Source organism: Lissotriton vulgaris, chromosome 1_1 (genome assembly GCF_964263255.1).
Source record: "Lissotriton vulgaris chromosome 1_1, aLisVul1.2, whole genome shotgun sequence".
NCBI lineage: Eukaryota > Metazoa > Chordata > Amphibia > Caudata > Salamandridae > Lissotriton > Lissotriton vulgaris.
In genome coordinates, this window is record NC_141685.1 from 1349158149 (window position 1) to 1349734864 (window position 576716).

Consider the following 576716-nt stretch of genomic DNA (forward strand, 5'->3'; position numbering starts at 1 on the left):
GACGAGGAGGAAAGGTCCCCACACAAGGTGCACATGATCGGCTCAGCTACCCGACGCACAATGACCCTACCGCAGTGCGCAATACAAGTGGCGGATCAGGACATCATGGCGACGGTGGACACGGGCGCCTCAATAAACCTGATGAGTGCGTCCCTCTATGGAGACATGGCTACTCCACCCAGCCTCCGCCCCACTCCGATCACCGTTTTCGCCTATGGCCAGGATGTGCCCCTCCGCATTCGAGGAAAGTTCAAAGCAGCAGTCCGGCACGGAGATAAGATCACGCGTGCCAACATCTTTGTGTCGGAGGAAGGCCAAGGCATGCTCCTGAGTTGCCGGACAGCCGAAGACCTGGGAGTGGTCTCTTTTGCGTTTGGGGTGCACGAGGAGTCAGTGCAGCAACTGATAGCAGACTTTTCAGACCTGTTCGAGGGGATTGGCCGATTCAAGGGTCGGGAAATACACCTGCATGTGGACCCCACTGTCCAACCGGTGGCCCTGCGACACAGGCGGGTCGCGTTTCATCTGAGGCCCCTGGTTGAAGAAGAGCTACAGAAATTGGAGGCAGCGGGCATCATTGAGAAGGTGTCCGGACCCACTCCCTGGGTATCACCCATCGTGGTCACTCGGAAACCCAAGCAGCCGGGAGCGGTCCGGATATGCGTGGATATGCGCCTCCCCAATGCGGCTATCAAAAGGGAAAGACACATCACCCCCACGATCGATGACCTGATCGGAGAGATGGCCGGGGCCCGGTGGTTCTCCAAGTTGGACCTCAGAGCGGGGTACCATCAGCTCGTGCTGGATAAAGAGTCCCGGAACATCACGACGTTCTCCACTCACATCGGACTGCGCAGGTACACGAGACTGAGTTTCGGGATCTCCAGTGCCGCCGAGGTATTCCAGAATGTCATCCAAGAGCTCATTGCTGGCATACCGGGGGTGATCAATGTCAGTGATGATATCATGGTGCACGCAAGGACAATCCCTGAGCACAACCAACGCTTGGCACAGGTGTTCCGCAGGCTCCGCAGCGCTGGGCTTACCCTGCACCGAGACAAATGCGAATTCCTTCAGACCAAACTGGGGTTCTTCGGCTACGTATTCTCGGCCGATGGCGTTAATCCTGATCCGGACAAGGTCAAAGATATCAAAGATGCACCTCCGCCCACGACTGTCACGGAAGTCCGAAGCTTCCTCGGGATGGTGAACTACTGTGGTCGCTTCATAAGGGACCTAGCCAATCTGACCCTCCCTCTGCGGGAGTTAACCAAAGATTCCACACCATGGAATTGGGGACAGGAGCAGGAAAGAGCATTCCAAACCATCAAGAGTGCGCTGTCCAGCAATACCACACTGGCGTTTTTTGACCCCAGACATTTTACTCTTATTGCAGTAGATGCTGGACCGGCGGGATTGGGGGCCGTCCTGATGCAGAGAGCCCGAGACGAAATAGACTGGGCCCCCGTCGCTTTTGCCAGCCGGTCCCTCACGGACACCGAACAAAGGTACTCCCAAATTGAAAAGGAAGCCATTGCGATTCATTGGGGATGCCGGCACTTCCACCTGTATGTATATGGCAAACCCTTCACCGTAGTAACCGACCACAAGCCACTGCTGTCGCTGTTCTCAGGCACCTCATCCAAACCACCCCCCAGAATCGAAAAGTGGATTCTGCAGTTACAGGAGTACAACTGTGCCATTGAGTACCAGCCAGGAGCAAAGAATCCGGCGGACTATCTGTCACGACACCCCCGGGCGGCCACCCCCGAGGAAATGGAGGAAGCTGAAGAGACGGAGGCCTACGTGCGATGGGTCGTGGCCAGATCATGCCCGCGCCCCATATCCCTGGAAGAGGTGGTGAGCGCCACGGCTCAGGACGCCTGCATACAGCGGGCCAAAGATCTGCTCCGGACAGCCAACTGGCAGAAGGCGAGGGAGAGCTGGAAGGTGCTCACCCCTGAGGCCCAGAAAATCATGGACGGTCTGTACCACGTGAGGGCTGAACTGAACGAAGACGAGGCAGGGTGCCTCCTGCGAGGGCATCGTCTGGTGATCCCGACGGCGTTGACGAGCCGAGTAGTTCAGCTGGCACATGTAGGGCACCAGGGAATGGTTAAAACAAAGGCCCGGCTGCGGACAAAGGTGTGGTTCCCGCTAATGGACGACATGGTGGAGACTACGGTGCGCACGTGCACGGCCTGCCAAACCACAGGTGACAGCCCCCGCGAGGCACCCATAATCGTGGAACCCAGGCCCCGAGGCCCTTGGGAAAGGGTCAGCATGGATTTTGGCAGCCTTCCGGATGGACGGCACACACTAGTGATGATCGATGATCACTCCAAGTACCCGGAAGTTGAAATTATCACCAGCACCAGTGCCGACTGTGTAATTCCCAAGATGGAGAAAATCATTGCCACGCACGGAGCCATGAAAGAACTCAGAACGGACAATGGCCCGCCATTTCAGGGCCAAGACTTTGCAGACTATCTCTCATCCCAAGGAATTCGCCACAGGCGCATCACCCCAAGGTGGCCTCAGGCCAATGGAGAGGCTGAGCGGTTCATGAGAACTTTAAACAAAGTAATCCGCATTGCACATGACAAAGGACAGTCAGTAGAGATGGCCATATTCACTTTTCTCCGGAGCTACCGCCAGACCCCTCACTCCACAACGGGGGTAGCTCCTGCACACCTTCTCCTAGGAAGAGTAATAACGGACTCCATTCCTCATCATCCCCAGTGGGCCCCTGAACTGATAAAGGAACAGACTGTGGAAATGAGGAGGCGGGCCGCCTATGATCAGATCAGCAAGAGACGGAGAGCGGTGGCCCCTCATATCAAAAGAGGTGACCTGGTGCTCATAAAGAATCGGGCCACTGGGGGAAAATTCAAACTCAGCTATGAAAGACGACCATGGCGAGTCAGTGGTGTGAAGGGCACCCGCATCACAGCTACTCGAGGACGAGACAAGGTGACTCGCAACGTGTCTCATTTCAAACTCTACCATCCGGCGAGCAGCGAGCCAAGGCGCCAGCGAGGCGACAGAGAAACCGAAACTGCAACTATGGTGCCACCTGGTGAATCAACAGCTCAGCACGAGGTCCGGCCACGTGCCGAGCAGCCGATCCCTGGCGAGGATGTGGGCGGAGACCTTGAGGCCCTGGATGAGGCCCCAGATCCGGAGGGGGCCGACAACGAGGCGCCAAGCCAAGAGGTGGAGACTGGAACAGAGCCGATGACTCAGCGAGGGTCCCAGCGCCAGCTACGTGCTAACCCCACCCCCTCCAGCTGGCTGAGAGACTACTTCACGTAAGACTGTTCTAATTTATACGTGTGCCCGCAATGGTGTTTTTGGACTGAATGCGCTAGCATTTGTGAGAGACGATTAAGGTGCCAGGCCCGATGCTCATGAGACAATGGGTTCGATCAGCCTATATTTGCAGTGTTATAGTGTGTTGTTGGTTTTGTTGTTTTTCTTGTTTTAGGAGGAATGTTGTGTCCCCGAGGGTCCGCCCCCGAGGTCCGGAGGGATGGACGAGTTGGTCATGTGACCGCCCTATAATAAAAAGAGGTCGAGCACGTGAGAGGGCGTTCAGAGACGCGCGCCGACCGACCAAGCAACTTTATTCCCAGTGTCTGGCTGAGTTTATTCTAGGACCACGTGCAAGGCCCAGTCAGGGTTAGATGTCCCTTGTTGAGCGTAGATCACCCGACACAACAGTGGCCTCGCCCTAAGGACCTGTGCCTGTGTGCACGAGACGCCTGATGGACAGGTGCGACCAGGGGCGGGAGCAGCGTCTACGATGGCAAATCATAGCGCTCTAAAGGGAAGACTGAAACGTTCGTCATTGACATTCCCCTCCTCCTCTCCACACACACACATAACAAACATCCAAATGCTGCAAAACAGTGCACCTGTGTATAGCAATACCTTTGACACAGTTCTTTGTGAAAGCACGATAGCAAACGTGTGGGTTTGTGTAGTTCCGGCGCAAAACATCTTTTAAGCGAGCATATTAACTAGACTGTGCATTTCTATAGCATTTTTGGCAAGGTATGCCCTGTCTTCGAAGCCTATTATTTTCAAAGGTGATGGTTAGGTAGGAGCTAAGGACTGCACAACCTCAAACCAGTACAAAGGTGCGTTTGAAAGTCACCCGAGCTTCGGAGGTCTGTCAAAACAGTAAGCAATTCAACGAAAGACTGAAAATGAAGCACGATTCATTAACTGTAACTAATGCAGATGGGATTTATGTGGATACTTTTCACAGCTACTTCTTAGAAGAAACATTGGAAAAGCCAATAGGTCGATCCTATGCAAGAGCTATTGGCTTTGTCATTCTCTTTAAGTCATGCTATACAGCAGAGCGGCTGCTGTGTATCAAGGCTGAACATTAGGGGGGGGGGGGGGGAGGGGGGGCTTCGAAGCGCTATAACGTGGTAAGTGCTGACCGCAAGGGGCAGTGATCCGTTTTCTTAGAATAGGATTATTATCTGCCGGCACATAAAAATATCGTTTTATGGAACAACTTCCAATAACACCTCATCAGCAAACATAAACCAAAAAGAAATTAAAATACACAGGACCAGGAAATATGAGCCAATGACTGAGTGTGGTGGGCAAAACAAATTAAGTACCGATAGCAAAAATATGTGATAACCCGTCATCCCTAAATGGGTGTGAGGGATGCAATCTAATTAAAGCGGTTTGAAAATGTCAAAAGCAAAGTGGATCATGGCACGACTGGGATGTCTGAAACTAGCGAAAACATAAATGGTAATCAAGGAAAAATCTCAGTAGCTTAATTTTCTTACCTCCGAGTTGAAGTACGCCATGTTACCCCCTTTTGAACACAGCCCTAAAAAGGCAATTTAGAGCAGGGAGTGTAGTTGCATCTTTGCAGCTTCTTAAATGCTGCTGGTGTAACTTTTGGGTGCTTTATTTTCTGGATACGGCAAGCAACAAAAGGGGATGGGGTGGTAGGCGGACGGGGCAACCAACAATAAGGAAGGGGTGGGGGTGGACCGACCACAGTTTTAGACTGGCTTGTTGGGCAATCACCCAGTACCAGAACAGCTGGTCTGACAGGTTAGTATCTGGATGTTTTTTTTTAGATGTCTGTCTCTGAGTCTGTTTTAAGGTCGGGGGCCAGGTTTTATTGTTGATTTTCCAATTATATACATATATATATATATATATATATATATATATATATATATATATATATATATATATATATATATATATATATATATATACACACACACACACACACACACACACACACACACACACACACACACACACGTTTATGCTTGCATTTTATCTACGTTTAGGATACTCTTATAAGGTATATATTTTGTTACTTAGGACACACGCTGCCACCTTGTACGTTGTGTTGTAGTCAAACTACAGGGACAAAAGGGGGTATCAGGAGATAAGTGCAAAGGTCCGGAATGTGTTAATTTGATTGCATGCCTATCAATTGATCATTCTTGTATTTTAACTTTTCTTAGATGGCTTTGTGTCTTTCTATTCTTAGGATATATCTTTTAAGCTGCGTTATTCGAAATAACTTTTATCTATGATATTTGTTTCGTATTTTAATCGTCATGTGTTCTATTATTTTATGGTTCATTAAGATGTGATAACTTTTGCGGCATGTATGCCGAAATAAAGTTATTTATGATGATGATAAATAATAGAGCACACTATTATTCTCGCCTCTCCACAGCTTCGGTCATAGACTCTGCCATTCAAAATACTCTTTCAATTTATCCAGAGCAAGACTTCTCTCAGGAGCATTATTGCAGATATGTAGTACAAATGAGACTTAAGAGGCAGTGAACTAATGGAAAGAGATTTCCTTATAAATAATTCCACAGCTAGAAGAGTTGTACATCTGCGTGAGAATGTGCCTATGTCTGAGGCACACCAGCACCGTCCTTGTGTTCTAGTGGTCCAAGCAGATTGGCTTTCAATGCAAGAACTTCTGACTTAAATATCTACTCATGTGACCAAGGCTTTGAGATAATGCACTAACCTCATCTGCCTGGGCTGAAAACATGGGGCTGGTGCTGAACTAAAAAAGATGCGCGTTGACGCTGTACCTACCCTTTAGCTTTGACTACTTTTATACTTGTTTTTAGATTTTACTGAGCCTCTCTATTCCAATGCTGTCCTAAAAGCTGGTTGTTGGATGCTCTTATATGAGCGGCAGGGCTGTGTTGATGGCTCTTTTTGTTTTGAGAAAAAACGTTAATAAAAAGGTTTCTAGCAAAAAAATAAATACAAAAATAGGGCTCTCACCCTACTTTGGACTTCATTACAAGTGCCTCTGACTTACCAATACAATAATTTGGCACCCTGATAACTGGAACCATCCCTAATTACGAGATGCACAAATGTTGTGCAATTATGAGCTGAACCCGAACAAATAGGTAAATAACCGGGGCTACTGGTGGTGTAGCAGGGGACCAACTCTTTTAAGGATGTTCTCCATTTCTGCCCATTTGGCACCCCAACATTTTTGCTGCTTTTTGTAGATGTAGGGGCCTATTCTCAAAAGTAATTTTGACTGTAAACATAAGTTTATAATCACATTTTTCTCAATCATACCTGCCAGGATCTCATAAAGGGATTCCTGGCAGGCCTAAGTAATTGTACTTGTATGGAGCTCTGCAGATATAAATTCTACTCAAGAAGTGGGACAAATGTCAGGCCTGGTCACTCCAGGACCTGGTTAGCCTTGGAAGTTTGAGAATGCCTACAAACAAGTACATTAGTGGGCATTCACAAACTACTAACATTCCTGTTTCCAGCCAGGAATGTTGGTTTACTATCTTCAGTCAAGCGCTTATGTAGGTTGGGAAGGAAAATGAATCACCCCCAAATTTGGCTGGGTTGTAGGAGAAGGGTTTTCTCTACAAAGACAAATATTTTGCCCATGGAGAATAAAAAATCATAACAAAATGTGCATTTTCACAGGGAATTGTTTTTCTCTCGGTGGGGGTTTCCTCCAGAAAGATTTCTACAGAGAGGCAATGCATTCCCAACAAGGAAATCACACGATTTCTTAAGAAATCCACATCAAAAACGGCTCCAGGCGCGACTACGGTCATCCTGGTTCCAAAGAATCCAAGTAATAACACCTTAGGTTCTGTAAAATGAAATAACAAAGTTTTGCAGTGTTTCTAAAGGAACAGGTAATTGTCAAATTTGTGAATCTTGACAGGTGGAGAGCTCTAGTATTTGGCAGTAAGAAAAAGAAGGATCGTTCTCCATGATGCACCCGTCTAAAGCGAGGAAGAATGAGGAAGACAGAAGGAATGACTGGAACGGTATGGCTCCAACCTCCCCCTAAGATACTTGGGTCTAGTATTATGAGTGCCTTGATGGCACTTGTTCGCTTGGATCCTCAGGTGGGAGGGTCCCAGCCTCCCCATACTTTATCTAAAGTCCCTTCAAGGCTGGGACTTTACACACAAGAAGACATAGTGGATATCCTTCCGTCTCTTTTGGAGCAAGTGTATCGTAATTCGCATCCACCTGAACTGGAGCGCATTGATGTTTTTCTGCCCTCCTTGTGGCTTTTGAGGCTGGAGGTGGGCTGCTGTTCAAGATCTGGATGCAGATCTCATCCTTGAAGAGATCCAGATGACACCTGGACAAGGGGAATGCGTTGGGCAGTGATAGTGTCCCCGACAACTTTTATCAGGCTTTTACCCCTATTCTTCCTCGACAGTTGCCGGAGGTGTACTCAGAGGCCAGGGACTACGGGGTGCTCTCTCCGTCCATGTAGGAAGGCGGCATCTCTATGATGCTGAAGCCTGGATCGGATGCATCAGACCCATTTGCCTATCAACCACTTACAATGATCAATAGGGATACCAAAGTGCTCCGCAAGGCACTGCCCTTCGGCTGTGTCCCACGATTTCACAGTTAATCAATGAAGACCAATGTAGTTTCATACCCGGTCGCAGTACTACTATGAACGTATGGTGGCTAATGCACCTACTGCATGAGTTCGAGGTTAGAGAGGAGGAACTGGCTGTTGTCGCCATTGACATTGTAGAAGCCTTGGACACGGTCGACTGGCACTAACTTATGCAGGTGTTGGAGGTGATGAGATTTGGTGTGCACTTTTGCGCCTGGGTTTGAATCTTGTATACAGGTCCCACAGCTAGGGTGCAGGTGAGTAAGTTATGCTCGGATCGATGGGTAGTGGGCAGGGGCACTCCTCAGGACTGCCTACTGTCACCCCTCCGTTTTGCTATAGCCCTGGAGCCCCTGGCTAGTCAGGTCCAACAGGTCATGCCTGGAAGGGGGATTTTTTTAGGGTAAGGAACATTAATCCCTTTGATGTCCTTCTATGATGACAACATACTTTTCCACGTCTCAGCCCCTAGGTGATCCCTTCCAATTCTGCTGAGCCATCTGGATGCTTTTGGGGAGCTATTGGGTCTTTGGATTAATCACAGGAAATCGCTGGTGTTTCCTCCGAAGACCCTGTCACCCGTGATTTGACACCTTGCTTGACTCGCTTCTCCATTGGGAGACTGATACGTTCTGGTACCTAGTGGTGATATTAGCCCATATGACGCATAAACGCATGTCAATACAATATTGGGAGGGTTAAGAAGGTCCTCCAGTTCTCCAATCAGTTTTTGAACTCCCTCCCTCATTTCCTCATGGGGCAGGTGGCCGTTTCCAAGATGGTGTTTTTGCCACAATGTCTATACTCTATGCAGTATTCAATTGGTACTCTACCGCGCACGGTGTTCCGGAGGTTGCATTTCCTCCTTACCTCGCTGACATGGGCACGGGGACAAAGCAGAGTGGCGGAGTACTTTCTGTTCCAGCAGCTGGAGGAGGGGGATGGGGGGAGGGGCTAGGGGTACCCAACTTGGAATAATATTATTTGGCCCCCTAGATCCAACAAGCTGCACTTTGACTGCTGGAGAGGGGTAACTGGGAGAAATCTCTATTACAGGATGTGACAATGGGCTTGTCTCTTCCCCAGCTTCTGATGGCAGAAGTTTGGGGTGTGATCCTGGTACCACACCTTGCTGGACATACAGCCTCCTTGTGGGAACGGACTGTTTCTTTTGCCAGGGAATTCGTTTTTTAGGACTGGCCAGCTTTCCGCGAGCTGATGGAGTCTGTGGCTGTGACTACCTGGCGGGAGGGTGGTTAGGGGACGCTAGGAGACTTGTTCCCCAATGAAGAGTTGATCAAATTTTGAGGCACCACAGGAGTTTTTGTATAGGGCTGGGTCAGTTCTTGCAACATGCTAGTCTCAGGGTAATTATCAGGGATATATGGCTCCCTTTCCTCAAGGCCTCAAGCACTCCACTCACTTTTCACGGCCTATTAAAGTTGGAAAGGGGCCACCACCTGGTCTCTCTTCTACATAAACCCATGACAGCGGTTCACTAGCGCGCCTCATTTACTGCCCGAGGGGCATGGAATAATGATCTGGGGATATATCTGGAGGATTGTGTGTATTGGTTAAGTCTATACCGAACAAGGCCAGATTTAAACATGTAGGGGCAGATTTACAAGCCCCTTGCACCACCATATTTACAAGGACATGAAAAGCCACTCTGCATGACTTTTTCTGTCCTTGTAAATATGGCCCCTTTGCACACAGCACTTTGCGTGAAAGGGATGTTCCATGGAACCAGACACATTTCCAGATTTACGATGAATCAGAAGTCTGGAAATGCGTGTGAATGCTACACCTCCCTAAGTGAGGCGTAGGGAGGCGCAACAAGGAGAAATGTATTCATTTCTCCTCGTTTTCGTTTCCTCCTTACTTGGTCTGTGTTGGTTGAGAGCATCCTTACTTCGGGTTAAGTGGTCTTGTGTCGTGTCCTACAGCCTGCATTATTCTGGACGCAGACACGATCCTCCTGTTGTGCACATAGCGCTTAATACTGTAGCTTGTTTCTGAGCAGTCCCCATGTGGCCGATAAGGCAATCAAGTACTGGAAGGTAAAGTGGTTTGCCCAAGATCACAGTGGCTGTCCAAGTTTGTTTTCTACACTTTTACTGGCGAATTTTAGAAGATGTAATTACGGCCTTGCTTAGAACAAAACTTCTAGTGGTGTGTGGGTGTTTTTTGTATGTGCGCATGATTAGAAAGATTTTTCCCTACCTCCCGCTGGATGCCCGCAGAACCATTATTCATGCCCTGATCACCTCACACCTCGACTACGCCAACAGTCTCTATGCCGGTGCCCCCTTGTACCTAACTGGACGCATGCAGATTGTACAAAATGCGGCGGCGAGATTGATTGGCAATATTCCATATCGCCACTCGGTCGTATCCTATCGTAGGAAGTTACATTGGCTTCCCATTGCCCGTCGCATTCAGTTCAAGGTTCTGACTCTTGCTTTTCGGGCCCTTAATGGGTCGGGCCCGGGATACCTCAGAAAGAGACTAAAATTGTCCCAGTCGGTCAGATCTTTGAGGTCGAACAACCTGCGCCTCCTGGTTGTCCCTCGCTTTCGCCGTTCCAGAGCGTTTGGCGTAATGACCGCTAAGCTCTGGAACAGCCTTCCTTTGGACCTTAGGTTTATCTCCTCTGAATCACTGTTCCGGAGCAAATTGAAAACTTGGCTGTTCACTATCCCTTAGGAGTCATTTTTCCTTTCTAAGTCTGCAGTCTACAGCGCCGGGACACCCCCGTCGGGGGTAGCCGTGCGCTTTACAAGCTTCAAAAATAATAATAATAATAAAGGTGGGGAGTGGGGGAGGAGGGGTAAAGAGAGAAAGAGTGCTGTAATGTCAGAATTCCTTTTCTGGGGGCAGACCATCACCACTCGTGTGAATTAGCTCAAAGTGTTCAGCGCCTGCTGCATCAACGTAAGGATCGTCACACTGTACATAAAGTGCTTCCCATGTCATACACTTCCTAGCATGCGGATACCCCCTAGTTTAGCACCCGCCCCTTTACCCTTCTTTCCTTACCGTGCTTCCCACACCCCTAAGAGTTAGTCCATATTCACATACCTGGCGAGATAGACATGGCTGAATTGTTACTTTCTTCCATGTATTGTACAGGCATTTAACATTTTATATGGTGCCTTGATTATTTTGACTGTTCTTTACCCTGCATCGGGGTGTAGAAGCTGTGTTCGCTCACACTGGTGTGTCCCTCTGTATGTCACGCATGAATGCAAGCATGCAGTCCAATTGTGTGAAAATCGCTTCACGTTGTAGCAGTCTTCTGCATGAGATGGCCTCACGGGTCAGGCTAATAGGAAATGTGTGACCAAAGTGAGAAAAATGGCCACAACTCTGTACAAGAGTAAACAGAGAGAGATAATGTTCTTAACGTATTGTGCTGGTTCTGGGAAAGAAAAGAAGCCCTTCGTAAATTAAACATCCCAAGCTCTCCAGTTTAAACAGATTTCACATTTACAACAAAAAAATAAAAATGTTACATTTGTAATTCTACAGGAGCCCTGCGATTTTTAGAATCCAGTTTAAAAAAAAACTGATGTAGATGGAACTTGTTTTCAGTGGGGACATATGCACTACAAATCTGAGACTCTGAAATCTTTGTATACATATTTAATTTAGAGTATTTCCACTCAACATTTATATATGTAGGCACTGGTTTGAACACAACTAGTTAGAGAGCAGCAGAGTTCTAATCAATGAACGATTTATAGGCTAATAATAACAATTAGCAACTTTCTGAGTAACTTTACTCAAGGGGATTGCAACCCCCTCCCCCCCGCAGGGGCGGCTCTAGGCTCATGGCGGCCATGGGCAGGGAGTGTAGGTAGGGGGCCCCAGAAGAGGGTGTCCGGGCGGGGTTGAGAGCGAAGGCCAGTGAAGAAGGGGGGATTCAGGGTGTTTGGAAGTGGAACAGAGCCGGAGGCCGCCAAATCCCGGCCAGGGGCCACCACACAAATATGAATCCATCCTCAGAGGATTATTATATTAAGGATATATATTGGCGTGGTGGCCCCTGGGGTTTGGTGCCCTGTGCAGGTGCACAGCTTGCACATGCCTAAGGCCGCCCCTGCCCCCCGAAATCTATTCATGTCCCACGTGATAGAATAAAAAAACATTGTAATAGAAATGTCCAACATTTATTTATCATCCCATCACCAATACATTTCAGGCAGTTTGTAATAAAAACTGATCACAGATTTGAGGGTGTGTACGACATGCCTAACACCTTGTGTGCTCATGACGTCTCCTGGCCTTCAGGAGTCACGGTAGTCATGTGCTCCTGAGGGCCGGGAGCCATCCGAACGTTGCTGCTCCGCCCACGCGCGGTTAATTCCCCGCCTGTGCGGGTGAATTAATCAGTGGGCGGAGTACGGACGGCTCCCGGCCATCATGAGCACACGCCTACTGTGACTCATGACGGCCGGGAGCCTTCCTCAGTATGGCAGCGCCACGCCCAGCCCCGCCCCCTCTCGCACCGCGGGGGAATTTGCCCCGCAGCGAAGGGATTAATGACAACACTTTGATAACCTGGGGCATCATAACTGAGCAATCATTTTATGTGTTTTACTTTTCAACCAGGCCTTCATGTGATAAGGTCACTGATTGTTCAGGGAAACTTGCCTATTTCTTCTTTCTTCTTAGACTGTTCCCAGACTTCTATGCCGTAGGTGTTTTGAATCTTTAAGTAATAATGTAACTTCATTTGGTTGCTTGTTTCTTTTTCTATGTTGATGGTTAACTGGTGTGAGGGTTCTGTGTGGTCAGGTTTCTTCTCCATATGCCTCTTACCCAGACATAAGATAGAGGCAAAAATATTCAGTGGATTATTCACTGTGCAATCTCTACATAGATAAGCAGTAATGTAGCTATGTTCTTTCATCATTTCAGTCCGACCCTGAGAGAAAGTGAAATTGGCCCATGCTGGCCAAACAGGAGCCAGCAAATAAATGAAGCCAACGAATGGTAAGCAATGGGCGGGCTCAGAACCCCATTTTATTCTACAAAATGTCTTGGAAGTGACAGTGCATGAATATTCTCAAACGAGACCTAAAACAAAATTAAATACATCAAATGGTCTCATGGTACTGCTTTATTTATTTATAAACACAGTTTTGTACACTTTTGGAGCACTTTAGAGCAGTGGTACAATAAAGTAACTATTTTAAACATATAGGCATATAAATTAAAGGCACTGTAGTGAGCATATTTTTAGGGAAAACTAGATGAAATGTAGTACCCAAATACAGACAGATTTGCACAGTACGGGCACTAAACACCCACAATGAGTTTCATATTGTTATAGCATCTCAATCATAACCAAAGAACAAGCATTTGCAATGCAATATGTCTCGCATGTACACGAGTTTGAGCTATTGACATTGCAGATAGCAATGCCTTTTATTTTTTTAATGATTTTTAAAACATAAATAAAAGGCATTGTCATTTACAATGCCAATAGCTTAAACTCGCGTAAATGTGAAACCTATTGCATTGCAAATGCTTGTTACATTTAGCATGGACTTGCCCTGTGGTACATACGTTCTGGTTGAGTGTGCTGGCTTGGGAGAGGGCAGTTGTGCAGATACCTGTTGCTGCAGACACTGTTATTTACCTGTTAGGTGACATCCGTCAACAAAAGGACCAGAAAATGGTGTTTAGGTTTTGCATTTGGTACTGTTACTGGCTAGACGGCGGGTGGCAATCACCTGGATGGGTCAGGTAGGTCCCAGAGTGGTGCGATGGGAGATGGATGTGGCTGATTGGGCAGTGGCTGAGGCGGCACGGCTGAAGCAGTGCAGACATGAAGGTAAGATTGGGGACGACCTGGGAATGTGGGCAGAACTCCTGGCTGGCTTCATGGTCCCTGGGGGCTCTCGCTTGCACTCCTCAATGGATGACAAGGATTTTGTTTCTGTGGGGTGTGGTGTTACCTTGTTGAAGGTAGAGGGGCGGCTTTAGTTTTTCATCCTATGTTCATGAAACTGATTTTTTGGGGTATAATAATACTACGCTTTTGATTTGCATATGCTGTACACAACGACCCTCTCTGTGACAGGGTTGAAGATGGCTGTTGTTTCTGTAACTGATGTTTTTCTTTCAAATAAAATCAATATAAAAAAAGTCTTTCAAATAGGTTTTAAATGCCTTGATGGCAGAGACAGAGAGATTTCAAAATAGACCATTTGACTATTGGCAGCCAATGGTGGAGGTTGAGATTTATTTATAAAGTTTTATATAGTGCAAACTTGATCATTGTTGGAGACTGAGGAGTTGTAAAGTTAAGAAGGGTGTCAGGTTCTCAAGAATCTTAAGACCATGGCAAGTGGATGAGAAGCCCAAGACAGAGCAAGATCCCATAATCCAGAAAGGTCAAAATAAGAACTTAACCAACACTTTCCTAGAGGTAACTGGGAGAAGAAGAATGATTTCCCAAGCATAGACATATAGTAGACACAGGAGCAAGCTACACAGCCACCTTAATCGGGCAATCAAAGAGATGGCAACAATTATTGGCTGAGGTAGGAGGGACCTGTGTGGGGCCAAGCTCTGGAGGTGATCATAGGGCCGGTCAGATAGAACCGTGATTGGGCCCAAAATTAGAACCTGCGTTATCACCATTCAGATTAAGAGCATTGGTGCAAATGGAGGCAACTTCAGCTCTACAGCTGACTGCAGATGAGATTATCACTGACAGAAATGATGATTCCTGTGTCATCAGCATAAGACATAAGATTGAAACGGAAGGATTGGATCAGAGAGGCAAGAGGAGTAATGTAAAGGTTCAAAAATGCGAGTCTTAGGGACCCCCTGCAGGTATTGGGAACGAGGAGGAATGAAAGGTGGACAACCTGGGGTCTGCCGAAGAGAGAAAAGCATAGCTAGGTGAGGGCAGGGCCGGTCCTAGGCATGGGCGGTATGGGCAGCTGCCCAGGGCCTCGCGCTCAGGGGGCCCACTGCCGGCCCCGCAGAGTAGCAGTAAGGCACTTAGAGGGGCCTCACATCTTCCCTTTCGCCCGGGGCCTCAGAAGGTCTCAGAAAGCCTAGGACCGGCTCTGGGTGAGGGCAGGGTTGTGAATGCCGATGGAGAAGAGCGGTGGGGTAAGAATCTCATGCAAGACCATATCAAAGGCCACAGAGAGGTCCAAATGGATCAGGGCAGCAGAAACGTCCTGATCCTTCATGGTTTCTGATGTTGCCACATACGACCAAAAGAGCAGTCTCAGGATGGGAGCCTTACGGCTCTCCATCGGGCAGGGCATGCCTCTCAATGAAGGAGGTGATTTGGCTACTAATTTCCTTTTCTACTTTAGCTGGAAAAGGGAGAAGTGATACAGAACAATAGTTACTAAGAAAGGGAAAATTAGCTGAGGATTTTTTTCCAGCAATGCAATGATCAGAATTGGTTTTTAAATACTTCTGGGAACATGTCAGCAACAAGTAAAAAGTTGCAGGGTTCAATACTGTCAGAACTGATTGTATATGAGACCATAAATAAAGTGTAGGATGGGGCAGGAGGATGGGGGTCCAAGGAGAGAAGAGAAAGTAAGAGAGGAGAAATAACTGTAGTACCAGTAGAAAAGGAGATAGAGGACACCCTGGTAGTACAAGTTTGGGTGGGGGTGAACGAGAGGTAAATGAAATGAAAAATTAGATGAAATGAAAAATTATATTTGTATAGCGCGTAGACTACCCGGAGGCCTCGCAGCGCTTTAACTGAAATCCATGGCAGTAGGCTGGGGTGATTAACAGGCTCTTCCGAACAAGTGAGTTTTTAAAGACCTCCTGAATGCCATCCGGTTGTTGTTCTCTCTAAGGTCAAGCGGGAGGGAATTCCATATTCTCGCAGCATTGTGTGAGAATGAGCGGCCGCCCCAGCGGGCTTTGCTTATCTTAGTCGTAGTGGCCAGATGCAACGAACTGGAGCGGAGAGCTCTGAGGGGGAGGTAGGGAGTGGCTAGAGGGTACAATATGGCTGGACCTGTTCTGTGAATGGCTTTTTGAACAAGGCACATAGCTTTGAATTGTACCCTAGCTGCCACAGGAAGCCAATGTAGCTTCTTTAAGGCATGTTTGGCCGACTGCCAGCGTGGAATATGGAAGAGCAGTCGGGCCACGCAGTTTTGTGTGACCTGGAGTTTGTTGATCGCTGCCACCGGGGCTCCTAGATAGAGAGCATTACCGTAGTCCAGGCGGGAGAGTATCAGGGCCTGGACCATGACTCTCCTCGCCTGGAACGGGAGCAAAGGGAGCACTTTCCGGAGCATTCTCATCAACCCAAAACAGGTGGATGCAGTTTTAGTGGCCTGGAAAGTAAAGTCCAGTGATTTATCAAGCCAAACTCCCAGGCTCTTTATCTGAGGTTTGGGGGGGGGGGGGGGGGGGAGACCCAGACACGTGGGCCAGATGGAAGCCAGAGTGGTAGGTGAGGGGTTGCCCAGTAGCATGATTTCCGTATTATCCCCATTTAGTCTGAGGCAGGAGGATTCCATCCATTTAGCCACTGCCTCTAAACATGGGCCCAGTGTGCTAGACGACCCCTCAGTGTGGTCCAGTGAGACCACCAACTGAGTGTTGTCTGCGTAGGTGACAATACGAACGCCAAATGGATGGACTATCTCCGCTAGTGGCCTCATGTAAGCATTAAAAAGTGTGGGGCTATGGGCAGAGCCCTGAGGAACCCCACAACTGAGTGGCTGCTTGGTGGATACTACCTCCCCTTCAAACACCTGGAAGAAGCGCTCGTCCAGGAAGGAAGTTAGCCATGCCAGGGCCGCGCCCGACACTCCCATGCCCTTCAATCGATGTAATAGGGTGGCATGGTTAACCGTGTCGAACGCGGCACTGAGATCTACTAATATGATGGCTGCTTTCCCTCCATGGTCTAGCACAGTTCTTGTTTCTTCGGTCACTGCTAGCAAGGCTGTTTCAGTCCCGTGTTGGGGCGGAATCCCGTCTGGGAGGTACACAGCAGATTATTAGATTCTAAGTAATCTACTAGGATATTATTAATGTGCTTTTCTAGCAGTTTACTCATCCAGGGTAATAGGGAGATGGGACGGAAGTTAGCTAGGTTACTTTGGTCTAGAGTGGGTTTTTTTAGAAGGGCTTTGACCATTGCACATTTCCACGAGGTCGGGACTGTGCTCGAGGTGATAGAGGAGTTGAGAACGTCAAGGATGACTGGACGGATAGCATCAATGACCACGGTAAGGAACTGAGGGGGTGCTGGGTCACTAGGGGATCCTGAGATGACTTTAGGAATTATTTTATCCAATGAGGCAGAATCTAAAAGAGTGAATTTGTCCAGCATACAGGGGGCTAAAGTATTGGGGCCTACTATGGTGGCAACATCATAGTCAATTCTATCAGCGGCAAAAGAAGAATAGATGGTCTGGATCTTCTGAAAGAAGAAAGTTGCTAGATTGTTGCAACGAGCTGGTGCCCCATCTGGTGACATACGTTCGGGGGGAGGAGAGATCAATGATTTACCTATTTTAAAGATTTCCTTAGGAGCGTTAGCAGCCAGATTAATTTTTGATTCGTAAAATTGGGCTTGAGCTGACTTAATTTCCTTTTTACATAGCCTGATTGCGGCTCTATAGCCTGCTTTCTTAGGCTGTGAGCGGTCCTGTCTCCAGGCTCTTTCCAATTTACGGCACGATTGTTTCATGTCCCTTAAAGTGGGAGTGTACCAGGGGGCTACTTTTTGCCTTTTTATAGAATGCAAGGGTTCCTTCGGGAGGACTAGGTTAAGGGAGTTGATAATCCAGTTATCAAAGTTAGTACTAGCTATATTGGGATTTGTAGCTTTCGAAGGTTTAAGTTCGGCAAGCACCGATTCCCATTTGGAGGAGAAAAGTGTGGCCCATTTCCTGCCCCAATGTTTTTTAGGATCTTGTGTAAGAGGGGAATTTCTAGTAATCCATGTGAAGGGTATTAAGTAAGGTCGGTCCAGGGCAGTGGCACAGGCGACTCAGTGTTTAGACTGTCATGGTTGACCTTTAGTGTGTGTAGGGAGGAAACCTTTTTGGGTCAGGTCAATTGCTTGAAAGTTCAGTCGAAAACTGTTGGCTGCTGGATCAAGCGGGACATCTAAATGCAAATTTAAGTCACCTAACACAGTAAAATTTGCCGAGGTGAGCACTAGGTTGGCGACTAGGTCAGTCATGTTCGCGACAAACTGACCTGGTGTTCCGGGCGGCCGATAGACCAAAAGGCCTGTAAAGGTGTTGGTAGGGGATAGTTCTAATGTAAAGAGTAGGCTCTTACAAACTGGCGTAGTAGAGGGGATGATGCAGCATTTATACTGTTCTCTATAAATGATAGCTAGCCCTCCTCCTCTACCCGTGTTGCGATCAGATCTCTTTATGGTGTAACCTTGTGGGGTAGCCCATACTGTAGTAGGATCGGCTTCCAGCTGGAGCCAAGTCTCTGTTAGAAAGAGAACATCAGGCTTATTCTCTTCTATTAGCAGGGCCAGCTCGGTGTGATGTTTAGGCATCGATCTGCAATGGAGAAGAAGCATCTTCCAACAGCGATCGGTGGAATGTCTCCCTATAGGTTTAGGAGGTAGTTTCCAATTGCAAAAATTGCAAGTGGCCTTGCTGCCTACAGGGCGTACCGAGTGCAGACATTTAGGGTTGATGGTTGGTCTTAATTCATGCAAGGATAAGGAGTCATAGGTGATTAAATTACCCACCATAATGCCAGGGGTCTAGGAATCAGGGAGTGGATGGACGCGGACTGGCGCAGACTGGCTTCTCTTAGGCGCCTCTTCGGCGCGTCTACGGCGCTTCCGCTGCGCGGTAAATACAAGAGGTTCAAGTAGATTGGGGTCGTGAAGTCACCACCAGGAAGTGAAAGCGCTCTGTTCTCCCTCCACAACAAACAGCATAAATCGCTGCGGTGGAACGGGGAGTCAGTGCACGAATTGACAGTGACCAATAACAATTTTAAAAAGAGGACGTGGTTTTAAAAACACTTGCAGCAATAGTTACACTGTTTTCACAGTGTTTTAAATGTGTTCCTAATTTCCCCATGGAAGAATACAGTTAAAACAGAAAATAACTCGTAGGAAGGGTGGAAGCAGTGCAAGCAGTGGGTTCACAATGTTCCTTAACAATGGAGAAAATTGAGGTAGAGTGGTTACTCGCAGAATCAATTCTGGAGGAGTATACACTGAATTGACCTATTGAGCTAATTTGTACATTTCGATGGCTAGCGTGTAGGCGGTTTTAGCTTCATGGCAGTAGGCTTTTCTCCAGATATGTTCGAGAGATTTTCAGTGCCCTTTGTGAATCTTAAGATCCTGAGAGAGTCAACTGGCTGAGGGAGATTTACAATGAGAGTGCAATGACTTGAGGGGAGGAACAGAACTGAGGGCAGAGATAACCCAAGAATAATTGTCAGAGGTGTTTGTAGTCACATTAGTGCTTAGGATGAGCGATGCGGTTATTTTAATTGATTTTCACCCAAGATCTGGAAAGAACTGTGCGGTCGTAGTAAGGGTTTTAGGAGTGCCCATAATCAGGTTGACGGGGAAGGTCATTATTGCATTGTCAGATCACATAAAGGTGCAAGGGAGGGGCCTCGACCAGGAAGGCCCAATTGGTCAAGACAGGGTCAAGGATGGCCTGCAAGAAGGGTGAGGCTGGAGTCAATTGATGGAGTCCGCGCAGCAAGCAAACGTTGATGAGGGCATCGTGTCTGGACGAAAGGCTGCATCAAGGTTGACAATAAGGTCGCCAAATATGGAAAAGTTAGCTGAGGCAATATCAGGGCTGGTGGTGGTGGTGGAGGGGGGAACAGTTAGCTGAGTTAAGAATTTTTGGGGCATTAAAGTCACCTTAGCTGCGACCAAAATTAGAGGACTGACCTGGTGAGTGATATATCAGAGCCCTGGAAAAGGAATAAGTGGAGGTTAAGATGAAGTCTGAATAAGAATATTTTGTTATGACCAAAGGAATGGTCTCAATAACATGAAGTAAAAGGTCAGGGTGATAAAAGTAAAGGGGGTCAAGATGAGTTATGGGTTAAAGGGTTGGGGCGGCTATTGCAATATCAGGATCTGAAGAGTTCCAGAGCCAAGTTTTAGTAAGAAATCAAGGGTCAATACTTAGAGGGCTAATGAGTTCCGTAATTTTGATCAAGTGGCAAGAAAGGGATTTAAATTTGAGTGAAATTCAAGTCAGCCTGATAAAGGCAGTGAGAGGAGGATGATCCCAAAGTGATGGTGGGCTGAGGCAGAATAGAGAAGGCAAGGAACAAAGGAGGGATAAGTCACAACTTTATGGTTGTCTGAAAGGAAGTTAGACTTCAAGTCTTTAGGAGCGGGGGCAACAGTGATTTAAGCAGGGCAAGACTATAGATTCTTACACCTGGCTGTGAAACAGGTCTCTACAAGTCTCACTATTTATGCTCTTAACTTTATTGGCAAAAACATTGATTGATTTCTCAACAACGAGTGTAAAAATCATTTAAATTATTCTATATCACTGATGCAATCCATGTTCACATTTCACGTTTTACTTGTATCTGTAGCATTTATAAAGCACATTAGACCAGTCAGGCATCAAAGTGCTATGGTTGAGGGAGAACTAGAGAGAAGAAAACAACTCAGCAACTGTAGAAAAAAAGCCCACCCTCCCAAAAGATGGATCAATCCACCCAAAGGCAAGTTTTCACCTGCTTGGGAAACCACAGGTGCGAACTAAGGCACCTGCTATTTGCCAGTAGGGCATTCCAGAGACTGGCAGCTGCCACAGTAAAGGCTCGTTCCCTTTACATAACTTTCTTATACTGATGAACAGTTATCATATACTGATCAGCTGAACGCAGTGGTCTCTTCGGATTATATCAATTCAGGGTTGCTTTGAGATAACTCGAACCCAGAGAGTGGAGGGCTTTATGAGTCAAGCAGAGTGCTTTAAAGCGCACCCACTTCTTTACTGGCAGCCAATGAAGAGACCTCAGTCCTTCCCAAACTGAGGAGAACTTCGGGGCATATTATCAAGGACCGGTGTTAAAATTACCGCCATTTTATCGGCAGGAAACTGCCGATAAAACGGCGATAATGGGCTTGATAATACGCCCTTGTTAATTCCCATAGAAGCCCATGTTCTGATGTTAACATGGGCTTCTATGGGAATTAACAAAGGCGTATTATCAAGCCTATTATCGCCGTTTTATCGGCAGTTTCCTGCCGATAAAACGGCGATAATTTTAACACGGGTCCTTGATAATATGCCCCTTCATCTTATATAGACCATGGGGATTTGTATTTTTAAAGATCACGTTTTTCTGTAGTTTTATCATGCAACATATGACTCTTGTATACTTCATAATGAGTCGTCTTTAGGTGTCTTGGAGGATTCATATTGTGTGTGGGTGTTTATGATGGCAAACAATTGAGAGCTCAGACACTGAGGCTGAACAGGGAGCAAGTTTCTCACAGTGTCTGTCAGTGGGTCATAAAGGAGTGCAGACTACATGCACATTCAATTGTTGGCTTCTCTGCAGAGCGCACCAAGCAACGGTCGCATATGTGCCAATTCCATTTGAGGAAAGTGTCAGATATGCAGATGGAGGATTTCCCAATGATGTTGGGAGAAAAGGGTATATGTTTTAAGAGAGTGAAAGAAGAAAGTGGTGTGAAAGAGAGAATGGGCGTGATTGAAAAACTCAGAAGGTCACTTCACCTTCTACAGACCTTAGTAATGTTTATTTCTCAATCACATATTTTCTGAATTAAAATGTTTTGGATTCTAATTATTCACAACAAAATTAATTGTGTCATTCATGTATCTGATACAGTTAAAATGGCTGACTGGTTTATATTATGTATATGTCAGTTGTCGTGTGACATGTCTGGATGCAATACCAGAAAACTCACCAAGAAGCATTCAAATACTGGTCAGGTGTGAAATAAACGAGACCTCTCACTTTTTTCATTCAGTTTAAAGCACTGGGTGACAGGGTTTATCAGAGGAGGGGGGCCATTACCAGGACCAGGGGGCATGGTGCTAGGCACCTCCAGAGTTTAGATGGGCACAGACAGGTTTGCATCTGGTGAGCTGCCGGCATGCTTGCTGCTCAGAAATGCAACCTTACCTAACCCACCAGGGACGAGGGCAATGGATCGAGGAAGCATGATGTAGCAGGCTAAGCTGCAGCGCGCTCAACAGTGCAATAAAAGAAAGACTGGGCCAAGGAAAGCATAGCAAGCTTTCACAAAGCCAATAGACTTCGCCTTCATAATGAGAGTGCCACGCAAGTGGCTCTCCCAATCCTTATATTTAAACCACTGTTTAAAAAACGAAAAAACAAATAATCTAATTATTGAGGGAAAGGAAGCACATATCTTAAGGTATCTCAAAACAGTACACTGAATTCAATAGTTTCAATCTTTATAAATGGCACCGTTTTTTCAAACACGTCTCCCTTTTCACTAAGGTAACTCTGAACATAATTTAAAACAATCATTGGCCACGCCAATTGGTCTTACCTGTGATCAATAATGTTTTAGCAATGCTCTACAGGTCGGGATTTTTTCAAATAATATGCAGCATTGTCAAATAAATAAAAAGGTGCAATGCTGTGACTACTGCCAGCAGTAGTTCCTTTAAACTGGTGCACAGATCCGTGATGTATGCTCTCCAGTGAAATGATGTTGGCACCAGTTGTTAAAATGTATCGATTGTGAGAAATTGCTCTTTTTTGCATGCTCACTCCGATCTTTACTGCGTTTTAAAACTGTTTTTTTAGACTCTGAACACTAGGGCACTGCGGTCTAGAGCCAAGTGTGTGTGCTCTAATCTCTAAAACATGTAAACATTGACTGACCCAAGTTGGCACATTTTACTCTCCCGGAAAGCCATAGTATAAGGTGTAGAAATTACACCCATACCATGGAAAGGCAAATGTCACAAATGGACTGCAACACTTATTGTGCCATCCACTAGTGTGCCAAGGAAAACATGGCTTCAGACCTTCCAATGTATCCTGACGGCTGCAGTTTAAACTAGTCAAAATAATCCCTTTGACTGGAAAAAATCTCCCTTACAATTATTAATAAGTCACCCCTATTTAGGCCTTGAAGCTCACATGGAAGGGTGCATGGTATTTAAGAGTGGGACAAGTAGAAATCACATGACTTCCCTGCTTTATTAAAGGCCCTAAAAGCTATTTTCACTGTGGAAGACTTTGGCTGTGCTATGAGGAAAAACGCATTACAGTACAGATTAAAATATGAATTCTGCTACCTCTGGTTCAGGACAAGCTAAAATACAGATTGACCACAATGTTCATATTTATAAAAAATCAAATTCAATGGTGAAGCTAGTTTTTTAATACATATTTAGAAAAAGTAACTTTCGAAAAGTTCGCTTTTCCATACCTGAAGGTCATGGAAGCTAATTTGCATTAGACTTCTAGAAGCTGCTATTGATGCTTTACCTGAATGAGGTGTGAAAACTGATCTCTGACCAGTTAAATTGGATTAGGTGTTGGGAGGTGTTTTCTGTCCCCCTGCAGGAAAATTTGCTAATTGGACCCAGGAATGTTTGTGACCAGTAAAGGGACTGCCCTTTCACAAGCAAAGATAAGGTGAAAATGGGGAAGGCAAAAATGTGTTTGCATAGCCAAGCTGGCTCTAAACCAGTGGGAGGGAAGACATCCCCAGAACCAGTTTTGAGTGACCACAGGGGAGGGGGCTTACTTATTTCCCTGGGCACTCTTCTTGGCGGTCATAGAGGCTTTGCTCAAGGTAGAAAAGCTTTCTCAATCTTGGATTTTAGGATAAAGTGCACTGTGGATTGTTTGCAGTAGGGCAAACAGGAAGTGTTGAAAAAGAGGGCAGGGTTTTCCCTGGAAACCTTTACACCATTGGTTAGGTAGGATCCATACTTTCAAATGCTTTACACATTTTCACTGAGTTAAGCCTGTCTGCTCTGTGTCATACCTACTAGGAAATGAGCTCAGCTTTACTCAATTTTCTGAAATATCTGTGTGGCCCTAATATGTTAGTGGCTTTATTACTTGTGGTGGACTAGAATCCACTTCAATTAAGAATTCAGTGTCATACACTGACCCAGATAGTTGACATGACACTGTGATGCACTTGAAACTGTAAGCAACACATGGAGTGGGGGAGAAGCACACAATGTCAAGAACAATATGGAGTGCGGGCTAATAAAATTACACAAGAGAGAAACTTGGAGCAGAAGAGATAGGCATTTGGTGGGAGGACATGGAAGAGAAGGAAACGGGAAAACGTGGCACAAAAAGAAAAAAAATCACTAAAAGGAAGGATAGAAGTCAGCCAATAAGAGGGTGGTAAAGAGGATATGCTTCAGGGACGTGACAAACACGAGATGAATGGGCTAGGTCCTAGGACAAGGAAAGCCACTAAACAAGAAGTAAGTCTATGAGAATGGAAATAAAGTCAACCAATAGTAAGCAGCGGGCAGGCTGTAATTCCCTGTACGTTCTTGGTAAGCCTACAATAGACTTTTGCAACTTGACAACTTTTGTTGTCTGGTAGGCTCGACCTAAAGGATAAGTACTTTTAAGTTCCACAAGCCTCAGAACTGAAACATGTGCCAGCCATTTTGCTATTCAATGACGCAGGGAGCAGACATAGGGGCATCCAGAAGAAGGATATCTCCTCTTCAGTCATGGTATTTACACCATTTGCCTCATACCTCAGCTAAGTGAGGGCACCAGCCTGCCCCTCCATTGTGCCATAAAAGCCTTTGTGAGCTTTTGTGCATTATATGGAAAGCAGAGATAAAACAAAGTCAACCCTTAAAGTCTGCTCTTTAATTATACCTTTTGAAAACATGTACTCCTGTTGTGGTTTTACAGATGAGCTGGAAGGGACTGGTGGCAACACAGAGCATGCTGTGTTAATGTGAGTGTGGAAGCTTCAAATGAGGAAGAGAGCAAGAAAACACATGCTCCCTCATGTAGTGCTGAGTGAAAAAGTAAAAAAGTAGGGGCATATTTACAAGGGGATCACGCCACCAGAACATAATTTCTTTTTACCTTCCGGTGGCGCAATGCCATGCACCATATTTACAAAGTGCTGTTAAGCCACTTTTTGTGGGCTTAACGCTGCTTTGTAAATATGGTACCCTTCTATCCAGGTATCTGCGTGAAAGGGCCATGCAATGGGTTTTGCTGTGGGTGTTCCACCGCAACACCTATTACTTTTTGACGCTGCCCCAGATTTAAAAAAAAGAGATGTAAATCTGAGGCAGCGCCAAAAACGAATGACATGCAATAGCATGCGTTAGAATGGGCTCAATGGGGAGACTTCCCCTCAGTTTTGCTTTTTCTGTGTGCTGCATTTTGCAGCACACACAGAAAGAGCAAAATGCCATTAATGAATGTTTATATGCAGGACGAATTCCCTTCCTGCACATAAACAATCATTAATCCCTTCGCTGCGGCGGCAATTCCGACGCAGCGCTAGGGGGGGGCCGAGCGGCGCTCACATGCTTGTGACGGAACCGCTCCGTCACGAGCCTCGGTTGAGCTGTGCTCATGACGGAGCGGTTCCGTCATGGCCCCGCCCGCTCAATAGAATGCGCCACGCAGGCGCGAAATCAGCGCCGCGTAGACGCGCCGAGCGGGCCATGACAGAACCGCTCCGTCATGAGCACAGCTCAACCGAGGCTCGTGACGGAGCGGTTCCGTCACGAGCATGGAAGCGGTTAAAGAATTACGATTTTCTACTTCTATGTGTGCTGCATTCTACAGCACACATAGAAATAACAAATAGCCATTATCATTTCTTTATGTGCAGGAAGGGACACCTTCCTGCAAATAAGCAATCTTTCCCTGCAATGCAGGCACCCTTGCACTAGGGCGCCAGGTGTCTGTGTTGGTGCTAGGCAGCTATTTTGAGCAGCAGCGTTAGGGAAAACACAGGGGTGCTCCGTATTGTTGTGAATACAGCGCGTCCCAGTGTTTTGAAAATGGCAGAACTTTGCAGCAGCTCTACACTCCGTCATTTCCTTATAAATATGCCCCAGATATCTCACAATTTGAGAAGTAGAAGGGGACAAGTCATCCAGTCAAAAGGATGGTAACGAGGTACATTCATTAAATAAGAAGGACACAAATGTGAGCGACAATAAAGTCAACCAATGAGCAAGCACTATCCCCACTGTAAGATTTTGGTATGGTCCACAGGAGCCTTTTACTTACAGACATCTAAAAGCTGTTGGGTAAGTGAAGCCTAAAAACTGGAGTCTAGATATCCCTGGATGTAACCTGAAGCCTTCAATTTCCTACTGGGACACAAAAGTAGGCTAAAACAGCAGTGTGAAATAAAACAGAGAAAGTAAAAGCAATACAAATAAAAATGAAAAACACTTGGCCAGAAATAAAATAAAGAGGGAATGGAGCCAGGCATCTCTGAACCTACAAGGACAAGAAATTGATAAAAATGCTATATGTCAACAATAAAAAGGGCGTAGAGGGGCGAGGTTACCAACTTAGGGCTAAAGCCTCATCTACACATAACACAACTATTAACCAGATTTCAAGCCCAAATATGAGTATGCTCACATTTTATTCTTAAGACGTACTGCTCTTTGGTGTGACGCATACTTGACGAACATGAGTCAAGTGGATAAGGTGTTATAAGTGAAATTAAGATGCCAATATTATTCTCATGAGTTGAAAACGTTTTGATGTTATCTTGCAATGTGTGGTACGGTCATGCTACAACAATCAGCTGACACAATCAGAACATCTGTGGTCATTGCCATGACCACTGAAGGTAAGCAAAATACATTTAAAGGATTAGCACATGGTTTAGAAAAGGCTTAATCCTGTGAAGTATCAAGCCCACTTACATTCTGTAGTCCTAGCCTGAGGCTCCAATACTGAAGACTAGAAGGAACTGCTTATGTTCAGAATTGTTCTTACACACAATGATCCCATCTACCTAGTGCAGAAAATGAGGGGGATCCCACTGGATTCCGCTTCTGGCAGCTGTTTCTAAGCCAGATCTGGGAAATATGCTGAATTTATCCTGGTGTTATTTTCTTACACATGGACACTGTTGATCGCTCTGCTCCGGCGTTCATCAATTCTTTGATCTCCACCCACACCCCTGCCCGCACCCTCCGCTCATCTACCTCTGCCCTCCTCACTGTTCCCCGCTTTCGTAAATCCCGCACTGGTGGAACCAGATTCTCTGTCCTTGCCCCCCGGTTCTGGAACTCCCTCCCTCTTTCCATGCGTTCTATTCCCATTTTTTCACACTTCCGCAAAGCGCTCAAAACATTCTTGTTTGCCCAGGCCTACCCCTGTTAACTTCCTCGGCCCTGTCTGTTCTGTTTAGTAGAGCTCTCAGCGCCAGGAAGCCGTTTGGCCACCGTGCGCTCTATAAATACCTTATTTCATTTCATTTCATTTCATTTTCATTTCATTTCAATTCAGCAGCGCCTGCTCATTGTCTGCTTTCTGTTCGGATGAGCAACCTGGAGGCAGTGAGGTGGCTTTCCTATTCTCATTATTTCTAACTGTGCCCAAAACAAAGGCCTGATTAAAAAAGACCATCTGCCCTTTTGTTGTTGAAGTATCATCCTGTCTGGAAGCAATCTGCAGCCTAACACCTATGTGCCAATGTAGTGGATGGAAACAAAGGAACTCAGCTTATCACTTCACAAGAACTTTAGTGACACTGTGATTTGGAAGTAGGTCTTTCACTTTGTTTAACACCTCTATCTGAGACATGTGATTGCACTGTAAAAAGACTGGGCGTTCCTGTGAGTATATGTAATTACACTTATTGTGATGAAAATGACACTTATTAAATTATTTTATAAAGCCACTCGTCCAATTGTAGAGTGTCACAATGCCTTACATTACACAGAGAGACCATAAATCATACAAGTATGAAAATCAATCTACAGGAAATGTTATGTAAGACAGTGGGAGAGTGGTAAAAGAAGTAAGAGTCAGATATCGTTCATAAGGGGCCTATTTACAAGCCGCGTGCGCTGTCGGTGCTTCACTTTTTATGTGGGAAAAAGTGACGCACTGGCAACGCAAGGGGTTTGTAAACACGCCCCTAAATGCTAAGTGTGCATGGTTAGGAAAAACATATAGTCAGGATTACAATATAATGCAGTGACTGAGGCTGTCAGTACTAAAACAATTGTATTACTACCCAAAGGAACTTTTCTTTGCAAACTTGGAATAAAAGCAGATTGAGAAAAAAACAATACAGATCTAAACCCATGAATTGCACTTTTAATGCGGTCCCTTGATGGCAGTTCATAGCTAAATGTGCTATATCGAAAGGATTGCAACTTATGAACGGGAAATAAAAAAAATATTCTCTGTGTGAAAAGCAGTAACCCACTTACCTGTCTACATAGAAAATACAAACCTGTAATCTGCATGTTACAAAATGTGCCTTGAAGCAAGAACATTAACACTCTATTTACTGTCAAATTTGTCCTTGTTGCCAAATTCTTTGAGGAAGATATTTAAAAAATAAGGGCCTGATTTACTAACATGTTTTGCCATGGTTGCGCCATTTTGTGGTGCATCCATGATGCAAAATGTTTGTAGATAGTTAGAAAGCCACGCAAGGGGGACTTGCGCTGCCTTAGAGTGGCCTTGTAAAAAAAATGTAATGCAATGCAGCAGCTTGCGCTGCACTGGGTTACATTTCATTCTGGGAGGAGTTCCATGGATGGAACATGGGCGCTCCCATATATCCACCTATGGATTTCACGCAACCCCAGGTTCACAAAGGTTTGTAAACCTGGGATTGCGTGAAATCGCGACGCCTCCCAGAGGATAGCGTAACAAGGAGAAAAATCTTTTTTTCTCCTTGTTATTTCCTCTTTCTTTGTGTATTGTAATCTACATCACAAATAGAAAGAAGAGTATGCCTTTGGAGATTGTTGTTGTGCGGGAAGGTATCCCATCACGCACAAAAAGATTTCTCCTTGTAATGCATGCACCCTTCCACCATGGTGGGAGGGTACATGCAATTAATCTAGGCTGCCTGAAGTGCGCTAGTGCAATGACAGAGTAGAAGTGCGCCAGTGCTATGAGATCGCAGAAGTGCGCCAGTGCTATGAGATCGCAGAAGTGTGCCAGTGCTATGAGATCACAGAAGTGCGCCAGTGCTCTGAGATCGCAGAAGTGAACCAGTGCTATGAGATCGCAGAAGTGTGCCAGTGCTATGAGATCACAGAAGTGCGCCAGTGCTATGAGATTGCAGAAGTGCGCCAGAGCTATGAGATCACAGAAGTGCGCCAGTGCTATGAGATCGCAGAAGTGCGCCAGTGCTATGAGATCACAGAAGTGCACCAGTCCTATGAGATCACAGAAGTGCGCCAGTGTTATGAGATCACAGAAGTGCGCCAGTGCTATGAGAATGCAGAAGTGCCCCAGTGCTATGAGATCGCAGAAGTGCGCCAGTGCTAGGAGAATGCAGAAGTGCGCCAGTGCTATGAGATCGCAGAAGTGCGCCAGTGCTATGAGATCACAGAAGTGCACCAGTCCTATGAGATCACAGAAGTGCGCCAGTGCTATGAGATCACAGAAGTGCACCAGTCCTATGAGATCACAGAAGTGCGCCATATCTTAATAGATATGACGCATGTATGCTCTCTCCCTTTCAAACAACGCATTACGTACTCCACAGTGCCCTTTTTCGCTGTTCCACGCTATGTATTCCCTGTCATAAAAACGAGGCGGTGCCCCGTTCCTGCTAAATTAGTGTATTGCCACATGCAGGATTGCAGGAAACTGAGCATGCGCTAGGACGCAACACATTTCGTAAACCGGAGGCACGCCCATATTTACTTTGCGCATGCCCCGGTTTTCGATCGCATCGCAACTAGATGTGACTCACCGGCGCGCATGCTCAGTGATGAGAACTCGCGCGCCACATTACCGGCGGCAGTAGAGCAGCTGTTCGTCATTAACGCCACCTCCACCAATCAGGTTAGGTATATAACGCGCGCTTCACCTCTCCTCGTTGCCTCCCCTTCGGCTTTGTTTCAGCCGAGAGGTACCGACGGAGAGGTGAGTGGTGACGACGCGTTGTGCTTTAACTAAGCCTTGTTATTATCTCTCTGATGCACATTGAGGGACAGTGAAGCCATTTTTCTTGACAAAGCAGTAACTCTAAAATCGGCTTCAAGGGTCAACATCTGATCTTTGCTTTACTGTTTCAGTGAAGCTCCAGTGAAGCTTTAGGCGTTTTGATGTTGTTTTTCTTTATTAGTCAAGCCAGAGGCTGTACTCTCACTCAGCTATACCACCCTTTCAATTCTATTTTTAAGCGCTACAGTACATTTCCAACTGGCAGCTGTATGTGTGCTTAGGGTATTTACAAAGTTAATCAGCATTAAGGGTAAATAGTGGTAATTGCACATGATTTGCCCTGGCAGTCAGTATCTCTACTAGTTCCAACTAGCACCTATGCCTTCCCCTTTCTTCTGTTCTCCATGGGACCGTGATCACTGTGGGCAATCAAAAAGCAGTTGTTTATATGCGCAAACTCTTGAAACATAGTACTAACTTAGGATACTTTCCAGACCTTTATAGTCGCTCCGGTTTACATGTTTACATTTATTTGTTTGTGCTTAGAGCGGGGCCTCAATCTCCGAGCCGTTGCCGGGTGAGGTGAGGCTTGACTCCCACATACTGCTGGGTAAGTCTTTTTTACTGCTTTCAATATTTGTATTCAGAAATTTCTGTGGTTTATTCTAAATGCAACCTGCAATAAATCGAGTGGCCGTTCTAATGGGGACTGGCCTTGCTGAGTCTTATACTGGTCCTCATGACATAATAACATAACCCGTTTTTCTTGGGGTTAACTGCTCCTGTAAGCTTGTTATGTTCGAAGAACACAAAGTAGTTTTTGTCTTTCTGTGTTTTGTTTACAGGACTGCATCCTCTATCAACAAACGGTTCAAGAGGATACAGTAGGATGGTCCTAGTGACCACTCCATTAGTCTGACAGTCTTATACTATTGGTCTGTATTCTTCACTTTTTATACTATTAGTAGAGTGTACCTTTGCAGTAGCAACATCTCATATAAGTGGCCCTGAAGAATGCCGGTGTAGTTTCACCTATTGGCAGAAACATGTTGGCCTATTTAACAACACAGCAAAGTAGACAGTGATTTTGTCACACTGTCCTGCATCTCTTTTTAATCTGACGTCCAGGTGAATATTAATAAAAAGTTTTTCTTTTGCCTTGACCGTCATTTTAACATCACTTATTCACTTTTTCTTTTTGCACTGCACTTTACCAGCACCGCCCAGTGGCATGGACACTTCCACTGTATGAACCATAATTGTGTGCTGTCTAGCCAATTCATCTAGGCTTGGACACACCATCCTGGTTCTAGACGTCCTACATGACGAGGCTCCGCCAAGTGGGTGGGCTGATAGGATATCTATCATACACCTAGTGTCTTGTGACCACTTTGGTCTGGTTCAGTGCAATCCAAAAGTGTAGCTTTTCAACGAGGACCCTGTAGACTCGGCTTTTTGGTCCAACACTCCCATGCTCCACCCATGGAACGCCTCCATGGGGCAGAGTAACGCAACGCACCGATTTGCACTGCATTGCGTAGCTCTGGATTTATCAAGCCATGCAGGGCGTCATTAGATAAATTCGACTTAGTTTTTGCGTTGCCCTTGCCCCCCCTTGCGTGGCGCAAGGGCAACACAAAACCTTCATAAATATGCCACTGGCTTTCTTACATTATTCACACATTTTCTATATGTCAGCCTCCCTTTAACATTATAAATATTCATAAAAAAATGTATGTTACAGGAAGTTAGGGATAAGGCAAGAACCATTGAAATCGGACAGTTATCTTCATAAACAGGGAGATTCGAGCCAGAGCTGAGCCAAGGTGCTGCCTCTAAGACCAGCACGCGAGTGGACCACTGTAAAAATTGGAAAGCAAATTATCCAGCAAATATCATGTAAAAAGACGACAAAGTCTATTCAAAATGTAAAAAAATATATTACAATAAGGTTTCTTCAAAATTAAAAAAAATTGTTTCTTTAACATACGAAGCATTTTACCTTAGTACATCAGATTAAATCACTGCATTGAGAGGTATTTATTAGAAGTGATAGTTTTTAAACCCTGTCTTGAAAATGCCATTAGTAAACTAAGGGGCAAGTCACCTGCCATGTGTACCCTATACCTTATGTAGATTTTTATTACAAACAGGAGCAACATTATAGCTCATCAAAAAACACACACAAGAGATTTCTGTATAGTGCACATCCTGAACACACATAGGTAGTTGAATGCTCCCAAATAAGAAATAATTAAGTAAAAAGAGTTTCAGTAAAATGAAATATTTGCTTCAATCACACAGTTTAGTTTAGCCTTGCAGTGAATCCAAGAATTCTTGTTTCACACTGCGTGATTAAGCCACTAGACGGGTAAGTAAGTAAGTAAATGTTATTGTTTAGTTAGTTAAAACCATAAAATGTCTACATAGATCAATTGTGATTAAAACGAAGATTTAAAATCATTCTAACAATGTTAGGGTAAAATTAGCATGCAGTGTTTTAAAAACATCAGAGGTAAATTAATTCATGTCGTAAGAAGATTCCATAGTGCACTTCTAGTTTGCATAAAACGTTACTCTGACTTCCTCGGTTTAGTTAATCCTGTACATTTAAAAATACAATTAAAACGCATGCTGAATATATATATTAGTGGGCTATACAGTCTCCATCTTCTTACAGTGATGATCTTACAAGTAGAGGTAGTATTGACGTTTCTCTCCAAATGAGATAACCTCTTTAAATGGCCTTAGCTTGATCATGTATTCGGAAGAACTTTACAATTTACAATTCATTTGGGGGGTCAGATGGATCTAGCCCTTCCATAACAGCAGACTTGCGGGTTCGTATTCCTCTGTCCATGAAGGCTCTCCTTAATAAAGTGACTTGTGCTAACTGTAGTTTCTGACAATTACATATCAGATGTCAACCGTAGACCAGATATTCACATTACAGCTACTCTTCTGGAAAACGGTGACCATAGAGGGTGACAGCCTCTATTTAATATTTGTTGAGCTGAAGTCGGCCTTCGACCTTGTACCCAGGGAGAAACTCTGGAAAGTCCTCAGTGATCTTGGGAATCCACCCTATCTCCTCAATGTGATAGTAAGGCTCCAAACAGAAGACTATGCACAAGTTAGGTGTGCCAAACACGGGAACCTTTTCTCATGTTTCCCCGTCAAAAAGGGGGTATGCCAGGGATGCGTTCTTGCCCCTAATCTATTCTGTCTTTTCATGAATGGTCTTTTTGACCACCTTAAAAAGATCCAGGATAAGGATGTCCCCAAGTCAGTCTCGGGGAAGGTACCCGCATTGATGTTCGTGGATGATACCCTCTTACTGTCAAAATCGCCAACGGGTATTCAGCGCATCCTTGATGGTTTCGCAAACTTTTGTAACATGAGGGGTTTGGAGATCAATTTATCAAATACCTAATACATGGTCTTCAAACCCCCCCATCCCCCAGGACGACCTGCCCAAATCCATCCCTAAATGGTACAATCTTGGAATGGGTGAGGATTTTTGATTTTTTTGGGGTGTTACGGTATCTGAGCACTTTGAGTGGGGGTCTCAGTTGGCTAAAGCAAGACTCAAGTTAACCCAGGCCGTGGGTGGGATTATGAAATTGCACAGAACTTCAGCATTCAAGCCAGCAGCCCCTGCTGCGGAAATTTATCAAGCCCAAGCAAAGGGGGCCAGATTATATGAGGCAGAAATGGGGGGGCATTGCTCCACCTCCAATCTTATGAAGGTTGAGAACAACTTCAGGAGGCAGCTAGTAGGCCTTCCTCATTGCACCCCCCAGTACCTCTTCGCATGGACCTGGGCATGAGGCCCATTGACGAAGAGATCGCCCTTAGACGTTTACATTCTGGCGCCGGGTATGGGTGACCCCAGAGTTGTCCTTCTACAAAGCCGAGCTTAAGGAGATTTTGACAATTTCTGTTTCCAGGAAAATACCGAGGCTATGCCACATAAGGGATCTCTCCTTAAGGTTATGCAGGCTGAACCTCTGGAAAACCCCTGCGTCTTCATGGCCAACGATATCTATGTTGGAATTAGTGCAACTCTACAGGCATGTGAATATTCTGGCCATACAGGGAAGTCCCACTTGCGGCCGGATGACAACAGAGTTCCTCTAAGTAAAAGATGTATATAGCAAGGAACCCTTCCTGGATGTGATCCATCCCCCATTGGCCAGGAAACTGTATGTGCAGTTTAGACTAGGGAATCTTCGATTATTTGCACACACAAGCAAATGGGCCAAAGAAAATACGGCTGAGTGTCCTGCCTGTAACTACAAGTTTTAGTCTGAAGCACATGTACTGTTTTTCTGCCCTGCATATCAATTGCCTCGCAAACGCTGGGTGATCCAAATTTGCAGAAATGTAGGCTTTGTGCGCCATAGAGAGGCGTACAGAGTGCTAAAATATGACACGCACCCCCAATTGTGTTTGCTGTGTCACGTTTTTTAAACTATATGTGGCACATACTGCGGGGGTTGATTAAGAACCACCCTGGGGGGATTTACGTGTGGAAACTGAAAAGGTCCCCCTCAGCGCAAACACAACTAGGGTTCTGTCTCATGTCATAGTCTGTAAATATTTTAACTTGTGTTTTTACCAAATGAGTGCTTTTATTGGATTCTAAAAGTGTATGAGCACACTTGCGTTTTAATTGCCACAGCTTTGTAGAAGCTGGAGAATTCTGTACCAAGCAGGCAATTTTGATACATGGAATATTTATTTGCACGTGCTTACTCTTTTTATGTATTTTATTGCTGCTGTGATTTTTAATTATGCACTTTTACGGCCCTAGTGGCCGAAATAAAGTTATTATTGAATTGAATATCAGACGAATGAGATTTTCTTTTTGATTGCCGCAAATGTGACACACTTTTGAGTCAATATTTTTCCAACGTGGAGCGTCTGCAAGTGAGGGATACCTTCCGAAGCAGTACCATTAATTGTTTTTTTAAATGGACAGAAATGTATGATCTAGGTAAACTGCGGGTTTAAGAACTTTATAGTTATTGATCACCATCCATAAATTGGGATATTTGGCTCCAAATGCCTTTAACCAATATTAACGAGTGAAATTTTGCAGCTTTGTTTATTGCTAGCTTAAATGTTCGAAAAGGCATATTTTTAATCCAAAGATCAAAAGTGCAAGTCGATTTAAGTGTGTTGCGCAAGAATTGATTTAAACAGCGATTTTTTAAATCTTTTTCAATCTCCGATCACTATGCCTCATTAAGGCTAGAGTTCTCTGTTTTGTTTTATACAATACCAAACCTTCATAGAGGTATAAAGTCTTCCCAATGATTCGTTCATAAACCCAATTTCTAGATGCATTTGCCCTGGCGAAGCAGTCCGGGTAAGTTGCAAAACCCTTTGAAAGATGCTGGTTATTGGGTTATTAAGGAGGACAGAATTTTTCCTGTATAAGGCAGCTCTAGCATAAGTAAAAGTTAGAAGAGTTTTGGCAGCAATTACCAAGAGCAACGGGTATCTATTTCTCTCACCGATTTAGATCAAAGTTCCCTGCTTTGTTTCTATTTCTTGCTGAATGACCTTAGAGAGCTGTGAGGCAGAAGCCACATGAAAGCTCAACTCATTTGAAGGGCCTAGAGGACCTGGAGCTGAGCCTGAGCAAGGCACCTGGCTCGAGCCTGCCTCTAGCTTGCTTATGGGTGCATTATGGATTCCGTGTTGCCAATAATCATAACTGCTTTGTTTCTAGAGGTGTGCAAAATTCAGATAATCTGCTTTCCTGTAAATATGGCAAATTTCTAAAGACATAGCAAAAGAACCCGCAAATACGTAAAATGCAAATTTGGCATTTACACCCACATGCATCATTGTAAGAATTTGCGATTCTTTATTTGCGAAAAATAGCAAATCGCAAATAAAGAATCTCAAAATGCAATGCCACATTTTTTCGCAATTTTGTTGCGATTCGGTAAAAATCGCAATTTTTACCGAATCGCAAGAAAAATGTGATTTCTTAAGTGCGAATTCGTAATTTGCGATTTCGCAATTTGCGAATTCGCAATTTCATGCATATCAATGAGGACACTCCCAGGAAGCCAGGAGACTGATTACACACACCTAAAGCCTAGTTCAAACTGCAGGAGTGGCTTTTGGCAGTTGGAGCTCTGCTTGCAGCAAGAGGTGGTGTGTTTTTGGTGTGCTCTTGAAGGAGAAATGGCTACTGAAAGTGCTGTAGAAGACCTGCATGCCAGAAAAAGGAAAATAAAGTTTAGTGACCAGGAGCTGGAGATTTTAATAGAAGAGGTCACTTTGAGGCATGATCAGCTTTTTGGCAAAGATTCCTTTAAGGTCCCTGAAGGAGTGAAGAGAAGACTGTGGCTGGCTATACAATCAAAAGTTAATGCTGTGGGGGTTGCCCACTGAGACATCACCAATCTCCAAAAACGCTGGTATGATTTATGCAGCCGTGCTAAAGAAAAAATTGCTTGCAGGATTAAAAGTGCCAAAAAAACTGGTGGTGGCACCCCAAAGGATAGACCAAATACCCCACTGGAGGACATGGTTGAGGGGACCCTGGTCACTGAAGAAGTCATTGGAGTGTTAGACATAGACACCTCTGAGCATGCTGGCACATCGCAAGGTAAGTGTGTAATATTAATCATTTTTTCTAGTAAATATGTGTCAGAGTGTAGCTGCCTTTTTAATCTTCAAAGAAGGATTTAAACAATCCCCAGCATGTTAACTTAAGTACATATAAATAGGGTGGTCAAATTGTCATTATATGGCAATGAAGCAATGCATTATGGGAGATGTAGTTTTTCCACCATATGAATAGGTACATTCTGAGAAATATGATTTTCAAAAGCAAAATTAAATATCACAATTGTCAGTGTATGTTTGCAAGCATAATGGATGTTTATTTGAAATCAAATGTATATTTTCATAATAGAGCCAAATTTCCCAAATATATGAAAGTAAACATTACAGACATTTTTTTATTAATAGAAAAAGAAAATGAGGGTGAAACAATTGATCTGGACAACACTATCAATACTGAATTGGAGAACACAACAGCACAAAATGATATGACTTCATCACCCCCTGTCCCAAAAAAAAACAAGGAAAAGAGTGCAGCAACTGCAAGACTCAGACACTGAAGAAGAGCACAATGCACATAAGCAGCAAACTGTTGAAATCACTGCAAATCAAAAGACACAGATAAGTCATCGTTCTAGAATACAACAATTTTATAGAAGAAGGGCACGTTCAGCAAACCAGAGATCATCCTCACAAGATGAGTGCCATGCCAGTGTAGTAGAAACGAAGCTCCTCAAAGTCCAAAGGTTGCAAGGGAAAGATATAAGGGTAATGAAGGGCAAACTCAATCATATTAGTCAAGACATCAGTACCATGAGTAACAGTCTAAGTAATTTGACAAATGTAATTGAAAGTGCTTATATGGCGTCAAGTAATAAACTGGAACGCATGGCAACAGCCATGGAAACCATGTGTGAAGCAATACAGGCACAGAACATTGCCAATTGCAATAGGCAGTTGAGATTAATGTCTAGCATGCACACTTACACCAGAGCAATAAACCGTTTGTGCAATAGCAATGCTAAAATAATTAAGCATACAGTGTGCATGCAGAAGGAATTAAGTAAATGTTGTAGTAAGCTTTCTGAAGGGATGATGTCCCTCAAAAGTACTGAGGATGTCATGCAACCAGACCTAAGTGTGCTTCAGTCAGTACAAGGGAGCAATAGTGATGAGAGTGCTAAACACAGTTGTAACACAAAACCTACTCCAGTAGTTGAACGCCGCAGCTTAAGACATCTTGAACAAAAAACAAACACATCTATGGGTGTGAGCAATGTAAAAAGCAAAGCTTTAGGTGTGAGATGAAGAAAATAAAGTTTGTGTAAATAAATGGACTGCCTTCTGAAGGATTGACAAAATGAAAATACTGCTCAGAGACTGGAGAAAGTCAAAGCAACATATTTCAATCATTTAAACTTGACATGCATCAATGTGTCCTGTGTTTCTCATTACTTCATTTTCTGTTTCAAAATAAATTGAAACTACATTTGCTGAAAATTAACATGCTTCTTACCTCATTTAAAAGTAATGTTCAGTGATTTCTGCCCTTCTTCTCCTTCCTTCTGCTGCATCTGGTCCAAAGAGTCTTGCATGTGGTTGTTGTGGCTGGTTGTCAATGTTTGGTAGTATATCCTCAGAATCCAGTTCTGAGCCCCTCCTAGTGGCTATGTTGTGCAGAATGGCACATGTTGCGACTATTTTACAGCACACCTCAGGTCGATATTGCAGTGCTCCACCAGTTTTGTGCAATATGCGGAACCTAGACTTCATGACACCGAAGGTCCTCTCTATCACATTGCGGGTGGATATATGGGCATTGTTGTAGCGCTGTTGTTTGCGGGTTGCTGAAGTAAGATATGGTGTGAGTATATATGACCTCACAGCATATGCACTATCACCTATGGGGAGAGAAAATGGTAGACATGCAGTTAACATATCATGCCACTGCATGGTACAAAATGAATATTATGCAAAAATGACAGTATTTACCAAGCAAATATCCATCTCCAAATTCTCCTGAAAGCAGTCGAGCATGGATGGCACTATGTTTGAAAATGTAGGAGTCATGGGCACTCCCAGGGTAACTTGCAACTAAATCTGTGATGAGTGATTTTGAATTACAAATTACTTGGATGTTTAAAGAATGATAACTTTTTCTGTTGCGAAATATGTACTCATTCACAGATGGGGGACAAATGGGTACATGTGTGCCATCTACACAGCCTATGACATGCGGAAAATTAGCCATGTTATAGAAGTCTAACTTTGTTTCCAGCAATTCCTGCTGTGTTTTAGGGAAAAAAATGTGATGCCGTATCCTTTGCAGCATTGCATTTAGGAAATCATTAAAAAATCTAGATAGTGCACTCTGTGAAACCCACCAGCAACAGCTATGACTCCCTGGAAGGACCCCGAGGCTAGAAGGTGTAGGGAACATAACACCTGCACATGGGTGGGTATGGCTAGGGTCCTACGTGTTTCTCTATGCAAAATAGGGTCTAATTCGGCAATGAGATCCAAAATGGAGTCAGCATTAAGCCTATACTTATCATATATTTTAGCCTGTGTCTGATCAAACAAAGTGATGCGCAATCTGAATATTCTTTCATTAAGCATCCTTCTCCTCCTTCCTGCTGCTCTCAACCTCCACCTACGTGCCAGGACAATGACTGCTGCCATCCTCAAAGAGTTCTTGTTCAACTGAGGAACCCCTTAAGTACCCTCCAAATTGGTTTCACATGTTTGAAAAAAAAAAATTACCACCTACTCTCAGTACTTCTAAATTTAAGAATTCTTAATTGCGATTTCTTAGAGAATCGCAATTTGCGATTTTTGATACATGCACTTTTTTGGATGAAATATAGCAATTCCTTAAATTTGCGAATTTTTAAGGAATCACAAATCCAATTGCGATTTCTAAATTTGCGAAAAATTTATTTTGACATGATGCATCTCAAAAAACGAAATTGCATTCGCAAACGGCCGAATTTTACGATTTGCACCGTTTGCGAATGCAATTCTGTTTGATGCATGTGGGTATTTGAGCTCTATTTTCTTAACATGAAAAGCATCCTTGAATCTATTTTGGATGCAAGACCTCATTTTGCAGTAAAAAGTTGTGCCAAGAACACAAGTAGTGCTAACAACAGCTGCTCGTATTCTGGTCGTTCATTTTGTTCCAGCACTCCCACGCTATTGTTTTGCATTGAACGCAGCATAATTACACAACCTTTTACAAAAAGGGGGTGGTGATGAACAGAGTGTCTGAGTTAAACAGACCACTCTTACCCAGTCCAAAGATCAGGGCTTGATCCATCACCGTTATTTATCTCACTGCCCCATCCCAGCTCAGAACCTGGCTATATGCAAATCAGTCTGTCCCTGGCCCAGTGCATCATGGGAACAGGGCAGACTAAACTACCAAGCCAATTCTTCACCAGAAAGGAGACAAGCTACCGGGGACCGGTTTCTGGCATTTCAGCCTTCTTCGGCCCGGCTTGCTTGAATCCTGATGGAGCAGTGAGAAAGGGACTCATGTCTGAGTATACCCTGCCACACCTATAGTGGCCAAAAACGATTTACAAAAAGGGGGTGGTGATGAACAGAGTGTCTGAGTTAAACAGACCACTCTTACCCAGTCCAAAGATCAGGGCTTGATCCATCACCGTTATTTATCTCACTGCCCCATCCCAGCTCAGAACCTGGCTATATGCAAATCAGTCTGTCCCTGGCCCAGTGCATCATGGGAACTGGGCAGACTAAACTACCAAGCCAATTCTTCACCAGAAAGGAGACAATCTACCGGTTTCTGGCATTTCAGCCTTCTTCGGCCCGGCTTGCTTGAATCCTGATGGAGCAGTGAGAAAGGGACTCATGTCTGAGTATACCCTGCCACACCTATAATGGCCAAAAACGATTTACAAAAAGGGGGTGGTGATGAACAGAGTGTCTGAGTTAAACAGACCACTCTTACCCAGTCCAAAGATCAGGGCTTGATCCATCACCGTTATTTATCTCACTGCCCCATCCCAGCTCAGAACCTGGCTATATGCAAATCAGTCTGTCCCTGGCCGAGTGCATCATGGGAACAGGGCAGACTAAACTACCAAGCCAATTCTTCACCAGAAAGGAGACAAGCTACCGGGGACCGGTTTCTGGCATTTCAGCCTTCTTCGGCCCGGCTTGCTTGAATCCTGATGGAGCAGTGAGAAAGGGACTCATGTCTGAGTATACCCTGCCACACCTATAGTGGCCAAAAACGATTTACAAAAAGGGGGTGGTGATGAACAGAGTGTCTGAGTTAAACAGACCACTCTTACTCAGTCCAAAGATCAGGGCTTGATCCATCACCGTTATTTATCTCACTGCCCCATCCCAGCTCAGAACCTGGCTATATGCAAATCAGTCTGTCCCTGGCCCAGTGCATCATGGGAACAGGGCAGACTAAACTACCAAGCCAATTCTTCACCAGAAAGGAGACAAGCTACCGGGGACCGGTTTCTGGCATTTCAGCCTTCTTCGGCCTGGCTTGCTTGAATCCTGATGGAGCAGTGAGAAAGGGACTCATGTCTGAGTATACCCTGCCACACCTATAGTGGCCAAAAACGATTTACAAAAAGGGGGTGGTGATGAACAGAGTGTCTGAGTTAAACAGACCACTCTTACCCAGTCCAAAGATCAGGGCTTGATCCATCACCGTTATTTATCTCACTGCCCCATCCCAGCTCAGAACCTGGCTATATGCAAATCAGTCTGTCCCTGGCCCAGTGCATCATGGGAACAGGGCAGACTAAACTACCAAGCCAATTCTTCACCAGAAAGGAGACAAGCTACCGGGGACCGGTTTCTGGCATTTCAGCCTTCTTCGGCCCGGCTTGCTTGAATCCTGATGGAGCAGTGAGAAAGGGACTCATGTCTGAGTATACCCTGCCACACCTATAGTGGCCAATGTAAGAATTGGCTTTTGTAGTTTGGTTTGCCCTGTTCCCATCATGCACTGGGACAGGAACAGACTAATTTGCATACAGCCAGGTTCTGAAACTGGGATGGTGCAGTGAGCTAAAAAACGGTGTTGGATCTAGCCCTGATCTCTTGACTGGGTGAGAGCTTTCTGCTTAATTCAGAGACTCTGTCCCTCACCACCCCTTGTTGTAAATAATTACACAACCTGGCATAATTTTGAGAATTTTACTTAGCAGACGAAATACAAAAATTCCCGAAATTACGTGTATTATGCAACTCTTGCCTACTAATTTGAATGTTTTTTAATCTTTTATATCTCAACAACAACACTGGTTAATACATCTCTTTCTAGAGAATGCTTTGTAGTTTATTTTGTTTTAAGTACACAAACTCTTCATGAACCACTCATGAACCAATAGTTATTGCAATCACAGTTATGGTGTATAAGAGCCACCAACCAGGTTTTCCAGTTATTTTATTTATTTATTTAAAATGTTTTATATAGCGCTTGCTGGACCCGGGGGTATCAGAGCGCTTTACATGAGTTTTCATAGCAGTATAGAAAATTTACAATGAGGTAGTATCCAGAACCCAATACGGAATGGTAGAAAGCAGTTTAAATAATACACAATTTAAACAAACAAATTGTTAAAAAGGGTTAGAAATAATCAGGAGAGATTAGGCTAGAGAGAGAGGGAGGGGATATAAAAGAGGGGGTATGGGAATGGAGAGAGGCAGGGAAGTGGTAAAGTTAAGGCGATAGTAGACAGCTATACATAGATAAATAAATTGTATGAGACAGGATTACAATGAGGTAGTATTCAGAGTAGTTCAAGTTTAATACCGTCACAGTCAGTGAGTGGCAAAGGGTAGCCACAAGTCCAGAGAGAATTAGCCTAGCGTAGGAGGGAAAGCATTGAGAAGAGGGGGGAAGGATAAGTGAATATGGGGAGGCTGAGGGGGAGGGAGGATTGGGTAATACTTGTAGGGACGGGCAGGTCCTGTAGGCAAAGGCTGGAGGGGGGAGTTGGAGGATGGAGGAAGACGAAGGAGGGGGAGGAGAGCAATAGGATGTAGGGGTGTAAAGAGTGTCCAGTGGAAGATTTAAGGACCCCAGTATTTGTTCAGCAGGAGGAGTTTTAGGTCTTTTTTTAAGCTAGTGTAAGAGGAGTTGCAATGACGATCTTTGGGGAGGGAGTTCCAGATGTTAGGTGCATTCCCGGAAAAGGAGCGAGATTGTGTGGATTTTTTGTTAAGTAGAGGAGGGACAAGGGCGAGGGTGTCGGAGCTCCTCAGTGATCTAGAACAGCCGTCTTTGTGAAGTTTATCTGCGAGGTACTGTGGAGTGCATTGATGCAGGGCTTTGAGCGTAACGCACGCTGTCTTGAAAGAGGCAGGTCCTTCAACGGGCAACCATTTGAGGGTTTTAAGGGCCGGGGAGATATGGTCAAACCTTTTAAGGTCGCTAATGAGCATAGCAGCAACGTTCAGAACCGATTTGATTGGGGCGAGGTGGTCTTTAGGAGTTCCAGAGAGGATGGCATTCCCGTAATTGATTTTTGACAGGACCAGCGACTGGACTACTAATTTGAAGTCGTCTGCTGAAATGAAAGGTTTGATTTTCTTTAGATGATGGAGTGTGAAGAGAGCGCTTTTGGCCGAATTTTTTATATGGGGATGAGAGTAAGGTTCTGGTCAATGTTAAAGCCGAGGGATTTAACTGAGTTGGATATAGTAAGAGAGCAGTTGAGAGCTGTAAGGTCAGAGATCCAGGTTAGAATGGGGAGCAAGTTGTTGTTAGGGAAGTAGAGAATGATTTTGGTCTTTTTTGGGATGAGCTTGAGGTGGTTGCAGTGGAACCAGGATTGAATCTTACTCAGGGCATCATTGAGGTGAAGGATATCTGAGCGGGATTGAATCTTATAGTAAAGTTGGGTGTCATAGGAGTAAAGGTGGTAGTTAATTCCCGATTGTTTAAGGATGAGGGTGAGGGGTTCCATGAAGAGATTAAATGGAGAGGGGGAGAGGATAGAGCCCAGTGGGACCCCAAGGGAGACGGGCAGAGGTTTGGAAAGGCAGTCATAGATTTCAACTTGTTGGGTTCTCTGTTGGAGAAAGGAGGCGAACCATTTGCGGACTGATCCGTTAAGGCCAAAACGATCTTTAAGTGTGATAAGTAGCGTAAAGTGATTAACAGTGTCGAAAGCAGCGGAGCGATCAAGGAGAATGAGTAGGGAGGATTCGCCTTTGTCAAGGGCGTGTTGGATGTCATCAATTATGTTTAGCATTGCTGTTTCAGTACTTCAGCCCTTTCTGAAGCCTGATTCGAAGGAGTCTACAAGATTGAATGAATCAATGTGCCTATCTAGTTGGAGCTGGGTGCATTTTTCCAGGGCTTTTGAGAAAAGTGGAAGACTAGAGATAGGACGAAGGTTATTTAGGTCGTTAGGGTCGCCAGCAGGATTTTTGAGGATGGGAGTGATTAGTCCCAGTTGGAGGGAAGCTGGGAGACAACCACAGTTAAAGGATGAGTAGAAGATGGAGGTCCAGTAGGGGGTAATGATGTGTTTTAGGTCTTGGAGAAGGTTATGGGGGAGAGGATCTTTAGTGTGAGATGATGGTTTCAGTCTGGAAATTACGTTAAGGACATCAAGTTCAGTGACTGGGCGGAAGTCGTGCCATGAAGCATTGTTTTTTAGTTCAAGTAAGATGGGGCCGTGTTAGAGACTAGGGACGATAGGAGGGAGTGATAAGGGGTCCTGAGGGAGCAAGGAGAGTGCAGGAGAGTTTGAGGAAGTGTCAGGTGTAGGTAGTGGCTTTGGAGGGAGGGGGGTTAGGATGAAGGGTTGATCAATTTTGGAGATTTTTTCTAGGAAGTAGTTGGTAATTTTCTCGCATCTTTCAGTGGTGGCAATCACTTTGGGGGGTGCGGAGGAAGTTTGGTTTTTCACAATGCTGAAGAGTTCTCTAGGTCAGTTTTTTGCCCGGTCTAGTTGGGAGCGGAAGAATGAAGCTTTGGCATTGAGGATGTGTTTTTTATAGTTGGATCTAGCGGAGGTGAGGAGAGAGAGGTTATAGGGGGAAGGGTTTTGCCTCCATAAGCGTTCAGTTGATCTAAGAGTGCGTCGCTCATTGTTGAGATCTGGGTTGAACCAGGAATTGGAGGAGTTTTTCTGTCGTTTTAGTTTGGCTGGGGCAATTTGGTCAAGGACTTTAACGCTGGAGTTGTTAAAGTGTTCGGGGAGGTCATTGGCATTTTGTGAGGGAGGAGAGAGTTGAAGATGACCTTTGATTTTGTCCTCGAGTTCGCCTGGGAGGATAAGGTGAAGATTCCTGGTCAATTTCATCTGTTTGATGGTTTTGGGTAGAGGGGGTAGAACAGTGTTAGAGATCGTGAAAAGGACGAGGTGGTGGTCAGAGCAGTCGATGGGGACTATGGAGGAAAGGGAGGCCAATTCTTTGTTAGTAATGATAGCGTCAAGAGTGGCTCCTTTGGAGTGAGTGGGAGAGTGGTATAGTGTTTTAGGTTATTGATGTTGAGTACATCAGTGAGGAGGTTAACCGTAGGATCCTCTTTTTTGTTCCAGTGGAGGTTAAAATCTCAGATGAATAGGTTTTTAGAGTTGGAAAGTGAGGATTGGGAGAGAAGGTCAGACAATTCTTCTACAAAAGGGAGAGGGTCGCCGGGAGGGTGGTAGATGTTGTGTAATCTAATTGAAGGGGAGCCCTGAACTTTAAGTTCAGCTCCGAGGTATTCAATCAATCAATCAATCAGGACATTTATAGAGCGCGCTACTCACCCGCAAGGGTCTCAAGGCTGTGGGGGGGGGGGGGGGGTGCTGTGCTGCTGCTGCTACTGCTACTGCTCGAAGAGCCAGGTCTTGAGTTGCTTCCTGAAGGAGAGATGGTTTTGGGTCAGTCGTAGGTGGGTGGGGAGGGAGTTCCACGTCTTGGCGGCCAGGTAGGAGAAGGATCTTTCTCCGGTGGTGGTTCTGCGAATCCGTAGGATGGTGGCGATGGCGAGGCTGGCGGAGTGGAGTTGTCGGGTGTGTGTGTAGAATGTGAGGCGGTTGTTGAGGTATTCGTGGCCAGTGTCGTGGAGAGCTTTGTGAGCGTGGGTGAGGAGCCTGAACGTGATCCTTTTGCTGACGGGGAGCCAGTGCAGGTCTCTCAGGTGGGCAGAGATGTGGCTGTGTTGGGGTATGTCCAGGATGAGTCGTGCAGAAGCGTTCTGTATGCATTGGAGTCTTTTCTGTAGTTTGGCTGTGATTCCGGCGTATAGGGCATTCCCATAGTCCAGTCGGCTGGTGACGAGGGCCTGGGTGACCGTCTTTCTGGTGTTGGTGGGGATCCACCGGAAGATCTTTCGGAGCATGCGCAGGGTGTTGAAACATGATGATGAGACGGCGTTGACTTGCTTGGTCATCGTGAGGGAGGAGTCCAGGATGAAGCCTAGGTTGCTTGCATGGTTCGTGGGCTTGGGGGCGGTGCCCAGTGCAGGGGGCCACCAAGAGTCGTCCCAGGCAGAGGGGGATGGTCCCAGGATGAGGACTTCCGTCTTGTCTGAGTTCAGTTTCAGCCGGCTGAGCTTCATCCATTCCGAGACGTCTTTCATTCCTTCCTGGAGGCTGGCTTTGGCTGTGGCGGGATCGTTGGTGAGGGAGAGGATCAGCTGGGTGTCGTCAGCATAGGAGGTGATGTTTAGGTTGTGTTGGCGTGCGATGGCTGCGAGGGGGGTCATGTAGATGTTGAAGAGGGTGAGGCTGAGCGAGGAGCCTTGAGGTACGCCGCAGATGATCTTGGTGGCCGCTGAGCGGAAGGGAGGGAGGCGGACTCGCTGAGTTCTGTCGGAGAGGAAGGAGGTGATCCATTCCAGGGCCATTCCTTGGATCCCGGCGTGGTGGAGGCGGTTTGTTAGGGTGCGTGGCAGACTGTGTCGAATGCGGCCGATAAGGCGAGGAGGATGAGGGCAGCAGTTTCTCCGTTGTCGAGCAGGGCCCTGATGTCGTCGGTGGCTGCGATGAGGGCGGTCTCGGTACTTTGGTTTGATAGGATTCCGGACTGTAAAGGGTTGCGGGATCCGTTAGTCTCGAGGAAGGAGGTTAGCTGTTTGTTGACGGTCTTCTCAATGACTTTGGTGGGGAACGGGAGGAGCGAGATGGGGCGGAAGTTCTTGAGGTACGTGGGTTCTGCGGTGGGTTTCTTCAGGAGGGCGCTGGTCTCCGCGTGTTTCCAGCTCTCCGGAAAGGTGGCGGATGCAAAGGAGTTGTTAATGATGTTCCGGAGTTAGGGTGCGATGATGGTGTCGGCTTTGTTGAAGATGTGGTGTGGACAGGGGCCAGCAAGGGAGACAGAGTGAATGGTGTTCATCACGAGGGTGGTGTCTTCAGTGCTGACAGGGGTCCAGGTGTAGAGGATGTGGGGGGCGTTGGTTCGGTGGTAGGGTGCGTGGTCTGGGCGCTGAAGCTGTTGTGTATGTTGGCGATCTTGTGGTGGAAGAACGAGGCGAGTGTGTCGCAGAGGTCTTGCTAGGGCTTGATGTCGTTGTTGCTGGTGCTGGGGTTGGAGAGCTCTTTAACGATGTTGAAGAGTTCCTTGCTGTTGTGGGTGTTGTTGTCCAGTCGTTCTCTGAACGCAGTCCTTTTGGTGGTGCGGATCAGCTGGTGGTGTTTGCGGATGGCGTTCTTGAGGGCTGTCATGTTTTCTGTTGACTTGCCGTGGCGCCAGGCTTTCTCGAGGGTATGGCAGCATTTTTTGGAGTCTTTGAGGTTGTTGGTGAACCATGAGGTTTTCTTGCTGCCGGTTCTGCTGGGAGGATTCAAAAGTAGAAGGATCGTGGCTAAGCACAGGGGAGAGTTGAAGAACATTTTTATAGATTATTGCTAGACCGCCTCCAGTTTTGCCAGGTCTATCTTTTCTGAGGTGGAGTAGCCAGGGGGGGGAGAGTATATCAAGAATGGAAGAGGAGTGATCTTTAAGCCAAGTTTCAGTAAGCAAGGCAATATCAATGGTTTCACTAAGGATAGTTTCCGAAATTTCAATTGCATGTCAGACTGCCGAGCGACAGTTTACTAGCATCCAAGATAGGGGTATAGGGTTAGTTGTAGAAGGGGGGGCAGGGCCAGATTGTGGTAAATAGCGGGGGAAGTCTAGGTGAGGTTGGAGAAGTTGGAATTCTGTTTGTCCCAAGGATCACAGGGATAGGAAATAGTGGGATCAAAGGGTCGGTCGAAGGAGAGCAAGGGGGGTAAGGAATACAGGGGTCATGGAGGTCAGAGGCGGGCAGGAGGTTAGGGGCGCGTAAGGTTCTAAGTGTGTCGATGCAGAGGGGGGTATTATCATGTTGCTGGGTGACTTTAGAGTAGTTTTGTTCAGTGTATACAGGGGTGCGTAAGGTTCTAAGTGTGTCGTTGCATAGGGGGGTATTATGTTTCTGGGTGACTGTAGAGTAGTTTTGTTCAGTGTACACATGACTAGAGAGATTGGGGCGGTTTAGTGTTGGGAGGAAATGTACATCTTTTTTGAGAGAGGTGAGCTCAAACTATAGGTTAGCGAGATGGAGCTCTATATTAAGAAGCGTCTCAGGAATGAGGGAGAAGTGTATTGGAGGTGTGAGTTCCGGAGGGTTAGGAGAGAGTGCTGAGATAGTCACGGCAAGAGGTCTAGGGAGAGGGGGGAGGGAGTCCGAGAGGGGGGAGTAAAGAGGAGTTCCACTTTGTGGCTGAAGGAAGGAGAGAGGAGAGGGGTGAGGCAGTCATTGGGTACATGGGAGAGTCAGTGGAATGAAAGGGAGCTCGGTGAGAGTGGGGGGGTTGATCTGGTTAAGGAGGGTAAGGTCAGTTAGGGGGGAAGAAGTTGAAGCAGGTGGTTGAGTCGGAGGGAGGTCGAATTTAGGGGGTTGGAAGGAAGAAGATGGAAGTGGGGAGCTGCTCAGAGATGTTGGAGCTTCAAGAGGAGGAGAGAGAGTAAGGGTAGTTGTCTAGGGAGTTGGAGGGAAAGTTGTTAAGGCAGGGGAGGGACTGAGAAACTGTGTTTGGTTGACTTCCATGGTGTTTTTTGAAAATGTATAAGGGGGGATTGGAGGAGTGAATTGGGGAGGTGTAGGGTCAGATTGTGAAAGGGGGATGTTGGTGGGGGGGGGGGTACTGCAGAGATATGATGGTGCCTCAAGCGGAGGAGAGAGAATAGTACGGGGCATGTGGGGGCAGTGGGAGAGTCATTAGGTGGGGCCGTTGTTAAGGTAGGGGAGAGATAGAGATCCTGAGTTTGGTAGAATTCTGTGGTGTTTTCAAAGCTTATAGGAGGGAGAGAAAGAGAAGGTCACAGAGGAGGTGTAGGGTCAGGTTGAGATTGAGAGGATGATGGGTCAGAGGATGGTATCAAGAGTAGGCAGGATAAGTTTCTGAAATGGTGTTCAAAGATGGTGAGATGTTTTTCGGGGGCTTGAATGAGGATGTTTCTAGATTTAAAATTGGAGATGTCAACTGCGCCAAGAAAAGTAGGGGAAGTGGACGTAGATAGTTTTAAGCCACATGGGATTTTACATGACTTTGTGATAGGGAGGTGGGGGAGGAAGGTGCTTTTCCATGTAGACGGTCGCTTGGAGTAGAAAATTTAGTTGGTTTTAACAATAGAGTTGAGGCTGCGATAGTTATCTACAAATAGTAAACAAATCCTGTGCACACGTTAAGTTTGGTGTCTGTACAACTCATTCATAGTAACAAAGTATCATCATATGAAACCAAGTGGACACATCAGAGTAGTTTCTTTCAAGTGAAAATATATTGGACATCAAGGAATGCAACCAGCCGACATGTGTTTCGTCATGCGGGTGTTTAACCCGTGACAACGGCACCTACTGAACTTGTTCCAATTCAGGCCGGGGTTTCAGTTCCCTTATAAGATAAGGGTCCTTCAACATGTAATTCCGACGACTTAATAGAGTTGGAGACTCACCCGGTCTCCACTAGGGAATCTGGTGAATTCACTGATTGCTTAATCCCTCTTTGTGCTGCCTATATGAATTAACTGATGTAAGAGAAGAACACACACATCGCTCCTAACCCCACCCCAATAACAATTTTCTTCAAAAGAGGCTGGGTCTATCCTCAACTGTAACGGGCATCTTTGGTCTACCTTATCCCTCATACTAGAGGATTATGACCTCCTTTAATTGACTAGGACACTCGTGCTTTACTCACTAGAAGCCCTTAATCACATTTGATACTTAGATCCGTTATTTATCTCCTGCCACCATTTCACTCTCTCGGAATTTATTCTATTCTAGTCACCTACTCCCCCCCGCCCCTCACAAATCAACAATGCCCACCCTCACTTACCCAACCCCCTTTCCGCTAGATGCACCTATCGCTAGACAAGGCCCAAACTCTTGGACCATCCTCTATCCCCCCAACTTCTCCAAAAACGCTAGGAAAAGCTTTAAACATAAACTACTTATTCTTCACCAAGAAACACTATTTGTAGATAAAGGTTATATGTGGGATGATGATGTGGCTTAGGATGCAACTGCAGTTTGCTTGGCCCACTCCCCAACTCAGTGCTGCAAAATACAAGTGCAGTGGCTTAGAAGCACTGCTGTTATTATTTTACATAACTATATATTGAATTGATAAACTGATGTGCTGGGCTGAAAATAGGCAGGCGGCACCACCATCTGGAGGATTGTCATCGGTAGGTGCCGGGGTTAAGGATTATGTGCCGGTGACGACGACTACAGGAAAACACCGGCAAAAAGTAAGCACTGGAAGCCATATGCCTCATGTGCTGGGAAGCTTTTAAATAGAGCCCCATTGTGCAAACAAACCATTCACACATTAGCCGGAAACCTTTTCTATGAAAGGGTTTCCAGCTCACCGTGTGAGGGGGCTTCTTCACCGGGCTGCCGTGTGATGAGGAGTGAAACCGTGTGAGCCGGCTGGCCTGAAAGTTGAAGCAGAATCTGATCGGGTGTGTTGGGGCGTCAACTTCGCTTCTCTGGTGCGGGGGGTTGAAGCTCCCGTTCACTGACAGGGAAACCCCCTTTCTCCTCTCCCTCTGCCTAAGTTTAATTAATTTGATTAACATCAATAAACTGTGGGTTTTATCTTGCGGGTTTTTTAATCGGGGTTGCTCAGGTGCACGGTATTTTAACATCAATAAATCATTCTTGTTTGTTTGCAAGCTATGAGGATCGTGCCCGACCAGGAAACGTTTAATGTATGTATTTTAGTAAATTACTTGGTCTACTTTCCAAAGAAAACCACTCTCTCCGTACATACCTACATTTCAGCTCTAGATGGCGCAACGCAACCACTTAGGACTTTTTTTTATTTGGGTCCCTTCTTTACGCCTGGCAGTACCTGAACACTGATTGGAAGGTTTATTCAAACGCGTTTTGCCTCCTCTGCCTCCTTAGTTTAACCCTAATTAATTTTTGTCTCGATCTCTCATGCCGACCATCCCCAATACAATATTCAACCCGTTGCGGTTTGACGATAGAATGTTTTTTTTTTTTTATTGTATCGCGGTGTTTTCTATTTCTGATGTTTTGCACAGTAATGTAAGGTGCTATGACGCCCATATGGACTCTGAGGTGTGACAGACTCTACCCCAGCCCAAATGACCTTGCTGAGACCCTGCCTTTCAGCATAATCTACGTATTCCTATAGACCAGCCTCCTCTAAAATGTATAAATATTCATACAAAATGTACCAGTTATTGTTACAGACGCCACCTCAGCAAAAAAGCACTGCCATTCTGTTTTGCCCATGGGTGAATTAATGAGTCACTCTTGCTAAAATCATAATTTACAAATTTCTAAGAGTATGTGAAATTAGCATTGTTTGTGTTCGTGTAATTACGCAAAGTTGCTGGAGGATTACACAAAAATAAGTCTAATTAAGAAAACTGCAAATCCTGCATTTGGTATTAGATATTAGCATGAAATGCATCCTTGCATCGATTTGGACACAAAGATGCATTTTCTGGTAAAAAAAAAAAAAAAATTGTGGCAAAACCACAGGTAGCAGCAACAGCAGCATCTCATGTTTTGGTGGTTCATATTTTTTCCTGCGCTTCCATTCTATAATATTGCCATGAATGCAGTGTAATTAGGTGAGGTGGTGTAATGGCATGATTTAGGAAGTTTTGTATATTAAAAGCAACGCAAAAAAAGACAAAATTACGTGAATTACACCGGCGTATCTTACATTTCACCCTGGCTTACTCAGTGATTTTCAGTTGTTTTATCTCAAACACAATGTTGGTTAATACACCATTTTGTAATATTTTTTTTAATTCTGTTTTCTTCTTGTTAATGTTCGCAAATTCTTGGTGAACCATAAATGAAGCAATAGTTAGTGCAATCACCTTATGGTGAAGGAAGTCCACGAACCAGGTTTTCTGGTTCACAGAATGTAACTCTATGTGTGTTTGAGCAGTGGCGGCTACTCGGCTATGGTGAGGCGTCGCCCCACTGCTTTTCAGCAGTGCAAAGTACAAAACATAAAATGATAATAACTGAGTTGGGGCAGGGGAGGAGTGGTTTGCCCACTCCTAAGTACGCAATGACTGTATGGTCAGCCCTCTATGGCTACCCAAACCATTCATGCACACTTTCCCTGTTCTTCATGTAGGCTGCATTACAGCCTGCATGAAGAACATGCGCACCCCTCCAGCCCCTGGCTGAGACCAATCACGACGGTGCATTGCAGCATTGTGATTGGTTAGGGAAGCCTGGGTGCTTACAGCATTGTGATTGGTCAGTGGGGTCTGGAGGTCTTTCCTCTTCCAAGAGGAGGAGTGCAGAAGCAGAGATGCAGGACCTGGCGGCAAGGTATGTTTTAAAAAAAAATGTTTTATTGCGCACCCCAACCCCTCCCGCGTGACTCCCCTGCGTGACTCCACCCCGCGACATCCCCAGAATCCGCTACCCTCAAGCCATGTCGTCTGCCACTTCTTTTAAGCAGTGTAAAGTACGAAACATAAAATGATAATAACTTTGAGTTATTAGCATTTTATACTTCAGGCTGCTTTGTGGGGTGGGTGGGCGGGGCTGCTCTGCTCTTGGAGCAGGGCAGGAGAGGAGGGATTTGCCCTCTCCTTCCCCTGTTCTCCATGCAGGCTGTAATGGAGAACATGCCCACCCCTCCAGCCCCTGGCTGAGCGCCGTGTCATGGTGCTCAGACCAATCACAACGCTTCATTGCAGCTTTGTGATTGGTCAGGGGAGCCTGGGTGCTAACCAATCACAATGCTGCATTGCAGTATTGTGATTGGTCAGTGGGGCCTGGCTGTGCTTCCTGTTCCAAGACGAGGAGAGCGGGAGCAGAGACGCGGGACCCGGCGGCAAGGTACGTTTTTTTTAATTGTGCACTCCAACATCCTCCCGAGCAACTCCACCCCCCTGCAACCAATGCTCCATGCCGGCCGCCACTGTGTTTTAGGACCACAGACCTTTAGTGATTGCAATATTTATTTTTCAGGGGTGGTGTCAGCATATTCCGCTCTTTTGAAGTGTTTTATATTTCCCTTGAATTCTTAGGTATAATGGTGGGCCTCAGAGTGCTCCAGCCAATTTTTATGGACAGAGATGTTTGCAAACCTTGAGTTGATAGGTTCAGCAGTGCACCAGCCAATCGGTTTATAATTGGTTTGAAGACCTAGAAAATGGGTTTCCCATTCGGTAAGCATGCTATCCAATCAGTTTTGTTAAAAATGTTAAATCATAATTTATTAACTACTTGTGTAATCATATTTGCACCGATATACAAAATATTAATCTTCACAAGCATGGTTGTCAATATATTTAATGGCCTTTAGCTCAAAAAGCAATGAACAGATTTCCAGCAAACAAAATAAGGAATATATTCTGGAACATGAGTTGTCTTCATGCCAAGTAAATTGATACTGGGGTTTCAATCCCTCCTACATCAATTTTCCCAGTACCATGTGTCCCTTTTTAGTAGAATAAAGAACGAGATGTAGATGCTGTTACTCATTGCCAGTTCAACATCTCAAACATAACAGCACATTTTAACCGCACATATATAGACTGGGTTATAGTTTGGACCACGTTTCCACAGGAAATAGATTTTTAGTTCACTAATTACTTTGGAGCTGTTTAATGAATCTTCACAAAACTTTCCAAAAATGTCTCATGCACCCCCCAACTCCTTTCTGGAAAGTTTCTGATAAGTCCATGAAGGTGGGCCGAGAAAATGGAGGGTCATAAAACGCATTTTGACCATGCAATTTCTATATGGATTGCACCAAATTTTGGCAGAAAAGTAGATCTTTACCCAGAAAGCATGCTTTTTGTGATTTTATGTAAATTCATTCAGTAATTTTGAGAAATTACGGTATCAAATGAGTGTATATTTCAGGCCGCGGAGGATTCACAGACCCAATAGATCACAAGATTAGATCTGATTGGCTGCAGTCAACATCATAAAAAATGTTGCAGCAGCCGTTTTGGACTCGGTGACTCAGTCCCCATGGTCTTCACAAATCTTTTCAGAACATATATGGGGCATGGGTAGGTATACCCTGACCCCGTGTGCCTGCTAGCAGGGGGTCCCAGAGGGCTCAAATGTATTTCTTAACAGTTATTCAGAATGACCATAGTACAGTGGTTCTGCAGTAAAATGAAGGCTGCAGATGAATATAAACAGTGGTGGGGCGGGTGGAGGAGGCACGGGGGAGGAATGCTGGAGGGGCTAATAAAAAAGAAATAAAACATAACTGATGCTGCCTCTGCCACCTCGTGCCTCGGTGCTCCTCTGCTTCCTGGTCCCAGCAGCCCCTGGGACAGCATCAGAGACTCCCTGTGCAATCCCTGTGCTGCTATCATGTAGCATGAGAGCAGCACAGGGATTGGCCTGAGCTGGCTGGTTCAACACTCGCTCAGGCACAGGGAGTCTGTGCTGTTTCTCCAGCTGGTTCGGAAAAACCTAACTGCGCATGTCTGTTTGGTCGGCCTAAGACAGCTGGCCAAAGAGACATGCGCAGTTAGTAGTGTGCATCGCTCCGCCCCATCTGCAATTGCCTGGCCCACCCCTTCCCACACACTGCCCCAGCCAGCAGCTGAAAAATAAAATGATAATAAAATATTGTTTTATTTTTCAGCTGCTGGCTCTGACCCAGTGGGGCGACTCTCCTCCGCCATTCTGGTGAAGCCGCTGCTGGTAAAATGATTTTAAAAAGCACGTGCTCCTGCCCTTTTCTTTTCTACTCTCCTCCTCAAGCCATTAAATGGCCCTGGAGACCCTATCCCCTGGGGTCAAAGTGAAATAAAACATTTTTAAAGGGAGGGAGGTAAGCAGTTCCCCTCCCTGTCCATTTAAGTGGTTCCAGGGACCCCATACCCTGGGCCCAAATCACGCCAGTGTCCTGTGGACCCCAAAACCTGGGACACTATTGCTCAGTGCCCGGGCAGGAAACAGAACTGTAATACCATGCCCAGGCACTCCTGGGCAGTTAACATAGGTCTGCTCCTACCCAGCTGGGATCAGGAACAAAAACTACACTTGCTGGGCGGGAGCAAATGAATGGAGGCAGCTCCCACAGGCACAGAGAGTAGGTGCTGGCAGGGGAGCAGGCAGGATCGTGGGGCCAAGGGCCTCCCACCACCTGCCCCCAACAGCTTTCAGAACTTTGGGTGTCCCAGGTTACAACTTGGGTACCCACAAAAACAAGAAAGCATTGCTGGCTCCTGCTGGTACTCAGGATGGGTGCTCCCTAGGTGGCTGGCAGGGCTGCGGGGGCCATGGGCCTCTCCACAGCCTCCAGAGATTTCATGTTGTTGGGTGCCCTGGGTGAGGCTGGGGCACCATTAGAAAATAATATGTTGGCTCCTTCTTGCTGCAGGGGCTTTGATCCTCCCCGCAACCTCTAACTTAGGAATCTGTTCTTGGTTACACCAGGTGGGATCGGGGCATTCAAAATATAAATAAGATAAACTAACACAGGCATTAATATGAAATTTAATGGAACAGCCACTGATTTCATATTCAGTGCTTCTGCCAGGGAACGTTCGATATTGACCAGTGAGGGCTATTTGCATATATCTGTACATCCTTGTGTTGCCTCTCGAAGGGACAGGGGCACCACGAAGCATTTTACATGACTCAAAACATGTTATGTGACTTAATTGATAACTAACATCAATGAATACATTGGAAATGACATCATTTATGAACACACTGTATATGGCGGGGGGAATGTTACTTTTTTCAGTTAACTTTAACTGGTGACTTTTAGTGTTTTTTTAGTGTAAAATGTAACATTTATGTTTTAACTGACATTTTCCACTAACAATAATTTAACTTTAAACTTTGTTTTTTTCATTGAATATCTCTCTCTCTCTCTCTCTCTCTCTCTCTCTAGAGAGAGAGAGAGAGAGAGAGAGAGAGAGAGAGAGAGAGAGAGAGAGGGAGAGAGAGAGAGAGCCTTCTCTCTATACCCACTCTCATATACTATATATATATATATATATATATATATATATATATATATATATATATATATATATATATATATATATATATATATATATATATATATATATATATACACATATGACCAAGATTTCAGCCGAGACGGAAACGTGTCTTCTGCTGTTTGCCAAATAAACCTGCAACATTCTTTGCATCGACAGCCTGGTGTGGCTCGTTTTTTCCTGCATGATCGGCAGGAATCCTTGCTGTGTGTGTGTATATATATATATATATATATATATATATATATATATAAAAATATATATATATATATATATATATATATATATATATATATATATATATATATATATTTATATGACGTTGTCCGGGTAATAATTGCTTCCGGCCGGTAGTATATTGTTTTGTAGGATTTCGTTTTGATAGCATTTCTTATCTGTGACAGGCCTGTGAAACGCTCCGATTCACAGTGCACTGCTGATGCACTTAAGAGTGCGCGTTCAGTAGTGTGTGAACTCGAGTTTCCCTACTTTATTTTTTCTTGCAATATTATATAGCGTGAACTCGACAACGTGGCATGGGCACAATTTTTATTACAGAAGAACACATTCATTTGTGGTAGGCAAAGGGAGACAAGCGATTTGCCTGGAATCACAGGATGTTGAGCTGATGCTGAGATTCGAACGCAGCTCCCCAGCTCTAAAGTTTGCAATTCTAGAACTTGTGGCAGGAGGTGTGTCTAAAAGTGTATGTCGGTGCTGGCCATCAATGAGAGAAACCTGTGCATTTTTCAAATGGGTGGTGAAAAAATATTAGTATGTTGCTGGAGATGTGGGCCGCCGTGCCACCAATGTACTTACCGGGGGAGGGTAAACACCCATTATTCCGCAACTGTCTTTCCGCATACGATCACTCCGCATACTTTCATTACGAAAGTACCATGACTCCGCAATCCCATTATAACGCATTGCATTACATTTTATATGCTTTTACCACGTATACATTTACAACAAAATTCGTTGTAAATGCATGAATGGTAAAAGCATGTTTTTTAAAAATGTTTGGATAAGGTAAGTATGGGTATAGGGGTATATCTTTTGGGGTACTGAGGTATATGTTTTGGAGTGTTTGGGTATTTTAAGGGTTCAGATATAGTTTGGGGTTATGGGGTACAGGGGTAGTTTTAGGGTTTAGGGATAGGTATGGGTTTTGGGGTACAGGGGTATTCTTAGGGTTCAGGGCTAGGTTTGGGTTTTGGGGTATAGGGGTATTTTTAGGGTTCAGGGGTAGGTTTGGGTTTTTGGGTACAGGGGTATTTTAAGGGTTCAGGGCTAGGTTTGGGTTTTGGGGTGCAGGGGTATTTTTAGGGTTCAGGGCTAGGTTTGGGTTTTGGGGTAAAGGGGTATTTTAGGGTTCATGGGTAGGTTTGGGTTTTTGGGTACAGGGGTATTTTAAGGGTTCATGGCTAGGTTTGGGTTTTGGGGTGCAGGGGTATTTTTAGGGTTCAGGGCTAGGTTTGGGTTTTGGGGTAAAGGGGTATTTTAGGGTTCATGGGTAGGTTTGGGTTTTGGGGTACAGGGGTATTTTTAGGCTTTAGGGATAGGTTTGGGTTTTGGGGTACAGGGTATATTTATAGGGTTAAGATGGGTTAGTGTTTAAGGGTGTTGGGGTATTTTAAGGAGTAAGGGCGGGTTATGATTATGGGGTGCAGGGGTATTTAAATGGAGCAGGGTGGGATTAGCACACGATATGAGACATGGCATGAAGGGTGGAACGTACCACACGCCCCCAGCGCTTGTCACGCCCCCAGCACACGCCCACAGCACAACGCAGACACGCCCACAAGGGACTACTTTGCTGGCACGGTTCTTTTACCTTTTAAATGTATATGGTGGGCGTCTGCATAGCCTATGTCCTTCTGCTGCAACTGCCCTTTCCAACGCTGTTTTGGGTGTTGTGATTGGTGTTGTGGGTCCTGAGATTACCCACCTCAAAGGTCTGGGCTCTCTCTTTATTATATTAGTATGGATATATATATATATATATATATATACCAATCCTGCGCGGCCGCAGCGTCTTCAATCACGCGGTAGTCAGCAGAACAGGACACGGACCCAATTCTCGTGCTTAATTAAATTTTATTCGCCCAAGTTGTCAGTCTTTTATTTTATTTGGACTGTATGACCTTTTGAAACGCCCACTGGGGCGGAACTGGTTTACTTAGCAAGGCGGGTGCTCATCACACGTTGTGGCATTGTGGCAACATGATATAATATTTTACATGAATATGATCATTTAACTGGTGCCTTGCTACTTGGTTTTGTATTTACGACCGCTTACATTGATTTGGTTGATATGTCAAAATGGCCGACACGTTTATTGACATTCTATGGTGACCTGCAAAGTAGTCCTTTGTTTATGTCTATATTTGTATGTGGATTTAAATGGCACCTTTACGACGAGATGGTTAGCGTGATCAAGGCTTAATCCCCGAAACGCATTGTTGTTGCCAATAAACCTATATTTAACTGCACAAGAGAGGTGTCCGAGCAGTCTGTCTGTATCTAGATGACTTTGAAGTACACACATATATATATATATATATATATATATATATATATATATATATATATATATATATATATATATATATATAAAATACATGAGATTCTGTAATCCCCGTATAAATGGCAGTCTCTAGTTTCTTTATAATCCGCAACTTGTGATGCACTCAGTCGCCAATTATAAAGAAAAAACGTCAGAACTTGACTATTATAAGTTATGTTATGTTATGTTATGTTATGTTATGTTAACTGTGCTTGTATAGCGCTCGCCTGCCCCAGCAAAGGGACGTTCCGGTGCTTTCACTCACAGAGACCAATCCTGAAAGCCACAGCAAAGGGACTCCAATAAGGCACCGACGGCGGAAACTATTGTGATGGAAAGAGATAAGTTTTAATAGCTCTCCTGAAGTCCGACAGGCCCTCCAAGCCACGAATATGAAGTGGCAGAGAGTTCCATAGTTTGGCCGCTAAACAACGAAAGAGCGTCCTCCTGCTCGACAGCGCTTCACACGGGGAACCATGACCAGGTGCTGCCCGAAGGAGTGCAACGCTTGAGATGGAACATATGGAGTCAGCAGATTGCAAAGCAGGCTGGGCGAAGCAATTTTCAGTATCTTAAATGAAAGACACTGAGTTTTAAACTTGATACGCTCCACCATAGGAAGCCAATGGAGTTTCCGAATAATGTTGGGAATAGGACAGAAACGAGGAAGCCCTAACAATGTTCTAGCCACCTTGTTTTGAATGCGTTGCAATCAAGCAATCTCAGCTTGATTGCCCCCCAAAAGCAGGGACCTAGCGTAGTCCAGTCGAGATAAAATAGTTGACTGGACAATCAGCTGACGCGTTGAGGGTTAAAAAAACTTTAGAAGAGGTTTAAGACAGCGTAATAAACCAAAACATGTACTGGCAACTTTTTTAGTATGGATCCAAAAACTGAGGGTGGAATCCATCCACACCCCCAGATTCTTAACCTCCTCCTTAGGCTCAGGAGACTTGCCTAACGCCGTCGGCCACCAATGTTCACCCCACAGGCTAGCATTCTAACCAACTAACAGCACCTTAGTTTTGCTTGCATTTAACTGTAGGTAGTTGGAAGTCATCCATTCTGCCACGGCCGTCAGGCCGTCTCTAAATCTAAAGGCGTTCAGGGTGGAGCCTTCAGTCAATCCCACCACCAGCTGCGTGTCGTCCGAGTATGAGACGATGGAAAGATCCCACTGCCTGGCGACCGCAGCTAATGGCTCGACATACAGGTTGAATAAAGTGGGACTCAGGGCAGATCCCTGAGGCACCCGTTGTTCAATGGAGTGCGCCTGAGATAGAAAAGGGGGAGCAGTGACTCGAAAAGGTCTTCCAGACAGAAAGGATCTGAACCAATCCAGAGCCAGACCCCTGATACCTGCCTCCTCTAGTCGTTGTATCAATATGCCATGTGAGACCGTGTCAAAGGTGGTACTAAGATCCAATAGGACCAGTGCCGCCGTCTGACCTGCATCAAGAATGGTCGCCAGATGATCAGTCATGGCAAGGAGAGCAGTCTCGGTGCTATGGCCGGAACGGAAACCATTTTGCGACATGTCCAGAATGTCATTGGAATGCAAAAAGTTAGTTAGTATGGTGTTAACATGTGATTTCGCCACTTTCGCCACCCAAGGAAGGAGAGATATGGGCCTAAAGTTTTCAGGCTTGGCCGGATCCAATCCTGGTTTCTTAAGGATGGGGGACACCCATGCCTGTTTCCACTGTGTTGGCACCATGGCAGAGGAAAAAGAAGAGTTAATAATCTGGCAGAGAGGGGCTAAGAACAACAAAAGAGACTCTTTTAAAAGAGCAGGCTTTAAAGGGTCAGCTGGGGAGCCTGATTTAATTTTCGTACTTAACCTAATCAGCTCCTCTTGAGAAATCTCAGGAATAACCATGAGACTGGAGTTCAAGCCTAAACTTAAGGGAATCGGTCTAACGAAAGAGGTCGTAGGAGTAAAGGACCTATATATAGCATGCACCTTTTCCACAAAGAAGGAGGTCACTTATACACACTGCAATTCCGAAGTAATTGCAGGCACCACGTTTTTCCTGACTCTGAGATCTTTTAAAATCTTAAAAATCAATTTTGCAGCGTTAGAGCTGAGCTTAATCTCTTTGGTGTAATAGGCCGCCCGAGCATTACAAACAACTCTATGATATGATTTAAGTTCGGCCAGGTACTGTGCTTTTATTCTGGGGTCATACTCTTTCCTCCATGCACGTTCTGTTTTCTTGCAAGCCTTCCTCAACATGGACAGGGCGTCGATATACCATGGACTAGAGTCATGGGTGCGACCCTTAAACCAGCACGCCGGGATCAGAGAATCCAACGCCTGGGTCGTCCAGTCACAAAACATATCATAGCCTGACTCAGCATTATTAAAAGGACCATGAGGGTCAGCAATAGGGAGTGCATGAAAATCTTCTAGTCTCAATTTCCGCCACAGGCGTTTAAAAGCAGGTCGTGGAGCGGCATTGCCAAATTGCTCTAATATAGGGAAGGACATTTCTACCAACAGATGGTCTGACCAGCCCACGGGAATAGGGATCACCACTGTAGCAGACTCGATGTTAGAAAAAATAGGGTCTAACAGATGCCCACCCACATGCATGGGACTGGGGACCAGTTGGATTAATTGAAATACGATAAGGTCTGCCAATAAACTTCCGATGGTGTTGTCTTGCGTAAGCTCAAAGTGCAAGTTCAAATCACCAAAAATACTAAAATTAGCAGTCCCCACCGCAAGCAAACCCACCCGTTCCAGAAAAGAATTAATAAAACCAATGGCCGACCATGGTGGCCTGTACACCAGAATCCCTGAAAGAGTCAGGTGAGAGCTCACACTAATACTAAAGTGAGCACATTCACAGCTCTCCACCCATCCTTAATGAAGAGGCAGGAGTGACAAGATTTAACAATCATCGCGATACCGCCCCCCCCTCGTTTCCCTATTTAGCATACAGATTAAATATTCCGCTGGCAAGGCTGTTAGGTTCAGTCATTGTTTCCCCATTAAGCTATGTCTCCGTTAGAAAAAATATATCCGGAGTTTCGTCAGTAATGAGGTCAAGGATTTCAGCATGATGTTTAATTTCAGTTACAGTTGAGTTCTGATGTCACAATACCTGCTGCCAGAGTCAGGAGCCGAAACATTCTTTTTCTTGCTGTATTTTTTAGCTTACAATGACAAGCAGAAAGAACATGTTTATTTTTTGCACTCATTTGATAGTTAGAGAAAAGCTAGACTCTTTCTCCATATCCTTACACATTCCGAGCTAGTGCAGCTTTTTTCTATTCTACTGTTTGCAGCAAATAACTAACATATTTTGATGTATTTAATTTTGCACTAGCGGTTTTAATTTTATTCTTAATGTTTGCAGACATGCTTGCACTTTCATATGAAAGAGCTACATACCAAGGTGTTAAGGGATGTGTGGGAAATGCGATGGCGTGTCCATGTATTATATGGGATAAAGTACCCCCTGGTGTACAAGATAAGGACATTGCAAGTCACCTCAGAGTTTCATAACCTTATAAAGGAAATTGTGACTTGCAATATCCTTACAATGTCCAGCAGAGGGCACTTTAGCCCATATATTTATACATATACACATTCAGTAAAAAACCCTAAAAAGGTTACAAGGATTTAATAGTTAGAAAATAGAATTAAAAGAAAACCTTAGAAATTCACTAAAAAAATGAAGGTTACAGGGACCTTATAATTAGGCTCAGATTTCACAATTGCAAAACCAGTGAAATTTGGCAGTTATAGTTATCTGAGCTAAATAAGCCGCCATGCACTGCTTAAAACCCCACATAATACATCACTCATGACATGGTCAGTGACATCACTGATGACATCACTAATGACATCTCAAATTACATCGTAAGAAGTTGTATGGAAGTGTGAGAGGGTGTATGAGTGGTTCTGTGGATGATGTCATTAGTGATGTCATTTGAGATATCATCAGTGATGTCACTGACCATGTCATGAGTGATGTAATATGTGAGGTCATTAACAGTGCATTGCGGTGTCGTACTTATAGTGAGCTCAGATAACTATAACTGTCAAATATCACTGGTTTTGCAATTGTGAAACCGAGGTATGCTGCTTACTTCTAATGTCTCGTCTGCTTTAAAGAACATTCTAGAAATGAACTTGTGTGAATTCAGCAATTATGACCCACAGTCTGATGGTGCGACAGAAAGAGTAAGCTAAGCAATGGAAATACGTAGTAACGTAGTGCCAAGTTGATTGGAATAGGTTAATTCTAATTAGCACTTTTTTGCACAATTCACTACATAGTTCTATTAACTCATCACCGTTTTACTGCTCTTATGGACTTCTACCTTCGATGATGCCCACTCATAAACCATTGAGTATAGTACAATCAGTGAAAACCTTACTTCATCAATTTGTAAAGTACAAAAGAACGTTGCATAAAATCTGATTGAAGCCAAGAGAATTTATAAATATTGTGCTTACCATCATCTCCTACCTGCCCTATTTATAAAGTCGGGATTAATTTGGGCTCTCCACCCCTCATTTACATCTTCAATGATACCATGTGATGTTCAAACCTCGATTCCAGGTCCATTTCCAGTTTCCGAGATAAGCAAACCAGTGGCGGTGCATCTTTCCATACCAATTCACTGGCACTTACATCAAATTTTTTTCAAGTCTCTTTACTGAAACGTTGTCCTTCCTTTCCATTTTAATGAAATCCGCCAGATGCCCTAAGAGCTGCTCAAAAGCCCGTGGCTGGCAATATTAAATGTTAGAACATTGAAGGCCAAGGCTGCAAAGTCCTGCATCTATCTCAGGCCTCTTTAATCCAATACCAGACACTCCCTCCCCCTTATCACATTCTTGCAGGTTCTTGCTTTGTCCCTTAGTGACTGTACTTCCTTCTTTCCCCTTTGTGTGTTTTCCCTCTCCTGCTCTCTGTAAATATCTGATGCAGAAAAATAAGCACACGTCCACAAAAATAAGTGCCGGAGGCCCCCACCTGCAACAATCAGCTCAATTTAAGCACTGCCCAGTAGTTGACAATAAGGAATTTGAAAATGAAGGTCATTCAGTCCTCAATTTTCATCGGGTTCATGGACAGCAACAGTAATTCATAGACTGGGAGGGATATTATCGGCTAGCTGATCCATCCTTGATGTTTGCTTCATTTGCTAATGCCACTTGACTGGTCAAGGCCTATCATTGACAGTTCCCCACCAAACCTTGAGGAGTTACTAAGAGTGGGGGTGCTGTAAGGACTCATCAGAAGACAGGTTTCAAATTTGGTGGTGGTAATGGTAATTGTAATGGCGGTTGTGGTAGAAATGCTGGTGGTGGTAGAAATGCTGCTGGTATTAATGTATTTGGTGATAATGTTGGTGCTGGTAATGGTGCTGGTCTCTCCCAATGTTACCAACACCAGGAGAGGTTTACAAAATGTTCCAGGATGGAAGGGTTAGTTATACAACAGATACTTCCACCCCTGCCTTGCTGCACAGATGGTGAGATAATGTTTTAACTACTCACACATTGCCCAAGGATGTTGCTAGTGTTTGCCTCAAAGTCTCATGCTACCCTATCCAAGGATGAGGGGGGACTAAATACATTTAAAAAAACGCGGCACATTGTCTTCCCTTGGCCTTCATAATGTTGCTGGCAATAGAGACGAAATGAATGATTTATCGTCGACCCCGGCTTCCTGTTTCCAAGAACAACATAATGTTTCTGAAGGTTATTTCTTAAAATCGGATGTATGACATTATAACGGATGCTTTTACAACGCATGCTGTTACAACGCAGGTTTTACTACGCATACCTTTGCAATGCATTACACTTTGGGGTGCTGGATAGTGAATAGTTTAATTTACTATTCCAACTCCAGTCCCCGTGGACACTAGGGAAGGTGTTGGATAGTAAATTAAACTTATTTCCAATCCTAGAGCGCCCCTCAGTGTAATGCGTTGTAAATGTATGCGTAGTAAAACCTGCGTTGTAATAGCTTTGCGTCGTAAAAGTTTCGTTGTAAAGGATGTTTCCCCTTAAAATCTCTGAACAAGTTCTAAATATTCCAAAAATGGTAACGTCTATACCAGATCTGTCATTTGAGATTTTTTTCTGGAATGCTTGGCTTTGTGAGCAATGGGGAGTCTCAGGCTTGAGATCAGACAAGCAACTAGGTAGACTAGACGGGCTGATGGTAATTCTCTGCCACTCAAAAGTATATTTGTATATTTAGATCTAATGTAAACCTAGTACACAAAATAGCTGGAGACATTGACGTCAATTAAACAAAAAGCCAGAGTTGGAGAAGGCGACATCGCACACTCTGTTTTTCTCCTATTAACTCACCAGGTGGATCCCTTGTCCCAGCTCTCAACCCCATAAGATCCTCCTATTTGCTAATAAGAATACAAGGCAAGGCAGGGTGTGGAAACTGCAGACAGTACTCACAGATCTTGCACCCTTTTCGACTTCTATTCCTGCCCCTGGCTTCAAGACTATGGATACCACAGAGCAAGCCTTCCTAGTGTTCAAGCAAAGGCATGTTTATTTATCTATGTATTTATGCATTTTTATATAGCGCAAACTTTACCCAGAGGCATCAGAGCGCTTTACAATAGAGTGAAGTAAATTACATAAGGAATGACAATAGCAAGGAAGTAGGTAAAACTACTTCTAGGTACTCATGGTGAAAGTTACAGATTAACAAATTACAGATACATTCAAGATTACATAATACGAAAAGATGGTGCGATTTGGGTTACAAAAGTACATAATGCATATTTACAAAATTGCGCACTTGTGAGTGTCATGTGGCAATCAGAGTCATGACGTAGGATGAGGCGAATTATTCAATTGAAGTATCTTTGGAAGAGAAGAGTTTTAAGACCAGTTTCCAAAATCTGGAAAGAGGCGGTGGTCCAAAGGTTTAGAGGTAGCGAGTTCCAAATTCTATTTGCATTGCATGAGAAGGATTGCGCCATAAGTCTTTCCCTTTTGAAAGATGGAGGCTCGAGCAGTACATTTTTTTTTGTTGAATTTATTTTATTGAATTGAAAATCAGGGCGAATAGTACATTTAGAAACACAATCATGATTGGCTGCAAACAGTGCTTTAGATAGTACAACGCTTATCTTATCCATTTCCTCATACACAATACATGCTACTTTCGACTCATATCTTGAACCCCTTGGGAAAACAATCGTATCAAGGGGACACATCATCCGTTTCAACTTCAGGTGGTTCACAAATATAACCGCAGAACTTATTCCGTGCTCCCCACAGCTTTACCCATTTACGTGGACAGCCACGGTGCGTAAAGACCGTCTTCTCAGTTATCATCGCCTCATCCATGTCCGTACACCAGTTCCGGAGTGTAGGTGCATCGCCAGACCCCCATAACCTAGCAATATTGCGTTTAGCAAAGGCCATACCAAGCATGGCCCAATCCTGTTCCTGATGATTGAGGTCGTTGGACTCCCACACATTTAACAGACATCTTCTGGGTTCAGGCATCAGGGAGACCTCTACAGCTTGGGAGATAGTGCGCATAACCGTGACCCAGTATGCAGCCACAAGAGGACACTCCCACATCGTATGTAAAAATGTACCTTCCTCCCCACAATTCCGTAAACAGTTTTTGTGTTGGGCCTTCCCTATGGCATGGAGTGTCGTCCTGGTGTAGTAGGTGCGGTGTAACACTTTGAGTTGGACCAGTCTGAGCCTCGCAGGTATGGTCGTCTCCCGCGGGGATGACAGCGCCTCCTGCCATTCCGAATCATCAAACTCACCTACATCTTGGGACCATTCTTGTCGGAGCTTATGCGTCGGATCTGGCAGGTTATTAATTAATTTACGATATGTAAATGACGTTGCCCTCTCCACCATATGTTCAGTGAGGAGTCTGTCCTCTAATGGGTTGGCCTCTGGTACCTCTGTGCCCGGTGCGAGGATCGCCTGAAGTGCGTGTCTAATTTGCATGTACCTGAACTTTTCCGTCTGCGCCATGTCGTAGTGTCTCCAGATGGGAGGAGTCCACTACAGAACCCTTTCTACAAAGATCCCCAACCGTGGTAATTCCAATGTTGTGCCAATTGGTGAATCCCTTGCTATTACGTAGGCGCCCCAGTCTGTGGGAGTCTCAGAGTGGTGTCATCTGCGTGATGTTTCCCAAACAGTGCAAGCGCGCCTGTGCCCGGTACCATATGTGGATCGTGTATGCAGTAGGGCCGATTAAGGAGGGGGGCCTACGCTTGCTGTATAATGCTGTCATTAAGCCATTCTCCCCAAGCTTGTGTCTATCCGCCCTGTATACCGGTTCATCCTGTGGGGTGTGTAGCCAATAGTTGATTAATTTAAGGTGGGCCGCCCAGTAATACATCTGCACATTCGGGAGAGCTATCCCTCCGTCGTACCAGTCATGCACCAGCTTGTCTTGGGCGATGTGTGCTGGTTTGTTTCCCCATATCAAGCCCGATGCCTCAGCTGCTATTGCCTTAAAGTAGGTCTGTGGGACTGGGAATGGGGTGTTCTGAAGGACATAGAGAAATCGGGGGAGCGTCATCATTTCGTAAATTGCAGTGTGAGGGGGAGGCTACGCCAAACCAGGGCATCACGTTTGAAACATTTTAGTGGGGGGGTCTCAAATTCTTCAAATAGAAGTCCTTGGGGTCAGGTGTAGCATAGATACCAAGGTATTTGAAGGCTTCATCCGTAATACGCAGCGGACAGTCAGAGGGTAGGAGCGGTGGCGGGCCTCTCAACACGTATAGCACAGATTTAGTCCAATTAATAGTGTATCCAGGCACCCGGCCGAATTTATCACATATGATCAGAAGTTCTTGGATCGATTTTTTAGGGGAGGTAAAGTATAATAGCACGTCATCTGCATAGAGTGATATGCGATCCTCCCACGTATCAGTCCAGCGCAGCCCACGGATGGAGGGTTCCCACCTTATCTATGCCGCAAATGGTTCCAAGGCCAGCTCAAATATTAAGAGGGATAATGGACATCCTTGCCGCGTCCCACGGGACAGAGGAAAATCTCATGAAATGTGGCCATTGGCCACCACATGAGCCATAGGTTTGGTATAAAGCAGACGGACCCAGGAACAACATTTTGGTCCGAAGCCCAAATGGCGCAGAGCAGCGAATAAATATGGCCATTCTATCACGTCAAACGCCATACTGGCGTCTAATGAGAGGATCACCGCGGGTTCTTGAATAGAAGATCTTCGGGCCATGACTGCCTGCAACCGTCGGAGGTTGAAGGCCGTGCTCCTGTGTGGCATGAACCCAGACTGATAAGGGTGTATCAGAGACGACAGATGGGGGGTTATTCGCAATGCCAAAATTTTGGCAAGAATTGTAGCTTCGCCGTTAATCAATGAGATCGGGCGGTAGGAACTACAATGTTCAGGGGGTTTCCCGGGCTTAAGGATCGCTATTATGGTGGCCAACCGTTGATCGTGTGGTAACACGCCAGTCTCGAGACTGTCCTGAAACATATTCAGAAGATAGAGGGCCGTCAAATCTATAGTTTTTTTTATAAAATTCGACGGGGAACCCATTGAGCAGTACATTTTCAACATTGTGTGAAGGTCTGGAGCCACCTTATATTTTTAGTTTGTTCACCATATAGCGAGGGGTGGAAGTATGTATGGGTTTATGGGTGAAGCAGGCAGTCTTGTAAATTGACCTAGCTTCATTGGTAAGCCAATGAAGGGAAATCAGTATGGGTGTAATATGTTCATTTCTTTTGACCCCATTGACAAATCATGCAGCTGAATGGAAGATGGAATTTAGAGGTAACAGGTGGGTTTTGGGAAGGCCAGCAAGGAGAGAATTGTAGTAGTCCAGTCTAGAGAATACCAAAGATTAGCCTAGAGTTTTCAGGTCTTGCTCAGGAATTAAACTCTGAATACCCCAGAGAAGGCGTAGTTAACAGAGTGTGTTTTTGGCCATGGTGTTGATTTGGGAATGTAGGTGGAATATTTTGCCCAGGATGACACCTAGGGATTTGGTACTGTCAATCATGGTAGGTTTGTTGTTAAAAATGTTCAGATTATCTATCCATGATTGAAGAGGAGGTGGAGAGTTTTCGGTTGAGAGAAGAAGGATTTCAGATTTAGAGGTATTCAGAATTAGACGTTGAAATATCATCCAATCTTGGATGGAGTTGAGGACTGAAATGTTTTGGAACAAAAGGATTCTTTTAGGGTTTGAAGGAGTTGGGCCACCGTATATCAGCAGGAATTAAGTTTCCCTCCGAACCTGCAGTTCCCTGCCACATTTACAGATGAGGTAACCACAATATTTCTGAAAGCAGAGATTCTACTGGCTCTGTTGTCAGGAGCCCTTAATCCAACGGCCTGTTCACCAGCGGGCCTTGGTGTCATATTGAAGGATGCCCTCTCAATTTAGTGCAGGGCATCTGACACAGGTATTTCCTACTGGGAAGCACCATGTGGGGCTTGGTGTCGACATGGCTACCCTCTTGGCATTCATCTGGACTGAAAATACATCTGCTGCATAGAATGCCTATTTGGCAGAGAGGTGCCACTTGACAGGTAGGGATCTCTAAATGGGGCTGACAGCTCTCCTCCAAGGGGTGGAGACAAGGCCTCTGCTGGCATGCTGCCTTTCAGGCTCGAAATGAGGCCTTGAGTAAGGTTATGGATTTACCTAAGGCACTAGTAGAGAGGCAATGTGGTCCTTACCAGCTATAAGCACCTGACTTACGCCTGAGAACACTCTCGCATTTTATTATTCCAGCTTAAAGTTACAACCTGATTCCTTTTTTATTAATTGTTATATATAAATCCTGATTCCTGTCTCAACGGGATTTATCAGCAGAAATCGTGAAGAAGCCCTTCGACACCTTGTCAGGAGTAGTAAGCGCTGTATAAATACAATTACAATACATTTACAATACAATACTGGCAAGTCGTGTGCCCCCCACTCTCCCCCCAACAGATTTAGACAGCAGTGACGTAACACAGATTGACATGGCCCCTGAGAGTCCATTACCTCACAGATATTCATAACCCTTAAGCAGACGGGTGGGGGGCACTGCTGCAGGGCCTGTGTAACAGCTCTTTTCAGCATTACCCTTGCCGTAATTTATAGGGGGGTATGTGTTGTGCATAAAAAATGCAGAATGTGGTTGGTTAAACACCAAATCCCCATGTTGCATTTAATTTTACTCTACAAATCTGGGCCTAGGAGATATTTATTACACTTTGTAAATACATTACCCCAGGGCAATGGTATTTACTGGGTGCAGTAAACACCACCCCCCTATTCTGGAGTGCTCATAGTCGAGGCCCGAAGCCCTTACTGCAATGGACCTGGAAAGGGAGTTATTTACTGCTTCCTGTAAACACCAACACCAGACGGCGCTGTATTTACTAGGTGCGGTAAAAAAAAGACTTGTTTATAAGTTTTCATCTGGAAAAAGAGAAATGACACACAGTCATTGTTTCTTGTGCACCGAATTCGTCATATGTGTACGTTTACATCGTTTTTCCCCGGTAAATTTCAGCAGGTTTGACCTGCCAGAATTCATCATGGGAAACTGTGGGTCTTGTACATTTGCAATTTGTCTGTTTGTATCTTTTATGTAACTCATGTAATCCTAAATCCTTATGTATCGCAACTGGTTCTTTTGTAAAGCGCTCTGACACCCTTGGGTAATGTTCGCGCTATATAAAATCGCATTAAATAAATACAAATTTTAAAAAATAGTGTCACATCTCGAAGTTTACACCGTGCCCCACGCCCCCACCGCCATCCGCAATCCACGCCTCACTGCATGAATGAGGACTCGGGATTGTCTTCAGAAGACCAGCCGGCCTTCACGTTCGAAGATGTGCACGTGGGACCAGTGAGGAAGAGGGCGTTCTTTTCACTTCTCTCTTCTGTTTTCACAGCTTGCTGCCATCATGTGGCCCACGGGCAGAGTTCCTGAGGGCTGAAAGCCTCCCTCCTGAAGTTATGGGCCCTCCTAGGACCGCAGAGCCAGGAACTAAATTTAGAAATCAGTGGGTTCCACAAAAGGCCTAACTAGGCAAAATGGATCCGTTAAATATGTCTGTCTGTCTCCCTGCCTGGCAGAGGTCAATTCTTCCTTTTAACTAGGCAAGAAAAAGTGGAGACAGACAGGAGAAACGCCTGGGAGTGTGATGCAGAGGGAGGGAGGGAGAAATTGACTGGAGAAGTAGGTGTGCGTGTGATGGCCAAGTGAAACACCGGCCAGACCAAGGTGAGTGACAAAAGTGATGATTGTGTGATAGGAACAAAAAAACAAAGGAGGGAGATAGAGGAAAGAGGAGAAGACTCGTCCTCCAAACTTGTATCAAATAACCAAAAGGAGTCACTCCTGTGTGATAGGAAGGCAAGAAGAAGATGAAAAAGAGAAGACGGAGAGGGAAGAAAGGAAGGCGTGATGTGTGAGCATGCAATGAGGATGGACAGAGAGAGAGACATGGTGAGGAAATTAAGTCCTGATGAGTATTGTGAGAAAAGATGATTTGAGGCTTCTATGACATAATATAGCTAATATAAATATCGCAATAATAAATATTGAGGACACAGATTTCGGCTTTATATGCTTTCTATATAAAGTACAAAGATATCAACTACAAAAATATAGTGGATCAAAATATCTTTTTTATAATTGTAAGTATATCAAATTTTAAATATTTAACGTTATATTAAGTTTAAAAAATGCATTATTTTTAAAAATAATATTACATTTAAAAGTATATCAATAACATATAGAAAATATGTACAATTTATTTTATATCATTTTATCAAATATATACTTTAAAATAAATGTAAAAAATAACAAAATCCCAAAATAATTAGAAATATTATATAAACATGAGTAATAAATTAGGAAAATATTAATAATAATATTTAAGAATAATTTGAAAACCTACATGTTAAAAGGTATAATAAAATAAACACATAGAATAAAAATATTGAAATTGTTTTACAAAAATTAGAAAAAAATATTACACCAAAAAATAAAAACATACAATAAAAATGAAAACTAAATAATTTTCAAAATTAATGGAAAAATGTCTGTTAAAAAATAAAAAAATTACAATTCAAAAATAAGTACACTTTGGAGTACTTAATTTCACTTTTCACACTCCAAACTCAGCAACAGTAAGGAAGGTGCTGGACTTTTGGAGGGGTTTGGTCTACTATTCCCACTCCAACCTCAGTAACAGTAGAGTAGGGAAAGTGCTGGACTTTGGAGGAGTCATATTTACTAATCCCACGCCAACATAAGTAACAGTAGGGGAAGTGTGGTACTTTGGCAGGGTCAGATTTACAATTCTCGTTCCAACCTCATATTCGCTTGACACTTAAAAAGGAAAGTGTTGGACTTTAGAGGGGTCAGATTTACTATTCTCACTCCCACCTGAGCAACAGTTGGGAAAGTGTTGGACTTTGGGGGGGAAAGGCAGGGGGTCAAATATATTATTCCGATTCTAACCAGAGCAACAGTACGGAAAGTGCTTGGCTTTGCAGAGGCAATGTTTACTATTCCCAGTCAAAACTGAGCATCCCAATAGGACCTCAGCACTGGGAAACCCCATGCCATATGGAAAAAGGCAGCTGCTGGCTGTGCGCACAGCGCGTATGCGGTCGAGGTGCCTGGGGCAAGGTGCTGCAGGCGTCAGAGGGAGAGGTACGTGGCATGCAGATAGTTGAATTGAACCATTCGCAGATTGGCTGAGTTTGCCAGCTCCGGAGAAGCCAAGCAAGCCTCCCTCCATTCATCCTCTTTATTATCCCCAACCCATGCCTCCCATCGCTGCTTAGCACTTTTAAGACCATCTGGAGTATAAATAACCAGCGAGCAATAGATCCTGGAGATAGCTCCTTTACCCAAACGCCCAAAGAAAATCTTAGCCTCTAGTGGGCTATATTCAGGGAGTGCCTCGTGCAGGAGAACATGTGCATGTAGAGCACGGCATAATTGGAAATATCGAAAGAACTCAGTGTTAGAAAGGGAATATCGGGACCTAAAATTCTGGTACGTCTCGAGGCGACCCCCTTCTAAAGACGTCTCCCAGGTATGAAACCGCAATCCGGGGCCAAGCCCTCCAGTTCAGAAAGCTGGCCCAGCTGCATGCCCCTCCAAAACAGAGTCAGCTCAGTGAGTCGACGGTCCCAGCCAATAAGTCTAAGGGCCGTCCTCCAGCAGGTCAGGGACACTCACGTACATACAGGTACTGTTACGGGTAGGTGTGCCCCATACAGGAGATCCATCAGACCACCCAAAGTCGGAATAAATCTCCAGTTGGTAAGCTAGGTCGTCCAATTCCCTTGTGAACCACTCCTTTATTGGTATAAGGTGGGCTGTAAGATAATAAAGACAGTTGCGCAACACAGACCCCGCAGCCCCCTCATGCGGGTGGCCACCAAGCTCCGAGAGGGCTCCCTCAGCACAGTACTCTGGCCAGAGATCTCATGATTGAGTCTGGAGGGGGCCCCTCCACGTACCTTGCAAGGATGGAGCCCTCAAGTTTCATTATGCCAGTAAATAAAGATAGATATCCGATAGGCCAAGGCTTCCATTGAAAGGAGAATAGCGCAGTGTGTTGAATACCACTCTGTGCTTGCCCCCCGCCCACACGAAATCAGTAATTTTGGCATTCAGTGAGTCAAACTATTTGCGTTGAAGGGAGATAATTATCTAGGGCATATAAGTAGCGTGGTAGGCACACCATCCTAAATGGGGTGGTGTGCCCCATTGGCCAAGGTCACGGTCCACAGGTTAGGTCATCCCCTGGAAATTAAGGTTCCATGCAGGTATGGGAAGGGGGCATGTGAATCCCCAGATATTTAAAGTAATTGAATCAGATAGGGATGTTGGAGCACAAAACACGCCCCTGAGCACCTCCCCTCACCTCCACCAAGCAGGACTTGCCCTCGTTAATCTGAAGGCCGGATGTCTCACCATACAACCGAAGGAGGGTCAGGCAATGGCGCCCAGAGTATAAGAAGCTGGCTCTGTATATACTATACCAACGTAAGGTATGGTGTGCACAGAGCTTAGTGAGTCGCCAGAGGTATAGCGGAGGCAAAATTAGTTAAGTACTAACTGCTCTCTTTATGGTAGTCTGGGCCAGCAGTTAGGCTTATCCAGAATGTGCGTTAAGCATTTATTGTATTCACTCAATCATGACTGAAGGCACACACTCAGAGACTGAATACAGACCAATTGGGTAAGTATAAAAAAAGTATACTTAAGTTTTATTTCCTAGAATCAAGTAGGTCGTGATACAGGTAGGTAAGATATACTTTCAATCATAGAACATTCCAAGGAGTGCAATTGGGAATAGATTTGCAATCATTACAGATTTGTATTGGTTCAAAATGCAGTTTAAATTACACAATAATTAGTTTGGATTACTTTCTCCTTACTTCTGGATTACATCGACTACCCGGGGTGATATGTCTAGATATCACACCCTAGGTAAGTACGACAATTATCCATTTAAAGCATTTTTACTTTTTTCCAATACAAAGCAGCAGTTCAACACTTAAAACGTTTTTGGAACAAAAACTCGTAACAATGGTTTTTATGAGAGAAAAATGGTAATCGGTTTCACAGGTAAGTAAACGTCTTACGAGTGGAGGTTTTAGGGGTTATGACCAAAGTCCCCCAAGGTCTAGGTAGGCACTCAAATTGCACCACCAGTGGTACTGGGGAGGCAGGGTGTAGAGCACAGGGGCCCAACATTAGCCAATTGGACTAAGGGGTCCTTTGGTCAGGGACTGCTTATGAGCAGGCCACTCGGGTAAAGCTCCTGGGCGTAGGGTCAGCACTGCAGTGGCCAACAATCAGCACAGGAGCTGCACTACCAGCGGCGCAAGGGCAGCCGGGTGCAGTGTGCCAAGGGGACGTTGGGGACCTGTATATTGCAATGGGGACCTTTGGTTAGGAGAAGATGCTGCAGGCTCGGGCAGGGAGACTTCCCTGGAGGCGACCACCATTTGGAGAGGTAAGTTGGGTTCTTGGGGGATGCCTGGACACTGTTGGTTGGGCCACCCATGGCTGCGGGACGTCGAGTGCAAGGGTGTCTTTAGGTGTCGGTCCCTTTACCAGCTCTGGTCGGGGGGACCATTCAGGTTGAGGCTGCAGGCATCAGCTTGAGGTTTGGATGTCAGGGATTACCAGATCCCTTGTCAGGATTGCTAGGGAGACCTCCTCGTGGTGTTGGGACACTCAAACTCGGGTTCATGGGCATTGGGAGAAGAGTGGTGTAGGATCGTAGAGCTGCCTGGATCCAGATTCTGTGGGTGAATTTATGATTGAGCAAATCCGGTGCTCATGTGTGACAGAGTCTTAAAAATGGTCCCAGGGCAGATCCTTCGGGCTCTGGGGGGATGCTGAGCTCACCGGGGTTCTTGCTGTAGGCAGGTTCAAGTCGGAACAGGCCGGCAGGTCTGGGGCCAAAGTAGTAGGTGTCCTCTTCTACCTGGGTCAGCAAAGCTCTTCGGTCCCTCTTTTTCTTCCTCGAATCTTAGGAGGCAAGGTTCCGAGTTGCCCCATAATAATAAATTTAGGGGCATTAAACGGAGTGTGCAGGTCGGGACCAATGGGTCCTGTGGTACACAAACAAGGATGCGTAGTCCAGGTGTAGTGGAAGGTCCCTCTTTATTGACAGGTAGTTAGGTGGCAGGTTACAGGATAGTAGTTACAGGGAGAAAACCCCACCAGGAGAGAGCTACCAGCTCCTCAGCCTCAGATGACCAACTGACAATCTTTACACAGAGAGGCACACTAACATTCCATGATGTCACAGGACATTCTCATAAAGTGGTAGAGAGGGAAAATACATAGAAGCATTTACCACACATCCTCTTCCGTTAACAAACAACAGCAAGAAAGAAGTTAAGACAGAGCAGAAGGATTCAGAGGAGACTGTAGACACCAAAAGCTAATCAAAGGGACATATTGAAAAGCAGGAAACTCAAGCAAGAAAGCAGAAACAAAGGACAATAAAAAGAGGCATGTAGAAAGATAAACATAAGATGCACAGATAAACTAAATGCAAATTATCTAACATGCCCATCCACCCTCCTTAATAAAACAAGGTAGCGATCCTGGCAAATCAAGCAGGGTGTAACAACATAATCACAAAATCAGTGCAGATGGAAATAAGCACAAAAAGATGAACATAGCAACCTACAGAAAAGGGAATGCCTTGCAAAAGAGACTAGTGCATGACGTGCACTAACAACCTCCCCATAAAGGGTACACATAGAAAGGCAACCTTAAAACCGTGGAACAAAACAACTCCCCAGGAAAGGGTACACCAGAGGAACATAACACCCCTGGAACAAAATAGACAGTAGCCACGCAAAAGTGGCACAACTACACCAAGAGGTAGCGCTGACAACGCACCCCGACAACCCACATAGAGTGATGCAACTCCTCCCCAAACAAAAGGGTACACCATTGACCAATGTAGAAATTGTTCAAGATAACATCACTAAATGGCGGCGCTGACAACGCACATCACTTTCCCCATAAAAAGGGTACACAAAGAAAACTAATCTTTGAAACTTTGGAGAAAAATATCTAGATGCAGACAACCTCCCCTAATAAAAGGGTACACCACGTTAAAAAAAAATGACTTCTCCAAAGAGTAACGACAAGACCCTAGAAAACCACAAGTAGGCACTGACTGGCACCACAACCCCACAACTTCCCCTAAGTAAGGGTACACCAAAACTACTAACCCTAAGTAGATGGATGGAGTAAAAATTAAACACAAACACCCTAGCTGCACAAGCAGGGTGAAACACAGGATACCCACCCTGTGAGACCAAAACTGAAACATCCCCTATAAGCACATACAGGGTACACCATAAGGTACAACATCACCCTAGTCTCAAAATAAGGCACTGTAGGGTTAAGATGTTGCCTTAGGAAACGTACAGCTCAAAACATACACCCACCCACAACATGAACAGAGATGCTAAAAAGTTCACCACAATGACATAGTACAACCCCCAAAAGTAAATGAAACAATCCATTACGCCCAACACACACATCAAGCTTCAACATACACCAAAATACAAATAAGGTAAAACATAGGCAAATAAGTTTTTAGCTCCGGTGAGCGATTTCTCACCCGAGGTCTTCATGGCCAGGATTGTCCATAGACTCCGAAGCGTGACTGCAGGCAAGTCCAGAAAGGTAGTCCACAATACCCTCCACTCAAGGAAACTAAACATCCAACTAAGGGAAGCGAACTGCAGAAGAAGAACATCCAAGGTTTAGGTATCGACTGCCCCTGTGCCAGCATTTGAGAGGAGGAGAGGCTGAGTGAAATGTGGGAACTGCACAGTGACTCCGACAGACCAAAAGAGGAGTTCGTCAAAAGTTAAAACACCCACAGACTCTGCACAGGCTCTGCAAAGGACAGTTGAACGACAGAGAAGGCAGAGCAATAAACGTCCACGAGGGAAAGCTTGAAGGTTGTAGTTTCATGGAACAAAAGTACTCGAAGCTGCGGCAGACTGACATCATGACGCTCCACCTGGCGCTCACCGAGTGGCTCAAGGCACGCTGCTGCACCAAAACTCATCAAGGCAGCAGAAGCAGAGCACACGAAGACAGACGTCATAGAGTCAAGACGGGTGCTGCCAGAGGAGAGGTGAGAAGCGCGCGCCTTGGGAAGACTTTCAAAATGAAATATCAGTTGAACGGTGACGAAGGGGCAGCCACAGAAAGTGTTAGTAAAAGGCATTGCAAAACGCTTGAAAAATGTTCTCCACTCACCACAAAAAAAAAGAAATAGGCTTACAGGCTTCCACACGCTGTTTCCACACGCTAAATGAGTCAAAGTTGTGAAGAACACACTAACGAGCCCAACAAACAGATGGTGGGTGGCTGTTCCCCACTCACTGCAAAAATTCCAGGTTTGCAGACGCTGCAGGGAGTACTGGCAGCGCTGAAAACTTCACATGCCTGAAATAACACTCAACAAAATTGGAATTAGTGAAGGGTAGTGCCAGCACTGGGCAAACGTAATAAAACACTCACTGATGTTGGCAGTAATGAAAGAAACTGCCAGCAATGGGCGAACTGTCAAGGTGCAAAAGCCATAGAGAAACAATAGGGTGATCAGGCCAGATGAATCCCACACGCTTTTGTGGCTGGAGATATTCAATTTCCAGATGACAGTAAGGTCGCAGTGAGCTCCTTCACTTATCAAACGCCCAGGGTGGAGGCTGTCCAGGGTGAAAAGGACACTGGTGGGGTTTGCTGGGCGTTTCTCCAATTACAAAAGGAAATAGACGTACTTCTTTTGAATTTTGACCGGGTCCCAAACAGTCCTTGGTTTCCTTAGTGCTCAGTTACAGTCCTCTTCATGTGCTGCATAGGTTAGTCCAAGAAACGTCGCCAAACTGTGGTACACAAACAAGGATTACAGGATAGTAAGTTGTAGGGAGAAACCCCACCAGGAGAGAGCTACCAGCTCCTCAGCCTCAGATGACCAACTGACAATCTTTACACCAAGAGAGGCACACTAACATTCCATGATGTCACAGGACATTCTCATAAAGTGGTAGAGAGGGAAAATACATAGAAGCATTTACCACAGGTCCCTTCCTTGGGGTAGGTTGGAGGGGGGCATGAGACTCTACCTAATTGGCTGGGTTTCCTCATCTTTAAGATGGAGGGGACTGAGATGTGTGCTTCACCTCACACCCCCCATCTGAGGGGTGGGGTTGGCAAAGGTGGGCACAACTCTCTTCCTAGCTTGGTTTTCCCGCCAATTCTCCAGCCCAAAGTGGGGGGCAGAACCAGTGGGAGACAGTTGCTGAGGGCAGCAAATGGCAGGGACAGCTTACAAAGGCGGCAGGTCTTTGAAGCTTCCCCCTCATGGACCCAGCCCATGTTGGGGGAGGAGGCATGACACCTCGGCCCGGGATGGGCTTTGTTTCTGGACCCAGAGAGTAGAGGCTCTCTACCCAGGGGTCTAGAAACCTGTCTGGTGGTGGCAAATTGTCCAACAGGGCTGGTCCTTGTTCAGGGGGTATCTCTAAGATGTCCTCTGAGTGCATTTTTTATTAAAACCCACATTGGCATCAGTGTGGTTTAATGTGCTGAGAAGTTTGATATCAAACTTCCTAGGTTTTAGTAAAGACATTATGGAGCTGTGGGGTTCATAATGACCAACCCCCAAACCATATACTCTTTACGATGCTTTACGATACTTACAATGTCTAAGAAGTAACTTAGACACTGTAGGGGGACAGGGCTCATGGCACTCTACCTTCACCTGAGAGCTAGTGCACCCTGCTAGAGGGGTGACCTACCTAGGCCTCAGTCACTGGGTTGTAGGCATGGCACACAGGGATGTGTGCCATGTCGACTCTTCACTTTTCCCAGCACCAAAACACACAGCCTGCAATGGCAGCGTGTGGGTGTTTAAGGTACAAGGTCTCTAAGGATGGCACAATAAGTGCTGCAGCCCTTAGCAGCCTTCCCTACTCACTGTGCCCTTGGTACCTTTAGGAGACAGGCTTAGTATATGGAGCACACTTATTTAAGTGAAGCACCTTGCACTAATTCGGATAACCTTTATGGTGATTTTAGGGGACTTAAAAAACCATAGAAAGCTCTCTAAGTGGTAGCTGTGGAGAACAGCCTTCAGGCTTAGTCCAGAAGGAGTGTTAAGCACCTTGTTGTACCAGAAATAGTAATATAGTGTAGGGTAAATGAAAAAGAACCGCACAGTTTAGTTATAAAAATAGTTATTTTTATTGTACACACTCACTAATACATTGGTATATCTCCTACACAGAGATATCAACACAATATGCACAATACGTTAAATGTAAACAGGTAAATAAGCACAAATTCATAGTGGTCTCCAGGTAAAGACTAAACCATATACTAAAGAAGAGGCATGCAACTTGGGCCAGAAGACTCAGAAGAGCTGGAGACACAAGGAACCACCCAAGGTAAGTACCCAGGAACCGCACGGAGTCTGTGTGCAGAGTGGAAACACAGCTGCGTACTCAATGCAAGTAAAGAGACGGAAGGTTGGAGAGTCACTCCACCCGTGGATACCCCAAAAATCAAGATACTTACACCAGAGAATCGGGGTGCAGAGGTGCGAAGTGATGCTGGAAACCGTCATAGACCACAATGGAGGACTTCAGAAAAGATGCAGCTGGCGAAGAAGGTGAAAGAGTTCAGTGGAATCTAAGGATGGATGGCTGACGAGAAGTACCTGCAAGCAGAAGGGACAGAGTCTATGCCACTTGGAAGTGACCAGGAGGCACGGAAGACCAATGACCACCCATGACTGAAGATGTAGGATAGATGACGGTGACCTTGTCGCTGCAGCTGTGAGGTCCAGGCGACGCTGTGGAAGACCAGGAGACATTCACGACCTGTCCCACGCCGGGAATCAAGAACCAGGGGGTCAGTGTCCGGCGGGTGCACCAACAAGCCTTGGCAGCAGCAAAAAACGTGGTAAACGAAGAAGGTGCAGTGTCGGGAGCAGAAAGGTCCAAGGGACTTACCAAATGAAGGAGAGTCAGAGCAGGCCCGAGCAAGCAGGGAAGTACACTGAAGCCTAAGTAGACTCTCAAGAGGACCCACAGGTCAAAGACACAGGAGTCGCAAGAGGACATCGAGCAGCTTACCAAAGATGCAGGCCCACAGTGCAGAGGATACGATGAGGAAAAAGATCTTATTAGGAAGAGATGCTTGAGGCTGGAGCTTCTTGTAACCGGAAGATCTCTGGAAGACCGAGTCAACAAGCCTTGGCAACTTTACTTTACTTTAAACTCATTTGTATGGCGCACAAATCATCCCCGAGGGGATCTCTCGGCACCCGAAAAAGAGGTCAAGTGGAACATACTAGATTAGAATAGCCAGGCCTTGAGCATTTTATTAAATTGTGGAAGGTTGGGGCAGGCACAAATTTGTTCAGGAAGCTCATTCCAGAGTTTGGGGGCCAGATAGGAAAAGGCGCTGCCACCCATTTTGGCTTTCCTGATCCTCTGGCTGTGGAGCAGGCAACGGTTACTGGATCTCAGACACCGTCCAGGTTGGTAGCGTTTAGTTTTGTTAGTCAGGTAGACCGGACCCAATCCATGCAGGGATTTGAAAACCATGCACAGCAGCTTGAAGGGGGCTCGTTCCCTAACAGGAAGCCAGTGGAGTTGACGTAGGAGAGGTAAGGAAGGGGTTTGAGCTGGCTTGTTAAGGGCAGGGCGAGCTGTAGTGTTCTGTACTACCTGCAATCTAGATAGAAGGTCTTCCCTAATTCCTACCAACAAAGTGTTTCCATAGTCAAGGCGACTAATTAGGAGCGACTGGATAAGGGCCTTTCTAGAGTTTAGCGGGATCCAGGGGAAGTTCTTTCTCAACATCCGCATGGTCCCAAAGCAGGTGCCTGCAAGAGTTTTCACCTGCTCTTCCATAGAAAGCTTATTGTCAATTCTTACGCCTAGGTTCTTAGTCCATCCATTCGGGGAGGGTGCTTCTTCTAACTCTGATGGCCACCAATCCGAGGTCCACCGTTTTTCTACCTTGCCAAACAGCAATATCTCAGTTTTGGCAGAATTAAGTTGCAGGAAGTTCTTCCTCATCCAACTTGCTATGCCAGTCATACAGTTTAAAAACCTAGCTTTTGTCACTGCAGGGTCGTTTTCGATGTGTATGATCAGCCGTGTTTCGGCAGCATAGGATATGGTTTCAAATCCAAAGTTTCTGACGATTGAGGCCATGGGGGCTACATATAGATTGAATAATGTAGGACTCAATACAGAGCCTTATGGAACCCCCTTATCAACTGCAGCCGTATGTGACACAAAAGAGTGCAACTGGGCACTTTGTGTTCTGTCGGACAGATAATTCTGAATCCATTGAAAAGCCAGACCTCTGACACCAATCTCTTGGAGCTTGTTCAGCAGGGTACGATGAAAGATGGTGTCAAAAGCTACCGACAGATCTAGCAGCACCAGCATAGCTGGAATGTCCCCATCAAGTGACATTCTTGGCGTATCGGCAACCTCTAGTAAGGCAGCCTCAGTACTATGGGATGCACAGAAGCTGGACTGGGATGGGTCCAAGATCGTATTCTGTTCTAGATAGCAGGACAAATGTCGATTAATTAGAGTCTCCATAATCTTGGACCAGCAAGGAAGAAGAGAGATTGGCCTGTAATTCTGTAGGTCAGAGGGGTCTGCCAGGGCCTTCTTAAGCAGCGGCTTAATATGCGCAATCTTCCATTTACGTGGGAATGTGGCCATTGCTAGAGAAATATTACAAATGTCAGCGAGTGTATCCGCTAAAACTGGGGTTAGCTCAGACATAACCGCTGGTGGTACTGGGTCAAGGTTAATACCAGATTTTGCCTGCGATAATAGAGCACCCACCTTCTCACCGGTAATGGTGAGGAAGCACTCAAGACTTGTGGAGCAGGGAATTTCCAGGAAATGTGCTCTATCATCAACGACCTCCTCAGACCCGAAGGAGCTATATAATATGTCAATCTTGCTTGTGAAGTGGGTCGCTAGGCGATCACATAATTCCTGTGTAGGTGGTGGGAGTGGATTATTCGCCCGCAGATTATTGAACTCCTTCAAGATGGCAAAACGCTCTTGTGAGGAGTCCTTGGCCTCCAGTATGCGAGCACCTAAATCAGTTCTCCTGGCAGCATTGCAGCTATTTAGGTAAGCTCTATGGGCCTCTCGATAGCCCTGTTCATCTTGGTCGGATTTGGATATTCTCCATTTCCTTTCTTTTCCCCTACAAAGGGCTTTTTCCTTTCTGAGTGTGTCTGACTACCATGGGTCGGGGAATGCCATGCCCTGGTCTGAATTTTTACCAGCTTCAATGGTGCGATCGAATCAAGAACATCTATTATAGAGGCCTCAAAGGCATCTAATGCCATGTCACAGTCTAGGTGATTCATACATTCAGGGGGAGTATAGACACTACTAAAAGCAGAGGTTGTCACCTTTTTCAAGGCTCTGCGAAGTTCTTTCCGCTGTTGCGCAGAGCCTTGCAGGATTGAGGGGGCCCAAGAGAAACTTAGTGCCAAGAGCACTCCATCCAGCATACCTTCAATGGGGGTTCTACTGTTAGTTCTACCATGTTGGACAAGATAGTATCCAATACATGCCCTGCCAAATGAGTTGGGCTAGCTACTCTAGAAGAGAGATCAAGGGACTCCATCACTGCAAGCAGAGAGGTTGTATCCAAATTGACAAGAGCCTCCAGATGGCGACTGAAGTCCCCTACGGGTAGGAACTTGTCAGCTTGCAGCGTAAATGGGGCCAACCTTTCTAATAAAGCTGTGCAAAAGTCTCTCTTATTTCCTCCCGGGGATGGTACACTAGAGCTCCTGACCATTCGATTGTATGCAACGGCAAGTCAACGCAGTGCACAGGGGTTCTGTTCCAACAGTTTCAATGAAGGATACTGGGCTCAAACTTACTGAGAAGACAGTACAGGCCAAAGTGCCTACCATTGTCAAATTGAGGGAGGAAGCACAGTGACTGGGGTCCTGATTAGCAGCAGTCGGACCTGCTTTGGACATTTGGGGATTGAAAGAACTCGGGACTGCGAGGACCAGCAGCCCGGTTTATTCACAGCTGTGTCCTCTTCCCGTTTTGCTCCCGCCCTCTGCCTGCAGGCTAAATACTGCTCGTGGCTCCCGCTCCGTGGGAGCCGCTCGCAGCAGTTGGACCTGCTTTGGACATTTGGGGATTGAAAGAATTCGGGACTGCGAGGACCAGCAGCCTGGTTTATTCACAGCTGTGTCCTCTTTCCGTTTTGCTCCCGCCCTCTGCCTGCAGGTATTTATCCGACTACACCTTCCGCTTCGCGGAACGCGCGCGGGCACACGCTGTGCGAAGCCCGGGCAAAGGGCGGGCCCGTTTTAGCCCGTTCTAGACCGAGAGAGACCGGACCGGGCCATCCTTCTTTCGTCGGTTGTACAACACATATTCATCTCCTGGATTTGCTGTAAGTACTATCGTGGGCGAAGATTTTTAGCAGTAGTATGGATGCATGCGAAATGAGGAACAAAAATCTGGTTGCTAGAAGTAATCTACCAGGAACTTTGGACAATTTCATTACTAAAGCTAACTCAGTCATTGACCAGGGGACAACTCTAATGGAGCGCCGGGTGTCGCAAGACCTTGCCATGGCTAAACGTTCTTCTATGGGCCATTTTGCAAATGCTCGTACACCTGAGCACGACAGCCGTGCCAAAATGACTCTCGTCCCAGTAACTTTACATACCTCACCTACTTCCCAGGAGGATGAGCATACCTCACCAATTGCCCGTTTACATACATCGGAGGCCACAGTGATTATTGATGCTCCAATCCCGGATAGTTCTCCTGAGAAATCTATCACCCAACACCTCCGGGAGAGACATGAGGGCACAAAACCCAAGAGAAAGCGGGCCGCCGCGACTGCTGCTGGTGGCAGGAAGTCTAAACTCGCAAAAGGCTTGGGTGATACTGATGTAACATCAAAAAATATGGGGTCTACTGCTTTGAATGATTTGACTAGCTGTGGGCCACTGCCACCGCCTGTATTGAGTCCAGGGTCAACTCTCGCAGATGTGGCTCAGATTACTAGCGGCATAATGGTGGCAGAGGATCCCTTGCTTACAAAACTGGGTGCTCTATTGAGATCCTCACTTGGACCGTTAGAAGAGAGACTCGGGCGCATCGAGCAACAGCTCTCTGAGCTCGAACTAGTTACACGGGGTATTGTGGACAATACAAAGCTAAATGGTTCTTGTCTGGGTAATGCACCAATAAATACTGTGTCCGATGGGTCTGTAATACAAAATCCCCCTTTTCCTGCAGTGCCATCTATTTCAGATGTTACCAAAGTATCAATCCCAAAATCTGCTGATGCCTTGCTCGTATGCACTAATACCCCGAGAAGGAGTATTACAGTAACTACAGCAAAACCAAAAGAGAGCGGACAGATTCCTTATGCTGCACTATCTCAGGGCGCCCCTAGAATTGATTTACCGCCTGAAACTAGTCCATATCTGGTAGTATTGACAGGGATTCCTGAAATAAGTGACCCCGGCCAGGAATCGTTCAAATCCCTAAAAAATAAAGTGACCCACTGGCTTAATAATAATAGACCACTACCCGCTCATATTACTAGTGAAATATTGATGGTGCGTAGGCTCTCCTGGGTGGGTCATAGCTCTAAAACTATCACAGGTGACTGTGTGTTGGTAAATTTTAAGGATCCCCGTACTGTGGAGCATATTTGCAACTGGAACTGCAACAGTACTGGGACAACTATTCAATCCCACCCTTTATCATATTTTTATCCTTCAATAGAATTTTTAGACCGTGGAGGTGATTGGTCCCTGGTAATGCACCTTCGTGGGGGAAAGGTGGAAAGGGGATGGCAGGGGCGACCAACTGCACAGAGTTATTTACCTATCCATAATAGGTTCAGCAGCTTGGAAATGGTGGACTGACTACATCATAGCAAGGTGGAAACTTTGTGCATTACCCAAACTAGGAACATTGTTTAATCTGATGGAGTTGTGGAGTCGTTTAGCAGGCGACCATCTAGTCCTGCTATAGATCTTCATAATTACATCCAGGGGTCTAACACGATAACTGGCGATGATGGATTGGGGAGTACAGTGCTGCCTAACCTAGCGCTGTCCCCTCATGTAGCCATAGGTGAAGGAGCGCCACCGGGCAGTGATACCATCGCAAGTAATGCTATTAAATTGAAGTCTATGACAATATTATCATGGAATGTGGCAGGCCTAACGCATACATTAAATTGTACAGAGTGGGGATCCCTGGTGGATCAAAGCGATATTTGTCTCTTCCAAGAGACTTGGGCCAGGGACGAACATTTTAGAGTGGGATTTGCTTCATTCCATGTACCTGCCAGGTGGGGAGGGAAAGGACGACCGTCAGGTGGCCTTGCCATCTGGGTCGGTCTTCACTTGGGCTGTATGGCTGAGAACTTGGTCACATATTCTAAAGACGTCCAATGCATAGTTCTGAAATGGCAAAATTCTTTTAAACCAGCCATCGTGAATGTTTATTCACGTCCAGTTAGCTTGGCTTCCGAATCGATCCCCTTTGATGAGTTATCTCATTTTTTTAGTACATTGTCCAGTGATTGTCATCTCTTGGTGGCTGGGGATGTGAACTGCCATTATGAGCTCCTCTTGGGGATGAGTGAAGGTGCCCTTATGGGCGAGGATGATTATTGGGCCATTCCATCATGCTAATCCCCACGTCCCAAGTCATGGTCTCCCCTAGCGATCCAGATCACTGCCCTTACCTTAAACAATTCTTTAAGGGCCTGTAACGGGCGCACACCGTCCGATACTCCATCGATGTGCACTTTCAACAAGAGGGGTCAAGAATTTCGTCTCGACTACATCATGGTCGAAACAAGGATGTGGTCTAAGGTCATTGATTTCAGGGTAATCCCTAGGGCCGATAGTGATCATAATGCATTATACCTGGAGATGGTTTTTCCAGGGCCAATGGAAATTCCAACTCCAGATATGGTTGATCTAGGTGATGGGATGACACTTTCAAACAATAGACGGCGGGTAAAGTGGGGCAAAATAGCAAAATCCAAAGAGGAATTAGCTAAATTATATAACATAATCCTCCCTCGATTTTTGGAGGTTGATACTCTAATCACCCAAGCCCCACTCTCAGATTTTAACAGAACATTATGGTCCCTCCACTCGGATTTAGTCTCTAGTCTAGCAGAGGTTTTCAATCCCCAGGTCCCCATGAGGAGGAAAAAAGCACCCGTTTCATCCTGGTACAACTCAGCTTGCAGGAAGGCTAAGTCCGAGTTGGTTATGGCGGTTAAGTCTGGGAGTAATAAACCCAAAATTCGTGAATTGAGACTGTGCTACAAAGAGGTAATGGGTCACGCAAAGAAAGAGTGGGACTTGGAAAGGTGGTCTAACTTAACCACTGCTTTGGACTCAAGGGATGCACGCAGATTTTGGTCATTAGTTAGTACAGGTTCGGGGGAACCAAAATCTGCCATAGAACCTAACATTGACACTTTAGTGTGGGAATCTCATTTTAAAGCTCTATATTCAGACAAATCAGCTACGGATAGTATGCCGGTACCCGTAGTTTTAAATGGCCAGCACGAGGTCCTAGAGTTCACTTTGGAGGAGGTGTCTCACGTGATAGGGAAACTTGCAGTGGGAAAGGCACCGGGACTTGACAAACTCCCGGGAGACCTTTTTAGGCATCAACCAAGGATTTGAGGCCCTTACCTGCTCATTGTCTTAAATGCAATCCTGAGAGGCATGAAGGTTCCCTGTACTTAGCTGGGAGCAGAGATAGTCCCGATTTACAAGAATAGTTCTCCTCTGCTCCCAGTCAACTACAGGCCCATCAGCTTCATTGACGTCCCGCAAAAAATCTTTGCGCAGCTCGTACTGGATTACCTGTTGGCTTGGATGGAGGAACATGAAGTCCTAAGTCCTCTTCAGGCGGGGTTCAGGAGGAACACCTCCACCATGGACCAAATCTTTCGCCTAATGCTACTGTATTGGAAAACGGCAAAGATTGAGGGTGGGAGCCTCTACATGGTGTTTGTGGACCTCCGGTCCGCATTTGACTTAGTGCCACAGGGAAAATTGTGGGGGGTTCTCCTGGAATTGGGCGTCCCGTCCCAAATTTTGAATGTGTTGATGAGATTACACGAGGGGAACTTCGCGCAGGTTAGATGTGGGAGGAATGGGGTTTCCAGTCGGCAGAGGGGTGAGGCAGGGCTGTGTTCTGGCTCCGACTCTGTTTTGCCTCTATGTAAATGGTGTAATTTCACATCTGGACAATGTCCCCAATAACGACGCGCCAAGGTTGGCAGGCAGGAGGGTTCCGGCGATTATGTTCGCCGATGATACCCTCCTGCTTTCCAAGTCCGCTATGGGGATTCAACGCATATTTAATGGCTTTGGGAACTTCTGTCGATGCCGTGGTCTTGAGATAAATGCCGTCAAAACAAAATTTATGATGTTTAATTCTCCGGCATCCACTCGTCCGAATCCGACCCTGGGCAGTGTGAGGTTGGAAAGGGTTAGGACTTTCCAATATCTTGTTGTTACACTGCATGAAAATCTGTCTTGGGGACCCCAACAAGTTACATCTCAAAAGAAACTGTCACAGTTAGCGGGTGGTATTCTCAAAGTCTCCAACACATCAACATTTAAGCCAGTGAGCCCAGCCCTGGAGATTTATAAGACCCAAGCAAGGGCTGCAGCTCTTTATGGCGGGGAGCTGTGGGGGCATTCCTGTGGGTCTGCAATCGCTAAAATAAAAACAAAATTTATTAGGCAGTTACTGACACTCCCTCAAAGTACCCCGCTCCTCCCCTTAAGGTTAGACTTGCGACTGGGACCTATAGAAGACGAGCTAGTATTAAAGCCCCTCAGGTTTTGGTGTAGGCTATAGACAATGCCAGCTCTGCTAAATTATAGATAAGAGCTGAAGCAGATACTAAGTTATAAAAGTGTAGGAAAAATCCCCTGGCTGGCGTTCATAAAACATGAATTTTTAAGATTAGGTCTTCCTGCTATGTGGGACAATCCGGAAATGGGCTGTCCCGAGGTTTCGCGTAAGTCCCTTACCAGGATTTTTAAAGATACAAAATTTAATTCTGCTGTCTGCGCCCCCAATGCTGGTACCCTGACTAATTCCTTTTTAGCCTTTAAAAATTCGTATTTCTTTGAGGATTTTATGGATGTTGTTTTCCCGATTTTAGCTAGGAAACTTTTTATACAATGGAGATACGCCACTTTACCCCAAAAAGCTTTTACAAGTAAATGGTCAGCCTCTACTAACAAGTCGTGCCTAGGATGTAGCTGTGACGTAGAGGATGAACTTCATGTGCTCTTCTTCTGTCCAGCTTACAGTAAATCCAGGAAGTATTGGCTGGTACCTCTTTGTAAAAATGTGGGGTTTAAACACTGTTTACCTGCCTTTGGAATTTTAAAAACTGACACATCAAGTTCTATTGTATTTGCACTTTCTAAGTATTTGTTAGCCATGTGGGCCAAGCGGCGCCAATTTATTGATATCGAAAGTTAAGGACTTGATTTATGTGTGATGCAGGCCATCTTTAGTTGTATTCTTGCTTCGTAAGCCAACCGTTTGAGCGCCTTCAGGTGTGGCGTGATGTCGTCAAATTTTCTGGTTCCTGTTAAGCGTCTTGCGGCTGCATTGAGACAGGCTTTAAAATAGACAGTTGACATCTTGGGAAGACCAGATAGAATTGTACATCCATATTCCAAACTCGAAATGACTAATGCCCGGACTGCAGTTTTATGGTCTGGATTTTCGATGAACGGTTTCATTTTTCTGAGATAGCTGAGATGAAATCGGTCATTTTATAGTCATCATGTTGATGTGCATGTGCATATATAGGTTCTTATCCAGCGTAATTCCAAGCGATTTGTTGGAGTCCACTAGGATCGGGGTACAATTTAGTGCAGTGATCAGCTTGGTCCAATCCTTTATCACCAAAGAGATTTTTGGGAGGAGATTAGAAGGAATTCAGTTTTTTGTGAGGTTAGCTTAAGGTAATTGATAGTTAGCCATTGGATGGTCTTTTCTAAAGCTTGGTTCATCATCTTGATCTCTTCTGGGGATGTGATCTTGATATACAACTGTGTGTCATCTGCGTACATGTGGTAGGAGATATTCGCCTGCTGTAGTAATTCAGTTAGGGGTTCGATATAGAGGTTAAATAGCACAGGGGATAAAGTAGAGTCTTGTGGTAGTCCTAATGGATATGGGGATGGAGGAGATAGATTTTGATTCACTATAAACCTTTGCATTCTGTTTTCTAAGAAGGATTTGAACCATTGAAGGACTGTGCCGGAGAGACCCATCCTGTTTTCTAGTCTCTCTGGAATTTTGCCGTTATTAACAGTATTGAAAACGGACCAGAGTTCGAGTAGCACTAGAAGACAAGTTTCATTATGGTCAAGAGCGAGTAGGGCATCATCAATTATATGTAGAATTGCTGTTTCGGTGCTGTGCCCAGGTATGAATCCTGGTTGACAGTCGTCCAGTAGCTTGAAATCCGTGTTGTGTTGGCTTAATTGTTGTTGAACACATTTTTCCAAAACCTTGGTTAGCATGTGAATGTTGGTTATTGGTCAGAAGTTATTAGGGTCCGAGGGGTTTTCTATACTTTTTTTTAGTCTGGGGGTGACTTGACCAATTTTTAGGCACCCAGAATGGAACCTTGCAAAAGCGATGCATTGATGATTTAGGTCCAGAGAGGAGTGATGATATGGTAGGTAGGAGACAGGCATTTTGAAGGGGAGGGTCATTGAAGTGGTTGTTAGGTTTGATAGTCGATAAGGTTTTTGTAATATCTCTGTAATCGTAAAGTTTGAAGCTTGACCATTGAGCTTTATTTTTGGGCATTGGCAGACCAGGTTAGATTATTGAATCAGCTAGAGAGTTCTTTAGGGTTACTGAATTGTTTGGGGCCGTCATGAACTCATTCTGTAAGGAGTTGGCTTTATCTGTGAAGAAGGAAGAACATTCTTCACTACTTAGATGCGATTTTGAAGTCAAGAGCTCGGTTTTGGCCAATTTGTTTGATTGCTGCTTTAACATTTCGAAAAGATTTTCTTCGGTCTGTTTTTGGCATTGTCAAGTTCTGATCTAAAGTAATCTTTTGCGATTTCAGAATACTTTTGTTATAGGAGTTTCTAGACTTTCTTAGCAGTTTGAGTTAAAGGGAAGAGGGATGTTGTCTCCATTTCGGTTCAGTTAGTCGCAGTTTATATCTTTCTTCATTAAGGGCTCCGTTGAACCACAGGTTTTTGTCTTTGTTCGGTATTCTTTGAGTTTTGTTGGAGCTAAGTGGTCAATTAATTTGGTCATCATGGAGTTGTAGTGATCCGTGAGTTCATTGACGTCCGACATGTTATCAAGAGGAAGAAGTTCTTTCTCGCAATAGGTCATTAGAATGTTCCAGTTAAGGTTTTTCTTGTCTCTTACCCAATGCCTGTGTTTGATTTATTGCTAGGAAGGTTTCCTTTTAGTGGTGGGTATTTGGAAAGTAATATTATGGTGGTCTGACCAAATGCATGGGACAATCAAGTTAGATTCAACCACATTTTCTTTGGAGATGATCCAGTCAAGTTTAGCACCTTTGGAGTGAGTTGGTCGTAAGTAGGCTTGGATCAAGGATTGGTCTGCTAGGAAGATTTTGATAACACTGACCTGCTTATCTAAAGGGTCTTCCCAGTGAAGATTGAAGTCCCCATGGAATATGACATTGGAGTGAGGGGTCGAGTTTATTGTACTGATTTCCATTAGCTGGTCTATGAATAAGGCGTTTTTATCTGGGGGATGGCAAAATATATGTAGTCTGCGGGATGATCATCTGATGATTTTATGGAGAGTCAAGTATTCACAAGATTCAAAGGGGTCGGAGTGAAACTTCAAGATAGGTATGTTGGATCGATGTAAACAAGCGATGCCTTTGCCCGTTTTGCGTGGTCTGTCTAGTCTCATAATGTTGTAGTTAGGTGGGACAAGAAGGTCTAGGCATGGGAAAGATGATTCAAAGACCCATGATTCAGTTAAGATGGTAATGTATGTCCACATTTGGGTACAGGGTGAGGTCAGCGATGTCAGAGGTGTGTTTCATTACTGAGCAGCAGTTGAGTAGGAGGCAGGAGATCTGATTCAATGCATTTTCCAGAGTAAGGTCATGATTTTTGGCGGTTAAGGTTACTCTTTGTAGGTTATTAGGGTTTATCTTTCTGTTATTCGGCTGTGAAGTTCTATTTGAATTGATGGGCACTGGACGAATTGTGAATTCATTCTTATTGGTGAGGAGACATGGAGCTGACTGGCAAGATAGTAGTAAGGCTTGGATTTCAGAGTCAGTTAAGTAGTTATGGTGTTTACGTGCACTGTATTGCCGGATTTAAGAAAGGCTACAGAATAGTATTTAGCTTGCTGTTGGCTGAGCCTAATGATTTTTGAAAATGGTTGATTTTTGAGAGAGAATTTTCTGAGAGGTGTTTTCTTGATTTGTGAGATAAACATTTTCAGGCTCCAGTATGTCATATCCATTTGGGTTCTAAGTGTATCTAGTTCAATTCAGTACGAGGGAAGTTTAGGATTGCTAGGAGGTTCAGCAGCTGTGTCCGAAGTACGAAAGGTTTGTGTGGCAGGGATATTGGTGGTCCGGGACGAGTGGAGTTGAGCAGGGTGAATGGCTTTTATACGATTTGCTATTAGGACCTCATTGTTGTGCTCTCCATGGGAGGTCAAAGAAGGGTTAAGGGTGGGGAGCCGGTTCTGGAGATGGGGATAGGAGCAATGTAAGGATTTTAAGAGGGTCGCAAGTTGTGTTGTAAGGGTGGTGAGTTGCTGTTGCTTCATTCTGGGGTTCTCGTCAAGGGTCTGGAGAGATAGTGGAATCTGTCTGAACCAAGTGGTCAATGGGTTGTGTGTGGGTGTGTGAAATATCCCCAATATGGTGTGTATGAAGGGAGTAGTTGCAGACGTGAGCTTTTAGTGTGGTAAAAGAATTGTCTACTTGTTCTGAATCCTTATTGGCTGCTTGGATAAGAACAGTGCCATTTTTGTAGGAAGTTATGTTCAGATTTGCTTTAACGTTTTATGAGGGTGCTGTCAGAATCTTGCTACCATATGGAATGTTTTTCTTATCCTGGATGATTAGTAGCTTAGAAAATGTAGTGCGCCATTTAGCCAATTTTCTAGTGAAAAATATTAGGTCATTAATAATTACGCCTTTATTTATGTTGAAGGAGGGGTCAAGGAGCAGAGTATCAGGGTTTTTTCCGAAGAAGGTTGAGTTTGAAGGTTTTGGTAGCATTTCTAGAGAGGTTGGAGGAATATAGGACAGAGTAGGAGTTATTTCCTGTTAGTTTCATAGTTACTTCCTCCATGATTGAAGAGAAGACTCTGTAACTACTCTGACTTTAAGTACCTAAGTAGATGGACATCGGAAGGCAAAGCATTAAATGTGTAGGTTAGATTACAAAGGTAGACGGGATAACAGAAAGCTGCTTAGTAAAAACCTTATGGGGAGAGTCCAAAAATAATCAGTTGGGCCAATTACATTGGTCGTTAGAATGTCATTCCAACCTGACTGCTACTTTGTAGGAAGCGTACCATGGGCGAACTTTTAGTTGACCTTTTCTTGCGTGAAAGTCCTTATGCAGAGCTACTAAAATTAATCAGTTAAATAGTTACATCAGTAGGTTGGATGTCATTCCAAACAGGCTGTCACTTTGTAGGCACAAGCAGTGGGCGCCCAACTAGTTTTCCTTGATCTGGGTGAGACAACGTCTTTACAAAACCTACAGAAGAATTGATAGATTTTTAAGATGGATCTAAAGGAATGCTTCACTTAATAGTCATTTGTTACAAGTACAGAAGTAGGCTGGGTGTCGTTACAAGATGGCTGCCACTTTGTACGCAGCAGCAGAGTGTGACTTGTTGGCTTTTCAATATCTAGGTGAGTAGTCCTCTTTTACTTTTTAAGGTCTCAGCCATTTTGTACTCCGGGTGGCTCGATGTGGAGTAGGCTGGGGTAAAATGGCCCTCATGAATCACCTTTCCCCTAATACGTACCAAAACTGTGATCCCCTTTTGTCAGGTGGCCCCAGCAGCCCTGCCACACCTGCACAGTGTGTTTCTAGCATGAGGGAGCTTTCTTCTTTAGCACGCGATTAGAAATACCAGAATCCAAGGGAGGAGCTCACTCAACGAGTAAATGGACAAGTTACTTTGGTAACGCCTTATCTGGTAGAGACAGAATCTAGCCAAAGATTCCTTATCTTTGAATTTCCCAGTCATCAGACTGGATCCAGAAGATTTTTCTTTGCGTAATACCCTTGTGCGCCGGTAGGTGGTGTCGTCAGCGCCGCGTGACACTGTCAGCGTTGTCTTATTCATTGTGACATGTGCGTCACCTATTGTCAGGGGACACAGTGGCTCCGCTCGCACAGGCATGCGATGAGGCTTCGGGAGGGCTATAATTCCCGGCAGTCTCGTTTGGACGTCTGATGTCAGACGCTCCATCCCATGTGATGTGGAAGACTCAGGATAAGGCGAGGCTGGGGCTACAGATGCTGCAGATTATTCAAGTTGTCAGAGGGTTTAAGCGGGCCTTTTCTTCGGTGATCCTGGTCGGGTAAGGGTGCTTTTGCACCGCTGGATCCTTGTTCCTGATTGGAGTTTCCTGAACGCCTTACTTTTCCTTTGGGGGCACTACTGGCATGAGTGTTCAATATCCACTTTCCCTAGGTTGGTGAGCTCTCCTCTGGTCATATTCTAGAGCTTTTGCGAGGGAAAATAGTTATATGGTTTCGCATTTCCTTGCTACTGTGAGAAAGTGCTATCTTTCTTGCATGGTATGCCCCGCTTTTTGCTGAATTGCTGATGTGCTTTGACTGAGTGTTCCCTGGGCTCCTGCCAATCAAGTGCCCAGGGCCTGTGTTCCTTCCCTAAAACTGTGTTAAAACTAAAACCCAATTGGCATCTCTGGCCACATGTCAGCCCCTGGTAAATGGTACCCAGGGCAGTGTTACCAGAGAAGACCCCTAAGGGCTGCAGCAGTTATTGTGCCACATTTAGGGGCCCTGTACCCTGACCCACAAACACTGCCTTTACAGGCTGAGTGTCCTGGTACAGAACTAAACAAAAAGTCGACATGGCACACATCTCTGTGTACCATGCCCACAAACCGACTGCCTATGCATACATCAGTCACCCCTCTAGCCGGGTGCCCTATGCCAGTGGTGTGGGCATAGGTGCATGAGCCCTGTGCCCCTACAGTACCCAGGGCCATTCCTGGGCACCGTAAGTGCAGTGATGCCATTACGAGTATATGGTGCTGGGAGGTTGTCATTACGAACTCCAGAGCACCATAATGGCTACACTGAAGACTGACAAGTTTGATATCAAACTTCTCAGCACATTATACACACACTGATGCCAGTGTGGGATTTAATGTAAATACAGGGGGCATCTTAGAGATGCCACCTGAAACCTAACCTACAATCCACGTCTTGTCTGAGAGGCTGCCTTGGCTGCCACACAGCAGACATGTTGCTGGACCCCTGGGTGGAGAGCCCCCCGCTCTCCTGGGCCTGCAACAATGCACATCCTGGGCGAGGTGCTAGGTCTCCTCCCCCAGGATGGGTAGGGGGAAGATTCAAAGGCATGCCGCCTTTGTGAACTTCTCCAGGCCACTTGCTGTACTCAGCAACTGGCCCCCACCGGTTCCGACCCCCACTCTGGTGGGAAGACTGAAGGGGAACCCTACATGAGAGAAGGGGGTGTGCCAGCCTGTCCCAACTCCACCTCTCAGGTGGGAGAGGCGAGATGAAGCACAACTCCGGGCTCCGGCCATCTTATGGATGGGGAACCCTGCCCAATCAGAGATAGGCTCCTGCCCCCCTCTCACAGGAGAGGAGCAGGATAGGGGGTGTACTCACCCCAGGACAGGGTTCTATTGGTCCCTGTCCTTCCCCTACCTGTAACACCCCTAAATTTAGTATTTAGGGGCACCCTAAACCTTACTTCCTCAGATCCCGATTTCGAAACAAGAAAGAAGACCAAGAAGAAGAAGACTTGCCGTGCAGCTGCTAACAAGAGGACAACACCAACTGACTTGGCCCCAGCCCTACAGGCCTGTTTATCCTTGAACCTGCTCCTGCTAAATCCCGGCATCTCCTGCAGACAGCAACCTCGAGAACCCCAGAGGACCTGCCTGCCTTGACCCTCTTAGAGACTGGGACTCCCATGAGCAGTGGTTCTGCTCAAACAGCAATACCCCTAGTGCCAGCCAGGAACCGCGAATCCAGCACACTTTGCACCTGCCGAGCCTGGCCTGTGCCTGAGTGTACTAAGACCCTGAGGACGTCCACCTGGCAATTCTGACCTGGAAGCGAGTGACCAAGGACCCTCCTCGATGACCCCGACGGCGCCTGCAGCCTCAGAACAAGGGACCCCTCCAACCGGTACCAGCAGGGTAAGATTTCCCGACGTCAAAAGACACCCATGTACCCAGCGTCCTCCGGCCACCTGTGCCCAACTCCAGGGTGCCTACCTATCCTCCAAGATCTCAACAACCCCTCGAAGTGTTGGTCGCTCCTGAAGATCCTCCGTCCCCGAGCCTGCAGCCTTGTCCACTTTCCAAGATCTCCTTTGAATAACATTGAGCGCCCAACGGCTCAAAAGCACCCTGCACCCAGCCGCCCAAGTGCCCCTGGCAGTGCAACCTTTGTCCTTATCTATTTCCCCATTTGCCCTGAGCAAGTGACCAGGAGCCCAGCTCCCACAGCCGCGTGGCCTGCTTGCCAACAGCCACCAATTGAAGGCCCCTGCCTCTCGTTGGATAACATTGGGCCTAACTATCTCTGCATCCAGCTGCCCCTGCGCCGCTGAGGGTGTACTAACTGTACCTACCTGACCCTGGGAGACCCCTGAGTCTATGCCTAGAACCTTAACTCTGCCAGTCGAGTACTTACCCAAAAGCAGATAACTCACTTTCCTTCTATAGGATAACATTGACTGGTTTCACTTGAAAATTCTTCTAAGTGTGAAGTCCTGGAACTTTAAAATATTCATCTAAAATCAGCCAGACAACAAATTCTGATTTACTCACCTGTTCTCAGGAGAGAACCCAATTCTGCATCTTTTAGCCCAGCACTGACCCTGAAAAGTAATTTTAACCGTACTTACCAGTAACTTGGATTTCCTTCCATAGGAACCCATTGTCTGGTTTTCATCAGAAAAGTTTGTCGATTTTCAGAAACTACAAATATTCTTAAAAATCACCTGTTTTACTTAACCTCATAGATGCTATTAAACATTCCTCCCCAGTGCTGCGCTGTCCATTGGAACTAGTGCTGAATGGACGTCCAATGGTCGTGCGCAGCACTGGGGAGGTAGTGCTGCCGTCGGCCAATGCACCGAGGCAGCACTTAAGGGGTTAAACGCATTCTTTCAACTGTTTACAGGAGATGCACCAGTGCTGGATCCAGGATTCAACACTGGGTAAGAAAAAGTAACCAGAACACTACTTACCTACTAAGTGAATTTCCTCCCAAAGGATAACATTGTTGATTCTATGCGAAAAAGTTTCAATGTGACAACTTTTAGAATACAATAATATTCCTTAAAAATCACTACTGTAACCAAAACTGTTTACAGGACATGTCCCAGGACTGAATCTAGGATTCAGTCCTAGAAAAGTAATCTACAAAGTAACTCATTTCATTTAATTAGAAATTCCCATTGAGCTCAATGTTGCATTGTGTTTGAAATTGTGTTGCCTATTGCAACAAACTGTAACTATTGTAATCAAAAAGTCTATTGCCTATTTGAAAAGTATTTAACTAAAGTAACTCATGCTGAGAAAGTATATTTCGATACCATGTTGGTTCTAAAATAAAACAACTATATCTTTTGATACAAAACAATTGGCCTAGAGTTCAGTTCTTGAGTGTGTGAGACCAATTGCTGACTGCGTGTGTACAACAAATGCGTTACACTGTACTCTGATACTGCCTTACTGCTAGACCAATCTAGCACTTTAGAGAGTATGGTTATATATAACTTTAGCCTCTGCCAAACCTCTGGGGACTGTGGACTCTGTGCACACTGTACCTTACTTTGGTTCAGTATATACAGAGCCACTTTCTTACAACTACCTTGTGGGGTGTACTATATGTGTTTTCCCTAAGTTGGCAAACTCTCCCCTGTACTTGTGCCCCCAGAGTTCATGCGAGGGAAATAGAAGTGTCATTGACATTTGCATTATGGTGTTACCGTAATGTGATTATATATTGACAATAGGTTCTTGCTTCTGGTGAGAGTGCCGTGAATTCTCCATTTTGGTTCCTTTATATCCGGAAGTTCCTGGATACCGTGTAAAGACGGAATTAAGTTTCCACTCAAATGTTCATTCATGTTCATGCTGCTGTGAATACTAGTTTTATTTATTTGTGACTGATAACGCTCATCATCATTTGCACACTCTATTATTTTTCCTCTTGCTTTACCATCCCATATGAGAATCCACCCAGTGTTCCATGTCTCTTTGCTAAAACCGGCGTGTGGTCCAGCACGTGCAAAACCAGCTCCTGTGTGGATTGATCAGTAGTAGGAATATGAGGGAGCTAGAATCCTTGACTCCAAGATCAGTCGCAATAACCTTTGGTTTCTAATAGCCCGGAAGCGGTACGGTGCTGAGGAGAACTTTTGGGAGACTCAGCCTTCTGTGCATGCTCCCAGGTTGGCTGCTGCGTTTTACAAACCACACCCTGACAAGCCATGCATCTGCCTGTGCTCTCCGGAAGGGGGATGTACAGTCAGGGGACACAGTGGCTCCGCTCGCACAGGCATGTGGTGAGGCTTTGGGAGGACTACAATTCCCAGCAGCCTCGGTTGGACGTCTGACGCTCTATCCCACATGATGCGGAAGACTCAGGATAAGGTGAGGCTGCGGCTACAGATGCCGCCGATTGTTGAAGTTGTCAGAGGGTTTAAGCTGGCCTTGTCTTCGGTGATCCTGGTCGGCTAAGGGTGCCTTTGACACCGCTGGTTCCTTGTGTCTTATTGGAGTTTCCTGAATGCCTTACATTTCCTTTGGGGGCACTACTGGCGTGAGTGTTCAATATCCACTTTCCCTACGTTGGTGACCTCTCCTCTGGTCATATTCTAGAGCTCTTGCTAGGGAAAATAGTGATATGGTTTCGTTGTTACTTGCTACCTTGTGGATGTGAATCAAGTGGGTGTACTATACGTGATTTCCCTACGTTGGCGAACTCTCCCCTGTACTTGTGCCCACAGAGTTCATCCAAAGGAAATAGAAGTGTCATTGACATTTGCTTTATGGTGTTAGAGTAATGTGATTATATATTGGCAAGAGGTCCTTGCTTCTGGTGAGAGTGACGTGAACTCTCCATTTTGGTTCCTTTATATCCCGGAAGTTCCTGGATACCGTTTAAAGACGGAATTTAGTTTCCACTCAAACTTTCATTCATGTTCATGCTGCTGTGAATACGAGTTTTATTTATTTGTGACTGATAAAGCTCATCATCATTTGCACGCTCTATTATTTTTCCTCCACAGGGGGATCGGGAATTACTCGAATTAAAACAAGAAAATAAAGACTTGATAGGATATCTGAATGCATTCAGAAGGTTGGTAGCTGTAACGCAGTGGCCCGAAAGCAAGCAATAAGCTATCTTTTATCAAGGCCTTCGGGAGGACTTAAAAGATGTGATCATACAAGTGGATCCCCAACCTAATACGTGCTCCGCTTTGATCGAGTTAAAAATGCGTCTGGACCATAGATTAAGGGAGCGAAGAGGGGAAGGTAAGAAAAAAGAGAGATACCCCCTCGTTTCGAAAGACCAAGATCCCTGGATCATGGGTTGACCTCCTCCGAACCGATGGAAATTGGAACAGTGAGGGCATCTCGATTGTGGACGAGAGAGATCATGGGAGAAAAAACGGGTTATGTTTGTATTGTGGGAAGAAGGGACATTATCTGAGAGAGTGTCCAGTAAAACCCAAGTTCAGCCATTCACGCCTGGGATTATCTTTTTTTTATATTTCTTTTTTTTAGAAAAAACAAGCAAGGCAGCAACAAATTACATGAAGTGCATAGACTGTGCAAAGGCGGTACATCATTATATCAACAATGGAATAATCGGCACATTGACGGGGTGGGAGGAGAGGAGGGGGCATCAAAAACCTTAAAGCAATCAAGAAGTAATGCGGGGTCAGAGGGAAAGCGGGACATCAAGGAAAGGCGTCGCTGGTGGTACACATATGTCACCTCTATATCGGTTCCAAGGACCCTACATTTTGTGCCACTTCTGGGGTCGACCCTGAGCCAGGTATACAGTTTTTTCCCTAAACATGCACCAATCCATGTTTTCCATCCACACCTCGAGGGTAGGGGGCCTCTGGGATCCCCATAACTGTGCGATATTACGTTTGGCGATCATAGCCCCTAGGGTCACCCATTGAGTTTGAGCAACGTTATGGTCGGTGGGCTCCGAGACATTTAGCAAGCAGCGCCTGGCTTCTGGCAAGAGAGCCACCCCGTGACTTCCTGAATAACCTTGTGAACCTTCCTCCAATAAACAGCAACTTCCCTGCATTCCCAGATAAAGTGGAGAAACATACCCAGCTGCCCGCAACCCCGTTGGCACAGACCCTCTTCAGAAAAGCCCATGCGAACCAGACGGGGACCCGTGACCTATACTCTGTGTAATATTTTGAGTTGAACTAATCTGAGTCGTGCCGGAATTGCGACATCCTTGGGGGAGGAGATCGCCGACTGCCAGTTCTCATCATCAAGCTCAAGGCCATCACGGGTCCACTGATCTCGCAATTTCAACAGTAGGTCTGCCCTGTGATTTATCAAGTTTTTATATACCAGGGAGATGTTACTGTCCGGTATATGACCATCCAACACTCGGTCCTCCAGTGGGGTAGATTCCGGTATCTCCTCCCCAACCGGGAAGACCGAAGTCAATACATGACGAACCTGAGCATAACGGAAATACTCAGACCCACCCAATTCAAACTCAACCTGCAGGGCCGCAAACGACTTTACCTGTCCCTTGACCCAGAGGTCTCCCACCTTGTTAATGCCAATACGATCCCACTTGTCGAACCCCCTAGTGTTCCACAATTTGCCAAACCTATCAGATCCAAAAAGCGGGGTCGCCAATGTCAAGCGATCTTTCCATCCTAACGCACTAGTGGCATCCTGCCAGACCCGAAAGGCTGCCCTCGTCGGACCCAACAAAGACCTCACCACCGATTTAGAATCTAGCGCCCTGTAATAGTTGCCCCCGGGAAGTAACCACCGATCCATGGCGAAACCAGGATTTAACTCGGGGCCATACATACCATGGTTGATGACCCCTAACTGTGATGCCCAATAGTACCTTTTGATGTCGGGAAGAGCAATACCTCCGTCGTACCACAGGAGTGTCAATTTGGCAATCGCGATACGGGGCCTGCCATCCCACAACAGTTTCCTCTGTAAACCCTCAACTATCCGAAAGTAACTAGCAGGAACTATGTCAAGCGTGTTCTGAAGGACATACTAAAAACGAGGAAGAGACATCATCTTAAAAAGGGCCGCTCGCCCAAGCAAGGAAAGCGGAAGCTTCCGCCAGTTCGCAACATCTCGCTTCAACTGATTCAGGGGAGGGAGAAGGTTTTGCTCATATCGAACCCGGGGGTCCAACGAAACATAAATACCAAGATATTTAGACCCCTCTTGCGCTATCTGAATGGGACAGTTACGCGGCAAAACTGGAGTATCACCACAGAGGACGTAAAGATAGGATTTAGCCCAGTTGATAATCAGGCCCGAGTTTTTACCGAAGGAAGTCAAAACGTCACACAAAACTATCAAAGACTTCCTAGGGGAAGTCAAGTAAAGCAGGATGTCATCTGCATATAGGGAGATGCGATCTTCGTACTCCGGCGACCAGTAAATACCCCTCATGGAGGGCTCCCAACGGATCCAGGCAGCGAGGGGCTCCAGGGCCAGTGCGAACAAAAGGGGGGAGAGTGGGCAACCCTGACGGGTACCCCGACCGAGACAAAACGGAGCCGAAACACGACCATTAACCACAATCTGTGCGAGGGGGTCCGCATAAAGAAGCCGAACCCAACCAACAAAATCCGATCCAAACCCGAATTTAGCCAGCACCGCCCACAAATACGGCCATTCCACAGTATGGAATGCCATAGTGGCGTCCAAAGATGCCAAAATGGCCGGCTCACGCAACGTCGCGGCCCTCGCGAGAACTCCGTGCAGACGCCGAAGGTTCAAAGCAGTGTTTCTATGCGGGATAAAACAAGACTGATCCGGATGGATTAGAGCACTAATGGTTTTGATCAATCTATTAGCCAGTAGCTTGGCAAGAATTTTAGGCTTGGCATTTAACAGAGAAATCGGTCTGTATGAGGCACACCTATTCCTCGGTTTCCCTTCCTTGTGTATTACAACTATCGTCGCTAACCTCTGGTCGCGGGGGAGAAAACCACGGTCCCGGGACTCTAGGAACATGTCCCTTAAATATGGAGCAATCTTGTCAGGCCGGAGCTTGTACAATTCTATCGGCAGACCATTGGGACCCATCGCTTTACCGGAACGTAGGGAACGCATAGCTAACGCCACCTCATCGGCAGTAATTGTACCATCCATAAGTTCCCTGTCTTCCACAGAGAGACACTAGAGCAATATCTCGTAACAATAAGCACGAGCCCTCCTCCGGCCTATCAGACACGAAAGAGTACACAGTATGAAAATGATCAGCAAAACACGCCACTATCTCTTGTGGTTCTGTCACAATAGTTCCACTCACTGTCACAATCTCCGGTACCACACGACTCGCTCTATCCTTTCTATCTAACCATGCTATCAACTTGCCTGCCTTGTCTCCAACATCATAAAGACGCCCCTGTTGTTCCCAACTAAGAGCTTTTGCAGCCTCCGTCACCAACATCTTATATTCCAGCTGCTTCAATTGCAGAACATGCAATACAGAACGGGTCACCTCCCGTTCTAGCGCTAGTTCCAAGTCAGCGATCTCAGTCTCTATCTTTACCACTTCTTCCTCTTTCTGCTTCTTGACTCCAGCAATCAATGATAGAGCTTGACCCCTAATAACAGCCTTGAACGCTTCCCATAGGGGACCGCGAAGGAAACCGAACCTTCATTCTCCCGAAAATAGTGATCCAAAGCCTTTACAAGTACACTACGGGTCTTGGGATTGCGAAGATACCAAGGGTTAATCGGGGCTACCCGTCCCTCCGCACCCGATGTTAATTCCAACCGAAGCCACAGCGGGGAGTGATCGGAAATACCCCGGGCCATATGCATGATCTCTTTAATACAAAATGCCTGTGCAGCCGGCACCAACACATAATCAATCCTAGAGAGGCTACAATGGGCGCCTGAGTTAAACGTATACTGCCGCTGATCAGAGTGAAGCAATCTCCAGCAGTCCACCAGGCCCAGAGTGTGCATGAAGTCAGGTAGCCATCCAAGCGCCCCCCGTAGATCCCTAGGGGGGTGTCTATCGAGCAAACCGGAAACCACAGCATTGAAATCCCCACCAAGTATCAGAGACCCCCCGGGGAGATTGAGCAAAACCCGTCCCAAATCAGCAAAGGTAGTGGATTGTAGGCCAGGAGGAACATAAACAGAGACCAGGGAAAGCGTGCGGCCCTCCCACCGTCCCGAAATAGCAGCATAGCGTCCCCTATCATCAAGAACCGTGGAGTCTATTTAAAGTGGGAAAGCGTTCTTAATAAGAATTCCAACACCCCTGGATCCAGAGGAGAACCCGGCATGGGCAACTAGACGATACCCCTTCCTGTTCATGGCATGACATGTATTCCCTACCAAGTGGGTCACCTGCAGTAGAACAATATCAGGGGAGTGACGTTTCAGGAGCTGCAGTACTACCCCACGCTTAATCTTATCCCCCAGCCCGTTAACATTCCAACTCATCAACCTCAACCCCCTACCCCCATCATGAAAGAGAAAGAAGATCCAGCCCCAAGCAGAGTCAAGCACATCAATAAGAAAGTCCAGTAATAGAGCGCCTTGCAAAAACAGTAACCTGAAAACAAACACCCCCCCACCCCCACTAAAACAACCCATTACAACACCCCCCACCCTGCACCCCTGCATACGACTAAAGAGCCACCCCAACTCGCAGTGTGCCTGTCGCCCCCACATCTAAACTAAACTACGAGAAGTAAAGCTGAGGAGGAGAAAGACCCACCGGTATTCCCGCAACCCCCCGTTCAAACCACAATCAGATGCATATCATTAATTGGATCCATCACAGTAGCAAAAACACAAATGTCCCCAGAAACTGGACAAATGGCACTCATTCCTGCATCCCAAGTCCTCCCTCTGCACCACCAGGCGGACTCTCTGGTTCCTGTTGGGCCGGCAGAGTGTCTAACCAGTCGGCTACCACCTCAGGCTTATCAAAGAAGTGAACCCGTTAGTTGTATTCGATCCTCAGTTTGGCCGGGAAAAGCATGGCATATTTGAGTCCCATATCTCGTAGTCTTCTTTTTACTCCCAGAAAACTGAGCCTCTGTTTCTGAACCGCCTGCGTGAAGTCCGGGTCGAAGCTGATAGAAGAGTTCTCAAACTTCAAGGGTCCACCCGCCCTCGAAGCCTGTAGGATAGCATCTCTGTCCCGAAAATTGAATATCCGTGCTATCATAGGCCTCGGCGGGGCTCCCACCTTCGGTCTGCAACCCAGGATCCTATGGGCCCGTTCCACAGTAAAAAACTTGCTCAGTCCCTTGGGGGCTAGATGTTTGGTGATAAGGTCCTCAACAAAAAGGTCAGCAGCTTGTTCCTCCGCCTGTTCCGGAACACCAATTATGCGGACATTGTTCCACCGAGCCCTCCCTTCAAATTCCTCTAGACGACACATAGCAAAGTCATTGGAGGATTTCAGGTTACGGACCTCGGTCTGCAGGTCGACGACATCAGCGGTTAAGCTCGATGTTTTTATGTCCAAAGATTTGACCTTTTCGTTGGTTTTTGTAAGGTCCGTACGGATCAAATTAACGTTGATCGCCACTGTATCCAACTTATGGGCAAGGGTCTCCATTTGCTTTCCGAGGGAAGACTTGATACCATCAATGGCGGCCATCACATCCTGCAAAGTTGGTTCCGTTGCCGGAGTCGATGAACCCCCCGCTTCCTCCAGCGATCGGCTAGGTCCGCTGGGCGACCCCTTAACCTGAGCGTTGTGATCCATCACGTTGGTTTGGGTATAGCCTCCCCGTCTGGTGGTTTTAAACCTCTGTTTGTCCCCCTCCGATTTATTCGCCATTTCGTGATAGTCCCAGGTATTATCCAAAATGCCTGGGATTATCAGTTGTGAACAGTACTAAGCCCTTGTCGGAAAACTGAAGAGCTCGAGACGTGAAGAAGGGGAGTCTTCGAGCGTGGTGTGTATCCCTTCCCTAAAGAAAGAACCTGTTGCATTTCTCCATACCAGTGGTGGTGTGTATCAACCAAGAACCTTATTCCACACAAGTCATGGTGGATTCTGGGGCCACTGGTTTTTTTATGGATACCAAAGAAGCCCATAGATTAGGGGTGCAGCTTGTCTCGAAACCAATACCTGAGGTGGTGTTTGCGATGGATGGCAAACAACTTGAGTCTGGTCCCATACGTCAGGCCACCGAGTCGTATGTAGTGGAATGTGATCAAGGAAATCAAGAACTTCTATCCTTTAACATCATCCAAGCACCATTATACGGGATTATATTAGGATTATTTTGGCTTTCCACAAATAACCCCACTATCGACTGGAATCAGAAAACCCTGGATTCTGAATATTGCAAAAAACATTGTTTGCAGACCTTCGAGTTACCTACTCAAGCTTTGGAGAATCGTCATCACTTGCTACTGCCGCAGAGAAGGCGACAGATCTGCCTTCCTGCTATCAGCAATTTGAAGACGTTTTTGATGATTAGATCGCTGAAGTGCTGCCCCCCCACAGACACTACAATTGTAGGATTGATCTGAAGCCTGGGTCGGTGGTTCCTTGTGGTAGGGTTTATGCATTAACTGAACCTGAAAACAAACATCTACGCCAGTATTTGGATAAGTACTTGGCTTTGGGATTTATACGTCCATCCAGTTCACCAGCGGCCTCCCCGTTATTCTTTATACCCAAGGTGAACGGAGAGTTAAGGACTTGCATTGACTTTCGTGCCTTGAATGCCATCACCATACGTAACCAATACCTGCTTCCATTAATATCGGTATTATTGGAGCAGGTGAAAGGAGTGGTGATATTTACGAAACTGGAACTCCGTGGAGCCTACCATTTGGAGAGGATGCACCATGGGGATGAAGGAAGACGGCCTTCTAAACTCGGTATCGGTTATAATAGTACCTAGTCATGCCATTCGGCTTATGCAATGCACCTGTATCATTCCAGTTTTTCCTCAATTATGTTTTACAGGAATATCTTGACCGGATAGCCATAGTGTACATCGATGACATCCTGATTTATTCTACACAGGAAGAAGACCACATAAGACATGTGAGTTTGATTTTACAAGCCTTGAGGGAGCACCATCTCTTTGGCAAGATCAGCAAATGTGAATTTTATGTTTCTACTGTTGAATTCTTAGGAGTCATGCTCACCCCCTCAGGACAGGAAATGGCACAAAGGAAAGTCAGAGCCATTACCGAATGGCCTTGTCCTGAGAATGTGAAAGACATACAGTGGTTTATGGGGTTTGCAAATTTTAATAGGTGTTTTATATCCTAATTCACAAACAATGCAGCCCCCCTTACTCGCCTGACGAAGAAAGACACACCTTTCCGTTGGACTCAGGAAGCACAGATGGCATTCGACACTCTGAAGGAAGCATTCGTTACTGCTCCCATTTTAACGCATGCCAATCCGACCTTGCCATTTATCCTGGAGGCTGATGCCTCAGACGTTGCGATCGGAGCAGTACTATCCCAAAGAACTACTACCACAGGACAGATGCATCCGGTTGCTTTCATTTCAAAGAAGTTAAACAGAGCTGAACATGACTATACTATATAAGAAAAAGAATCGCTAGTGATCAAAGAAGCGTTTGGGGAATGGAGACACTGGTTGTTAGGAGCACAACATACAGTCACAGTGTATACAGATCATCGCAATCTCCAGTTTTTAAAGACCGCACAACAACTCACTCCTCCGTTACTACGATGGATGACATATTTTGAAGAGTACAACTTCATAGTAACTTTCCGCCCTGGAAGCATAAACAAAAAAGCGGATGCCGTATCTAGGCAAGAATCCACGGCGGTACCATTAATCAACTCCGAAAGAGCCATCCTGGATCCCCAGAAAGTTATTGGAGTGGTACAAAGTGACAACTTTCTACCAGACGTTGTGAAAGGACTCCAGACCTTTCGATGGAAGGACTGGTTGAAACATCATCCGGAATGGAAAAATAAACAAGGCGTTTTCATGAAAGGGACTCAATTACTCCTTCCCACTCTCAAACTGAGACAGACTGTTTTTCAGTGGTGTCACATAAATCCCAGTGCAGCTCACCATGGCAACGAAAAGACATGTGAAAAGATCGTGCGGCAGTTCTGGTGGCCTTCTCTCCGAAAAGACAATCCTGTATGGATAAACACTTGCATTGTGTGCGCTCAAACCAAAACTCTTAAAGGCAAACCCCAAGGGTTATTACAACCTCTATCAACTCCAAACATTCCATGGGAAAGGTGTTCGTTGGATTTCATAGTGGGGTTCCCAAAAGACAAAGAACGTACAGTTATTCTAGTAATCATTGATTACTTAACGAAATTGGGGCATTTTGTAGCATGCAAGACAATCCCTACAGCAGGACAACTAGCGAAACTATTGATGTTACATGTGGTGAGATTGCATGGCCTCCCTCAGGTGATTGTGTCGGACCGTGATGCCCAGTTCACAGCCAAATTCTGGAAAGTATGTTGTTCGGCATTGCAAATCTCTTCTGCCTTGTCTTCCAGTTTCCACTCATAGACAGACGGGCAGACAGAAAGACTGAATCAAAGACTGAAACAGTACTTACGGAGCTATCTTGAGAACAACACAGACGCCTGGGTTGAGTGGTTATGGAGGGCAGAAATAGCATACAACAATGCTCAACACAGTTCCACTAATCACTCTCCCTCCTAGAGTACTTACGGGTTTCACCCCGATTTATACCGTTTGTTACACCAGGTAGGAGTGAGCGTATTCCAGAAGTACATGAAAGAATAGCACAAATACAGAAGATCCTGCACCACACTAAAAACACTTAGTTCACTCTAAGGACTTATACAAAAGACAGGCTGACAAACACCGCATACCAGGGCCCATCTACTAGAAAGGGGATGTAGTGTGGCTATCGACACGCAACATCCGATTCAAAAGGTATAGCGTGTTTAATCCACGGTCCATAGGCCCCTACAGAGTAGTGAGACTTATTAACCCGGTGGCAGTGAGACTTGCTTTACTATCCCATATGAGAATCCACCCAGTGTTCCATTTATCTTTGCTAATATCGGTGTGTGGTCCAGCACCCGCAAAACCAGCTCCTGTGTGGATTGATCAGTACGAGGAATATGAGGGAGCTAGAATCCTTGACTCCAAGATCAGTCGCAATAACCTCTGGTTTCTAATAGCCCGGAAGGGGTACGGTGCTGAGGAGAACTCTTGGGAGCATGGGTCTTCGGTGCATGTTCCCAGGTTGGCGGCTGCATTTCACAAACAACACCCTGACAAGCCATGCGTCACCCTCGGCTCTCCGGGAGGGGGAATGTACTGTCAGGGGACACAGTGGCTCTGCTCGCACAGGCACGTGATGAGGCTTTGGGAGGACTACAATTCCCGGCAGCCTCGTTGGACGTCTGACATCAGACGCTCTATCCCACGTGATGCGGAAGACTGGGGATAAGGCGAGGCTGCGGTTACAGACGCTGCCGATTATTGAAGTTGTCAGAGGGTTTAAGCTGGCCTTTTCTTCAGTGATCCTGGTCGGGTAAGGGTGTCTTTGGCACCGCTGGTTCCTTGTTCCTTATTGGAGTTTCCTGAACGCCTTTGGGGCACTACTGGCGTGAGTGTTCAATATCCACATTCCCTACGTTGGTGAGCTCTTCTCTGGTCATATTCTAGAGCTCTTGTGAGGGAAAATAGTGATATAGTTTCGTTGTTACTTGCTACCTTGTGGATGTGAATTAAGTGGGTGTACTATACGTGATTTCCCTACGTTGGCGAACTCTCCCCTGTACTCGTGCCCACAGAGTTCATCCGAAGTAAATAGAAGTGTCATTGACATTTGCTTTATGGTGTTACCACAATGTGATTATATATTGGCAAGAGGTTCTTGCTTCTGGTGAGAGTGACGTCAACTCTCCATTTTGGTTCCTTTATATCTCAGAAGTTCCTGGATACCGTGTAAAGACGGAATTAAGTTTCCACTCAAACTTTCATGCATGTTCATGCTGCTGTGAATATGAGTTGTATTTATTTGTGACTGATCATTTGCACGCTCTATTATTTTTCCTCCACAGGGGTGTCATAGCAGAGGGTCTTCTGAGCTACTGCCTTAACCCTATAATACCAGGTATTTAACATATGGATACTAGACACTTGTATTATACACAGGTCGAGTAGTTCTTAGTCTTATAAATCCTTTTATGTTTTCCAATTAATGGTATGGAGATTAGATGTTACAAGGTCAGCACCCCTGATAGCCGGCCATCTTTTTCTTTCTTTACAGGTTAGTGGAAGTATGGGTACAAATAAGAACTAAAGGAGTAGGGAAGGTTGTAAAGGCTGAGGTAGTAATTTCTTCTTTTGTGTTTTACAGGTCCCCCTCCCCGCTGTCCCCATCCTTCCCTTCCACTGCTTAATCACCCTTTAGTCTGTGTGAATTCATATCCAGACTTGGGGCTGTTGAGAGGTGGACCCCTCGGCGCGCTAATGTCAGTTACTTTTCATGACTTTCCACGCCAGGAGGGAGGAGCCATCAAGTGCACTGACACTTCTTCTGCTTCTTGGGAAGAGTGTAGAAAATGTTGATGCAGAGGACAACCCATTGTGAGATAGTCCTCCTCTGCACGGCACGACCTTTCTTTGATCTAAAGTACCCAGCGAAGAGTTGGGTGTCCACCCAGAACTCTTTAGTGCTGTCAATGTAGAACGGCAAAACTCTTTTTGGGTCCAGACAGTGGAGTCGCTCCTCTTCTTTAGAGGTGTGCAGAGGAGCATAGAAAGTGTGCAAGGTGACAGATTACTCCAAGTGGAATAGTGTTACCACTTTCGGTAAGAAAGATGCCCTAGTGTGAAGCACCAACTTATCAGGGAAGATCATCAGGTAAGGAGGCATGGTCCCACTGAGGCATGATGAAAGTGGCTGGTGGAAATATATGTACAAGCCCCATAAGAAATATATTTACAATAGGGAATTTAATAAAGGGGTTTGGTCTGTGTAGGAAAGTAGGAACTGCTTTTGTGGTTACCCCCACTTTTTGCTGTAGTCACTGTACTTCCTGCCTAAATTTGACAATGGTAAGTCAACCCCCCAGAATGCCAAGAACAATGCGTCTTGGGGCACCTTTACCGAATTTAGTGAACAAGACATCAAAAAGATCCTCCTGAATGCACAAGTTACTACTTGTGTAACGATATATCTGTAAGAGACATTAGTTAGTGATAGATTCCTTACCTTAGAATATCCCCAGGCGTCAGACTGGATCCGGAAACTTTTGCGTAGCAATACCCCTGCGCGCTGGTAGGCGTCGTCTGCGGCTCCGCGTCCGTCGTTGGCGTCGTGAGCGCCGGGATGACGTCGTCGGAGTACTTAGACGGCGCCCATGCGCGCTGACGTCAGTTCTGATAACACAGCTTTTCCGCGCCAGATACGCAGAGCCATGATAGAACTAACACTGGTGCCATGAAACTAGGGCCCTGAAAGGGGATGACCTTAACCCTAGATATCGGTTCGCAGAACGGGGAGGATGGGTGGGTCGGTAAGGAATCTATCACTAACTAATGTCTCTTACAGATATATCGTTACACAAGTAGTAACTTGTGCATCTGAAAGAGACACGTTAGTGATAGATTCCTTACCTTAGAATAGATACCCCAGCAATACCAACCCCGGTGGTGGGTCTGCGAACCAATATCACACCAGAAAGTCCTGGAGGACGGAACGGCCAAAGAAGCCATCCCTCCGGACTTGACTGTCCAGGCAGTAGTGTCTTGCGAACGTGTGCAGCGAGGCCCACGTAGCTGCCTGGCAAATGTCCTGCAGGGGGACACCGCGGCCCAGGGCAGTAGTCGTTGCCGTGGCCCGAGTGGAGTGAGCCCGCAATCCAGCTGGGGGCTCCTTCCTCGCCATGGAGTAACATGCTTGGATACACAAGATGATCCACCTAGAGATGGTCCTCTTGTGCACAGCCTTTCCCTTCTTCGCGCCCACGTACCCAACGAAGAGTTGGTCATCCACCCGGAATTGGCGTGTGCGATCTAGGTAGTAGGAGAGCGCACGTTTTGGATCCAGACGGTGGAGCCTCGCCTCCTCTTTCGAGGGATGCGGAGGCGGAAAGAAGGTGGGCAAAGTGATGGACTGCCCGATGTGGAAGGCCGTGACAACCTTGGGCAGAAAGGAAGGTCGTGTACGTAACACCACCTTATCAGGATGAACAGACAGGAAAGGTGGAGAAGAAGAAAGAGCCTGGAGCTCACTCACCCTCCTGGCAGAGGTGATGGCAACCAGGAAGGACGTCTTTAGAGTAAGGAGACGAAGAGGGCAGTTATGAAGCGGCTCAAAGGGAGCACACATCAGATAGGTGAGAACCAGATTCAAGTCCCACTGGGGCATCACGAAGGGAACAGGAGGGAACATGTGCGTGATGCCCTTCAGAAATCTACTCACAATAGGGGACTTGAATAAAGAAGGCTGATCTGGTAGCCTCAAGAAGGCTGATAGAGCAGAAAGGTACCCTTTAAGAGTGCCCAGAGCAGAGCCCTGCTGGGCAAGGGAAAGAAGAAAGAGCAGCACTTCCGAAAGGGGTGCAGAGAGAGGATCCACAGCCTTTGCTGTGCACCATGCCACAAATCTGTTCCACCGGCAGGCGTATACCGACTTTGTGGAGGGACGCCTGGCTGCCAGAATGATATCACAGACTTCGGGAGGCAAGTCAAATGGCCTCAACTGCCGCCGCTCAATCTCCAAGCTTGTAGGTGGAGACTGGACAGGTTCGGGTGCAGGACCGTCCCCTGCTGCTGCGACAGAAGGTCCTCCCGAAGAGGCAGACGAATCGGGGGATCGACTGACATGCTGAGTAGCTCGGGATACCAGTATCTTCGTGCCCAGTCCGGAGCCACAAGGACGACCTTGGCCCGGTCGCGCCTGATCTTCTTCAGCACTCTGGGCAGAAGTGGTATAGGCGGAAAGGCGTACAACAGACCGCAGCTCCACTCGCGACGAAAAGCGTCTCCGAGCGTGTGCCGCCTTGGAAATTCCAACGCGCAGAACTGCTGACATTGCGCGTTCTCTTCTGTGGCGAATAGATCTAACCAAGGCTCTCCCCACTGTCGAAAGAGACCTTGCGCCACGTCCGAGTTCAGACGCCATTCGTGATCCATCATGCACCGGCGGCTGAGTTCGTCCGCCCTGGCATTCAGAGAGCCTGCCAGGTGTTGAACCACCAGGGACACGCCCTGATGTTCCAGCCACTGCCAGAGGCGCAGAGCCTCCTGGCTGAGGGTCCACGACCCCACACCGCCCTGTTTGTTGCAGTACCACATGGCGGTGGTGTTGTCGGTGAACACTTGCACTACGCTCCCCCTGACAGAGGGGAGGAATGCCTTCAGTGCAAGACGAATCGCCCTCAGCTCCAGAAGGTTGATGTGGAGCCGGGACTCCGCCGGAGACCAGAGGCCTCTGATCTCCGCCTCTCCCATGTGGCCTCCCCAGCCCTGGAGGGACGCGTCCGTCACAACTACGTGCTCCGGCTGGGGTAGGGAGAGGGGTCTGCCACTGACCCAGTCGCGGTCCGTGAGCCACCACTGCAGTTGCTTCGCAGTGCCCTCTAAGATCAGGACATGATCGGACAGGTTGCCCTGATGCTGGGCCCACTGAAACTTCAGGTCCCACTGCAGAGCCCGCATCCGCCACCTGGCGTGACGCACCAGAAGGATGCAGGAGGCCATCAGCCCCAGAAGCCGCAGCGTCAACCTGACCGAGACCCGGGATAACGGCCTGAAGACAGGAATCAGAGCCTGAATATCCCGAACCCGCTGTTCGGGTGGGTAAACCCGAAACTGCGCCGAGTCGAGAACCGCTCCGATGAAGAGGAGCTTTTGAGAGGGACACAGGTGTGACTTCGGCACATTGATGGAGAACCCCAGCAAGTGCAGGAGGTCGGCCGTAGTCTGGAGGTGGCTGACGACTGTCTGGGGCGAGCCCGCCTTCAACAACCAGTCGTCGAGGTAGGGGAAGACTGATACCCCCTGCCTGCGCAGATGGGCTGCGACCACCGCCATCACCTTCGTGAACACCCGTGGGGCGCTGGTAAGGCCGAAGGGGAGCACGGTAAACTGAAAGTGCTCTTGGCCTACCATGAACCGTAGGTAACGCCGGTGGGCCGGCAGGACGGGGATGTGGAAATAGGCGTCCTGCAAGTCCAACGCTACCATCCAGTCTCCTGGGTCCAGGGCAGCCAGGACCTGAGCCAAAGTGAGCATCTTGAACTTCTCCGTCCGGAGGAAGCCGTTGACGTTCCGCAGATCCAAGATAGGGCGTAGGCCCCCTTTGCCCTTCTTGGGTACCAGAAAGTAGTGGGAGTAACAACCACGTCCTACTTCTGGCCCAGGAACGCGCTCGATGGCCCTCTTGGCCAAGAGGGCCGAAACCTCCTCTTGCAGAAGTTGCAAGTGATCCCCCGACACACGGTGGTATTGAGGTGGCATGGATGGAGGGGATGACTCGAAGGGGAGGGAGAAGCCCCTTCGGACAATTTGGAGCACCCACCTGTCCGAAGTGACTGTATGCCAGTGGGAGAGGTGATGGCGAACCCTGCCTCCCACAGGCGTCACATGGGCCTGAAAACTCGGACTAGGAAGGTTTTGAGGGAGGTGTGGACTGGCCTCGCCGCTGGCCCCGACCACCGCCACGGCGGTTCCCACGTCCGCCACCGCGTTGCTGAACATTCTGCGGCGCGTGGCTGACGGTACGTGGTGGGGCGCCCCTTCAGTGGCCACGAAAGGAGCGAAAGGCACCCGATTGCTGGCGTAGGGCCGTAAGGCCCAAGGACTTGGCCGTGGCCCTGGAGTCCTTGAAACGTTCCAGCGCATGGTCTGCCTTGTCGCCGAAGAGGCGACGGCCATCAAACGGCATGTCCAGGAGGGTGGCCTGGACATCGGCCGAGAAGTTGGCGGACCTCAACCAGGCGTGGCGTCGAACCGCCACCGTCGTTGCCATCGCCCTGCCCAGTGAGTCCGTTGTATCCAGCCCACACCGGATAGAAAAGCGTGCCGCATCTCGGCCGTCCGCAAGGGTTTGGCTGAGTTTAGCCCTGACCTCCTCAGGGCATTGTGGCAGCACCTCCGCAACCGTGTCCCACAGAGTGTGGGTGTAGCGGCCCAAGAGACAGTTGGTGTTCACAGACCGTAGCCCTAGGCTCACAGACGAGAAGACCTTCTTCCCGAACTGTTCATATCTCTTGGATTCCCTGTCGGGCGGGGCCGACGGGAATGCGGTTTGGGAGTTAGAGGCCTGGATGACCAGGCTCTCGGGGGTGGGATGGGTGGACAAAAAGCATGGGTCGCCCGGTGCCGGGCGGTAGCGTCTGGCCACGTTCCTGTCCACAGGGGGGCCTGTGGCGGGCTTGGACCAAGTGCCCAGAAGAACGTCACACAAGGCCTCATTGAACGGCAGGAGGGGCTCCGCGGAGCCGGACTGCGGTTTGAGGACCTCGGTGAGGAGATTAGTCCTCACGGCCGCGACGGGGAGCTGAAGGCTCAGGGCCTTAGCTGCCTTCGTCAACACTACGCTGTAAGCAGAACCCGCCTCCGAAGCCACAGTCGGGGGCGACGTAAATCCAGTGTCTGGCGAGGTGTCAATACCACTGGCCTCCCCAAGCTCATATGTCCAGTCCTGGTTTGACTGGCAATCACGTGCCAGAGGGTCCTCGGACCCCTCCCACTGCTCCTCGTCACCTGGCTCCTGGAGACCAGGATCAACAGCCAGGGCCTCCTCGTGGAGATAGAATTTTCCAAAGGCCGTCGGAATCGGCGCCCAGCGGCGCCCTTCCGACTCCTGAGTAGGACCGTAGGAAACATTGGGGGCGGCAACCACATCGGCTGCCGGGGACGACACCTGAAGGGACGGCGCCGGTGAGGTCGTAAGGTCGACCGGCGAGGTCCCGGATCCGGAGCCGGATCCAGCGAGGTCGCGCGGCGCCGGGACCAAAGTCGCCAGCGGCGCCGGGGCCGAAGCACCCGACGTCGTCGGGGCCGAAGCGCCCGACCCGGAAGGACCTCCAGACGGAGCCGATCGGCCCGAAGGCGCCACGGGAACCGACTGAGGAGGGAGGGCCCTCATGGCCATGAGGTACCTCTCGACCTCCTCCTGCGACGCGCCGTGCCCAGGGACCCGAAGGTGTGGGGCAGGCGGCGACGCTTGCGACTCCCGCGGAGCCGCGTGGGCGGTGTCGCCCGAGTCCCCGGCCGCATCGAGCGAGCGTCGGGGCGGGTTGGAGGACCGATGGTGTCGCTCCGACCTCTCATGCCTCTTACCTGAGGACTTAGAACCAGACGATCGGTGGTCACTCCCGGAACGTCGATGACTCCGACCTCGCGACCTGTCCCTCGACCTCCCGTGGGACCGGGACCGGGACCTGGAGCGGCGCGGGGCCGAGTGCCTCAGCTCGAGACGCTTGCGGGACCGCTCCCGCCTAGCCTTCGACGTCAGGGCCCGGCAGTCGGCGCAGGTTCGATCGTCGTGGTCGAGGCCTAAGCACTTCAGGCACCGGCGATGGGGGTCCGTGACCGACATGAGTCGGCCGCACTTCGAACAAGGCTTGAACCCGGGCATCCCTGGCACCGATAGTCGAGACAGTCGACTAAAGAGAAGATCAAAAAGGATCAAAATTTTTCAGTCAAAAAGTGACTGGGGGTAGAGCTTCTTCCGGATCTGCGCTAGCTGGCGCGGAAAAAAGAAGAACTGACGTCAGCGCGCATGGGCGCCGTCTAAGTACTCCGACGACGTCATCCCGGCGCTCACGACGCCGACGACGGACACGGAGCCGCAGACGACGCCTACCAGCGCGCAGGGGTATTGCTACGCAAAAGTTTCCGGATCCAGTCTGACGCCTGGGGATATTCTAAGGTAAGGAATCTATCACTAACGTGTCTCTTTCAGATATTAACGCATCCAACCACTTCAGTGACTCGTTACCCCCGGCCATCTTCAAGGAAATTAAGAATACACTCATCCCCACCTGGACAAGGATTGTAAATGCTTCTCTATCTCAAGGCACGATCCCCGACTGCCTATAAGCAGCTCAGGTATCTCCTATACTAAAAAAAATCTATAGCTGACAAGACTGTTCTCAATATTTTCCGACCTATCTCCAACATCCCCACCCTAGCGAAACTCCTTGAAAAATGCGTTTAATCCCAACTCTGTGCTCACATAGAGAACTACCAACTCCAAGACCAGCATCAATCTGGCTTTCGGAAGGGGAATAGCACCGAACCGGCTCTCACCCATGTTATGGATGATATTTTAAAAATGCTCAATCAAAACGAATCCTGCCTCCTGATCCTCCTTGACCTTTCCTCCGCTTTTGACACGGTAAATCATGACAAACTCCTATCCATTTGGCAAAACAGGATGGATTTTTGTGATCAGGTGCTACAATGGTTCTTGTCCTACGTCCCCCACAGACCTCAAAGAGTCAAGGCAAACCACTCTCTCTCTCAGCCCTGTCCAGTTCTCATGGGGGTCCCCCAAGGATCTTCCTTATCTCCTATCCTCTTCAATCTTTTCCTAGAACCATTATCTAACTCACTAAACTCCATGGGTATTCTTTTCCACATGTATGCTGACGACACGCAACTCTATTTGAAAATCTCATCCCCGGAAAACATCATCTCACTCAAAACTACCTTAACGTCTACTCAAAACTGGTTAACTGAGAACCATCTCCTGCTCAACACCTCAAAAACTGAATTCCAGCTCATCTCCCCTCCGAACCACATCCCTAAGCTAGACCTCTGGCTGAGTCACCTCACTGCTTTCAACTGCACTCCTCTCATCATAGACTCAGGGGGATCTTTTCCAAAGCAAAATCTGGCGTGACATACCTTGACTGCTGGGGGCTCTGTGAAGAGGAACCTGCCACCTCTTTACCGGTCTCGCCGCCGATTGCTGCAGCGCCTGCTCTCCCCCCGCCGCCGCACCTCTGCACCAATTGACCGCGGCCGCAGTGTGGGGGGGGACTTTCGCGCTGGAACTACACCTCCCAGCCTGCAACGCGGCTGGAAGCCGCATATTGGTAAAACGCGCCAGGATGCGCTTAAATTATGCTGCTATTCCCGGCAGAGCGGGGATCTTTTCCAAAGCAAAATCTGGCGTGACATACCTTGACTGCTGGGGGCTCTGTGAAGAGGAACCTGCCGCCTCTTTCCCGGTCTCGCCGCCGATTGCTGCAGCGCCTGCTCTCCCCCCGCCGCCGCACCTCTGCACCAACTGACCGCGGCCAAAGTGTGGGGGGGGACTTTTGCGCTGGAACTACATCTCGCAGCCTGCAATGCGGCCGGAAGCCACATATTGGTAAAACGCGCCAGGAGGCGTTTAAATAACGCTGCTATTCCCAGCTACGCGGGAGCGTGCGGGGGCGTCCCAGGAGAAGCCAAGGACAAGGGCGGGACCGTCTGTGGCCGTCCGTGGCCAAACGAGGCTGGGCTGGGCCATTCCCCTTGGACTTATTTCAATTGTCCATATAAGGTACATTGTGGTCCACTGTTTGGTGTCTAGCATATTGTGACCAAACATTGCCTTTATATAGTTGTTTTCTAGAAGGAAAAACATGGGCAAAAATACACCAATGTCAACTCGCTCGACATCGAGAAAAAAAGCACTAGGAACAACCCCATTACCAACTCTAACTGCAATAGATAAAATGTTACAAAAAACTATTGTGTTTGTTTCTAACGCAATAGAGAGCACCGAGAGGCGACTCTCATTGCCCCCAAGTATGTGTTTTCTTACCCAATCTGCACAAGAAAATAATATACACGTAAATACTGCAACTGCAACTACGTCTTTTCAGGATTCCATGTTAATGGACTCATATGCAGATCTTCCTGAAAAAGATGTAAATTGCGTTATTTCTTCAAACCAAAGCCCCCCTAGCGATTTTGCATGTTGCCAAAGTAGATTATCACTAACACCTAACATGAGACCAACTGAGGAATCACCAACCACGATTAACGTGTCGGATGACGCAATTGGGATAGATATTTGTAATATTGAAAACACTGACTTAGCAGATAAGATACCAAGTGTGATACCCCCACCAAAGCTAAGAGGGAAAGCCTATAAAAGCAATCTGGCGTCTAGTAGAAAACTGCTGTCTGGGAACAAAATGAGAGGGAGACAGAAGAAATTGATACCTATCCCAGTAAAACAGAAGGGGGGTAAAAATAATACACAGTCCAATAGCGCTGAACAGCAGAACAAGGAGGAGAGGTGTAGGGCCCAACAAGACATATTACCCATAAGCCCGATGGATCTTATGAAACAACTACAACATTTAATGAAGTCACTTATCTTGCCAATAGTGGAAAGATTAAGGGTATTAGTAGACAAAGTGGGGAACTTGGAAAAGTTGGGCTTGGCTAATTCAGAAATATTGAAACAAATGAACACGCATGCCAAGCCAGTGGTCAAATCTAATCCACAACATCTATAAACATGGCTAATGGCGCTGTTAAGGCAACTAGTAGGTCACGCCATCGGTAGCAAAGGGCGACAATCGCCCTGTCCAACACACCCCAGCTTTAGGCACTCAAGCACAAACCCGTAAGAATACTGGGCAAGAAGGGCTAGAGAGGGAGGCTGGCAAGGAACCAATAAGGAGGGAAGACAATAAGGACAAGAATGATAAAAAAGTTGAAAAGACTCCTAGCAGAATAGAAAAGACTAAACACCCACGTGTGGATTTACCCCCACAGTCAACTCCCTATACTGTTGTTATGATGGGAGTGCCAGAGCTAAGAAACAAAAGAGGGGAAACCCATGCAGAAGTAAAAAATAAGGTGATACATTGGTTAGACAACAATAGACCCCTACCAGGATATATCCAAGCGGAGATTATGCATGTCCGCAGAGTAAGTTGGATTGGTCATAGGTATAAAGACCTTCCTGGAGACTGCATAATTATTAACTTCAGAGATAGACACGTGGTAAGATTTATATGTAATTGGAACTCCGACTACGATGCTGGTGGGATTCAAACTGTGGATCTGACCCATTTTTACCCGGCAATGAGGCCTAGAATGATCAACCCTAAGTTTTGGCAGCAAAGGGAGTACAGGACTAGACATAGAGATAATTTTAATTTTGATATACCATTATTAAATCAGTATCATACTCTGCAAGGGCTAGAGGATATTGACTGACTGCCCACTGATTCTAGATCTACCAATTCTATCTCCTGTGACCGGCTGGAGCATGAGGACCGTGGGATGGGAACCACCTTTGTAAACAATGAGATAGATACAGTGGAACCGATGAGCAAGGGGCGGGAACTTGTGTGTCGTAATGGTCATTACAATGAAATTCCCTCAGGGATTATCCTTGAACACAATAGCGAAATAGATACAGTGGCTAGCCAAATAAATGAGGGAACTTGGACATTTATGAGTTGGAACATTGCAGGGTTAAGATCCAAACTGGAAAATGAACATTGGGTCAAACTGCTGAATACCTACAATGTTGTTAGTCTACAGGAGACATGGGCAGTAGAACCAGTTCATATTAATGGTTATAGAACTTATTTTTCCCCAGCAATTGGTTCACGCCATGGTAGGGCCAAAGGAGGCTTGTGCACCTATGTTTCTAACATGCTAGGATGCACAAAAATAGAAGTAGTCTCTAACAATATGTATTATCACATTATTCGGATTGCAGTTGATAAAGTGAAGGTTTTAGTCTTGATACATTTTTATAACAACATCGAAGGAATAGACGTTGACAATGTTTTTAGAACACTAGGAAATGATGTTAAAACTGTGACGGATGGGAGATTCAAGGAAGCCTGTGTTATATGGGCCGGAGATTTTAATTGTTCCTTATGTACTAAAGGTGAGAAGGGAACCTGTGGAGTTAATCTTGATAAAGATATTATGTTTTGTCACTTTGGCCATACTAAGTGCGGGGACCACAATAATATTTGGGAACGACTTGGGTTTTGTGAATGGTCTGATCAGTCCTGAGGCCCCCTTTCTTCCTACCTTCAATGGAAGAGGGGCAAATACAGTAATCGATCATATTATCATGACTGCCAGACATGGTGGCATGATACAGGACTTTGCTATTCTTGATATTTCACTTAATGACCATTTTCCCTTAAGTTTAACCCTGAGAGTGAAACTTAATAAAATCTGTGGTAAGGCCAAGCCCAAAACAATAGTTGACAATATCTCTATGGGAAGAAAAAATGGCTATTCCTTAAAATGGAATAAAATTGCCCCAGAAGATTTTCTGCAAAAGCTGCTTGAGGGAATGTTGCCGCAATTTTATGCATGTACAGATGAAAACACCACAGACTCTGATGTAATTAAGAACTTCCTGGTGATTGCCGAACAAATTAGAAAGTTGCTATGGGTTGATACTAAAGGTAGATGTAGGGTGGAAAAGGGGTAATTTGATTCCACATGCACAAAGGCATATTCAAACTTAAAGCAAACCCTACATGCCTCTGAAAAGGATAGTGGTCTAATTAGAGAATGCAGGAATATCTATAAGCAAACTCTTAAAGGCAGAAAAAATGCCCTCAAAAAAGAGGCCTGGAAGGCCTTGTGCGTGGCTTCACTGAGCAAAGATCCTGCATTATTTTGGAAAATTGTAAATGCACCTCTCTTAAACTATAATAAAACAGACTCGCTAGAGGTGGCAATATCAGAAAGAGAGTGGGTTGAATACTTTATTGGACTGTACTCTGATGAATACGATAATAAGAATGGTGCGACTGATAATATCCAGATGGAAGCTTCCATTTACCCCTGTAGCGTTTTATCCCCAGAAATTACTGTAGCAGAGGTCCATGAATGTATTAATGCATCCTTGGGAGAGAAGGCACCGGGCCCCGATGGGGTTCCGGTCGACCTGTACAAAAACAATAGGGAACTATGGGCCCCGATTCTTGCACGCCTTTTTAATGCAACTCTACATGAAGGCTTACTTTCTTCGTGGTGCCAATCTCTGATTGTACCAATTTTTAAAAAGGGTGATCGAGACAGCTGTAAGTGTTATCGCCAAATTTCACTATTGGACTCCACTGTCAAGATCCTAGGAAGAGTAATTTTAAACAGACTCGAAATATGGGCTGACGAGAATAAAATTATAAGCGATTTACAGTATGGCTTCAGGAAAGGGCTAGGGACAATTGAGCAATGCCTGAACCTGCATATTTTAACTGAAAAGTATACCAAGGCCAAGGAGGGTCGAATATTTCTAACATTTGTAGATCTTACCTCTGCATTCAACTGCGTCTCCCACAGTAAACTTTGGCTGGTTATGGGTAACATGGGTGTAGATTGCTCCATCATAAACTTTCTTCGGGAACTTTATGCTGGAGCATCTGCAAAAGTTAGATTTGGGAAAAATGGGGAATGTACCGAATCCTTTGGAATTCAGAGAGGGGTACACCAAGGCTGAGTCCTAGCTCCATTTTTCTTCACACTCTATATTAACGATGTGGAGCACACACTACTGACTGAGTGCAGGGACCTCCCAATGGTAGGGGAAAGGCCAATACCAACCCTGCTATATGCCGATGATGCCGTTCTCATGGCCAGAACACCACAGGCTATGCAGAGGTAGGTTACCTCATTCTGTGATTTCATGACAAGGTTAGATTAGTGTATTAACTGTTCCAAGACATTCACCATGTCTTGTGGATCGGGATCTAAAAATAGGAGAAGGGCACTTTATATCGGCTCTATCCCTGTTGATGTTACCCCAACATTTTGTTACCTAGGAGTTTTAATTGATTGCAAGGGCCTATGGAATACCACTATCAGTACTAGGAGACTATTGTTCTGCAAATCAATTATGGCCTTAAAGAATTTTAGCCGTAAAATTGGGAAGAGACCAATCAAGGAAATGCTAACCATTTATAAAGCTACTTGTATAGCAATTGTAACATATGGCGCAGGGCTATGGGGACATGCCAATGTGAGCTCACTATAGGTCACTGAAAACCTCTTTATGAAATATCTTCTACCAGTCCCACAGAGTGTTTCAACCTATGTCTGTTATGTAGAATTAGGGGAGCCTTACTTGGAAGATACTATAAAAACGGCTCCAATTCTACTATGGCACAGAATATGGACAGTTGACGAATGTAAATTAAACCGCACAATAATGACCAATGCGGTTGGGCTAGAGAAGAGTGACAAACTTAGATGGCTGTGTTATGTGAGGAAATTCCTCACTGCATTGGGTATGGGGCATTATTTCACAGAACCATCTTCCTTATGTAACATTTCTAGAAAATCTTTAAAAGAAAAGTGTATGACGTATCTGCACGAGAATAGAACCACGATTGAAATGAAGAAAATAACTGTAGTAGCCCACGAACAAATTGTGTTTTCTAGAAATGTACAACCTTATTTGAGCTTACCAATGAGTGACCATGAAAGGTTTTAATTAATTCGTTTTAGATTGAACTTGCTGTTTCGGTTACTTAGTTTCCCAGTAATGAATGATTGGTCAAAAACTTTGATAAAATGTCCCTGTAATGAACAGTCAGTACAAACAGATATACATATACTATTCTTTTGTAAATTTTATTCTGTACCTAGACAAACGTGGGTTATTCCACTTCTGAAGACCATGGGAATTAATCACTGTCGCCCTGCTTTTTTAGCCATACAGAAGCTTGATAGTATTTTAAGTGTCGTATTTATTTCCTCATTCCTTAAAAATGTTTTTAAATCACGAAAATCAATTGTAATCTGAATTGTGTGGAAATAACTTTTGTGTACTGTAATCAATTGTATTGTAAGAATCTTTTTAATCATGATTTTCTTTTATTGTACTTTTATGGTTATTTTGTTTTAATAACCAAATAAAGTTTTGAAATGAAAATGAAATGACTCAGCCAAATCTCTAGGAGTCACCATGGACAGGCACCTGAATATGAAAAATCATATCAGCAATATTTGTAAGGGAGCAAACCACTTGATGAGGACACTCAGAAACATCAAACCTTTCCTTCAACTTAATGATTTCAAGCAGGTCGTCCAAGCGCTTGTCCTACCGAGGCTAAATCATGGCAGCGCTACCCTCTGTGGCCTTCCCAAATACACCCTGGCTCCACTAAGGGCATCTCTGAATGCTGCTGCTAGACTGGTTACAGGCTCCAAACACAATGAGCACATATCGCCAGTCCTAAAATCACTAAATTGGCTCCCCTATGAAAAACGAATGCAGTTAAAGATTGCCGTTATGACGCACAAAGCCATCCACTTCAATACTCCCAGATACCTGGCGCAAAAACTTGAACTATCCTGTGGTGTAAGAGCCTAAAGAAGCGCCACTACTTTCCTCCTGAAACCACTTATCCTGAGCAAAGAGTGAACTTGTCACAGAACCTTTGCTGGCACTGCCCCAAAGATATGGAACTCTCTACCACCGGAAGTACGCAGAATCTCCGTAACAACGGTGTTCAAATTGGAAGTCAGAAGATTCCTTATGAATACATTCCTTCCGTTAGTGGGCTAGGCTCTCCTGCCCGAGGAATTTGTTTCTACTTACATTGTACCATCATTTACTACTACGCTTTTTTACGGCATATTATGCCCCTCCTTCGCTACCATTGTACAATTGTTTAATATGACTCCATGTGGCATTTGTCGTGTAATCTGTGATCATGCTTGTTTTTATCCCTACCTGTTGATGTATTTGCATTATTGTCCTTCCTTTCCTTCCTACTATAAAGCTCTCTGATATCCAATGGGATCTAGTTCGCGCTATATAAAACTTTATAAATAAAATACTTTGGTACCTTTCCAATTGGCTACTGGTGTACCCCTGAAAGCCCCTAGTATATGGTACTATGGTACCCAAGGCATAGGAACTCCAGCGGTCTCCGATGGGCTGCAGCATGTATTGTGCCACCCAGGAGACACCATTCAAACTGTGACTACAGGCCTGCCTTTGCAGCCAATGTAAGTTGGTGCTAGCACCACTTACAACAGATATAAGTGTCCTTATATCTGAGGTCACTGCACTTAAAACCTATAAGTCACCTCTAAAGCAGGCCTTTCAATCGTGAGGGCAGGGTGCTTAGTTACAAGTGTGAGGGTGCCCCATTCATGAGCAGGGCCTCTCTGCAAACCCCGGAGTCGATTCTCCAGGCTTTGTAAGTGAGACCATTTAATACATATAGTGGACATCAAGTCAGATGCAAGATGTCTAACTATATACTGGCTGCACTGAAACTGGTCATGTTTGGTATCAAACATGTTGGAATCCTACCCCAACACCGATTCCAGCCATGCTAGCTTGAATCCAGGGGCAGAGCAAACAAGGGACCCACGTCTAGGCATACCCATCCCACTTAATATGGAAAATGCTGCAGCAGCAAATGATGAACGGAATGCTGAATAAATCAAACATTCACCCCCAGTCAAAAGATCTAGGTTAAAGCCATTCATTATTGCTCACTATGCCACCCCAGTTTGGACTCAGCCATATGTAAATTAGTATTAACCCTGCTCCTCATAGGAACAGTCCAGTTCGAATGGCCAAGCTGGGTCCTCCGTGGATTGAAAACAAGAATCCTGGTACCGGTATCGGGGTATCACCCCATATCAGCCAGGCTAGCCTTACAGCCTTAATCCAGTAGCACGGGGAGCAAGGGACTCAGGTCTGGGCATACCCATCCCACTTAGGGTGAAAAATGCTGCTGCAACAAATGATAGATGGAATGCTGAATAAATGAAACATTAATCCCCAGTGAAGAGATCTGGGTTAAATCTATTTTATTTCGCTCACTACGCCACCCCAGTTTGGACTCAGCCATATGCTAATCAGTCTTGACCCTGCTCCTCGTGGGAACAGTCCAGTCCAAACTGCCAAGCAGGGTCTTCCCTGGACATGGAAATAAGCATTTTGGTACCGGTTTCAGGGTAGCACCTCTCATCAGCCAGGCTAGCTTGAATCCAGTGGCAAATCGAGCAAGGGACCCACATCTGGGCATATGCATCCCACTTAGGGTGCAAAATGTTTGGCTACAAATGATAGACGAATGATCAATAACTCAAACAAAATGCTGTGTTGCGCTATCCCAAACGTGGGTAGCGACACCGGATGCACACAGAAAAGAAAATTTCCAGCGAGGTAGGTTGTGCGTTTGAAATTATTTTATTGCGAATCAAATTTTATCTTCATTCAAAATGTTGTATTCACATGATGAAATTAATACATCAATCTTCATTTCTTAATTGATTCAAAAGATTCCCCATGAATTCCCAATGCATTTCGGGCGCAGGGCCCTTCATCAGGGGATTTAATTTTACTGTTGGCAAAAAGAAAAATGATACACATATATTAATACGTCATCTAGTATGCAAAATGCAGATCTAAACATTTCATAAATCCATAGATTGTCTCTTAAGCATGAATCAAGTTAATGGCATCTGAAATCTGAAATTCACCCGGTTTAAATAAATGAATGCAGTACACATTTAACCCCTAATTGTTGTAGAATGTGAATGAAAATCAAACAACACAAAAAAGCGCGTGTCTGTGTGTTTAAGTAAAAGAGCTACGATGTCTGAGACCGTAAGATTGTCTGGGTACTAACTGAGGTCCGTTCGGTAGAAGGAGGGTAATGACGAGTGGAAGAGATAAGTTTCAACCACTTAAAAACACATAGGCAAAGAAACCCGTGTGAATTAATAAAACCATCAGACACCTGGTGTATAAGAACGTTCTCAACCCAAGTGGGGAGATGGTGGGATAGACAAAGGGCTGTGGGATGGATTCTAACGATCGGAACCCGAGGGGTACCGGCTGTAATGCAAACTGAAATGAAATAGCTTACCGATTTCAGTGCGAAGCACTGGAAACAATGTCACCCTCCATGTGCGTCGGCGGGATGGAATGCGGAAGTTCCGTGTCGATCTTTACGTGAACGTCGTGTGACGTGTGAGGTCATGTGATAGAAGGGGGTGGAAGACAGACTGCTCAGGGTCTGAAATGTTCGTGTACCGTGATAGAAAGAATCGTAAAAAGTCGTGAAAAACAAAGGTGAATGCCAGAGTTTTGTAACGTCGGGCGCCGCTGTACAGGGCCAAAAAAGCACTGTGGCTGTAAGCGGTCATGTATGAAAAAATGTAGCAATTAACACACAAATGTCAAAAAAAATTAGTAAACATCACCACAATGGGGAAATAGAATGCACATGTCTATTGCACAGTGAGGAAACTGGGTAATTTTGTGCAACTGCGGTGAGACTGGGTACAAGAGAAACACAATATCAGAGTATCTTTTTACAGAAAGCAATGAAAGTCCATACGATCATTTAGTCCTTTGGGATGGGTCGTGGTAAGACGATTTATCCAATATATTTCCCGTCTCAGTAAATACTGGCTGTTGTCTCTACCCGGTAAAATGCTCGGTTGTTCCAATACTAGAAATCTTAATTGGATGGGAGTATGATTATGAAGATCAAAATGTACTGCCAAAGGGGATTTGGAATTCTTGGTTCGAATGTTACTCTTGTGTTCTGTGAGCCTGGTTTTTATTTTTCGCTCGGTCTTGCCAACATAGGCCAAGCCACATGGGCATTTCAACATATAAATTACATTGCGACTGTCACAAGTGGCAGATACTTTCAATTTAATCTCTGTTCCTTGACTGGGATGTCTTACTTGATTTCCTTTAATGATAGCGTTGCAATTACCGCAATTGTGGCATGGTAGTGTGCCTTTGTAAACTACTGTTTTTCTTTCAGTTTTGGTGTTCAATATTTCTTTGATGTTTCTGGTTCGCTGGTATGCGAACCTGGGTGGGCTCGAGAAAATACCATTGAAATCTTCTTCAAGTGCCAGTAATGGCCAGTGTTTGAGAATGATCTTTTTGATCCGATAACTTTCTGTGGAATATTTCGAAGTGAATACTGTTCTCTCTTGCTTGGTGGTGATCACCTTGTCTTTCAATAGTGTGTTTCTGGAGATGTTAGATACCTTGGTTTTTGCTTCCTCGAGGATTGCCGTGGGGTAACCTCGCTTCTGAAATTTATCCATGATTTTGGGAAAGTTTTCATTGTAAATTTGTTCAGATGAAGATATTCTTTTTACTCTTAGTAGCTGAGAGTACGGGAGATGTTGTTTCAAAGAAGGTTGGTGAAAACTTTGAAAATGTAACAAATTATTTCTGTCCGTGGATTTAGTGAAGATCGTAGTTTCCAGTTGACCCTGTTTATTTTCAATCATTACATCCAAGAAAGATATTTTGTCTTTCTGTATGTTGTAAGTAAATTGAATTCTTTCATTTACCTCATTCAAGTTTTTGATGGCATTCGTCAGAGTTTCCCTCGTTCCTTTCCACAAAATGAAGATATCATCTATATATCTTTTATATAGAATTAAATTGTTTATCCATGTGTGGTTGTTCAAAATGTGGTCAAGTTCGTACCTGTACATGAAAAGATTCGCGTACGCCGGTGCGGCGCAATTTCCCATGGCGGTACCGGAGGATTGAATATAATACTAATCGTTCCACTGAAAATAGCTGTGGTATAGGGTGAAATTTAATAGTTCCATGAGGAATATCATGAAATTTTCCTCCATTTCTGATAACACCAGGAAGGATGCCACTGCTTCTGTTCCTAAGTTGTGCGGAATTGAGGTGTACAAGGATTGTACATCAATCGTACATAGTAGCATTTCTTTGGTATGTGTCAGTGCCTCTTCCTTCAGAATGTTTAAAAAATTCGTGGTGTCCTTAATGTATGTGGACATTTTTTGTACGATGGGTTGCAAGTGTTTATCAAGATATCTTCCTACCGGTTCATGGATAGAATTAACCGTTGAAACAATGGGCCGGCATGGTGGATGGGTGGGATGTTTATGAACCTTGGGGATCATATATATGTACGGCACTGATGGATTATCTTTGATGAGGTAATTCTTTTCCTTAGTTCCGATGATGTCAAGGTCAATGGCTTTGTCAATGATGGTGGTCAGTATCACAATGAACTGTTTAGTGGGGTCATTGGAAATCTTGTGGTATATTTGGGTGTCTTTAACATGGTTATCCAGTTGTTGTTGATAGTATTCGGTGTCCAGGATGACGAGGGCGACGCCCTTATCAGCCTGTCGAATGGTTATCTCCGTGGTCTCTGCCAATTTTTTGAGAGCCTGATACTCCTGTTTTGACATGTTGGTTGATTTGGATGAAGGTTTTTTGTATATTGCTTCAATTTCCTTAGAGATCACCTTCTCATAAGCATCTAGTACTTTGTGACTTGTCGGAGGCGTGAATTTGCTTTTGTTACGTAAACCCATCAGAGTATCTTTGGTAGGTTCAGTGGGTTTGGGAATGACATTCGAAAAAAAGTGTCTCAATCGCAAAAGTCTCATGAACTTGTATATACAAACTTGGGTATCCAATGAATTAGAGTGATATGTAGAGACAAACGTGGTTCCCTTTTGTAAAACTTGTTCTTGCTTGGTGGAAATTTTGTATTTGGACAAGTTGATGACTAAATTTTCTGACTCCTCGTATTTTTTGCCACTATGTCTCTTTGTGTTCCTCCCTTTGCCCCTCCGGGTTCTTCTTGGATGCTTGGGCCTTTCTCTAAAAACCACAGCAAGCAAAACAATGGAAAGACCCACAACATCGAGTGAAGGACCCAGTACTACATTGAGTGAAGGACAAAGTAACAAAACAACCGATCCTTTTTTAGAGAAAGGCCCAAGCATCCAAGAAGAACATGAGACTTTTGCGATTGAGACACTTTTTTTCGAATGTCATTCCCAAACCCACTGAACCTACCAAAGATACTCTGATGGGTTTACGTAACAAAAGCAAATTCACGCCTCCGACAAGTCACAAAGTACTAGATGCTTATGAGAAGGTGATCTCTAAGGAAATTGAAGCAATATACAAAAAACCTTCATCCAAATCAACCAACATGTCAAAACAGGAGTATCAGGCTCTCAAAAAATTGGCAGAGACCACGGAGATAACCATTCGACAGGCTGATAAGGGCGGCGCCCTCGTCATCCTGGACACCGAATACTATCAACAACAACTGGATAACCATGTTAAAGACACCCAAATATACCACAAGATTTCCAATGACCCCACTAAACAGTTCATTGTGATACTGACCACCATCATTGACAAAGCCATTGACCTTGACATCATCGGAACTAAGGAAAAGAATTACCTCATCAAAGATAATCCATCAGTGCCGTACATATATATGATCCCCAAGGTTCATAAACATCCCACCCATCCACCATGCCGGCCCATTGTTTCAACGGTTAATTCTATCCATGAACCGGTAGGAAGATATCTTGATAAACACTTGCAACCCATCGTACAAAAAATGTCCACATACATTAAGGACACCACGAATTTTTTAAACATTCTGAAGGAAGAGGCACTGACACATACCAAAGAAATGCTACTATGTACGATTGATGTACAATCCTTGTACACTTCAATTCCGCACAACTTAGGAACAGAAGCAGTGGCATCCTTCCTGGTGTTATCAGAAATGGAGGAAAATTTCATGATATTCCTCATGGAACTATTAAATTTCACCCTATACCACAGCTATTTTCAGTGGAACGATGAGTATTATATTCAATCCTCCGGTACCGCCATGGGAAATTGCGCCGCACCGGCGTACGCGAATCTTTTCATGTACAGGTACGAACTTGACCACATTTTGAACAACCACACATGGATAAACAATTTAATTCTATATAAAAGATATATAGATGATATCTTCATTTTGTGGAAAGGAACGAGGGAAACTCTGACGAATGCCATCAAAAACTTGAATGAGGTAAATGAAAGAATTCAATTTACTTACAACATACAGAAAGACAAAATATCTTTCTTGGATGTAATGATTGAAAATAAACAGGGTCAACTGGAAACTACGATCTTCACTAAATCCACGGACAGAAATAATTTGTTACATTTTCAAAGTTTTCACCAACCTTCTTTGAAACAACATCTCCCGTACTCTCAGCTACTAAGAGTAAAAAGAATATCTTCATCTGAACAAATTTACAATGAAAACTTTCCCAAAATCATGGATAAATTTCAGAAGCGAGGTTACCCCACGGCAATCCTCGAGGAAGCAAAAACCAAGGTATCTAACATCTCCAGAAACACACTATTGAAAGACAAGGTGATCACCACCGAGCAAGAGAGAACAGTATTCACTTCGAAATATTCCACAGAAAGTTATCGGATCAAAAAGATCATTCTCAAACACTGGCCATTACTGGCACTTGAAGAAGATTTCAATGGTATTTTCTCGAGCCCACCCAGGTTCGCATACCAGCGAACCAGAAACATCAAAGAAATATTGAACACCAAAACTGAAAGAAAAACAGTAGTTTACAAAGGCACACTACCATGCCACAATTGCGGTAATTGCAACGCTATCATTAAAGGAAATCAAGTAAGACATCCCAGTCAAGGAACAGAGATTAAATTGAAAGTATCTGCCACTTGTGACAGTCGCAATGTAATTTATATGTTGAAATGCCCATGTGGCTTGGCCTATGTTGGCAAGACCGAGCGAAAAATAAAAACCAGGCTCACAGAACACAAGAGTAACATTCGAACCAAGAATTCCAAATCCCCTATGGCAGTACATTTTGATCTTCATAATCATACTCCCAGCCAATTAAGATTTCTAGTATTGGAACAACCGAGCATTTTACCGGGTAGAGACAACAGCCAGTATTTACTGAGACGGGAAATATATTGGATAAATCGTCTTACCACGACCCATCCCAAAGGACTAAATGATCGTATGGACTTTCATTGCTTTCTGTAAAAAGATACTCTGATATTGTGTTTCTCTTGTACCCAGTCTCACCGCAGTTGCACAAAATTACCCAGTTTCCTCACTGTGCAATAGACATGTGCATTCTATTTCCCCATTGTGGTGATGTTTACTAATTTTTTTTGACATTTGTGTGTTAATTGCTACATTTTTTCATACATGACCGCTTACAGCCACAGTGCTTTTTTGGCCCTGTACAGCGGCGCCCGACGTTACAAAACTCTGGCATTCACCTTTGTTTTTCACGACTTTTTACGATTCTTTCTATCACGGTACACGAACATTTCAGACCCTGAGCAGTCTGTCTTCCACCCCCTTCTATCACATGACCTCACACGTCACACGACGTTCACGTAAAGATCGACACGGAACTTCCGCATTCCATCCCGCCGACGCACATGGAGGGTGACATTGTTTCCAGTGCTTCGCACTGAAATCGGTAAGCTATTTCATTTCAGTTTGCATTACAGCCGGTACCCCTCGGGTTCCGATCGTTAGAATCCATCCCACAGCCCTTTGTCTATCCCACCATCTCCCCACTTGGGTTGAGAACGTTCTTATACACCAGGTGTCTGATGGTTTTATTAATTCACACGGGTTTCTTTGCCTATGTGTTTTTAAGTGGTTGAAACTTATCTCTTCCACTCGTCATTACCCTCCTTCTACCGAACGGACCTCAGTTAGTACCCAGACAATCTTACGGTCTCAGACATCGTAGCTCTTTTACTTAAACACACAGACACGCGCTTTTTTGTGTTGTTTGATTTTCATTCACATTCTACAACAATTAGGGGTTAAATGTGTACTGCATTCATTTATTTAAACCGGGTGAATTTCAGATTTCAGATGCCATTAACTTGATTCATGCTTAAGAGACAATCTATGGATTTATGAAATGTTTAGATCTGCATTTTGCATACTAGATGACGTATTAATATATGTGTATCATTTTTCTTTTTGCCAACAGTAAAATTAAATCCCCTGATGAAGGGCCCTGCGCCCGAAATGCATTGGGAATTCATGGGGAATCTTTTGAATCAATTAAGAAATGAAGATTGATGTATTAATTTCATCATGTGAATACAACATTTTGAATGAAGATAAAATTTGATTCGCAATAAAATAATTTCAAACGCACAACCTACCTCGCTGGAAATTTTCTTTTCTGTGTGCATCCGGTGTCGCTACCCACGTTTGGGATAGCGCAACACAGCATTTCACTTGGTCCCACAGTCCCTAACGGATTACCGGATAGCACCAACTTAACGTTTAAAGACCATACTTTGAAGTTTTATACACCCAGGAGTGCGATTGTCCTAAAACCACACCAGTTCAATAACTCAAACATTCAGCCCCAGTAAAGAGATCTGGGTTAAATCCATTGTTCTTTTGCTCACTATGCCACCACTGTTTGGACCCAGCCATATGCAAATCCGTATTGACTTTGCTCCTCATGGGAACAACCAGCCCAAACTGACAAGCTAGGTCCTCCCTGGAAAGGAAACAAGAAACCTGGGACCGGTTTCAGGGTAGCGCCCCTCATCAGCCAGGTTTGCTTGAATCCAGTGGCATTCATCTACTCCTGGGGTGGTGAGTAATAATTATTAACAGCAACAAGTTCAGCTATTTGGAAGCTTATGTAATCATTGCATATATCTGTTAAAATGAATAGAGGATTAGAATTTTAATTGGATGAGACCTCAGAGCTACGCTATATGTGCTATGTTCAATCAAGGCTTAGCACCCTCCTAATATGTGCTTAGGTATTAATCTGGGAGGGATCAAGGCCACTTTCAATGATAATGGGGGAGGAGTGGCTGAACATTTTATGCACTTGCACTATGCTATTTTGTTTAATAGTTGTATGATATGTGTTTGGAAAGAGCGATTCTTGAATGGTCACCCCCACATTTTATTTCTCAAATGATTTTATATTTTTATTCTGAAAGTGCAATGGAGCCTGCTAACTAGGCCCCGGTGCTAGTGCTACCTCCCTAAAATATGATGCATGTGAATTGGTAACCCCACTTGACAAGGACTTTAACCCCCTTATAAGTCCCTGGTAAGTGATGCTAGTGGTACCAAGGGCACAGGAGTTTAAGGGGTCACCAGGGCCTGAAGTACTGATTGTACCACCATGAGTGATCCAAGTAAAAAGATGATAGCAATCTTTGTCATGGCAGACTGCATGACCAGTGCAAACTGCTCAAATTCAACTTTGCCCTCACCATGACTGGTAAGGTCACAGCACTATTTTTAATATATGCCAGTTACCCCTAAGGTAGGCTTCCAGAGCCCAGGAGTCAGGATGCATTATAATAAAGGTGTGGGCATGTAAGTGCTAGCTTATATGTCCCTATAGTAGCCTCCCTCTGTGTCAGAACCCTCTTTGTCTTCGCAGAAGCAGAACAGCCGTTGACCCCTATGCCCTCCCACCTGTGCCGCCGCGCTTCTTGCAGAGCAACGCCACCAATGGGGGGGAAAAGGGGAATGGGAAAGAGAAGAGACATTCCTTCAACAGCTACCACCCTTGTGCTGCTTCCAGGAATCTTCTATGTAGATGTTCCTGACTGCCCAATGGGTGCCTAATACACAGAAGGGGAAATAAAATATAAATACAACAACCTATTGCCTAATTATGCAATTCTTAATGGGCTCTAATATTGGGTTATCTCCCTACTAGCGGTTACCGGAGTATGAGCCGCTCTTCTATAGTTATGTTGTTGGTGCAATGGTGTTCAATCTGGGATAGAGTTTAGCTATCCGCAATGGAGAGAAAAATAATCATGAATGGAACTCAAATAACATTTCCCTAAACTTGGATGTACACTTTCTCCATTATACCTTCTATCTCCAAATGTACTATGATAACTTGGCATTCCAATATTGTCTTGGTATGGTGATCGTCTTTCCTTGGTTGATTCAAGTCTTTCGCCAATGCTAATGTCTTTTAATCAAGGTGCGTGCAAAAAGGGTCCAGGAAGGAAAAAGAGGGAGGAAAGGTAAAGGGTAAGCGCAAGAGAGGGTACAGCAAAACTACTTAGGTCGTAAGCGCTCTGCTAACTGGCATCATATACAACGTTACTTCCTTGAAAAAGTCTTACTTGAAGGTGGAGTTGCTGAAACGCTGAATTCTCCACTGTAAACTCTGACTTGAAGAAGGTGCGATGGTATTCTGTTTTCTCAGCAATATTCAGTACTGGTTCTCAACTTCCAACCATTCAATGCTGGTCGGAAGAACCCTGGATCTCCAGACGAGTTACTAAGAAGGAAATATCTCTCAGAGGGCTGAAGCTAGTCAAAGAACCCTCTCGAAGAATGGTACAATAATTTGCCACTGAAAGTGGAATTCTACTTTACCGCTAACTCGAATTTCTCTTGGAAAACCGTTTTCTCCCGCTTTACATAAGCTGAGGAGAAACGGTCCTAACGTGCGGTCTCTAACACATCTCAGTTGAAGTGCGCAGCAGTAATCGCCTGCACTGCCCTTAACCACTAGACTGCACTGTGTTTACAAGTGTGAAGGATAACTGCTACAAATGCAGCGGCCATCTTGTAGTGTCCAAATGCCTATTCTATATCATACTACAGATTAACCAAACCGGGTTTGACAATGGCTCTTGTTCTTTTTTAAGTACATGAATTTCCTGACAGTACCTCCTCTCGAAGACCGATTTATCAGTCCAGGTTTGAATGGGTGTTGTGAATGAAATCGTCTTTTTAACTGAGGGCATGAACATTCTCTGCTGGCTGCCAAGACCTATCTTCAAGACCATACCCTTTCCAATCAATCAAGTAAAAAAGTTTCCCTTTAGTGAGTTTAGAATCTAAAATTCCCTTCACTTCATATTCTGGATGTCCATTGATCTCAAGAGGTTCTGGGGGCTTTGATCTTCTAAAATGTGGTGCAGACTTTTTTAAAAGGGAAACATAAAAGACGGGATTGGATGGATACCTAACTTGGAAGGCAATTTCAATTTCACTGTGACTGGCCCTAATACTTGTTCAATGGTGTAAGGACCTACAAAGCGGGGATGAAACTTCTGATTCCACTTCAAAAGTACATTTCAAGAGGATAACCAAACCTGATCTCCCACTTGATACTTTGGTGCCGGTTTTCGTTGTCTATCTGCACATTTATTATAATTCATTTTAGCCTTAGTCAAATTAGCTTCTGCAGATTTATGGAGAAGAGCCAAATCTTTCATTAAATCTCCCACCGCCTGGACTTCTAATTCTTCCTGTGTGTGAAAGGGATTAGGGTGGTGACAGTAATTCAGATAGAAAAGAGAGTAGCCTGTGGACACACCCTTTCACATTATTAAATGCAAATTCAGCCATCCGCAACATTTCTGACCAATCTCCACCCCGATCCATGAGGAACAAACGAAGATACTGCTCTAGTCCTTGGTTAATTCTCTATGTCTGGCCATCTGTCTCGGGATGATAACTGGTAGAATATCTAGATTCTACTCCAAGACCATTTAAAAAGGCCTTCCAAAAATGTGATACAGACTGAGAACCCCAGTCTGAAATTACCATTTTGGGAACCCCATGCATTTTCACAGTGTTCACTAAACAATTTTGACAATTCTTTTGCTGTAGGTATCCCAGTTAATGGAATAAAATGGCTCATCTTTGTGAAGGTGTCTACAAAGACCAAGATAGTATTGTATCCCTGACTCAAAGGCAATTCCACAATTAAATCCATCAACACAGTATGTCAGGGATGAGATGGAGTTGGTAAGGGTTGTAACATTCCCTGTGGAGCCTATCGACTAGATTTACTTCGGGCATACAATTCACAAGTCTGGACATATTGTTTAACATGAGAGGATAACCCAGGCCACCAAAAATAACGCTGCACCAAATCTAATGTCTTGGATATCCCTTTATGTCCAGCAAGAGGCTGATCATGACACACTTGAAGCGCCATTTCTTGCAAAGCCTTAGTAGGTAGATGTAATGCTTCTTTGTAGTAGGGTAATTGCTCATTAATTTTTCTTTTAGTTCCTTGAGAGGCCCATTGAGTCATCTTATCGGACGTTAGGCTATTCCGAACTTCTTCTTGGAAATTATCAAATGAAATGGTACAACTGATTTTGGATTCTGGAATTATTGGCTGCGGTTCCACAGGATTTTCGAACTCCTCTGTATGTATCCGGTATAAAGCATCCTCTTTTCCATTCTTGTTTCCGGGACGATTCTTGATGATAAAATCAAAATCAGCGAAGTATAACGACCAGCGCAATTGTCTTAGAGTTAGGGTCTTTGCTGTCTTCAAAAATTGAAGGTTTTTATGATAAGAGAATACAGTGACAGTGTGTCTGTCTCCTAATAAATAATGTCTCCAATCTTCGAATGCATCTTTCCCTGCTAGGAGTTCTTTCTCAGCTATAGTGTAATTGATTTCCGCTGGACTCAATTTCCGAGAGCGATAGGCCACTGGATGCAGCTGTCCCGTGTTTCGATGCCGCTGTGAGAGCACTCCCCCAATGGCTTGATCGGAAGCATCTGCTTCTACAAAGAAGGGTTCAGTGGGATCGGCATGTAACAAGATTGGAGCTGAGGTAAAACTTTTCTTTAAGCATAAAAACGCTTGTTCTGTTCCTGAGGTCCATTGGAACTTCACTCCTTTCTTTAATAGACGAGTGATGGGAACAATCAGTTGTTAAAATCCTTGAATGAACCGTCAATAGAAATTCACAAATCTGAGGAACCTCTGAATCTCCTTGACATCTTTTGGAGACAGACAATTTTCCACTGCTTGCACCTTTCCAGGATCCATGGTTATGACCTGTGAGGCTAAGATGAATCCTAAGAATTCCACACTCAAGGACCTGAAAACGCATTTCTCAAGTTTAACATGGAGGCCGTGAAAACGAAGGCGTTACAGCACAGTTCTGACATGCCGACAGTGATCTTAAGGGTCTTTTGAATAGATTAATATGTCAACCAAATAAATTAGTGCAATTTTATCAATCAAATCTCCCATTTCATCATTGATGAAATGTTGGAACACTGCAGAAGCATTGCAGAGCCCAATGGGCATCACTCTATATTCAAACAATCCAAACTTCGTTCTGAATGCGGTCTTCCACACATGACCCTCCTTCATACGAACCAAATGATAGGCCCCATGCAAGTCGAGTTTAGTAAAAATTCGGGCCTCCTTAATTTGGTGCAACAGGACGGAAATCAATGGAAGAGGATAATGATTTTTGACTGTGGCTCGGTTCAATGCTCGATAGTCGATGCAAGGTTTTAGAGTCCCTTCATTCTTAGGAATGAAAAATAACGGGGATGATACTGGAGATTGGGAGGGTCTTATAAAGCCATTTGCCAGATAATTCAAACATTCAATAAGATGATGGTTTTCTGCTGCAGTTAGAGCGTAGATCCTACTGCATGGAAGTAGCGCTCCAGGTTCCAGATCTATTGCACTATCATACGAACGATGTGGAGGCAAATGCTCAGCTTCTTGCTCACTAAAGACTTCCTCAAAATCTTGATATTCCCTGGGAATTTCCACTGAGTCAATTACTCCAATCGACTGTCCTCCGAAAGATAGCAATGAGGCTTGTGAAGGTTCCGAAACCTTATCAATAGGGTGAAAATAATGTTCCAAACAAAAAGGAGATTACATCTTAACAGTTCTATTCTCCCAATCGATGGTAGGATTATGAATTGCCAACCAAGGCAATCCCAAAATAAATTGAAATTGGGGTGCATCAATTAGATTAAATTGCAGAATCTCTCGACGACCATCAGACTGAGTTAATTCCAAAGGCTCTGTGTGACTGGTGATCGGACCTGAAGACACATTTGTTCCGTCAACAGCACAAACTGGTTCACTTCTTTCTTTATGGATAGCTTGAACTCCGATTCAATGAGCATATTTGATGTTACAGACGTTACCCGTAGCTCCTCAATCCAACATTATGGCCACGCCAAGGATCTGTTGATTACGGGACTTAAGTGTCATATATGTAAAATCACATGAGGAGTTAAGGTCTGTAGTGTGTTCATAATCAAATGAGAATTTGGGATCATCTTCTCCTCTTTCGCCATCAGAGCGACCCCTTCTACTGATGGTTTAGGGTGCTTCCCTTCAACTGTGTTTTTGGTTGTTTCGGACATTCTTTCTCAAAGTGTTCAGAAGCACCACAATATAAACACAATTTCTTCAATCATCGCTGTTCTTTTTCCTCTCTACTCAAGAGACCACAAACTACTCCAATCTGCATTAGTTCTGCCTCTGTGTTTGATCCCGAAACCTTTCCTCCATCTGATCTTATTCTATCAAAGCAAGGAAAACTAATTTTTAATTCTTTTTTCTTTTCACCCTTCCGCTCTGAACAGCGAAAGTCAAGTTCTAAAACCAAATCCACTAAAACAGAGAGTTCAGTAGGACAGTTGGGAATATATGCTAATGTATCTTTGATCTCATCTCACAATCCACGATAAAAAATGGCCGCCCTCTTTTTCTCTGGCCAGTTCGTTTCAACAATCAATTTGTTAAATTGTGTCAAATAAGAAATCAAATCTCTAGAACCTTGACGAAGTTCAAGTAATTCATTATCGGTGGCCTGGGAGATCTTTCTCCTATCAAATATTCTGAGAAATTCTATTTTAAATAAATCAAAATCATAAAGGAAAGGATCATCCCTAGGTACTAATGGCATGGCCCAATTTGCTGCATCGCCCCCCAAATAGGATAAGACAAATGGTACTCAGGAATGTGCATCAGGAAATAAGGTGGGGCGACACATAAAATGTAAGGAACACTGACTCAAAAATAACTGGGGCTTCTGGGGATCTCCTTGAAACCTTTCTAGGCCGCTAGGGGTATTAATGCGGAAACCAAATGAATTACCTGTGCTACTGTTCTAGGATCAGTTTCTGGTGCAGTTTTACTTGTAGTGGAAGATGAGGCTGCTGGATCTCCCATGGCCAACCCATCGACCTTTTGTGATAGTAACATGGTTTCCTGAAGGGAAGCTATTAATTCTTGTTTAAAATTTTTATTTTCTTCCCTGACTGCCGCAATCTCTCACTGAATTCCTACAAGCATTTCTCCTACTGCCTTTAAATTAAACCCTTCCACCATTCTGCATGGGCGAAGTGACTTTGTGGCCACTTCAATCTGTCAAAACCCTCATTTTCTTCGCAGAAGCAGAATGGCAGTTGACCCCTATGCCCGCCCACCAGTGCTGTCGCACTTTTTGCAAAGCAACGCCACCAATAGGGGGGAAAAGGGGAATGGGAAAGAGAAGACACACTCCTTCAACAGCTACCACCCTTGTGCTACTTCCAGGAATCTTCTGTGTAGATGTTCCTGACTGCCCAATGGGGGCCTAATACACAGAAGGGGAAAGAAAATATAAATACAACAACCTATAGCCTAATTATGCAATTCTTAATGGGCTCTAAGATTAGGTTATCTCCCTACCAGCGGTTACCGGAGTATGAGCCTCTCTTCCTATATTATGTTGTTGGTGCAATGGTGTTCAATCGGGGATAGAGTTTAGCTATCTGCAATGGAGAGAAAAAGAATCATGAATGGAACTCAAATAACATTTCGCTAAACTTGGATGTACACTTTCTCAATTATACCTTCTATCTCCAAATGTAATATGATAACTTGACATTCCAGTATTGTCTTGGTATGGTGATTGTCTTTCATTGGTTGATTCAAGTCTTTCGCCAGTGCTTATGTCCTCTAATCAAGGTGCGCATAAAAAGGATCCAGGAAGGAAAAAAAGGGAGGAAAGGTAAAGGGTAAGCGTAAGAGAGGGCACAGCAAAACTACTTAGGTCGTAAGCGCTCTGCTAACTGGCATCATATACAGCGTTACTTTCTTGGAAAAGCCATACTTGAAGGCGGAGTTGCTGAAGCGCTGAACTCTCCACTGGAAACTCTGACTTAAAGAAGGTTCGATGGTATTCTGTTTTCTCAGCAATATTCAGTACTGGTTCCCAACTTCCAACCATTCAATGCTGGTCGGAAGAACTCTGGAACTCCAGACGAGTCACTAAGAAGGAAATATCTCTCAGAGGGCTGAAGCTAGTCAAAGAACCCTCTCGAAGAATGGTACAATAATTCGCCACTGAAAGCGGAATTCTACTTTACCGCCAACTCGCATTTCTCTTTGAAAACCATTTTTCCCGCTCTACATAAGCTGAGGAGAAACGGTCCTAACGTGCGTTCTCTAACAAATCTCAGTTGAAGTGGCAGCAGTAATCGCGCGCACTTCCCTTAACCACTAGACTGCACTGTGTTTACAAGTGTGAAGGATAACTGCTACAAATGCAGCGGCCATCTTGTAGTGTCCAAATGCCTATTCTATATCATACCACAGATTAACCAAACTGGGTTTGACAATGACTCTTGTTCTTTTTAAAGTACTGCATGGATGTTGATTCATTACTGTGGCAATCATGAATTTCCTGACATTCTGTTAGGGACTACTATAAGTGAGTGGGGGCATAGGATAACATGGCTGGCACTTTGGCATTCCCAGGTTGCCAGCTACATATTAGTCCCACTGAAAAGTGTCATGTTTGGTATCAAAGAACTTGCCTAATCAAACCCAACTTTTTCCTGAAGTCGGATTTGATGCAGCTTGCACCCAGGTGGGTACCTTAGAGGTTGCCCACCTGTTTGTCTCAGCCTTTGGCTGACAGCCTGCAGCTGCTTCCACCAAGATAGAAATGTGACCCTCTGCCTGGAGATGTGAACACTCCCAGGACTCAGAAACAAAGGGCTGCATAGGCAGGCGGTGTCACCTCCCTCCCTGACAGGTTGGCTAATGAAGAGGCATATCAAAGCAGTGAGCTTTAAAACTTTCACCAGCATTGATATGAAAGTAGGCTTCCTCCTAGAGGAGGAAAAAGCCGACCTCTGCCCCAGGACCATTAGCAACTAGGGCAGGCAGGAAAATTAGGTGGTCAGGAGGTGTACACCGCCAAAAGGCTAAGAAAACCCCTGGTAAATACAGTAAACAAGTTTGTGTCACATCATTAATGAAGGTGGGATGAATGACAATTTTGAGACACAATGCCCCTAGATTTAAGAACATGCTGGAGGGAGTCAGGGATGAGAGGTATTTGATGGAAACCAAATCAAACAGGAGCATGATATGGTCTCTGGTACCTAATGGTAGGAGCTTGTATTTTGCTCCGTTGAGGCAGCACCAGTTTTGAGTAATTCAATCTTGTGAGAGGTATTCATTGATAGCACATCTGCTTCTCCGAATGCTTGGTATTTTGAAATGGATATAGTTATCCTTGCTGTGGCAGTGGTTGTTGATGATGTGGAGGGTATGGGTTGGAGGCGTGACATGTAGGTGTTTAATAGGAATGGAAAAAGGGAATAACATTTCAGGGATGACATACGTGCTGTCAGAGAAGAATGAACCCACTTTCATTTGTTCTGAATAATATGATAGGAATAACCAAAAGCACTCAAGTGGCATCCTTCAAGTCTAGAGGTGGTTCCAATTAGTAGAAGAGAAAATCCTGATGACAGGGGTGTCATGCAGGCCCCTGATTCCCATTCAGAGTGCAGGAGTTAAGGACCCACTCTTCATGGGGCCACCAGTGATCCAAGGGCCTATGATTGTCAGTGAGGTATGGGAGACACAGTGGAAATTCACCGCATTATGCAAGGGGGCTCATCATTTGGTGTTACGCCACTGCATGAAGGACTGCTTTGAAGGCTGCAGAGACGGTGAGTAGGATAAACATCAGTCCTTGTCTAGGTCCACAGAGAAACGGAGTACTTTCAATTGTGGTAGCGACAAGAGTACTTATCTTCCCAAAGTTTTTATGTTTATTTGCATTTTCTTATTCAATATTTTAGAGTTGTGAAATAGTATGTGACTCCTGGTGAAACAATGAAAATAGTTCCAGAAACATGAAAGCAGATGAAAGATGTTTTCCAGAACCTACAATAGGGAATTATTTGAAAAAGAGTGTGAAATGAATAAAGGGATCACTTGATTGATTGCTGAAGTCTTGTGAATGTACAGCAAAAACTTGAAGCCAAATGGGGTAAGAAAGACACTTTTTGTCCTATTCACCAATCAGGAACAGGTCTTGTGACCAGGGCCGTCACAAGGCATGGGCAGTTTGGGCAGTTACCCAGGGCCTCACATTGCGCCCACCAGCATGGGGCCCGCACCAGTGCAACTCACCATCGGTCCTCTTGTTTCCCTGCCGACCCAACTGAAAGAAAGGTGTCTCCTTGCAGTAAGGGTCCTAGGAAGGGGCCCAGTAGCGGCCCGCGGAGGGAGATCCATGTGGCAGTGAGGTGGGCGTAGGAGGGACAGGGTGGGGGGTAGTAAACACCAGAATATGGATGATCGGAGGTAAGTAAACAATTAAATAAATAAAACGAATTTTGTTGCGCGCTGCATCGTATTTTGCAATGCAGCACGCACAAAGAAATTCATTTTATTTATTTAATTGTTTACTTACCTCCGATCATCCATATTACGGTGTTTACTACCCCTCACCCTGCCCCTCCCCCGCCCGCCTCACTCCCCCATGGAACTCCCTCCACGGGCCGCTGCTGGAGCGGCACCTTCCCTGGGCCTCTCAGGAATTGTGTGGGGAGGCCTAGAGGAGGGAAACACTTCTTCTTGTACCAATTGCAAGGAGACACATTTTGCAGGTTTGTTCTCATGCAGAGACACTGCAGGATGCCCATTGTCCAGCATTTTAGGGCCCCCACAGTTTTAACTTTCAGCCCACAAGCAATTCTCACACCTTTATCCTGATAGGAGCTGTAAAAGAGGGGCTTGTAGGTGGCTGAGAGGAGCAGCTGCGGCCCAGAAGGAGTCTGCACAAATCAGCTTCTGGAGCCCTGAATGTGTCACTTATGTAAATTAGAGGGGCCTTGCGCATTCCCTTTTGGCCCGGGGCTCCACCAATCCTAGAACCAGCCCTGCTTGTGACTGCTCACTGTCAACCTATTTCACACGGATAAGGTGACATCTGAATGGAAATAGTTACGAAATTACCTAGTTTGTGTCTCTGTTAGCCCTACTCCAAGGTGCTCTATGATGTTAAACTGATAGGTACTCTGCCATCTAGTGGCACAGATGAAATTTGCTTCTCAAAGCAACTCATCCCATCATGTACAGACATATACTATGCACCTCTATACAGTCTTTTTGCACTGCAGCACATCATCCCTTCTTTATCTATGAAAAGAGCCTATCGGTATGATGTTTTGACTGTTGTCAGGTATGTTGTTTAGAGTATGCTGTAAACAGCTTTGGGCCAGGGGTAACAGAGTCACCAAAACGTTTGCCAGCAATAAGTTGTTAGGAAGGTTACAAAAAGGCAGCATTGTGGAACCTTGTTGCTAGTATGGTGTTGTTGTCCCTAGGCCCACATGCTAATAAATGATTGACAAGGACACTGTTAGTAGGGTACTAAAACTGGCCACGAGCACATGCACTCAGGCTCTTTTATTTGCAGGGTCACCTGACTGGTGACGTCTGTGTTGGATGGGTGGGGGGTGGTGGTATAGGCCAGCCCTCGGGGAGAGGCTGGTGAAACACTAGACTGTGACCAGCAGGACACAATAACTAGGTTGGACTGGCCTATGGGGCAATCAGGCAGTGCCCAAGGAACTGATCTAACAGATCAGTGTGTAGGCCGGTTTTTAGCAGTTGTGGGAAAGTGTTATGGCCAAGAGGGCCGGCTTTTACTGTTGATTTCCCTGTTTACCTTTATTGTTGCTTTATGCTTCGCTAATGAGAGCCACTTTTATTTTGGTGTCCAGGCTTACTTTTTGTCCCAGTCCGGCCCTGCATAACGGCAATTTCTGAGATAACTTTGTGCGGAATGTGTACAGTGTGTTTAGAAGGCCTGTGGGCTAATCCATGCTCAAGCCTAGAGAACAGATTTTTGCTCTAGATAAAGAGGAAGGCATCCAAAAAACGAAGGAAGAGAAGAATATGATGGCAAATAAATCTCCTAATTTCCTTAATTCAAAAATGTCTTGGTCCCTGTCATTGCCTGAAGGGGTCCTCTTTGGGGCATTCTCCAAACAAGGTACACATTACTTGTTGAGCCCACCTATTGCAAACTGTTTATGGAACAACAAGCATAGCTTATGCCTAGAGTGTGTTCTACAGGTTGGTTGAGCTAAAAAGCTGAGAAAGAAAAAATTACCAAGCATTGGCAAAGTCTAGGTCTTGCCTACGCAGGAGCTATTGGTTTTGTCAATGCATTTTAGCAATGTTGTACCACGGTGCGGCTGCTATGTAAAATGGACACAAATGCGAAAAATAAGCACTAAGTTGCAACCAGCGCTGGCTAAGTCATAGTGCTTTTTTCCTGGTGGGAGGGAGGGGTGCAAGCAACAACGACGGGGGCAGTAGAAACTGGAGGCAAACAACAATGACGAGAAGGGGGAGGGGAGCAAACAACAATAGGAGGGCAAGCAACAATAGGAGGGTAAGCAACAATAATGGGAGGCAGGGGGGAAAGGAGGCAAGCAGGGCTTTAGCTAGTAAAATACATTTGTGCGGCATGGCTGACATAATGAAAAGAAATGCTTTGAGGTGAGAAGTAATGGTTTCTATTTACAGAATCTGTTTTAAAAATCTTAAATTAAAATGGGTAGTTTCTTTTTTTGTATACTTGGCTATGGTACGCCCCCAAGGTTTGCATAGAGGAAATGAGTGACACAGTTAATTTTAAGACATGCTAGACAAAACAGAACATAATGTAGACACTTTAAAAGTAGGATGGGGCTTTTTCCAAAGATTGCTGAAAACATTTGTGCCCAGTGTTGAAGCTTAAGAGCGCTGGCCCAATAACAACCACAAAACTCAACAAGATGTATAGCCAGCTTTACAGGAGGTAGATCCTCCTGTGAAAATGGATCTTTGTGATACTTTGTGTGCAACTGGACCATCATAAAATATATTGAAGCAATAGCTTTAATCAAAATCGGGTATAATTTACATATAGCTTTACAGTGGATTTGGAGTTCTTTGCAATGAATGTTAGAGCAAAGTGACGGCAAATGGCACATGGTTTAATAATAATGGTGAAAACTGGACTTGATTCAAGAGAACTTCCTAGGTAGGGTTGCTGATTGTCCACCAAGCAATAGTAGGGTAAAATGTATGTAAACTAGTATATTTTAAAGCACTTTTGGACAAAAGTATGAGTGATCTGTAAATGGATTTTAAATGCGAATACAATAAAGCTTAATAAACATAAATGTTTTCAATTAATACTTATTGGTGTCAGCTCGCCACTGTGGGATCCAGTACATATGATTGTACCCATTTGATGCTCAGCAATGATGGTCTGTCAAACTCGTAATCAGACCCTTAATGTGAAAAGGTTTTCAAAAATTGTTAAAATGTGTAAGTAACATAAAGCTTGTAGAAAAGTGCTGTAAATATATGTTAATAACATGAAAGCTATACATTTAATAATACCATAAAAATATACTCTTATTTAATATCACCTAAAACAATTATGCAAACATTTTTTCAAAAAAAGTACTTGAAACAACTGTTTTTTTTTAAAAAAATAACTGCAGCACAATGGAAGAAATTACAGAAAAATGCAATACATACAAAACTGTTTAACTGTAATGAACGTGTTTTATTTAATAATAAAAGTGTATATTAAAATAGTGTTTATTGATAATTGTGAATTTTTGGGGGATAAACACAAATATATATGTTAAAACAAGTAAATATATATTAAATAAATAAAAAAAATATATACATAAAAATTACAAACTGTATTATGTACCTGTATTCTAATAAAATATGTGATTATTAATGCTGTAAATAAAAATTGCACAACCAATTCCTATGTGAACCATGTTTCAGAAAATCTTGGAAACGAATTAGAATACATTAACTCCTCCTACTTCATATAAAACCATTTTACCAAAGGTGCTGGACACTAAGGGATCGATTACGATGTCGGATGGAAAGCCTCTGACTGCTAGTCGAAAGCTTTCGGACCGCGGTAGGAGGCTTTCTGACCAACAGGGTCAGTCTGCGTTCTGACCGCCGAATGATGATGTCGGTGGTCGGAGCGTGAACCGGTCAGTCATTCTGACGCGGTTCCGATCGGCTCTCGCAGTCTTCCGGCCCGTCAAAACCGCACTGTAATCCCCTATGGACGGCGTTTCCACCATCGGGATAAAAATTTCAGTTTTCCACACCCTGTACCTGCCCGCCTGTCCCACACGGAAAGGCAGTCGGAAAGTGACTTTTGAGGCCCCTAGCAGGACTCCCTTGCCTTTACGGTTGGTGGCCGAGAGGGTACCTAGGGCGCACCACTGTAAATCCATGCACTGTGTGGCAAGCCCCATGGGGTGCCTGGCCACAGTTTGCTGGGTTTTACACTCACACACTCACCTATTGCTTCATGGGAGCGTGTATTACGGCTGGTTTACGCTGGTAAGCAAGCTCCCATAGAGAAATGGGAGTATTCGACCGAATAGTGTTCCGTTACATCGTATTCTGGCGGTCGGACGCACTGACCAGAGTTCGGTTGGTCCCCAGTCCAAGACGATGTCGGTGGGAGGCAACTCCAGGCCTACATCATAATAAGCCCCTAAAAGTGTCTGAGTTACAGTTAACACTCCAATCTAAACCATTTTGAGGAAGGTGTTGAAAACTAAAGGGATAACATTTATTAGTCCCACTCAATTCTGTACCATTTTTGGGAAGGTGTTGGATACTAAAGGGGTTAGAATTGTTATACCCACTCCAATCTAAACCATTTTGGGGAAGGTGTTAGACACTAAAAGGGGTTACATTTACTCCTCCTAGTCAAATCTAAACCATTTTGGGAAAGGTAACAAACGATAAAGGGGTTACATTTAACACTCCCACTCCAATCTAAACTATTTTGGGAAGGTGCTGGACACTAAACGGGTTATATTTACCAGTCCCACTTCAATCTAAACCAATTTGATGAAGGTATTGGATGGTAAAGTTGTCACATTTGCTATTCCCACTCCAATCTAAACGATTTTGGGGAAGGTGTTGGACACTAAAGCATTACATTTACCATTCCAATAAACAATCAAAATCATGTTGAAGAAGGTATTGGACACTAAAACGCTTACATGCACTGCACATAGTTCATAGTCAAACATAATACATTTTTATTTTAAAAATAAAAAAATATTACTTATATCATACTGTTACCAAATAAAAAGTGTGTATATGTTTAACATTACACATTAAACTAATAAATATTGTTTTTATTAATTAAAAACTACAATAAATTAAACATAATATTTATTAATATAGCAGAATTTAAATAACTTAAATTAAATAGATACATAAATAATTAAATCATAAATGTTAATATTATTTATCAAAATAAATGTTAGCAATTTTGAATAATTAAAACATATAATCAGTAGAAAATAGAATGTATATAAATTATAATCCCAATTTCTATTTTACAGCAAATAAATACATATTGTTTTGAAAATCATAATACATATAAAATTTAAATATGGATATTACATGTTTTAAATACATTAACTTTTATACATATTTATCACAATTTCATAAAACAAACATTGACCATGTAAAGTATACCTTTATTATATTAACATTTAATATGTTAATAGTAAAACTAAAATAATCCATATATCTAAAGAAAAATCTGAATATATATAATTTACTTAATTGCATGGTTTAAATATGTAATTCAATGATATTTCATTAAAAGAATACACAGAAAAGGTAAGGATATAATCTCAAGTAATGGTACAGCCAATGATATCCCTCAGTTTTGTGATTATCATGTTTCTATGCATTATATTCAGCATAGAGAACAACACAAAAAGAGCACCGCATGGCAAAACCCTGATGATCTCCAAAGAACCCCCCCTCCCAAAACCACCCCAACACTCCCACCCCCTCTTGATTAAGAATATGGTTGTGTTTTACTTAACAAATTTATATTCTTAAAACAACTGGTGGCCGAAAACTGACAATGTCTTCTGTAGCTCTATATCTTAAGGGGTACCTATCTTTGTAAGGTGTAGTACTCGTAGGTATCTAGGGCACATGAGTTTCTGAAACTCCTGTGATAGAATGCTAATGCAGGGTTCCCATGTCTTTTAAAAATTTACCTCTTGTCTCTCTGGGGGTGAGGGTCATGATTTTCTCCATTCCCTTTAACAACTAGAAGCCTTAAAGCCAATCTCCCTGATTGGGTGGGTGCACTGTGTTCCATCGTACTGCTATTGCCTGTCTAGCAGCACATAGGGCCTTTGTTACAGAGCTCCTCCTGTGTGAGCGTAGGGGGACTGTTAGTTGATTGGGTAGGCTCAGCAGTGTGTATGCAGGAAACCTTGGGGTAGCGGTATTGAACATACCATCAATACTGTTGAGTACTCCTTCCCAGTATTGGTGTAGCCTACAGCAATCCTATATTAAGTGTGGCAAGGTGCCTACACCTCCTCAACATCTCCAACAGTTAGGGGACATATATGGGCACTATTTTATGTAGTTGTTCAGATCTGTAATACCAGTAGTGTGCCATTTTTATTAGTGCCTCTTACCCTATGCTACTGGTAGCAGAAATCAGTATTCTGGTAAATATGTCTCCCCATTCTTTGCCTGTTGTGTTTTATAAATTTCATTTGTTGAAATAATTAAATTGGAAAAAATATACATAGATATTTACATTAAACTATAAAACAAATACAATATTTTAATTTCAAAATGTATTATTTCGAAATATAAATTTATTGTTTAATTAATTTAGCAAACATTTTAAAAAGAAATTATGTTTAATACTTTCCCAAAAATATTTCATTATAATAATAAGTTTATTAAAACGAAATAAGAAATAAGAACATTTTAACAATTGCATAAATTTTTTTTACATAAAATGTAATTAAAATATTCACATTTTAAAAATATCTTCTCTAAACATCTGCGGACTCAATGATATAAAAAAAAAGACAGAAGGTGGTGGTAGGATTACAAGTAATGGAGGCTAATATCGTATGCATACAAGAAACTCATATCGAAGGCTCTCAGCATCACTTATTGAAGTCACTAGGATATAATCTCATTACTGCTTCTACACAGGGAGTTAGAACTAAGGGGGTGGCAATCTTAGCTAAAGGTGGGGGGCTCCAATTTGATAGAGTACTTTCCGATAAATGCGGAAGATGGGCAATCGCTGAATGCAAGTACAATAAGGGCCGAAATAAAATAACAATTTGCACTATGGGAGTGTTTTTGATGAACCAGAGATACTAATAAAGGTCTCCAACGAGCTTGCTCATTGGCCTCTACCCCTTATAATGTGCAGGGATTTTAACCTACATCTCCCCGGGGACTGGACCATGGGTCCGGAATTTAAATATCATGGTAGGAAACCTAGAGTCTTTCGGGCTCTAAAAGACGTACTTATGTATGGTACATAGCCTAATAGATGGGTGGCAACATAATCACTGGGGAGATCCTGGTTTTACATTCTATTCATATCCACACGAGCGACACGCAAGACTTGATTACATGCTCATATCAAATTCTCTGAAAAATGCATGTATGATAGATAAATTACCACGCCTACTATCAGACCATAACCCGTTAATCTTAACGCTTTCATACACTCCAAATAATCATCCAACCAAGAGCTGGACGTTTGAAAGGGGTCTGTTAATGAATGAAAAATATTGCGAACATATGAAGGGGTGGATTCCCGGCTTTATTGCAGATAACCTAGGAAGCACTTCTGTAATATTTGTATGGGATGCTCTCAAATCAGCTATAAGAGGTGAGACATTACAATTTTCTCTTAGGAGTAATAAGGAAGGGAAATCCCACCTAGCTGCACTACATTATAACTTGGGTAAAGCCGAAGAAGATCTGATCGGTGCAGCTCAACAAGGTCAGGGGCTAGATAATGCATTATCTCAGGTAGCCATCGCAAAAAATCTCATCACAGAAATAATAGTGGAAAAAGCTATCATTAAAGCATCAATAAATAAGGAAAAGATATAGGAGCTGAGCGAACAGGTTGGGCATCAGCTAGCGGTGCGTATTAGAGAAGAGACATCTGCAAGTACCATTAGAGAAATTCAAGACCCTAGACTAGGCTTAAAAACAGAACCAGATGAAGTAAGGGCCGCATTTCAGAGATTCTATCAAGATCTATATACAGAACCTATAAATGGATTGGGAGATCCAGATCTGTATTTAGATGTAAATCGAGGTCCAAGATTTGAGAAGGAGGACAAGGACATGCTGGACGCATTACCCAATTGGGTTGAGATCCTGCTATCATTAAAAACATTAAAAAGCAGGAATGGACGGAATACCATCTGAGTTCTATCTGAAATTTGCTGATCAATTAAAAATAATAATGATGACTTTATTTGCCCACATATTTCAGGGAGGTACCCACCCCCCCCTTCCTGGTCAGAAGCTAAAATTGTCGTTTTCTTGAAAAAAAAAAATCCCCTTGATTTAGGGTCATATCGACCAATTACTCTAATTAATGGGGACTCAAAAATCTATTCGAAATTCCTGGCAGACAGATTGGCACCAATAATAAATAAAATAGTATCCAAACACCAAAATGGATTTATACCAGGAAGGTCAACAACTGATCATGTTCAACGGGTGATCTCGCTGTTTGACTATACAGAATCTACAGGAGACCCTATGGCGCTTATACTTCTGGACGCAGAGAAAGCGTTTGATAGGGTCTCCTGGAGATTTTTATGGACGGCAATGTCCTATACTGGAATTAACGTCAAATTCATTACGGCTACTCAAGCACTATATAATAAACCGAGTGCTAGAGTATTAGTCAACGGGCTCCTGTCAGAGAACTTTGCGATCAAGAGAGGAACCAGGCAGGGATGCCCCTGCTCACCCCTTTTATTTGCAATATACATCGATCCATTTATTCGATGGCTGGACAATTGTGTATGTATATCACCAATTAAAATACGTAGTCATAATACCAAAACTTTGGCTTATGCCGATGATATCGCAATTGTCACTAGAGACCCAAATAGAGCTATGCCGGTGATAGAAGAGGAAGCACACTTATTTGGATTGGTATCCGGTTATAAATTGAATTCTAACAAAACCCAGATTGTGTTAAACAACAAGATTGTGATGGGGGGCTCAAGAGTTACTGAGGAGGCCGTTTACCTAGGGGTTACAATATGTGCTAAAATTCAAAACATTGTTGATATTAACCTAAAACCATTGATGTCTAGAACCAAGAAGGAGATGGTACGATTGGATAATTTACATCTAACTATAGGGGGCCGTTGTAATTTGATTAAGATTATTTTTTCCCCTCGATTTTTATATTTTTTTAGGACTATTTGCCTTGAATTCTCCTCCAAAATCTTTAGGACTATCGACTCTATGCTCTCAAGCTTCATTTGGGGATATAAGAAACCCCGACGGGCTCTTAAACGATTGGTACTACCGAAGGAAAAGGGAGGTTTATCCCTACCGAATTTTAAATTGTATTATTGGTCCACTTTTCTGAAATATTGCGCCAATTTGATTTCGAATGAAAGTATTAATCAAGAGATCCCGTCCCCTCAAGAACTTTTATTAGGAGAAGATTGTGCTGGTTGCTTTTGGCGACATACAAACGATAATTATTTAAGAAAGTCAAGTTTAAGACTATTATAGGGGCTTATAAAGCATGGAGTAGCATCCGCAAGATGTTGGGGTTAGGGCGATTTTCATTTTATACACCAATGAACAGTAATAATGATTTGCCTTTAATATTCCATGATAGTTGTATAAACAGATGGGTCTCGGCAGGGATGGTGCAACTGGGCTGCTTCTATAAACAAGGCTGTCTTAAGATGTTTGAGGATCTGCAAGAGGAATATATTATTAGCCATAGAGATTTCTTTAAGTTTTTGCAGGTTAGAGATTTTCTAACAAAGAAAACTGGTGGGCGGGAGAATTTCCTGAACAATCAGTTGATGTATAATATATGTAAAAAAATGTCCCCCAGGATTGGGGAAATCTATGAAACTTTGAATTTAATGGCCCCCGATGATATGGATAAACATTGCGCAATTTGGCAGGACCAACTGGGACTATATTCGAATATCCCCCGCATAGCACATGACTTAGCTCTAAATTCATTAATGTCGATAAAGCTACAGGCACAATTTTATAAAACCTTCTTCTTCCTATATTACACCCCTAAGAAAATCGCTAAGTGGGGAACAGGGAAGGGAACAACATGTCCACGTTGTGCACTATATGGGGCCGATATTATACATATACTTGCTACATGTAACACACTTACTAAGCTGATTAATGACATCTTGGAATTTCTATCAGAAGTTTGTCAAACAAGAATAGAAATCTCAACGGAGGAAATCATGCTGGGGGTAGCAAATCTGGAAGTGCAGACAAACACCCAGGGGTTAATATTTGTGGCCATGGCAATACTTCGACTTACTATTGCCTCAGCCTGCTTAGATCCGGATCCACCTGTATTTCAACAATGGAGGGCTAGGCTATTAGCCACTTGTAGCCTGGAAGTTGCAATTTATAAAAACAAAGGTGCTAAAAAAAGATCAATGGGCATGCGGATTTGGTCACCTATGTTACTGTGGATCCAGAGACATACATGAGTGTACTTTGTGTACATAGAATTGTTTACATTTATATATATATATATATATATATATATATATATATATATATATATATTTTTTTTTGCAACTTTATGGCAAAGTACATTATACTGGATCAATTTCTGTTGTATCTATATAATAAGCTGCTTCTTATCTATTGTTTTGACATGTTCTTGGTCAGGGAAAGGGGGACGGGGAGGGTGGGAATGCATTTATTATGTAAAAAATACCAATAAAAATATTTAAAAAAAAAAAAATATATCCCCACCCTTAACCCTAAAAACCCAACATCTTGCTTCAATAACATAATAAAATAAAACTCAATTATAACATTTATCAAATTTAAAAAAGGAAATTTTACATAAATAAACAAATTATTTACAAAACACATTAACAAATTACCAAACAACTAAAATAGCACACACTACATTAAAATGCATTTAAAGTAACACATAAAAATTATATAAACAATTATATATTCTTTAATGATACTTATTTACAGTGATGTTACAAACGACACGCAAAACAATATTCTTACCTTTGATATTCCTGTCAACAATATTTTTGACATCCTAATATTCTTGACACTATTTTTGAATCACAATATTTTTTCTTCAATATTTTGTCCAAATACTTGTTTTTCTAGCTCAAATGGATCAAAAATATTCTTCCAGCCAATGTGCAGCACAATGTTGCATAATTTACCTTTTCCTGCTGCATAATTTAGATAACTATAATCCTAGTGGCTCTGAAATGCTTAAACTTAACAGAGTGGTTTAGTACTGGCGTTATGAAGAGAAAACCCATATTTCATAGGGGACAGTGAATTAGTGTCCACATTTCATGGTTATCTGTGAAATATAGATTTTTATACCACTACATTTTGTACAATAAAACTAACCAAGCATGTTCAATGAAATATACAACTGCCAACCGCATAAAAAGGGTGACATGATTAAGAACGTGTTTGAGTGTCATGCTAATGGTTGATGACCCTATACAAAACTAATGGCTTGTCTCATTATAGAATGGCAGTGCAGAGATGCCAGGGTGAGGGACACTCTTTTCTTTTACCAAACACCAGCACTCAGAAGCTTTTCTTTTTCCTGCATGAACAGCTCATCCAGTTAAGGTATTTTCCCTTGTATTCTGGGATTTGTAGTTCCAAATGAATAATGGATTACATTGAAACTAGTAGAACGCAAAGACAATTTATGCATGGATCTTAATTTGCTAGTTCTTAATCATTGATTTGTTTTCCTTCAATCAACTTGTAAGTCATTTCCTGGGACAGTTTAAATGTTATTAAAGACTCAGGCAGTGATACATACAATCTTGGGCTAAACTCTCAACACAGAAGAGGCTAGAAAAAGTGTCATACTTAGGACATGAAATTGGTATTGATAGGGTATAACTAGGGCTCCCGGTTTTATGGCATTTATTTTTTTGACATTTCCGTCTGTATTTATCCATATTTATTTTTTGCTAATTTTATCTGTATTTATCCATATTTATTTTGGGTTTTGTGGGAAAATGAAGCTGAAATATATTTCCACGAGTATTTAACCGGTAAATATGCACTCATGCTTGAATGCCTACTAGGTTTCAATGCTGTAAACACCCGCAGAAGATAAATTAATGCACTTTTAAGAATATCTGCAAATTTCAGTATCAACCTTGTGCTTATCGACTGCTGTTAAAGCCTCTTTACTAATATTCCTTTCTTTTTTAGCCCACTTACCTATCAATCTACACAGCTATTGGCCTGGCACTCATGGCAGACAGTATTTAGGATTACTCAAAAAGTAACCCAATTTCTGTTTTTATCCACATTTAAAAAATAAATACAGACAAGAAAATAAATATTTTCTGTCTGTATTTATCTGTAACAATCAGTAAAAACACAAAAACAGGGAGCTTAGGTATAACCTAAGGCTGCTCTGGTGAATGCTATTATGAAAGCTCCTACCCCTAGCAACAAGGAAGAATTGAGGTCCTTTTAAGGACTCGTGGAGTATTGCCCCAGATTTATTGCCCATTATGCAACCAGAAGTTTTAATATGCGACAGTTGTTAAAAAATAGAGTAAAATTTGAATGGTCAAAGGCGTGTCAAGAGGAATTCCTTTTTCTCACTACAACCATTGATAAAGTTCAGGCATTAGAGGGTTGTGATCCGAATCTTGATAGTTATATCACAACTGATGCAAGTGGAAAAGGATTAGGAGCTGTACTATCACAAACAGATGACAGTGATAAAGAGGTAATTGTCTCATTTGCATCAAGGGCTTTGACACCCACTTAAGGAATGTATCCCGCAATAGAAAGGATGCCTTGGCCTGTGCTTGGGCCGTAAATCACTTTAGAGCCTTTGTGTGGGGAAAACCTGTCACTATTTTTTGCGAACACAAGCCTCTTGTTAAACTGCTGACAACCGAAGGTACTGTTAATGTATCGGCTGGGATTGCAAGAGTTTCTATTCAGATGCAAGACTTCATCCATAAAGTAGTGTATCTGCCTGGTAAGGACAATGTACTGGCAGATTGCTTGTCAAGAGTGCCACTTAAATTAGAAGACTGTGAAGATGTTTGTGATAATTTTCAAGTGGCATTTGTGCATGATGATGGTGGCTGTGCGGTGAGTAAAGAGGAATGGTTACTTGAGTGTGGAAAAGATGATGTATTTAGACAAGTTACTGAATGCAATAAAAAATAATTGAGCGGATAAGTCCAACTGTAATGAGAAGTTAAGACCCTTTTGGGTGCTCAGATCACAATTGAGTATCAAGAATGACACGATTTTGAGAGGTGAGGGAATTGTACCGCCAGCTGGGTTGCGAAAAGTCATTATCCAGTTATGTCAGGATGGTCATTTTGGGATTGTAAGAACTAAGAATGTTGTAGAGATTTGTTTTGGTGGCCTGGATTTGATGCAGAAGTGGAAAGGTATGTGAGGAATTGTAGGAATTATTCTACGGCAGATAAAACCTTACAAACCTTACGCCCCCCCCCATGTTGGAGAGTGTCAAGCCTCAGTGTCCTTGGAATTCTCTAGCCATTGATTTGTTTGAAACTATGGGGAATGATCAAAAGTATGTTGTTGTCTTACTAGATCTTTTTTCTAAGTGGCCTGTGGTGGAGGTTGTGGATAAAATTAACACTTCAGTGGTCCTGGAATTTTTTAGACAAGACCTTTGTATCTGAAGATTTACCTAAGACCATTTTGAGCGACAATGGTGTACAATTTATGTCTAATGCAGCTAAAGAATATTTTACAAAAGTTGGCATCATTCATACGACCACTTTGTTATACAATCCTAGTAGAAATGGTGCTGTGGAAAGGTTCAATCGAGTGATTAAAGGTGTTATTCAGTCAGCATGTAATTGCAGGCTTGATTGGGTAACACAGTTGTACAAGGCTGTTTGGGCTTACAGGGCGACTAAGAATGATTGCAGTAGTCTCTCACCCTTTCTGATGATGAGAGGATGGAAACTTAGATAGAAGTACAACCCTGTTTGGTTGCGTAATTCTAGTTTTTGTCATTGGTCTCCATCATCGGTTTATAACAAGTTTATGGAACATCATGCCAAGGTCAAGATTTATTGCGATGATACAAGGGGAGCCAAACCTGCCACTGTTGACATTGAAGATTGGGTTCACATTAAAAAAAACAGGAAGGTTAAAAAGGGTGAAAGCCAATTTTTTTTAACCGGAGGAAGTTGTGGAGGTTTTTAATAATGCTGTTAGAGTCATAAGTGATCAAGTGTGGAATATGCATAGTGTTGCTTTAACTTCCAAGTTTTCTGGAAGTGGAGAGTCCATGCACAACATTCCTGGTGATTTCCACTGGTTGGATGTTGATTCTGCGACTAATGGTGAAAGTAAGGATGGAGTCACCGTGCGTACGGATCTTGAGGAGATTGTGGAGAGCGGGGTGAATGAGGAAGGTGCTGGCTCAAGTGGAACTACTCAGCATTGTCATGATGTGAGTCAGTCGGATGGATGTCCCAAGGTAACGACACAGGAGCAAGTTATTGTTCCTGAGGACAGTGATGGGAATGTTGTGGGAAGGTCAGGAGACCTCAAAAATGGTAGGAGGAGGATGTTCAAGATGGTGTTAGGGTCCGGGAACATTAATAGTTCCGGGTAGATTTTATGCTTCATTGTATTGTATTTTCTGTATGCATTTTATTACTTGTTTAACCTTTCTTTTATTGTATTTTTATATGCATTTTAATACTTGTTTAATCTTTTATTTCAGCTTCAGTAGGATAGTTTTCTTTTTGTATTAGTTTAGATTTTATTATAATTTTTATCACTCACCTGCCCTCCATGCCTGTGCAGTCAGTAGATAAGCAAGAGTAGAGGTCCAGAAGCAGTGAGCTCACAATGCATGTCACCTTGCTGCAGTGACCTCACTGACGGTAGCGGGTCCACGCCACAGCTATCAATTCCGAGCACAGGCACTTGTGATGTTTCAGGAGTCATATTGGTATCATTCAGTTCAGCCACCTGTACACTGTAGCCCCAGCCCAGCCCGTTGCCTCAGCATCTCTCCCTGCCTTACTGTGTTGATCTGCAGACAGCTTCAGAGTTTTCAGTTCAATATAGGTAGACTTGCAGGGCTAAGTTTGCATCTCACCTGCAGTCTTGCAGTAATAATACAATTTGAATTGCAGTTGTAAATAAACTGGGAGGCCGGCCCTGCTCACCTCCCCCCCCCAGTAACAACAGCCATGGGGACAAGTGACAACGAAGCGAGAGGGCGCCATCGACAATTACGGGAAGGCAAGAAAGAACAACAGGAGGTGTGAAGGAGGTAAGCGACAATGACGGAAGTGTGCAAACATCAATGAAAGGGACAGCTGGGTGCAAGCAACAACGTAGGGAGGTGCAAACGATGAGGAGGAAGAAACCATGACAGGGGAAGCAACAAGGGGAAAAATAGTACCTCAATCCAAGTGCAAGCAGCAGAAGAACACTAATAAAGCAATTAATCAGTACTTGGTCAATGCTCCATCAAGGGGCCATTCACACAAAAAGAAAGCGAAACTAGCATGTAATTACCAATGAGAAGCAAGGAAATGAGACTGACGATGAAGTCAACGAATTGTAAGCAATGGGCGGGTTTTAAGCCCCTTTTAATCATTAAAATGTTTAGCAAGTAACAACGCATGCTCTGTCTCAGGCGAGTCCTAAAACATCACAAGAAAAAAAAGACAGACTAGTCCGGAATATCCTTTGGTATGATGAAAACATAGGGCCAAATTTAGATCTTGGCGGTCTTACTGCTGTCCCGCCGTGGCAGCAGTCCCAAGTACTCTGTGAAGCATGTGACAGTCTGACCGCCGTATTCGATGTTGAGGCTATAGCCAGCTTCCTGCCACTGCCGCTGTCTTTTCTGCTGGCTGACCATATTCCGCCACTGTCAGGCTGGCGGGTTCCTGCCGAATAGATGTATAACTCGTGCTGGCGGTGTCCTGGGGCAGAGTCATGATGAATCCTTGAGGTCCTGCTGGTGTAAAGACAGGTAATTACTACGTATTGTTTTCGTAAAACACATGTATATATTGTGTATGTGTTGTTACGTATATGTAAGTAATGTGTATTGTCCATTTTGTTGCATGTTAAATACCACGAAGCACAATAAATGTATTGTATCCAGTAACTACTCATACACATAAACTCAATACGTCACAGCAGGAAGACAATAGGATTTCAATCAACTGCCCTTCGTGGCCAGTGTCATCATCTGGAATTCCTGCATGTCTACCACTGCACCTCACAACCAAGGGGGGTGCCACTGTGGATAAGATAACATACTAGTCAGACAGCAGTAACCAAATTAATCCAAACAGACTGGAAAATACCTACTAACGTGCGTTTAAAGTAGTCAATGGAAAGGGAAATGTGCAGTGCAAAAAATGTGAGGTTTAAAAAGGACATGGAAACAAACAAACACCTTTAGTCACGTATTGTTTCCAAACCTTAATAAAAAGAGTGCAGGAGCGGCTTTTACCTAATATGCCGCTGTTCTAAATGGTCTACTAGTTTCAGCCACAGAGGGCCACAAGCCCTGGCTTTCTTCAGGACCTTGTCATATTCAAGCTACTGCAAATTTGTGAATTTGCATTTTTTCTTCTTTCACTATACTTTTTTGACCACCAGATTCCTTATGTGTTTGTAGTAACATTGAATTGGGGACTGAATCTGGAGGGGGTCGGTAAATATTTCCCTTGGACCCTTTTTTCCATTTGGAATTGTGTATAGTAAATACCACGAGGCAACATTAAATGTTACCATACACTGTATAGGATAAGTGACATGGAAGCCTACCTTTGATTCTGGCAACAATGGGGTTGTTGAGGGTCATGGTCGGGGAGCAGCAGCAATGGGAGGGCCTGGACAATGGCATACAAGACAGATTCCTTAGTTGGACCTCAAAAATGGTGAGTTTTCATCTCTTTTCCTTCCATTCCGCCAACTCACGCATGACTGTGACCCTGCCAGAAAAGGCACAACAGAAAGTAACATCGTAAACTGGATGGCAGAAAGGTGGACGGGACTGCGTCCAAAAGCTGCTTCTGTCTCCGCTGCCGTCAACTCAGGAGCAGGAGTCTCGGCAGAGGCGGTGGGTCCAGGAAGACCACTGAAAAAGCAACGATGGGACCTGGTCTGCCAAGATCTAAATCAGACACATAAACTTGTATCTGTTCATCTTTAATGCCATCTTTTACACCTGTATATCACAACATGCACTGATATATATTTTAATCAAAAATGATTGTTGTTGTCTTATAAATTTGAAGTGTTCTTTACTTTCAATATGCCTGCTCAGTGTCATGGTCTTGGTAGGCCTAGAAGCCATTTTATTTGGAGGAGTACATTTGTACCTTTCCTGCATCTTGTAGTATAGTGCAGCCAGGCTTTCGAGACTGGCAACCAGAATTGTGATTTTAAGAAAATTAATGAAGTCAGTAGCGTATTCATGTATTGTATATCTGCTTCAAGGACATTTTGCTTTTTTTTGCTTGAGATGTTACCTGCCACCAGCTCATTAGATAAGTTTCACCTGCTTGCGCTCTATAGCCTTGTATGGAGGAAAATTGTATATAAACTGTTCAGTGGGTGCAAAGATATCTTGTATGCTTCTGGCAACAAGTGTGCATGTGAAAAGAATAGATAAGTCCCTTCAAACTCAGGATAGCCGTCCAATTTGACGTACCTGTAGTAGTACCTGCATAGCAGTTGCGTCGCCACGCTGGCGATGCCGGCCTGGGGGTACGTGGACCCCCGATTTATAACCCCGAAGGGCTTAGGCCTTCGGAGTCAATGGGCAGTTCCTAACTGGGTGCGATGCGAGAGCTCTATCTTTAAAAGGGGAGATGAGGTGGGAAGCAGGCCTCTTTGCACCTGCTTCCGGTCCTGGACACCTCACAACACAACTGTTTCCCAACGCCCGCATCGGAATGCTAGCTGCTGTCAGCTTCTCACCTCCAGTTCTCTGGGAGCCGCCTGGGCAGGGTGCCTGTTTCCAGTCTGACCCAAGGTGCTTGCCCCCTGGTGGCAGCTCCAGAGGACGCAGATAGGCCACAGATGCAGCAGGTTAATTTTGCTGGGAAAGAGAGGGGAGCAGGATGTGTTCTGAGCATTTTTAGGTCTCGCCTACGCAGCGCGCATGGGCTGCATAGAAAAGAGACCTTTAGCCATTGATTCCCTTTTGGCCCTAAAAACGTGCATGCGTTCCATTGCCTTCAAAGGCAACTCATGCACATTTGGCGATTCCCTTGCAGGAGCGAGCAGCTGGCACCATATGTTAACAATTATCGCACCTTGCTACTCGCTCCCACAAGGAAATCGCGCAGGCCCCCTCCTCTCAGTGATACTATTAGGCGCACAAGCAAGTTTGTGCTCTCAGTTTAATGTTCTGTAGCCATCCTTTGGTAGAAAAATCGACGCTCTTGTTTTAACAACACATGCGCACTGGGCATGAAAGGACTTTGACGCACATGCACAGTGTGTGTCAGCGCGCGCAGCTTACCTATTTTCTCTAGTTCCGGGTTGGTGGCGAGTGTCTGACGTTTCCATTTCCAACAGCCCTTTTCCCAAGTAGTGTCTAGGATCACCTGAGCTCTCTCGCTCCTTAAGAGCTCGGGTCTTTCTCCTTCTCTCGACCCCTCATTCCCATCACAAGCACCTTGGGGAAACACCAGGCGTCTGTCAGTGGCCCCCAAAGTGACTGCCCTCTCTGCACCAGGAACTATCCGTGATTTCCTTTTCTGCGTAAGCTACATGCTGCCTTCTCCCGCAGTCACATCCCGTAACAAATGCTTGCATCCTCGTTAGTCCCTCTCCTTTTCATTTTGAAGGAGAGACGTGTACCTCAGGAGCCGATCGGATCGCGACCTAGTTTTAGGCTGCCTGGCAAGAATCTGCCCCTCTGAAAGCCCTGGATGTTGTTAATAAGTGTGTATAGAGCACAAACGCTACACACGCTAACTTGTCCGGGGTTTAACTTTCTTCACATTTCTTGCTGCACCACCCTTGTACCCTCTCCTTACCTCGGCTAACCACTCGCTGCGCTGTGGGAATTCCGCGAACTTTCAGTGAAAAGACTAAGGAGGGGCAGACCTGTGCCCTCCCGGAGGTTATCTTTATTAAGTGTTAATTGAATATACGTATTATAGGCACTAAGCCCAGTTGGGAGGTTGATCTGTTTTTCAAATGAGCGTGGCCGATGGATAAACACCTGGAAGAGGCTCAATTCAAAATATGCACTAGATAAGAGTAAGTAATATGCTGCCTAAATAAAAGTAACAACATCCTCGAAAAAGCAAACACTCATAGGCAATGCAAGATTAAGTAAAGCATGTGAAATGTAAGCAGAAACAACATGGTTACCTTAACGATTTCTCACTCACTATTAAGAAATCAGTGAGTGCTTTTACCTGAAAAGTTAAGGACATGACTACAGGGCTCAGAAAGGACCCTTTTAATTTCCATTGCTTATATCCTTGCAAAACGTAAGCAGGATTGTTTAAATAGACCACATCCATAAACACAGAGCCGTGGTACACATTTTGTTTTCCAATCCACACATCAACCAGGTATTGCAGTACCTTCAGGATTGGTGCACTTCCCCACCCGGGGAAAACAATGCTGTTCAAAGTGAGACAGGAAAACAAAAGTAGCGCTTCATTGCAAACTCTGTAAAGTGGCGCTAATGTGTTTAGGTGTGAATAAAATCAATCAGTCCACTTTGCAAGCACTCTGTCTTGCTTTATTTTGTTATGTTTTTATTTTTCATATTTTAAACCTTTTATTTCTCTCCGTCCCGAGGCTGCACTTTGGAATCGAAAAATGTCAGAAAAAGGGCATCAACTGTGTCTATGTTGTCGCATGCTCTGCGGAGGTGTATCGTCCCTGCCAGCACTTCTTGGGTCTGTGCTTGACAGAGTGCTTTGGGAGGAACCACTGACAAGACAAGAGGAGACTTTTCCTGGTTGGTGTATTGCAGCGTCATGTGAGGTAACTGGGTTGTTGTGGCCTTCTTGTGCGTTTGTGCACATTGCCGTGGACACAGAGAGCCTCGTTTCTGCGGAGCCGTTTTGCAGTTTCGTTTTTCAACCACGCGCGAGCTGCCCTTTTCAAAAGTGTTCCCACCTATGTCTCAGCGCGCGCTCTTACCTCTACTCTCAGTCAAGTGGAGTTTCCATGGTACCACAATGACGTTCCTCCGTCTCCTCTGTCTGCTATTGCCCCGCGTCTCCACTCGCACAGACGTGCCGTGAGCCACTCAGCGCGGCGTGAGGCAGCGTCCCGCCATCTGTGCTTGGCATTAGCATATCATTTTGAAGGTTTGCTTACAGTTCCTGTCTGCCAGCCACGTTTTCTGTTCACGCTGAGTTTTGCTGTGGTAAACGTGCATCGCGCAAACTTTCGAGATTTTGCCAGTTTAGTGTCGGAGATCCCCACACGAAGTAACGCCTTCGAGCTGACCAGCGTTATGTTATGGACTAGAGCATTACTTGACCAGTACTAGGAGCATAACTTCATTTTCGCTGAGGTCCTTAGTCCGGTCTTCCTGGTCTTGCTTGCTGCTTTTCACCATGCTCCTGACGAAGTTCACGCGAAGTTGCCTATCTAAGCAGTGGCAAGGACTTTGCTCCTGGAGCTGTGATGGCTGCGCGGACAGCGTTACCAACATTCCGTCGACCCGCAAGCCTTCTACTGGGACACAGCAAGTTGACTTTATGTATGTCCTGTTTGGTATATGGTCTGGGCGTTTGGATCCCGGGTGAGAGGTCGCTCACCGGTGTTAATTAATTTTTGTAATGTTAACTTCTCTCTGCAGGGGTGTATGTAGTGTTTAACAGGTTTACACTATCTAAGGGAGGTTGTGTGCTGTGTGCGTAGTCTGTGCCCATTTCTAGGGTGTTCTAGGACCTTGTTGTGTACGCCCCTTGTTTATTCCCAGGATTACTACCCTGCCATGTACCCTTTGAGGTTGAGTGCTCACGGGTAGTCCATGCCCCATCGTTTGTTCCAGGGTTATTGTCTTTATCCTGTGGTGTACCCTTTTCTGGGGAAGTTTGTGTTTGTGGGTAGTCCATGCCCCATCGTTTGTCCCAGGGTTATTGTCTTTATCCTGCGGTGTACCCTTTTCTGGGGTAGTTGGTGTTTGTGGGTAGTCCATGACCCATCGTTTGTCCCAGGGTTATTGTCTTTATCCTGCGGTGTACCCTTTTCAGGGGAAGTTGAGTGTTTGCGGGTAGTCCATGCCCCATGTTTATTCCCAGGATTACTGTCCTGCGGTGTACCCTTTGGGGTTGAGTGTTTACGTGTAGTCCATGCCCCATTTTCCGTCCCAGGGTTATTTTGCTTACCCTGCGGTGTACCCTTTTCAGGGGAGGTTGAGTGTTTGTGGGTAGTCAACGGCCATTTTTATTCCCAGGATTGCTGTCCTGTGGTGTACCCTTTTCAGGGGAGGTTCAGTGTCTGTGGGTAGTCCATTCTCCATACTATGCGCTGTCCCCTGCTTTTGGTGGAGATTGTTTGTGCACTATTTTCCTATCGAAGTCTACCTTCTTGCAGCTACTGGCCAGGGCTTCATTTTGGTAAGATTTTGAGCTGTGAATCTATCATACGTTTAGTGTCAGCACATCTTTATCAGGGGTAGTTTTTTTTTTCTTTTTTGGTGAATTCTTGTCAAAGGGATTTGCTCTCTTGGGTTATCTTAAGTGAGTCTTACCCCTATTGCGTCTCTCCCAGTCTACACTCATTTTTGTTTCTAGGGTGTTTACCCTGTGTTGTACCCATGTGTGGGGAGGTTATGAGTGTCAGCGGCTAACTTAGCTGTTGGTCTTGTTTTTTTCGAAACCTTGCTGTTTCGTTAAGGGAGGGGGATGAGGCATATTGTGACATAATGATGTTTTCTTTGTTCTTTTCTCTGCTAATGATACCTCATGCTAACGTCATCTCATGTTGTACATTTTTACTTTTGGTTCATCTCAATTGTGTACTTCCCTGCTGATTGTTGCATTTAAGGTATTATTGCCGATTATTCCTTTATTCTGCTCTTACTCCATAAGGGAAGAGGATGTGTAATAAATGTCCTCTCCACTGTTCTTCTCTGGCTATACTGTACTATGTTATCTGTGACATCATAGAATGCCTGGGTGTCCCTCTGGCTCACAGTGTCTCTCTCTTACTTACTGTGGCAGTTGGTCATCTCAGGCTGAGCTGCTAACAGCTGGCTCCTGGTGGGGTTTTCCTTACAATATTAACCTGTCTATCTAACCTAGAAGGAACCTGCAATAAAGGATCTTAACTTACTAAGCGGACTCTGCATCTTCCTTTACCACAATTTCCAGCAAGAGTGTTTTTTGCTTTTTGGGATCCATTTCAGAGGGAAGCAAATAAATGAAAGAAGAAAAAAGAGAGGTTGTGAACCGTTTCTTCAAGTCACGGTTTTCAGCAAGTGAGGAGCTAGACAGAAAGAGGCGTAATAGGAGGAAGAAAAGCATTGGCATAGCCAATAGGTTTCGCCTTTGGGACCTTATAAGTGTATAGCCATGCAACACTTGATGTTGTTGCACCAAGGATATTGTGCTGGATAACTAAACACTTATAAGGTCCCAAAGGCAAGGCAAGACCTATTGGCTGTGCCAATGCATGTTTGTTGTAGGCGCAACCAGCGCGTCTAGCAATGCAATTTGTGGGGCAGTCAGGGGATCCCTGGCATTTATTGGGGGTAGATAGCAGTTTAAATAAACCGTGTTTTTTAAAAAAGTGTCAATAGTAGGCAAGGCTTTGTACAGGGCTTGCATTGTAAGAGAGCAATAGATCTTGTGGTGAGGAGCTGTTCTCTGGCAAATAGCAGGGTAAGTAAATACTTTTTTCTGGTTCTCATAGAGAGAAGGGTTGTAGTTCAGAGGCTTTCTTTTGGGGCAAAAGAGGTGTACTTGCACAACCGTTACTGAAGGGTAGCAAGGTGTTGTTTGGGAAGCGCGTGTGGTTAAAGAGTGACTGCAGCGTTTCTGCTGAGATTTTTAATTTGTAACAGGTGTTGTCTAAATTTGCTATTTATTATGCCTGGTCGGTCTAAGAAGGGAAGCAACATTCAGAAGTAGACATGGAGGTGTTGATGCGCAGGATGGATGCAAAGGGCGAATTGTTGGCACTTCAGCGCCACTGGCCCTGCAGGGGGGCAGCCATCCGAGCTGGCAGCGCTGGTTGAGAGGCCTAGGAGGCCTGGGGTTCCCCCAAGGTCAGCATTTCTGCCAGTAAAAAAGTGGGGTAGGAAGAATGTGGTAGGTAGTGAAATTATCGCCGACGTTATCCCAGAGGTAGGGCGAAATATGCGAATTGGAACGACTCTGGGAATCAGCGCAGGGCAGCCGGATCTGGTAGCCAACTTAGCTAGTGTTTTACCATGGTTGTCAACAGTTGGAATGTTATCCTCACACTTATGGGGGGCGCGTTAGCGGAGGTTTCTGAGAGCGATAATGTTGAAAAGGCCAGGAGGCTAGTGACCCATTTGGATAGTTCAGGCGGGCAATATATACTGGTTCATCAAGCAGGTGAGGTGTTACACAAGCCGGGTGTATATTCAGGATATCTTTGTTGTAGCTTAGTTCCAGGATAGATGAGTAGTAGAAGATAAGAAGGTAAAGTGTAGCTCCACCAGGAGCAGCCTCCCTGCTGCTCAGCCTGCCTTCACCAACAGACGCTCCACACACACACACACAAGCACCCAAACATTCTATGAAGTCATCACACATTGCAGCTGAGCAGTAGGGAAGAGACACAAACTAGTTTATGACACATCCTCTTTCCTTAGGTAATAAAACAGCAAAGGGAATGCAATAGAGGAAATGTCACTATAAACGATACATCATAAATAACATACAGGAAAAGAAACACTTCAAAGTGCATATGACAATAGGTGTAAAACATCATGAAAACTAGAAGAATAACTATTTCCAACATTAACTACTTGGAATAATAACTAGATATGCCCCATCCCCCTCCCTTAGGGAAGAACAAAATAGCAAGGGCATGGCTATAGGATGTCCCCACAACCTCCCCATAAAAGGGTACACTCTTATGCTAGGGAGAATACTTGGGCGCTAATTGCCCCCACAACCTAAAAACATCACCCCAGAAACCAAAATTGGAGCATTGTCTGGCTCTGACAACCTCCCCAATGAAGGGTACACTGTAGGGTATACATCACCCTAAAACTTAATTTGAGCATTTGACTGGCCCCACAACCTCCCCATAGGAGGGTACAACGCAGAGTAAAACATAATCCTAGAAAACAGAATTGGGCACTGACTGGCCCAGCAACCTCCCCGATGAAGGGTACACCATAGAAAACAGAATTGGGCATTGACTGGCACCACAAAAAAAACTAAAATTGGAGCATTCGACTGGCTCCACAACCTCCCCAAAGAAGGGTACACAGTACGGTAAACATCACCCTAATAACCAAATTGGAGCATCTGAATGGCCACACAACCTACCAAAACAGGTACACTCCTTACTAAACCAAAACTTGGCTTGAACACTCACCGCTCTCATAACCTCCCCATACATAGGTACACTCTACACATAAATTACGCTGACCGCCCATACCACTTCCCCATGACAGGGTACACAGCAGGGTAAAAGTCACCGCAAAAACTGAATTAAGTCACTGACTGCCTCCACAACCTCACTACATTCGTAATCGGTGTAAACATTGGTTCAAAGGGCACCATAGAATGAATAGGAGGCATCAACCACCCAAAAAACCTCCTCAGGACAGGATACACCACCCAATGACCTCTCCAAAGGTGGGTACACAGTGCAGTAAACTGGAAGGACTGCCCTACATCTGATATGGACCCTATGCACAAACTACGACCGTAAGAGCACAGACACTAAAACGAGACATGCATTATAATGGCCAGAAATATAATAAAAAGAAAGTCTCGAGCTCCGGTGAGCGGTTTCTCTCCCAAGGTCTCCACGCAAGGCTGCAAACAGCCGCAAGCATCTACCACAGTGTAGAGGAGACAATTGAGTTCCTACGGTGTGCTCGGGCTGGACAGCGCCGTCCAAATAAAGCTCCAGAGGTCCGCTCTAAGATAGGACGCTTGATCGTGGGCCAAAAGTTCAATTTCTTCATCCACTATTCGCGCGACGACCTTTCTTTCACTGGCCACACAGGTTATTCACAGCAGGAGGGAACAGTAAGACTCATGGGGTAGAGCGGATGAAAGCGTTGACAAAATATTATCGACCACGCGATTGGCAAAAGATGTTGGCCGCAATGAAGATTGCCAAGTAGAAAAAAAGTCCCAAACACAAGATGGCTGCACGCATCCCTGGTGCCGCACCGGATGGCTAATGGCAAGAGCGTGCAACAAAGCGTGCACTATAACAAGGAGCTCAAAAAGGATGCAAACGTCACAGAAGCTGGAGACATGATACGAAGATAAGTCTGCGTGTGTTGAGGTATGCGAGTGGTGACGGCTCAAGAGGTATTTGAAAGGTAGCGGTTCAACTGCCAAAGTGTAACGCCACCCCTCGAAAGCAACCAAAAAAACAAAAATAAAGTGTGTCCACTCACCATACAACACACAGTTTCTGCCCACACAAACATGGGCATATGTTCACGTAAGATGCCGGTTCTCATTGAACAAGTCGCCTGGGCAGTTCCTCTGGAATAACGCTCCAGGGAAGAGGCGAAATTCACAGGTGGCGCCTCCCTTCGCACAGAGGTCGAAAATGCTCCGCCAGGTCCCGGTAGTTAGGCTCACCAGCAGTGCTGCTGTCTGCAGAACCAATCGCTGCAACAAGTTCCAACAGAGTGGACTTGTTCACTGCCAGACAGTACACATTATAGAAAGTGTACGCCTTGAGCACGAAGGATGCAGGCAGGAACAGCTGAGAAAGCTGACACTCCCCAGTCCGGTGAGGGCGCAAATTGAAGTAGGGAAACACAGCAAAATGTGCAAACCTGTTGCGCCTCTGGAAAGAAACAACACACCTCTCATGTAGTGGCTGTGAGAACATACCAACACTCCTGCTGTCAGAGAACGACGCTTCCCATGTAGATTGAGGGCCCGCATAAAACAGGGAAAACAGCACAATAGGCAAGCTTGTTGAGCCTCTGAGAAGCTTTTTGCTGGAGAGACTGTTGACAGTATGAGTCTTTCAGGTGACAACAGGGTGACCGCAGATTACCAGTGATGAGATGTCAAACACCCAGGCTGCAGATTGCACACTAGTGGGGCTGACCAGGGAGTTTTCCAGGCTGACACAGCTCAATTCTCAAGTTTCAATTGCTGTGTTGAAGGTCTTGAGGAGAGTCCTTTAGTTCCTTAGTTGTCCTTACTCTTTAATCCAAGCATTGGTCCTTAAAGATCGTCGCCAAATAGTTGTAAATGGAAGATTCACAGGCCGGGTGTATAATCAGGATATCTTTATTGTAGCTTAGTTCCAGGATAGATGAGTAGAAAGTAAAGAGTAGATGAAAGGTAGCCCACCAGGAGCAGCCTCCCTGCTGCTCAGCCACCGTTCACCAACTGACACTCCACAAACACACAGAGGCACCCAAGCATTCTATGAGGTCCTCACACATTCCAGCTGAGCAGTAGGAAAGAGATAAGAACTAGTTTAGGACACGTAGCTAGTGTGCCTGCAGTAGTTGGTGGAGGGCCAGCAGTAATTGCACATGCTGTGGTTGTTAGTGCCCAGAACACAGGTGGTCTGGTTCAGGTAGTGCAGGCGGCAGCGGGGGCCCGCACCCTACCAAGGAATCTATGCTATCACGTACAGTTGTGCCACTACCAAGCATTGGAATGGGGATGTGCATTCTAAGATTGACCAATTTGCCTGACCTGTGTCAAATGAAGTGAAAGAGAAGATTTGGAAAGAAGTTATGTTGAAATATGTGAATTAATTTCCGATACCCTGAAAGGGAGAAGGGTACGAAATGTACAGAATGCTCCCATTCCAGGGACTGTGCGCACTGGCCATACAAGAAAAAGGTGGAGGAAGCATTGATGAATGAGGTCAAAGGTTTCATAATTTTTTAAGCAATCATGGGGGAAAATGTCCTTAAACTGGAAACTCAACTAGAGTGCTATCAGAATAGTGTATGCACATGATGAGTTTGGGGGTACGGCATGGAAGGACTATGATAAGGAATTTAGGAGGATAAAAGTTACCATACCCATTTTGGCATAGGATCAGATAGAGATAAATGCATAGTTGCGTTACATGAGGATGCAAAGTTTGAAGCTGCCCCAGTGCAGCCCTTTTGGGTGGCCACAGGGGCAACCACCCACTCGGGAGGAGGAGCAAGAAAAGGTTGTGTTGGGTTATTAATAAAAAGATGTGTTCCAGAGCTCCGGGCACCTGTAAGTTCAAACACTGCTGCACCTTTTGCAGTCCCCCTTCACACCCAGAGTTTAAGTGTCTCAAAACGTCAAAGGACAGGGGCCGTAAGAAGCCCCTGTTGGTCAAGGCCCCATTACCACATAATTTGCAAGCAATGGTTACATGGTTGAATGCGTACAAAAATACAGTGGCTGTGCAGTTGCTGTATTAAGGTTTCAAGAATGGTTTCAGAATTACTGGCAGAGAGCTGTGTGGGGTTACCATTTTGTAGGAACCAGCAATCATTGCAGACTAATTGTAACAAGGCCAATTAGGGGAGAGGAGTTGGCCTAACGGCTAGGGCGGTCGACCTCGAATCTGGGGAACTGGGTTCGAGTCTCGGCAATGACGCTGAATATTCTGTGATTCTGGGCAAATCACTTAGTCTCCCCGTGCCTAACAAAAATGAATGTGTCCTCATGTAATGCAACTGGTGCTATGTAAAGCGCTCTGATACCCGATTCTGGTCAAGTTTGCGCTATATAAAACTCTGTATAAATAAAAATTCAAAAGGCCAGAAGGAAAATTCAAAGGAATGGAACCTGAGGAGTATAGCAGGCCCATTTGACTCCATCCCACTGGAGAATTTCATGTGTTCACCTTTGCAAAATAAGACCCAGGTGGGTATCGATTGATCCATAATCTATCTGCCCCTAGGGGTCAGTCGGTCAATGAGTCGATAGATGGGCATTGTGCACCGTCAAATACACATCTGTAGACCAGGCCATTAGGATGCTCCAGGAGCTGAGGCCTTGCTGGCAAAGGCAGAAATAGAATTACTGTTTAGGCTCCTGCCAGTCCATTCGGAGGATTTCCATTTGTTGCATTTTCAATTTGTTGGGCTCCATTTACTTTGACAAATGAATTCCCATGGGCTGTTCGGTCTCCTGCGCTTACATCAAAAGATTTAGCACCTGGAATGGTCTTTAAGGCAGATGACAGGGGAGCCAGAGGGTATTGCACTATCTGGATGATTTCCTTTTCCAAGGTCCTTTAGGCACAACCGGCAGTGGGGAGGTCTTCAATTCAGTTCAGGCACCCATGGAGGTGTTTGGTGTGTCACTAGCACAGTCAATATAACGCGTGGCTCAGTCACATTAATTGAGTTTTTCGGGATTCAGCTGGATTCTGAGGTAGGAGTGTCCATGCTTCCCTAAGAGAAGGTCAGCACATTTACAAGGGCCTTAAATGAATGTGTGGAGTGTAAAAAAAAAAAGATGTTCCATCAACTGCAGGTTGTAACAGGCCAGCTGCATTTCGCATTGCGAATCCTACTAATGGGCCGCCCATTTTTCAATCCTATTGCGCTGAATTTGGGAGGCATTACTTGAAGGTCATCACTGGTTCTGTGGTGTGGCTTGGCCCCGCTAAGATCAATGGGGAGATAGGTTTATTTACAGATTCTGCAGGTACCTTAGGTTTTGGCGCCATCTTGGGTGGTCAACCTAGGCCAGCGGATTGGGTGCAGTCAGGGCTGGCGGCAAACATAGTTTTCTTATAGCATTTTCCCATCCTGGTCGCCCTCACAATCTAGCCAGACCAGTTTCACAATCAGTCTGTGATATTCTGGTCAGACAGCATGACTGTAGTTTAATGCATTATCCAACAGGCAGCAAAATATTAGGTAATGTCGGTTGTGGAAGGAAATCTTATTGCTGTGTCTAACGCAGTGGTGTAGCAGACTTACTGCCACCTGGGGCGGCTCCTAAGTTTGCCGCCCAATGCAGGTGAAAGCAGGGGTGGCAACCGACGGCCAACTTGTTCGGAGGGAGGGGGGTAGTCGACAGATACATCTTGCTAACCTCCGCTGCCCCCCCCCCTCCAGCTACCCCACTGGTCTAACGCTCAATGTCAGTTCTAAGTCCAAACATGTACCTGACGCATTGAACCATGCAGCAGATTCGCTGGTTTGTTTTAAAATGCAGGCTGTCAGGCACCACCAAGCAGAAGCAACAGAATTCCCCTCACTGTTACTGGACCAACAATGGCAGGTTGGTGCCCTAGCCTACCAGACCGCATGGTTGCCAGTTTAGTGCCTATGACAAGGTGTGCCTAGGAGGGTGAACTTTGCACATACCGCAGGTTCCATGGAAAAGATGGGGTGGGGGAGTTATTTTCACCAGAGTCTAGAATAGCATTTTTGGGAGCATTTTGGGAGGCCAGAGACGTACGCTAGGCGGCATTCGGCAGCTATTTCCTTCTTGAACAAGATGCAGGGGCGCACTGATGGGACCAGGGTGTTCATCATGCAAAGAGCCCTGAGGGGTTGGCTGAGACATGAATGGATCAAGCAAGATGCTAGGTGTCCCATAGACCCACTAAAATTGGGGAAGATCATCGACAGCCTAGAAAACGTGTGCAAATCACCTTTTAACCCCTTCGATGCTGGTGACAAAGCCAGCTCGTCATGGGCGTTACCTTCGCTTCGCGCATGATGAGCTGGCTTTGTCACGTAAGGCTCTTTTTTGAAATGTCAGCGCACAGCGGGAAAACCTGCTAGCGCACATGCGGTTAAAGTTTGCCTTTTCAAAGCAGCTTTCTGCCTGGCATTTTATGACGCACTGAGGATAGGGGAGCTGGTGGCAAGTGGTAAAAAAGACAAGCAGAGTGGTCTGCAGGTGGGGGATATAGGGTGGCCTAACAGCTACATGGTAGTTATTATCACTCACTCAAAGATTGACCAGATGGCTAGAGGAGAGCATATTTTGCTGCATAGGGCAAAGGGACATCAGTATTGCCCACTAGGAAACTTGGAAGTCTATATGGCACACCGCTCCAAAGGGACTGCGGGCAAGCTTTTCATACAGGTAAACACCCATCACTAGGTTTCAGTTCACCAAGGTGCTCATTCTGACTCTGGCAATGGCAGGTTTGGAACCTGCAGAGTACATACCTCATTCCTTTAGGATTGGGGTTGCTACTGTGGTGGCAGGCATGGGATTAGGAGGACAGTCAGTCCAAAAATAGAGAGATGGAAGTCTGATTGCTGTAAGCAGTATGCGAGATTGAGCATGTTTTGAGAAAATGACATGAATTCTTCGCCTTTCCTTTCCGGTATTCTCCTCTCAACGCAGGTGGAGGACATATTAAAGACCAAAACACCCCTTCTTACCTTTCAAGCATACTTCAAAAAGCAGGATGCTCTAGGTCCCTGAGGAGCACTAACTCCCTTACGCTGATCCCTCCTAAACTAAAACGTAAAAAGACCCAATCTCGTGCATTCTCTGGTACTGCTCCGACGATTTGGAATTCTCTCCCCAAAGACCTTCGCTCCAACCCCTCTTACCCTCTCTTCAAAAAAAGACTCAAAGTACTTCTCCTCAACAAACACTGGGGTTCCTAATGTTTTTGACTCTGACCCCACTCATTACCGCCCCACTATGATTCACTTTTTACCCACCCCCTCATTCTCTCACTCCCCTTCTCTAACCCCCTTCTCTCCCTAATGTCAAATCCCCTTTATCCCTCTTATCATCCCATTGTTTCTCTGCCCCCCTCTAGCATTTAATTCAATGTTTTACCTTTTTGTGAATTTTTCTGCACACTGTAAATTGTTGATTATTTCTTAATATGTCTACCTACCTTGTAAAGCGCTCTGACACTCTTGGGTCCAGCAGCGCTATATAAAACTTCCTAAATAAATAAATAAATAATAAATGTGCTAGTGTCAGGTCATTTGTGCTCTCCTGTTAACGTAGGAGAAGGACATATTAAAGACATGCTGGTGTTGGGTCATTTGTAAGTGAAGCACGCAAAGGATTGATATGAAGTCGGGGATTACACAAAGTGTGCCCAACAGGCGGGATTTTGACTAACCTTTCTGCGGGCCAGCTTAGTGGGTCTGAGATCTTCACTGGACAGATTATTGACACAGAGGCTTCTACCCCCGGAGGTGGTGATTGTGCATTTAGGAGGCAACGGCCTGGCCAATTTAGGGTGCAAGGACTTATTTCAATTAATAGGTTCAGAGGTTAGCTGGCTGCCAAGGAGATGCACGAGAGCCACAATAGCATGGTCACACATTGTATGGTGATTGCAGTGGAGATGTGGTAAGTGTGTGAGGGCCATTAATGAGTCAGCCAAACTTTAAACTGGAAGGAGGCCAAATTACTGAACACTGCCTCTTAGGCTTCAATACCTCGTGGTTGCATAAAAGGTGAGTGTTTTTTCTTGCAGGCTGGTATGCATTTGTCCAAGGAAGGCAACTCAATGTTTTTTTAAAAATGGCTGGCTTGGCTCGATCAATGCCCTCGACATCGGGGAGGGGTAGAGGGGAGATAGTAGGCGAACTATGCTGACCATTGGCAGATGAGGTCATGATTGTTGGTGACTCTTCAGGCCCACTGTGGCATCCTTTCTTATCAAAACAGCCTTACACTGGTTACCGATTCAAGCCAGAATCCAGTTCAAGACACTCTGTTTAGCGTTTAAAATCTTGAAAGGTACCAGCCCTGAGTTACTCCGCCCACTCTTAACTCCGTACACTCCTCAGCGTAACTTGCGTTCCTTAGGTCAACATCTGGTAAACATACCCAAGTTCAGACTCTGCCGTGTTGGAGGTCGTTCCGTCTGACTGTTGGCGGCCAAACTGTGGAACTCCTTGCCTGTATCTATTCATAGCATCAATGAGCTTCTCCCTTTTCGGAAAGCCATTAAGACCTTTCTTTTTCCTTTGACTTAGGTTTTTTTCTCTTGCAGTTTCCTTTTCCGGTACTATGTTACGGTCAGCGCCGGGACGCCCCTTAGCTGGGGCAGCTGTGCGCTCAAACAAACCATTAACATAACATAACATAACATAACATAACATGAAACTTGAGGGGGCCCCTCTGTAAGGTACGCGGAGGGGGGCCCTCCGGACTCATTAAGGAGCTCTCCAGGCAGAGTACTGTGCTGAGGGGGCCCCCTGGAGCCTGAAGGCCCCCCACACCCTGGAGGGCCTCAGGGGCCTGTGTTAAGCCACTGAAGGTTAGGCAAATCCAATGTATTCGTGAATCTGTTATGGACAGGCTACATTTGTGGACGAACATGTAAATAGGAAATGTGGTTACTGTGCACGTTATATTATGGAATTATGTTTTTTTGTGGATACAATAAAATACGGCCTGAGATTTTTCGATCTCACCTCCAATAAGTGGTTTTAGGATTGAGTCAATGGAAGGTTCCAGGCGGGTGTGGGGAAGGCAGGGTAGTGGGTTAGTTCATTCCGGGTACCTCGGCTCCTCCCTGGCCATACTCTTTGTACACGTCATGGATAAGCATGTGTATGAATGAAGCTGTGTGGGTTTTACGACTGACATGGGTGTCCATGTGTGTCCGTGGATTTTGATCTCCTTGATTCTCTTGGATTCGTTGTGCTTTTGTGTGTCTCTGTGTGTCTGTGCATTGGTTGATATGTGTCTCTCTCTTTTGCGTGAGGAGATGTATAATTCTGTTGCATGTGTGTGCATAGGTCTGTTTGCGTGCATAGAGAGCTTTTGGGCATGTGCGGCCGTGTTAGAGTCTTTGTTTGATTGTGAATGTATATATTTTATATGTTTTAGAATATGTGATTGTGTGTGACTCTATGCGTTTCACTGCGAATATATGTCTTGTTCCAGTGAGTGAGAGTTTGTGTGCATGCGAGTGTGTTCTTAGCATGCATGTGTGTACTTGCGTCTGTATATCTGTTTAATTGTGCTTAGCTGTATGTGTCAACTTGTGGGTTTAGAAGAGTACGTGTTCGTGGCTCTCCTCATTCTGCACGCACGTTATATGTGCCAGACAGTATGGCAACGTGTGTTGGTGGGTGCAAACATGGGTCTCTCTGTTAGTCTAATGGGGTCTGCATATGGACTTCAGATATTTGGATATTTGGATATTTGGAGGGGTATTTATAGAGCGCGGCGTTCGCTCCGGAAGGAGCATCATGGCGCTGTAGGTCCTTGAACCAGATCGCAGAGTGAAAGGAGAGGGGGTCTAGATGGCCGCTTTTGTCCAGTCATCGGAAAGATTAAAAATCCAAGTTTTGAGGAGCTTCCTGAAAGGTTTCTCGAGAGTCTGAAGCCTGAGATGTCTAGGCATGCTGTTCCAGGCTCTAATAGCCAGGGTAGTGAGGGTTTTTCCGCCTTTAGACTTCAGATTGAACTTGGTGGGGGTCATGAAGTTTTCATGTGAAGATCGGAGGGAGCGACTCGGTTTATAATGAGGGAAGCGTCTGAACAGATAGGAGGGACCGGATTTGTTAAAGCCTCGGAAAGCTACGGTGAGAATCTTGAAGAGTATTCTCTTGTGCAAGGGGAGCCAATGCAGGATTTTAAGGGCTGCAGAGATTGATGATTTGCTTGGAAGTTTTAAGACAAGGCGGGCAGCGGTGTGCAGAACACTTTGAAGTTTCGAGAGAGTGGACTTTTTGGTCCCTGCCAGAAGGCCATTACAGTAGTCTACTTGTGAGAGTATGAGGGCTACCGCAACAGTCTTTCTGGAGTCGAGGGGGAGAAAGTCGAAGAACTTTCTCAGGAACTTAATTATGCCGAAGCATCTTCCTGCTACGGTCGAGACGTGGAGATCGAAAGAGAGGTCAGAATCGCAGAGGACCCGAGGTTTCTGGCCGACGAGACCGTCTGAGGTGGAGCTGCGGAGTTGTCAGGCCACCAGAGGGCAGGGCAGAATGAGGCATTCTTTCCAATGGGAAGGATCTCAGTTTTATTTGAGTTGCAGCGGAGGTGGTTGGTGTCCATCCATTGAAAGACAGCTGTTAGGCAGTGTTTAAGATTGAGCTCTGCCTTGTTGGAATTGTCGTCTAGGGTGATGATAAGCTGAGTATCGTCGGCATAGGAGGTAACAGTTATGCCGAACGATTCTATGAGGGTGAGAAGAGGGATGAGATAAATGTTGAAGAGAAGGGGGCTTAGGATGGAACCTTGAGGAACTCCGGAGGACACCTTTTTCTCATTGGATTGGAAGGAGCCAAGGGTGACGGTTTGGTACCTATCACTGAGAAAAGATCTGATCCATGACAGGGCTGAGTTGGTGATGCCGATGTCCATAAGTCTATTGATCAGGATGGAGTGGGAAATGGTATCGAATGCTGCCGTGAGGTCAAGAAGGATCAGGATAGCCTTCTTCCTTTGGTCTTGAAGGATTTTGATGGTATCGGTCAGTTCGATTAGGGCGGTTTCGGTTGAATGTTTGGACCGAAATCCGGATTGCTGGGGATGGAGTAGGTTATTGGAATCCAGAAAGGACTTAAGCTCTTTATGAACTAGCTGTTCCGTTATTTTACCCAGAGCGGGTAGCAGGGTGATGGGACGGAGATTGGTCAAGTCCGTAGGGGGTTTGTTCGCCTTTTTCATAAGTGGCTTAACCACGCCTTTTTTCCAAGAGAGGGGAACAGCGCCGGAGTTGAGGGATAGGTTGATTATTTCATTGATGATGGGGTTGACTTCATCAATGATAAGGTGGAGAATCTTGGGGGGACAGGGATCGGAGGGGGAGCCCGATTTGCAGGAAAGGATCGCTTCTCTGGTCTGAGTCAGAGTCACCGGGGTGAAGTTTTTGAGACTGTTAGTGGTCAAGCACGGTTGGTCCGGGTCCGGAATTAAGTGTGCTGGAGGGGGGGGGGGGAAGTTTTTTTGAATGGAAGTGATTTTATCATCAAAGTAGTCGGAGATCTTGTCACATAGCTCCTGAGATGGGGGAATTTCAGGTTGGAGAGCTTTGGGGTTGGTGAAGGTTTTTACAATTGAGAAAAGAGTTTTTTGCTTTTGGCTGGCTTCTTTAATGGCGTTTACGTAATAAGTTCTCTTAGCTGATTTGATGGAAGAAAGATAATTTTTCCTCTGTAGAGTGTAATTATTGCGGTCGCCATTATCATAGGTTCTGCGCCATTTGCGTTACGCTTTCCTGCAGAGTAGATGTGCGGCTGCTAGGTCAGGCGTGTACCAGGGAGCTTTGATTTTAGTTTTCTTCGAAGTACTGTCCTGTTGATTAGGTGGGCATCGTTTAGTAATTTCTTGAGAGAGCCAGTTGTTGAGGCGAGCTGCATCTCTATCGATGTTACCGGAGAGAGAGGGGGCATTGGTTGGGGAGAAGGGATGGAGGATAAGATTTTTCTGGACAGTTTTCCAATTTATAGAGTGGGCGTGGTGAAGAGTGCGTTTTTTACTGGGAGGAGGGGGGTAGCTGGAGATGTGGAAGGGGATCAGACAATGATCAGTCCAAATCTGAGGTATGGGTGGCAGGGTGGTGATGGACGGGAAATTGGAGCAAACACCGTCCAAAGTGTGGCCAAGCGAGTGGGTAGGCAGCTTGACATTTTGTTGTAAATTAAAGATTTCCAGTGTCTGCAGGAAGTTTCTAGTGTGAAAGTCGGTTGAGGTCTCGAGGTGCAGGTTGAAATCTCCCAGGAGGGTAAAGTGTGGGTAGCGGAGTAGGAAGTGTCCAAGAGCGTCGTTCAGGGAGTCGAGGAATTTAGTAGCATTGCCGGGAGGGCGGTAGATCAGGCCACCGGAGAGGGAGAGAGAATGACTGAGTTTGATGGAAAAGCCTAGTCCCTCTGCGTCAGTGAGAGGGTCAAGGCAGAAGGTGTGGCAGCTAAAGGTGTTCCTCAGAATAATTGCAACACCTCCTCCTCTACCTTTCTGTCTATCCTGTCTGTGGAAGGAGTAACCCAGGGGGAGGGCAACGGCTATGTCGGGGTTACTGTCGTCCGTGAGCCAGGTTTCAGTGATCATGAGACAATCAAGGTCATGGTCAATGATAAGGTCGTGGATGTCCTGACTGTGTTTGCACATCGACCTGGCGTTTATCAGGCCACCTGTGAAGAATGGTCGCTGGGTTTTGGGGGAGGTTGTCTGCTCGGAGTCGAAGTTGAGTGTCCAGCGACAATTATTGCAGCTGGTGGAGCCGAGTACTTTTGACAGGTCAAACTTACAGGGGCAGTCGGACCCAACTCGGAGTTGGCGAAGGTCGTTGGGAACATACCTGATGATGATTTGGGCAGGGGTTCCTGCGCCTGGCGCGGTCTTGGCGCGGACGGGCGCGGACGGGCGCAGACGGGCTTGCCTTAGGCGCGCCTTCGGCGCGCAAACGGCTCTCCCGCTGCGCTCGTCCGCTGCGCGTCCTGTGCATGCACATTTATAGGGCGAATAAGGGGGCGTGGCCTCAAGTGGGCGGAGTCAGCGCGCACGCCGCAGGTGATGGCGGCTGCAAGCAAGGAGCTAGGGACAGCGAACAGCTTTTGATATCAGCTGAGCGCTAAAGGTAGGAGCGAGCGAGCGCTGAATTAAGCTTTGTTTTGTTTAAAAATACAAATGAAAGAGTGACACCACACAAGAACAAAGTGCAGTGAGAAGTATTGCTATTGTATTGAGTGTTTGTCTATATGTGTGCGGCTCACTCTCTGTATATCTGGGGTGTGCATTCTGCCCACTCGTGTCCGTGTGGTCCTGCTTGAACATGGATGTGTTTGAGTGTGAAATGCACATCTAACAGCATGTGCCTGAGGACTCTGCTCGGTCTGGGTGTTTTCAGTTGCCTTTTCTCTGAGTTTAAAGCTGTAGGTTTTTGGGAGTATAATGTATGTGTGAGTGGCTCAGGAATTCTGTACAGATGTCTATAAGTGTGGGCTTTTGTGTACTTTGCATTTGGCCTCGTAGGAGTTTGGGAATCGTGGAGTGCGTGCGGTGGGGGTGTAAATGGTTTTGGGTGACTCTCGAAGTGACGTCGAGTGTCTTCTTGTGTGTTGTCGGTGTCTCTGTAGGCATGTGTGTATTCGTGGGTGTCTGGTTTGCGTGTGTTCATGATTTTATATGTGTGTGTGCGTGAGCCAGCCTCTCTGCTCTACAGACGTCGAGTGTCTTCTACAAGTTGTATGTTTGTTTGTTGCAGGTGTCTCTGTGTGCGTGTGTGTATTCGTGGGTGTCTGGCTTGCGTGTGTTCTTGATTTCATATATGTGTGTGTTTGCGTGAGCCAGCATCTCTGCTCTACAGACGGCGAGGGTCTTCTACAAGTTGTATGTTTGTTTGTTGTCGGTGTCTCTGTGTGCGTGTGTGTATTCGTGGGTGTCTGGTTTGCGTGTGTTCATGATTTTATATGTGTGTGCGTGAGCCAGCCTCTCTGCTCTACAGACGTCGAGTGTCTTCTGCAAGTTGTTTGTTTGTTTGCTGTTGGTGTCTCTGTAGGAATGTGTGTATTCGTGGGTGTCTGGTGTGCGTGTGTTCATGATTTTATAGCTGTGTGTGTGCGTGAGCCAGCCTCTCTGCTCTCCAGTCCGCGCACGGGCTGCCCGAGTCCCTTGACGCGGCTCCGTTCTCCTTTCAGACTCCAGGCCGGGTTTGCCGCGCCTCCATGTAACCAAAGCCAGCATGCTGTGAGCTGGGACTCCTGGGCTGCCTCCCAACCTCACACGGCGAATCCGCCTCCCACTCCCAAACTTCAGGCTTTACAACTCAAACTCGCCACAACATCACCCGCGAGAGAGCCCCCCGAAAAGGGCACCCTGAGAACCAATCGTGCCCTTCTCCGCCCCACTGGATGCCGCACGCACCCCAACATTTTGGTGCCACAATCTGCAGAAGTTAGCAGCCCCGGAACTTTGAGAGAAGACGGAGAGAAGTGGCTCAGCTTCAGGGTGGTCTGCGGAGCCTGCTGCCGTCTGAGAATGGAATATTTATAACCAAGGCAAGTCTTGGAACCACAGCGGAAAAAGATGCTTTGAGTCGAACTGATTTTCCTGGCCCAAGGAAGGAAAAAAAACAATCTTTTTCATAATCGGCGAGAACTGTGAAATCTCAGCTCCTTTTATCACATTTCTTTTTTCCCGTGGATATTATTTTTTATTCAGTGTTTTTCTTTTTAACAATCCCCTTGCTCCTTAAAGAAACGCGTGGATTTTTTTTGCTGTCAGATTTGGGTAGAAAACTTGCGGAGTTTCTTGGACGACTCCCTTCTGCAGAAACTTCAGAAAGGTAAGCTGGGTGGCTTTTAAAAAAGCTGAGTGGCTTTGTAAAAAGTTTTAAAACCTTGCAGTGAAGGTTTGTAGAAAGTGCAGTTACTTTCAGGCTCAGCAAGTCCGATGGAAGTATTTTGGTTGCTTATTTCTGTCACTAAATATCTATACGGATACATGATGTCATGTTATGTTATACGTTTATAGATGTAAATTAAAAATAAGTGCAGATTGTATAAGGTACAAACTTTCAAAGCACTAGAAGCTCCTTCAGTTGGGAAAGTTGTTGCCAATTTGAGTTTGATGTTTATTTGTCTCGCGCATACCACCACGGTTTTAGGGTGTTCCCGCTATTCCTACCTGTTTGATTGCACAGTGAGGTTCATTTAATGCTGAAGTAAGGTGGAAATAAAGTCTAGTAGAAAGGCTTTAATTTCGGAACCAGGGGAGCCAATCAGCAGTAGAGGATTTGTCCAACTACCCAAATTTTATGTTCCTCGAAAAATCATGTAATCTCCTTTTAATCAAATGGCTTTTCCTACCAAATTCGGAAGTGTTTAAACAGTGGCAAGCCGTCAAAAGTAAGAGTTTTATTTAAAAAAGACTTTTATTCAAGTTTAATTTAATCAGATTTTGGGGTTCCTTGACAGTGACAGGACTTTGAAAGACGGGTTCAACTTTTTTGTCATGCGGTATTTTGGGAAAGCTTTCTACACTTATGGTGCAGATTATGGTGTGAGGTCTGGTTTGCTCAACTACTACCTGTTCCTCACAATTACAAGCAGACAGGAGCCAAAAATGGGCAATTTCCCACGGATCTGGCAATCTTTCCACAGCTTGACAATTTGCTCCACTTCCATTTGTAATTGACGGTGCCTAGTTGGAAGAGACGAAAATTGATGTTTGGCAGTTGTTTTGTAAACAGAGGATTGTGATGAAGGAGCAGGAACCTAGGCATACAATGGGGTTGTTTATATGCGCCAATCCGTAACAACACATAAAGCGCACTTGTCAGTTTGCTTTGGGTTTCACTGTACATGACTTTAGAGTGTTGCTTTTTTATAGCAGTCAAAATTCTCGTAATATGTGTGTATACATTGTCAGAAAATCTACAAAAACATTCACAAGGATATTCTTGTGGAATTTGTATACTGTTGTCATTGTCCTCAGACATCAATCATCTTCACTATCAAATGTTAGCAGCCAAATGTACAATTTCACTAGGCCATTGGCTGCTCTGGACAGCGTGCAAAGAGCTCGTACTCACACAAAAAATAGAAATACAACAATCCATGAATACAAATAAACACTTGGACGGGTGATGTCACGAGTGAGGAATTGAAGGTTATTCAGCCCTACAAGAGGGCCTCTGGAGAATATTAGATGTGGGTGAGTAGCATGGAGGATGAGCAGTTTCACCCGTGTGGTGTTTCCAAAGCCTTTCCCTTCCATCCTTGTCCTTTCTGGAGAGGGAGTTCTGCAACTGAGATTTGCAACTATCCAATATTTTATAAAATGAGCCTTTTCTACTTAGTCCCTATCCATAACCCACTATGCCCAGTGCACTGCAAAGGGGGAGTTGTGACCAACCAACTTGCCCCAAAATGTACTTATATTCATCTTTTGACTATTGGGAGGTTCTAGATAGGCCTGTGATGTTTTGTAGCACATGGTAACAAAATAGACCCTTTACATAAACTGCCACGGAAACTGAATTATCTATGGATGATTAATAACTCCATGTTATTGATCTCCAGGTCAATGGCACTCATTTTAGTGGATAGGTCGGCCTTGCTGGGAAAATAACCTGTCACCTGCAGGTAACTCACAGGTGTCTTCAAGCTATAGCACTATCTTTTTACACTGATGTATGCATTCTGTACAAAATATATATTGCCTTGAAGAAATATCAGCCCATATGAGGTAGGGGGCATCTTCCACACAATAGCGACCAAATATGTTTTCGTATTAGCACTTTGCCATGTTTCCCCGGGGATTCAGCAGTTTTTCTAGGCAGATTTGTATGTAGCTCATATTCTATGAAACTAGTGGTAAACCCATTTTCTCTCTGTGGGTGGCCCAGTACAAAAGGGACACCTCTCAAGTTTCTGTCCATCTACGTCTTGTAGCTTGGAGATGTTCTTGGTGGCTTCCAGATAACGATTAGAAGTAGAAAAAAAGAGGGAAGCAGGCATTTTGGTAAGTTGTATGATCAGAGTTTTGAAGCAGTACTGGTCCTAGGTGAAATAAGATTAGATGGCGGCTGTAATACCTTTCACTGGGCCAAGGAAGGCGAGGGAAGTAGGGCTGGCTTGAGCATACCCCTCCCCTGGCCTTCTCTTCAGGTCAACAGTGCATGGTCACCAGTTTTATCAATGCTCTAAGTACTATGGTCCGTCTGTCTGTCCCTGGCTCATCTAGTTTGCAGATTTCTTGGCCTCCTTCTGGCTCACAGAAAAGGTACGGTCTTCATATTGTCCCCCTGCTTACATTTGTGTCTGCCGCAGGCCTGTCTAGTCCACCCATTGGCTGGCCTCGCTTTGACACAGAGATTCTGCGCGTTCTCCAGTTGTATCTTGGCTCTCTCCTTCTATGGCTTAGCTCTCTCTGTTAAAGGCCCATCAACTCTGTTCATTTCCCTTCCTCCTCCACACTCACAAATTATGCACCTATTCTCTATCAGTATTATTTTGTAATTAAATATGTTTGTGTAATGCTGGCTTGTGCACAGAAGCCACTTCTCGGCGCTAGATTACAGGAAGTAGTCCAACGTGTACGTGCCTTCGCCCTCGAGTTGGGAGTTGTAGGCGCTAGGAAATGGCCTCCTTCTCTCCTATGAACTAAACTGGAGAAGGGTAGACTTTTTTTTTGTAGATGGGCGAAAAGTGAAGAAAATATGAAGTGTCAGAAGCTTTTTTCCCCTTTTTTCTAAGGTAATATATTCCTACTATTTGATGTAGTTTACGGACTCTGAAACCCCAGCCTCTCGCACTCTGTTTTGTTGACTCCCTTTCGGAAATAGCCTATCTGTGCCAAGGCTTGCTACATACAGTACACTCGTTCCGGAATCAGACTGCTTGAAGATGGGCTGGCTGTACAATCTGAAAAATAAGGACAGAAAGGCTCCCCATCGCGCCTCTCCGCCTCCCACGCACCCTTCCCCCACGCTTTCCCTCCACCCTGACCCCTCAAGAGTTGTTACAGCTGTCTGACTCAACCACGGTTAAAGTTGCAAAAAAGAGAGACTCTAGCTCTTTCCAAGAAGCCGTCCGCCGTGGTTCTAGTCCATTCAGCTTCGGCCCTAAACCGGGCGATGTAACAAAAAGTATCCTTGCGGTGGATAGCGCACTGCGCGCCCTTGCGTGCTTCTATCCGTTTATCGACAAGTGCCAGTCCCAGGGGGCAGCAGCAGCATCGTGAATTGCAAAACCCGTCCGCAGCAGGGGAGGCGGAAGCCGTGCCCACCTCCCCCGCGCAAGGTTTCCAAGGGATGGCCCCGGAGTGTACGGGCGCAGAGGCTGACCCGAGCGATGGAGGCGAGCTTTTCACATCCACGGGGTACAGGGCACCTCGAGGCGAGGCTGGAAGGGCCTCGGAGGGGCTGTGACGGGTGACGCGGAGGCACACGCTGATCAGCGCGGGGGGCGTCTGAGAAGGATGTTGGGGGGAGTGTGCAAGTTGTTTACAAGGTGGAATGAGGGTTATTTTACTTCCGCTCCGATGTGTGCTTGAGCACCATCTAGAATCTAGATCAAACCAAGGGGAATTCTGGGGGAACCCTGTGGGTTGTGATGAGAAACAAGCTTTACGTCCCATTTGGAAGACGTGTTTCTGTTTTGAGAAAAGAACCCTCTGGCACACTGCCACATAGGTTGCAAGTTCCAAAGACTTTATAGTGGAAAGCAACCAGCACGGCACCTACAAGGCCTATTTAATGAAATGTGATCCTACAACACAGATTTAACTCGTCCTGTCTGTGTAATATCTACGTTTAACTACTAAACATGAAAATACAGTCACAGTATGTATATATATACAGTGGAAACTTGGTAGATAAAAACACCCCTTCCCTTTCTCTGCAGTGGAAATAATAGCATCTTACTCTCTGTGGAGCTGTGTGTGTGTGTGTGTGTGTGTATGTATACGTATATACACACACACACGCGCGCACACACACACACACACACACACACAGCTCCACAGAGAGTAAGATGCTATTATTACCACCGCAGAGAAAGGGGAGGGGTGTTTTTATCTACCCAAGTTTCCACTAGATATACAGACCCACAAAGAGTAAGATGCCATTATTACAGAAAGTAAGACGCTATTATTACCACTGTCGAGAAAGTGGAGCGATTTTTATCTATCCAAATTTCCAGTTTCGAGAGTAAGGGCCCCTCCCCGCACTCAACATCAGTAATAAATAACATAAAGCACTCTGCCATTCTGCACCTATAACACCTCCAAACACACACTTTCATGTTAATAATAACGGAAAAAGTGCATTGCAGATATTTTTGTCCCTTATATATTGATATACATTCATACAAATAATGTTGAATGGGAAAGAGCCGTCTTGGATGCTTCGCCACCAAATTTTCCCAAAACATAAAAATGAGAGAGTAGAACATTGGGCGAAATAAATAAAAATATTTTTAGTATTACTGAATTTGTGAGCTTTTTTCCCATTTCAGAGTTTTATAAACGGCGTCATCCCTGTGAAACGAGTGTTCAGGAGACCACTGATAAATGTGAAAAGAAGGCATTACAAATGAAGGAAGCAAAACCCTGGCCCCAAAACTACACAAGCATCTTTTTACGGAAAAGAACAATTCTAATCACTCTAAAAGATGTAAAACGTATTAAGTAATTATAGTAATTTATTAGGTTGATAACATATTCATTGTATTTTTACAGTGTTGCTTGCAGTTATATGGGTTTAACCCACAATAAAGACTTGATTGTGCTAATAGTCGAACACGCTGGTGTCAATACAGCGCCATACAGGCTCTTTTTACTCTGCCTGGTGGCAGAAGGACAAAGAATGAGGGCTTTCTGTGGAAGGGCAATCTGGATATTTGGTTTCTACAAACCACTTTGAACTCCACAAGTGGCCTCAAATCATGAAACCCATTTTGAAATTGATGAGTGATTGAGAGACATACGTCTAGTTGATTTGGTACTTGTTCTCTTTTCTTTTTGGAGCATTGTTCGTGTCATCAGTATACGCTACTTGAAATCCAATCCACCAGCGCATGTAGGTGGCCTTAGATGCTGCTGTACGTTATCAATAGCTAAAGGCGAGGCTACATCAAAGCCATTAGGTTGTACAGACAGATCCTTTTTCCGGTAACACTAATGGTGCCTGAGTGAGTGAATGGAGAGGTTTAGTTTCACAGCACTTCACGCACATATTTCTATCCAAACACCTGTCCCAATTTCTAGGTGTGGTTACCAGATAACAGTGAACTCTGACCAACCTCTCACTTTGGTGGAACTTCAGCTGAACATTCTTACAAAATCATGTACAGATGAAGTCCTAGGCTCCCTACTCAGTATGAAAGTGCAATTTTGGGACCTATCCTTGTGTTCCCCTTGAACAATGTTGCTTATATCAGGGGGGAAATCAGACTAGCAAACAACAGTGTTTTTGGAAAATGTGGTTAAAATATCATTAATGGGTAATCGTGCTGTAGGGTTCCAACAAATAGCTGAGTAGACTGAATCTTAACCTCAACTTAGGAGTTGCGATCACTGTCTCTGTGTTATACACTATGTGTTGGCCACTATGTTTTTTAATTTACTTTTCCTCTCACGTGAAGACAATATGTTACTTACACACAGTTATGTCATTAGGGTGATATTTTCCAATGAATAACAACATTAAGATGAAAAGTTACTCCGAATGACCTCATAACCGTATGCTGCACTCAATGATGCCATAGTAAGCTTTGATTTGAGCTTCAGTGAACATCATTTTTTTTGCAGAAGTGGTAACTCAGCACCTTTGCACCTGCCCTAGTCAGTTGGAAATGTAGGGGGTTGGGTCGTGCAGGGAATGATAAGGAAAGTATTAGCTGGGGCATTACAAAAGGGCTCTGTATGGACATGGGCTACTCACAACTACAGAAATTCCTAGCTAAAAGTTTAAAATACAGACACAACAATATTTGACAAAGGGAGAAAAACAAACCAGACCAAGAAAGAATTAATTTTATTGTCGGTAACCTGGCAGCTCAGTGGATTCATCTGATTGCAATGAATAGTGCAAAACATAATTTTTTCCCAAAAACCTAAAAAATGTATGTTCTTTATTGTAGCAACCAGTCACGGCCGGCATGACTCGCGGGTGGGGGGATTGCACGGGAGGGGGGGTTTAATAAAAAAAAAGTACCTTCCCGGGTCCCGCGCCGTCTCAGCTCCTGGCCGGGTCCTGTGGAACAGGAAGCCGGCAGCATCCCTCCCCTAAGCCAATCACAACACTGCAAAGGCAGCGTTGTGATTGGTGTGGACGGTGCCCCGCCCGGCGCCTATGGGGATGCCATTTTCTCCATGTAGGCTGCAGGCACTGTGCGCAGTACTACGCTAAGCTCGCGGAGCGTGCTTGGTTTGCGTAGTGCGCGAATTGCGAATTGCACGTAGCACAGTCCAAAAACGCGTAACCTAGCAGGCATTTTTTGCTTGCTCGTAGTACTCAACGTCAAGTTGGCGACCGCAAGCGAGCAAAATCAACATCCCGGCGTGACTTTTTCCTCGTTCGCGATCAGCATCATCAAGTTGCTCGAGCGGCAAAAAACGACCGCTTGCACTGTGCAAGATGCCTTTTACAATGATTGCACAGTGCGGACAAGCATCCGGCACTGTGCAATCCGTGCGAACAGCATTTCTCTACCGCACTACGCAGTTCGCGCAGCGTGCGAAGTGCACTAAGCGCAGCTACGCGTAGCGCTACTGCGCAAACTACGCCCAGGTTAAAAATTAGACCAGGCTGTACTAAGGAGGGACTGTTAAGCCTATTGACCAATGAACAGTCACAGTGTACAGTGGACAATGACACAAGCCAATGGAAAATATGGGCGGAAAGTGGGCGGGGCTTCAAGTCCCTACCTTAATACAGCATGCCTCACAGAGCAGCGCATGCGCTGACCAGGTTCGGCCTAAAAAAGAGAAAGAATCAGACTCACTGGCTTCTAGCTACCAGAAAGAGTAAGGTTTACACTGTATATATATTGTACAGCAACAAAGGGTGAAGTAAGTCAGCTGGTGAGCTATACAGAAATGTGTGTGTAGATTTAGAGGGAGACAGGAAGGAAGGATACATAATGTTACAGCAGAGGCGCAACTAGAGCCAAATTTCGGGGGGTGGGGTCTAAGAAAAAATTTCGGGGGGGCTGAATCTTTAAGCAGTAGGCAGAGTGGAGCTGCAGGGACTCTTAGAAGGGGTGAAACAACAGCAAGGCCTCATTAACATGCAAATGGTCTTTTAAAGACCTGGGAAGTGCTTGGGTGCGGGCTGTGTGTGTGCCTGGGAAGCTGTCTCATCCAGGGCTGCCACACACGACGGGGGGAAGGGGGGCTTGGGTGGGCTGAAGCCCTTTGAGTCCAATGGGTGTTGCATGCCTTTGTTACAGTGTAATATGCTCCAATATATTTTTGTGATGTCATAACCCACAGGGCCTAGCGGTTTGTAGGAAACCAGAACACCGAGATAGTAATATAAGACCAGATGATATATACTATAGCTTGTATATTTTCTTTTTACTTTACATGTTTATTTTGGTATTACCTTGAAAACGGTGTTTTTGCAATTGAGGACTCCCTATAGAAAATATAAGTTACATGCGGTTCGGTTGCTTGTGGTAAAAAGAAGAGAACAACACTTAACAATGCATTTAAAAAAGCAGTACACTCTTTGTTGTTGAAAACACATCCCGCCGATAGAAGGCACAGGTTATTCACGCTGTTTTCTTCAAAGTGTAGTTTACTGCTGATAATAATTGTAATTAGAATGTTTAGGTTGTGTTTACCTTTCATCAACAGATTGTTACCAAAAAGATGGAAAATGGCTATGCAATTTATGTGGCAGCGGTGGTTACTGCATAATTAGGGATACACAGCACTTGACAAATAGTTTGCGGCATAATTTGCAGCTTTTATAAAAAAAAGTTGAGCTCTATTCAGCCCAAAAAGGTAAAAGTAAAAGTACAGGGGGAGATTTACATTGCCGTCAGAATGCAATTTAACATTGTTTGCACTTCACAAACGCTTCCAGTAGTCTGCTTGGCATGTTGCGCCAGACACAGATTTCCAGGGATAGTACGCAGAATGTCATGTGACTATTTGCAAGGGCAATGCACATGGGGAATGAGGCCTCTTGAGAAAATGCGCATTTCTTTTCTCTGGGTCGAAAACCTTTCCCTCGTGCAAAAAAGCCTTACTGCACACCCCCAGCAAATATAGGGGTGATTTATTTCTATGCCCATTCTTAAAAGAGAATTCTGCTGACCATTTTCAGGGTTTTGCGGTCAGAGTGGAGTTTGGAAATAAACCACAAAATGTACATATTTTTGGGCGCTCTCAAACTTCTAAGGTAAACCATGCCTTGAAACAACAACTTGATTGGAATTTACAAATGCAGATTTCTCTGCGCTCATGCCAGAGAAATCCGCAGTTTTAAATGCATGTATGCCCTTCAGGAATCCCTGGCAGCTGTAAACAAGGTGTTTTCTGTTGTAACGTACACTTCCATCAAATGTACTTTCGTGAATAGGCCCTGTGGTCTCCAGTTCATATTAATCGAAGTAATACTGGTAGGAAATGTAGCACAGAGTGGCACATCATTTGCCTTTTCTTGCTGCATATTTTCCTAACCCTGGCACATTATTTGGTCCTCTCTTACCACATTACGCATGTGGCATTGAACACTGCAAAGCTCTGCAAATTGATTTGGATGGGGTCGTTAGGATGATGAAACACGTATTTTACAGGCATATATTTTGAATATATCTGGGGTCCATGTGCAAGATTTTATACAACTGCATCTTGTGCAATAAGCGCACTCAGACATGTAATCATGTAATGTATGGTAATGTGTGTGTGTATATATATATATATATATATATATATATATATATATATATATATATATACACAGCATGCTGCCTACTTCCTGTATTCCGGTGAAAACTCGGCTTCGAGAGATTGATATATATATATGTCATCTATATATGATATAGATAGATTTTTTTGGGGGGGAAGGTTACAGTGGCGTTATAGTTAGGTGAAAATTACAATGGTGACATAATGTTTTAAAAGCAACAATGGCGATACCATGTATTAATCGCAAGATTCACGTTGTCGATGTTTTTCAATATGCTCGCGACCACTGTGATGGACCCATACGGCCGTTTTCCGTACAGAGGGCTACATATTTTGCCCACAACTGACTGGTAATATTAAGTATCACTGATCCTGATACGGATTCTATATTTGACATGACCCCGTGAGGAAGGCCATTATACATACGGAAACAATTCCGATAACACCAAATCTATTATTAATCTGATCATTCCAGACACTGTTGTACTTCAAATTACCAACGCCTTTCGACTCCTTCTGATGTTTATCGCCGCATATTGAAAAACATCGACAACGTGAATCTTGCGATTAATATATGGTATCGCCATCTGTGCTTTTAAAATTGACATGAATGCTCGCTAATACCATTGACAGGTACAGACCATGATAAAGCCCTGAAGAAGTCACATGAGGGATGAAACGCGTTGGCAAGCAATTGTGTGGTGCTTTTAAAAGAAGAAAGTGCTTTTCAATAAAAGGAACATTTTGACTACAATCAAGTATTGCGACCATCTGTTATGTTCATCTGGGAAGCTACTTATTAATATATTGTGCTAATGTTCTAATATGATGTACTAGGTCATCTATACGTAAAAGTTATTGTTGCTCTCAGGTGCAGGGTCATTTATGTGTCTTGGATAGTGGTGGTTTGTAGCCACCCTTTTGGGATGTATGTGGGTCACATCCTAGACTCAATGTACCGAGGTTCAGTACAGACTTAATAGGCATTTACTAGTAGTGACGTTTGGTGCTGGATTCCTAAAGCTCTGACCCCTCTCTTTTCTTGCTTAAGTATTTAGTTATGCAGCACAATATCCTTGGTGCAACAACATCAACTGTTGTATGGCTAAACACTTATTAGGTCCCAAAGGTGAGACCTAGTGGCTATGCCAATGCTTGCTTGCTTTTTGGGGTGGTTGGGCCAGGGAGAGATAAAGAGAGTGGGAGAGGGAGTGGCGAGAACAAGTTTGTTGGGGGGAGGGGGTATTTAATGCTTTTAAAGTACTTCATGGGCAGTGAACTTTTTAAATATAAAGAAGTGTAATTTTGGCTCTTTCGTCATTGTACTGTAAAATATTGCAATGCTATGGGATGTACCTCAGAATAACATAATCGTTTGACAACCAGCAGTGTACGAGAACCCTCGCTTAATCTAAAAGAACCGAAAAAGGTGACCTAGTTGCAGAGAAGTGATCCTACCACAGACCTGCCCTGTACCTCAGCGGCTAGGAGAAATGTTACTTTAAAGTAATTGCATTAATTAAGATGTTGTTAGGAACTTTCTGGAAGCTTTTTCTATTTTCCTCACACCTCGTTGAAATTTCTTCCACGTATTTAAATTTAGATGCAGAGGTGCGTCCCCTCTGTTAATGGATGTCTTTGTGGATAAATAAGGCCGGCTGCAATCATGTCTTCTAGGCACATTGGTTCTACCATGCGCCAGGAAGCGTACTCGGAAACACGTGAAACTTCTTCCTTCTAAGACTTAAAACAGCAAACGGCTTCCTGGAAGCGCATTTAGAGCTGTTTATGTAGAATATTTAGAAACCTCAGTCCCCTAAAGGAAAGTGTTATGCTGCTGAGCACTTAGTGTATGTGATGAAAAGCAGTGCGTGGGCAAACACACAACTGCGTGAACAAATACGTGCAGACGAGTCACAGCCTTTAAAATGTCCTGTCTCTGTAGGAAACTTACAACAACCCCCCCAAACAAAACAAAAAAAACATGTGCTACGCTACAATTTCTGATATCGATGGCAACCCTAAGAGGAGTGAGTCTATGTGGGGTAGCATGTTTATCAGGAAGGCGGATCTTCCTCTTACCTTTGGGGAAGAGGAGCTGCGACGCGTCCTCTTCTATATCTCCAGGTTCACCGCTATTCCTGGAAGCCATCTATCGCCTTCGTTGCCCACACTGCACACGAGTTAACTGTTTAATGAAGGGCCATGCCAGAAAACACAGAAGCAAAGCTGAGTGTCATCAAAAGAGTGCGCAGTTGTTTCAGGAAGGGGCGGGAAGATTGAGAAAAGAGGGCAGAGGAAGCACAGGGTGGCGGTGGGGGACAGACATAAGCTGTGCCAGGATTGGAAATTAATATAGTGTGATGAAGAGAGAAACAAACTGGTCGATCAGTGGATTTTTAAACAAATTTTTTTGCAATTTTACATAGTGCGAACGTGACCGGAAACTACTGGAGCCCTTTACACGAGCACCAGACTGTTACATCGCGCAAGGAACATTCATTTTTGGTGGGCACAAGGGTAGGGTGACCAGAATTAAAATGTCTGTGGCTGGAAAGACCTCTCTCATGTCGTCTGGTAAAGGGCGGGACTACGGTGGCCCAGGGCGCGACGCGCCACCTTGTATAAATAAAGCGCTGCTCCCGGTCTGTGTGCACGCGCTACCAAGACCCTCTGTGCAGTTCAAGCAGAATGCACGAGCACATGAGCAAGTGGAATGTTGCTTGCACAGAGAGGCGGAGCGAGGCGCGCGCGCTTGGGCGAGCGAGAGGAAAGCCAGATGGCGTCTCTGCTCGTGTCTGTGATCGTAACCACGCGCTCTATGCCACGCAAAAAGCTGTGGTCGGCTTTTTAAAGCCCGCTCACTAAATGTCTTGCCAGATCAGCGCATGCGCTGGCTCAGGCAAGACCTAAAAAGCAATGATAACTTTATTGAAAATATTTGAATGCGAAAACTTTGTTGTTCAGAGATGCTTGTGAATTTGTAATGCACTGTCACTTTAATTGGTGGATAGATATTTAAAGCACAAAATGGCACCATGTTACTGTTGTGAAACAGACCACGCGGATGTATATATATTATACACAGCATGCTCAGTGGTGCTGCCTACTTCCTATATTCCTGTGAAAACTGGACCTAAAGAGATTACTAGACATATATATATATATATATGATACAGATCGATTTTTTGGGGGGGTGGAATGTTAAAGTGACGTTATAGTTAGTTGGAAATTACAATGGCAACATAATGTTTTAAACTAAAATACAACACTGACACTCACCAGTTACAATTATCTCTAGTAACTATAACTTGCACCTCCGCCATGCACAGTCTAGTCATCAATGATGTCATTTCACATGTTGCAATGATGTTATCAATGACACCACCGAAGACGTCATGAGTGATGTAAAATGGGAAGTAATTAGCAGTGCATGGCGAGGGAGCGAGTTATAGTTACCTTAGGGCACAAGTTGTAGATACGAGATAACAATTACTGGTGAATATCAGTGTTTTTATAGTTTAAAAATGTACATGGGCACAGAAATGTTCATCTAACTATAACTTAACTGTAACCTTTGGTTTTGTGAAATGGTTTTCTAGGTTGTTTTTTTCACGTAAAGTAATATTTTATTACCTTGCATAAAGCCAACCCTGTTGGGTCTTTGCCGTCAGGTCCTGCATCCCCACTGGGAGCCCATGGCCCACAGCCCCCTTCCCAGGCCTTTAGGGCCCCTGAACCACTCCCCAGGGCCCGTTTTATCGAATTAAGGGGTGGGGCCCTGCAACTCCCTTCCCCAAGCATCCAAGGGCCAGGTGGGGCCAACCTTATTAATGTTAAGGAGGAGGGTTCTCGTCCTCCTTGCCAAGCCACTATTGGGCCTTGAGTCCCCATCAGCAGGACTTTTTCAAAAAGGGGAGGGGTGCGCTGCCCCTTCCCCAAGCCACTATTGGCCCCGGGGATCCATCCCCCAGGGACTTTTGCTTTTAGAAATTAGATGGGGGTACGGCCTCTCATCCTCATGCCACTTTTGGCCCCGGGCACCACATCCCAGTGGGAGCAAACAAATATATGAGAGGGGGTGCACGGCCCCCTACCGGAGTCTGTAGAGGCCCCAAGGAGCCCATTGCCCAGGACTAAAAACATATGTACTAGGAGAGGGGGGGCGCACAGCCCTTCCACGGGCATAAGTGGGCCTGGGGTCCCCATCCCCCGGGGCTATAGAATAACTATAGGGGTAAGGGTACAAGCCTTAAGACTTATGAGGCCTCAGAAACCCCATCCCCTTGGCCCACAAACGTTTATAATAGGGGAGGGGGGCCACATGCCCCCCCTCCCGAGCCCAAATGGGTACCGGGGACTCCATGTCTTGGGGCAAAGACTAAAGGAGATGGGGGTCATGTGGCCCCCCCACGAACCTTAAGAGGCCACTGCGACCCCATCCACCAGAGCCTAATCCATTGTAAGAGGGTGTCCCTGCGCCCACCCTAGTCACCCACAAAACATAATGTTGAGAGCAGCGGAGGGAGCCCCAGGATCCCCTCAACCCTAACCGGCAACCCCACAGGAGCCGGCATTGATCCCTCCCAATAGGAGTAGCTATTTGTGCTTGCTCCAGCGGGGTAGGAGCAATCAGAATTTCCCTGCCTGCAAAAGTGTGGGCAGGGAAACGTAAGTGTGCTCCCACTGAGCGGGAGCAATTTTAAAGCTCCCAATGGGAGTGAGCACATTTCTTTCCCAGACCACGATCCTGAAGGTATGCAAAACTACTGTGTCCCGGAAGTAGGCTCTTCGGAACAGGGAGGGGGCTGGGCGACCTCCCGCCCATAAAATAAACAGTTTGGCTCCCGAGATGGGGTCCCCTGACACTACAGGTTCAAGGAAGGGGCCACATGCCCCCCTCGCCAATTAATATATTTTTGCCACAGAGGAATAGGGTCGGGGAGGAAAGCTGCATGGCCCCCTCCTCTTTTGGATGAATTTGACACCCAGGGATGGGTCCCCAGTTTATGAGTCCCTCCGGTGTCTCACGTGATTGTGACTTTTAAGAAATATATATATTTTGGCCCCAGGGGGGTCTCTTTTGGATCCCCCACCACAGGGCCTAGGGAGCAGGGTATCCCTACCCTGTCCGTTATATATATTTTTTTTAACTAACCTTAGGACAGGGGACTAAGAGCCATATGTATGAAGGCAATTTTGCGATCGCAAACGCCGAAATTCACTGAATTTCGGCATTTGCGAATGCAAAATACCTAAGTGGTATGTATGTAATCAAAACAGCCTCACAAAAGAAGAAATTGCAAATTTGCGATTCCCTATTTTGTGATTGCATTTAAGGAATCACAAATTGCGATTCCTTAAATGCAATGTAAGAGGCCCAGAAAAAGTGCAATTTGGCCATAAGGAATCGCAAATTACCACCAACTTCAAGTTGGTGATGATTTGCGATTTCTTAGAAAAATGCACTTTTTTGCATTTTTCAAAGTGCCATGTGGCACACATACATGCCCTTAGGGCATGTATGTGTGCCACATTGGCTCTCATGCACATTTCAGGGGTGCAACAGGGTGTCCTTTTGACACCCTGGCACCCTTAAAATTGCATTCTCAATTTGCGATTCTCTAATCTAATCTTACATGAGTGGAAGGAAAACCATCGCATTGGGCCTCTAGGCCCACAGGAATGAACAGGGAGGTATTCCTTAATTGCGAATTGCAATTTGCGATTCGCAATTAAGGAATATGTAGGATTCGCAAAATTATTTGCAAATCCTACATACATAGCATTTTGCGATTCTCAAATATTGATTCTCTAAAAATCGCTATTTGAGAATCGCAAAATGTAACTTTCATACAAATGGTCCTAAGTCCCTGTATCCTTTAGTGGCTGCCTGCAACAGTTTTACTCATGTTGCAGGCAGCCAACCTCGTTCCCGCAGGAGCCTTGCTCCACCCGGGAGCATGGGTAAACCCCCTCGACCAATCAGAAGGCTCTATATTTTAAAACTGGGTTTGAGGCAAGCTGGTGAGAGTTCATCAAACACAACCGCCCAGATACTCAATTATTTTTGGAGTTTAATATCTCCAAACTTACTGAATGGATATCAACAAATCACACAAACCATGCTTTCTTGACCAAGATCTAGCTTCCTGCCAAATTTAGTGTAATATCCATATCGCAGTATTTGCGGTTGCGATGCCTAAAAAAGTCTATGGAAAATGCATGTGGAATTTGCTTTTTAGGACCAACCCTTTTTCTCGGTTCCCGCTTGACGGATCACCCCAAAATTTTACATGCACTGACTAGTCAAACAAGCATTTGCAATGCAATAGGTCTCGCATTAATAAAGTTTGAGCTATTGGCATTGCTAATGATAATGCAACACCAATAGCTCAAACATTCAGTAATGCAAGCCCTATTGCATTGCAAATGCTTGTTATCCTTTTAGTTATAGATGAGGTCCACTGCTTTTTAGAAAATTAACCAGTGATCACTGTTTTGTGTGTGTGAAGTTGAATATTTTCTATGTTTTTCTTTTTATATTATATCATATATAGCATTACTTTATAACTTGTGTACACTTGTATTTGTGTGAAAGGCAGCTGTGCTCTGCATGTGGGTAGAACACTCTGCAAATAAAATGAGAAATTCTCCTAAGACAGGTAAGTGGTGAGCGACTTTATGAGCAAACAAAAGACCGTCAACAGAAAGCTATGGTTAGACACACACCATGTCCGTGCAAGCTGCTAGGGAGTCCCTCCTTTACCGTGGGTCAGCCCTGCGCTTGATTCTCCGGTCCCCTCCACTATCCGAGGTCAGTGTTCATCCACAGCGGACCCCAGCCTCTAAAACTTCCTACAAGTTTCTGGGCAGGGAGGGGAAGCGCGGGTTTCAACATGACCTCACAACTGCCGCAGCAACCGACATCGGACCTTCGATTGGAAAGGCATGTTTTTTAAATCTTTGGCAGTTTGAATAATCTGTACGAAACTTCCACTGATCAGTCAGGGAGCAAGCAAAAAAGGGGGCTCCAACTTGTGATTTTCCTTGGGAAATCTTGTTCTGTGATACAGGGAAACGGCTTAATGGAATCATACTAAATTTGGCAAAAAGTAAAAGCATATTTTCTGTGATTCTGTTATCCAACCTAATTGTGCTAAATTGTATGGACGTCTTAAGAATGAAAAGCTGGGCACGACAGCTGTTCGATGACGCAGTGACCTATAAGCGCCACACAGGTTTTTAATTCCGATGTAAACGCAGACAAAGGGAAGCCACATTTATATGCGCCGGCAGGCAAGCAGGGAAAGGGAGCCAGTGACAGCAAAAGAATAAAGAATACTTTTACAAGGGCCAGTGATGGCGAACGCAAGGGCTGTAATCTCCACCTACGGACAGGGGGTGGACTGAACGAGCAGAGTTACCTAAATTGTGCCCCCCCCCTGCACGAGACTCACAGTTGTAGCGGATATTCACGGTTCGGCTTTAATTTTTACGGTTCCGTTTTCCACACACAAGTCGAGTGGCTGACATGAAGAGTCTGCAACAATGGCATGTTACGAGCAGCTACATATGGTAAACGGGATTAAGAGATTTGACTAAATAAGTGGTATTGCTGAAAGCTCACCGTGATCACCGGATTCGGTGTCCAACTGCAATGGCAAAAATCCCAGAGCCAGTCGGAGGCGCCTTCAATGCAACCACTGGAAACTCGTAAAACAAAATTAAAACCAGAGGAGCGGGAATCGAAACCAGAGGTGTGCATGCACCACAGAGGAGTGGGGGCTAGGGAGGGCGGCATCGACTCAAACGCGCGCTGCTGCGCGTGCTTAACACGGACGGGAATGGGCGGAGAAAAGGCGGGACATGCGCCCGCCTTTGCCTAATTGCGTGCCTTATTTTTGTTAAAAAAACACGTGAAACCCAATGGCAGCCGGGGAAAGCCTGATCACACGCACAAGCGTGTGGTCAGCGTTCAGAACCCCGTACAAGAGGTCTCACACTGCACGAGCAGTGCTGCGCACTGCAATGCTAGGCGCAAGACCTAAAAAAAGTAACTTTTGGGGGGAAAGTTTTGTGAAGATTCGTCAAACGTGCCAAAGTTATTAGCAAAACAAAAAAGGCATTTCCTGTGGAAACGCTGACCTAACTATTATTATTCAGTGGAGACTGCCACTGGTTAATATATTATAAATATGAGAGGGAGAGAGAGTGTGTGTGTGTCGGTCTGTCTGTCTGCAAATCCTTCCTTTAATCAAAAAACATCCATGCCTAGGTCAAAATAGGAGGAACGGGCTTCACAATAGTAGTTTGTCACGTTTATTTTTTTTTTTTAAATCATAATGTGCAAAACACGGCCGACGCATTTCAGCAACAGCCTTTGACTGGGCTATGCAGCCATTAGCCAGCCAGTCTATTTAAAATGAAGGTGTGCATGCTAACCCACCTACCATTAAAAGAAACAAGTAAAGTGCCCTTATCCATCAAAATTGTCGAAATATGCCTACTATTTTCAACATACATATTGTTCATATCTTTTTGTTTCAAACATTGTATTTAAAAAATAGTACAATAATCAAGAAAAACAGGAATTTACAAATTTGCATCCATTACATTTAATGTAAAGTACAATTGTGTATTAACATAATTTTAATTTCTTTACATTTTTTTCCTTTTTCCGCTGTCAATCATATGCAATTTAAAATGCACCTATATGTATACCTATTAACATTATATCAATTGCATAACATTCCAGAATGACAAAACAAGATGACTGAATGGGCACAATTTATAATATATTCACAGCAGTCAGAAAGTACCTACAATCAATTGATTTCTTAATCCCTCAATCGCTAATTAACCAGGGTAGCGCATGGTCAAAGACTCCTAGCATTACTACTATATTGTATTCAAGGCTCAGCCTTATTACCCAGGTTTGTTGAACGTTTTACACCTGACTCAATCGAATGTTTTAATTTAACCTTAAACAATCTTTGTCTGCACAATACATACACACACACAGTCTGTGTGTCCTTTGTGTGTGTTTATGTGATAGGCTTTGATGGGTACAACATGTAGTGTGCAATGCTATTTGTGTCGATATCAGCTGATGTCAAGGACTGGACTCTTTCCAGTGGTGTACTGGAACACAAATTTAGTCATTAAAATTAATCATGCCTTTTGCCATTTTTTCCAACTATGGACAGTCGCAGCTGGCATGTTTCGCGGGTGGGGAGGTGGGGTGTCGCACGGGGAGGTGGGAGTCACGTGTGGGGAGTCGCGTGGGGTGGTAATTTAATTAATAATAAAAATGTATATTTTTAACCTACCTTTTCGCTGGTTGGGTCCAGCGTCTTCAGGAAGCAGGCAGCCTCCCTCCCCTCCCCCAAGCCAATCACAACGTTCCAGTGGAGTGTTGTGATTGGTCAGGACGCCGCCCAGGAAGGTGCTTATGGGGAGGCCATGTTCTCTGTGTAGGCTTCATTGCAGTCTGCATGGGGAACTATAGAGTTTGCATGACTGGTTTGGGCAGTCCCAGAGGGCTGACTAAACAGTCAACGCCCTCAGCAGTGGCCACACACTCCTCCCCAGCCCTAGAGGAGCCCACCCGCCCGTCCCCAACCAAACCCTTCTGCTTTCTCGCGGTGCGAGAAGCAGATACATAAAATGGTAGTTATTACCATTTTATGTTTCTGCATCTCGCACTGCGAGAAAGCAGTGTGGCGACCCTCCTCTGCCCTAGTGGAGGAGCCGCCCCTGAGTGCCACCACATGGCGCAACACTATGTAACTCCCAGTGCCCAGGGAGAGTTGTGGCATTAGCCCGCCCACACCCATCAGAGCCCCGCACCCATTGGCTGAATCATTCAGACAACTGGATTAAGTTCAGCTACGATTTGGCCAGTTCTCTTGCGCACTAATAAGGGCTGCCGGTCAGTGTCCTTGGGTGCCATGGGTACCCTAGCATGGACTAAGTCTGTTGCGGTGTTAGTTGTAATCTGAACGAAATACATCTGAAGACTGAAACACCAGGGCCATGGTGTTGCGTCTACAAGCTATTTATGCCGATATGTATGTTTTATTACTGCAGTTTAATAAGCAACTGCATAGTAGCTGAGGTTGCAACATACATTGAAAAAAGCACTATGTATTTTATCTATTATAGGGTTCATGTATGGTTTATTTTTTCTTTATTTAAAGGTAGCGCCATAAACAGAGAATTTATTTCCTTTCATTGTTTAACCCCTTCCATGCTGATGACAGAACGGTTCCGTCATCAGCGTCGGTTGAGCTGTGCTGATGACGGAACCGTTCCGTCATGACTCCGCCCACGCAAGGCGGAGTCAGCACAGGCGGGGAATACGCCCCGCACGCAAGGGGTTAAGCGAGTCATATACGTCACTCACCATGTTTAATGGGGTGAGGTAACAGTGCTTTCTAAAGGACCACATTGATAACGGACATTCTGCTGTCCATGGCTGCAGTTCAGCTTCAGCCAAAGTCGGGCACATAAACAAAACTCTAAAACAAACATGCCTGACTACTCCATCGTCCTTGCATGATGCAGGAATTAGTTACACTGGGCTAGTGTAACGCTGTATGCGTGACACTTGGCATGCCTGTTCCTGGCAATGGTGTTGACATAGAGACTACAGCAGAGATAGGGATGGACTGACTGATGAGAGAATCCGCGCCATTTCGTAATCCAGGCATGCAGCAGTGCCAGCTGTGCCAGCCGTGGACCCTTAATGAATACTTAGGGTCTCTCACTCACTTTATTACTATTTTTTATGTATTGCTAATACCATTCGACTGGTTAATGGCTAATATGCAACATACTAGCTAGTAATTAAGCTCATGTACATCAAATTCTTCATTCAAAATGTGTTGCAGATTGGCCAATGTCATTAGGGTTATACCTGTATCATTGGTGCGTAAAACCCAACCTCTTAATTTTTACTCTCCACCGCTGCATTACTGGATAGATGTACGCTAAACTTGGCATGAACATAGCGCTTCCAATTCCAATACTTTTCTGCCGATGCCTGATATGATCAGCAAAAGAAAATTGCTTCTTGCTGATGCTCTACAGCATTTGCAAAAATAGTGCGATGACTATTGCTCGCGCCCTTATCATGACGCATGCACAGTTAATGTGAGGCTGCCATTTTGTTAATTTCTTTATTTATCATTCCAAGACAGCAGATGCCAATCTTGGAGTGGTAAATATAAAAATGAATTTAAATGTGTACAAAAAAGAAGCAGCCTGCCAGCGAATGGCAGCTGCGAGGCCCTCCAATTGAGGTGAAAGCCTAGCAGAAATGCACAGCTGTCTGGTTTGCTCAAGACTTCTTGGGGACATTCTGAAAGCTTTACTGGGAATGCATTCTGCCCATTGCTTACCATTGGCTTTGAGTTTTGTAGCTCAGAGTTGCTTGCTTTCAATTTGCTGGCTTTATTCCAGCCTTAGTTGGTCCCTCCCATGGAGCATAGCCTATTTACTGTAATCTTACATGAGTGGAAGGAAAACCATAAAATAGGAAGCAAACGAGAAGGACAAACTAGCCAAAAAACGGAAAGCATTGGCTGACCCTAAGCTCAATGCAGGATTTTTAAATAGTCCACAGGGGGTCTTACAGCAACAGACACTTTAAAACAGACTGTAGGACAGGCCTAAAAAGGACGATTCTGCAAACGTAAATATGCCCGCATGCCTAATTTCGCCTGAGGTAGCCCGGAGGAAAAAAATAAAGGTTTACTTGCTTGTATACCTGCCATTTGCCATCCTCATATTGATGGTTTGTGAGCTGGCTGTATTCTGATTAAACAATTGAATGTCTAAGATTTCCTGCCTGTGATACCATTGTTGAGAAAACCATCCACCAACCTTCTTGTAGAAAAAATAAAACAGGATACCATGGGAGCCAGCCAGATAATATGTGAGCTTCGCAGACAAAAGGGCACAATTTAGAGGGGTTGAAAAATGACACTATCTCCAGACAATACCACAGTAAAATATTAATTATTATAGCTGATTCTGTGGTCTTTAAGTGATTAAATAATGATTACATCACCTTTGGTTGTGGACAACTAAAATGATATGTGGATCCAAAATCGCCACCATAGCAATCTCAGTCACTCAGGGTCAGGAAACTTAATAGTGATCATGATTACTATACAATTGCTGATGGCTATCACATTTTTATTGTAATGAAAGTTGTATAGCATGTATCACATACTAGTGTGGTTACGTAAACAGATTCATATTGCATTGTTCTCTGTGGTGTGATATGGGTTACAGGACCATACATCTGTTCATACATGATCAATTTCCATCCAAGGACAACTTGGACTGAGCCTTGTTGATACATGGCTGTAAAAGAATAATTCAAGACAAATGTTATGTTATGTTATTGTGATTTATAAAGAAAATGGCTGCCCCAAAGGGCTTGCCTTCAATAGTATAACAGAACAAGGCAGATCCAGCAGGATTACAATAACCAGGTCTTCATCTGCTTTCTGAAACTCTCAATAGATGTACAAAGCCTTAAATAAGAGGGCAGGAAGTTCCAGAGTTTAGGCCCAAGATATTTATAAGAGTGACCTCCTTGTCTTACCAAATTGACTAGTGGGATCACCGCTACGTCCTGGTTACCCAAGCGTAGAGGATGATTGGGAAGGTATTGATGCAGTAGATTCCTCAAATGCAGGGGTCCTGTCTGAGTCATTGCTTTATGCATTAAGCATAGCGCTTTAAACTTGATACGCTTATCGATCGTGAACCAATGAAGGACTCAAAGCTGGATGGAAACAAAGACATGCTTCGGAACATGCCTAGGAGACGAGCTGCAGCATTCCGAATAATCTAAAGCCTGTTCAGAGATTACTTAGAAGCCCCACCCCAGGTACAGCACATTGCCATAATTAAGCTGAAAATGGTGAGTGCTTGGACAACCATACTTTGGGTGGACATCTGAGAAAGCTGAAAAAGCCAGCCGATACCCTATTTATTTGATAATCCATCAGAAGTTTGCTATCCACCCATATTCCAGCCTGTTTCAGAGAAGGAAGTTTCCCCAGCTCTTCTGGCCACCATCGCTGGCCCCAGAAATGTGGTTGGTTTCCCATAATAAGGACATCTGTTTTACTGCCATTACGTTTTAGACAGTTTTTCCCCATCGATTGAGCCATTGCGACAAGGCACTGTATAATAGTAAGCCATCTATTTTCCGCAACTGCTAATAAGGAAATTAAAATCCGTGTATCATCAGCATAAGAAAATAAAGTAAGACCGAAAGGCTCTACAATGTCAGCCAAAAGCGTACATATATGTTCAAAAAGTAACTTTGAAAATATGAATATAATTAGAAAGCCTAAAACAATGTTTGAAAAGTGGTATTAACGAATATTGTGGCTGGGATATAAAAACAAGCACATAGACATTGGCTAGATTAGCGGCACCGCAGAAACTATAACAAACTCATGGGTAAATCTGATTCGAAAAAACTTACATTTGGAATGCCATAGAGCAGACTGAGTACAAACAACCCTCGACTGCCAATTTCAATGGTTTTTAGTTTTTAAATAACAACCAATATATTCACTATCCTAATTTAAAATCAATTCAAATATTTACAAATATGATTAACTCTTCTTGGACTTCTTCGACCATTGTCCCGATTTTTAAAAAAGGAAGTAGGGCGTAACCAAAATGTTACCCCCCTATTTCCTTGATCGATATCCCAGGAAATATTCTGGGGAGAGTCCTGTACAACACAGTGGGTTTATGATAATAATGTACTAAATGCCTGCCAATATGGTTTTATAAGTGGCATTGGGATTATGGTGCAATGGCTACATTTAACCTTAATCATTGGGAAGTATACTGTAACCAAAGAGCCAACCCTGTATCTTGCCTTTATGGATTAATCAGTGGCATTTGACTGTGGTAATCGGGCAACATTATGGCAGTAACTTATTAACTTAAAAATGGATCGATCAATAGGGCACTTATTGATTTCCCTAGATACAGACACTAGGGCTCGAGTGAGGTTTGGCAGTAAGGGGGAAGTTTCTGATGAGCTCAGCGTTGATCGGGGCGTCTGGCAATGAGGTGCATTAGCTCCATTACTTTTTATCTTATACATAAATGAGCTTAGTGTAGAACTCAATAAGAGCACCCCTGATGTACCCCTAGTATGCGTTACCCCCTTCCTGCCTTACTTTATGTGGATTACACTGTTTTAATTGCTCGAACTCCCAAAACCTTGAGTCAAGAACTGTACCTCCCTGATGACATTTAGGAAATCAGTAAAGACATGGCTCTTCAACCTTCGCTAAATCCAGCTCCCGCGACACCAGGACAAGGTCTCTTTCTTCAGCGCCAAGACGCCCAAGAGCATACGCGCGCTTTACAAAACCACAAATCAAATCAAAATTCTTTTAACCTATTCCTTTGTTAATTTTATAGCTAATAAAATCTGTCATTAGATTTCACTAAGTAATTTTTTATGTCATTTGGGCCGAAGCGCTTAAAATTACCTTGCATTACTGTAGGCACGAGCACTTTATCCAGCACTGGCCCTTTTTCCTATGAGGGGATTCATTTTTAGCTCCTGGTCCCAGAATATTGCACAGTGTAGAGTAGAGTTCTGAAGAGAAATTGGGCCATAGCTTACCTTGCCCTCATCAAAGGGTGGAAGGGCCTTGAAACCCTTATTGCAAATATACTCAGCACAGTGTGCTCCTATTGCGACCTACGGTGAGAAAGTATGGGGTCTGGGTGACCCTACAAACTCCAGAGAGAGAAGAATCATTTCTGTAGAAGGTTATTATCATCCCCTGTATCCTCCTCATTTGCCACAGCGAGTTGGACGTAGGTTATTTGAGTGGCTATATTCAAAGTCGTCCAGCCATCCTGTGATTATCTATTCGGAGTTAAGTGGGTGCCACATTAACAAAGAGTCTAATTAATGATTGTCTGGCCAGGGGTCTTTTCATCTCTATGTTAAAAAAAATCTCTGGACGGCAATTGATTTGTTTCTGGATATAGGGCCACAGACAATTGTTTACAGGAAGCAAGTGAAAGTTTTATAATTGGAGAAAGTTGCAACAGACAGTCTGCGTCGAGATCAATGGTCGAAGTGGGGGGAAAAAAAAAGTAGGGGAACTATGGCGGAGAATTAGAGGGCGGGAATAACCCGAGGATTGGATTAGTGGGCTGTGTCAGAGGTTTGGCCAGAATGGTATTTTAGTATTTGTTTGGCATTTCACTGACCAGTTACAGCTTATTGTGTTATTTAATTCAATCAATGGATACACATTATTATTTAAGGTTTAATTTGAGTTACTGACATTAAAATACATTCTCAAAGTGGGATATGTTTCCAATCACGGAATGTCCCAAATACGCTTAAAAGTGGAATCGCAAGCCATTTGTTGCCAAGCCATGGAGTTTCTGTCATCAGCACTTCTCCTCCTTTTTTCCACAAGACCAGTTCACACATGAATGGCAAAATATCCTAGTTTGTAAATGTTTTCTATATACTGATGGCTCTGCCATATTTGCCACATAATACATATGCTACATAGTTTGACAATTTTAACTAATAAATCGGTTGTAGTTCAAACGGCTAAAAAGTTACTAAAAAATGTGACTTGTGTTGCTGCGAAGTGAATGGCCCTTTGCAAAGGTTGACTGATCACATTTCTCACTACTGCATTTGTATGTTACAAATGCAGTAGGCAAAATCTTTCCAGAGACTGTTAGCATTTGTAAAAATGTCAAAATAATGAAGTATCAGAAAATATACTGCATTACGCTGTAGCCATTTTTTTGCTGCATAATTTAGTCAACACTGCGGCATCATTTTATCCTGTTTTGCTGCATATTTCCAGTGGCTCCAAAGCAGGCAGCCCATGTTAAAAGTGCTTGTGCATGAAGCAGAGAGACTGAAGTTTGTGAACTTAATTTGGTGTGTGTGTAAATCCTGCATTGCTGATTCCTGATGAGATGCAGCTACTACTGCTGAAACAAGGTCAATGAAGGTACCAATGTGTGAGGTGGACTGGCCTCAAGGGCAGGGCTTGCGTTAGTGTTGGTAGCACCTGTGCAACAATGTTTGGTGCCCCCCATTGACCACCTCCGCCACAAATTCCCTCACTACCACCCTTTAACAGTGGTGCCCCTCAAGTCTCCATACCCACATTCTCTCTCAGATGCATTTAATGTGATTTACAGCACCACTCATACCAGTGTAGAATGTCAGAGCACTTTACATCATGCACATTACACAGAGACAATCAATTATATGTGTGTAAATCACAGTATAGGAAATGCTACATAAGACAAAGGACTACACTGTGTAGGAGTCACATGACAACCATGCTAGTAGGCAGTATAGTTTAATAGTGATTGGTCTGGAGAAACACAAACTCAGAATTTTAACCATAATACCATGGCTGGGGGTTCTCTTTGATAATCACAATTGGTTTCTATCCAACACTTTTTGCAACATTAGGATAATCAAAGACTGGGGGTAAAAACCATAACGCTCTAATGTATACCTTGCAGTTTACATGCAGCTCTTAGAGGACAGTTAATAGCTCACTGTTCTATGTTAGGATTTTTACTTATAAACTGCAAGCAGTAACCCACTGACCTATTTACATTATGTGCACTTTGTGATGTGTATGGTATGTGTTCTTTGTAGCAGTTTGAATTAACCCTCTGTGCTACCTTTCCATAAGTCAAATCTTTAACTAGACAAACACTCTGATCTCTATCTAAGAAAAACATTAATCACCGGAGTTATCTTAAGATTGTAATTGTTGCTGAAACTTGTTTGTAGCCAGGAAGGAGGCAGCAAGCATTTTTAAAACCATAGTATACTAGCAAACACGACACCCCCACCCAAAGTCAGCGCCCAGTGTGGTCACATCGGTTGCACCGCCCTAGAGCTGACCCTTCTCAAGGGTCTTGTGACCTCAGTTACAGAGTCTCTGCAGCTTTAGGGTGTGCTGATTCATAGGCCTGTCTGCAAGACTGGAGGTGAACTTCCGTATATATTGTAGAGGACAGGCTTTCAAGGTTACCCACACTTGCCACCGCTAGGGTCCACCTGCTGGTGCTAACACACCAGGGCTTCTAAGGTCTTGAAGGGCTTTCTAAGGTCTAGCATGGGAATTTGCTCCCTCAGGAGAATGGTCTGGGGGACTGGTCATGAAGGCTGAACCTGGTTCCTCAGTTCCAAATTCGGCAGCTATGTCTATAGCGCCGCATCCTCTCCCCCTCTGAACACCATACTGCCCCACTGAGAGTAACTCGCACTGCCTCTAACTGCAACCCAATTGTGCTCCACTATAAACACCTGGATGCGACTCCGTTCAAATTACACACTCGATAAGAGCAATATGCTGCCTAAAGAAAAAATGAACAACATCCTGGAAAAAAGCAAACACTTATAGGGAATGCAAGAGTAAGTATAAAGCATGTGAAATGTAAGCAGGAACAACATGGTTACCTTAACACTTTGGCACTTACTATTCAGAAATCAGTGAGTGCTTTTGCCTGAAAAGTTAAGGACATGACTACAGGGCACCGAAGGGTCTCATTTCAATGTCCATTGCTTATATCCTTACAAAACGTAAGCACTATGGTTTAAAAAGACCACATCTGTGAAGAGAGAGCAGCGGTACACATTTTGTTTTCCAATCCACCCATCAATCAGGCCTTGCAGCACCTCCAGGATTGATGCACTTTCCCACCCAGAGAAAACAATGCTATTCAAAGAAAGGCAAGAAAACAAAAGTAGCGCTTCACTGGCAAACACTTTCAAGTGACACTAATGTGTTTGGGTGTGAATAAAATCTTTTGGCAACTTTGCGACCGCTCTGTATTGCTTTATTTCGTCGTTTATTTTTCATATTTTGAACCTTTTATTCCTGAGGCTGCACTTTGGAATAGAGAAATGTCAGAAAAAGCCGACAACATTTTCAGCAAAAGTGTTTTTCTTTTTTTGAATCCCTTTCACAGAGGAACAAAAAAACGAAAGGAGGAAAGAGAGGGTGAGAACCGTTTCTTGAAGTCACGGTTTCCAGCAAGTGAGGAGGAGCAAGACAGAGAGAGAAAGAAAGGGAAGAAGAGGAAGAAAGAGAGAGGGGACTGCTGCCAGTGGCAGAGCAGCAGAACAGCAGAAGTGCACACTGTCCTTGTCTTCTCTGGGCAAGAAAGAAGACACAGAGTCCTTTTCCTTCTCTGCCCACCCTGCCCTTCCCCGAAAGGCCACGAACGCCGAGCCTTATATGTAGGCCTTCGCTATTTCTGCCATCCTGGGACGCATTTTTAAAATAAAACAGTAGGGGGACGGAATCTATTGAATTAAAGAAGTAGGGGCACGCCGTGCCCTGCCGATCCCGCCCTCTCCGACCACTGGTGGAGGATAAGAAAATTCGTGTTTTAGACTACTTACATTTTAGTTTAGGGGAGTCTTGCTCGGACTATTTGTGGAATACAAACAGGAGTTAGGTCCGGTTCTTATTGTTCCGTTTTAGGGCTGGTACAATAAAAATATCTTTTATGCTTCCCAATCGGGCATCAACATGAGCTTGATCTAAGGACACGCCCATGCAATAACCAGTCCAAACTATGTTGCAATTTCACTTTTTTTGTGTTTTTTTATGTGCTGTATAAAAGAAAATTTCTTATGCCCCTTATAAGATCCAGAAAGATACGGTCTTGAATGCAGGCATGTAGTTTTTTACACACTCTGATTGATGAGAATCCTGCTGTTGTGTAGCTATGTTTCTTCAAGTCGCTGTATCCTCTAGGAAAACAATTTTAGAATATTTACTTTTTTTTATTAGGTTTCATATATTTTATTATTTTATTTCTTATGTAATATGGTGTATTTCCTTTCTTTGCACAGTGTCCCTATTATACTGTGTGCTTTTAAGGCTATTTTATAGCTGAACAAAGTTTCATTGAATTGAATTGAACTCAGAACCATTTTCTATAATTCGTGTATTTTATCTAACCATCTATCAGGTAAGCTGAAAGCAACATGATGCCATTAGAAAACAAAAGCATGAAAAGATACTGCTCAGCTTCTTTGTTGCCCTTTGTTCAAAATGCATTATCTCCAAGATGCTTTTATAGGACCACTATGTATTATATACATACGAAGCAGTGAGTGTGAGGCCCATCTGGTCTGCCCGTTTCTCACCCACTCACACTTCACATGTTCTCCAGTTTCACGTCTTCCAACTTAGCATTGCTTCACCCCACTGTCTATCATAGGTGCTTGCATTAAGTGTGTCAAACCACTCCCACTCGAATATAAAAACATTATTTGGAGTTGTTCGAGTGCACAATCATGCGAATGAACAGTTTTTTATGGAAATGGACTGTGATCTATAATAATAATAATAATAATCCACATTTGTAAAGCGAACAATCACCCGTAAGGGTCTCTAGGCGCTGGGGGCCGTCGGGAAGATTAAGCAAGCTATTGCCCAGAGTCACATGGTGCTGGACTAACCTGCCGCCGGCGCCGGGGATCGAACCATGATCCCCAGATTCCAGCGTCAAAGTGCTCAAATGACATAATGAGTAGGACACTCTGGTTCACCCAGTCACGTGGATGAGTAGGAAGCCTGCTTCCTCAACTCTTCCATGAGTGATCTTTTGGTAGCCCATGAGCGATCATCTGATAAGTATAGGCAGTGCCACTGGAATTATCCAACAGGAGAGGAGCAAATTATGCTACAGGGTTGACTAAATTATGCTATAAGAAAAGGCAAATTATTTTTGTGTGACAGTGTTACGTCCTTACTTTGTCAATTTCACATAGGTTAGCAGCGTCTGGGGCAAAAGTTTCACCCGGCAAGTACCAGTTTAATACCCGAATACAGCAATAAGCGATAGAAAGAGGGTCAGTAAACATGTGCAAAGGGCCTTCCACTGTGTGGCAGTACGTGTTGACATGTTTGTAGTAACTTTTGATCTGGTTGAGCCAGATTTTTTTTGGGGGGGGGAAAACCTGCAGGTTATGCTGCAGATTATAGATTATGTGGCAAATGCACCAATTCCATAATTATACAGAAAACACTGCAGCTGCAAAATCGCTTAATTCCAGTGGTCCTGGGTGTTGGGGTGGTTCTGTGAAAATCTCGGACTTAGGCATTAGATTCCCTGAAAAGACCCGCTTCATAAATGTTTGATGTTATGGAAGGTTGAGATGATTCTTCTTTCATGGTTCAAGATTATCCAGTTGCAGTGGTCAAGGACAAGTGAACTTGGGAACTTTGGAAAATCATCCTCAGTGTTCTTGACCTCAGGTTGAAGCTGGAGGTGGGCCTTGCAATCACATGTTTATCAGGAATGCAGATCCTTTCACCTTAAAAGATTTTGGAAATGATGCACAATATTCTCCGAGGGATTCTTTGACCCTCTGGATGCTGGATACCATCGGAGATCCGGAATGATGGGACCCTATTTCTGTAGGTTCTGCAGATTCTTGCTGCTTGCTTTTGTATTCTTTGAAGGTTTTGTATATATTAAAACTGTAATTAGTGCTAACATTGACATTTTGGTAAACTTTATCATACCATGTAGCCTAAACTCAATCCATTCAGCTACCCTGATTTCACATCAGATCTGCTGTGTCTTTGCATGCAAAAAGACACTGTTTAAAGGTTCCAGCCAGTGTACAGCATTTAAGCAATCAGTAAACAATCTGTCATTTTTATAATGCCATATCTTGATTTGGTAGAATAGCAAAGGGGACAAAGTAGTGAGAATTGAACTGAAACACCGGTCTTCATATTTTAAAAAGCACGCTTCTCCTTTAGAAAACTGCACCTTGATTAGACTGTATGGTAAAATTCAAGCTGTAGAAAAGAGTATTTGCTGACCTGCAGGCTCTTTTTGCTGTTCACCCTCATTAATTGATCTTAAAGTGTGAGGCAGAAGGAAACAGACATTGGATAAAAGTTGATGCAAAAATCTTCGAATCAAGAAACTCTGATTTCTCCTCCAGGGTGGAAGGAAGTGCCATGGGTTGGTTCAAGCATCAGGAAATGTCCCAATTACTGGCATCCGTTTTAAATCTGAATATTGAGTAATTGTGGCCATTTTCAGTCATTAAGGCAACGGTGATGGCCATTTAACTTAGAGGATGCCTTGTGTGGCAGTGAACATTGCATGATTGAGTTTTCTGGACTGCAGAGATGGATACAGAGGGTCCCAGCGTCTGCTCCTCGCCTGTCTCATGCCACAGAAGCACCGTCAGGCTGTCCCAAATATTTTTGTTTGCCAGTATGGGGAGCGGCTTTTCTGTACTTCTCTTCCCTCCTCTGAATCAGGGGAAATTCAATCTAGTTGTGTGGGCTGTGGTGTGGGTATTAGTCTGGGAGTGTTGAAGTGAGTGGCCTCCTGAAAGTGAATGGCCCACTGAGGAATGGCCTACTGATGAGTGTCGTCTTGAGGTGTGAGAGAGAGCAGCCTCCTGAGATGCAAATGGCCTATTGAGGAGTGAAGGTGAGTGGTCACTTGAGGTGTGAGAATGAATGATCTGTTTTACGGAAGTATATCTTAGACCTGGCATTTTTGGGTGTGATTTCTCCTTTCTTTTTGCCTAATGAACTCCTGTTTTAACTGTGCTGAACTTCGGGTTAGCTGGTTTTAGGACTCTGTGCACTTTTTCACTGCTGACCAGTGCTAAAGTGCACGTGCTGTGTGTCTAAAAGGTAATGGCATTGTGTTTTTCCATGAATGGCATATTTGATTTACTGTTAAGTCTCTAGTACAGTGCACTACGTGTGCCGGGGCCTGCAAATCAAATGCTACTAGTAGGCCTGGAGCATTTATTGTGCCAGCCACCTGAGTAGCCATTCAAACCTGTCTCAGCCCTGCACTGCATAGCCTGTGTGTGCAGTTTTATACTGCCATTCCAGCCTGGCAAGTTCACCTAGTTGCCAGGCCCAAACTTTCCCATTTATTACATGTAGGCAACCCCTAAGTAGACCCTAGGTAGCCCCATGAGCACAGTGCAGTTAATTTAATAGGTAAGACAACTACTGTGGAGTTTAATGTCCTGATAGTAAAAAACTGCTAAATTCGTTTTTCACTACAGTAAGGTCTATCTCTCCCATAGGTGAGCATTTGAGCTGCCTTGTAACCCTTTACACGTGTAATAACAATTGAGAGCAGCCAGAAAATTAGAGGTTGGTGTCTCTGGACTCACAATTTAAAAACACATCTTTTTGTGAAGTTGGTTAATAAATTGCAGGTCTGAAAATGCCACTTTTATAAAGTTAGAACAAAAACCACAGATGCCCACACTCTCTTTGTTTACAATACTATTATTGTATAGACCAAATGAAAAGATTCATTAAATCTGGTCAGGTACTTTTATTTATACCTTTCACTTGTATTTTTTAGCAACACTCTTTTTAGGATTTTCTTTTTTGGCAAAAGAAGAATATATGTATACAAACCACATATATCACTTATTTACACATATATAACCATTACATATTACATATCAAACAAAACAAACTTTACGAAAAATACAAACAAAGCAAAAATACATCCAAATGACAATAGATATTAAAAATACCTTTTTCTCACTGTTCCCAAATCAATTTCTTATTCAAAAACAATAGTACAAAGCAACGTCAAATAACAAGAGCAACAAAACATATGTCTATTTTTCTGTGACACTTGATGTAAAATTTAGCTCTCGTAGATGTGCCGACGCGTTTCGGGTTCGAGTAACCAGTTCTCAAACCCTCATCAGGGCTTTGTTATTTTTCTATATGTTTCTGATCAGGCGGTGGATATTTTCATGTGTGTCGCTGAAGGCGCGCTATTTAATGGGTCTCTGGGTCCATTAAATAGCGCGCCTTCAGCGACACACATGAAAATATCCCCAGCCTGATCAGAAACATACAGAAAAATAACAACGCCCTGATGAGGGTTTGAGAACTGGTTACTCGAACCCGAAACGCGTCGGCACATCTACGAGAGCTAAATATTACATCAAGTGTCACAGAAAAATAGACATATGTTTTGTTGCTCTTGTTATTTGACGTTGCTTTGTACTATTGTTTTTGAATAAGAAAGTGATTTGGGAACAGTGAGAAAACTGTATTTTTAATATCTATTGTCATTTGGATGTATTTTTGCTTTGTTTGTATTTTTCGTAAAGTTTGTTTTGTTTGATATGTAATATGTAATGGTTATATATGTGTAAATAAGTGATATATGTGGTTTGTATACATGTATTCTTCTTTTGCCAAAAAAGAAAATCCTAAAAAAAGTGTTGCTAAAAAATACAAGTGAAAGGTATAAATAAAAGTACCTGACCAGATTTAATGAATCTTTTCATTTGGTCTATACAATAATTGTATTATAAACAAAGAGAGTGTGGGCATCTGTGTTTTTTGTTCTAGTTATAATGCTACAGCCCACCCTCAGTCCCGACAATAGGACCTAACTCCTTTGCGTATAACTTTTATAAAGTTGGCATTTTCTTACTTTAACCATTCAGTGCCTCTAACTGTCCCTAGAATACATGTATGGGTCCGGGTGACAGTTGGGATTTGTAAATTCACTCTAGACAGTCACACACAAAGGGAGCTGAGGGGTGCCCTGCATATCCTGATGGCCCATCACCAGGCTGATGTGTCTTCCTGAGCGAGAGCGGTAGGAAGGGCTGACATTCCCACCTGCATATGGCTGTGCCTGTCCCCACACAAGGACCTGCATAGCCCTGTAGTGTGTCTGGAGCCAGGGCCAGGAAGGCAGGGTCTTGTGCACTACAAAGACCTTTCTTTGAAGTCTCCCTATTTCAAAGGCTAAAATGGGTATAAGTACTAGACCTCTGACACCATATACTCAGAATACTTTTAGCCTGAGGGCATTCTGCCAGGAAAAAGAGCTGTTGTGCTGTTACTTTGCTGCTTGCTTTGCTGAGTTTACCTGCTGCTTCTTGAATGTGGGTGAAAAGACTGGACTTTGCTTGCTACATCCTACATTTCTAAAAGTTCTCCAAGGGCGTGTTGGGCTTGTCTTCTGTTTGAAGTCTCACAGATATGAAGATCTTCACCTGCATCTTGCTACCAGCACCTGGGCTCCTCTGTTGTAAGTCTTGCACTGCCAAGTGGTGCCAAATCCGGTCCTGAGCCCGTGGAAATGAGTGTTTGTGCTACAATCCAAGAAACCGACACATTGACTGCTAAGCGTCATTCCGGAACCAGCGCATCCCTGCGAAATCACTGCATCGCCATGTGCTCCCTGCCTGCTAAGTGCGTGATGCGTCAACCTCGACTTACAACGCAGCCCCAACTTTACAGATGCATTGCCGCTGCCAGCACCGATGCTGTGGTTACCGCTCGCAGAGTGTGTGATGCAAGGACCTCGACTTACAATGCAGCCTCGTGTTTGCCGCAGCATCTCCAAAGTACCACTGCTGTGTGAGCCTTGGACACTGCCTCACCGCCATGTGTGATGCACCGTCCTGACTCCAACACATCCATGGCTTGGCGTGGCTTCTCATTGACGCATCGCCTTGGGCACAGCGGTTCGACATCGACACCTCGGAACTGACGCGCAGCTCTCTTGACATCGACACATCAATGACCTTGCCTGACTTCGGAACTGACGTATATCGCCTAAAACAGCGACGCATCACCTCTGTATTTCAATGCATTGTCCCAGAGCATCGACGCGTTCAAGGTACTGTCAGCCGGTCTGCGTGACTCCTGTATCCGGCCGGCGGTTCATCGTGGTCAGACTAAACTTATGGATTTGCCCCAGTCAAGCACAATCAGATAGCCCCCATTGGAGCAACTGACTTTTAAGCACGGCATTTTTATTTAATCTTGCAAACTTCATATTGTGACCTGTTATGCTTGATTTTTGTTGCTTTGGTTTTGTGTACTCAGATAAATATTGGCTATTTTCTAAACTGGTGTGGATTGCTTTTGTGATGTTTTTACTGTGTTACTGTGTGACACATTGCCTCTTTAATTTAGCCTGACAGCTCAGTGACAAGCTGCCAGAGGGTGAGCACATGTAAACTTTTAGCATGTGGTACACCTTGCCCTGACTAGAGTGGTGGCACCTACAGGGTGCGTACCTCTGCCAACTAAAGACCCCATTTCTAACAGTATGCATAAGAATTATATTGCACTCACCTAGGTGAGGAGAAAAGGAGCACTGAATGATATTCTCTAGCTTCTTATGGAAGCCAAAGTGCAACTCCTTGCAGTCAAAGGTCATCGTCTCGCTGAAAGGGTCACCTTCAATGTGTGAACCTTAAAGCATGATGTGTGCAGAAACCCACTGCATCCTCTGCGGCCTACCTAGATTTAAGTTGGCTCTACTTAGGGCCTCTCTTAACTCTGCTGCACAGCTCATCACGGGATCTAAAAGAAACAACTACATCACTACTGATCTTAAATCTCTTAACTGGCTCTTATTGAGGCAGAAATACAGTTAAAAGTTGCCTGCATGACCCAAAAAGCCATTCACTTTAACACCCTGAGGTACCTTGCACAAAAAAATGAGTTATCTGGTGGCTGTAGATCCGTCAGAAGCACCAGCACCCTATTGTTGAAAACCACAAAAATAAAACATATAACTGAGCATTCTTGGGTATTGCTAGAAGAATTTGCAACTCCCTGTCTCCTGAACTCAGAATTAACCCCTCAACTGCATCATTCAAAAAAGAAGTCAAAGTGGAATTTATTAACAAATGTCTGCTCTAGAACCCACAAACTCTAACCTCTGGCCATGATATGACACTATTTATACACCCATGTTTATTACTAGCTTGTTATAATCCTGTTTGTTGTTTTATCAGTTTAGACCTAGAGCTGGTCGCTTCCCCATCTTGGAGCTACTACATCCTGTACATAGTACCGCCCTCGATTATGCTGTTCTTTTGCTATACATGTTTCTTCTGTTCTTACCATTTGTAACGTGCTTTCAAACTCTCAAGGGTCATGTTAACGCTCTGTAAAACTTTTAAAATAAAATATTAAAGCCAGTCGCTGGCCACACACCTCAAATAAGTATGAAAACGATGGCTACTGCAAACCTCACGTTTTTTGATTACGAGAACCAACTCATGAAGTCATTATATCTCTGTCTGAAGTCACTGTGTGTTCTTTTCCAGCAACACTCAAAGGGAATGTGTTGGGATGGCTCTAATCAATTAACCTTGATAGCTTAACCCCACCACCCACCCACTTAATTGATAGGTCCAGCACTCATCATCCTAACCCAAGAGGTCCTTCTGACCAGCTGTACAGCAAGGCCCTAGCAAGTACGCAGTGCAGAAGAAACCTACAGACCTTTCAATGAAATGGAAAGGCTCTGGGCACAAGTGTTTGTCCATGAAATAACACCATTAAATATTCAAACACACGTATAAACCTGACTGTTAGAGGGGCCATGTATATCAATTGTTAGTAGAAAGATAACATAGGGTCCGATTCAAGAAGGTAATCTGAGACAAAAGTCTAACTTCACAACTTTTGGTATTCACAGAGATGATTTAAGAGTTGTATCTTTACGTCCGCAGTCGGCTGGAATCTCCGCATCCGGGCCATACTCTCCGCACCTGTGCCGTACTCTCCGGCTAGGCCGGAAGAAGTGTAATCAGTGGGCCAGAATGCAATTATTACAAAAGGGAACATTAGGAACGTGTGATAAATGGAAGAGTAATTCACGGAAATCAGTTTGGGCATGGAAAATGGTATGGCCGGACACTTCATTATATCCCATAAAAGTTTGCTCCTTTGCATCACGGTACAAGCAGTGCACAATTTGCGTTCCCTTCAGTGTTGACTGTAGTGTCAACACTACAGTCAACACTAAGAGGAGCGCCCTTAGTGTTGACTGTAGTGTTAACACTACAGTCAACTCTGAGGGGAACGCAAATTGTACCATGATGCAAAGGAGCAAACTTTTCTGGTATATGATGTTGTATCTGGCCACCCCTTTTTGCTGCCCAAACAGTTTTTCATGACCTCCTCTACCATTTATCACATGTTCCTAATGTTCCCTTGTATAAAAATTGCATTCTGGCCCATTGATTACACTTAATCTGGCCCGAGACGGAGAGTACTCCCGAGACGGAGAGTACGGTACAGGTGCGGAGAGTACGGCTCGTGTGAGGAGATTCCAGCCCGACTGCGGAAGTAAAGATACGACTTGTAAATGATCTCTGTCAATTCCAAAAGTCATAAAGTTAGACTTTTGTCTCAGATTCTGAATCGGCCCCATAGCGTCTAGAGGCCTAATCGAAAAATTGAAGTAACAAAGCATATTTGACTGCACAGATTTTGCATTTGGTGTGAATAACATACTCTTTGTTTAAGAATTTCAATTACATGAAGGAGCAAAATAATATGACGGTTTAACAAGAATGTGATGTTCATCTCTCTGTAGTACTTAAACATATGTGTACAATTTCGAGCGCGTAGACGTGTCTTGGTTGCTTCCCTCAGTTACGTGCTATAATGTATAGAAGTGTCATGGATGTGTGTCAGTACAACAGTTAGAGTACTTAGCTCTTTCCCGCTGCTGAGCTCGTAGAATTATAGGGGGTTCCTTTATTGTACTCAGTGGGGTCAGGTTTGCAATGTCTTGAATGACATGGCTATATAAACTTTTTCTTTTGCAGTTTTATACAGCGTGAACTTGGCCCAAGGGCATTAGAGCGCCTTACTTAAGCAGTGGATTAATTTAAGGTCAGATTCATGTTTTTTAATCACGGGGAGATCAAGTGATTTGCCCAGAATCACCGGATGTTGAGCGGACGCTGGGACTCGAACAGCTCTAGACACTATGCATATTTTAGGAAAAGTACTCGGTCCAACTGAAAGTGCTCAGAGGTGCCAATGGTGCTCTAGAAACACCGCGGTTCTCCCAAAATGGGTGAAAAGTTCAGGATATCTGCCCGTTCCTCGTATCACATTCCATGCAGACTGCGGTATGTTTTGTTTCAGAATAACACAATTACTTCGGAATGCGAGGGGGGTGGGGGTGCGCGCAGCTTACACACCCGATCTGGGTTGTAAACAAGGCCCCAGCAGTGTGTCCTCTGAGCCCTCGCACACCTGGAGTCATTTGTAAGTCCTTTCAGATTCACACGACACCCCTGCTAGAAACCCATTGTGCCCGGCTGTCCCGAAAGAGATAAAAAACGGCCTCTGTTGGGGGACGGTGGGTGTGAAACTAAGGGACCTAATTAATGAGACCCCTCTCGCAGTCTCACGCTCCAGGAGGGGCTTCCCTTTCTAAGGAGGGAGGTAATTGAGATGTTAAGTCCATTGTCTTGGGTAGGGGTCCTATGCGAGGCATCTCTTTCCCATCCTGGGAGGGGATGGAAGTCGGCTGGGATATATTGTTTCTTCGTCCCGGAGCTGCGTGTCGCATTCGCTACTGTCCAGCCGCCTGTCCCCTTTATACAGCGCCCACTACCCCTCACAAGGCGCTGCTTCCACAGCTGTGCCACATTCACTGCAGTCCAGCCGCCTGTCCTCCTCCTACAGCGATTACTCCCCCTGACACTCTACAGCGCTCACTACCCCTGACGAGGCGCTGCTTCCGGAGCTGCGTGTCCCACCTATCGCAGTCCTTCGTTCACCGCGTCCCAGGCCTGTCAGTAAAATTATCTGTTCTGATTATCGACTTCCGGGATGTGAGTCCCATCCATTGTGGCTCCTCTGCTTATCGCCCACAGATCAGTGTGTCACGTGTACTGAAGGCTCTCTGTTTGTGTCCTTCCAGGGTGTCTCATCCATTGGGTCCCTCTCACAGCCTGCCTATTCCACGGAGGCCTCTCAGGCCAGTGAATCAGGTCCAATGCATTTTCTCTGTTTACCTCCAGACAGAGAGAGTGTCGCATCCATTGCAGCCTCTCTGTTAATTTCCTTCCAGCTCTCAGATGTGTACCACATCCTTTGTGGCACCTATGTTTATCACCTCTCATAGGCGTGTGTCCTATCCATGGTGGTTCCTCTGGTTATTGCCTTTCTGACTTGTGAGTGAAATCCACACGTCCCTCGGTTTATCCCTTTCGAGAGCAGTCACATCCATTGCGGTCCATCTGTTCATCACTTCTCATAGCACTGTGTGACATCCATTCTGGTTCTTCTGATTATTGTCTTCTGGCCCGCCATGTGTGAAATATTTTCAAGGCAGGTAGATGTGGAGTTAATAAGAACCAGTCTCTACTTACCTATATATATATATTTACCATGACAAGTGGTAGTCGTATTCTGGGGTTGATATTCTTACAGGATGCTTCTGTCTTCCAAACTGTGAGTACAGAAACAAGCCAAGGCGAAGTTGCCCAAGCCAGGGTCGGATGTGGAACAAAATTAGGCCAGGGCACAACAAGAAATAGTGGCCCACATTTGTGGACAAGGACCTTTCATGAAACATTACTTAGTATTGAGAGTCATTTGGGAGAAATTGCTGATAAATTAAGCTTTCAAAGCTCATGGGGTCAGTAGCATTGGCCGAGACTAGATACGCCATTTTTCCACTGCAACTCGCCCACAGGTCACCTCACCTAACCTTCACGCCAATACAATTGTAGACTTCAGGTGCCACAATTTGTCAGTCACCTATAGGTCCCTTCGTCTGTGCTCCCCCCAAGATCCCTGAATATCCTGTATTATATCAGGCCATGAGTCAGAGACCCTTCATGACTGAAGGCCTCTATTCACCCTCTTCCTCTTTTGGTTGTCACTCAGGAGCCTCTGTGCAGGCGATGTCTTTGGGGGGTGCATACAGCTTTGTAATTGGCCTTTTGTATTGTGCACGGAGACATGATTTGAATTTGGAAAAGCTGCAGGAATTCACACCAAATGCCTTTGTTACTCTATCTTATACTCCTTTCTTACTTGCTGTGTACACCTTTCTTGCGGCCTCTGTCACTTTTTTGCCCCTCTCTCTAGTTCTTCCTTTTTCTCTAGTACTCTATTTCTTTTCCTCTCCTTAGTGTCTGTCATTCTAACTATGTCCTTAACTCACCCTTTCACATTTTCCCTCTGTCTTTTCCTGTCTTTCTCTCTATCTACAAATCCCCCCTCTCTGTCACTCCTGTCTCCCCTACGGGCTCTTTCTTCAGTTTTTTAGGTCTCGCCTGTCGATGCGCATGCGCATCGAGCTTGCGAGTCTATGGTGGCTTATCCACTCTTTATCCAACTTGCAAGGAATCGTGGCGACTCCTTGCAGTGCACGAGAAATTTAAGCTCAATGCGCATGCGCATTGAGCTTAAATGCGCGTGCACATGCCCCCAGCCGCCTGCCTTGCCTACTCTCTTTCACAGCCTCCCCAGCTCCGCCCCCTCACTTCTTGATTGCACGGCCGCTAGGCCGTGCCTCCCCTACTCTCCTCCTCCTACTCTCCTCCCCTCGCCGTCTGTTCCCGCACTCCTCCCACACCCCCGCTCCGCCCCCTCCCCTGCCTGCCATGTCGCGTAGTAAAATATTCCATGTAGACACCCTCCCCCCCCCCCCACCCCCACATTATCAACCGATGATAGCGCTGACGCTTTGCATAAGTAATATTTCGTTCACTGCGGTGACCTTCACACTATTCAGCGCGGCGCCCATTTTACGAGCGCCATGCTTTCAACTTAAAAGCCCCATCTCCCCGAAGGGTGCTCTCCATCCCACCACCACACACAGGCTACCTATGGAACTCCTGTCCCACCCCTGCTGCCAGGTTAAGGAGTTCATCTGCGACCCGGTCCAGTCTCTTCAGCTTCCCTTGCAGTTTGGACAATGCATTTGTCCGTAGGGTGCCCTCACTTCCACCACTTAAAACAGGCTGCCTGGTTAACGCACCCCCCTTCCCCGCTGCCAGGTTAAGGAGACTGCCCCTTCATCATCAGCTTCTCCCGGGGATCATCTCTTCAGCTGCAACAGCCACGGTGATCAGCCGCTTTGAAGCCACTGCTGCAATGGTAATTAACCCCTGGGATCCCGGAAGACTCCGTAGGCTTTTGTGATCATTTCATGCCCTGCACCTAATCTCTCCCTGCACCATCGCTGCTCCTATCTAAATGGATGCAGCTGTGTGTCTTGTTAACTTTGAAGACACTTTAACATAATTTAGCTTGGCGCAGAGCTCTTTCATGAGCGCCGCGCATTTTCTTTTCGTTTCTATGTGTGAGCATTTACTTTCCCTTGCACCCCCCACCCCACCGCTCATTCTCGTTTTGTCCTGTGCAGCCAGCGCTCACAGCGCTCGCCCCTCGTTCCCTCCCACTCGCTCGCTCCCTTGCCCCCCCCCCCACGCTCCCCCCACCCAACTTGAAAGGAAGCCTCTTGTTACACTGCTTGTTCGCCGTGCTTTCAACTTAAAAGCCCCATCTCCCCGAAGGGTGCTCTCCATCCCACCACCACACACAGGCTACCTATGGAACTCCTCTCCCACCCCTGCTGCCAGGTTAAGGAGTTCATCTGCGACCCGGTCCAGTCTCTTCAGCTTCCCTTGCAGTTTGGACAATGCATTTGTCCGTAGGGTGCCCTCACTTCCACCACTTAAAACAGGCTGCCTGGTTAACGCACCCCCCTTCCCCGCTGCCAGGTTAAGGAGACTGCCCCTTCATCATCAGCTTCTCCCGGGGATCATCTCTTCAGCTGCAACAGCCACGGTGATCAGCCGCTTTGAAGCCACTGCTGCAATGGTAATTAACCCCTGGGATCCCGGAAGACTCCGTAGGCTTTTGTGATCATTTCATGCCCTGCACCTAATCTCTCCCTGCACCATCGCTGCTCCTATCTAAATGGATGCAGCTGTGTGTCTTGTTAACTTTGAAGACACTTTAACATAATTTAGCTTGGCGCAGAGCTCTTTCATGAGCGCCGCACATTTTCTTTTAGTTTCTATGTGTGAGCATTTACTTTCCCTTGCACCCCCCACCCCACCGCTCATTCTCGTTTTGTCCTGTGCAGCCAGCGCTCACAGCGCTCGCCCCTCGTTCCCTCACACTCGCTCGCTCCCTTGCCCCCCCCCCACGCTCCCCCCACCCAAATTGAAAGGAAGCCTCTTGTTACACTGCTTGTTCACCTTGTTTCCTTCCTTTCTCTTCCTCTGTGTCTTTTATTATTCTCTGATGTCTGCGCCGGTCTAGTTTCCTTATACACTCTTTCACTCCCTCTGTATTTCTCCTTTCCTCTCTGCCTTTGTTCTCGTTTCACCCCCTCTAATATGCCATAGTTAGATCACACCCCTCACCCTCACACCACTCAGTGCTACAACACATATTGTGTTACAATAGGTGTCACATTTGCGAAACATGAAACTATTGGCATTGTGAATAACAAATCTATTAATTTCGCTACTTTCAAAACAAAACCCATAAATCAAAAAAATGTCCCTTACAATACCAATAACTCAAAATTTCCTAATGCCAGACCTATTGCATTGCTGTGCGTCTCTCCTCTGCTGCACTCTCCTGCTCTCTAGAGATGTGGCTTAACGACCAGAACTGCAATCTAAGTAACGTAAATACAAAACATGTTGCATTCCAAATGCTATACGTGTCACATTCGCAAAAGTTAAAACTATTGACGTTGTAAATAACAAAGCTATCAATTTAGCTATTTTAAAAACCAACAAATAAATAAAAGATTTGTCATTTACAAAACCAATAGCTCCAACTTTTCTAATGCTCACCCTCACTCACCCTCACCCTCACTCACCCTCAACACCTCACTCACCCTCAACCTCACTCACCCTCAACCCCTCACCCTCAACAACTCACTCACCCTCACTCACTAACGCTCACCCACCCTCACCCTCACTCACCCTCAACACTTCACCCTCACTCACCCCCAACCCTTCACCCTCACTCACCCTCAACACCTCACCCTCAACCCCTCACTCACCCTCACTCTCACTCATCCTCACTCACCCTCAACACCTCACCCTCACTCACCCTCAACACCTCACCCTCACTCAACCTCAACACCTCACCCTCACTCACCCTCAGCCCCTCACCCTCAACACCTCACTCACCCTCACCCTCACCCTCACTCACCCTCAACCCCTCACAATCAATCACCCTCACTCACCCTCACAATCACTCACCCTCACTCACCCTCAACAGCTCACCCTCACCCTCACCCACCCTCACTCACCCTCAACACCTCACCCTCACTCACCCTCACCCTCACTCACTCACCCTCAACCCCTCACCCTCACTCACTCTCACACTCACTCACCCTCACTCACCCACAATCACCGTCAAACACACACCCTCACTCACTCTCACCCTCACTCACCCTCACCCTCACCCTCACTCACCCTCAACCCCACACCCTCACTCACCCTCACTCAACCTCAACCCCTCACCCTCACTCACCCGCAACACCTCACCATCACCCTCACTCACCCTCACTCACACTCACCCTCACCCTCACTCACCCTCACCCTCACTCACCCTCACCCTCACTCACCCTCACTCACCCTCAACAACACTCACCCTCAGCCACCCTCAACATCTCATCCTCACTCACCCTCAACTCCTAACCCTCACACACAATCAACACCTCACTCTCACCCTCACTCACCTTCACCCTCACTCACCCTCAACACCTCACCCTCAATCCATCACCCTCACCCTCACCCTCACTCACCCTCAACACCTCACCCACACTCACCCTCAACCGCTCACCCTCACTCACCCTCAACCCCACAACCTCACCATCACTCACCCTCACTCACCCTCACTCACTCTCACTCACCCTCACCCTCACTCACCCTCAACCCCTCACCCTCACTCACCCTCAACACTCACCCTCACTCACCCTCAACGCCTCACCCTCAACAACTCACTCACCCTTACTCTCACTCACCCTCAACCCCTCAACCTCACCCTCACTCACCCTCAAAAACTCACCCTCACTCACCCTCAACCCCTCACCCTCACTCAACCTCACCCTCACTCACCCTCAACCCCTCACCCTCACTCACCCTCAACACCTCACCCTCCCTCACCCTCAACACCTCACCCTCGACCCCTCCCCCTCAACCCCTCACCCTCACTCAGCCTCACTCACCCTCACTCACCCTCAACACCTCACCCTCACTCACCCTCAACCCCTCACCCTCACTCACCCTCAACCCCTCACCCTCACTTACCCTCAACACCTCACCCTCAACCCCTCACACACCCTCACTCTCAATCACCCTCACCCACCCTCAACCCCTCAGCCTCACCCTCACTCACCCTCAAAAACTCACCCTCACTCACCCACAACACCTCACCCTCACTCACCCTCAACACCTCACCCTCACTCACCCTCAACCCCTCACCCTCAACCCCTCACCCTCAACCCCTCACCCTCGAACACTCCCCCTCAAACCTCACCCTCACTCACCCTCACTCACCCTCAACCCCTCACCCTCACTCACCCTCAACCCCTCACCCTCACTCACCCTCACTCACCCTCAACGCCTCACCCTCACCCTCACTCACCCTCAACACCTCACCCTCACTCACCCTCACCCTCACTCACCCTCAACACCTCACCCTCACTCACCCTCAACCCCTCACCCTCACCCTCACTCACCCTCAACCCCTCACCCCCTCACCCTCAACCCCTCACCCCCTCACCCTCACTCACCCTCACTCACCCTCAACCCCTCACCCTCACTCACCCTCAACCCCTCACTCACCCTCACCCTCACTCACCCTCACTCAGCGCAACCACAGCATCTTCACTAAATATATTTAATAAACTTGAAGCTATTGGCAATATAAAATAAAATCCATTTTATTTACGTATTAATTATTAATTGTTTTTTAAAGCCATTGATTTTTTTTATATCAATACATATAAGTCACATATAAGTCCCGTTAATACAAAACATGTTGCTTTACAAATGCTAGAGGTGTCACTGTTACAAAAATTATAACTATTGGCTTTGTAAAGAAGAAAGCTATTAATTTAGCTATTTAGAAAAAACAACACATAAATAAAAAACAAAAAAATAATTAACACCTATAGCTCAAACTTTGCTACTGCGAGACCTATTGCATTTCCAATGCTTGTTTTATATCCCTCTTGCCATTATGTATCCTGTCACTTTGTATCTCACCTTGATGTTTCATTTAATTTCTCTGTCTTGCAAACCTTTCCTTTTTCTTCTGCCTTGCGCTCTCCTGTCAGCCTCTTTCACCTTCTGGAAATATAGAAAGGCATAAAGTAGAATGTTCCTATCACAGAATTCTAATAAGCAGTCTTTACTAACCCTGAACGATATAATTAATGGAGGATTTCAATAAACCTTAGACATAGAAACAGAGGAAGGATGAGCAACATAAGCCCTCTACTCAACAACACAAAGAGAAACTAGAGGTTTCCTATCAAAGACTTCTCAAAAGTCTCCCTGCTAGCCCTGCTTCCACAACATTGGTGGAAGTAGTACAATGGAAAGGCTAGGTTGCTTTTATCTGCATATTTACACACTAACAGTGACTAACTGTTGCATTAGAGGCCAAATTGTGTTTGTAAGGAAGGCTTCCTTGGGAAATACCCCTGTGGAGGTATATTTTCATCTGCATTTCTTCTTTGCTCTCCCAGACTGTCCTGCCACACTCTGTACTCCCTTTATTTCAGTCCCTGCTCTTTACTACTACCTGTCGCTACCTATCCTTAGCTCCCTCCAACTCATTGCTCCACTTAACTTTTGTCCAGCTCATCTCTGCCTCGCTGCCCTGTCCTGCTCCCTGTCACTGCCCGAAACCCTCTCACTGTTGTTGTTTTTTGTGCTAATTCGAAGCAGGTCTCCTCCTTTCAGTGGTTGAGATAAAAGATCCAGCCGGGTAGTAACATTCGCTTACAGCAATAGAAAAAATGAAGGAGGGAAGGTACTAAAGTAACTCCGGGAGAGGGAACCAGAGGACAGCCAGAAGAGTCAGGATCTAGAGTACCCAGGGCCTTAAGAAGGATGACAAAATGGGAGGGGGGGCAGCTATGTAACCCGTCTCAGCACCTGCGTTTTAGAACTACCCCTCAAAACACAGAGCACGAGCAGGGAGCAGCTCTCTTCAGAGCCCGCCCTCCACTCCTGTGGTCTGATCCATCGGGACCCTGGGGTCACGCTCGTGATACAACCGTGAGTGTACGCACACGTTGTCACACTGAGTCAGTCCACAAATTACACAGGTGCGTGCCAGCATTCCTAACGAGGGCCCCTCCTCCCTCGTCATTTTTGGAAAACTGTGACGTCGCGGTGGGTGGGGTGAGAGCAGCCCAGCACTATAAATCCATTATAGCAGAGGTGACTCAGGCGGCCGCAGGTTTATTAGCCATGCGAGCCCCATTCGCTGCGGTGGCAATATTAAAATTCCTCGCAGCAGCTGTGGAAACGTTGCGGGCCTGCTGTATTGGTCGTCGCGCTTTGACGGAAATGCCTCACAGAACAGACGCTGTTTGTAGGGCGCGCATTTAGCCCAGCAGGGGCAGCTTCTCAGAGGTGGTAGAAGGTGGGCCTTCCGATTGGAGGATATGCAGGTGCAGAGATGGAAAGTTGTCCTAAATCTGATGAGATCAGTCCACCAAGTCTTTGCTGTTTTTTTCCCTAGTCATGTACTTGTAGAACTGCGTTTATAATGGACGAGTCGACACTGTGTGATCTGGGGCAGGTCTCTTTTATTGCTTTTTTTCTCCATACATTTCATGTTATTATCTTTTTGTTGTTGTGAGAAGCCGTTTTTGAGCTGTGTATTTTTTCTTTCAGTTCTACTACCTGTAACCTCCTCACACACTGGGGAACCTAAGTACAAAAATATAAGTAACAAAATGAGCAGAACATGACTCTGGGCAGGGTGAGATACTCCTCTCACCAGGATACAACTTGAGACCTCTGACTGAGGCGGAATCAAAACTGAGGGGCTTGGAGTCACACCAGGTATCAGGTCCGATGATATCAGCCTACCTATGCATGGTCAGGCTGGGTCTATCTCAATCTACAGAACCAGTTTTATGAAACCCTGAGAGAGAGGGTCCCTCATTGCAGGCACTGAACAACACTGGAATTTAAAAGAACCACTACACTCTGGGCAACATTTGGAAGTTACAGACCTACTTTGTGAATAATAATAAAAAAAAGTCTGCAATTTCAAATTCTAGTGGCAAAGTCATTGCAAGTATATCACCTACTGTCATTTATTGACACTTGTATAGCTTACACCCACCTGCTATCCATTATAACATTATTATCTACTGCATTGGGATCTTTTTTGAAGGTAGAACTTGTCTTGGCATACTCCTTTCATAAAGTGATCATGATTGAAGTACCCATTATGAAGAAACAGTGTATTTATATTCCATAGGCGATTATGAAGAAACCACAATGAAGAAAATTCCTAATTGCTACCCTTATCATATCTCAAAACCAGGGTGACTGGACATTCCAGATTTGCTGGGTTAGTCCTGTTTGCTCATCCTGTATCCCTCAGAATTTCAGTACATTTATCATATCCAGGTTTTCAGCGAGTTTGAATAAACACATAGAGAGGCAAGTTTTAATGTGTTCCCGTGCAGGATCAGTTAGCAGCCCCTGGCGAAAAGCATTTTGATTAACCCAGATGATACTGTTTGTAAGAGTTGCATTTAATTATCTAAAGTGACTCATTGTCTGTGCTTTCAATTAATTCATTCTGCACCCCTTCGTCAATGCAGCATTGTAGTCCTTCTTCTATGTTTGTGGAATGTATAGGTTTTTTGGTTTCAAAATCTGGTCACCCTACCTTAACCCTAGTCGCAGTCTTAATATTACACCTCATCCTAACACAAACATAAAACATACCCTTATTCCTTACCATAACTCTAACCATAGTACTAACTTTAAATCTCAACATTAAACAGAAAAACATCCCAAGTCTTCAAACAAGCTTAATCATTTTTGCAACCCAAACCTCAACAGTAAGAATTAAATGATGAAATTATTACTAATGAAAAACTGCTGTTTCCATGACTTTATAGATTTGTATTTTTTTTAACAAAAAATTAAAAATTCAAATTTCAGTTGCTATGGGTGAAGTTTTAAACTATTTATTGGGTTAGAATTTCTTTAGGATTGGCAAAGCAGGAACAGTTTGTTCAATTAAACACTACGGCAGGGAGAACAGTTACAGGCATGAGGTCTGAGGACTATCTCTATTTACAATTGGTCTGTGCCCTTCTTTTATGCAAAACATGATAGGTCATAAAAGTTTCTGGTGTACTAGATATGGTGAAGAATGTTGGTTGCTGCCTTTGGAGTCCTATATTGGCTGATGGTTACCACAGTTGGGTCTCAACCTCGCGTGGACACAATATGGACAGTAGTTAACGTGTCCAGATGTTCGGCATGGGGAGCGCGTTATCACTGCGTGTGCTAGGTTCTGACTGGCTATGTGCTCCTAACTCAGGTGGCATCTTCCTTTTTATGGTGTTTTTAGGAGCGAATGTACCCCCTCCAAGTGTGCTTTATTGGGGCAATCACCCTTGACCACTGTAATGTTTCAGAGGGCCAGTGTTTTTTTTAGGTCGCGCAGACCTAGCGCTGGAGCGCACATGCGCTCCTCGCTCTGCGAGACTTATTGTAATCGATATGATTTCAGAAGGGGACTTGAAGCCCCGCCCATCATTCCCATTGGCTGGCGTCATCATTTATGCTAAACGCTGGCCTCCGATTGAAAATGAGCCTTCTTGGTTAATGCCCTGTCTCCATTTGGTCCCACCCATCCACACTGGATTGTTTACTTGCGGCATTACATGGTCTCCTTCATTAGTCACTCAGTACGCACTATGTATTTTCAGTTGCCTTTGGCAAGGGTGGCCGCGTGCTTATTTCTGCATCGCAATAAAGTGAAAGCGCGATGTAAATATATAAACAAGCGGCTGCCTTTTAGCGATGGCGAGAGCTTGTTTTCTAGCCAGGTGCAGTGCCCGCTGCATGTACAGAGGAAGGTGTTTTGAAACCCGTATGCTCGGTGAGTACAGAGGTAGGTAAGGTGCCCTCAGCGGGTACAGAGGTAGGTAAGATGCCCCCGTTTTGTACAGAAATAGCCGATGTGTTGTGTGCATAGTGTGTGCAGAGTTATCCAGGGCGCATGCAGTGTTTTCAGGTTTAAATATGCTGCTCACCGGAAGTACGGACTGGGCAGTGGTCATATAGCATCTCCAGTGGTAGGCAGGGCATGCACTATAGTAAGGACAGCTAACGGGTATAGGGGTGGGCGAGGCGCAGACAGATTTTACAAAGCTCTGCAGGTCATCCAAAGGCATTGCAAGAGTTCAAGCGAGGAAAATAGGCCACAGTGCCCCATTGTGGGAGCAAAAGACTGACGTCATTGGGGTGTAGTGGGCACTCTTGATACCTACGCCCAGCGGGTGTCTAGTATGCACCACGTCTGTAGGTATGGAGCACATCATGTATTCAGCAGTACCTGTGTCTACAGAGGTACATGTAGGATGCGCACTGTGTGTACAGACGTCTATAGACTGCCCTCAGTGTGCACAGATTCAGGGATGTGGCAGGTTGTGCATACAAAGTTGAGCAGGACCCACATGGTATATACAGAGGTACGTGTGGCTCGTATACATGACTATGCGCCTACAGATGTAAACAGGGTGCACGTGGCGTGTACAGGCTCATGAATGATGCAGAAGACGTATACAGAGACTGGTTGCACATTATGTGTACAGACAGAGGCAGGTGTTGTGCACCTGTTATGCACAGAGAGATATGTGTATGCTAAAGATTATGTGTATAGTTGTAAACAGGAGGCATGCGGCGGGTGCACACACTATGTACAGATGTAGGTAGGTCGCACACTCACAATGTAACAAGTAGACGCGGTGCACACAGCGTGCACAGAGATATATATGCTGCGCGGCATGCACAGACATAAACAAGGTGCACTCCGCGTGCACGGACGAGGGAATGCTGCAGACCCGTGCACAGGTGCGGGCGGGGGCACTTACCTTCGGCACCCGGGTTGTTCACTCTCAGCGTTGCATCCCGCCTCCTGAGGGGGCTGCTCCTGGACATGAGGGGTGCAGGCTCCGGTCAAGGGTGGAGGGTGCAGGGGGGCAGCTGGGGTGAAACCTGCAGACGGCGGGGCACAGGCTGCAGACAGAAGTGTGCGAGCTGCAGACAGGGTTGTAAATGACAATGCCTTTTATTTATGTGTTAATTGGCAAAACAGGTAAATAGAAGGCATTGTCATTTACAATGCCAATAGCTTAAACTCTTACAAATGTGAGACCTATTGCATTGCAAATGCTTGTCTTCCTTCCATTTGTACAACTTCAGTAATGTTCTTTTTTCCTTGAGCTGCGGGGGTTGATGACAAGACTTTTGCAGTAACAGATACATTCTCATTCTAGGTGACTCTGCGGATTTCTACTCAACATAGCGCTTCCATCTTGCGAGGAAGTCCCAACTAGGGTTTCCTCCTTCATGCCTGATGTAATTCTCTACTACTGCCATGTCCTCATCCTCAAAGGATCCTTCCCTAGGCCACGGCCTGTCATAATGGACCCTCTCCTCATTCCAATCTGCTAATAGGTCGCAAAACGGGTACGCAACACTCTTGCCTTCCCTTTTTACTATTATCTCCTTTGGGGTTAGATTATCTTTGTCGTGCTCGCACAGGTGTCATTTTGTTTTTCCTGGGTCGTGAGTGGGTAAGTACCAGACTGCCTTGTTCCTTTATTTCTTGGTCAGCCCCTCTCCTGTGTTGACTGAACAGTGTGGCGCTGAGCCCTGCTAGTAGCCTTTTATCTATCTCCGATTCATCCCAGCACTGCACCCAGTACCTGGCCCGCTTTCCTTGTGTAAAGAATACACTGTCCTGTACTCTTGCTCTAACTCCTGGTTGCGTGTCCTTTATCTCTCTCGAACATCAGTTCACACCTCTCTTCCTCGCGCCATGTGGCCTGTCTCTTTTTCTCTGAGCTATACTCTACATTCGTTGGCCTGGCTTCACCTTCAAATTCACTCTCTGTTTCCTCCTCTGGTACCTGTGCAAGCCCTGTAGCCCCAACCTCCTCATTGGTTACCGGGGGACTGGAGCTCCCTTCCTCTCTCGAGCTTGCTGAGCCGTTGTCGAGAACCACTACAAACTTTGCTGACACTCCTCTATGCTCGTCTGAACCAGTGGGAGTGTGTGTTTTACCTGCCTTTAAGGTGTCACATGTTGAGCGTGGTGGACGGGGAGTCGAGCTTTTGGGGACCTTCCCTAGGGGTTTGGGCTGTGCTGGAGGCAACTGATTTTTGGTTGTCCCAGGCTTTGACCTAATTGTCCTTATTTCGGTGGGGGGTGTGGGGGCTCGTCGGCTTCTACTATTGTTGGATTTGAATATTCTACTGCAGCTGGAGCTTGTGTGAGTACATCCATCCCTGCATATGGTGGGGAGGGGCCAATGCTTTGCTCGCTATCAGCATTGTGGGGCTATCGGTTTTAGCTTCTTCAAAGTTGGCCCATAATTCTAACATTGACTCTCTTTTGTCTTTCTTTTGTCCTGCATATTTATTTTTCATATGTGTTTTAGTGTGCTCAATTATATTTGTGTCAATGTTCCCTCCTTAGGCCAGGGAAATGTTTGTGCTATTGTGTGTAATACCACTCTTAGCAAAACTTATTATTTCTCTTTATCTGTTTGGGAAACCTAGTTTCCATATGCTTCAATGGGAATCCATGGCAATTTTAGTAATTTGCATTAGTACAATTCAAATGGCGCTTTGTAGTTTGATATGTGTAATCACAGGGGTAATCGTCCGCTGTGCACTCTTACAAATTACGTACTTGGAGCTCAGCGCTTACAATATTTGCATTAAACAGTCTACTTGAACATTTGAATAGAAACAAGATTAAAATTCATATGTAGTATTACAACATTGGCTAAATATGCTATATGTTAGAATAGCATCTGCACTATCTCAGTTTTTTTTAGCACAATACAGTTTGCAATAAACTATCAATGCAACCTCAACACATACATAATACAATTCAATAATGGTTGACCGAAAAAACTACTTTGGTAAAAAAAAAAACTAGTACGTTCTCAGCACAATTTTCCTCTAGCAAGGTAAGACTAGCATGGAACATGTTCTTAAGTAAGCTGGATAGTCTGCCAATATCCGCTCCTAGACGAAGGTGGTAATCATAGAATCCATATCGTAATAACTTGGGAATCACCGGCCTCTCTTGGCCACTCACAAGTTACGCCCATTTTTCTGGGATAACTTTTTCCCTATGTCTGAATTCCGCCCTGTAACGCCCAGGGTCAAGCCAAATGTACCTCCCACACTCCTTCCAGATACTAAGGGTGTTAAGAAACTCTTACCACTGGGAAAAGATTGAACTAAAAAACTATGAGACTGAGGTATCAACTCCGCCCAATCAAGACAGCTATTTCACAAAAATCAGTATCCTGGGAGTTATGAAGAGCTATCTTCACCTTATCTAGTGTACTCAGCTATCGAACAAAGGCGATTCAGTGGGAATGCCTCCAATTCCACCTTACAACTGATTCAGTTAGGACATAAAAATAGGTAAAATGCCAGACCCTGTCAGTAGCACAAATGCTTAGGTTATCTTTTTAGGCTTCTCCAGATTTACCATATGCCAAATGCTTTAGATTATGTTTTAGGTTTGGATGTAGTCTCTTACCCTCTGTTATGGCTGATTCAGGGCAGACCTCTTTCCTGGGGATTCAGCAGAACTTTCATTCAACTGTGATGTCTGCCCACTTTTCTTGTTGCGCAAATGTGAAACCATCCGAACGGGGTCTCCTTCCTTTGGCTGCAGTCAGGTTTGAGGTTCCAGTCCCTCCTATGGTGGCTCTCCAGAATGTTGTTTGAGATAGAATTCTTTTAAAAAACCGAAGACAAGAGGCATTTGGCAAAACAGGAACAATTTGTTTAATTAAACATTACGGCCGGGAGAACAGTTATAGGGACAAGGTCTGACAACTCTCTCAATTTACAATTGGTCTGTGTCCTTCTTTTATAAACATGATAGGTTAAAAAAGTTTCTGTTGTGGGGACGTGGCTTGGACGGCGCAGTAAATGGTAGTTTAACTGCGCTGCTCCCGCTGTCCGCAGGCAGCCTTATCACCCTCCAGTAGCTGTGGACATCCCAGCTTCATACATCCAGGAAACGGATGACACCAGGCATCTCCTTAGATGGCGATCTCCCCGAGGGGAGTCTTAAACACCAAGCTTCTTTTCACAAGTGAGCCGCGAGGTCGGATTTCTGCCCCTGGAGCTCAAGATGTGGGCCATCACGGTGCGGCCAAAACGGTCTCGGCGCCCTATTGATGCCCGGTGCAATCCCTGGGTCTGCCTCCTGCTGCATGATTGCCCCATGATGTGACCGGTATAGTTAATTCGATATGCAATTTGCACAAGGTTATTGGATCACAAGGTTGGAAGTTTTTGGGTACCTAACCCACCTTCTATCATTCCTAAGTTGCCAATATGGCTTGTTTCTACTCTCTGTTCGCAAGTCTACATGTTATTTGTTACTCATTTGCTGCTTGTCGTTGGCAGTGATGGCGGTTTTTGAACGCTGTTGTCTCCCTCTCTTACAAGGTTCTGGGAGGGTGAGATAGTGGGGTTAGGGGGGTCGGGAGTTCGGGGATCCTTTTTCTCTTTTTTCTCTTGCTTTTTCATTTTCATCTTTATTTTTTTCCTTTTTCATACAGTCTCCTTCCGCTGTAGGTATACCGCCACAACAGATGTTTATCCACTCTCCATGGTTACTCTTGAAATACTGTAAGATGTTTTTGGCCCGTGCACAACCTGTGTTAGATTAAAGTTCGATAGTACAATATGTACATTCAAATGGGTGCTCCTATGGTATCGCCCTCCATATGTCGTTTTTGTTTAAATGCTCCCCGGCGAAGGGCATAGCCCGAAATGCATTGGAGCTGATTCAATCATATATGAAATGGAATGGAATATATGTTTGCAAAGGAAACTGTATTAATTTTTTAACACAATGTGTTATACTTAAACAAAAGGAGAAAATAAACTCTTTAAAGCTATTCATATCATTTCTTGAATAACAGAGGAGGATGTCACCAAAAACTGGAGTGCCCTAAGGGATGTCATCAGTTTCTAACTGATCACACTTTACTTTGATTACTCTTGAAATACGTCACCCAGTATCAAACTCTCTCATTAGCACTTGGTCCACGGTCCGAACATTACTTTCACATTTCTTTTATTGCTCTTTCCTGGGGCTATCTCTCACCTCAAGTTACACATTTTCTTCACGTTCGCTCAGCCATCCCTACTTACCTTCGCAATGAATAATTCCCCATTATACAGAAGTTTAAAAATTGTTTCCTTAAATGTGAACGGCCTTAACCACCCGATAAAACGGAAGAAAATTGAAAACTATCTTTTTAAACTGAAACTGGATGTAATACTATTACAAGAAACAAAGATGCCCCAAGAAGGTCTAGAGAACTTTGGTAAGAGCTGGATTGCTGACATCTTTAGCTCGTCCAGTGAAAACAAGAAAGGCGGGGTGAGCACTTAAATCTCGAAGAATGCAGGTGTTTCTACTGAACCACACTTAGGGGATAAGAGCGGAAGATGGGTCCTATCTAAATTCACAAAAAACACAGGGCACCTTCATGTCCTTAATGTATAAGGGCCGAACACAGATGATCCAGAGTTCTGGTACTCATTAACCCTTCCTCTGAGCAAAATACCTAGCAATGACCTCATCATCTTGGGAGGCAACTTCAACGACCCCATGGATGTAACCTTAGATAGACAATCCAGGTCCATCCTTAACCCCTCTAGGGCACATAGGTCAGTACACAAACTATGTGAAAGATTTAACTTACTCGATTCCTGGAGACTCCAACACCCAGACACCAGAGACTATATCTTCTTTTCAAACCACCATTAATCCTTCTCCAGAATCGACTACCTAATGATATCCAAACCACATGTGCACCTAACCGACCAAACAGACAGACTAACAGGATTAAGCCAGCCCTAACTTTCACCCTTAGCGGCACCAAAATGAACTCCCAGAGTAAGATATGGAGATTCAATGATGAATTAATCAGAGACACTTCATCAAAACAGAGGATTGAGAAAACCATTCTAAACTACCTAGAAGACAATATTAGCACTGAAACCTCCCCCTCCAACCACTGGGACACCCTGAGATCCACAGTAATGGGCACCCTTTTTAATATTCAAACAAAAATAAACAAAGATTACAACAAAGACCTCTTAACCTTAGAACAAGATATTAAAGATCTGGAGGCTGCCCACAGGACTGACATGCGCCTCTCAAAACTCTCCAACAAGAAATACAAATATAACAGAATCCTAAGTGAAAGAGCGGGTATATGAGTCAATAAATTCAAAAGCTTAAATCTATGCGTTGCAAACAGGGCAGGGACAATTCTGGCCTCATACTTAAAACATAAGCAAAGCCAGAAGGGAATTGATTGTCTCACAGATAAATATGACGTTACACATACCAAACCACAGAAAATACTAGAAATACTTAAACATTTGTATCTGTCTTTATACAGAGATGGCTCGGGATCCAAGCATCAGCCTGTGCAGAATACCTCAGAGACATCCCACTTCTGTCCATCTCAGATCAAGAAAAAGATGTCTTAAGTTCCCCATTCTCTATAGAAGAGATAGACTCAGCAATTCGTTCGTTAAAAACAAACAATGCCCCTGGCCCAGATGGCGACACTGCCAACTTTTATAAAACTTTCACCCTCATACTCAAACCAACTCTTCTGCCCCTCTTTCAACACTTTGCTGACTCGGGCACTATACCCGGGACCTCCAGTGAAGCCACTATCATTGTAATCTAATCCCCAAAGAGGGAAAAGCCCCTACACAAGTTAAAAAATACAGACCAATCTCTCTATTTAACCTCAATCCAAAGATCTTCGCCAAGATACTCTGTAAGAGACTGGAACCCCTTCTACCTCGCCTAATCTGGCACTCACAAGTGGGCTTCATGAAACCCAGGCTATCCAACTATAACACCCGGCTCCTTTGTCATATTATTGAAAAGGCTAATCTGGCACCCCCTGAAAAGGTAGTGGTTACACTTGATGTTGAAAAAGAATTCAACAGGGCCTCTTGAAATTTTCTCAGTGAATCCCTTAGAAAATTTCATTTAGGTGATACTGTTACAAAAATGATCATGGCCCTTTATAGTGGGCCGTCTGCTAAAATCAGGCCATGTGGCTTACTTTCCTCTACATTCAAACTAGAAAGAGGTACGAGGCAAGGTTGTATTCATCCTAACCCTTGAACCCCTACTTCGCAAGATCAGATCCAACCCCTACATCCATGGCATTGCCTTCAATAATCTCAAGGTGAAAGTTGCTGCATATGCCAAAGATATCCCAATAAGGTACCCAATCTATCCCGGCCCTGCTTCAAAGCATTGAAGAATAGGCCCAAGTCTCTAATTATAAACGTAACAAAGTCAGATCCAAAATTCTCACTCTGAATAATCTCTGTTCCAGTGCCCTGTTCACCAACACAGGCCTAACCTGGCAACCAGAATTTGGGCTTGGAATTCAACTCAAACTTACCGGAATCCCTAAAACACAATGAGACAAAAGATCTAAAAAAGGTAGAAACCTTAATCGAGGAATGGAACCCTACATTTTTAACGTGTTGGGGGCCGCGTAGATGATGATCACACCCATAATCAACTACCTTAGACATAAACTATTAAATAAATTCCTTTGGCAAAACAAAAGACAGATATTCTCAATAAAAAAATTATGTCTCCTAGTTCATCTCAGTGGCGTTAATCTTGCGGACTTCAAGAGCGATCAAACCGCCTTCCTGGCCAGACAGGGCTCAATGTGGTTTGTCCAAGCCCCGGAGTATACTCCCCCTTGGCTTCTGATAGAAAGGTAGCTTCTCTGCAAATTCCACCTGATATCTCTCTTAACTAGCAACCCCAAACTCCCGAACTCAGGTAAATATATTCTCCTCAACACTCTTGAGAACCCTAGAAACTCAGATCTCTAACTCGAATATGACCTCCCTATGGAACAATCCTAAAATCAGAATTGACGGTTCTCAGGCCAGTTGGTCTCACTGGGCCTCTAGAGGCATCCACTTCCTGAAAGACCTAGGATCTTGTCAATCTCCGCTAGCCTTCAGGGAATTGAAAAATCACTTTAACCTACAAGACATAGACCTTTATGATTTTTTTAAACTTAAGATTCTTCTTTTGAAAATTAACACTACCAAGTAATGACCCTTCCCTTACCAAGATCATCTTATCCTTTAATAAATCCGGTCACCAGGCCTCCACGTTCTACCATCTCATACAACCGAAGTCCTCCACCACATCCTCAATACTCCAAGCTAAGTGGGACCTCACTGAAATGATTACATCACAATCCTGGCACCAGATATGGAGGTCAGTGGTCTCATGTAAAATCTCCCTTACGCTTACACGTATGAAATTCTGGTTATTACACTGGACGTCTGGACCCCTGCTCGCCTCCATAAACTCTCCATTAAAGAAGACTCCAGCTTGCTGGAATTGGAATGACCCTGTGGGTGATCTCCCTCATCTCCTCTTCTATTGTAGCGCGGTCTGCCCTTTTGGGACTCAGTGATTAGCTTTATCCATTCAACCTGTGGAGTCTTCTAGAGCGGACTTTCTTAACACTACCTAATGGATTTTTAGACCCAAATATAAGATCTTGTGAAGACAGTCTACTAATTGATATCCTGCTAACTGCTGCTTGCAAAACTATTTTAGCTAATTGGAAGAACTTATCCGTCACCTCCTTCCGATGCTGGCTAAACTGGGTCTTCTTTCTGAGAGGGGCAGACAACATCTCACTACCTAATTCCCCTTAGATTGTACGCAACACATCTGTCTGGAACTCCCTTGATAATTACTTTGCCACCCCTAAAGCACCATGAAATCCTACCAGGAGATCCACCTCTACATTCTCTTACACCTCCCCCTCTTGCACGTAAACAAACACGAGAGTAACTGGACCTGACAATGTCGCCTTCCTAAGCTCTCTGGTGAATCCTTTGATGGATTGGAGCAGATAATATGAATTGCACCTGAAATGATATGCTCTAGGATCCTCTCAGATGTTACCCACAGATAAGTTTTGATCCTATACTTACTAGCGCCCCTTCCTTCTCTCTTTATTTACCGCTATCATTTATTATATGTCATACCATATCTCTTAAGGGTCTGTCGAGATATCATATGTTGCTTTGCTCTTGCTTGTCTACTGTTGCCTGTATCAGATCACTACCAACCAACCAGGTCTCTATTACCACAGGTGGGTCTTGGTCTCGAGTGGACACAATGTGATCAGTGGATAACGTGTTCAGATGTCCACCATGCGGAGCGTGTGATCACTGCCTGTGCTAGGTCCCGATTGGCTATGTGTTCCTAACTCATGTAGCATCTGACTTTTTACTGTGTTTTTAGGAGCGTGTGTCCTCCCTCTGGCCATGTGTCAAGGATTTAACTTCACCCAACATCACCTGAAACAAAGTTGAACTTTGCCCTGCACATGGCCGGCTGCCTTCAGGTCCACTTGGAGCATGGCTATTCCCATTCACCACATACGATCTACTGGAGTCTGATGTCCCGCCCAGGAAAGGCAAGACGTCCACTGACCAGCTAAGGCCGTGCACTGACATTTCAGCTAGCGAATATCAAGCGATTTTACCACACAGGGCGCCCTCTAGACCTGAGTGGCAGTAAGTAAACCAATGCTGCTCGGTTCCTGCCTTCGGATGTCCTGCCCTTTGGAAGATGGGACTATCAGGAGGAGGGAATGGCAGAACGTGACTGCCGAGCGGTGGGAAATGCACACTGCGGCAGCAGGGTACTGTTACCCTACTATCATCCATCCATGCTAAAGTTGTCAATTAATTACGTCAGCTTCGTGATTTAGGAAAGGCTTCTCTTTGCAAAACACCCCTAGTTTTCAGATCATAAAATCTAAGATTTTTGTTTGCTTTCACACCCTATAGCGTGCATCAAAGCACTATCAGGCACATGCATCAAGCGATTTTGGAATCGCAAACGGTGCGAATTGCAAAAATCGTCCGTTTGCGATTCCAAAATCACTTATTGAGATGCATCATTTATGTATCGCAATTTAAGAATTCGCAATTTTTTGAGATTTCTCAAATTGCGATAGCATTTAAGAAATCGCAAAATTTGCGATTTCTTAAATGCTATGCAAGATTAATTTTATTTTGCGAATTCGCAATTTTGTAGGGAAAAATTACCATGAAGTACACCTTCATGGTAATTTTGCGAAAAGTGTAAAAAATGCAAATAAATGCATATTTGACACTTACATGTTACACACACACATGCCCTTGGGACATGTGTGTCAGAAAAATGTACTTACGTAACATTCCAGGGGTGCGGGGGGGGGTCCTTTGGACACCCCTTGCACCCTTGAAAATGCCTTCCCATTGATTCCTATGGGCCTCTAGGCCCATAGGAATCAATGTAAAGCGATTCCTTATTTGCGATTCGCAATTAAGGAATCGCAAATAAGGAATATTAAGAAATCGCTAATACTTTTGCGATTTCTTGATGCATTGCCGTTTGCGATTCCTTAATTCCGATTCCTTAATTTTCGCAATTAAGGAATCGCAAACGGCACCAATGATGCATGTACCTGTATGCTCTAAAGCTGCACGGCTGGTGGTGCACATGGGCGTGCAGCAACATCTTTTAACCCACTTCCTTGTGCATCATCTACAATGTATCTTGATGAAGACATACAAATACAGCCAAACAAGAGCTCGGACTTCCTTGATAGGGGATCAAATGTTGAGCCCAGAGGCTTTCGAGTCATGGCTGTCAGGGAGGTAGAAATAGCGCCTGATGTATCAATCCCCCACATGCATCAATCTAGGATTTTGCATTTCTTAAATAGCAAAAATTAAGGAATCGCTATTTAGGAAATGCAAAATGCTATGCATCAAGAAATCCTAAAAGTTTTTAGGATTTCTTAATTTTCGGAAATTGCGATTCCTTAATTGCGAAGTGCAATTAAGGAATGGCATTACATTGATTCCTATGGGCCTAGAGGCCCATAGGAATCAATGTAGTCAATTGGAAGGCAGTAGCAAATTGCGAGTGGCACTTAGAAAATTTCATGGGTGCAGGGGGGGGTCCAAAGGACCCCCCCCTGCACCCCTGAAATGCATTTGAAAGTGCATGTTTCACACACACATGTCCTAAGGACATGTGTGTCTGTAACTGGACAGTTAAAAAAATGCATTTTTAAGCATTTTTTAACAATTTCGCAAATTACCACGAGGTTGAACCTCGTGGTAATTTGCACTTCCAATTTGAATAATCGCAATTTTTTTTTAAATGATGCATAGCTTTTAAGGAATCGCAAATTTGCAATTCCTTAAAAGCAATCGCATTTTTGGAATTCGGTAAAAATACCGAATTACTCAAAAATGCTTGATGCATCCCAAACACATATTTAGGAAGTGCAAACGGCCGAATTTACCGATTCGCACCGTTTGCACTTCCTAAATAGGTTGATGCATGTGCCCCTGAATGTTTTACCCGTTGTGAGTCTCCGGGGAAATGTGTAGCTGCATATGGGCCTATAGGCCCACATGCATCATTGTGTCATTTTGCATTTCTTAATTTGCGAAAAATAAGGAATCGCAAATTAAGAAGTGCAAAATGCTATGCATCATTTTTTTCGGTATTTCTTTGTGATTCGGTAAAAATCGCAATTTTTACCGAATCCCAAAGAAATACCGAATTCTTAAGTTAATTTTCGCAATTCCCATTGATTCCTATGGGCCAAAAGGCCCATGCACCCCTGAAATGTATTTTTCGCATCATGTTGCACACACACATGTCCTAAGGACATGTGTGTCCGTAACATGAATGTTGAAAAAAAGCATTTTCAACATTTTAAACACTTTTTCCAAATTTACCGAGTGGTTCAACCACTCGGTAAATTTGGAACCCTAATTGCGAATTTCAACTTCTCAAAGTAATGATGCATTGCTTTTAAGAAGTCGCACATCTGCGACTTCTTAAAAGCACCCGCAATTTTAGAACTCGCAACAATGTTGCGAATTCTAAAATTGCTTCATGCATCCCAAAAAGCACTTTTGCATTCGCAAACGGCCGATTTTAAGGAATCGCACCGTTTGCGAATGAAAAAGTGCTTGATGCATGTGGGCCATAGTTCCGTGCATTCGTGCACCTGTTGCAGAGGTTTGCGAGTCACCTGCTGGGCACAGCTTTCAGTCTCGGCGGATTAGGAAAGGCTTATCTTCATCCTTGGCTGATAACATAGGGAAAACTGAATGGTTCTCCTAGGGACTGGGGGCCAGTGGCTGGCAGCGCGCCTGGGGCCGCCTCCATCTGTCATTGACAGACAGGGCTGCAGTGATGGGCCACTGTCATTGTGGGTTCCTGGACCCGCCCCCAAAGCTGGTCCGCGGTGCCATGCAGCAGCAGAGGCCTCGGTGGGCAGAGCACACAGCTCCTGGGCTTGGCATTATCCCGTCTCCTTCACGCCTCCCCCTAGTCAGTTGACACAAGTATTTAAGAGCTGGTAATGAAGGGCCTCTCTCTTCCCAAGAAAGAAAGCCGGTTTAAAAAGGCAAACTGCGCAGCAATTACTTAAAGGCTCGCTGCGAGGAGTGATGGGGCTGCCTCTTAATTATGGCCTTTGGAAACCCACTTCCCCGACCCCTCGGAGCACATAATCAGGTAGAGTCAGATATGAGGAGGGCGGTTCATCACCCGACAGCGTCACCGAGGCGGGGTGCTGCCTGGCGATAGAGGGCAGTTTCTCTAGGCACTAGGAGGCGCTGCTGCACACACTCCCACTCCGTGTTTTGGTGAGTAAAGTAGGCATTGTCCGTGGCCAGCAGTTTTAGGGTTTGTGTAGTGTAAACACTGCTCTCGAGATTCGCTATTACGCTAACAAGCGGGAGCTTCACCGGTGCATTCTGCTCTCCCACACAGAACAGCAGGTCAGGCAGCAGTGCACGCTTCACACACATACACATGACTGGCACCCTATGCAGGGCTGGCTCTAGGCTCATGGTGGCCCTGGGCAGGGAGCGTAGGTAGGGGGCCCGGATGAGGGGGTCCGGGCGGGGCGGAGCGCGCTGGCCAGTAAAGAGGGGAGGGGGTCAGGGAGTTTAGAAGTGGAACAGAGCCAGAGGCCGCCAAATCCCTGCCAGGGGCCACCACGCAAATATGTATCCATCCTCAGAGGATTAATATATTAAGGATATATATTGGTGTGGTGGCCCCTGGGGTTTGGTGGCCCTGTGCAGGTGAACAGCTTGCACATGCCTAGAGCCGGCCCTGCCCTATGGCTAAAGCAGTGCTGCGCGTGCTCTCACAAACATACAGAGACACGCACATCAGGCATAGTACAGCAATATCAGAACAAGCTTCACAGCTCTCTCGCTCACTTACATATGACATGGTAAGTCAGGCAACAGCAGCACAAGCTTCACACACACACATGACTGGCACCCTATGGCAAAAGCAGTGCTGCACATGCACGTGCTCTCACAAACATACACACACACATTAGGCACAGTACAGCAATATCAGAACAAGCTTGGCACGCTCTCTCGCTCACTTACATATGACACGTAAAGTCAGGCAACAGCAGCACAAGCTTACACACACATAGCAGGTACAGTACAGCAGCTCATGCTTCATACACACTACAGGTACAGTACTGCCACAGCAGTGCAAGGTTCACACACACAGAATGGTCACAGAATTGTCACAGTAAAAGAAGCGGCAATGCAACCTACACATACACACACATTATAAAAGGTACAGTTGTGCACGCAAGCCGGTCAGTTTAAGGAGGCAGTTGCTATAACTTTTTTTAATTCTCGACCCCATGTCTAATTGCATGTAAAATAGTTTTGTATTAAAGTGCACTATTTTTTAAACATTTTCACAGAGGGGACCACCCCAAAATCCCCTTTTGTTGTTCAGGTTTGCTTGCTTTGCTTGGTTCTGATGTAACACTCCGCCCCAACTTTTACGCCTTACTACTTTCAATAGTCACCAGCCGCCACTGATAACATGTAATGTAACCAAATCCTTACAAATATCAAACAATAGTACATGACAAAACTCCAGTTTCAAATGCCATTTCTACCTCCAGCCTGTAGTGTGTCAGTAACACGTGTGGTATCACCCATGTGGGAACCAAGAAAAATCCTCTTAAATTCAACCCCGGATCTAGCTACTCCCCTCGTTGATGTACCCGGCACACCTCTTTGAAGTTCTACAGTGGTGAGGAAATGGGGCATGGACATACCTGCTGAGGATGGAAGGAAAAGGTTTTCTGTCCATGTGGCTTGATATGAAGGTGGCAAACAGGGAATCTAACGTCGGGCGGAGACAGCGTGAGACAGATAGATCTTCGTTTACCTCTCCCACATTAAGGGAGATGAAATAGGAACTCCAAGTGGATGAGAAATAACTATGTTGTGGAAGACATTGATGTTGTACATGATTTTAGTGCAAAGAGAATAGGAGAGGTGAGGAGCAAATCCCATAAAGTCAGAACGTTTGCCTGGTTTCTCAGATAGGAATGCCCCTGATTTTCCAAAGCCCCCAGCTAAGAAGATGTCTACCATAATATCCCCTTGGCTGCTGGGCTGAATTTGTACAAGAATAAGTGGCAGGACCCACGGTTTCGCTCAGAAGCCAATGACCAGCGCTATTCAATGTCGGTGTTGAATACCAAGCATGCTTAGTCTTGATTCCAACTCATACCACTTTAAGCCTCCAACAGTCACTTACTGCCCTTTTGCCTCACTCGTTCAGGTTCTGTTTCATCCTTGCTTTTTTTCTTCATGAATTTTTTTTGTCATTCTATTCTCATTGTTTCCCTCTTTTGTGTTTTTTCTCTCTCTCTCGTTTTGCGACGAAGCCTGTTGAGGAAAATGATGTGCCGTAGCCCAAATATGAGTGCTGGTGGGCCCCAACTGCAACCACCAACTCACTGTGAGCAATGCTTGGCTGAAAGCACTTTTAAGGGAATTTTCCCCACAAGGCATTTATGACACTTGATAAATGCAATGAGGAGGCCATTGGCTACTTACCGTCTCTAGTAGTGGAAACCTTTCAACTAGAAGCATGGTAGGTTTTACTCCTGTGACTCCCTTCCTGAGTTGTTTGTAAAATTCTACTGTCTGCTATCCATTTCCCATGAGCAAAGACAAATAAATTAAACAGGAATCTTGCCCTATGGGAAACAAAAATGTGAAGAATATTACAGAATCGGTTGAAGGGGGGGGGGATTATAAGTGGGGATCAAACCACTTGGAAAGTGAGCTCGGTGAGCAGCCAGAGGGGTACATTTTCGTAAGATTGTTAAGGTGTTAATGCAACCTCTCTTAAAAGTCCCTGGGGTTGGAGGCTAACAGGCACATGCATCAACGCTTTTTGAGAGCACAAACAGTGCGATTCGCAAAAATTGGCAGTTTGCGCCCTCAAAAACGCCTTTTGCAATGCATTAAAGTGTTAGGCACTCGCCATTTAAGAAATCACAATTTATTGAGGTTTCTAAAATTGCGATTGCATTTAAGGAATCGCAAGTTGCGGTTCCTTAAATGCAATGTTAGAAGCACTTACAAATAGCAAATTCACTACTTGGGGCCACAAAATACAGAGAAAATACTCTTGTCTGTATTTTGCAAAAATGTGAAAAATGCATTAAAGTGCATTTTTCAAGATTTCAGGTTACACACACACATGCCCTTGGGTCATGTGTGTGTGCAACATGGGTGCACATCACAATTAAGGAATGTTTAGGAATCTCTATTTTAATAGAGATTCCTTTATGCATACAGGCACATGGCTTTTGCGATTTCTTAATTGTGATTTTTAAGGAATCACAATTAAGGAATCGCAAAAGCCTATGCATGTTGAAATTGCTTAAAAAATAGTGATTTCTAAACATTTCTTAATTGCGATTTGAAAACTGCGAGTCGCAATTAAGGAATACCTCCCTATTTATTCCTATGGACCTAGAGACCCATAGGGATGAACGGGAAGACATTCTCAATTTGCGATTCTCAATTAGAGAATCGCAAATTGAGATTGCAATTTCAAGGGTGCCAGGGTGTCAAAAGGACACCCTGTTGCACTCCTGAAATCTGCATAGGAGTACATCTTGCACGCATACATGCCCCAAGGGCATGTGTGAGTGTAAAATGGAACTTTGAAAAATGCACTTTAGTGCATTTTTCAACGTTTTTGCAAATTACCATGAAGTTCAACTTCATGGTAATTTGCGCCCCCTAGTAGGGAAGTCGCTACTTCAAAGTGGTTCTTGCATTGCATTTAAGGAATCACAAAATGCGATTCCTTAAATGCAATCGCAATTTTAGAACTCACAATTAATTGTGAATTCTCAAATTGGAGGGCCTTGGCCCTTGATGCATCGCAAAAGCTAATTTTGCGATTGCAAAAGGCCAATTTTTGCAATCCGCACCGTTTGCGATCGCAAAAGGCTTTGATGCATATGCCTGATAGGCTTTTGAGAGTCCTAATTGCGATTCTTTAATAATCGCAATTAAGGACTCGCAAAAGCATTTCTTGATGCATGTACCCCTAAGCCCCCTAAATCTCCAGCTCGCCAGGAGCGGCTGTTCAAGAATAGAGCTAGACTGGGACGTGCATCTGGAAATCCATACATTCTCCACACTGTGTGGATTTCCGCCATTTTGAAAATGTCTGGGAATGACCCTTTAGCTGCCAGCTTTGTCTTTGCTCTTACTTACTAGTAGTCCTGTCTTCCGTCCTCGGCTGGGAGTGTGGGGATCTCATGTACCCCTCCTTCTCCTAACAGCAGAATATTATCAATGATACCAATTATTCCCTCCCGAAGAGACATTTCCTAAGTTTTAGTTCAGTTCCTCCTGACAAAGCCAAGATCCCTTTACTGTATTTATGCCTGTGAGGGATTTACGTCTGCCTTGTATCTCCCTTCTGGCTTTTCCTCACACAACCCCCTAAACCAAGGGGATTTGTCCCCATCCACCCCACACCCCTACCTCACAGGGGAAAAAATGGCGACTCTTTCTGTGATGCCCTTCAATGACAGGAGCCGGTCCCTCCAGGGACCACCCTGAATCTTTTGGCTGAGTCCCCATGCAGTCCCTGGGATCAGAGCTCTGAATGTGGCCCTTTCAGACCCTCTGAACCTGAAACAATCTGAGGCAGGCAGCTGCCTGTCCCTGGCAGATTAGCCAGTATCAAGGGGTGGGAGCTGGGCAGGGGAGCGGGGGGGGGGGGGGGGGGGCAATGCATATTAAAACACCTACAAGAGCAGCACAGAGTGAAGCAAAATGGGGGCCTTGGTCCCAAACTCCTTTATTTTCCACGGATCACACCTCTAACCAACAAAAACTCACGCAGCTATTGTACAACAACCCAACACAACTTGTTTCAGAGATAGCCCGGTAATCGAGGCTGTTTTACCGCGTGTAATCCGTTATATGTGCACCTATTCTGGTTGGAACTGTAGGGCGCTTTATTCTGTTTCCGTGTGATTCCTGAGGAGCTAGGTAAGTGTTAAAAGTGCATTCATTTTGTGTAAGGCTTTAACCAAAAGAAGCTATAGGGAAAACGTTAAACTAGCAAGAAGAAGCCAGCGATTACAGGGATAATCGAGGTATGTGTGCTGGATCCTGCCCTGGAGGGGCTGAGAGAGGCCTGCTCTTTACCCATTTCATGCTTGGCTTCTCTGCTGAGTCGGAGCTCATTTTATATCGCACACTTGGTAATCAGATGTTAATACAGGGCATATTTAATCTGCGCTGCTTCTTCTTATTTGGGACTGAACAGACTTTCCCGCCCACCCCGCCCCCAGCCCTCCCCAATCGCATATGTGTCCGTCAAGTGAATGCATGTTTTATTTCCTGACCTCTCCCCCTTGCACCTCCAAATATTTTATACAGTAAAATACATGCTCCATGCCCTTTACTGGGCGCAGCTAACCCTATTTCGCGAAAAAGGCTGATAATAATACTGTTGAATATAACGTTGTAAATAATATGGTATGTTGTGTTTTTGGTATTTGCATTGCACACAATCCATGGTCTGTGGGATTTACTTATAGGGCGCACGTTGACTTGTTTTAGAAGCAGCTATTGAAAAAACTGCCACCAAATATACGAAGCTGTGCGATTGGGACAGTGAGATGCAGTGCTTAATTTGTAAATCAATCAGTGCAGGGTCCTAAAGTTTTGCTCAGAAACTGGTGGTCAGCGCTGTAGTCTTGATTCCACCTCATGCCTCTTTATTCCAACACCAGACACTCCCTGTCTCTTTATTTCTATCTTGTAGGTTCTTTTTCATACCTTCTTGCACCATGGTGACTGTTTTTCTGTCTTTCTCTTCCTACTTCTTTCCCTCTTGTACTTTTTACACTCTTTCGCATTGGATCAAAGTCCACAGAAGAAAAATAGACGCCGGTCCCCATAAATGAGTGCCGATGGGTCCCCTTGCAACCACCGGCTCAAATTAAGGACTGGGGAGACAAAAAATAAGAGCTCAATGTCAGGCTTTTTTAGGAGTATGGCTTAGTGACCAGGTAGCAGCATGTTGTACCAGCTGAAGCTGGTAAAGAGGAGCGTCCCCACATTCAAGCCTAGACTTTGATATGGTATCACAGGAATTCTGTAGTTCGGGGCTAAGGGCCACATGTCTCAACATTAGGAATAGCAATTACCTAATTGCGATTTCCTGCGAATCGCTCTTAGGTAATCTCTATTTCTAATGTATGAAACTCCAAGAGTTTCATTTAGCGATTCCTAGGGGGTCACACATTGACCTACCTCATTAATATTAATGAGGTAGGTCGCAATTGAGTCCCTCTAGGAATTGCTAAAATCACAGGGATGGTGGGCTGTTAAGGTCAGCAGATCACCATGTCTGTGATTGCTTTTCAATAGAGCAATATATATATTTTTTTTACATGCAGCCCGTTTTCCTTAAAGGAAAACAGGTTGCGTTTAAAAAAGAAAAATGAAAAGTTTTCTTTTCACTTTTTAAGAGCTGCTCTTGAAAAACTTTTTTCTGCCATTTCCAAAGGGGAAGGGTTCCCTTGGGGACCCCGTCCCATTTGTGAATGGGTAAAATGTGAATGTTTTGCGACCGCATTCACCGGTACAAAACACGCATACATACCGCAGTGATTTGGTATTTGGAAGGGACACACTAAACACGCCCCTCCCAAATACCAAATTGCAAACCCATTTTGCAATTCGTTAACAGGTTACTAAATCGCAAAATAGGGTTTGATACATGGGAAAAGCCTTTTTTGAGTTAAAAAACAGGCAGATTCTGCGAATCAGCCTGTTTGCGAATACAAAATTGCTTGATACATGTGGCGCTTAGTTTCCAGTGCTTCTGAGGTTTCCATCGCAGACAGAAGTCAGATATGGTTTGTGAAGCTGCGCTATCAGTATTGGCAATGAACATGGGCCTCTGATAGTCGTCAACTTCAACGACTTATGGGGGAATATTTTTGGTGGTTGATGGGTGAGATCTGAGGGCTGTACTGAATCACTTATGCATCTTTTAGGGTGGTTGGCATACTCGCTGCAGAAATGTAAGACAACAGGTGGTAGCCAGACCTCTTGGGTACCGTGATGGTCAATGAATGAATGACATGTGTGGGCTGTGCTATATTTTCAGAGTTCTCCCAATTTGTTCTGGTGTGTGCCAGTGCCTGCTGGGTTCTCCTAAGTGCTGGACAAAGCAGGTGCATGAAATGCTAAATACGCGTTGGGCTATAAAAACTTCCCAAATTCACTCTCCAGGTCAACCTTAGATGAAGACAGATTTTGCAGTTCATAAACTTTATGTGGTTCTTTCATGTAAAACAGGGTCCACGGAGAACCCCATAAACTACTCAAATTGGTCAGTTCTCAGTTCAAGGGCCCTTTTTTCCTCCCATGGTAGAAGAAAGAAAATTTCACATAATTTCATTGAAATTCGCTTCTGGCCACTATGCGCTAGAAAGAAAATCGCCCAGCACTAATCCCTGCAGACAGTGGTGTGGTGATCATAGTAAAAAATAACTACATCATGTCCTTGCTGGGCTGGACATGTGTACAGTGTTCTGTCTAATGTGTCCATACAAGTTGTTATCCATATCATTTGCACTCATTCTTTTTCAATTGGGAAAGATAAAAGTGTTAGTCTTGCCAGGTTCTGAACTTGCCACTTCACGTTTGCCTATAGATCTCTGGAGCACGCTGTCGGCCCACCGGCTAACTTGCCATCCTAATTCAGATATAGTATTTGTTTCTACTACACTTTCTAAAAGGGGCCTTTCAGGCAAAAGGACTGAAACTACTTCCATTGCTGATGGGCGCACTTAAGCACCAGTATAGACCCCATTTTCGATCTGTTTCAATCAAAGGTAATCAATTATATATAATCTTTTTCAGGAAATCATTGACACATTCTGTTTGTCAAACTCACCAGAGCTTGGTATTCTTATCCAATGTACAAAAATCTTCATGGATGTTGTAAGAAATGTAATTATTATTTGGGGTGGGGACTACCACCTCAAGGAAAAATCACAACCCTTGTCAGGGTGAACCCTCAAATCCGCAAAATTGACCCGAGCTCAACTCCCTAGTAGCAATGGCACACAGCAGACCACCATAACTTAACTATGGGCATCCTGTCCTCAGCCTTTCAAGTGCACCCTAAGTCTTATATGTAAACCCCAGAGACAGAAGCCTGGCAGGACAAAAGCAGGGCACATCATATGCCAAAACTCTGACCCCCTTCAAGAGCAACCCAACAGCAAAAGGTTGACTACAAGCCTACTGGTACCCTCAGGCTGATTAAACTGCACTGCAAGGAACTGGAGCACAAAGGGAGAACAATTCAAGACATAACAGATAAAGATTTCTTCAAATTAGTCCAAAGATGCTTCCACCAGCAGGTACGGAACACCAAGCACACAGCTCTTGTGCATTGTATCAATGCTGGCACTAACAGTAGCAAGGAAATATTTGCCATCATCAAAGATTTCACAGCAGCTCCTGCCGCTTCCAGCAACTTTACCCCCTCTCAAGAAGACATTTGCAACAAGCTCTTGTATTTCTTCTGTAACAAATCACCTCTCTATACAGCAACTTCGACCCTCAATCGGACCCCATTCCTGTTGCAACTCAACTTCCCATCACAGTCGATGAATGAACCCTTACCTCATGGAGTCACCATCACCACTGTAGAAACTGCTGCTCTCTTGAAGACCATCCACTAGTGGGTACCATTTGACATATGCCCCTACCCCATCTTCACCAAAGTAGCTCTAACATCCATTCTCAATGCTTTCATCGACTCAGCCACAATATCACACACTTGGAAGCATGCCACCATCATGCCCATCTGCTGAAACCAACTGCTGATCCAACTGCAGACCCATCTCCGCCCTACCATACCCCAGCAAAGAACTTAGAGAAACTAATTAAATGATGCCTCACTGACCACCTCAGCAACCACCAGCTCCTTGATGCCCCACAGTCTAAATTTAGACCCAATCACAGAATAGAAGCAGTACTCATCATTGCCACAGATGGCTTCAATGTGATCCTTGACAGAGGAAATATGACTGCCTCATTCTCTTGGAGCTCTCTGGAGCATTTGACACAGCTTCCCACCAATCCTCATGGGGTACTTGCACAAGACTGACATCCATAGACCTGCTCTCCACTGGATCTGCTCCATTTTAAAGGATAGTACATCAGCTCCCTGCCTGGCATCTTATTCCTCAGAAGTCCGAAAACGTAGCTGCAGAGTGCCTCAAGGTCCATCGCTCAGCCCCACCCTCTTCAAACACATACATGATACCACTGACCAATGTCATCCGTGCACACTACATTAACATCCTTTCCTAAGCCGATGACACTCAACTCATACTCGCCATCCTGGACAAGACTCCCTACACAAGAAACAAGTTCACAGTCTGCATGACAGAAGTTGCTAACGGGATAAAAGCCAATTCCCTCAAGCACAACACAGACAAGGCAGAAGTGGTGTTCCTAGGCATGAACCACTCACTATGGGACTACAACTGGTGTCCGGCTGCACTCAGACCAACACCTGCACCCACGCCAGGAACTTCAGAATAGTCATCAACAGCAAACTGGGCATGACCGCACAAGTCAACGCCTTCATTGCATTCTGTTTCCACACCCTGAAGATGCTGAGGAAGATATACAAATGGCTCCCAAACAACACTAGAAAAACTGTAATTCACACCCTAGTCAGCAGCAAGTTGTACTACGAGAACACCCTCTAAGCTGGGATCACCATGCAACACATTAGAAGATTACAAACGATACAGAACTCGGCAGCCAGACTCATCCTCAAATTCCCTCACAGAATTCACATCACACCACTCCTCAGGGAGCTCCTCCGGCTCCCAAAACACAATTATTGAACTGCTCACACTCACATTCAAGGGACTACACAATTTAGGTCTCACCTACCTGACCAGTCTAATCTCCTACCAAACACCCAGGCACCTCCCTCAGCAGGACTCCTACTCACACACATCCCATGCATACAGAGAACTAGATCACAAGGACTGGTGTTCTCTTACAACGTCTTACATCACTCCTAACGCATGAAACAGCCTCCGACTTGACATCAGAGGCTCCTCCTCTCCTGAACTCGGCAAGAACTGAAGACCTGGCTTTTCAATAAACAAAACTTCCATAGGCACCTCTCGTCTGGTGGGTGATAGTGCGCTTTACAAATGCACATAACCATTAAATTGGATTTGTAATAACTATTGAAAATTGATGCTTAATTATTTTTCCAGCTAGTCCCATTGTCGGGAAACAGTTTTAGGATTTTAATCTGTATTCTGGTTTCCTACACAGGACAGCTAGGCCTGCCACTGTGAAAAATAGCTTTTGGGTTCTAGACACTATAAGGACATGTTAACTTTAAATTTCTACGTGTCCTACTTTTAAATACCAAGCACCCTGCCTTGTTGGCTACACGGCCTACATAGCTGTGACTTATTGATATTTAAAAGGGAGGTTTTCACTTGTCAAAAGGTTTAAATAAGACAGGTTGAATTGCAGTTCTTCCACTGGTACAGTGATGCTTTAGTGGTAGGCCTGAAGTCATGTTTGTCCTGTCACTGGTGTGGATTGCACAATGCATCCTGCAGTCCACTAGTGGCCCTTAAATTTCAGATCTTGAGTACACTTTGTACCATACAGTCGGGACTTACAAGCAAGTTAAATATACCACATATGAATACGCCAACTCAATCATGTTTAAAGAGAAAGCACAGGCACTTTACTACTGGTTTGCAAGGGTAAAGGGCACAAAGTTCCAAAGTCAGCAAATATAGAGGATCCAACAAAAGGCAAAAAATCAGTGTGGCCACACAGAAAAGGCTGATTTCTTACATTTGTATTCTCTGACTGAATTTCTAAATGTTGTAGCAAACTCAATGAATTAATCTCAAAAGTACCTGAAGTATATAATAGTAATGTTAATAATTATATTATTATTGACTAATTAAATATGACATAAAACATCTCTTTTACTGCTATTCTTGATGTGAACTGGATTTTACTCTCTGTCTCCTTGCTTGCTATGTCATTTTCTATCGTGTTGGCCTCACAAGAAAATGGTTGGTATTAACACTACTGAAACTGTTGAACCTTAATGCTGCCCACTATCCCCTCTCTTCTTTCTATTTTATGTATTCTTCTCCTGATTCTAGTATTTGTCTCTTGCTCCGTTTCCAAGTTTTTGCATATTTAGTGCATTTATTCTGCACCACCCTATTCCCTTAGTCCAGACCAGCACTTCTCCTGCACGTCTGCAGATTTTAGGGACAAGACAGCATTTAGGGCCAGATGTAGGTCGGTCGGTAACGGCCGAAAATCGGTATTTTCGGCCGTTACCGACCGGTATTCAAGAATTGGCATGTAGGGGCACAATTTTACAGAATCGGTAAATTTACCGATTCGGTAAATTTACCGATTCTGGAAAATACCGAATCGGTATTTTTACCAATTCGGTAAATCTCAGATGTAGGTGGGACTCTTCTGAGTCCCAAAGGCCCTACAAAATCGGTATTTTACCACACAATCCTATTGTGTGGTAAAATACCGAATTCAGGTGTGCATGCACATGTGTGCATGCACACCTAGCCATGTGACAGACAGACATGCCCTTAGGGTATGTCTGTGTGCCACATGGCGCACATGCCTATTTGTGGGGTGCCAAAGTGACACCCCCTGCACCCTTGCAAAATTCGTTATTTACCGATTCTGTAAATACAGAATCGGTATTTCACATTGATTCCTATGGGCTTCAAAGCCCATAGGAATCAATGGGAAATACCGATTCTGTATTTACAGAATCGGTAAATACCGATTGTTACAGATTCAGTATTTCCACATCTTGAAATACCTACATATCCACCCTTTAGATTTACCGATTTTTAATTACCGAATCGGTAAAATTCGGTAATTAAAAATCGGTAAATCTAATTTACCTACATCTGGCCCCTAGATTTTTAAAATGTTCAACTGTATTGCTTATTCTTGCTATTGAAAGACTTTATTTAATTTAACTCTGTGCCATTTTCCTAACATTCAAAATATGAACGCTGCCCAACGACTGGAAGCTACTGTAGGCAGATGCCTTACAGCACCACCACAGTTGGACACAAGAAGGTGCACAATGCAATAAAAGGCCAGTAAATTGTCTTATTGGTACAAGAAAGGCAAAATATAATTTGTCTGGGGCTCCTAAAATGGCATTGAGGCCTGAGAACTGGAAGAGACACACAGATGTCCGCCTAGGCATGTTAACCTACTTTTATATCTTACTGACTGTATAAACATCTTGTACAGGTTTGGCAACCCTCGCCCTCAGTGATTGTGCTTGGTTAACACAGCTACAGTGGTTTACCGATGGCATTACTACTCAATAGGTCACTCGCTGATGGACAGTCGGTTTGTTTCGTACAGAGGACACCCGTGCCAACTACTTTTCCATTTAGTTATAACCCAACCTGCCAAAGGCCTCGGTGCCGTTGTGGAAGCCGGCCACATAGTGACCATTTTTTTTTTGCCCTTGAATCAAATGTCTACAGCCCGAAAAAGTCAGAGACACATTTTTGGAACCCCTTGAAACGGCTCATTTTTCCAGAGTCTGGGTGGTAGTGTTTATTTTTTTAGTTTTTTTCTATGAAAGTCTTATGAAAAAGAGCAGCCACCTGTAATCTATCTGCGAGCTCCGAGTCACTAGCTAAATTTAGACCTTACTACTGAATTTTACATAAGCCCTCCTGCCTCTGACATATGCTATTTTTTTCGCGGTGACTGCGGCTACTGGGCCCAGCTGAAATAAGCATCGAGCGAGCAGACCCATATTAATGAGAAAAAAAGCGGTAATTTGACACCGAATCTGCCCAACTAGCAGTTTTCATTATGGGGGTCGAGGAAACCGGGACATAATTATTGCCCGATTTCGAAAGCATATTTCTAGTTTTCGTGCAACCTAAAATACTTTATGATACATGTAAGAATTCACAATGGGATGCTTTTCCTCCAAGGACTTCAAGGCGATACCAGAGACCATGACAGCAAAGCTTTACTTGCCCGTGCTTAGGTTGTATGTGACCCCTGTGAAATAATCTACCCTCACGAATAAGGAAAACAAGCCTTGGCAAAGCCAATAAGTGGCGCCTATGCAAGAGCTATTGGCTTTGCCACTGGTTTTTAGGCATATTGTACAGCAGCGCACCTGTTATGCAGCATGGATAAAAAAAAAAAACAATGAAACGGTCAGTGCTGGCCATATCATAGCGCTTTTTTGTTTGCTTTATGCCACACTGCACAGCATGAGCTCTGGTACAACATGGCAAAACAAGCATTGCCAAAGCCAAGTAGCTCTACCATTTGTATTTGTCAATTTTATTTTTTAAAACCATGTTGTGCAGCAGTACAACGGCTGGGGAACATTGTTGAAAGCAAATTTTAAAGAGGCGCTATGATGAGCCTAGCTTTGACCAGATCATAGCGCTTTTATTTTTACTTAAAGCCAAGCCATGCTGCACAGCACATGGCAAAAAAATTCATTCACAACTCCAGTAGCTCTCGCATAGGTGAGACCTTTTGCCTTTGCCAATGCTTGTTCTGAAAATCTGGTCACCCTAAACAAAGAGGCAGGGTCAGTTTTGGTGTGCCTACAGGAATGTTTTAGATGTTAGATTTTAAACCATAACACTAATTTAAAGCCTTCTGCTTAGGTTTCACTATTTAGTAACCATTACGCCAGCACCCTGCGTGACATTGATGCATAATTTGACTGTCTCTAAAATAACAACTAGTTAAAAGGCATACTTTCTTTAGGGGGTGTCGTGACGTTGCCACTACAAAATAGCCTACACCAGACGGCTCTCAAATCTAGGAAAAGGGAACCGAAAACAGATTTACTTTTCGCAGCAATAATGCAACTGACTGAATACTCTTTCCATTCGTGGACGATGTCGTGTTATTACCGTAAACTCTGCATTTTGGGCACATGGCACATGTTAAGTTTGAGATATGTGCTTCGGACGAAGTTAGGAAACCTCCATAATTTCTATGTTGTCTTTTTACTTTATGTTCCTGATGAATATCTTCCAATATTACTCCTTTCTTCTTCTCATGGAAGCTGTGTTTATATTTCACATTATACTTTTTAATACTAATGTTGTTGAACTAGAATTGTGATTCAGGTAATGATTTGTTCCTACTATTGTTCCCCCCTTACTCCCCCTCCCTTCTTTCCATCCTTTTCCCTCCCATTTTTAATAGTCATAGAAGTGCTTCATTGTACCCTGGCTTTATATTTCTTTTTATGTATGTTATAATCTCTTCTTCAATAAACTTTAAACTTTAAAAAAAAAGTTTGAGATAGGTGTTGAGCTTTAACATTCGTCACCGAAGTGAAGTTTCCCTAACTGAATTTCGAAATCTTTCAAGCACATTTTAAGCAAACATTGGCAAAGCCAATAGGTCTCTCCTTTGCAAAAGCTATTTGTCAATGTATTTGAGTTATGTTGTGCAGCATAAATAAAAGTTAGAAAAAAAGCGCTATGATGTGGATGTCGCTTTTTTTACTGGCAGGAATGGCAGGGTAAGCACCTCAACATGAAAGGGGGGTTAGGGAACAGGTCAAGCAATACAACGTGGGAGAGGAGGACTTGAACTCTGCAACTTTGAGCACTGATTACCATTAAATGGATACATGTGCATCAAACCGATCTAAGAAAACTGACTGTAGTCTAGTGACCCCAAGCAGGAATTTCCAAATTTGCCCGAGGGCCGGACAGGCCGTAGAGGGCACCGGACATTTCCCCGGTGGACCGGAAGGGTTTAGGCCAGTTTTAGACTGGTGTGGGCCATTTTTAGGTCGAGGACTCCGTCGCACTGCGTAAGCAGTGGGCAGAGCTCCGAGAGTTTGTTTCTTAGTGTAGGGGGCTTGAACCCGCCCCTCTTCTCCATTGGCTGGCTTCGTAAACGCTGGCCAGCCATTGGAGGAGAGGGGCGTCACTCCCGTTAAGCCCAGTCTTTTTCGGATTCGGGGGGCGTGTTTTTTAGGTTCTTTCTATCTGTGACGTCATCCGTCACTCACCCAAAAAAACGCCCCCGATTCTGAAAATTTCAGAGCTTTGCGGCAGCCATTTCTGCCCGACCACGTCCGGCCCTTGCCCCCGCCGCGAGTGAAGGAGGAGCTGTACATAAAGATCACCTTTTATCATTCAGACGGTCCCAAAGAATAGTAAGTACTAAAATTCAAATGTGGAACTTGTGAGTTGCGCTCCCCCAAGGAAGAGTTGCTGATTGTACCTTCTGTCCTTGCATCTGAAGGTTCCTCTGATGTGCTCCCGCACACGAGGGGTTAGGTCAGCTGGTAGAAATTCATAACTTTGCTTGAGGGGGAATGTGGAGGAATTATCATTTGGTTGAATCTTTCATTGGATTTGTTATGAGACCAGGCTGCTGCCTGTCCCGGAGACTGGAAAGGGGGTGAGGGCTTTTGGAGCCGGTGATAGTAATTAGTGTGCGGAGTGCATTAATGAGGTTTGTAAATGCATTGTCTGTGTGTGTGTGTACGTGGCTCTGTCTGTGTGTCTGTGTACGTGGCTCTGTGTGTGTGTGTGTGTGTGTGGCTCTGTGTGTGTGTGTGTGTGCGTAGCTCCGTCTGTGTGTGTGTGTGTGCGTGGCTCTGTCTGTGTGTGTGTGTGTGCGTGGCTCTGTCTGTGTGTGTGTGCGTGGCTCTGCCTGTGTGTGTGTGCATGGCTCTGTCTGTGTGTGTGTGTGGCTCTGTGTCCGTGAATACTCTCTACTACTCTCTAATGCTCACCTCACCTATTGCCATTGTAAATGACAATACCATTTATTTATGTTTTTAAAAAAAAGAAAAAAAATGTCATGAGCAATGCCAATAGCTCTACCTTTAATAATGCAGAGACCATTGCATTGTAAATGCTTGTTGTTACTGGGGGCCAGATTTGCGGCAGTGCTGCAAAATCTGCCCCTTGTAACAAAAGCACACACAGCAGCAGTGTTCTCGCCGTGGAGAGTACTGGTAAAGTGTTATAGATCTGCAAAAAAAAGTCTATTGTTGTGAAGTGAGTAGAGGAGTTCTAGAATGGAAGAGGATTGGCTGAGAGAGAGTGTGTGAGAGAGAGTGTGTGTGTGAGAGAGAGAGAGAGAGAGAGAGAGAGAGAGAGAGAGAGAGAGAGAGAGAGAGAGAGAGAGAGAGAATGTGAAGCAGGTTTCTAGTTATCAGATGCGCCGCCTTTACTGAGTGCTCTTATAGCTATAGGAAAGCCATTCCTAGAGAAGACTGTTTATATGATGAAACTAAAAAATAAAGGCTGCTTATCTGATTACTAGAATGTTAGTGAAGATTTGACGGATAGTCAATATGCCCAACAGTTAAATTATAATTGAAGAAAATTGTGAACTGGTGAATTAAACCTCGAAGATGGGATACCAAATCCTAAGTCCAAAAGGAAAACAAGCATTGGCAAAGCCAATAGGTCTCGCGTATGGGGGCACAGAACGAAAATAATATTAATTGCCCCCCCTTTTTCCACATAGTAGAACCAATTATCTGAGTACAAACAGAACCCAGGTGCAGCTGTAAATGACCCAACTCAGAGCCAGCGCTGGTACAGAGTTCTTCGACTGAGTGAAGTCTGCTTCCTCTGCAGAGCTGGACATCATGCACTGGCAAAGTCAACAGCACCCCCCTTTGCTACCTAGTGCCTCTGCCAATGCCTTTAGTTCATTCTGTACAGCATACCCAGTGCTTGAAATGGAAAAATAGAAGTGCAGGCACTCTGTACCAGAGTACCTGCTTGTTTCTGAGAAGTGCCAGTTCTCTCCAATTAAAAGTATCAAATTTCTCTTGAGAAGTGCCGCTACTCTTTCTCTCAAAATAAAAAAGTGCTGGTACTCTGTACCGGACAGTACTGGCCCATTTAAAGCACTGAGCATACCGAATAATCCTTTTTTTATGGGATTACAGGGATTAGAGCAGCTGAGGAGTGAGTGAAAAGAGGTGAAAATGAAGGAAATGAGAGACATCGAAGATAGACATCAGAGGAGAACTCAAAAAGAGAAAGAGTGATGACACAAGGGCTATGCATTATGATTTTGTTATATGCCATGAAAATGGAAGAAATATCATAAATCTGCATGTCTACTGCATGTGCAAGCAGAGAGAGTTGAAGTAAACTTTAACTCAGGGAAAGATGAGTCCCTTCACAGTGCTGCTGACACCAGAACAAAGCACTATGATAACATGAATTGTGTACATGAAACAAACAGAATCAGCACTGTGCATGAGGGGCCACAAACAGTAATCAATAGAGGTGACTACATGCAACGACGAGGAAGCAACTACAGGGGAAGCAGTGACATATTCCATGGCAGAGTACAGACGGGTGGCTTAAAGCACCAAACACTGTAAAACTGCACAGGCGGCCAGGTTTGAGTCTCGGCATTGGATCAACGTCCTGTGATTCTGAGTAAATCACCTAATTGCCCTGAGCTTAAGCAAAACAAAAAATCAAATAAATGTAACGTTGTTTAATGTGTCTCAATGCCTAAATAAATAAATAATAATACAATGCAGAAACCCAAAATAATTTCGATCGGAAACATGAAACGGGAACAAAATGGCAAATGCTGATACGCTTTATAAAACATGCCAATCAGAATCAAAAGAATAATGCAGATACATGCTGATCGTTAACAAAATAAAACAATGGCAAAACCCCAAAACATGCTGATTAGAAACAAAATGGTAAAAAACTGTCAAATGCAGAATTCCAATACGTACGTTTATTAGCACTAAGGCAATCACTGCTAAGCTCCCATCAGGTGAACGCATACTTGGAGAAAAGCTGACATTCCAAAAACACAATCAGAAGAAATGATATGCAGTTCCTATGGGGGGAGGAGAGAGGTAGAGGCTAGGTCGGTTAAACACCCTCACCGTGAGGTGGAGACGGGGTGTCTCCCAATTTGTGCGAGCACACATGACAAAGAGCCCCTCATAGGGTGCCCGTCAGGCATTGCAGCACCGGCCTGACGAGGGGCATGCGCTATGATGAAGCATGACACCCAGCCGGGTGTGTGTGGGCCTCATTTCCCAAATTGGGAAACACCCCGTCACCACATCAGGGTGAGGGTGTTTAACCGACCTAGGCTCTGATTCCCTCCTTCCCCCATAGGAAATGCATACCTCTTCACCTGATTGGATCCTCTGGGGCCCGTATGCTGGACCTACAAGCGCCCCACATCCCTCTCTTGTTATAATATTCCCAAAACACAGGCAGAAATAAAAGAAAAAAATAGTGCCTTTACACAAACCGACATGCACAAAGGGCATGACTGCAAGTAATAGGGCCTTGCTCCATGGGAGGGGTCCACACACAAAAAGGAGGGACATATAACAAACACTGACCACAGAGAAGTACGCCTTTGCGAAGGACACAAAAAGCAACTAATCAAAAGCGATGGGCGGGCTGTAAGCCCACAGAGTGGATACAGCATGTCTTGAAGAGACAGCGTATATACAGCCTAGGCTGGACCTAAAAAGCTTTTAGCGTCTTTTGACAATTCCTAGATCATTAGGAATTGAAAGTACAATTCATTTTTTGTTAAACAGAGATAGAGTTTTGAGGCCAAGAGAAAAAAATGGGTTCCATGGGGACTCAATTGCTATGGGCAATGCTGTCCTGTGTGCCGCTAGGCAACAACTAGATTCAGGCCCACACAACAGCTTTGTGGGCCATTTTTGTGGCCACCTGGAACTAGGCGTGACACCCATGGATAAACAAAATGGATCTAGCAAGATTGTGGAAACTTGCTATAGTACTATGAGGAATTACCAGGAACTTCTGCTGTGTTCTGTACTAACTGGCACCAGGACTATGGGAAAGCTTTGTAAACATGACCTTCCGATCAACATATTGATGCCAAACGCTGAATTTTAGAATCTGCGCTTACGGATGATAGGAGTTGGTGGCAGGACTTGGACAGTGCTGAGCTATCAATAACTAGTTTTTGATTTAACAAAAGCATCAGACATTTGCAAAATATAGTTTGTTAACTTCCTACACATAGCAGAAATCCATAGCATCAACTCGCAGCCTTTCACCCTGGCCCATAATAAATGTTTGTAATAGTAAACGGCAGTTCGTTCTGTTTGGGTTATCTACCAAGCAAAGGTATAGTGGACTCCCACAATCCTACAGTTTTTTTCCAAGGGACTAGACTGTTGACAATATACCCAGTTCCATAAAACTTAGTCCATCTCATCTTCAAAAGGCATGGGTTTGTAGCTTTATGTTATTTTGGACTGTACATTGAAGGGTTTTTGTAGCCTATAATGAGTTAAAGGACAAATCACATTTTCAATTCGAAAGAACCTTACATGACTAGCCTTTGTGCCATATATATGTTGCAATATTAAGGACAATGTAGATTTACTATTCTTAACTCAATGATGGCGATATATATCTTGTAGGTATGTAAGTGTGGAGTTAAGAATAGTACAGGCTAACCTGTATGATATTGTAATAGCCGATATTCTGGATACGAAATTCTGGCAGGACGATATTTAAAACTCAGTATTTCAGAAGAAAACACTTTTTTATGTTATGTTATTATATTTTATGTAGCACTTGAATACCCGAGGGTGTCTTGGAGCAGCCTTGGAAGGAGACAGAGCTAGGTAATTATAGGAAGAAGAAGAAAAGTAGTGATTGAAGAGCCAAGTTTTCAAGGTCTTTCTAAATTGAAGGAGATTTTGAGCTTCTTTGAGGTTAAGGGGAAGGGAATTCCAAATCTTTGCAGTGCTAATCACAAACCTTTTTCCACCCCAGTGGCTTCTTGAAGGTAGGTACTGTCAAGAGTTTTGCATTACAAGACTGAAGTCCTCTAGAGGGCCTGTACAATTTGAACTTTTGTACAAAAATTCCAGCCCAGATTTACGCAGGGCCTTATAGGCAATATATAGGGCCTTAAATGTAATTATTTTCCATTTGGGTAGCCAGTGGAGTTTGCAAAGTGCTAAGGAGGCTGACTGATGTTTTTTTTAATGCTAAAAATAAGGCATGCTGATGCATTCTGCAGAGCTTGAAGTTTTGTCAATAATTTCTGTTGTAGGTTTATATACAGCCCATTGCAGTAATCAAATTTAGACAAGGCTAGTGCTGTTACCACAGGTTTTTGAAGATCAATCGGGATAAATGTCATGATGTTTCTAATGATCCTCAAGAGGTGAAACACAGCAGAAGCGATTTACTTTGCTTGGTTTTCAAAAGCGTTCATTTATCAAAGATTACACCAAGATTCCTAACTTTTGCAACAGTTGTGGGAGGAGGGCCAAAATGCACTGGCCACCAATCTGGGACTATGCATTTTGTGCCTGCAATAGCTGGGAAGGTTCCTTGAGAGATTTCAGAAGTGCTGCACCAGTGTTGACGTTAACTGCGTGATGTTCATGCTACATGCTGATTAATCAGTGTTTTTGAAAGGCACTCTTCTGGGCGCTTAGTGTCATGATGCTGTTAAAAGTATAAGAGCCTCAGCCCCGGTCCGTGTAGGTAACAGCAGTAGGGTCGGGTAAGGGGGAATTTGGAGGGACAATGCAGAGGGAAAATGTATTATTTATTTAGTTTTCCCTCTGCATCGTCCCTCGAAATCCCCCTTACCCAGGGCTCGAGTCGGGGTACCACGCAGGTGGACGGCGTCCCCCCACTTATTTTACCGGGGGGGGGGGGGGGGACGCCATCCCCCCTGCCAAACAGCTGGACTTAACACTTTGGCGTCTCTGGGACTAGGAGCTCGGCACCTTTCGTGATGTCACTTCCTGCTGTGACGTCACTTCCGGTGACGGCGTCCCCCCACTTTTTTTTCAGTTTAAGAATTTTTTTTTGTTTTTGTTTTGAGAACATACAAGATAATAATACAAGTCATACATATTTATCTACGACTTGTGCCCTGCCTTTACCCGTCCCTACCACCCCACCGCTGTTACCTGCACGAACCGCGGCTAAAGAGCCTCCTTCCTAGGAAGTGTCTAAAAGATTCTTAGGAGATTCGAGGGCTGCGTTCTCATGGAGGAGAGCTGTGTGTCACCAGCAGGTTACCGATCCTCGACCACATGGGCCCAAATAAGCACATCATCCTTCCAAACTCAAATGAATACCTTTAAGTTGGGTAGTGATCGCCCCTGATATACAAGCAATGTGAGACAACTGAAAATGTACACTACAAATTAAATTAAGTGATGGACATCCGGAAGATGTCCATGTTTAAATGATCTCTTTAAACCAAACCTGTTTTAAAGGGGAATCTACAAATTCCCTGGGTGCAGTCATGAGGAGATGGCAAAAAACATTCCAGAGACTCCTTACCGAGACAACAGTGTGAGCAGAAGAAATCACACAGTGTAACTTTAAATTAAAAAAAATTAAAATGGCTCAGTGAGAAAAGTACTGCCTCACAAGATCTTTATGTAAACAAGAAGTCAGGAGATCAAGTCCCAGCAGGGCTGATGATACCTTTGAGTCCTATGACGTGAATTAATAATTGTGCCCAACATTTAATACAGACACACGATTCAGTTTGTAGTATGTGCTTATATATGTTTTATATTAGTCTATCTCTTTCAACATCTGCCTTTCACAAGGGTGCAGCAATCGAAAAAGTGTGACAGACATTTTCTTGTAAAAGTCAGTGAAGCAACTCGGAAATCGGTCGAAGTCTGGTAGTTTTAAACGTATTTATGTAAAGAAATTAAACTGGAAAAATCTTCTTAGGTGTTCTGAACTTCTAGGACGGCTCAGATGTGAGAGCCAAAATTATGCTCACAGAATGCCCATAAAAGTTGGAAAAAAAAATAAGTTGACAGGGATTTCTGGATGAAATTTTCCACTGCCCCAGACATTAAAACATCCAACACCTGGGCCTTTATTTCTCCGGTGCTTTACTCCCTTGCACTTTGGCAGCTCTGGACCCGGTTAGGTCAGGCCTTAAAGCACCAAACCCGATGTTGTTTTAAGCGCGGGGTTAAAGCAATGAGACGCCCTGGCTGGCCCCAGGGATCACACATGTTGGAGGTTAAGGGAGGGTATTTGGGGGAAGCTCAGGCTGGCTCTTTGGGGCGAGGGTTGGGGGGGAGGTGGGAGAGATCCGCTGGGATGGTCGGTAGTGGAAGGACAGGGCCTAGTGGTACAACCTGGAAGAGTGACACAGTTGAATAATTCACTGAGGTTGAAAAGTAATGGAGAGAGGGTTGTGAAGTCCTTGCTTCCTCTCTCGCCCCAGAACCCGAACCGCTGGATGGCGAGAGAGGAAGCAAGGACTTCACGACTTTAAATGACAGTGTCAAATTACCTCTCGACCCGATAAGAAGGTTCATGGAGCACTGACATGGAGCACTGACTCCTTATGTTTCTAGCTGAAATACTGACAGAGCTTTACATAAAAAATCTTACCAACTAGGTATTGTATTTTAACATCACTTTTGTATATATTCACGGATTCTTTCACATATTGATAGCAACATAGTGAGTGACAGAGGGATCCTACTCAGTCCTGATGAAGAAGCCTTCAAGGTTAGAAACATGTTGACTTTCCCAGGAGAATCAGCACATTAATAGCATGATGTCTCCCAACCACCTTTTTAACAGTACCAGCCTATGACTAAATAAAGTCCATAAGGCCAGGTACCTTTTAATATCAGAACAATCTCAAGGGGTAGAGGGGGAGGGGAATAGGTAAGGCAGCCCCCCACTCAAACAGTATTCAAACAATTGGAGCCTCACCTAAATGCAACTGCATCCATATAAAGGACCAAAAAGATAGGGACTGCTTGTCAGTATTGCTCCCCAGGATATGTCTAATAACATAAGTCCTTAGGTTAAGATGCGTACTTCTTCAATATAAAATCACACAGGACCACATACAGTTCACCCAGGTAAAGGTGTGAAGAATAGAGAGAGTACCTCACAGTAGAACAACCCGAGGGGGTTCCCGGTTAACAATTGCCGGTATACCCACTTCTCATCATTGGCCACTCTCTATGTGAAAAGACAAACGTGCACTAGATAGAGTAGTAGTGCGGACATGAGAATTGTGGTGAAAAACACAAATAGTGACAAACGTATCAACACTGACACCAAATTTTTGTGTGCAAAAACACATAAATAGACCCCTACCCAACCACACATACAGATACCTCAGCTGTCTCGAGGATCCGCAATTCATATAGCAACCAGACGCCATTATTAGTTCAATCATGAGTACGGACACTTCATGCCAAAATGTCAGATATAAAGTAAATGCTAAGGACCACCCATCGAAATGTCATTTTCAGAAACCTTGAATCTACGCTATTGTGCATGCCAGAGTACAACAGGAAAAAACCTACTCAGGAGAAAACAGAAAACTTGGCTTTTTGGTTTCAGTTAAACTCCTATTGTCTGTGTGCAACTCTTCTGCGTATTCACCCTCCTAGTATGGGGCAATTTGTGAGAAGTAGCCATGCGTTTTACAAGTGGCATTATTATTATTATTATTATTATTATTATAACAACACCAAACCACACCTGATACATAATCCTACCCCACCCAACCCTACAAACAGCAGCTGCTTTGTCTTGACAGAAAGGCCCTCCGTAGCCTTTTGCTACAACCTGGCCTTATAATTTCAACCAGTCACCTGTGTATCTCGCCCAGACTAGGCCTTGGAAAACAAACCAAACTGACCACCCCTCAACAGCTTAATGCCATGACTCATCGGTTCATCCAGAAGTGCTTAATTTGAGCCGGTGGTTTCCGGTGTTCAGCACCAGCACTTAATTGGCAGCACCAGCACTTATGACAGTCTGCCACATGGTGGCCTGTTTTTCTGATTTAGAGTGAGTACAAAAATTGTTGTTTACTAATTTTAAATACGTTACAAATGACTATTACCTGCCACCCATGCTAAACGTATAGCGTTTGGGGCCTGGAATAGTCTGAATTGTCACACTTGTAGGAGTGTGATGGTCAGTAGCAGGTTTGGTGCTGTCGTAGGCAGCGCTGGCAGGGGCAATGGGTGGTGTAAGCTGCAGCGGCCTCCTGATGAGGGCCCAGGCACTTAATTCTTTTTTTACAAATTAAGCACTGGTCCAGCTAACACAATGCTATGCATCTTCGCAAGCAGAACTGATTTCCCAACTCTTAAGCCATCTTATGTCACAATAAACTCAAAATAAAGTACCAAACACAGAATATCACATGGACTGTGGCTGCGAGAACGGGGTACGAGGAAGCCATGTTGTTTCTAGGGCACTGAGTGTTGGTTCTTGATGTGCATTCTGGTACTCGTAGTACTACATAAGCTTGTATGTAACCCTCCCCCAAAAGAACGAGTTATCAAAATACATCTATAATTAGGGGGGGGGGGGGGGCAGTCGTGCCAGTTGATAGTACCCCCATGTCCGCCCACCAGTGGGGAGAGGGGATGGGCCCGTGGGAAGGGCTTGGCCAGCAGCCAGGTAAGAGATTGCGATGCACAGGTGGGGCCATGTTCCTCTCCACTTCTGCAGGCCCAGGAGGGAGGCAGCATGCCACACACAGAGCCTCGCTGCCTCATTATCTAGGGCTGCGATCGGCGGCCCTGACATCGCATTCCTCTGAGCATTAGTCCTCCCCTCCTTAACCCTGGAGCAGCTGAGCGCCGAGCTGCTGCCTCTGGGAGGAACGGAGGGGGAGGAGTGACATCGGACCAGCCCCCTGGCAGCCCACGCCAAGCCTGCTATCTAATGACTTCTGTCACCCGTACACACTTCAATGCTGCTCATTCGCTGGCAGCGGGAGGATGAAAGGCTGCATCGGCCCTGCAGTGATTCGAACCTGCAGGCAGGCGGGCAACTAGAGCCAAATTTCGGGGGGGGGGGGGGGGGCGCTGGAAAATATTTCGGGGGGTGGGGGGGGGGGGGGGGCTAATTCTTCCAACCATAGACAGAGTGGCTGTAAGGAGGGATGTACACACAACAAGCCTCATTTACAAGTACGGTCTTTTAAAGGCCTGTTAAGTACTCGGGTGCGGCTGCAATTAGATGCTTGCCAGCCCCCGAAGCTGTCTCTGCCCGGGCTGACACACACGATGGGGGAGGGGGGGCTGAAGCCCCGTGAGCCCAATGGGTGTTGCACGCCTGCCTGCAGGTAATACACATACCCGCATCAGATGAGAAGGTCTGCAAGAAAGCCATGGCGGTGCTTGCACTGAATGTCAATTTCCCAAAAATAGCTTGAATTTAAGGAGCCTACGCAGCCTCCCGTTCCCTCTCGCAAAAAAAAAAAAAAAATGCTTGCCAGTCTTTCCCCATCTTATTCGCTGCAAACACGTCCTATTTACACGCAATTGTTAAATTATTAGTGCCCGTTGTTTGGTAAAATAGCAGCTCGCGAGTTGCACTCCTACACTCATGATTTTGTCCTCAAATAGTTCTCGAGTTTGCTTTAATATATAGGTTGGCAGTGCTGTATAGGTGCCCTTGGTTATGCATTTTAATTAATAATAAATAAATGTATAGATCAAATGCTTCCGGAAAGTCAAGTAGTAGTGCCTGCTCCAATAACACGTGGGGCTTTTCCTTCATGGATATTTATGGATGGTTGGTTCTGGAATCGGAATCCATGGAGCAGTGCTAATCTTGGGAATTCATAAGAGTGTTTATTGTTGAATTAATTGACGAGATTTTCTGTGAATCGATGGAATAAAGTTTACTTCGTTATGGTGATTAATAGAACAGTGGAACTGTTAATTCTGAAAAATGAGTCGTACAGTTGTTGGGGTCTTCATGGAGCAATGTTTGGCAGCACTGGAGAGCTGTTCGCTCTGAGGAGTTTCTTTGGCCCTGATTACCACACCGGTCGGACCGGCTTCCGCTGTCCTGTTGGATGTGGTCTGACCACCGCAGTCTCGCCGAAAGTGGTCGGTCCGACTGCCAGATTACGATGCATGCCTCCTGTACTCAGACTGACTGCTGAAATACAGCCGACTCCAACAGCCTTTCTCCGACTGCCAAGATGGCGGTCAGAGAGAAACAGCATCCATAGGGCAGTACAGGGATCTCCATCCGCCATCCAGATTACGATGTGGGTTTCCGACTACCCCACCGTGGCGGTCCGACTGCCTGCCTCGAGTCCTCAGACATGATGGATTTGGGGGCGCATACTCACCCAAATCAGCCTCTTCCAATCAGTTTCCGGCGTGAATCCCTTTCTCAAGGTCCCCCCTACACCACTGCAGCCGAACCCATAAGCCTACGACTCTTTGGGCACCGGAATGCAAGTAAGTCTATAGGATTCATGTATCCCCATTGACTGGACTGTGCACAGATTGCCAACTCCAGCAATGGGGTACATGGTGCACTTGGCGTATTCCCATATAAGTGATGCATGTGTGTGCATATCCCATGTTTCCTCTGATTTTGTACGCACTTGCCTCGACATGCCATCCCTTTTCTGATTTGGCTCCCACTCTATTGAATACACCCCCCCCATTAATATGGGAAGAATGCACCTCTTCTTATCTTTCAATGAGATATGACGACCTTCCTCTTCGGGCTCCAAGTCTAATGTATTTTTCTTACTGATCCCTCATTCTTACAGCACCTCTTCCTAGTGCCAGGATAACCTACTGGTGAATGTGTGATACACATGCATTCTATCACACAGCATAAAATATGTAGGTCACAAGGTTGAGTCCCTCCATGGCCTACTCACCCTTACATTATTTGGAGGAATAACAATGATAATAACAATAATAACAATAATAATAATAATAATAATAATTTGTGTGGACCTGCTTAGCGCCCTGGCAGGTGTGGTATGTAATGTGACCTTATTCTAAAGCAGAGGACATCAGTTCAGTCCCCACATTTGCATTGTCAGGTGTTTTTTTTTTAAAACACTTTTATTGAAAAAGAAAAAGCCAAGGTACAGTGCATTGGTAATATAAAGACTGAGTCCACTGTAAAAGCATGCAACGTACAGCCAATAAAGTGTGTCATGTGCATAGACCATCACGCCACTTCACATCAGAATCGGGAGGAGCATTAACAACATTGGCAACAACTAGCATTCGGACATAATGTTGTACTCAGTAGAAGTCCTCCCACTTCGACAGTCAGGTGTATTTTTGAGGGGCATACCTTGTGGTCCCTGAACTTCACTTGTCTCTTTAGTAGTAAGCTGTTCTAGTGGGAACATTCCAACAATGTGAAATAAGCATAATACCTACAAGATAAAGAATAACACACGTACATTCATGAAAACAGGGCTCTAATTTTGTACTAAGTGGCAATATGAACAAATACAAGAATAAGTGAGAAAAGCATATGACATGTTTGCCAATAGCACCACCACCATTATGCTGCCCTTATGCAGGGAGGGGGCAGTAACAGTCTTTCTTTCATGTTCATGGCTAACAGCCATTAGTCTTTCCTCAAAGTCTATGGTAAAAGTTTGAAACACAGTTTGTTTTTCGTGTTCAAGATACTTGGGGCACGGTAAGCAAGACCACGGGCATGCTTTTTCCTCTTTACAATTTTTCCACAGCTCACAAACTCCAAGATGGAAAGAGCTATAACCACAGGTGTAACCATGTTGGTCTGAGGGAAATAAAAGTCCTACACTGGTCAAAAATGAACCGCTGATTGTTTTGCCTATAGGATCACTCCAATCCTATTTGTGTGCCGTAGCAGTTTTCTTCATTTCCTCTCCTATTGTAATACTTTTTACCTCAGTAAGTTCCCCAGTTCCTGACATTGTACGTATTATAAAAGACACACAATGCCATGCCACTGGAGTCAAGCTATCCTGGCTGATGAGGGCTGAAAGCCCGAAACCGGCCCTGGATGCTTGTTTCCAGTCCAGGGAAGACCTGGCCTGGCAGTTCGGGCTGGACTGTTCCCATTGGGCGCAGGGTCAAGACCGATTTGCATATGGCTGGGTCCAAACTGGAATGGCATGGTGAGCAAAAAACGAAGGATTTAGGCCCAGATCTCAAGTTCAAGTTCGGCATTTGTATAGCGCCTCATATACCCAGGGGGTCTCGAGGCGCTTGAGGAGGAGGGGGAGGGGGTAAGATATAATCTATTATATGTCGAATATCTCTGTACTGGAGTGAATGTATGACATTGTTCTGCATTCTGTCCATCAATTGTTTTTTTTGCATTTGTCACCCCGAGTGGGACAGGTATGCTCAGACGTGAGTTCCGTGCTCTCCATGCCACTGGAGTCAAGCTATCCTGGCTAGTGAGGGCTGAAAGTCCGAAACCGGTCCTAGGATGCTTGTTTCCAGTCCAGGGAGGACCTGGCCTGGCAGTTCGGGCTGAACTGTTCCCATTGGGCGCAGGGTCAAGTCTGATTTGCATATGGCTTGGTCCAAACTGGAATGGCATGCTGAGCAAAAAAAACACGGATTTAGGCCCACATCTCTGTACTGGGGTGAATGTATGACATTGTTCTGCATTCTGTTCATCAATTGTTCTTTATGCAATTGTACGTATAATAGCCTTATTGCACAAGTTTTTTTCCAAACATCATGTGTTTATGCCAGTACCTTGAATGTAGGATTACTGTATAAATAATCATAACTATGCATATACATAAATGGTCATCACGTAGACAGACTTCGGCTCCAGCGAACCTTTGGCAAGCACAGCCCGCTCTCCTGTGAGCTCAGTATTCCTGGTGAAATTAACCAGAGTTCTTTGAGGTAATGATAATTTCTGGTGTGCACTGAAGTTCCTGTGGCCATTCCTAATCTTTGAGCTCAGTGTCGCCTACTTCTGCTTGATGAGTGGGTAATTTCAATGTGTTGTTTGTCTTAACAAATCTGTACCATTGCACTGTAATTGTTTTACGCAATTACCAATGGTTTTTGAGCCAAGCACCTCTTTCTCCCTGAATTGGTATCAGAATTTCAAATGAATGCTTCAGTCCAACTGCTGGTGGCTTTGCTTCTCCTTGTACCTGTGAAGTTTTTGGGAGCATGCATTATTTCAGTACTAATAGGGTACGAAGTTAGGCCTTTCGAATGTAGGGAAGGCAGAGAGGTTCTTAGTCGCCTGGCCCACTTTTTTAGGTTCTTGTGCGACGTGCAATATTTATGTGTTGGTTTTTAAATTAATGCTGTCCTATTAATTAATGACAAGCTAGATAACAATGCTACAGCCACTAGACGATACCAGATGCTGTATCTGCCATATTTTCTCTGTACCTGCAGGACATTTTTAAACTTTTATACAGATTCTCGACCTGTGAAGTATCTCGTTTCAGTTTGTTGACCCAGGCCCTGCAAAAGCTTCTGACATACCTGTACACAGTAATTAAAAAGCACATATCACTGTCCTGATTATGAAAGTGCTGGATCACGAGACGTGAAAGAGAACCACTTGGGATTTTTTAAATGTTATTTGAATCTACTCTCTGGGCTGTGGCGAGGTCTTCTCTGGCCAGCCACTTTGAAGCTCTTTGGAACTACTTGAAGAAGGTTTCAAAGATGTAGAATTTGTGGGGACAGATTCTTTACAAGCACTTCCTTAGTTGTAACAATGCTTGTGGGTTCCCCGTAGTTTAAATTTGTCTGCCCTACTCATAACTTGGAAGACATTTAGATCTGTCCCAGGTTCAGCTCCTGATGAGATGTCTGAAAAGCTGTAATCAAATATGTGAACTAAATTTCCACTTTGTCTCCCATCTTGTGACATTAGTAATTTTATGAGGGTAAGTCATGTCCAGGAGCTAACCACACTACCACTTTAAAGTAAAAATGTTTTAGGCCTCATTTGGCTAGGCGGACATAAAGTGTTGACCCTTCACTTGAAAGTCCAGATTGTAACATTTGATTTTTTAAGCATATTATGTACTGAGTGGTATCTGTATCAAACTAGCTTGCCTTTTTATATTACATATCCAACAATGTATCTTTTCTATGCTGTGGTGTCCTCACTCTGCATTGTTTTGAGTCTCTTGCCCTTCTCCATTGAGTCTCTTCAATGTGCCTTGGTGTTAAGATGGCAAGTTCATCACTGACTGGCACAAGTGGTCCAGGCAGAAATGTCCTTCTTGGAAAAGGCACCCAGTTCCGGTCCTTGGACTCTCGCTCATCGAGCTTGGATGACGATATGCCTGCAGATGTACCCTCTTGTCCTTGTGGTTGTCAGGTTGGACCTTCTGGGCATTCAATTCATTTTTGCTTATTGTTAACAATGTCTTCACATTGGGAGACATTTTCTGGCACTTCTAAAGTGTTGTTCTAGAATCAATATACCCACATCTCCAAGCACTTATCAGTAATCTTCTTCTGAGCTCTGCTCTTAACTGGTCACAGTCCTAGGACCCTCGCATCCGTGTGGTCTGTCATTGGCCTCTGTTGTACTGCTTGGGTATTACATCATAACTCCTGGGTGATGGTTGAGGTTTTTATGTACTCACGGAAAAAGAGGATTAGCTAAAAGATTTAAATGTGAAGGACTGTTGCCTGTTTCCCAGACATGACTCACCCTCAGAATGTAGGATTGTAAGAGAAACTGAGTGTCAGGAAGATTACAAGTCAGTAATTGGAACCTACAAGTAAGTATGTATGCATATGATGCTTGTATCACATGAACATAGCTAAAAGGCGGTAGAGCGTATGACCCAGTGGGTAGGGAGAGGAGTAGGAGGCTATTATGGGAAACTGAATCCCTATTAAAGTGTACAAGATCAGTGATATCAGAAAAAAGAGACTCTTTCGAAATGGGCAAGTAGACTGACATGGGCTAAAGGTGAGAATCCATCGGAGCAAGTGACATCAATGACGTAAACGTCATTGGGGAGGCTCTGTAGAAGGAGATTCAATTGAAAAGCACGAGGTCAGGGATGCAAGGAAGGGTGAGCCTCTGCTAAAGTGTATGATGGGTAGGGCGTTTCAAGACCTGGGACCAGGGCTTTAAGTGGGACGGGTCTCAAAGGTGCTAAGCGCCGGCAGTTTTTTAAAGGATGCCTCGAAACGGGTCTCAATCGGGCTCTGTTTTGTGCCCTGGCATAGGCGGTCTGTTTTTCCCCACACTGCAGTGACAGCAGTGCCCGTGTTCACACTGCTCACTTCTCACTAATGGAGAACTTATAGCATGACGTCATCCCATGTGAGTGTTGTAGGAGAAGGGAAATCCTTTAAAGAGTCATTTTCTCTCTGGATTTCCCTTCTCTTTTTGAGACTCAGGAGTAGCAACATCTTCGTGGTTTTACCGGGGCTTTAAGTGGAAGCCTTTTCAATATTATATACAAGCCATAGTTGCTGCTTATTTATCTTATGCAACTAAGAACCATTGACAAAGCCAATAGTCCTGACTTGTAGGGAAGATTTTACTTGTTGTATCACATATCTGGATGCAATGACAGAAACAGGAAAATACAAGTCGAGTGGCACACTAAGCTAACCACAGGTTTTTAGTTTATGTGTTTTTAAGCCACGCCCTTAATTACCTTGTCCACGCCCCTTTGAGAGACCCCTCAGTTTTTGCATCCCACTTAAAGCCTACCTGTGACTGATGAGAGGACTGCAACCTTTCCATAGATCTCCAGCACACAATCTGGCAGAGACATTTAAAAACATTTCAATACACATAGATATGGCAAGAATATCTTTCCCGTTGCTCATATTTGTAAACTGGACGTGCTCTTTCATTAAGTGGAATGATTCTACAACCCCCAGTTCATTGCACATGGCTCGCTCACGAGGGAAGACCCCGCCTCCCGGGGTCGCCACAGAGCGCTCTGCGCGTGCGCGCACCGGCCGGCGCCGCATTGGCATGGCGGGGGCGCGTCGTGCGTCACTCGGCGCAGCTCCTGGCACGGCGCAGGCTGGGCTCGCAGACTTCAGGCCTCTGGGCCTCCACTTGGGTGGGCCGCGTTCGCTTCAGTAGGCGGCAGGGAGTGCCGAGGAGTCAGCCAGCCAAGCGGCTTTCTGCTCCTCCGCCACAGGGGGAGAAAACAATACGCGTTGCTCCATCAAGTAAAAGCATCTTCGCTGTGAACACTGTTCCGACCATAACCTGCAAGAAGAGATGGGAAATTTCAAACACGGCGCGCGTCAACTGAAATGATAACCCAGGGGCCGCTTCGTGGTCCCATCCTTTCGCTGCGGCTTCACGGAAGGGGCGACTCGCTTCTTATTCGTCTACGAACTGCTCGCACAGCAACTCGAACATCCCTGGGTTAGTGCACGTGCTTGAAATGGAAAAATAGAAGTTTCCGAGAAATGCCGGTACCCTCCAACTAAACGTATTACGTCTCTCTTTTGTGCTCATGTAAAGCGCTCTGAAACCCGATTTCGGGTCAAGTTCGCGCTGTGTAAAAGTTCGGGTGGTGGGGTACTCTTCATAAGTGCCGGCACACTCCCTCTCAAAATTAAAAAGTGCCCGTACTCCGTACCAGACAGGACGGGCCCATTTAAAGCACTGGTTAGTGCACGTTTTGCTGACCGCTGGGACGCGAAGAAGCAGTTGCTGACCTGTGCTTCTCAGCTGTCTGCAGCCCGTGCACTAGCGCAGCGTTTTTTAGTGTTACTGTATGCACTGAAGTTGGAAGAAAGACACAAAAATAAAGAGACCCTCCTGCATCTGTGCAGTGCAGACAATAGATCATGATATGCCCCCTGGTCTAACCTGTCAGGTGTGAGTGGACCTTCTGATCCAAGCGTTGTATCACGAAGAGTTGGCCCAGCGCAGAGACGCACGCCTTTTCTTTTGCATTTGAGGTGTCTGCTTTCATACAAACAACTTGGAAATGCTCCACATAAAAGCATGCACTTTAAACAGTACAAATTGGAAACCGAGAGAAGTGATGGCTCTGCACCATTTCCTACTTGTGCTGTCTGCATTTCAATTATGAAGTTGGAGAAATTCGAAGTTAACTTTGGATATCTCAAAGCTAAAAAAAATCTCTACACTCAGCCATCACAGCTCTTATGATACTGCCCTAGATTTTCACTTTTCACCCTGATGTGTGTGGTCCCAGATTTATATTTGAAAACCTTGGAGACATTGATATCTTTGCATTGTATTTCCACAGAGAACAAGTTGTGTTTTTGCAGGTGACTGTGCATCATACATCACTGTTTATTACTATTCATGCCGGTACTTGTAGTCCAACATTTCTAAAGTGAGCACCAAAACAACAAGTGTCCGGATGCAACCTGTCCGTCAGGATGGTGCAGTGGCTCATGCACGCCTGGTTTTCACCATGCATGCAAAATGTGATCCTGAATTTATATTGGACTAGCTGGCAGTCTGGTAATCTTCAGTAAAGTGCACTGTGTCTTCAGAAAGAAAACACAGAATATTAAACCTTTTGACAGACTCTTTGACGAATGAATGTGGAAAATACAACTTTGGGGGTTTCACATTGCCAGCCAGCTACTCACAAAGCTCAGTTTTCTGAAAGTCTAGCATTTAAGGATGAACACTTCATTTACAAGATACCTCACTTTTTTTGCTCCTTCCTGTCCCTTCTTCCCCTCTCCTTGCCTCTTCGTGTTTGGAGGCCACCATAGGGTTACATAAAGTGCTATTTTGATACAGCCTACTGCAATATAACCGGCCATCCATTGTATCTGAAGGTTGGATACAATGTATCTAACAGGCAATATATCACATTTTGCATCAACATTTACAATATCTTGAAAAGTGGGTAAACTACTTCAGTTCATGAGACCCTCACTCAAATTCTGCCAGGTGAGGGCCACCGATAACAAGTTTCATAGCCAAATCATCTCATTATATCTGACAGTGAAGGAAGTCTCAGATTCCCAATGCCACCCTTTTTGTGTCTAGGTGTTAGAGACTCATGCTTGACCCGTGTAAGGCCCAGGTCCCACTGTGGTGCTGGTAGGAGGACCTGCTCTCTCTCTGACATTTTGGTTACTGTAAATTCTGGGATGTTTGGATAAGGTGACACCATCAATCATATCATTTGTAAAGCGCACTACTCACCCGTGAATGTCTCCAGGCGCTGGGGTGGGGAATGCTGCTACTGCTCGAAAAGCCAGGTCTTGAGGAGATTTCTGAAGGTCAGCAGGTCTTGGGTCTGCCGGAGGTGGATGGGGAGGGTGTTCCAGGTCTTTGCGGCGAGGTGGGAGAACGATCTGCCGCCTGAGGTCGCTCTTCAGAAGCGGGGGACTGTAGCGAGGGCGAGGTCAGCGGAGCAGCGCTGGCGGGTGGGGGTGTAGAAGCTGAGTCATCTTTTGAGGTACGTTGGCCCGGTGTTGTGGAGTGCCTTGTGTGCGTGGGTGAGATGCTTGAAGGTTATCCTCTTGTTGACCGTGAGCCAGTGCAGGTCTCTCAGGTGGGGTGTGATGTGGCTGCGGCGAGGGATGTCGAGGATCAGGCGTGCAGATGCGTTCTGGATGCGTTGGAGCCGTCTCATGAGTTTGGCCGAGGCTCCTGCGTAGAGGGCATTTCCAAAGTCCAACCTACTGCTGACAAGGGCCTGGGTGACTGTTCTTCTTATTTCAGTGGAGATCCACTTGTTGATCCCACGGAGCATGCGGAGGGTGTTGAAGCAGGAGGAGGAGACGGCGTTGACCTCTTTAGTCAGGGAGAGAGTGGAGTCGAGGATGAACCCTAGGTTGTGCAGTGGGTGTTGGAGCTGTTCCCGGTGTGGTCGGCCACCAGGAGTCGTCCCAGGCCGAAGGGTTGGATCCGAGGATGAGGACCTCCGTCTTGTCCGAGTTCAGCTTCAGTCGGCTGTTCCTCATCCATTCAGCAACGGCCTTCACTTCTTCATGAAGGTTGGTTTTGGCGGTCCTTGGTGAGGGAGAGTATCAGCTGGGTGTCATCAGCGTAGGAGAGGATGTTGAGGTCGTGCTGATGGGCGACGTGGGCGAGCGGTGCCATGTAGATGTTAAACAGAGTTGGGCTGAGGGATGAGCCCTGGGGTACGCCGCAGATGATCTAGGTGGCTTCGGAGCGGAAGGGGGGAAGGTGGACGCTCTGTGTTCTGCCGAAGAGGAAGGAGGTGGTCCAGTCCAGGGCCTTCTCTTGATTCCCAGTGTTGTGGAGGCGTGTTCGTAGTGTGTGGTGACAGACCGTGTCGAAGGCGGCTGACAAGTCCAGGAGGATGAGGGCCGCAGTTTCTCCGTTGTCCAGCAGGGACTTGATGTCATCGGTGGCGGCGTTGAGGGCAGTCTCGGTGATGGGGTTTCTTCGGAACCCGGACTGAGATGTGTCCAGGATGTCGATCTCCTTGAGGTAGAGGGTCAGTTGTTCGTTGACGGTCTTCTCGATGACCTTTGCCGGGAATGGGAACAGGGAGATGGGCCGGAAGTTCTTGAGGTCCTTGGGGTCCGCCTTGGGTTTCTTGAGTAAGGCGTTGATCTCGGCGTGCTTCCAGCTCTTCGAGGAAGTTTGCTGTTTCGAAGGAGGTGTTGATGTCTTTCCGGAGATGGGGTGCGATGGATGTGCTGGCTTTGTTGAAGATGTGGTGTGGGCATGGATCTGACGGAGATCCAGAGTTGATGGTGTTCATGATTTTGATGGTGTCATCGACGTTGATGTTGGTCCAGTAGAGCAGGCGGATGGTGGTCGTGGGGGCGGAGGTCTCAGTGGTTGTCGTGACAGTTGTGGCGTTGAAACTGTCGCGGATGTCTGTGATCTTACAGTGGAAGAAGGTGGCCAGCGAGTCGCACAGGTCTTGCGAGGGTGGGACGTCGTTGGTGTTGGAGCTCGGGTTGGAGAGTTCCTTCACGATGTTGAAGAGCTCTTTGTTGTTGTGCGCGTTGTTGTCTAGGCGGTCTTTGAAGGAGGCCCTTTTGGCGGATCTGATGAGGTGATGGTGTCTGCGGGTGGCATTCTTGTGGGCGGCGTGGCTGTCTGGTGTTCGTTCACAGAGCCAGATCTTCTCCAGCTTTCGGCAGGTTTGCTTGGTGGCCCGGAGGTCTTCAGTGAACCAACTGGCTTTCATGTTGGTATGATTGTTGGAGGGTTTCTTGATCTGGGCGAGGGTGTTGGCGCAGTCGTTGATCCACTGTCTGAGGTTGCGGGGTCGGTATGGTCGGCGGGTGGGCTCTGGGCGAGGGTGGTGGTTAGCTGGTCTTCGGTGACTTTGCTCCAGCAGCGGTGAGGCATCTGTTGGGTGCGGTGGTGCGTGGTGGGTTTCTTGAAGGTGAAGTGGATGCAGCGGTGGTCGGTCCAGTGGAGTTCGGTGGTATGGTTGAAGGTGATGTGGGGGCTTGCGGAGAAGATGGGGTCAAGCGTGTGACCGGGGGAGTGGGTGGGTGTTGTGACGAGTTGTCTGAGTCCGAGGTTGGCTAGGCTGTCGATCAGGGTGGTGGAGTTGGTGTCGTCATTGTTCTTGAGGTGGAAGTTCAGGTCCCCGAGGAGGATGTAGTCTGTGGAGGCGAGGGCGTGTGTGCTGACGAAGTCGGCGATGGAGTCGCGGAACTGTGGTCGGGGTCTGGGCATTTTGTAGATGAGGGTTCCTCTGAGGGTGGTGTTGGGGTCGGTGTGGATCTGGAAGTGCAGGTGTTCGGCGATGCTGAGGGTGTTGTCGGTGTTGGTCGAGACTCTGAGAGTGTTCCTGTGGACGATGGCGATTCCTCCTCCCGCTCTGTTGGAGCAACAACTCGGGGGCCTCCAGCTGGGGTTCAGTGTAGGACTATGTGGGCATAGTTGGTTCTGCGATCTACCTCTCAAAAACAAGATGGTGCCACCATAATGTTACAATGTCTTTTCAATTATTACACACATTCCTGGAGATGCAGTATCTTAAAAAGGAACCTGTGTAATACCACCCCTTCAGGACACTCCTGCACTCTAAAAGAGAAGTTTTCTTTCTAGAGACATTTTTGCTTGCCACGCTTGCGAAGAATACCCCTGCCAGAAGGAGACAATAGCTCCCAGTCAGACAGTGCCTGAAAACTCAGGTTGGCCACATAACCTGTGAGATTCTGCATGCTGCAGTCCATTTTTTAACCCCTTCGATGCTCATGACAGAACGGTTCCGTCATGAGCATCGGTCGCGCTGTGCTTATGACGGAACCGTTCCGTTATGACCACACCCGCGAATGGAATAATCAGCACTGGGGGAGAATCGGCGCCGCAGGCAAGGTATTAATAAACAACTCCTTAACGCAGACTACCCTCAGGTGTCCTCCCATATTACAGATCACCTACTTAAGGTAAGTAGCCAATGAATCAGGGGCCTTGAACCCTTTACCTGTTTGCTGTGTGTGAGAAAATCTGCTCCACCTTCCAACTTGATCCCCGCTGGATGATGTTGTGGTCTTTGTACGAGGAACTGTTGCCCACTGTTGTAAGAAGCGCTGAACCATCTATCAGCTCATGACCAAGATCAAAAGGCAGCATAATTGGAATTGATGCTCGCCATGAAGAAAATCCTGGCAGCAAATAGCTAGAACAAAGTTACAGCCTCTCTATGTTCACACACTCTCACCATGGGGCAGTACAGGATTAGAGCTTACCTTTCAATCTGCAAAATTACTAACATGATGAATATACTCTGAGAAGCAGGCTCTTTTGCTGTCCACAAACTCCAGCTGCAGACTCCAGTAAATCTTGACTAAGAATGTTAAATTCCAAGATATGGGACAATCCACATCTCACAGCGCATGTAAACAGAAGTATGATCCAAGGTATGTTCCAAAACCCAAATTCCAACCATGTTTCTCTCTGAAAGCATTCGATTGAAATATCTGAAACCTGCTACCATGTAAAATTGAATGGAAATTTGTCGACTCGGATCGGGGGAGTCCGACTTATTGATTTAGATGCATACAGATGCTTCTGGATACGATTTGGTCATACTCCTATTGGCTTCAATGGAAGCCTGTGTTCCGAACAATAACACACACTCCCGTTGAAGAAAGGAGTGGCTGGGGAAAATAGTGCACCCTGTGGTGGGCACACCTTGGTGCCTGCCACACTGCATGGTAGGAAAGGGGGTATGTTGTGTACCCCCAGGGGTCTGATTCGGAGAGCCCCGGGTAAAGGGGGCCTGCTAAGGGCCCCCAAAGACCGATTCAGACAGCAGTTTCGTTCCGGGCAAACCAAATCGGAACGGCTGTCCAAATCTGTCATATACGCTCCCTCGGAAAACTGTTTCGGTAGAGCTGTACGAATCAGCTACGAAAGGCAAGACCTGAACGAATGCCTTTCGGAGCCGATTCCGACCGCCCGAATGGTTTTCCAGGCATTGTAATCGGTCATTCGGAACTGGGTACGATTCGGTCTGCAACAAGGGTTCCGAATCGGAGTCAGCAAGCCCGAATCCGATTCGGAGCCCTTCCGAACGGTATTGTAATTGGCCCCTAAGTATGTATTCAAAATTGCTTCTTTCCCTTAAGTGCCGCGGATTTAAGATTTCCATTTTCGGGGTGCTGAGGTCACATCCTAAGGACTTGAGTCCTAGCAGTATAACCTCTGAGTGGTCAATACAGATTGGGATGTCATGTGCTACACTGTGCCTGTTAATAACCTCTACACCACCTTCCATGAACCCAACCCTGATTGCTCACCCATAGCTACCATATCAGTGTCAAGGAAGTTACAGGGAACCTGACTGCTCCTTTTACTGTTTTGTGCACACTTCCATGTTGCTTCATAATGCTGCCTAGCCTCCAGGATGTACGGTTGAATAGCGGTGTACTTTGAATTACAAATAAAGGTTTTCCCCCCCCCAAAAAAAAGGAAGTTACAGGGCTATTTCTAACAGTTGCAATCCTTGTATCTAAATTTATAGGTGACTGGAGAGAACATGCGGTATCACCTTTAAAACGAATAGACACTACTGTTTCTAAAATGTGACAGATGGACAGCAATTCCTTCATAGTTATTGGATGGCTACAAGGTTGGGAATTACTTGGAGGGTCGACTCTTACAATGAGGCTTCATGGGACTAGACACCAGTAAACTAATTTTGCGCAGTAGGGCAGCTTGTGAAACCCACAAGGACGCAGCAAATTGTGGCAATCATATCAAACCTAGGATATGAAGCATTCAGGGATAAGGGTGGGAAATGGACTGGATATTAAAAGACCACCAGTGGCCTCAAGTAACAAGCATTGAAAATGCAATAGGTCTCACCTTTGATTAAGTTAAAGCCATATGCTTTGCTAATGGTATTGTATAGCAAAGCAAATGGCTTTAACTTAATGAAAGGCGAGCCCTAAAGTTAGTTGGTGTCAGTCAGTGTCAGTCAATCAGTTTCAGTCAGTGTCATCAGTGTAAGTCAGTCAGTAAGTGTCAGTCTGAGTTAGTCTGTCAGTGTCAGTCAGTCAGTGTCAGTCAATGTCAGGCCGTGTCAGCCAGTCAGTGTTAGCCTGAGCAGCACTGCTGACCTGGTTCTCTGGCTCTAAAGCAGCTCTGCTGACCTGGTTCTCTGGCTCTAAATCACTTCTGCTGACCTGGTTCTCTCCCTCTAGAGCAGCTCTGCTGACCTAGTTCTTAGGCTCTAGAGCAGCTCTGCTGACCTGGTTCTCTGGCTCGATAACGGCTCTGCTGACCTGGTTCTCTCGCTCTAAAGCAGCTCTGCTGACCTGGTGGCTATAGAGCAGCTCTGCTGACCTGGTTTCTCTGGCTCTACGGCAGCTCTGCTGACCTGGTTCTCTGGCTCTAGAGCAGCACTGCTGACCTGGTTCTTAGGCTCTAGAGCAGCTCTGCTGACCTGGTTCTCTGGCTCAAGAGCAGCTCTGCTGACTTGGGTCTTAGGCTCTAGAGCAGCTCTGCTGACATGGTTCTCTGGCTTTAGTGCAGCTCTGCTTACCTGGTTATTATGCTCTAGAGCAGCTCTGCTGACCTGGTTCTCTTCCTCTAAAGCAGCTCTGCTGACCTGGTTTCTCTGGTTCTAAAGCAGCTCTGCTGACCTGGTTCTCTGGCTCTAAAGCAGCTCTGCTGACCCGGTTCTTGGGCTCTAGAGCACTCTGCTGACCTGGTTCTCTGGCTGTAGAGTAGTTCTGCTGACCTGGTTCGCTGGCTCTAAAGCAGCTCTGCTGACCTGGTTCTCTCTCTAGAGCAGCTCTACTGACCTGGTTCTTAGGCTCTAGAGCATCTCTGCTAACCTGGTTTTCTCCCTCTAAAGCAGCTCTGCTGACCTGGTTCTCTGCCTCTTGATGCTCAGCGAGTGTGTGTGTGTGCACATCAGGGGGTCTCATCTCCTCCAATCATTAAATACAGCACTTAGCTGCTGCCCGACAGAGGGTCATGATAATGTACACAAAGGCCCAGTACCCTCCAGGCGCCTCTGTTCCCGCAGCCCTGCTTCCGTGTGCACAGCACTAGGGCACAAGCACTGAGTCACAACAGAAGCACATGCGGGGTGCACAAAAGGCACTTGAGTTCATTGTGTGGTGTGTATGCATCACCTTTAAGTGGTGAGTGTCCCACTGGGGCTCATTGCATCCTTGCCGTGCAAGATCTAAGATGACGCTGCACTCCCTGTGTGACGAAAGTCTATGTTTTTACCAAGGCCTGGCTAACTATCCCGAAAACCACAGAGTTCATGTCCGCAAACCAGAACAAGTATTACAAATATACATTGTATCCTTAACTAGGACCATTCAAACATACCTCTGTAGTCCAACCCCGCCTCACACTAAATATATTCGTCAGCTCATCATAATGCGTAAATGGATGCATGAATAGAGTGCTTTAAAAAGCGAAATACCGGAGAGATAAGGTGCGTTGATGATGCAGCAGAATTTCACATTTTGCGAGGGTGGGGGGGCTGAAGCAGGAGAGGCTGGCCGAGCGGCCATTACAAGCGTGTGGACGGCACTGCAAATGAGAACAAGCGCTCGCCATAGCGCAGTTTATATTTGCTCTTGTGAAGACATTTCTTATCAGCTTGTTAAATAAACAAGCTGATAAGAAATGTCTTCACGACAGACGTAAACCAGGCGAGCCAGTCCAGCTCGGAGAGAAAGGGCGTCTCCAGAAAACCCTCATTTCCAATGGCAGGCCACAGTTTAGCATAATCAATGACGCAGCCAATGGAAATGAGGGGCGTGGCTTAAAACCCTCTTCTGAAAGTCCTCTTTTACAAAATCTCTTGCGGAGGCGGAGCAGGGCTCTGCCCTGCAACACCACACGAGACCTAAAAAAGAGGCTTGCTGGACCCCATCCCAAACGGACGGCAATGCCCCTAGGTGGTGCTACTCTATTTTCACTTGAATTTGAAACAAGCCACTTTTATTATTTAATTCATGTACAGAGGAGGGGTACCAACAGCCTGCAGTTGGTCAGTGGCAAACTAACTTTGAGTGAGCAGTTCAGTGGGTACAGGTTACCCAGTCATGTGGCCCAGCTTTAATGGACTGGTTTGGGGTTGATGGGCCACAGAGGGTTGTAGTGGGATGACTGTGTGTTGAGGAATCAGAAAATTCTTCTCTTGTAGGTAGTCCTGGAGTTGATGAACATCAACAGAGCATAGGCTCCGATGGCTTAGTGTGTAGTTGAAATTAAAGGAAGGGAGTACACACACTGAGGGTTTGGGTTAAAACTGAGAGACACTGCCACTGATTTGTGTTTGAAGAAAGTGAGGGACATCAACATTACAAGCGGTGAGATGGGCTATAGTTGATGGCCAACAATAGCACTGATAAATTGGCCTAGAGTTGAAGGACACCAACTCCAGCAATGATGGGGAGATCTAGAGGTGAGAGACGATAACACTGGCACTGACGAGCTGAGCAGAGGTCAAGGGCATCAAAGAGGTTACAGCACTGATGATGTAAAGTAACAACTAATCAGGGAATCTTGTGCTTTACTACTATGCTCCTCCCAAGCATGTTACTCAAGACATACAGGCAATCACTTAGCTAATGGGATTCAATTGGCCTACCATTCTATCCTTCTTTTACATACTACCAGCACACATCATACAAATACAGTGCATCCAGCATCGTCCAAGACATGGGTCATACCAACACAGGGAATCCAGGACACTACCCGCACATCCTTCCCACGGGGTTACAACGTTCTCCAGCATTTCCTTCCTATACAGTGCTACTTTATACTTAGAGGGCTACAACATGGTCTGCAAGAACATGGTCTGCGAGTTCTTCTCATATATGCTATCTTAGACAACTGGACGCAAAGCTCTATTAGCATGCCCTTTCCATACAAGGCACTTTCCACACATGGAGAATCCAGGTCAGACTAGTCTGCCACTGTCAGCTAGGATGTACATATTGAGAACTGCTCCATTTAGCTTATTCTAGCTTTACATTTAATGTCCATAGAACATACAACTGAAGGCGGCATTAGAGGCACTGTGCTTGAAGTCTGCCTCTTCCAGCTGACTGCGTTGCAGGCAACACCCGGGAGGCAGCGGGCGGGAGTCAACCTCTTTCGGGTGCTGCCCCCGGGATCTGGCAATCCTTGTAAGGCTAACATTTATTTTGTAAAAAGCAAATTAAAAACATGTTGAATCTTGGCTGGAGGAGCTGCTGCTTTTGCAGGCTCGCTTTTTGGATGCATCTCGTCACCTCATATTGTCTCCATTTAATCCTGTTCACTGTAAATGACGACCTGTCCCTTTTGTCGCTAACACTGTTCATTCCAATAGAAAGAGAGGATGGTGTATGTCAGCTCTCCTTCTATCCACATCCATTACAAAGAAACAGGTTAATACAATCAGTAAAAGGGGGTTAATGGGCCCTTCTCTATAATAGGCCAAGGATGCTGGATGAATTATGGCCAAGGTGCCCCCAATGTACCCGTAGGAGCATGGAGGCAGCTCAGTGAAGGAGAACATCAGTATATCCCCAGGACGCTGGAGGGGGTGTAGTGAAGGCGCCCTGTCTGTACTGCATATTCGTTCTTAGGCCGTGACAGGAACACCCATCCAAGTGAGCACATTCCAGAGCCGTGGCGCAGAGTGGGGTCCCCTCAAGCTCATTCACTCCCGAGTTCAATTAACGGTTAAAATAAGACCTCTTCTAGTGAAAATGCCCAATCTGTGTTCCTACTGAAAGCTGGAGCCACAGCAGTAGCAGTTTCAATAGCAAGGCGCCTCCCCTCACCACCTACATCATGTTTACAGAGTGCTGCACAGAGCAGGGTCGCCATAATCTGTGTGCTGGGACATCCGACACCCGCATCTCTTTCTTGTGCACTAAAGTGGAAACACAAAGGTAAGCATGTCACTGGACGCTTAGCACAGGCTCTCTGCCTCACCCTGAAGCTGGAAGGCCCAACCCAAGATGGCTCTGTTGTGCCCGCTACCCAGGTCTCTCTGGAGAACAAAAGCCCTTTTTGAGACAGTCTTTCCTTGAGAAGCATGCCTTGGGGAAGACTCTTTGAGCAACACTTTGGGGTGTCCAAAATGTGTCTTCTCTCAGGCCCCTCCCTGTTCTCTCCCTTCCCTGGAATCTTCTGTCACCCACTCACTTTTTGTAGCTGCCAAAGATGAACACAGCCTCGATTCAGTGTCTTTCCTGTGTTCCAGTGAAGCTGCTTTTTTAAAAGTTGCAATCACGCTGCTATGGATCTGCAATAAGACGTTTTCTATACACAATGTTATGCTTACTATAAGTTGAGCCACATACTCGAAGAGCCCGCTGTTGGCTAGAAGCTGGATCCATCTCATGCTATATTTTAGTTTTTCTGTGTAGCACAACATTTGCCAAGTTCTTGGACTCTGAAAGCTACAGGATCTCAGCGCAGGCTGATGTCAGGGATTGTGATTTTGCCTAGAGAATCACTACTTAATGGCCTTACTCAAGGACCATATTTGTGTGCAAGTTAGACCAGCGTTGGTTTACAAATTCTGACAAGTTCTTTAATCTGTTTTAATATCGCAAGCTTCTTAATTGTGGCTCTTAGGGTTAGAAAGAAGGTACCTATCTGATTTGATGTTTTTAATGTTTACCTTTTATGAAATTCTATTTGTATTTATTTATATTTTTATTTGACTTTTAACTCTTTGTAAAAATTACATTTTATAATGCATGTGTAACGCTATATGCCTGCTTTTATGATTTGTATTAATCAAATAAAGTTTTATTGACTTGACTTGGCCAGAGAAGGGTCTCCGTGAACGGTGGTTTGGTCAGCTCTCAACTGACAAAAGTGTGAATGATGGGGTTTGCAGGGCGAGGGCTCTCTTTACAGCAATGATCTAAAGGGGAGTTTAGGTCTTCTTGGTGTGTCAGAATATAGTTGAGGTCTTCTTAGTGTGTCACAATCTTGGTAGTGTAATCTTTGGGACTTTTCTGTTCTTGTATGGTATGTGGTTTTCTTGAGGCCTCCATGTGTTCTTGGTTCCCATGATTCTTGTATTGAGGTAGATCTTTACTCTTCTCAGCTTGTCTTCACTTGTTCTTAACTCCTGTTGCTCATTTGTTCTTGTGTCGACAATTTCCAACCGTGTGTCAATCTATGCCAGACTTACCTTGACTATGTATTTTCTGTTTCAGTAACTTTGTTTCACTGTCCAAAGAGTAGATTTGTCTAAGGTTCCTTATTCATGGTCTCCCCGTTGGTGGGGTACATGTTCAGGGCAATGTACTCAGAGGAGCACCAACCACCACTTGTTTGTTCTTATTCTCAGCCAACTAACTGGTCTACTTATTTGTGGCAATAGTGAGCAGGAAGTGAGGGAAAGATTTCCAATGCCCTCTCCTGAGGGGCGCTAGAAGCATCATGCTCGTGGGCTTCAGGAGAAGACATGGTGAGGTAATTAATGCAACCTGTACTTGGACCTTCACCCAAGTTTTATTGAGAAGTACTGGGAAAACATTACACAAGAGAGGTGTCCCAATCCTTTTTGCAAACTATGTAAATGTTCAGACACTATGTAGCACTTTATTTTGACAATTAGCTTGATTTTAAGCACTCTCAATTTTTGCAAACAAGAATTTGAGATGCAGTCGCCTCCTCATATCACACTGGACCAGGACTCCTCTATGTATCTCTTGTCCCTCACCATTCAGAAAGACCTCCTCGGGTATTCACAATCCCGAGCACTTGTTTACTACTGATGAGGCTCAGGCTCTCTCGTTAAAAATATTTCAATCATTTTCACAAGCACTGGTACTCTCTCTTTTGTATTAATAAAAAAACTGCAAGCACTCACTACCCTAGGCTACCTGCCAGCTACTATGAAGTACTGGTACTCTCCATTTCAAATGAAAGAAGGGTGCCCAACATCTGACAGTGGTTGTACATTTAAAGCAATGACTATGAGTTGGGGTTCAACACGGCTCATCACTTGGAGATGCAAACTACCACCCTGTGTCTTTGTAGTGGAAGTGTCTTCTGAAGTGCAGACGTTTGTCTCTGATGGGCGAGCACTCTGAAGTGTCCCAACCTATTCCAGGTAGACCAGCGCCGTGAAGAGGCTCTGCATCTGGCAGGTAGACCAAAGATGTAAAGGGGCATTGTGTCTGGCGGGTAGACCAGCGCTCTGAAGTGACACAGCGTCTGCCTGGTTGGCAAGTGCTCTGAAGTGCTTCTGCTTCTTCCTGGAGGACAAGCACTCTGAAGTGTTGAATGTCTCCTGTGTGGACAAGCACACTGAAGTGATCCCGCATCGACTGGTAGACAAGTGCTTTTCAGAGGTTGGTTGTCTTCCTGGCCAAAAAAAACTCTGAAGAGGCCCGAGTCTCCCTGTCGAACAAGGCCTGTGAGGTGATGTTAGTCTCTCTGGTGGACAAGCTCTCTGAAGTGGTTGAATGTTTCCCTGGCAGACAGGCCCACGGCTGCCTACTAGATAATTGCTTTGAAGTGACCCTGGGTCTACCTGGTAGACAAGCGCTCTGTAGTAGCCACACGTCGGCTTAGTGAACCAGGGCTGTCAAGTAGCCACACATCCTCCAGGCAGGTAAACACTATAAAGTGGCCCTAAGGTCAAATGCGAAGCTCAACAAAACACCTACATAAGCAAGTAAATAAATAGTTTCACACTTGTGAAAGTTGTCAGATGAGCTTTGCCAAGTGCGAGGGGTCTGCAATCCAAAAATGCTTATTTCTCCTCAGGAATGTAATGAATTTTGTGGTGTGTTTCAATGTTTTGACTGGGTCTCCTGGTGGGCTCAGTTTAAAATAAATATTTTTTGAGGTGTGCACTTGCCTTAACCCGTAGAGCACTGAGGCGGTTACAGGCGCTCGAACGGTTCAAGCGCCAGAACTTCATATGAGCCCCTCGGCTGATTCAGAATATTCTTTTTCATAGAAATCGAATTATTTCAAAGTAACCCTCCTTCAAACCCAAAACCTTCCCATATATCTAAGGCTTTGAAGTGTGTTTTCTTCATACCCTGCTCCAGAGTAATGAACTTGCCATCACAGACTTCTGCAGAAAATTATGCCATGATCACCTCCTATTTGATCTTAGATTTGAGAGGTCGGGATGGCATCTACCCTGAATTTAATATGAAAACCCAACTTCATTAGTTGAAATACAATGTGTTGCTGAATATGTAACAAAAGATAGTTTGTATATGGTGCTTGGCCGCGAATGTTTGTAGTTCATGTGCTTCTGGCTTTTTCTCCCGAACCTCTTGCTACGGGCCAGGCTAGTAGAGCAGCTTCATGCCCCATCTAAGAGAAAAGAAACGGACCAACAATAAACTTGTTTCTGGCAAGTCTTGTGTGGTGAAAATCGCCAGTTATGGTTAGGTATGCACACAACACATGCCATAACTCACAGCGCCTGCTAATTATGTCTTGCTTGGCAGTGCAGCTGTCCTCCGGCGTTATGTAATCAACCTTAAAAAGAGCTTTCAAAAGTACTACAGAGGGGCTTTGGCTTCGCCCACATGTTGGTAGCCAGTATCACGTTTTGATTGGACCAAATGTGTGTGCTTCCACAAAAAACAGTGCTTCCCCTTCATGAAGCTACAATTATTTTGTTTATCCAGCATTATGAGCCAGCAGCAGAATGATTGCCCAAGCTTTAACTTCCAGGGGCACACACATTGCATTGTAATGCTGTTAAAGTGTTTTAACTAGATAATTTAGTGTTTCTTTTTCTCTGTGACCACCTCCCAGACAGGGTTTAGAGTATTGGCGCCGGGTGGGAGTGCTTGCCAGCGCCACTTAGTCTGCTTGAAGGGCACATTTGGTGCCCTCCTTGCATAGTCCAGTTCATACCAGCTCAGGGAGTTGTTAGCTCCTCCTCTGGTGCGAAACTGGACAAAGGACATGGAGTATCCTCTCCGCTGTCCGAACCCTCCCCTGGGAGGGAACCCTGAATCATCCCAACCCTTTCCTTAGGGTACTTAAGGGCTTACCTGTGGGTGGGTCCCTAGATTCGTTGTGGGACAAGATTCATTTCAGGGCACCACTTTTTCTTCGACCTCTGGGCACTCTGGACTTCGCCCTAGGCATCAAGGCTGCAATTGGGAAGACTCCTGCTGCTCCTGATCTCATCGCCCTGCTTATCTGCTGCAACGTCTGTGCCTGTGCTCCATACAGGAACCTTCCAAGGCCTGTGGACATTTGAAGGAGTCGCTTCCTTGCATCTGCAGGCACCACAACTAAGCTTACCGGTCTGCTGATCTTGGGCTGCCATGGACTCTGAAAGGCTCAGGAACATAGGTGGTGGTCATTCACATCCCTCGAGGCCTGCCCTGTCCTCTCCCCAAGCTTGAGGCCTGTATCCCTTGTCAGAGCTTCGTTAACAGAAACTCTGTGCACTGCATCGACTTGCAGTTGCAAAGGCTTGTTGGCTTCCTTCCGCCAAGATCTTCGGGCTCCAAGTAGACCCAACCTCAAGAATCTCCTGTGACCAAGATCTTCCTCCACACCACATCACTTGCACCGTGGGCCTGCATCTTCGGTGAGCTGCTCGAGGTCCCTTGCGACTCCGGCCTGTGGGTCCGACTGAGGGTCTCCTTTGATTTCTGGGGGCTTCCCTGATTGCTCAGAGCCTGCCCTGACTCCTCGCTTGTGGTGAGTCACCTGGACTTTTCTGGTCCCGATACTGTACCTTCTTCACTTTCCACGGTCTTTGCAGTTGCAAAGGCTTGTTGGTGCTTCCGATAGAAACCGACCCCTCAACTCTCGACATCCGACGTGGGACAGCTCATGGTCTTCCCCAGCATCACCTGGTCTGCACAACAGCAGTTTCAAGGTCACTGTCAACTCTCCAGCAATACTCTACTTCGGTGGGCATTCGTCTTCCGGGCCTCCTGGTCATTTCCAAGTGGCATAGACTTTGTCCCCTCTGCTTGCAGGTACTTCTCATCATGAATCCATATTTGGGCTCCACCAGACACTTTGACCTCCTTCATCAGTGGCATCTTCCTGAAGTCCTCCATTGAGTTTGAGGGTGGTTTCTGATGCCACTTCACACCTATGCACCCGGCTTACCTGGTGTTGGTTTCCTGGTTCCTAGGGTATCCACAGGTGGGGTTGCTCTTCAACCTTCTGTCTTCCACAGGGTTTCTTCAGGGTCCACTGGGAAGGGTCCTTCTTCTCTAAAATTGCAACTGCGACTTACCCATTGACTTGTATTGAGCCTGCGGTTGTGTTCCCACTCTGCACACAGCCTCCAAGGAGTTCATGGTTACTAACCTCAGATGGTTCGTTGGGTCCACACACTTCTACGTCTTCTGGGTATAGTCTTGACTAAAGTCATGGTTCGGATACCAGTATTTTAGTATATGGTTTGGTCTCCCTGTTGACTACTGTGTATTTTGTGCACTTACCTGTTTCTATTGAAAAGTATTGTGTATATCTCCGGCTAGGAGATATCGGTATGCGTTAGTGAGTGTCTTATAATAAATACATATTTTCATAAATACACTGTGTGGTTCATTTTCACTTAATCTATACCTATAAGATTATGTTCTGGTAAAACAAACTGCTTTACACTCCTTCTGGACTAAGCTTGAAGGCTGCTCTCCTCAGCTACCACTTAGAGAGCTTTCTAAGATTGTCCAAGACCACTAAAATCACCATAAGGGTTGTCTGGATTGGTGCAATGTGGCCACTTACAAAAGTGTACACCATATACCAATCCAGCTACCCACAGTGACTATCACCTACAAAATTAATGGGGCTATGTTAACCAACGGAGTACAGTTGGTAGAGACCGGTTCAAGCTGCTGATTCCTTACCTTTGAATTCCCCCAGTTCGCAGAATGGGTAGGATGAAAGGGTCGGTAAATAATCTGCGGCTAGATCCTGTCTCTACCAGATAACATGTTACCAAAGGTAAGTAACTTGTTCATCTGATAGAGACATCTAGCCGCAGATTCCTTACCTTTGAATTAGATACTGGAGCAATACCTTGCCAGGAGGAGGGTCTGCGAACTGGTCCCACTAAAAGTCCCTGAATAGACCCAGCCAGTCTAGAATAAGATAGAAGAGACCCGACGGTCTAAGTATTATAGGTGAGGAGGAGCATATACTGCAACATAAGAACTGTGGTAAAAAACGCATGCAAGTGAAGTCAGAAAGACATTGAAAAGCATGTGAATAGTGTTACCCATGGCAGGGGAACAAAAATGTGTTGGAAGACAACAGGGAACAGAAACATAAATACTACGGAGCTCCCATAATGGGATTTGCACCCATGGTCAGCTGGTGTTTGAGGGACCTGAGTCCACCGCAAATGCCACTGAGCTACAGCTCCTTAACTTTATGAAACAACTATGTGAGCCAAACCTGCTTTGAGAAACACAAAGAAAAGGGATCCTAGAGCGCATTCACGATAGAGCAAGCATTGACCAATGCTTTAACAGAAATATAGCGAAGACAACAACAACTATTGGTATAGAACCAACTTGTGTCCTGAGAACAAATTCGCATAGATGAGTTAACACCTCTATGATGACCTAACACTCAGAGGAGGAAAAGAAAAACAATTGCATATGTTAAGACCATGTTAAGGTCACACTGCAACATAATAAAAGGCGCATTTACATAAGCATATATGTAAGCCCTTTAATAAAATGCATTGCAACAAAAGACTTGCAAAAATATATCTATATCATATACATCGACCACAGACAGAAGTCGTCACCATGAAGATATCTCCAATATATGCTAGGACTAAGCCAAGAAACCAGCAACATAGTGCTAATGTAAGAAGATGGAGAGAGTGAGAGACATCACACGTCCCAGCAAGAGGAATGACTGCTGACGCATTTAAAACAATGCTAACTGACTGAGCAGGCCACAATCAAGCCACTGATTTCGGAAGCCTGAAAAAGACAACAGGGGTGAAAAATCTTGCTAGCATAGAAAAAACAAGGCCACAACTTGGTCTTACAAAAAGGTCAAGGTGAAATAGAGGCAATCACATGCAAGGCCTAGAACAGGCATTCAGCCTCAACATCCAATGGGAAGTTATATCAGACAGAGCGGGATCTGGCTGAAGAATTGAGTGAGAGGTAAAATAAATAGTCCTTAGAGACAAAAACACATGAAAGTGGAAGAACGTATACAAGAGCAACAAGTGGTCATTATAGGAAAATATTTTCCCAAAGGAAGCAGAGGATATCAAATGTAGAGAAAGGTAGAAGGCCTAGCACACACACAGCCTCCATTCTACTAATGTATATGGAGGAAGAAACCTAGCCTCATTTCGAAGGAAATGAAGTACACAGCAAGAAGGGGCTATTCCCTTAAGAAGAAAGGAACGCCAATAATAATGCAGATGCAGAATAACTAACCTCGTAGGGCCAGAAACATTATGATCCGACCAGGGAGATTGCGTCTGAGAGGAATAAACAATCCCCATTGCGAACTAATTCCAAGAAAAATAGGACTACAATGTTCATTACCATTGGCAACAAGGAATGCACCGTAAGATGGAAGATAGCCATTAAAGCAGAAGAAGGCTACATTGCGGTGCCTTAAGAAGCAATACTGAGGCACCTTGATGCCACGGGTGGTGCATGATGGCTTGTATAAGAGGTGCCTGTGCCATCAAAGGTAGAAGACCTTGCCCTAAAACAATAAGTAAGTAATACCCATTCCTTGCAGTGAAGAGGCGGTGTAAGGACAACGAGATCGGTGGTACAGGAGAACAGTCCCTTGAGCATGAACCACACTTAGAGGGTCATTAGGATCGCGGACGGACTTGAGTCCGTCCGCGACCTCAGAGCATGAGGGAACGTCCGCATGTGCTGCGGCGTTCCCTCTGTGCAGATTAGGATGTGACCGCCAGGGTGGGGGTCACATCCTCTATTTTTAACATTGCTGCGGGTGGAGCTTCAAGCTGCACCCGCAGCAATGTAAAAAATGCAAGCACCGCATTTGCGTGCACAAAGCGGCAGGCACCGCGCGGTGCCTGCTGCATTGTGCACGCAAATGCAGGGGGGTACCATAGGTACCCCCCATGTGCACCCCCCACTACACCTAGGGGGCCCGGAATGGGCCCCTGCAGTGCAGTTACACATGCTTTTCCACGGCGGAAAAGCCACCGCGGAAAAGCATGTTCCCAAGCGCATCCTAATCTGGCTGACGGTGTCTAAGAGACACCTTCACCATTTTAGGGCTTTTCCGCCGCAGTTGCAAGCCAGCCGCGGCGGAAAAGCTGCGGACTTAAACCAGGACCCACCAGCCATCCTAATTTGGCGGTGGGTCCGCAGAGGATTTTCCGCATCCTCCTGGCCGGCGGTGGCTTCCGCCGGCCCGGAGGATGCGGAAAATCCTCCATCCTAATGACCCCCAGAGTATGAATGTAGGCAGGAAGCCACAAACAAGGAAGACCAGAAGGGTACAATACAGACGGAAAATTCCTTCAATTAGGAGTATTTAGCCAGGATGGAGTAAATGTAAGTATCTCTGGAAAGTCTAGCAGTATACGGGTGTAGTCCACGGACTCGAAAAATCCCACAAGATGGAGTCATGTACTGTGGTCTCAAAGCCTCCCATACGAAGCCCCATGTCCAAATTTACATCCCTCTTTAAAAAAAGATGAATTTGCTTGTTAACTCTACCATTTTGTTCCTTGTTTTTACAGGAGACCACCCACCCAACAACTGCATTGGAAATAGGCTACAAAAGAGTGCATGGGGACATTTTGGCTGGGCAGGGAACACCTTATGAATGAATGAGTGAGCAGGATTGTTTACAGTTCATGATCTCCACTGAAACATTCCAGGTGTGTTATATTTTATGATCTTCGTAGTTTACCGAATAGGCGTTTTTGTGAGTCGGTGAGAGGGAGCAGGAGAGGTTTCACCACTCTTTTGGTGCCTGCCACAATGCCTGTCTCGGGACTTTCTCCAATGGAGCACACTCCACACTCTCCGATGTGAAGTTTGTAAGAATTGAGCAAGCTCCTACCCGTTCTTGGTAACACTAATGGCATTCCTCGTTTTTGGTGGCCATCTGTCCAATGCTTGCGTAGAAGGATCTCCTCATTTTAAGCGCGGACTGCGGTGGAGCACGTTAACTGATAGGCCCTCTGAAAGTGTGGCTCATGTTGCTGCAGCAGCTGATCCCGCTCTGATCCTCCTTGTAAGAAAGTGGCGGCATCGCCAGGATCTAAAACTGTCAAGACTTACAAGGAGATGACAGGCAGGTGCCAGTACCTTTCAGTAACATTCTCGTCACTTTACTAACGGGGTCAGGGTGAAGTGGATGGTTGTTGCCATGGTATGTATAAAAAGTAATGCGGCCCTCTTTCTCGTTAGGTCTTTTCATGACTTTACCAATCACAACTGTAAATAGCAAAGTCAATTGGGTCGGACTATTTTGACTGAGCATTGAGTCCGGACGGAAATAGTTTAACAAAAGCCTCCTGCAGCAGTGAAAACAATGAAAAAGAGATGGATTTCTGTATGCAATGCACTTATGAGATTGAGGGCCAGATTTATCAGGCCTTTGGGCCAGTGCAGTGTTGCCTAAAGCAATGCAATATAGTGCAAAGACTTGAATTGGAATTACTGTCCAGTGCAAATATTGTCTGCACTGGAAAATTGCCCCAAAGTAAGGCAAACTGGCACTTTGCGCTGCTCTATGCTACTTTGCATCAAGGGGGCGTCCCATGGGTGTCCCTATACAACTATCCATGGAGCTGACGCAAAGCCCTATCAACTATAAAAAGGTAGACAGGGCTTTGCGCCAAAATTGTACACGTCCTTGGGAAGGCATAATTTGCAAGAACAGTTTTCTTTTCTCCAAACTTTTCAAACTTTGCACATTTGCTGTACTGTACCACTCTCAAACACAACTGGAAAGCTTTTAAACTATTTCTAAGTATATTATTTTATACTGGAAGGTTAGCCTTCCTGCACATCTCTGCTAGCCATCAAAGAGGCCCTTTCCCCACTCTGCACAGGTATGTGTGTGATGCAAGGCCGCCTGCAGGGCGCCACCACCGGGGATGACAGCAGGAGCACCATTTCTTGGCGCGTCCTTAAGTCTCCGTGTCACGCTATACAGTGACTCTTGTTCCTTCACTGCTTGAATTATAAGAATATCTGGCCCAAAGAATTTAAAGTATGGTGACTCCGTGTACTTTTGGGATGAAAAACCGCCTCCTTGGCATTGTAATAGAACTCTATAGAAGGCAGAATAGTACACCAAAAAGCCAATAGCATGATGTGAGAGAGACACACTCCTCTGGACAGAGCCAACCCCACTCTATGTATATTCTAAAGAATTGTATCAGTAAATCGCATTCGCTGCTCCACAGCCAGGCTAGACGTAAAAATGGCCCAAAAATAATTAAACAAGTATCCTATAAAAAGGCTTTTCATATTGAGGCATGCCTGGTGCTAGGTGATCCCCCACTTTCGATATAATTGAAGAATAAAGACAAAGTATATAACCTCTGGGCCGAGAACTTCTGTGTTTAATGTCACTGCAAATAAGGGTGTTGAGTCTTTGAAAACAATGCCCGTGAGGTGAACTGAAATACAAGTGAGCTGCACAATTCTAGTCCCAATAAAAATGTATTTTTACGCACCATTTTTAAAGGGATTTGTGGCGTAGGTGCTGTCGAATGTCATCTTTTCTTCCCTATAGCCAACTGAAGACCATTATACCTTCATGGAGCACTTACCATATTAACAGTATAAAACGGTGATCTCCCATTTGTACATATCAGCCAAACCCCCACCCGAGCCCAGCGCGCCCTGAAGTCTGGGCAGAAGTGCTGCACGGAAGAACTAGTGAAAATGCAAGAACACTGCACCCACCACCAGCACTTTAAATGGGCAGGTATCTGCACTTCTTTCATTTTAAAGAGAGAGTACCGGCACTTCTCAGTGGGGGTTCAATATCTTTGATGGGAGATTCCAGTACCATACAGGTACTCGGGGCAATGAGTCCCGACACTTTTAATGCCACTTCCACCACTTCCCAACACGCACGTAATCACCGCTTGTACCTGGCCAATAGTTGTCACTCCCAACGGTAGCCATTTCGTCCACCTCGGATAGGTGCAGGCTCAGTGAGATAAAACCTTTCACTATCAGGTTACACAGGGCTCTCTCGCCCACTGATCTGGTTTACCAGATAAGCACTGGGGTAATGCAATCTGCTGTGAGCGGTTCTGTCGCAATGGATGTCATCAGCGGTACAAATCTGCACGTGACGCATTAAAAAGGGGAGGAATTTGTTTTCACTTCTTTCCTCTACTCAGTCTGCTTCTCCCTTGCTGTACTACAAAAGGATTTCAAATTATATTAAAAATGTATATAAATAAATAAAATAAAAAGTCCAAACTCAAAAGCGTACAATTCTCTTTTGAAAAAAGGTTAAAAAAGAGACTTTGAGGTTTTTGTTCAAAGGTGGGTAAAAAATCATTTCCCACGGTTTGTATCAACCAGTGCAGACTTGCGCTTAGTGATTGCCCTCAACTTTCCCTTAAAAAAAATCCTCACCCTTGCTTGAGTTTCCTCCACCACAAGCAGTCTAGCGCCGTGACTGTCAACCGGGACAGGCGGACAAAAGAAGACACCTGTTCACACGTCAGCAAGTGACTTCATTAACAACTATTAGGACAGGTGTTCCTACAATCCCTCCCGCCCCCTCCTCCCCACCGCCCCTTTGCCTAGACTGAATTAGCATTAATGGGTTTTGTAAATAGCATATAGGTGATAAAGGCGAGATGGGGCCCAGCCCCTCCCCCTCGCAGGCCTGTCATGTCAACATGTCAGTGATGTGGCAGGAATGCGGTATTCGACAAAGGAGGGCTTGCATTGCCACGCTCTTCAAGATGTTGTGATGTTGTACCATACATGAAGTGTCAGGGGGTCATACGTCTGACTGCTTTATGATTAGGGCTCCCGGTTTTATGGTTTTTATGTTTGTGACATTTCCGTCTGTTTTTATCCCTATTTATTTTTGGTGTCAACTTTATATGTATTTATTCATATTTATTATGGGTTTTGTGAAAAAAATAAAGCTGAAACTGGTATACTGCCACATTTATTTAACCAATAAATATGGAGTCATGCTTGAAAGTCTGCCAGGTTTCAGTAACATGAACACCTGCAAAAGATAAATCAATGCACTTATATGAAAATATGCCCATTTCTGTTTCAGCCGTGTGCATATTTACTGCTATTTAAGCCTCTTTATTACTTTTTTTTCTTTTTTAACCCTGTTACCTATCAATCAACACAGTTATGGGCCTGGCAGTCACGGCAAAGTGTATTAAGAATCACAAAGCACCCAATTTCCGTTTTTATCCACATTTAAAAATAAATACAGACAAGAAAATAAATGGTTTTCTGTCTGTATTTTTTTGTAAAAACGGAAAACAGGGAGCCTTATTTATGATGGAACAACGAGTAGTGTACACTATTCTGGAGTACAAGGAGGGTTTCGAATGGGACGCACCCCCTGACTTGTTCTGTCCGTCTTCTCCCTGACACTGTCATTCATACAAGTCCCCTTCAACATTCATTGCTCTTCTAGTGATTTCCTGAGCCCGTTCGTACAAACTGACCGTTTCATAAATACATGCCAACAGTTCGAGTAGCTTTGCATTTGTGAGCGCGCATTGTGAAACTGCATGAAACTGTGTAGAGTTAGCCTCTAAAACCGTATACTGGTACCCAATGTATTTATATAGCACTTCGAACTCCTGACAAAACATTGAAGTGCTTTTTCAGCAAGTAACACGCTACTCCGGAACCCAAGATTAGTAGTTTAGTACTTTTTTTCCTCTTCTTGTGCATTAGTTAAGTTTGTGAATTTGGTTTATTGTGTGCTTAGTAAAGTTTGGAGTAGGCCTAGAATTATAGGAATGGTTTTGAAAATGGGACGTACTAAGTAGTTTTTGAGTAGTGGTCGCGTGTGCTTGTTAGTTGGGGGACATGGCTAAAAAGTAGTGGTAAAAGATTCAGAAGGATGTTTGGGAGCACAGACTAGTCAGACAGAATTGGATGAACCAGAAGGAGGAGGGATGGGAAGGACAGACAGATTTATTTTTATAGGAAAATGTAAATAATTTGCCCATACTATATGTATAAACATGATGCTTGGTAAAGTTTTGTTTGCTTCATTAAACTCCTCAATATAAATAACCATATGTATATTGAAGAGGCCATATTTACATGGACTGCTGTCCACATTTATCTTATGTTACATTTTTTATGGTTTTAAATAAAACTGTAATTAAGTTATATATACATAAATATACACAGTCCTCCTATTGTATTTATCTGTAGCTGGCATAACCTCTATATATGTACAAAGAAGCAGCAATTTTGACATGGTCTGATATACACACGAATCTTGTGGTGAAATATAAACATTTTCGCCTATATAAATGTATTTGCCTATAGGAGGAGGCCTAGGTCTTAGTACAATGGTGTGTACTTGTATAACTGCTCGTTTCGATACTATGAGAAGTCATATCTGAGTATACTGTTATGGTACATTCTTACGTTGTGAGTACATTCGTAGTAGCAGTGTGAATGACCCAGTATAAAATCTCAGTAATGAACAGTTACACAAAATAAAAAAACACAGGCAGAGAGGAATGGGGAGAAAAGGCACAAATTACAGTAATGATTGGCTCAAATGTCAAAGGCATAGCAGTTGTGCAGAAAATCGAAATGTTATGACATAACCATGCTATCCCAATAGTTGTCTTGAATGATTATGACCTAACATTGCTATTCATATAGATACCTTGATTCTCTTCTTTATGGTCCTGAAGAAGCGCCAAGGATCTCTGCCAGAGACCAACGGGGGTGTGAAACATGTTGACCCAATAAATACAAAACGGTCACCACACATATCTACACTTTGCTACCTAGGGCCATTATAACCCTCTAGTAGCCCCAAACTACGTTTTTTTTACTTTTGACAAAGGAATCCACCCATTAAATTGACACAACCTCGATATCCTGTAGTCAATTTTATACTCACTCACTCACTACCCTATGAGCACTTCCTCACACACATCATATGGCGAGAATTCTCCAAAAGATCACTGCAAAAGAGACCCTTCCGGGGACCTGTAGGGTGTTACACAATCGCCCTATGATGAAGCATGACGTCTCTTGGGATGTGTGAGGGCAACAAGTAAGAGTTTCTCTGACTCTCCTATCACTTTAGACCGATTCTCACCTCCTCCTTTCTTTCTGTTTAGGTCTCGCGTGGCGTCGGGTACGCACATGCGCACTCGAGCTCACAAGATTTAATGAGTTTAGGGTACTTTCACTAGCGAGGGTTAAGCCCCGCCCCTCTTCTCCATTGGCTGGCCTCCTAAACGGTGGGCAGCCATGGGAGAAGAGGTCCTAGTGACGTACTTCTTTCAATCCGAGCCCCGTCCTTTTCAGATTGGGGGGGCGTGTTTTTTGACATTCTTTCTAGGCTGTAAATAACAGTCAAAAACACGCCCCCAGTCTGAAAAGGATGGGGCTTACAGACAAATGGCGAGCGCTTGCTTGTACTGCCTCTGCATTGTTTTTGACTTGGAGCTCACGTGTCGTCATATTATGGCCATAAATCTGAAGGCAGGGTTATTAGTAATTTGCAGACGGGTGTAGAGTTCATTGGAGGCCATGCCGGGGGCCGCCTGGTGGGCGGGAGTTGGCTGCCGGTTTTTAGCTACTTTGTTGCAGTTGTGGATCTTGTGCGTTTGACCTCTGCTCCTCCTCCTCCTCTTTCCTCCACTCTCTCGCTCAGCGGCGAAACTCAGAGCTCCGTCACTCAGCGCCAGTGTGCGGTGTGAGTGCGCACGGCAGCTGCGCAGCAACTCCTGCCCCTCGCTTACATACATGGGCACATAACTCCATGCAGCGGTGGTGCTGGTGGTGGCGCCCACCAGACGATCACCAGGATCCTCAATCGAGCGCAAAGCCTGCCAGCGCACTCGCACACAGTTCCGTTTTACTTTCAGCACCAGAGCCTCCCCAGAGCCTTAACTCTCCCTCCTCTAGCAGCACGGCCGCCGCCAAGTCCGCCCTCCCCGTTTTTCCTCCTCATCATCTCTCCGGCCCCCACCTTTCCTCCCTACAATCCCCGATTCCCCCGTCCCATTGTCTTTCAATTCCATCCGACGGAGTCTAGCTGTTGGTTGGGTCAAGTCGTTCTTGATTTCCGTGTCTCAAGTGCTAATATTTATTTAAGAAGGTGGGAGTGTGCTGACTGCCCAGCTTTGTTTAATTAGCGAAATAATAGTTACAAGTATCGCTGCTACCCACTCCCCTTTTTTCCACTCCTCCCTTTCACCAACACACATCGATCCTCTTCGTCATTTGACCCGCTCTGTGGCAGTCTCAGAACTTCAACGTTTTTTCCCCTCACGGGGTAGAGCGTGGAATTCGGTTAAAATTACCGACACTCCCAACACCCGTCGCCCCTCTAGTGAAAATGTAAATAAGCCAACCAAGTAAAAGTTGCTAGCCATCCGCACCACCCTATATGCAGCCTTTTTCCACATCCTCTTTAGTGGCAAACTGCACAATGACACTTTTGTGTTACTGTCAATTCACCAGTAAAGTAAAAATAATGAAATATTGCTAAAGCCGACGTCACAACATTTAATGGAATTGATTGGGGCACCTGAAATAAAACCGAGTAATGATGTCACTTGTGCAATGGTATGCTGTATGTTTGTCGGCGGCTCCAGGGTACTTTGTTAACACCCTAAACATGCACATACTGTAAAACCTGTCCAGAATGCTTTAATACCTGACGTCAAGATGCATTTAATACTGGGGTCTAATAAAAAAAAGTTTAGGCACATGTTAAACACCACGAACGGGTGCCATGGAAATTATGGGCATTCCTAAAACCAATTACAGTATTGCCATCAAGATATATCACTGAAGAGTACTAGGTCTAGAGTCAGTGCCCTTGAGTTTTTCCCCTTTGTCTCTTCCGGAAATCCTTTGCAGGCAATGAAAATGAAGCAGGGATATAAGTTATCACTCATTCTGACCACCAAATAACCCTATGAAATGATCCCTGACCTAAATGTATCCCCAAATTAACTTTCATCAATATGTGATTCCACATTAACTCCGTTAAACATTCTACTTTGAAAAAAACGGCTTTCTCTGCAGTCCTTTAGTTAATCCCACCAAATGTAAAGGACACCAAATTGTGTACAACCTCATGATCAAAAGAAATGCTTTTAAACTGGGACTGTCAAATAAATAAGATAGGCGTGTTTGTGATTTGGATTTGACTGGGCTTTCTGAGAATACACAAAAAGAAACTGTGGGTTTGTGTGTGGCATTTGCGAGAGATTAAGCTATTGGCATTGTAAATGACAATGCCATTTATTTATCTGTTTTCACAACCAACACATAAATAAAAATGGTGTCATTTACAATACCAATAGCTCTAACTTTTACAAAGGCGAGACCGTTGCATTGTAAATGCTTGTTTAGAAAAGAAGGGGATGAACATGAAAAAAGAAAAAGGCTCATCTGAAAGGGTGAAAGAGATTATTGCAGAATCAGGGGGACATAGGTATGTTTGCTTATACTGGAACTTACAGACCACAAACACATGTAGAATTCAACAGACCACTGTACATAAAGAAGGAGTGAGGGCACGATGCAAGATCAGTAAGGAGGGCAAGGAGTGGTGGGAAGCATGAGTAGTTCTCCTCATAGACTGACTGAAGGGTATATGGATCTTTGGGGGCTGCTTTAAGTGAGAAATGTGTAGAAATGTAGTGGCTCAGTGAAGGACAAACCAGATCTGTTGAAGTATGTTGTTCCAGAGCTTGGGAGAATGTCTTTACAGTGTTGGTTCTTTCCTTTATTGCACCTTGGTTTCTAGTCTTTTTTGTTCCAAATATTTTATTGGCATTTAAAAGTAACATACAAACATTTAAGTGTCGTAGAAACCTTGCGAGGCATAAAAAGTAATGTACCATAATAGATAAGTAGTAGAAGGAGTACATAAAGTAGTCCTCGTGAAAATCAGCAAACAAACTCAGGTTAAACAATACAGATCCACCTATACAGAGACCACATTTACTGCATCAGTGAAGATTCGCTCTTTGGGAAATAACAGCCTGATTCATCAAAGACCCGTTTTGCGAGTCTATAATAGCGATTCATAAGGAATCGCTATTACAGGCTCGCAAAACGGGATTCATGTAGGAATCGCAAAAAAAATGTGATTCCTACATATTCCTTATTTGCGATTAGCAACTTGCTAATCAAAATAAGGAATAACTCCCCATTCATTCCTATGGGCCAAAAGGCCCATACGAATGAATGGGGAGTATTCCTTATTTGCTATTAGCAATTAGCTAATCGCAAATAAGATAGTGATTTAAAGGGTGCCAGGGGTGTCCAAAGGACACCCTGTAGCACCCCTTAAAGGCAAATTTAAACAGGTGTTGCGCACACACATGTCCAAAGGACATGTGTGTGTGCAACATGCAACTTAGAAAAATGCTTTTAAAAGCATTTTTCTAAGTTTTCGCTATTTGCCAGGAGGTTTGACCTCGCGGTAAATAGCGGCCCGAAATAGCGAATTCGCAATTTGAAAATGGATGATGAATTGCATTTAAGGAATCTCAAATAGAGATTCCTTAAATGTAATTCCTCGCAAATGTGCGAATTCGCTATTACCGATTTTTGCATTTGGGATGATGAATCCCAAATGCAAAAATTGCGCTCGCAAAGGGCCAGATTCTGAGAATCTGGCCCTTTGCGAGCGCTATTCACCTTCATGAATCTGGGTGTAAGTCTCCCTAAGATAACAGAACAAGAAATAGTAAATCTTATGTATTAGATACGTCTGCTGTATGAGAAATACACAAGGTACAACTCACATCATTGGGGGAAGGATTGGGCAAAGCAGAGGGGAGAAAGGGAAAGGGTAGAGGGATAACCCAGTCCATACGTGGGACTTTGTCTAAGGTCCCAAATGCAATTGCGATAAGTGCAAATGCTTGCATTTCTCCGGAATATTTAACGTGCATAGAGAGTGCCAGACAGGAGTGGAAATCTGGGGATATTTGATATGATGTCTTCTTGTGTGGCTTTGGCCTCCTGAGATGGTGAGTTTTTTGTCCAGGTAGGGTGCTGTGTTGGTTGTTACTGCCTTCCAGGCGATGCCATGTGTATTGAAGATGACGCAGGCATGTGGGGAGACTCCATGCAAGTCTGTGGGAGTGATGTGGTTGAATTTCTTTATCCCTTTGGTGAGCAAAGCAACGGTATACAGCACTCTCTTTAGTGGAGGCAAATGGTAGAGTTGGGGTCTATAATGAGTGGTTTGTTGCCACTATCTGGTCGACGGATTTGAAAGCGCCAAGGCACATAATATAGTTCTCAAAATCGATTCATGAAAGGGTGGTGTTTCGGTAGAAGTGATCGCCATTAATAAAATGTGTTTGTAGTTGATGAATCCAAGAGGTTTTCGTGTTTGCTGAGAGCTGGAATGAGAATAAATCTGGCTTCATTTTGGTGATACAGTCCTGAATATGGGCTTGTTTGTTGCTGTTGTCCAGAAGAATGAACGTGGTCTTCGGTGGGCACAGCTTTAGGTAGGTACTTGGCATCCAGGATAGGATGAGGGATTCTTTGAGCTGATCCATGTTTTTTGCTCCTTTAGACCTTAAGATACAAATGTGTATACAACAGCTTACTGGTGAATCACAATTGATGTACTGTAAATTTCTGAGGGTGGCTAAGAGGAATCCAGCAGGCACCATGTATAGTTTAAATCCAATGGGGATAAGGCTCCGCTCAAGTCACCAGTTGGCCCGGCACTTGGAAGTTCTCATCCGCACAATTTGCTATTGGATGGAGAGCTACGAAAACCAGCCACTGCCCTGTTGCAAAGTCCTGGGCATGATGTTGTTCAGGAGACGATGGCGGACGGATTGCAGGACTAGGAGACTGGTCCGCCCTGGTCTGTGCTGAGCAGGGCGTTGTCCACTGCCTGGTTGGCTGCCGCCTCAGTGATGCAGCTGGTCTGAAGCAGGATTAGTAGTTGCACGTGTAGGAAATGATGCGTAAAAGGGAGCTCAGGCTCTCCAGCACCGCACAGCTCTTGGGAGTGACAGGCTCCATGTAAGTGGGTTTCTTCTCCCTAGTAATTGTGGGGAGAGTAAAGTGCTTAAAAAGTCCTGTCCTGGCTGGACAAATGGGAGGCTTCCGGTGAAAGTTGGCCCACACTCGGGGCCACACAGCGAGCAGCAGGCACTGCGGCCTGGCCTGCAGCGCACGCCACTGCCCGCAGTGTTTTGTCTGCTGCTTGGAGCTGGCAGCAGCGTCCGAGGAGTGTGTCATACACTGAGGCTTGGTGACTCACACCAGTCTTCAATCTGACATATTAAAGCCACGCGTCCTCATCGACCCCCTCTGGCTGCTCTGTACACTCCTTACACACGGGCTGGCACTCACTTCCGGTCTCACACTTTAGATTTACATGCTTGTTCTGTCATTGGGTGACAACACCTCCTTTCAGCCTCATTCCTTACATTACAGCGATTTTCTTTATTCCAGCGTGCATCGCCACGAGAACTTCCCGCTAACGCATAACAATACATTGAACAGAAACTAATCGTGTACTTTTTAAAAAATTATTTTTATAGTCTATCACAGAGGTATCCAGACTGAGTCACATGGGCCAGACCCATGCCCGACTTTCAGAACATCCACATACCATACATCATATACATTGAATCTGAATGGCGCTCATTTCGTAGTCACAGGGTAGCCTGAAAATCCTGCCAGATGTTCCTCTCCTGGGTCTGTGTTGCACACCACATCTCTATTGCATAGGGATTACATGCACATGATATATTGGATTGGTTAGTGTATGTACAAGCTGCCTGGAGTTACATCATTTCTGTTGTCTCTTCAGTCCTGTCAATCACAGCAGAATGATACTGGCTGTGACTGTCATATATGAATGGCTATTTGCACCCTTAATCCTAATACAGTGTTTCTGAGGTTTGCCTGCTGGCTGCCAAGATGCCCATAAGAGTGACCTGTGCCTCTGATCCTCAGTCACCTCTTCATATGTAACCAGGGAGCGTCACCGAGGTTGTATGGATGCTTGCCTCTCTGAGCGAGTACACTTCTCCGCGACTGAAGTGCAGCAACATATTCAGAGGCAGGATCAGAGTACATCTCCGACCCTCAAGTGTGACACCCAACCAGTCCTGTGCCGGGCAACTGCAGCCGTGCACCACCACTCTATCCATGCACAGTATATGGGACAACTTCTGCCTTGTCGTCTCAGCACTTCCAGACACAATCATGTCAGCACCGCATTTCTAGCCCTCACGCAGGACAACCAGATCTTCTCGTAGGGGACACTCTAGATTTGCGCACCCCTTCCAACTCACCAGGACTCAGGCTTGTAAAGTTATCAAACAGGATAACAGCACCAGGTGCTTCAACTGTGGCTTTTACGAAGCCAAGGACAACGCATTGTGGCCGAGTCCAGGGATTGTTGTGTGAATGTCAACATCTGGAAGACTAGAGGGACTGCTACATCAGCAATCCTTATTGATGCATTTTAGGATGCACTCCTAGAACTGCCTTGCCCAGCCATGTTCCTTTGCACTAGCATGTTCCCCTCTTACCAGTGCTTGCTTTCTGTCCTGTCCACCATCACGAGAGGTTCCTGCTGCTATGTCCCATTTTAGGGAAGTGTTGTTGGACTGTGAATGTCTAAATGATCGGAAGAGGACTGAAAAGCACAGGGGTCAAATGACACCGGCCAATCTGAGAGAGAAGCACGAATTGGTAAGCACCCAAGAAAACATCTTATTAAAGACAGTGCAGTGGTGCTGGCCAGTAACATCCCCCCACTAAAGGCATATGGAATTATGTAGCAGGCTATCTTTCAAAACACAACACATGCTGCCCAAATAAACAACATTTATGTTTTTCATTGTATTTTATATTTGCTTTTGTATAGTGCACAACCTCCTATTAGTATGGCCTCGTAGCACTACTGGTTATCCGTGGTGCCTCAGTCGACGGTTTCAGTGTTCCCATCGCAGACTGGAGTCTGAGTCATCCTTTGAGGAGAGGTTCTGGGCATTGTAGGCGATTCATGTCTTTGTCATTGATGGGTGGCTTATTAGGTGAACTGTCAGTGTGTACATTTTGATGCCTGGAGGGTGTGTTGGAGAGCATTTATTCATTTCCCAAGCATCTCCGTGATGGTAACATTCCCTTTCCCCAGCAGCTAGAAATGGTCTATGGCTAGTGAATAAGCATTTCTTCCCAAGGATTTTTTTTGTTCAAATCAATTTTATTGGGTTTTCCAAATCGAGAATAGTGAAAATGAAAGAAACAACAGGCTGACATGAAATGAAATGAAGTTACAGATGAAATGACAAATGAAATGATAGATATATTAAAGCAAAAAATGACCCTTGTTACAGACACGCTTATGTTAACTAACCATATAAGCCGCATGATAGACATACATTTTGTCAGATATAAGTGTTTGTATAAAAAGCATCATCTGGGGTAGAATATCAGAACATCCTGTACAGTATTATAGTATTCATAAGAACACGTCCTGTATACAAACTTTGTGTCTAATAAACAGTAGTGCTACGAGGCCATACAAATAGGAGGTTGTGCACTATACAAAAGCTAATAAAAATAAGACAGCAAACATAAAATACAATGAAAAACATAAATGTATTACCAGTATTTTTTAAGGTCTTCAGTTTCTTTTCTATTGCGCAATATTCAAGTGTTTTTTCAAGTCTTGAGCGTTGGCTTTGTAGATTTTTGCAGGACCAAAGTGAAAAAGAGCCTCTGCTTTGTAAATCTGTTTGCATTTTGCATACTTTTTTTTAACCTAATATTTCATGAAATTTCTGCGATATCATTCAGTTACAAAAGGGGTCTAAAAAAAGGTGTTTGCCAGTTATCTAGTGTGACTTTCCAAAAAGGGCGTATCTTGCACACACAAAAAGTTATTACTACAGGAGGAAAGTGGTCCGAGTAGAAATGCCTCTCAGCAAGACATTTCATGCTCAAAGAAGTCACCAGGGGGCAAAAATCCCACCACAGTTTGTATCAGGTGAAATGGTAACAATTTTGCACATGATTTCACAGCACAAAGTTTGGTTATTTTGCAGCATTGCACCTGCGTAATAAAATGTATGTAACAGGCTTACCTTTGTTATAACTCAGGCAGGGAGTCATTTAGTCGACCCTCTTGAACATGTAACTTTTTTTGTTGTTAAGCCAGTATACATTTACAAAGAACATCACAATATAACAAAACAGGAAAACCATTACGAGAGATTAATCAAGTACAAAAAAACATACAGACTAAATAGCATTTGTATAATCTGTAGTAAACGATACCTATATAGGCTCTCGCATGGAAATTTCAGCCCCTAACACATTAATTCAGTTCTACATACAGATGAGCAAGTATCAAAAGGAATTAAAAAAATAAATCTAACTAATGGCTTGCCGCTAGCTAATAGCTACAACCACCCGGGAGGCTACGAACTTTCCAAGCCTGCGGGGTCTGCATTTGATCTTAGACTGCGGGTGCCAAGAATTCAATCAATACCCCCCAAATTTTAGCGCCCGTTTTACGCTTCTGTAGCCCTTTAATAGCATACAAGCTGGTTTCTAATTTGCATATAGCGAATAGTCTTCCTCTCCACATCTCAAACGTAGGGTGTTCTTTCTGTCGCCACAGAGAACATACATGATCTTGCCACAGCAATATATATTAAATATCTAAATGTGTACATTCCCTGTGTATGCATATCCTCCTCCAGCACCCCTAGCAACATAACTGTTGGGGTTATCTCAATCTGTACCCCGTAACTTCCGTTAAAAAAGTCTGCATTTTATTGATCAATAATCCTAGCTCAGGGCATGTGGCAAACATGTGAACTATATCTGCCTGATCCTTCCCACACCTGGTACATTTGCCCTCACTTATCCCCCCCCAGCGTGCAATTTTCGCCGGCGCATAATATAGGTTGAACATAGTTTTGTACTGCTGTGTTTTTAGATTCGAGGAGAACATGTAACTTCAATAGGCATAGAGAAAACTGTGCCCTACACATGCTAGAATTCAATGAAACAAGCACATCAGTTCAAAGTACTGAAAATATGTATTTGTGAATCTGTCTTGTTTGCAAAATTGTCCCACCTTGTTTGATGCGCATTAGGCACCCCCGGGAAACTTTATGCCTTACCAGGTTGTGACAAAATTCAAAATTGCGTGAAGCAAGCGAATCATGCCACTAGACAGTGCACACCTTCACTATGCAGCCTGCTAAAGGAAGAAACCAATATGTATTGTTACACTTGGCTACTTTACAACGAGTGGACACTTTGTGTCCACAATCTTCAGCTCTAACAGTAGTCCTGGTGTTACGGTCTAACTTTGTATCGTCCAGCGATCATCAGCAGCGCATGAGTGCGGCATGACCACTGACTCCACATAGTGCATCACAGTTATTATTGTTAGTATTATTATGATAATAATTATTGCTATTGTTGTTAATATTAATAATAATAATATTAACAACAACAACTCTGGACAGTTTTTTTCTGGTAGCTAATTACATATGGAACATATATGTATTTAGATGGCAATCCTAAACCTTTTCAGCTGTGGCCTACTTTTGAGGTGTATCTGCTGTAGACATAAACTGGGCTATATAGTTTGTGGTTGGTTAGCACACTGATGCTCCCATAAGTGGAAGCATGCTACTTCACTCAACAAGTACATTAATTGACTGACTATAACATTCAGTGCATTTTGCGGATTTAACAGACTGAGGAGACATGTGCCTAAGAGGACAGGGCACTATAACCAAGTATGAAGCTATTATCAGAGGTTTGTTATGTTTATGATAATAATGACACAGGTCCAGGCATTTCGGTTCAATATATGTCTGGCTTCGTTTCTCCGTCTTGCACTGGCCATCATTTGCCACAAGAAAATTGAACATCCAGAATCAAGTATGTTGGAAACATTCCTTATCACAATCTGCAAAGTTAAAAATATTCACCATGGTGCAGTTTCATGTGTCTGCCTATTTCAACCCAATGCAGATTACGTCATCTAACGCCCCCAAAAGAGGTTCAGCCAAGGCAACCCACTCCAAAGTGGAACTGACTCAAACCTCTGCTGGCACCTGGAATTTGCATGAGTCCATATTTTTTTCTAATATTGTGTTTCAGATTGGTCCAGTCTTATCTCTCCTCAACTACAGATCACCTTTTCTCTCAGGACGAAGGGTGTCTTCTCATGTTTGTTAAAAATATTTTTTTAACACCGTCCTGCCATACTGAAAGTAAACCGTTTTGAAGTAGAGGGTAACTAGGGATAGTATAAGAAAGGTTTAATCACCCGTTGGTTAGTCATTGGCAAGTCGGGCAGCCATGTTCCGTGTACAAGAGCCCAGGGTTAGGTAAAGGATTGGTGCCAACCTTGATAAAGTGACATAGTACCAACCTCTCTCACCTCTGCCACGCTGTATCTAACTATACAACAGCAATGGGTAAATGTCTTTTTTATTTAGACGTGTAACATAACTGCTGTACACCATTAATCAGTGGGGTCACAAAAAACAAGGGACAAAAACCTTCGGCACACAATTGGCTAGCAGCAAAGGCTCAGGATCAGCCACTTTGGCACTTGCTGAGCGTGATCAGCACTGTGGAGAGCCCATGAAAAATGTGGTAAAAATACACCAACCTTGACCTGTTCTTGCTACATGTTTATGTTACTCAGACTGTGAGTCGCAATGCTCTAGGACCATTTCCAGCAACTTTGTTTGAATGTTCTAGATAGTGGTTAGTTAATTTATTTTTACAACAGTTATAAAAGTGCAAACATGTTCCAGTCAACAACCGAATGCTTTATAATAAAGAACAAAAAATGCAACTCGTAAAGGGTCACATTAACCCCTGAAACAAAAAGAAAACAGAATATGTCAAAACAACAATCCTATACCTAATCAGGACGCCAGTTCAGAAACCCCCGAAGGAGAATAAATCTACTGAAAAATGATATTCTTTCAAAAAAAATAATTTGCAGTACAATTAAACAAAGTAACCGTTGTCAAATCACCATGAAGAAATCCAGAGATGGGGCCTAGGTAGTACCTAAAATGCATGTTCTGTTGCAGGTGCTTTCAGGTATAATTCAATAGAGAGATTTCTAGGCCCTTCCTGGAATTAATAGGATGGGCTGGCTTGTTATGAAGTTCCAAAGTATGCAAAGACGTGATGGATGGAATGCTTAAATTAATCTCAGGTCCACCCTGAATTCCAATCAGGGCCGGACTGGCTAACGGGCGTTTTGGAATGCTGCTGAGCTGGGGGCTGATTTCGTTGATGGGGACCTGCATGTACTGAACAAAATTTGCTTTGCTTTAATTATTTCGAAGAACACGCAGGTTCCATGAACGAAATCAGCTCCTATCGCAGTTAAATCAGCCCCCAGCTCAGCAGAATTCCAAAACGCCCGGTAGTCAGTCCGGCCCTGATTCCAATTCAGGGAAAACTCGGCCTGGCAGTTCGGGATGGACTGAGGTGGTATGGTGTGCAAAATACCAATGGACTGGGATGCAACCCTGAGTAATTACCAGGGGCTGAGATTAGTTCAAGCATTCATCCATCACCTTGTTTTTGATGCCGAAAGTGTGACTGGTATGCCCAGACGTGGGTCTCATGCTCACTGTGCCACTGGAACCAAGCTATACTTGCCATATGAGCCCGAATAAGGGCGAAATCTTTCTTGGATTGTTTGTGTTCTGCTTTAGGGATGACCTGGCCTGGCAGATCGGGCTGGACTCTTTCCATTGGAGCAGGGTCAAGACTGAATTGCATATGGCTCGGTCCAAACGGAGGTGGCACGGTGTGCAAAATAACAATAGACTGGGAAGCGGCCTGAGTAATGAACAGAGGCTGAGATTAATTCAAGAATTCCGTCCATCACTGTTTTTGTGTACTCTGTTATGATGTTGGCATCTGTCTGTATGTTTTATGTTTTGTGGGTGATCAGTTTAAGAAGGCTGGAGAGCGAAGATGTCTTCTGACGGGGTAGAGGCTTACAGTGCCATTTGATAGTCAGGATTTGGATTTAAAGCGTGATTCTTGCCCTGCGCGCCAGTGATGGTCCCCACGAGAGGGGTAATGGGTTGCCCTTTTATAGGTAGGGAGTGCACAGGCCAGCAGTGTTTAAACTTTTTGGAGCCAGCCTTGCTGTTATTCAGGAAGTCTAGTCTAAATACCAGCGATGTGGCCACGTTTGGTAAGTTTAAAGGACAACTGCCCTTTTCTTCCATTCTTCTCAAGCGCGCGCTCTTGAGGTATCTTATCTTGGAGGCAGACAATCTTTGTGAGAGTGTTAATTTTAGGGGTCTGCAAACTTATGATGGCTGTGACTGCAACTTCATGAAGTTGTTTTTTGAAACATCACAAATTCATGAACTTCAATATTAATTTGTACATTTTGAAAAGCAAAGGTAAAAAAAACAAATAGCAGGAAGAAACGAGAATAGGTTTGCAGAGGAAAAACTCGAAAAAAACACGGTTTTAGAATAATAGGAATCTTGAGCAAAAATCGTTTTAAAAAAGTAGAACACATAATTAAACATTACTTTTCTGCAAAATGTGCCCAGTGTGACTTGAACCCCTGGCCCATCTTTGAGAGATTTTTTTTCAAACCTTACCCACTCCTCATAGTTTGTGAAACCACGCATGCTGAGTTGTTGACAGTGCCAACCGTGTTAGAAGCACAATAAATGCATAAACCCTTTGCGCCGTGGGATGTGTCTGGATTTGCCCTGATGTAACCACAATATAGGAAGTAAGGTAGCCTTTGTAAAACACCCACGTAAAGTGGAGTCCCCCTTGTCAGGAACCTTGGTCGTTGCTTGCCGATGCTGTGGGGCTGACCTACCATTTTACAAAGGCGTGACTCTCTTCGTGGTGTTAATGTGCTGAGCTACTGTTTCACAGGGTATGTGCAAGTCCCCCTGGTGCTGTTCTCTAGCTAACAAGAAGTGCAAATATCTCCCTGCTGTTCGAGGCTGGACTGCTGTCCCGTGGGACCTTTGAAAGTCCCCCTGGGGCTGCAGGGACGGACCACTGGTGGACGGCCAGCGACTTCTAATTGCCCCTTAAACAGGGCCCTGGTGTGAGGACACATGGTGAGTTCATTTCACTTGTGTTTTCTTTTTCTCTATTTCAGGGACAAACTCCCCGGGATACATCACTCTGGGCACCAAATGGGCCAGTTTTTGTCAGGTGCTGTGGTGCGACCGGGGTGTCTGACCCGAGCAGGAATTTTTACCTTCTCTTGGGTGGTCGGGGAGGGGACAAAACATTTTCAAAGACGTGCTGACCGTGCAAATTACTGTCAGTTTTTTTTTCACTAGAGGTGGCCTGAGGAGCATATTTTTAGCTGAAGGGAAAAATTCTCGGTACTCACAAGCTTGGATATGAAACTTTCTATTGGTAAGAATATAACCTGAGGGGTGCTCTGTATTGCGACTGGGACCCTAAAAAAAAATCTATGGTGACTTGTACGACATCCGCTTCCGATACACTAGGAGAGGTCATATATGGGAGTGCCTACACCCACCTCAGATACACCAGGAGAGGTCATATACGGCAGTGTCCACACCCACCTCAGATACACCGGGAGAGGTCATATATGAGAGTGTCCACATCCACCTCAGATACATCGGGAGAGGTCATATGTGGGAGTGCCTACACCCACCTCAGATACACCAGGAGAGGTCATATACGGCAGTGTCCACACCCACCTCAGATACACCGGGAGAGGTCATATATGAGAGTGTCCACATCCACCTCAGATACATCGGGAGAGGTCATATATGGGAGTGCCTACACCCACCTCAGATACACCAGGAGAGGTCATATACGGCAGTGTCCACACCCACCTCAGATACACCGGGAGAGGTCATATATGAGAGTGTCCACATCCACCTCAGATACATCGGGAGAGGACATATATGGGAGTGCCTACACCCACCTCCGATACACCGGGAGAGGTCATATATGAGAGTGTCCACATCAACCTCAGATACATCGGGAGAGGTCATATATGGGAGTGCCTACACCCACCTCAGATACACCAGGAGAGGTCATATACGGCAGTGTCCACACCCACCTCAGATACACCGGGAGAGGTCATATATGAGAGTGTCCACATCCACCTCAGATACATCGGGAGAGGACATATATGGGAGTGCCTACACCCACCTCCGATACACCGGGAGAGGTCATATATGGGAGTGCCTACACCCGCCTCAGATACACCGGGAGAGGTCATGTATGAGAGTGTCCACATCCACCTCAGATACACTGGGAGAGGTCATATATGGGAGTGTCCACACCCACCTCAGATACACCAGGAGAGGTCATATATGTAAGTGCCGACACCCACCTCAGATACACCAGGAGAGGTCATATATGTAAGTGCCGACACCCACTTCAGATACACCAGGAGAGGTCATATATGTAAGTGCCGACACCCACCTCAGATACACCAGGAGAGGTCATATATGTAAGTGCCGACACCCACCTCAGATACACCAGGAGAGGTCATATATGTAAGTGTCCAAACCCACCTCAGGTACACCGGGAGAGGCCATATATGGGAGTGCCGACACCCACCTCAGATACACCAATAGAGGTTATATATGGGAGTGCCGACACCCACCTTATATATACCAGGAGAGGTAATTTATAGAAGTGTAGACATCCACCTGAGATACACCAGGAGAGGTCCTATATGGCAGTGTCACACCCACCTCACATGCACCAGGAGAGGTCATATATGGGAGTGTCGAGATTGAAAAAGCTGGACCTGTGACTCGCCGTGCTGTCGCCATTCCAATAAGATGCCCAATATCAGACATGATGGGCACCACATAAAAGGGACAAATAACCCTTTACAGATTTCAGATCACTTGTATTAGGAGTAGACCTGAAACCCTAGAGTGGATTTTTCTAGACTAAACTCAGACTTGTAACCCTGGGGCGGCTGATTCCATCGCCAAGCAAGAATTATAGTGTAGACTTGTAACTCTAGGAAGGCTAATTTACCACCAGGGCTAGGATTATGCCGCAAACATGAAACCCTACGGTGGTTAATTCACCACCATGACTAGGAATATGTTGCATATATAAAACCATATGGTGGTTAATTCACCGCCAGGGCTAGGATTACAGTGCAACCTTGAAACCCTAAGGTGGTAAATTCACCACCATGGCTAGGAATATGTTGCATGCTACTCGCCGAAAAAGCGCTTCAACACCCCATCAAGGGTAACAAGCACTATATAAATGCAAACCTTTTCCCCTCACTATCCTTCTCAATCCAAACAACTGACTATCATATCCACCACTCAAATTACTTTCATATTTTCACTATACTAATTCACCACTAATCCTTAATGGGTTCCGGAGTAGCGTGCTGCTAGCCGAAAAAGCACTTTAATGCCTCGTCAGGGGCAGTATGCACTATATAAAAGCAATTACAATATAATAGAATACAATACAATATATGAAACCATAGGGTGGTTAATTCACCACCATGGATAAGATTATGGCGCAGACATGAAACCCTAGTGTCGTTGTGAGACTGTGGGCTGGGCGGACCGGAATAACAAGCGGGGAGGCCGGATGTAGTGCGCTATGGTCAAGGATTTATTGATGGAAAGTATACACAAAGTCCGGAATAAAGAGTTTGCAGTGAGGAATAATCCGCAGGGAAGCTCCCAGCCGGGAGGATCTGGATGGTAGGTAGGTATCTGGTCTGTGGTCCGCTGCGGGGCTGTGGTCGTCAGGTTACGGCCGGTCGATGGGTCTCCTCGGAGATAAGTAAGAGAGAGTACAGGGGTTAGTCCCGTCCAGTAAGGACTACTGAGTACTACCACCGTCACCGGGAAGTGAATGGCCAGGAAATGAACGTGGGGAAGGAGGGGAGGGTAGGTAGGGATAAGAGCAATCGGCAAACAGGAGGGGTTTGTGATGGGAGGTGTCCGGGATAAGTGTGGGCACTATAAGTACAGTGCTCGTGAGACTTCTCCTAAGTACTAAGGCTGGTGCAGGGTGCTCATGGGGGCTCTATATACAAGATCTTACAGTTAGGTACAATATTTACACTAGGGAAACACGGAGAAGGATAGAGTGTACTCACGTGCCCCGCCGTAACTCTCATCCGAGTTACGGCCGCTCTCCCGCCACCTCCGGAGGTCGCCACCAATCCTCCGTCCACAGGTCTTCTTCCTCGTTCTCTTCTCCGATCTCCGCTTCCTCTCCGATCTCCTCCTTCCTTCCGCTCTCCGTCGGGAGTTCCGCGTCGTTCGCTGTCTCCTGCCACGAGTCCGCTGGGCTGAACACTGTTTCCTCGCTCCTGCCGTCTTTTCTAGGGTCTCGGCTGATTGCAGTGGACGTACTTCCGGTTCCGGTCGGTTCGGGTTCCGGGTTGCCGGCGGGAGTTCTGCTTCCGGTATCCTGTTCTGGTTCCGGGTCTTCGGGGGTATGCGGATCCTGTGGGCGAAGAGAGGGAGCCCAATGACCAAGGGACGATGTTCCTCCCGGTGTGGGGGGTGTGGCCTCCCCGCCTACTCTGCTCTTCCGACGAGGTAGGGATTCCGGATCTTTCACAGTCGTTGATTCCCCACCAGATTTAGGATTATGGTGTACGCATGAAACTCTAAAATGCTTAATTGAATGAATGAATGAAATCCATCTTATAATGCGCTACTTAGCCGAAGGGCGTCAAGGCGCCTAATGTTATGTTATGTTATGAGAATTTGTATAGCGCGCGGCTGCCCCAGCCAAGGGGCGTCCCGGCGCTGCAAGCTGGCCAGAGTGCAGAATGAAGGTGCACAAAGAAAACGGATTATTGGAAAAGATGGGTTTTGATGGCTTTTCTAAAGGCTAAAAGATCATGCATCCCCCGTATGGTTACAGGCAGGCTGTTCCATAGCTTGGCAGCAAGGAGGCTGAAAGAGCGTCCCCCAACTCTAGCAAGTCTAGTGCGGGGGATGGTCACTAGATGTTGTCCCTCTGAGCGGAGGGATCTGCTGGGGGTATACTCAGATAGGAGGGGACTCAGCAGTGGGGGAGAGGCGGTTTTGAGGATCTTGAAGGCTAGACATAGAGCCTTAAACTGGATCCTTCTTCCCACCGGGAGCCAATGCAGTTTTCTTAAAGTTCCTGAGACAGAAGAGTGGCGAGGGAGGCCGACCAGAGCCCTGGCAGCCGCATTCTGGACTCTCTGCAGTCTGGTGGTTTCAGCCAGGTTCGCTCCCAAAAGGAGAGAGCTGGCATAGTCCAGTCTAGAAAGGATCGTCGCCTGGACGATAAGCTGGCGAGTGCGGCAGTCAAAGAACTTCAGGATGGGCCTGATGTTGCGTAAAATGCCGAAGCACGTGGCGGCCACTTTCTTGGTGTGGATGGTGTATTTTAGAGCCGAATCGACCCAAACACCTAGATTTTTTACACAGTCTTTTGGCTTGGGGGGTGGGCCCAGAATGTCAGGCCACCAATTATCTCCCCAGGAAGCTGTATTTTTTCCCAAGAGGAGAATATCGGTTTTACCGGCGTTTAGTTGGAGAAAGTTCGCCGTCATCCAGTTGGTGATGTCGATGAGTGTCTGTTTAAAGTGAAGGGCTTCCAGACCACTGTTGTTATTCAGCGCCACCACCAACTGGGTATCATCTGCATATGATACCAAAGCCATACCATTCCTTCTAGCCACCTCCGCTAACGGGCGGACATAGACATTGAACAGGGTAGGGCTCAGGGACGAGCCCTGCGGCACTCCCTGCCCAATGCTATGCTCCTTCGAGATGTAAGGGGGGGTGGAGACTCTAAAAGACCTGTTAGACAGGAAGTCTCTAAGCCACCCCAGGGCTGCCCCTGTGACTCCAATTTCTTCCAGTCTCATCAAGAGGACCTCATGTGACACCGTATCAAAGGCAGCACTGAGGTCCAATAGGACCAGTGCTGCAGTACCGCCGGCGTCAAGAATGGAACGGAGGTCCTCAGAAACACTGAGCAAGGCTGTCTCGGTGCTATGACCAGCTCTAAACCCGTGTTGGGAGTCATCCAGGAGGTTATTGGTGAGGAGGAAGTTGGACAAGATGTTATTGACGTGTGCCTCGGCCACTTTAGCAGGCCAAGGGAGCAAGGAGATCGGCCTAAAGTTCTCCGGAAGTGAGGGATCCAAAGTGGGTTTTTTTAGAATGGGGGACACCCATGCCTGCTTCCATTTGATAGGGACACTGGCAGTGGAAAGTGACCGATTGATGATGTCACGAACGTGATCTGTGATGAGTACATGAGCGTCACAGAAAAGGTCAGGCTTTAAGGGGTCTGCCGGAGACCCGGATTTAATCTTTCTACAGATTTTAGAGAAAGTCTCACGGTCAAGTGTGGGAAGGGAAGTGAGGGAAGGCCTGGTAGGATCAAAGGTGACCGGTGACTGTGGGTCTTTGGGGAAGGTGTCGTATATCTTCTTGATTTTGTCTGTGAAGAAATTAGCCATGTTGTTACAGAGGTCGGGCGAGGTAGTAATGGTGTTGACAGTTTTTTTTGCCGTGAGGTCTTTCAGAATTTTAAAAACCGATTTTGAGGTATTAGAGCTGTTGTTGATTTCACTGGCATAGTATGCCGCTCTTATTCTGCAGACTTTACGGTGGTAGGATTTTTGGAGCAGGACATATTCTTGTTTAAGGCTGGCATCATAACTTTTCCTCCAACGTCTCTCTGCCTTCTTACATTCCTTTTTCAAGGTGGCAAGTTCTGAGTTGTACCAAGGACTCGCCGTGTGAGTGCGGGCCTTGGTCCATCTAGCAGGGATAAGAGTGTCGAGAGCCTGGGTAATCCAAAGGCAGAACTGATCGTATCCTGCATCCAGGTCTTCACTCGGGGGTAGGGGATGTAATGCCAGGATATCATAGAGTTCTTCAAGATGGAGTTTTCTCCATGGCCGTTTCTGAACTGAAGGGGTGGATGCTACAACAGGACTTGAGTTGCAGGGGATGGTTAACATCACTAAGTAGTGGTCAGTCCAGGTCATGGGAATAGGTATGCCAGAGGACACGCCGGTGATGTTGGTGAAAATGGGGTCAAGAAGGTGTCCTGCTCTGTGGGTAGGGCCGTGGACAAGTTGCTCGAGTTCGAAAGCCGCAAGATCCGCTAAAAAAGTTGCCGCTTTAGACTCGGTATTCTTGTCAAGATGCAGATTAAGGTCGCCAATAATCGTGAAGTTGGCGGAGTTAATAACATTGGTATTTAGATATTGTAGAAGGGAGTTAGTGAAGGGAACGTCAGCGCCAGGGGGTCTATAGACCAGAAGGCCAGTAGCACAGAACTGGGGGTTGACTTTAATCGAGAAGCGAGCACTTTCACTACCTTTGATGTCTACTTTGTCAAGTTGACACTGAAAATGGGATTTGAGTATGAGCGCTAGCCCGCCCCCTCTCGCGCCCCTGTTCACCGTATAGATAGAGTAACCTGTAGGTGTTGCCAGGTTGCAGACCGAGTCCATCTCATCAAGGAGCCAAGTTTCAGTTATGAACAGGGCATCTAGAGAATGGTCAGTTAAAAGGTCATGTATTTCTGAATGATGTTTATACATGGATCTTACATTGAGGTGTCCTAGCCTGAAGGTGTGGGCAGGGAGGGGTTTGGATTTACGTTTGGAAGTGGAACACAGTTGGGAGGGAGTAACGAGCGGATGGTGTATATGAGCAGGATTGCGTCTGGTGCAAGAACAGGAGGAATGCTGAAGACTCAGCAGCTCGGATTTGGAGTAACACATCCTGCCGCCTTATGCCAGGATAAAGAGCAGAGTGCCCGGCGCTGCCTTGGCGCGGACGGGCGCAGACGGGCAGCTCTTTGGCGGGTCTTCGGCGGGGCTGCGCGCGACCGCTGCGCGCTCGAAAAAATGTGAGGGCTAAATAGCCACAGGAAGTTGTGCACTAGAGCGCTAACCGCTCTGCACGCTGGCCGACCGGAAGTGTCCCAGCGAACCGATGCAGGGAAACGGCTCCTACAATCAGTAAAGTGGCGTGTGGTGCAGGGGTAAGTGAGTTTTAAAAAAGCACTAGTCAAGGAGTAAATACAATCAGAACAATTTTAAAAGATCGTTTTTTCAAATCAGCGCGTAAGCTTACACTCGGTCAGGTCACAAAGCGGGTCAGGGACACTGCCACTGTCTCCTTTCCGCGAAGCGCTGCAGCCCTGTTCTGCCTAAATAGCCACAGGAAGTTGTGCACTAGAGCGCTAACCGCTCTGCACGCTGGCCGACCGGAAGTGTCCCAGCGAACCGATGCAGGGAAACGGCTCCTACAATCAGTAAAGTGGCGTGTGGTGCAGGGGTAAGTGAGTTTTAAAAAAGCACTAGTCAAGGAGTAAATACATTCAGAACAATTTTAAAAGATCGTTTTTTCAAATCAGCGCGTAAGCTTACACTCGGTCAGGTCACAAAGCGGGTCAGGGACACTGCCACTGTCTCCTTTCCGCGAAGCGCTGCAGCCCTGTTCTGCCTAAATAGCCACAGGAAGTTGTGCACTAGAGCGCTAACCGCTCTGCACGCTGGCCGACCGGAAGTGTCCCAGCGAACCGATGCAGGGAAACGGCTCCTACAATCAGTAAAGTGGCGTGTGGTGCAGGGGTAAGTGAGTTTTAAAAAAGCACTAGTCAAGGAGTAAATACATTCAGAACAATTTTAAAAGATCGTTTTTTCAAATCAGCGCGTAAGCTTACACTCGGTCAGGTCACAAAGCGGGTCAGGGACACTGCCACTGTCTCCTTTCCGCGAAGCGCTGCAGCCCTGTTCTGCCTAAATAGCCACAGGAAGTTGTGCACTAGAGCGCTAACCGCTCTGCACGCTGGCCGACCGGAAGTGTCCCAGCGTAATCCAAAAGATATCCACATAGCAAGCTTATTGGTAAGCCTTAATAAAGCACCATGTTTTTAATGCTTTCCTAAAAAGAGGCAACGAAGGTTGCATCTTCATGTCGGAGGGGAGGGCATTCCACAGGCGGGGGGCCACGGTGGCAAAGGCCCTGCCTCCCCATCTGACTTTTTTACTACGCGGGATGCACAAAAGATTCTTGTTGGAAGAACGAAGGCTCCTACTAGGAGAGTAAGAGGTTAACAGAGATCCTAGGGCATCTGATGGTCCTGCCAGAAGCGCTCCAAAAACCAGACAGAGGATTTTGAACACAATTCTTTGCTGGATCGGGAGCCAATGGAGGTTCTTCCTGGCTAGAGTAGCAGAGAAGGACTTGGAGGCATCCAACACAAATCTCGCCGCAGCATTCTGCACGCTCTGAAGGCGTTGAATATGGCCCTTATTAATGTCTGCATACAGAGCGTTGCAGTAGTCTAATCGAGAAGACACCAACGCGACTACAGTCTGTTTACGTGCCTGAGGGGAGAGATAGTGGGCGATTCTCCTCAGAATCCTAATGACTCCCCAACAGGTATCCACCGTTCGATTTACCTGCAGGTTCATAGCCAGCGAGGTATCAAAGATGACTCCAAGGTTCCTGGCAGAAGGCGATGGTGTAGGACAAGCTCCCAATGATGGAGGCCACCACTCACTGGACCAGACATCCTGGTCCTTACCAAAGATCAGCTCCTCGGTTTTATCGCCATTCAGCTTCAGGGAATTCTGCAACTACTTGCATGCAATTCCTGAAGCTGGACGCGGTGGTGCTGACTGAGTGGGTCAAGGACACCATAATCTGTGTATCATCTGCATATGATACAACCTCCATCCCCTGCGATTTAACTAACCTAGCAAGGGGGGCCACATAGATATTGAACAGGGTCGGACTTAACGCCGACCCTTGAGGGACCCCACATTGCAACGGTTTAGCAGGGGAGAGGAACTCTCCAAGCTTAACCCTCTGCTCCCTGAGTTCTAAAAAGGAAGACAGCAAGCTCAACGCTGGGCCCTGCAACCTTACCTCCCTCAGACGAGTTGTTAAAGTCGAGGGGGACAGGGTATCGAATGCTGCCGTCAGATCTAAAAGGACTAGCAGGGTGGTCTGTCCTTGATCAACCTTAGTACGGATATTATTCATCACCACAGTAAGTGCAGATTCCGTGCTGTGTGATTTCCTGAACCCATGTTGGGACTGGTCCAGGTAGCCAGAGGAATCAAGAAAAGTGGTGAGATGAGAATTAAGGTGAGATTCCAGCATCTTAGCAGGGGCAGGGAGCAGGGAAATGGGCCTGAAGTTTTTAAGATTTTCTGGGTCCAAGGTAGTTTTTTTTAGAAGGGGCTTAACAATGGCCTTTTTCCAGGCTGCCGAAAAAATGCCCTGAAGGATAGCGCCATTCATCACCTCCAATAATGGTGGTAACAAGGTATCCTTACATCTCTCAGGACCTTTAAAGGGCAGGGGTCCAAAGGATTTAATTTACCGCCAGGGTTAGGATTATATTGTATATATGAAACTGTAGGATGGTTAATTATCACAGCCAGGGCTAGGATTATGGTGCAGCCATGAAACCTTAGAATGGATAATTCACTACACTGGCTAGGATTATAGTGCATTCATAAAGCTTTATGGTGGTTTATTTACTGCTATGGTCATGATTATGGAGCAGGCATTTACCCATGGGACGAATAATTGTCCAACACAGCTATAGTTTTGGTGTGTACAAAAATCCCAGGATGGCTAATTTACCAACAGAGGATGGCACTGACATGAAATGCTAGGATAGGTAATTGGCAAATGAAAGCTAGAATTATGGTGCAGACCTAATCCTAGAAGAATACCTAAGGCTAGGATTAAAGTACAGATTTAAAACCTTAAAATTGTTAATTTACCACCACAGTAAGTGTTTGTATCTGGAGCGGACTAAAAGGTACCAGGGTAGAAATGTTATGTTATGTTAAATGAGGATTTATAGCGCTCAGCTACTCAGATGAGTGTCCCGGCGCTGTGGCATGAAAAAACAGATTACGTGTAGAGTGACCGCAACAGAGAAATTACATCTGGAATAGCCAAGTTTTCAGAGATTTCCTAAACGCTAGGAGATTGTGCGACAAATATATCTTGGAGTCCAGGCGCTGTATTTATCTCTGCCCCCTCACTTCAACCTGGGGAGGGGTTCTGGAGATCAGGTAGTGCCCCACACAGCAGTAGGAGCTTTACTGCCCAGATGGCAGTGGGCTAATGCAATGTTTAATAGCTGAGCCAGGAAAGCGCAGGCCAGCCCTGTAAATCACAGGTTGGTGACCACAAACTCCATAAAAGTGCCCGGGCGAGAGGGTTCACGACCTGCTTCCTGCAGGGCCTCTTCTGAGAAGGTATGCAATGTTACATACAGGGACATCTCAGCCTTGGATCCTGTAAGGGAAGGGGTGGTGAGGGGGATTAAGGAGCTTCTGTAAAAGATGAAAAGCAGAGCAAATATTTATGTGGAGAAGGTTTCAGTGGAAGGTGTCATTAAAGCTCTCTGGGGAGGGCCATTAATGGCCTGTGCGCAGATAGTGTGGCCAGGAAACCTTCGCCACTAACCCAAGCCATGTTTACTACATTTCCTGCCTCACCCAGCACAAAGTGTATCTTCTTACAATAATGTCATATCAAAACTTGTTTATTTAGCCCAGTCTGCGCGTGGACCCATTTATGTGTCTGTGGGATTCTGGTTTCAGGCAAGATGATCTTATTTATGGCTCCAACCAAAACTGGCAGAGAATACTTAAAAATTTCAGAAAACCCTTTTTGGGTAAGCGAACTCAGTCAAAAATGCAATTCAGTAAATTCCGGGCGTCGATCTCAGCGTACATATATTCTCTCTCGCATGCATATGATTCTAGGCCATGAGTGCAGATAACTCCACAAGCGTAGGTCTACATTTTGGGGGAGTGACAAGACCTTCTATGCTAAATGGGAGCTGGAAAGGGGAATAAAGCAAGGGGAGAGACATGTAAACAGGGTCGGACTGGCCTATAGGACAATTAGACAGTGCTCCAGGAGATGGTCCTACAGGACAGTGCGTGGGACGGTTTTTTGGCTGTTTGTGGGTTTGTTTTATGGTCTGGTGGGACTTTTTTTTTCTTTTGATTTCCCTGATGTTACCAAAACATTGCCTGCAGCAAGCACCTCTCCCGTACCTTACAAACCACCTGAACAGTGTGCCTTTTAATGTTCAAAACCACCCGATTTGCACTTTGGGCCACTTTTTTAGCAACCTGATTCACTAATGGGGGCCTCCATTATTTTCGTGCCCTGGGTTATATTTTTCCCTAGCCCATGTAAACACGAAAACAAAACTATGAAAGATGAGTTTACATCATATCTATTTCAGTAGTACTACTACCGTCCAACCAAGCTCAAATCTGGTACAGCCTAGCATTGGATAATCACATCTCACAGGTACTGAAAAAGAACCAAACAGAAATCATTCCAGGTAGAGAATAACACTAGTGCAATGCCCAACACCTAAAAACAAACATACATAAAATAGAACTACTCATATAACTTTAAACAGTTCAGATCAGTATATCATCAAAGTATAACATATTAATAAATAAGTAGACATTAAATGAATGTTAAAAATAATTGTAAACACTGAAGATGCCTATACAAATCAAGTTTTTAGGGCTCCGGGAAGGGTAATAAAGAATTATTATGGTTCAGGGAATGGTAGAATTAAGTGCTAGTAATGGCCTTTTCTGGATTCTGCGAAGAATGGTGTTAAGGGGTAGAAAGAGTAGCGTCAAGTGGTACCAAGGAGTTTTTTATGATTCAAGGAAGGATAATGAGTAGTAAGGGGGTTTTAGGGTTGAGTGATGGGTAGCTGTAAGGGGTGATAAGGTTGTTTAGAGTTCACGGATGGCTATTGTTAAGGGTTGTAGAGGTAGGTAGGGCAGGGTAGTGTTAAGGGGTAGTAAGGGATGTTTAGTGTTCACAGAAGGGTAGTGCTAAGGGGTAGTAAGGAATTTTTAGTTTTCACAGAAGGGTAGTGTTAAGGGGTAGTAAGGAATTTTTATGGTGCAGGAAAGGGTAGCGTTAAGTGGTACTAAGGAGTTTTTATGGTACAAGGAAGGTTAGCATTAAGAGTAGTAAGTTTTTTTTTAGTATTCAAGGAAGGTAGTGTTAAGTGATATTATAGGTTTTTAGAGTTCATGGATGGATATCATTAAGGGGTAGTAAGAAGTATAGCGTTTAGTTGTAGTATGGAATTTGAGTTCAGTGGAGTGTAGCATCAAAGGATAGTAATGAATTTTTCGAATTCATGGAAGGGTATGGTTATATTGTAGTAAGGAGTTTTTCGGGCTCAGGTAAGGACAGCAGTAAGGACCGTTTCGATTTTCAGGGATCAGAGATGGGAAGCATTAAGGAGCAGTAAGGGTTTTTAGGTTTCAGGCAATGATACCTCAATGGGTAACAAGTAGACTGAAAGATTCAGAGAATTAAAGCATTAAGGGGCAGTAAGGGTTTTAAGATCAAACAAGGGTATTTTAAAATTACAATATATCAAATAGGTACATTAATTTGAATGAATATATAAAAATATTACATTTGAAGTAAACGAAATTTATATGAGTAATGCATTTTTTAAATGTAAATAATAAATTGAAATTATTACATTATTCTTTTTAGAACCAGGGCGATTAAAAAAATTCCTTGTAGTCCATGAGTCTTAAAACTAGGAATTAGAAAGAACAAACACCATTCTCTTAAGGAATGCAGCGTTAAGTTGACGATGGAATGAGAAGAAGGTAGGTGGCTGGTACTGCAATACATCCTCCTAAGTCCCTTCCTTCTGTGCTGCGGCATAACAAACCAAAAAATACAAAAAAGTGATGAATGGAATGTTGGAATTAATCTCTCTCAGTGGTAATTAATCCATCGTTATTTTGCACACCTCATGCCACCTCAGTTTGGACCCAGCTATATGCAAATCAGTTTTGACCCTGCTCGAGCGGGAACAGTCCAGCCCGAACTGCCAAGCCCGGTCCTCCCTGAACCAAAACTCATAACAACCCAGGACCGGTGCGCCCTAGTTATTGAGTCATCAGCCGGGTACAGCTTGGTTCGGGCTGACTGTTCCAACGAAAGCAGGGTCAAAACAGATTAGCTTATAGCGGAGTCCAAACTGAGGTGACACGGTGTGCAAAATAACTATGGCTTGGGATACTGCACAAGTCATTAACAGTGGCTGAGATTATTTCAAGCATTACATCCATCACTTTTTTGTATACTTTAGTGTGTTGCCCTAAGTGGGAGGGGTTTTGCACAGACGTGCGTCCCATGCACACTTTGTCACTGGAACCGATCTGTACTCGGCTGATGAGCCTATAGCTGGGATAAAACTGGTCCTGGGTTGTTTGTGTTCTGGTTCAGGGAGGACCTGGCTTGGCAGTTTGGGTGGGACTGTTCCAACTGGAGCAGGGTCAATACTGATTTGCATATAGCTGGGTCCAAACTGAGGTTACATGGTGACCAAAATATGGATGGATTGCGATGCCAGCCCGAGTAATTACGAGTGGCCATCCTGCACTTTTTCTTATACTTTAGACTGCAGAACAAACAGCATAATTATCTAGGAGACATATAGTATTTTAGTGGCATATGTTTGACCCAAAGGTCAAGCTCTGTTGCAACAAATTTGCTAGGCTTGATGAAGAGCTCTGCCGCGCACAAATAGATAAAAAAATGATTACAGCTCTTGGAGAGTAAGTACATTTTCTTCGGAAAACACAACCTCTGCCCAATCACAGCATATTCTACTGTCTACCAACACGTGGGCAGAGCCAAAGTCCTTCTCTGTAGTACCCCCGAAAGCTCTTTTTTAGGTTGATCACATAAGGTTAAACAACAGCTGCACTGTAAAGCAAGGCCGAAAATCCTAAATATGTGATGGTATCCAGGCATTTCATTCATGAACATCTAACCAAATAAAACTGACTGCATTTGAAGAGCTGGCCATTTTATCTCTGTTAAATATTTCCCATTTGTGAAATGGTCCTTATAATTTGTGCACCCCAATAAAAAACATTTTTTTAAAGGATATGTTGGTTATATGCGTTGGCACTGATGAGCACACACCCCATAGGGTTCCACCAATGGAGTCCTTTTTAATGAAAGCAATTCTAAATTAAGACAAAGGTAGGAATCAGCAAGTGAACTTTTAAACCGCCTTCAACATTTAGGGTGCCAAAAACCCCACAATAATGTAGGCACTGGAAAAGGGGTAAACACTTAACAGATAATGTATGAAGCACAGGAAGTACCAGAAGGTTATGTTCTGTGAACTGTAAGGTGCATGTCCAAGGCCATGCCATGCCCCAAGCCTCATACCAGCATAGCATGGTCACAGGCCATGCCAAGTGGGTACCTCGGCACAAAGCACAGTTGTAATGTCACACGGTAAACGCTGCGCCTGCTGGATGTGCTGCAGACCATAGCCAGTAAGCACCAGGCAGGAGTACTGGGCATAGGGTGACTAATGGCCATATCATTGGCTCATATGGCAGTAGTCGCATGGCATAGCCGAAGGCCACACACTGTACCTACTAGGCATTGCCACAGGCTTTGCCTAGGTTATGTTTGTGGCAGGGGCATTGCATACCATCTTAGATTGTGCCCGCTGGGTGTGGGGTCAGGGCATTGTGTGTGGCTGATATGATACCCAGTGCCTGCAGGGCACACCCAGAAGTCAGGGCAAACAAGTAACTGGGAAAGGGATAATTGGCACAGCAATAGGTTATATCGGGTGGAATTGGGGTCAGAGTTATAGGGCAGAGGGCATGGAAGAATACCATTCCCTGTTCCAAGTACATGCTGGCATGGCAACATACTGTACCAAGTACGTACCAGGGGCTACATTATTCAGCACTGGACACATTGTCTTGTAGTCTGGCAGAGGTTCTGAGCACTTAGGCAGGCTGTGCCCAAGATGACCTGCCCGGTAGGGATACTTGACATAGGGCTAGCAGAGAGCCTAAGTCTTTAAGGTTTTGAAGGTCAATATATTGTTCTCAAAACTTTCCATGTACCAAGCCTGGTTCGGAATCTCAGGTGGTGAATAATAAAATTAATGTAATTTTAAAAACCCACACCTTTCACAGCACCAAAAATGCTGGGAGTAGGAAATATACATCAAGATAACTCCCCAAAACTGATTGACAAAACTTAATGTAAGGCGCATTATGTTAAATTAAAAAAAAACTTCTGAAAATAGATATTTATGGTTAATGGTCAATACTGCAACCAATGCACCCACGGGCAAACTCTAACAGTGACAAGCGAGGATTTGGTAGCATTGTGGTTGTGACAATAACTGGCCAATTGCAGAGGTTCTCAATTTTTATAACCGACCATAACATCTGTTAATGAAAATTGTGTCATCTTTCCACTTCTCACATTGTCTTTTTTGGGCCGAATACGATTAGAAGGAAAATACACTGGTTATCTGAGCATTTTGGCGATATCACTATGTTTAATGTTCACATGGGATGAAAGATGTTCTCCCGGGCCTGGATCCACATCTATCCTAGAGCCGGTGGAAGCTCTAGCACTGGTATAACGGGCACACATGCATTACTAGTCTTGCACCTCTATCCCCTTGAGAACAGGTAAGGGAGCCAGAACTGTCCCTTAACAAGAGTGAGTTTCTGGGTTAAGAAGGAGAACAAGAGTAAAGGGTGCGGCAGTGCCTCGGTTCAATGCTCATGGCTATGAATATGAAAGTGGAGTGTATGTAAACTCTTCAGGTTTTTGCAGCTAAGGGAAATGGGGCATGTTAAAATAATATAATTTTCATTGGATCAGATAATTATAACCCAGTTTAGTTCAATTAATTACACAATCCTTCTTTGCCCCTTACCACAGATCTGAACCTTGTTTCAGCACCACTGGGAAACACTTTTGTGGACATCACCTTCCTGGGTGTGGTGCTGAGTGTGATTGTACAGCTGTTAGGATTTTACCTCCAGCAATGCATTCTGGGACTCAGTCATTTGGACAGCTGCAGCATCACTCACTGAGTGGCACATGTTTCTCTATCGCGAAGGAGTGACCAAGGCATTTGGGTTTGCTCTGAACACTGGTAAATAACTTGATGCCTCCTGGTCATGTAAAGAGAAGTGAGGAACCTGGGGTTAACCATAGCCTCAGAACAGTCCCTGGTCCCACATTTCAACAGAGTCACTAACAACACCTTCTACAGCATGAAATCACTGTGCTGCATCTTCCTTTACCTTGGGTACTAACAAAAGCTTCAAGCCATCCTCACCATTGTGATCACCAAGGTTGACTATGCCAACAGCCTATATCTATTAGTCTTTTGCTTCCTGGTGTGCAATGAATTGAGAACATGTGGTAAGGTTTCTACTGCGCTGAAAGCCAAGGGGATGCATATTTTAAATCTTACAGGCCCTTCACTGGCTATTTATAAGGAGGGGATCAATGTTCAATGTACTCTGCATTGTTAGCCAAGCCCCCAAATGAAAAGGAGCATCATACATCCAGTTTAAACAATGCTCACAAAACAGTTAACTATGCTTTTGGACTATTGTTCTCTATCACATGGCAAAATCCATATGAGATGCAGACTTCTCGGACCAAGCAGCTAAACCATGGAACTCTTTCCCAAGCAAAATATGAAGTATACAGGAGCAAATGAGATTCAGACGAAAGGAGAAAACATGTCAATTTTTATTATAAACCCAAGGCTGGTGGTCCTGGCAAACACTCGGCTCGCAACAATCAACAATGGCTGACAGATGATGACAGATACAGGTAAACTACCTGATCAGAAGACACCTAGTTCTCCCCCCAACTTTTGAGTAGCTACAACATTCCACAAGTTCCAACTAAACAATCTTGAGTCATCCATATGACTAGACTTACTCAGCCAGTCCACTATAAATATTTTCTCGACACCCGCAGAAATTATATGATGTATCTAAAGAGATCTACTTCACACTGTAGCCACTGGAGGAATCTAACATAGCCTATATCTACAGGGCCAGAGTACCTTGAGATTGTGAAAATGAATTGAAATCCTGCAGCCAGAGGCTTTTTTAACAACTGCATAAAGAATCATTGTAATTCAAATGATCTCTGTCTTTTGCATACCTTACTACACTATTGCTCTGCCCAGATCCACAAGATCTCAGCACAGATAAACTCTTGCCACAATCTGCATATAAAATTGGACTCAGAGCTTATCGCAATGCAGTACTCCACCATAAATGGTGCATCTATCTCTCAGGCCCCTTATCTGGCACACCGCTACATGCTGTATCCTGATACACTATAAGAGCACTTCTCTGACCAACCAACCCATGTGGGTGAGTGTTTCGGGGACCCAACAGGGGAAGTAAGCATAGTCTTAATGTCACAATACGATACACTAGGTTTTAACATTTTCAACTATACACCTCCTAACAATTCCATCAATGGGTAGTATTCGATGCAATGATTAAGCTGTGATTGAGTAAAATGTTAGCCTGTAAGATGCCACCAGAAGATAATTGGAGAGGTCTAGCCAATTCATAAAGGCTTACCATTGTAACAGTCTGGTTTTTGAAATTCTTGCAGGTTCTGCAAGCCGAAAGCTATGATAAATTAGGGCCTGATTTAGATATCGGGGGACGTGTTTCTTCATCATAACAGGAACAGATATCCTGTCTGCCTAAATCTAAATCCCATAGGATATTATGGGATTTATATTTCGGCGGACAGGATATCCGCCCCCATTGTGACGGAGTAAACTGTCCGCCGATATCTAAAATCAGGTCCTTAGTTTTTTTTGCAAAAGTTTCTGCCAACATGTCCTCTTTTTCTGACTCATTTAGGGAACATGAGTCTGTTATCAGAATGTTCTGCCAAAATGTGTTTAATTATTGGCACACTGCAGAAAACAGGAATTCTTCTACTAGAATTTTTTATGACAGCAAGTACTCTATTACTGAAGCTTTGAGGTTATATAGTCTGGATGCATGTTTCCAGTTGTTGGGCGCTTTTCATGGCAGGAAGTTCTGCCAACGCGACTTCAAATAGTGTGCTTTTCTGTAATAGGAGATATATTCTGTCAATGTGTTTGAGTGGGAACATTTTCGCAAAACATGAGTGCTATTAGGAGATTGTTCTGCCAACAGTTCAGTGTAGGATAGCGATTGCAAAATTCTTGTACTTTCCCTTTGCATAATTCCACAACATCGCAAGAAATTACGCTAAGGCAAATCCGGCATTTCCCACTGTTTTCCATGAATGGGTACTCTTGTCCATTGTGGACGCAAATGCGCATTTTGCGCTAAAACAATAGGGCTAAATTGCACGACACAAAGAGCAGCAATATCATGTTCTGTTTGTTCACGTTGTTCCCGTGCTCCTGTGATAAGATCTTTCTGGAACTGATGAAAAATTATTCAACGTGTTGTAAAGGCGTTATTTTAGGCATTTTGAGTTAAAAGCTTAATGTGAAATGGCCGAAATTACGCAAGATTACACAGGTGCAACAATAATTTCGTCCTCATCAAGTTCGGAGGTAAATTCTTGTTGCGGCTAATTTGATAAATCAAATGCTTATTGGCTGGTTTTATATGAGCAGTATTTTATGCTAAGGTGTGTATGCTTGCAGAACGCTTAATTAATTTGATATCTACCAATGGAATGTTCTGCTAACAGAAGTTTTACAAACGAAAGGCTTGGAAACAGGAGTTCTACCCAGTCATCAAGTATCCTTTGCTATAAGCATGATTATCTGGAAAGAGGTTTGATTGCATTGTGACCATTGTTTTACGATAACCTGTCTTGGATATTTGCTATCACGTTTTTTCCGCCGAACATTGTTGTAGTTTGCGGTCTCCGGCGCAGAATGCGTTACAGGGCAATGTGCGTCACAGAGGAAAAGGTCTTCTGGTATTTAATATTTCCACAAACGTCATCCTTGCATGACTTCGTGCTGCGGTGCCGGTTCGCCTCCGGAGCAGGGTTGCAGTATGGAACCTAGGGATTCTTGCTTGGAGAACCACAATGATCTGCCATCCATCATATAAGCAAGTGGGGTGTCCGCCAATAAGCAGAGCGCAAACAAGAGAGTCTCAGACCACAAGATCCAGCGGCTTGCCGTTCACTTGCATATGGACCATGGCACATTTTCAAAAGGATTTCTATAGTCAGATCCAGCAACTGTAACAGAAAATTGTGGTACTTTCTTATGACTCTCAAATCAATGAGCTCTGCCCAAAAAATCCGCACTGACCTATGACCTTTCCTCTCCAGAGCATTCAAGGGTAGTGTTGTAGCTAAAGGGCAGGGTCTTAATACAAGAGTCCGGCGCCGCTTAGAAGGACAGGGTCTTCTTACAAGAGTCTGGAGCCACTTAGGTAGGAGGTAAGCTCTTTATTTAACGTTAACACTTATGGTACTGCAACAGCAGGTAAGTCCTGTCATGGAGCCATTCTCTCTTTAACTGTACCTATCTCTTATCGTCCACAGCAGATCACATACCAACATGCTGTTGTATCATTCTGTCTCCGCATTCTGGGCACCAGCTCAGACATACAGGGAATGGGGGCATACACAATGCTACACACTTCTCTTTCACCATTCTCTTGCATATAAAGTACAGGAACAATCATTCAGCAATACTCAACCTCCAAAATGTCTTGCTTACATATTCATCCAACACCATCCTGTTAAAATCTCCAAGACCCTTGTGGAAACACAAAGACAACAAACATCAGTCACAAAAACTCTGACACAGTTTAAGATATGAGGCTTCCCACACCTCATGTCAAACAAAGAAACAAGGCAACAACTTGGTTGTGACTGCCATTGTACAACGGTCGATGACGTGCAGGTCTTGCAAACTCCTCGGACGTGAGACCTTACCACAACATGTCGGCACACTAAAAATTACCATTCAACATTTATGCATGATTTGTAGCCACAGACGCCCAGTCATGTGACAGCCAGAGTATACACCAAGTCCCCAGACTTCCACATCAAACTACTGAACTACGCAGGTGACAGACACAAGAACTCTCACTCTGTTTCTCCATCGTCCACAGGCAGCATATACAACCCCAGCAGGACAACACACTTCACCACCACAGAGTCACATACAAAAGTGAAGCCCAGCGCTATAATATGACACACACCCAGTCACACAAGCCGGCCAAATCAACATGACCACGTGCTGGGCCAAAAAAGCTATTCATCTGCTCCCAGTACCATACCCTATCGAAACTGCACTAGAGAAGTCTGGATTTCTTCCGAACACAATGATGACAGCCTCCAGAAGACGCATACTGAAAAAGACACATGAGCAGTCCAGCAATACAACAATTGACACCAAATCATGTCAGCAGGTAAGGAAGTACAAACCTAGAACATATTAGAATTACATCAAATGCTACAATTCAAACACAACACTGACCCACTGTATTATATGCAAACTGAGTAAACCTCACCACAAAACAATCACAAAGACATTCTGCCTCTTCTACAACACACCTATGAAGTCTTCCATGTGAACAGAATGACGACTCAGGTGAAACTTGTGGCTATCACCTACAACAGTCAAGCAAACCATACTGCTATCAGCCACAATATCATGGGTTATTACAGCTTAACACATTTTCACTCCATGGGGTACTTGCCTTTGAGACTCCTCACAATATGGTATTTTTCTTCTCCCACATTGTGCCAATGGGGTACTCCGCCATGTAACTTTTCATAACAGATAACTACTCTTACCGGACTTATTACACCACAGGGTACTCCCCATGCAACTTCTTATGACAGGGTACTACTCTTCCCCAGATTGCGTACCATGGGATACTGCTGCATGCAACTTCACACAACAGGGTACTACGTTTTCCCAATGTTGCATATCACGGAGTACTCCCTGGTGCAACATCTCATCACAACAGGTTACTACATTTCCACAGCTTCACATATCACAGGGTACTCCCCACATACAACCTCCAGCGACAGGGTAGGCTCTTTTCCCAGTTTGCACCAACACACACCCAACTATAGTACACTTGTATTGCTCGCAACAGGGTACTACTCTTTCCCGCATCAATGACACATTGACATGCAAAACAGGACAAATCTGTACAACAACTTGCAAGTGGGCAACTTACTCTTTGCCACAAACTTCTAACTAAACTGTAGATGGAGTCAAAAGTAAATGGTCACAAAGTACTCCCAAAACAACCTGCAGGTGGATTATTTAAACGTTCCCAAACTGTCTTGCAGCACTAAGCATTCAGCACACCATAACCATAACATAACGCGCAATTACCAGACAACAGAAGTCAACATACACAGAAACTTACTAACCCAACACATGCATTACCAATAAGATGTATTTGGTGCATGCCAATACGGAAGGATACCCTACCAAACTGTGCCCCAATCTAAATAAAAACACACAGCTAGTGGGAAACAAGGCATATTTCTTACCAAAGCACATGGTATTACATGAACTCCATGAATGCCAAATGATCCCACTGAATAATTAACAGAGTGTCGAATTTTTATTTAGCAACTGGGCACATGCCAGGCAGGTGATGTTTCGATTTCCGCACAGTATACTCTCAAACAACACAGCCTCAGTTATATCTTCAGTGTTCATGGAGGTAGTCCTACTTCCTTTCCAAACTAACCAGAATGCCTGGGTAGTCTTTCCTAGACGTCTTCAGACTTGTCCAAATAAAAATTAAGCTTACTGCCCTCCTTCATGATATTAAAGTCTACATAGCCAGCACCTCCACTCCAACACCCAGTGCTGGATTCCAAGACATTGGTGAGATTCCCTCGCAAGCAAGTTGTGCTGCTATGCCCCCAAACACCACAATCTCTTCCAGTGCTGATCGACTAGTGTGAAAGAGGAAAGTACCCAATTCCCTGGTGTGGCGCATTGTCACAAGACCTCTGTCCATTGTCTTGACCACAGCACTAATATGAGCCACGCCATCTGCTGTGGTCACTCTGCGCTGAGTGCCATAAAATCTGCGAAATGCCATTAACCAGCACTCCAATCTTAAAGATGGCACACTGTTCTGCTCAAACTCAGTAAGGCCTCTCATGAGTTCATGAGGGTTTTGCTTTTCACACAGTGCACGCCCCTCTAGCGATGCTCGCAGATTGTGAGTGCTTTATGCACCCAGTACAATAATACTTGAATCAAAATGAAGTGATGTGCAACCGTCACAGTACACTAATACCAACCAGACACACAGGATCCTCCAACTGCATGGACTAGCCTGTACCATGTCACCTTAAGTGAGAAATCATACTGCACACTCACCATCGCCTCTCCTCATGTCATTGTTGAATTGAATGTATTACTGTCTGAAGATCCATGGGTCATTTCAGAGCTATGCTTACAGTAAAGGAGATGTCATACAACTTGCCCCTGCTTTCACAGTGCTGTCTCACAGCACTGTCTCCGAAGCATTGTCCGAATACTTAGGACTATACACAGGGACACATCAGCTCACTTTATAACTCCTCTAAGCTGGCTCATTTTCATGGCCAACCTTACCCAACCTCCTCACTAGGCTCTTCCTGCCCAGCAGCTGATACCACTTTGCCAGTGGATTTGAGAGTGGGCAGCCCCAACCTAGTCCTCCACGGTCACACAGTCAAATTCCTTCCCTTAGAAGGCCTCAATGTCTGCCAGAAATGGCTCTCAACAGCCACCAGATTTGCTGCATTTCACACAGGACCTTAACAACTTGTCGCTGAAACTTTATAGCTGGAAGGCAAGGTCCTCACGCAAGAGTCTAGAGCCACTAGGTAAGAGGTACGTTCCTTATTCCACATTATGTCCGTAGGCTATAGCAACAGCAGGTAAGTCTTGTCAGGGACCCATTTTCCCTCCAACAGTGCTTCTTTCTTAGCTTCCAAAGCAGATCACACACCGATGAATGGTGTGATAGAATTATTACACCATTCATCTGCCCATTCTAGACATCAGCCCAAACGTACAGGGAATGGTACAGGGTAGTAAGTGTGTAAAAATGGCACAATTGTGGAGATGACCACTATTATGTCACTGACTTTACCCCACAGTTTCCACTGAAAGAGGGTTTTGTGCATGTCCCATCCTTTCCATTAAAAATTATTTCACTCCTGAAATCTGTTCCCAATTCTTGTTTCACTGTCTTTCGGTCTGAACAATCCTGCTGCTGTATGTTTTCCATTTATAATATATGGGTACCCTTAGGTATTTAAATGTCTCAATCGTGTCCCCCTCTGTTCTCTTTCTCTTCAGGTCAATAAAGATCTAAGCCTTCGTGCATCACTTTGGAAGATGCCTCGTATAGGCTTTGCACCACCTTGTCAGCTCTCATCAGAGTTGCCTCTAAACAATCCTTAATCTTTTGGAAAACAGGCCTCTAGAACTGGGCACATTGCTTCAAAACAGGCCTCCAGGGGGCAAAGTGTGTAGGTGATTGAATGAATGATTAGCTGCGGAGCATATATAACACATGTGTGGCGACAGGCTTCTTGACTGTGAATCAATGGAGGCTCCAGAGCTGGGTACAATGTTCTGAACGAGTTCTCCAGAATTCAGTTCTTGACAACTATTCAAAATGAGGCCTTTGGTTCCGATCATTCGTCATTTTTGTCATTGACATTATTGCATATACAAACGTGTTTTTCATCCTAGGGACTGACAAACAAGACCAAGTAACAGCTGGAAAAAGGTGTCTCATCTAAAACAATGACTGGAGTGCTTAGTTAAGTCATACTGGCTTCAACAATGGGCTGCTAAATCATGCCTTTTGTGAGGCCAGAGAGATACATTTTCCTTCCTTGGATCCTGCCTGTTGGTGAAATCTCTTGATCGGACATATCACACCTCAGAATGTTCAAGCATTTCAACATATGCCCTTGATACAACTGTTGAACTTACTCAACGGCTGACCTTGGGGTACTTCTAGGATTCTTAATGATTTATTTGGGTAACCAGATCCCGTCTGAGTGTGGCTACGCCTGTCTGTCATGTGCCCACTTTAGTCCTACTGTAATGTTCTTAGTGGTTGCCTACAAAATGTTTTGCTTCGAAGTCTTTCATATGGAATGTTGCATCAGCACTTCAATTTTCCCCTGTATAAGCGTGTAGGCAATAGGATGAGCTGAGACTACACTCCTATTGTCCCTGCGGTAAAGGACTATGCCTGCACTTTAGAACAAGTTTGCCTCGTAACGTGATAGGTGAGGTGGCTTGATTGTGGTGTTGAGGGCGGGTATGGCTGAGTTAATTGTAGCTGGATACTGGAGTGTGAAGGACAGATGGCTTGGATGGTGGGTGAGGGATTGAGGTCTACCTTTAACACATGGAGGGGTGGGCAACCAAGTTGCTTACCTTTTGTAAAGCTCATTCTTGTGGAAACTCTGTCCAACCTCACCTTGTTATTCCTCACACTGTGACTGTCCCTTTGGGAACAAAAATCACTGGGGATAGATTCTGTTAAGGTGATCAGCGGCAGGAATCTAGGTCAATATTATTAAATGTACAAAGCCTCTGACACCATAGATTACACAGGTTATTTTTTGTTCAAGTCCTATTTATTGACTGTGAACGCTATTTATCTTAGCACATTATTTTAGAGTTCAAACAGGTACACATGGGGTGTGAACAGCTCAGCTTGGAGTATCTCCTTATGGCATAAAGTGCATTCACTATTTACAACAACATGAAAAGACAATTGCAAAATTACAGTGGAAAAATAAATTCAACAATTGACAAAAAAGCAAAGTACGTTAATGTGACAGCAAAATCCTATTTACAAGTGAAATTTCAAGGTCCTACCATAAATCTAAGGGAGATTGCGTTAGTGTCCCAGGGGAATATTATCAATTTGTCCCTCAAAGGGAAACGTTAGTTATCCTGTATCTTGCCAGGGACAATCATATCTTCAAAATTATTAAATGCCTGATGGTGAGATACGCCTCTCACTATATGTCCCAAGTATCTAATTGGATCATATGGCTAATGTTTCTCCTGGCAGTCGAGTTGAGCCTACGCGTTTCGACCTGGATAGAAATCTTGACAGGATAAGGGTTTTAAGGCAGGTCTTCATCAGGGCTCACAGTAGGTGTAGGGGATCGTCATGTCACACCTAAGGGAGATTTATAAGGGGCATGTTTTAGTGATTGAATATGGGACATAGGACCAATTACAGTAGTTATAGATGATATTTACAAATCAGTGTGAGTGTTAGTTCTTAGGAATCACGTACCCGGGTGTGGAGAAATCGGTACTGCATTCTTTGAGTGCTGGTGGGTTTCAGGAGGCGGGGTTTCTCACTAGCCGGAGTGGCTGTGTGTCCGCAGTCTTTAGTTACTGTGGAGGGAAGTGGGAAGATGAGTTTGGAACTTCGTGTGAGTCAATAGAGTCCTGTAGGCTTATCTGTGTTTGTAGCCTATTGCGTGCTGCATGCGCTCTGTGTGGCTTGTTGCCGGTCTGAATAAATGTTACGCTGGCATAACGCTTTTACACTTTGTTTTTAGGTGGCCGGTTTATCTCGTACCTGGGGAAATCCGGAAACATCCCTTAGGGCGCCTCAGCGTTACCGTCGCGGGACGGGTTCTCTGCACAGTGGAGGGGCAAGGGGTCATTCAATTCCCGGCGTCTCCTCGTTGGCGTGTTGTTTCTCTTTACGCCACCTCTGTGAAGGGTTTACACTGCGTTCCGAAGCCTGAGAGTCTTACGTGTTCTTCGCAGATGAGAGCGGAGCTCTCATTGGCTGGTGCACCGGTTTAGATGTTAGAGCGCTGCTGATTGGACGGAGTCTCACGTCATGGGCACTTGCGCTTGTTGCTAGGTGATCGGGACGCTTGTAACTTCGCCGAAAGCTGCTGGCAACGCGCTGGAGTTTACATTGTGATTCACATGAAGTTAGATATTTCTGATAGTTCATTGAGTCCGTGGTTGACTGTGTCTAGATACATAATTGTCTTTGCTTCTTGCTTGGACAAGTTATCAGCCACATTTTTCCCTTTCACTTGTTTCACCACAGTCCATTTCAGGTCATCTGGTCCGTGCTGTTTTTCAATGCAGTGTGTGACCATTGGTGCATTTTCCTTTTTACATCGGATTCTGGAGCGATGTTGTGATATTCTTGTTTTTACGGGCTGGCTGGTTTTTCCAACGTACGCAAGCCCGCACGGGCATATGGCACAGTAGATTACGTTGCAGGTATTGCAATTTGTAAATACCTCGTGTTTGATTTGTTTCAGGCCATAGGAAAAGACTGTTCCTTCTATAGTGCTACTACAGGAAATGCAATTGCCGCATTTATGGTGTCCTTTGACTGGCGGAAGGTGCAGGAGTGACTGGATTGAACTTTCTTGCCTTGGTAGTGTGGTGTCAGCTCTAACCAATTTGTTTCTTACACTCTCGTTCTTTTTGAGTGCGAAAATAGGTGGACCTTCAAACGGTTTTAGGCTCCGGACTGTATTCCAATTTTTTGTGACTATTTTCTTTATTTCTGCGGTTGCTCCTGAGAAGGTTGTCACACATACCATTGGTGTTTCTTCCTTATTTTTGTCTTTGGGAGTCAAAAGGGTATCTCTCGGGATGTACCATGCTCTCTTCATACTTCTCTTTAGTAGTTTCCTGGGATATCCTCTCTCGATCAATTTACATATCAACTCTTGGGCATGGTGGAAGTAGTCATTTTTCTTTGTGCAATTTCTGCGCAGTCTCATGAATTGGCTGAATGGTAGATTTTCACAGAGGTTGCGTTGGTGAAAACTAGAGAAATGTAAAAAAGTGTTGCGGTCCGTCTCTTTGGTATATAGTGTGGTATACATGTTGCCCTCCTCATGTTTGACCATTAAATCCAAGAAATTTATTTGTGTTTTGTTAAATGTCAGAGTGAACTGGATGTTAGGGTTACGGTCGTTGAGCCAGACAGCAAATTCCTTCAATGTTGTTTCCTCACCTCGCCACAGCATGAAAACGTCGTCTATGTAACGTCGCCAAACTTTTATATGTCCTTCATATGGATTGTTATTGTAAATCCAAGTGGCTTCATATAGGGCCATGTACATTATTGCCATTTCTGGCTCCAGCGCGTTGCCAGCAGCTTTCGGCGAAGTTACAAGCGTCCCGATCACCTAGCAACAAGCGCAAGTGCCCATGACGTGAGACTCCGTCCAATCAGCAGCGCTCTAACATCTAAACCGGTGCACCAGCCAATGAGAGCTCCGCTCTCATCTGCGAAGAACACGTAAGACTCTCAGGCTTTGGAACGCAGTGTAAACCCTTCACAGAGGTGGCGTAAAGAGAAACAACACGCCAACGAGGAGACGCCGGGAATTGAATGACCCCTTGCCCCTCCACTGTGCAGAGAACCCGTCCCGCGACGGTAACGCTGAGGCGCCCTAAGGGATGTTTCCGGATTTCCCCAGGTACGAGATAAACCGGCCACCTAAAAACAAAGTGTAAAAGCGTTATGCCAGCGTAACATTTATTCAGACCGGCAACAAGCCACACAGAGCGCATGCAGCACGCAATAGGCTACAAACACAGATAAGCCTACAGGACTCTATTGACTCACACGAAGTTCCAAACTCATCTTCCCACTTCCCTCCACAGTAACTAAAGACTGCGGACACACAGCCACTCCGGCTAGTGAGAAACCCCGCCTCCTGAAACCCACCAGCACTCAAAGAATGCAGTACCGATTTCTCCACACCCGGGTACGTGATTCCTAAGAACTAACACTCACACTGATTTGTAAATATCATCTATAACTACTGTAATTGGTCCTATGTCCCATATTCAATCACTAAAACATGCCCCTTATAAATCTCCCTTAGGTGTGACATGACGATCCCCTACACCTACTGTGAGCCCTGATGAAGACCTGCCTTAAAACCCTTATCCTGTCAAGATTTCTATCCAGGTCGAAACGCGTAGGCTCAACTCGACTGCCAGGAGAAACATTAGCCATATGATCCAATTAGATACTTGGGACATATAGTGAGAGGCGTATCTCACCATCAGGCATTTAATAATTTTGAAGATATGATTGTCCCTGGCAAGATACAGGATAACTAACGTTTCCCTTTGAGGGACAAATTGATAATATTCCCCTGGGACACTAACGCAATCTCCCTTAGATTTATGGTAGGACCTTGAAATTTCACTTGTAAATAGGATTTTGCTGTCACATTAACATACTTTGCTTTTTTGTCAATTGTTGAATTTATTTTTCCACTGTAATTTTGCAATTGTCTTTTCATGTTGTTGTAAATAGTGAATGCACTTTATGCCATAAGGAGATACTCCAAGCTGAGCTGTTCACACCCCATGTGTACCTGTTTGAACTCTAAAATAATGTGCTAAGATAAATAGCGTTCACAGTCAATAAATAGGACTTGAACAAAAAATAACGTGTGTAATCTATGGTGTTAGAGGCTTTGTACATTTAATAATATTGTCCCTTTGGGAACATCCCAAGCTGCCAGACTGGATCAGGAAAACTCAAAAAGCAGTGCTTCTCTGCATCGGTAGATGGCAATGTGTGACTCCATTCATTTCCGGAGGTGGCGAGCAGGGCCGCTTATGATCGCCACCAGTGTGAATTGACAGCAAGTATTTTTTGTAAGTTAAACCTCGCCTTGAGATGTTGAGCCCATTCGCCAACTCAAAGAACTTGTGTTCAGATTCCTAAAGTCGGACGTCATCAAATGGAAAGGAGATCATTCCACAGAACAGGGAAGTGGGAGAGCACTGAAGAATATGCAGTTAGATAAGAGTATCCACCAGAAAGAGTATTATTGAATTTAAGTCATTTGTTCTTCTTATGAATGCTTCTATCTGCAGATTCCTCATTTTGTGAATAGATACCAAAGCTGTACCTCCCATGGTTGTGTTTACGCAGAATGGCTCACACTAAAAATTCCAGCACAACCGAACGGGCAAAATGCCCATGACGGCGGACACGACTATCAAGGCAGTAGTGTTTCATGAACATGTGCACTGATGCCCATGTAGCTGCCTGACAGATATACAGGACAGGCACTCCGTATACCAGGGTAGTGGTAGCAGCTTTGGCTCTGGTGGAATGAGCCCTAAGACCTTCTGGAGGCTGCTACTTAGCCAATGCGTAGCACGTCTTAATACAGAGGACTATCCATCATGTGATGTCCAATGATGTCCACTTCTGTACCACCTATAGCTTCTTTTCCCCCCGAGAACATCACAAACAGCTGACTGTCCACCTGATATCTCTTAATGAGATTGATGTAAAAGCTGAATGCTTTTTTGAAACAATGAAGTCATCCTTCTACTTTTGAGGTATGAGACAGAACAAATAAGAATGGATGAACAGTCTTGTCTGGCGTGAAAAGATGTTACCACGATCACCAGGAGTGCCACTTGAGTCCTTAACATCAGTTTGTCCAATGACAAAAAGGTGATATGTGAAGGCTGGACCAATAGTACCTAACGCTCAGTCACATGGTGTGCTGATGTTATCGCAACTAGGAAGACAGTTTTTAAGGTGAGGAGATGCAATGGACAACTGTGCATTGGTTCAAAAGGGGTACATCGGAGAGAGAACCAAATTTAAGTCCCACTGTGGCATCAACAAAGGAGTCTGGTGGAAGCATATGTTGTTAACCTTTAACGAACACATCACAATAGGTGATTTGAACAGGGACATCTGGTCCATCAAACGTAAAAAAGCCAAGAGGGTCTGGGAGGAAACTAACCCAGTATAGGGTGAGGTATCTAACCCACTGATAACCTAAACATTCGTGTAGAGTCTCTGCACGACTAGTTAATTGAACAGCGTCTAAAACTGAGAGATTTAGTATTGGCAGTGCTGTATCAGGATCTGGGCATGGCCTTGGTCGAGGATAAGACAGATTCAACTCCGTCGAGTACCACATTAGATTGTTGCTCTACCTCCAGCATTGGAGATGTATGTGCCAGGGTCAAGATACAAGGGACCAGCTCACATTTCAGCACCACATCCAAACTCACCACTGGTGCCTATGGGGGATCTAAAACGGGTTAAAGTGATACCCATGGCACAATGGATGGATATGCTGGCTGTAACCCCACTTGAGGCCCCCTGTAGAGCCCTGGGGCCTTAAGGCACATCAGAAAGCATGTGAATAGTGCCAAAGATGTGCCACATGGCCTCTACAAAGCCTTTAACTTGCTGCAACATAGCAGACGCACCCGGAAATTCGGGTGCATCAGGACCAAAGATGGAATCAGCTCCTCTGTGAAATGGTAAAGAGATCTGGAGGCACAGTGATGACCTTGTGCCTTCTCTGGAGAATTCGAGTAGCGGGAAAGGTCCAAATCCCATTTGAACTTCTTATGTTTTTTTCTTGGACTTTGACTGAGAATATTGCAGTGAGAATGCCTTGGGAAGTGGGTCCACATTCTTTATTTCCACCTGGATCAGGACCTGTGTGGAGTCTTGCAGTGGGTTGCCACTTAAAGCTTTGCTTTATGTTCACAGGTGACTTTCGGAATAATCTGGGCAGTTATTGCAGGCTTTGGAGTCGTGCACTGAACCCAAACGCAGGAGGCACACCTCATGAGAATCTGTCACAGGCATCTGCTTGTGACAATCTGTACAAGGTTTATACCCAGTAGTCTTATGGGGTGACATGTTCCCTTGTACTCTGGAAAAATGTAGAGAAATAAAACTCATCGCTAGTGAAGAAAAAGAGGAGCAGAGCTCTGGATGCACATCTAAAGGCGCAGAAAGGAAGGAGCTGACATCAGCCTGCAATGGTGGTGCTTATATGTGACCCAACTAATCACTCCCGGAGCAGAATGGTGTTGATGCTGAGTCACACAGCACCACCGATGTGTAAAAGCACTGCATTTTGAGTTTTCTAGGATCCAGTCTGATGCCTAGGGTAAGCCACAAGTAAGGAATCTGTGGTTAGACGTATGCATCAGAAAGCATAAAGCTCTCTTAGACGACATTGCTACTCAGGAGTCTTATCCTCAGTCTCAACTCACAATGGTCTTTCAGGGTAATCACCCGCAGCCTTATTCTTGTGAAGGCTTTGCTAAGCATGAATATATTATTATCCTGCCACATTCCCACTGCCTTACCCCCAGGATACGAGTCCAGGGCTGGTCTTCAGCCTTGGAATGATGCAATTCTAGGCACTTTTCTCCATCCTCACTCTGATGTTTTTGTGCTAGAGGCTCTTCACCAGTAGCACCACTTTGCATGTCGTCCATTGACTTCGTCCTGGACCCACACGCTGATTGTTTGCATGACATGCTAGAGTTTCTACTGCAGGGTCAGCTGGATGGCATATTATTATTTCAATTTTTCCAGCAGCCGCAGTCATACTACGATGTACTGGAACCGACAGTCTCAGCACGACTGTAACCTTCTGGCTTTTCCTGCAGCCTCGAACGTTTGTTGTCGCTCTACAGGTGCTTCCCAATGTCTCAGATACATTGTCATTGCTGGTGCTTTTCTGAAGCCCGAGCTTCATGTTGTTTAATGGGGCGGTGTTCCTGCGGTCCCGTTTTGATGATGTCATCCTGGTGGCTCTACTGCAGTTTCAGCCTGCAGACGTCGCCTTTTCAACACGTCATGCAACCAGGTCATGTCCTCAAAAGATGCTTTTGATATCAAATGTGGAGGCATTTCTTAAGTGTAGCTGTCATCCAAAAAGTTGTTCATGCAGCTGCTGACTGATGATGTCATTGAAGGATTTCCAACTGCCTCGGTGTAATAAGTCATCCATCAGGCTCGAACTTTACCACAACCCCAATTTGATGTGTTCCTTGATGGTTTTACCGCTCCGTGAGCCTGTTGATGTCACGTGGTGTGTTCCTCTGGCCTCGCGATGACTGTGTCATTAGAGGCCCTGGCATTCTTTGAACGCATCCACTGCTACTAACCAACACACGCATTTGAAAAGTGAGGACTCCGTCGTGGTTTAGACAGAACGGCCATGGCGCTCAGATAATACTGACATAACGCAGCAGGTTCCTAGAAGAAGCTAACTGGGTGGAGGCTGTATTTTTGCAGACGGGAGATGGAGCTGATCGATGGCGGGGAAGAGTTGGTGCTTCGTGACATCCACAGATGCTGCCAGAACATTCCTGAGGGGTTGCAGGCACGGGCTCCCCGCTGCTGCAGCCTGCCGGGAGTAATGTCTGACACCGACTCAGAACATTGAGATGCCACGAGCAGCGCGAGCCTTGACCTGCCCGCCGCCATGATGGAGAAGGCCCCGTCACTCACAGGCCCTGCCAAGACCTCACACAGCACAGCGAAGGAGGGGCGGAGACCAGGAAGTCCTTCAAAGGCCCAGCACTGTACGGCCAACTGGGGAGAAGGAGTGAGGGGAAGGGGCGGAGCCTGGGAGAATAACTCACGTGCACTGCCGAAGCCAATTGGCCTGGCACTGACACTGTTGATGAGAACGGCTCTCTATTGCGCTTATTCAGCCAGGCTCGTGCAGACAGTCAATGTCGCTTGGACAACGTGCACGTCAGTGAATCACATGCCAAGGGGGAACACTGCACTGTGTAGTGCAGCAAGACTCGTGTAAACCATAAATGCTGTACTATTTGTAGGGCTGCTGCCACACAGGCATGCAGAACATAAACAAAGCACTACAAGCAGACTGCAAACTGCACTATTTGTAGTATGGCATAGAGGGTCACATAGAGCTTAAAAGCTGCACTACATACAGAATATAAACAGTGAACTACAGGCAGAAAATAAACTCTGCGGGGCAGAGTTACAAGCCCCGTCCGTGCCGCTGTTGCATCGCATTTGGGAGATAAGTCACTTTGTAAAGCCCTGCGCCACATGTAGGCGTTCCGGCATGGGGGGGTGGGGGTTCACTTTTACGGCTATGCTGCGTCAAAACCCTGCGCCTGCTTGAAGCAGGCGTAAGGATTGACATAGCATGTTAGGCATAGGGGCACCCCGAGGTTTGCTGGAGCTGCGTTGTGCTTGTGACGTAACTCCAGCAATGCATGTCGTGTACACGGCGCGCAGCACGCAGTAATTACTCAGGACACGGATCGTATATAGAGGTACTTCTTTATTTCTGCTTCTCGTCAGTCCGTCAGGGCACGTCTGTCCTAGTCCTCTTCCTACTGCATAATGTCCTTTCCTGTCCCTCGACAGGAAGTGGTGTCCGGTGACCTGGTCACCACCCTGTGACCCACAGGGTCCTAGCGTCCAGCGTCTGTCGTCGTCTGTCTTGGTCATCACATCTCCCCCCTTGTTACAACAAATACTTTCCCCATGCACAAGTCCTTGCACAAGTCCTGGCAATACTTATCCACACTGTGGAACGCCGGTGAGACGGTGAGAGAGAGAGAGAGAGAGAGAGAGAGAGAGAGAGAGAGAGAGAGAGAGAGAGAGAGAGAGAGAGAGAGAGTCTCTACATTTCTTCTAGCAGTCTCTTTGTCTTTTTGCATTCTCTTCTTGGTCTTTGTTCTCCGCTCTGCTCTGGTCCTCCACCTTCTTCTTTGTGTGTTGTCACTTCTCCGTTTGTTCCTTGCTCTCTTTCCTCCACTTCCGGTGTCGTTATTGCTCTTTCTCCTTCTTCCATTTTGAACTCCTTGAAGTGTGAGCTGTTTCTTGTTATCTTCCGATGGTCTGAGACCGCGGTCACCATTGACCCGTTTACTCCAGTTATTACCAGCGGATCTTTTGAAAAAGGGCTGTTGGATTTTCTTTGCTGTGTTTGCTTCACTATTACTAAGTCTCCTTCCTTTAGTTGGTGTTCAGCTGCATGTCTCTTTTTGTCAGCATATTCTTTCATTTTATTTTTCTCTTTGTTGTCTCTTTCTGCGATCTCTTGTCTGTTGGTGTCTGCTATGGCTTCTCTCTGTGGTAGCCTTGTTTTGCTTGTTCTTCCTAACACCAGTTCTGCTGGACATCTGCCCGTGGTGCTGTGAGGGGTGTTCCTATAATCTCGTAGTACTTGACACAGCGCTTGTCCAATGGAGATCTGTGTCAATTTTGCTCGCTGGATGGCTCTTTTGATGGTCCCCATAAATCGTTCTGCCATTCCGTTGGCTTGTGGCCACAGTGGGGTTATTTTCCTGTGTTTGATCCCCAGGTAGTCCATGAACCTGCGGAATTCTTCTCCTGAAAAGGGAGGACCATTGTCTGTTTTCAGTGTTTGTGGTGAGCCCCAGGCAGCAAATATGTCGTCCAGCACTGGTAAGGTGGCATTTGCCGATGTCGATGCCACTTCCCTCACTACTGGGAATCTCGAAAATTCGTCAATGACTACCAGCAGGTATTTTCCAGTCTCCAGTGGCCCATAGAAGTCTGCCGCTAGTTCAGTCCATACTGCCAATGGCAGTTCCGACATCCTCAACGGTGTGGGCTTTCTGGATTTCTGCACGCAGGGACCGGATCCCATCCTCGTCGCCAGATGTCGTGTACACGGCGCGCAGCACGCAGTAATTACTCAGGACACGGATCGTATATATAGAGGTACTTCTTTATTTCTGCTTCTCGTCAGTCCGTCAGGGCACGTCTGTCCTAGTCCTCTTCCTACTGCATAATGTCCTTTCCTGTCCCTCGACAGGAAGTTGTGTCCGGTGACCTGGTCACCACCCTGTGACCCACAGGGTCCTAGCGTCCAGCGTCTGTCGTCGTCTGTCTTGGTCATCACAATGCACAGCCTTTCCGCCAGGGGATGCGACACGCATCTGCCCACCCATGCGCCACGGTGCACCGCATTGTAAATGCGGCGCATCAATGGTGGCGCACAGGTGGTTTGGCGTGTCGCAACTGTTCTGGCGCATCCCTGCTTATTAACAGAGATGTGCCAGCAGTTGTAAATCTGCCCCTGCATGTTTTTAGCGGCGCAGCGAGGCACGCCCAGTAATTTTAACACGCTGCTACATGCAGAACACAAAAACACAAAAACAACACTCTTTTGTAATGGTGCAGCGAGACACTTGCAGACCACTAACGCTGCAATTTTAGTAGTGATGCAGCTTAGTACATACAGATAGTAAACACTGCATTATTTATAGGGGTGAAGCAATGCAAAAGTATGGCAGTGGCATTTGTATAGCGCGTTTCTACACCAAACAGGACACAAGTCTTTTAGGGTTGCCAAATATGTGCCTTTCGAGGGCTTTAAGTGGGATGAAAAAACTGGGGGGGTCTCTCAAAGGGACGTGGCCAATGTAATGTTTGGAAGACTATTGGTTGAGGTGTACTCTGTGAATACTATGATTTAGTGTTGTGTGTGAGGTTAGGAGGCGTGCTCCAGTCATGTTTCAGCAAGCATGTAGTAGCAGTTTAGAGCAAAAGGGTGTGAGATAGCGTGACAAGTTGTGTATACAAGCCAGTTCCTTTTGTAGCATGAGAACAGTTGAAATCAAGGTTTAGGGAACAGCCCTTTTTTATTACTTTTCTGACTTATATGTGATTGCTAAATTATTTTTGTTTGCAGGGTTTTACAGTGCTTTAATTGTCGTACATCCAATTTATTATGAAAAGGCGAAAGATCAAAAGTAGTTAAAAATCTTGTGAATCATTCAGAGGATGTGGCAGCAGGATGTGATAACAGCGTTGACCTGTTTGTTCATCGTGAGTTTGTCGTCAAGGGTGATGCTGAGGTTCCTGGCATGGTCTATGGGGGGTGGGCTTTTTATTAATACAACACACAGTAATCATAAATATAAACGACATACCGAGAGCAATGAAATATAAAATCATACAAAATTATTATACACACTTAGAATTAATCAAATAATAGCAGGCAATTAACTAAAATCAACAAGTTATACACAAATCAATATCAAATGACATTCTCCAATTAAAGGAGTGAGGATCACAACAATGTAGAGGCAACATCACACCATGTCGGATTCATAGGCCTGCCGTGGGTATTCCGATACCAGTGGGAACTATCATGGCTATCATGACCCTTCTATGGTGGTAGGTGGGGGCGACTCTCGAGCCTGAGCCTAAATGTAAGAGCTTGGGACCTAAGTTGGATGGCCATCAGGAGAAGTTTGAAGGGGAGCTCTTGTTTCTGAAAATCAGGATCTTCGTTTTGTCTGTGCTAAGTTTGAGGCAGGATTCTCGCATCCAGTTGGCCACGTTGAACATGCAACCAGTGAAAGTGGTCCTGATGGTGTTGTTGGTGTCGATGAGAGAGAGAATGAGCTGAATGTCAGCGTAGGAGACAATGTTGATGCCGTGGATTCTTATGATGTGGGCGAGGGGTGACATGTAGGAAGGAGCCCTGGGGGACTACACGGATGAACTTCTTGTGTTTGGAGGTGAAGGTGAAGAGTCTAACTCATTGTGTCCTGTTGGAGAGGAAGAAGGCGATCCAATTCAGGGTGGGCCCTTGGATTCCTGAGTCCTAGAGTGTGGTGATGAGGGTGCCATGAGAGACAGTATAGAAAGCTGCTGAGAGGTCAAGCAGGATGAGAGCAGCAGTTTCTCCTCTGTCCATGATGGACAGGATGTCATCTGTTGCTGCAAGAAGGGTGGTTTCCATGCTTTGGTTGATCACTGGGTCGAGTCCACGTGGTGGTGCTGTTCAAGATGGGCAGAGAACTGCTTTTTGATCTCTTTCTCCAGGATTTCACTGGGAAGAGCTAGATTGAGATGGGCTTATAGTTGCTGAGCTTTTTTCGGGTTAGCTGAGGATTTCCTCAGGACTGCTGTGCATTCTGCGTTTTTACAGCTATCTGGGAAGGTTCCGCAGATGAAAGAGTTGATAATGGCGGTGAAGTTGTCACTGATCAGTGTTCTTCCCATATTGTACAGGTTGTGGGGGCAGGGGCCTGTGGTGGACTCCGAGTGGATAGACTGCATGATTCTGGCGGTGTCATCTGTGGTGAGAGGGCTCCAGTTAATTAGGAGGTGGGGGATTGAGTGATGATGTCCTCTACGGTGGCTTCAGGTGGGAAGTTGGTGTAGATCTGGAGTATTTTGTAAGAAAGGTAGTCGCAGAAGATCTGTGAGGGAATTATGGTATTGGAGGCTGCTGTTGGCTTGGCGAATTCTTTGACAACGTTGAAGAGTTCTTTGGCGGAGTTGGAGACGGATTATAGTCTAAGCACAAGGGCAGCTTTACTGGCTTCTTTGCTCTGTGCGTGGTAGCTTCTTAGTACAGATTTCTGGTGTCTTTGGAGGTGTTGCAATGGCTGGTTCTCCATCTTTTTCCCAGCTGTTTGCAATAACCCATGGACTCCTTAAGTCTTCCGTGTACCTGCATGTTCTTGTATGTCTGATCTTCTTCATGAGACCCAGCAGTGTGAGATCCAGTTGTTGTAAGTGGATAGGTCGTTCTGTAGGTCGCCTGTGAGGATAGGCTGGTTGGATCAGAGGGTGTGGGTCTAGTCTGCTTTTTTTATGTTGTTCCATTTGTGGCTTAAGTTTATGGCTGGTTTTGGTTTGTTGTGGGGGGGGTGCGTTGATGCAGAAGTGTACGTTGGAGTTGTCTATCCATGTGAGTGGGGCTTAAAGTAATCTTTTTGATGGCTGTGAAGACTGGGTTGAGTGTGTGCCCGGTGATGTGAGTCGGGCCTTGTATGAGCTTTGTTAATCTGATGTTGTTGAGGCTCTCTAGGAGGTCTGTGGCGTTGCAGTCCATTGGGTTGTCAAGATGAATGTTGATATTGCCGAGCAGAAGGAAGTTGTTGGATCTAATGGTGATGGCAGTGATGAAGACGGTAAGGAGTTTGCTGAAGGTGGTATGGGGTCCTGGCAATCGATAAGCAAGGGTGCCAGAGATGGTTGTGGCGTTGCTGGGATGCAGTTGGAAGTACAAGTTTTCCATGAGCATGGTTGGTTACTTTGTTGCGGTTGTGCAGGTGATGGTGTCTTTGTGGATGATTGGGAGACCTCCTCCAGGTTTGTGAAGCCTGTTGCGGTGGACAATCATGTAGCCGGGCGATGGCACCTGCAATGGCAGGGATGGATGATAGGCTGAGCCAGGTTTAAGTGAGAAAGAGTATTTTCAGAGAGTGTGTGTTGAGGCGGTCTTATACCTCAGTGGCATGTTTGCAGAGAGATCTGGTGTTAAGAAGCATGCAGGCGAAACGGGGTGAGGAATGTGCACAGGGTGGCGTGGGGGAGATACTGAAAAAGAAGCACAGTGGGCACATGAAAAAGGACCTGCAGTGCGATGTGGTGCAGAACAGGGACAGCAGTTGTGGCGGTTTCCTCGTTGAGAGCTAGCAGGTTAGTGACGGTGTAGTGGTGGCAATTGGATGGACCAGGGTCCGTGGTGCTGGCACAGCTTGCTTTTGGCACACCTTGAGAACACCAAGGGTGTGCCCTTTGCATGCGTCTATTGCGTACACCCATTGCACAGTGGGTCAGCGACAGCAATTAAGTAGGTCCTGGGGGGGGAGCGGCGAGGGGGGGCTAGGGAGTGGGGGAAATCGCAACACAGGTAAGGAGAGGGGGTAGGAGGACTGCAGCAAAAGCACAGGAGGGGGAGGCGGGGGTCTCTGAAGTAAGGGGAGACAAGAGGAGCAAAAGCAGAAGGAGGAGATAGTCAACTAAAATGGGCCAAATACGGGCAGAGAAGACTAGGAAAGAGCACGGCAATGGGCAGAGAAGACTGGGCTGAGAAATAAAACGGACACAGAAGACCAGTGGGCACAAAATACAAACGGACGCAAAAAATGGGCACTAAAGCAGAAAAAGCACAAAGGAGCACAAGAATCAAAAAGACAGACAAACTGGCACAGAAGAAAAGCGAGCACAAAAGACAAAAGTGCCCTTAGAGCAGAAAAGGCACAAACAGTAGGAAACCGTAGCAGGAGAATGCATGCAGGTGAACAGATAAGGAGAGGACAGAGTAGGGAGGAGAGAAAAGCCCAGGAGGAGGGAGCTTTGGGGGGTCCCAGAAGTGAAGGGAGAAGCGGGAGAGACTAGAGAAGAAAAAGTAGAAGGAGCAGAATGAAATAGGCATAAAAGACAAACAGAATTACAACCCCTAGCACACGTCTTGTGATTTCAAAAAAGGGACAGCAGTAGCATACGTAAGTCCACTTCAACACACAACAGACATTGCAATGAGGTTCCTTGTTTCTTTATTTCTTTTTCTTCTGGTTCCTTTTTATTCAAACATGATTTTAGCCAGCCAACACGTGTTTCGTCACCACAGTGGGAATATAAACCCGCAACTTTTTCAAGGCTCTAATGTCTTTTGTTCTCATCCATTTCATATGTGGTGATAATTCCAACCCACACGATCCTCCGGCGTGGACCAATGTATTTAGGTGACTTCCAATATGTTCATACACTAACAACTGAATATTTGGGTATGTCGTTGTGTTCACTTTATGCAGATCACACGTCAGTTTTGTGCCCGTCCCTCAAATACGAGTACTCTTGTAGCGCCAAGATCCCTATATAGTATACCACCGACCATTTTTCTTACAAAAGATAAACAGGCACAAAAAATGGGAGCTAAGGTAGAAAAGTCACTAAAGAGTACAAGAGCCAAAAATACAAACAAGCGGACACGGAAAACAAGCAACCACTAAAGACAAACGGGAGCTCTGGTGCATTGTTGGTGAGTGGTACTGAGGGAATTCATGGAGAAGGAGAGGAGGAAATGGGAGAAGGGGCACCAAAAAAGACTGCTCCAGTGTTAGGGCCAGCCCTTATTGGGAGTGGTAGTCGTCCCCCCCCCCCCCGAAGTTCAGATCTAGTTGCACCCCTGATGATTACAGTAAGTAAAAGACACCCAATTAATGGACGGAATGCAGAAAAAAAGCAAAACATTCACCCCCAGTCAAGAGATCTGGGTTAAATCCATCATCCTTTTGCTCACCATGCCACCCCAAATTAGACCTGGCCATATGCAAATCAGTCTTGACCCTGTGCCTCATGGGAACAGTCCAGCCCGAACTGCCAAGTCAGGTCCTCCCTGGACCGGAAACAAGCATCCTAGGACCGGTTTCTCCCCTCATCAGCCAGGATAACTTGAATCCAGTGGCACAGTGAGACGTCCATCAATTGTGTGCCTTTTGTTTACTCTCCCTAAATGTGCCGGGTATGCCCAGACGTGGGTCCCAGGATCCCTGTGCCACTGGATTCAAGCTATCCTGGCTGATAAGGGGTGAAACCCCAAAAACGGTCCTAGAAGGATGCATGTTTCTGCCCCCCCTCCTCCCCCCCGCAGAAGCTGCACCTGGGTAGATTCTGGGGGCTGTTACCCCTTATGTATGATAATTTTGGCTCCAGGTGGCTGAACCTGGTGGAAGTTGCTTCTTAAATCCATGACATCTTGGCCGGCTAGATGGTGAGAGCAGGTATGTATATATGGTATATACGGTGGTGGTGTGAGGACGCCTTGACCTCGATCCTGCTCTTCGGCCTGGACCCTGCTCCAACACGACGTGGGTGGTTTTGCTTCATGTCCCTCCCTCCCAACCCTTAGTGTTAGGGCCGCTCAAGGTTATGTCTGCCTTAGGGGGAGAGGAGTGTGTATGTATTTCATTTTGTGCGATAAGGGCACTTCTAGTGGTCACTTAGGCACTTGTTTGGTCATTTTTTTATGGGCGGGGCACACTGCTGGATTGGATTTTTCTGAAAAGGAGAACAATTGCATAAAAATGTCAGAGTAACTACAGCTTTAATAGCACCGAAGAATTGATTTGGTATTCCCCTCATTAGCGGGGTCAAAAGATCGAGACATTAGTAGGCATCGGGGTTTAACCTCTAACCTGGCAGCGAAGGACCCTACTGGACCCAATAGCAGTTCTGCGACTTGTGGGGGGCGCGGGTGTTCATCCCCACAGAGCAGACATGAGAGTTGTCTGGCTTGCGTGTGACGTACAGAATGGTAACGCAAATACTAATTTCTGTGTTTTTGGGGACAGTCCTCTACGAATTTTCTGCTACCGGAAATATTATTACCACCATGATGGTGTGAATAATGACTTATGAATAATTTAAAAAATAAATAGGACCCTTTTTAATCCTTTGAAGATTCGGGCGTCTGGTGCTCATTCGTTTCAATGAGGGGTGGATATTCAATGGCGCATCCCAAGCTCATTCTGGGTGGGCCCTCATCAAAATGAGAATGATGTCCGGGTAATAGCCCCGCCTCCCCATCGAGGGTGGAAAAGGAAGCAGTTAGCAGAGCAACAAGATGTCCCTTTGTTCCCCGACGAGTAACAAAGGCCACAGTGCTATCCATCACAGGCTGATTCCATTGTGTCCAGTGGGGGCGGGGCCATGCAGCGCGAGGCCTCCGAGCGCGTTTGGAGTGGGCTCTGAATATTGGCCTGATGCAGGAGGTCACGGAGCCGTCACCTGAGGAGGGCGCGGGCTGTGATTGGTGATAGCTGAAGGCAGCTCCACCTGAAAGGTCAGGCTGGCTGGAAGAACGGAAGTGACCTCTTCCCAGGCAAGAAAGAAACTGCATGACCTGCCAGGCAACCTTGACATTCGACCTAGCCATGTTTTGGCAGACAGGCTAGGTGTTTTGGGTGTATTCGCATCTTTAACATGTAGTTAAACAGGCGGAACCGACCGAAATCTGGGACCTTTTATTGGTCTTACTGAAAATAAGTCACCTTGCATTTCTCACGTCTTGTCCGGATTCTTTTTTTCCGTGGCGCTTTTTAGGAAGTCCCAAGCAAGCTGGGCCTTACCAGGCACAGACAGAAGCTTTCCGAATCCAGGGCTCGGCGGTGACTTGTGCTTACAGCTACCAGGTTTCTGGTGTAAAACTGCCACACTCAATCTGTGCAGTTGAGTGAGATATAAAGTTAAGGGTTCCCACCACACGCTTTGAAGATTAAGCTGTTCTATAATTTCGAAGATAATTATTCCATCTGGTGTATGAACTGGGTCGCCTTTGCAACGGAATAGTCAGATTTTTCTGAGCCCACTCATAAATGGGCAGTTGAAATTGGTAGTAAAATTGTACTTGCTTACATAAAATCTGTACTAGGCGTGGTGTCAGGTGCAGACTGGGCTTCAGAGAGGCAGGCCGTGGAGGCTGAGACAAAAAAATACTTCCGGCGACGGTAGGGCCGGAAACAGTCAGTAACATTTCAGGCACCGCTGAGGCAGAGTCCATCGCACTCCTTTCACCTCAGGGACTGAGTCAATAAAGACTCTGGGGCATATTTATAAGCCCCTTGCGCCACTTTTGCGTCACTTTTTCAATGTTAAAAGTGTCGCAAGGGCCTTGTAAATATGCCCCTCTGTATGGCTGAATTAGAGAAATACCTTTAGGGCTCTGGAAGGGTGTATGTCTTCGGTTGAGTGAGTCGCACGTCAGGCTCCGGTAAAGCGGGGGCAGCCAGTCCCAGACCAGGCTGCGGATTCTTCTAGAAAGCCTCTGCTGCCCGGAAGGTCTCGGCTCACGAGGTCTGGCCTGCTAAGTGTCCTGTCGCTGTCAGGAAGACCGGCCAAACATCCCCAATCCGAGGCCCACACTTGTGTGGCACTGGCCCTCAGCAAGGGTAAGCGCTGCCCCCTCAAGTGCCACAGAATACTCGCAGTCTGCAGAAGTGTCCTCACAAACCCACTCTCGGCATTCCGCTTATAATACCCCAAAGCACCAAGGGATGGGACCAGGGGGTGGAAAAAAATCTTGTTTGTCAACACACCACTTGAAGCCCTCCAACCGCAGACCTCATTGAGAAGGAAAGATCAATATTGGAGTTTGCTTAGGAATTAGCGGAACAGAAGAGGGGAGAAAGTGCTCCGGGAGCTTACGCCTGACATGCGGTGCATTCGCCGGGGGTGCTTCGGCAGCCGGGAGGGGGGGGGGGGGGGGTGGGGTGGCAGCCAGCAGGGCCTTACCGGGAACAGCACTCCGCAAGGTTGGGCTCGCAGCCACTGGGCGAGCCGCGCCGACCCCCAGTGTTACGGTCTGCCCCTGTCAAGCACAATGAACTCTCGAAATTGCGTCTTCTTAAAGGGATACGAGCCTTAAGTTTGAGAGTTTCTCTGGAGGACGAAGGAGAGACGGGCTCTGAGCATCGAAGCACCATGAAACCCAGAATTTGAATTTCCCCTGCGGTCCAGGCAAAATAATGTCCCTCTATGCTGCTGAAGCTGCCTGAACACATTCTCCGACTAAAAGCAAGGAAGTCTGGTAGTTTTCATAAGACATCATTAAGTGAGACCCAATGTTTTCTGACCCCTGTGCAACCCCTTGCTCCCGTTATCGGAGAAAACACTTGTAATACATGCTATTTATTGTACCTGATAAATTCCAGCCCATAAGGATAATGAGAGCCATAGACTGTTGTTGACTAAGGTGGACGAACGTGTGTACAAAAATCTTTTACTTAAAAAAATATAAACTCTTCTCTAAAGGAGGTGACTACCGTACAATTTAGTGTAATTAAAACGAGAGAACAGAAAAAAAACATGTTTGTATTGTTTAATTTAGCCTCTACCGCCTTTCGAAGTAAATTATAGATTTTTCATCCAAAGAAAGCTGTATTTTTCCTCAATATCAGTTAGATGCTGACCCTGCTGATCGACTCTGAGATGAATACAACGTGTTTGCAAATCTACTGAATGACTGCACCAGAGCCTTTGATCAGATACTAGGGAAATTGTTCTAGTTATGGCCACAACAGCAAAGCACTAGAAGTAATAAGAATGCTGTTATCAGAAATTGCTGTTTAGTTAGAGAGAAGTGAAATATGCTGATCCGGGTGCTGTACTCCAAAGAAACAGTATACACTTCTCAGGCCTGTGCTACACGAATGGCAGAATATCAAACACTGCACTAGATTAAAATTCACGGCACGTTGACCCACGGACTGGCTTGAACGAGGAAGAAGTGCTTATCCCCCCTCCTACCCGTCACCCCCACCTCCTTCTCTTGACAAGTTGCCAGGGCATTGAGCTCTGAGCCTTAAATCAAACCGCCTTCAATGCGGGCTCAATGGCCAAGGGACACAACGCTAGGGTGTGTGTGCAGGGTGGGGGCACAGCACCAGCTAAGCAGTTTTACAGAAGTCAAAGGGAGAGGGGGTGTCCCTGAAGGGCCAACAATCGCCTCAATTACTTAGCAAACTTTGGAAGTGCACTGCAAACTACTTGCGGCCTACTCAAGAGCCTGGGGTCTGTCCATATGATTTTAAGGCCTAAGGCAGGGGATTGCGAGCACGTCCAGCTGATCTATTTCCACAGTTCTCCCCCTCCTGCCCAAAAATAGTTCTTTTTTAATTCCTCACCCAGCCCTCTCCCCCCCACCCCCTCAAACAACATTTCATTCTTTCCTGTAACGACAGCCTCACAATAGTCTCAGGCGAGGTTCTCAAAAGGGGACCTCATGCATAAGAATTGGCTATTCTCCAGAAGAATTCCGGTCAAAGAGCGGGGAGGTTTTTAACCACCCCTCCACCTTTTAGGGGGTTTATCTCCTTTTCTATTTTTTACTGCACACACCACCCCTACTGCAAGTCTGAAAATGCCACACACAAACATAGGAAACTAGTACGGTAGCTTGTTGGAGTAATGCAATATTCTTATTTTTAAACATTCAACATACTGTGCTCAATGTCTTCAGTCCCCATCTACAAATCACGTAAAATTGCCACTAACAATTTCTTACCACTGCCTTCCTGTGCCTAATTTGAAATGGAAAAAAGTACTAACGCCCTCGTCAAGAGGCCACCTGACCTTGCACCACCCATTGCCTTTGCCAGTGTTGCCAATGACAGCACCTACACAACTACTAACCATCACACTGCTACAAGTGTGAATATTCAGACTGTTCGAGGTCGCCAAAGATATAGGAATGGCTTGGGTGGTCGGTATAAGCTGTTTTTAACCCCTTCCATGCTGCCACGATTCTGCTCCTGTGCTGGACATTCCAAGCACGGGTGTGGTCATGAGGGCACAAGCACTGTAGTGTATGACGGCTGGGGGCCGTCATCCGCATGCAAGGGGTTAATGTATATTGAATTAATAAACAACTGTTGTTCTGCTCATCTCTAAATTACAGAAACAGCACCACCATGTGGCAGCTATCACAAGTGCCAGTGTTGGCAATTAAGTGCTGATGCTGAGCACTGGAAACCACAGGCTCAAATTAAGCATGCCCCCTCCTATTAATGCTTCTTGCAGGTACATCCATCATAATGGATGCCGACCAGGCACATCAATATCCTATCCGTTCCATCGTACTCTCCCTTCTACAACCCCACTACAACTCTCTACTGCCTTTCACGTCTACAATAATCTCACCATAGCTATTCCCTTCCTCCATACCTCCAAGTACATCTGATACCTGTCCTCTAGAGACATCCGACACCCACACCTCCCTCGCCCAAACCACATCCGTTCAAGAACTAGAAGGACCAACAACTACTATTTGCTCCCACTCTCTGCTGCCACACTGCCCAGAGTAACAACTACAATAGGATCTGCAGAAGCTATGACCAGAGCAACCAGGATGATTTATCTCTAGATTGCACAACCCCTTCCACAATACTGTCTATCCCACGGCATTCACTCTTACAAGACAAATCGCCAATGTTATCTTGTATTCCTACCTTCCACAGAGACTACCGGAGCACACACCAAAGCCGCGACTTGACTGCTGATAACATAACTGATCTCACATCATCCCCATCAATGTACTACTGCTGTCATCTGCAGGCATTTGCTATGAGCTGGTTCTTTGAACTAAGCGCCTTGACGCCCATTGGGCTAAGTTTGCGCATGACAAGATTCCTTTATTATTAAATGAGCAGAATCATCAATATCAGGTCTGATTCACTGTCAACCAAATTAATCAGCAGAACAAGCACCTCAGCAAAATGCTGACCCCTGCATAGAAAAGTGCTAGATTCCATAGCTACACCACTACAGTATTATCCATTGAGGCAGAACTGGCAAAATGAATCCACTGTGAGCATTATCCTTACCTTACTGGTCGAAGATTTCTTATTAGGAACCATCAATGATCTGGTTGCCTTTCACGTTTTTGAGGTTTCCATAACAGGTCAGCGTCTAAGTCTTGTCGAAATGGGGTTTAGGTGCAGAGTGTTTCATTGTTTGGGTTAGTCAGCCCCCCCAAACCCATCCTAGCTCAGGGATGAGTGGCAGTAGCTAAAATATTAAAATGTGGGTATATAGTTTTGTGCATTTATAGCACGTGGAATCCAATTACGGAGTTTTTTCTCAAGCAACTTAAATACAATGAAATATGTACCTATATAGGATACAATATAATTATATAAGAACCACCAGAAAAATAAACAATGACAGGGACACTTGGCTTGAATGACCAATTCCATCAGATGTTAGAATTTAAAGGAAATTGCTTGCCAAATCCCAATTTACCTTTCACACTACTCAACACTGAAACATGCTCCAGCCATTCGGTCCTCTTCAGTAGCCCAGGGAGCAGATTTATGCATTTTCAGTGGAAGAGGCAGATCCTTTTTAGTCATGTTAAGAACACCTTCATATCAATGCCAGCTGAATGAGTGCAACAGCCAGTCTCTATCCTGCACCATAAAAGTATTTATGTGCCAAGGCTCGGTATTCGTGCAATAATCAGGATGCAGAGGATAAAGCAAAAACAACCCATAAATTCTGCTCTTTAGTCGCAGCCCAACAAAAACACATATTGCTGTGTTTTACAGGAAAGCTGGGGAGGCGGAAAACAACACTGATAGCATGAGGGATACTTTGGAGGGGGAGCAGCACTTAAGGGGGAGAAACAAAAAAAGACACACTTATATGGAGTGCTAAAAGGAAAAAAGTAGTTCCCTGAATGTGAGCAGTGGGAGGATACAAGTCATCCAATCTAAAAAAAAATGGTAAAAGAATATGGACAGAGCGTCCGCCCTCTGAATGGGGTATGGCCGCAGCGCTTAAGACCGGGGCCCCTGTGGACCAGGACTCCCACGATCCGGCAGGGTGCCGACCACGGGTGGCCAAAACCGGATACAGCTTCCACGCCTTCCAGCACCCCGCTCTACAATTGATGTGTGGCCGGAAGCGGGTCATCACTGGGCGCCGCCGTTGGGGTTGTCTGGGGTTGGGGTATAAAGACCCAGTGTGCCTTGGCCTTTTTTCCCACCTGGCCACTACGACGGAGGAAGTTTTCATCTTCAGACCAGGTAAAATCTGCTTGGTACATGAGACCTAAATTAAAGTGGCATGGGTAAAAAGATGACAGCTATTTAGCAAAAATCACCTCTATTTCCTGTGACAATCAGCAAGGCCACAACAACTCTGTGCACCATTGAGAAAAATAATTGCCACTTCTTGTGGCATTCAAATAGTTGTTACTTCCTATAGCTTCCAGAAAGACGGCAGCTACTTCCTGTAGCACTCTGGGACAAGCTCTAGCAATACCAATAGTTTTTAGGGACTCGTTAAGTCATTATACATGCACCATTGTCACTCACCTTTGCACTCATACATCCATATAGCCACATAATGACTCATTTATTCATTCTCACAATTACACACCTACAAAATACATACAAAATCTGAATAACATATGTATGATAGTTTAAAACAATAAACATAGTATGCCGCTACCTAAACATGGCGGGCATATGCTTGTAATGGAAAATAATGAAACATATCAGACAGTGGCCATAAAATAGAAAACTAAAAGACTGGCCCACCAGCTGTGGCACTAAAGTGCTCTCATTTTCAGGTGGATGTCATATGTGATCAGACAAATGCTGTCACCCACAGGGCAAGAACACCAATGGCTAAAGTGAGCCTACCCATTGCCCCATGCTGTATGCTGTCATGGATGAAAGCAGAGAGTAAATTACACACATACAGACCAAAGGCAGAAGAAGGCTGACTCAAAGCTCCTCTACTTTAATATATATTTATATTTCAATTGGTGGTCACCAGTAGGTAGTTATAGTTAGAACCTAGTTTCCATAGGAATAGCGTTTTTTGTTTTGTTAAAAGCTTTGGCGCCGTTTGATGGATCTTCACAACATTTTCAAAACTAGTTTGCCACTCACTTCAGCTGCTGTCTGGGAAGTTTCAGGGTGATTAGTCAAGTGGGGTCCGAGAAAAAGGAGGGGTCCCAAAGCGCTTTTTTCCCATGCAATTTTCCAGAGAGATTTTAAACACAATTACAGCCCAAACCACTGAACACAATTACACCACATTTGGCAGAAAGCTAGAACCTGGGCCAGAATGAGTACTTTTTGTAATTTGGTGTTAATCCATTCAGTAGTTTTTAAGTAATGAAAAAAAAAGATTTATGTATATCTAGAGACACTGAGGTCCTGCCGATTCTACAGATTTCGTGCTCAGATATGATTGGATGCCACCACTTCCACCAGGAAGTAGAGGCAGCCATCTTGGGACTCGGCTTGAGTCCCAAGAAAAATGCAAAACAACCGCAAAGGAGCAGGGTAGAAATAGCCTGACTCCGTAGGCCTAGTGGTGGGGACCCACAGGTCCAAAAATTTTTATTTAAAAAAAATAATTGGGAGCGACTTCACGGAGGATTCACAGAAATATATATTTTTTTAACCACGCAGATGAAAAACCAGCGAGAACCCGATGGAGCCCCCTCTGGCCCCAAGGAGGCCAACGGCACGACAGTGAGGTCAAGACACCCAAAAATAAGCCGCATGGCCTCATAAAATTCTCGAAATTGGGGAGTGGTTGCTTTGGCTGCCCAGAAAATTTGGGCAGTGTGGAGCAGACCCAGGCGCAGATTCCGTAGAACAATGGCTTGAACGCCAAGGCTCCTCCGTCGCATCAGCCGACAGACAAGGAGAAGTTGAAGCACGATTCTACCCCTTGTGTTTTTGTGCCTCTTACCTGAATGTCCTGACTATTTGAAGTGAGACGAAGAGGACTTGAGACTCCTGGAGCGGTGCAGGGACCTTCCTTTTGACTGGGACCGGACCTCCGGGGAGTTGAGCAATGCAGTGTCACCTGCTGGAGCGCAAGCAGCTTTGGGTACCGCTCCCTCAAAGCCGTGGCCTGGCAATCAAACACAACTTAGTGTCATGGTCGCACTCCAGACACCAGTGACAAACCAAATGCGGGTTCATCATCAACATTACCCAGTGACAGGTGCCACACAGCTTGAAACCTGAAGTCTTTCTAGACATAGTACCTATACAAAAAAAAGTGATCGCCAAAAAGTCGAAAAAATCCTGACAAAAAGGACAGAGGGTAGCCCTCTTCACGTATAAGTGCTTGACCGATGCAAAAAGAAAAGAAGTGACGTCAGCACACCGAGGTAGCTTCGATATAGGTGACGTGGATGTCACTTCCGAAGCGGACAATGTCACATGAAGCCTACTAACTATAACAAAGGAACCAGCGAACAAAAAGCAGCTAATAGTACCTCCCCAAAATAAATACGACTGGAGTAAAATTAGTCAGGACCCGGACTTTCAGGATCTTATGAAACAGGACAAACCCACCCTGACGGGGGACACTGAGGTAGACAATGAGACCTTTAATCACTGGATCACGACTAGCCTAGAATTAATTAGTACTAAGGGATCAAAGAACATGTCTAAGAAAAGGAAAAAAATAGCACCCTGGTTCTCACAATCTCTTAGAGAGAAGCGTGTTGAGGTCAGACTTTTGGAGAGGAAATGGAGACGCTCATACACAATAGAAGAACGACAAATTTACAAAGAAGCAAGAAATCAATATCATGTGCTGATTAAAGACGCCAAAAAAGCATTCTTCTCTGAGGCAATTTCGTCGGCAGAAAATAAGCAGAAGGAGATCTTTAAAATAGTGGATGACTTCCTAAATCCAAAGATTAACAGGCAAGACATCCCCCCCTCTCAGACCCTCTGTGACTCCATTGCGAACTATTTTGAGGCAAAGGTCCAGGAGCTCACAAAAGCCTTCCCTACACCATTGATGGGATATAAAATAGGAACATTAGACCCAGATACCAGAAAGGCGGAGTTGAATGAATTTCTGCCAATTAGTTTGGAAGACAGCCGTCAGGCAATCTTGACTGGAAGATCCGGATCTCCTTTTGATCCGTGCCCCCCCAAGATATTTCACTCTTTGATTGATCTAGTGAACCCGATTATTAATAACATAATAAATTCCTCTCTTGCATCAGCCAAAATTCCTCAGGAATGGAAGTTAGCGGCGGTCAAACCCCTACAGAAGAAAGCGATGGCCGATCCCACCACTCTATCAAACCTACGGCCAATCTCATTACTACCGTTTCTCTTTAAGCTCACTGCGGCAGTTGTAAACAAACAACTGACCAAATTTCTGGAGGATGAGGATCTTTTACACCACAACCAATCGGGTTTTAGAGCCTCCCACTCAACGGAATCAGCTCTCCTCTACACAACGGAGACACTGAGGGCCGCCATGGATCAGGGGGACAGGGCTGTCCTAGTTCTCCTGGATTTGTCGGCGGCCTACGACACGATCTCGCATGAGATACTGATCAACCGTTTAGCTACGGTGGGCATAGGGGGCACGGCCTTGGCATGGATGGAAAATCTCCTTGCGGACGGGAAACAGATTACTGTCCTCGGACAGTATCTATCAGCAAAAAAATCAAATCCAACAGGTGTACCCCAGGGATCAAGGCTAAGCCCGGTGCTGTTTAATCTATATATATGACACCTTTAGTTGAGCTAATAACATCATTTAACATCAATACAGTATCATACGCAGATGATACTCAGCTCATCTTAGTTTTAGACAGCAAGTCTACAAGAGCGGAGGAGAATCTTGGAAAGTGCCTCACTGCAACCTTTAACTGGATGAAGACTAACCATCTGAAATGGAACACGGGCAAGACTGAAATTCTCCCTGTGGGTCCCCAAAATCTGTTTCCCCCCCAGCTGTGGTGGCCCCCAAATGAGGAAATTCCGCCAAAAACAGTACTATCCGCACGTAACCTGGGAGTCAGATTTGATGAAAAACTCTGTTTTAAACAGCAAGTGGCTGCAGTGGCAGGATCTTGTTTCAACATCATACGTGGTCTTCGAAAGTTTTTTAACTTTATCCCATTAGAAGCAAAGAAGACAGTTGCAGTGGCACTAATTTCATCACGCTTGGACTACTGCAACAGCATATATGCAGGAGTGAATAGATCTACCCTGCATAGGCTGCAGGTTGTCCAAAATGCTGCTGCACGCCTGGTGCTTAATCTTCCAAGGAGCTCTTCTGCTTCTGCTGCCTTAAAACAGTTACACTGGCTCCCCATACATAAGCGAGTGCTCTTTAAGATACTGGTAATTACTTTTAGAGCGTACCTCACAAAAAGGCCTAAATATCTGCTCCCACGGTTCAAGCCATACATACCAGGTCGGAACCTGAGGTCATCAGACATGTGTCTTCTAACAGTCCCCAGATTTAGACTAGCCACCAAAGGAGGAAGATCCCTGGCCGTCCTTGGTACTAAAGCCTGGAATAAACTCCCACAAAGCCTACGGCAAATCCCCACTGAAATCGAATTCAGGAAAGCCCTGAAAACCTGGATTTTTAATTTACCAGACACGGTTAGCAAACAGCTAGTCTAGGCTCTAAATATCCCTCAGGTACTATGAAATTGATGTGAGTAGTGTTTCCGGCCCACCATTCTAGGCTACAGACTACAGCGCCAAGATGCTCCTTGGAGCGATAGTATGCGCTCTATAAAAACTATCTTACAATTACAATTACAATTACTGGCACAGAGAGGTATTGCTCATAGAAAAAAATTCCAAATCCAGTCTGACACCTGGGAAATTCAAAGATAAGGAATCTGCGGCTAGATGTCTCTATCAGATATCTATTTTTCTTTTTTCTTAAATAACTCCAAAACTACTGAAGGGATTTACACCAAATTACAAAAAGAGCTCTTTCTGAACCAAGAGCTAGATTTCTGCCAAATTTGGTGTGATTCCGATCAGCCGTTCGGGCGGTAGTCATGTCTAAAATCCCTATGGGAAATTGCATGGGGGAAATGTGTTTGGAACTCCCCTTTTTCTCTGACCCTGCTTGACAATCAGTCTGAAACTTTCCATACAGCAGCTGAACTCTGTGCATACTAGTTTTGAACCGCACCACAGTTATTAGCACAACAAAATACGGTTTTCCTATGGAAACTAGGTCCCAACTATTATATTTATATATATCCAGCTTAGGACTCCAAAAAATGAAGAGACTGCACTCTCATTAGAGGTGAAAAGACTCTGTTTATTTACTGAATCTCCAAACAAACAGGACGCGTTTCGGCTTCGCCTTTTTCGATTATATATATATATAATACTATTATTATAATTATTGTGTGTGTGTATATATATATATATATATATATATATAAAATATATCAACACTCCAGGCATTATATATATATTATTATATACTATTTTATATATATATATATTGAAACAACCACAGACGCCATCCCTTATACAAATGGAGAGCACTCAAAGAGTTTCAAAGCGAAAAATGCTTTATTGTGCAGACCTCCCTGCACTGATATATATATATATATATATATATATATATATATATATGTATATTATCGCTCCAAAAGTTGTCCACCTTTAAGTAGTACACGTCCAGCATCTTGATTTATATGTAGGTAAGGACGGGGATCCGCTTGTAGATGCCGCTCCGTAATGGATTTGCCTGACGCGTTTTGAAGCTCCATATGCTTCTCTTCAGAGGCTTTAACGGAATCGGTGTGCGCAATCGCTGACCCACTTCACCATTTTCCATATGACACACCCACCAATGGGAGGCTCAGATGAGACTATGTATTATGGAAAGTGTAGTGCGGAGAGCACACAATCGAATCCTGTATGGGCCCTGCAAGTGGGCCCGACCTCGATCCTGTATACGGTTGCTGTTTCACTTTCGTGACCCCCAAGAATTGCGGGGTGATGCATACTCCACGGCTGGACGGCCGCATGTTAATTATCGCTCCAAAAGTTGTCCATCTTTAAGTAGCACACGACCAGCAGCTTGATTTATGTGTAGGTAAGGACGGGGATCCGCTTGTAGATGCCGCTCCGTAATGGATTTGACTGACGCGTTTCGAAGCTCCATATGCTTCTCTTCAGAGGCTTTAACGGAAGGGGTGTGCGCAATCGCTGACCCACTTCACCATTTTCCATATGACACACCCACCAATGGGAGGCTCAGATGAGACTGTGCATTATGGGAAGTGTAGTTCGGAGAGCACACAATCAAGTCCTGTATGGCCCCTCCAAGTGGGCCCGTCCTCGATCCTATATATATATATATATATATATATATATATATATCTCCACACAAGCGTCTTCTCAAAGAAGAATCCACACTCATAAGTTCAACCAGTGTTTATATATATATATATATATATATATATATATATATATATATATATATATATATAACATATTATAAATGTGCTATATTATATATATATATATATATATATATATAAACTCCAGGCATTATAAATATATTATAAATATATATATATTCTATACAGCAAGTCTCTGTCATCAACAGGAACCACTCAGACACTTTCACGTGCTGCAAAATGTCATTATTCAAAAGCAAGTTGTTTTGTTTCAACTTGCCATTAAATATTGAAATTTTGCAGCACGTGAAAGTGTCTGAGTTGTTCCTGTTGATGACATAGACTTGCTGTATAGAATATGTGGGACTTCTGGCGTCCCTACTCAGACCGCCCGTGACAGCCTGAATGTTTTCGACCGGAACTGGTGAAGCAAATATATATATATATATATATCTCATCTTAGAAACGCGATCCTGGAGTGCAAGTTGTATGTATCGTTATCTCTGTGATACATACTTTCTACAAATATATATATTTGTTCAAAAAGAAGAAGAAAACCATCCAAGCCAACCTGGAATTATTAAAAACAACCCCTGAAACGTGTTTCACTATTATTGTAGCTTTTCAGAGAGGTTTAGATTTGTCCAGACATAAGGGAGCACCCAGTATAAGTCAAACCAAACCCCTTTCAGGCTTAGAGTGCCATATACATTATTGGCTAAACTATGATTCTGGTGTACTTCTACAAGGTTTGCTTTCCCACACAACAGTGACTGGAGTGAACTTGGTTCAATGCACCAGCGCTGAACTTGAAAGACAGGTTATTGTAGTACCACAGAACCCCACTCAGTACATAGTTGAAGTGAAATAATTGCTTTTGGGTTACCAACAATCCTGTAAAGGGGATCAGGGACATTGTGGTAACAGTAAACCGAATGAACTCTGCACAATATCACGCACACTGTACTAAAAAGAATAGACACATATAACTATAAATATTTATTACAACAGTGCAAACCTGTTTCTTAGTATGTCTAAAATAATCACAACAGATATCATTAAAAAACGTAAGAAGGCACGTAGTAAACAACTAGAATAAAATGAACAGTTCTAGCATGCTTACCATGTGATCTAAAAGTTTAACACCCTAAAACCTACTTCTATGCGCTACCCTAGGACAGCGTGTGGTAGAGTAACTTGCAGTCTAGAGTTTTTCAGGGAGAAGCGAGGTATTCCATACCTTGTTGATAGCCCAGGCTCATCCTTATCGGAAGAGTCATGGAAGAAATGTTCCATGCAAAAGGCCAGCAACGCTGTGGTAGCAGCCTCCCTCCGGTACTCCGCTCTTATCAGTGTCAGTCAAGATGCATCATCTCAGGGGCGGCTCTAGTCTCATGGCGGCCCTGAGCAGGGAGCGTAGGTAGGGGGCCCCAGTAGAGGGGGTACGGGCGGAGCGCGGAGGCCAGTGAAGAGGGGGGGGGGGGGGGGGGTCAGGGTGTTTGGAAGTGGAACAGAGCCGAAGGCCGCCAAATCCCTGCCAGGGGACGCCACGCAAATATGTATCCATCCTCAGAGGATTATTATATTAAGGATATATATTGGCGTGGTGGCCCCTGGGGTATGGTGGCCCTGTGCAGGTGCACAGCTTGCACATGCCTACGGCCGCCCCTGATCATCTTATCTAAGTGCCAGCACTAACCAAGATCATCTTCAAAGTATACCTTGCAGGAAATTCTGGGGCAAAGGACCTCTCTACCTAAATGGTTGAGTGGTGGTCCCTAAATACTGAACATTATCAGGGATGAAAACCTTGGACCATTTTTCAGGAATGTGGTACATAGAGTATGGGTGTCTGAGAAAGGGTTCTATACATAGCTTCTAAGAAGATAGGAGATAAAGGGACGTCAATTTGAATAACACATCTTTGATGAATTATCTACAGATGTTTCTTGATAGCCCTGACATATTTATAAGGAAATACTTGTTATAGACTGAGGTGTCTTATTAGGTGTTATATCTGGGTCATTATCAGAATGACTTGACACTCTATCATTCCTAGGAATGATATGGGTGGATGACATTCATGTTATTATTGTTAATAGATACAACAGTGAGTTGACGGAGTTCAGGAGGATTTTCATTCGAGATGGAGTTTGGGGCCTTAGTGGAATGGGGTCATACCTAAGGTGCTTTATGCCAATATGTACAAAATTACAGTTGTATAAACAATATAAAATCCCTTCTAAAATGACCTACTAAGGATTATCATAATGCAAACCGTCTGTCTCAATGGTTTGATCGAGTATGTAACTTAAACCTTTGCCTCCTAGGGTAACCTGTGAGATTCCATGTAACAAAATACCCCTCAGCAGGCTTCAATCGAGAGTAATATCAATCCCCCCTCAAGTACCTATGGACTTTAGCATATGCTACTATGGTAATCTGTAATATGTCATATAGCAAAATGCCTTTCTACACCGCAACCTGTAACACAGTGTGATAACATTTTGCTTTTAACCCCTTCCATGCTGGTGACGGCTCCCGTCCGTCATGGCACACAGTGCTCGTGTGCTGATGACGGCCGGGAGCCGTCACAACCACGCCCGCGATCGGAATGTGCCGCACAGGAGCGGAATTCCGACCGCAGGCAAGGGGTTAAAGGCCTCTTGGCTTTAACACATAAACCAGGCTTTCTGCCATTGCTGTAATTTTTATTATACACTGACAGACATAACCAGAAAGCCTACAGCGATAAAATTACAAATGTATACAAAACAAAATCTCTCAGATGGCGACTTGACAATGTTTACCACACTGCACATCAATCTCCAGGGTTTGTAAGATAAGGTTACCAACACCAAAACCCTTGCCCTCTATTTTAATTATTATCATAATGCAAATATTTGTCCCCATGATTTGAGTATGCCTACTAGGGCAATATGTGAGATTTTGTGTAACAAAATAATTCTCTGCAGGCTTTGATAGAGAGTAATCTATCTGCAAATGCTTGTTGACTTTAACATGTGCTTTTCACGATATATATGTCAGGCCTACAATATTCATCGAAACTTTTCATAGTGAACTGATCAGGCCTATGCCTTTATCATTGGCTTTCCACAATAATCAACTCAGTCCTGCTGCACTGCCAATAAGCTTTCTCCCGAGCCAAAAAGTGCAATAGAAGCACTTTTACAGTGGAAGCATACACCTTCTGGCCAATCAAATTATGTACACAATGGAATCAATATGTGAACAGAGCCAAATCCCGCTCTTTGTAGTATTTCTGAAAGTTATTTTTCTTTTGATCACATAAGGTATGAGGTAACTGCGCTGTCAAGCCAGACCTAAAAATGACAGCTATTCAACTGACTTTACTGCAGGAAGGCATTCCGTTCCTGCGATATGGGGAAAAAATGGCAGACATTGCAGCCTTCAGTTGACAAAGCAAATTGTTTTAGCTTAACCAGTTTACTGCAGCCCCAATTTTCCAGCAGTGCGGCACTTCCGCAAAACGGGTGGGGCCTCGACGGCCATTGGCCGACGGCAGCACTGGGGAGGTAGTGCTGCCGTCGGCCAATGGCCGACGGCAGCAAGGAAGGGGATAAATATAGTAAAAAAAAATTCACAATAACACACAGCAAAATAATAACATAGAGAGTAGCAAGGAAAAATATCCACTACACGGAGTGCGGAATACTCTGCAAACTCAGCGAACAGAGCGGAGTTCACAGCCAAGGCCAACTACCAGTGGATGGTGCTCTGATGAAAGAAGGGAAAGATGTGGAAGAGGAAGTGCTAGATTGTGCTGACCACAATTCTGATCTAGGCCCTAAGAGTCATGTTTCAGCTGAGGTGGCTACTAGGCTTTTTGCCTTGGTGACTGACTAAGGATCGGTGGAGAAGCCTAGTCAGCGGGGAGCTTCCAGTGTCACATTCACTGCTGAAGAGCAGTAGGTCTGTTTTTTTGATTATAGTAATTTTTTATTGAAAAAGATATTTACATGGAGCATAACATATACATGGGAGGAAGAAGAGAAAAAAAAGGGAAAGGAAGGAGAAGAAAAAAAAAACGCCGGGGGGGGGGGGGGGGGGGATTGTCCGTTTCAGCGTTTCCGTCTTATTTGGCGTTAGTCCATCCGCCAGTCGTTCATGCTCTTCCTTGTCGTAACCATTCTGCGATTGCATGGACAGGGCATCTGATCACCTCCAATTTCTCCTTTCTGAAGCAGAAGATATGACTCCCAACTAAGGTTCATGGTATTATACCTGTGTACTAGAATTATCTTTTAAGGCAACTTTGCAGAGCCACAATATACCTATCCGGCACAACCCAGGCCTGCATTCCAGTACTCATCTTTGCAACTGCTTGTCTAATACTTTTGGCACTAGAACTAAGCCGAAGGGAATAGACTTCTGAATGACCCTCAGGAAAATACACCAGTGCAATGTACAGGAAACACCTCAAGGGTCACTTGTTGTCATAAATTAAAACAGAACCAGGCAGGGCCACTTAGAAAGCCTGCTGTTGCCATACATGTTTTAGCCACATATGAAGACCAACACATAACATATGAAAGGCAGCCTCACAGGAACCCATTCACATACATCTAACTACAGATCCCTCTTGTGTCACCTCTGTGGCTGACAGGGACCCATAGAGAAAGTCCCTGCCATGTTCAACTTCCCTTTAGCTGAACCTTTTTGCTTGGCATGTTAGTGCAGCTGTCTGCTGACCTAATTTGACCTATTCTTCAAAATATAAACAATGTGAGCTGTGGCTCTAACCACAGAACTATTCTCTGTCGCCTCATGTTGGCTGTTTGGTGTACCATTCCGCTTCCTGTTTAGTGTTTGCATTGCAATGCATCAGGGTCGACTTAATACCTCAGAACTACGCTGCATTCTTTACCCCACAAATGCACTGTATGCGGAATGCTATTGTTTTTGCTCCATTTCCACTGCAGCCGGCTTTAATATATTTTAGTCCGGACTCAAAACACAATCCAGACCTACTGGCTTTGTCAATTATTGTTTCCCTGGTCGCTTTTTCAAGACCTACATTGTTCTTTAGAGAGTGTCCATCGCTGCCAGGCCATCACGGGTAACACAGAGGAGCCCAGCATCACCCAGGTGATGCTGCCTGTGCGAGGCATCCGTGGTCCTCAGCCTCAGCCTCACCCAGGCAGCCTTTAAGAAGGCAGGATGTGGTGGTGCTGAGGGACCGCTGCTTCAGTGTCCCAGCTGGCCAGCAGCTGTGGGGTGCGTCCCACCCACGTTCCGGAAAGGACCAGGCGGTGGCGGTATCCAGCGCTGCGAGCCCCGCGCAGTTCCTGCCTGGAGAGAGGAGAAAGAACAGAGCTCTGGGCTTGATATATAGCAGGGCTGCTCACGTTTTCAGTGACGTGACCACATCGTTGGAAACAGGGCTTTAAGTAGGGCGGGTCCTCCGAGGTCTCACACCTGGCAGTCATTAAAAACTGATTGGCAAACGGCGCCCTGCCGAGCTAAGTACTCGGTAATTTACGTCCTTAACGTCACAGGCAAAAAAAAACCACACTGTTCGATTTGGCAAAAATGACTGTTGAAATCCTTACGACAATGCGTCTCAGGGGTTGAGTTGCTGTTTAAATGTCACGTTTTACTTCTTCCGTTCCTTAACGGGGTTTACTTTTTTACAGACGATGTACTTCTGAGTAGAGGCGTGCACAATTTTAATTTCTGTTTGGGCAATTACGTAAAATAATCAGTAGATTATGCAAAAGTGTGTGAAACGTAAATCTGGCATTCGTCCACTTTTTTTCCTATTGTGAAGTGCACCTTACGTCTAAAATTGATGCAAGGGCGCGCTTCCGGTCAAATAAGAGCAACAAAGACACACATATGCCACTCCTGTTCTGTCACCTTACATGTTCTGGTGCTGCTGCGATGGGATTTTTTTTTACCTGGGTGCCACCAATTACAGCATGTGGTGTAATGTAATGGCTTAAATGTGTCAGTGGGTCATAAATGCTCATCCAATCCTTGGCCTCTCTGCAGGGTGCGCAGATTGATGGTCACTTGTGTGACAATTGCAAGTGCCATTTTTTGTGAAAGTGTGAGGTAGGTATGCACAGTTGTTGAGACGTTTGATAACACGAATGCTGTGTTTACAGTAGAGGGCGCATGTGTGTGAGGGAGGGGAGTGACGCAAGCCAGCAGAAGGACAAAGAGGAGACACGGTAATGAAGTGGAAGGAGATGATGTGTGAGAAATGCCCATAGAAGATTTCATAAAGATGTGTTGGGCCGGGGGGGGGGGGGGGGGTGCAAGTGTATGAGAGAGTGAGACACCGTGGAGAACAGCCTTGTAAAAGGACAGCCTCGGAGTGGTTGTGTGACTCACATTAAACCCACATAAGGTGGCAGTTGTGAAGAATAAAGCTCACACACGGCGGCACACTTTGTGAAGCACTCACAACACGTGTGCACAGGCCCCCTGCACTATACTGCCCTTCCAGCACGCCACTGAGGAATGGTGACCCTGGGAAGGGCAGACTGAAGAGCGTGGGGCTGAAAACTGCCCGCAGATCATGGTTCACTACAAAAACACTGCAACAAGATTTAACATCCTCTTTAACCAAGAAAACCAACGCTTTTAGAGAGTAGCTGTTTTCTTCTGTCTTTGTAAACACTTTCGGGACGGCGCTGCAGTCGCCCCTCGGGTTTCCCGCCGCGGTCTGGGGGTGGTGATGACCTGACCACTCCGGCCACCGGAGGTTTCAGCGCCTCTCAGATGCGGTCTATGTGTTAGGAGGAGGCGCTCCTGCTCGGCAGGTTCATGCGCCTGCTGCCCACACGTCTGCGGATGGCAGACAACGCAATCTGGGACGACCCTACCTTACTGAGTAGCATTACTATCTGTTAGAAGTACGCAAAGGGTTCGCATCGCTAGCACTAAATGAAATATTATTATTAAGCGGTGAAAATTATGGTACAATCACTGTTCACCCGCTTGTTCGCATTGTATGATCTTGGACAAATGACTCCACGTCCGCGTGGCGAAGTTTCCGTCTGAAAACCAGTTTTCAGTGCTGTGCTAAACTCAACCTTTGCATTTATTCAGACCCTGCAGCGGAACGCCAGGGCTGCCAGTTCTTTGGGAATCACAGAAACGCTCACAAAAAAGTTCGAAGTGAGGAAGAGGCCGCCCGGGGCCCGCGGTGCGCGTAAGGCAGACTTCGAGCATTGCTGGCTTCCAAGTCATAACAAACCCCAGAACACCCACCAAGCCTGCAGCGCAGGCTGGAGCGGGGAGGCCGGCGAGCTGCAACACCTGGCACCGGAGCCAGCGCTCCGCGGAGCCGGAGCCGCCTTCCACATCACTGAGCGCCAGGAATGGGGCTTGTGCGTTGCCGGGACGACGGGCTCTGGGTTTGCCGCCGCTTTCGCTTAGTTTCAATGACTCCAGGAAATATTCGCTTTCTTCTTTTACTTGATTTTTTTTCTTCTTTATTTCACATCTCATGTATATCGGTTTTCCTGTTACCTCTTTGCTATTTCTTTCCCTTTCAGCTTCAAATCTTTGTTTCTTACTTCGGACATCTCTTTTCGTCTTTCTTTTATGCCCTTCTTTCCATGCTTTCAGGTTTTGCCTTTGTCCTTTTTTTTGCCGGTTTAATTTCCCTTCAATTCCCTTCTCCCACTCCGCAAAAACTACCTCATTCTTTTAACCCACACCTCTTCACTGTCCTCACACTTGCTAAGCCCAGGCACTGCGCAGTCAGCTTCCAGCCACGTTCCAGCATCTATTACTAAACTACACCATCGCCTCAGCCCTGCCCTGCTCTTCATTCTCGACACACACTTCCCTCTCCCTGCCACAACCAAGCCACTAGGCTTTCAGTAACATACAAGTCAAGCCTCCAACTTCCTTCTTGTCTTCGAGGTGCCTCATCCCGACATCAACCAGGACGTCTCCCACTACACAGAGGTAAACTCAGCCAGGGGCATAACCCAGGCCACTGCAGGCCCTGGGGGTGGTGGTGGGAAGGGGGTGGGGTCCTGTTCACGTGGCCAATCAAACCAAGGCCTATGAATACTATGGATATCCGTGACTATTGGGCAGGGCACAAGTCATAAAAAAGAAGTGGGGGGATGCTGAAAGTGAGATGGAGTCACCGGAAGTGACGTCACGAAAGGGAGTCCCCTCTCATTACAGGGAGTCCTTCACTTTGACCCTCTGTCGCCCCTCCGCGCTCAGGGCCTGCCTGGCTGACTTAGTGCATCATAGTTTTTTCAGATTTATGAAATTAGTAGATTAATGATTCATATTAAAAGTGCCAAGAAACGACTGGTGTCTGCTTTGCACATGGTTTTGTAATAGAGCCCCGCGATCTCACCAACTGTGGCATGGTCGCATTTATTGGTGTCTCTCCGTCTCATGGGTTGTCGCGGAAGAGCTCCGGAGCCTCAGGCATCCAGCTCTTCTTCCAGGAAAGAACTGTGAGGCAGGGGGGACGGCGTCCACCCAGTAAAAAAAAACAGTTAAAATAAGTAAGTGGGGGGACGCCGTCCACCCGCGTGATACCCCGACTCGAGCCCTGCTATGGGTTCTCCGGATTCTGTGGATTGTGGTGAGGGCATCATTTTAAGTTACATCACTGACCTCAGTCACTTATTCCTCCTCAGACTACGCTGCACACAATTCATGTTATATTGAGCTACTCAGCCCCCACCGCCACCTACACACACAAGAACAGACTTCCCAGCAACCTTCAGGCAGAAATGTTCCCCCTCAATATTCAAGCATACATTCGGAACCCACCTCTTTAATCTGAAGGGCTCCTGCAACTGACCATGCACCCCTCCCAGTCTCACCACACTATTATGGAAACATACTGTAGGAAGGTAGGATCATTCTAGCATGGTTACCCCCACTTTTTGCCCAGAGTCAGTGTGTTTTTGACTAGTCTGGCTGGGATCCTGCTAATCAGGACCTCAGTCACTGTGCTTCCTCCCTAAATTTGATTATGGTAAGTACTTCTGTACGTCCCCGATTGGCTGCTGGTGTATCTCTATATGACCCTAGTATATGGTACTAAGGTACCCAGGGCATAGGTACTCCAGGGATCTCCCATGGGCTGCTGAATGTATTGTGCCAACCATGAGAGACTACTCAAACTGAGACTACAGGCCTGCCATTGCAGCCTGTGTAAGTTGGTGCGAGCACCACTTTCAACATATATACATTTTCTTATATCTGTTGTCACTACACTTAAAACCTATAAGTCACTCATAAGGAAGAGGGTGCCGGGTATAAGTGTGTGGGTGTCCCTGCATGAGCAGGTCACCCCTATAAACTCAGGAGTCGATTCTCCAGGCTTTGTAAGTGCGGTCAGCCCTTTTGATACATATAGTGGGCACCCGTCATTACGCGCTAGCTAACTATATATTGGCTGTGCCAAACCTGGGCATGTTTTGTATCAAACATGTTGGAATCCTACCCCAACAGCGTTATCGGGGTTGAATGTATGATTCCATGCACTGGGCGGCTCCTCTGGGAAGCCCCCAGTACTTCCAGTAACAGCCTTTCAGGCTCTGCTAGCAAGCTAGTGCTGCTGCCGATCACAGACATGATTCTGTCCTCCTGCTGCTGAGCTGAGCTCGAGCAGGGGAAAGTAGAACAATAGGTTTACTGTCACAGGTAGGTGTGACGACTTCTCAGACAGGACTTAGTGTATTGGGCTGTGATGAGGGCGCTGGCCAGCACCACTAGGCTGCTTTGAAGGGCTCATTTGGGGCCCTCCTTGCATACTCTGGTTAGAGCCAGTTCAGGGAGCCCTTGGCTCCCACTCTAACCCTAAACTGGACAAAGTACATGGGAGTATCCTCCCCTCTGTACAGCCCCTCCCCCTCCTCTGGGAGGTACCCCTGAATCATCCTAACCCCTTTCTTAGGGTATAAAAGGACTTATCTGTGGGTGGGTCCTCAGATTTGCTGTGGGACAAGACTCAAGCCTGAAACCACGTCACTTTTTCGAAAGTCTGGACACTTGGACTTTGCTGGACTTGGCATGGAACCGAGAATGCATCACAGAAGACTCATGCAGCTCCTGGTCCTGCTGTTCTGCAAGGCTTATTCGTTTCATACAGGATCTGCAACAGACCTCTAGGCATGAAGGACAACCAAAGTAATCTCCTTTGGAGTGATGGAGTCACCCCCTGCATCTGCAGACACCGCAGCAAAGATGCTGCTGCTCCTGACATCTAATGGACTCCGAAAGGCTCAACAACACGTGATGATTCTGCAACTCCCTCAAAGCTTGACCTGTTCTCTCAGCGAGTTTGAGGGCAGTATACCTTGCCGGAACCACTGGGAATGAACCCCAGTGCACCTCGTCGACTTGCCGTTGCCAAGGATTGTTGGCTCTGCACTCCAGAGATCTTCAAGCTACAAGAAGCACCAGCTTCCAGCATACCTTCCTGCAAGATCACCATTCTCACCGCATCCTCTACACCGTGGGCTTTCATCTTTGGTGATCTGCTCGGGGTCATTGTGCGACTCCTGTGCCTTTGGCCTGTGCGTCCTCTCGAGGGTGATCTTTTGCTTCAGTGGGCTCCCCTGCCTGCCCGGGGCCTGCTCTGACTCTCATACAATTGGAGAGTCCCTGGGACATTGCTGATCCCAACTTTGCTCCTTCTTCGCTTTCCACACCTGTTGCAGCTGCCAAGGCTTATTGGTGCTCCCCACGAACACCGACCTCCCTGGTTCTCGACTTCCGATAATGGACAGCTCATGCACAGCTCCTGGTCTTCCTCAGCATTGCCTGGTCCTCAGAGCAGCAGCAAGGTCACTGCCATCACTCCTGCACCTTCGGACTTCTGTGGGCATTGCGCTTCCATGCCTATGGGCCACTTCAGAGTGGTATAGACTCTGTCTCCTCTGCTTGCTGGTTCTTCTCTTTAAGAATCCACCCTTGGATTCCACCGGACTCGCGCACAGTTTTCGTCAGTGGCATCTTTACTGAAGTCCTCTATTGTGGCCATGCAGTGCTTTTCAACATCACTTCACACCTAGGCACCCGGCTTCCCTCGTGTAGGTATCCTGGTTCCTAGGGTATCCACAGGTGGGGAGACCCTCCAAACTTCTGTCTTCCATGGGGTTTAATCAGGGTCCACTGGGAAGGGTTCTTCTTCTTCAAAACTGCAACTGTGACTTTCCTGTTGACTTATATTGAGTGCGCAGCTGCGTTTCCACTCTGCACACAGCCTCCGTGGGGCTCCTGGGTACTTGCCTGGGATGGTTCCTTGTGTCTCCAGCTCTTCTGAGTCTCCTGGTCCAAGTCCTGACTTTGGGAACAGTTCGCATTCCACTTTTTAAGTATATGGTTTGGTCTCCCTCTGGAGGAATGTATGACGTTACAACGCATACATTTACAATGCATGCACTTACAACACAGTTTTTACATCGCAACATCCAGTACAACGCATTCCATTACATCAAATGACACTACACGCATATTAAAAAAATACCTTTACAACGCATTCCATTACATTCCATTACATCGCATACTACCTTTACAACGCCTACCATTACAACACATACCATTACATTGCATTTAAGGTAAGTATTGGATAGTATAGGGGTAAAAATTACTATTCTAACTCCAGGGGGTTCAACAGTAGGGTAAGTGTTGGATAGTGTAGGGGTAAAATTACTATTCTAACTCCAGGGGGTGCAACAGTAGGGTAAGCGTTGGACAGTGTAGGGGTACTATGCGTTGTAATGGTATGCGTTGTAATGGTATGCGTTGTAATGCCTGCGTTGTAGTGACATGCGATGTAGTGTCATGAGTTGTAATGGTTTGCGTTGTAATGCCTCCGTTGTAGTGACATGCGTTTTAAAGGATGTGGCGATGTAATGACTGCGTTGTAAGTGTAGTGCGATGTAATGACTGCGTTGTAAAGGTTGTTTCCGCCCTAGAGACCACTGTGTAGTGCACTTACTTACCTATTTGCAATGGAAGTATTATTGTGTATTTGTGTTGTTATCTCCGGGTTAGAGATATACCAATGTATTGTTGAGTGTTGTGTAAGAAATAGATATATTTTTGTAAATACACTGTGTGGTTCTTTTTTGTTTAACCTACACTACATGATTAGATCTGGTAATACACTCCGCCTGAATAAGCCCGAAGGCTTCCACAGCCACCACTTAGAGAGCTTTCTAAGGTTGTCTAAGACCAATAAAATCCCCATAAGGCGTGTCTGGATTATTGCAAGGTGCTTCACTTAAATAAGTGTGCACCATATACTAAGCCAGCCTCCTACGCATACACTGTTGCTATCAGGACCCTTTCTTCCCCACAGTCATGGTCCTCCACAGCACTTGCCCATGGTTCACCTTTGGCGCCACTGTGATACACTGTCCTGTGTTTCTGTTGGAAATACTTCATTACAGATGCCAGCCTCTAGAAAAGGCCTGAGGCGCACACTCATAACATCTGTAGCTGCATCACTGCTGTGACATCACACTGGGAGCAGCCCTCACAACAATGACATCACACTGGATATAGAAAATGACACACTGTGTCATAAGTGTCTGTAGAAAACTACAACAAGGCACTCAGGTGTCTCTCGAAAAGAACATTCACATAGCAATTTTTCAGAAGAGAAGACATGCAATCTGAGAGTATCTAGAACCAAGGACTGGCAACGCCAGGATGTCTGACCTTGTCAAGCTGTTGCCATTTTTCTTAATCAAAGCAGATACCACAAAAATGGAAAGAAGAAAAAAAAGAAACTATTCTGTTGCCTAAATGTGATGAACACATGCTTCCAATAAACAATTCCCATTAAAATCAATAGACTATTGCATATAATGTTAGCAGTATGGGTGCGCCCTAGGTGTAATTAGAACTGGGATATAAAACCCTCTTAGTTTAAAGCACATTACAAGAAAACATGGCTAAGTTAAGTATTGGCCTAACAGAATGGCACTGAAGTGCACCTCTTTAGGCAGATGTGATCATTAAAAGTGCCATTGCTCACCATGCAAGAGAGCCAAAGGCTGTGTTGGAACTTTGCTTCAAGCTTTATACTGTGTTGGCCAGGACTAAAATGTGAACGACAAATGAAAAGGCCAATTGATATAGAAGGCTGACCTAAAGTCCCTCTAAGTATCTAAAGATCTATGTATTTTTGTATTAGTGTTTTTTTAGGTCGAGCCTAGGCAGCGCACATCCGCTGTCTGCAAGACTTGCTGTAGAAGATAAAGAACTTTGCTCCTGCCTGCTGTTTGCCATTGGTTCAGTGCAGTGTCACTCTTTGTTGCTGCTTCCTAAGTGGTTAAAGCAGCGATACGTCAATTCCGGTTTTGGCAGAGGAGCACTGCCTAATTTCAGTTTCCTTCCTCTTCAATTATTCATCTGTTGGTTCGGAGAACTATTTTGTCTAATTATGGCAGCGTGGCATGTCGAGCTGTGTTTCTAAATATGGCGGCTGCACCTATCTATTGTTCGATCAGTGCGGCTCGACTTAAAACAGACTTTAAGGCTGAGCACAGCGCATCGTAAAACAGGCACTGCGCTTTATCTTTTACTTGCAGCTAATGGACAAGGTGTGCTGCAAGCAGTAGCATTCCTACATGTGCGGATTGGAAGGTTCAGGGCACGGCATAGCTCGCCTTTGAACGTACTTTAAACAGTGAGTGGTTTTCTTGTGCTCAGAGCACACCATACTGTAACTGTGAGTGCTTTTCATGTGCAGTAGAAGAGCAGGGAACTTTACAAACCGTGCCCGGGGGTAGTAATCCCTCTCACCCTCAAACACAAACACTCGCAAATGGCTTAATTGTAAAGTCTGTCGGTCACGCCTTTCTTTTGTTCTGAACTTCTTGCCTTAAAACATACTTTAAGTCTGAGCGCAGGGCTCTTTAAACAGGCGATGGACTTTATCTTTTACTTGCAGCTCATGGACACGGTGTGCTGCAGGCAGTTGCCTTTCTGCATGTGAGGATTGGGAGGCTCAGAGAACGGTGTGGCTCACCTTCCGAGATACTTTAACTCCGAGGGCTTGTCATGTGCTCAGAGCACACCATACTTTAACTATGAGTGCTTTTCACGTGCACTTTACAAACTGTGCCCGGGGGCAGTAATCCCTCTCACCCCCAAACGTACACACTCGCAAATGGCTTAATTGCAAAGTATGGTGGCCGTGCCTTTCCTTTGTTTAACTTTAAGCGTGGCTCTTATAAAACAGGTGTTTATGTTTTACTTGTAGCTCACGTACACGGTGTGCTGCAGGCCGTCGCATTCTTGCATGTGCATATTGGGAGGATCACAGCACAGCGCGGCCCACCTTTCTTGCACGTAATATCTAGGCAGTACTTCACTGGTAGCGCAGCTCCAATTTTATGCTATGAGTGTTTGCTTTTTCCAGGATGTTGTTACTTTTATTTTTTCAGGTAGCATACTGCTATTGTCTCCCCTCCTTTTAACCTATTTTCTGGCTCTCCAGCGCCACAAGGTCATACCAATGGCAATAATGTTATGCAAATATAATCACTCCAAAGCAAATAAAAAAACAATAGTAAAAAACATTGTCATTTTTAACCACTTCCGTGCTGATGACGGAACCACTCAGTCATCAGCCGCAGTAGCGCTGTGCTGATGACGGAGCGGTTCCGTCATGGCCCACCCGACGCGGATTCCGCAATGCGCTGGGCGTTCCATTGAGCAGGCGGGGCCATGACGGAACCGATCCATCATGAGCACAGCTCAACCGAGGCTGGTGACGGAGCAGTTCCGTCACCAGCATTGGCGTGCCGCGCGGCCCCCTGCACCCTTAGCCCTGCAGCGGAATAGCTGCCGCAGCGAAGGTGTTAACGCCAACTGTAACAAATGCAAGTCCAATTGAATTGCTAAAACTTGTTTAATATTTAAGGCTGGAAAAACTACTATAGTGGTCTCTAGATCAGAACTAAAAAAAGGCCAAGGTACAGGTGCATCTCTCTCAAAGAATGTAAAAAAGGACACCCATGCACTAAGAAAAAAAAAAAAGGAAAATCGGTTCTTTGTACATTTGATTAAATGTACACACACTGATAAGATCATCTGTAGAAAATAACACAAAGTTACTCGACAGCCTGTTGAAATGGATACAAGGGAATCCGTAAAAATGGCAAATAGGAAACCCATAAAAGGGACAAACAGTGAACGGGACATCTTTAGAAACAAGCATTAGCAGAGACAATAGGTCTCGCCTAAGCAAGATCTATTAGCTTTGTCAATGTTTTTAGCCATGTTGTACACATTTTGTACAATAGGATTAATATAATATAACTGTATGATAATTTTTGAATGGTATGGTATGCATGTCATTGTATAGTATGGTATGGGTTGTCATTGTATGGTATGGTATGGTATGTATGATATGGTATGGCATCTTATGGTATTGCCTCTTATTGTATAGTATAGTATGGTTTGATAAGCTTTATTACAATGTGCATATTAAGCTGTGGAAGGAAGCTTAACAGAAGTGGCCAACAAGCCACAAAGTGCTTTACAATACAATGTTATTTTTATACTAGAATGTTCTATCCAACCTGTAATCATGCAAACATAAACCAACTTAAAACACACCCTGTTTTTGCATACACAATTTTAATCATGCCCAAGACATTCTATAAATCATGATACACATACCAAAAAAGCACTTTGTTACAGACTAAACAAGTGATTACTTAATAGCGATAACGCAAAGCCATTAATGTAATTAATGTATCTTGAAATCATTTTTAAAAATTATGCTGACAACCTGTTGGTGTTGTTATGCTGCACGACAGAGTAGAAGGGGGAGGACAAAAGTAAAAGGGAAGGAATACGGAAACGAGAAGTGAAAACAACAATGCAGAAAAAACAAAAGCAAGACAACCTGAAAATACATGCACTTCCAAAAGTGCTGCAAGGAGAAGGGAAAAATAGGACAACATACAAAGCGGGAGCTGTGGAAGGGCACTCTCCCCCAGGAAAAGAAAACAGTGCTTGGTCCATGCTCCAGGGGGAAACACACAAACTGAAAGTGAAGCCAAAGTGAAGCCAGCATGCGCTGACCAAACAGGATCCAGTAAATAAGAGTGACACTGGAGCCAACCAATGGTGGGCTGGCTCGAAGCATCCTTTATGTAAACAAATGTATTACAACCAACAATGCATTTGCCGTCTTAGAAGGGGCTTAAAAAACAAAAAACAAAAATTAATGCCCGTTAGAAACAAGGCACAGACACCCAAGAACACATAAGAACCTAAGCAGGCTTAGAAAAGGATGCACAGCTAAATTAACATCTTGAACACACATGTACAGGAATATCTACATTATGGGCACATTGGTATCAGGGCAACTATTGAATGTGAGAAGGGTAGAACGACTAGTAAATAAAGTATAGACACCAGGGCACTTGTAGAAAAGAACACATAAGTTGTAGAGAATGTGCAGAAACAAACACTCTGGCATCATAGCATCTAAGGAAAAGGACCAGGAGGTACCGGAGCATCTGCAGGAAAGCATACCTGGATAGAAAAGCATAGGTATAGGTATGAGAGAATAATAGAGCCGAGAAGAGGAGAAAAGCAGACACGTATCTCATAGGGGGAAGCAGTATTTTCATTTTTAGGTCGAGTCTGGGCAGCGCATGTGCTGCTCAGCGCGGCATGCTGTATTGAGTTAGGAACTGAAAGCTCCAACCATGTCCCACCCATCTTTTCAATTGGCTCTTGTTACCGTTCTTGGAAAATCGTTGCTTTTAATTCCTGAATAGGCTTGTTAGTCCCTCCTTGGTACTGCCTTGTCTGCATTTGTAACCTCCCATAACAACTGGACCTTTTACTTGCCTTGTTACATGGTCTGATTTATCTTGGCTGTGAGCATTATTTTGTTCAATGATTTGCCTCTTATTTCAGCCACTACATCGCAGCATGCTGCTTGCTTTTATTTTAATCACTAATGCTGATCCGCTTTAACTATAGCTGCTGCGTTTCTCTCTATCTTTATTTTATCAGAGCGGTCCACTTTAAGTATAACCGCCGCGCTCATTTATGTATTTATTTGTTTACTACTGCCCATCCTGGGCTTTCACCAGGGCCGGACTGGGAACCACTATCGGCCCTGGCAAAGTTCTCAGCCGGCCCACCCTCCCCACTCGGAGGGGGGGGTTGTGGCGTTGGGGTGTTGCAGGTGCCGCCTAGCTCTTCGACGGGGCCGGTTTTCCGCCGATTTTGGTACAGGTCTGATTTTGCAGCTATGCTGCAAAAACGGCCGTGTAACAGAAACAACCCCCAGGGGCCCAAAACCGGTCCCCACCCGTGCGGTGCACCAGGGAATTGCCTGGTGCCCGCTATGGCCAGTCCGGCCCTGGCATTCACGTTAATGGAGGATGCGTCCCTTTCTTTAGACAAGCCACGTATAAAGAAAGGTTTACGGCCACTGTTAACCCCTTCGCTGCTAGGCCTTTTCCCCTCCTGTGCTGAGCCCTTTTTTGGCTATTTGGGGTAGTGCGCGCTTAGGCCCCTGTAACTTTTTGACCACATAAGCTATCCACTCCAAATTTGCGTCCTTTTCTTCCAACATCATGTGGATTCTAAAGGCGCCCAGGGTTTGTGGATTACCTTGGAGGGGTCCCAGAAATGAACCAAAATATAGTGATTTTTTTGTTTTTTTCAGAAAAATGGGAAAAACGGGCTGCAAATGAAAGCCTCTGGGTTTTTCCCTGAAAATGTTATCAAAAAAGGGTTTGTGGGGCTGAAATCTCCATTTTCTCAGCTTTTAGGAAATGACAGTCTTTTGTCAGAGAACCGACATTTTTCACACAGTTTTGGCATTTTTCTGGGACATAGCCTATTTTTGCTATTTTTAGAGCTTTCCACCTCCTTCCAGTTAATGGTAGAAATGAGTTTGAAAGCAATAATGGATCCTAGAAAGCTGTACATTTTCAAAAAGTAGACAAAATTCTGAATTCAGAAAGGGGTCATTTGTCTAAATCCATGAAGGTTTCTTTATAGAAACTAACAGTTAAATATTGGAATAATTGAAAATTTGTAGAAAAAAACAGCCTTTTGTCTCAACGTTTTCACCTATAACTTTTTCTAGTTTTGACAGCTCTTAGAAAGCAATATACCGTTACATCCGTTAGACCTTCCTGGTTGTGGGGATATATAGGACTTGTAGTTTCACCAAGAACCCGACGAACCCAGATCCAAAAACTGAGCAGCAACTTGCAATGGTATTTTTTCATTTACTGGGTATAGAGCACTTTGTCTTGGAAAATGTATACATGGAAAAATCTGTATGAAAGACACCTATGTATTTCTGAATTGGGTACAAAATATAGAGTTCAGAAACAGTATATTATTGCTAATTTTCAAAATTGGGAATACTCATACTAGCATGAGAATTATTGGTCATTTTTCAAAATTATTTTTTTTTTACACAATGTCTTTCATTGAAAGGGAGAAATGCGCAAAAGCTCAATTGGTAATAACAGTTGATTTACAAATCTGAATTACCCCAAGTCTCCCGATAAAAACGGTACCTCACTTGTGTGGGTCGCCCTTGTGCCTGCGACAGGAAACGGCGCAAAATGCAAAGTGGTGACACCTAAATTTTGCAGTTACAAATTGACCCTTTTTTAGCAAAGTGCCTACCTGTAGTTTTTGCACCCTAGCTCTGCCGGCACCTAGGGAAACCTAGCAAACCTATACATTTTTGAAAAGTAGACACCCAGGGGAATTCAGGATGGGGTGACTTGACTGCCTACCACCAGGTCTTGTTACCCAGAATCCCTTGCAAACCTACGAATTTGACAAAAAAAACACATTTTCCTCACATTTCTGTGGAGGAAAGTTCTGGAATCTGCTTGGATCAACAAATTTCCACCCACCCAGTGTTCCCCCAGGTCTCCCGAAAACAATGGTACCTCACTTGCGTGGGTAGGCATAGTGGCTGCGACACGAAACAGCGCAAAACGCAACGTGGTCGCACCTCAATTTCCCAGTGAAATCTTGCGCTCTTTGGACAAAGAGACTACCTTTTGTTTTTGAACCCTAGCTCTGCCGGCACCTAGGGAAACCTAGCAAACCTATACATTTTTGAAAAGTAGACACCCAGGGGAATTCAGGATGGGGTCACTCGACTGCCTACCCCCAGGTTCTCTTACCCAGAATCCCTTGCAAAGCTAAGAAATTGGAAAAAAAAACGCATTTTCCTCACATTTCTGTGGTGGAAAGTTCCGGAATCTGCGTGGATCAACAAATTTCCACCCACCCAGCGTTCCCCCAGGTCTCCCGAGAAAAATGGTATCTCATTTGCCTGGGTAGGCATAGTGGCTGCGACAGGAAACAGTGCAAAACGCAACGTGGTCACAACTCAATTTTTCAGTGAAATTGTGCACGTTTTGGGCAAAGAGACTACCTTTTGTTTTTGAACCCTAGCTCTGCCGGCACCTAGGGAAACCTAGCAAACCTATACATTTTTGAAAAGTAGACACCCAGGGGAATTCAAGATGGGGTCACTCGACTGCCTACCCCCAGGTTCTCTTACCCAGAATCCCTTGCAAAGCTAAGAAATTGGAAAAAAAAACGCATTTTCCTCACATTTCTGTGGTGGAAAGTTCCGGAATCTGCGTGGATCAACAAATTTCCACCCACCCAGCGTTCCCCCAGGTCTCCCGAGAAAAATGGTATCTCATTTGCCTGGGTAGGCATAGTGGCTGCGACAGGAAACAGTGCAAAACGCAACGTGGTCACAACTCAATTTTTCATTGAAATTGTGCACGTTTTGGGCAAAGAGACTACCTTTTGTTTTTGAACCCTAGCTCTGCCGGCACCTAGGGAAACCTAGCAAACCTATACATTTTTGAAAAGTAGACACCCAGGGGAATTCAGGATGGGGTCACTCGACTGCCTACCCCCAGGTTCTCTTACCCAGAATCCCTTGCAAAGCTAAGAAATTGGAAAAAAAACACATTTTCCTCACATTTCTGTGGTGGAAAGTTCCGGAATCTGCGTGGATCAACAAATTTCCACCCACCCAGCGTTCCCCCAGGTCTCCCGAGAAAAATGGTATCTCATTTGCCTGGGTAGGCATAGTGGCTGCGACAGGAAACAGTGTAAAACGCAACGTGGTCACAACTCAATTTTTCAGTGAAATTGTGCACGTTTTGGGCAAAGAGACTACCTTTTGTTTTTGAACCCTAGCTCTGCCGGCACCTAGGGAAACCTAGCAAACCTATACATTTTTGAAAAGTAGACACCCAGGGGAATTCAAGATGGGGTCACTCGACTGCCTACCCCCAGGTTCTCTTACCCAGAATCCCTTGCAAAGCTAAGAAATTGGAAAAAAAAACGCATTTTCCTCACATTTCTGTGGTGGAAAGTTCCGGAATCTGCGTGGATCAACAAATTTCCACCCACCCAGCGTTCCCCCAGGTCTCCCGAGAAAAATGGTATCTCATTTGCCTGGGTAGGCATAGTGGTTGCGACAGGAAACAGTGCAAAACGCAACGTGGTCACAACTCAATTTTTCAGTGAAATTGTGCACGTTTTGGGCAAAGAGACTACCTTTTGTTTTTGAACCCTAGCTCTGCCGGCACCTAGGGAAACCTAGCAAACCTATACATTTTTGAAAAGTAGACACCCAGGGGAATTCAGGATGGGGTCACTCGACTGCCTACCCCCAGGTTCTCTTACCCAGAATCCCTTGCAAAGCTAAGAAATTGGAAAAAAAACCGCATTTTCCTCACATTTCTGTGGTGGAAAGTTCCGGAATCTGCGTGGATCAACAAATTTCCACCCACCCAGCGTTCCCCCAGGTCTCCCGAGAAAAATGGTATCTCATTTGCCTGGGTAGGCATAGTGGCTGCGACAGGAAACAGTGCAAAACGCAACGTGGTCACAACTCAATTTTTCAGTGAAATTGTGCACGTTTTGGGCAAAGAGACTACCTTTTGTTTTTGAACCCTAGCTCTGCCGGCACCTAGGGAAACCTAGCAAACCTATACATTTTTGAAAAGTAGACACCCAGGGGAATTCAGGATGGGGTCACTCGACTGCCTACCCCCAGGTTCTCTTACCCAGAATCCCTTGCAAAGCTAAGAAATTGGAAAAAAAAACGCATTTTCCTCACATTTCTGTGGTGGAAAGTTCCGGAATCTGCGTGGATCAACAAATTTCCACCCACCCAGCGTTCCCCCAGGTCTCCCGAGAAAAATGGTATCTCATTTGCCTGGGTAGGCATAGTGGCTGCGAAAGGAAATGGTTCAAATTGTACGGTGGTGAATTTACAATACCAAATTGCAAAACAACCTTGATTTTGGGGGGGGGGCACCTGAGTTTTTGGCCCGGGGCTCGGTGGTATTCTTTGGAAAGTACAAAACCCAAACAGTTCTGAAAAGTAGACCCCCGGGGGAGTCCAGGGAGGTATGGCATGCGTGGGTCCCCGAACGTTTTCCTACCCAGAACACCTTGCAAACCTTAAAATTAGGTAAAATAATCACTTTTTCAAACTTTTTTGCGTGGAATCACCGTGCCGGCAAAAATGTCCTACCACCCAGCGCTCCCCTTGTTCTCCCGAGTAAAAGGATACCTCACTTGTGTGGGTGCCCCAAAGCAGAACAGGCCAAAAACGAATGTTGAAAAAAGTAGTATTTCAGTGTAACAAATTAAGCCCCCCTGCCTTAGTCACAGGCCTTTGGCCCACCCACACAAGTGAGGTATCATTTTACTCGGGAGAACAAGGGGAACGCAGGGTGGTAGGACATTTGTGCCGACACGGCGATCCCACGCAAAAATGTATGGAAAACTGTTTTTTTAACCTAAATTTGTGGTTTGCAGGGATTTCTGGGTAGGAAAACATTGGGGGACCCACGCATGCCATACCTCCCTGGACTCCCCCGGGTGTCTAGTTTTCAGAACTGTTTGGGTTTGGTAGTTTCCAAAGATGCCCGCCGAGCCCCGGTCCAAAAACTCAATCCTACCCCCCAAAAAAGAAGGTAATGTTGCTATTGGTTATTGTAATTTCTCCACCGTACGATTTGGACCGTTTCCTGTTGCAGCCACTATGCCTACCCACGCAAGTGAGGTACCATTTTTATCGGGAGACCTGGGGGAACGCTGGGTGGGAGGAAATTTGTGTGAGCCCAGTGACGCCACGCTTTCCCACGCATAAAAAGTGTGAAAAACTGATTTTTCCAGCAAAAATTGAGGTTTGCAAGGGATTCTGGGTAAAGGAACGTTGGAGGATCCACGCAAGCCATACCTCCTTGGAAGCCCCCGGGTGTCTACTTTTCAGAAATGTGTGGGTTTGTAGGTTTCCCGACATGGCCGTCTCGCACGGGGCCAAAAACCCAGGTAACCCCTTTTGCAAAAGCTGGTGGTATTGAATGTGAATCCCACCAGCTTTTGAAAGAGGGGTTACCTGGGTTTTTGGCCCCGTGCGAGACGGCCATGTAGGAAAACCTACCAAACCCACACATTTCTGAAAAGTAGACACCCGGGGGCTTCCAAGGAGGTATGGCATGCGTGGGTCCCCCAATGTTTTCCTACCCAGAACTCATTGCAAACCTTAAAATTAGGTAAAATAATCACTTTTTCAAACTTTTTTGCGTGGAATCACCGTGTCGGCAAAAATGTCCTACCACCCAAGGCTCCCCTTGTTCTCCCGAGTAAAAGGATACCTCACTTGTGTGGGTGCCCCAAAGCAGAACAGGCCAAAAACGAATGTTGAAAAAAGTAGTATTTCAGTGTAACAAATTAAGCCCCCCTGCCTTAGTCACAGGCCTTTGGCCCACCCACACAAGTGAGGTATCATTTTACTCGGGAGAACAAGGGGAACGCAGGGTGGTAGGACATTTGTGCCGACACGGCGATCCCACGCAAAAATGTATGGAAAACTGTTTTTTTAACCTAAATTTGTGGTTTGCAGGGATTTCTGGGTAGGAAAACATTGGGGGACCCACGCATGCCATACCTCCCTGGACTCCCCCGGGTGTCTAGTTTTCAGAACTGTTTGGGTTTGGTAGTTTCCAAAGATGCCCGCCGAGCCCCGGTCCAAAAACTCAATCCTACCCCCCAAAAAAGAAGGTAATGTTGCTATTGGTTATTGTAATTTCTCCACCGTACGATTTGGACCGTTTCCTGTTGCAGCCACTATGCCTACCCACGCAAGTGAGGTACCATTTTTATCGGGAGACCTGGGGGAACGCTGGGTGGGAGGAAATTTGTGTGAGCCCAGTGACGCCACGCTTTCCCACGCATAAAAAGTGTGAAAAAACTGATTTTTCCAGCAAAAATTGAGGTTTGCAAGGGATTCTGGGTAAAGGAACGTTGGAGGATCCACGCAAGCCATACCTCCTTGGAAGCCCCCGGGTGTCTACTTTTCAGAAATGTGTGGGTTTGTAGGTTTCCCGACATGGCCGTCTCGCACGGGGCCAAAAACCCAGGTAACCCCTTTTGCAAAAGCTGGTGGTATTGAATGTGAATCCCACCAGCTTTTGAAAGAGGGGTTACCTGGGTTTTTGGCCCCGTGCGAGACGGCCATGTAGGAAAACCTACCAAACCCACACATTTCTGAAAAGTAGACACCCGGGGGCTTCCAAGGAGGTATGGCATGCGTGGGTCCCCCAATGTTTTCCTACCCAGAACTCATTGCAAACCTTAAAATTAGGTAAAAATATCACTTTTCCAAACTTTTTTGCGTGGGATCTCCGTGCCGGCAAAAATGTCCTACCACCCAGCGTTCCCCTTGTTCTCCCGAGTAAAAGGATACCTCACTTGCGTGGGTGCCCCAAAGCAGAACAGGCCAAAAATGAATTTTTAAAAAAGTAGCATGTAAGTTTTACAAGTTAAGTCCCACTGCCTTAGTCACAGGCCTTTGGCCCACCCACCGCCAGCCGCGGACCCATCACATTACAACACTCACACCAGCAGACAGCGCCATTCAAGGGCCCATCACTTACGTATCTGCCACAGCAACTACACAAAATGATGGACTGGGTAGAGTGTCACTCAACTAGCAGTGTGTGTAGTGACCAACAGAAAGTTAGTACTCGCACACTGCCAGCCGAGCGCCAGTCCACCCACACCACCATCCAAGCACCAGACCATGCACACCGCCAGCCAAGCACCACTCCACACACACCACCAGCCAAGCGCCACTCCACACACACCGCCAGCCAAGCACCACTCCGTGCGTAGATAGCCAAGTACCCCTCCACGCACACCGCCAGCCAAACACCACTCAGCGCACACCGACGGCCAAGGGCCACTCCACACACACCGCCAGCCAAGCACCACTCCACGCACACTGCAAGCCAAGCGCCACTCCACGCACACCGCAAGCCAAGCGCCACTCCACACACACCACCAGCCAAGCGCCACTCCACACACACCACCAGCCAAGCGCCACTCCACACACACCACCAGCCAAGCGCCACTCCACACACACCGCCAGCCAAGCACCACTCCACACACACCACCAGCCAAGCACCACTCAGCGCACACCGACAGCCAAGTACCACTCCACACACACCGCCAGCCAAGCACCACTCCACGCACACCGCAAGCCAAGCGCCACTCACCGCCAGCCAAGCACCGCTCCACGCACACCGCCAGCCAAGCACCACTCCGTGCACAGACAGCAAAGTACCACTCAACGCACACCACCAGCCAAACGCCACTCCACACACACCGCCAGCCAAACACCACTCCACGCACACTGCAAGCCAAGCGCCACTCCACACACACCACCAGCCAAGCGCCACTCCACACACACCACCAGCCAAGCGCCACTCCACACACACCACCAGCCAAGCGCCACTCCACACACACCGCCAGCCAAGCACCACTCCGTGCGTAGATAGCCAAGTACCCCTCCACGCACACCGCCAGCCAAACACCACTCAGCGCACACCGACAGCCAAGGGCCACTCCACACACACCGCCAGCCAAGCACCACTCCACGCACACTGCAAGCCAAGCGCCACTCCACGCACACTGCAAGCCAAGCGCCACTCCACGCACACCGCCAGCCAAGCGCCACTCCACGCACACTGCAAGCCAAGCGCCACTCCACGCACACTGCAAGCCAAGCGCCACTCCACGCACACTGCCAGCCAAGCACCACTCCGTGCACAGACAGCCAAGTACCACTCAACGCACACCACCAGCCAAACGCCACTCCACACACACCGCCAGCCAAACACCACTCCACGCACACTGCAAGCCAAGCACCACTCCACACACACCACCAGCCAAGCGCCACTCCACACACACCACCAGCCAAGCGCCACTCCACACACACCACCAGCCAAACACCACTCCACGCACACTGCAAGCCAAGCACCACTCCACACACACCACCAGCCAAGCGCCACTCCACACACACCGCCAGCCAAGCACCACTCCGTGCGTAGATAGCCAAGTACCCCTCCACGCACACCGCCAGCCAAACACCACTCAGCGCACACCGACAGCCAAGGGCCACTCCACACACATCGCCAGCCAACACCACTCCACGCACACCGCAAGCCAAGCGCCACTCGCCGCCAGCCAAGCACCGCTCCACGCACACCGCCAGCCATGCACCACTCCGTGCACAGACAGCAAAGTACCACTCAACGCACACCACCAGCCAAACGCCACTCCACACACACCGCCAGCCAAACACCACTCCACGCACACTGCAAGCCAAGCGCCACTCCACACACACCACCAGCCAAGCGCCACTCCACACACACCACCAGCCAAGCGCCACTCCACACACACCGCCAGCCAAACACCACTCCGTGCGTAGATAGCCAAGTACCCCTCCACGCACACCGCCAGCCAAACACCACTCAGCGCACACCGACAGCCAAGGGCCACTCCACACACACCGCCAGCCAAGCACCACTCCACGCACACTGCAAGCCAAGCGCCACTCCACGCACACTGCAAGCCAAGCGCCACTCCACGCACACCGCCAGCCAAGCACCACTCCACGCACACTGCAAGCCAAGCGCCACTCCACGCACACTGCAAGCCAAGCGCCACTCCACGCACACTGCAAGCCAAGCGCCACTCCACGCACACCGCCAGCCAAGCGCCACTCCACGCACACCGCCAGCCAAGCACCACTCCACGCACACCGCCAGCCAAGCACCACTCCGTGCACAGACAGCCAAGTACCACTCCACGCACACCATCCAGCCAAACGCCACTCCACACACACCGCCAGCCAAGCACCACTCCGTGCACAGACAGCCAAGTACCACTCAATGCAGACCACCAGCCAAGGGCCACTCCACACACACCGCCAGCCAAGCACCACTCCACGCACACCGCAAGCCAAGCGCCACTCCACGCACACTGCAAGCCAAGCGCCACTCCACGCACACCGCCAGCCAAGCACCACTCCACGCACACTGCCAGCCAAGCACCACTCCGTGCACAGACAGCCAAGTACCACTCCACGCACACCATCCAGCCAAGCGCCACTCCACCAGCCAAACACCACTTCACGCACACTGCAAGCCAAGTGCCACTCCACACACACCGCCAGCCAAGCAGTACTTCTTGCCCAAGGGGTCGCTTCCTAAAAACTAAATATAAATTCCCTGGTGCTAGTGGGTATTTTCTGCCCCCCCCCCGGGGGCAAAAAGGCAAATAAAACGGGCCGATTTGCACCTAGGGTGGACAGAAAAACAAAAAACACAATCATGGCCACCTGGAAGCGACCCTTACCCAAGGGGTCGCTTTCCAAAAGAAACACAGTGCCCCAACAAATTTCCCTGGTGCTAGTGGGAAATTTCTGCCCCCCCTGGGGGCAAAACGGCCGAAAAACAGGCCGATTTGCCCCCAGGGGGGGCAGAAAAACAAAAGGTTAAGTGTGAGGCCACCTGGAAGCAACCCTTGCCCAAGGGGTCGCTTCCTAAAAGCTAAAAACAAAATCCCTGGTGCTAGTGGGCATTTTCTGTCCCCCCCTGGGGGCAAAACGGCAAAAAAACGGGCCGATTTGCCCCCAGGGGGGACAGAAAAATGTAAACAAAAAATATGGCCGCCATCTTGGCTCCAAAAAACAACCCTGGTGCTAGTGGGGAATTTCTGCCCCCCCTGGGGGCAAAACGGCCGAAAAAACGGGCCGATTTGCCCCCAGGGGGGGCAGAAAAACGAAAACATTATCACAGCCCGCCTGGAAGCGACCCTTGCCCAAGGGGTCGCTTCCTGTAATCTAAAATTACATCCCTGGTGCTAGTGGGGGCATTTCCGCCGCACAATCGCGACGCTGTGCGCGATCGTGAGGCAGAAATGCCCTGCAAAGAGACATCAGGGGAGAGGAAAAACTCTTTCCTCTCCCCTGATGCCTCTTCGCTGCCCCAAACCCCCGCCAGACACCGCAATCTTACCTTTTCCCCAGACGCGCAGGAAGCAGATGGCTTCCCGAGCGCTGGGAATCCCTGATGATGTCAGCGCGCGCTGTGCGCGCTGACGTCATCAGGGATTCCCATGGGGGGGGGCGGGGGCGGCAGCGGAAGGTCTTCCGCTGCCGCCCCCAGCAAAACAACGAAGATCAGAGAACCTCGGGGGGAGCGCCAGCGCTTCCCCCGAGGGTGGGGCTCATGACGAGCTGGGCTCGTCATCAGTGTTTGAGAAGGCTACACCATGACGAGCCCAGCTCGTCATCAGCCCCGAAGGGGTTAAAGTGAAAGCGGGCATGAGTCGCTTTTACAAAAAAAAGCATTTGTTTGTGAACTTGACAAACATGCATTTTTTTAGTCAAAGCCCCCATGCCACAGTTTCACTTTAATGTCGGTCACGCCCCGTTCTTTAGACTCGGCTTGTCTAAAGAAAGGGGCGCACCCTCCATTAACGTGAAAGCGCAGCTTGGGGCGCTTTGACACAAATAATATTTGCAATGCAATAGGTCTTGCATTTACGAAAGTTTGAGCTATAGGTAGGGCTTTAAGTGGGATGAAAAAACTGGGGGGTCTCTCAAAGGGGCGTGGCCAATGTAATTAGGGGCGTGGCTTAACACATAAGCTTAAAAGTCTGTGGTTAGCATAGTGTGCCGCCCGACTTGTATTTTGCTGTTTCTGTCATTACATCTAGATATAAGATACAAGTAACAAAATACCTACAACAAGTCAGGACTATCGTCTTTGTCAATGGTTGTTAGTTGCATAAGACAAATAAGCAGCACCTAGGCTTGCATAGAAAGTGAATAAGCTTCCACTTAGAGCCCTGGTGACACCACAACAATGTTGCTATTCCTGACCTTCAAAAAGATAAGTGGCAATATGCGCTGTTCAATAGGGCTCCCTCACTCGTACCAGCGCTCGGAGTCGTGTGTTTAAAAAAGCAGACACGAGAGATGTAAAAAGCAAGGATTTCCCTTCCCTTTAGGTCTGGCCATAACTTCTCCACTAGTGAGAAGTGAGCAGTGTGAGCAGCGTACATCGTGCCTGCTGTCACTGAAGTCTGAAAAACAACAGACCGCCTGTGCCAGGGCACAAAACAGAGCCCGATAGAGACCCGTTTCGAGGCCCCTTTTAAAAAACTGCCGGTACTCAGACCCCTTGAGACCCGGCCCACTTAAAGCCCTGGCTATAGGCAATGTAAATGCCAATAGCTCAAACTTTCGTAAATGCGAGACTTATTGCATTGCAAATGCTTGTTAAAAGCAAGATCATTGTTTTGTCTAGGAGTGCAAAGATGGTTTTTTTTAGGTAACGTCAACCAACATCAATGGCTGTCTAGTGAGAGCTCATGTTGTCACACACTACACATCCCGCAACACATGTAGCACAACTTACACATACACACATACATGCAGATGCAGAAAGGGATTTTTAGGCAGCCTCTTTCAGCCACTGGCTACAGAGGATCAACTTACTTCAGGCATAGGCTTTACAGGTGTTCATCAGCTTTGATTTCAGCCCATGGCATTTCATACATAAAAAAAAACAGTTCTACCACTTATATCCAGTTGTTTTATCAACGCCCCGATCCAAAGCCAAACGCCCTTTTAGAGGCGCAATCTTCTGACTTAGCCAATGATTGGTTAAAAGAGTTGTCCCATCTCCATAGCTTGCCCCAAAATAGCGAACGTCCTCCCCAGCGTTACATGTCCCACTCTGGGACTGGCTGTGAGAGTGAAACACACGAAGCAGTGATGGACAAGATTTTACCTCGTCTCTTGAGTCCCCGGGCCTCTTTTCCCGCTCTCCCGTCTCGAGCGACGCTTAACGAGGTGCTGTAGAGGCCGTAAGGAGCCCTGCCCTGAACGAGAAAGTGCTGCATTTCACCATAAACCAGCAGGCGGCGGGCCGCTGCCAGGAGCTGCTATTGCTATTAAATTAATTGACAATAAAGCAGACCTATTCAATGAGAGCAGCAAACTGGAGTCTGTTTTTTACGGCGCTGTCACCAACTAGCGGAGCCCAAGGGAAGTGCAGCTTAAACGAGGCAGAGAATTTTTCTGTGTAGGTGTTCAAGAGCTCTAGTATGAATGCAGTGAAAGCTGAATGCATGTAAGCAAAGCTGTGCCCATTTCCCAGTGACTCTTCCCACGTGTCCATGTATTTTCCCTCGCTCCTCACACATGTGGCCCACCATCTTATACTGCCTGTCTGTGTACCCCAAGCCATTTGAGCTAGACACGCATTTTTTGTGTAAATCAGTAGATTATGCAGCAGAGGATGGATTATGTGTAGGGTGACCAGAATTTTAAAGCCAAAAACCGGCAAATTTCACAAAAATATAAGAAGGACTACACTTGTACTTCAAGTGAGCGCACAGAATGACAGCGCTCCTCAGCAGAGAATTACAGAAGAAGGAGAATGAACGTACATTAAATGCAATTTTTAAGCCCAGTAGCTTGCCTGGTAATTAAATTGCTTTCTTGAAGCAACTGCTGACCATCCCTGCTTTGTAAAACATAAAAAGCACTTCCCCCGTTTTCAGTTGACTCTCTTTAAAAACCAGGGCATGCGCTAAATTTCTTGAAATCTGCCCGGACAGGTGGTGAAAAACTGGGACAGTCCTGGCGAATCCGGGAAGCCTGGTCACCCTAATTATGTGGCAAATGTGGCAAATCCATAATTATGCGGAAAAACCTCTGCAGCCACACAATCACACAATTCCAGTGGCCCTGCCCAAGGGTACATTCGCCACAGGGTGATAGTGATGTAATGATGGAGGAGTGTGTTATGCCCAGATGTTTGTAGAGTGTTTGGGTATTAAGATTCTGTTGCTTAGGTGAAGGTTCAGGACGACGGCAGTTGGGATGGAGGCTGTTCGAAAAGGGTGATGTCCTGTCCGGCGTTGACTGCGTTGATGAAATAAATGAATAAACTTACATTTACAAAGAAAATACCCGTCTGACGTCTTCTTAAGGCGTAACATATATTTGGCAACAAGCTGGAGGCAGTCAACGCCTTTCCAACCCACGCTTCACGGTGCCACTGGTGAAACGTGGGAGTTTCAAGAGTCTTCACAGAAGGCATCTCCATGAAACGCCAAACACTCTCGCTTCACACGTGGTATGAAGAAGACAGACCATCGGTCTCAGCAAAGTGACGTTTGCAGCCCGACAACGGTACCTACGCAAGTTCTTTCACTTTTGGAGGACCCGCTCACTTGGTGACCCACCCACTGCAGCCAGAGGTATGGGGCATTCCTCCTCACATCCGAGATTAGGAGGATGTACAACTGAAGAGGAGGGTGATTACAGGAGGTTAGTCCATCCACGTGCATACATTAATCGTCATAAGGACATGGTTAGCCGACATTTTCTTGCTTCACATTCAATTTTTAAAACACATCAGGCATACAGCAAAATAAGCTCAATCTCCCTTAGAGATCAGAGATCATGACACTTTGGTGGCCATTTTAGGAGACTAGGCATTTTATCATTCACTAGTATAGAACGCATGATGACCCAACATAGTGCTCTCTCATCGATGCTTGTGGTGACATGCACACCTCTTCTTAAGTGAGTGGTCAACAACCACAATTCATTGGTTGCTTGGAGAAAAATGTATCTACAATAAACGCATGCATCAGTGCTTGTAGTGACAGGCACACCTTAGCTACATGAGCCAGCCTATGTCATATTAAATTTTACAGTCTCCTTGTGTTAAGGTTTTCATTCTGATCTTTTGTGCTTGCGTGACAAGCACACCATAGTAGTTTAAAGGAGGAACTTTGATGGATTTGTAAGCACTTTACTGCAAAATAGTACATGTTGGTCATTTTGTGTCAAAAAATCAAAAAGAGGGGAGAATGGACCACTTGTCCTGTGTACCAGGGTCAAATTTGTTATTGTTCCGTCCAAAACAACCCTCATTCACGTACAAAGAATACTGGTGGTTCATCTTGGTTTTCCTCCTTTCTGCAATGTGACAGCATCATCATAGGGTTTATTCTGAGAATATGCTGGCCTCCACCTGGAGGAAGACCAACTGGTATTGCAGTAGAGTCCAGAGATGAACAATTGAGTGAAGTGCCCTTGTGAAGTGAGTTAAAATGTCCTACATCACCCTATAAGTAAATACTTTAATGGATCTGGTGGTGTGGAAAATTAAAAACAGAGTGGTGCGTGTGTAGAACAAGTTACTATTCTACAGCACTGTTGGTGGTCGACATGTTTCAGGCTTGCTGTTCATCCGGAGGCTTTCATCAGGACCGATAGGTATATAGTAGCACGTTATGGCGACTATTAGGAGCGGTTAATTATCCACTTCTATTGTTTGTAATCCGGTCAGTTGTACCTGTAACTCTTAATTCCCTTATTAAGGCCTCTTCAGGGTGCTGGTCGGCTCTGATGACCTGCTCACTTGCAGCTTGGTGTTGTGAACAGAGCCAGCACAAGTCAGGTTCAAGCTTCAAGTGAGCAGGTCCTCAGAGCCGACCGGCACCCTGAAGAAGCCTTAATAAGGGAATTAAGGGTTACAGGTACAACTGACCTGACTACAAACAATAGAAGAAGATAATAAACCACTCCTAATACTCGCCATAACGTGCTACTATATACCTATTGGTCCTGATGAAAGCCTCCGGAAGAACAGCGAGGCTGAAACATGTTGACCACCAATAGTGCAGTAGAATAGTAACTTGTTCTACACACGCACCACTCTGTTTTAAATTTTTAACACCACCAGATCGATTAAAGTATTTACTTATAGGGTGATGTAGGAAATTTTAACTCAGTTCACAAGGACACTTAACTCCATTGTTTATTTCTGGACACTACTGCAATACCAGTTGGTCTTCCTCCAGGGGGAGGTCAGCATATTCTAAGAATAAACCCTATGATGATGCTGTCACATTACAGAAAGGCGGCGAACCAAGATATACCACCAGTATCCTTTGTACGTGAATGAGGGTTGTTTTAGATGGAACAATAACAAATTTGACCCTGGTACACAGGACAAGTGGTCCATTCTCTCCTCTTTTTGATTTTTTGAATTGACGAATGGAAGCCGAATGGACCAAAGCTTCTCCTTCCCTTCACTTTGATTGAACCTGTCATTTTGTGTCAATGCAATTTGTAAATCCACCACACCATTTTTTGTAAGCCCCGGCACACCCCTCATACTCAGAACGCAGTGGCTTGATGCATTTGAAATATATTTAGGGGCTATTTTCGCATCTAGTTTTCATCTAGAAAGAAAGAAATTCTTACTGCCTCATTCTCGTGGATTTGAATGCAGAGAAGTGTTTAAACACTTACCTGAGTACGAAGGTGTGGTAGCAGAAGAATTGGATAAGTATCAAGAAACTGTTAAAAAGTTGGAAAGAAGGTTTGACATTCTGCTTAGATTGGCAGTGTTGCGTCACAAATGTTTTAGGAGGATACAATCACAAACGGGATGGATACATATGTAAGCAAATTATGCAGACTCAGTTCATAATGTCATTTTGAAAACTTTAATGACTGATTAATTAGAGACCAATTTATTGGCCATTGACATGATAGATATTTCCAACTGAAGCTATGCACAATGGGTAATCCCTCTTTGGATGAAGTCATTAAAGTTGCCAAGAGCATAGAACTCTCTTATTTATCCTTGAAGGAATTAAAAGATACCCAAAAGTTGTTAGTAGGAGCTGTTAGTGTGAAGGGTGCTAGTAAAAAAGAAATTAAGCACAACAAAGGGGTTTTCAAACTAAAGAACATTTGTTTTAGATGTGGCAATTTACCACACACAAAGGGTGGGGTTGCAGATTATCTCCCGCTAGGAACTTGACATTTAGAATTTGTTCTAAGATAGGCCATTTCACAAAAGTGTGCCAGAGTGGTAGACAATAATCTTTGAGAGTATCCTGTGCGGAGGAGAGTCAGGCACCGTCACTGGAGCACGCTGTCCAGGACTTTGAGGGATTAGTCTTTGTAGTTTAAGATGAGGTGATCGAAGTAGACCCCTTAGAGTGTGTTCATCTGTATGCAGACATTGGGGTTGGTGAGAAAACACTCCCTCTTTTAGTTGATTCTAGTGCAAGGCTCGTAATGATTACGTGGGATCTCTTTTATGAAAAATGGGGTGTCAGAAAACGTTTTCCTCCATACAGATCCCCTCTGTCATATGAAGGCAGAAGGTCAATTTTAGAAGGATACTAAGAGGACATTCTCAAGTTCATAGGACATAGAATTCAGGGGAAAATGTATGTAGCTAGGAGAGGCCTCAAGATTCTGGGGTGGTTTCACCAAGGGCGACTTGAGACCCTCTGGGTGAGTAGTGTGCTATATAAATGCTTTGATTGATTGATTGATTGATACTTAGACCCGGAGCAAAAGAACATGTTTTGGTGCACAAAGAACGATCTGCACTTGACATGTTGTCATTAGAATTTCCCAAAGTGTTTTCAGAAGCGCTAGGCAGGATCTCAGATTGTATGCACAATATTAAGGTACAAGAGGGGGGCTTCCCTGTGAAACACAAGTTAGGAACAATTCCTTTCAGTTTGAGAGTTGATTTAGAGAAAGAGTTGAAGAGTTTACACGAGAAAGGAGTTATTGAACCTATTGAAGCCTCTCTGTGGTTATCTCCATTGGTGTCAGCTTGTGAGCAGAATAGAGATATAAGGGTCTTGTGGATTGGTGCAGCTTGAACAGAGATATAGGGGTTGATTCACACCATCTGCCAAAAATCAATGAACTCTAGAAAGACTATGAGGTGCTGATTTGTTTTCCAAAATAGATCTGACAGCTGCTTATAACCAAGTGGAATTAGAAGACTCATCCAGACATTTCACTGCATTTGACTCTCACATAGGTACTTTTCAGTACGGTTGCATGCCGTTTGGGCTGGGGGCAGCAGCATCCGTTTTTCAAAGAATCATGTTCCATCTTCTTGGTGACATTTCAAAACTGGTTGTATAGCAAGCAGACAGGTTGGTACTCGCCAGGAAACCAGAGCAGCATGATACAGCAAGGAACGGTTCTGAGCCGAACCAGGTGTGGGTCAAGCGGTGGTGGATTGCCCTGTAAGGTTGTGTGATGGAACCACACATGTGTTTTCCACACATGCTGGTTTCACGCAGTCTCAACAACTCAAGTCTTAAACACGAATATACCTTTATCACGCATGCCTTCACAATGAATTAAGCGGTTTTAAGGCATGTATGGTAAAGACATATCCGTGGTTAAGGCTTGACAGGTACCTCTTTACCCCGGACCCCTGCCAAGCCCTGAGTCCTAAAACTACCCCTCCCACCTAAAAACCAACCCTCTCCCCCAAGCCCTAAAAACGTCCCAACCCCTGTCCTACAAACTACCCCGCCCTCCCCTTAACCCTAAAAACTACCTGAGTCCTAAAAACTACATAGCTCTCCCCTAATCCCTAAAAACTAGCCCAACCACCCCAGGCCTAAAAACTATCCTGCCCCTCTAAGCCATAAAAAGTATTTTGATCCCTGCCCAGAGGTCGAAAATGGCCCCCAAGCCCTTACCCTGACACCTAAAACGATCCCCTCCCTCCAAAAAAACAACCCGCTCCTCCATACCTGAAAACTACACCCCAGCCCTAAAAACGACCCCAACTCCCAGTCCTGAAAACTATCCAGACCCGCCTAGCCCTGAAAACCACCCCGAACCCCCACCAACCCTGAAAACTACTCGAATCCCCCCAGCCCTGAGAACTATCCTGATTCCCCCAGCCCTGAAAATGACCTGACCCCCAGCCCTGAAAACTACCTCAAACCCCCCAAAACCATACAAACAACACCCCGAAAACCCGTCCCCAGCCCCATTGAACTCACAGCGCCCTCTCCTGATTCTGCCTGCTTCCACCAAGCAGCAGCTAGACCTCGCACTGCCTTAACCACGCCTATGCGTGGTTAAAGCAGATGCATGGTTAAGGCAAGCGTGGTAGCGCCTGCGTAGTTAGGACACGCGTGGCTCTGTCCGTGTTGTTTCAACTCTTTTCCGCCCTGTACCAAAGAACAAAGATGAGCTTTGTTCATTTATTGGACTCTGTGAATTCTGTGCTAAGTTCATTCCTGTCTATGCCATAAAAATGAAAGGTCTGTCCAATTTGTTAAAAAATCTGTACCTTTTGTGTGCGATTCAATCTGTCAAGCAACATTTGATTGTGTTAAAAGCAAAATGACTGAAGCTACAGTACGTAAGACCAGGGGCGGCTGGTGACATTTGAAAGTGTTGGGGCGTAAACTAATTTGCATATTGCACCGCAGCGAGCAAGCGCAGCGCAGCGAGCGAGCCCGAACCACCTTGCATCTATCCATACATCATTGATGCATCCACCCACCCACCCATTCTGCATCCATCCATCATTCATTCATGCATCCACCTATCCATCCATCATGCATCCACCCATCATGCATGCATCCATGCATCCATCCATACATCATTCATGCATCCACCCATCCATCCACCCACCCATCCTGCATCCATACATCATTCATTCATGCATCCACCCATCCATCCATCATGCATCCACCCATCATCCATGCATCCATCCATACATCATTCATGCAGCCACCCATCCATCCATCCAACCTGCATCCATCATCCATGCATCCATCCACCCATCATGCATGCATCCATCCATGCACCCACTCTCCCTGTTCAATTTCGTTTGCTGCGGCTCTTAGAAACTGGCCAATCACGTTTAAGCTGGGTCCCCCAACTCCACCACCTAATATATTCACATTCATTTTACCCTTACTGTAAACATCCGTGGTCTCTTTGGAGGAAAACTGACCTGACAGGAGTCTGCGAGAAACTGGCTAAAAGTTTGTGATTTACATCCCCACTGAACTTTTTTCACACTGTCTACGGTTGATTAATAGCCACATTGCACACATTCGTACAGGGTGCACTCTTTACTTAAGACTGCACACTTTTCTTCTTTCAGCACTGCATTGCTGTCAGGCATCTTAAACAAATAAAACACGTCAAAACACTTTTTTCCTCCTTACTTGCGTGTGGTCACTCTTTTGCACAGCTCGTGTCAACAGGCTGCCATGTCCGCACTAATTGTTTCCATATTTCAGACAATCCTGGTGCTGCAGGGGCACAGGTTACTCTACGCCCACAGCACGCCCATTAGGAGACCGAAGGGCTCCTAATGGGCATGCGCAAAAACGCACAAACACAGGTGCGCATGCGTGGGCACGGGTAAAAAATTCACCCTCCGTCCCCACGCATGCGCACTTGTGTTGCTGCCTGCCTGGTGACAATCATGTCAATCAACATGACGCCTCCCGACGTCATGCTGACTGGCATGCATTGTCAGTTCTCCCTCGGTGTCTCCTGCGGGCGGCTGCGGACGGGGGGGCTACGCCCCCACGCCCCTATCGACGCACCGCGCCTGCGTAAGACTTTTGATTCAAGATATCCATGCACTATATTAACAGTAGATGTCAGGAAATATTGGATTGGATATGTGCTCACTCAGAACACTGGTGGAAAAGAGGTCTCCATTTCTTTTGCATCCAGGTTTTTGAGGGATTGAGAATTACATTATCCAGTAATAGAAAAAGAATTGTTGGCCTGTTTTGGGGCTATCGAGAAATGTAGGCCATATGTGTAGTGAAAAACGTTTATGCTCCAGAGTATAAACCTTTAGTATATATCCTCAATGGAGAGGAGGTCAAGAATTCAACACCGCATATAGGACAAAGTTGTTACAGTACATATTTGATGTTAAGCACATACCTGGTAAAGGGAATGCTACTGCTGATTTTCTTTCTATATGTTCCTAGAAGGAGGTGAGAAAAGTTCAGGATGAGGATGATAGGAAGAATTATTGCATTGCAGTTATTGACATTTCGAAGTTAAGTGCTTGTTCTAAAGATAAATGGAATATGGCAACCAAAGAGGAATCCATTCCAGCCTGAGTAAATTTGAAGAGCTCACTGTATCACCCCCAAACGAACGGACTAGTAGAGACGAGTAATAGGGTAGTGATGGAGTGCATGAAATGGGAAAAGAATAATGAGTATGTTGTGGACAGAGCTGTTCCATGTTGTGGTTTTATCAGACCACCACTCACTGAGTTACCATGGTTTCACCATTTGAACTGTTAAGGGGACGGAAACCAACCACTGTGTTGTTTCCTGCATGGATGTATAAATGACTTCCCAAGAATGAGTCGGAGAAGAAGTTCGATGCATGGTTGAGAGTTAAGCAAGGCACAAGAAAACACAAAAGATATGGTATGGTCAAAGAAAATGTTCCAAACATAGAAAGGTGTGTGTAGAAGACTGGGTGCGTATAAAGAAATCAAGTTTTGTGACAAAAGGGGATTTTTTTTTAGCGAACCACTACAAGTTATGAGGGTATGCGGAAGTGCTCTTGTGGTCCAGTGTGATCAATGGTGAAACATAGAAAGGGTAGTGAATAGTTTGAAAGATCAAGCAGAACCTTCGATAGTACACTAAAAGTACAATGTTACATTTAATTTTGTACCGGAGGACATAGATCAGGACAATTCAGGTGGTGTGGGCAAAGCTGGAGTCGCCCTACGTAAATCTAGTCATTTCAAAAGGCTGCATTTGAATCTCCAGTGATTTGACATTTCTGAAGCCATCCTGTGCAAATCTATTGATGATATTTGTAAAGTACATAGTAATGTCCTTCTTTCATTAAGTTTTATGTCTGTTTCAAATGTTTGAGTTTTTGTTTTCTTTGGGGTTTATTGTGTTTATTTTGGTAAAGTAGTCATGCATGTTTCTTTTGTAAAAAAAAAAACCTGAAAAAAGGTAGTGTTATGCCCTGATGTTCGTAGAGTGTTTGGGTGTTAAGGTTCTGTTGCTAAGGGGAATGGTTTGGGACAATGGTGGTTAGGCTGGAGGCTGTTGGGAGAGGTTTGTGTCTTGTCTGGCAGTGACTGCGTTGATGAAATTAATTAATAAACTTACCTTTGCAAAGAAATAGCATCTAACGTCTACTTAGGACGCAACAGAGTGGTTCCCTTCACAGCACAGAAAACTTAGTCAGGCAGGTGGGGATTTCTGAAATAGGATGGACTATCCTTTGTCACCCTCTAAGATCATCAGATCACCTGCCACATTCAAAATAACTCCCTTTGTCTCCACTCTGTTTTTCAAGACCTCAACTAATGCCATACTGTGAATGGTCTTTGGGTGTCACTGCTGCCCCAGTGTCTCTCTCTTTAGCTCTCCACTACTGTCATTTTGTAGAAACAAGTTAGCTAGGACACTGAGATGTTACACTTGTGAACAAGGTCATCACTTATGGGCATGATAATGCCCTGGGAATTCCCCTTTCATCCAGCACAATAAACTGGAGGAATCACATTGGATATCAATGCATAAGGATTAAGACTTTTCAGTCATTTAAGCCCTGATGAAGTTCTCCTTGTGGGAACGAAACGAGTTGGCTGAGCTGTATGTCATATTGAAAGAAAGAAAATAATAAATTGAAATAAAGGTTTTGAAACTACAACAGTGTTATGGACTTCATTTCCTGGCACACGCCCGATTGCTTCAAAATTTCACGGATCTGGAAAACAGAGGCACCACACAACAGCTGGTGCTGGAGAGTCAGTGCGGAGGACACAATACTTACGAAACTAGCGTGAGGTGCAGACCTATAAGCCGTTGGACTTTTTTTTGTACACACTGTCATTTTGTAGTAGGCTACTTGGTGTTTGTTCTGTGCTCTTGTCTACCTGCACCCTATAAAGCGTTGGCATTATTGCACTAGTGTCTACTTGTTCCACAGGACGTCACCGATGACATACAGTAAATAGCCATGGCGTCTCACTGCTGTACTTGTTTTGCACCATCTAGTACTCCAGTTCACCCAGTGCAATAATTGACATGCCAGCTTCATCCAAGTCCAGGACAATGTAATACTAAGACTGGCCACTGGGTGCCGCTGCTTTATCACTGGCCGCACTTCTCCCACAACCAGCAGGGGGATGTTGTTGACCAAGGTGGTGAGAATGGTTGAGGCGGGGTTGAGCACATTATCACCCACCATAACACAACACAACACACACAACACAACACACCACAACACAACACAACACAACACAACACAACACAACATAACATAACATAACATAACATGTATTTGTGCACGTTCACCCAGAACGGTATCTTGGCGCTGATAAATAGATGTTTATTGTTACCCAACTCAATGGTCTTCTTGTCCTGTCTTCAGAGACTTCCGGGCCCGGCAGAAGGTGCACGTGAGTGAAATTTCCTTACAGAATAATATTTGGAGCTGAGCCTCCCCACTCGCTCCCAGTTCTCGTTCACTCCTCCCCTCTCCTCCAACTGATGTGGCTGGGGGTTGCGTCAGGTTTGAGTTATTGTTAATCCGATATGTAATTTACGGTCTGCGTTTAATCCATGGTTTTAATTGTTTTCCCCATTGGTTTATGAATCCAGGCACCGTGGGTGGTTCGCATTTGGGGCCTGCGCAGGGCAGCGCCGAGAAGGCCTGAGGAAGGGAGTGCAGGAACCATGTCCTGTACCAGATGGAGTCCTTCCCTCAGTGAGAAGAACTGAAACCATTCGCCTCTCCTGTGGGCCCAGGCCCCGCAACGCTAACGCCTTTAAAGAAACTACCCAGTGAACACGCGAGGAATGTCCGTCCGCGCAAAAACTGTGCGTTCACGTCCCTAAGAGGGAAGGCCTGAGAGACCACATCACCCAGGGGGTGAGGTCAGCCCCCGACATGCTTTCTCGAATCTTTTTCTCGCACATGCGGTTTTCATTCGGAGCAGCCTGTAGTAACAAGGCTCAACAGTGAGTGCGCAGTTCAAAGGTGATTCAATTGAAATACGGTATATTCACTGAAAGGGTGTTGGCCGGAAGAATCTGCTTCTGGGCGCTGAAATGGTGCAGAGTAAGCCATAATAGGACGCGGCTTCTGAGAGTCCGGCGGGGCTGGGCGGAGTCAGCCACAAACCTGTGATTCTGATCCTGAGTCACAAGGACGCCCGGTAGGGGCTCCCCTGCACACGCAGCACCTTGGCAAACAGAACCCCAGTGACTGAAAAGTACTTCTGCGTTAAGGGTGCTAAGGGGCCCAGTAAATGGCTGAAGTGCGCTATGTCATAGAACCTAAAGGCGGTACACAATGAACAGTTTATTTATCATTAGTTTATAGGTGCCAATACGTAGGCAGCAACGGCATCGAAGCACTAAGAAGAGTCCCCACAGGGGTCTCTAATACTGACCTATAACTGGAAGATTTTTATCTACTTCTTAAACAGAGAAAAATGCTGCATGTCACACAGTTGGAAAGGGAGCGAGCTGTATACGATGTAAATGTAAATGTAAAATGTAAATTGATACTTGTATAGCGCACTACTCACCCGCAAGGGTCTCAAGGCGCTTGTACGAATACCACTGTGGAACCCGTTCTGGCTTTCCCTGTGAGGCGTCCACTCCTGGGCACCCCCAGGGTGAAGGCCAGGCATCCTTAGCGTTGTGGGGGCCGTTGTGGAGATTAAGCAAGCTATTGCCCAGAGTTGCAGAGTGGGACTCCATGATTGGAATAGGCACCGAGGCGAGAATTATCAGGTCCGTGGAATTTTGAGCCCAAGACCCACTGAGGCGGGGAATTGAACCCTGGTCCCGGGCTAGACCTCTGCATCAGGGTCTGCCGCTCTAACCATTGAGCCACACTGTAGTGCTTGTATAGCACTTTACACTACTGTCATGGCGCTACAGCACTCGCCTGGACAATTGGATATGAGGGGGCATATTTACAAGACCTGACGCATTAGCATCGATGTTTCAGATTTCTTGCGCCTGCCACAAATGTCCTAACAACGCCATGGATGTGCTGCATTTACAATACAGTGCTCCATGGCGCAAGGATTCACTGATGCGTCAGAAAGTGACGCATTGCTGGAGTTGGTTGTAAGATTGATGCAACTCCAGCAATGCGTCAGAACACAGAAGAGAGTCCCATGTTAAAAGGCCTTCTTCAATCTTTACACCTGGTTTAAGAAGGCCTATGGGATTTTGACGCAGTCAAGTCGTAGAGTGATGCAGTGAAAAGTTGTAATTTTACTGGGTCAGTTCTACGTGGCTTTTAACGTGGGAACACTTACCCTGTATACATTATACCTGGCACAAGTATAATGTGACGTAGGCCTCCACAAACTGATGCATTGGGCCCAATGCACCAGTTTGTAAATATGGAGCAGTGTGAAGCATTGATTGCACCGCAGCTGTGTAAAAAACAAATGGTGCTTCAGCTGTGCTAGCACCTTGTAAATAGGCCCCTGGGTGTTGTGCCCAAGGGTTTGAACTTTGCAATATCCGTGTCACTGTGAATGAATAACTGTACCGAGATCTCAAGTGCGCCAGAAGGGTGCGGAGAAGACAAAGTCACGTTTGAGAATACCCCTCAGAGTCTGTTTGTCTGACATATGACCGCTCCGATGGTCAGTTACTTGGCAACATCCAGGTCTTCACTGCGCTTACTGTATACAAGAATGGCCCCATGGGAGCCTGCTCCCCTGCCTGTTGGAAGATCCCATCCCTTCCTTAGTCTCCACCCCTGCCTTGGCCCTCTCACTGCCCAACCAGAGCGACAAGTAATACAGCGCTATACGCATCAGTGTTGACATAACATAGCACCGATCCCCAGGCATTTTATAACAGTAGTCATACCCAGCTTTCATTCTGAGCATACTCTACTCTTCACACCAGCACCTGAAGCTAAGCCCTGCTGATCGGTCCTGAGGCAAACAAAGAAAATCTATATTTTAGGGCCTAGGTTGGTCAGCATTTGTGGAGAGAGATATACTCAAAGGAATATGAGGAAGCTGATGATGTACTGGTGAATCGAATGGAAAGCAAAGTGACATACAATATTGATTCTCAGGTAAATCAGGCCGCCAGCTGCAAGTACTGGGGGAACTACATAGAATGACAGCTGCTCTCCAGAGTGACAGCAACACCATACGGAATGACAGTTGTATTTTACAAAATGAAAGCTGCACTCTACCGAATGACAGCTGTACTCCACAGAATGAGCACTTACCAGACTGAATGGCAGCTGCACTCTACCGAATGACAGCTGTACTCCACAGAATGAGCACTCACCAGACAGAATGGCAGCTGCATTCTACAAAATGACAGCTGTCCTCCCACAGAATGAGCACTTACCACAGAACGACAGCTGTACTCCACAGAATGAACACTTACCAGACAGAATAGCAGCTGCATTCTACAGAATCACAGCTGTACTCAACAGAATGAGCACTTACCAGACTGAATGGCAGCTGCATTCTAGAGAATGACAGCTGTATTCCCACAGAATGAGCACTTACCAGACAGAATGGCAGCTGCATTCTACCGAATGACAGCTGTACTCCACAGAATGAGCACTCACCAGACAGAATGGCAGCTGCATTCTAGAGAATGACAGCTGTATTCCCACAGAATGAGCACTTACCTGACAGAATAGCAGCTGCATTCTACAGAATCACAGCTGTACTCCACAGAATGAGCACTTACCATACAGAATGGCAGCTGCATTCCCACGAATGACAGCTGTACTCCGCAGAATGAGCACTTACCACACAGAATGGCAACTGCATTCTACAGAATGACAGCTGTACTCCACAGAATGAGCACTTACCAGACAGAATGGCAGCTGCATTCTACAGAATCACAGCTGTACTCCACAGAATGAGTACTTACCACACAGAAAGACAGCTGCATTCTACAGAACGACAGCTGAACTCCAAAGAATGAGCACTTACCAGACAGAAAGACAGCTGCATTCTACAGAACGACAGCTGAACTCCAAAGAATGAGCACTTACCATACAGAATGGCAGCTGCATTCCCACGAATGACAGCTGTACTCCAAAGAATGAGCACTTACCACACAGAATGGCAGCTGCATTCTACCGAATGACAGCTGTACTCCACAGAATGAGCACTTACCATACAGAATGGCAGCTGCATTCCCACGAATGACAGCTGTACTCCGCAGAATGAGCACTTACCACACAGAATGGCAGCTGCATTCTACCGAATGACAGCTGTACTCCGCAGAATGAGCACTTACCACACAGAATGGCAGCTGCATTCTACAGAATGACAGCTGTACTCTAAACAATGAGCACCTACCACACAGAATGGCAGCTGCATTCTACAGAATGACAGCTGTACTCCCACAGAATGAGCACTTACCACACAGAAAGACAGCTGCATTCTACAGAATGACAGCTGAACTCCAAAGAATGAGCACTTACCAGACAGAAAAGCAGCTGCATTCTACAGAATGACAGCTGTACTCCACAGAATGAGCACTTACCACACAGAAAGACAGCTGCATTCTACAGAATGACAGCTGTACTCCACAGAATGAGCACTCACCAGACAGAATGGCAGCTGCATTCTACAAAATGACAGCTGTCCTCCCACAGAATGAGCACTTACCACAGAAAGACAGCTGCATTCTACAGAACGACAGCTGTACTCCACAGAATGAACACTTACCAGACAGAATAGCAGCTGCATTCTACAGAATCACAGCTGTACTCCACAGAATGAGCACTTACCATACAGAATGGCAGCTGCATTCCCACGAATGACAGCTGTACTCCGCAGAATGAGCACTCACCACACAGAATGGCAGCTGTACTCCACAGAATGAGCACTTACCACACAGAAAGACAGCTGCATTCTACAGAATGACAGCTGTACTCCACAGAATGAGCACTTACCACACAGAAAGACAGCTGCATTCGAAAGAATGGCAGCTGTTCTCCACAGAATGGAATCTGCACTCCGTAAATTGACAGCTGTATTCTACAGAGTGACAGTCGTACTCTATAGGATGACAGCCACACCCCTCAGAATAAAAGCTTCACTCTACAGAATGACAACTGCACCCTACAGAATGACAACAGCACCCTGTACTCTACAGAATGACAACTGCACCCTACAGAATGAGAACAGCACCCTGTACTCTACAGAATGACAACTGCACTTTACTGAATGGCAGTTGTGCTCCACAGAATGAAAGCTGCACTCTACAGGATAACAGCTTACTTTACAGAATGACTGCTGTTGTATGTCCTATTCTTTGATCAGATTACAGAGAATGGAATGGGAATTGAATATATTGTGAACAAAAAGTGAAACGTTTAAGTATTCCAAACGCAAGACAAAACAAACAAATGTTCAGCATCGTTATACACAACATAAAGTGCCACTTCTACCAGTGAAATTACATGGAAGGATAGCTGTGCTCCAGTAAAATGACAGCCATGTTTCTTGGTTAGATAACATAATGTAGTGTAAAGGCAGTAAAAAGTAAAAGCTGCACACAGACAGAAGCATGGGACACCACAGCTCTTTCTTAGAAACATGCCTTATGACCTGGCCTGTTCTAGAGGTAAAATGATATGAAATGACAGCTGTATTCCAACCGAACGGCTTTATAACTAGGAAACACAGAAAGCAATGGGAGCAACATATATATTCTACTTAAAACTACATACAGCAGAATCTTGGAAGAGATGACACGGATCTTCTTCAGGAACCCGCCAAGTAGTATCCTGCTCTTCGGATGAAGTTATCTAGAGCAGGAGCAGTGTTTCACTAGACTGACAGCTACACCGACCCTCTGAACCAACCCTCTCATGGTGCTCAGACCACCTTCCTCCCGCCAATCACTCCCACCTGTCCCCTCACTATGCTTTGCCTCCACGCCCTGCTTCTACCACACATTCCGTGCTCACTCTCTTACTCCGGTCCTATTTTTCTACTTCTGACTTCCACTCCTTCACTTTGCTAATAAGCCCAATATCTCCCTTACTCCTCAGAGAGCTCTTATCACTTATGTTTCACCTTGTTTGGCCGCTAACCCTTCACTCTCCCCTTACCATTCACAGCACCTTAATCCCTCGTGCTGCCCCTCTTTCTGCCGCTACAACCTACTTTGCTCCAATACTCTGTCACTTTGCTCTTACCTCCTCTCTTAGATCAATTGCTCCCTCACTTTTCTCCAACTCTCTTTGTGCCACAGCCCTCATCTTTGCCCCTACACCTTCACTACATCCCCCCAAACCTGTTTTACTTATGTTCTGCTGACTAGAATATATTGTGGCAATTTGGAAATTGGCTTGCTAGTCCCTACTTTTTAGGTCTCGCCTGGCGACGCAGCGTGAAGCGCTGTCGTCAGCGAGACCTATTGTCGCTGACTTGCCTCTCAAGGGAGACAGGAGATAGGCATGCGCAGGCCGGACTGGAAATGTGAACACGCGTGTTCACCACGTACAGTCACGTGCTGTGCACATCTCCTGTCTCCCTTAATGCGGGGTGTGCACACAGGGAATAGCTATTGTGTTTAAACGCCCCACTCACTCACCGGGCTGACTCAGGACTCCCCGCTGCTCTCGAGGAGTCCCTGCTCACCGGGCGCTCTCTCTCGTCAGCGGGGCAGGCTCAGTAGCAGGCGGGGCTCTCCATGAGCACGGGAGCCCTGCTGGCTCACACGCTCTCTTAATTCCGGCTGGCTTCACGGGCACGGGAGTGCGGGGTAGGCTCCCGTCTGCTTCCTGTCTTCTTGCGGCCCCATACCAACACAGGTTGCCTGGCTTCCTGTCCGAGCCGGGCTGAGGCAGTGATTTCCTTAATACAGCGGCTTCAATACGGGGTAGGCTCCCGTTCCAAATTAAAGATAATAGCGGGGTGGGCACCCGCTTTTTCAACGAGCACCACTGCAAACTACAGCTTATCAACTCTGCAGGTACAGATCAACGCAGGGTTATTTTGAAAGACTTTTGAAAATGTGTTTACTGCACTTTAGTATTTTTCTGTCTGTGCCCCCTACCTCTCTCCCCGAGGTACTCCCAGGTCCCACCCATCTCTAGCTGCTCTTAGTTCTCGCTGTCTCTTCTCACCTCATTTCCTTCCCATCTTTCTTTCTCTCTTTTCCTTCCTGTCTCAATTCCCATGTGTCTCTTCAATGCCTCTTACAGTGTCCTCCCTCTTCCCCATCCTTCTCGCAGGCCTCCCACACTTGCGCTTCTCCATGAGACTCTTTAGCACTTTTTCATACCCCTTCTCTCTCACTTTCCACCTTCTTTGACTCCTTTCTCCCTTCACTCTTTACTCTCTCCCGACTCACTACGTCTGAGCTTTCTGATGCAATTCACTGACAGTTTACCCTCTCGAGTCCTAAGTTTTGTCCTGTTGCTTTTTCTTTGTTTTTTGGACATTCAGTACTAAGCAGTGTGTGTGTTACCCTTTACTATGCTTTATACGTCGTCAGATTATCACCATGCTATATGTTGCTATGTTGTGCCTTGCTAGGCCACACTGTGCTGTACTCCGATTTGCTTCCCTACACTGCAGTTTGAGAGGCTTTGCTGTGGGACTCTGTCATTTGCTAATCTCAACTATGCTTTGCCATGGCAAACTATGCTATGTTACATGCCATATTTTGGTTTGCTGTACAATACTTTGCTATGCTTTTCCATAACATGATGTGCTTTCTTATGCTATTCCATGATATTCAATGTTAGTAGTATGCTGTGTTCCTGCTTTGATATTGTTTAACATGTTATGCTTTGCGATCCCATAATAGGTTGTGCTTTGCAATACTATAGCATAAGCAATCCTATGCTCAGCTTTGCTACACAGTTCTATAATAATGTATTCTCTATGTAGGTTGGGGATGGGCATCATGGACAACAGGGCAGAGGGTGGAAAGCATAAAAAAGGCAATATTAGTGGCATCTTGGAATTTTATTTCCCCTCATGTCGGGTGAGGGGGGGCACATAGACAACAGGAGAGAGGGAGATGGGAGGGAAGAAGCAACACAGATAGGAGAATGAGGGTGAGAGGAAAGAAGCAACACTGTCATGGGTGGGAGTGGGAGGAGAGGGGAAGAAGCAGCAGAGAATGGTTGAAGGGTGGGAGGTGCAGAAGCAACGGGGTAGCATAAAGAGAAACACGAATGAGAAACATAAAGAAAACAAGCATTTGCAATGCAATAGGTCTCGCATTTACGAGAGTTTGAGCTATTGGCATTGTAAATGCCAATTCCTTTTATTTATGTGTTGACTTTTAAAACATAAATAAAATGCATTGTCATTTACTATGCCAATAGCTTAAACTCTCGCAAATGTGAGACCTATTGCATTGCAAATGCTTGTTGTAGATTGGCAGTGCAGAACTTGGCATGACAAAGCGGAAACTAGCATGAGAGGAGCAATGTGTGGTGCTTGTACCTGACCTGTGAAGAGACAGGCATGGTGAGGAGGAACTGTTAGACCTTTTATGCTTCCCCTACTGGGCCAATATGAAAATTCATAGTAATATAGAAGCTGCCCTGGAACTGTATGGTTTTCATACTGTTATGACACAGAAAGTGTGTGGAAATGGTAAAGCCGGTATGGCAATGCATGTTTTCATATTTGGGCATGTGCAAATTATAATTACATTTATATGGAATCAATGATCCAGACTTTATCTGAAAGCAGCAAGCTCTCTCCTCCAGGAGTTGCGGCGTGTTATGTTAGGTTGTGTTTGTTATGTAACGCATTTGTAGTGCATATTTCCAACATTTCTGCAGCCTCATAGCACATTCCGAATCAGGGGCCCCCGTACAGTTCTGCAATGGTATTCGACCAGCCTCTGAGTTGTCTGTTGATGTTGTATTTAAGTGTGTTTCCTCTTGTTCTGATGGGAGTCATACTGGATGGTCTCAAGTGAGGATGTAGAGGGATGTTTTGTTTAGTGATGGGCTCTATTGTGACCACCTAGATATGGTGATAAGTCTGTGCCAAGCATACACGGATCGATTAGTTCTGCAGGACTCTGGCATGTCTTTCATTTCGCTAGGGTGTGTCTTTGTCCATTGCCTGACACAGCTGGTAATTATAGTTCAAGGCATCCTTCCCCATTACATGGCTTGTGTGTCATTCCTGGTGTACATGGGTGTTTATGTATAGGAACGGATGTGCCACTGGTCGTGGAAAAAACATAGCCACCTAGATGGCTTGGAGCTGTGTTGTCCACATGGTTCTGCCCAGACCTGTCTAATGTGTTCTGTTGGAGGTTGTGTTAGTATTTAGTGCTTTCATGGCACCTTGACAGCCATTTGAGGTATATCTGAGTTGGGTGCATGTGTGTTCACTGAGTTCTTAGAGTACTGTTGGGTTAACCTGTGGGCCGTGAGCATATGGATGAAGGGAATCCAGGACCCAGACCACCTGTCCCTCCCAAGCTTGATATCATAGATGCAGAGTCAAAATAGGCCGCCCTGTTCAAAACAGCGTTCAGATACATGCTAGAGGTGGACTCTCAGGAACAAGAAAGCACAGCAAAATGGAGAGTTATCTTGCATATTAAAGACACGGACTGCCGCAGGAAATGTTGCACCAGTCATCTGTGGTTTGGGATGCGTGTTAAGGCTTTTCTCCTATAGGAATGCCACATCGATTGCTCTTAACAATGCTTGTTTCATTTGGCATACATCCTTTTAAAATGGCATTCCGTATGGCGTGGCGTCATCGGGAGGAGTAAATAACCACCATTTCTGTGATCACCCTGACCCACTCCTTTGGGTTCAAAAGTATGAAGGTGTCCTCTGCCCTGCTGCCTTCAGCTACACCAACAGTGCCCATAAGGGCACCCTGTTCCAACACAGCGGTATATGTATATGCATAAAAGAAATGCCAGGCCGGGCTGGAAACCAGATCAGCCTTTGCAAAAAAGTTCAACCCAGCCCCACACTGCAGGAAGCCACGTAGACTGGAGCATGGGGGCTTTCATGAGTGGGTCTTTGTAGCCTCTCACCCTCTGTAAGAAGCCTCCAGCCCTCGAAAAAACAGCCAGATGCCAGGAAGGTCAGTACAGCCATGACACATTCACTATGCTATGTTGCAGCACAGTGCTTTGCCATAACGGCATTTGCAGCACGCCTTTGCAGTGGTGGATGCAGAGAATTGGATTGCAACTTCCATGTCTTCTGATGCCCTCTTTTTTCAAACTTTGCTGTAACATATCTGCCCTTATTTAGTTGAAACACATAGTGCCAAAACATAGCAAGCACTGGCAAAGCCAGTAGGTTTCATCTCGTGGTGGGAGAGGTGTGGCGCAACGGCCAGAGCAGCTGACTGCTGAGCGCGGGGTCACAGTTCGATCTCCTGCGGTAGCTCAGCTGAGCATCAAGTGACTATGGGCAATAGCTCACTTGATCTCCCCGACGGCCCTCATCGTCTGGAGACCCTTTTGTGTGTTAAGTCGCGATTTACAAATCTCAAATTATTAATATTATTATGTATGTAAGGACATGCATTAAAAGAATGTCAGATGTGTTGGTCTGTCCCAGTATTTACACAAATAATTTAAATAGCACGATGTTATTTCTTTTAGAGTGCTACTCATCTCAGTGCAGGATGTCATAGCGCTTTACATAACATAAACATTATACATTGACAATCAATCATGTAAGCGTGTAAATCAATGTTCAAGATGTGTTACATGAGGCAGTGAGGGTTACAATGTAGGAAGCACATGTTCTTTATAGCTCACAGTGCTACATTAGAAGGATTTCAAAAGGATCTCTGTTTTAAAAACAGTAACCCACTTACCTAAGTATATAAAATAAAAACCTGTCATCTGTATGTTGCATGATGTGCTTTGCAGGAGATACATTAACCTTTTATACTACTTTGATTCAAATCTCGGACTTCCAGAGATATCTCACCGTTATTATTATTCCCTGCGATTGGAGCAGATACCTTAACCCCATAAAATATTTGAAATACAGACTTTGCAACCAATTAAGCAGAACAGATCTAGTACCATGCTTCACTTTGTTGCCAATTTCTTTTTGGCAAGGTTTAAAGAAAATAAGTATTTTTGGCACAACCCCAACGAAAATTCTCATTTGTTAAATCTCATAATGCGCTTAAATGTAGTTGCGATATAGCGATATACCTGATAAACGTGTGTGGTCTTAATACGTGACGTCACTGCTTGTGATTTTATTTCTTATGATGTCACTTCCAGTGAGGTCACTTCTTGTGCTGCCACGTGGGATGTCACGCGTCGTGATGGCACGCGCTATGATGTCACTTGCTTACCTACTAACTTGGTTAGATCCCCCACTTCTTTTTTTTTAGGACTTGTGCCCTGATTAGTCAGCTAAGTAAACAACACAGTACGACAGAAATCTTACACCTACCCTTTTCCCTTCTATGCAAAGAGCACCACTGCACTCTCAGCTAGATCCTTGCTTCAGAAACACTCCAATGCATTGAAAATAAGCACACGGCAACATTTTTCAGCAAACACATTGAATCATTGAGTTATTTCACCTTAAATGAATAAACAATGCGTTTTAGTCATAGCGGCAGGATAAACTATACAGTTTCCGGCTCTTCTTTTATTACAAAAGGACGATAGATGCTCTATAAATCATCGCAGAGTATGACAAGGAACCGAACCATGCACCTACTTTGAACATATGCCCGCAGAGTGTTTGGCTGCGGAGGGTCATCTGTTCGCCCGCCTCCTGGCCTTGCAGACCAGTTCACGAGCAAAGATCTGTAATCAACAATTATATAACGTTCCCAATTAGTTACAAGCCACTACAGGAGATGTTCCGGACCTGACTGCTACTGCTTAAAAGTAAGACGACAGCGTCATCTGGTGGCCATCAGAAAGCTGCGCTCAGGCGCGAGTGACATTTGTCACTGCGGTTTTAATCATAAGTGGGCCGAGGCCTATCCAGGACATCTACACAATTGATATTTTAGAGTTTTATTGAGGTTCTTGCAGAGTATATACTATACCGCAACGCGGCTTGACGGGGCTGGCACAATAAAATTGTATGATAAAAATAATCATGGCCGTAGGCTGCACAACAGGCTATAAAAGCCCCGAAAAACAGAAAATAGAAGATGCAGTTCACAAAATTAGGGTTTCAAGCGTTTTCAGAAGTGCACAAGAATTAATTTTAGTAAGAAAATAGGTAGTTCCTTCCTGAGTTTTACCTTAATATGTAAATTCAAAGAAAAACAATAAAAATAAACAGAAAAAGATTTCTGAGAACCCAAATAGTAAAAAAAAAAAAAAAAAAAAATAGGGGAAAATTTATAGAAATCAAGTTTGATCAAAAATCATTTGAATAACCCTAGAGGAAAAAAAACAAATACCAATAAGAATTTACAAAAAAACAACAAAAAAACAAACAAACTTTGCTGAATCAAAAAAACAATTGTAGACCCTATTGGGAATACTGGTGAGCAGACATTGTTTGACAATTAAAGCAAAAGAAGAGACTTAAAGAAACAAAAGTAGAGGAGAGCAGGGAAATCGAAGTATAAGAGGAAGAATGACGCTAGAGCAAAGGACCGCCCGCAAAAATAGCTGAAAGAAGGAGGAGCATAAGAGAGGGGGAATACCTTCATTTTAAAATGACTAAAGGAAGAGGGCTGATGGGGCTTCCTCTAGTTAAAACTCAAGATGGGGAGGGAGGAGGCAGATGTTTGACGGGTGGAGGAATATTGGGTGGAACAAAGCAGTAAAATTAGGAAAAAGTGGGGTTGCATTTTTATAAAATGAAATACACCTAGTGAAAGAATGTGGAAGGCGAGTGGGATGAAGGGAAAATGGTCTATGCAGCATTGTACAACGACCGACGATAAGGATCCACTTTCAAGATAAATTACATTCGCACCTTGAACATCATCCAAAAGGTAATTTAGAATGTTAAACTTCTATTAATTGTTTTGTACCAACTGATAAATGCCATTCATCTAGAAAATTTCGATTAAACAGTTTAGGTGAAAATGTTTCTGAAAATAGGTGCTCTCTAAATTAATTTTCCTGTAGAACCACATTAGCCTTCTGAGGCGCTTACAGCTTTGTCACCCCAATGGCAACACTTGAGCATGACTAACGAAGCAGTGGGGAAGTCGCGGAACGAAGGGCTGCGTTTTTGTGGCAAAAGAAAGCAACTACTCAGGCAGGCAGAAATTCTTATGCATCAAACACAAAGATGTAAATTGATTTCTAAGGTTGTTTGGCAGTCTATGGAGGGATCTTCTGGCCTCTGATAATTGATCACATGCGTTTCTGAAAGTTGTATTTAGTGCAAACTGCATAGACCTGTATTTTTTGGAAGTTAGCAAGGACATAAGCAGGGAGCCCCGGATACGGAATAGCGCAGTAGTAAAGCTATGGGCGTATACATGGCCCTACACTGTAGCCTGATAGTCTGTAGGGAGGAAAGGACAGATCTTTCTGATAGGGCACGCCTGGAAGGTGCAAGCCATCATAACAGGGTTGATCTGACAGTTTAGAGATAGCTTGTAATCTAAAATCACTCACTAGCATCTCACTTTGGAAGCCGGCCTGGGGTCCAAACATTGGGGCATATTTACAAAGCCCCTGCACCACCAGAGCAGCCCTTTTTTTGATGTTCCGGTGGCGCACAATACTGAGCCATATTTACAAGGCCACGCAGCCACCCTACGTGGCTTTTCATGGACTTGTAAATATGGCCCCCTTTCACACATAGGGGAGACTTTAAAGTACCTTTATTTCTTCTCGTTTTTTGCTCTCTGCGTCCTGCATTCTGCAGCATACATAGAAGGAGGGAAACACCATCAATTATTGTTTCTGTGCAGGAAGGTGTCCCTTCCTGCACAAACACAATCATCCCTGCATTGCAGGCACCCTTGCACCATGGTGCAAGGATGCCTTCATTGGCGTTAGGCAGCCAATTGTGCGTCAGCACAGAGGAAAGAATAGGGATGCATCGTATTGCTGTAAGTGCGCTGCATCCCTGCACTTTCCTAATGACGCAACTCAGCGCAGAAAGATGGCTTGCAGTGCTGTGCCATTTTCTAGTAAATATTCCCCATCGTATTAATTTGGGTGTATTTCATAGCACTGTATCGAGAGAACTTAGTAGAGCTGATTTTAAGGTGACCAATCTCTTATGCACAACTCTTTGGTGAGTGAGGAGCTAAAGAATAATCCAGAGAGGGGGGTGCCAGCCACTCCCCTTTGGCTCATAGAATGGTAATATTGAAGCGCGGAATTCTGCCCCTTATCACAGGGGTGGGAGCCTCTGCATTACTTAGAAGTTTTGAGAAGGCTTCTAGGAGGAGCCTGGCTCTCAGGTTTTGAGGGGAAACATCCTTTACAACGGAACCGTTACAACGCGGTACCGTTACAACGCAGGATTTACCACGAAAGTCGTTACAACAACTTTCGCTGGAGGGCGCTCTAGGATAGGGGATAGTTTAATTTACTATCCAACACCTTCCCTACTATCCACGTGGATTGGAGTTGGAATAGTAAATTAAACTATTCACTATCCAGCGCCCCCCAATGCAAGTCGTTGTAACGACTTGCGTTGTTAAACCTGCGTCGTAAAGGTATGCGTTGTAATGGTACACGTTGTACCGTCATACATCCGGTTTTGAGTGAAGGCTGCAAGTTTCTGTTGGCTTCTCAGCTCACAGCCAAGTGAGTTCTTGAGTTGTGCGCCAATGACCTACATCATTCTGCATCTTTTGTTTCCCTGCTTGAACCTGGATTGTAGAAACAAGGGTGCCCTGTATAAATGTAGGTTTTGATAGGGTGTATAAAGTAATGTTACTAGCTGTAGGTAGTTTGGGCTGAATCATTGTCACTAGTGTTTTTTACAACAGTCACGATCTAGTGTGCATAGGGGAGTTCTGGATCAAACCACGACATGAAATTGTTTGCTGGATGTTCTGGGGTTTTGGCAGAACCTAGTTCATCATTTTGTCAGCCCTGGTGTCTCCAGTATTGAGTGTGGAGGTTTCACACTTTTCAAGTCAGGGGAAGTTTTCCTTCAAATAGTACCAGCTGTGTTTTAGGCATTTTGTGCCTGAGTTCTTGTCAATTTGAATGTTGAGTTGCATGTTATTTGCATAATATCTGGAATTGATTGTTGTAGAGCAAGATAGCCTGAGACAGGGACAGTCTGCAGATGTTAAAGAAGATTAGAGTGAATTATTCCATCTCTGCTTGTCTTCTGGAGTGGCAAGAGAGAGCAAATATTAACAAGCGTTTACAATGCAATCAGTCTCGCCTTTGGGGGGTATAAGTATTTAGCTATACAGCACATTATTGTTGGTATAGCACAATTACTGTTCTACTGTGCACGAAGGAGTGAAAGGGTGAAGTACCACAGTCTGTCACTAGGTGTCCCTTGAGAGCTCTTAAAGCCCTCATAAGGTACTGCACTCTGCAACATGGTTAAAGAAAGGACAAGGCGCAGTGGCCAGAGCTGCCGACTGGGAAGCTGGGGATCCATGCTCGAGACTGGTGCGTGCTCAACATCCTGTGACCATGGGCTGATCCTTTAATTTCCCCTGAGTGCCTGGATACCTGCGCTATATAAATGAAAGCTACTAATTTAGAATAATGCAAAAAATCAATGCAGCAATTTCGAAGGTGGGCAAGAAGTGTTGTGAGGGTGCAGTACCACAGGCTGTCACTAGGTGTCTCTTCGGCCTCTTTAGGCAACGTAAGGTACTGCACCATGTAACATGGATAGGGAAAGGATATGGCATAGCGGTGTGACCTGCAGACTAGGAAGCTGAGGATCTGTGTTTGAGTTTGGTGACCTGTGATTATGGGATGATCCTTTAATTTCCCCAGATTGCCCGGATAGCTGCGATATATAAATGAAAGTTACTAGTTTAAAATAACAATAATAAATCAATGCAGCGATCTCGGAAGTGGGGAGAGCAAGCAGTGTTGTGTGAGGGGGGACGGCAAAGGGAAATTAAATGAGGGCACTGCACTGCAAATCATACGTAATTTAACCAAACAAAAAATTAGCAAAACGAGCAGCAGCCTTGGAGGGGTGGTGGGGGCCTGTGAGACATGTTGTGTGAGGGGGAGGCACGGGGAGATCAAGGAATGGCAAGCAAATGAAGTGGTCTGAAGTTTCATTGCACAAGTAAACAGAACACTTAGCAAACAAAGAGGCAGGCTAACCAAAAAAAGAGAGCTCTCAAAGTATAAATAACCTCAAGAGTAAGAACACATGTAACAGGGTCAGTCCTCATGGGAGGATACAAAATTCCAAAATGAGGGACTACTAAGTGTATTCACCAATGAAAACCCAGCATTTCTAAAGGACAGCAAGAGGAACCGATGAAAAAGATCGGTGTATTTTGAAGCCCATATCCTAGATACAACATGTCTTTAAAGAGACAGCGCATGCGCTGCCTAGACGAGACTTAAAAACGCTGGGAGAGAGGAAAGATCCTGCAGGACCCCACAAATAGGTAAGCTTGTTCAACAAAATGTAACAGAGAGAATTTGGGCTTGACCTTTCATAAAGGAGCTAAATCACACAAAAGCGATTCCTACACCACCCACTTCGGGAAGCCACTCAATTAAGATTGAATGGTCGACAGCGGTGAATGCAGGGAAGAGATGAAGGACAGCCACACCTGCCACATCTGTGTCATCAGGAATAGATCTCAGTTCAGTCACCAGCACCAGGGCTGACTGGGCCCCCGCACCTGGGTGGAACCCAAGCTCTCAGGAATAAAGGGCACAAACTTGTATCTAATAGTGAGAGAAGTGTTTTGACACATTTGTCCCCGTCACCTTTTCTAAGGCTGGCAGCAAAGTAATAGGACGGCAGTTGGTGTTGGTGAAAACATCCAGTATTTGGCAAGGGATTAACATCAGATTTCCAAGGTCTGGGAAGAGAGACCCAAGAAAAGGAAGTTTGAACAATTTCACGGCCTACTGAACATTAGCAGGGAATTGAGCTTTCAAGACTTCCTATGTGCACGTGTTGTCATGAGAACTGGAACGTCAAGCTAGAGACTAATCTCTACAGACCCTACCTAAATGGTCTCTAGGAAAACCCTTGCTTTCGCCTACCGCTGCGCTACCCCTTTCTTGGCTTGTCTCAACAATTACTAAACTAATGTAATAATTCTGTCTGTCCAACTGCTGCTGTATCTTTTTTATTCCACAATTGCATTTGGCTTGACTTTCTCTACCTTGCACATTTTGTTCTTGTTGAAGAGACCTGAATAGCCTTACAACTGTTAGGTTCTGTTGTTTCAGTATTCGAATACTGGAGCGGGGAGCTGGAAATACCCCCTCTCAGTGTCTGCTTTAGGTTTCTTCAAAAAGTTGATATGACGGCAAGTTTGAAACTTCCTGTTACCCTGTCCTGCATTAACCATACAGTCAGCATATAACTGTGGACCTGAAACGTTGATATGTTCATTATGGATAAGTAAAGTTTATTTATGCAATATTAAAGATTTCATGTAAACCCTTGTTACTTTGCAAATGTTGTGAAGAGTTTGCTTTGCCACCTACATATTCCAATCATGATAATTGCAACAATCCCTGTCATACATGTCCTTATTCAGGCACTCATTAAGGGAGTTATACACTCTTTATGCAGCAATATCAAACTTGGAAGTCCCATTTCTTGTAATCCCACTTGAGCAAGTAACTAGTGGCGCTGGAACTAGGGATGCTGGAGGTACTGCAGCACACCATACAACTTGAGGGTCTTTAGATAGAGAACGAGTAAGAAATAGGTCCTTCAAGTTTCTTTCTCCAGGCAGAAGTTGTTTAGTTTTCTGAGACAGACTAACACATATCCCTTGTCTTTCTGAGGTGGTGTTATTGGCCAGCCCCCTACTCTGAAAAATGTTCCAGCACCACTGTCAGTCCTTGCTTTTACTGGCTGAATCAGGATCCCCTCCCAGCTCCGACACAAAGTCTCCATATTCTTTTTGTGCACAATGGCTTCGTGTATTGAAAATCTCAGCAAGGGGTAAAATCTTGCATAGACACATTCTGTACATATTTTCCAGCTTGACTGAGTTTGATTGGAGTAACTGTGAAAATGATGCTTCAATATGGAGAAAACTTTGTTGAACAAAGGTAAACCATGAGCCTTAAAATCTTTGTTGAGGGTGAAAATAGGGGAACTTCACTAGCGAAGAAACACACTTCCTACAGCCCTAATGTTCATTATTTAGCGCCATACACCAGCAGTAGTGTAGTAATCGGATGCACAAATCATTACTATGCAGTAACCAGAGCCACATATCAGCCCCTGTCAGTCAGTGACGTGAAGTAATCAGCCCTTTACGTCAGTACATTGCAATAATTATCCCTGTCAACCAGTTCTGAACAGGAACGCGCCCCATCAAAACACAGTTTTGATGCTGCTTGTGATGCACACATATCTATGTGCTACCTGCATAACAAACAGGGAACCGCAGGACGTATCAATCCAGCATCCCCAAAACAACAGGCCACTCCTCAGGGTTCTGGGGTTTCGGATTGCTTGTGCTCCCATTCAGAGGGAACCTGGCCTGGCAGTTCAGGTTAGACTGTTCCTATTGGAGCAGGGCCAAAGCTGCTTTACACATACACTGAAGTAGTGTGGCTCACTGGTTAGAGGCAGCAGACCCGAGAGCAGAGGACGGCCCGGGACCAAGGTTCGATTCCCGGCGCGGCAGGTTTCTGGACCAGGGTCAGCGGACTCGATAATTCTCTCGCCTCGGTGCCCACTCTGATCAGCGATCACACTCGGCAACTCTGGGCATTAGCTTGCTTCATCTTCACTAACGGCCCCACCAGACCGCCGGGGATGCCTGGTCTCACCCTGGAGATACCCATTAAGGGACAATCTCTCAGGGAAGCCAGGAAGGGTTTCGCAGCGGTCGAAGCGCCTTGGGACCCTACGGGTAAGTAGTGCGCTATATAAAATGCCTATACATACATACATATCCAGTTCCAATCTGAGGTGTCATGGTGGGCAAAATCCGATGGGCTGAGGTGTGGCCCAGATAATAACTAGTGTCTAAGATTAACTCAAGCATTCCACCTATCGTTTTTTTGTTTTCCTTTACGAAATAGGTCAGGCTACAGAGCTGAAAGGGTGATGAGGTCACCTGTCATTCGGGGTGACCTGCCGGTGGTGCTTTCTAAGGGAAGATGCTAAGTTAGCAGTATGTTATGGAACTGCCACACTGTGTATATGTGAACAATAACATGGTGTATGAGTGTGCGTGAGTAAGGCAGAGTGGGTGAGCATGAGAATTTTAGAGTGAGTCAGTGAAAGCGTTATTGCTAGAAATCTAGACCCTTTGTTCCTGATAAAAGCAGATCGATCAAAATGGTCCGACAATACACACTTGAGGTGTGTACTTAAAGCGCCCGTCTATGTCAAATACAGGACTCAAAAGACTGGTGCGTTCTTAGACTTATAGGATAATCACTAAGTAAGGACATTATTCTCATCTAAATGCATTGCCTCTGAATATATTCTTTATGGCTATTATAACTATCTGGCACGGTTCAGGCCCTCGTAGACCAGTCTTGGACACATCCTTGATGCACCATGTCTCCTATGCATGCCATAGGGACCAAATGAAAGGTGGTGTTGAGGGTGATGCAAAGCTTTTGCACGTTCATGTCTTGTTTTTCAGTATTTGATGAGGCCATGGCAGGGATTTGCTAGAATATTGATAATATTACTGAGTAAATTTTGCATTAGTTTGGTGTATTCCACAAGCAATAAATTGGACAGAATGAAACTAGCACAGCAGAATGTAACATCACAGGCCAGGGCGCCCTATTTTACAATCTCCTTCTTTTTCTTCAGGGCGCCCAGTGCGACAAATGTGGCAGACACCTATTTCTGTTCTCTAGATCTTCCCCAAGTGCAGAGAGTTTACTCAGTGCTGCCATTTCTTTTTCTTGCAGCCTCGATCGCATGTGGTCCTTGAAGGAGGCCCACTCTCCTTTGCAGCCAGCTCCTCATCTGCACTGGGCAGACCATGTATAATGCCATGAACCCACCGGTGAACAGCTACACAGAACATTGCTACCGCCGGGCGCTCCACGGACAGGCTTCCTCCGCTCCCAGGACTGAAGGTGAGTTCCTATAAACTAACCCATAGCAACGGCTTAAATTGACTTTAAAACGAGGCAGGGATTCACAAGGAGCTTTTCCAAAGGAAGTCATGTGCACAATGAACAGCAGATACACCCTGTCACCACTACAGACCGTTAGCGTTGCGCAATCACCAGATCCAAAGACTGTAGTGTGCTTCAACAATAGACTTATTTAGACAAAAAAGATCAAGTCCTCTAAACCACTTTCATCTGTGCGCAGAGCTTAGTTTTTCATCTTCTTGTCTCAGACTCATTTTATCCAAAAATCATGAACTTGTTTTTAATTTTTTTCTCCAGCTTATTTGAGACTTCAGCAGAGCTCTAATTTTATGAACACTTCCACAGAATTGGAAGGCAACTGGTATGTGACAGCCAGTCACCATTTGATGTATTTTGAATATTTGGTGACATTGAGAAGAGCTAAGTAGTCCAGTACTGCTGTAAGGAGGTGGCATCATAAATCGTATATTTCAAGACACATCATGACCCTACAAATGGTGCATGCAGTGGCCATTGATGCCATTAGTGACAAATGTAATGCTGCAGTCAGGTGCTGGGGAACACACAGATATGAATAAACTCCCTACACAGGGTATGATGACAAGGTGGTAGACGTAAGAGATTGCTCCATGCAGGGCATTCTGGTCTTATGGGAAGGGGTGTAGATAGCAATTGGTATTATCCCCGTGCACTCTTATGTTCTCTTCAATAGATCAATCTGTTCAAACAGTTTTGTTTAGGCGCTCATTTGTCACACGGCGTCTGTCCGTGTCTTTAAATGTCAAAACGTAATGTGAGGAGGATCACCAACCCACTGAAAATGTGTGCACACTCTATCATGAAACACTGGGTTTCTTCACAAAGTTCCAATTTATTTCATTAAATGTTCATAATCCAATCAAAGAATTTCAATTCAATTCCATGTTCAAGTTAAGTTTCATATGCTTGCATAATACACATCTTATGTCGCAATTCATCATAATGGTTCACAGAAAAACTGTGAACCATGAACATGGTACAATGGGGGTATACTGGTGGTGCCTTGCAGGCAGCACTGTGTGCATTTGAATGCCTGTCTTTTTGGGCGGAGATTCTGCTGCAAAAAGACAGCCGGTGGGGTGGGGTGCTGCACGTGGGGGGGTACCTATGGTACCCCCCTACATATGCATGTACAAGGTGGCAGGCACCACGTTGTACATACATATGCAAAACATGTATTTTTACATTGTGGCAGGTGCTGCCGCCCACCGCAATGTAAAAATACGGGATGCGCCCGCCACACTGGTGGGCGCATCGTAATTTGTATTGTGGGACCGCGCACCTATGGCGGGGTGTCCCTTTTGCCTATGCAAAAAGTCCACCAGCCATCCTAATACTGATCAACCATCTCAGTATATAATACATGATTTTGGGAACTTAATTGCCTCCATAAGGGACATTGCGTTGGTGGGCCTTAATAGGGGCCAGGTTAGGTAGGGTACATATAGTTCAGAGAAGGCGAGGGCTAAGTCCACATTAAATAAGAACATAAGGGAGGCCTATAAAGCAGACAGGTTAGATAGGAAGCGCCTAATTATAGTGCATAGGATAACTCATAGGAGAGAAGTAAGACAAATATTATGGAAAGAAAAATCAATTGATAGGGCGAAGGCAATCGTCTCCCCCTGTTCGGGTAGCCTGAAGGGCTTCCGGAACATAGTTAATAGCGCTCTTGGGCTGTCTAGAAAAATTGCAGCAGTGCCAGTCCCTGAAGAAGTATGGGTCAGGTATATATGCGAGTTGTATAAATTAAAAGAAGAAAAGGGAGTACTGGCGACCGAGTATGTGAGGCCGCCAGAGAAGGGGATGGCGGAGAGCTCCCTGGTCCCCTCAGTAAGTTGTATTAAGGCTGTAATAAAAGGTTTGAAAAGTTCTAGGGCCCAAGGTCTTGATGGCCTTTCATCTGATGTAATGAAACTTCATGCTAGTTTGTGGGCTCAAGTCCTGGCACCAGTGTTTGGAGCCATAATAAGTGGATATGACCTACCGGAAACCTGTAAAGGAAGCATTATGGTTACGTTGTATAAAAAAGGTGAACGCAACCTGTCCTCGAGTTACTGTAGGATTACTCTGCTGGTCATTCCCAGTAAAATGTATACGAAACATCTGTTGGTTTTACCGGAAGACTGGGTAAGCAGTGCCAGAGTTTTACCAAAGGTCCAAATGGGTTTTCGTAAAGCGTATTCAAAAACAGATGGCTGCCTACTTTTAAATCTTCTTGCCGAAGAATACGGCTTAAGTAGAAAACAGCTTCTCTATGTGTCATACATCGATTTCTCAACAGTGTTTGACTCTATCAATAGGGCATTACTCAGGGAAAAATGTGTAAATGGGGTTGCCCGCCTGGCTTATTAAAGTTTATAACTCAATTACATAAGGGCTCATGGACAAGGGTGGAACTAGGGGGCAATGGAGCTCTGTCTAGAAAAATAGCTACCCCCAATGGCCATAAGCAGGGGTGTATTTTGTCTCTGCCCCTGTTCTCAATTTATATTGCAGATGCTACGGCAGTATTAAAACAGATTTAGTCTTTCCAGCCAAAAGTAGGAGCTGAGGCCATTTCAATAATGTATGTTGTATGCTGATGATACTGTGCTATTGGATCTAATGCCACTGGATTCCTTTTCAGGGTACTGTAAGGCCAATGCACTGAAAATAAATACAGTTAAAACTAAGCTCATGGTCTTTTCGAAAGGAAGTTTGCAGTCCATCAGGCGTAAGTTGTGGTTAAACTAAGTGGAAGTGGTAAAAGAATATAGATATTTAGGTCTCCTCTTCAGATATAACCTAAACTTTAAATCTCACATAGACCTTCAGGAAGTTTGTTCCAGAGAGATTGCAGGGGCTCTACATAGGTTGGATCTAGCACTGGGGCATACGTCCGTCGAAGTTCTTAGAGAGGCTTATAATGCAAAAAGTGTAAAGCTTACTTTTGTATGGCTGTGAAGCTTTGTCAGTAAAGAACATAAAGCGGCTGTAGATTATTGAAACTAATATCTGGAAACGATGGCTCGGCCTGCCTAGAGGCTTGGTGAATTGCGCTCTGAGGCCGGAACTAGGCCTGACTATTGTATTATTTAAATACAAGAAGATGATTCTCAATTTTTGGGCCTGTCTTACAAAGGTGGATGAGGGCTCCCTGAGGCAAATAATAACATTCTATTTTCTGGAGAAGAGCTCAGCCAAATGGGTTGTTAATTTACATTACGGCCTCCTTGTCTATCCCACTAGGGATTAACCATCATAACTTGTCTGCATCACAGCAGAAACAAATATTAAAATGCTTGCTCGATGAGTATTCAAGAAAGGGAGATTTCGAATGTGGGCACTCTGGAACATCTAATGGAGTCAGAATATGGTGGTCATATCCATGCTTATTTGTGTGATATTAAAATCGGCTACATTAGGAAATGGGCCTTGAAGGTTAGGCTGGGGCAGATACCCGGCCTTTATAAAGCGGAAGTTGATTAAAGGGGTTGGGGTGGAAAGTGGAATTTGTCCCCTCTGTCATAATGCTCCATTGTCTTTTTTGCGCATAATTCTATTTTTTGCATGCTGTGACACAGTAAGAAGCAGTGTGTTATTTCCTGGCTTTAGAAATGTACAGGTCCATCACATTAACAACTTAATTCCAATAATATTTAAATGGAATACCTTGAGATTGTGATTTGCCGTTGGGAAATTTTGGTCTGTAGTTGCTGAATGGTTTGCTGAACCTGAGTAGCTCACAGCAACTGTTGTACTCTTATGGAATAGGTAGATTCGATCCAAATATCTATGAATTGCGAGCTCTGTCAAATTGAGTTTACATATGAGTATTATAGAGCACCATAAGACATCATAAGATACGAAGTAGGAACTGGAAGAACCCTCATGGTATTCCTCTCTAAAGCTTTAGTTGGATCTTGCTTCTTTAACTTGAGAAGTGGAGATCAGCTTTTCTTTTGCTATAGTTGTATTTTTGCACAAAATAATTGTATTTTGCACAAACAATACTGATATTGTTATACTATGGAGAATTTCATGTTTGTGGTTAATAGAATACTTTTGACGTACTATCTGTGAAATGAAATGAAATGAAATACCAGCATTTGTAAAGTGCACAGCAATCTCCGAAGAGGTATCCCGGCGCTGGGGGCCGTCAGGAAGATTAAGCGAGCTATTGCCCAGAGTCACATGGTGCTGGGCTAACCTGCGATCAGCACCGGGGATTGAACCGGGAATCCCGTGGGCCGGAGTCAGGCACGTCGGTAGGTGGCGTCCGTCGACTCCGCATTCGTAGTTGGAGCCGTGGTCGCCAGAATGACATCGGAGTATCTACTTAGACGCCGCCCCTGTGCGCTGACGTCAGTTCTTTACACAACATTCCACATCAGAAACTCAGAGCCATGCAAGACACTGACCACTGATGCACAAAACTAGGGCCCTGAAGAGAAGTCCATTACCCTAGAAGTCAGTTCGCAGAATGGGGAGGAAAGGTGGGGCTGTGAGGAATCCATAACTAATCTGTGTCTCTTACAGATATATCGTTACTGAAGGTAAGTAACTTGTTCATCTGAAAGAGACAATTAGTTATGGATTCCTCACCTTAGAATACATACCCCAGCGACACAAATTCCGGAGGTGGGTCTGCGAACCAAGTTCACACCAGAAAGTCCTGGAGAACTGAACAGCCAAAGAAGCCGTCTCTCCGGACTTGGCTGTACAGTCAGTGGTGTTTGGTAAACATGTGCAATGAAGCCCATGTAGCTGCCTGGCAGATGTCATGAAGGGGGACTCCACAACCCAAAGCAGTAGTAGCTGCCGTCACCCTGGTGGAATGGGCACGCAACCCCACTGGAGGTTCCTTTTTCCCTAAGGAATAGCAGATTTTGATGCAAAGAACGATCCATCGAGAGATGGTTCGTTTTGGCACGGCCCGACCTTTCATGGCACCCACATAGCCAACAACGAGCTGGTCATCCACCTGGAATTGTTTTGTGAAATCCACGTTTTGGATCCAGACGGCAAAGCCTCTCCTCTATAGAAGGGTGCGGGGACAGGAAAAAGGTGGGCAAAGTGATGGTCTGTCCTATGTGGAAAGGGGTAACCACTTTGGGAAGGAAAGAAGGTCCAGTGCCTAGGACAACTTTGTCCGGATGAACAGCCAGGAAAGGAGGTTTGGAAGAAAGCCTAAAGCTCACTCACCCTGTGAGCAGAGGTGATGGCTACCAAAAAGTCAGTTTTAAGAGTCAAAAGTCTGATGGGAAAGTTATGTAGCAGCTCGAAAGGAGCGCACATAAGGTAGGTCAGAACCAGGTTCAAGTCCCACTGGTGCATTCTGAAAGGATTTGGAGGAAACAAGTGAGAAATGCACTTAACCGCATCGCTGCTGCGGTGATTTTTGCGCTGTGCTGCAAATTACCATTTTGCTGTTGTCATGACGAGCTCAGCTCGTCATCAGCACACGACACCCGTGGGTGATGATGAGCTGAGCTCGTCATCAGAATCGAAAGGGTTAAGGAAGCAATTTAAAATAGGGGACTTGAAAAGAGAAGGCTGATCAGGAAGCGGAAGAAAAGCAGAAATGACCGAAAGAAAGCATTTTAAAGTGCCCAGAGCAGAGCCTTGCTGGGCCATAAAAGAATGAAGAGGAGAACTTCTGAAAGGTTTGCAGAAGGGGGATTCACAGCCTCTGCTGTGCACTATACCACAAATTTGTTCCATCTACAGGCGTAGACTGTTTTGGTGGAGGGAAGCTTGGCTGCCAAGATAACGTTACAGACTTCGGGAGGAAGGGCGAAAGCTGTCAACTGTTACCGCTCAATCTCCACGCAAGGATGTGGAGGCTGGACAGGTTCGGGCGGAGGACCGTCCCCTGCTGCTGCGTCAGAAGATCCTCCCATTGGGGAAGTCTGATCAGAGGATCGATGCCCTTGTGTAAGAGTTCAGGATGGCATACTCTTCAAGCCCAATCCGAGGCCACAAGAATGACTTGGGCCCATTCGCGCTTGATCTTCTTCAGCACTCTGGGTAGAAGTTGTGTAGGCAGAAAGGTGTATAGAAGATCGCAACTCCACTCGCGGCGAAAAGCATCACAGATCGAGTGCCGCCTTGGAAATTCCAATGCACAGAACTGCTGACATTGTGCTTTCTCTTCAGTGGTGAATAGATCTAACCAAGGCTCTCCCCACCGCTGAAAGAGACCTTCCATCACCTCCGAGTGAAGACGCCATTTGTGATCCATCATGCACCGGTGGCTGAGTTCATCAGCCCCGGTGTTCAGAGAACCTGCCAGGTGTTCAACCACCAGGGACATGCCCTGATGTTCAGCCACTTCCAGAGGCGCAGAGCCTCCTGACATAGGGTCCACGACCCCACCCGCCCTGTTTGTTGCAGTACCATATGGCGGTGGTGTTTTCCGTGAACACCTGCACTACTCTCCCTTTGACAGAAGGAAGGAAGGCCTTAATTGTAAGACGGATCGTCCGAAGGTCCAAAAGGTTGATGTAGAGCCCGGCTCCGCCGGAGACCAGAGGCCTCTGATCTCCGCCTCTCCCATGTGGCTGCCCCACCCCAGAAGTGATGCATCTGTCACCACTGTGAACTCTGGTTGGGGAAGGAAGAGGGACCTGCCCTTGACCCAATCCTGGTTCGTTAGCCATCACTGCAATTGATGTGCAGTGCCCTCCGAGATCTGGACGCATTCAGAAAGATTCCCCTGATGCTGTGCCCACTGGAGCTTCAGGTCCCACTGCAGAGCCCACATAAGCCACCTGGCATAGTCCACCAGCAGCATGCAGGAGGCCATGAGGCCCAGAAGCCTCAGGGTCATTCTGACCGAAACCCGGGATAAAGACTGAAAGATCAGAATCATAGCCCCAATATCCCGGACTCGCTGCTCGGAAGGATAAGCCCGAAACTGCGCTGTGTCCAGAACCACTCCCATGAAAAGGAGCTTCTGAGAGGGAATCTGGTGTGACTTTGGCACGTTGATTGGGAACCCCAGCGAATGGAGAAGTTTGGCCATATTCTGGAGGTGGGAGACAACAGCTTGGGGCAAGCCTGCCTTCAACAGCAAGTCATCGAGATAAGGGAAGACTGGAACCCCTGATCTGCGCAGATTAGCTGAGACCACCACCATCACTTTTGTGAACACCTATGGGGCGCTAATAAGGCCAAAGGGGAGCAGGGTAAACTTAAAGTGCTCGTGGCCTACCGTGAATCGTAGGTAACGCCGATGGGCCAGCAGTACAAGGATGTGAAAATAAGTGTCCTGCAAGTCCAATGCTACCATCCAGTCTCCAGGGTCGAGGGCAGACAGGACCTGAGCCAGTGTCAACATCTTGAACTTCTCCTTCCGGAGGAAGCGGTGGACGTTCCTGAGATCCAAGATAGGATGCAGGCCCTTGTCGTCCTTGGGCACCAGAAAGTAGTGGGAATAACAACCATGACCTACTTCTGGGGCAGGAACTCCCTTGATGGCTCCCTTGGCTAAGAGAGCCGTAACTTCCTTTTGGAGAAGGGCCCGGTGATCCTCCGACATGCACTGGAATTGAGGTGGCATGGATGGAAGGGTAGTCTCGAAGGGGTGAGAGTAGCCCCTTGGGACTATCTGCAAAACACACCTGTCCGGCATTATGTTCAGCCAGTGGGGGAAGTGATGGCAAATCCTGCCACCCACTGGCGATTGGTGGCCCTAAAAGGTTGGACTAGGAGGGCTTGGAGGTTGCTGCCAGAGGGGGCGCAGGTGGACTAGCCCGCCCACTGGCCCCAGACCCATGATGGTGGGTCCCACGATACCCGCCGTGCAGAGGCTGGACAGCTTCCCCAGGCCTGTAGTTCTGGGTGGATAGTGGCAGGGCACCCCTTCCATAGCCACGAAAGGGGGAAAAAGCAGACTGCGTGGGGTGAGAGGTGGAAGCGAGGCCCAAACATCTGGCCATAGCCCTGGAGTTCTTAAAGTGCTTGATCGCGTTGTCTGCTTTGTCACCGTACAGGAGATGGCCATCAAAGGGCATGTCCAAAAGTGTAGCTTGGACATCACCCGAAAAGTCAGTGGATCTCAGCCAGGCATAGCCTCTAAGGGCTACTGACGCAGAAATCGTCCTGCCTAGGGAGTCGGCGGTGTCCAGCTCACTTCGGATGGGAAACTTTGCTGCGTCTCTCCCTCCGGCCACTGCACGGGAAAGCACGGCCCGGGCCTCCTCCGGGCACTGCGGCAGCACCTGTGTAACCGTGTCCTACACAGAGTGGGAGTAACGGCCCAAGAGACATGCAGCAGTCCTAAGCTGGAGGAAGAAAACATTTTCTTCCCAAGATGGTCCAGCTTCTTGGATTCCCTATCAGGTGGTGCTGTAGGGAATGCACCCTTGGAAGTCGAGGATTGGACCACCAAGCTCTCAGGGGTAGGGTATTGGAAGAGGAAAATGGGGCCGCCTGGGGCCGGGCGGTGGCTTACGGCAATCATCCTGACCACCGGGGCCCCTGCGTTGGGCTTGGACCAAGTGCCCAAAAAGATGCCTGTAAGGGCCTCATTGAACAGCAGCAGGGGCTCCAAAGAGGCTGAAGCACCTTGGTCAGGAGTTTAGTCCTGACCGCCACCGAAGGAAGCTCAAGGTTTAAGGCCTTAGCCACCCTACGCAGCACCACTGCGTAAGATGCACCCTTCTCCGTAGCCATGGTAGGGGAGATAGCATGCCAAGATCTGGGGAGGTGTCTAGACCACTGACCTAACCCAACTCCTTTCTCCAATCTGTTCCTCTAACTGGTCTGCCAAAGGGTCCACAGACCCCTCCCAGTCCTCCTCGTCTTCTTCTGGTAGCCACTCAGGGCGATAGGGAACACTAGGGGAGAACAATGGCACAAAAGTACTGGTCGGCGCCAGTCCGACTCCGTGTCCACATCGAGGGGGAGGCTGGGGTCGACGTCGGCTGGGGACACAACCGGTGACGGAGGGGGCGGAGGTGTTGACACTGGATTCGGCGCTGGAGGAGGTGTCACGAGGTTGACCAGCGCCAGTCCGGATCCAGGCCTGGATCCCTGGGGGCCCTACGGAGCCAGAGCCGAAGCCACCGGCATCAAAGTCCTAGAGCCCCCAGCGGAGACCGTGGGGCCCGAAGGCGTGCCGGTGGAGTCAGGCTGCCCAAAGATGGAATGGAGGACTTCGTGAGAGCTACAAAGTTGGGCAGGGTCGCTCCAGCTCCCGGTAAGGGAGGGAAGGCAAGAGTTAACGCAACGGGCTCCATGGGCGGAGCCGAACAACTACCGTCTGCTTCCCGCCGGCCGATGGACGGGGAGAACGCGAAGAGCGACGATGCTTCTTCGCCTTTTTCTTGTGCTTCGACTTACCCGAAGATGAAGACTTCGACGAGAAGAGGTGGAGATGGCTCCGCAACCGATCCAGCGACCTCCCTCTTGACCGGGACCTTGAATGGCGCGGAGCGGACTGCCGGGTCTCAAAAATCTTTTAGGACTGCTCCCACAAAGACTTCGGGTTCATGGCCTGGCAGTCGGAGCACGTCTACGGGTCGTGGTCGCACTTCAAACAACAAAGACACACTAGGTGCGGGTCCGTAACTGACATCTAGTTTTGCAAGCCTTGAAGCTGGTTCGACGACTGGACATCCCTACATACACCAGGAGTCAAACGACTTGAAAAGATGTCGACAAAAAGTCGCAAAAAGAGAGCCATAAAGTGAGTCGAGGTATCGCTCTCTCTGGATCTGCGCTGGCTGGTGCGGAAAAAGAAAGAACTGTGGTCAGGGTGCAGGGGCGTCGTCTAAATAGATACTGCGACGTCATTCCGGTGACCACAACGCCAACGACGAACGCGGAGTCAACCGATGCCCTCTACCGACACGCAGGGGTACTGCTGAAGAAAAATTCTGCGGATCCAGTCTGACGCCTGGGGGGTAATTCTAAGGTGAGGAATCCATACCTAATTTTTTCTTCCGGATATATTATATTATATACCGGCCTGTGGTCTTTTAGAATATTTTGTGCTTAAGATTGGCGTATTTTGAACCGTAACAATTGTATTTTGCACAAATAATAAGGAGATTGTTTTATTTTAGGTAAATTCCTGATTGCCGTTTTTAGAATATTTCATATTTATGACTGGTGTATTTTAGACGTTTATGTTTATTTATGCAATGAAAGTCATTTATGATGAATGGAGGTTTTAAGAATTATGTTGTTTTTTCAGTTGTAATTGTATATCAATTTATTGTTTGTATTGCCTTATTGGCAAGATATCAAACTATCAAATAAACCAAAAAAACATTGACAAAGTATTCTAGTTTCAGGCATGTGGGGTGTGGGAAGTCCCATGGCGTACTGTGATGTTTTCGATGAACTAGGAGTCATGAGTGGTGCCGCATGGCACAGTATGGTAGCTCCAGAGTCCTAGTGGAGGTTTTTAATGACCTGCAATAATATGGTCTTCCTAGGGTGTTGCAGATAGGGACTTCTATGGGAATACATGTGATTTCTGTAGTCGGAGATGTGGGAGGACACACTGAGAACCATGCTAACAAAATAGTGCACTAACTGCTGACTTCTGTCTCTATTTCAGCAATAAATGAGATGCCTTACTGCCACCAAGCAAACCTCATGACCAGCTACCATGGCTGCGGCATGGCTCAGCCCAACGAGCACATCATCACCCCAGATGGTAAGTAAATTTCGGGCACAAAGTGTAAATCAGGGGTGAAAGCAATGAGCGAATCAAAGCACAAATGTACACATGATAAGTACAGACATTGATTGAATTCAGGGACCCGCTGTGCACATGATGACTTCATGCAGCAGGTAAATTCAGGGCTCTCTCTGCCCCCTCTGCTGGAACACTATGATTGAATTCGGGGCTCACTCTAATCCTCTAATGACACACTGTGATTGAATTCAGGGCACACTCTGCTCCGATTGAATTCAGGGCACACTCTGCCCCTCTCGTGGAACACTGATTGAATTCAGGGCACACTCTGCCCCCTCTCATGGGACACAGAAAGTGAATTTAGGGCTGAATCTGCTCCTCTTATGGAACACGGCGAGTGAATTCAGGGTTCACTCTGCCATCTATTCTGGAACACAGCGAGTGAATTTAGGGTTCACTTTGTCCCTCTCATGGAATACATTGAGAGAATTCAGGGATCACTCTGCCTCTTTCACGGCATACAGCGAGTGAATTCACTACTCACTCTGCCCCTCTCATGGAACACAGCGAGAGGATTCAGGGCTCACTCTGCCCCTCTCATGGAACACAGCGAGAGGATTCAGGGCTCACTCTGCCCCTTTCACAGAATACAGGGAGCGAATTCAGGGCTCACTCTGTCCCCTCTAATGGAGCACAGAAAGGGAATTTAGAGCTCACTCTGCCCCTCTCATGGAACACAGCGAGGGAATTCAGGGCTCACTCTGCCCCTTTCACAGAATACAGGGAGCGAATTCAGGGCTCACTCTGTCACCTCTCATGGAGCACAGAAAGGGAATTTAGAGCTCACTCTGCCCCTCTCATGGAACACAGCGAGGGAATTCAGGGCTCACTCTGCCCCTTTCACAGAATACAGGGAGCGAATTCAGGGCTCACTCTGTCACCTCTCATGGAGCACAGAAAGGGAATTTAGAGCTCACTCTGCCCCTCTCATGGAACACAGCGAGGGAATTCAGGGCTCACTCTGCCCCTTTCACAGAATACAGGGAGCGAATTCAGGGCTCACTCTGTCACCTCTCATGGAGCACAGAAAGGGAATTTAGAGCTCACTCTGCCCCTCTCATGGAACACAGCGAGGGAATTCAGGGCTCACTCTGCCCCTCTCATGGAGCACAGAAAGGGAATTTAGAGCTCACTCTGCCCCTCTCATGGAACACAGCGAGGGAATTCAGGGCTCACTCTGCCCCTCTCATGGAGCACAGAAAGGGAATTTAGAGCTCACTCTGCCCCTCTCATGGAACACAGCGAGGGAATTCTCTGCTCAATATCCCCGCTCTCATGGAACACGGTGAGTGAATTAATATATGTAACACATTTATCGATGCTAGATAAGCCTAGAGTTTAATAGTCTAATATACTATATTTACCACAATTATTGAGTCTGGCGGCCCTTGATTAGCTAGAGATGAAGCCTCAAGTGGGTCACAGTGCTCCTGTTGGGAAAATATGAATTGTTCCCTAACAGCTCCACCCTCAACAATGGTAATAAAATAGTATATATTGACCACAGAATCTGCTTGCATGGTTGATGCCAGGCTCTCTTTCATGTAAAGTAGTTATAAATATAGATGTTTAATCTTAAGCAGAGCAGAAGGGGTTCAATCTATGCAGTGAGAATAAATGACAGTGACTAGGACCAGTGAGCATGGCCATGGTTGGTTCCTTCTGTAAAGTGATTCTTGAATGGAATCTGTGAGACACTACTCAGTGTTTCTTCAAATCAGGTACAGCTCTCCTTTGACAACAAAACCTTTGCACTGGGTTTATAAGTGTGAGATTCTGTGTTTAAAAGTACACGTGTTCAAATATTGGGACTTTGAGCCCTACACTACAGCCATGATTAAGGTGCAGGTGGAGCAGCACATCCACCAAATGCAAATAAGCTCTCTGTGGTTACTGGCTTCAAACAAAATCATGAAGAACAATCAAAATAAATTATTACATTGGCTGTAATAATTCGTGCAGTGCGATATCTGAATTCCAGTACTCAGATTCAGAGGCGGGCGGGCCCTCTGGCATGCCCTGTGGTCCACAGACTAGCGGCTGTGTCAGAGCAGGATGGGGTGCCAAAACCCATCAATGGAAGTCCCTTTGCCCCAGTCTAACCCCGGCCTCACCGTGGGACTGATTTGAAAATGTTTACCAGGGCTGATTTTGATTTCTTGTCTGACCCTGCTCAGATGTGTCCACTCTGCTCAGCCTTTCTCCTCCTCTTCCTCACATACTTAACATTTTCCCCACTTGTCTGTTTTTCCCCTAACAGGGTCTCGGTTTTCCACCCCTCGTAATAACATGAAGTTGAACAAGAAACGGGCTCTCTCCATATCTCCCCTGTCGGATGCAAGCGTTGACCTGCAGACGGTGATCCGAACTTCCCCCAACTCTCTGGTGGCTTTCATCAACTCCCGCTGTAGCTCAGCCAATGGCTCCTATGGCCATCTGTCCATCGGAACAATCAGGTAAAGGAAGGATGGTGCTCCAAAAATATCTGCCATTCAGGGCAACCATAAACGAAGTGGACCTGGTCATTGAAGGGATTGAAAGACAATGAAAAGAAAAATAAAGCTTTGAACATGAGCAAATTTATTGTACGAGCAATGTCCCCTTTAATCCTTGTACATTCAAACATCTAACCACTAAACAACACAGTCTAAACCACAACTGTATCTTTACTATGCATGCTTTTAAAACAAAGTTAATTGTAAAGGCATGATTGGTAAAGAGATATGCATGGTAAATTGTGCAACCCAGCCCCCCGGCCTGTGCCGTAACACCCTATACCCCAGCCCTGCAATCCACACAGCCCCAGCCCTTAAAACTACCCGACTCCTCACCCTGAGCCCTAACACTCAACCCCTGCCCAAAAAACTACCATGACTCCAGCCCTCCTCCCCCCGGTCCTAAAACTGCCCGCAGCACTGAAAGCTGCCCCTTCCCCTCCCCCCACCCTGAGGTCTAAATCCCTGCCCCCTGCCAAACAATAACCCTAACTCCAGCCCCCCACCCTGAGCCCTATACTGCCCCACCCCTGGAGACTGCCTCTTCCCACCCTCCCTGAGCCCTAAAACCTGGACCCAGCCATTAAAACTACTCCGACCCCTTTGCTCTGAGCCCTAAAACCTTACCCCCTGCCAAAAAACTACCCTTACCCTCCCCTCAGCCTGAGCCCTAAAACCTCCCCACCCCTAATAACTACTCCCACTTTCAAACCTGCCCCAGCCCCACTTACCATGCCGCGTCCCGGAGCTTCCCCTCCCGATCCTTCTTGTTCCTCTCCCTGCCCATCCGCACATCTAGACCGCTGACTGCATTAACCAGGCATATGTGTGGTTAAGGCATATGCGTGGTTAAGGAATATGGGTGGTTTGGGCAAGCGTTGTTCTACTTGCGTGGAAATGCCCTCCATGGCTCAGCACACGTTGTAAGGGCAGTTTTCCATTTTTGACTTTTTGAGAAGTAGCTCACAACTGTTATTTTCTACATTTTTATGCAATAGATGTGAAAAGGAACAAACACATACATAATATTCTGATACATTTTAGAATTTCTATGTCTTATGACACGTCTCTCTATAGAGAAGGTCAGGTGGGTATTTAATAGTATGAATTCGTACAGCAGGAAACATGTCCTCATCAGACAGCTATGGTGCCCCTAAATGTGCATTGTGAAACATATTAGCTGCTGGTAACTGTATCACATTGAATAGCTATTTTCATGGTATTCCTTTCTCCATCACATAGTATAGTCCCGCTAGACATGCTTCCATTGAACAAGTTACTTACCTTCAGTAGCGCATTATCTGGTAGAGACAAGATCTAGCCACAGATTCCTTACCTTTGAATTTCCCAGGTGTCAGACTGGACCTGGAAGATTTTTGGAAGATTTTTGCTCGAGCAGTACCCCTGCTTACCGGTAGGTGGTGTTGATCAGCTCTGTTTGGCATCGTCAACATCGTCCGTGCCATAAGTGACGTCAGCATCACCTATATAGGCGGCACCTCGTCACGTCTCAAGGATCGCAGAATTTATTCTGCCCCGCGCGGCAACGCGATCCTTGAGACGCGGGTGAACCAAGTTCCCGACTCGGGGTAATATTTGCTGCCATCTCCTCTAAATTTGGCCCCACGATTTCGCCAGGGTATAATTGCCCTAGGCAATAGAGGCTTATAATTATTAGGCTGTATCCTAATTGTCCTGATGATGATCCCCATGATTACCTAGTGGGATCGAAACGTCGTCGACCTCTTTGTGCACCCTATACAAAACGTATATTTGTACCATGTATATGCAAAGGTGCTGGTTGAATTTTCTGCTGTATTTTTATTCACAGAAATCCTCAATTCTTGCCTAATAGCCCTGTTTTGTGTTTTCCTTTACTGTAATTATCTGTTTGTGTTTGGGTACAGGCTTGTGCCCCACTACAGTGAATTGTTGAAGGAATGCTCTCTTTTATATTGTTTATTAAGTAAAGACTGTTACCTCTGTCCGGCTGGGCATGTCAAAACCAATATAGAGTGATTCTGTCTATATTTATTTTCTTTACTACAATAATTGCATGGAACAACTGTTGTTCGAAATAAATAGGGGAAGGTCATGAAGGCACAACCAGCACCAGTCTAGATCCATGACCAGATCCATGGGGGCTCATCGGAGCCGAGGCCGGAGCCATTGGTGCAGAACCAGATGGGACCCCCTCAGACTCAGAGGGGTCCAAAGGCGCTCCATAGGGGTTGGTCCGCTAAAACACTCAGCGCATTGCCTCGTAATGACTTGAGTGGGGTCTCTCCAGCTGCTGGAAAAGGTGGGATGCCTCTCCTGTTTTTTGGGCCAGGAATGGGAAGACGACGACTTGGGACTCCTGGAGTGGTCCCTCGACATCCCACTCGATCCATATCTCTGAGGAGTCGCGTGATGGCAGGCGCCACATGGTTTAAAACCTGTCTTCCTCAAAGACATCCCTTGATACACAAGGAGAAAGTATTTCCTCAAAAAAGACTTGACCAAACGTCTAAAATAAGTCTGTCCAAAACTGACAGAGGGGTAGCTCTTTCTCCGAATAAGCACTAACAGGCGCTGAAAGAAAAGAACTGACATCAGCGCGCTAAGGTGGCACCTATATAGGTGGCACAGACATCACTTTTGGCACGGCCCATGACAACTACGCCACATGGAGCCAACTGGCGCCACCTACCAGCGTACAGGGGTCTTGCTTGTACAAAAATCTTCTGGATCCAGTCTGACGGCTGGAACATTCAAAGGTAAGGAATCTGCAGCTAGATATCTCTATCAGATAGGTATTTTATCAGTAATAAGTCCCCAATTAGCTCACCATTCTACAACAACCAACTGTGAGTGCTGAAAGATGGCTAGGCCTTAGTTGCTGAGTGTGTTCCAGAAGGATTTAAACACTGAGGGTCCTATTATGTAAAGAGCGCACTTTCCCTGTTTGTGCCTGGTGCACTTTAAAACAGGTGCATCGGGAGTAAAGAGGGAAAGTGCACCCTATTATATGGAGTGCGCTGCCCCAGGGCAGCCGCCAACTTGCGCTCCCTTTTGGGCAGCACATTGCTGTGAAAAATGGAGTGGCTGCTTTGAAGCTGCTCCGTGTTTTCACAGTGCAGGCGGCAACCTGTCTGCACTTTTAAAGGGGATTAGAGATCCCCTTGCAGGCGGGTGCAGTCAGTGACTGCACTCACCTGCATGGGGATGTCTGGGAGTCCATGGGACATCCTTTCCACCCTCCAGAGGGCTGCCATCAGTGGCGCACTCACAGTGCGCCACCTTTTAGATGTTGCATTGTCAGTGCGCCTCCTGAGAGCTTCTTTGCATCTGCACCCGCATCTGTAATACGGTGCAGGAGCAGAGGCAAAGGGATTCCCTCATTTACATGGGGCCACACCCCCGCGCAAATGAGGGTACACTACTTGAAGATAGTGCTGCACTTTATGTGAGCTTACGCTATAGGTATTACAGAAGGGGACAAACAAGCATCTGCGGCCTCTTCTGATATACCAAAGTGCCCCTAGGGCACGCAAAATGGGGGCAAACCCCCGTTGGGGCCTCAGGGCACTTATGTGAAGGTGAAGTATTTTTCAGGATTCCACAGCCCCCATCCTGACTCCCCACACTGTAAAGTCTTTTTAAATGGTAGAAACTCATCCCACACTAATGTTCACTCTTTTTGCTCAGATTTTCATGTGCATAAAACACAAGTTGTTCGTGTTTACTTTCAGTCCATCGCTTGGGTACCAAAACTACCTTGGGCATCCGAAGGCCCAGGGATCATCATTTACCAACAACCCATCCATGCCATTCATGGGCCACCTCGAGCATTACCACAACAGGGCCGGTGGGATGGTCCAGCATCTGCCAGTCCGCGGCTCCACCAAGCACTGCCAGGTGAGTGACATAATCAAACTGTTGCCCTTGCGCTCAATACATGCAGTATGGTAGCAATACCTAGAATAGTGTACGGGTGAATGGGTCCGAGTAGTCGGGTAATGAAACAAAATTTAGAGAAGAACTTCCTACAATGTTGCAAAGGCACTAGATTTTTGGAACTCAAGAAACTAAATTGTCTCATGACTGTCACACATATTCCTTCTCTGACATAAAGTAAAATTGTATTTGAACACAAAGGGGATATTATTTTATGTTGTGAAGAATTATCCGGTTTCTTCTCAAAAACATGTTCAACCTCACCAGATGTTGTGATCTTCCTTCTCTTGCTAATGTTTTGTTCCAAAAAGAAATCCATATTGATTTTTGGAAATGGCACTGGAAACATGGATAGCATCTGTTTTTTCAGTGACATTATGCGGGAGATTTGAAGAGCTTATTTTTTTTTTTTTAAAGAACAATATTTGCAGTGATATGGCCTCTTGGCGCCGCCCAGAAGCTAACAACATAGCATTGGGGTTTGTGAACTGAGTGCATATGTGTAGGTGACCACCAGCCAGACAGAAAACTATGTGTAATTTATAGTGATACCACAGCTATGGAAAGATAAGATGTGTGCATTAATCTGGTTGTTTAATTATTAGACTTTGTTGTCTTTCCTTTCATGGTGCCTTGCAGATGAAGTTGGAGCCACTGGGTACTCCTGGTCTTGACTCTCTAAATGGGAAGTGTCTGGAGGAGCGGTCTGAGGGGGACGTCTCCAGCCCGGCGTCCACGGGGACACAGGTGAAGCTATCCACCTCTTGTTACTTCGCTCTCTTACTCTACATATCAGTGCACACTTCTCCATGGTGTCCCAGGTCTCCTCTAGATCGCCTGTACTGCGGATCCGCATCATGTAGACCTACTATGTGGCTCCATTCTGGCCCCTTCCCCTTTGTGCCCTCTGTGGATCTTTACCTGAAAGTGGTCTGGGACAGAGGTGACCCCAGTGCAGTGGTGTGGGCTATTATCCTGTTTTTAATGTTGGGTGGGGAGTTAAGCTCATATGATGGGTGGAACCAGCCAGTGATCCTGGAGTATCTTCGAGAAGTTAAATGGAATTCACAAAGATTTGCTTAATGGCAATTTAATTGTGATCCACATTCTCGTTCAATCTTTACGGATCTAAGCAAGTCCATCGCCCCTACCAGGTACCTGTTTACTCTGTAGCAATGTCCCCCAATACAGGCCTTCAAGTAGGCGTATTTTACAACCGCCTACCCAGAAAAAAAGCAGGTTTGTACAGGTGGGTTGCTGGTCTCTGTTCCACTGCAATAAAGGTTCTGTACAAGTGCTGCTTCAGTTTAGTGTCTGTGTGGTTATGTAAAGAGAGGACATGTAGAGCCCATCGAAGAGGCGTACTATGTACGTCTCAATCCATTTTGGCCGAAAGAAGGAAGTGGATGATAGATAATGTATCAATTACTTGTCTGTAATTCCATAACTTTCAGTCCATCCTTTCTCCTTTGAGTCACTATGTAGGAGCCTCCGAAACCCACGTATAGTCACTGAGAGCGGACAACCTGGAGGCATGAGTGCAAGTGGGGATGTCTTCAGAGTAGGTGGTCCTAATATACGGCCCCTAGAGGGTGTGTTAGGGGAAAAACTTATTTGATGAAAAGCTATATGGCAGTAAAGTGCCTGTAGGGGAAAAACTTGTTTGATGAAAAGCTATATGGCAATGAAGTGCCTGTATGACGAAGAAAGTTCACCTCAATCTATAACGACTGGAATGAGGAAATGTGGGCGTGGAGTACTGGAGGTACCCGTAAGTAATTGAAGCCTTAATATGGATTGGTGCCCATGCTAAATAAGGCCTTCATGCTAAATAAGGCCTTCATACAGCAACGCTGTGATGGACAAGTGCCTGAGGCCACAGAGTAGAATTTCAGTACTAGAACCTCTGCCTCCTCCAAATTTCCAAAGGTGGGTGAAACTACTTGATGTTGACAAAGTTGCTAAGTTTTCAGTCCTATCGATTAGGGTGTAGAGAAGTGTTCTAAAATCCCTTTTCAATCAATCAAGTGGCTTGTAAAACGCGACTACTCATCTGTAAGGGTCTCAAGGCATTGCTTAGTGTTTACGCACTGTAAAAAAGGTGAGACTTTTCTTTCAACAGAAACTTAGCCCAAGTGATTTTTTTAGATTTTTCAGAAACTTCATCAGCAAACCTGGCAACTTCTTTGGGAAGCCTGGTTTGTTTCTTAAATGCTATTATCAGCTTTATTTAGAAGAATCCTAGGTGACATTTCACTCTTAGCTGAGAGGCGTAGGATTTAACAAGCATGGACTTGATGACCCCTCACCCTACTATGGAGGTCTGATGTGCACTCAGGGGCAGTGTTGGAAGCACACTTTGCCCTACAGTGTATGGTCTATGCAATGCTCTTATTGGCAGTTCACTCATGCTTCCTGCTGATGGTTGACGACTTGTTTTGCCCTTCCATAGGACCCTCTGCTTGGGATGCTGGATGGCCGGGATGACCTCGATAAGGAGGATGGAAAACTAGAAGCGGACGTGGTGTACGAAACAAACTGCCACTGGGAAGGCTGCAGCAAGGAGTTCGACCTACAGGAACAGCTTGTGCATGTGAGTTTCTACCCTCAGGTATTTGAGGAAATACTGAATAGCAAGAGTACCCGTCCTACTATTGCAGCTGTTGAGTAAAATAATCAGTATGGTCGGTCGATGTTCATTTCAAAGAATCGATCTTCAGAAAATGGGCTGGCCACCTAGACAAAAAATGTAGACCAGTCCCTTCTTTAAAAAAATACAAACTTTAATATGCTCCATGTACCCTTATCTTTTTTGGCATGACGTCCCACAAATTGCCCCATCCGCAATAGTAGAAATTGTCCAAAGACATGATGTTTGCAACTGATATACAAGTAGTTTAACACCTTGGCTGCTTGAGATAATCTTCTGCTGTGCTGGACCATAATGGAAATGGGTGTAGTCATGTAGTCATGAGCTCGTCATGAGCACCGAAGGGGTTAATTCAACCACAATGCTTGTTGATGATCAAAGGTCTATCAGCATGAGGAAAAGGCTTGACCCTATTTGTCCTAGCTACTGCCAGATGGCCATGATAACCAGACCTTCTGAAGTGTAAATCTCGGCGGCCATCAATTTTCCTTCAATGTTCTCTTATGGTTCAAGTGCAACTCCTCATTCCCCAGAAGGCCAAGCACTGACCTCTGCTCTGTTCCTCTCCAGCACATCAACAACGAGCACATCCACGGCGAGAAGAAAGAGTTTGTGTGCCACTGGCAGGACTGCTCGCGAGAGCAGAGGCCCTTCAAAGCGCAGTACATGCTCGTGGTCCACATGCGCAGGCACACGGGCGAGAAGCCCCACAAATGTACGGTGAGTAGCCATGTGTCGTGACAAGGTGTCATGGGGATGTACAACGGGGTGTGTACGAGTTTCAGCTGACAATGAGGGTGTGAAGAATAAATCCAGAGTGGGTGAAGTGCATGACTGAGGGAAAAGGGCCAATATTAGCCGATAGGATGGCTAAGTGAGCTAAACACTTACCGCGGACATATGCCATAACCTGCAGGTCATGAGTTTGAACCTTTCATGCTTACTTGGGTGTTAAATTGCAAAATAAAAAGCTATTACATTTTGCAACCATGTGATATAATATTAGTGCATGTTATTTACAGTGTTTAGAAATGACTGGAGTACACTATATAAAAAAAAACCATTATTATTAGAGACCAGCTACCTGGAAAACTTCGTGGGAACACTAAGTGGGAACACCAGCTATATTGCTCTCCCACTCACATACACTGTGGGCACTGAAGGAGCATAAATATCAAATCTGGGTTTAAGGAATTTGTAAAACTCCTATCAAAAGAGATTGATTTTTGAAGGGATTGCTGGCAAGAAGCTAAAGGACTGGCCAGATTACAGTGTAGAAATCGAAGCTCACAGGCTAGTTTACAGAGAAATCTGGAGATTTTCTGTCAGGCCTCCGCCTTCGAAACATCAGCGGGGTTCGGAAGAGTCAGTAATATTGTTCATGGTCTATAGATGCACAATGCTTGTGAGAAAATCCCTCAGATGGTCGACATTGAAACACCTCTGTGGTATTTTAAATAAGCAATAGCATAAAAAAGTATTGCAGAGGAGTGAAACAGATCTTGAGAATTCATAGTTTCTTTGCTGTGTTCAATTGGGCATGGGCGTGATCTAAGACCAAACACTCTTATCTGAGGACACCAACAATGCATCTGAATTACAGACATAAGTACCCTCTTCTCACTGTTGAGCTGTTATATATATTGTCGTCCATGGTGATGTTTCATATTCGTGAATGGAATTGGCGCCTCATTTTCCTTTGTGTTTTTTCCTACAGTTCGAGGGCTGCAACAAGGCCTACTCACGGCTGGAAAACCTGAAAACCCACCTGCGTTCCCACACGGGCGAGAAGCCTTATGTCTGCGAGCACGAGGGCTGCAACAAAGCCTTTTCCAACGCTTCTGACCGGGCAAAGCACCAGAACCGAACCCACTCAAATGAGGTACAGAGTGGACAGGGCACCGCCTTGTCAGTGGCGATAACAGTGAGGCGGTAGAAAGCAGGATCCCTAGAACTCCACCTATGAAGCCATACTGCCCTGCCCCTCTGGCTGTATGTCAGAATAGGGCTGCTGAAAATATTATCTCACATAAATATTGTTCCTAAATATCACCTGCAAAAATGGTGTCAAGGTAAGGGTAGATTATCTGATATTAACTCAAGGGCATTGATGTTTTCATAAAAGATATTCAGGACACTAAATTTACATAAGAAGTTGAGTCCACAATATTCTGGTACCATTCCACCTTGCTTGCTTTACTATGCAAAAATTCAAAAGATGTGTTTTCTGTGAGTGTGCTCGCATAAAGTTGCAGCCAAAAGCCAAGCCAGAAATCCCTCGTCAAATTGAGCTTCAGGGAGTCTACCTGTTAACGCGGCACCTGCCACTCATTCCTATTCACCCAAAAACTCCTTGAGGTTAAACAAAACTACCCCTTATCACCCAAAGGGCGAGAGGTGCAAATGCAGAGATATTAAGGGTCTCATTTACCAGGTCACTGCGCCGCTGGTGCGTCACTTTTTTTTGACGCACCAGCAGCGCAATGGGCCTGTCCATGTTTATAAGGCCACGTAAAGTCACCCTGCATGACTTTTCATGGCCTTGTAAATATGGAAGGGGTGTTCCATGGGTGTTGCTGTGGGTGTTCCCATGCAACATCCATGGAACCCGAGACATTCACAGACTTAAAAAGGTTTGTAAAGCTGGAAATGCATCAGAATCCTACACCTCCCCATGGGAGGTGTAGGAGTGGCGCAACGAGGAGAAATACTTTTATTTCTCCTCCTTTTTTTTCCTGCAGCAAGCATTGAAAAGGGAAATGTCATCAGTTATTGTTTTTGTGCAGGAAGGTGACCTTTCCTGTACAAAACAATCATCCCCGCAATGCAGGCACCCTTGTAACATGAAGCAATGGCTCATGGCAGCCAATTGTGTGCCAGCGTAGTAGAAAGCACACAGATGTGTCGTATTGTTGTAAATACGACGCATCCCTGTGCTTTTAAAATGACAGAGCTCGGTGCAGCAAAATGACTTGTGGCGCATTCCTGAGCTTTCAGTGCAGTGCAGCCAGATAGCTTGCAGTGTGAAAGAATTATAAATCTGCACCTGGGTTCCCTGCAATTCCTCCAGAAGCCCCCTGTATTTTAATGGTCAGACTTAGAGCAATGTCTTTTACACAGCAGTGTCCTCCTAATAGCAGTCCATATAACCGGGGCTCTAGAAATGCACCAATTTTAAGAACTCATGTTCACTTTTTGTGTTTCGGTTGTTGACATTGGCCACACTTGTGTATTGTTGAATGCCAGAGAATGCTGGGTCATTCTGACTCCTGGCCGTAGTAAACCACGTTATCCATAGCAACAATAGTTAACAAACCACCAATTTATAACTTAGGTATCGCAACAAATGGGGGACTTTGGCAAGAGGTTCGAAAAGAGGGTGGAAAGACACCCAGGTGCAGATAAAACTTGTGGTCAGGTGTTACTTGTACCGAAGTTACACCATAGTTTTAAAAATTGAGGTTAATGCATCCAAGTGCTAGTTAACAGAACTTTTGTACGTGCTATTACTCATGGATATGTGGTTTGCTTATGCAGTTCCCACAAAATAGGCCACTTTGGCTCTTGTCTGTCACAAATACAGGAGTGATTTTAATGTACAACACGATGAAAACTGCATTGGTTTACAATTTTAGAGTACCCTCCTGGTGTATTTAACCCTCAACGTGTTTTGCAAAAAGAGGAAAATCGCTATTTATAAATAACTTGGCAGAAATCTACTTGTAAAACTCCCAGGCCGAACGATTTTGATGTAAATATTTTAAAACCCAGTAAGTGTTAAGGAAAGGCCTAAAATATTAGAATTTCACGGTTAGTAACAAAAAAACAAACAATGACCGAAAGGGTCAGTGACCATTAAAAGTTCATAAACTTCACTGTCGGGAGTTTTAAGTGTGATCTGGACTCATCTGCCCCATAAACCTATACAAACCCAGATCATTAGGGTAAGCCCAATTTCATCTTTTTTTCCTCAGGGTTTCACAGTTTAGACTCTGCCCGCTCCTTGGGATAAAAGTTGATGAAATCACCTTACTATTTTCAGAGAGCTGTCGATTTGGATCTATGGGATAATCTCAAATTCTATAACCCAAAAACCCAGTAGCACTAGCCCTTTTCCAAGAAACCATAACCATTTTTATGTGTTTCACCAACAATTTACCCTTGCTCACACACATTGCTCTGCATGTCAGATCTCATAATTCCTTACCAATAGACGATGCGGTTACAGTTTGTTTTATGAATACATTTGAAGTAATTGTGTTCTTGGTTAAATATTCGTTATCTAACCAACCAAGTTCAGCAAAACCCCTTAGCTAGGCCCATGTTTTATCAATCGGTTTATATATACTTCTAAATATCCACACGAGGGCAGTGACGTTCTATGAACCTATCTGTGATTTGCATTCCTTAGTATGCTGTTTCCAAGAGACTCCAAATAACCCCCCTCCAAGGCCACAAATACCTTCCTCATACAACTCACTTTAATTAGTAAAATTTATAAAAAATATTTCGGAAAGGCTTCTCTGAATTGTAAACATCCATCATTGTTCCAGAACCCATCCCCTCACAAAAAAACCAAAACTTGAACCCATGTGTTCATCAATTATTTCGTAAAAATGAATGTCCAAAAATACTTATGAAACAAGAAGGAAAGAAGGAAGTAGGAAGTAATGGCCTGATGCCTGAAATTTCCATTCACTATCAGCCTGATTCATGTACGGGCCGTTTTGCGTGTCCCTAATAGCGAATCATAGCGATTCGCTATTGAGGACACGCAAAACGGCATTCATGTAGGAATTGCTACTTAAATAGCGATTCCTACATGTTCTTTATTTGCGAGTAGCAATTTGCTACTCGCAAATACTCCCCATTCATTCCTATGGGCCAAGAGGCCCATTGGAATGAATGGGGATTTGCGAGTAGCAATTTGCTACTCGCAAATACTCCCCATTCATTCCTATGGGCCAAGAGGCCCATTGGAATGAATGGGGATTTGCGAGTAGCAATTTGCTACTCGCAACTGAGATAGCGATTTTAAGGGTGACAGGGGTGTCCAAAGGACGCCCTGTAGCACCCCTAAAATGCACTTTTGGACAGGTGTTGCGCACACACATGTCCAAAGGACATGTGTGTGTGCTACATGCAACTTTGAAAAATGCTTTTAAAAGCATTTTTCTGAGTTTTTGCTATTTACCGACAGGTCTGACCTGTCGGTAAATAGCGGCCCCAAAAGTCCAAAATCGCTATTTTGTTGTGTGTCATGAATAGCATTTAAGGAATCTCTATTAGAGATTCCTTAAATGCCATTCCACGCAAATATGCGAATTCTTAAATAGCGATTTTTGCATTTGGTATCATGAATACCAAATGCAAAAATTGCGCTCGCAAAGGGCCAGATTCTGAGAATCTGGCCCTTTGCGAGTGCAATTTAGCTACATGAATCAGGCTGAAAAAGTGGTTGCAAATTGCGCAATGACGTTTTGCGAATGGAAAAGAATTGTGTGAACTGACCTAAGTAATAAAAGGTTGGTTCACAAAATTCCAAATCTTAGTGGGCTGCTATCCGACCCACTCAATATTCATGAGGTAAGTTGCAAATTGTGACTACAATTGGATGCCAAGCAGTGATGGTGTGCTGCTGGGGTTAGCGTGTCTGTGAGCTCATTTTTAATAAAGTAAACTTGTTTTTTTGATGCAACCCATTTACCTTGAAGGAAAGGGAACTGCATGCAAAATAATTTTTTAAAGAAAAGTTTGTTTACGAATTTGCAGTGGTCCCCAGGACCACCGGCTACTTTCCAATAAACTCCTTTTTACATTAACAAAAGAGAAATGTTAGCAAGAGGACCCCTTCCAGTTTGTGAAGGTGTTACCATTCCAGTTCAAAAGTAGGTAACTTTTCAATGTTTTGTGATCAGGTTCCACTCCCAAAACAAGGATCCAGCCCTTAATGAATCACTATTTCAAAGAGAACACCCTAAACATGTTCCTTCCAAAGTGCAGTTCTTTATGCCTTTCTAAACCCATGTTGTGATTCAGTAACCTTTTACTAAAATGCAAAAAGGGTTTAGTACAAAACAAATAGCCACTTTACAGTTGCACACCCTGTGATTTTGTGAAACACCGGCTTTGCGACTAGAAAATGGATTTGTACATCTTCAAAACAAATGTCAACTACATTTCTAAAATTTTAGCCATCACTTTTATTTGCGTGTTTCTTTTGCGCCTTCTTGTTCAAGAAAATGATAGCAGAGTGAAGGACATATATGAAGATTTCAAGAAAGTTAGGAGTTTCTGACAGGCCAGTGTGTTTAGTTCATTTAGTCACATGTCAGGTTGGCCTGATGTGACTGTCTACCTGTTCTTCAGCTAAATCCTGCTTTTAGAATAACTGAATATTTATGTAGGCTAGAGTACATTTTGTCATTATTAACAGTGGGTGTGAAGGCACTGATGAACATGGGAGGGGGAGCTGCAGCACCCCCAAAATAACCATTCTGGAGTTCAGAAGGCGAATAAGCATATAGGTCCTTTAAATTTAGTTTTTATCTTGTCACATTTGCTGTGCTTTCAAGGACAGAGGTCAAATGTCAGACTATGGGGCCGATTACGAAGGCAGACGGACCCGAGTCCATCCAGCATTGTTCTGTAACTGGAACCGAACGACCTTCAGTCGTCTGTTCCAGCCCAGGAATTAGGATGCGACGAACCTTCGGAATGCATGCTCTCATAGCAAAATGCTAAGGTTCAGTTCATCCCTGCAGGGAACAACAGGGGAACATAATAGGTGCCCCCTAGGCCGACATTCGGCAGCCTTGCACCCATGGGGCCCTGCTGGGGGCCTCCAAAGCTGTTTCCCACCGCCTTTTTGTGCCAGAAAGGCCGGCACAAAAAGGCAGGGGGAAACTGCCATTGTAATACCTCGGCCGGAAAGAGCCTGCAAGGGCAATACTTTGGGCCTTCCGAATGGCGGGCGGGCTCTCCGAGCCCGTCATTAGCCATTCGGAAGACTGATTCGGATTCCCTTCCGACTGAGCCCATCGAAATGGCTCGGTCGGAAGGGAATCCGGATTGGTGATTACGATGCAGGCAGGAGGGCTCCGACCGACGGTCGGAGCCCTTCCTGCCCTCATCGTAATCGGGCCCAATGTCTTTTGACACATTTCTGGTTATTATTTTAAAAGGGAGATTGGTCTTTACTTTTTTTTCTCTAACTGTAAAGTGATAGGATTTTGTCAACTAAACTATGACGATCTTGCTGGGTACTTACTGGGAGTGTGAAAGGAAAGTCTGTTGGACGTCATTTTTTTGTGAATCACAATACAGTGTAACTATCTGTAAATGAACTGTACAAACATTTCAAAATATTTCAGCAGTTAGAGAAGCACAAATAAAGCCATTTTTCTGTAATTCTGAAATGTGATGGAAACCAAAAATCTAATCCGATCGAAAATAATCAATACACTTGGTGATACATGAATGAAATACTCGATGAAACCAATTTCCACACGTTAGTGTTTGAGCACTGTATCGTTTTATCAAGAAACCTGCATGTTTGTGCCAATTTAGTGCCCATTTCAATGGAAAATGTGCTGTCTGTACAGGACAAAAAATGCACCATCAATTACATACTAAACCATTTTCACTCTCCTACTGAATACATTTTCTACACTTATTCTTTGTGTGAATCTTTTTCACAGCCCCTACAATTCTGGTTGATCAATGACAGCACCCCTCTCTGAAAACTGGTCCAGCACCTCTGGTGGAGGGGACTTGGGAACCATAAGTGGCCAGGATATAATAAGGGAACATGTTGCTGCTCAGGGAGCCTCATGGTAGGGAGCATGTGATTTAGTATTGTGTTCAAGGCCACACCGCGAAAAAGGAAACTCATTTCTGCCCTGAGACGATTTACTGATGCCTTGTTTTTAAATCTGATTGCAAACAATGGCTTGATTTGGAAAGATGCTCTCTCTTACTTATCCTCTCTTCCTGTGCCAGAAACCCTACGTGTGCAAGATCCCCGGCTGCACCAAGAGGTACACAGACCCCAGCTCGCTGCGCAAGCACGTGAAGACAGTGCATGGGCCCGAAGCGCACATCACCAAGAAGCACAGAGGGGAGGGCGTCATGAGGACCCTTGGAGGAGCTGATGGGGTGAGGTCCCTGGCAGGACCCAGCGGAGATCAGGAGTTGGACGGCAGGCGAGAGGAGGGCAAACTGATGGTGCCAGAGGGGGCGTTGGTAAGCAAGGACATACACTGTGCATTCTGCTCATTTTAGAAATGTAGGGGACCATCAAAAGAGTGCAATCTAATATATTACTGAAAGACACAACACAATCAGCTTTTCCTACCAAGCCAGCACAGAATCCCAACCATCCATTCCCTCTCAAGTTCTGTGCCTAAAACTGAAACAGGGCTACTGGAATTATGCAGCAGTGGTAGACCAAACTATGTGGCAGGGAGGACCAATTCTTGCACAAGAAAGGGAAAATCATGCTGCAGGACAATTTGTATTACTTTATTATTTTATCCTTTTTACACGTGTTAACAGTATAACAGTATCTAGGCAGCAAAAGCAGGGATCGCGAGCACCCCCACTTCCGCTCTTACCAGCGGCCACCGCGAGGGATCGCTAGCACCCCACCCCCCGCTGTTACCTGGGGCCGTTGCGGGCAGCAAATGCAGGGACCACCATGGGCGGACAAAGGTCTAGCTATGCCACTGACCTTTACACCTCATTAGTACCAGTTTAACACCTAAATAAAGCAATCAGCATGACTGAAATGATAACTAGTTAACCTTTGCAAGCAGTTTTCCATGGAGCAGAAATATGAAAGTCCAGTAAATCCATAATTATGAGGAAAATGCCACAGCCGCAAAATCACATCCAGTGGCCCTGAGTTAAGCACATGCAGCTTCTTCCCAGGCTTTCTGCCTATAGTGCTAAAGGCATACAAGGTCCCAACCAACCTCTACCTCTAAGGCTGTGTACTAAAGTGCCACATACACACAGGGGTCCCAAGCAACCATTTATGCCCTGGTTTGCACCAGGGGTGAGAGGCACACACAGGATCCCTACCACCATTGTCCTCCTAGGGTAACAATGGTGGTACAGCTAATCTTAATTCGACCAGCCTCTTTCTCTTCAGATTTGCACCTAATGTGATCATCCCAGCTTCATGATTTTTCCCAGGTACTGCATCAGCCTGACTTTTCTATGCATGCTACCATAAAGAGGTAGAGAATCCAGAACCAAGCCAGCCTGTCTCCCCTAGAAGAAATAGAGCACGTCATGAATGGCAAGGAGACTTCTCTATGGGCTACAACAATCCATACTGCTGCAGAGGAATGATGCTCCTGGGTACTATGGCAAACACTGTTGTAACAAATACTGCATTTAGCCCTGTTTTTAGGTCTTGGCTAGACAGTGCACACGTTGTCTCAAAGAGACGCATTGAGTTCTATCTATGGGCTTACAGGCCGCCGATCTCCTACCATTGGTAAACTTCCACGTCGCTCTCATTTTCTTTCATGCCATTCATCATGTGATGAAGGCATCATGCCCTCTTCTTGTGTTTGGCCCTCCCATAGTGCATGGACGAAGTACATGTCTCCTTACACTGCTCCCAGTTTTAGGAGCTAATTTTTTCTTTGTTTTCAAGCACTCCATAGGAGTTCTTGTGTTTTCAGGCTGACTCCCTTAAATGTGGTGCTGCTTTTCTTTTTAACCCTGCTGCCCCCGTCTTTTTCTACTCTACCCTCCCTCTGCTTTCCCCCGCCCATGTAAAATATTCCTGTATACAAGTCTACACACAGATCATGGCGTAAACTATGCATATTTGCACACATACCACTGAAATGCATGCACATGTACATAAACAAATGCATTCCATATCTCACTGACTGCGGCGCGAATTCTGCCGCGTGCAGGTGAAATAATGAGTGGGCGTGGTTCAGACGGCCCCCGGCTGTCCACCGCATATGCCCACCGAGACGTCTGACGCATCAAACAGGTTGAAAAGTGGTTAAAAGAAGAACAGGACTTGTTTATTTTTTTAACACGATCCAATGGTATTGGATCGCTCGCTTCATCCTCCATCTTGCCATAGCACAAACACAAGCCAATGGTATTACATTAGAGAATGACACATTCATATTTATCACTAATCCAGCTTCAATTAAGGTATTTTTATTCCCCTTCATTGTTGCTCCCTCCCACCCTCTCCCATCGTTGATTGCCCATCACCCCATCCCATCTTGCTTCCCTGCTTGACCAGTTCCCCCACTACCTCCCTCGTCGCTGCTTCTTTTGTTTTTGTATGCACATTCCAATGGTATTGGACCGCTCGCTCCGTCCTGCGTCTTGCCATAGTGCTAAAACCAGGCAATGGTATCGGAGCACTTTAAGTGCTCATTGGCTACATTACACAATGACACAGTCATTGTCATAGGCAGGGGGAAGCATACGTGAATTCCCAGAATCACTAATTATTCAGCCTGGTTCTCCAGTTACCTTGTCTGCAGCTCTGGTCATTACACCACATCCTCGCTTCACTACAAAGCTCCTGAACTGTTTCTCACTATCACTTCCACATTTGTTCAGCAAGACCCTGTCAATACCGAGCAAGCATTGGCAAAGCAAATAGATCTCGGCAATGCCTGAACTATTGACCCTGTCAATGTGAATGTCTTTTAGCCATGTTGTCTAGCAGCACATCTGTTGTTCAGCATAGCTGAAAGTCACTAAAAAAAGCGATATCCTGCTGGCAGCCCAGGCCATATCATATTGCTTTTTTGTGTTAGGAGGGGCAGGAAAGTGACCTCAACTTGGGGGACGAAGAGACACCAGGTCTGCTCACCATCCTGTGATTCTGGGCTTTCGGAAACCTTCAGCCTTGCTGAACAGCAGATGTTCTGCTAGACAACATGGCTAAAAGACATTCACTTTTGACAGCCAACAGCTGAGGCACTGACAGGACTTATTGGCGTTGACAATGCTTGTTTTTAAAGGTGCTTGCTGGTGGACTCGACTAACTGCCTTCTGCCCTGACACACCCTTGCAGATATTGAGACTGACAGGCTATGTTCACTTGGTAATGATGTCATAATATTTTACAGGACTGGTTTTAGTTCCCATCCCAGTCTACATTCCAGACATTCTACCATACAGAAACATATAAGGTCAACCAGGGCAAACTGGACGTATGGGGATTCGGAGCCTAACCTAGATGCCCTAAAGTAACCTGTGCCTCACACAAACAGGGGAATCCCGACTACAGCCATACTGCCGCTCCTAGGCGTAGGACCATACAGATACAGCATCAAACCAGCCTTAGGGTTTGTGTTCTCTGTATTTATATGAATCTATACAGATGCAGAGAACCCAAAGCCCTAAAGGCATGACATGATTGATCTTTTCAGCCATAGCAGCATTTTTTCAAATAGGCCACTCTGAAACTACTTATATGTGGCATATTCAGCCTGTGTCTAATAAAGCTGTTTGTTGCTTTTCAGAAACCACAGCACAGCCCCGGTGGCCAGTCCTCTTGCAGTAGTGAGCGCTCACCCCTCGGTAGTGCCAACAACAATGACAGTGGAGTGGAAATGAATTTGAACACTGGGGGAAGTTTTGAGGACTTGTCCACGCTGGAGGATATCCCGTCTGTGGAGTCTGTGGGCCATGCTGGCATGTCAGCGCTCAAGAAGCTAGAGAACTTACGGATCGACAAACTCAAGCAGCTGCGAAAGATGACCCAGCCCACCAAACCTGTGAAGCTACCTAGCCTTCCAAGCAACGGTGAGTGATGTGAGCTGGGTTTTACCTCAAACACAGCCGCTTTCTCCTGACAATATCCCACTCTTCGTAGGTGGTCCAACACTACAGTGCAGTATTGACCCATTGGTTAAGTTATAAAATATAACAATTGGATATTCAAATTTATTGGACTGCCAAAATTACTTACAAAAGGTAGAATAAGCTTGTAGGAGGCTGTTACAATTATGAAGTTGGGCTTTTACTCATTTTTAAGTTTTCTCTTACTAAAACCGTAAATAAGGTACTCCCTAATTAAAATTAAAAAGGGTCAGTAGAAGAGGGTCTCTCAATTCAAATTTCCACCTATACACGTGAACTTTATTTTGACAAGCTGCAACCAGTTTCAGGAACATCTATCTTCCTTGGGGACCAACATGTCTTCTAATAATTATTGAAAAATATACTGAAGACATACACACTTGATTCGAAGCACTGAGTCATCAAGTAGCCATCCGTATAATCACAATATGTGTACCACTTCAGCATTCATCTGAATAAGTCCTGCGTGCCCTGTGATCACACAAACAGAGTACTCAGAGTGGGAAAGGCGCACATGCACGTACTCAAGCTAAAAAGAAAATCCCCGAAAGCTGACAGGGCCTACTTGCCACTCACACCCCCTCATCTCATCCTCTGTCCTACTGCAGGAAAAGTACCATTACAGAAAACGAATAATCAAGATTAGCATCAGAGAACAAGTTACTAACCTTCGGTAATGCCTTATCTGGTAAAGACATGATCTAGCCGCAGATTCCTTACCTTTGAATTTCCCAGGCATCAGACTGGATCCAGAAGATTTCTCTTAAAGCAATACCCCTGCATACTGGTAGATGGTATCAGTCGGTTCCGTGTAGTGGTAGCGGTCGCAGTGGTAGTGACATCTGCGTCACCTATATAGGCGCCATCCCGGCACGCTGACATCAGTTACTTTTTCTTGACCTTTCACGCCGTAAGCAGGGAGCCATGAAGTGTACTGACATTAGTGTTAGAAAACTAGCGCCATGAAAGGGATCAGCCCTAACCCTAGAAACCTTTCTGCAGTGCAGGGAGGATGGGTGGGTTAGTAAGGAATCTGCGGCAAGATAATGTCTCTACCAGATAAGGCATTATAGAAGGTAAGTAACTTGCTCATCTGATAGAGACATCTAGCCTCAGATTCCTTACCTTTGAATAGAGACCCAAGCAATACCATCCCCAGAGAAGGGACTGCGGACAAGTTCAGACTCGGATATCCTGCAGTACTGAATGGCAAAAATGGACATTCCTGCTGACTTAACTATCTCGAAAGCAATGTTTGGTAAACATGTGCAGGGATACCTACATAGCTGCCGGACAGATGTCTAGGCCTAGGACTCCACGTGCTTACACAGTGGTAGCAAGGTGGTCCTTCACATTACTTAATCTTCAATAAATGAATGAATAGTACTTTTCACTGTGGTTTTTAATCCTAAAAAGGAAAGAAAGGAGACAACACAACACTCAAAATACAAGATACATAAACCAATTGGTAGAAGGTTAAACCAATTTTATGAAAAATCAATTTTCAAAAAATTCAGATACAAACAATTTATTTACAGCACAACATTATTTTAAAAACATCTTTTTAAATAGGCACAATTTGAAAAGCACTGCTAGATGCACCAGAAAGAGTGAAATGGTACGTGCTCAAGTGAGTGAAAAAGATAAGAGAAATTAAGACAAATTGGTGAGCGAAATTACTATAATTTTAGTTCAACTAAAATTCAATTATTCTAGATGAACAATAAGGAGGCCTGCCCACAATACAATTCAAAACAAGAGGGCGGGAAGGGACACAAGGGTGCAGGCCCCTAAAGCACAGTAAGAACAGGGGAATGGGCGTCGACGTTTCGACCCTGGTGCAATGGAGGGAAGATTAACACCTCTGTTACGGGTCTTCTTCAGGACAGGAAGGGGTGGGACGGGGAACGGGAGAGTACCAGGGTTTCAAAAGAAATGAAGATATATCACCAATAAATAATTCAAGGCGACTGATTAATGGTGTGCCCAATTGTTCCAAATCTTGCCTTCAATTAAGCTTGTGGATTTATTTAAGAAATGCCACAGAGCGATTATTTCCAATCCATTTTCGAATCACTATCAAGGTGAGGGCAGGAAAGGGTTAAGAATGTCCCTTCAAGATATTTTTGGAAAACAGGCTGTCAGTTCTGAAAACAACGTCCTCAAGGTAAAAACCGGGGTGAAAGATGTCTCTTAAAGGAAGGAACCGCGGACTAGGACGCTGTTGCCCCAGCATTTTTTAAACCCGTTGGCGTTTGCCTTGTAATTCGGACCCCCTTTTGAGGACGCGACGGTCAGGCCCGTTTAGAACCGGTGACTGGCTGGTTAAATACCTTGGAATATCCTTGAGCACGTACCTTTTCACTCTTTCTGCCGCATCTAGCAGTGCTTTTCAAATTGTGCCTATTTAAAAAGATTTTTTTAAAATAATGTTGTGCTGTAAATAAATTGTTTGTATCTGAATTTTTTGAAAATTGATTTTTCATAAAATTGGTTTAATCTTCTATCAATTGGTTTATGTAACTGGCTTTTTGAGTGTTGTGTTGTCTCCTTTCTTTCCTTTTTAGGCTTGAAAACCACAGTGAAAAGTACTATTCATTCATTTATTGAAGATTAAGTAATGTGAAGGACCACCTTGTTTTTCTTATCAATTGATACCCAGGTCCTTTGACTTTTGTTGGGTCACCCCATTGATTCAATGGGTACACAGTGGTAGCAGCATTATGTCTGGTGGAATATTCCATTAAGCCTTCAGGAGGCTGCTTCTTTGCCACAGCGCAACAAATCTTGATGAAAAGGACTACCCATTGAGAGATGGTCCTCTTCTGCACCGCCTGAACCTTCTTTGTTCCAAAGTATCCCATGAAGAGTTGGTCATCCACCCAGAACTCTTTTGTGCGGTCTTCTTTAGAGGAGCGTAGAAAGTGGACAAGATGACAGACTGTCCCACATGGAAAAGTGTACCCACTTTCGGAAGGAAAAAGGCCCTAGATTGAAGCACCAACTTGTCAGGGAATATTGTCAAGAAGGGAGGCTTGGATGATAAAGCCAACTGCTCACTCACCCTTCTGGCGGATGTAATTGCCCCTAAAAAGGTTGTTTTGATGGTGAGCAGCTGAAGGGGCAATTATGCAAGGAAGCAGGTAGCACACATGAGGAAGGTGAGAACCAAATTAGGGACCCACTGAGGCATAACAAAAGAGACACGGTAAAACATATGTACAAGGCCTTTCAGGAATCTATGTACAATGGGTGATTTAAATAAGGAGGGTTAGTCTGGCAGCCTCAGAAAGGCAGACAAAGTTGAAAGATACTTTTTCAGGGTGCCCAGAGCAGAGCCCTCCTGGGTTAGGGTCAAAATAAAAAGCAACACATCAGAAAGGGAAGCAGACAAGGGGCAATCGACTTTTCTGTACAATATGATACATATTTGTTCCACCAGCAAGGGTATACCATTTTGGTGGAGAGTCGTTTGGCTGCCAAGATAAAATTGCTGACTTCGGGAGGAAGGTCAAAATCTGTCACTGTCACCGCTCAAGCTCCACACAGGAGCCTCCCCTGCTGGTGCGACAGAAGATCCTCCAAAAGAGGTTCCCTGATCGGGGGAACAATGCTCGTCTACAGAAGCTCAGGATACCAGACTCTGTGTACCAAATCTGGAGCCACAAGGATGACTTGACCCCAGTCATTCCTGATCTTCTTGAGAACTCTGGGCAGGAGTGTTATGGGTGGAAAGATGTACAGGAGGCCTGAGCTCCACTCGAGACAAAAAGCGCCTCACAGCGAGAGCCGCCATTGTTGACATTGCACATTTTTGGCAGAGGCGAACAGATCTAACTAAGGCTCTCCCCACTGTTGGAACAAACCTTGCACCACCTCCAGGTGGAGACGACACTTGTGATCCACTAGGCATCGAAGGCTGAGTTAGTCAGCCCTGGTGTTCAAGGAACCTGCCAGGTGTTCATCCACCTGGAAAATGCGCTGCTTTTAAAGCCATGTCCAGAGACGCAGGCAAAGGGTCCACGACCCCACTCTGCCCTGTTTGTTACAGTACCACAGGGCAGTAGTGTTGCCCATGACCACTTGAACTAGCCTTACCTTGATGGAGGGTAGAAAGGCTTTCAATGCCAATGGATCAGAGCTTGACTGGCGCGGAAAAGAAAAGAGCTGATGTCAGCGCGCTGAGGTGGTGCCTATATAGGTGCGGTGGCGCAGACGAGGCCACGTAGAACTGACTGATGCCACCTACCAGCGCACAGGGGTACTGCTCGAAGGAAAATCTTCCGGATCCAGTCTGACGCCCGGGAAATTCAAAGGCAAGGAATCTGTAGCTAGATGTCTCTATCAGATATTTTGCTTGGTTTCCTAAATAAAGGAAGGAGGCATGCATGGGCAAATAGCTGATACCAGAAGTATTTTGGTGTTTAATTAGGAGATGGGCAGCCTGTTGGAGTTTCCTATAAACACATTATATCAGTTATGAAGAACGTTTTAAGAAATGAAAGTAGCTACACGTTCATATTCTTGTAATGCTCAGCTGCAGTGGGCTTGTTTTTCAGCTTGTGCTGCTTTCCTGTTTTTCTAGTATGACCCTCATATTCCTGAGAAATGGTACATGCAACCCTTAGTTTTTCCAAAGGTTGATTTCCTCCATATGGAATACTCACCAAAGAAATGTGTGGTTAAGTCTCCTTTTAGGCGCTGTTCTCTCTGTAAATGTATGCATTTCGCCATGTGGGCAAAATAAAACCAATTTCCAGAATGTCTATGTACATACGAGTCTACATCAGCTTCTAAATCCCTTCTCAAACTTTTCTAGATTCCACCTTATTTAGTCTACAGGTTTCCATTAAATCAGCCATTAGATCGCCACTAAATCAGCGTGCCCACCAAATTATCCCTTAAACCTAAGCCTTTTCCACCTGGATTACTGATAAACCAATCCCTAGACCTCACAAAATCAGCCTCTAAAACTTTCAATGACTCAGTTCTCATTTAAATCAGTCTTTGTCTCGTTTAAATCAGCCCCAGACTGGAGTTAACGTAATCTATGTATCCAACATCAACTCATCACACTCAAAAGGAAGAAGAATTCATTTATTTTTCTGAAAAATTAAACAGACAGAAGGTACAGCCAATAAACTCTTGTTACCATATTTAATGATGGTCCATGTATTTCGATCCAAATTTCAGTCTTAGCCCCAGGTTTCTTCCTAAAAAAATTATGTTCTTGTTCAAATCCCTAATTTCTTGTTTCTTATCTAATTTAATTTGAAAGTTTTTGAGCATGTACCGAAAAATGAATACCAACGAAAATGCTAAATGAAAGTCCGCATTTTACATTGAGACAGTTGTGAATGGTACACTTGTTTACTGGTATACTAAAACGTTTTGCATTTGTTTTTTCAGGTTCACAGGGAGAAGCCTGTGGGCTGCCATTGATGGCTCCCAATCGCCGATTGATGGAGCTATCTGCGAATGACCTAAACTCCATGAACCAGCACAATGAGAGGCGCAATAGCACCACCAGCACCATGAGTTCAGCCTACACCGTGAGCAGAAGGTCCTCGATGGTGTCCCCTTACCTCTCCAACCAGCAGTCTGGTGAATGCTTAGGTCCTCCCAATGGCATGACTATGGGGGATCCGTATGACTCGGGTTCCACAGATGTGTCACGCAGGTCCAGCGAGGCGAGTCATTGTGGTGGCCTCCCAGGATTATCCAACTTCACACCAGCGCAGCAGTACAGACTGAAGGCCAAGTATGCGGCGGCAACAGGTGGCCCCCCACCTACCCCACTGCCTAACATGGATCGAATGGCAACTAACGCAAGAATGGGCTACGGAGGAGACTATCATGGTGCACCCATGCCTTCATTTCCAATGGGTGCTCCTCATCGAAGGCACAGTGCCAACGAGTATCACAGCTTTGGAACAGGAATTATTCATCCGCATCTGGCACCGGGAGGCAGTGTTAGGCGAGCCAGTGACCCTGCAAGAAGTGGCATGGACCAGCAGGCTGTCCCAAAAGTACAGAGATTCAAAAGCATGACCAACATGAACACAGCAGTGATGAACAGGCAGATGACAGCCCTCCAGCAGCAGTTTAGCGGATCTGATGCTAGTCTCCAGCGGCACATCTTCTCTCCGCGACCTCCTAGCATCACAGAGAACGTCTTCATGGAATCAGTGGGTATGGATGGACTCAATCACGCAAACGAACCAAATTTAGGGGTCCATAATCACATGGAGCCATACACAACGTATACTGACCCAGAATCCTCTGTGCCTAACACCAATGAGCATATCAATTTTAACTGCCAGTCTCAAGCCATGAACATGCAGAATTCACAGGTGTACAGTGCATCTCCCAGAGTCATGAGCAATGTAATGCTAAACCCAGAGAACCATACGGGGTTGGATAATGGTGTGGTACCATCAGATTACAATCTAAACCAGTGCCAGATGAACCACCGAGCTCATCACTTCCCAAATACATCAAATGTACAAAGTAACGCTAACGGGCCCATTCAGTGGAATGAAATCAGCTCGGGTAGCATAGACATGGTTGCCGACCCAAACCAGACAATGATGCATCCCACTGTCATGTCAGGAAGTCAGTATCAAGGTCAGTACCCCACCTCTAGGCCATCCCCGCATGCTAAGGCACCCAGTCTGCCGCAGAGTGGTACAAGCCAGCAAGGAATGTTTCCACACGGCCAGAGGTTTAATCATTTAGGGCAGGTGCATATAAAACCAGAGCAGCAATTTCATCAATCAGTGCCAGCCATGACCTCGTGCCAGAATGCAAAACAATCAATGGATCAGCAGCTGCACCAGCATGATCTTGCTCATTCTAATGTGATGGCTATTGCTTCCGGTGACATGAGTTGTGACTACCAGGCAACAGCCGAAAACCAGCAAAGTGCCTGTCTTAACCCGGGGTTGAGCCCTGATATGCTAAATCACCAAGGAAGAAGACCACAAACCCCCATGATGCAAGTCAAGGAAATGATGGTCAGAAACTACGTGCAGTCTCAGCAAGCACTGATGTGGGAAGAGCAGCACAAAAACGAAAACCTGATGAGCTTGAACGGAGAAAGCGTTGACACTGGCCAAGTTCATGTCCTGCATGGCTCACAAACCCAACCGTACATGAGTCCAAAGTTTATGAATTACCAAGACAAGCCACCGCAGTGTAATCTGATGAGCCCCATTTCACAGGACAATCTGTCTGTTCATAGCAAACCCTTGATGAGCCCAGGAGCACAGTGTTTCCGTCAAGGGGTAATTCCGCGTCCCCCTGGTGGCCCAAAGCCAATGAGCAGGCAAAACAGTATGGGCAGCTCATCCCAGCTAAGCCCAACCTATCCACCGTCAGAGACCAGTCCAAGGAGACTACTTCGGCTCCCACCAGTTCAAGCTCAACCAGAGACACCGGATAATTCTTCCCTGATGTACTGCTCTGGGCAGATCCCCGTGCATCCCAGCAAAGTGGGTATCAACAAGTTGACTGGTCCCCAATCCCATGAACATATGAGCTGTGAAAGTCAACGTCCAGGCCAGTACAATCCAGGATCGGACCAACTGAGGTCGAGCTCTGCACTTTACCCTCAAGGTCAAGTTGCCAATTCTTTGGATAGTTTGGATTTGGAAAACACCCAAATAGATTTTGCAGCTATTATTGATGATGCAGACTCTGCTTCTTTGATGCCTGGGTGTTTGAGTCCAAGTGCCCTTCATGGTTCATCCCAGACATCTTCCCGCCTTACCACACCTCGGAACTCTGCCGTAATGATGCAGTCCGGGACGCCGAATATGGCCATTGGAGATATGAGCTCCATGTTGACATCATTGGCTGGAGAAAACAAATTCCTCAATACAATCTCTTGAGAGTGGGGTGCACAGTGATACACTCTGAGGACAGTACGACGCAGCTGCGTGTATTCCGATGGAGGAATCTGAAATGCAGTAACTCCTTTGTCCAAAGGCATGGATATCATGGCTATTCCTGTGAATGCTGATTCTCTCGATGGAATGCTCTCGAACACCATGGTGCTCCCCAAATAAATATCAGATAAAGGGGAAATCATCGCAAAGGACCCCTGGTCCAGGAACTAGTGCTTCCCTAACCAGTGAGGGAAACAAAGCAATACTTGATAGAATAAAAAAATGAATAACGGAAAGTTCAACATTTTCAAGTGAACTTTAACCCAGTTTTAGCTTTGTTGAGTGAATGTCTTTATAGATAAAGTGACCTTCTATTGTCTCTGCAAGCCACAACATCAAAAAGCCAAACAAAAGAAGCATTTTGTGCCTACCTCATGGTACAGTTAAAAGTTAGGGCATAGCCTTTCTGCACATGGTGCCTAGCCCCAAGAAACATTTGCAGGCAAATGGGAGAGTTTTGTTGACCTTGAATTTACTTTTTGCTGGTGGCAGCAGAGTGTTCAAGTTAAGCTGCAGGCGGCTAGTAAAAGGTTGGCAGGACTCCTCCTACGCCTGCTGCTCCTGAAAGCCTGGTAGATCCTAGCTCTCCAAGTTTCAAGTTATAGGCAAATTTGTGTTTAAGACATGATTGGTGGGAAGGGAGTTGCACTGCCGCTGGTCGGCAGTTTCACAAGAATGGATCACAGAAAACTAGGAAATGATGTACTGTACCTGTTATCCTCTAAAAGGGACCGCTATTTACCTTGAAAAGGGTCTACTGCGAAGATACGATAATGGCTTTATGAGTCTCTGCCATTCATGGACATGCCGTTGGTGCTGAGTAAGTCAGAGTGTGTGTGACCTGTAAGCCGGAGGACCGGGGAGAAGCAACATAGCAATAACTTGATGAGGAAACACCAACAATTCTCGATTATCACAAGGGCTGTCCGAATGCAGGGCTCCAGCACGGGTAGAGGGTGGCTGACCTTACACTACATTTTCACAACATCTACATAGGATGCAGTTACATTCAATAACCATTGAGGGAAATTGTTTTCAGTGTCATTGGATATTGTAAAAATCTTCCTTAGAGCAGGTCCCACCGGGCGTGTGTTCGGTGCCCTTGTTCTAGCCAGTGCTGCAGGAATCCAGAAAACATCCTCCCCAATTGTAGTATTTATGGACCTAACAACAGTTCTGTCTCACACTCCAGACATCCACCAATATTTCTCCACTAATAGCAATATCATGGACTGTGACAGTAGTTCTACATAACTAGAACATTGTCCACAGAACAATTCAAACTACTTGGTGAGAACCAGCTGCCCAAAAAAATAAAAAAGCAGTGCCATTTTATGAACCCTTCACTCATCAAACTCAACAATATGAGAGGAGTTGTGATGACGAAAATAGACATACAATCTGGAAATACTCTGATTATTATGCACTACTTCTTCCGGCAAAGTATTGCCATCTTTCTAATACACGGGTTGAACATGTTACCATGATGACACTATTCATACCCAGCAAATGGTCTGTGTGATCATAGTGCTCCAGAACCCGGCAACAATAACCACAAAAACTCATAAAACCCAACTAAACTTTTCCATGATCAGATAATTCAGAATCCAGCAAAAATGCTACATAATTTGATGCCTCAATCACAGCAAAAAAAACTATATTACAATAGAACTTATATGCTACAAAAAATGGATTGTTACAAAACTCTAAGAGCTGAGCCGAACTTCTATTTCATTACATGATCAATATAGCACAAAAAAACTACATGTACTTAGAACCCAGCAACTGGTCAGCATGCATAGAGAGCACATGGAATCAAACAAATCTAATCAGAAAACTCGTACAACCCAATCAACAGTTCTACCAATATAGAATTCATGGTACCCGAGCATCTTCTTTCCAGGATCACAGAGTTGGTAAAACTAAACTAATCACCCTGATTACAAGCCTCATACAAACCCTAAAACATTCTCTATAATTAGAGATATTGTCGAAGTCAATTAAACATGTGTATCGTGTTGGAACTTGCGGAAACCAACAATACTTAAACATGGTAGCAAATTTCATACAACACAACAACATTTCTATAGGATGTACGTTGTTACAACGCATGCTTTTACCACGCATGCTGTTACAACGCAAGTTTTACAACGCAAGCCATTACAACGCATTGCTTTGGGGGGTGCTGGATAGGGATATATGATGTTACAACGCGGACTTTTACTCCGCATACTGTTACAACGCGGTTTTTACAACGCGGGTCATGTAACAACGCATGTATTTACAACGCATTTTTTTACAACGCAGGTACCTTTACAACGCAGACCATTACAACGTAAGTATTGGTAAGTATATATAAATAAGAATAATATAATAGTAACTTAATTTTAAAAGTATAATTTAATGTAATTTTAAATAATTTAATTTCCGTAAATTAATTTAAATTTAAATTAATGTTACTTTATTTTTACCCTGTACCCCTGTACCCCAAAAACTCAAAACTGACCGTAAACCCCAAAAATAATGCAAATTAATTTAATTTAATTTATTTGCTATTAAATAATTTAAATTAAAATTAAATATAATTTATTTTTACCCTGTACCCCAAAAACTAAAAACTGACCCTGAACCCTAAAAATACCCCTTTACCCTAAAACCCAAAACTGACCCTGAACCCTAAAAATACCCCTTTACCCTAAAACCCAAAACTGACCCTGAACCCTAAAAATACCCCTTTACCCTAAAACCCAAAACTGACCCTGAACCCTAAAAATACCCCTTTACCCAAAAACCCAAAACTGACCCTGAACCCTAAAAATACCCCTTTACCCAAAAACCAAAAACTGACCCTGAACCCTAAAAATACCCCTTTACCCAAAAACCCAAAACTGACCCTGAACCCTAAAAATACCCCTTTACCCTAAAACCCAAAACTGACCCTGAACCCTAAAAATACCCCTTTACCCTAAAACCCAAAACTGACCCTGAACCCTAAAAATACCCCTTTACCCTAAAACCCAAAACTGACCCTGAACCCTAAAAATACCCCTTTACCCTAAAACCCAAAACTGACCCTGAACCCTAAAAATACCCCTTTACCCTAAAACCCCAAACTGACCCTGAACCCTAAAAATACCCCTTTACCCTAAAACCCAAAACTGACCCTAACCCCTAAAAATACCCCTTTACCCTAAAACACAAAACTGACCCTAACCCCTAAAAATACCCCTTTACCCTAAAACCCAAAACTGACCCTAACCCCTAAAAATACCCCTTAACCCCAAACATATAACATTTAAAATATAACTATATACTTACCAATACTTACGTTGTAATGGTATGCGTTGTAAAGGTACCTGCGTTGTAAAAAAATGCGTTGTAAAAACATGAGTTGTAACAGTATCCGCGTTGTAATGGATGCGTTGTAACAGTAGTGCGTTGTAAAAAATGCGTTGTAACAAGTAAACACCGCTGGATAGTGAATAGTTTAATTTACTATTCCAAATCCAGTCCCCGTGGATAGTAGGGAAGGTGTTGGATAGTAAATTAAACTATTACTTATCCTAGAGCGCCCCCCAGTGCAATGCGTTGTAATGGTTTTCGTTGTAAAACCTGCGTTGTAAAAGCACTGCGTGGTAAAAGTTGCGTGGTAAAGGATGTTTCCCTTTCTATAGGAGTAGTGATCTTGTAAAACACACACAATTCGATATTAGAGATCTCTTATAAACCCGTACAACTTCCTTTGGCTTAAAGGCCTCACAGAACCCCAAAAAATATCTTCATGTTTACAGAATTCAGGGTGTCCACAATCATTTTCGTTAAAGAACTTGTGAAACTCAGCACATTTTTCCAAGATGACGGTAAATGTGAAACCTGTGAATTGTTTGTAAGGTATTCAATTTTCCATACCAGAATCTGATGCTTGGTAGTACCCATTTAACTGTGAGCTTATAGTGAACCCAGGTGAACCCACAAAATACTTTGCACAAATACCCCCACTAGGACAACAGTATCGCCATGGCAATGCTATGTGTTTAATATGTTACTGTCTGACATTACTTCTTGCTCACTAGAGCCTTCACTTATACCTCATATGCCACCAGCAGAGAGCTAACGGGCACCCATCTCCCACGAGAGTACGTCACAGATTTCTTTCCTCCTCCAATAAGGAGGTTTCTTTCATTTCTCCCCCACGTTGCTCCACTGCCAATGAGGCTCTGTTTACATCACATTTCCAGAATCTCACCGCTTCCCTCATGCACGCAAACACTTCTCATTGATGTGTGGGAAGGGCAGCTCCAATCCTTGGAAATACACATTCGAACTAACTTGAAAAAACCAAAGATATTGTTTGTTTTATTGTTAAAGAAATAATGGTACGTTTTTGTATTCGTTTAAAACAAACAAATGCTGTTTTTTAAAGGACTGATGTTTTGCATACACAAGAGTTTTTAAAGAAATAAAGCTTTTTAACTAGCTGCATGCCGGTCACCTGTGCCTACAATTTTGTATGCTGTTTTTGTACATATATAAAGTATGTGTATTTTTTATATGTAAATCTCTTTGTTTTGCTAGCAAAATTTCATAATAATAAAATAAAAAGACAATAAGGAAATAGCTAAGCTGTGGACCTTTTCATTACGATAAATCACGCATGTTGCAGAGAGTAGGTAAGTCAATGTACACTGGCACATATACCAGTATTTTAATGATATGATGAGCACACTCCAAGGTGTTATGTAAACCACCTCAAAGAACAAAGAAGGACCCGGGCGATGTACAACAAAAGCCTTTATTCAAGCGGTATGTGTAGTATAAATAGCAATGCAGGAACCTGTCCTCTCAACTGCACAAACCGTCCACGCCAAACTGCTCTCCTACGTCATCCCTCTCCTCACATTCTCACCTACATGCACACAGCAGTCTACATTCCATTCTGCCCATTCCAAGGATTCAAAACATTGCAGCACACACAAGCCAAGGAACCTAAAACAAAATCATCACAAATCTTAAGTACCTTACGTATCCGTCTCTCTGTCTCATCCTTAGTTTCTGAACACAGTAAACCCGAAACATGAACATTTCCCTGATGATCCACCAAATAAGCCAGAGACGCCAATGACCCATAAGTTCCTTCCCTGTGAGACTGTGTCTAATCACTCAACAACATCGGTTATGAACCATACATATTTCCATCCACTTCTACTCTTCCACCATTGTCCACTAAACTCCTCCTTTCTCGGATTCCATTAGGTCGTCTACCATATCTTCTCCGTTTCCAAAAACATCACGACAATCAGATATTCAATGCAAATTCCAAACCTTGCCATCCTCCAGCAAAACACATTACCTATACCACTTTTTAGGCTCAGACCAAAGTGGTATCACCTTTTTAAAAAAAACTGGCCTTTTAACTCTCACATATTGACCAACAACTACGAATACTGGGTAACTTCCCAGCACTCCCAAATCTACGATCCTTATGAGACTTCATTTTTTCCTGGTATTTTTTCACCTTAAAACAACACAAAAAGATGAGGGGTGGAATGAGGAACATTGTCAAACATTCACTCCAGTATAGTAGTTTCACCTCTTCTCTCTCGTGTCTTCATCCTTCACCGATGGCCCAAAGCATACCTGCTAATGAGTCACCATGAACCAACTTCAAAAATGTCATTCATTGTAACCGAGACATAAGCATCAATTGGATTGACTCATTTACTACTCAGTTGAACCACTCCACTGGACATTTTCTTCTGAGTAGGACAATGCAAACCTTGAATGTTTCACATCATAATTCCTCACAAACGTTTAAATTGTACATCATTATCAGAAACAATTTCTTTTTTTTTTAAAGTTTTTTATTTTTAGCACAACAGCTTAGCCGAAAAACATACAGATATCAACTGAGACATATACAAACGTCACAGTACAAAAAAACCATAGAGAGAGACACAAAGAAAAAAGAAAAGAAAACAGGATAGCATTTATAACACAGAGCGTTAGTGATGCGAAATGTATCCTCCTTATTCAGATACCTATTCAAAAAGAAAACACAAAGAAGAGAAGCAGAGGACAACCCCAAGTGACCCAGTAAGACAATAATTACTGCTGTTTTCCTTCCATCTATAAATGGGCCACCAGATACGTTTGCCAAGCAGACTCCAATTCTTCCTCTTTCTCTCATAGATCCCCTTCTCGAGGTTGTTGGTAGACAACAACATGGCAATCCATTGTTGGAATGTTGGAGCTGCCAGGCTGTGGCAATACAAATGCGGAGTACTGACATGGCCGCAAAGAGAAAGCATTGAGATGGATCTTGCCTGTTCTCACTACACCAAGTTTATCTACCCATTTCTTCTCGTATTTTTCAAGATCATCATGTTTAAATGGAGAGAGCTCAGTGTATATCCTCCGAATAGTGCAATCTACCCCTTCTCTAATAAAATGAACATCCATAATTTTATTTTTACTAAATCCACATGCCCCCCCTTTTTCCCACCTACAAAACTTCGAATTTGAAGATACTTACAGAAATTTCTTTTATTAATACCATAACTATTCTGTATGTCTATAAACTGTCGAATTCCATGTGGCCCCATTAAATCACCCAGTCGCCAGATCCCATGCATTTCACATCCGCCATTATAGAGTCTGAGTAAATTTCCCCAGGAAAAGTGGGGTTCTTAAATAGTTGAGTATAACCGTTTAGTCTACAGAGGCCAGTTTTTTACGAAATGTTGTCCAGATCTTGTATGCAGCCATCAGGGTCTTGAACCTAGTTCTATTAAAGTAGCTAGGCTCAGTAAATTTCAAAAGGCAATTCTCAGCATATTTTCCAACCAAAATTGAATACATATCAATTGATCCAGACTTAACCCAAGGATCAGTCGCATCTCCCCCGATTAGCCCGCTCATATACTGAAAGGCTGCCGCTCAATGATACATTCTAAAATTTTGAACAGCCCATCCTCCCCTTTCCCTTGGCAGTGACATAAATCGCAATGCCCTCCTAGTTTTACCCTGTGCCCAAATAAACCTATTGACCATGACTTCAGTGCAGAAAACCAATTTTTCTCAAATTCAAGTGAAATAGCCCTAAAAAGATACAACATTTTTGGTAAAAAGACCATTTTTACCACATTGCACCGCCCAACTAGCGAAAGATGTAAATTGTGCATTCTATCAAAATCCTTTTTAGCGTTAGTCATTATTGGCTTAATGTTTCTGCCTACAGTCTTCCCCAGATCTGCTGATATATTTATCTCCAGATAGACAGCTGAGTCAGTTACACGTATGTCATCACACAGAGCCCCCGTATTCTTGACTATCTGAGTCTTAGACCTGTTTAAGGCATACCCTGATACAAGACCGAAGGTTTGAGCTTCCATCTCGATTTCAGAAAGGGCGTTTTCTGGGCTTGGAGTCACCAGTGCAATATCGTCTGCATAAGCAAGGTTTTATATTCTAGGCCATGAAATCTTATAGGAACAATGCCGCCATTTGCCTCCAGCTTCTGAATTAGGGGATCAATGTATATCGCAAAGAGCAATAGCATGGGCAGCCCTGCCGTCTACCACGTTTGATTGTTAAAGGTGCTGTATATCCCCCATACACTCTAAGTCGGGCTGTCGGATCTTTATATAAGGCCTGTATTGCTCTGACATAGTCCCCCACCCCCATGCCAAACCGCTTCATAGCTGCCCAGAGATAGTCCCAGGAGACCCGGTAAATTGCTTTTTCAGCATCCGTTAGCATGACCGACATAGGAACCCCTGCGACTTCAGCAGCGAGAAAGAGAGTTACAACCCTGCAGTCATGCTGCGTTGTTCCTCTCCCTGGGATGCAGCCATGCTGAGTGGGATTAACCATTTTACCAATGATGTTGCTTAGCCTGGTCGCCATGGTTTTAGAGAAAATGTTGGCATCACAATTCATTAAAGTTATTGGCCTATAAGACCCTGGTTCTCTAGGTGGTTTTCCTTTTTTCAAGAAGATTACTATATCGGCCCCTGCCCATGATCCTGGAACCGAGTTACCAGACTGGGCCTGAAGTACTATTTCGACTAAGTTGAGTCCAATTACCTCCCAAAAAACTTTATACAATTCTAAAGGGATCTGATCAGGTCCTGCTGCCTTACCCACAAGGAGGCTGCCTAAGGCGGCATAAATCTCTTCAACAGTTAGTGGGGTTTCCAATGCCTCCCTATCTTCATCAGTGAATGACTGTATTAGAGTTTCATTAAGATACCTTTGCCTATTCTTCATTATATAATTTACCATAGAATTGCCTAAATATCTCTCGGATCCCTGCTGGTTCATCAACTATATTCCCATTTCCATCCGATATCTCCTTAACCCCTCCCCTGCTGATGACAGAACCGCTCCGTCATCAGCTGCGGTGGCGCTGTGCTGATGACGGACCGGTTCTGTCATGGCCCTGCCGCCGCGCCTGCGCAGTGCTGATTTTGCGCCTGCGCGGCGTGTTCTATTGAGCGGGCGGGCCGTGACGGAACCGCTCCGTCATGAGCACAGCGCAACCGACGCTGGTGACGGAGCGGTTCCGTCACCAGCATGTGCCCGCCGCTCGGCCACCCTCCCCCCTTAACACTGCGGTGGAATATCCGCCGCAGTGAAGGGGTTAATCTCCCCGGTTGCTGTTTTCTGTCTCAGGTACGCCGCTAATGTTTGCCCTACCCGTTCACTGAGCTCGTGACATTGCTCCTTTCTTGCAAGGAAAGTTGCTGCTGCCTTGGTGGCTATAATCTTCTGAGCTTCAGATTTGACCAAAGCCAATCTAAGCAAAATATCATCCAGCGATATGCCCATAGTAATTGCAGCATTCAGCTCCTCCTCTATATCAATTATTACCTGACATAACTTTTTCTCTACCTGTGCCTCTTGTTTCTGTCTATGCAAGCTGTAGCTCAGCGTCTCCTCTCGTATCCCAGCTTTAAATGCATCTCAGACTACCCCTGGAATGGTGCTTCCTCTATTAATATCCCAGAAGCCAACAATCCATTCCTTCATATGTTGTACATATCCTGGATCTTTCAACAGCACTCTTTCAAAGGTCCATACTCGCTCTGGTCTCACCCCCTTGCTTGGATTGACTCATTTACTACTCTGTTGAACCACTCCACTGGACATGTTCTTCTGAGTAGGACAATGCAAACCTTGAATGTTTCACATCATAACTCCTCACAAAGGTATTTTCTGAAGTAAATTGTACACCATTATCAGAAACAATTTCTTATAGTAAACTCTCTCCGGAAAAAAGATTTTCCATAAAGACAATCACAACATTGATGGCTATACTGCCAACCAGTTCAACCTAAAATAATAATAACAATGGCATATGACTCTCTCTGAGGAAGCACATTGAATGGTCCCATCAAATCAACCACCAAGGTCAGCCATGACCCTTCTGGCCATTCCACTGATGCAGCAGGCATATTACAAGCTTCAAAACACACAAGATGATGGCGGAATGTTGCACAATGGCAAAACATTCACCCCCAGTCACAGATCTGGGTTTAATCCATCGTTATTTTGATCACCAAGCCACCCCAGTTCAGACATGGCCATATGCAAATCAGTCTTGACCCTGTGCCTCATGGGAACAGTCCAGCCCGAACTGCCAAGCCATATCTTCCCTGGACTGGAATCAAACATCCTAGGACTGGTTTTTGGCTATCAGCCTTCACCAGCCAGGATAGCTTGACTCCAGTGGCGTAGTGAGCAAAGGACCCACGTCTGGGCATACCCTTCCCACATAGGGTGAACAGCAAAACACACAAGATGATGGACGGAATGTTGCACAATGGCAAAACATTCACCCCCAGTCACAGATCTGCGTTTAATCCATCGTTATTTTGCTTACCAAGCCACCCAGTTCAGACATGGCCATATGCAAATCAGTCTTGACCTTGTGCCTCGTGGGAACAGTCCAGCCCGAACTGCCAAGCCATGTCTTCCCTGGACCGGAATCAAGCATCCTAGGACTGGTTTCTGGGTATCAGCCTTTATCAGTCAGGATAGCTTGACTCCAGTGTCGTAGTGAGCAAGGTACCCACGTCTGGGCATACCCTTCCCACATAGGGTGAACAGCAAAACACACAAGATGATGGACGGAATGTTGCACAATGTCAAAACATTCACCCCCAGTCACAGATCTGGGTTTAATCCATTGTTATTTTGCTCACCAAGCCACACTATTTCAGACATGGTTGTACTGGGGTGAATTTATGACATTGTTCTGCATTCTGTCCATCAACTGTTGTTTTTGCATATTACAAACTTCAACAAAGTTTTCTTTCCACAACACACCCCACAATTGCGTACCCTTCTGTACTCATTTTGTCAATACCAGGCCACCAAGATCTGTCCCTGGCCTTTCTCTTTAGGCTGGAATCGTCACATACATAATCCTAATGGTAGAACAACGTTGTCACTTCACATGATGGATTAATTACTAAGCTCCTTGATGCTGTTCGTGAATCGAGAGGAGGTCTAGCTGAAGTGGAGTATTGCCTGTGTTTCTGTCCGAGGATTCGCCCACTGCTCGCCGGACCCGCTTCGCGGGCCCCCCTTATCGGTTTGTGGACATTGCAACAGCCCGCACCTGGACTAGCGCTGAAGCGCTGTGCTCGGTAAAGGTGAGGGTTCAACTGGCAACAGGGCTGCAAGCGTTAACACAGGGACTTTGTTTCCCAGGAGTCCCTGTAAGACCTATTAACATCACCTGGTCCGCTCTCCCTGCCTGCCTGCCCCGCCCCCTGACCACTTTCCCTCCCTTTATAGCAAGCAGAACATACCGCTGAGCTGGAGCGTGCAGGAGCGTCCCGGGAGAAGCCCGGGACAAGGGAGGGACCGTCTGTGGCCGTCCGGGGCAGGCCGAGGCTGGGCTGGGCCACACCACTTACATTAGAGACCGGGACACTTAGCGCAGGTTTATTGTGAGTTGTTGACCCCTACTTGTTTAGTTGTTTCCTTCGTTATATTGGTGTTCCTATAAGTATTTAGGAAGTAAGTTAGGATTTCCTTAGGGGCTTTTCTGATATATTTTTTTCCCTTTCCTCTGAGGGTATATAACTATGAGTAGACTCAGTGGTGGTATAGGTAGGCCTTCATTGGGGGGAGGTTCTGTTAGGGGTACTCTAGACACCTTCATTACGAGGGCTGCCTCAGTCCTTGAAAAAGAGATCGTATTAACAGAAAAACCTCATTGGGACAAATACAGACAGCGGTGACACCTCTTAAACTGAACGCTGAGGTAGTTAAAGCCCAAATTCACAATCTCCAAAATGCAAAAGACTTATCACATTCGCCTCGTCTAGATTTATTAACACAGGAGTTAAATGAAACCGCAACTTCTATTGAAAACTCATTAAATGCTTCATCAATCGTAGAAGTTGAGTCACTGATGAACGGGCCCACTACAGATGAGGCACTAATCAAAACCACTAGCAATATACCCCCACCGTCGAAAAAAAGGAAGCTGGCCAAAGCTTGTTTGGGTGATAAGAGCAAGAAGCGTGAACCAGATCCTAGAGTCCAACTGAGAGGGTCGAGAAAGACAATAACAAAAAACACCATAGTGGAACAGTTGCCAACTACACTTGCCAAAGAGTTATTGCCTAGTATGGAAAAACTGATTAAATCACTAATTTCCCCACTGATAGAAAGGGTGAAGAGGATAGGGGAACAATTAGTCATTATAGAAAAGGAGGTTTTAAAAAATTCATCGCTGCCTAATATTCAGGGTGTTATGCCTCCTTCAGTACAAACAAAAAAGACTTGTGTAGAGGATAGATCACCACCTCTGCCGTCAAATAATGCCCAAACCCTACCCTTAATACAAAAATTATCTGCCCCAAAAGTGGCCCCAAAACTAAAACTGACCACGCGAAATGGAGATAATACGGGACGGGGGGTAAAGAGGAAATCCAACAAAATAAATCAGACATTGGTCCAGCAACCCCACAATATAAAATTAACCCAATTCAGAGAAGGGTCGACTTACCCCCGGATTCTGCTCCATTTGTAATAATTATGGCTGGAGTACCAACTCTTCTGGAGGGAGTAAAAGAGCATCATGTAGCCTTAAAAAATAAGGTCATATATTGGCTCCGCAATATTAGACCTCTCCCGGCCCACATCAATGAGGAAATCTTAAATGTTAGACGTGTGAACTGGGTAGGAGCACGACCAAAGGATAGAAAAGGTGTTATTATTATATTTAATTTCAAAGACTACAGAGCAGTGAGACATATCGGTGACTGGTACGATGTGAAAGGAAGCGAGGAAATTTCCACTCATTATCTAAGCTATTTTTATCCTCAGAAGTTCCCTCAGCCCCCAATAGGTTTTCCTTTGGGAAATCACGCAGCATATAGACATAACACACTACATCGCGGTCCCAATCAATCTTACTTTGGCTATTCACACAATTTCCCCATGAATCAGCCTTCCCATATGGACAATATAGGACAGTTTGACTACAACATCCCAACCTTTAACCACTTCTCAATGTTGTACGGGATGGAGGGCGTGGATTGACTTACGCCTTCCATCAATCAGAATATTAGTCCAATAATTCAGAATGCAAGGGTGGGAAATTTGTTAACGGAAGGCCGGGAATTACAAAATGAAATGGGAAATAGCAGTAATTCCATTCCCCAACCGCATTCCAGTATGGAAGAAACCGAGGTATCCCCTAATACAGTGGCCGAATTTAATGGTGGTATTTGCTCCGACATACTGGGTGATACACCCATAGAGTTTGTCTCTGTGCGTGAGTCACAACCGGGAGGTCTCAATTTCACTTTGGTGGACAGTACTGAACGCAATGTAGGTCAATCATTAAAAATCATTTCATGGAATATAGCGGGCCTCCGCCCAAAGGTTGAAGATGGTACTTTACTGAACTTTGTTCAGAATCATAGTATAATCTGTCTCCAGGAGACTTGGGCGAGAACAGAGTTGCATCTTTTAGGATATAAAACCTATTTCACGCCCGCACTACCTGTTATTTCAGGTAGGTCTAAAGGAGGACTGGCAGTCTTCATATCTAACACGATATGGGGCTTAAAAACTACAGTAGTACATCTAGACCCTATCAGCTGCTTAGCTTAGCGCTGAATAACAAAGAGACCTTTCTTCTTCTTAATTTTTATAATAACCTAGTGGAGGACCAGGTGAAGACGATCTTGGCCTGTATTCGCGAAAGGCTTTTCAAGCTGATGCAGAAAGTGGGAGGTAGAGCTAGTCCTAGTATAATATGGGGGGGGGTGATTGTAATCAGTACGCGGGTCCACATAGTAACAGTAATTTATGTGGCTTTGTGGATGAACATGACGATCCAATAGTACATTTCAGTCATACTAGCATGGGGCTATATTTAAATGATGTCCTATTCGATCTGGTGCTTACTATGGCTAATAAGCCTGACGTGCATTCCGGACTATTGGTTCCAACTTTTCAGGGGAGGGGCCACGCGTCAACAATAGACTACATCTTAGTTTCAAACACAATTGCTCATAGAGTTATGAGCTTTGATGTGTTGGTGAATACTTTAAGCGACCACTGTGCCTTGAGTATTGAGCTCCACTTAATATCCACTAGGCTGTCCTCACAGAACATAGCCCGTGCCCTAACGCAGAATACCCTGCACATATCCAAAATAAATGGGTTCTCCCTAAGATGGGATAAGTGTGACCCGGGGGAAGTAACTAAAGCCCTGATTTATGCAGTTTACCCCTCGATTGTCAAATGTTTAGATATAGGTGCTCCGGCAGAGGAAATTCTGCATAACTTTGAGTTAATCATGGGGATGATAAAGGAATTGTTAATGGTTAAACTTCAAAGAGAGGCCTGCACGAAACCAGGATGGTTTAATAAAACATGTACGGCAGCACATAAAAAGTTGAAAGTAGCATTAAACGAAAAAAATAGAGACCAACAGGTTATAAGAATGCTTAGAAAGGAGTACAACACAGCCTGTAAGGAGAGGAAGGCTGAATTGAAACAAGAATCATGGGACCAACTCCATAAAAGCTCCCTGGACAGAAATAGTGAGGCATTCTGGAGAGTGGTAAAATCCCCTTATCTAATAGACTCTCATAATACTCCAACAATAGAAGTCGCAATTGAGGAATCTGTTTGGGGGGAACACTTTTCAAAAATATTTCAGATAAGCCCTGACAGAGGAGTCTTGGACTCAGCGCCTAGTGCGAATCAATGCCCAGGGGCTTATCCAATATTGTGGGAATCCGTTATAAGTGAGGTATGTCTGGCGTTAAAGGCAAGCAAAAATGGGAAAGCGCCAGGCCCAGACGGGGTTCCCGTAGATGTTTTCAAATCCAATATGGATCTGTGGGCCCCTATCCTGACTAGGGTGCTTAGAGCAACAACGGAGAAAGGATTGCTGGCCTCCTGGACCAAATCCATCATGGCCCCAATTTTTCAAAAAGGAGATAGGCAAGACCCATCCTGCTATCGTCCGATCTCACTGCTGGACTCGCTAGGCAAGGTGGCGAGGAGAGTGATCCTTGAGCGCTTACAGCAGTGGGCTGACGATGGTGGGATCCTTTCGGACCTTCAGTATGGGTTCAGGGAGGGATTTGGGACGACCGAGCAAGCCATGAACCTATCAATGCTCTTAGGTAAATATGCCACAGCAAAGCAGGGCAGCTTGTACATGGTGTATGTCGACCTGTCTGCTGCTTTTGATTGTGTGTCCCACTCAAAACTGTGGACAGTTCTCCTATCCATGGGTATTGATGTTCCCTTGATTGATTATCTGAGGGAGTTGTACTCTAATGCTTCTGCGAGGGTACGATTTGGAGTGAAAGGGGAGTTATCTGCGTCATTTGGGGTAGAGTGGGGTGTTCGGCAAGGGTGTGTCCTGGCCCCCTTCCTCTTTTCACTCTATACCAATGGGTTGGAGGAGGCAATGCTGAGGGGGGCCCAGGATCTCCCACAAATAGGAAAATGTCCGGTCCCCGCTCTCCTCTACGCGATGACGCGGTAATACTGGCACGTACTCCACGAGAACTGCAGCAGGCCCTGGATAGGTATGCCACTTTTATGGGGAGCCTAGATTTAAGAATAAATATTAAACAAACATATGTGATGGTAGCTGGCAGAGGGAAAGGGTGTAAAAAAATCTCCCTAGCCACAGAAAAAATTGAAAGTACGGGCCAATATCCATATCTAGGTATTATAATAGATGACAAGTTAAATTGGAAACCAGGAATAGAGGCTCGGAGATTACATTTAGTGTGAGCAATTGCGGCGCTTATAGCTTTCTCGCAGAAGCTGGGAAAAAGGCCACCACTAGAACTTCTGCAGATTTACAGAGCTAAGTGCCAGTCAATTGCCCTGTACGGGGCCGGAGTATGGGGGCATGCAAATGTTGGTTCCCTCCAAGTGGCGGAGAACACTTTTTTAAGATTCCTATTAGCGGCACCTAAATGCATTTCAACGTTTGCTTGTCATACCAAACTGGGGATTCCACATTTAGAGGATCTGGCAAAGATTCAACCAATTTTGCTTTGCGCAGAATCTGGACGTCCTGTAAGAACTCATTTACTAAACAAATCCTCGCTGATTGTATGGCACTGGATTCTGCATCTAAAATTAGCTGGCTTAGATATGTAAATAACTTTCTGAACAATTTGGGTTTAGGGGACTGTTATGTAACACCAGAGTTAATCTGCGAGATATCGAAAAAGGAATTGAAATTGAGGGCTTTAAGCCACCTAGAGGAGCTGCGAATCGCCAAAGTAGGAAGTAAAACCTCTGTTCAACACTCTTTGGCGATCCAGACAACTTTTTCAATTCAGGCCTACTTATTGCATGATTTGTCGCATTTTGAACACTTTCTTCTGCTCAGATTTCGATTTAACATCTTCCATCGTCTGGTGGCTTTCCCGGTTCAAAATTGCTGGGACCATACTCTCCCCTTATGCCCTTGTGATGATACTTCAGAGCAGTCTACTATTCACTCTGTTTTGTTCTGTAAGTTCTACGATGATTATCGTAAGCGCTGGCTTTTACCCTTGTTGAAGTTATTGGGTGTTAGTAGATGCCGTCCAGCCATGCTGCATTTACAGTTCTTAGAGTCTGATTGGATCTGCAAACTTGTAGTGAAATTTCTGAAATCTGTTTGGAAACATAGGTTAAATCTATGATAACGGCCCTAGATCGCCGTGTAACTAAGATTAAAATCTGCAAAAGAAGTTGTATGTACAATTAGTAGCACTGGCTTGAGACCTCCACGGTTAGATTCGGATATCGTACATTAATGTACTGTTGTATGTTCCTTTATTTTTAATATGAAATGTTTTATATAACTGTGAAAAGCTTTTATGTTTTTTTATGTATTTTAAAAACCGAATAAAGACTATATTTGATTGATACTAAGCATTAATTGTTCTTGTCCTTCCAGTTAACAGCGCAATCACCTCACATTTCTTTCTGTTGGCCATTCCCTTGATAAATACTCCTTAACATTTCTTAGATCGACATTCTTGTTCATTTCTATTTCCACTTGTCCTCACAGATCAATTCCTAATCCCGTTCACCTATACCATCCACAACATCATCATCTGTAAAAGCAACCTTATACTTCCCATCCTCATCGTTTTCCTCTCCTACCATCATCCATGGCGTTCACTTTTCCTGGGACATAATGAGCTTCCTAATGCTATGCCTATAATTTTGAAGTCAATCATACCAATATCTGAGTAGAGCCAACATATTAACAAGGGGTTTATGATCAGTTCCAAATGTGACTTTAGTTCTCTAAACATACATTCTGAAATGTTCACAAGCCCTTAGATACACTAACAATGTATGCTTGATTACTGAATAGCTCCTCTCAGCAGTATGCAACGTGCAGGATGCGTGTGAGGCATTCGTTGTCTCTCTGCCTCTCCAGCAATAGAGCTCATACATTAAAACTGTTTGCATCTGTGGCCACTACACCCCTGCCCCTATGACAAATGGTTTTGAACATGGAGCAGAGGCAACTTCTTTTTTACTGAACTGAAAGCACTCTTTCTGCTTCTGGATTCACACACAATTCGCATGTATTGTAACTATTTTCGTAGCAGTTCAGCTTTGTTCTCTTAGTTCTCCAAAAATATTTATCAGAGCTCAGTAAGTCCCAATAATGATACAGTTGCTCCTTTGATATTCAATCCGGTGCTCTCGCATAGCAACCAAATCATCTCTTTTTGGTTGGATGCCAGCTCTTGAGATTTTGTCTCCCAAATATTCGACCTCTCTCTTACCAAATTTACACTTAGAACACTTAATAGTTCATCCTGCACTTTTTAAATACTGTTAACCCCCCTCAAATTCTTATCTTGCTTCTTTATATCCTCCCTGCAAACAAGAATGTAATTTCATTTAATTTTAAAATACTTTATTTGGCTGCTCGAAGCCATGAAAGCAGGCAATAAAACGTATTTAAAAAAACTTTAAAAACAGTCAATACATTGAGAGAGGGAAATGCACTTACTTACACATGTTGTGTATGCTGCAATTAATCACTTAATCAAGTTAAAATGAAACACATTATAAACATTATAAAAAAAAGTCCAGCAGCAAATGTCAGCACATGAATAGAAATACCACAAATAAAATGCCATAAGGATATATACTTTTATAGGCCCCCTTAGTTTAAGCGTTTAAAATATGCTAAAAAGAGCGTATAATAGCGTAACCATGTTTAAAGAACTATAACGTGGCTACTGCAGGGACATCTCCTTTCTAGATCTCATGACCCCTAACAGAAAGCTTGCAACCCCAAAAGCACACCAGAGGGGATGACAGCATTAGCAAAAATAGTAATGCAGGCCTTACTTGAACACAATTAGCCTCTCCCAGTAACGGCAGTGTAAATTTCTTGTGAAGGGGCATAACATTCACAGAAAAAAATGCAACATTTCCTGTTCAGAGAAATTATCGCAAGGGCCCGGCTTTAAGGTGCCTGGCAAAAAATACCCCTTGGGAAAAGCTAAAACCAAGGTGCCTGGTCCAGCCGGAATCTAGTTAAAACAAAGAGATGTTGCACATTAGAAACAAATGACAAATAGTGCTGTAACTGTGAGGCAAACGCATGGTAACATACATTCTCACTGAGGGCTTGGCAAATTCCAGGCCTTCCCTAGTCACCTGCTGCCTGGCCAAAAACTTCAATTTAACATCCTTAATGGCTACCGGGCCTAGGGGTCTGGGTTTGCTATGCATGTCAGGACAACCCAGCCACTTCATTCGGTCTCTAATATATTTTAGCCACGGGGTATGAAGGACCCGACAAGGGAAATACAATCCACTATAATTATCTGGTTCAAGCTGGTGGAAGTACTGGACCAGATCCTCAGCCAACGCATCGGAGGTGCAACCGCAATGTGATTGGAGATATACCCCAGGCCAAGCTCTTCATGTAAAACAAAGGCAGGGGTACTTGAGGGGAGAGCAAGGAGGTCATGCATACATTTATTCTCGACCCCCTGAATATCCCTCACATCCTTATAGCCCCATACATCACACCCATATGTCACCATAGGGATACACTTTTCTTTATAAACCTTAAGTAGGGCAGGGATTTGTTCAGACCCCAACCTTTTTGCAAAACCCCATACAGCCCCGGCTGCTCTTGCCTATATGTTCTCGAAACCAACGCCCCAGACATCGCTTTCCTGACGGAGACCTGGCTAAATCCCTCCTCGGCACCCGACATCGCCATAGCCATCACGGAAGGCTACAAGATCACCCGCAAGGATCACACCAGCGGAGTAGGAGGAGAAATTGCCATCGTCCACAGAAACACCCTTAAAATCTCGTCAGTCACCGATGACACCCTCAGCACCGCCGAACACCTGCACTTCCAGATCCACACCGACCCCAACACCACCCTCAGAGGTACCCTTGTCTACAGACCCCCCGGACCCCAACCGCAGTTCAGCGACTCCATTGCCGACTTCATCAGCACACACGCCCTCGCCGCTACAGACTACATCCTCCTCGGGGACCTGAACTTCCACCTCGAGAACAACAACGACTCCAACTCTTCCACCCTGATCGACAACCTCGGACTCAGACAACTAGTCACAACACCCACCCACTCTGCCTGCCACACGCTTCACCCCATCTTCTCAGCAAGCTCCCACGTCTTCTTCAACCGCACCACCAAACTCCACTGGACCGACCACCACTGCATCCACTTCACCTTCCGGAAACCCACCACACACCACCGCACCCAGCAGATGCCTCGCCTCCGCTGGAGCAAAGTCACCGAGGACCAGCTAACCACCACCCTCGCCCACTACCCACCCGCAGACCCGACCGACACCGACGCTGCAGCCCGTAGCCTCAGACAGTGGATCGACTACTGCACCAACACCCTCGCTCCGCTCAAGAAGCACTCCAACACCCACACCAGCAAGAGAGACAGCTGGTTCACCAAAACCTCCAGGCCTCCAAGCAAACCTGCTGAAAACTCCAAAAAAAACACTGGACCCGTGAACGAATACCGGAAAGCTACACAGCCCACAAGAACGCCACCCGCAGACACCACCACCTCATCAGATCTGCCAAAAGCACCTCCTTCAAAGACCGCCTAGGCAACAACGCACACAACAGCAAAGAGTTCTTCAACATCATGAAGGAACTCTCCAACCCCAGCTCCAACACCAATGACATCCTACCATCACATGACCTGTGCAACTCGCTGGCCAACTTCTTCCATCGCAAGATCGCAGACATTCACAACAGCTTCGACGTCGTCACTACCCTGGCAACCGCTGAGACCGCCGCCCCCACGACCACCACCCGCAACAACCGACTGCTCGCCTGGACCAACATCAACAACGACAACACCATCAAGATCATGAACACCATCCACTCCAGATCTCCGGAAGACCCCTGCCCACACCACATCTTCAACAAAGCCAGCAGCACCATCGCACCCCATCTCCGTAAAACCATTAACATCTCCTTTGAGACCGCAACCTTCCTGGAGAGCTGGAAACACACAGAGATCAACGGCTTACTCAAGAAACCGACAGCGGACTCCAAGGACTTCAAGAACTTCTGACTCATCTCACTGCTCCCATTCCCGGTGAAGGTCATCGAAAAAGGCCGTCAGCAAACAACTGACCAGCTTCCTCGAGGAGAACAGCATCCTGGACCCATCCCAGTCCGGGTTCCGCAGCAACCACAGCACCAAAACGTCCTTCATTGCCGCCACCGACGACATCAGGACCCTGCTTCTTGACAACGGGGAAATCGCGGCCCTCATCCTCCTGGACCTGTGAGCCGCCTTCAACACAGTCTGCCGCCCTACAAAATGAACACGCCTCCACGACGCCGGAATCCAAGAGAAGGCCCTGGACTGGACCACCTCCTTCCTCTCTGGCAGAATACAGAGCGTCCGCCTTCCCCCTTCCACTCCAAAGCCACTAAGATCATCTGCGGCATACCCCAAAGCTCATCACACAGCCCAACGTTGTTCATCGTCTACATGGCACCGCTCGCCCATGATGCACGACCTCAACATCATCTCCTACGCCGACGACACCCAACTGATCCTCTCCCTCACCAAAGACCCACCACACCGCCAAAACCAACCTCCACTGGATGAGAAACAGCCGAATGAGGCTGAACTCGGAAAAGACGGAGGTACTCATCCTCAGATCCACCCCCTTGGCCTGGGATGACTCCTGGTGGCCGACTGCACGAGGAGCACCCCCTACAACCACAGACCACGCATGCAACCTAGGGCTCATCCTCGACTCCACCCTCTCCATGACGAAGCAGGTCAACGCTGTCTCCTCCTCCTGCTTCTACGCCCTCCGCATGCTTCGCAGGATCTTCAAGTGGATCCCCACCGAAACTTGAAGAACGGTCACCCAGGCCCCCGTCAGCAGTAGACTGGACTACGGAAATGCACTCTACGCAGGAAACCCGGCCAAACTCCGGTAACGACTCCAACGCATCCAGAATGCCTCCGCACGCCTGATCCTCGACATCCCTCGCACAGCCACATCACACCCCACTTGAGAGACCTGCACTGGCTCCCCATCAACAAGAGGATAACCTTCAAGCTCCTCACCCACGCACACAAGGCACTCCACATCACCGGACCAGCGTACCTCAACATCCGACTTAGCCTCTACACCCCCACTCGCCAGCTGCGCTCCGTAGACCACGCCCTCATGACCGTCCCTTGCATCTGAAGAGTGACCGCTGGCGGCAGATCATTCTCCCACCTCGCTGCCAAGACATGGAACATCCTTCCCATCCGCCTGCGGCAGACCCAGGACCTCCTAACCTTCAGGAGACTTCTCAAGACCTGGCTCTTTGAACAGTAGCGCCACCCTCCCAGTGCATTGAGACCCTCACAGGTATGTAGTGTACTTTATAAATACTATGATTGATTGATTGATTGATTGATTTTTGAGCTGTCGTTGTGCAACCCAGGTCCCATGATCATCAAACAACATCTCCAGGTAAGGAAAGGTGAACTCTTTTGACAATTCCACCCCCCTACAAAAAAACTTAGTCTTAGCTGCCATTTAACTGCCCATAGTCATTGTATGTGATTTAGTGAGATTGGTCACTAAGTCAAGTGCCTCCATAAATAAAAAAAAAACATTTAAAATATTTTGAAGGCCTATAGCGGTCCTAGCAAACAACACTGCATCATCTGCATACAGTAGTGTAGGGACCAATTTGGCCGCTGCTCTTGGAATATCTTTAATATGACTGTAAGAAGGTCCCCAAGTTTATTTATATAAAGTGTAAACAAAAGCGGGGGCAGGATGCACCCCTGGCGTACACCTCGCGTAACCGCCCAGGAATCCGTCAAACTACCATCTTCCTTAAAGCTTACTGCTGCAGTGGTGCTATTACGGGCAAAGTGCAAGAAGGATACTAAATTCAGCTCCATACCCAACTCCCCCAAGATCTGCAACAGATTTGATCGATTGACTCGGTCAAAGGCCGACTTTAGATCCAATAATCCCATATGCAGGGTACCCCTCTTTGCTACAGTGTACTTCCCAATCACCAGACTCAGAATAATACATTGATCAAGAGCCTCTCTCCCTTGCCTAAAACCATACTGTAGTTTGCTAATAATGTTAAAATGGTCTAGCCACAATGATAAATGGTTTAAAATCACCTTACCCATGATTTTAGCAGCGGAGCCCAAAAGTTAAATGGGTCTGTAACAGGTAGGATCGTTCCTTGTGCCCTTTTTAAAATTGGAATAATAATAGCCTTCGCCAATGAAGGAGGAAAGCCACATGCACTAGCTGTATTAAAAACCTGTGCCAGTATTGTGGCCCAGACCTGGGAATCTGCCTTATACACATCAGCTGGTACTCCATCCGGGCCAGGTGCCTTACCCCCAGCTGTAGCAAGGATGGCTGCATGGAATTCAGCAACATTAAAATGAAGTGGTTCTAGGGGAAGACTAGGCTCCCCATGTCTCCGTCCCCTCAAATTCTCCTCTGCTGTACATGCCTTCAAAAATCTCAATCCATCGTTCTGAGGCTTCAATGCAATCTGTGCTAGCATTTCCAGTTTCTGGGAAGAGCGGGCTGTTAACCACAGCCCAAAACTTACTGCTATCTAAGTAAGTACTTGCTTGGCCAAGGTCCTCCCAAGCCTTTTCCCTAATGACTCTTCCTCTCCTGCATGGCATGCTTATAGTCCCCCCCGGCATGCCCTGATCTCGCTCTCATTTCTTGTTTTTTGTTTAAGGGCCAACATTAACTTCCTGTGGGCAATAGAGCAGGTACCATCAAACCACATCTTCACTTTAGGACCATCACCCCTACAAGGGACAGTTAGATTGGTAACTATCTGGTTAGTCAGTGTTCCAAAAGCGCCTAGTACCGCTCTATCCTGCACGTTAACATCCATACATGCCAAAACTTCAACTGCCCGCTCCGTATACAAATGATCTAGAAACATTTCCGGTACCACCATTTTCCACTTTAGTCTGCATGATTGATCCTTGGTGCTAATATCAGAATTGGAAATACCCCTTCTCTCTACATTATAAAAGGCAGGTGAGTATAATAAATCCAGTGTAAGGGGGCTATGGTCACTATAGTTACTCCAAGAGGCACTCAAAGTACAGACTGCAGGAGCTAGAGATGCAGAAATCATTTTGAAATCGATGACACTAGAGTATCTTCTGCCTGTAAAAGTTGGAATAGGAATATTCACCCCTGTTTGTTTCAAACAATACAAAGTGTTTGCTGAGAGATGCCCATTTAAGAGTATACCTGACTCTGTATGTTAAAAGTTTATAGAAAAGGCAAACAATTCCTATAGGCCTTAGTTGGAATACAGTTAAGATTACACGGATGTGTACTAAAATCACCCAGAATTAGAATTTCAAAGTAAGTACATTTACTTTTCCTATAGGTGTTGAGGAAACTCTCTAGGGCGCAGCTAAATTTTCAGTCACAGAGGATCTGGTGAAAGAATTATAAAAATGTACTACTAATAACGGGTAATGATTCTTAAAAAACAGCTCTACTGCTAAGATATGGGGATAATGGCACTCTAAACAACTCGATTTACAACTTAAATTGAGAGAAACTAATAAAAGGAGTCCCCCCGGGCACGTCCTGATATTGAGGGAATTGCATGTTTGACAAATGAAGTAAACCCATCCAAATAAAAACGTTCGCCAGTATCCCATGTCTTTTGTAGGGCAATCAAATGACAACCTAAGAATGTCCTCCGCCAGAGCACTGTAAAGAAGAAAAGACCTGTGCTTTGCAGTAAGTGGAAATAGAGTCAGTTATACTGACTGAGCTAGACTGTACTAGAGGAAACCGATTTCTAAAGGTGAATAGTCACGGTGTTCTATAGTGGTGACTAGGAAATCAAGCACTGTCCGTTTGTATAACTCCACACAACATGAGAATTAATAAACATGGTATAACAGGTAAACACACAAGATAAAATATGAAAGGTATAAACACAATTTATTAAAATGCCTCCCTATGTGGGTTACAGTCTAAAATAATTTAATAAAACATACATCAAGATGAAGTGAGTTATTTAAAAAAAGCCAAAAGGGGGTCAAAGTACACAAGGTCAAAGTAACAAAGGTCGACGCTGCGTTTCGGTGTGCATCTAAAATTTTTACACCTTCTTCAGGACACTTTGACGATTCACAATTTATCTAGAAATTTTAAAAAACATTTTTAGATATATACTTCTATGACACATAAACGTTCATGGTTATACAGTGTTTACCTTTCTAGCTAAAATACACCGACAGACATTGTCTCACATTATACCTGTTATCTAATGGAGAAGGAGAAAAAAAACGTGCTTATGTAGGAACCTATTATTACTTTCCTACTGGGTCTATACTAATGAGCACGTCATCTCCCTTAGTCTCTATGCCTTGGGCATTCCATGAGAGTACACTCAACCTGGAAGGATCTACCGTGGTGGATACTATGCCAGAGGAGAGAGCAAGGTCTAAATCCCCTGTAGAAGAAAAATCTCCAACTCCAGTAGGGGCTGGCCGAAGAGGTAGAACATTACTGATTGCTGGGTAAATACCTGGGCTAAGAGATGGAGCAGATTCAAATTTCCCGGATAATGTTGACAAACAAATGACAAGAATGTCATTTCAGAAGACGTTAGCCCCAGAAATCTTTCAACACATTTGGCATGACTCTGAAGCACTAGCTAAACCAAATGTCATTATTTTGTATTTAAAAGTTCCTTCAGGAGTCACAAAAATGAGTACGTGCTTAGAGCTAAATTTGGCACTAAAGAAACCTATACTGGAAAATTCTCCATGGATTGAGGCTAGTTTAGAGTTAGCCATCGCATAATGACGCATGGCCACTTCATGTATCGTAATGGCTGATGTATTTACAACCAGGGAGAATGGACTCCATGGATTTTAGGGGTGTCCTGTTCATGGAGGTGCACACTCACACTTATAACTGAGCCCCCTGCCTTCAGGATTTAAAGGCCTGCCTTAGGGGTGACTTACAGATTTTAAGTGCAGTGACCTCAGATATAAGGAAACTTATATCTGTCGTAAGTGGTGCTGGCACCAGCTTATACAGGCTGCAATGGCAGGCCTGTATTCACAATTTGAGTGGTCTCCCATGGGTGGCACAACACATGCTTCAGCCCATGGGGGACCCCTGGTGTACCTATGCCCTGGGTACCTTAGTACCATACACTAGGGACTTACAAGGGTACACCAGTAGCCAATCTGGGATGTACCTAAGTACTCCCCATGTCCAATTTAGGGAAGAAGCATAGAGACTGGGGTCCTGATTAGCAGGTTCCCAGTCAGACTAGTCAGAAAAACATAATGACACCAGCAAAAAGTGGGGGTAACCATGAAAGCAGATCCTACTTTCCTACAGTGCCAATGCTCCTATTACACACATCTTTTGCCATGTACACAGCTCTTCACGGAGAGCCTACTTCCCCTAGACACCTGAGCCCCATTAGGTGACCAAGCCCCTACTATGCCCAACTTTTCATGGAGAGCCAACTACCACCAGACTCTCAAACACGGTTAGGTGGTGAGGTCCCTACTATGCACAGCCTTTGTCCTGTGGACACCTCTTCATGGAGAGCTCCCACCTTCCACACAAGCATGTCCTATTAGGAGGCAAAATGTTTTGAAAAGGCATATAGTCTTTAGCAATACTGAAACTACAGCAAATTTACTCTAGATCTAGCCCACTAAATTCCTTTTATTGTCAGAAGAATATAGCAAACTACCACACTCATTGGATTATGTCAACAGTAATCTCATAAGTGATGATATTGAATGATGGATGTAATATGTGAGGTCATAAGCAGTGCATGAAGGTGAGGCAAGTTATAGTTAGCCCAGTAAACAATAACTGGTGAGTTTCAATAATTACAATGTTTTTTTTGAGTTTGAAATTGTATTTTTATCTAAGATACATAAATCATCTACACTCTCCTCCTCGGGTGTAAGGCGGTCTCGGGGAATGCTTGAAGTGCTTACAAATATTCAATAACAGACTCAAGCCCCCAAAAAATGGGAGCAAAAGGCATTTCCTCTCGATCCAGTAGCAAAGTAATTTATTCCACGATGGACGGCACAGAACAAAACCATTGTATTATATATATGTATATATGTATATCTCATCAAACAAAGCTTCTCCAGTTTGAAGACGCACTCGAAGAGCAGATGAATTTAAAGGAAACTGGCATTTTCATTCAAATGCATTTATTTGCCTTACACGTTTCAAAGCGATCAGCTTCTTGATCACAGGCATGACGATACTGCACAGACATGGTGAAAAGGCACTCCCATCTGCATGTCCATTTAGTTAGCCCTCAGTGGGCCTCACAGGTGAAACCAACTAAGTGTTGCATGCTGGGATCAGTAGGGCACTTTCAAAATTCCTTTATCTTTGGTAGGTTTCTGTGCTGTGTCATAGTGTTCATTTCATTAAAGAGCCCTCCAGTGGGCCTACGAGATGGAAATGGTCCGTTTATTTTTCTTTTGTTCTGCTGTTCCACTCAGGAAGACTCTGAGTAGTTCCATGTCTTCATGGCCCCCTCACCTTGACCTTCAGGGGTGGTGCAGTCTTCCCGGCTGGACTGCTGGCTATAAATCATCAAACAAAGCTTCCCCAGTTTGAAGACGCACTCGAAGAGCAGATGAATTTAAAGGAAACTGGCATTTTCATTCAGATGCATTTATTTGCCTTACGCATTGCAAAGCACTCAGCTTCTTGATCACAGGCATGATGATACTGCAGAAATGGTGAAAAGGCACTCCCATCTGCATGTCCATTTAATTAGCCCTCCTTACAGGTCACAGGTGTTGCATGCTGGGCTCAGTAGTGCACTTTCAACATTCCTTTACCTTTAGTAGGTTTCTGTGCTGTGTCAAAGTGTTCATTTCATTAAAGAGCCTTCCAGTGGGCCTCAGAGATGAAAATGTTCAGTTAATTTTTCTTTTTACCTGCAGTTTCACTCAGGAAGACACAGTCCTCATCGTAGTGTTTGCAGGTCCCCAAGGTGGGCACCAGGGCACCCACCTAAATTAAAGAGAGGCCCCAGGAGATGGGTTACCCATGGGCCAAGAAGGCTCGGGAAGGGGTGGCCGCAAACCGAAGGCCATGTGCAGCATGGGCTTGGCTGCTTGAAGAGGGATTGGCTTTGGTATGGCAACAAAATATTACTTTACGCAAAAAAAATCTAGAGGTAATTGTGGCTCACGCCCTCGCCATGCGCTGCTAATTACCTTACATACTACATCATTCATGACATCGTCTATGACATCACTGAAAATATAACTGAAACTTTTGCAATAACATTATTGATGAGAAAAGTGTGCATAGCGGAAGCGCAAGTTATAGTTATCTTGGGGCACAACTTATAGTTACTTTAGATAACTATAACTGGTGAATTTCTGTGTTATTTTTTAGTTTAAAACATTACACTGTTAATGAACATTTTACCTAATTATAACATTACTTTATCCTTTGTGTTTTTTCAGTGAGTATCTATCTAACTATCTATCTATCTATCTATCTATCTATCTATCTATCTATCTATCTATCTATCTATCTATCTATCTATCTATCTATCTATCTATCTATCTATCTCTCTCTCTCTCATTATATATATATATATATGCGATGTTTCCTGTGCCTGCCAGTGACACAGAACGGAAAGCCCCACTGCACCAAGAGCTTCGGAGATAAAGCTGGCAATCGGCTGCTTGCAGCCTTGAACTTCATCGAGGGATCGATATTCTCCTGGAGCCGCCAGAGGACCTGGATGTATTTGCTGGGACAAAAGAAGTATTTTACTTCGAGGGACGTTACAGTCCGGATTGACTGCCCGGACCCAGCTAATTGCCTTGGTACACTGGTAGCGGAGGTTGTAAGGGGATACAGGACAGCGGCCGTGGACATTCCTGCTTCGTGAGGCATTTCACCTTTCACTGCCTGCCTGTGACCAGCAAAACCTACAGTTTGCCTTACTTCCCCACGCCATCCACCCAGCTGAGCCGACACAGTGCCTCCTGGGAGTTGAAGTCCCAAATTCAAACGGACACCGACAGGATGGGCCGACTGCATGAGGGGGAGGAGCGCTATGTGCTGGAACGACTTAAAGCAGGAAGGAGCATTAGTGAAAGGACATGCTGCAATGACTGGGCGCTGAAGAAGGCGAGAGTCGCCGAAATGCATTCGCCGCCATTGCTGTAGCAGAAATAAAACGTGCCTACCTGACCTGTATTCCCCTTGGCTTTCCGCGTTCTTCTTTCTGGAGGGATGTTTGTGCGATATATATATATATATATATATACACACGCTCATGTGTTGAAAACACCGACCACACTCGCGGGGCTTCTGTTCAGGGCTTTATTCTCCCAACAAGTTGCTAGATAGCATGGAAACAAAGGAGCAAGGTTCGTTATAAGTCCTGATTCGTCTTTTGTCCTGACGCGTTTCGAAGGCGGCTGCCTTCTTCTTCAGAGGATGACGAAGTAATCTTCAGGATAGTTGCAGGAAGGACCTTTCTTTATGTTCATGACACGCCCCTGGATGGGCGCCGTGCCTTATGGTACTTGTATTCCTGCTGTGATTAATTATCGCATATTGCGTCTCTGTCCTCAGTTTTCAATTTTGATGGCAGGGTCCTGGCCTGGAAACCCCTCGCCAGCCAGGCGGCGCCATGGTGTTAGAGCAAGGGATAAGTATATGTTCATATCCCAACAAGCTGGATGCTCGCCGTTTCTGGACTCTTTCCATCACGTCGTGTGGCGGTACTCAGCGGAATGCAGTTCCTCTGCGACGCTCATTCCCCATCAAGGCGCTGTGTACTCTTCAATGATTTACAAAAAGGGGGGTGGTGATGAACAGAGTGTCTGAGTTAAACAGACCACTCTTACCCAGTCCAAAGATCGGGGCTTGATCCATCACCGTTATTTATCTCACTGCCCCATCCCAGCTCAGAACCTGGCTATATGCAAATCAGTCTGTCCCTGGCCCAGTGCATCATGGGAACAGGGCAGACTAAACTACCAAGCCAATTCTTCACCAGAAAGGAGACAAGCTACCGGGGACCGGTTTCTGGCATTTCAGCCTTCTTCGGCCCGGCTTGCTTGAATCCTGATGGAGCAGTGAGAAAGGGACTCATGTCTGAGTATACCCTGCCACACCTATAGTGGCCAAAAACGATTTACAAAAAGGGGGGTGGTGATGAACAGAGTGTCTGAGTTAAACAGACCACTCTTACCCAGTCCAAAGATCAGGGCTTGATCCATCACCGTTATTTATCTCACTGCCCCATCCCAGCTCAGAACCTGGCTATATGCAAATCAGTCTGTCCCTGGCCCAGTGCATCATGGGAACAGGGCAGACTAAACTACCAAGCCAATTCTTCACCAGAAAGGAGACAAGCTACCGGGGACCGGTTTCTGGCATTTCAGCCTTCTTCGGCCCGGCTTGCTTGAATCCTGATGGAGCAGTGAGTGTACTCTTCAATGGCGGGTGCGGTGAAGAGAGGTGATGGGACCTTTCAAAATGTGCACGCTCATGTGTTGAAAACACCGACCATACTCGCGGGGCTTCTGTTCAGGGCTTTATTCTCCAAACAAGTTGCTAGATAGCTTGGAAACAAAGGAGCAAGGTTCGTTATAAGTCCTGATTCGTCTTTTGTGAAGTAATCTTCAGGATAGTTGCAGGAAGGACCTTTCTTTATGTTCATGACACGCCCCTGGATGGGCGCTGTGCCTTATGGAACTTGTATTCCTGCTGTGATTAATTATCGCATATTGCGTCTCTGTCCTCAGTTTTCAATTTTGATGGCAGGGTCCTGGCCTGGAAACCCCTCGCCAGCCAGGCGGCGCCATGGTGTTAGAGCAAGGGATAAGTATATGTTCATATCCCAACAAGCTGGATGCTCGCCGTTTCTGGACTCTTTCCATCACGTCGTGTGGCGGTACTCAGCGGAATGCAGTTCCTCTGCGACCCTCATTCCCCATCAAGGCGCTGTGTACTCTTCAATGGCGGGTGCGGTGAAGAGAGGTGATGGGACCTTTCAAAATGTGCACGCTCATGTGTTGAAAACACCGACCACACTCGCGGGGCTTCTGCTCAGGGCTTTATTCTCCCAACAAGTTGCTAGATAGCTTGGAAACAAAGGAGCAAGGTTCGTTATAAGTCCTGATTCGTCTTTTGTCCTGCCTTCTTCTTCAGAGGATGACAAAGTAATCTTCAGGATAGTTGCAGGAAGGACCTTTCTTTATGTTCATGACACGCCCCTGGATGGCGCCGTATATATATATATCCCACTGATAGTTGGCAGTAGGTCGTTATAGTATGAACTAGTAGTTTCCATAGGAATAGTGTTTTTGTTTTGCTAGTAACTTTGGCGGTGTTTGATGAATCTTCACGACATTTTCAAAACTCGTTTGCCACTCACTTCAGCTGCTCTTTGGAAAGTTTAGGGGTGATTTGTCTAGCGGGGGCAGAGGAAGAGGAGGGGGGGTCCCAAAACGTGCTTTCCCTAAGCAATTCTCCATAGAGATTTTGAACACGACTGCAGCCTGAACCGCTGATCGGAATAGCGCCAAATTTGGCAGAATGCTAGATCTTGGACCAGACAGAGAGCATTTTGTAATTTGGTGTAAATCTGTTCAGTAGTTTTGGAGTTATTAAAGAAAAAAAGATGTATGTATATCTAGAGAAGCGGAGGGTCCGCAAACCCCACAGATCTCAAAATGAGATCTGATTGGCTGCCACCTCTTCAACCAGGAAGTGGTGGCAGCCATCTTGGGACTCGGACTCAGTGAGTCCCAAGAACAAATGCCAAAAAAACCATAAGGGGGCAGAATAGAAATACCCTGACCCTCTAGGGCTGGTGGTGGGTCCCACAGAGATCCCACCAGGGGCCAAAATAATTTTTGTTTTTAATCACCCGTATTTGCTTTTTTTGGCTACCCAGGTGTGCCAGGTCTCAGGGGAATTGATGTTATCCTACTATAATGAAGGGAGTGCATGTGGCAACCCTACATATACTGATTACGGCCCCAGGGACCCCATTCCCAGGGGCCTGGCTGATTCTGAAAACGTGGAGGGGGCCTGCTCGGCCTCCCTCCAGGGCTAATTTTGCCCCCAGGGACCCCATCCCCGGGCCAGGTCAATTTTGAAAACAGGGAGGGGAGCTTCCCTGACCTACTCAGTCCATCCCTTTGGGCCTGGTGGTAGACCCATTTCTGCTCTCTCTTTTCCCAGCTCTAAGAGCTTAGACTCTAGGGCTAGTCTTTTTTTCAACCTTGCTAGAAGGATGTCTTCTGTATTGAGGGTGTCATCAATGTTATTGAGCGTGCCTGTCCTACCTGTGTGGGATTGAGATCCCCTAACCACTACTTTTGGAAAGATGGGCACAGTGGCCACATCTTCTCTAAGTAGGTGAGGTGGTTGGGAATTACCCTCCTTGTCACTACTGTCTCCTTCTGCTGGAAGTTCATCCTCCTTGGAAGGGTAGTTCTTTGTATATTCTGCCAAGCGCTGCTGGAGCTGGATCTTGGTAGAACTGGAATCGGTTTTGATCTTTTCGAGTTTACAGAGAGACCTTAGCTCTACCATCTTGAGAAGAAGGTAAGGGGTCAGGTCGAGCTCAACAACCATGTCCTCTGCATCCATTATGTTACTAATAATTGGGATCTTTTTAAGAGGCCTAAAAAAACTTCTACATACTTTTACCCCTAACCACATTAAGTTTTACATTTCTAAAATACTAAAGGTACTTACTCATGGCCCTAACGAACAAGTTACTTGCCTTTGGTATCAATGTATCTGCAAAAGACATACATTAGTTATAGATTCCTTACCTTAGAATTACCCCCAGGCGTCAGACTGGATCCGGAGAATTTTTCTCTTAGCAGTACCCCTTCACATCGGTAAGTGGCGTCAGTCGACTCCAAATCCGTCATTTGCGTTGTGGTCACCGGTATGACGTCGCGATGCCAACTTAGACGCCGCTCCTGCGCGCTGATGTCAGTTCTGACATGACTTTCCATGCCAGAGGCGCAGAGCCTCTGCAAGACACTGACCACTTGTGCACAAAACTAGGACCCTGAAAGGGATTCCCTTACACTAGAAGGCAGTTCGCAGAAAGGAGGGGGATGGGTGGGGCGGTAAGGAATCTATATCTAATGTATGTCTCTGACAGATACATCGTTACTGATGGTAAGTAACTTGTTCATCTGAAAGAGATCATTAGTTATAGATTCCTTGCCTTAGAATAGATACCCCAGCAATGCCGAACCCCAGAGGTGGGTCTGCAAACTAAGTTCATACCAGAAAGTCCTGGAGAACAGAACGGACAAAGAAGCTGTCTCTCCAGACTTGGCTACCCAGGCAATAATGCTTTGTGAATGTAAGCAAGGATGCCCACGTGGCTACCTGGCAAATGTTAATGAGGGGGACTCCACTTCCCAAAGCAGTAGAGGATGCCACCGCAATGGTAGAGTAGACGCGCAGTCCCACTGGAGGTTCCTTTTTCGCCAATGAATAGCAGATTTTAATGCATAGGACAAACCCTTTGAGAGATGGTGCATTTAGGTATGACCCTACCTTTCTTGCCACCCACATAACCAACTAAGAGTTGATTGTTCACCTGGAAATAGTGCGGTCAAGGTAGAAGGACAGCGCACGTTTTGTGTCCAGACGGTGGTGTCTCTTCTCATCTTCGGAAGGGTGCGGAGGTGGGAAGAAGGTGGGCAAAGTGATGGTCTGACCTATGTGGAAAGAGGTAACCACTTTGGGCAGAAAAGAGGGCTTAGTGCGAAGGACCACCTTGTCCGAACGGACTGCTAGAAAATGAGGCTGTGAGGATAGAGCATGAAGCTCACTCACCCTGCCAGCAGAGGTAATGGAAAGCAGGAAGGCAGTCTTCAAAGTAAGAAGTCGAAGAGGACAGTTATGTAGTGGCTCGAAGGGAGCACACATAAGGTAAGTACGGACAAGATTCAAGTCCTATTGGGGCATTTTCTCCCACTCCATCTTCGCTCCATTCCTATTTTTAGCCACTTCCGTAAAGCCTTAAAAACATTTCTTTTTTCTTTGGCTTTCCCTCCTTAGGTTCCCTTGTGTTCCCCTCTGTGAGTTCTGATCCAGGTCCCCCAGTGCCAGGAAGCCGCTTGGCAGCAGTGCGCTTTATTAAATACTGTTTTCATTTCATTTCATTTCATTTCATTTCATTTTGAAAGGAGAAGGAGGAAAGAGATGAGCAGTTCTCTTAATAAACCTATTTACAATAGAGGACTTGAAAAGAAGGCTGATCAGGAAGGCAGAGAAAGGCAGATATGGCCAAAAGGTAGCCTTTAAGAGGGCCCAGTGCAGAGCCGTGCAAGGCCAAAGATAGACTAAAGAGGAGGACCTCCGATATAGGGGCAGAAAGGGGATCCACAGCCTTTGCTGTGCACCATGCCACAAATTTGTTCCATCTACAGGTGTATACCATTTTAGTGGAGGAACGCCTGGCTGCCAAGATGACATTACAGACTTCGGGAGGAAGGTCGAAAGCTGTCAACTGCCGCCACTCAATCTCCACGCAAGGAGGTGGAGGCTGGACAGGTTCGAGTGGAGGACCGTCCCTGGCTGCTGAGACAAAAGATCCTCCTGAAGAGGCAGCCTGATCGGAGGATCGATGGGCATGCTCAAGAACTTTGGGTGCCAGACTCTTTGTGCCCAGTCAGGAGCCACAAGAATGACTTGGGCCCGTTCTCGCTTGATCTTCTTCAGCACTCTGGGTAGAAGTGGTACAGGCAGTAAGAAGTACAACAGGCTGCAATTCTACTTGTGATGAATAGTGTCACTGAGCGAGTGCCGCCTTGGAAACTCCAACGCGCAGAACTGCTGACATTGCGTGTTCCATTCGGTGGCAAACAGATCTAACCAAAGTTCTCCCCACTGCTGAAAGAGACCTTGCACCACCTCCAAGTGAAGACGCCATTAGTGATCCATCATGCTCCGATGGCTGAGCTCGTCCACCCTGGCATTCAGAGAACCCACCAGGCGTTGAACCACCAGGCATATGCCATGATGTTCCAGCCATGTCCAAAGGTGAAAAGCGTCTTGACATAGGGTCCATGACCCCACACCGCCCTGTTTGTTGCAGTACCACATGGTGCTGGTGTTGTCTGTGAACACCTGCACTACTCTTCCTCTGACAGAAGGAAGGAATGACTTTAGTGCAAGGCAGATTACCCGGAGCTCCAAAAGGTTGATGTGGAGACTGGACTCCTCCGGAGACCAGAGACCCCTGATCTCCGCCTCTCTCAGGTGGCCCCCCCACATGCCAGAAGTGATGCATCAGTCACAACTGTGAACTCTGGTTGGGGAAGGGAGAGGGATCTGCCACGGACCCAATCCTAGTTTGTGAGCCACCAATGCAACTGACAAGACTGGACGAAGTCGGAAAGATTTCCCTGATGCTGCACCGACTGGGACTTCAGGTCCCACTGCAGAGCCTGCATATGCCACCTGGCATGATCCACCAGCAGACAGCAGGAGGCCATGAGGCCCAGCAGCCCCATAGTCAATTTCACCGAAATCCAGGATAGAGGCTGAAATATCTGTATCAACGCCCGCATATCCCGGACTCGCTGCTCAGGAGGATAAGCCCAAAATTGAGCTGTATCCAGAATTGCTCCGATGAAAAGGCGCTTCTAAGAGGGAGTAAGGTGTGTCTTTGGCACATTGACAGTGAGCCTCAGCCAGTGCAGGAGGTCTGCCGTAGTCTGAAGGTAGGAGAGGACAGCCTGGGGCAAAACAGTCGTTGAGATAGGGGAAGACTGGAACACCTGATCGGCGCAGATGAGCTGCGACCACTGCCATCACTTTTGTGAACACCCGAGGGGAGCTGGTAAGGGCAAAGGGAAACACAGTAAACTGAAAATGCTCGTGGCCCACTGTGAACCGTAGGTAATGCCTGTGGGCTGGCAGAACGGGAACATGGAAATATGCATCCTGCAAGTCCAGTGCTACCATCCAGTCTCTGGGGTCGAGGGCAGACAGAACCTGAGCTAATGTCAACATGTCAACAGGAAGCGGTTGATGTCCCTGAGATCGATGATAAGATGCTGGCCGTTGTCCTTCTTGGGCACCAGGAAGTAGTGAGAATAACAACCACAACCTAATTCTTGGACAGGTACTCGCTCGATAGCTCCCTTGGCCAAGAGAGCCAAAACTTAATGACGGACAAGTGATCCTCCAACATACAATGGAGTATTGGTGGCATGGACGGAGGGGTAGTCTCAAAGGGGAGGGAGCAGCCCCTTCGGACTTTCTGCAAAACCCACCTGTCCGACGTGATGTTTATCCAGTGAGGGAGGGGATGGTGAATCCTGCCGCCCACTGGCCTCTGGTGGACCTGAAAGGCCAGACTAGGAAGGCTTAGAGGCTGCTGCAGAGGGGGCACTGGTGGACTGGCCGCCCGCTGTACCCCAGACCCACGGCGCGTTGGGTCCCACGTTCCCGGCCGTGCAGAGGCTGGGTAGCTTGTGCCGGTCTTTTGCCCTGGGTGGAACGTGGTGGGGCACCCATTCCATAGCCAAGAAAGGGGCGTAATTCAGACTGCACAGGACAAGAGGTGGCAACGAGACCCAATGATCGGGCCGTATCTCTACAATCCTTGAAGCGCTCAAGAGCACTGTTCGCCTTGTCGCCAAACAGGCGACGGCCATCGAAGGGCACGTCCAAAAGAGTCAATTGAACATCACCAGAAAATCCAGTGGATCTCAGCCAGCCATAGCGCCGTAGGGCTACTGATGTAGAAATTGTTCTACATAGCGAGTCGACGCTGTCCAGCCCACATCGTATGGTGAATTTTGCTGCGACTCTACCCTCTAAGACCGCATGGGAGAGTTTGGCCCGGGCCTCTTCTGGGCACTGTGGCAGCACTTGCGCAACTGCGTCCCACACAGAGTGGGTGTAACGGCCCAAGAAACATGCGGTGTTCACTGACCGCAGTCCTAAGCTGGCGGAAGAAAACACATTCTTCACAAGATGATCCAGCTTCTTGGATTCCCTATCTGGGGTGCAGGAGGGAACGTGCCTTTGGATGTTGACGGTTGGACCACCAAGCTCTCGGGGGAATGGCGTTGGGAGAGAAAAATTGGGTGACCCGGGGCCTGGCAGTGGCGACGGGCAATCATCCTATCCATTGGAGCCCCTGTGCTCGGCCTGGACCGAGTGCCCAGAAGGATGTCTGTGAGGGCCTCATTGAATGGCAGCAGGGACTCCGAAGAGGCCGCTGCCGGCTGAAGCACCTCAGTCAGGAGATTGGTCCAGACTGCCACCGTTGGAAGCTCAAGGCCCAAGGCCTCAGCCACCCTACGCAACACCACAGCGTAGGAGGCTCCCTCTTCCATGGCCACAGTAGGGGGAGAAAGCATACCAAGGTCTAGAGAGGTATCTAGACCACTGGCCTCACCCAACTCCTCTCTCCAGTCTGGCTCTTCAAGCTGGTCTGCCAAAAGGTCAACATACCCCTCCCAGTCCTCCTCACCCTCTTCTGGCTGTCACTCAGGGCAATAGGGAACACAAGGGTAGAACAGTGGTACAAAAGTACTGGTCGGCACCGGTACCGGCGTCGGTCGACGCCGGTTCGGCTCCGTGTCCAAGTCGAGGGGGAGGCTGGGGTCGACGCATGCCAGGGACACAACCGATATCGGAAGTGGAGGAGGCGTCGTCAGAGGTATTGTGCCGGAGGATGCGTCGTGAGGTCGACCGGCATCGATCTGGATCAAGGCCTGGATCCCTGGAGGCCTTGTGGTGCCAAGTCTGGAGCCGCCGGCATCGAAGGCCTAGTGCCCCCAGCCGAGTCCGCAGGGCCCGAAGGCGTGCCAGCAGAGTCAGGCTGCCCAAAGATGGAGTCTAGAGCTTCATAAAATGCACAAAGCTGGGCAGGGGACACTCCGGCTCCTTGGAAGGGAGGGAAGCTTAGAGCCATCCCAGCAGGCTCTGAGGGCAGAGCCGAAGGACGACTACCTTATGCATACCGCATCATCCGACGGACGGGGAAAAGGCGAAGAGTGACAATGCTTCTTCGTCTTCTTCCTGTGCTTCGACTTACCCGAAGACAAAGACTTCAATGAGGAGTGATGGTGGTGACTCTGCGACCAGTCACACGACCTCCCACACGACCGGGACCTCGAGCGCCACAGAGCTGACTGCCAGGCCTCCAGAAGCTTACGGTACCGCTCTCGCAAAGACTTCATGTACATGGCCCGACAGTCAGAGCACGACTTTGGGTCGTGGCCCGCTCCAGGCACCAAAGGCACACGAGGTGCGGGTCCATGACTGACATCAACTTGTGACAAGAGTCACAAGGCTTGAAGCCGGTCCGACGATGGGACACCCCTACGCGTACCAGGAGTTGAACGACTTGAAAAAGATGTTGACAAAAGTTGAAAAATCACTAGTCAAAAAATGACTAAGGGTATCGCTCTCTCCAGATCTACGCTGGCTGGTGTGAAAAAAAAAAAGAACTGACGTCAGCGCACAGGAGCGGCGTCTAAGTTGGTACTGCAAATCCTGGTTTTCAAGATTGGTTCCTCTTCACAAGCTTGCTGGAAGGGAGCACTGGTGTACCGTCCCCCTGGCCCCTGTGCCGAGGTTTCAACCCTCCTTCTGGAAACACTAGCTCCTCATATCAGCATAGGGACTAATTTTGTACTCCTTGGAGATTTCAATGTCCACAGTGAACTGTTTGACAATACAGAAGCGCGCAACCTGCTGGCTGATCTATCTGTACTAGGTTTTAAACAGTGCAACCGAGGTCCGACCCATCGGGCCGGTCACACCCTCGACTTAATCCTGTCCAACTCGCACTCCCTAACTTGTTATCCTCCAACGCAGGTGGAATGGACCGACCACTTTGTAATCAACTTCTCCCTCCCTACCCTTATCAAAGAACGCCCCCACCTGCTCCCCTCCCGTTATGGTGCAGGCAGTGGTATAAGGTGTCCGCTGACACTTTTAAAACTACTTTCGTACCTCCCGACTTTCTCCCCTCTGACTCCACCAGTTCGGCCCTGTCTAAATACAATGATGCCTTGATCACGGCGGTCAACCTAATTGCCCCTTTAAGACGCTGTAACCGGCGTTCTGACCGCAGGCAGGAACCATGGTACTCGGACCTACTGCGTGCGGAGAAAAAGGCCTGCAGGAAGTTGGAGAAATCCTGGAGAATCTCACGCAGTACGGCCGATAAAGACCGCTATGGCTCAGCCATGAGACTCTATCATAAAAACATCAGAGCTGCCCGTAAATCCCACATTGTCTCCCAACTGTCTGAGGCTGGCAATGACTCCAAACTACTGTACCAGGTTCTCTGCACATTCACCAAGCCCGTCGCCTGTGACAGTCCAGAAATGCTGACCCAAAAACTGTGTGAGGACACTGCTGGGTTTTTTGCCGATAAAATTGATTCTATTTATCGAAACATTTCCCAAGCAAGCCCACCTATTGAGGAAATGGTCCCCTCTTCCAGCCTCCAGCCCGGAATAGTCGACGCTGTTTCCGCTGCGCTGTCCTCTATCCCCGAGATTAGCTTGGACCAAGTCAACTCCCTGATTGGGACTATTAAATCAGGCAGCCCAGTGGACCCTGTACCTGCCCGTGTCATGCACCTCATTGGGAGTGTCCTCAGTCCCTCCATTCAGACGGTGATCAATCGCTCCCTCTCCGAGGGACTGGTCCCCCTGGAGTGGAAAGAGGCCATGGTCAAGCCTATCAGGAAAAACACCTCCACCCCCTGGTCAGATATGACTAATCTGAGGCCAATCTCCCTCTTGCCGTTCATCAGCAAATTGATGGAGAAGCATGTGAATCACCACCTTTCCAGCTTCATTGAGCAGACCGGCAGTCTGGACCACTCTCAGTCGGGGTTCAGGCCTAGGTTTAGCACCGAGACGGCTCTTCTTTCCGTCACGGATGCTATACGCTTGTCCCTGGACAGAGGGATGTCAGTGGTGTTGGTGCTGCTGGACTTGTCCGCAGCATTCGACACCATATCCCACGCCATCCTCCTTACCAGATTAAAGGAGATTGGTATTGATAGATCTGCCTTGGCGTGGTTCACCAGCTTTCTCTCCGAGCGTACCCAGAAGGTGAATATGGGCTCCTTCAGCTCCCCCTCGGCCAGCATCACCAGAGGAGTCCCGCAGGGCTCCTGTCTCAGCCCTACGTTGTTTAACGTATATGTCTCCTCTTTGGCTAACATTATGAGATCTTTCGGGTTTATGCCCATCTCTTACGCTGACGACACGCAGCTGCTGTTCACTTTTAAAAACTTTACACCGGAGATAAGACAAGCTTTCTCCAACGGCATGACTGCGATCGCCAGCTGGATGGCCAAGAACTTTCTCCAGTGTAATGTGGGAAAGTCTGAGGTCATGCTATTCGGAGAGGCAAAAATCCTGTGGACCCCTGACTGGTGGCCCTCCAGTCTGGGTCAGGCCCCTTCCCCGAAACAGGTGGTGAAAAACCTGGGGGTCCGTCTAGATCATGACCTCACCCTTGCCCATCATGCCAGCACCACGGCGGGATCCTGCTTCCACATCATTAGCCTCCTTCGGAAGGTGTTCCCCCTTCTACCAGACAATACAAGAAAGACCTTGGTCCAGGCCCTCGTTCTGAGCCGCCTGGACTATTGTAATGGCCTATCCTTAGCAGCCAATGAAGGAGTGCTTAATAAACTTCAGGTGGTTCAGAACACTGCGGCCCGCCTGGTGACCAATGCCCCCCCTAGAACTCCATCCTTGCCCCTCCTCAAGGCCCTCCACTGGCTTCCCATCCGGAAACGGGTGGAATTCAAGATTTGCTGTGTGGTGCACAAGAGTCTCCACAACCTCGGTCCACACTATCTGGCCGAGAAATTTGTATACCACCGCCCTTCCCGCAATCTTAGGTCCAGCAATCAGCTATTACTTCAGGTTCCTAGACATAACAAGACTAGACAGGGAGGTCGCGCCCTTTCCATTATGGGCCCGCGTCTGTGGAACAGTCTTCCCCTTTCCCTCAGAGAGTGCCCGAGTCATCTAGCTTTCAGGAAATGCCTAAAGACAACTCTATTCTAGTTGGAGCGCTGCCCGACCTGTTTCTTCACAGCACCGCGCGGAGATACACCTTCGGGTGTGATGCCGGCGCGTTACAAGCCCATACATAAATAAATAAACGTCATTCCTGCGATCACGACGCCAACAACGAACGCGGACTTGACCAACGCCACCTGACAACAACCAGGAGTACTGCTGAAGAAAAAAATTCTCTGGATCCAGTCTGACGCCTGGGGGTAATTCTAAGGTAAAGAATCTATAACTAATAGTCTCTTTCAGATTTGGTTCGCAAGGCAGTTAACAATGCTTTACAGTGAATTAAAGACTTTTACATTGAATTATAAACGATAGAACTTTGCAATAGTACAAGTTAGACTTTTGTGTGCATTAGGATAGGAAATGTAATGCAATCCTATGGAAGGAAAACAAGGTTATGTATTAGCAAGTAAGTATTCAGCTTACAGTTTCAGTCTCCAGGGGTTTAGATTGACACTGGGCGAGGTTCATTTTCAGGTAAGTACTGTACCACCAGCATTACTAGGGTGGCTGGGTGCAGAAGTCACAGGGCCAAATGTAAATCAATAAAGGCTGGGGGCACCAGGGAAAGGCACTGTCTGCATTAAGTACACACTATTTAAGGGTACTGGCCCCGGGGGTTAAGATCAGCACAGGGAGGGCCACAAGGCAGCACCAAAGCTACTCCACCAGTGGCATAGGGGCAGCCGGGTGCAGGGTGCAAATCAACATCAGGAGACCAATGTGTTTCAATGGGGAATCTTGGTCGCACAAAGAGGCTAGGAGACTGGTTGAAGGTAAGTCGGAGAGTTGGGGGAGGTGGAGACATCGTTGGTTCGGGCTCCCCATAGCCGGAAAGCTAAGGTTGCTGGGGTCACTTTTGGCGTCGAGTTTCTTGGTTGGAGCCAGTCGTGGTCAGTGGAACCCTTTGAGTTGAGGCTGCAGGTGAAGGGGTCCAGGAGAGGTCAACCACCAATGGAGACAAGGTCAGGATCGCTGGGGAGACGTCATTGGACAGGCAAGCCACTCAGACTCAGGCCGTGGGTGTCGGGTGCAGAGATAGCAGTGGTCGCGGTCCGCCTCGATCCGGAGTCCTTAAAGACTAAGGCTTTTCTGGACAGGGTCGCTGTCCTCTGGAGATCTCGGTCTTTATTGAAGAGTGTCAGTCTTCATGGACTTATTGGAAGTCGCTGACCATGGGTTCAGCGTTGTCTTCTCTGCAGGTTCAGGCAGGATGAGATAAGCCGGTAGGGCAAGGGCTAAAGCAGTAGTTATCTTCTTGCTGGGCTACACAACGTCTTCGTCCATCCTCTTCTTATGGTAGCAGGAATCTGAGGATCAAGATCCAGTGTTGCCTATAAATACTGAATTTCGGGGTGTTACAGGGACTGACAGATGATAGCCAACGGGCTACTTGCCTTCAGGGTGACTACACCCTTTGAATGAACCCTCCCTTTGGGGAGGAGACATCCCCCTAACTTGATTAGCTATAATCCTTCCATCCAAGATTGAGGACTTTCTAAGGAGAGGGGTCACTTCAGCCTTGGACACCGTAGGGGTGGTCCTAGCTGAGAAGGATCACACCTCTCCTGACTACTAATTTTACTGCAGGGGGTCAGAAACATGTCAGTGTGTGGCAGGCTTGTGCAGACCAGTCAGCTGGACACAATGGAGTGGGTCATTTTTCAGGGAACATCTCTAGGATGCCTTCTGAGTTCATTTTTCAATACATCCAACACTGGCATCAGTGTGGATTTATTGAGCTGAGAGGTTTGCTACCAAACTTCGCAGCTTTCAGTAAAGCTATCATGGAGCTGTGGAGTTTGCAATAACAAACTCCCAGCCAATGTACTCAATATGGCTTCACTGCACTTACAATGTCTGTGAAAGGCACAGACATTGTAGGGGCATATTGCTCATGCAGCAATACCCCCATCTGTGGTATGGTGCACCCTGCTTTTAGGACGGTAAGGCCTGCTAGAGGGGTGACATTCCCATGCTACAGGTAGTGTTTGTGGGCAGGGCACAAAGGGATGTGTGCCATCTTCAGTTGTGTCAGTGTGTATGTGTTAGGTGAGGGGTCTCTGAGGGTGGCACAATACAAGTTGCAGTCCTTAGAGACCCTCTCTGGTCACAAGGCCCTTGTTATCAATGGTATCTTTTACAAGGAGCTTACATGTGGACCAGAGTTGTGCCAACTGTGGAAACAATGGTACAGTTTTGGGAAAGAACACAGGCCCTGGGAACTGATTGGCAGGGACCCAGGGCATATTCCATCAAACTGCATCAGAAATCTGGCAACCAGTGTGTGTGTTGGGGGGGGGGTTACTTAAAAAGAAAACAGCTTTCCTACATGCACTACTCGCACTAGAACCTTCTTCGCTCTAAGGAGAGGGTTGTTGAGTAATTTACCAGCATAAAAGGTTTGTTATTTGTTAAATACATTTGTGACTTGCACCATTTTGACATATCAACTCTGCCTGTATGTTAGCAGTTCTCTTATACATAGTGAACGTGGATGCTGCTAGTCGCCCTACAGAACAAACAAATACCTGGACATGACTCTTGGAATGTCACTGGTGTCACCTTTGTGTTGTACCTTCTTCATCCATTGCTCAAGTATTTCCACAACTCTACATAATTCCCATACCCTGTGTCCCGAAGTCAAATCTATTTAGGACATGTTTTTGTAAGTCTCACTGTCCTGTAGGTCAGTTCACAAACTGCCTTATGATGTTTCTTGTGGACAGCCAGCATTGTACTAATATGCTTTCTGAAATGTGTGGCAGTTGATGCCACTTCACACTCTTGGCTTACCTTCTCTGGTTTGAGTCCACTGTGTGCCTTTGACCATATTGATACAGCTGTAATATAGGACATTGTGAAGTTGCATTAACTGTGCCCAGGGCCAGACTGGGCAAGAAAATAGGCCTGTGCACCAAAATAAAAGTGGCCCCCATTAGTAAATCAAATAGCTAAAAAAGTTGATCACATTTGCAAATTGGGGCAGTTTTTAATTCGTAAGGACAAATAGTAAAGGTATTTGGTAAGGTAGCAGAGACTGGGTAGATTTGTGCTTACGACAGGCAATATTTGTGGCAATATCAGGGCAAGCAACAGAAAAAACGGCCCACCAGATCAGAAAATAGGCACACAAAAATGACAAAAACGGCCCTCAATATGATTAATGTAACAAAATGTTTTTCTTAAAACTTATCTTCACCTCCGGTGCTGGACTCTCACATTGTGCCTCCTGCTCTCTGCTCACATGAAGCAGAAGCAGGCAGCCTCCCTTTCTTCCAAGGCTAGGACACCGTCCTTACAGGCGTCTGTGGGGAGGCCGTTTTCTTCATGCAGGCTGAGGAGAGTGCTATGACTGGTTTGGTCGGCCCTGGGGCCGACCAAATAGTCATCGCCCATAACATTGGGCAAGCCACTCCTCCCCGACCCGCCCACCCGCCTGCCCCCAACCAGGCATACCCTTCTTCTGCTTTCTCGCAGTGCGAGAAGCAGAAATGTAAAATGGTATTCATACCATTTTATGTTCCTGCTTCTCGCACTGCGAGAAAGCAGTGGGGCGACGCTCCGACGCCCACGTGGACGAGCCACCCCTGCTTAGTAGGAGTTTGCAAAGGGCAGATACAATTTTCTCTATAACAACAACATTTAGAGATCTATTTTGATAACCTAGAACAAGGCTTACTCTGGCTATCAAAATAATCTTGATTTATCCTATTTAGTACAGAATGTAAATACCATTTACATCTGATGTGGATTCCGTGATCTTAATCTACTAACAACGCAGCCAAAATCACTAGTAAAAGAGCAGAACTGAGCGACATGCCTTAGGTATTTCATAATTAGCAAATCGTTTTAAATCCTGATGTTTCATTGCCAATCGCCAAGGTCATTTCGCTGTCAAAAAGTGTCTGAAAATAGGCACAGGCTACTAGGTAAGTGTCTTCTCTCAAAAGGTGCAAAAAAAGCTTCGGACAGAAAGCTTCCGTCTGGAAATATCACGCAATCAAACCTAATTGCAGTCTTAACCTTTGAAAACTGGAAGACCATGGCAGCAGTAAAGCTTTCTTTAAAAAAAATGTTTTTATTAACACAAATAACGCAAATAAAAAAACTTGGATACACAAGTTGTGCGAGAAGATGCATGACGTTACAAATTTACATAGACAACAGAATAGGACGGCAATGCTATTAACACAGGTCACAGTTGATTCGGTCATCGTAGAACTATAATTATACAGTGAGGGCCAGTCAGTGAGAAGGGGGGGTGGAGGATCTATCTTCTCTTCTTCACTGGACCTTCCAGTGTTGCGTTTAATGCCTCCCCCTCACCTCTCATTTCCAACCCATAGTAATTCAACCAGGGGGTCCAGATCTCTTTGAGTTTTCGGGGGCACCCTCTGGCCTTATATGTTACTCTCTCCGCTACCATGTATTGATCCATGCAGGTCTTCCATTCAGGCAGTGTAGGTGGGCTTGGGGCTCACCAATAACGAGCTCTTTTGGCCACCACGAAACCTAAGTTGCATAGTAAAAGTTTACCACGCTGCAGGTCTATTTCCGTGGGGATACCAAACAGGACATACTTAGCCTCTAGTTCAGGGGTCTCCAAACCGGTCCTGGAGGGCCGGATCCATGCCAGATTTTTGGGATATCCCCATTGAGATACATGTAGTAATTTTAAAAATCTGGCATGGATCCGGGCCTCCAGGACCGGTTTGGAGACCCCTGTTCGATTGGGCTCCAAGTATATTTTTGGAGAACAGTGTTTACAACGCAACTTTTACCACGCACTACCTTTACCACGTAACTTTTACAACGCAAGCCGTTACAACGACTTGCGCTGGGGGGGGCGCTGTAGGATAGGGAATGGTTTAATTTACTATCCAAAACCTTCCCTACTATCCATGGGGACTAGAGTTGGAATAGTAAATTAAACTATTCACTATCCAGCCCCCCCCAACGCTAGTCGTTGTAACGACTTGCATTGTAAAAGTTGCGTGGTAAAGGCATGCGTTGTGAAAGCATGCGTAGTAACGACATACATCCATATTTTTATACTGCTACACTCCCATAGTGTATGGATATCTGTGCCCGGCAGGGTCCTACATCATACGCAGTTGGGTGTGTCTGCTCTCCCCATGTTATGCAGCTGTGCTCTGTCGAAGTAGACACTGTGTAGGATCTTACATTGTATGAGACACAATCTCTGTTTTATGGCTACCTCTCGTGGGTGCCTCAGGGCCACCTCCCAGTCGATATCTTCAAGTAGTCCTGTAGTGCCCTCCCATTTGGGCCTAAGTGGTCCTAACCTGTCAGGGATGTTATTAAGTAGTGTTTTGTATGTCCATGAGATGGCTTTATTAGGGATTTCCTCCTGCAAGAGCCTATCCTTAAGGGGGCAAATTCAGGGATATCTGTTGTATCCAACCCCTTCGCCCTCCATGCATGTTTCAATCTGAGATAAGCATAGTTTTAAGTGTCCTTTAGTTGATATGTGGTCTGGAGTGTGGCCAAGGGTGCCTAACTCTAGTATATCTCCCAACTTGGAGATTCCTATCATGTCCCACTGTCTAAAGCCCTGGAGGTTTTTCCAATCTCTGGTAATCTTTCTCCTTCCCACAGTGGGGGGTTCTCTCGAGAGTCTTGTGTCCCACTTCATTTGTCTCTCTGCTCCCTTCCAGGCTTCTGCCACCCTCTGTGTAGCTGGCAACAATCACCTAGTGCCCTTGCCCCCGTATAAGTAGTGTAAGTGTGTATGATGTCGAAATTGAAGCTGGTCCAGTGCGTATGCTGGGTGGTCTTTTGTGGTATGACCCCACTCATTGATGATCATTAAGTGGGCCGTCCTGTAATATGCTCTTATATCGTGTAGTGCAAGGCCCCCATTATTATGGTTGCGTTGAAGTGTTTGTACCGCCACTCTTGGGTGCGCCCCATCCCACAGAAGTGTGGGTAGATCATTGTTTATTTCAGTAAATATGGCCTCTGGTGCCTTACATTAGGTTTTTGGTAATATGTACAACAGCTTGGGAAGAGTAATCATCTTATACATGGGGGCCCTACCCATTACTGTCAGCGGAAGTCACCACCATCTTCCTACATCTTTCTGGAATTCTGTTAGGACCCGTTTAACGTGCTGCATCAAGTTCGCAAACTCATTGGTGGTAATATAAAGGCCTAGGTAGCGGAACCCTTCATTGAGGGACCTTCAGGCACCCCTGGATTTCCTGATTTTAAATGGATCTCCCCACTGAATATAAACTAGACTTGTCCCAGATAATTCTATACCCTGCATGATGACCATATTCCTCAAAAATGTGTAAGACTGTTGGGAGCGTTCTTTTTGGATCAGTGACATATATTAGGATGTCATCCGGGTAAACCGAAACTCGCTCGTCGCCCAACATCTCCCCTTCATCCTTAAAGCCACTTATTTCTGGATGGTATCTGATTACGCAGGCCAGTGGATCCAGGACTAAAACAAATAGTAGTGGGAATAGGGGACATCCCTGTCTAGCACCTCTTCTCACAGGTAAGCTCGTCGAGGTCGCTCCATTAACTCGAACTGTAGCCTCTGGATTAGTATAAAATAGCACAACCCAGGCCATATAAACCGGCCCAAATCCAAACCTCAATAGTGTTGCCACACAGTGAACTGTGTCAAATGCCTTTTTCTGCGTCAAGGGAGAGGAACACATGTGAGCTCTCCCTATGTTTTACCGTATCCATCCAGTTGGCAAGCCCAAGAACATTGAGGCATGTGGCTCATTTTGGCATAAAGCCAGATTGGTCCCAGTGTATGAGTGAGGTGATAACCGTCAGAAGGCGCGTCGCCAGGATGGTCGCCTAGGACTTTCATCTCTACATTAAGTAGCGATATTGGCCAATAAGACCCGCAGTCCTCTGGGGGCTTCCCTATTTTGTGGATCACCACTACCGTGGCAGTACAGAGATCAGGTGGGAGTGTCCCCTCTTCTTTTGCTGCTAAAAACATATTTAACAGGTGTGGGCCCAGCAAGCTGGCATTTCTGTCTACCAATGGAATCCAACACTTCCTCAAGGGTCAGCTCCTTCTCTAACATGTCTCAGGCCTCCCGCAAGAGTGTGGGGACATCTGTTGCCACCAAGTAGCCACTAATTTGTGTGTCACCCGCTAGTGGGCTATCTCTGTATAATTCTGCGTAGCAGAGGGCAAAGGCACCTGCTATGTCTTGGGGTGTAGTGTGAGTCTCCTCCTGCTCCTGTATGACGGCCACCCATCTTGCCTTTTTCTCTTTTCTTCTTAGCCAGGCCAGGAGCTTCCCTGCTCTATCGCCTGCCTCGTATAAACGATGTTAAGTGGCCTGAAGTTGGGTTTTCACTTCATGGTTCACCAGTGCCCTGTATTACCCTGGTGTTATCTCCATCTGGCGGAGAGTATGTTGTTCAGCCTTGGGATCCATATTCCTTTCTAGTTTCAGTAGCCTTCACTCCGGAGTCTCAATCTCTTTAGTCTACTTTCTTTTTTTGTGGGCTATAATGTTTTGTGCCCTATCTCGTACCACCATCTTAAACCCCTCCCATAGAGTGACATCTGATATCACTGAGCCCTCATTCTTGCTAAAGTATAGTTCTGAGTCTATTCGGATTTCACTGGCAACGTCCCTGTGCTGTAGGGTCCATGTACTCAGTCTCCATTCCTTTCTGTGTCCACTGGTTCTCCTTCCCACTGTCAGTCAGAGAGGTGAGTGATCAGATAAACCCTTCGCTAGATACTCCACTCTCTCCACCGTCTCTACCACTCCCGCCAGGGGGAAAAAAAGGTGGTCCAATCCTGAAAATACCCTATGGGTGCCTGAGAAGTAGGAGTAAGCCTACACTGCTGGAAGGTGTTGATTCCAGAGGTCAGTTCGATTAAGCATGTCCTGGAATTGAGCCAGGTGAGTGGGGCCACATGTCCCAGGACTTACATGCGTGCGATCTATGTGCCGATTTGTGACATCATTAAAGTCGCCTCCTTTAACGTGCGTAGAGGGCCCTGACTCCAAAAGTATCCCGGCTCCTTTGTCTAGTATTTGCTGTTGCAGCCATGGGGATGTGTATACACTAACAAGCATGACTCTCTTCGTCCCCATGTCCCTTGTACCGCCACAAACATACATTTGGATCAGTCCTTGTATTGGTAGCACGGAAGAGGAGTGATTTTTTATTTAAATTGGTCACTCCTCTCGACCTTGTGGAGAATCCTGCATTTGCAAGTGTAGTGTATTGTCCTCTTCCTAGAAAGGAACAATGTGTTCCCATCAAATGCGTTTCCTGTAGGAGGACTATATCAGGTTTAAGTCTTTTGAGATATCTAGTTACCAGCCCTCTTTTAATTGTATTTCCTAACCCATTGATGTTCCACGTCATTATTTTGTAGTTTCCCTCGACCAGTGTTGATTTATTTGTTTTCCATGACTATTCTGGTGTGTTCTGTCAGAGCTATGGCCGTTCCCTTCTCTGCTCCTGTTCTCAGTATCATTTGACTATTTTCTAAGTATAACAACTCTTTCCTCCAACTCGCATTTTGACATTTCTGATCTCCCAATATGAACCCCCCCAACCTACACTCTCCCACACCGCCCCCAGCTCGTCAACATGACAACTGCAGCAAAGGTACATTTGAAAGAGGTCTGTCCCCCTCCCCTAAAACAATCAACTATTGATCATGTACTATGTATCTACTATCGGTCCTACAACCCCTGAACCCTATAGTGTCTAGTGGGCCCTTAGTTGTGTTTTACTGTCTCTTGGCAGCCGTTTAGCCCCGCATTCTCAACTTTTTTCGCCACTCTTGGATTGTTGCTGCTGCTGAACATCCAGGACTGTCGAACTTGGGGCCGGGTCTTTGATCTGTTGAATGTTTTTAAGAAGTGGAAGGTCACTATCCGAATATGTGATGTAACAACACGATCGAAATGATCGCAGTATGTTACATCACAGTTTTTACAATGCAAGTCGTTACAACAACTTGCACTGAAGGGCGCTGGACTTAGGAATAGAAAGATTTACTATTCCAACACCAGTCTAGGTACAGTAGGGAAGGTGTTGGAATAGTAAATCTTACTATTCCTTAGCTTATAGCGCCATGCAGCGCAAGTCAATATAAAGACTTGCGTTCTAACGGCTGTGTTGCAACTGCATCGTGGTGTACTCACCGCAATGTAAAGGATGTTTCCCCACTATCAGCATCAGCTGAATATTCTCTTTCCAATGGTTCAGAGGCAGCTCAATCTTGGATTCTCTGCTGTTTCTGTCCAGTGTTTCCTCTCAAGGTTTCTTCCGCTGATTCCAAATGTTGTGTCCTCTCGCCTACGGTCTGTGTGAGGCGAAAAGGTGTTCCCATGTTGGGTCTGCGTGCTGCTGCTGAGCATTCAGCCTCTTCCCTATGGTTCTCTTGTAAACTGATTTCTCCTGTTTGCCTACCTGGGGTGTTCCCGTTGGGTCCAGTCGACATCTCCAGGGGGAGCCCCTCAATCCAGGTCCATGCCTCTTCTGGGGTCTGGACAAACTGAAAGGTGCCCTGGAAAATCACTTTAAGTTTTGCTGATGAGAGCAGAATATATTGAATCTCAAGAGTCCTCAATTTTGCCTTGATTGCATCAAAACTTCGCCTCTGCTTTTGCACTTCCCGGGAGTAGTCAGGGAACACCATTATTTGCGTGTTAGCATGTTTGATTTTCCCCCTTTGCCTCAGCTCCCGGAGTATCAAATCATGGTCTTGGCAATTTAGGAAGCGGGCAATTAAAGGGCGGAAACATGGCATCCTGTGGGCTCTCTCAATTATAAAACAGGGTGAGAAAGGCGCCTTTGGGAGGGAATCCTCGAGCCATGTCATTAAGAATTGTCCCAGATCTGTCCCTTCCGTTCCCTCTGGAAATCCAAGGAAACAGAGTTTGTTCCTACGAACTCTATTTTCTGTGTCGTCTACTCTCCAGGACACTTCTTTCAGCGAGGCCACCAACCCCGAAACTTCTTTAGGCATAGAGGGGGACACATCCTCCACCGCAGTTTTCGGCTCCAGTCACCCTCTCCGAACCTTTGCGCAAATCCTGGCGCAGCAGCGTCACCTCTGAGCGCACCTCAGCCATTTTAACCTCCAGGGCCTCTCTGGAAGCGTGTATCGCCTGTAATATGGCTGCATTGTCTAGCAGGTGTGTGTCCTCTCTCCTTTCACTTCAGATGTTGTGGGTAGCACTTTTGCATACCGGTCCATTTTCTGCTGCTTCGTTGGTTTGGGGTCTTTATCTTTCGCCATCTCACTTGGTGCTGTTCGAGGCCCCACTTAATTGTTCTGCATCGTTCTAGCAGGTCTCCTTCGTGTTTGTGTTGTGCAGTGCCTGCTTGTGTCACCTGTGATTGAGGCAGTTAATGCCCTTCTTCACCGCACATTCGCCTTCCCCTCTAATAGCGGTCCATGGGAACCCCACCACGGAGGAGCAACTCTGGCTTGCCTTGCGCTACTTTTAGTGCCTCAGCCATTGTTGTGAGATATCTTATTGCTATCTTAGCAATGTAACCCAAGGGCTGGTGACTTCCATGTCTCTGGGGCCGCCTCTACGCTTACCGAGGGTGTGTGCTACCCTGTTAGTTCTGGCCGAACTGCCAAGGAGATGAGTAAGAGGTGGAGGCTGTCCCAGTGGGGGTGGGGGGCTCCCGGCCTCCTCCCGATAGCGGTGTGCTTTGTTATCGGCTCCCACTACAGCTCGTTCCCAGCGGGGGGTCGACGTGTAGCACACAGGACCTTTGCATCTTGCTCCTGCCTGGCCTCTCTGCGGCCGTCTAACCCCCTCACCCGCTCTCTTCCTTGGGGATGGCGCCGCTATCCTCAGCATAGTGGAGGTCCGCGGCCCATCAGCACGTTCGCGGTGGGTAAGTGCCCTACAGCCACCCGCGGCTCCCCACCACCAGGTCACCTCTCTCTGGTGCCGCCGATGTTTCTCTCTCTCTCAATCAGCTTCTCCACTGGCCCCATGATGTCTGTCTCATCGGAGCCCTGGGGATGACCATGGTTAGGTCCGCCTCCAGCTCCCACGTCTCTATGGCTGATCTGGCATCCTGGTCTGCTGCTCCACAACAGGGATCTGGCTTCAGGGGAACCTAGGACTCGCACTCTTGCTAATCACGTTTCCCCTTCGTATCGGATGTCTCCGCACTCGGCGGTGCTCAAGTCTCGTAAGCTGCTGCCATTTTAACCCACTGCATTCGTTTTTCATCCGACTGCTTTCGGAGGCTCTCCTCTGCCCAGGATCTTCTTTCTGCCCTTCTTTTGCAGCCGCTGTAGGTCTGGAGACTTTAGGCACCTCTTGCTGTTTTTTGATTGTTTCAGAAGGACAGAAACGGACAGGATTCGTTTGGGGCTGACAGTGTTGTTGATCGGTACAGGTACCCAGCCATGTTACTGGCCACGCCCCCCAGTAAAGCTTTCTTAAATGAATCAAGGAATAAAGCTGCAGAACCAGGCTGGGCGGTTAGGGTATTTTTTGTTTATTGGCCTTAAGGAATGCCTTAAAGAAATAGCCTCCATAATTTAAGTTAACAGCCCTCGGTCGATTCATATCCTGCAAGGCTGGGTTGCTCCCTTCATTCCAATGTGAAGTTCAACTTAAATTCCTACAAATAGGACTTCCAAGTACAGGTGCTGCTTGACCACCCTCAATCTGTGCCCTCAGTGGCCGGGTAACTTCCTACCAAACATCATTACCGTAATTTTAACATGATTAATTGTCAAACAGTTATGTTCAAACTAAGATGCAACTGCATTTAACTGCCTCTGCAAACCTTTTGGAGTCTATTCAAATAGCACAAGATCTTCTGCACAGAGCGTTTACCTGTCAAACCCCGTTTATTGTTTCACAGAACTCTCGACCATGTGAAAGACAGCTAGGCCTTGACCAAATATATTAATGACCAAGGTACTCTCTTAGCACACAGGGCCATGTGTACTAAGAACTGGTTGCAAAATACTGATCACTATTTGAAACCAGTATTTTTGCCACCAATGTAGTCATTTGCGAACCGACCTATGTACTAATAGGTCGGTTTGCAAATTATCAATTCCTTGTGGGTCGCTATTCAACCTAGCTCATGAATATTAATACGCCAAGTTGCAAATTGTGACCCACTAGGAACTGCGACCATCACAGGGATGGTGGCGTGCTGAGGTCAGCAGACCACCACACCTGTGATTGTTTTAAATACAGCAGTTTTTTATGTAACACTTTTTCCTTAAAGGAAAACAGGATGCTTTTAAAACCAGCATTTGCAATGTAATAGGTCTCGCATTTACGAGAGTTTAAGCTATTGGCATTGCAAATGACAATGCCTTTTATCTGTTTTGCTTATTAACACATAAATAAAAAGCATTGTCCCGGGCTGCTCAGCAAGTTAAAGCGTGCATGGCGCGCTGAATGCTGCAGGAAAGCATGTCCTGCCTGCAGTAGGAGAAACTCATTAACCCCTTCGCTGCTGATGACGAGCTCAGCTCGTCATCAGCCACGGTGGTCGTGTGCGGATGATGAGCTGAGCTCGTCATGTAACGCGGCTTTTAGAAAAAAAGCCGCACAGCGGAAAAATAACCACCGCAGCGATGCGGTTAAAGAAAAACAGACATACTGTGTAATAACCAAAGTAAAAGGGCGAGTCCTCAGGGGTGGTTAAAAATGAAGTCAAAGCGATACTAAGGAGGGACTAACAAGCCTATTAACGAATCAGAAGCCAGTATTTCAGAAGGGCAATAACATAAGCCAATGAGCAATATGGGCTAGCAGTGGGTGGGTCTTTAATTCTATACTCCAATACAGCATACCGCAGAGCAGGGCATGCGCTGCCCAGGCTCGACCTAAAAATGAAAAGTGTAAGTTTCATTCTTAAGAGTTAATCAGTGGCTCATGGAACCACTGACTACTCTTAAAAAAAACATTTTGTCAACTTTCACAAAGGGGAAGGAGTCCCTTTGAGACCCTTCCCGTTTCCGAATGGCTTGCCACCCCCTTTGAGGAGGTTGTAAAAGATTAATGTTTTAAGAATGGAATTTTGTCGTAAAACAGTAATGCATCCTAATCCTATTCAGTATTTGGAAGGGAAGCCCTAAAAAGGCCCTTCCAAATACCGAAACGGTTTAGGATCACAAATCAAAATTGTGATTTGGTAACTTTCTACCAAATTGCAGTTTGTGGGTTGTATATATAAAAATGCATTTTTATGATCGCAAACGTCATGATTCTGAAAATCGTGTTGTTTGCTACCAAAAAAAATGCTTTGTACATCTGGCCCATCGCTTTTCCAACAGACAAAGCCTGTTCAACCTATTAAATGCTGCGTAGAAGTAAATGAAGCATGCATACAGACACCCCTTCATTGTAGAAACCTGTGCGAGACTCCAACTATCAAAAGCCTGAACATGGTGCAATTCCTCTCCGTTCTCCTCCAAGCACTAAAGCAGAAGCCTTGCAGAAATTATGCAAGAAGAGTCTAGAAAAGAAATAAGCCTATTTGATCCTGGGTTATCAGTTTCACTTTTTTATATATTGTTTTTATAGGAACCCAAACAGGGAGTAATCTACCTGTCAAAATAATATACTTTAAAATTTAAAGTTTTAAAAAAATTGATGTCTAAAATTCAGGAAACTTTTTGATTATTACAATGATGGCTTCATCAGAGCCTCTATATATGCTAGACTTTAAAGTTCTAATTATTTGTTTCACGTGATTGCTTGTAATTTTTTAGAATAAATTATTATCAGGTATGTAGCACGAAGATTCGAGCGGCTCTGGCTTCTGGCCTCTGGTGTCTATACAAATCACTGATAAATAGGTGCAAGGCCTAATTTGTTATTTTGGAAGCTAGAGTCACAGAAGCATTAATTCCTGCTGACAGCAGCAGCCAACAAGCATTACCAAAACCAATAGGTCTCGCCAATGCAGAGCTATTGGCTTTTTGGCTAAGTGTTTTAGCCATGTTGTACACCACTGTGGCTGCTGTTCAGGATGGCTAAAAGTTAGTGACATAGAGTTGAGTGGCATGGAGTGGAGCTGCATGACGTGGCATGGAGAGCACAGAGTGGAGTGGAGTGCCGTAAAGTGGCATAGAGTGGAATGGAGCAGAGTGGAGTAGTGCAGTGTGGAGTGGAATAGAGTGTTGTAAAAAGGGATGGAGTAAAGTGCTATAGAGTGGAGAGGCACAAAGTGGAGTGGCATAGAGTGAAATAAAGTAGAGTGTCATCGAATGAAGTGGTGAAGAGTGAAGTGGCGTAGAGTGGAGTAGCCTGGAATGGAGAAAATTGGAGTGAAGTGTCGTGGAGTGGTGTAGAGTGGAGTGTCTTATAGAGTTCTATAGTGTTGTATAGTATCATAGAATGGAGTAGAGTGGAGTGGTGTAGTGTGGAGTAGAATGGAGTGGTGTAGCGTAGAGTGTCATAGAGTGGAGTAATGCAGAGTGGAGTAGAGGGTCATAGAGAGTCGCAGAGTGGAGTGGCGTAGAGTGTCCTGGAGTGGACTAGCATAGAATGGAGTGGAGTAGAGTAGAGTGAAGTAGCATATAGAAGAGTGACGTAGAGTGGAGTAAAGTGGAGTGTCATATAGTGGAGTATTGTAAAGTGGAGTGACGTAGAGTGGAGTGTCATAGAGTTGAGTAGAGTTGAATATAGTGTTGTAGAGTGGATTGTCATAGATTGGAGTAGGGTGGTGAAATGTTATGTTATGTTATGTTACAGATATTTATTAAGCGCAACGAATACCCAAGGGTGTCCTGGCGCTAGTTACCTATCCTTTCGACAAGAGCGGTGAAGGTAGAGTTACTTATCAAACAGCCATGTTTTCAAACCCCTCCTGAAAGGTAAAAGATCTGTGGCATTTCTAAGGTGGACCAGAAGGTCATTCTAGGCTTTGGCTGCCCCAAAGATGAAGCCTTTGCCTCCCGACTTGCTTTTTTGTGTGGCTGGGACAGTAACCAGCTTGACTCCTAGCGAGCATAGATTTCTTTTTGGTATGTTCCATTTAAATTGTTTTTGTAGGTAGTCGGGTCCTGCTACTTGGAGTGCTTTAAAGACAGAACAAAGAGATTTAAAACACACTTGATTACTCATCGGGAGCCAGTGTAGTTTTTTGATTCCTTTGAAGATTGAGGCTAACTTGGACGTGCCCGTGAGCAGCCTGGCCGCCGCATTTTGCAGCCTTTGGAGCTTGTTCATAAAACGTTCCTGGATGTTTAAATAGAAACTGTTGCAATAATCCAGCCACGATAGGACTGATGCAGTAACCACCGTTTGCCTACTGTCAGCTGGTAGAAACTGTAGTATTTTCTTCACTGTTTTAAGAACATACGCTGTTACAGAGGAGACTACATTTACTTGGTCCCCAAAATTCAGTCTCTCGTCTACTATTACTTCCAGGTTTTTCACACTTTTCACGGGTAGAGGAAGAGGGCCCATAGAAAACGGCCACCAATTTGGGTTCCAGAAATTGGCCTAGTTCCCAAATAATATGACTTCCGTCTTCCCTGCATTCAGTTTTAGGCACTTTTTCGCCATCCAGCTTCCCACAGATTCCATATAGTCCTAGAATCACCTGTCTATGCCTAACTCCTGTCCTGGAAGCAGAGACACCACAATTTGGGTGTGATCCGCATAGGAGGTGAGACCAAAACCAAACGCGCTAATGATTGGAGCCAAGGATGAGACATATACATTAACCAATGTGGGGCTCAACGATGACCCCCGAGGGACTCTACATGGCAAAGCAAAATGTTTTGATTGGAAATCTCCCAGAGGTACAATTTGAACTCTATCTGTTAAGAATGATTGTAGGAGTTTCCATGCTTTCTCCTGGATCCCACATGCCCATAACCCCTTCGATGCTCATGATGGATGGGCTGTTTGCCCCCTGGGGGTGCAGATTGGGGGCGAATGCCCCCATCTGCCCCCCCCAGGGGGGGGCAGAAAGCCTACTAGACGCTAGGGAGTTTTTTTTGGCAAATTTGAATTAGGGCCGGGGCTGCCCAAAACTGGCGTGCCCATGCCCCCACCCTATCCCCACACAAATTACAGCCTTCCTGCCCTCCCTGGGGGGCAGATGGGGGCATTATCCCCCAATCTGCCTCGCCGGGGGGGGGGGGCACAATGCCCACTAGATGCCAGGGATTTTTTTGGGGCAAATTTGAATTAGGGTTTGGGGCTCCCAAAACGGGAATGCCCATGCCCCCACCCCTTCTCCCGCAAAAGTTACAGCGTTCCTGCCCTCCCTGGGGGGCAGATGGGGGCATTATCCCCCAATCTGCCTCGCCGGGGGGGGCACAAAGCCCACTAGATGGCAGAGATTTTTTTGGGCAAATTTTAATTAGGGTGGGGACATTGGCTTGCCCGTTTTGAGCAGCCCCTAAAATTTGCCCCAAAAAATCCCTGGCGTGTAGTAGGCTTTCTGCTCGCGGGGGGATGGGGGCATTAGCCAGCAATCTGCACCCCAAGGGGCGGAGCTTAAAAGCCCACTAGTCGCTAGGGATTTTTGGGGGGGAAATTTGAATTAGGGTGGGGCTGCCAAAAACAGGCATGCAAATGCCCCCACCCCCTCCCTGCAAATATTACAGCCTACCTTCCCCCCTGGGGGGCAGATGATACAGTAGGCCCCAATATGCCCCCCCCTGGGGGGCAAAAAGCCCACTAGACGCCAGGGATTTTTTTGGGCAAATTTTAATTAGAGTGGAGGCCGCCCAAAACGGGCATGTCAATGCCACCACACCCCACCCGCAACAATGAAAGCCTATCTGCCTCCCCTGAGGGGAAGATGGGGGCAGTAGCCCCCAATCTGCCCCCGGGGGCAGAAAAGCCCACTAGACGTCAATGATTTCGCTGGATTTTTTATGCATGGGGGTGGGGGCTGCCCAGAAGACATACCAATGCCCCACCCCCCATAATAGCGGGACAACACCCCCCCCCCCCCGAGTTATATTCCCCCAGGGCGGCAGAATGCCAACTAGGCACTGAGTTGTTTTTAGCAAAATGCCTACCTGTGGATTTTGAGCCCTAGCGCAGCCGACACATAGGGAAACCTAGCAAACATGTACAGATTTTAAACCAATACACCCAGAGGAATCCAGATGGGGTGACTTGACTGGCTCTCACCAGGTTCTATTACCCACAATCCCTTGCAAACCTAAACATTTGTTTAAAAAAAATGAATTTTCTCACATTTCTGTGGTGGAAAGTTCTGGAATCTGCGTGGATTCACAAAATCCTACCCACCCCGCATTCCCCAAAGTCTTCCGAGAAAAATGGTACCTCATTTGCGTGGGTAGGCCAAGTGCCCACGACAGGAAAGGGCCCAAAACCTATTGAGGCGATATAAAAATCACCTATCACAAAACAATCTGGTTTTGCAAGGGGGGTCCCATGAGTTTTTGGCCCCAGACTTGGCAGCCATCTAGGAAAACCTACCAAACCCACATATTTCTGAAAACTAGGCACCCGGGGAGTCCAGTGAGGTATGGCTTGCGTGGGTGCCCCAACGTTTGCCTACCCAGAATCCCCTGCAAACCTAAAATTTAGCTGAAAAAATCACTTTCTTCTCGAATTTCTTTGTGGGAAAGTTCTGGAATCTACGTGGATCCACAAATTTCCTCCACCCAGCATTCCCCCAGGTCTCCCGATAAAAATGATACCTCACTCACGTGGGTTGGTCAAGTACCCGCGACAGGCAAGGGCCCAAAACCTATTGAGGCGACATCAAAATTACCTATCACAAAAGTGTGGGTTTGGTAGGTTTCCCTAGATGGTCACCGAACCCAGGGCCAAAAACTCATGGGACCCCCCCTTGCAAAACCAGGTTGTTTTGTGATAGGTCATTTTGATGTCGCCTCCAAAGGTTTTAGGCCCTTGCCAGTCACGGGTCCTTGAACAACCCATGCAAGTGAGGTACCATTTTTCTCGGAAGACTTAGGGGAAAGCGGGGTGAGTGGAATATGTGGATCCACGAAAATTCCAGAACTTTTCACCACAGAAATGTGAGGAAAATTTGTTTTTTTAAATAATTTGTTAGGTTTGCAAGGGATTCTGGGTAATAGAACCTGGTGAGAGGCAGTCAGCTCACCCCATACTGTATTTCCCTGGGAGTCTAGTTTTCAAAAATGAATAGGTTTGATCGGTTTCCCTAGGTGCGGGCAGAGTTAGGGTTCAAAACAGCAGCTAAGTACTTTGCCAAAAAAGGGTCATTTTTCACTGTGAAATTCGGGTGTGTCCACGTTGCGTTTTGCGCCGTTTCCTGTCGCGGGCACTAGGCCTACCGACACAAGTGAGGTGTCATTATTCTCTGAAGACTTTGGGGAACGCGGGGTGGGTGGAAATGTGTGGATCCACCCAGATTCCAGAACTTTTCACCACAGAAATGCGAGGAACATTTGTTTTTTTTAATAATGTTTTAGGTTTGCAAGGGATTCTGGGTAACAGAACTTGGTGAGAGGCAGTCAAGTCACCCCATCCTGGATTCCCCTGCGTGTCTAGGTTTTTAAAAATTTATAGATTTGCTAGGTTTCCCTAGGTTCCGGCAGAGCTAGGGTTCAAAAACTACAGCTAGGCACTTTGCAAAAAAAAAGGTAAATTTTCATTGTGAAAATGTGGTGTGTTCACGTTGCGTTGTGAGCCGTTTCCTGTCGTGGGCACTGAGCCTACCCACACAAGTGAGGTACCATTTTTATTGGGAGACTTAGGGTAATTCAGATTTGTAAAGCAACTGTTATTACCTATTGACTTTCGATGCATTTCTGCCTTACAAATGAAAGACAATGTGTAAAAAACAAGTAATTTTGAAAAAAGATCGATAATTCTCATGCTAGTATGAGTATTCCCATTTACGGAAATGTGCAAATATCTATTGTTTCTAAACTTTATATTTTGTTCCCATTTCATAAATACATAGATGTCTCTCATACCGGTTTTTCCATGTATACATTTTCCCAGAATAATTTAATATACACCCGGTACATGATAAAAAACCATTGCAAGTCGCGGCTCAGTTTTTGGCTCAGGGTTCGTCAGGTTCTTGGTGAAGCTACAAGTCCTATATATTCCCACAACCAGTAAGGTCCAGTGGATGTAACGGTATATTGATTTCAAAGAGTTATCATAATTAGAAGAAGTTACATGTAAAAACATTTACACAAAAGGCTGTTTTTTTCAACTAATGTTCAATTTTTCCTATATTTAACTGTTAGTTTCTATAAAGAAACCTTGAAGGGTCTACACAAATGACCTCTTGCTGAAGTCAGAGTTTTTTCTACTTTTCCAAAATGTATAGCTTTCCTGAATCCATTATTGCTTTTATACCCATTTCAACCATTAACTGGAAGGAGGTTGAAAGCACAAAAAATAGCAAAAATAGGCAATGTCCCAGAAAAATGCCAAAACTGTGCAAAAATGTTGGTTTTCTGACAAAAGTCTGCTTGTCCCTGAAAGCTGGGAAGATGGTGATTTCCGCACCACAATCCCTTTTTTGGTGCCATTTGCAGGGAAAAAAACATACGCTTTCATCTGTAGCCCTTTTTTTGCATAGTTCCCCAAAAAATACAAATTTAGCTGTGTTTTGGCTAATTTCTGGGTCCCCTCCATGGGAATCCACAAACCCTGGATACCTTTGGAATTCTCATGATGTTGGAAAAACAGGACGCAAATTTGGCGTGGATACCTTATGTGGTCAAAAAGTTACAGGGGCCTAAGCACGAACTACCCCAAATAGCCAAAAAAAGGCTTAGCATAGGGGGGGGGGGAAGGCCTAGCAGCAAAGGGGTTAAAGGGCCCATCAAGAGATCGTGATGGACCATATCAAAGGCTTAAAGAGATCCAGTAGGATCAAGGCAGCCTTGCCACCTTGATCCACTGCCTTCCTAATCTCATCTGTGGCTTTGATGATCCGTACTATGTCCCTCTCTAAAACCATACTGGGTGGGATCCAAGGCTTGGGACTCACGGAGAAAGGTACTAAGTTGTACGTTTATAGCTTTATCTATCATTTTAGAATGTAAAGGGAGCCTCGAAATTGGACAAAAGCTGTTTGGGTCCTTGGGGTCCAAGCTGGACTTTTTCAGAAAGATCAGAATCGAAGCCACCTTCCAAGATTTAGGAAATTATTCAGTTTCAATCATTGCATTAAAAATAGGCAAAAGGGCAAGGGTTACTAGTTCCACCGCTAATTGGGCTACTTCAACCGAGCATGGGTTATAGGATGACCCTGAACTTGTTGCCATGAACATGCTCCGAGTTTTGTCCAAAGATAGTGGCTCAAACTTTTCAAGAATATGGGAGGACACATGAAGAAAGTTATGTTCCTCTTTAGCTGTGGCCCTCCCAAATGCACTTGGTTCGTTAAACACAGAGAAAATGGTCTCCACTTTTTTTAGGAACAATTTAGCTAAATCATCGCAGAGTTCCTGACTCAACTGGACTTTAGCTGGGTGTGGTGATGCCAAGCTAGAAACTGTTCTAAAGAGTTCTTTTGTCAAGTTTTTTGCCGAGTCAATTCGGTTGGCATAGAACTTTTGTTTTGCCAAAAACAGGAGTTGTTTGTAACTCACAAGGCTATTTTAATAGGTCTTCTTCTCAGTTTCCTTATATTCTTTCCTCCATCTCCACTCAAGTCACTTACACTTCAGTTTTTCATGTCTCAGTTCTTCCGTAAACCATGGAGCGGAGTGCTCTTTTGGGAGAGATTGTTTTAACTGGAGCTAGTTTACCACAAGCTCTCTCCAACCATTCCGTATATGCATTACCATCCACTTTATTCCAAGCTCTGACCTCTACCTGCCTCTTGATGCATGTCCCACTCGCGCGCTGGTCCCTAAGAACTATCTCGAACAGAACAGCGGCGTGGTCTGTCCAAACAAGAGGCAGTACCCCAGTGAACCGGAGACCTGGGTGGTTCGTAAAGATACCATCCAGGGTATGTCCCGAGACATGAGTAGGACCAGTTACATGCTGCTGGAGGTCTGCGCTCTTCATCATATCCATGAGGATCGCTGTGTCCGGTTCCGATGGAATCTTCAGGCTATAATTGAAATCCCCCATGATGGTATAGGTTTCTTTGCAAATGCTATCTTCCAGCAGATGACCAATGGATGTATTAAAGGTGTTCCTAGCTCCTGGTGGTCTATATAGTAGGATACCTTTAAAGGTGTGATGGTGGGATAGGGTAAGATTAAAGGACAAAGTTTCACAGGCTAAGTTTGAGGGGGAACGAAAAACCGCCTTCATTGAACTGGGGTAAACGACTGCCAGTCCGCCCCCTTTCCTATGAGGCCTATTCAGAGTATGACATAGGAACCCAGTAGGAGTTGCTTTCACCAAGTCTGGCCCTGATGCTTCGTCAGTCCAGCCTTCCATAACAAAGGCCATTTTTATGCCCCTATCCTCGATTAGGCTTGCACATTCAATGCTGTGCTTGACCAACGATCTTGCCTTCAGCAGGATGCTGTTAAACACCAGTGTTTCATGCCCCGCTGACACTGCACTGGCGTCCTTCTTATGCTTAATAGCTTGGTATTGAAACTTTGGCATGGTCACTTTGCAATGAGGACAGGTCATTATAGGAGATGCGGGCTTGGAGTTGAACATAAGGCACATACATTCTGAATCTTTAACCCCCATGTTAAGACCTATCAAAGCTGTTCTGGAATATTTGATGACAGTGGTTTTACCTGACGAAGGACTGGCAGGGGTCCTGGCACTGAGCGCGGGCCAAGCGCGGACAGGCGCAGACAGGCTTGCCTTTGGCGTGCCTTGCTAATTATAGTATCATAAGGAGAAAAACTAGTCTGCTCACCAAGAAGTAGCCCCAAGATGGCGGCCCACCAAACAATGCTGATGTGAGCTATAAAAATCGGGATCGACAGTGAGTAACTCAACCAGCAACTAGATTAAAAACAAATCTATCTAAAATATAGTTTTCCCTTTAAAATCAATTTAAATTTTAGGTTTGTGCAAAAAACTCTGTTTCAGTGCAAAAAACGTGCCACAATCTAACTGCCTCCCGGCTCAAGCCTCAGAAGAGGTAATGTTGCACGCTCGTGCCAGCCTCACTAATTATAGCGTGATGAGGAGAAAAACTAGTCTGCTCACCAAGAAGTAGCCCCAAGATGGCGGCCCCGCCAAACAATGCGGATGTGAGCTGAAAAAAAACGTGCCACAATCTAACTGTCTCCCGGCTCAAGCCTCAGGACTGGCTTAGAGTGAAGTGGCGTAGAGTGTTATAGAGTTGAGTGGTTTAAAGTTGCGTAGAGTGAAATACATTGTCATAGAGTGGAGAGGCGTAGAGTGTCACAGAGTGGCATAGAGTGTAGTAGCGTAGAGTGGCATGTCATAGAGTGGAGTAGAGTGTCATGGAGTGGCAGAAAGTGGAGTGACATAGAGTGAAGTAGAGTGGAGCATCGTAGAGTGGAGTGTCATAGAGTGGAGTGTTGTAGAGTGGAATAGAGTTTCATAGACTGTCATAGATTGGAGTGGCATGAAGTGAAGTAACGTTGTGTGGAGTGATATCAAGTGGAATAAAGCATTGCAGAGTCAAATGGCTTAGAGTGGAATGGCGTAGAATAACTAAGGTAGTGAAGAAGTGTCATGGTGTGCTGCAGATTGGCCATGACTAGCAGAGAGAGACCCATATTCACCAGTCAATTGTCCCAGTTTGTAAATACATGGGATCCTGACCACCTGAGGGAAGTCAGAACCCCAAAAATACTTTGGTGAAGACTTGTGGAGTAGCTGTAAGGCCAAAAGCAGAACCTGAATTGATAGTGCTGAGACTCTACTACTAAGCTGAGATAACACCTGTTAGCAGGCAGAATTGGAAGAGAGCTTACGTCCTGGCGATCTATGAACACCATCAAATCCTGTACATTGAAGTCCAGGAGGACTGGACACAGGCACCGCATGTTAAACCTGTCTTGAGAAACAGAGATTCAGAAGTCTCAGGTCTAGAATGGGGATGAGATACCCATCCTTCTTAGCAACCAAGAAATAAAAGGAAACAATTCCCACCAACCTCTCTTCCAAGTGCACTGCTTCATTAGCCCCTTTGTGCTACTGGAGAAGCACCAGAGTGATGATATTATTGGTGGAACTGCTTATCCACAGATTCCAGGCCCACGATCATGCAATGGAGTGGCAATTTTTTTACCTTTCTATGGATAAGTCAGCTTTTCGCCTCTCTCCATTGAAGGGAAGGTCCATTAAAGTAGTCTAGAAGTTCCCTGAACAGCCTTTGGAACACATCCAGGCATGCCTGTGGATACTGACTGCTGTAGCCATAGACCGGCTCACTCTGTCAGCTGAGTCTACGACAAATTTAAGGGTTACGTGAAGGAATCCAGACCTTCTCTATCTAGCCAGAGGGTTATTTTCTTCATGTGATCCAGAATTGTTGTCAAAGCAGTCTTTGCCAAGTCACACAAAGAACATGCCGTCCAAGGAAGCACATGGTGTTGGCAGTGTGCAGTAATAAGCTGCCTGAAGCAAAGTCTTTTTGGCCCAGGGAGTGAAGTCATTTAGACTTAAGGTCCAGAGGGACAGAGCAGAAAGCACTGATGTTTAGCTTTGCAGAGGACACCTGACCCCTCCAAAGCGCTTTGGAGAAGAGTGGGTTGATAAGAACTTGGGATCAGGCAGTGAAGTCCTATGATTCTGAGCTATATGTCTGCTAACTGCTGGGCCCAAAAAGAGTTTCTCTCAAGCATCAATATTTGCTAAAGCAAAGCCACATTAATCAATAAAAGTGATCCTTGTCCGCTAAACAAGCCTTTAGAATTACCATCCTTATGTTGGACTTAGGCAGGGCTGTCAGTAAGAGCAACTCAAGGGCCTCTGCTACCTGTACTACTGATATGAATAAACAGACTTTTACTGAAGGACAGCAGCGGTTCCTCCTCTGGAGCGGTGGAGCGTTCCCCAGCTGACTGACTGTGCAGCAGGCATGGAAAACAAAATGATAATGAAGAAATTTCAGTCAAGCTATCCTGGCTGATGAGAGGTGAAACCTCGAAACCGGTCCCAGGATGCTTGTTTCCAGTCGAGGTAGGTACTGTCCGGGAGTTCGGGCTGGATTGTTCCCATTGGGCGCAGGGTCAAGACTGATTTGCATAAGGCTGGGTTCAAACTGGAATTGCATGGGGAGCAAAATAACGATGGATTTAGGCCCAGATCTCTGTACTGTGTTGAATGTATGACATTGTTCTGCATTCTGTCCATCAATTGTTCTTTTTGCAGCTGTCATTCCGAGGGGGACGGGTATGCCCAGACGTGGTCCCGTGCTCTACAAGCCACTGGAGTCGAGGAGTGAAACCCCGAAATTGGTCCTAGGATGCTTGTTTTAAGTCCAGGGAGGACCTGGCCGGGCGGTTCGGGCTGGACTGTTCCCATTGGGCGCAAGGTCAAGACTGATTTGCATAAGGCTGGGTTCAAACTTGAATGACATGGGGAGCCAAAAAGAACTATGGATTTAGGCCCTGATCTCTGTACTAGGGTGAATGTATGACATTGTTCTGCATTCTGTCCATCAATTGATATTTTTTTCATTTGTCACCCCGAGTGGGACGGGTATGCCCAGACATGGGTCCCGTGCTCTCCATGCCACTGGAGTCCAGTTATCCTGGCTGATGAGGGGTGTAACCCCGAAACCGATCCTAGGATGCTTGTTTCCAGGCCAGGGAGGGCCTGGCCGGGCAGATCGGGCTGGCCTGTTCCCATTGGGCGCAGGGTCAAGACTGATTTGTATATGGCTGGGTTCAAACTGGAATCGCATGGGGGCAGAAAAACGATGGATTTAAGCCCAGATCTCTGCACTGGGATAAATGTATGACATTGTTCTGCATGCTGTCCATCAATTGTTCTTTTTGCGAATATTTTCAGCAGCATGAGCTCAGCGTCCTATTTATTGAGGAGAGTTGGTTGAATCCAGAAGAAACACGGAGCCAAGGAAGAAGAAGCATTGGTAAGTACATTTTTTCAAATGTATTTTTATTTTTCAGGGCAGGCACTTTAACTAGAAATGCAATACATAAACTCCCTTTAGTCTGCAGGGTCGATCTGTCTGGTGTTTGCTTCACCTCATGATTTGTTAGGTCTCACCTATGCAGAGCGCATGCGCTGGTTAGGAAAAAAGACCTTTTGGAATCGATTCACTTTTCGCCCTAAAAATCTGCACGTGTTGCATTGCTTTCAATGGCAACGCATTCACGTTTGGCGATTCCCTTGCGGGAGCGAGCTTTGGCGCCATGTGTTAGCAATTATCGCTCCAGGCGCTGCTCGATCCCACAAGGGAAACGCTTTCACTTTTGCTGACACTTTCCTTTGTAGCATTCTGCTATTTACGCTCCCGCAAGGGAAATGCTTTCACTTTTGCCGACACTTTCCTTTGTAGCCCTCTGCTATCCACTTTCCTTTGTAGCCCTCTGCTATTTGCTGTACCTTACCCTGGGACGCCTCACTCCCCATCGCTAATTAATTAATGATGATGGTGCTCCCCGGAGCCTTGCCGGCCAATTAGTGGTCTGCGCGCGGTTTTGGCAGAGATCGGTATTTCACCCGACACACGCTTTAAGCCGTCCCCCCTCTCCTCTGTTTGGATCAAGGGGGACACGTGGATGCAGTCGCGGGGGCTATCGACCCAGCGCCTCCTTACCGCGATGTTCCTGAAAGCGATGCTGGCCGCGATCCGCTCCGGCCTTTATTGCCAGTGATGCCAGGAGATCAGCCTTCCGAAGCTGCAGTGGAGCGCGGGCAAAGAACAGCAGGGCCTCAGCGACTCAACACTCACGGCTCTGCGCTGTCTCAGGGACAGCAGGCCACTGCACCAACCTCCTGTCTGCTGCATCTAGGGGCATCTTGGTGGGCTCTTCCTTTCTTTTTATGTTTCTTTTGCTTTTCTTCCTTCCATCATGTTTTATTTAATGTTGTCTTTCTTACTTTTTTTTCCACAGAATTAGACATGGTATTAATTCTGTAACAATTAACGTCAGCATGTCTTACTACAGTGATAACTGAGCACACATTTGACTAATCAAAGTTCTAAAACATATAAAGATGTAAAGTATGCACTGGTGCTTTGCAGTATGATTAATCGATTCAAAGGTGTGGAAACTGTCCCAGTGTACCAGCAGGTCTAAAAATTCATTTGACTAACAAAACATCGTTTGAAATTTGTGAGCAGACCATTAGATTTTTTAATTATACCTCATATGCATTTCATTATGTATTTTTTCATTATTCATTCTCGAACTTAAGTAGGCAACAGGCATTTAAAAAAAACCTAGAAAGCTTGTCATTTGTTTGTGGCTCGTGCACCAGTCAATACCTAAAAATATTGAGGTTTTTTTTAAGTGCCTAAATACAGTGCAAATATTCATTAAGCGAGTATCCATTTATCTAAAGACAGTAAATGTGGCCACAGGTACGATATTAGACATGGTTTTAATTCAGTAACAATTAACGTCAATATGTCTTTCCACAGTGATAACTGAGCAGACATTTGACTAATCACAGTTCTAAAACATATAAGGATGTAAAGTATGCATGGGCGCTTTGTAGTATGATTAATCGATTCAAAGGTGTGTTAAACTGTCCCCGAGTACCAGCAGGTCTAAAAATTCATTTGACCAAAGAAATATCGTTTGAAATTTATGAGCAGAGTGTTCTATTTTTTTTATTATACCTCATATGCATTTCATTATGTATTTTTTCATTATTCATTCTCGAACTTAAGTAGGGAACAGGCATTAAGAAAAACCTAGAAATCTTGTTCATTTGTTTGGGGCTCGTGCACCAACCAATACCTAAAAATATCGAGGTTTTTTTAAAGTGCCTAAATACAGTACAAATATTGATTAAGCGAGTATCCATTTATCTAAAGACAGTAAATGTGGCCACAGATACGATGTAACGTTAATAACATTGCGGGCCTTTGTTTGTAAACAGGAAACGTAGTGTGCAGACTTTTGTATAACAAAAAAACAACCATTGGCATAGCCAATAGGTCTCGCCTTTGGTACCTTATAAGTGTTTAGTCGTGCAACAGTTGTTGTTGTTGCACCAAGGATATTATGCTGCATAACTAAATATTTATAACCTCCTGCTGCTGAGCCGAACTAGAGCAGGGGAAGGTAGAACAATAGGTTTCCTGTCACAGGGACGTGTGACCATCTCCCAGACGGGACTTAGTGTATTGGGCTGGGGTGGGAGTGCTTTCCAGCACCACTAGACTGCATTGAAGGGCCCATTTGTTGCCCTGCTTGTATATTCAAGTTTGAGCCAGTTCAGGAACCCTTGGTTTCTGCTGTGGCGCTAAACTGGACAAAGGACAGGGTAGTATCCTCCTCTCTGTCCAGCCCCTCCTCTGGGAGGGACCTCTGTGTCATTCTAAACCTTATCCCAGGGTACTTAAGGGCTCCCCTGTGGGTGGGTCCTCAGATTCATTGTTCACAAGACTCATTTCTAAAACTAAGACACTCTTCAACCATCTGGACACTAGGACTTCGTTTGACTTTAACTGGAACAGAGACTGCATCAAGGAAGACTCCTGCTGCTTATGGTCTCACTGTTCTCCAAGTGTTCTGCCTCGTCTGTATCTATGCTTCACCCAGGTTCTCCAGAAGACCTGTGGGCTTCAAGGACATCCGAAGAGATCTCCCTTGGAGTGAAGGAGTCATTCCCCTGCATCTGCATCTGCTACAAATCTGATCGGTCTGATGCTCCTGTTCATCCTATGGCCTTCCCGAAGCCCAACACAGGTGGTAGTTCTGCAGCTCCTTAGAGGTCTGACCTGTCTTTTCTGCAATTTTAAGGACAGTATCCCTAGTAGGAGCCGCTGGGACCAAATACCTGTGCACCGCGTAGACTTGCTGCTGCCAAGGCTGGTTGGCTATGCATTCCAGAGATCTTTGGGCTACAAGAAGCTCCAGCCTCCAGCACCTCATCCTTTGAAGATCAACATCCTCATAGCATCCCTTGCACCGTGGGCCTCCATCTTGGATGAGAAGTCGGAGGTTCCCTTGCGACTTCTGTGCCTTCGGCCTGTGGATCCTCCTGAGGGTTTTCCTTTGGTTCAGTGGGTTCACATGCTTACTAGGGCCTGCTCTGACTCACCTGCATTTGGTGAGTCCTTTGCACCTTGCTGGTCCCAACGTTTGCATCTTTTTGCTTTCCACGCCAGTTGCAGCTACCAAGGCTTGTTGGTGCTACCGCCGGACACCGACCACCTAGACACTGCCTTCCAACGTGAGATAGCTCATGCACAGCTCTTGGTCTTCCTCCACATCGCCTGGTCCTCACAGATGCAGCGACAAGGTCATCTTCTTCACTCACGAACCTCCCGACATTGGTAGGAATTGTGCTTTTGTGCCTCCTGGTCACCTCCAAGTGGGATAGACTCTGCCCCCTCTGCTTGCAGGTTCTCCTCTTCAAGAATCCACCCTTGTCTTCCACCAGACTTCTCCAGAGGCTTCTCCAGAGGCTTTTTCTCTGAAGTCTTCCATTGTCGTCTACAGCAGGTTACGACGTCACTTCACCCCTATACACCCAGCTTCCCTGGTGCAGGTAAGCTGGTTCCTGGGGCATCCCAAGGTGGGGTGGCTCTCCAACTTTTCCTCTTCCAAAGGGTTTCTTCAAGGTCCTCTGGGAAGAGTAATTCTTCTTTATAACTGCAACTGGGACTTCTTCCTTGACTTCTTTTGGGCATGTGGCTGTGTTTCCATTCTGCACACAGCCTTGTGGGGTTCCTGGGTACTTACTGGAGTGGCTTCTTGGTACCCCAGCTCCTCTGAGTCTTCTGGTTAAAGTCCTGTTCTCTTTTGCAGGTCACACTCCACTTTCTTAATATATGGTTTGGTCTCCCCATGGAGACCAGGGTATATCTGTGCTACTTACCTGGTTGTTTGGAAGTATTCTTGTGTGTATTGTTGATATCTCCGGGTAGGAGGGTATACCAATGTATTAGTGATTGTGTTGCATAATAAATAGACATATTTTTATAAACACTGTGTGGTTCTTTTTAATCTAATCTACACTGATGATCAGATGTAATAAACCAAGCTGATTTACACTCCTTCAAGATAAGCCTGAAGGCTGTTCTCCACAGCTACCACTTTGAGAGTTTTCTATGGGTATCAAAGACCACTAAAATCACCATAAAGGTTGCCTGGATTAGTGCAAGGTACATCACTCTTTAAAGTGTACACCATATACTAAGCCAGCCACCTACACTAGGGATGCTTGATAGTAGCCTTGGATGTTCTGGATAAGGAAGCGGACTGCAAGCTGCTACCCAAAGTATGCAAATGCTACTGATTTCCCAGTCACAGTATAAAACAGAGCTACACTGATCGATTATCACTGAATACCAGTGGGCATACCTTTGTGGCTGCTTCTGTGCTCTATTTAACTAGTTTCCAGCATTTTGGGGCATCATTCGATCCAATGGACTCCAAGCGTGGATGTGCTTTAATGGAATTCTTTATAATCAGCCGCTGGTGTATGTGCTCTTTTTCACAACGTGCTACAATTAAAAAGGAAAGTATTGCATTGAAGAGCAGAATTGAGATAAAAGCATAGTCTAAAACAGCCAATTTTGTCTCTGAAGTATGTGTAGTACGCAATGGTTCTTCATCCAAAAAGCGACCATTCAAGGCTTGTGTAGTACGCAATGGTCCTTCATCCAAAAAGCGACCATTCAAGGCTCGCATAGACATGCCTTCCAGATCAGCCAAGAAGGTGGTGCCAATAGATTCTGGTCTTTGGGGCCTGGTGACTTGTGACAGGATCAGCCACTGCGAGTCTGTTATTTTTGCTGCAATGCTACAGAAAGACATTTGTAATAGGTTTAAATAAAAATCTCCAGTCAGGAGAAAATGTACATGAGGGGGTTTGAGATTAATATCTGAAATGAGTTGTGCTAAGTCTTTCGCCTTTTAGCACTTCCCTGATGTTGCTGGTTGTATGTACACATTTAGTAGAAATAGACGAGTTGTGTTTAAAATGTTTTATTTCAATGCAAAGAAAATCCTTATGTCGGTGGAATACTCTGTAGTGGCAAAACCTCTAATTGTGAAAAGACAGACGAAGAGTCCCTCTTTACATGGTCTTTAGAGTGGGAGCTGGTGGCTGGAGAAAAAAACTCATAATATCCTTCAAAATTAGTTTCAAATTATTACCAGGATTCTTAGATGCATATAATGTAAGGGAAAGTAGAAAAGACATAGCATATTTATCCATGCAAAGTTTATCCAGACCTATAAAGGTAAAAAGAGAGGGGCCCCTAGACCAAAGGGACAGGTCTCCGTGTCGGACTTAAACATCAATAAAGTCTCCTTTGGGATTTAAATCAACCACAAATATATTTCTACAGGCATACTATCATTCACTGTAAAGTCAAGCATTCACTGTATGGGTCTCATGCATCCTTCCATAGCAACACCAGCACTAATCAAATCAAGTACCACTGAGTTACCGAACTGTTCAAGTCTTTAAGATCAAACGTTTACACATAGCATTTTAAATAACATGAAGAATGTACAAGAACTGTGCAAAAGTGACACCAGTTCACTTAGATGCAAAAAGAAAAATTGATGGACAAAATGTTGAACAACATCAACATTCACCCCAGTACAGAGATCTGGGTGCAGACGTGGGTCCCTTTCTCACTTTGCCACTGGATTCAAGCTAGCCTAGCTGATGAGGGGAGAAACCCCGAAACCGGTCCCAGGATGCTTGTTTCCAGCCCAGTTCGGCCTGGGCTGTTCCCATGAGGAGCAGGGTCACAACTGATTTGCATATGGCTGGGTCTAAACTGAGGTGGCATGGCGAACAGGGTTTTTAGATAGGTTTACTGCAGTAATGGATGCTGTTGGGCTGCATGCTTTTACTATTGTTTCGGTGCTATTTGTGAGTCCAAAAAAGTGCGGAAGGTCGTGGATCTGTTTTGCAGGCGAAGATATGAATTATTATGAGTTCCATTGACCTTGTTCACCTCTCCCACGTAGACTATAGACAGCAAGGAAATTAACTTGCCAATGAGTATGGCACAGACTTAGTCTTGCGTGTTAGTGGCTGGGGATGCGGATAGTTTAATGGCATTTGCCAAAAATCCTCTGATGCTGGAATGTAAACGTTCGAAACGAGAATCAACATATATTAGGCTAAAGTCTCCAATAAGGACATTTATATATCAAATGTATTGGATTGGAATTCCAGAGCTTTAGCTGTGGTATTTTAAGTATGTAATTAGTTGTTGCCAGGTCCTAATGTCCAATGGAGGGTCTGCAACTCGATTGCAAGCAGCAGGAGAAACTGTTGGAAAGTCAAAAGTGAGCATCAGTAGCAAGGTCAGGTGGTATCCGGTGCGGAAAAGTTCTTGTCACCCCCCCACATTGAAATTGTTAAAAAAAGGAAAAATAAGATACTTAAAGCTTTGCCTTTCTGTTATTTTCTCTGCTGCGCACCACTCATTATAAATAATATATATTTTTTTAAAGTGTTGTGAGCCCAAAAAAAAGTTTTTATTTTAAAAACATATTTTTGCCATTTTGTCACCCCCCTCAGTGATGACACCAGGGGTGGCCCGCATCCACAGCACCATCATTCCTACACCGCTGGTGAGCATTTGTTCCTGTGTACCCGGGTCCTTTGCACTTATTTGATAGGGTGGGGGAATAGATTAATTACCGCCCCCTGTCCCCTCCCCGGCCCCACCGCCACCATTCGGTTGCTACTTCCAATCTCACATATTGGGGTGGAAGAGGACCTGTTTGGCAAGGATTGTTGTGCTCCTGCCGGCGCATGTTGATACACAGAGGAGTGTTGATCTGGTGCAACGTTTTTATACTTATAGTTGCGGCATCAGGTGAATCCAAATTTGATGATGTTACCGTCCGGGTTGATGGAGCAGAATTTTGCTGATTGCTCAATTCTTTTGCAAGTGTGGACTTTATGGTTAAATCTGTTTGCAAATTTGAATGAGGATTTAAGTTTATAGTAGTTAAGTTTGTAGTAATTTGCCTGACCGACGTGATAATTAACTGATCTTCATTCAATATTTGCAGCGCATCCCATGGCTTGTGGCACTAAGGGAGGAGTTAGAGGGGCCAGTAGAGCTGGCAATGCTTCACAAGCTTCCTATGTAGTCGGATACAAAGCTGCCCCACCATCTTTCATAAAAGAAAATGCTGAAGACATTTTGAGCAGTTTAGGCCTGCTGTCAAACATATGTGGAGGTGGCGAAAGAAGAGCAGCTGCTTCGTTGGATACAAGACTTTGTTTTAATTTGGTGCTTGGTGGTACTGTGCAGAGTTGTTTCTATCCTTCCATGTAGGAGTATCACAGGCTCTCCTCTGAGTTTGCCTGACCTCAATTTGGTGATGTTTGTAACAAGATATGACTATAAATCAGCAGTATTTGGTCGTATTTTCCTTGGCACAGGACCAAATATCTAGGGGTATATGTACAAGGAAGTGGCAGCGAGAGACGTTAGCCTTCCGCATACAGACCATTTTTCAAGATTGAACCACGATTGTAATCAATTCAGGTGGTTCATTCTTGACAAAATAAGTATCAGCAGAAGAGGAGGTGATCTGGATACAATAAGGAAAAAATGGGAGCAGTGGTATATGTGCCATCTAAGCATAATAGATAATAGACTAAACTCACATGAGGATTGGATGAAAATAGTAGCTAACCAATAACAGGGTTGGTCTCTATTGTCAAATAAATGAGTTAGTACTGCGCTTGCTATAAGAGCATCATGTAACTGTGAACCACACTTCAACCACATTGGGTAGAAGTTATGATAATTTAGAGAATGAGGCCCCTGAAAAGATGATAGATAGATCTATAGTTGCATTTGTAATGGACGCATTATGCGCATTTGTAATGTTTATTTTGATAACATTATTATATCTGTACACAATCTAAGAGATATTCAGCAAGTAACAGAAATATATGCACACACATTTTTTTAAATACTAAAAATAATGCATTAGATAAATTACATGGTGACATTTAAATTGGTCCTGGTATCAGTATTTCCGGGCTACGATAATAAAATCTACCGACAAAAAGAATAACTTCCTGGTTCATTAGAGGCAGAGACAGCACATGTAAATGTTGCAAAGTAGGAATAGGCCAGGATAACCAATCAGATGACACGCAGGATTATTTAAACCTGAGTTGTTCTTCTGGGTTTCCTTTACCCGCCCACGAAGAGGAGCATTCGCTCTGTGATTCTCTGCAGCTTAAGAGGTGAGAATTGGAAAGGTCCATTTTGAGGAAGGTAGAGAGCGGGAGGTTAATATGGACTTTCTACTGATATAAAAGGCTGTAGAAATTTTATTCACAGTACTAAATATAATGGGCCTTCTTATTTTGCCCTATAGTGCAACAAGTTAGAGGAGGTGTAGAATCAAAAAGCCCCTCTACCTTCGTGAACGAACGGACAAGGGAGAGTGTACAAGAAAGTGAATACGTATTTAAGGTACGACATGGGCTGACGGTGTTGAACAGTTATGAGCAGAAATGCAGGGACCTTATCGAGTGTATAGTCAAAAGTAATAGTCCCCTTCTCATTCTAGGCATTTAAATACAGTAGCCACTCGACAGGAAATTGAAGCGACCCCTCGGGTTGGCTAAAAGGAAGTTAGAACGTATAAGTACACCGAGTGGACTAAGGAGGTGAGATAGTAATAATTAGCCCTTGAGCAACGTACAGAATCGAAACTCTAGAATTACTCTGCTTAGTTTGTGCATTATTGAATTCTTTCAGAGTATCTGCATTAAACTGAAGAAAAATCGAATAGAAAACAGTTTTAATCCATAGAAAAACTGAACGCACTTATAAAGTTTGACTCAAGAGGAAATTAACTAAATGTTGCAAGTTTGGGGGACAAGTTGACCCTTTTGCAAGGAGATAGGTGGCTGTATATGTCATTTGTGGTCTGACCTATGTAATGATTTAGCAAGGATTTCGGTTCTTTCAAGGTAATAATATGAGATCCATTTGATAATGACTATAGAAATGTGAGTCATGATTTCTAATGAATTACATTTTTTATAGATAGAGGCACAGTGTATTTACAAATGGTGAAATTAGGTTTGTTTTAGTGAATGTATACAATAATCATGTGGATTCATTGTGTTTTTTGAATGGTGCTTAATTGTTTTTTAAAGATGTGCATAACAAAGCAAAAACATAATAAAATCTTATATTATATTTATATGTAGACTGTGTTTGCCATTGTAAATAGCATTTTGTGTATTTTAAACAAAATGTCTCTATATATATTTGCTTTATACAGGACATGTAATCCAAGCTATACAATAAGGAATACAATACAATAAGGAATACAGAGAGAAACAAATTAACTATTATCTTGATAAAAATGTAATAATAATCATGCCCAACGAAACACGTCGACGCATCATTGTACATAATCCAAGTGAAAATTTGGACCTGCAGATACGAAAATGAGTGTATCCAGGCCAGGTTTCTAAACTGTCCCATAGGATATGTTCTTTTGAAAGTCAAAGTATATTGTCTAACCATTGTTCTCTTTTTATGTCATAGTTTATTGTGTAAACTGATTGTAATTGGGGATTTTAAATTTGTTGCTTTTATGAATTATTTTTATCAATTGTTTTGCATGAAACTGTGCTAGATAGGAAGTGTATTGAAATTTTAACATTGTAACCAGTTTTTTAATAATAAAAGATTTTTGTAAAACTTCAGTGCTATTTAGCAATTGTTTAAAATATTAGGTGGGATTTTCCTTGATGAATTTTATTATTGTGCGCATTGTGAGGTACGACCTAGTTGTGAGTTCAAAATTGTATCCTGTTCCTTCCATATCCCAAAGGAATATTTGTTTTACTTCTCAAGGGTACCCTACTCCCTTGGCTACAACAAGGGGTCTCTCTCTCCTTTTTACATATACATACATGTAATGGGATACCCACTGCTTTCCTCGCTTCCGACCCAGCTCCTTGGTCCGAGGTATTAACTTCTCTGTTCAAACACTGACTCGCAACATATTCCATCCCTGAGTCTTGGAGAGGATCCATAATCCAACCAATTTTTAAAGGGGGCTCAAAATCCAACCCCACCCACTACCGCCTCATATCTCAAACGTCAAATATATGTATCCTTTTATACATTTCTTATTGATGTGTGTACTGCTAAGATTTTAATTAATCAAGCAATAAACTAAACTTACTTACTTACAAACTTACTATATCTCCAATTGACATCAACTCCAAACTGTACACCAGCCTGCTACTTGATAACCTCAAAGCCTGGACAGAATTTCATCAGATCATACCCAATAATCAATGCGGCTTCAGGGACAAGTGTGGCACCTCCTCAAACCTGATGGCTCTGGCTCTCATGTGCGACAAATCATTCAAAGGCAAAAGGCCGCTTAACTCCAGCTTCGTGGACTTTAAAGCCACCTTTGAAAGCATTCTAAGAGGGTTCATCTGACACAAACTGCAGGACTGGGGGCTGCCAGGCAACCTACTGAGATCAATAATACAGCTCAACACCAATACATGGGTTTGAATCAAAGTAGGAAACGGCTCCTGCATTGCAAGGCCATTCCCCACGAGCTCTGGATTGAAGCAAGGCTGCGTGCTGGTCCCCCTGCTATTTAATTCATGCATAGCTAACATGTCGCAGCAACTCAGTGAAACACATTGCCACCCGCCTAAGTTAGGAGGTCAAAGCATGTCGCATATGCTCTATACAAATGACTTGGTGCTCCTAAATCAGACAAAGGTCGGCCTCACACGGCTCTTGACCACCTTACACGACTACACAGGCAAGAACATGCTGGAAATCAATAAGGAAAAGACAAAAACGGTCATATTTAGCCAAAAGTCAAACTAGGCTAATCGGTAGCTGCTCAAGGGTACCAGGCTCCTGCTCAGTAAGCACTGCAAATAGTTAAGAATAGTGCTAGGCGGCAAATGATCACTCACGTCTCACATATCCACCATAAAGAACGAGAGCTCCAGCCTAATGTTTGCCCTGTCATCTATTGCGCCAAAGCTACAAGGCCATAGCCTTGACCCCCTCCTCCAGGAGATCAAAGCAAAAATCACACCAACTCTAACGTACGGGTGTGAAGTCACCCTGAACAAGAAAGCAGGGACCGTAGACAAACTGGTCACCAAGATATACAAATCCATTCTGCGTCTCCCCAAAAGAACATCACCGGTGCAAGTGAGACATGAGTTCAACATCATAAGACAGCACTGGCCCAAAGGCAGCTTCTTTCTCAACTTCTGCCACAGGATCAGACAGGCACCACCTAGCGCCATGCATGGCCTAAACTGGCGTGAACAAGAGCATTGTGACTCAAGATCAGCTTCATACAAAGAACAGCTCGAGGCCAAACTGTCTGAATTCTCTCTAGGTGAAGCATGGAAAAAACACCTCTCACAACGGTAACAAGACAAAATATCGAATTCAAAATATGGAATTACCAAAATATCGAAGTCAAAATATAGAATGGACAAAAAATCAATGGACAGAATATAGTGGTGAAAAATATCGAATTGAAGGTAAGTAATATAATATCGATTTTCTAAAATATAGAAAGTCAAAATATCGAAGTATATAATATAGGTATTAAAATATATCGAATTTTTAATAATATAGACTTTTTTAAAGTGTTTTGTAGGTTAGTATATAAGTAAGAAGTGTATATTATTTTTGTAATTTATTTTAAGTAATTAATTTTATGTTATTTAATTTTTGCGTAATTTAATTCTGTAGCGGGTTGTGGGTTAATAGGGTAATAGGGTGGGAAGTAATTTAATTATATTAAATTAAATATACATTTTTAGAAATTACTAACTATTTTTAATTTAATTTTGCGTTTTAGTTCTGTAGCAGGTTGTGGGTTTATAGGGGAATAGGGTGGGAAGTATTTAATTGTAATTAAATAAATATTTGTATTTATTTATTGGTATTCATTTTGAAATAATTGTTAATTCGTTTTTAATTGGTAATTCATTTTTATTAATTGATTAATTGATATTTATGTTAATTTTATTAATTTATTTTCTGTAGCGGGTTCTGGGTTTAATAAGGTTGGAAGTAATTTAATTGTAATTAAGTAAATACTTTTTATTTATTTATTTGTATTGATTTTTTATTTATTGTTAATTAATTGTTAATTGTTAATTAATTTTTATTTGGTAATTAATTTGTATTTATTTATTAATTGATAATTACGATAATTGTATCAATTTATTTTCTGTAGCGGATTGTGGGTTTATAGGGTAATAGGGTGGGAAGTAATTTAATTGAAATTAATTACATCTTAAAAATACTTTTTGTGTATTGATAATTAATTTACTGTTAATTAATTATTAATTGGTATTAATTTTTATTAAGAATTAGTTTTTGTTATTGAAAATTAATTAGTTGTCAATTAATTATGAATGGGTAATTAATTTTAATAACTAATATTTATTTGTATTTATAATTGATTAATTATTACATAATATTAAACAGGCAATTCATTTTAATTAATGTTTTATTGGTATTGATATTTAATTTATTTTTATTAATATATTAAATCATTACTTTCCCTACTGCTAAATTCACAAGAGTGGAAATAGTAATTTGTACCCCTACGCTATCCAATGCTTTCCCTACTGTTGCACTCTCTGGAGTGGGAATAGTAATTTTTACCCCTACGCTATCCAACGCTGTCTCTACTGTTGCACTCTCTGGAGTGGGAATAGTAATGTTTACCCCTATGCTATCCAACGCTTTCCCTACTGATGCAATTTCTGGAGTGGGAATAGTCTTTTTTACCCTCCCGCTATCCAACGCTTTCCCTACTGTTGAACTCTCTGGAGTGGGAATAGTAATTTTACCCTCCCACTATCCAACGCTTTCCCTACTGTTGCACTCACTGCAGTGGGAATAGTAATTTTTACCCTCCCGCTATCCAACGCTTTCCCTACTGTTGCCCTCACTGGAGTGGGAATAGTAATTCTTACCCTCCCGCTATCCAACGCTTTCCCTACTGTTGCACTCTCTGGAGTGGGAATAGTAATTTTTACCCTCCCGCTATCCAACGCTTTCCCTACTGTTGCACTCACTGGAGTAGGAATAGTAATTTTTACCCCTATGCTATCCAACGCTTTCCCTACTGTTGCACTCACTGGAGGGTGAATAGTAATTTTTACCCCTACGCTATCCAACGTTTTCCCTACTGTTGCACTCACTGGAGTGGAGTGTCTTGTTCGCGCAATACAAAACCGCCAAAATAAATCTAATAAATTTTAAAAAATTATGTTTTTTTTATAACTTAAATTAATTATTTCATAATTTTACGTTTATTTAAGTATTTGTAAGCATGTTTTAGTTAATTATATTTATTATTTCAATAATTTTAAATTACTTTTAAGACATTAAAAAAAATCGATATTTTGACTAACTATATTTTCTTAAACGATATTTTTGAATCAATATTTTTGTACTTACCTGTTTGTAGATAGGAATTTGTTATTTTTCCATTCTATATTTTTTCTTCGATATTTTGGTAATTCTATATTTGTGTATTCGACATTATGTCAGTGATCCCTCACAACAGATGTTCAAGAGCTTAGCATCCCAAATGGCCAAAAAACTGTCAAAATTAGAAGCCATCAACTCATACTCTCAACCGAAGCAGCAGTGCTACATCACCTGCACCTACCCTATATCGATCAAATTGCGGCTTGTGGCATTATGAATGGGCGAGTGGAACATCCGGGCCCACTTCCGGCCCTGGCACTGCCTAGCTATCCACAACATCAGCTGCCACCTATGCGGACAAGGTAAAGAAACCCCATGCAACATCTTATGCACCTGTCCTCAACTCATGGAGCAAAGGAGAACTCTTCTCCAAGTTGACTTTATCCGGCTAGGGGTGCGCACATGCCGGCAAGCAGTAATTGCCAGCCTGAACCCAGCAAATACATCACTAAACATTAAAACTGTCATATGTTTTCTAACCGCAGGAAATAAACTGGACTCAGCAAACTGTACTAACACTGAAGTATCGTCCTCACAAACATCAAAAACCTCGCCCCTGTCCGGCAACCACTACCAATTGCACAAAAGAGGCAGGCTGACCGTTCCACATTTCTGAAATGTATCACATCTTACCTTTTGGACTGCACAAGGCACACCTTAAACATGAGAACCCGCCTGCTGTCTGCCACAGCAAGCCGATTAACGTACTTTAAGTAATGTGGTATGCAACATTTGCACATTGCTTTCAGCGTCTTTGTCAAGCCATCCCGCCCTGGTGCCTTGCCTGCTGTCCTAACCAATTTTAAAGGAGTTTGTCTATTGCTTTTAATTATTTAAAGAATCACGCTCACCCTCCTGAGACACTTTTTATGCCCTGTCCTGAACTAGGTCCGAGGCCTCCTCTTCTGTTCACTGATAAACATTTAACTGCATCAGAAGCAGCTTAACCTACAAGTACTAGGGCTACAGGCACTTATGATATCTATTTTTTATTTTAGCTGCATGCTGTTCACTTTTCTTTTATCTTTTGTAAAGGTTTTTATTAACCATACAATAAAATACAAAAGTGACTCCATCTATCAATATCTCACTTGGCTATTGTTTGCTGAAATGACTGGGGTGCTGCTTGGATTGATTAAGAGTGATTGAGAGGTTAAAGGAGGTCTTGAAGGATTCAGTACAATGGGCCAAAAAAGGAGTTTGAACTGCCTCTTAGCAATTATAGTTGCTTAACTTCCAAATGTGCAACCCTAAAGCATGTTGCAGACTTGGTGAAAGACTGGTATTACCTAAAATAGCTAATTGCATTAAATAATAAAGTTTGAAAGCTAGAGAAGGCACATAAGCTTCATCTGCCCTAAGGAAATGCTACAGACATCTCCATTTGTCTCCATACGAATCTGGGCTTAAAATCATTGAGAATCCACCAAGGCTGGTATAGTAGGGGCATATCCTTCCTGGCAATGCATCTAAGCCCCATGAGAATCCTTCTGTCAGTCTCAATTCTGTTAAAAATCCTAGGAATCCAGACCACAGGACAGCCAGTCGCTGTGTCTGGCCGATCTGTTTCTCCCATTTGTCTACAGGCTATGCCCAGATCCTGCCGTGGCCTCTGGATCGCTGTCATCTCATTTAACCTGTTTGATGCGTCAGACGGCTCCCGGCCGTTCGACATCACAGTGGGCATGTGGGGAGTACGGCCGGGGGCCGTCCGAACTCCGCCCACTCATTATTTCTCCCGCACAGCGGCGGAATTCTTGCAGCGGTCAACAGGTTAAGAGACTGTAAAGTGTCCATGACACCCTCCCACCTGGACGATAGAGCCGAAGCCTAGGGGATATCAAGAGAGGACAGGAAGAAAGACAGGAATTGGACTGAACAATAGAATAGCTGGGAAGGGAAAGCTCTCATTGTTGCATGGCCACATGGGGCTTAGACACCCCGCTTTATTAGATGATGGATTAGCACCAAAACCCAACCCTTGTGAAGTCTCACATCAGCTCTACGGCTAGACTCCACCAGCCCAGGTAAACCTCGGTCTATCCTTAAAGTCTCCAGACCGCATTCCCAGATAAATGCTTGCCTGAGAGATTCAGTAGACGCCAGGTGTGGTGTAACTCAAGGATTTAAAGGCTTGTACAATAACTGGGAAATATAATTAAAGGCATGAACATAAATGCATGATGAACAGGTTACTTAATTTCGGTAACGTAATTTTTGATGGAGACAATATCTAGCTGCAAATTCCTTTCAGACTCATCCATGCCATCCCGCTCTGCGGACTCATTTGATAGGGTTAGGTTTGCTCTCTTTTCAGGGCCCTATTTGTGACACACGTCAGTATGATCACTTCATGGCTCTGTGCTTCTAGCGTGGAAGGGTGAAGGGTAGCTGATGTCCGCGCACCTGAGTGGTGCCTGTGTGGGTTACTGCAGGGTCATGGCCGACACTGGGGGTGGAGCGTGGAGCCGGGCTGTTTGCCCGGCGGCACGCAGGGGTGTTACTTGCCCTTGGGTATTCGGGTCCGGCCTGGCACCTGGAAAATTTGGGGTTGGGGGGGTCTGCAGCTAGATATTGTCTCTGCCAGATAATGTGTTACCGAACGTTAGTGACTTGTTCATCTACAGCAACTAAGCACACTAACTCAACCCCAGAGAACTTGTTGCTAACCTACCCACTACTAGCCAAGATGGTCACTTGGCCAAATGGACACCCGTCACCAGAAACAACACAAGGGCAGTCACGCAGACCATCTACTCAGGGGCCCCAATAGATCCATGCCCCAACCACATCTACAACCTGGGAACATCACCAATCAGCACCAACTTCACCCACATTATCAACACCTTCATCACATCTGCCACTTTTCCGGATGAATGGAAACTTGCAGAAACCAATGCCCTCCTCAAGAATCCCAAATCAACTGAGATACTTCTAACCCATCTCTGCTTCCCTATCCAGCCAAAGTGATCAAGAAAGCCATCAACAAGCAACTTACAACCTACCTCGAACGCCACCATCTTTTGTCCAAATCTCAGTGACGATTCAGAGAGAATTCCAGCACCGAAACAGCACTCAATGCGGACACCAAGGACATTGAAATCATCCTGGACTGAGTAGAAACAACATCCCTTCCTGCCCAACCATGCTGCAGCCTTCGATACGGTCTCCAATAACACCCTCATCAGAAGTCTCCACGAGATTGGCATTCAAGTCTCTGCTCTCAAATGCATCTGTTCCTTCCTCTTGGGAAGAACCCATTGGGGTCAGGCTGCCACTCTTCACATCAGAGACCAAGAAATAGATATACAGAGTCTTAAAGGGATCGCCCCAGAGCTTCACCCGTTTTAACATAGAAAAGTCTCCGCTCACCAGCATCATCCCGTCACAAGATATCACCATCATCTCTTCCGCTGTTGACACCCAATTCATCCTCTCCCTGACAGTCAAAACAACCACTGCCACAACGACCTTTACGAACGTGGTAGCAAACTGGATGCGAACCAACTCCTGCAATTCATTTCCAACAAGACTGAAATACTGGCCTTCGGTATCAAGGGCTCCCCATGGGACTCCACTTGATTGCCGTCGGAGCTAGAACCCACACACAGACCACGCAAGAAATCTAGGGATCATCCTAGATGACAAGCTCAAAATGACTGCTCAGGTCAATGCAGTGTGCACCTCCATCTTCCACTTCCTTTGCATGCTGCGAAAAATCTTCATACGGTTACCTCATAACACCAGATGAACTGTCGCGCAAGAGCTCATCACCTGCAAGATGGCTTACAGCAACACTCTGTACGCCGGAATCTCTAACCCACACCTACAAAGACTCCAGCCAACCAGAACACCACTAAAAGACTCTTACTCGACCTACCCTGCAACACCAACATCACACCGTACCTGAGTAAGCTTCACTGGCTCCTTATCCTATTCACAAGCACAGTCAATTCAAACTTCTCACACACACATAAAAAACACTACACAACACAGGACCAGAATACCTGAACAGCCGCATACACTTTCACCAACCCACAAGACACCTACGCCTCACTTACTTGCACAAATTCCCTGCAACTGCAAAAATAAAACTAGAGGTTGCTCCTTCTCATACATCAGACCTAAGACATGGAACGACCTCTCTCAACACATCAGAGCATCCGCCTCACTTTATGAGGTCAGCAAGAAGCTGAAGACCTGGCTCTTTGTATAAGCACCATGGGGACTACAAACCTACACACTTTCCATAAGGTAAGTGTAAGTAGAACTTAATATTTTTTTTTAAATCTAATACTGCCTGTGCTTCCTTCTTGTACCATACATGCAAACATTTTTTACCACACCTACTCAGTCACATCTCACATTCGCTGCCCAGCTGCCTGGTAGATGTCGTGGCAGCACTGTGTGACCCTCCACACCTTCTCAAGGGATCCATCGGAGCATGGACATTCCCCCCTCACCCCTTTTGGGTTACTCTTCCCCGGGCTGCTGTGTATCCGGAGTCCCTCACAGGACTTCCCCCACCCGGCATGGATGTCTGGGACTTTCCGTCCCTGCCCCACCTGTCGTCAGACCGTGGCAACCTGGCACACCAGAGGGCGCCCCGGAGGCAGTGCAGCACCCCGGACCCTTCCAGGCAGGAAAGTACTTCCCTTCGCTCATCGCCATGGGGGCACATTCAGGTCAGTTTGCTTTCCTCCTCCATATATATTTTAAAAAAGCAGAGATCTCATGAAAACAGCAAAAAATGAAATGAATGCGTATTTTCCGTCATTGAGATGTATAATATTTACCTCATTGTCTTCTTTAAAAATGCATTGCACTTAACAGCTGCTTTTCTTTGTATGAAATTGTTTTTGTCTCACACACCTCTGATTTAATACTATATATTTTTGGCCTCACGTTATTGATGGCTGGCAATTTACGTAAAAGAACAAGAACACAACAAGGGGGGCCTGAGGAGGTTTAATGGACCAGCGAGGGCAAATTCCCCAATCCTGAACTATCTAACACACAAAGAGCCCTAGGGTCTGGGGTCGCATAATGCAAGTGTATGGGTGGGAACAACTATGCTGAGGGGTGTGTCCCTTTTAAGGACGTTTTCCCTCACACAACAGAGGTGTCATGCTTCATCATAGGGGTACCTCCTCGCGACATGAACTAAGTAGTGACAAGGGCTATAACCCCTCGCTGCGAGGGAGGAGCTCAGGGATGTTTTCAAAGAAGAGGGGTATTCATAAAGCCAATGTGAGTGTAGTGTGTGGTGGAGGGAGTGCTGTGCTAGTTAAACAGTGATTAAAACCAGCGACGAGGTTAGCCAGACACAATTTATTATAGCTACCTAGTACTAGGATTAAAAACAAGTGGTGGGTAGTGTAACTGCCAACATTAGAGGCAGTTGCACTAGAAAGTGATCAACATGTTTCAGCCTATTGACCTATAAAAGTGTCATGGATTTCATCAAGATCTCTTTATACGGCTACTGCTACATGTGAGTGAAATACAATAAGTGAAGGAATAGAAAGCGTTGGTGTGCATATATGTGATACAAAACCAGTGATTCGGAAGTTCAGCAGATTCACTGGTAAAACCTGTGAAAAAAATACAGCGCAGTTAAAGCAAAATAGTTAGGTACAGCATTGTTGGACCACACTAACACATATCAACATAGACAATTGTATATAACTTGTGTAGTGCAACAGAATTAGTGTGACACTTCACCTAGTTTATTGCTAGGTTGTGTGTAACTCACCTGCAAAAGTCAGGTATTATACCACATCTGTCCCTGGCTGGTAGACTTCGGTTCATACGCCGATCCAACCTAATAAGTAGAGGTAGCGGCGTTAGAAAATAAGAAAAATTGTCGTTTGGGGTGGAAATCAGTTTTGTGCCCAGTTAAAGTAGTAGGTTGGATACTCATATCTGCACCTCCTGTGTGAAGTTGAATCATCCCAGATAGAGCCCACTATGAGAGTTAACAATGACTAGCACTGCGTGGCGACTGTCCAGACTCTTGTGGTGGAGTATCAGGTTTCCCCTGATCACTTATCCCCTGTTTCCCCACCTTTCTGGAGCTTTGGTCACTAGCGCTGGGATGCCCTAGGGTAGCTACGCGCTCTATAAATCCCAATCAAAATCAAATCAAAATCAGGTACCTAGAAGCAACAAGTATCTGCTCAGGGTGGGGGGGGGGGTGCGACGGTTGTGTGAATGCACCCCCAATAGTGCCTAGCGGGATAGAAAGAGCGGTGCTGGTTGGTTTGAAATGCGTAAAAGGTGCGTTAGAAATCAGGTAGCTGGCAACTTATTCTGCCTTCATAACGCAGAAATAAGTACTCCGGGGTTTACTCTTGTAAATAGAGGACCATGGTTGTGCGTGTAGAGTCGCTAAATAGTGGCAGGAGGGAAATGGTAAGCGCAGGAAAACCAAGGAATTTGAAACACGAAAAAGACGCGTGAGGAATCGAGTAACTGTCAGCATATTCCACCTTGCGAATGCGGGAGAAAGTGCTCCGGGGATTGCTATGGTAAAAAGAGGCCACTGAAAGTGCGTGTAGTCTCTTGGTGGAGGAAGTGTGGTGTGTGTGTAAAGTTTAAATCGGTTTTGAATATCAGACCTTCAGGTCTTCGGTTAAATGTACTTTGAAAGTTCCTCTGTTAGTTAATTTTAAAAGGAATTGAGGTGAGGAGCAATTAGTTTAAAATTGTATCAATTATTCAACCAATATTGATGTAGTGTAAATGTAATTCATTCACAACAGCCTTTCTTAAACATGGCTCGATTAGCAATAGTTATGCACTGAGTTGTCACTTCACAGTACTTATAAATATACAACTCAATATATTTCAGTTAAAAAGCATATTGTTGTGTTATTCAAAGGAGGTATAACTCAAAATCTGCTGCTGTATATTTTTGTTGGGTGTGTCTTACTCCATGTTGTTATGTTTGCCAGTTATTGTATGGTGTGCTGTTTGTCTATGACTGTGGTGCAGTATCTTCCTTGAAGTCAGTGCTGTCGCTCTGACGCTGCAGTTGTGTTTTATTTTCTGCATGCTGCAGTCCTGCGGTGTGGTTGAGTGATTCTGATCTATGCCAATCTGTAATTGATGCTGGTGTTATCAGCGCTTGTGCCCTGCTGCCCCTTTGCTGATACACTAGGAGTGCTCATATACAAAGAAAAAAACCTTCACTCTCTCCAGTGCACTACTCTGTCCCACCCTATACCTCTCTCAATGCATCCTCTACCTCCACTCTGACTGATCCCAAAACTCATTCTACTCCTATCATCTCCATAATAACCCTTTCTAGACTCTTTCCCCCTCAATCACTCCAAACCTCATTCTAAAACCCTTTCTAAATTCTTCCCTCAAGCACCCCTCCTTTGACTAATCCCAAACGTATTTTACTACTATGATCTCTCTAATCCCTTTCTAGAGACTCCTTCCGCCTCCATCTCTCCTTTTTACTCAACCCAAACCTCATTTTACTACTATGATTTACCAAATAACACTTTCTAGACTCTTCCCTCTTCTATCCCTCCATTGTCCTATTCAATCCAACTAACACTCACATGTCCACCACTAAAATTAACTCATCTTTCCCTATACTAATCCACCACTAATCCTTTTGGGTTCCGGAGTAGATCCCTACTCGCTGAAGAGCGCTTCGACGCCTCGTCCGGGGGAGTAAGCGCTATATAAACACAATTACAATGCAATGTTTTCTGCATTTATTATGTGCAAAGTAAGCGCCGTCTTGTTGCTAGTGCTAATGCGTCATTTCCCGTGACACTATTTGTTACACCGTATCTAAGCTTTTTGATGGACAGCTCAGCTGTAGTAACTCCATGAGATTTATAGCAGTGGGGAGGGAAGCTCGCTCACTTGCAAATAAACACTGAGGGTTAAAGCATCTGCCCAAAATGCATGTTGACATGTCGCTCATGTCCACTAGAAGGCAGCAAATCCACGCGCACAAACCACACACGCCCACTGCTAAATTTAGAGCTGGAGATCTTCTGGTATGACTGGCAAATTTGACTGCACTTTCCCACGGCCCCGTGCGTTTCTTTGCGCCTCTGCAGTGGGTCCAAAATGTCTGCATTAGCAGATCTTTAACCTTTTATTTCAGCAAAGGGTGAGAAAGCTGTTCAAGGGAAGCGATGGAATCTGCATCCAGAGGGGGTAGAAATAACAGGACATTCTTCACTGTCTCAGCTGAAGTGCGGCCCTTGGTTGCAACATCTGGAGACTGTCTGCCTGGGAGCAAACCTACAAGATCCATGCCGGACGTCCAACACAGGACCAGGAGGGCCGGGTTTATGAGTTAGGCAAGAACTACATTTGTGGTGGAGTACCACAGTGTAGTTTTGAGCCGCCATAAAATTATGACCATGGGTTCACAGTGGGCCCGATGTAAAAAAAAGTCAGTTGGGGAATTCCTTATTTCGCAATTAGGAAATCGCAAACACCCATGTACAAATGTGTATTAGACACATTTTGCGATTCCCAGTGGGTCACAAACAGACCTACCTCATTAATATTCTTGAGGTATGTCTCGCTTTGCGACCCTTTAGGGATGGCCTGCACTCACAGGGATGGTGGCCTGCTGGGACAGCAGCCCACCATGTTTATGATTGCTTTTTAAATAAAGCAATTTTTTTTTTGCAATGCAGCCCGTTTTCCTTAAAGGAAAACAGGATGCATTTTGAAAATAAAAAGCTACCTTTTCATTTTTATTCGCAAGATCACCTGCTCTTAAAAAATGTTGGTGTCCACATTCACAAAGGGGAAGTGGTCCCTTGGCGACACCCTTGCCATTTGCGGGAAGGTTACCACCAACTTGAAGTTGGAAACTGCAAATGTTTTGCAACTGGATTCCCGGTCGCAAAGCATTCCTACATACCAGTGTGACTCGTTATTAGGAACGGACACCCTTAACACTGCTCTTCCTAACAGCAACTCACGAACTCTATTTTGCGAGTTGGTAATAGGTTAGCAACTTGCAAATAGGGTTGGTACATGCCAAAAAGCATTTTACCGGTCACCATTTGTGAGCAGTAAAATTATTTGTACGTCTGGCCCTATATCTCTCATTCATATGCTAACTTTGTGTCACGCGAGGTTAGCCCCTTTATTGCCTAAGTTAAGTGACAAAGCCCGGCAATGTCAGAGCGTTATGGGGGGATTAAACATCAAACAATAATACTAACTTGCACCCCCTCCTTTCGTGCTCCCTTTGGTGCATCCCAGCTGGCAAACACTACACCCCTCCTTAACCTTGGAATGAAAATAAAATAACAAATCAAACGGCTTCAACCTTATAACACAAACTGAATGTTTCTCTGCCGTACCAATCAGAGCCCTCGGCCTCCATGGTGATGGTACGGACCTCTCAACAGATGGGTCAGACCAATGAGAGGCCCAGTCTGACACAAAGTCTTTCAAAGTCTGGGACAGAGTGGGGTAAGCTCAAAGGTATCGATAGCCTCCTCCTCATTGGCTCAGTTGCTGGTACAGGTTCTTCTGAGGAAGCTGGCCTTTGACAGGGACCTGCGGTGTGTCTATCCTGCACGAGCATCAAATCGCCTTGGTGAAGGGGCTGTATCGCAGACCCCCTCCTTTGTGAGGCATGGTCACTGTTGCTGGCCCTTTGGGTTTCGGACTGATTATGGGGGTTGGGTGTTCTGCCCACCTGTGGTGATGTGAGATCACATCTTGAACTTCTTGCCCTAAGCTGGGTCGGCCGGCGAGCTATTCCAGTGATTGAGTGTGGACTTACTCAATACTCCCCCATGAGCTAATTGATAGCACCTTCCATACTGTGTCTTTTGGCTGTGGCTACGCGGATCATTTTCGCGTTTGTGCTCTTAAATCTCTACTTCTCTGTTTGCTTGTGGCCATGGTAGGGTGATGTGCCAGTGCTTCATGTTCCTGGATAGCAGGCAGTCTGCCCGTTCATGGCTGTTGAATGGGAGACTATTGTCTGTACACAGTTCTCTGATGAAACCTTGTGCTGCAATTATTTTCTCCATCTTGGAAATTGCATTGGCTGCTGACGTGGAGGCGACTATTTCTACCTCGTGGTATCGGGAGAAATCGTCCACCACCACCAACATGTGCGTGCCATCAGGGAGGCTTCCAAAATCAACACTTGCCCTCTGTCATAGAGAGGTGGGCCCTTCTTCTGTGATGATGGGTGCAAGAGTGTCCAGGAGATTGCTGGCTTGGCAGGCAATGCAGTCTCTCACTATGGCTTCAATGCTCTGGTTCAGGCCGGGAAACCATACCTTGTTGCGGAGTCTGTTTTTGGTTTGAACTATTCCCTGGTGTGCTCCATGGGCAAGTTGGACAGCCCATTGTTAGAGGCTAGGAGGAAGGACTACGCGGTGGCTCTCATCAGGCACCCTTCTGCTTTTACTGACAGCTCCTGTCTTACTTGGTGCAGACTCTGCAGGGTCAACCTGACCTCTACCATTCCAAATCCGTACCCCAAGCCTTCCAGTCATTGGCCTGCACTGCAGTGATTACTAGCTGGAGGCAATCGCCCTGCTTGTGAGGGTTACTGCATCTCTCACTGACATCGGAAGAGGATTAGAACAGTTGATCACCAGCCGAACATACTCCTCAGTTTCTTGTGCATCCTGGGACTCCTGAGGAGTGGCTGGTCGTGCATGCCGTGACAGGAAATCCGCTTTGTTGCACGTGTCTGGTGGGCACACCAATAAAAAAATCAAACTCCTTCAGCTGCAGGATCCACGTGTGGGCACTGTGCAGTCACAGGCAGGGATGCAGGTGACCACGCTGTAAGATTCCAAGAAGTGATGACTCTGTAAGGTTGAATCTTCATAAGTTTATTCCATAAGAAATCCCATCCAAGATCAGTCAGCAAACATCAACAGTTTATCTTCGTACTGCTCCTGTTTACATGTGAATCTCTAACGCAGAATGTCTTGACATCACACATTATATATTCAGTGTTCTGTCCATTACACTAATACATTCTACAACTACGTAAGCCATTAAAGAAGTAGGAGGAATATACTACACACCTCCCTTCCTTAACTAAAATAAAATAAAGTTAAAAAGAATAAAATAAAGATACAAAATATAAAGGACGTATACACGCCTCACTTAACATAATCATCAAGATATTATGGACGTTTACACACTCTTGATGACAACCTTTTCTTGTTTTCTCCATTCTTACTCACATCTTGCAAAGAGGAAGTGCCATCCAATGTTTTCTCTGTAATCTTTCCTTTTACCACTACAACTCTATTCATGTTCCAGATACGATGGTCAAGCGTCTTCACAGCATTTTTGAACACCTTGATTACTTTAATTGGTTTAATAAATTTAGACACTGAACTTCCCATCAAACCGGGACGTTTAATCATCACTACATCCCCCACCTTTACAACTATTTTCCTTACTTTCTTCCCTTCATCAAAATATTGTTTTCTTCGTTTAGCCATTTCTTACTCCTTTTCTAGTATATATTCTCTCTCGCATTTTTTTTCCTTTCCTTTGTCCAATTAATATTTACTGACCCATGTCGGTTCCACCACAGTATTAGGTATTCTACCCCTGAATAATAAGAAAGGAGTTTTCCCCGTTGTACAATGCGGAGTTAACCTGAACTCCTCTATTTTTTTTAAAACGTCACGTTTCCAATTCAAAGACTGATATTTAGACACAGAGATGGTCTCCTTGATCACACTGCTAAACCTCTCTATCATTCCATTTGCCTCTGGATGATAGAGAGTGCATGTCTTGTGTACAATCCCTTTTGAAGAAAGAAATGTTTCCATTTCTGCTGAAACAAGTTGCATACCATTATCTGTCAATATAGATTCAGGAATTCCTTCTGTAGAATAACTCTTCCAAACAAGTAATGATGCTCTTTGAGTCAATGACAGTACGAAATAATATCTCCGGCCACCTTGAGAACATATCAGTCACCACCAATACAAAAATTTGTGATCCACTATGATGCACAGGATCAAGGATATCTAATGCTATTTCTTGCCAAGGACCTGACGGGCGTTTTTTCCGAACCATGGGTTGAGTGCGTACATATTTCGATTTACCATTTCAAATTGCAAGGAATGCAGTCACGTATTGTCCTCTCAACCTCTTTATCCATTCCTGGCCACCAATATGAAGATCGTAGTCTCTCTTTACATTTGGAAATTCCAGAATGGCCGGAATGAACCAAGTCTATTAACACTTTCCTGAGTTTGGTAGGAGGAACTAATCTAGTTCCACGGAACAACAATCCATTAACAGTTGACAATTCATTTCTTATTGCCCAATACTTCTTCGAATCATCAGAGCCCATTTTATTGCTATTCCAGCCTTTCTTGATCAAATCAATGACCTCCATCAATATAGAATCCTGAATTATCTCACCATTCCACTGTTTTTCAGATATCATCACCTCATCAATCACACAAACCCATTCCTCAGAGTCATCTTCATCATCTTCAATCACAGAAGATCTAGGAGTGAGTCTAGACAATGCATCAGCCCCTGTATTTTCAATGCCTGGAATGTACCTCACTGTGAAATTATATTCCTGCAACCCTATTACCCATTTAGTAATTCTGCTGGAAATCGAATCTAACCCTTTCTTTGTGAAAATCTGAACCAGAGGCTTATGATCGGTTCTTATTTCAAAATCAACTTCCCAAAGGAATTTCTTCAACTTCTTCACCGCCCAAAACACAGCTAAGGATTGTCTTTCTACTACGGAGTACCTGGTCTCGGGTTCCTTGAGACTCCGGGACAGAAACATTACAGTTTGCAAACCCTCTTGACCTTGTTGTTGTAATACCGCTCCCAACCCCTTTTCACTTGCATCTGTGACTAAAATTGGTTTTAACTTTGGATTAAAGCTCTTCAAGGATGGAGCAGACTTCAGCTTTTCTTTGATCTCAGCGAATTCCCTCTCACAAGCATCTGACCAGACAAAATCTGTAGCCTTTTTTAGTAGATACCTCATATTCACTGCACCTTCCGCAAAATTATTTACAAATTTCGCATAGTATTCTACTACCCCCAAAAATGTAATTAATTCTGATTTATTTGAAGGAGAGCTCATCTCTTGAATGGAATTGATCAGATCAGCCTTTGGTTTTACACAATCACACATGATATTATGACCTAAATAATCTATTGAATTAGTCTTGAACTTGCATTTTTCAGCTTTGACTGTCAGATTACGACCTGACAATTTTTTCAGTACTAGATTCAAACGTGCATCATGCTGACTGTCATATTCACCAAAGATCAGAATGTCATCCTAATACACATATGTTCCCTCAAAACCTTCAAGAACGCCCTCCATGACCCTTTGAAATACGGAGGACGCCGAAACTAAACCAAAAGGGATGTGTACAAACCTATACGTTCCAAATGGAGTAATAAAAGAAGTCAAGTCTCTGCAAGAATCTTCCAACTCAATTTGGTGATACGCTGAGTTGAGATCAACTGTACTAAAAACCTTAGCCCCATTGAGCAGCACCAGTAGTTCATTTATATTCAGCAAAGGATACTTATCTATGACCACACACTTGTTAAGTTGTCTGAAATCAATACACAGCCTCAGATCACCATTTGGCTTGTGCGCTGCCACTACTGGCGCCAGCCACTCAGTGCCTTCAATTTTTTCAGTAATGCCCCCTTCTTTCAGTTTCTCAATTTCCTTCTTCATATCTTCTCTCACTGCCAACGGAACATTCCTCACTTTTGAACACACAGGAATTGAGTCTTGTTTCAAAACATTTTTGTGTTTTTAACCCTTTAAACAACCTAGTTGTTTCTTAAAAACATTAGGATGATTACTCATGAGATCAGAGACATATTCACTCGTGTTAGACTCAACTGTGCTCACTATGCTTCTTAACTGAATTGGTGGATCTGCGTTGGGATCTAAGAAAACTCCTAATTCCCCTTGATGAATCCAGCTAATAATGCTGTCTCCTTTCTTTGAGACATAGATTTAACCTGACATTAACCTGCCTTTGTACTCCACCAATCCTAAGAAATATCCATGAAGATGTATGGGTTTGCCCCCATAAGCTAAAAGTCTGATATGAGGTTTCAATAGCTTCACCTTTCCTTTCAAATTATTCATGTAAAATTCACTAGACACAATTGTGATCTTTGCGCCTGAATCAAATAGAACTTTCGTCATTGCACCTTCAACAAGAATGCTGTCCCAAGGGCAATTTTTCTTTTTAACCCCATCTACAGCTTGCCCCACTATCTGACCACACTCACAATCATCATTACCTGACTCACCTTCATCACTATCAAACACTTCTATTTCTTTCACTTTAGACATTGGTTTACTCTTGCACAAACTAGTCAAATGTCCTTCAGTTTTACACTTGGTGCAAGTTTGATTAAGAGCTGGGCATTTCTTGGAGTTTGCCAAATGTCCAGTTTTACTGCACCTAAAACACTTGGCCTCCTCCCACTTTCCATTGGCTTTTTCCTTATTATATATTTGATTCTTACCATCCATTCTTATCTTTCAAGTTCAGTTTGTTTTTACTTTTAACCTCTTGTATTTTGCACTCTTTAGTCGAGTCTTTCTTTAAAATAGCTACGCATTTTACTGAATGCTCAATCCTTTTCAAAACATGTAGAACCTCCTCTAAAGTTGGATCATAATTTAACCATAACTCCTCTCTCACCTTCTCTATTCTACAGCCAAACATGAACTGATCTCTAATGAGTTCATCTGTCAACGTGCCAAATTTGCATGATGATGCTAACTTCCTTAAACAAGTTACATAACTCTCCACTGTTTCAGACTCACCTTGCATCCTTTTCGCTAAATTATACCTTTCCAGTATAGTGCTAACCTTGGGTAGGTAATGATTGTCAAATTTCTTAATGCAAATCTCATAATCATTGAGTCCATTAGCATCTGCCCCAGATAACTCAGGTAGATTATCAAAAACATCTTGTACCTCGGAACCAAGACAATGTAATAATAACGAAGATTTTCTTTCAGCACTTAATGATGGTCCGCACACCCTTGCATATCTCTCAAAAACCACCTTCCATTTTTTCCATTGGATTGGAGGATCCCCATGACATGAAAGGAAAAACGGAGCAGCTGTAACATTCTGCATTATGAATGAGGAAATATCGTAATATGCAAGGAATAGGTATTATAAGATTACCCACTGAAGCACAAGATCTCTAAATGAACATTCAAAAGATAAAGTAAAATATAAAATCGATGACTATTTGCTCCTCAAAACACCTTTGCATGTGAGAAGACACAATCAAACTCTAACAGACCCTCAAAGCTGTGAATAAAATAATTGTTAAAAAAGAGCACATGTTAAGCACATAAGCATATTATATAAATATTACATCTTTCAATACACTCAAATGCTGTGCATACACTTGACTGTTGTCTGCAAAACGTTCATATGTATAAAGCTGTGCACGTCAGCGTATTTAGAAGAATACCTGCCGTGTGCAGTAATACAAACACAAATAATGCTGTGCGCAATAAAGTGATTAACAATGCTCACCAACTGATGTACACACCAAATGTTCTTTGCCGTGCTTATCCAAGTTTATATTATAATCATCACTGTGCGCATCAGCGTGCGCATGTACATTAAAGTTTAAATTATAATTATTGCTGTGCGCATCAGCCTGAAATTTATAATTATTGCTGTGCACATCAGCGTAATTAGCGATGCTCACTTCTGCACACAGAAAGACTGTGTTATTTTCATTAAAAATGGACACTATGTGCCGTCGTGATGTCACACGCGAGGTCACACTGCGTGACCTTGCGCAGTGACGAATTGGGAAACCTGCGATGACGCTGGAAATAACGAGGAATGATGGAGTGTTGAAGAGATCTGTAGGAAACCTGGGATGACGCTGGAATGAACCGAACAATAAGGGCGTTGCAGAGATAGAAGACCACGAGCTGAAAATCAAGACGTTGAGGCAAGTCCAAAGATGCCGTTTCAAAAGACGCCTTCACTATTTTCCGTTACGCCAAATGTAGCATGGAGTTCAAGTCTAAAGAGCAGCCAATCTTCTTAAAATGAACACCAGACAATTAGCGCTATAATCCACGTTTTAAGCTTAACAATTAACGCAGTTATTATTTTCTTTTTTTTTTATATTACACTTCTCTCTCTCCTCTTTTCTCAAAACGTAGTAGAAGTGCAGGTTGCCAACTGTTTTCCTTTACTGCCAGGTAAGAGAAAGCACAGGATAACTAGTTTAACCTCCAATAAGTTATCACAGTGTCAAAGTCATGCAGTATTAAGGTCTTATAGCAAACTCAATCCAGCACAAAATTAAAAGGATGAGCCCGCATCGACAAAGATTACCATCAACATGTCCATTATGCGGCGAAGCTCCCAATCCCAATGCTGTGTAACAGAGTTTGTTTGATGAATGGGGAAATCCTACTTTGATTAAAAAAAAAATTCTCACCAATTCCAACTTGTTGAGATTCTTAAGATCCTGCTGACTACGCCAATATAAGATTCCTTTAAATAAGTGATGACTCTGTAAGGTTGAATCTTCATAAATGTATTCCATAAGAAATTCCATCCAAGATCAGTCAGCATACATCAACAGTTTATCTTCATACTGCTCCTGTTTACATGTGAATCTCTAACGCAGAATGTCTTGACATCACACATTACATATTCAGTGTTCTGTCCATAACACTAATACATTCTACAACTACCCTAGCCATTAAAGAAGTAAGAGGAATATACTACACACGCCCTTTGGAGCGAGGCGCTCGGAAGGCAGAGCGTGTCCAGGAACCAACCATTGTCAGGGAAGACGGCTCTTCATACAGGTGAGTGGCGAGATGTGCACGCTGCCCGGGAGGCACCCGGTGCGAAGCAGGTGAGGCATGCTGAGGGAGGCACAGTAAGCGGGTCGACTCCCTCCCTCGTCGTCAATATGGTGGCATAGGTAGGCCCACAGTGTCGTTTTGAGCGGGGGAAAAATAATGACCAGGAGACAGTAACTCTATTCGTATGTTAACCTTGTGTCATGCGAAAATAGCCCGTTTATTAACTAGGTTACAAAATCACACCCGACAAGTCCATGTCTGAGCATTATGGGGGTTAAACATCAAAGAACAAGGTACTTATCTTCGTTAACGCCTTATCTGGTAGAAACAATATCTAGCCGCAGACTCCTTCCCGTTGAATTTCACCAGGCGTCAGAGTGGATCCGGAAAAAAATTGTGAGCAAGACCCCTGCGCACCGGTAGGTGACGTCGATCAGCTCCGTGCGGCAGCGTCCACACCAGAAGTGACAGAGCCATGAAGTGCACGTACACTGGTGTGTCCAAACTAGGGCCCTGAAATGGATCATCTCTGAACCTAGAAATCTGTTCGCAGAGCAGGGAGGAAGGATGCGTCGGTAAGGAATCTGCAGCTAACTATTGAGTCTATCGGATAAGGCGTTCCCAAAGGTAAGTAACTTCTTCTTCAAATAGAGACTTCTATCTGCAGATTCCTTACTTTTGAGTAGATAACGAAGCAATACCATTCCTGGTGGTGGGTCTGTGAACAGATATGAAATAGGAGGTCCTGCATGACAGAATGGGCGAAATGCCTTTCCCTGCGGATCTGGCAGTCCTGGCAGTAATGCTTGGTAAATGTGGGCAGGGAAGCCCACAATGTTGCCTGGCAGATGTCCAGGAGTGGGACTCCATATGCTAACGCAGCTTTAGCTCTGATGGAATGAGCCTGTAAGCCTTCAGGAGGCTGCTTATTGACCAGTGCATAGCAGATCTTGATGCAGAGAATAATCCCATCAAGAGATTGTGCGTTTCTGTACCGCCCGACCTTTCATTGCACCAACATAACCCATGAAGAGTTGGTCATCAACCCGGAACTCTTGTGTGCAGTCAAGAGAGAATGACAACGCTTTTTTGGGGTTCAGTAAGTGGAGTCATTCCTCTTCCTTAGAGGGATGTGGATGAGCATAGAAGGTAGGTAAGGTGACAGAATGGGCAAAATGAAATGGTGTTACCACTTTTGGCAATAAAGTGCCATAGAATGAAGCACCAATTTGTCCGTATAAACTGATAAGAATGGTGGCTTGAAAGATAGAGCCTACAGCTCACTCACCCTCCAGGCCGAGGTAATCACCAAAAGAAAGGCTGTTTTGATGGTTAGCAGCCTGAGGGGACAATTGTGAAGAAGCTCAAAAGGACAGATCAAGAATGAGAGGATCAATTTAAGGTTCCACTAAGCCATAATAAAAGGAAAAGGGGGTAACATATATACAAGGCCCTTCAAAAATCTATTTGCAATAGGGGGCTTAAATAAAGAGGGTCAGTCAGGGAGCCGCAAGAAGGCAGACAGAGCAGAAAGAAAACCCTTCAGAGGGCCTAAAGCTGAGCCTTGCTGGGCAAGGTTAAGAAAAGAAAGCAAAATACCAGAAAGGGAGGCAGAAAGTGGATCAATTGACTTTTCTGCACAATATGATACAAATCGACTCCAACGCCAGGCATATACCATCTCGGTGGAGGGACGTATGGCTGCCAGAATAGCATTGCAGACTTCGGGTGGTGGTCGCTCCAGACACCACAAACAAACAAGCTGTGGGTCAGTCACAGACATGGCGTGGTGACAGGTGGCACAATGTTTGTAACCTGTTTTCCTGGATGACATCCAGAAGCTGTGTGTTTCATTTCTTTCCACATACAAGAATTTTAAAATTGTGGACACTGAAAGTCTTCAGTGAAAAGCGGTGTGACTAGGTTCTCCGCACACACACTGGTAATAGAAAACTGTAATCAGCATTGTCAGATTTGAACTGTGTCTGTGGGACTCAATTAGAGACCCATCGTTTCTGGGTCTCTAAAAAGATAACGCACTGGGAACAACCATGAAACCGAGGAGTTTGTCTTCTTGGAAGCCCTGAAGAAGCCCAGATAGGGGCAAAACACATTGGCTGTATTCACACTACTTCAAAGAATATGAAATAAAGGATCCAATTCACAAAGACAACCTCTCGCTTCATCTGTTTATGCTTGCCAATTTTGGCTTTATTTCACTATATTTTGCTTTTGTCATTTGCTGAGTTAAATGGACTGCTAAGGAGCTCCAGTCTGGAGCTCCACGGCTTGTGATCGGCGTTTCGGCATGGATCCTGGTGGGCCCCTCCATCTGGCCTCTGCGTGTTGGGCAGTCGAGGGAGACGATCCCTCTATCCTCCATGGCGGAGAGTGGAACCCAGGATCGTGGAAAGGGGTGACACAGCGGAGACCGCACAACCACGACAGGGAAGGGTGACGCACGAGACCACCATCTTGCCAGTGCGGCCCACTCCAGCGGGAGGGTGGTGTGCTTTGTGGCACAGCCCAGTCACGTCTGACGTGTAGTCCCAGATCCACTGCAGATGCTATTCAGCACAGCTGTTTGGTGTTAGGGAGGCTGACGCTGGTCTTCTGCCGTGCGGCCCGGGTCGCTGCCGGTGACATGCTGCTCCCAGTCAACTGGCAACAGGGTTTCTTCCGCGGCCGACGTGGAGGCACCAAAGGTGAGCCTGGGGACCCCTCTGACTTGAATATCCCCGCAGATCGTTCGACTCAGCTGTTCCCCCCTCCCCCCCTCTTAACCCCCAGTCCATGTGCTGGCGTGAGCAACTCAAAAGCAAACTCTTGTCCCCCCCTTTGACACCCTACAGGCCCCTGGGATCTCTGCTGCTACCTTGGAGATGTTGAGGCAACCAGGACAAGGGTTATTGCCCCTGAGCGCAACACCCTGAAACCCTGCCTGAACGAGCACTGCAAGAACCCCAGCGATTGGCAGGTAATGCTCTGTAAATATGTAATATTTTTTTTGTCCAACCATAATTGCTTCAACTTTTCTTAAAATGTAATCTTGAATGAATTTGCATCTTGTGTATATATGTAACTCTAACCGCTAGTATCTGTAGTAGACATATGTACTTACTACCTTTCTTATGTGAGTTTAGAGTTTATCTGTTTCTTATCTTTCATGTAATTCATATACTCTGAAGTCCTTACGTAATGTAACTGGTTCTATTGTAAAGCGGTCTGACACCTCCTGTAAAGTATGCGCTGTATAAAAACGCATACATAATTATTTTTGGGAGCAAATTAAGTATCGGTCCAGCACGTGTGCTCCGATAAGACTCAGATCAGGACATTTGCACTGAGGGGCCACTCTGGCCAACGCCTTCCTCTGGATGTGCATTACTCCTGTGCAGCCTGGCTTGGCCGTTCTGGGCGTGTCAGGAAAGAGGGGAGCTAACCTCCTCTGGTGCACAATGCACCCTGCTCAATCTCACTCTCACAGAACACTACTTTGCTTTGGCATTTGGGCCCAGTGTTGGATTGGCAGCGCGGGCATTCGGGCAATGCCCGAGGGGCCGGTGTTCGAGGGCTGCTGTGGGTTGTTTTTTTAAGCAGTCTGGGGGATTTGGGCGCTGTCTCGGTTCTTCTGATACAGTCAGCGGCCCAGTGGGAGTCTGAGTGGCCTTTCTAGAGGCGGATGGGCGCTCATTACCTCCGTTTAGCACAGGTATCACTCCCTTTGTCTCTCGGGCCGGCCCATTAATCATACTGAGCGGGGGCAGGGGGCCTGAGTGGAAGTGGCCTCACTTGTTTCACCAGTGTAAACTAATACGTGCCTTTTTTTACCCCCCTAAACGCGCCCCCCCCCCACGTTTTTTTTTTTATAAGATTACACCAACGCAGTGATATGAGGAGTGTTTATGCAAATGTGGGCCGATTATTTTTTGTGTGCCCGGGCCGATTTTCATTCCCAATCCAACCCTGAGCACTCTGGTAGTAAGTTAGTAGGCCTACTAACTTACTACCAGAGTGCTCAGGCTGTTGGGTAGTGTATTAGCAGTATATACAAGCTCTACACAAACACACAGGGTATACTATTCAAGAAAAGGAACCGAACACGACAAAAGCGCAGTCAATGCCGAGGACGGGAGGGGCTAAGAACCTTTCATGTCTTTAACTGCTTCGTGCATCCCACGCTAAGTCGCTTTTTCTACGCCCCCGGCTCCCAGCTATTTTCCACAGGACAATGTCCGCATTCAGACCCTCCAGTGACTGAATGGAGGGCACAGCAGGGAGATGACATGATCTGGCTCCTCGAGCCCAAATTGGCCCTGCCCAATGCTTCCCTATTTCCTGTGACCTCAGCAACAGTCCCATGTTAATCAGATTTAGCCCTCTGCAGCTGCGAGGCAACTTTCCTAAAATAGCCGTCTTATTTGTGACAGGTCTCTGAAATAGGGAGAGCGGAAAAAATTAGAAGAGATCTGGGGAAGCTGGAACAGTAGTGTGGAAGTGGACAGATTAGCTTCACTACAGACATGCACTGCCAATCATGGGTGGCGGAAGTGACGTAACTCGCGCGCCCATTAACACTTCAGGACCTCACTGTATTGACCTTTGCCCCATTGGTAGCCCTTCAAGAGCCTACTCTCTTCTGCGGATGGCTAAGATAGCTGCAACGAGTGGAAAATACAGAAAGTACATCGGCATTTAGAGCCCTGTTTACTTCGCTGTTCCTTACAACAGAGACTGAAATCGCCTACCCCACCGTATTTCCAACTGCTAATGTCACTGTTCTTTGTACAAATAGACTTAATCACAATAGTACTTAATACAGGGCCCATCCAGTATTTAACAACATTTCACATATTTTATTAATTTGTATATTTATCAAATACACTACATAGCTCCTTTATTATACTTAAACTATACATATGTGCCACGTATCAAAATGTATATTCCTCCCACCTCTCCCCATCCAGTAACAATCCCCCCAAAAACGATCACCCATCGAGCACGCTCACTCATACCTCACTCATTCTTGTAACAATCAAATAAAATGTCCGCACACCAAGAAGGGCCTTTCCTCGGGCATTGCGCGGGACAATTCAAAACAACATTTGGTGTCCCTCTTAATCGTCCTCCTCTACTCCTTCCCCATCTGCCGCATCATGGTGATCCTAGTGGGGGCCCGTTTTTGCTCACAAGTCATGTCCAGGCTAAATACCATGGAGCAGTGACCAGCCCATGAACACACATTTGCACCTTGTCCCATCACCGACTCCGTTACTAAACTGGAGGATAGAGTCTATGGGCAGTGCAAGAAGGAAAGGGGGCTTGGAGAGAGGTAATCAAAGGTGGCTAAGAAAATAAAAGAAAACATCATTTACATGCAGCTTGGAAACAAGGAACTGAAATGGCCGGGAATTAAAGATGTATTCAAGGCAGCTCAGCAAGTCAGCTAACCGTGCACCGCCCTGCCCGGACCCCCTCTTCCGGGGACCCCTACCTACGCTCCCTGCCCAGGGCCACCATGAGCCTAGAGCCACCCCGCGGTCTTGGGCCCAGCTCACCCATGCCAAAAGCTGGCCCTGCTGGATACTCGCAAGATCTAGCAGATCAACAAAATCCTAATACCACCATAAGGCGTGCAAACTATAACATACATAATTCATATGTATACATTCTTCATAAATATAATTTCCTAACATAAACACATAAAATGGACATATTTCATCAAATATATTTCTCCAATGTGTCACTTATGGACATCTGTTTTATCTCTGCTCTATTCTGTATGCTGGATCTCCTGTAGTGTGCCGACATGCGTTTCGGTGCAGCTCGGCACACCAGCCGCACACCTTCCTCAGGGCACCCCATTTAAATCTATCATATAAAACTATGAAGGGAACTTGGAAAGGGAGGGTAGTAAGCCTAAAACAATGTAAACAAAGACAATAAAACGTAGGAAAAACGTTTTCCCCTTATCTTATATCATGGGCCCTCTCTTCGTTCAGGTTTGCACTTTCCTATTCTTGCAACTGCCTTCATGACCCTGAGACCTGGTTTAGTAAGAGCAATGCCAAGAGTGCCAAGTCAGAGGTAGCCCAGACTTTCCCTAGCTGGCCCGACCTGAGGTTCCCGATGCATTTATATAGTGAGAGAGAATGAATAACTTTACAATGCATGCCTTTACCACGCAGATCAATCAACAAATCAGAGTTGGTAAAGCGCAACTACTCACCCGTGAGGGTCTCAAGACACTTGGGGGCAGGGGGTGGCTCAGTTGACTGCTGGGGTCATCCATACAGATGCCTTTATCACACATGCCTTTACCATGCATAGGAAGTATATGATTAGTATATATAATTTCTATTTTTTTTAACAACTTAATTTATATTTGGGGGGGACCCCACCCAACCCCCCCCATGTTTTTAATTTACTTCTAACCTCCCATTATTGCTATATTCCCTAATCCTTAAAATTGCTCTTACTTACCTTTACCACTACCCACCCCATAAACTCTAAAATTAGCCTTACCTCCCTCTAACAGTACCTACCCCTAAACCTTAAAATTTCCTGTACCTAACTTTACCACTTCCCATCCCTAAGTTAAAGTTACCCTTACCTTCCTCTGCCACTACATAGCCATAAACCTTAAAATTACCAGGCCTCCCTTACCACCACCCACCCCAAACCCTACATTTTCCCTTACCGCCCTTTACTACGACCCATCCCTAACCCCTAAAATTGCCATTACCTCCCATTACCACTATCTGTACCTAAACGTTTTTTTACAATAACTTAATAATAATGTTATTGAAAATGAATACTTACCTCCGTGGTAAACACATGTGTGGCAAAAATATGAATACTTACCTGTGTGGTGGTTACCTAAATGGTACCGGCATTGCAAGGTATAGACTGTGTTGTAAAGGTTGTTTCTGAGCATGGGCTCAATGGTTGCTCCTCTCATGAGGATATCTTAAGTTTCAGAAACTGGCTACTTCTTTCAGCAACCACTTTGCCAGTCAGTGAATTGTAAACAAAAACTAGCCAGTGTACCCTATATGAAATTACCAAGCAGGAGAAAAAACCCAAAGGCACAAAATAACTTTTGAAAACTGTTCTCAGTAGCAAGATGTAGCAGAAGTCGGACCAAATGCAAGTTCAGTACTACCAAGACCCTCAAAGGACTAAAAGACAGTCACGCTAAATGGAATTGGTAAAGATAAGATTAGCAACCCTAGAAAGTCTAAATAAAACACGAAAACCACCTTCTCCATTACCTCTTGCTCCTATCAGTGTAATTCACAAAGATATTCCCAATCTCACTTCAACTACTTACATTTCCCCCCTCTCTTTACAGTTGAGAAATGTGCCTGCAGAGCTTCAACGCGTCATTGTTAAACCCCTTCTCAAAAAGCCCACCCTCCATCCAAAAATAACTCCAATGAATCATCTCATTACTCTTTTTACTACTTTTTCAAAAATTTTACGAAAAATATTGGCAAACAATTTTGTCCATGTCTTGAAGACTTTTCACTCCCGGACGATTCACAGAGTGGCTTTTATCCTAACTGTAGTACAGAATCGACCTAGGTTGCAGTTTTGGGCGACCTTCGTTTGGCTGCTAACCCCAATTCACCAATGCCCTGGTACTACTGACTTGTCGGCAGCCTTCGATACTGTCCATCATGATCTCCATATCACAAGACAAATTTGAGTGTGGGATTGGAGGAACAGCTTTAACCTGGTTTATTTCTTTTCTCATAGATACAAAGGAGCATGTTTAATAATGTTTGCACTTCTTCCTCTATGAGCAATCTAGCATCTCAAGGATTCAAATTATCTCGCTAGTGGGCGTATTTACGAGCCCCATGTGCCACTGGAGTGTTACTTTTTGTGACGGTCCAGTGGCGCAAATCACAAATTCATATCTTTGTGGTTGTGCAAAGCCAATATGAGGCTTTGAGTGTCCTCATAGATATGGAGTACGACAAGGCAGTGCAAATCGTATTGCCTTACTCTGGGTTCGGAGGCGTTCCACGGGTGTTGTGTTGAGTTTTTAGCACGCAACACCCATGGATTTTGACACTTCTCCGGATTTACAAGAACATGTAAACCTGGGGAAGCGCCAAAACATTGCGCCTCCAGAGGTGAGGCGTAACGAGGAAAGATAACTTTATTTCTCCTTGTTTGTTCCTCTTTCTATGTGGGCCGCATTTTGCAGCACACTTAGAAAGAGGAAAACAACTCTCAGGATTATTTCTGTGCAGGAAGGTGCCCCTTCCTGCACAAAAACAATCCCTCCATCAACACAGGCACCCTTGCACCATGGGTACCTGCATTGGTGCTGGGCTGCCAAAACGGCACCAGCGCAGTGGCATCTGGTGACATTTCAAAGTGATGGGGGCCCAGCACAGGGGGAAAGGACAGGAATGCACCGTATTGCATAAATATGGTAAGTTCCTGCTTTTTCACTTTGGCGTATGGCAGCGCAGCTAGCTGACTTGTTGCGCTGCCCTAAGCAAAATCCCCATGAAGGACTAGTTGTTTAAGATATATATAACGCCTTTTTCTACATTTTTCAGAAGGTATGCTGTGCATTATTTTCATATACAGAAGATGTGCAACTTAATTTTTGTCTCTCCAGTAGTTCTCGCTCCATTAACAATCATCCATGTATGTGTTTGTAATGTCAAAAGCTGAATGGATTATTATTATTTAAAAAATAAATATGGACAAGATTGAGGTTTTAATCATAGGAACTTGTTGCACATGGATGAGAGTCATGCGCTGCAAGCCGTTGGCATTAGGGCTGCTAAAGTGGCAGTATGCCAGACCCTGTGCCCAAAGCCCACGGCACATTTTTTTAAGGGCTTTTGAAGGCACTAGGGCTTGTGCTGAGAGCCTGGAGCTGGCTTTGAGCCACAGAACTGGGCTGGGATGGGCCTGGCCACAGGCTGGGACCTGAGCCCAGAGCACACTGTGTGCAGTGAGGGTGGTGCAAAACCCATTGGGTCACTGGCCAAATTCTGTGGCCAGAGCCCACTGTGCATGGCTAAATAGTAAGTACAGAACAATCTGTCAACATGAACATTTGCTGAATTATATCATTAACCACATCTCTGAAACAACGTTATTAAAGAACAAGTAACTTATCTACGTTAAGACTTTATTTGGTAGAGACTCTATCCAACCGAAGATTCTTTACCTTCAAATTATCCCCAGGCATTAGATTGGAACAGGACATTTTCAAGCAGTACACCTGCGCGCCGGTAGGTTGTATCGTTAGGGTTTGTATCAGCATTGTCGATGTCATCCATACCGAAAGTGATGTGAGCTGTACCTATATAGGTGCCCCTCTGCTGTGTTGATACCAATTCATTTTTGCGACTTTCCACGCCAGGAGCACAAAGCCACGATGAAACCTGACCACTGGTGTGAGCTTCTATGACGCTTAGTAAGGGGAAACCATCCTTTAATCAATCACAGAGCGGGGAGGATGGCAGAGTCAGTAAGGAATCTGCGGCTAGATATAGTCTCTACCAGAGAAAGCATTACCGAAAGTAAGTAACTTGTTCATCTGATAGAGACTTCAAGCCACAGATTCCTTACCTTAGAATAGATACCCAAGCAATGTGACCCAGGAGGTGGTTCTTCAAACTCAACTTAGACCAGAAAGTCCCTCAGGCCCGAACGGGCAAGATGCCCATCCTGATAGACCTGACTGTCCAGGCAGTAGTGTTTTGTGAATGTATGCAGTGAAGCCCAAGTTGCAGCCTGACAGATGTCCAGGACGGGAAGTCCCAGAGCTAACGCAGTGGTCGTAGCTTCAGCTCCAGTAGAATGAGTGCACAAGCCTTCAAGTGGTTGCTTTTCGGCCAGTGCATAGCATATTGTTTTGCAGAGTACACTCCATCGGGAAATGGTTCATTTCTGCACAGCCTTCCCTTTCTTGGCCCCAACATTCCCTACGAAGAGTTGGTCATCCACACAGAATTCTTTTGTGATGTAATGGTAGAACAACAATTCTCAGTTTGGATCCAGACGTTTGAGATTCACCTCTTCCTTAGAAGGGTGAGGTGGGGCAGAAAAGGGATGCATATGGCCTACATGGAAAGGGGGAACTACCATCGGAAGGAGGGAGGCACATGTCCGGAGTACCAGGTTTTCAGGATAAATAGTAGTGCAAGGTGGGTGCAACGTGAGATCCTGCAGCTTCCTTACCCTCCTGGCCAATGTAATGGCCACCAGAAAGGTGGTTTTGATGGTTATTTACATGATGAGGACAGTTATGTAACCGCGTAAAAGGTGAGCACATCACATCAGGAAAGTGATCACAAGGTTCAAGTCCCATGAATGGCCTGGAGGTAAAACGTGCTGCAAGCCTTTAAGAAATCTCATCACAACAGACGGCTTAAATAAGGAAAGCTGGTGCAGCAACCGCAGAAATGGCTAAACGATGGCCCTTAACTCTTCCCAGAGCAGGCCCTGCTTGGTCAAAGAATGAACAAATAATAGTACCTAAGAAACAGGATCCAATAGGGGTTCAATGCTTTTCGATACACACCATGCCACAAATTTGGCCCGGCGGCAGGCATATACCTATTTGGTGGAAGCCATCTGTGAATTTTTATTGAGGGTCTGAACATGTGTTTTTACTACTACATCGAAACCCTTACATAACCTAACGTACTGTATTTTCTCCTCTTGTCTTAAAGAGCCAGGGAGGAAATTACCTGACCTCTGAAAAACGCCCTTAGAGTCTCCTATACTGAAAAATCGGTAGCCAAGTCTGCATTAATATTTAAAAATTCCTCTAAGTTACTCATTATCTGGAATCTGTGAGAAGTGTTTTATTGAAACGCCATCTTAATCCCTGTGCTGATAATGCAATTGACGATATGACTAAATTAATCAGGAACTGATCAGAGAATGCATTGTTCATTATGACAGCATCTTCCCATGAAACTGAATGGGATGTTAGAAAAAAACCTGGCGATGATAAATATTATCTGAATAATACGTTAAAAGTTGCCAGCATTGACCTTGTCTCTTTCGTACGGATCCCCAGACTACTAAAGAGAACTCCCTATAAAACTCTCCAAACTATAGTCAATCGTTTTAATCTCATCTGGCAAGGATATAAAGTCCTATATTTTCATCCTGAGTTAAAACTGGATTTCTGTTCAGGGTTTGGTCAAAGCTTCGATCACTCCACTATCAATAGATGGGCAGGTCTTGGTTTTCAGCAGTTGACAGATTATTTTCGTCATTATGTAATCTGTAACTACCAATAAAAAGATTTAAAAAAACAAAAACATTTTGTCTCATAGCAAACACTCGCTCAGGAGAATGTATCTATCAGTTCTATCCTTTATTTCAGTTTCATTCAAATACAGGATCTATGTTATATTAACTTGTTTGAGATGAATGAAGTAGCTGAGAAAATAAGTCAGTTTCTTTCATCTCCCACATGTCCGGCACTCGAAATTGGTACAGAGTGTTATGTCAGAACACAGGACCGAAGTTAGTATCCGATCATATGGGTAAAATAGCTACTGTTACGGGCTGCAGAGTAACTATAGCACACTTGAAATATTACAACCAGATTACCATAATAGCTATTCAGGCAGCAAGTTTCAAGCGCATGGCTTTTTATTGTAAATGGATGTTATTTTATACATCGTAAAAGATTCAGCAGATGTACAACGGAGCAGACACATAGGGCCAGATGTAGGTAATCCAGATTTACCGATTCTAAAATACCGAATTTTACTGATTAGGGGCCAGATGTAGGTAAATCACATTTACCGATTTTGAAATACCGAATTTTACCGATTCGGTATTTCAAAATCGGTAAATGTGATGTAGGTACGTACCAACATCTGGATTAGTTACCGATTCCTTAAGAATTCGATATTTACCGATTCGGTAAATACCGAATCGGTATTTGCTATTGAATCCTATGGGCCTTGAATCCCATAGGATTCAATTCAAATACCGATTCGGTATTTACCGAATCGGTAAATACCGAATTTGTCAAGGGTGCAGGGGGTGTCACTTTGACACCCTCTAGCACCCCCAAAACGGGCATGTGTGCAATGTGGCACACAGACATGCCCTAAGGGCACGTCTGTTTGTCACATGGCACATGTGTACATGCACAGATGTGCATGTACACAGGAATCGGTATTTTACCATGGATTTGTATTCCATGGTAAAATACCGATTCTGAAAGCCATGTGCCAATGGAATATTGGCTACCCACATTGCATTTTCGGTAATTTTACCGAATCGGTAAATATTACCGAATCGGTAAATTTACCGATTTGGTAATAATAACGATTCGGTAAAATTACCGAATATATGCCCCTACATCTCCATAGCCCTTTACCGATCGGAAACGGCCAAAAATCGGTATTTTCGGCTGATTCCGATCGGTAAAGGGCTACCTACATCTGGCCCTTGATCATTTAGAATCGGTAAATGGGATGTAGGTATTCATTCGGTATTTTCCGAATCAGTAAGATTCGGTAAATACAGAATTGGTCTTTACCGATTCGGTATTTCCCATTCATCCCTATGGGCCAGGCTCATAGGAATGAAGGGGAATTACCGAATTGGTAAATACCGATTAGGTAAAAGGGGGAACACATTCAAGGGTGGCAGGGTGTCACTTTGACACCCTTTTGCACCCCTGAATAGTGCATAGGTGCACATGTGGCACACACACATGCCCTAACGGCATGTATGTCTGCCACATGGCACTGTCATAAATTGCAATAAATAGCTTTTTATAGGGTTTTCCATATTTACCATCATCTTGTAGTTGGTGGTAAATAACGAATCCTGAAATGGGAAAAGCACGCATTTCAGTGCTCCCTACATTAAGGATTTGGTAATTTACCGAAGCAGTATTTTAAGAATTCTGTAATTTACCGATTCCTTAAATTACTGATTCCTTAAATTACCGATTCGGTAAATTACCAAATCTTTCATTTAAGCATCCTTCATCTAAAAAGACTAATACCGGTTGGTAACGGCCGAAATTCGGTAATTTCGGCCGTTACCGACCGGTATTAGGCTGCCTACATATGGTCCCAGATGTTTTAGGAGTGGATCGAATTCGGAGGGGGGAGGAGGTTCCACATGATTTCTACCTGCCCTAAATTGAAAATGTTTTGGACTAAGATCTTTGACGAGATAGGGGCTTGGATGGGACGAGTGATCATCTCTGATCCACTGGGGGTTATTTTCGGTACCCCATCAGTCGCAAATAATCTTTCTACTGAACTTAATCTGCTCTGTTTCATTGCCACTTTAGTGGTAAAGATGTTAATATTCAAACTGGAAATCAATAAACATACCTACTATGGCTCAATGATACATACAAATGATGAAGGTAAAGAATCATGAGAATCTTTATGTAAAGACAGTTGGTGCCAACAAGCAATTTAATAAAATCTGGTCAAATTGGAGAGGTGTAGGAGTGAATCCATCGATAATGGATTTGGTTAGCTAAATGTGGGAGGTAAGAAAAGCCTCCCTCAATTATTGGTGGTGCTCATAGTTTAAACCTCCTGAATTATGGCACTCAACTAATGAATTGTTCTTTTTCTTTTAGAGCCGTGAAACTGTGGCTATAAGCAATACCATTCCTTAATATTGTTAATTTATTTAATATTAATCCTTCAGGACTATTTTACTTAATCAATTGTTGATTTTAAATGTTATTTATTAAGTGTGGGTCAAACTGTCTGCTGCATTTGTTATAAATAAATACAAATTAAAATATGCAGGATGCAGGAGGCCATGAGGCCCAGCAGCCCCAGAGTCAATCTCATCAAAACCCAGACAAAGGCCGAAACTTTGGTATCAAAGCCTGAATATGATGGACTCGCCATTTGGGAGGATAAGACGGAAACTGCACTGTTTCCAGAACAGCTCAGATGAAAGGAAGCGTCTGCGAAGGAGTCAAGTGTGACTTCGGCACAATGATAGTGAACCCCGGCAAATGCAGGAGGTCTGCTGTAGTCTGGAGGTGGAAAATGACAGCCTGGGGCAAGCCTGCCTTCAACAGCCGATCGTTGAGATAATGGAAGACTGTACGTCTGATCTCCACAGATGAGCTGCAACTACCGCCGTCAACTTGGTGAACACCCAAGGGGCACTAGTAAAGCCAAAAGGGAGCGCAGCAAATTGAAAGTGCTTGCTGCCCACTGTGAAGCACAGGTAACACATGTGGGCAGACAAGATGGAAATTTAGAAGTATGCATACTTCAAGTCCAACTCTACCAACTAGTCTCCGGGGTCGAGGGCAGACCGAACTTGAGCGACCGTATGCCTTTTAATTTTCTACGTTATCAGGAAGAAATAGAGAGCGCTCAGATCTAGGATAGGACGATGGCCTCCGTCCTTTTTGGGTATTAGAATGTAACAGGAATAACAACCACTACTTACTTCCGGCTTCGGCACCCTCTCCATGGCTACCTTGGTCAAGAGAGCCCTTCTGACAAACTGAATAACCCACTGGTCTGATGTTATTGACCTCCAGTGGTGCAGGTGATGGCGTAACCTGCCTCCCATTGGTTACCCCCCAGTTGTTTGAAGGCAGCTGAGGGGTGGTGGACTGACCCGACCTCTGGCTGCATGACTGAAGGGGTCTGGGGATACCGCGTTCCTGGCCACGCAGGGACTGGAGAGCTTGGGGCTGTGGCGGCTGGGTTTGGTAAAGACGTATCTGGAAGCCAATTCCGTGGCCACGGAAGGCAGGCTGGGGTTGGTGGAGGTCATGGAAAGGCCCAAGGACCTGGCTGTACCTCTGTTATGCTCGAAACGCTCCAGCACTGAGGCCGCTTTGTCTCCAAGAGACGGGAGCCATCAAGGAACATGTCTATAAGCAAACCTTGGACCTCCCCTGAGAAAGCCAGTTATCCTCAGCTAGACGTGGTACCGCAAGGCCACCGGCGAAAAAACTGCTTTGCCTCGCAAGCTGCTTTTGTCCAGCCTGTAAGTGCCACTTTTCGACATGGTTACCCCCATTTTTTGCTCACTGGTACCGATATTGTTGATTGGTAGAACACTGGGTCCCTGCTAACCAGGCCCCAGTGTCAGTGCTCTTTCCCTAAAAAAAAGACAAATACTTAATTGTAACCTTATTGGCATGGACTTTAGCACCCTTGTAAGTCCCTGGTAAATCCATCAATCTGTCATTACCATGTGGGGTTCCTCAAGGCTCATCCCTAAGTCCAACACTATTCAACATCTATGTGTCTGACCTTGCTAATGTCATCAAAGCATATGGGATGAGCGTAACCTCCTACGCTGATGATACCCAACTGGTTTTGGCTATTAAAGACAATGGACCAGAGGTGGCTGACCAATTTCGGCACGGAATGTTCGCAATCAGTGAGTGGATGGCATCTAATTGTCTTAAGCTAAATTCCGATAAGACGGAGGTGCTAATTTTCGGACCCCTTAGACCTGATTGGTCGTCAACCTAGTGGCCATCAGCCATGGGTGAGCCACCCAGGCCAGCACTTAAGGTTAGGAACCTGGGAGTAACATTCGATGTGGACCTAAATTTCATGGCACATGCAAATAAGGTAGCGGCCACAGCCCATCATAAATTAAAACTGATTTGGAAAATCCTTCCATTTCTTCCTGACACTGCCGCAAAAACATTAATAAGTTCCCTGGTTTTAACATCCCTTGATTACTGCAATGGGCTATTTCTAAATGCCCAAACCAGAATAATAAACAAGCTTCAGTCACTGCAGAATGCAGCAGCACGACTTCTCTCAGGAACACCTACATTCTCTCCAATTTCTGACACCCTCAAGAAATACCACTGGCTAACGATCCGCAACCGAATAAAATTTAAATCTTTATGCATAGTTTACAAAGCATTGCATGACCAGGCTCCCCGATTTTTTAAGGAACAGCTGACACCTTATAAACCAACCAGACTGCTCCGATCGACCACGCTGAACCATCTAGTGGTCCCTCGATCCAAGACAGTTTCTTGGGGAGACCGTCGCTTTCTGGTGGCGGCATCAAAGCTATGGAATACCTTGCCACTCTGCATCAAGACATCTCCTTCACTTTTGCAGTTCCGTAAATTACTAAAAACCTGGTTATTTGATCAGTAATCTAAGATAGTTCCTATGAGCAATGAGGGAATTAATGGAATCACTTAGCGCCGAGACGCCCACGGGTATTCGCCACGCTTAATAAATTACAAAAATAAATAAATAAATAAATAAATAAATGGTACTCCTGGAACCTGGGACATGGGTACCACAGAGGGTCCATTATGGCTGCTGCATGTATTATGCCATACAAAGGGACCCACACACAAACTGCATGCAAACTGCCATTGCAGAATGCGTAAAATACAGAGCAAGCCATTCTGAAAATAGGACATTGCCCACTCTCTGTGTGCAATTCCCAAACACACTGCATGTACTATATGTAAGTTGCACCTACAGCAGGCCTTAGAGCCACAAGGTAGAGTGAATTATATTACATGTGAGGGCACATCTGCCTGAGCAGATACGCCCATGTGATGTCTAGCTCCATTGCTAGACATTGCACGTCAGCAGAAAGACATTTTATAGGTTTGTACAGGCCACTGGTCATTACGAGTTACGCAGCTACTGAAAATACTGTTATTTGGTATAAACATCATGTCTTCATAAATCTGTACTGATGCCAGTATCGGGTTTATGAAGACATACACCCAGACGGCACATTACAGGTGCCGCCTGTATCCCAGCTAGTCACTATGTATTGCCTGACTAGTATCATCCAGCCTGCCACCACAGATGAGTTTCTGACCCCCGGCCGGAGAGAGCCCGAGCTCTCACAGGTCAGGAACAATGCCTGCCCCGCAAAGATGATCACACCTCCTCCAGCAGGATGGCTAGTGAATTAAGCATATCAAGAACAAAGGTTTCAAAGCCTCTGCTGTCTTTGATGTATGGCCATGGCTTCCCCCAGACCTGGGGAACGCAACCCCCTGCCATGAAGTTCATATGGTACCAGAGCAGGTGGGAAATTAAATATTCAGGAGGCAAGTTTCACTTAATGAATCAATCAATCAAAGACATTTATAGAGCGCACTACTTACCCGGAGGGTCTCAAGGCGCTTGGGGGGGGGGGGGGGGGGGGGTGCTGCTACTGCTCGAACAGCCAGGTCTTGAGCTTCTTCCTGAAAGAGAGGTGGTCTTGGGTCAGGCGCAGGTCGGACGGGAGGGAGTTCCAGGTCTTGGCGGCCAGGTAGGAGAAGGACCTTCCTCCTGTTGTCGTTCTTCGGATGCGGGGGACGGCGGCAAGGGCGTGACTGGCTGATCGTAGATGGCGTTTGGGAGCGTAGAAGTTGATGCGGTTGTTGAGGTAGCTCGGGCCTTGATCGTGTAGGGCTTTGTGTGCGTGGGTGAGGAGACGGAAGGTGATT

The 576716-nt window shown here is 45.2% G+C and overlaps 1 protein-coding gene across 1 annotated transcript; it reads left to right on the forward strand.

Moving 5' to 3' along the window:
- Positions 1 to 179667: 179667 nt before the first annotated feature.
- Positions 179668 to 464169, forward strand: GLI1 (GLI family zinc finger 1). The gene is made up of 12 exons (XM_086966612.1): positions 179668 to 180188; positions 423837 to 424007; positions 434623 to 434721; positions 437024 to 437219; positions 440993 to 441158; positions 441837 to 441944; positions 443650 to 443790; positions 444418 to 444567; positions 445565 to 445729; positions 451849 to 452091; positions 455367 to 455649; positions 461116 to 464169. The coding sequence occupies exons 2-12, from the start codon at positions 423911 to 423913 to the stop codon at positions 463596 to 463598; spliced, it is 4131 nt and encodes a 1376-aa protein (XP_086822738.1). The 5' UTR covers positions 179668 to 180188; positions 423837 to 423910; the 3' UTR covers positions 463599 to 464169.
- The last annotated feature ends 112547 nt before the right edge of the window (positions 464170 to 576716 follow it).

Coding starts and splice junctions, on each gene's coding strand:
- GLI1 (XM_086966612.1), top strand. CDS start 423,911: ATGTATAATGCCATGAACCCACCGGTGAACAGCTACACAGAACATTGC. Junction 437,220..440,992: donor CTGTCCATCGGAACAATCAG/GTAAAGGAAGGA, acceptor GTTTACTTTCAG/TCCATCGCTTGGGTACCAAA. Junction 444,568..445,564: donor AGAAGCCCCACAAATGTACG/GTGAGTAGCCAT, acceptor TTTTTCCTACAG/TTCGAGGGCTGCAACAAGGC.